At 43.9% G+C, this 487,587-nt stretch overlaps 10 protein-coding genes and 1 long non-coding RNA gene across 29 annotated transcripts; 6 read left to right on the top strand and 5 right to left on the bottom strand.

Moving 5' to 3' along the window:
* The first annotated feature begins 31,793 nt into the window (after window positions 1–31,793).
* Window positions 31,794–57,098, top strand: LOC128323786 (uncharacterized). Of its 2 annotated transcripts, XR_008306461.1 has the most exons (5): window positions 31,794–32,268; window positions 33,844–33,974; window positions 49,096–49,193; window positions 51,622–51,792; window positions 53,745–57,098. It is a non-coding gene; the product is annotated as an uncharacterized LOC128323786 (long non-coding RNA). The 2 variants fall into 2 exon arrangements; XR_008306462.1 differs by lacking the exon at window positions 49,096–49,193.
* A 55,974-nt stretch (window positions 57,099–113,072) lies between these two features.
* On the bottom strand, window positions 113,073–142,562 carry UBE2D2 (ubiquitin conjugating enzyme E2 D2). 4 transcript variants are annotated; one of them, XM_053246103.1, is made up of 8 exons: window positions 141,902–142,562; window positions 141,643–141,686; window positions 124,167–124,230; window positions 121,460–121,491; window positions 121,304–121,381; window positions 121,109–121,214; window positions 115,069–115,162; window positions 113,073–113,940 (listed from the first exon to the last, which is right to left on the bottom strand). In XM_053246103.1, exons 2-8 carry the CDS (start codon window positions 141,664–141,666, stop codon window positions 113,895–113,897), a joined length of 444 nt encoding a protein of 147 aa, XP_053102078.1. In that variant the 5' UTR covers window positions 141,667–141,686; window positions 141,902–142,562; the 3' UTR covers window positions 113,073–113,894. The 4 variants fall into 4 exon arrangements, with proteins under 4 accessions (XP_053102078.1, XP_053102079.1, XP_053102077.1 ...); XM_053246104.1 differs by adding an exon at window positions 127,907–127,981 and having other exon boundaries at window positions 141,643–142,554; XM_053246102.1 differs by having other exon boundaries at window positions 141,643–142,557.
* A 51,527-nt stretch (window positions 142,563–194,089) lies between these two features.
* LOC128323190 (uncharacterized) lies at window positions 194,090–197,482 on the top strand. Its single transcript, XM_053245910.1, has 2 exons — window positions 194,090–195,820; window positions 195,908–197,482. The coding sequence occupies exons 1-2, from the start codon at window positions 194,090–194,092 to the stop codon at window positions 197,480–197,482; spliced, it is 3,306 nt and encodes a 1,101-aa protein (XP_053101885.1).
* Window positions 197,483–209,527: 12,045 nt separating this feature from the next.
* Window positions 209,528–222,326, top strand: STING1 (stimulator of interferon response cGAMP interactor 1). The gene is made up of 6 exons (XM_053249795.1): window positions 209,528–209,772; window positions 210,760–210,952; window positions 213,959–214,067; window positions 215,870–216,108; window positions 218,440–218,626; window positions 222,043–222,326. The coding sequence occupies exons 1-6, from the start codon at window positions 209,528–209,530 to the stop codon at window positions 222,228–222,230; spliced, it is 1,161 nt and encodes a 386-aa protein (XP_053105770.1). The 3' UTR covers window positions 222,231–222,326.
* An 8,378-nt stretch (window positions 222,327–230,704) lies between these two features.
* Window positions 230,705–231,091, bottom strand: SMIM33 (small integral membrane protein 33). Its single transcript, XM_053245911.1, has one exon. It carries the CDS (start codon window positions 231,089–231,091, stop codon window positions 230,705–230,707), a length of 387 nt encoding a protein of 128 aa, XP_053101886.1.
* Window positions 231,092–243,366: 12,275 nt separating this feature from the next.
* On the top strand, window positions 243,367–266,145 carry ECSCR (endothelial cell surface expressed chemotaxis and apoptosis regulator). Its single transcript, XM_053242910.1, has 7 exons — window positions 243,367–243,491; window positions 250,073–250,117; window positions 253,387–253,512; window positions 257,768–257,866; window positions 261,517–261,553; window positions 264,114–264,196; window positions 264,781–266,145. The coding sequence occupies exons 1-7, from the start codon at window positions 243,434–243,436 to the stop codon at window positions 264,816–264,818; spliced, it is 486 nt and encodes a 161-aa protein (XP_053098885.1). The 5' UTR covers window positions 243,367–243,433; the 3' UTR covers window positions 264,819–266,145.
* Window positions 266,146–267,088: 943 nt separating this feature from the next.
* On the bottom strand, window positions 267,089–379,776 carry FAM193A (family with sequence similarity 193 member A). 3 transcript variants are annotated; one of them, XM_053242902.1, is made up of 16 exons: window positions 379,639–379,776; window positions 370,214–370,355; window positions 367,858–367,932; window positions 316,093–316,208; window positions 315,454–315,702; window positions 311,852–312,005; window positions 311,560–311,757; window positions 306,459–306,710; window positions 298,038–298,224; window positions 294,886–295,158; window positions 293,742–294,021; window positions 287,908–288,094; window positions 286,388–286,618; window positions 277,682–278,459; window positions 276,981–277,062; window positions 267,089–267,904 (listed from the first exon to the last, which is right to left on the bottom strand). In XM_053242902.1, the coding sequence occupies exons 2-16, from the start codon at window positions 370,277–370,279 to the stop codon at window positions 267,811–267,813; spliced, it is 3,222 nt and encodes a 1,073-aa protein (XP_053098877.1). In that variant the 5' UTR covers window positions 370,280–370,355; window positions 379,639–379,776; the 3' UTR covers window positions 267,089–267,810. The 3 variants fall into 3 exon arrangements, with proteins under 3 accessions (XP_053098877.1, XP_053098878.1, XP_053098879.1); XM_053242903.1 differs by lacking the exon at window positions 379,639–379,776 and adding an exon at window positions 379,545–379,563; XM_053242904.1 differs by lacking the exon at window positions 379,639–379,776 and adding an exon at window positions 334,693–334,815 and having other exon boundaries at window positions 370,214–370,277.
* A 5,794-nt stretch (window positions 379,777–385,570) lies between these two features.
* Window positions 385,571–458,725, top strand: KIAA0232 (KIAA0232 ortholog). Of its 12 annotated transcripts, XM_053242895.1 has the most exons (11): window positions 385,571–385,711; window positions 387,805–387,941; window positions 409,695–409,736; window positions 410,726–410,799; window positions 421,666–421,803; window positions 424,535–424,601; window positions 428,707–428,788; window positions 430,242–433,503; window positions 444,264–444,372; window positions 448,707–448,804; window positions 456,243–458,725. In XM_053242895.1, exons 5-11 carry the CDS (start codon window positions 421,756–421,758, stop codon window positions 456,420–456,422), a joined length of 3,846 nt encoding a protein of 1,281 aa, XP_053098870.1. In that variant the 5' UTR covers window positions 385,571–385,711; window positions 387,805–387,941; window positions 409,695–409,736; window positions 410,726–410,799; window positions 421,666–421,755; the 3' UTR covers window positions 456,423–458,725. The 12 variants fall into 12 exon arrangements, with proteins under 12 accessions (XP_053098870.1, XP_053098865.1, XP_053098872.1 ...); XM_053242890.1 differs by lacking the exon at window positions 410,726–410,799 and having other exon boundaries at window positions 409,695–410,198; XM_053242897.1 differs by lacking the exon at window positions 410,726–410,799.
* Window positions 458,726–462,257: 3,532 nt separating this feature from the next.
* On the bottom strand, window positions 462,258–467,393 carry CCDC96 (coiled-coil domain containing 96). Its single transcript, XM_053242905.1, has 2 exons — window positions 466,296–467,393; window positions 462,258–463,169 (listed from the first exon to the last, which is right to left on the bottom strand). The coding sequence occupies exons 1-2, from the start codon at window positions 467,391–467,393 to the stop codon at window positions 462,624–462,626; spliced, it is 1,644 nt and encodes a 547-aa protein (XP_053098880.1). The 3' UTR covers window positions 462,258–462,623.
* Window positions 467,394–467,494: 101 nt separating this feature from the next.
* On the top strand, window positions 467,495–472,191 carry TADA2B (transcriptional adaptor 2B). 2 transcript variants are annotated; one of them, XM_053242906.1, is made up of 2 exons: window positions 467,495–467,908; window positions 469,234–472,191. In XM_053242906.1, exons 1-2 carry the CDS (start codon window positions 467,639–467,641, stop codon window positions 470,224–470,226), a joined length of 1,263 nt encoding a protein of 420 aa, XP_053098881.1. In that variant the 5' UTR covers window positions 467,495–467,638; the 3' UTR covers window positions 470,227–472,191. The 2 variants fall into 2 exon arrangements, with proteins under 2 accessions (XP_053098881.1, XP_053098882.1); XM_053242907.1 differs by having other exon boundaries at window positions 467,495–467,683.
* Window positions 472,192–479,403: 7,212 nt separating this feature from the next.
* GRPEL1 (GrpE like 1, mitochondrial) lies at window positions 479,404–486,209 on the bottom strand. The gene is made up of 4 exons (XM_053242909.1): window positions 486,055–486,209; window positions 481,600–481,759; window positions 481,000–481,081; window positions 479,404–480,161 (listed from the first exon to the last, which is right to left on the bottom strand). Exons 1-4 carry the CDS (start codon window positions 486,126–486,128, stop codon window positions 479,815–479,817), a joined length of 663 nt encoding a protein of 220 aa, XP_053098884.1. The 5' UTR covers window positions 486,129–486,209; the 3' UTR covers window positions 479,404–479,814.
* Between the last annotated feature and the right edge of the window lie 1,378 nt (window positions 486,210–487,587).

Raw genomic sequence — 487,587 nt, forward strand, 5'->3', positions numbered from 1 at the left:
AAGACTCTCAAATGCACTCCCTGCTGAAATAAGAGTCTCCCCATCCCTGACAACTTTTTAAAAGTCTCTAAAAACTTATTTTTTCACCCAAGCTTTTTAACTGGAGCATGGTTTCAAATCGTTGTAAGGTTTTCATTTTTAATCTATTCTATTTTGTTGTGAATCGCCCAGATATGGAAGTTTGGAGTGGTCTACAAATTTGAAAAATAGCAAACAAACAAACAAACAAACAAACAAACAGAGGATGCAGACGATCCTACTATGCGCACAGGAGAGGATTGGCACAGGAATCATTGGAAGCTTCTTTCTATTCTCCTGCTTTCAGCCATGCGTACAAGGACACACAAGGATTGGAGCAAACAAGGAGGTGATTGCTCAAAATCAAAGGCCATTGTGCATCTCTCATATAGCTATATGCCATCCCCCTCCTCCTCCTCAGGACCCCAGATGGCAAATTCTGGAGAAGAGCTTCCAGTTCTGAGAAATGGATAGCTCACTGTGATCTATGAAAGCCTGTGCACACATGGCAGGGAAGGAGAGCAAGGGAAGAGAGATCTTGAGAACTCCTCACATGAATGCAGTTGTGCCTCTAAGGTACATGTGTCTCACAAACCTTTACATGGTTTTAGTCCCATAATTGGCCATAGTCTGACCAACATCCAGACTAATGTTCTGACAATGGAACATGGTTTCCATGAACAGGAGTGTTGCACAAGTGTAAGGGGGCATTAGTTACAGTGGTGGAAGTGATGTTCCATTGACAGAATGTTAGTCTCAGTGAGTGTTGGCCATTATACCTTTTTCTATCTTGAACACTGCTAATTCCTCAAATTATATTTTCTAAAATGCCTATTATCATATAGGCTTAACTTTTATATTCTACTTTTAATGAAAACCCTCTTATATTTGTGGCATTTTCTAAATCTCTGTTGCTAATTGTTGTACACATACACTATATGCAAAAAAATAGGGCTAGTAGTTCCCCTTGAGAATTAGAAATTTCTATACATAGGCCTATTTGCCAATATGCTGGCTTTAAGGGTAGCAGAAACAAATTAATTAATATTTATAAATGTTGAGTCCATATTGAAAATTTCTAATATCTCAAATCGGTATGGTCTCATTCTACATTTTCCAAAGCCTTTGCATCTAATAATATTGGGCAATATCCAAACTAGTTAGTTATAACTAAAGACCACTGACATCAGTGAGACAAGTTAGTCTTGATTAACTTAATTCCCGTTAATTTCAGTGGGATTTAGTCATGACTAACTTAGTATGGATGTGATCTTTAAAGTTATGATTTGCTAAACTCTCTGGTGGAAAAATATCACCACAAAAAGGTATCATATGTTAAATTTATAATAGTACAGTGTTACTTTGACCATGTGAATCCATTCTCACAGAAATCAGTCAGGAACATGAAGGAGCTCCAGGCCTACATTCTGATTTGTTCAGTGTTATCAGAGTGCTGTTACTGTGTTGAATAATGAAAACACTCTACAGCCTGCGTGTGACTCCACACATTCACTTAGTCAGCAGCATCACAGGTGGGTGGGAGAGACTGCACCGCCACAAGCGCTTTACTTCACTGAGTCCTGAGGCACATCCTGTTCACTTGATGCGCACTTGATAATCACTGGCTTTCCACCTTGATTACTGTGCTCATCATCAATGTCAGTACAACATTCCTATTTCCTTTGGCATCTTTCATATTCTTGCTCTCTGGCTTTGGAGCTTCACAACTATTCCCAGACCTGTATATTCATATTTTCTCTCTCTCTCTCTCTCTCTCTCTCTCTCTCTCTCTCTCCCCCCTACATCCTTTTTTGAGTACTCATTAACACAGTCTGTTATGGCATTTATCATTTCATCTTCTGCATTTATCTCTTCCTTCCTATGCTGTTCATGGGTTAGAAGATGGTGACATCCCTCCCAGCCCAAGCCCTGCTCCTTGTACCACTTTTCACCCATCATTATTTTTTACACGCACTGCCTCATTTTTCTCACATGTCTTTTTAAGTTGCCACTCCTCCATCACTTATACCACACTCCTTCTTGGATTTCCTCTCACATATTCAGTGGCGCTCTTACCCCTGGACTTCGGAGCCAAAATCCAGGGCCTCCACACCCCATGTCCCCCACCCCAGTCCTCTTTAATCTGCTCTGGGTGGTGTGGTCGCTGCTGGCCTGCACTGTGCTGGGTGGCCAAGTGTGATTATGACCTGTGCTGGGTGCTTTAGAGACAGAGGGGGGAGTGAGAAAAGAAATATGTGGGATAAGAATAGAAGGATGATGTTTAACTTGCAGTGGGGGGTCCAGCAAGGGGGGGAGCTCCAAAAGCCTTTAGATGCAGGCTCCAAAATTACCTAGGTGTCCCTCTGCACATATTAGGTCACTTCAGGTGCTCAGATGGAGAACGGACACAGGAGCATGCTGACCAGCCATGCCCCTTTGTGTCAATGCACTTGATGGCCATGCCATGTCCAGTGCACTCCATGCCACTTTCCCCATATTCTGGAACTCTGGATGTGGAGAAAGCAGTATGCTCCTGCCCTCACCCTGCCCCATCTCCACACGTTTATTTAAATGTCTGTAGAGGGCTTTTGTCTTAGCTGAAACTCATTATTCCTACTGATTCATTTGGCCCCATCTGTTGCTCCTTTCCTTTGTTTCGTCCACTCATCTCACCCCACTGACCATAGTGGTGGTGTCTCTCTGCTTCTTCCCTTGTTGTACCAACCTGTTCCCTTCACTTCCACCTTCCTTATTTTTCCCTTTTTGAATTTCGTTCTGTGGTGGTTTATCAACTCCAGATGTCTTGGGATGATGCTGATTAGCTCAATAGGTTCCAATCCAGTTTTGACCCAGTTTGTGGATTGAAATAATATTTTCCATGATGATGATGATGATGATGATGATGATGATGATGATGATTTCATGTTAGGCAGGAAAGAATAAGGAATATGGTGCACAAAATACTGACAAAACAGAAGATAAATGTTTGATTGTGCTAGACAAAAGTCCATAGAAGCAGAATTGAGTAATAATGTCGAGTGGTTTCTACATTTGTTCTCCATAGCTGCTTGTACAAAACATTCCCTTTCTGTGACAAGTACCTTTCACCATAAATCCCATCTCCACAGGTTTCTCCTTGTATGCTCTAAATTCCCTAGACATGAGACCCAGACATTTACAATTTGTCCTTGCTTCTGGAAAGTTCTAGACGCCACTTACAGCTCAGTCCTATTTATTCAGAAGTGAGTCCCTCTTTTGTTACGAAGACGATGAATATTTATATACTGCTTTTCAACAAAATTTCCCAAGGCACTTTTGATTGATTAAGTGCCTTCAAGTTGGTGTCGACTTTTAGCGACCACATAGATAGATTCACTCTAGGATGATCTGTCTTCAACTTGGCCCTTAAGGTCTCTCAGTGGTGCATTCATTGCTGTCGTAATCTAGTCCATCCACCTTGCTGCTAGTTGTCCTCTTCTTCTCTTTCCTTCAACTTACCCCAGCATTATAGACTTCTCAAGGGAGCTGGGTCTTTGCATAATGTGTCCGAAATATGATAGTTTGAGCCTGGTCATTTGTGCCTTGAGTGAAAATTCTGAATTGATTTGTTCTATGATCCATTTGTTGTTTTCCTGGCTGTCCATGGTATCCTCAAAACTCTTCTCCAGCACCAAAGTTCAAAAGTGTCAATGCGTTTTCTATCTTGCTTCGTCAAAGTACTTTACATTGATATAAATAAATACATACAGATGGCTTCCTGTCCCCAAAGGGCTCACAAGATAAAAAAGAAACATAAAATAGACTCCAGCTACATTCACTGGAGAGGGATGCTATGCTGGGGATGAATAGGGCCAGTTGCTCTCCCCCTGCTAAATAAAGAGAATCACCACTTTAAAATGTTCCTCTTTGCTCAGTTAGCAGGGTATTGTTCAATGGGGCCTCTTTGCATATGACTGCAGTCTGCCGCCTTAAGAAGGAAGGAAGGAAGGAAGGAAGGAAGGAAGGAAGGAAGGAAGGAAGGAAAACAAAATAAGTCAGTCAGTAGATAGATAGATAGATAGATAGATAGATAGATAGATAGATAGATAGATAAGGAAGTTACCTTGCTTCGTATTCAAGAACAAGTACAAAGAGAGATAAACAGAAATCCATGTCTTGTCTTCAAACTGCAAAAAGGTGTCCTCATGCAGTGGACTGCATGCCCAAGATATTGGCTTCTGGTCCTGGACTGCATAAGGACTCTCTTTTGTTGCCAACCAATATATTTTTATTGTTACAGCAATCATTTCATATGTATGTTTGTTCAAGGACTGTAAGGATTTCAAAAGGAATTTAAATCACTTGATTTAAAGCAATCCACCCTGCTTCTGCTTCTAACCACTGAAAAAATATTCTGAAAACTATGCTTAACCTTTTCCCCATGCTACTGCTCATCAGGTACTTTCCCCCACATATTTGAAACTCTGTGCACAGAGCAGGGGAGTTGGCTTGGGTGTGATTTTGAACAGAGAAGAAGCAAGCAGGAAAAGACTAGGCAGGTACCTGCCTCCTACACCCACCCAATGCTTCTCTGTTCCATATTTTTGTTATATATGTAATGTGCAGCCCACTCTTATTCTAGCCATTAATAATTAGTTAACTGAGATCTGATACATAGTATTAACAATTAAAATCATTTAAAACATTAAAAACATTTAAAACCCAGTATTAAAAAATTTAAAACCTAATTAAAAGCTGGAGTGAATAAATGTGTCTTTGGTGCCTTTTTAAAAGTTGCCAGAGATGGGGAGGTTCTTATTTCAACAGGGAGAGCATTCCAAAGTCCAGGGGCAGTAATGGAGAAGGCCCATTCCCAAGCAGCCACCAAACGAGTTGGCGGCAATCACAGATGACCCTCCAGATGACCTCAATGGGTGGTGGGACTCATGGCAACGAAGATGCTCTCTTAAATACCCAGGGCCTAAGCTGTTTAGGGCTTTATGGGTAATAACCAGCACCTTGTATTTTGCCCAGAAATATATCGGCAACCAGTGTAGTTCTTTCAACACAGGAGTAATGTAATATGGTCTCTCCTAGATGACCCAGGGACCAACCTGGCTGCTGCATTCTGAACCAACTGCAGTTTCCGGACTATGTACAAAGGCAGCCCCACATACAGCCCATTACAGTGATCCAGCCTGGAGATTAACAGCATATGTACCACCATTTTGAGGTCATTCATCTCAACAAACAGACTCAGCTGGTGTATCAGCCGAAGCCGATAAAAAGCACCTCTGACCACCACCTCAACCTGGGACACCAGAGAGAGGTTTGGATCCAGAAGCACCCCCAGATTGTGTACCTGTTCCTTTTGGGGAAGTGTGACTCCATCCAGAACTGGCAGATCAAAATCAACTCCCAAGTTCCAACCCCTCACAATAAGTACCTCCATCTTATCTGGATTCAGCCTCAGTTTATTATCCCTCATCCAACGCATCACTGCCTCCAGGCAGGCATTTAGGGAGGTTATGCCTTCTCCCGATGATGCTGACATGGAGAAATAGACTTGGGTGTCATCAGAATACTGATAACACCCTGCACCAAATCTCCTGATCTCTTCCAGAGATTTCATGTATATGTTAAACAACATTGGAGACAATATGAAGCCCTGAGGGACACCATACGAAAGTTCAGATTTTGAAGAACAACAGTCTCCAAGAGACACCATCCTGAATCTACTTGTGAGGTACGAGTGGAACCACAGCAAAGCAGTACCTCCCACCCCCAGTCCCCTCAGAAATTCCAGAAGGATTCTATGGTCAATAGTATTGAAATCCACTGAGAGATCCAAAAAGACCAACAGAGTCACACTCTGTCAATTCCCAATTGAAGATCATCCATCAGGCCGACCAAGGCAGTCTCCACCCCATAGCCAGCCCAAAAGCTAGTTTGAAATGGGTCTAGATGATCAGTTTCCTCCAAAACCTCCTGGAGCTGGGAGGCCACCACCTTCTCAATCACCTTGCCCAGCCATTGAAGGTTGGAGACAGGCCTGTAGTTGCTTAACTCTGAGAGATCCATGGCAGGCTTCTTCAGGAGCGGTCTAATGATTGCCTCCTTAAGACAAGGAGGCATCCTGCCCTCCCTCAAATAAGCATTTATGATCTCTATCAGGCCCTCTACAACAGCCTCCCTGCCTGAGATTATAAGCCATGTTGGGCAAAGCTCAAGAGGGCAAGTGGTAGGTCGCACCATTCTAAGCAACTTGTCCACATCCTCAGGGGTTATCACAAACTGAAACTGATCCAGGGTCATCACATAAGATGAGCTGCTAGACACCTCGGCATCAGACTCTGTAACAATTGTGGAGTTTAAATCTAAGTAGAGATAGAAACAATGACTTTTGGTTATATTTAGAAATGGACAAATATTGCAGCATTCAGATCCAGTGTGTACTCTTGTTAGGAAAAAGAAAAGAAGAGAACACCTCTTTTCAATCTTTTACTTTTGATTAAAGAGCATAAAATAAATGCTGCAAGAGATGAAAATATATCCATCACATTTGTTATTATATATGATGAGTTGCATCGAGTTTGAATATACTATGGGAAAACTTGTTTTAAAAACTGAGCCAGTCTCATTACACCAGTAGGTCTGTTTCACTTGGAAGAGATGACACTGATGTGTCATCAATTTAGTGTATACCCTCAGTTTTTAACATATATTGAAGAAGTATTGATAACATGGTTTTCTGCCCAGAGACAGAAAATTGCCCAGAGACAGAAGTTTGGGGCAATCTACAAATTTGCGAAACAAACAAACATTAAGGGCATGGTTTGGAAGTAGATATAGTGCATCATTTATATCAGAATCTAGCCAAAAACAAATTAACTCCAAATCTGTATTTGCTCCAAAATATTTTCATTCTGTCAGGAAAGTGCATAAGAGGCAGTTAGATAGCCCCAGCTGTCTGTCTCCAACATGGTGAGCACAAACCGCAGCAGCACAGCCTGACTAGACTGATTGGGTACACACAAAGGTCAAACAGCAGCTTCCCCTGAAACCAGCTCTCCTTTCCTGTAAATCACTGAAAGGGTGGAGGAATACAGCTGTGGCTTGGCTCTCCAATAAATTCATCCTTCTTGTAGGACTAGAACATATTTATATGCTAGGGATACCGTGGGCTGAATTTTCAATCACGCACACATGATGGCAGGCAACAATGTCCATTGTTTGCAAGCCTCCATTTGCTCACAATACCACCAATGGCACAGAAAACAATCCCCATTCATTATTTGATTTCTATGCTGCCTTTTCAGCCATAAGATAGCTTACAGACAAAAATAAAATACAGCTAAATTGGGACTAATCCCATCCACTCCCAACACATAGTGCTGTTCTAGGATGGCCATCACTCTGCGTTTGCGCGGGGACATGCACACACACACACACACACACACACACACACACTTTTCTTATTAAGTTGTGGTGGCTGTTTCCATCTCTTTCCATTCTGTCTTACTTTCCCACTGCAGGCAGTTGGAGGCTCAGCTGCTTGGCTATGCGCTCCTTACTCTTCTCCATCCATGACTGCAGGTCTTTGCACTGACTTGGAACAGACAGGAGGGGCTAGATGCTTGCAGCTGTGCCAGAGACGAGAGTGATTGCAGTTGGACGGTCAGTTGCCTGCCTGCATGCGCCTTACTCTCTTCCTCTCAAAGGGACATGCATGATGATACATGTCACTGTTTTCTGTGTTGCATGTTTTTTCCAGACTTGATTGGTGGTGGTTTTTAAAATTAATATGCAATTGCTGCTCTAGTTCGGGTTCGAACCAGACTGGCTCCCCAAAAGGGGGTACAAGTCCAAATTCAAACCAAACCGGCCTCAGTTCAAACCAGAGCAGTTCAGACTGTTTGCGGGGGGGGGGGGGTTCTACTTATAAAGGGGAATCTGGTGAGGATTCCCCCTTTACAAGTAAAGGGGCAGGGGGGCTTCCTAGAGCTAGAGTGGGGGGGGAGTCAGGGCTACTTCCTTTAATCAGTAGCAGCTAGGACAGCAGCGGCTCCCCTCCAGCCCCACCAGCCTCCTCTAGAGTAGCCTGGGCTGGCAGAAGCCCGGTTTAGGCTTCCATGCACACACAGAGGCCATTTTAGATCTAAACTGAGGTCACTAAAATTGCCTATGCACAGGCATGGAGGCCCAAAAAGGGCCAGAAGGCCCAAACTGGGCTGCAACTGACCCAGGCTACTCTGGAGGAGGCTGATGGGGGTGGGGGTGAGGATGAGCTGCCTTCATCCCCGCCAATTAAAGTAAGTAGCCCAGGCTCCTGTCCCGCACCCTCTAGCTCAAGGAAGCCTTCGTTCCACTTTACTCATAAAGTGGAGTGCTCACGGATTCCCCTTTACCACTAAACACTGGAACCAATTCGTGAACCGGTTTGAGCTGATCCAGCAGTCAAACTGGACCAGGTCTGGTTCAACCTGAACTGGAACCAAGTTGGGACATTTTGAATGTACTTCAGATTTGAACCGAACCAGCATGGCCAGTTCCATGCACAACTCTACCTGCAGGCAATAAACTTTTATTTGACACTGCCACTGACCTTTGCTGAATGGAACTTATTTGTAGACATTACAGAAGAATCTTGGCCATGTGGAAGGGCATTGCTTGTTAATAAGAGCTGTGTGGAACTTTTCATTTTAATTCTGTTTCCATCTAATCATTGAAAAGCAATACCTCAGTAGCACCAAAGGGCTTTGGTGTGAAAGCAACCCTCTTTGCTGTCAGTGGCTGACATCCTGACCAACAAAGCAACTGTCTTTCTGAAGAGTTCCATTATCTCAGCTTTACTGCTGGCTCAGAAAAGGGGGCAAATTTCAACAACTTCCCCTTCCCCAGGAAGCATTCTGTGCCCTCAGGGACATATTTTGGGTGGCACAGAAGGCTTCTAGGGGAAACAGAGGTCATTGGAAACACACACACACACACACACACACACTTAGTCTGGAACTCTTCAGAAGCACTGGTGCCCAGCACACACCTGTTCAACAGCTTCCCGTAGCACACACCTGTTCAACAGTGAGCTTAGTTGAGTCCAAAAGTAACTATCACACACATCCAAATTACAAGGAGCTGAATCAGCTGTGCTTGTGATCAATGTTATTGGAATGGCTGATAGATCTAATCTTGCCAGCACAGAAAACTGTCTGCCCCCCATTATCTGAGGGCCATCCATCACCTAAGTCAATGCTGTTTCTGCAGCCAGAAGTGGATTGGAATGTTCCAGTGAGTTTTGTGATCTTCAAATGTCTCTGGAGCCACTCTGTTACCACCTTCCCTCAGGTGGAAAGCTTGAAGCCAAGGAATAAAATAAAAGTGGCTGGACTAAGAACTGACATCTGAAATACTTAAGCAAAACCACAGAATACTTTATCAGTCACCGCAAAGAAGGGTGTGGCCAGCCATGGCATGGATATAGCATATTGTGTAAAAAGATCCTAGCGGTACTTCTCAGTAAAAAAGAACTTTGGAAAGTTTACCCTACCTTGGAAATAGCAAAGTGGCTCACACTCATATTTGGCCTCCAGGATCTCTTCTCTCTCTAAATTTATAGTACATAAGTTGTAATCCAACAGGAGGAAAAAGGGCGAGAGGGATGGGAGGGTAGAGGAGGAGCTGAGCAGGAAAGAAAGGCCTGAGGAATAAAGGATTAGACTAGACTTGGGATGTTCACTCTTAGTCAAATGTCATCAGCAGTAGAGGTGTGCATGAACCGCAATTCGAGCATTGGTTCACTGTCGGGAGGGGAGCGGTGAGCTGGAGCTGTAAGAAAAAGGGGAGCAGGACTTTACCTGATCTCAGCCGCCCCATGCAGCTTCCTGCTGGGGTATAGCTTGGCCCAGGTACCCCTGTGCAGCACCGGTAAACACGTGGCATCCATGCATGATGAGGCATTTGTGTAGTCAGCAACACCATGCTGACCATGCAAATGGCACCTGTGTATGTGCAGATGCCATGTGCATGCTGGCACCACATGGGGGTACCTGGGCTGAGCTCCACCCCAGCAAGAAGTTTCATGGGGCAGTGAAGAGCAGGTAAGGACCTGCTCTTCTCTTCATTAAAGCTCCCACTCACCACCCCCTCCCTTCTCCAAACTGGTGCTTGAACAGCAGTTCGTGCACACCCCTACTCTGCTGTACATTTATCACCAATGCAGAAGCAACAGTAAGCACAGCATTATTTCTTTTCACTTGAGCAAAGGATCTAAAAAAGATGTGACAGCAGCAGATTGTATTTTGGGACATGGGGTGCCACTGAGCAGAAACAAGGCAGGATAAGATGGTGGTGAGAAAGGGTGGGCAGGCATAAGTGCTGCGCTCTTCCCCTGAATATATTCACACACACACACACTTCATGCCTGTGCCCCCTGAGAAGCTTTCCTCCTGGCCAGTTCCAAAATAGGAAGCAGACTCTGCCAAGAGAAAAGTGGATGGCAGGCAGTGGCATGACATCATAACAGTGAAGACTCACTTCATTTCACTGGGTGATCCCTCTACAGAGGGATCACACAATGAACCTGGTGCTACACAATCAGCTTAGCTTAGCTTAGCTTAGTTTTTCCTAATCATTACATAAAGCAGACACCAGACATCTGCTCCATTTCTTGTTTGGGTGCTTGTCAGCTTTCCCCCCTCTAATCAAGATCTATCAGCCTGAATGTCCTTTTGGCTGTGATCCTACGCTCTGACAAGGACTGCCTGAGCTGAACAGGATTGTGTCTAAGCTGGAACCCATGGAGTAGAGAGCTGCCTCCTATGTCCATGCAAAGAGCTAGATGCTTCTAGGAGTATCAGCCAGCCCAAGGCCTTTTATGAGAAGAGATGCTGCAAATGGACCAGGTTAATCCGATCCCCCATTCCAGGATCAGAACCATTCCTTGTATCAGTATCACACTTTGCATTGAATAAAAGGGCTAAGGAAGTGGCTTAGCAGGTGTAGGGTCTTTGCCTGCTTCTCAATGTCTCCTTCTCAGGGTATAAGTGAGGATGATGTCAAAGAAGGGCTCTTATCTTGAAAGGCTTTGTCACCATTACATTAGTTATTACTCACAATCACACACATTTTAAGGTGGGACCTTTGTGAAGGAACGAATGGAAGAAGAAGGCTTAATTAGCGAGAACCCCAGGAGACAGTAGTAGTAGTATTTATTTTGGTACATGAGCAGGGCGGCGGGGGGGGGGGGGGGAACAGCAACAGCAGTATGCATTAGGGATGTGCACTGTCCGGCGTTTGGCCGGTTTGGCGGTGGGGGGTTACCTTTAAGGAGCAGGGAGGGTGCCCCCCCACACACACACTCACACCGCATTTCCCCCACCAGAGCTCTCACCAAAATTGCTGGCACGGGGCGGCAGCGTACTTCCTTGCTGCCCAAATCAGCTTCAAACCAGAAGTGCGCACCATGCATTTCCAGACTGCCAAACAGATCCATGCATATCCCTAGTATGCATGTCTAAATAAAAAAGAAAAGAAATAGAAATAAAATAAAAATATTCAGTAGTCCATAATAACCAAGTAAATCTTTGTATCCAACTAATTAGTAATATCCAATAAACAGAGATATGTTTATCTTGTCTAATTTAACGAACTGCAGCACAAAAGTTCTCAACCTTAGGGCTCAGGAAATGTAGGAAAGCCCTCAATGCAGCCCTAAAGGACTCAGGTGAGGTGGGGTAGTCCTGCATCCAGTCCTCCACCCAGGACTCTTGTACCTTGGAAGCAGAGTGTGTGCTTGAGACCCTTTGGCATCTCATTTTGTGGATGTGGCTGGGATGATTTGAGCGGATCATTGTTTGCTCCAGGGTGAGCACCCATTTGGGGAGAATCCAAGTGTCAGAGTCAGCTTCCGCTCTTCTCAAGAGTTCCAGCTGCCTTTGACATAGTGAATCATGACAATCTTTGGAAACTGCTTCATAAAATTCCATCTCTCTAGAGGAGAAGATTTCTTCATTGATTTAAGGGTCTCACTAAAGTAGCTGAACAAGTTTTGAGAGAACTCTTGTTTGCTGATTATTGCTCACACATTTCAGGATATTTCACGTATTGTAGAAGACAGTTTTGCTTTTGCTTCAACTTTGCAATCAGTCCAAAGAAGACAGATTCATCCACCGGCTAGCAGCAGGCCACTAGCATAGTGATCACCAGAGCTCAATCACAACTGACAACATATCATTTAATCTAGTTCGGAAATTCTTCTTCTTGGGATGTATTTCATTCATTCATTCATTCATTCATTCAGGCTGTTCTTATGATCAGCCAAAACCAGGCTACAGAAGCCAAGCCCAGTCTTAGCTGATCATAAAAACCACCGGGATTGTGCCCAATCCCCGCGGCACTTTGGCAGTAAACCCACCTGTACCACTTAAATGGGGTTAAGGGAATGAGTGCTCTCTTAGCCCAGTTTTTCTAATCATCTGTGCGGTACACTGTGAGATTTCCAGGGGCCGGGACAACATCCTGGCCCCTGACCCTCTTCGCTGCCAGGGGCAGCTGACAATCATCTGGGCAGGCAATCTACCCACCTAGCAAGGACTAGGTGATCATTTACATGGAAGGTACATTTCCAAAGTCTTCCCCACCTCCTGCCCTCAAGCCCTTCTCATGGATCGTGAGAAAGGGCTCATCCATTCCTTCAATTTATAGCTCACTTTTTCCTCAAAGAGCATCTAGAATGGACTTACAATTCATTAAAAACAAAGGTACAATGAAAAATTGAAAACAAAATACCGGAATGCTTTCTAGCAAAAATGGATAATGGAATTATGTAATGGCTGGAAAAGGCCAGTTGTGCCTTTAGCAAGTTCACCCACCGGCCCTAGAAGGAGCATGGAGTGCAACTTCGAACCAAGATAAGTGGTGTCATTCTTACCTTGCATGTTTATGGCTGTAAAAAGTGGATACTTATCTTGAATGCAGTTTAACTAGCAGAAGATTCCATTTTCTTTGCCTAAGATTCATTTGTAACATAAAATGGCAAGATAGGAGATTCTAGGGAAGTTTCAAATACTTGATTATATCCAATATTCCATTATTATTGGGGCTCAACTTCATTAGATCTGATATGCCTATGTGGAGGCCTCCTGCATACCTAAAATGATGCTCTAGAATAAACTGGGCACTAGAGTTCATTTTGGAGGGTGACCCATTCTTCAATACAAAGACACTACAAAGGCCAATCTCAAAATCATGCCTGATAGATATCAACAACTGGGAGCTTGCTGCATTGGACAGAATTAGATGGAGAAGACTGTGCTATGAGGTCAAATCTTTATTGAAAGGTAAGACAACATGGCAGTTTTTCCAGGATAAGAGAACGTGTTTGTAAGGCTAGCACTGTGAACTTTCTCCCTCGGTATATATGTTTGTAATATATGCTTTCATATCTGCCAGTCCATTTATGGACATTCATCTCATATGAGAAGCTATGAAAATGAAGACTACTAGCCAACAATGACTATATTCCCATCAAGCAAGGAATAAAGGATGGGCAGTAGGGATGTGCACACAACTGGTTTTGCCTGTTCGGCTCGAATCTGGACCAGATTCAAGCCGAGCTGGCCCAGTTCAGGCTTGGGCTCAGCCAAACCAGGTCCAGTCCAGCTATCGAACTTGGCCAAACCGGCTTGCGGGCTAGCTCATGGGGTATACTTGTAAAAGGGAATCCAGCTAGAATTCTCCTTTACAAGTAATGGGCATTCCCTACAGCAAATGGGGGGGGGAGGGTAGGCTGATTCCTCAATCCCTGCTGCCCCATGTGCTTTAATTTTTTTTCATTTTTTTCATTTACTGTGAGGAATGCCCTTTACTTGTAAAGGAGAATCCTCACTAGATTACCCTTTACAAGTATACCCCTGCCCCCGAGCCAGTTCTTCGAACCAGGGGTTGGTCAGGTTTGAGCTCAGACTGCCTGAACTAGGCCAGCTCAATGTCAAGCTCAGCTCAAAGCAAGCCGGCTCACACACCCCTAGGGGGCAGTTTAAATCCAATTGCTGGCTCCTGCCTTTCTTCAAGGATATGAGCTCAACAGACCTGTGATGCACTCAGTGGCTGTTGCTGGTGTTTACCTTTGTGTTTCTTTTTAGATTGTGAGCCCTTTGGGAACAGGAAACCAACATCTACTTATTGTTTTTAACATTCATAACACTTTAAAATTTTGTTGAAAAGTGGCATATAAGTAGTAGTAGTAGTGGATTGTATGTTATTGTACATACTATATTATGTCACTTATAGAAACAGAGTATGTACAAAATAACTGTTTTAAATTTAATCACTGTAAAAAAGCCCAATGGACTCTGAAAACCCAGGCAGACTGCAAAAAGCTCCAAGGAGGGACTTCAGATCCAGAACATTTTGCAAAGTTCTGGCTTGAAAAAAGGCAAGATTTCACAATTTTTAGCCATTTTAAATATTTTTTTCAAAAAATCATCAAAAAGCAGAGGAATGACTCATAGCTTTGAAAAAATGACAGTCCTGCCAATGTGGACATCATGTGTGCCAGATTTCATAACTGTATGCCCATCCATTCCAGAAATATATAAAAGGGGCAATAAGGGTCTGCTATTACCCCATTTCATAAAGGCAAAGGGAAGATTTCTCCACATGATAGTGGAATGATGGTCCAAGGAGGGTTTTCAGTTGCAGATGGATTGGAAATTCCACCATTTTTAGCCATGTTTATAAAAATTTCAGAAAATCCACAAAAATCAAGGAATTGAACAATTCTTTTCAAATCCAGAAATTCTGAAGTATTTTCAAAATTAATTTTGATATTTCAGAATTAATTCTGACAGTAGCAATCCCATTTTTTCAAAAAAAAATCAGATTTGGATTTTACCAGTTTTTACTGATTTTGCACAATTTCAGATAAAATCCAAATTTTAAAATCCAAATTTGCACAGGCCAATAATATACCTTTAAATAAGTTTCTCAACAGAACAAAAATCTCATATATAGAAAAAGGGACTATAAGATGATGTAAATAAAATAAATATTAACAAACATGGCAGTATTATCATTTCAGTAAATACATAAAGTTTACACTCTCTAGCCTTTCAGATAAAATCAAGAAAATGTTTTGTGTACTGTCTGATTCTTCAGTTGTGTTATTTTGTGGCTGTTCAGATAGATAGATAGATAGATAGATAGATAGATAGATAGATAGATAGAGGGATAGATAGAGAAAGAAAGAAAGAAAGAAAGAAAGAAAGAAAGAAAGAAAGAAAGAAAGAAAGAAAACTGCTTGGGCCTCACTCACTGAGTGGCATGGCACTCCCAGACCAAACCATGAAAGATAGAAACATACAATTTTGCAGGTACGTTCCAAACCTCACCCATACTATCTGAAAAATCAAAATACGGATACCAATATGTAGCATATTTATATACCACTTTTCAACAAAAGTTCCCAATGATATAAATAAATAAAATGACTCTCTGACCCCAAAGGGCACACAATCTAAAAAAGAAACATAAGACAGACATCAGCAACCACCACTGAAGGGATGCTGTGTTGGGGATGGATAGGGCTAGTTGCTCTCCCCCAATAAATCAAGAGAATTACCACTTTTAAAGCTGCCTCTTTGCTTGGTTAGCAGGGGTTATCCCAGAAAAAACCCTTAATTTCTTGGAAAATGCAGAAAATTCTCCCATCAGAAAAGCATGAGAAATCATGCCTTCTGACAAATTTGGCCGTTTTCTCAGGTACTTACAGACAGGAAGTCTGTACTTTCACAGAATGATGAAGAAACAAGCTATATTGATTCAGTTCACTAGATTTCTTTCCATGTCAGATAGATAGATAGATAGATAGATAGATAGATAGATAGATAGATCCCAAAAAACCACAAATATATTTTCCATTATGTCAAATTGGTGTCTCCATACATGTTTTGCTTCGCTTTACTGAAGAAAAGGTCTGGAGAATTCAAAAGTTTGAATACAATGTTGTGATATTTAATTAGTCCTAATAAAGGTATTGTTGTATTTCGATATTTGGATTTCCACCACCACCACCCCGCCCCAGACCAACATAGCTACCTATGATTTTTGTACAATCTGTGTTAAATTATCTAAACTGCATGCCTGGTGAGGGGGGATAGTTGAACTGACTTTTAAGAATTCTGATAAAAAATGGATATATTCTATGTAAAAAGCACAGGAGTGAATGAATAAAATTAATGTATTTATTTAGAGTGGACAGCATCCAGACTAGTCAATCATGACTCATGACTAAGCAGTGCACCACTGAAATCAATGAGACATTTAGCCATGACTAACAAAAAAATCAGGGGGAAGATGAATGCATGAATTTACACTGATGGTGGGGAGGCAGGTTTGATGAAATGAGACTGATGTTAATTGATTAAAAAGCAAGAAGTACTAGGACTGGAATGTACCTGAAGATCACCTAGCCTGTTAAAGCAGGATCCTTGTCACAAAAGAAGAAACAACTCTCCTTGGTTGTGAAAATCATGTATTAGAGAATTGTGTGGGACTAAAAAAAAACTGGAAAGGAAGTAAGATGTTGTGTAGAGAAGAGGGCATTTGTTGTTCGTAGCAGAGTCCCTAAAGGGTTGTCTGTTCTTTGTGCATTTCCATTGACTATGGATGCTCTGATATCTGTTTGATTTGCTCCATCACAGAGGTATTTTGTGGGGAAACATGATAAAGACAGCAGCATTGTTTTCTGTTTGGTTTCAATTTGCTTGGCCAGGAAAAACAGCAATCACTTGAAATACCTGATTGCTGTCTTATTAATATTGTTATCAACATTCAGAAGACTCACCAAGAAGCATTTTTAAGTGTCTAATACAGTGTGATTTACAAAACTTTATACAATTTTCAGAGCAAGAGAATGACAGATGGAGCTGGAAACAGGGCTGCAAAACAAATCTGGCTAGGCAGAGCTGAACAAAAAGGAGGGGCTCTGTCTGGACAGAGCTCCGGCCCTTTGCAGAGTCAGTTGCCCCAGGCCTCACATCTGGAGGGGGTTACAAGTGCTATCATCCAACTGAGAAGAGAAGGGTGGGGCTCAAATGACTGTTCAGCCCCTGGGCCTCTCAGAGACTTATAAATATCCTGGAGCTGAAAGCAGACCTCCACCATCACTTTGGGAGGGCACCATCACTCCAGCTCCTGGGCCCATACTGCAATAAGTGTAAAGTGATTCATACTGTGACCAAAAAAAAAGGGGGGGGGGGGTACTAACTTTAGATAGACAGACAGACAGACAGACAGACAGATAGATAGATAGATAGATAGATAGATAGATAGATAGATAGATAGATAGATAGATAGATTCCAAATGAACCGTGACTGCCCAGGAAAGGAGATCTTAGGTTCAGAGAGAAAATAAAATCCTAAGAACATGAGCATATGCTGAGGCAATTTTTTAGAAGGGAAATTAAGGGTTAGGAATAATTAGGAAAGGGACTGAAAATACAGCAGCATGTATCATAGGTTCTATGACAGCAGTTAATGCACCAATGAGAGACATTAAAGGCCAGGTTAAAGACAGATCACCCTGGAGAGAATCTATCTATGTGGTCGCTAAGAGTCAACACCAACTTAACGGCACTTAATCAATCAATTAAATCGTAGGTTCATCTAAAATCTATGGTACAGCCATATTTAGAATTCTATGTATTGTTCTATGAAACTAGTATTCTGATTGTCCTGTGAAACAGCTGGGAATGGTTAAAAAAATAGTAGCTAGGGTTATGAAGATTTTGGAACACTTTTCTTATAAGGAAAGACTAAAGAGGTTTCCACTTCTGGAGAAGAAGAAAAATGACTAAGAGGAAAATAATAAAACTATGAATGGTGAAGAGAGAGTGGATAGAGGGAACGGTTCTATTTGTTTTATTTTGTAATAATAGAACCCAAAAAAACTGATTGACGGAAGAGAATAAAAACAAATTGAACTACTTCACCACATGACACATAACATTTGGAATTCACTACCACAAGATGTTGCTTGCTCAACCCTCAACCAGATTTATATTATATATCATAAGGCATTTTCTAGCATTCATGATTGCAGGGGAAAATACATGCAGCTGATCACATTATGGTCTCAGGAGTACGTTCCAATGCATATATCTGAACTTTGTTCATATGTATGAATGCCTGACATCAGACATGGGGGCGGGGCCAGGGGGCCATGGCGGCAGCCACACATGGGCAGCCGCCAGCTTCCATATGCTCCTGGTTCTGTGTTCTTGAGTTAAAGCAGATGAAACCAATCCCTCCCACAATGGAACAAGTAAAGCATTTGGAGGCATCTGACCTCACCGAAGTAGGGATTTTAGCTAGCAGAACAAACCCAAAGGATCACAACAGCAGCAACCACAACATGTCAGCTTCAGTACAGCCCAGAAAAGGGGGCGGGAGTTGGAGCTTGGTTCCAGGTGTAGAGAGCAAGAAGATGTGGAGGAGGGATGTGTGGCACTGAACAGTCTGCTGAACTTCACTCATCTGCCAGTGAAGGTGCTGAGATAATGGAGCTCTTCTCACAATTGGTGAGAAGAGCTCCAGGGCAGTCTGCAGGGAGAGCGGGTTACACTCACTCTCCCTGCAGACTATCCCTTCTCCTGCCCTGGCAGATGAGATTATGTGAGGACATCGCAAGTGATTTAAGTTTATGACAGGAGAATGGAGTGGCTGCCAAGCTGGCAACAATTAGAGGAATCTTGGCCTTGTTCATGTGGGAGCTGCAGCACATCTACATTCCTGAGCCTGACCAGCAGTTGATAAGAAGCTGGTAGGTTTCTGAGGCATTTTCTTGACAGGAGATGTTGACCCTGGGAAACAAACTGGAGCACTACAACAAAGACATGTAGGCCTACAAGTTGTGCAGGAACACGTACAGCTATGGGACAACTCTTAGAGATGCTTCAGGTGAATTGCTCCTCTACATACACTCCAAAACCTTGTTGAAGCATGTGTACAGGGGCGAGTCAGATGAACATCCCTCTCACACCATTGAAGGATGTGCCAAGAGTGCATTGGTGCATCCACTAGTGACACCAGGGCAGGTGCATTCTTATCACAGAACTGATGTTCTCATATGTGTTCTCAATGTTCATCTGAACTTGCCCTCAAGAGAACTGTGGCGAGAGACAACTTTTTTACCAGTGTACAGCTGCCGGGTTCTCCTGAGCAAGGGGTTGACCAGTGTAGGCACTATGAGACACAACGCCAGACATACCCCCATAGACACAACCACGTTCACAAAAGGAAGCACTGTGTTTGGCTTGGATGGACAGAAAATGTTATTTTGTTTACCCAGGAAGTTTGTGCCCAGGACAGCTGACAAGAAACCAAGCAAAAAATGTGAAGATTGTGGGCGGGGTGACTGGCCTATAGAATGCACTTGACAAGCCCCCAGATTGCTTTTAGATCAGTCACAGCATGTTTTTTTAGCTGAAATGTTGAGAATGGTGCTGTTGAAGTATAGATCCTCATTAGTGTGGGATTTGAAATGTTTGTTTTTATTTGCTAAAAGCTCACACTCTGAGTAGTGCAGTCACACAGGGCAATATGCTTGGGATGTGGGGGTTACCGCTGTACTCCCCTGGAGTGAAATGTTAAATTATTGTAGGTTCTATGTCCTGAAAACATTGGGGGGCATCCAATGTACCCTATTCAGGAGGAGGAAGATCTACTCATGTGTAAAAAAGATCAGGACTCCGGATGAGGTTTAAAAACATTTTAGACAAATTCATGGAAGACCGGCCTACCAATGGCTAGTAGACATGACAGATCAATGGAACCTCCATTATTAGAGGCAATACATCCTTGAATAGTGTGCTGTGGGAACAATAGTGGTGGATAGCCTTCATCATTCGCCCTGCTTCTAAGCATCAAGAGACTTCTGGTTCACCACTGCTGGAAAGAGAACACTGGACTAAATTGATTGACCTTGGTTTGATCCAGTAAGGCAATGCTTATAATTGTACAGGTGAATATGCCTAAGTGCGTAGATAAAAATAAACTTCATCTTTAGAACTCTTTCCTCTGGCATCTTTGCATTTCTGCTTGTGCTGTAATTTTTCCATACTTCTTGCTAAAATTTGGAGTACAGTACTTTATTGCTGGGAGAGGTGTAACCTGATCTCTCCCACAAGACTAGGCAGTTTGCAATCCAATTAGGTTAACCCGCTCCCCTTTCAAGTCAGCTGCTCTTTGTCTGAAGACTATTCACTTTCAATGTAACATCATTACCATCACCTTTTATGAATATATGAAGCTGAGTCAGGGTCTTGGTCCATCTGACCCAGTACTGTCAACTGCAACTGGCAGGGGCTCTCTGAGGCCTAAGGCAGCCAGGGGCCCTTCCCAGCTTTAGATCTGAGATCCCTTTAACTGGAGATTGAACCTGGAATGTTCTCAGCGCCTTTGTTCCACCACAGAGTTATGCCCTCTTCCCTGGGAAACTCCTTTAAGCTGGAACCTAATTTTTCTACATATATTTCACGTCAAAAAGCTGTATCTTAAGAAAAGCTCTATATAACTCAAAGGGTCAAAATTACGGTGGCTCAAATAAGAGAATGAGAGATCCCATGGCTTGCTATATTTTATATTTTTATGGGGGGGGTGTATATTCTGCCAAAAGCCCCCCCCCCAAAAAATGCTTAGTGTTTTAAGCACATAGCCCAAGTAGTGACCCCTGCCTCAGACTTTGGAGAGACCCTGCCACATGTAGGAGATGGACCAATGGTCTAATTCAAAACAAGGCAGCTTTGTATATTCATAAAAAGTGATGGTAATTACATTACGTGGAAGTGAACCGCTAAATAGTCCTCGGATAAAGAGCAGCAGGCTTAAAAGGGGAGCGGGCTGACATAATTGGATTGCAAACCGTCTGCCTTGTGGGAGGGATCAGGTGAGGCACTACAGTGGGGGTAACCCCTGGAGAGCTGGATGATGCTTTACATGAAAGTCAGCAGGCCACTGTGTGACAGAAACCAATTATATATAGCAATTCAGTAGTTCTAAGCTCTAAGAAAGAGGGGTACCCAATGAACACCCAATGAATTCTAGGCAGGTTCAAATTGTATTTGTTTTTGCCTACACGGTTGCAACACAGTAATTCTGTGGTCACATAGTAAACTATTAGTCCCCCGCTAACTGAGCAAAGCAGCGCCTTTTAAAAGTAGTGATTCTCTTTCTTTAGCAAGGGGAGAGCAATTGGCTCTATCCAGCCCCAGCATAGAATCGTTCCAGTGGCTGTTGCTGGAAGGGGGAAAAGAATTGTATCTTTTTTTTTTTTTTTTAGATTGTGAGGCCTTTGGGAACAGGGAGCCAATTCATTTATTTATTTCTATCTATGTAAACCACTTTGGGAACTTTTGTTAAAAAGTGGTATATAAATATCCGTCATACTCGTATTGGCACAATAAAGGGAGGACTAAGAAGAAGGCCCATTCACAGATAAGGCAGTTTCTACATAACTGGAAAAGTCACTGCCATAATCAGAATCAAGGAAGATACAACAGTTCACACAAAGTGTGCTGCCAAATCAACCAGTTTGGCTGGCAATTGCATGTATGGGGGCCATCTCTTGTTCAGAAGAATGCAAAGATTGATCACACACATTCTCTCACAGACTTGTGTTCTGCAAAAGCACCTCTAAGGCTGCAGAGGGGCAAGTGTTTTTCAGAGAGCTGGAAATAGTTGAAAGAGATTTTGTTCTTGCTTCCCATGGCTTACACACATTTTTCTTTTGTCCCACTATTGCCTCTGCTCAAACAGGTTTTGCAGGATTTTGAACTAATAAAAACCTATCTACCAGAGGCAATCCTATATAATAAAAGGCTAAGTGAGTGGCCGTGGCCTTGGAACGTTGGGGATCTGCGTCCCTGCCTCCCTGGGCTGTTCTGGGCCTGCGCGAAGCGCAGGTCCAGAACAGCCCAAGGGACACAGGACCGCAGACACCAGTGTCCCAAAGCCACGGGCGGCCATTAGCCAGCAAACACCCGACCTCTCGCCGCGGCCCCACGGGCGCCCATTACGGGCCAATCGCTGCCCGCCCGCCCGCCACCACCGTCCCGGACCCACCGGCGGCCATTTCGGCCCAATCCCCGGTCCTCTTTTCAAGCCCCCACGGGCGGCCACTTCAATCCAAATGTTGCCGCTGGCCCCCCGCCCGCCCTCCTTCCTGACTCCTGCGTCCCCGGTCCTCCTTTCACAGCCCCACGGGCGGCCATTTCCACCCAAATACTGCCGATGGCCGCCCGCCCTCCCTCCCGAGTCCTCCTTCCTCCCTCCCGAGTCCTCCTTACCCTGGCCATGTCCGTCGGGCTGAAAGCTACTGCATTAAAGAGAAAAAGAGGAGCTCGCAAGCAGAGCTCCTCTCTTTGCAACGGCTCTGCCCGAACTGACACTCTGGCCGTGAAGGACGCAATAGGCGTCCTTTGCGTCCAAACTGACAGTACAGGCAGAGGCTTTGCAAGAGAGAGGAGCTCTGCTTGCGAGCACCTCTCTCCCACTGACATTAGGCAGTTCTTGGGCGAAGGACTCTCCTCATGGGAGGGCGGCCAGGAAGACAGTGGTGACGGCTCCGTGGGCCAATTGCGCCCGGAAAAATATTCCAGACCTTCGGAGGAAGGGCGGCCGGGAGGGCAGCGGAGCAGGCGGCTACGGCACCATTTCCATGGGACGATCTGGACTTTAATACTGTGGGGAGGGGGGTGGGGGGAGTACCACACAAGCACACACACACCCTTTGCTTAGTTATTTACTATTTGTGAAGATGACTGTAATTGTTCAAAATTATAGAACTTTCCAATACTACTTTGCATACTGCGCAGAGATCCACAGCTCTGAGATGTGCATGTACTGCTTGCAAGCCACTCCAAAGTGCAACCACTCTGGGGCCACTAAGCAGTGCATAATTCTAATTGTGATGGTACTCTCATTTTTCCCAATGGGTGTGCAAAACAAAGACAGAGAGAAAGAGAGAGAGAGACAGACAGACAAAAAAATAGACAGACAGCAAAAGACAAAACAAGGAATGAGGGAGGGAGACAGAACAATAGAGAAAAGAAAAGAAATAAAGAAGGAAAAACAGAGAAAAGAGAGAGATGGGAAAGAAAAGAACAAAATAAAGAGAGAGGAAGGGAAAATAAGAGAGATAAAAGTGAAGAACAAAGGGAAAAAACAAAAGATAGAAAAAGAGAAAAAGGAAAACACACACACACAAAAACCCCACAGAACACACCCATTATAGAAAGAAGAGAGAAAAAGATAACGAAGAGAATAAAACATATAAAAAACAAAACAAATATAGAAGGAAAAGGAGAACAAGAAAAGGAAGGAAAGGAGAGAAAGGAAGAGAGACAGGGACAAAAAAAAAGCAATAGAAAGGAAGAACGCTTAAAGGGGGGGGGAAGCTAGCGCCCGTTATTATAACGGGCTTAAAAATACTAGTAGTAAGATAATGTACAAACCAGGAGCTGTAAATGTACACATCTCTTTCAACCCCACACCCCCTCAATTTCTTCTTGTCTTGTCCCGGTAAGAACCTAGGTAACTGCTCCCTAGCTTCTCTCTCCTTCTGTTTCCTCTTATTTCCCCCCTGTGAATCCTGATTCTCCAGCTCAGAGGAGTTCAGTCCAGCTCTTGTCTGCAGCCTAGCACCTGGCAGCCTGCCAGCTGAAGTGTGTGGAAATGACACCGCCAGGGCGGCAGAGATTTTCCTTAATTTCTCTCTTTCCCGAATGCAGACAGGCTGACATTGGCTGGAAAGTGGAGCAGCTCGTCAGGGACAATCAATGAGAATCGATCGAGCTGCTCAGACTAGGCTCAGGGCTGGGAAAATAACACAGCAACACCAGCACGCAGTCACACACACACACGCACACAGATTTTAATCTAATCTCCTACTATTTCAGTCTTTTCCCATATCCCTTCCTCTTCTCGCTCTTGTTTTCTTGGAAATAACATTTCATCCTCCATCGAATGCTGCCGGTAACCACGTAAAGTTTGAGGGGAACGCGGGTGTGTGTCCCCCCCGGACATCGATGATCCTTCCCTTTCTAATTTCGTGTTTCTCACACAGGAAATCTCTAATGCGCTTAACACACTCGGAAACCAAACTGGACTTTGCAGTTCGTGACTCGCTCACACGTGCTCGCAGCCTGCCGGCACGAAGAACTTCGCTTCAGATGAGAAGCGGATTACCAAAAATAAAATAAAATAAAAATCCCGTAAAAGTACATTTCGCTGTTTAAGTCTAGCATGTCGAAAAGCGGCTTCCAACTCAAAAGAGTTGCAGGTCGGTCCGCGGGTACTGGCCGATTTCAAAGCCGGTTCTTCTGTTTGAAACTGTCGCATTCAAGGTCTCACACAGAAATGCGTGCGAAGAAGTTGCTCCAGCCAGAAGGTCGGCGGGGGGAGAGCGGGGCTAGGCAGAGGGCAGGCAGTTGCTCCCAATTCCTGCGGGGCCGAGTAGGGGCTATGGGGGGGGGGGCAGCCGCGCGGAACGCCATTCGCTGGAGAAGGAGGTCACCGGGAAGTAAAGTAAGGCACTGAGGCAGGAAGGCGGCTGGCAGGCTCCGACTCGCTTATGCCACCGGCGAGGCAAAGCGCTAGGGAGTTTGGCTGACTGGCTTGCAGCCGCTCGAGCCTAGCCGCGTTTCCTCGGAAGTCAGACCCGACGGGGCTTTCACAGGGCCGCGTTGCTGGCTGCTACGCCTGTGTGTGACTACTGCAGCTGCCCTCGGCGGATCTCCTCGCTTGCACAGCCCCCTTAGCCTTTGCAAGCGGATGTGTGGGGGGAGGAAAGGCGTCTCTCTTGTCACACCACACACGGCTGGGGGAGGGGGCTCCTGCAAGTCAACCTTTGCCCGGGGGTCCCGCTCCCGCCTGGCTGATGGAGCGGGCGCGGGGGGCGGGCGGCTACTGCTGACTGGCTCTGTCCTCCTGGCCCGGCGGAGCGGGAAGGATCCAAGCCAGGGTGCTCCGGAAGCACCTGTGCGAAGACTGGCTACAATCCTGTTGGCGCGAGAGAAGCCCACTGAAGTGAGAGCGGGCCTTACTCCCGCGTAGACGTGCTTAGGCTCACATACTTGAGAACAAGGAAGCCTCAGAAGGCCTTACTCCCAAGTAAACGTGCAGAGGGCTGGCCTGCACATTTGTCTGCTCGCATCCTGACCAGCAGTCCTAACTAGGCACCCGTACAATGGAGTAAGCCCCAGTGGATTTATTGGGGTTTACTCCCGAGTAAGCACGCCCTGGCTCGCTCTGCACATTCACCTTGGAGAGCGGTCAAGCTTAGTGTGGTCGTCCTCCTGACAGGAAGCGACAAGTGGGCCTCCGCCTCGTCTCTTTAAGAGAGACAATCTCGTGGAGTCGCCTTCCCGCGTCTAGACCCGCAAGCCGGTGAGGCCGAGGCGAGCGGGTGGGGGCGGGCAGCTGGGGGAGTGGAGTGGACTCCCCGACGGGCGGCTGCCTCTGGAACTGTTGACTGACACTTCTGCGCTTGTTGTTGTGGCAGGACCGGAAACCCGCAGCTTGCTTTATTAGTCGGGCTCTGCCATAATCCTTGCCTGATTGCTCCTTAATTCAGCGGTTGCTTGCTTGCAGGATGCTTCGCCGCCAGGGCTGGTCAGCTGAGTTGTTTTACTTACAGATTGCAAAGGATAAAGCAGATAACAGAAAGCGCGCATGGGTTTGGCAAAGTGACACAGTCTGGCCACAGCCATCCCGCCCCCCCTCCCCCGCCACCATATCGGAGGCCCACGCATAGGCGGCGTTGTGTAGATTTCTGCATCGAAGAGACACTGTCCGCCAAATCGTTTTCCTCCAAACGCCATGAAAACCAGCTTAGCATTCCGAATCCTTACCCAGCTATAATTCATTCTGTAAATTCTGTATAATTCAAACTGTAAAAAGAAAGAGAAAGCAGGGTAAGAACACACGTCTAAGGTTACGTGGCTTAAATCCCCACCACCACCACCACCACCTCCCCCAGGACTTCGTTCGCCCCCGTAGGCTGCTTCTATTGGGCAAAAACAGGTTAAAAAAAAGGCTACAGCTTATTCTGTCTTCCAAAGGGCAAAAGACAAATCCCCAACTTTAAAAAAAATGAAAAAGAAAAAAATAGCCTTGGTAAGCTCTCATTGAGAGCAGAGAGGGAGACTTAATACTTCCCCAGCTGGCAGGTTTTCCATTAATTATTATATTATTTTATTAGCTATTAATATACCACTTTTCCACTCATGGGATTCCAGATGTGTGTTTACCCTTCATGCAGAGGAAAAAGCAGGGAGGAGGAAGATGATTATGAGTGTACACACACACACACACACACACAAAATGCCAGCAGAAAAAAGCTTAAGCACTTTTTTAAAAAGTAGGGGCTTTGTTTTATGCATCATTGCATTTATTTTATTAAGAATTATTTTATAGCTGCTTCGCTCCCAAACACAAAGTAATCTTATATAGCTTTAACTAAGAGTTTATTTAGAAACAACTCCATTTTATCCTCCCCCCCCCATTTTTCTTTCTGATTCCACCACCCATCCCCACTCTCTACTGGACCCCCACTAAGACAAACTTCTAAAACAACAATAAAACATGAAAGATACTGGATAGAATACAACACACTATACAACATTGCATCAAATATAATACACTACAACACTCCCCGTTATAACAACCAGAATTCAGTGACAAAGTCTTGAAGTTTATTATCTGCCCGCACACTTCTAATTCGCGGGTTCTCTGGCACAGGAGCTGTTAGTGATGTTCTTTCTGGTAAAGAGGATTGTCCATCACTTTCATCAGCCACCTCTGTGAGGTCAAAACTGGAGACAAGATCAAAGTCCTCTCCACTTCCTCTCCAGACCAGACTCCCTTCCCTCTTTACTCATAGTATGCATGCTGGAAAGTCTCAAACTGTTCATTTTCTTTCCATCATCCAAAATGACAGACTCTCCTTGGATTTCAAGTATTTGTTTTGGTCCAGAATATCAGGAACATCCCTTTATAAGGCAGCTGTACTTGAAAAGTCCACCAGCTGAAATGTTTGCTGTTTTACACTCCATTTCTGATCCACATACAACCACATACAAGTTGTATTTTTGTTGCTTCTCCCTTACCCAGTCATGAATCTCTGCATTCTCAGGGTGAGATGGCATGGAAAGCCTATCAGTTGTTGCCATTGGGTAAGCTGGTGGTAGCTATGTATAGCAATAGCAATAGCAATAGCACTTACATTTATATACTGCTTTATAGCCGGAGCTCTCTAAGCGGTTTACAATGATTTAGCATATTGCCCCCCAACATTCTGGGTACTCATTTTACCGACCTCAGAAGGATGGAAGGCTGAGTCAACCTTGAGCCCCTGGTCAGGATCGATCTTGCAACCTTCTGGTTACAGGGCAGCAGTTTTACCACTGTGCCACCAGGGGCTCGTTTCTGATGTATCCTATCAGAAATTCAAAAGCTGATTTTCCTGTAGTGGAATGAGGAGTAGTCCGATAAGCAAATAGAGTTTCATGGACTGCCTCTTTCCAGAATTGTTGTTGCATAGTGGCCAGTTGTAAACTTTCTTTCATTAATCTGTTCATTCTGTCCACTAAGCAATTCCCTGGAAGATGGTACAAGGAAATAGTCTTGTGTTTTATCCCATGGTTATGCAAATATTGCTCCATTTCAAATGAGGTAAGCTGTGTCCCATTGTCAGTCACAAATTCTTTAGGAAGACCTTCCATTGCAAAAACTGTAGCCATGAACTGGATAATCTTGTCTGTACCTGGCTACCAAAAACTTTGAGGCTATTTTCATGACCAGGAGGAACCAGGTTAAGGGAGCCTAGCCCAGTTCCTCTTGGTCATGTGCTGCCCTGGGAGCTGTGTGGCTCCCAGTAGCAAACCTCGCAAAATACGCTCCCCTTATGCAAGGTTAGCAGAGCAGGCACTCCACTAACCCCGTTAAGTTGTGTGCCGCCATAGCACAGCTCCACGCTGCAGCTGCAGCAACACACAAGTAGACTCCTGACTGGGAGACTACAACAAGCCTCCCAGCCTCAGGGGTCTCCCCGGGATGCCCCACACACTATCCCCACCGCCCCTACAGAGCCAGTAATCATGTGGGTGGCCAATCCGGCCACCCAGGGACAGCTCCCTGCTAGTGTGTGGGGAGAGCGGACTAAGCCCACTCTCCCCACAAACCACCTCGAGGAGCTTCACTTTGCTCATGTTAAGCTCCTCTTCCCCTGATTTGCTTGTTAGTCAAGTTCATGCCCAGGTGACTTTCATAGGCAATTTTGATTACGTTTGCTTATAAGGAGGTTGGCACCACCAAATGATCAGTCCTCAGTACCAGCTCATTGAGAAGAGACAGCTCACTTGTTACATGCATATGTGGTTGAAGATGTTCAGGTAGCTTGTTTTTGTGTGACCATCCATTACTTATATAAGGTTTAAGTTCAGTAAGCACTTGATCAGCACTGAGGGCCACTTTCCATTCAGAAGACATGATCACTCCATGGGTGGATGAAGCTATTTGCACAATTACTACTCTTTCATCATCGTCTCTTGGGATCTCCTCTTGGCCTGGAAGTGGAAGACAAGATAAACAACCTGCAGTTGTATTCCAAAGACCTGGAAGATATTCCACCTGGAAGTCAAAACCCATAAGCCTGGTGATCCATTTGGCTATTCTTGGGGTTGCTCGACTTGATCCCTGTGTAGTAAATAAAGCAGGAAAAGGTTTACGATCTAACCGTAAAGTGAATTTTCTGCCCCACAAGTAAGTCCTGAAGTGCCTCATCACCCAGAAACATGCTAGAGCTTCTTTTTCAATGACAGAATACATCTTCTCTGATGCAGTAAGCACTCTGGGAGCAAACTGTAACTTCCTTGTCCCCTTTTTTGCTGGGCACAACAGCACCCAAACCATATTCAGAAGCATCATTGGTTACAATAGTGTGCCTGTTGGTGTCAAAAATAAGAGCAAAGCTTTCAGAAATGGCTGATATGATAATCTGAAAACTAGCCTTGCAGAATGCATCCTAGTTAAATGCTACATTATTTTTAAAAACACAATGGAGCTACTTTGGAGGCAAATTGTCTAAGAAATATACTCACAGAATCCTAAAATGGAATTAAGTGTATCCTTGTTGTGTGGCTCTAGTGCTTCCCAGATAGCTTTCACCAAGTCTGTTTTGGGATGTATGCCACTTTGAGATATTGTATGTCCCAAGTACATCACCAAATGTGTGCAAAATGGACATTTCTCTGCAGAGTTAGGAAGTCTGTGTTGTCTGAGTTTTCTTAAGACTTCTCTCAGTTTAGCATCATGCTCCTCAGTGGTTTTGCCATACTTCCATCCTGAAAGTAAGTGAGGTCATTCACACAATTGAAAACTGTGTTCTACCTAGGTTTGGGAACTGTGTGTACTCCCAATTTTTGATTGTGTGGAAGCAAGGTTAGAGGAAAACCTGGGTAGAAGTGATTGTGTGGAAGCAAGGTAGGAGAAAATTCCTCTAACCTTGCTTCCACACAATCACTTCTACACAGCTTTTCCTCTAACCTTGCTTCCACACAATCAAAAATTGGGAGTACACGCAGTTCCCAAACCCAGGTAGAACACAGTTTTCGATTGTGTGAATGACTTCAGTGATTCCATCTGTAGACCCAAAAATTGCATGCATCATTCTTTGGAATACCAAAGATGCAGAGGATAATCCAAAAGGGCAGCTTGTATTGAAAGAGACACTGAAGCTATTCTCATGACCAGCAAAAACAGGGCTTGAGGTCTGAAGGCGGGGTTAGCACTACTGTGTGGAACCTCGGCAAACTCCCAAACAGGGCTCTGTCAAAAGAGGGTCACCCAGTTCCCAGCCCCTCCTCTAAAACCAGGTTCAGCAAGCAGGTGAGGTTGCCTACACCCTCCCAGTGCCCGTGTGGAGCCACGGAATGCTGTGGAACACTGCTTGAGGCTCCCTCCCCCGGGATACCATAGAGCCTGGATAACAGAGTGGGCTGCAAGACACAGCAGAAGTTTGCTTGGGGAAAGCCTGTCCAGCAAACAGCACTGAGCTTCCTTAAAGTGGCAGGCACCTTGCAAATGAGCCCAAGGGAAAATATGAACATAGGAAGCTGCCTTCTACTGAGTCAGACCATTAGTCCATCCAGCTTAGTACTGTCCCGAGGCTCTCAGGCAGGATTCCCACTCAGCCCGACCTGGAGATGTCAGGCAGGGAGCTCAAATCCTTCTTCCTATAGCAGCTCTATCCCCTAAGGGGAATAGTTGCACAGACACATGTCATACTATTCATTCATTTTACTAGCTGACCCTGCACAGAACATCTGTGTGGTCTTTCACTGAGCATGTGGCATTGCACTCCCACAACGCTCTCACTCGCTCTCGCCGCCCCCTGCAAGTCTCTCGCCACTCCCACAATGCTCTCGCTCGCTCTCGCCACCCCCGCTCGCCCCCCGCAAGTTTCTCGCCACTCCCGCAATGCTTTCGCTCGCTCTTGCCACCCCCGCAAGTCTCAACCCCCCTGCAAGTCTCATGCTCATGCTCTCTGTCCTCTGTCTTTCTATCTCTATCTCGCAGTCCTTGCTTCCCCCTGCCACTGCCAGGGACTGTCGCCTGTTCGCCTGACAGCCTCTGAGCTCCCTGCCGCTTCACAGCACCCCTGATCCAACTGTCAAACTGCTTTCCAGCCACCCCGCAGGGCGCATGGCCCGTCTAGAAGAATTAATAATATAGAATATCGCACTCTTCAAGGAGCCCAGAGCAGTGTACTACATACTCAAGTTCCTCCACACAACAAACCTGTGGAGTAGGTTAGGCTGAGAGTGAAGTGACTGGCCCAGAGCCACCCAGCAAGTATCATGGCTGAATGGGGATCTTTGTGCTCCTTCCTGTCCCCTGCAAGCCAATGGACAAGAGCAGGAGTGTCCCTGCCCTTGCCTGCAGCTGCCCTTGCCTGCAGCGCGGTGTAGTGGTTAAAGTGCTGGACTAGGACCGGGGAGACCCGAGTTCAAATCCCCATTCAGCCATGAGACTTGCTGGGTGACTCTGGGCCAGTCACTTCTCTCTCAACCTAGCCTACTTCACAGGGTTGTTGTGAGGAGGAACTTGAGTATGTAGTACACCTCTCTGGGCTCCACCGAGTCCTCCTTCCATCTCCTGGTGGAGTGGGAGCGACTGCTGGAATGACTGTCCGTGCAAGGGTCACTGGTTCGGCCTCATGCAGGCAATGGCAGTGGGGGGAGGCTCGTGGTGGCAGCAGGGGGCTCACAGCAGCAGCGGAGGGCCTCATGGCGGGGGCAGTCCAGGTGCCCAATTTGCCTCGGTGTGACACTGCACCCACCCACCCACCCTTGCACCATCATCAAGATGCAGAGGGTAGTAGTGCCAATGAGGGTGTGCAGGTGTGGGTGACACTTTGCCACTCACTCTCCCACCCTGCTGGCACTGCAAGAGTGGCAAGTGGCAGCATCAGGGCATGTGGGTGATGGGACACCCTCCCCCACATGCCCACCCTCCTATGCCCAGAGAGGCTAGCAAGGGGTGGCAGTGACAGATTGATGGGGAGGCAGTCACCACTTGGCTATGGCGGCAGTGGGGGGTGGGGTTCTCTCTTTTACCTTCTACACACACTATACAGTGGGGTGGGGGTGGGGTGCCACAGAGGCCACAGCCACAGCTGCGGGGAGGGTGAGCAGGCGAGGGGAAGGTTCCCCCTTCTGCCTTCCCAAACCATGCTGCGGTGTACGGAGTGTGCCTTGTGCCTGGGCTACTTATGGGGGCATCTTGCAATTGCTCTCATCAGCATCTTGCAGTTGCTCCAGGGGGCATCTGCTGTGTCCCTCCTGGATTTGAGGAGTGCGTTGGGGGTGTGTGTGATTCTTCCTTTGGGGCTGTTTGGCAGCTGCAGCTGCTCTAGTCTTCTCTCTCCTTTTGGGCATCAGGACAGAATTCAGTTCCTTTGACGGTGCTGCAATTGCCAGGAAAGGGTTAACTGAGGCTACCCATCAGGGAGCAGCAAAGAGGGACTGCAGCTTGGAGCCCTCTGGTCTCCTTGGGTCACATGCTTGCTCTGTCCACTCATGACTGCTGTTGCCATGGGCGGGGCTGGAGGACCAACAATGCTAGCAATGGCTGGAGAGAACCTGAAAAAGTTAATCGTCTGTCACTCACACTCCCTGCCAGGTTTGCAGCATGTGCCCGTCTGTTTGCTATGAGGTAAAAATAGAGTTCTATCTGCTTTCAGAAGGTAACCCTGTTTTCTGCTCATCTGAATAGCTTCACTCTGGGGTAATGAAGGCTGTGTATTTGTGAGAAGTCTTGAGCAGAGGAATTTTATGATAGGCCAAAGGTGTGAACACTGAGGCCTCTTTCAGAGTAAGAAGCATTTCACTTATATTGGGTAATAGATGCTAGAGTTCGCATCTCTTAAATCTATGGACATTCTAAGTGTACCATTTGATTTCCACACAAGAACAATGGGAGAGACCCATTCTGATGAATCAACAAGCTCTATGATGGCAGCATGCTATAGTCTTAAGAGCTCCTCTCTAAGTGGTTGGTGCAATGCTATGGGTACATTCTTCAATTTCTGTTGTACAGGTATTGCATTTGCCTTCATCTCAATTTGAAATGTATGGCAGTACCAGGAGTATCAGCAAAAACATCCAAGAAATCAGCAGTTATATCAGTATATGTATGCTCCATCTATAAAACGGGTTCTGTGCTATTTGGGTCTAACACAATCTGTAGTTCTTTCTGATGTTTCCAGCCCAATATTAGGATTCTTTTTTATGACACATAAACTTTCCCTTCTGCAGTACATCCTTTTTATTTCAGGACAGCAGTGAAGTATTAATTTATGGCAACAGAGGAAGCTCCATAACACCATGGGTGGATGTCTGAAGGCTGCATGTGCAGATCTAATGTAGTAAGGAGTTTCTTGTAAAGTAGATGGGAAATGACAGTGTACAGAGAACCCGAATCAGCCAGCATCCTCACTTCATGGCCATTAAGTTTAACTTGACAATGTGGAGGAGCAGGCTATGATTCTTTCACACTTAAAATGCTCTCAGGAAGTGGTCCATCTGCCTCATCCTTATCATATAGTGAATCAGTAATGGAGTGGACAGCAGACTTGCAAACCTTAGCAAAGTCTCCCTTTTTTTGCACCTGTCACAAGTGACCTTCTGTCCAGGACAGTGAGCAAAATTGGCTTTGTTGGCAGAGTCTCCACATCGGTAGCAGTAGTCATTCCTCCTTTCTTGTGCTGCCACTTTCTGGCAGTGCCCTAGAAAGGATTTAGGAAAGATTTGGGCTAAACAGCCTAGATTTCAGGAGGAGGATTTTTTGGGGTACCAAAGAGAGTGGTTTGGCACAGTGAAGAGCATTTTCCATCTTTCTAGCCATCTCTGTAGCTTTATCCAAGGTAAGTTTCCTGGAGCAACTTGTTTTCATAACATTTCATCAGTAAAGTTGGCAAACTCACAGGTTACACTTAAGGCACACAATGCTGCGACATAGTGATCAATAGATTCACCAGACAGTTGGGATCTAGAATAGAATTTGTAACATTCCGCAATCACTTTGAAAACAGGGTTGATATGGTCATCTAAGGCTTGAAGAACAGCTTCATAATAATTGGCATCCCCTTACATGTTGGCAGGAAAGGGCAAATTATTATATATTCTTTGCCTTCAGGGCCCAATATAGCCTTATGCTTTGCTGGAGTAAAATCAGGGGCCTGTATAGTGAGGAACTAATTGCAAAAATAGGACCTTCATTGTTTTCCAGGGAAGAGCAGGTTCTCCTGGTGCTGACAAGAAAAAAGGATGTGGTGAGATCTGAGCTGTGCTGCAGTGGTCATCCAGTGAACAACCGAGTCCAGGACTGAGAAGAGAAAAGTACATTCAGGGATTGTGCAGGTCAGCTGGAGAAACAATCAACAGCAGCAATAGTAGAAAGCCGTGAAATGAAGTTGCAGGAACATTCACAAGCTTTGCAGGCGCACATGCTTAGCAGGTTCAAAATCTTTTTGCCAAATGTTTTGTAGCTGCTGCCCTCACAAACACAAAGCAATCTTACATAGATTTAACTAAGAGTTTTTTCAGAAACAACTCCATTTTCTCCTTCCCCTTCCCCTTCTTTTTTCTTTCTGACTCCAATCCCCCCCCCCCCCCGCCCTGCACCATACACACTGAGGTTATTTTCATGACCACGCAAAACTGGGCAGAGGGAGCCCAGCCTGGGTTTGCGCAGTCGTGTGCAGCACCAGGAGCCATGTAGCTCCTAGCTGATAGCCCTCTAAAATGCCCCCCCCCAAATGAGGTTAGCGGAGCGAGTGCTCCGCTAACTCCGTTTTTGTGATTGTGAGTCGCCATGGTGACTCATGAGGAGACTCCCCGACCAGGAGGCTACAACAAGCCCCCTGGTGTCAGGGGGCTCCCCAGAATGCCCCACACACTCACACGGGGCATTCTGGGACTTCCGGGGGCCAGGTGACCCCTGATCCCCACTGCCCAAACCGGCTCCGTGACAGAGCCAGTAATTGTGTGGGCAGCCAATCCAGCCACCCAGGGAGGGCTGAATGCTCGTGTGCGGGGAGAGCAGGTCAAACCCACTCTCCCCACCAAACCCCTTCTGGATCTCCACACTGCTCGTGTGGAGAGTCTCACTCTCTGCAGGATCTCCACTGGGTCAAACTTCTAAACAACAAACTATAAAAGATACTAGATAGAATACAGGTATTTATATACCACTTTTGCAACAGCCTCAGGTGGCTGACAGAAGGTAGGTGACAGAAACCTAAAAATTAAAACAAAAACACAAAGCAGAAGCTTAAAAACGACACTGACCAGTAATTAAAAATCCAAGATAAAACAGCAATCAATCAATTTCAAAAAGGACCAGAATCATTAACAGGACATACTACTACTACTACTACTACTACTACTACTACTACTACTACTACAGATATGTATATACAACTTTCCAACAAAAGTTCCCAAAGCAGTTTACAGAGAGAGAGAGAGAGAGAGAGAGAGAGAGAGAGAGAGAGAGATGGTTCCCTGTCCCCAAAGGGGTCATAATCTAAAAAGAAACATAAGATTGACACCAGCAACAGCCCCTAGAGGGATGATGTGCTGGGGTTGGATAGGGCCATTTGCTCTCCCCTGCTTCAATAAAGAGATGAACCACTTTACTCACCTGGAGGTTTTTCACACATGGCTCTGTGCCTCGGGATAGCTGAAAAAAACGAATCTGCTTTGCAGCAGATTTGAGGCATTTTAATTTGAGGGATTAGATGGACCATTCGTATAGCCATCCGCACCTCCTTCGCATAGCCACCAGCACCTCCATCAACACCTTAGGAGAAAGCAAAAGCCCTGGAGTTTTTTTCAAAAGCTGCTGGAAATAGAGGACTTTTTTTTACCCCAGACATAACTCGGGCTAAGCCAGAATTCGCAGCCTCCCTTCGGAGAAAAACAAAGCCCTGTCTGTCCTGGTCCCTGATAGCCCACAGGGAGGTCGGGTTAAATCCAGTGACTGTGTGGACTGGCACACTCCAGTCAGGGGTGATTGGGGGTGGTGGGGGGTGAGCCCTGTCTGTGAAACCTCCACGTGGCTGAAATATAGTAAAGAAGGTGCTAAGTATAAGGTGTCTAGTGTGGGCATGTTATACCACCACTGCAAAAACAGTCTTCAGGAGCCATCTCTCTAACCTCTGATATCTTGTGGGGCAGTAGCCAAAATAAAGACCCAAACCACAACCCACTTAATAGCTAATGCCTTAAGTTTATTCCCCCCACACTTCAGAGGAAACTCACCAAGCTCAACATAGCCCCCAGCTGATGCACTTTTTTCAGAAAACCAGGTGCTTGCAATCCTTTTGTTGCACGGCAATCACCATTTCCTGGCATTCAAAGTGCAAACTTTGGTAGCTGGGGAAAATTCAATTCTCCTTTTGCTCCTGTGTTCCTGGACAGAGTTCCTGTCATGGTAAAAGGTCACCCTCCTCTCTAGTGTCTGCACAATTTTGGTTCTGTTTTTGAAAGGTTTGTTTTACTCATTTTAGTCTCAGTTTTGCAAAGGGTGAGCATGGCCCTGACTGACTGACACTTACACCCACACACACACTTACTTTATTTATTTAAACTGAATACCCCACCCTCTAATCCTGAAGGGATTTCTGAAGCAGCTTACAGTACAATTAAGCATGCTATCAGTGTTGTCTGCTCTCCTTTAATAGTGTCCTGTTGACACTGTCTTTTTTTTAGTCATAGAATTTTTTTTGTCTTTTTTAAAAGAAGGATAATCACTCCTCACCTCCAGCAACAAAAATATTCATTTCCTTGTTTTGTTTTTGATGTTTTGCTTTTCTCGGAGCAACCCTAAAATAAAAATTCCCACACTGCAACACACAATCCATCATTACATTTGTGTTAACAAGCCACTGGAGCAAGAGCTCAGACTAGTATGATTGTTGTTCTATGGAGAAGATTGCTTCTGATGCACCAAATTGACTGTACAGGCCTGTCTGACTGACTTGGTCAATACAGACAACCAACTAACCAAGTGGTAAATGTAGGGAAGTTTGCACATTTCCTAAATGTGTGCTACAGTGTGGCAATGCAGACCACCATGGCTGGCTTTGTAGTATTCCATGGTTTCTGTTGCTTCACCCCTAATTACTGGCTTGGTCTTTAATTGTAAACCACCCAGAGACACAAGTTTGGGGTGGTACAGAAATATTTTAAATAAATAAAATAAAATTAGTCTGTTGCTATGAAGACCTACAGTCTTAAAAGTTTATTAAAAATTTTAATGGTAGTGTTTCAAGAAGGTCAATAGAGCTGATCTCTTTCTCTTAGAAAAGATGTCTGACATTTGAAAAACAAGATGATACTAAACTATATAGGGTAGTGAAATCCAAAACAGATTATGAGAAGTTCCAAAAAATTCTCTCCAAACTGGGGGTGGGTGACAAAATGGCAAATGTGTTTCAATGCAAGCAAGTGTAAAGTAATGCATATTGAGGCCAAAAAAACCCCCCAATTTCACATATACACTGATGGGATCTGAGCTGTCAGTGACTGACCAAGAGAGAGATCTTGGGCTCATTGAAAGTGTTCTCCGTGCACGGCAGCTGTGAAAAAGGCCAGTTCCATGCTAGGGATCATTAGGAAGAGGATTGAAAATAAAAATGCTAATATTATAATGCCATTATATAAATCTGTGGTGTGGCCACATCTAGAGTACTGCGTACAGTTTTGGTCACCATAGCTTAAGAAGGATATTGTAGAACTGGAAAAGGTGCAGAAGAGGGCAACCAAGATGGTCATGGGCCTGGAGCACCTTCTTTATGAGGCTAGGCCACAGCATCTGGGGCTCTTTAGTTTGGAAAAGAGGTAACTAAGGGGAGACATGATCAAGGTGTATAAAATTATGCATGGAGTGGAGGGAATGGAAACAGATTTTTTTCCTCCCTCTGTCACAACACTAGAACCAGGGGTCATCTCATGAAACTGAAGGTCAAGACATTTATGACTGACAAGAGGAAGTACTTTTTCATACAGTGCATAATTAATAATCTATGGAATTCTTTGCAATGGGATGTGGTGATGGCCACCAGCTTGGACAGCTTTAAAAGGAGCTTAGACAAATCCATGGAGGACAGGTCTATCAATGGCTGGTGACTGTGGGCCACATCCAGCCTCAGAGGCATGATGCCTCTCAATAGCAGTTGCAGAGGAGCAATAGCAGGAGAAAGGGCATAGGAACATAGGAAGCTGCCATATACTGAGGTGATTCTCACGATTGGGTGAAATCGGGCTAAGGAAGCCTGGCCTGATTTTGCCCAGCGTTAGAACCACCGGGCTTGCAGCCGAGCCTGGTCTCACCAAAGTGGGTAACCCACTTAACTCACCCTCCCCTAATCCCAGGTTAGCGGAACGAGTGCTCCGCTAACCTGGGCTATCAGATTGTGTGTTGCTGCATCACAGCAACCCACAAGTAGACCCCCGACCGGGAGGCTAAAAAGCAGCCTCCCGGCTCGGAGTCTCTCCAGCATGCCCTGTGCGCTTGCGCAGGGCATGCTGGAACTTCCAGGGGCTGCACGGCCCCCGATCCCCGCAGCCCCCACTGGAAGTCATGTGGGCAGCCGATCTGGCTGCCCAGGGCTCTGCGGGCGCTCATCTGCAGGGAGAGTGGGCTAAGCCCGCTCTCCCTGCTTAACCCTGTCTGGCGGTTCCCACTGATTGTGGGAACCACCTCACTGAGTCAGACCATAGATCCATCTAACTCAGTATTGTCTACACAGACTGACAGCGGCTTCTCCAAGGTTGCAGACAGGAATCTCTCTCAGCCCTATCTTGGAGATGCCAGGGAGGGAACTTTGAACCTTCTTCTCTTCCCAGAGTGGCTCCATCCCCTGAGGGGAATATCTTACAGTGTTCACACATCAAGTCTGCCATTCATATGCAACCATATGAGGCACCTACCCCTGCTAACTGGGCAAAGAGGCACCTTTTACCGTGGTGATTCTCTTTATTTAGCAGGGGGAGAGCAACTGGCCCTATCCATCCCCAGCACAGTACCTCTAGTGACTATTGCTGGTGTCCATCTTGTGGTTTTTTTAAAGAATGTGAGTCTTTTGGGGACAAGGAGCCATCTTATTTAATTATTATTTCTCTATGTAAACCGCCCTGAACCATTTTTGGAAGGGCGGTATAGAAATCGAATTAATAATAATAATAATTAATAATAACCAGGGCAGACCCTGCTTAGCTAAGGGGACAAGTCATGCTTGCTACCACAAGATCAGCTCTCTTCTCCTACACCAGCTCTCCTCTCCTCACATACCCTCACCTCTTGGCCGTGGGTCCCCCAGAGGTATCTGATGGGTCACTGTGTGAAATAGGATGCTAGACTAGATAGACCTTGGGCCTGATCCAGCAGGGCTGTTCTTATGTAAGATCACTGCCTAGAGCAGGGGTGGGGAACCTTGGCCCTCCAGCTGTTTTTGAACTACAATTCCCACCATCCCCAGCCTGTGGGGGTTTAGTTCAAAAACAGCTGGAGGGCCAAGGTTCCCCACCCCTGGCCTAGAGACTAATTGTTTGAGGCAGTATATGAATGTAGTAATAAATATAAATAAATAAGACTGTGTTACTTTTAAGCCTGCAAAGTCTTCTGTTGTGTTGCTCTTGTGAAGCTATATATTTGTGTAATTTTACAGCATAAAAATAATTATATATCCTACTTGGCCCCTTCATCACACAGTAACACACATAGAACTGTAACTTCTGGAGATATGGCTATGTACAGTCTGACATCCAGACTAACCCTGCACTGATGCACCATGGTTTTTCATTTCATGAGGACGGAGGGGAAGGAGAGGTTGCTCCTTCCCCTCCCTGAAACTATGTCCATGAGGGACATTTAAAATAATAATAATTAAAAGCTCAAAATCTGTATATGCATTTTCACTGGGGTGGAGGTGAAATCAGATTGTCCATTTGGCATTTGGAAAAATGATATTTCAGTTCAATGATTCCCAAATAGTTAAATCAAAAGTGTAAACCAATATCTTCCACTTTTGTGATAAAGTCTGTGATTTATGTGTATATACATTGTCTTCGTTCTTGCCACATATGTATTGTATGTACAGTTGTCCCTCACCAACCGCGTGGGTTCTGTTCTTGCAAAACCTTGTGGTTGGCAAATTCAAGGTTGGCGAGGCATTGAAACCAATGTAAAATGTGGTTAGGGGAACCACAACAGCAAAAACACCTAAAGGAAAAAATGCTTTTTAAAAACCCCAAATCACCAAAACTCTCTGAATTTCAACAGGAATGAGCACACTGAGCCCCTTGAAAATTCCTGGAAAAACCCCTACCCCACCCCAACCTCTCAAATGCACTTTAAAATCACCAGGAGTCAGCAAGGGTCATCAAGCGTCACCATGAATCAGCAAGAGTTGCCAAGACTCACCAAGAGGAATGAGCAGATTGAGCCCCTTCAGATTTTCAAAATCCCTGAAATCCCCCCCCAACATCTACAGCCCCCAATTCCCACAGCTCTCACCTCCGCCTCTCCCAATCTTTATGTATTCCAACGCCTCCAAAACACCTCCAAAAAAACGGAAAAACACCTCCAAAACAGCTCTGCAACACTCCTCCAACACCTCTCCAATGCTCCTCCAACTCTCCACAAGTTTCCCTCTTCTCGTGCCCACAAAAACCCATGAGATTTGCGGATATTCAAATTGGGGTTGGCGAGACTGGTCTCATTTTCCCAGTCGCAGATACTCAAAACTGTGATTGGGAAAACCGTGATTTACAAGGGACGACTGTATTATGTTCAGGCTTGTGGTAGAGTTTAGAATGTTCATGTCAATCTTCAGTTCGGTAGACTGATTGGTCAATTTGTATTTCTTACTGGTTGCTTGACACTGTTATTTTTCTGTTAGGATGGATCTTTCATTCAGAATAGGACTGTTGTTTATGATTTGATAATAGTTATGTCGTTGTAGCACAGGCTGCCTCAGGGAAATCTGGTGTGTCCACACACTCTTCCATAGGATGGTATCACTGCTTTATTGGTAGGGTGGGGAATAGTGCTCCATGGGGCCTCATAAGAATATGACGTAAGGACACAAAAAGAGTCCCACCTGTATGGGAGGAAAGCTGGTCTTGTGGAGGCAAACATGACTTGTCCCCATAGCTAAGCAGGGTCTGCCCTGGTTGCATCTGAATGGGAGACGATGTGTGAGCACTGCAAGATATTCCCCTCAGGGGATGAAGCCGCTCTGGGAAGAGCAGAAGGTTTCAAGTTCCCTCCCTGGCTTCTCCAAGATAGGGCTGAGAGAGATTCCTGCCTGCAACCTTGGAGAAGCCGCTGCCAGTCTGTGAAGACAATACTGAGCAAGACAATGGTCTGACTCAGTATATGGCAGTTTCCTATGTTCCTATGATCAGACCAAAGATCCATCTAGTTCAACATTCTGTTGACCATGTTGACCAGTCTGATGCCTCAGGCAGAAGTGCAAAAGCCTTCCCTGGCTGTTGCAACCCCTCAGCCCCATGTTCAGAGATATCCTGTCTCTGAAAATGGAGGTTCCACATAGCCAGGAGTACTTTCCTCTGCCTCTCCTGAATGTTCTGCCAATCAACTTCATGAACCCAAGTTCTAGTGTTATGGCAGAGGGAGAAAACATTCTTTCTGTCCATGTTCTCCACACCATGAAGCCCTTCTCACGATCATGTGAGAAAGGCTACCCTCTTTTGTGGGGAGGAAGCCCAAAAGCGCTTACCTCCCCACAAACTATCACACTCGGGGCTCTGGGCGAGCAGATCTGTGGCACAGAGCAGCAGCTCTCCTGCCACCTGCCCGCACCTTGCCCAGCAGCTCTGGGGGTCGGGAAGAGGGAAGCGCTGCCATGTGGTGCCCCTCCAGAGCCTCAGTAATGCAAGTGTGCAGTGCATAATTGGGACTCCCCCCACCCCGAGTTTGTCCGTTATGGTTGCAAGCAGCCGCAACAGACACACACAGTCCACTAACCCGTTTTTGGGGTGTGAGTGCCGCACCCCCAGAACCCCAGTAATGCACCACTTGAGTGCGTGGTGCATTACTGGGAGCCCCCCTCCCCGAGAGTGTCCGCCGTGGCTGCAGGTGGTTCTCACAAGCTGCAGAAACCAGGCTGGGTTCCCTTAGCCTGGTTTCTGCTGATTGTGAGAACAACTTCCATGTATAATTTCATAAACCTCTATCATGGCCTCCATGACAATCATGGCCCTGTATCAGTTTATATCTGAGCCCATGTATATTGCACCAAATTCCCTCAGTTTGGAGTTTTATACAACTGTGAATGGGTATGACTCCTTTGTCATGTACAAGAGCACAGTTTGGTTAAGGCTGAACTTTGGACTTGCCAAGAATACCTCTGCAGGAGTCAGGGACCCATTAAAACGGTCCACCCCCAGAAGCTTATGGATCCTGATGGATTCCTTATTTCTCTGGAGGAATTTCTTTCTGGGATGGTGATGGCCCCACCAATGTCCCATTTCTCTGTGTAAGGAGGAGATGGCCCAGGCAATCACTCCTAGAAGTCCTCTTCCAAATTGTTGGGCCTGTTCAGCTCCAGCATATACAGATCGATGAAGAAAATAGGCAGATGGTTGAAGCATAAATAGTAGAAGGCTTGCACTGAATCCAACCAAACGCAGGCCAGAGCCTAGGCTAGGGGTTACCTTGTGGCAGTAATGGCAGCAAAAAAACAAAAACAAACCAAAAAACCCTTCACCACCACCATTACATCATTACATTACATTGACCAGTGGAGCCTTTCAAAATGCTTCAGGGCCTGGAGGGCAGTTTTTGGGACTCTTGGTTGCTCACTGATATTTGCTTTACATTTTGCAGATAAAAATTACTAATATACACTCCAATTTGGATGCCATTGTTTTGACAATGTAAGTCATAAATGAATGGGCAAATTCTCCATCGGCCAGTTATTATGAGTACCTTCCGGATTGTTATGCCTAACAGTAGCTGCTTGGAAGCTACTTCGAAGTTTGAGCCCAACCAATTTCACACCACACCACCCTTCTTGGCTTATTAAGGGCTGGATTGAGTACCTGGATCTCAGAGGTGCTCAGTGCATCCCAGAGGCTGGGTGTGTGCTTCCCTTCTCCTTGGAGAAGGTAGTGGTGAAACTGTTTTTGTGAGGGAAATCCATCCTGGAGCCACCACCTTAAATAATTGTTAGCTGGTTTTCAACTTTCCTTTGAGGGGGAGGGGCAAGGTGTCAGAACATGTAGTGACATCTCCTCCAGGTGGTTATGGATGATACAAATTATTTGGATCCTTTCCAGTTCAGCTTCTGGCCAGTTTTTGGAACTGAAATGTATTATATTGCCCTAATGAATAACCTTCACCAGAAAACACACAGAGGGAATTCAACCCCATTGATTCGCCTGAACCTCTGAGTTTTCAGTACAATTGATTATAAAATCCTTCTGGTTTGCCTTGCTTGGTTGAGGTTTGGGGGTCGATGTTATAGTGGCTCCAGTCCTACCTGGATAAGAACATAACAGCCCTACTGGATCAGGCCCAAGGCCCATCTAATCCAGCATCCTGTTTCACACAGTGGCCCACAAGTTGCCACTGGAAGCCTACAGCAGGAGTTGAGGGCATGCCCTCTCTCCTGCTGTTACTCCCCTGCAAATGGTACTCAGAGGCATCCTTTGAGGCTGGAGGTGGCCAATAGCCCTCCAACTAGTAGCCGTTGATAGACCTCTCCTCCATGAAGTTATCCAAACCCCTCTTAAAGCCATCCAGGTTGTCAACACATCTTGTGGCAGAGAATTCCACAAGTTGATTGTGTGTTGTGTGAAAAAGTACCTCTGCTTGCTTGTTTGTTCAATTTCTAGATCACCCTTACAGAATAGCTCAGGGAGGTTCACAAATATCACAAAACAGATAAAATCAATCTATGATCGGGAATGAAAATGTCAAAATACAATAAAGCAGCTAAAAAATAAAACAATTCAAAACCTTATAAAAACCCAATACATTAAAAACCCTTTAAAACAATTAAAAAACCCTGGAAGGCCAGGCCGAACAGGTAGGTCTTCAGGGCTCTCCTAAATGCCAAAAAAGAATTCAGATTACAGATTTCTGCAGGGAGCACATTCCACAATCTAGGAGCAGCTACAGAGAAGTCCGGCCTCTGGGTTACCACCAGACGAGCCGGTGGCAACTGGAGCTGGACCTCCTCAGATGTTCTTAGCGTGTGGTGGGGATCAGACTGAAGAAGGCACTCTCGTCTCTAAGGTAACCTGGACCTAAGCCGTTCAGGGCTTTAAAGGTAATAACCAGCACTTTGTATTTTGCCCGGGAACATATCGGCAGCCAGCGCAGCTGTTTCAAAACAGGCATAATATGTAGGCTTGTGCCCGAAATGTTTCGGAGACCATTGTAAAGGCCTCCTAAACGTTTCGGATGTAGGGGCTGTTTCGGCGTTTCGGCGCCGGCGGAGGTAGAGCTTTAAGGGTAGGGGAGAGTGTACTCAACCCCCCCCCCGCAGTGTTTCCCCCGCCGGCGCTCTCCAAATTTAAAGCCCCTCTCCAAATTTAAAGCGTTCCTCCCTGCCGCCCCATTCCCCCCGTCGGCCGGAAGTGGCCGGAAGTTGCGAGCGCGCATGCGCCTGTTGTGCGCATGCATGCATGGTGGACGGGCGCACGCGCGCACGAGCGCTCACGACTTCCGGCCACTTCCGGCCGACGGGGGGAATGGGGCGGCAGGGAGGAACGCTGCCACCCCGAGGGGCTTTAAATTTGGAGAGCGCTGGCGGGGGAAACGGGGTGTGTGTGTGAGTACACTCTCCCCCGCCCTTAAAGCTCTACCCCCGCCGTGCCGAAGATTTTCCGTGCACATCCCTAATAATATGGTCTCTCTGAGTTGCCCCAGAGACCATCCTGGCTGCTGCATTTTGAACTAACTGAAGTTTCCGAACTACGTACAAAGGCAGCCCCACATAGAGCGCATTACAGTAGTCAAGCCTGGAGGTTACCAGCTGGTGCACCACTATTCTGAGGTCTTCCTCTTCAAGGAATGGACGCAGCTGTCAAATCAGCTTAAGCTGATAAAAAGCACTCCTGGCCACAGCCTCTACCTGAGATACCAGAGTGAGGTCTGGATCCAGGAGTACCCCCAAGCTGCATACCTGCTCCTTCCGGGGGAGTGTAACCCCATCCAGCACAGGGAGATCTAACTCATCCCTCAGATTCTGAGCCCCTACAATGAGCACCTCCGTCTTGCTTGGATTCAGCTTCAATTTGTTATCCCTCATCCAGCCCATTACTGCCTGTAGGCAGGCATTTAGGGAATGAATGCCATTTCCTGATGAAGCAGATGAAAGAGAGAAGTAGATTTGGGTGCAATCAGCATACTGATAACACCCAGCACCAAATCTTCTGATGACCTCACCCAGCGGTTTCATGTAGATACTGAAAAGCATTGGTGACAGAAAGGAGCCCTGAGAGACTCCATATAACAGCTCTCATTTAGAAGAGCAACTGTCACGAAGCTCCACCATCTGGGATCTACCCGAGAGACAGGAGCGGAACCACTGCAGAGCAGTTTCTCCTATCCCCAACTCCTCCAGGCGACCCAGAAGGATACCATGGTTGATGGTATCGAATGCCACCGAGAGATCCAAGCGAACCAACAGAGTCACACTCCCTCTGTCGATTCCCCGGAATAGGTCACCCATCAGGCCGACCAAGGCTGACTCAACCTCATAGCCCGCTCTAAAGCCAGTTTGAAATGGGTCTAGATAATCAGTTTCCTCCAAAACTGCCTGGAACTGTTGTTGGTCCTAAATTTCCTGGCAATCAATTTCATGGGATGACCTCTGGTTATAGTGTTATGTGAAAAGGAGAAGAATTTCTCTCTATCCACTTTCTCCACACCATACATGATTTCATAGACCTCTATCATGTCTCCCCACAGTTGTCTTTTTTCTAAACTAAATAGCCCCAGGTGTTATAGCCTTGCCTCATAATGGTTGTACCCAGAGGGTGGTCATGGTGGACTGCTACTCTGCCCTGTGGCCTATAGGACTCCTCAGAGCTCAATCCTGTCCCCCATGCTGTTCAAGGTATGAACTCTCTCTCTCTCTCTCTCTCTCTCTCTCTCTCTCTCTCTCTCTCTCTCTCTCTATATATATATATATATATATATATATATATGAAACACCTACATTGGGAGAAATCATCTAGAGGTTGGGTTGAGGTGTTATTTGGCGGGGGGCAATTTTGACCCATTTTTGGAGTTTTATAAACAAAGCGAAAGTGGGAAATTGCAGCTTGTCTACCGGTCAGAGGTGATCACTATGCTGAGTATCACTATGCTGATAACACTCAGCTCTACCTCTCACTCACTCCAACTAATTCTAGGAAGGCAGTGGAAACCGTGAACCTGTGTTTGACAGCTCCTCTGATCTGGATGAGGCAAAACAAGCTGAAACTTAAACCAGACAAGATATGCGCTGGGTTGGGAAATCTGCTTATATGAGTGGTGGTGTGCAACTTGTTCTTAATGGGCTTTGGGGGATGCTCCTGGAGCCAGTTAGGTCATTCACACAATGAGACGCTTCACACAATTGGTGTGAAGTGCCGGACGGGGTCCTGCAGGAAGAGTGGGCTTAATCCGCTCTCCCCACAGACGATCAAGAGACAGCCCTGGATGGCCGGATTGACCGCCCACACAACTGCCAGCTGGACTAGGACCGGGGAGACCCGAGTTCAAATCCCCATTCAGCCTTGATACTTGCTGGGTGACTCTGGGCCAGTCACTTCTCTCTCAGCCTAACCTACTTCACAGGGTTGTTGTGAAAGAGAAACTCAAGTATGTAGTACACCACTCTGGGCTCCTTGGAGGAAGAGCAGGATATAAATGTAATAATAATAATAATAATAATAATAATAGGGGACCACATAGCCCCCGGAAGTTCCAGGATGCCCCGCACAAGTGCACGGGGCATCCTGGAGAGACCCCCTGAGCCCAGGAGGCTGCTAGCAGGCTGCTTGCAGCCTCCCAGTCAGGGGTCTACTTGTGTGTTGCTGCGCGCCACGGAGAGCTTGCTCTGTTAACCTCATCTAAGGGGAGGGGTAATTAGGTGAGCTAGCCGCCTTAGAAGCACCAGGCTCTCCTGGGAGCCTGGTGGTTCCCACGATCCCTGGAAAGCGGGCTAAGCTCCCTTAGTCCACTTTTCAGTGATCGTGAGAATAGCTTCAATCAAAAACTGTGTTCTATCCAGGTTTGAGAGCTGTATGTGCTCCCAATCTTCAGTTGAAAATGCTCCAGAGTGGGCTGCGGGGAAGATGGGTTAGACTTACCTTCCCCGCAGACAACCGCCCCTCCTGTGCTGGGTGTGCTCCCCACGCACCCAGATGATTCCCCATGCACCCAGGCAGCAGGGAGGGCCAGGGGCCGAGATGTGGTTCACACATGCGTGCAAAACCGGGCTGGGCTCACCTAGCCCGGTTTTGCACGCATGTGTGAATAGCCTCTGTATGTGCATGAGTGTGTCTGTGCGCACGCACCCCTTCCTGCCCTGCTAGCACATATTTGACAACCTAGAGTGCTATATTGACTGAAGCGCTATGACTGAGATCTGTGAGCACTGTAACTTGAAACACCTCTTCCCTTTTGCCTGCATCATCTTGAAACAAACAAACAACGAAACATACTTTTATTTTCTATGTCTGTTCAAGACTGATCACTTCCTATTGTCTACTCATCTGAAGTTAAAAAAAATAAAAATAGGAAGCCTGGCAAGTGGCAAGCATCAGCACTCTCTCTCTCTCGCCAGCAGCACTGTCCATCCTTTGGGAAGTCTTTCCTCCTGTTATGCACTCCCCTTCTCCAGTGCTGGAAAGCACAGACACTGTTATTTTTTAAAGAGAGAGCAAAGCAGTGAGCAGGCAATTCCCTCACACAACACAGCATCCCACACCCACGTTCATTCCTGGGGGTAGGGGGCAAAGCCAGTAACAACAATCTTGTGTTGCTGCCTGCATCAGATTAGCACTGCTTTCATGCAAGCAGATGTCACTTATTATTTAGATCATTGATCGTGCGCTGAGTGTTCGCAATGTGGCTTACATAAAAACATATTAAGAATAATAACTAAACAGTATCCAGAATTCAGCATCCACAATAGATACAAATTAAAAACACAGCAGCTGGCAAATACCGCCCAAAGTAGGTTTTCCAACCCCTTCTCATCCGGAAAGGACATACAACACCTGACCAAAGTAAAATATGTAAAACTAAGGCAGATTCTCACCAAACAAGAAAAGGTTAGGATAGACTGCCATTGGCAAGGCAGAGGCACAGGTTCCAATCTAAACACAGACCTGAGCATAAGGAGTGGTGTCCCGGGGGCGGGGCAGGGGGCAGTTGCCCCCCTGAATTAAACCAGTCCCATTGAATTCAGTGGGGCTTACTCCCTGGTAAGTGGATAGAGGATTGCAGATTTTGCCCCTCCTGGAAAAAGTCCTGTGTGGATGCCCATGGCATATAGCCCTATCATATGGAAAATGTACTGAGGCTGTGCACATGAGCAGCCTAGTCCAGGCTTGGCAGCCCAGCCTCGGTTTGTGATCAATCCCAGTGCACTACTGGGATTGATCCCGATCCTGGCACTGCCTTGGCCCCAAGCCTGAGTTTTGTACCCAGCCATTTACCATGGTTTAATGGCCACAAGCACACCCGCCACTCCGGAGCCAGGATCGTGTGTGTGCTCGGGCTGCTTGCACCCCAAGTGTACATAGAGTTGGGTGCCTAGACCACCCAATTCACAGGGGATTCCCTCAATGCATCAAGCTCATTGCGTGGTGCATTGTGGAATATCCGGAGGATGGGACTCGTTTTCCCAGCCTCTGGAGATCCGCACTGCTTGAAGCAGTGTGGATCATGTGGGAACGCGAGCCATGCTCCACACAGTGAAGCAATTATTGTCTGAGGGGAAGGTAAGTCCATCCCTACCTTCCACCCCCGCCTGCCCACCCTGTCAGTCAAGCCATGTGAATTGTCTTACTGGGTATTTGCTCTCAGTTTTTAGCATACTTTCCTTAAGGCAAGTAAGCTTATGAGATCACCTGGCACTGTGTGTGAGTGTGTGTGTCCCCCTATCAACTTCGCAATGCTTGGACCAAGGTGAATCAAATTGGGTACAGTTGTAGGGACACGTAGGGACACCTCAACAGCATAAATTGTGATGCTGTCATCCACCCCAATTCAAGATGGTGGAGGCATAAATGTTTGAGATGCAAGTGGGCTAACTTGTGGACCATCTAACTGATTTGAACCAAATTTGGTAGAGTTGCAGTGAATGACACACAAGGACATCTCAATGGTGTAGTGTGTGATGATATCATCCAGCCCAGTTCAGGATGGCAGATGCATGACCATTTGAGGTGCAAGAGGGCTAACTTATGGACTAACTGATTTGAACCAAATTTGCTACATCTGTAGGTACACATAGGCATAGCTTGTGATGATGTCATCCACCCCAGTTCAAGATGGCAGACGCATGCATGTTTGAGATGGAAGTGGGCTAACTTGTGAAGATGGTAATTATCAATTAAGATTATAGTTAAAAGAAAGCAGGCAGATTAGTTCTAACTAGAACTTCTTGTTTATAAGTAAGAAATGTGGTCATCCAAAAAATATGCTTAACAAACTGAAATATCAATATATTGTTATGAAAGCGTTTCATCCCCTGCTAATTTGGCCTAGTGTTACCTAAAATACAGGTAAAGTGTGCTGTTGAGTCGGTGTCAACTCCTGGCGACCACAGAGCCCTGTGGTTGTCTTTGGTAGAATGCAGGAGGGGTTTACCATTGCCATCTCCCACGCAGTTTGAGATGATGCCTTTCAGCATCTTCCTATATTGCTGCTGCCCAATATAGGTGCTTCCCATGGTCTGGGAAACATACCAGCGGGGATTCAAACCGGCAACCTCTGGCTTGCTAGTCAAGTCATGTTCCCGCTGCGCCATTAGGTGGCTCCAGTGTTACATAAGCCCTGTTAATTGGGCAAAAGGGAACCTCATCAAGTAGTGGCTCTCTTATTTTTAGCAGGGGGAGAGCAACTGTGAGCCCTAGTGCAGCATCTCCCCAGTGGCTCTTGCTGGTGTCTAACTTGTTTTTCTTTCTAGACTGTGATGTGCCCTTTTGGGACAGGGAATCGGCTTCTTTTTCTCTGTGTAAACTACTTTGAGCACTTTGTTTTTGTTGAAAAGCAATATAAAAATAGAATAATAATAATGGATGACATGAGGAGCAGAATAATGTGAGCTGTGTGACACCCAGGCTACTGTGGGTGTCTAAAGCATTGTCCGCAGTGTTGCTCCAAGAGTGCACTTGAAATTGAGCAATCACACTTGTGTGACAATACTTGCATTGTTTCGCCTGTGTTACTCTGCTTATCATGTCATCCAATAACTGTTGGGGGTTGTTCCATGAGGCTCGATCAGCAGCTCCTTCGTCTGGGCATTGCTCCGTGAAGATCTCAAAAATCCCTTTTGCCTTTAAAACTCCTTCCACCTTCAAAGCCCATAGCTCGTAGTTGCTCCCATCCAATTTGGGAAAAGGAAAAGATGTTCCTGAATCCATGCTGTAGTTCTATCGAATTCAGCTGCACTTTAAAAGGAAAAAATAAACTCTGCTTGTTCCTAAAAGCCTCTTGTTGCTCCTCCTGGGCCCATAACCCTGTTGGGGGTTGTTAATTTTACCCCCAGTAGGTAAACAGCAGAGCACTAAGGAAGAGAGCATACACTCCAGTTACAGAGTAGGTAGCAGAGGATGGTTGCGTTGTTGCAGCTATTTAGAGGAAACACATGGAGATTCTTGTAGAACTAAATACTAAGTATTTATTGGTTAAGTACACTTGGATAGGAAAGTCCTAATCCTAATCTAAAGGACTACATAATGAATAGGTAAGGGGAGAGAGAGAGATGTTTCCATCCAATCTTTAAGAGGAAAGGAAGGACTGTGACTGAAGAGTCAGTTCAGGGGTCACAGAGTAGGGACAGATAGGGAGACCCTGACTCACTGTCTCTACTCCCAGTGCCCCTAGTGGTCATTAAGGTCATTAAGGTGGCCATTAAGGCTGACTCAAGGTTGACTCAGCCTTCCATCCTTCCGAGGTCGGTAAAATGAGTACCCAGAATGTTGGGGGCAATATGCTAAATCATTGTAAACCGCTTAGAGAGCTCCGGCTATAGAGCGGTATATAAATGTAAGTGCTATTGCTATTGCTAGTGCTATTAGGATAGTTGGTGCAAAAGGTCAATAAACTGGAACTCCATCTACAACAACAACAACAACAACAACATTAATAACAATGCTGACTGTGTCACCCAAAAAACTATAGTTGCCAAGGAAATGTCCCAAATTCCAGTGCTGAATAAAAGTAGTTTCTTTCGCACATGTGAAATCTTTTGCATGATCGTGCCGGGGAAAGCATGTATGTTCAAAAGCTAGGCTAATTACCTTTCTGGTGTGGGAAGGGCCATAGCTGTGGTACAGTACATGCTCTTTCTGCAGAAGGAGCTTCCAGGTGCAATCCCCAGCAAGGGCATGGTATACCAAAAGGTACAGGACTAGGAAAGACATCCAAACAGTTGCAGAGCATATAGTACTGTGGGAATGGTCTAACTTGTCTTGCATTGCTGTGGCTAGTGACAAAGCATCCTTTAAAGCTGAAATCCCTTCAGTGGAAGCTAATGGCGAGGTGATGCTTTCCTGAATGGACAATTTGCCTGCAGCCGTAGGTGGAGGATGAAAAATAGTTTGCAGTTTGCAAATGGACAGAGAGAGCTGAGAATTTCTAACAGGAATTAGCTGAAACTGGAGATACAGCCTTGTTGCCTCCTAACGTTCTAGTGCTATCCCATCCAAAGGAAACAAAGCCCTGTATCTCTGCCCCCAGATTGTCTCACTGCTCAGAAGGGAGCTTGCAGTAATGTGTTTATATGCTTTCATTTCATGGCAAAAGTGGAACGGGGAACTGAATTTCATCAATGCAACAAGTGTGATACCAGAAATTCATTGAAAGAAGAAAATCGGATTACATAAGCAAACCAGAGGAGAGAATGAGGACATTTTTGAGGGATAAAGGCATTAGTCACTCATCAGCATCTTTCATCTTTCTCCTCCTCTACCCTTGGTATGATATCCTACCTCTCTACTTTCCCCTTTAACCTTTTCTCTCTTTCTCCCACCCCACCCCCATCAACTTCAGCTTTTATTTCTCCTCCTCCCCAATGCAAAGTCCACTTGAGTTCAAGTGGAGATGGCTCTAACGTCAACTATAACAGCCAAATCTCATTCCTGAACTTCAGGAAGTAAAGCTAGGGATGCAGATTCCCGCTCACCCACCCACCCCAGATTTGAGGAGTCCCCCCTTCATTTTACTGAACTCCCCCCCACCCACCAAACATATCTTCAATCCTCAAAACACATTTTCTCCCACAAAGAGTGTATGGAAGAGAGACAGCTTGGGCAGGGCACTGACTGCTGTGCTTTGCCCCACCTCCTCCAGGTGTGTTCCATCACTGGGGCTGCTGCTGCTGCTGCAAAGAGCACACTGGACCTCTTGGCACGAGCTGAAGGGTGAGAGCACAAGGGCTCTGTCCTTGTGGCTCTCAGCCTTGGGGTGAGCAGCCTGGGGCCTCAGAAGGCCTTCCTTTTTTTCCCCCATCACGAAGCCAGCAAGAGAGTTTGACTGAATGAGTCCTGGACCTGGTTTTTATCAAACAGAGGAGCTGTGGTTGGTTGGGCTGGGGAGATGTGTCTGGGAGAGCAGAAAAGTTGGGATGGTCTGGGGGCGGCAATATCACAGGTAGCAGGCAAGGGGAGTTGGGAGTTGGGCAGGTTGTTACGGGGGGAACGGTCCAGGCAACTAGGACCTGTTCCTTTTTCCAGCTCTTCTCCCAACGCTTTGGCCCCAGGGAGCTCTGAGAACACTCCCTCGAGGATTAGGATGCTGCTGTTGAATGCCAGGTCGGTAAATGCTAAAACATCCCTCATCCAAGATTTGATTGTGGATGAGCATGCTGACCTGGTATGTGTGATGGAGACCTGGTTCGATGAGCTGGTCTCTCTCAGCTCTGTCATCCAGGTTTCCTGATCATGCAGCAGCCCTGCCTGGAGGGTCGGAGAGGGGTCGTTGCAGTCATCTATCGAGAGACCCTCCTCATTTCCAGGTGCCCGGTCAGGCAATCTCAGAATTTTGAGTGTTTGTCCTTGAGGGTAGGCCTCCGAGAGGCTGGGGATTCTGCTGGTGTACCAACCATCCCGCTGCACTTCAGTCTCCCTACCTGAGCTGGCGGGGGTGGTCTCAGAGGTGGCCTTGGGTTCCCCAGAACTTATTGTATTGGGGGATTTCAATGTCCAGGCTGAGGTCCCCCTAGTAGGAGCGGCTCAGGATTTCATGGCCTTCATGGCAACCATGAACCTATCTCAACTGGTATCAGACCGTACACACATGGTGGGACGTACTCTGGATCTGATTTTTGCCAACCAGGGAATACATCATCTGGAGGTGGGGGAGTCTGAGATAACTCCTTTGTCATGGACAGATCATCATCTGGTGGGGTTTAGTTTGTCTGCTCCGCCTACACTCTACAGGAGTGGTGGACCAATTAGAATGGTCCACACCCGGAGGCTTATGGATCCACTTGGTTTCCAGATGGCCCTCGGGGAGTTTCCAGCATCCAGAGCTGTGACTCTGTCGAGGCCCTGGTGAATCTCTGGAATGGAGAGATGGCCCGGGCTGTTGACACAGTTGCTCCTAAACACCCTCTCCGGCTTGGTGGAGCCCATTCTGCTCCTTGGATTTCCTTGGAGCTTAGGGCCATGAAACAACTCATGCAATGGCTGGAACAACACTGAACGTTGTGATGAATCTGAATGGACACAAGCTAGAGCCCGTTTTAGGGACTACTCGGTGGCAGTGGGGCAGTGAAGAAACGCTTTTTCTCCACCTCCATTGCATCTGTTCCGTGCAGACCAGCAGAGCTGTTTGTGTAGCAAAGACATTGCACCACACACACACCCAGGTAATGGGGGAGGAATCATCTACAACCCATTGTGATCAGTTTGCATGTCACTTTGCAGATAAAGTCGCTCGTATCCGTGCTGATTTGGACTCCAGAGTTTTGGCAGTTCCAGCAGACATGCCTCTGGTACCATCTGGTCCTATTGTGTTGGATTCTTTTCCGTTGGTGCAGCCTAAGGATGTGGACAAGATCCTGGGCAGAGTGCGGGCAACATTGTGCGCTCTTGACCCTTGCCCTTCATAGCTAATAAAAGCCACCAGGGAGGGAATGGGCAGATGGTTAGAGGTAAATATTAATGCTTCATTAAGGGAGGGCAGGATGCCATCATGCCTCAAGGAGGTGAAGGTAAGTCCATTATTTAAAAAGCTCTCCCTTGATCCCTCCAACCTGGGCAACTATAGACCTGTCTCTAACCTTCCCTTTTGGGGCAAGGTGATAGAGCGTGTGGTGGTGTCCCGGCTGCAAAGGGTCATGGCTGATACCGATTATCTAGACACTTTTCAATCTGGCTTCCACCCAGATATGGGACTGAAACTGCTTTGGTCACTCTAGTGGATGACCTATGCTGGGAACTAGACGGGGGAGTGCATCCCTGTTGGTTCTGCTGGACCTCTCAGCAGAATTCGATACCATCACACATGGTATCCTTCTGGACTGCCTCTCGAGTATGGGAATCGGAGGTACTGCTTTGGAGTGGCTCTGGTCCTTTCTTGGGGGGAGGGTCCAGAAGGTGATGTTGGGGTACTGTTGCTCAGCTCCATGGCCATTGGCCTGCGGAGTCCCACAGGGTTCGGTTTTGTCCCCCGTGTTGTTTAACATCTACCTGAAACCGCTGGGAGAGATCATCCAGGGACTTGGACTGAGTTGTCAGCAATATGCAGATGACACTCAGCTCTATCTCTCCTTGTCTCCTGATCCTAGGGGGGCAATGAGTGTTCTGAATTGGGGGCTGGAGGCCATGATGGGTTGGATGTGGGCTAATAAACTGAGACTGAATCCAGACAAGATGGAGATAATGTTGGTCAGTAGGAGAGTCAATTGGGATGAGGAGATTCTACCGGTTCTGGATGGGATTGCACTCCCCTTAAAGGAGCAAGTACACAGCTTGGGGGTATTGCTGGACCCGATTCTGCTTTTGGAAGCTCACATGGAGGCTGTGTCCAGGGGTGCCTTTGCACGGCTTTAGCTAGTGTGCCAGCTGTGTCCCTTTCTTGAGAAGGCAGATCTAGCCACAATTATCCACACTTCAGTCACGTCACGACTGGATTACTGTAACATGCTCTACGTGGGGCTGCCCTTGAAGAATATTTGGAGACTGCAGCTAGTGCAAAATGCAGCAGCTAGGATTTTATCTGTTGCTGCCCGCTGGGATCACATCACGCCCATTTTGAAAGAGCTGCACTGATTACCAATTTGTTTCTAGGTCCAATTCAAGGTGCTGGTTTTGACCTTTAAAGCCCTTAATGGTTTGGGTCCTGGATACCTGAGGGAACGCCTGCTCCCAAGGCCACTTGACAAGGTCATCTGAGGGGACTCTGCTCCGAGTACTGACAATGAGGGAGGCTCAGATGTCGTGGGAAAGGGCCTTCACTGTTGCTGCCTCCAGACTCTGGAATGCTCTCCCGGTGGCTATTTGCTCCTTGATCTACATCACAGTTTTTAGAAAGCATTTGAAATCTTGGCTTTTTACCCAGGTTTTAAATATGATTGTCTCTACTGCTGCTTCTTTGTATTTTGTACGGTAATTTTATGCTTGTATTTTAAATCTTTTTAGTCAGATCTATGTTTTTATATTTTAGCTTATATTTTAATTGTGTATTTTTATAGTCTTGTTTTAATTTTTGTGTGAACCGCCTTGGGATTGTTTTAATGAAAGGCAGTATATAGATTTAACAATAAATACAATAAATAAATTTCTTCTTCCCCAAAAAATTTAAGTGAGGAGGAGTTACTTCTCAAGCTTTGCACCCTTGAGTAAAGCCATCAGTAAAGGCAATTCTGCTGGACAGTACACCTACAAGAAGAAGACTTTGCCAAGTTCCAAAAGCACAGATTAGTCTTTGAATTATATTTTACTTATATTTTACCCATCTGCAAGACATGTATTATTTTATAGCTCTTACACCTAATTTCTCCAGGGCTGCTGCTGCTGCACACTAGATGGGTCCCATTTAACACAGAAGGATGGACCAGCTTCCGATTTGGAAGTCCAGGCAAGATCCCTACCCTCCTACTTCATTCTTCAAGCCTCATGTCAGATTTCACTGACCTGGTAGCCAAAGAGAGACTTGGCTGTCGATTTCCAGATATCTTGTGCAAGGGAGTTTTATTGGGATCCTTTTCTCTTGCTGAGCTTCCATGAATAATCACTGCATGCTAGTGCTTGTAGGGAGAGGGTGAGCAACTACCAATGCTAAGGCAGTTAGAAGGGGGCAAATAAGAAAGTGGGACCAGAGTCTTTCCCCTCTGGTGCTGAAATTCAGCCAGTTGAAGGAAGTATCCTGTAAAAACAAAGGCCCCTAGAAAAGTCTTGCCAGTTATCAAAATTGCCCTGCCTCATACCCTCACCAGGCCACTCACTGATGCTTTTTGTGCCATCTATCATGAGTGTAGCATGGATTTTGACAAAGGAAGGAACGATTTTGTAATTTTAGAGAAGTACCAAATGTGCTTTCCCAGTGGGAGAGGATCAGCTCCAAAATCACACAGGGATCAAGAGGGAAAGAGATGGTTTGGGTTTTCTTTCTTTCTTTAAAAGTCATAACCTCTAACTCGGGTGAAAGGAATAGGACCCAAGAGCACAGCTGTGTGTGCAGCAGTAGCAAAACAGGGGCAGTAAGCATGGCACAGTGAGGGGACCTTTAGGAGAGGTTGCAGAGAGGAAACAGAAGGAAACAGAGAAGGGCTTTGAAAAGGGCCTTGACTCCTGTTGCTTCAGGGAAGAGAGGAAGAAAAGACAAGCAAATCTCCTCTGTGCAGAAGCCTGTCATCTGCGGGACTGCTTTCATCATCACTTTCGGCAGACATGCTACTTCAGTGCCGAGCATTAACATGCAAGGACATGTGTAGTGATCAGACTCCCCTCCCCCTAAAGAGTTAACAGGGAATGGACTCTTGTCCTGACTGACAGGCTGATGAACTCCAGGGAAACCAATGAGAACACCAAGGGGGTGGGACCTAGACAGTGGTTGCTGGGAATTCTGGAACAAGAAGGTTATTAATGTTTACTTGTAACATAATTAAAACAAGAAACACTAGCCTACACCCATCCTACCTAGGATGTTGTATATACACTATATAAACATTTAAGCATGCATTAAGGCAACCTATTTTTGTAACCCTACTAAGTATTCTTAACTGTACCTAAAAGCTGAGAAAGCCTCAGACAGAAGAAGTCTGTAGCAATTGAATAAAATGGTTTAATTTAGTTATTTTCTGTTTACAAGCCTCTCTGAGTTGTTTTTTTAAATCAGGAAAAGGTGTGGGGGGAGGATATCATCCTCAAATGTTCAGCAGCTATCAGTTTTCTCACCACATGTAGGCTTGCACGTAGAATGTTTTTGTTAGGGATGTGCACGAACGGTCTTCGGCACCGGCGGGGGTAGTACTTTAAGGGCGGGGGAGGGTGTACTCACACACCCCCGCCATGTTTCCCCCACCAGCGCTCTGTAAATTTCAAGCCCCTCGTGGCAGCAGCGTTCCTCCCTGCTACCCCATTCCCCCCATCGGCCGGAAGTTGCGAGTGCCCGTGCGCCCATCGTGCGTGCGCTCGCAACTTCCGGCCACTTCCGGCCGACAGGGGGAACGGGGCGGCAGGGAGGAATGCTGCCGCCCTGAGGGGGTTGAAATTACAGAGCGCCGGCGGGGGAAATGCGGTGGGGGGGTGAGTACACCCTCCCCCGCCCTTAAAGTACTACCCCCGTCGGTGCCGAAACACCGAAAACTGCCCCAGCGCCGAAACGTTTTGAAGGCCTTTACAATGGCCTCCAAAACGTTTCAGGCACATGCCTAGTTTTTGTACTTGTTCAAGAGCCAAATTAAGAGAGTTTTTCTTTCTGGTTGTCCTACCCCAAGCTCATAGAGTTTCTGTTGACAAAGGGGTGGGGGCAGTATTTTGAATCTATTGATAATGCAGAATAGTTTTAGGAGAAGCCTAGCCAGGCACCTCAGCAGGGATGATTCAGCATTTCTTTCCCTCACATGAGCTTGCTCTGAGACAAAGGCTTTAATCCCTGCTAACTTGGCAAAGAGGCACCTTTTAACATGGTGATTCTCTTTATTTAGCGGGGGAGAGTAACTGGCCCTATCCACCCCCAGCACAGTACCTCCAGTGACTGTTGCTGGTATCTATCTTACATTTCTTTTTAGATTGTGAGACCTTTGGGGACAGGGTTCCATGTTATTTATTTGTTATTTCTCTGTGTAAACTGCCCTGAGCCATTTTTGGAAGGCCGGTATAGAAATTGAATAAAATAATAATAATAATAATAATAATAATAATAATAATAATAATAAAAAGTCCAAACTCAATAGCGGGAACACCATACAAGCCATAAACACCTGGGCTATACCTATTATCAGACACACTGCAGGAATAATAGACTGGACCCAGGCAGAGCAAGAGATGCTAGATCATAAGACCAGGAAAATCATGACCATCAATCATGCTCTGCACCCCCGCACTGATGTAGACAGGATATACCTCCCTCACAGCTCAGGTGAAAGAGGAATGCTGCAAGTCCATCAAACAGTAGAGGAGGAGAAAAGAGGCCTTGAAGAATATATCAAGGACAGTGAAGAAGATGCACTTACAATGGTCAATAACAAGAAACTATTCAACACCAATGAAACAAAGCAGGCTTACAAGAAAGAACAAGTCAAGAACCGAGCAGAAAAATGGAAAAATACGTCACTGCATGGTTAATATTTGCACAATATAAGTGGAAAATCAGACATCACCAAGACCTGGCAATGGCTTAAGAATGGCAACTTGAAGAAAGAAACAGAGGGTTTAATACTGGCTGCACAAGAACAGGCACTAAGAACAAATGCAATAAGAGCAAAAGTTGAAAAATCCACAACAAACAGCAAGTGCCACCTTTGTAAAGAAGCAGCTGAAACAGTGGACCACCTAATCAGCTGTTGTAAAAAGATTGCACAGACTGACTACAAACAAAGGCATGACAAGGTAGCAGGGATGATACACTGGGACATTTGCAAAAAATAAAAATAAAAAATACAAGCTACCTGTAGCCAAAGATTGGTGGGACCATACAATTGAAAAAGTGGTAGAAAATGAAGATGCAAAAATATTATGGGACTTCCGACTACAAACAGACAAACATCTGCCACACAATACACCAGATATAACTGTAGCCAAGAAGAAAGAAAAACAAGTTAAAATAATCGACATAGCAATACCAGGGGATAGCAGAATAGAAGAAAAAGAAATAGAAAAAAATAACAAAATACAAAGATCTACAAATTGAAATTGAAAGGCTGTGGCAGACCCAAATAATCCCAGTGGTAATTGGTGCCCTAGGTGCAATTCCAAAACAACTTGAAGAGCACCTCAACACCATAGGGGCCACAGAAATCACCATCAGCCAATTACAAAAAGCAACTTTTCTGGCAGCAGCCTATATTCTGCGACCTTATCTATAATTATAACAGCAACAACATTGACAATAAAATTCAGCCATCCCAGGTCCTTGGGAAGGACTCGATGTCTGGATAAAACAAACCAGTCAATAACACCTGTCTGACTGTGTAAACAACAACAACAACAATAATCCACTACAACATGCCATCTTAAAATGTCATGGTGGGCATTTGTCAGGGAGACAACTGATTCACTACTTCCAGAAGGAAAATGACATGTCATGTGGACCATACAAGTAGCTTACACACAGAAGAGTCTCTTCACACATTCCATTTCAGGTGTACATCTAAAAATTTAGAAGCATGAATGTGACCCAAACCAAGCCCTGCTATTTGCATACATACAGGTGAAACTCGGAAAATTAGAATATCATGCAAAAGTCCATTAATTTCAGTAATGCAAATTAAAAGGTGAAACTGATATATGAGACAGACGCATTACATGCAAAGCGAGATAAGTCAAGCCTTAATTTGTTATAATTGTGATGATCATGGCGTACAGCTCATGAAAACCCCAAATCCACAATCTCAGAAAATTAGAATATTACATGGAACCAAGAAGACAAGGATTGAAGAATAGAACAATATCGGACCTCTGAAAAGTATAAGCATGCATATGTATTCAGTACTTGGTTTGGGCCCCTTTTGCAGCAATTACTGCCTCAGTGCGGCGTGGCATGGGTGCTATCAGCCTGTGGCACTGATGAGGTGTTATGGAAGACCAGGATGCTTCATTAGCGGCCTTCAGCTCTTCTGCATTGTTTGGTCTCATGTCTCTCATCCTTCTCTTGGCAATGCCCCATAGATTCTCTATGGGGTCAGGTCAGGCGAGTTTGCTGGCCAATCAAGCACAGTACACTGTATACTTTTCAGAGGTCTGATATTGTTCTATTCTTCAATCCTTGTCTTCTTGGTTCAATGTAATATTCTAATTTTCTGAGATTGTGGATTTGGGGTTTTCATGAGCTGTACACCATGATCATCACAATTATAACAAATTAAGGCTTGACTTATCTCGCTTTGCATGTAATGCGTCTGTCTCATATATCAGTTTCACCTTTTAATTTGCATTACTGAAATTAATGGACTTTTGCACGATATTCTAATTTTCCGAGTTTCACCTGTAGGTACCCTACAGACATGCTCATCTGAGAGCCAGGATGGACTACAGCTTCCTGTTGAGTGCACCCTCAGTGGCGAACCTGAGTTTGCTGCCATGTAATGGGTGGAAGGGCTCTGGTTCTTGGCTGTTGGGTGATTATTTATTTTTTTGTGGCATTTGCACTCTGCCATTTCACCAAATGGTCTCAAAGAAGCTTACAAACAAATACATTAATACATATATAATATGCTAAAGTAAGACTTCTGAAGTGGCAGTCCATGATTAAAACAATAAAAATACAACAGCATAGCACAGTAGAGAGCATCAGGGTTAAACAACATACCATAAGGAATTAAAAAGAACATCATTGTTGGAGTCTACTGCAGACCCCCATAACATGGAAAGGATGTGGATGATGCTTTCCTGAAACAAATTAGAGAAGTTTCCCAGAGGGCAAGACTAGATCTCATGGGCTTAAGTTACAGGAGGATAGATTTCAGCTGAATAGTAGGAGAAACTTCTTAACCATAAAAGGAGTTTGACAATTGAACTAATTACCTAGGATGGGCTAGGTTCTCCCTTACTGGAGCTCTTTGAGCAGAGGTTAAACAGCCATCTGTTGGGAATGCTCTAGCTATGGTTTTCCTGCGTCAAGCAGGGAACTGGATTATACGGCCCACAAGGCCCCCTCCATGATTCCAACTATTACAAAAAGCAGAACAGTCTAAAACACAAGCAGCAGAATTCTCCAGTCTAAATTCTGGGGGAATTGCCAGAATTTCAGTTGCCAGGAGTGGTGATTCTGCTGATGCTGTTGTTGATTTCTGGAATGAGGAAATGACATTAGTGGCTGACACAATCAATCACTTCTAAGCTCCGCCTCCTGCAAGCTGGTGCTGTTTGGCTTCCTGGTTTTCCCTGGAGCTAAGGGCAATGAAGCAAGGACTGCAGCTATTGTGACTTTGGAGAAAAGCTCATGATAAATGGGACCAAATACAGGCTACAGTCCATTTTAGGGCCTGTTCCATAGCAGTGAAGAAATCTTATTTTTCTGTCACCATTGTTTTTGCTTAATGCAGGTTGTCAGGGCTATTCCAAGTGGCAAAAGGGTTTTGTTCTGATCTATTGTGCTAGCAACTAGAAAGATCCCCTGGAAGTTTTTCACATCCGGCTTTTCGTTCGCATCTCATCCAGAATGGAGGTGTGTGTTCACATATCGGCCAAATTTACCACGAAGTGCCTGCAAGCTATCAGGGAGCATTTCACACACAATTTGAGTTTTTCATCCTATGTTACAGTGTATAGCCTGATTTATACCTGGAGTTTTTAAAAAATCACTTTTTTGGGATCGGGTTTTGGGGGCAACTTCTAACTCGCAGTAACGCCTTGCAGAAAACTTGTGGTAAAGTCTGCTGTCTGGGAAAGCTCCTGGCATGTTTTTCTGTGCCATTTTCTGTGCGGGGTTTTGTTGTTGTTGTTGTTGTTGTTTTAACATGTTTCAATGATTATTTTTATTTCATTGTATATATATATATTATATTGTATTGAATGTGTATGAGCTGCTTTGGAAGCCAGATTGTGGGGAAATGGCATAAACATGGAATCAATAAACAAACTAATAAAAACAGATTAAAAGGCCTGGGTGAATAAATAAGTCTTTGCCTGGCACCAAAAGGCAGAAGACTCAGTCCCAGACAAGCCTCTTGAGGAAAGAGTTCAACAGAAGGGGCACCACCACCAGCATTCCCTCTAACATTGGAATTCCCGGATGTTGTTGACTACAGATCCCATAATGCCCGAGGCCATTGCAGCTGGGGATGCTGGGAGTTGTAGTGAACAACATTTGGGAATCCCTGTTAGAGGGTACACTGACCACCACTAAAAAGACAATTTCTCTGGTTGCCCCCCAATGACAGCTCTGAAGGTGGGGACAATAAGATCTAAGCATTCAAACAGGTTTCAGGTGGGAGCAGGTGATACTTTAGATACCTGCATCCCAAGCCATATAGGACTTTGAAAGTTCCAATCAGTTCTTTGAATTGAACTAGTGAGATACCTTCCATTCAACAGTTCTAGTCAATCTAGCAGCTGCATTCTGGACCTAATGAAGTTCCTGAGCAGTCTTCAAAGGCTACCCCACATACAAAACATTGCTGTAGTCTCCATGCTAATTGAGCAAAGAGGCACCTTTTAAAGTGGTGATTCTCTTATGTTTAGCGGGGGGTGGGAAGCCTGGCCCAACTCACCCCCAGCATAGCATCCCATTAGTGGCTGTTGCTGGTGTCTACCTTGTATTTCTTTAAGACTGGAGCCCTTTTGGTCAGGGACCCATCTTATTTATTTTTCTGTATAAACCACTTTGAGAACTTTTGTTGCTAAGTGGCATATACATATTGGTAGAGGTAGTAATCTGATCTGAAGGAGACAAGAGCACAACTATCAGCAGCCAGACTACCAGAATTTTAAAAACCCCATAAGTTTAGAATAGCAGCTAAAACAATGAGGCCAGCGCATAAAAACTGCTCAGGCTCCACCCTTAAGGAGCTGGTCCCAACCGGCAGCAGCTGCAGTAGTCAACCAGGCATGTACAGCCATTCAGCGGGCCTGTGACAGTCGGGGAAGGTCAGAAAGGTAGCAGCAGTGGGTGAACACAGTCAGGAGGAACTGCTGCCCTACTAACATAGGAACATAGGTAGCTGCCATATACTGAGTCAGACCATTGGTCTATCTAGCTCAGTATTGTCTACACAGACTGGCAGTGGCTTCTCCAAGGTTGCAGGCAGGAATCTCTCTCAGCCCTATCTTGGAGATGGTGCCAGGGAGGAGCGAACTTGGAACCTAGCTGCTCTTCCCAGAGCGGCTTCATCCCGAGGGGACTATCTTGCAGTGCTCACACATCAAGTCTCCCATTCATATGCAACCAGGGCAAACCCTGCTTAGCAAAGGGGGCAAGTTGTGCTTGCTACCACAAGACCAGCTCTCCTCCCTACTAGCAATGCCTTGCTGCAACAGAGGCTCTTTAATAGGGCTCCAGAAGGCCTCAACTCTCTGCCTGTGTTACTCCGTCTCTTTCCCTACAGCTGGTTGAGCTCTTGCCTTCACCTCCCAAGAACCCCTCCGAAACAATCCTGTAGGCTTTCAGCTGAATACTGCAAGACTGCTTCTACATTTGTATCTGGGTTCACAGCAAAATTCCTGAGGACAGTGGAGACTATGGCAGTTCCAGAGCAGGAGCTGGGCCCGGGATCTCCAAAAAATAGCACAGTCCTCCCCTGGTGCAGCCTCATCTAGATATTCTCTGGAGCTGTATATCCAAAAAGATCAAAGGTTTGACGTAAATAAAACACACACACACACACACACATATATATAAAATAATATTATATTCAAACAATCCAATTCAATAAAACTTCTATAGGATAATATTTAATTGATTATTGATTAAACATTATCCTTCTATAGGATAATGTTTAAATGATGTTAATTGTAAACCACCCAGAGATGCAAGTTTGGGGCGGTATAGAAATATGACAAATATATAATAATTCTCCAAAATATCACACCCCAAATAGTTTTTATGGATACCTATGGATGTCTATAATCAATGTAAACTGATTCTCATCATGGTATCAACCTATAACACCCCTCAACCTCACCCCCATAGAAGCTCTCTTAAGAGTCCTTATATTGCCGTAATTCAAAAGATACCATACTCACCATCCATTAATAGTTGCCAGCCAGATGCGTTTTGACTTTTCCTGTCTACTAATTACTACTACTACAACAAATATTTACATACCGCTTTTCAACAAAAGTTCCCAAAGCAGTTCACATAGATATAAATAAATAATAAATGGCCCCCTGTCCCCAAAGGGTTCACAATCTAAAAGGAAACATAAGATAGACACCAACAACAGCCACTGGAGGAATGTTGTGCTGGGGTTGGATAGGGCCAGTTGCTCTCCCCCTGCTCAGTAAAGAGAATCACCACTTTCTTCAGTGTTTCCTCCTAGGCAATGCTTATACACAGGACATGCTGTACACTATGTCCACATTTCCCTCCTGGATATTCTTATCTTCTGAATAGTCTTATCTTCTAAAGGTCTGTTGTTACTATTCTCCCCATTAATGTAACCGCCTCTCCAAAATGCTGTTTTAAACAGGATCTGCCTGTTAGCACTTAGCAGGTTGAGTGCATGTCCATACTGGCATTTGCACAAGCCACAACCCTGCCGTTTCTCCCATTATGGTCAATGGGAGAGACCGTGGGGATGCAGCTTGCACAACTGCCAGTTGGGACAGCGGTGCCACTACTTCTGTGTATGCAGCAGCAGGGGTGCCCTGTGGCTGCTGGCCCTGATATCCTTGCCCGTCACGTCAGCCCATATTATATTGCAAGAAGGTGCACGATTTTAAAGCGTTAGCTGTAGTGTTATGTATTGAGATCGAGATCGATAGAGATGAGATCTGGGTGTTCCTGCGGAATAATCACAGGTGGTCTGAAACCTAAGGGTGAGGGAATTGCCCCCTCTCCCTAAATGATGCTTCGATCCTGTCTCCTAATATGGCCAACTAGGAGGCAATAGGATCCTATCCCACACTATGCCAGGCTGCTTCTCCTGCTAGTGGTGGTGGGATCTGATGTCTACCGTTTTTGCTATACGTTGCTTTAAAATCCATATGAGGAGGAGTAACAGGAAAGGATGTGTGTTTAAATGAGACACATATATTTAATACAAAAACCATGTATACACACTCACACTCCACTTCAGTCAATGACCGGAGTCCCAAGCTACCATCCAAGAAGAGGAAAAAACACATTATATCCTTTTCTAAAAACAAACATATTGCATCTTTTCCTGTCTCCCAGCAAAACTTGGAGCACAGTAGTGACCTCACCAGACTCCCCCAATGCATGTTTTGTATCCCTGGCTGGGACGGCGGGGGTGGGTGGGGGGTGGGTGGGACAGGTCTAGCTAGCGCCACCAGCCATGAGGCAGAGAGCTGGATTAGAAGGGCTTTTGGTCCGAACTCTCAAGGCAAGTCTCGTGCTCTTAAATTAGCAGCAATTAGGAGATCCTGGTGCAGCAGACAGGCATGGAGTTTTATGGCACCTGACAAAAAGGCAAAAACAGCCCCTGAAATGAAAGGCAGAGCCTTGATTCTCTTTGTCCTCTAGTTGTTCACACACATGCACAAACACGGCGCCAGAATAAATTCTGATTGACAGGCATCTTTGCTTCCCCGCCCCCCCCCCAGGCTTAAAAGCTCTCTAGAGATGGACTTGGCAAGTAATTGTAATAGCTGTGTGTGTGTGTGTATAAACCCACCTTATATGACAATTGCCTGCATCACTCACACACTGTGTTTTAACCTCCTCATCTTATTTCTGTATAGCTAATCAGCACACCTGGATCTCAGTGTATCTCTTCCCCTCTCTGAGCCCCCTGACACCCCACCCCCCTCACCGGCTCCCACACACAGTGACTGCCTTGGGTTTTTTATGCTCTCTGGACTGACCACACTCTCCTTGTGCATGCACAGCTTGTCAGCATTCTCCGATTTTTTACGTGTTGACCCCAACAACCTCTCTTCGTGGAGAATTGCGGCATTCTTCCTGTTTTAAACATATTCCATCTGCAGTCTCCCTGTAGAATTCCTAAATCTGATAACCAGGGGGTGTGCTTTTGCTTTGAACAGAGAACGCTTGACCTTTGCTGGTGGAAGGAAGGCTGCACAGGAGGGAAAAATGGCTTCAGTGAGAGAGCCACTGTGGTTTTACAAACTGTTGTAAAGCAAAAAGATTTGCTGCAGTAAGACGCAAGCCTCCTTGCTCTGCTTTCTTTCACAAGTCCATCTTCCTCCTCTCACAACCTCCTCAGGTTGGAGAGTGCCATGACTCAGGGAGACAGAGAGAGAGAGAGAGAGAGAGAGAGAGAGAGAGAGAGATGCACACACAAAAGAAATTCCCTGAATTATTTAGTAATGATAGGATGGCTCTAACTGTTCAGTCACCAGCTTCTGCTGGTTCACGTCTGGTGACTCCAACCTGAAAGGGCAAGCAAGCACCGTTTGTACTTTGAGTGTGTGTACTTCAGCTATGCTCAAATTTCCCTGTGACCACAGAGAAGCCACAAATAATTCTGGACTTTCAAGATCACTTTCTCATGCAAACTGGTTTGATGTCCTCTTCAAGCTAAATGTCTCTTCATGAAACAAAGTGTGTGCTCTGTATTTTAGTACATTCCGACTCCAGTACATCCTCAGAACATTGCACAATCCATCGATGGTTTATTTAAAAGTTGGGGTTATGTAAATCATATTTAATTTTTTTACTTAGATCTATATTTTTAAAAGACAGTCTATCTAACTGAAGTAAATAACATCAAAAGAAAATTAACACTCCACCCCAGCTCAACCCTGACCCATTAGTTCTGAATGATGCTCATCAGGGTTGAATCATATGACCATGTTTGAGGTACTAGAGACATTACGAGGTACTTTTCCTCCACAGGATATTTTTCTGGTAAAATTGTTTTGTGAAAGTACCTCTGTATAGTAAATTTGTTTATTTCTTGAGGTTTTTCAAATTAAGTCGAAGATTGTTCAGAAGACCAATTTACCAAGAAAATAATTTTATTTATTTCAAAGTTGTTTATAGCTGACAGTTGGATGCAACCCAAATTCACAACACACATGGGAAGGGGACCTAGGGGATAATTTTTTTGCTGATCCACCATGTTGTTTCAAAATGGCAGCCACTCAAAGAAACATCCCTTTGTAATATGTGCTGACAGTCGGACAGAAATCAAATTCACAGCACATAGGAGGGAATCCTAGGAGACCCTGATGTTCCCATTTTTTGACATGGCCAATCTGCCATGTGTCAAGACAGCAGCCACCCAAAGTATAAGCAATGCCCCTTTGTAACTCATATGCAGAAAATCACATACAAACCAAATTCACAGTAGATGGAAGGGGGTCCCAGGTAAGATACTAAACGTAAGCTCCATTCATTCTGCTTAGAACGACTTGGTTTTTAAAGCTACCCTTCAAGAAAACTTCTAGGACCGCAACCAAATTATAGAGAAAGGTTCCCTCATGATTATCCTTATAGAGAAAATGATCAGAACCCCCATATGGTATCATTTTTGCTGGGATGTGTGTGACTGCAAACTGCAGTTAAGGGATAATGTTGTGTGCTGAACCATAACTACTGAATTCAGGCTTCATACAGGTCTTGGTAACTTAACTGATTCATTTACAAGGTCATATATAGCTACCTGGCGCATTTTCCAATACATGGACCTGCAGCAGGGCTTCTCCTAGTTCATGGGAAGTGAGGCAGGGGCCTGGAGGCTCGACTGTACTTAAGGGGTCAGTACACAACTGAATTCACTGCCTGAATATAGCACATATCTGTAGACAGGGTGCGGGGGGAGCAGTAGAATGTTGCTGGGGGTCATCTCTGCTCACACTGGCATTACAACATATCATGGTCCTCCATTTTTGTAGGAGTGTCTGTGTCTAGATTGTCTAATGCTTCCATCTGTATATCTAATTGAATTGTCTAATATAAATGTTGCTTATGCTAGTTGATTACAGTATGGCTGCCTTCAGAAACGCAGAACCACAGCTCCAATGGGCCCGCAGTTCTGCGCCCTCCTCCCCCCGCTATCCCGTGCGCATTCGGATGATCTGGAGATCTGCCTCTTTGCAGTCAACAAGACTTCAGAGAGCTGGGGGAGCTGGCTGTGCAGGCTTCCTTCTTAGCAGAAGGACAGCCTATACAGCCAATCATGCTGGGATGAGGGAGGAATTTCCTTCATGGGGCCGAAACTGTGGTGCCAGCATTCAGATGTAATGTTGGTGCTGCAGAACCAGAGTTGAAGGAGCCCAAACTCCACTCTTAAATGAAGGTTCAGATTGGAGTTTGGTGGGGGGGGGGGAATTGCAGGTCCCTTTTCATCTTCAACTCTGGTTCCCCAAATTCAAACATGTGGCAAAGGAAACCGGAGGTGAAGGGACCTCTGGTTTCCTATTACATCAGAATTTGGCCATTGTGTTGGCTCCTCATTTGACTCACCTGAGGTTCCAGAGCCATTGTGACTCTGAGTGAATATGCTTCTCATTGGCTGGTTCACTGGTTCTAAGTCACCAGTCTCTTCTTTTATTTGAATGGGATAGAGTAGACCACCATCTCCAGGTTTTTACAATTGTATCTGAATATTTGTCCATTCTCTGCCTGTATGATGTATGACTTAGGCTTTTGCATAGTCTCTGTATTGGTCCAATGTTCCACTCTCTAGGGTTTTACATCATATGTTTGGAATGTCCTTCAAGAGATTTCAGTACATTTGCATTGCTGTCATTATCAGCAATAATGCTAATAATTATCCCCTACTAACTGGGCAAAGAGGCACCTTTTACTGTGGTGTTTCTCTTTATTTAGCAGGGGGAGAGTAACTGGCCCTATCTACCCCCAGCACAGTACCTCCAATGACTGTTGCTGGTGTCTATCTTGTGTTTCTTTTTAGAATGTGAGCCCTTTGAGGACAAGGATCCATCTTATTTATTTATTTATTATTTCTCTGTGTAAACCACCCTGAGCCATTTTTGGAATGGCAGTATAGAAATCCTATTATTATTATTATTATTATTATTATTATTATTATTATTATTATTAATTATATGACTCTTCCTTTCCCCTTCTTCAGGTGTGTGTATGTGAGAGGGAGGGAGGGAGGGAGGGAGGGAGGGAGAGATATTTTAGCTAGTGCTTTGGACTGAGGGTTGGTGGAAGCATGTGTAGTCTTGTACAAACTTTTGAAATTCTGCCAATGTGCAAATGTGCACTAAGACCCATTAAGGTCATTCACACAACCTTCACTTCTGGGGCTGGGGGAAGACAGGAGCTTGTCTTCCTTCCTCCCACACAATCCTCACCACTCTTGGTCCCACCATGCTGCTGCACCCACTACTGGCACATGAGTGCTCCCAGTGCGATGAGGAGGATGGGGGAACCCAGCTGCATCCTCCGAATCCCACAATACACCATGCAAGCAGTGGATTCCCCACTGCTGGAACACTCCTTCCACTTGACTCTATGGAAGTTTGATCTGCCAGCAGTCCAAGCTTTCACACGGCAGGCAGTGAGGTAGGAGGGCATGCGTACACCTTTCTACCTCACCTTTAGCCTGGGTACAAAACCCAGGCTATCTAGAGGAGGAGTGCCAGTATCTGTCCTGATCTCCATGTTCTCACGACCAGCCCTACCTGGCCTTGTGCTGCCCTACCCAGGTATAACATCATTGTCTAAGATTAACTCATCATAAATGCCATGCCTAGCCCCGATGTAATTTATTACAATGTGTCTGCAAGCATATTTTGTAGTTGTATCACCTTGTAGTTGTATCACCTTGAAGTAGCAAAGTAGTGGTTGATAATCAATAGATCAACGTTAATGATTGACTATAAGTAGACATTGCTTGCCACTATATTCGAACGGATCTATTGCTACTAACACTTGCCAGGGCCTGCTGCGTGGATTCCAGATTGCCATGTGCTCTTTGCAGTTTTGTCTTTGATACTTTGCACAGATGCCATTGCCACAGTTTCAGACCTTCTCTTCAATCTGAACATTCAGGTTGGGCCAATATTATTAATTACTTGCCCACTGCCTGCGGAGCACCATTCCAAGATATGTTTTGTGAATCCTTTTCAGCATCTCTGGGTACATCTCCTTTGGAATCACTGTCTTCTCTTATGTGAGCACTACACCATTTTCTACAGATAGGGCAACTCCATCATTCCAAAAGATTGCTTTGGGAGCCTGTTGTCTGTGTATTGGCCATCCTGGCCTTAGGGTTTCTCATGGGAGAATCACTCTGTTGTTTCCACTAATACACTTGCAGGTGATGGTGGGTGTCTTAGGACCATGTGCACTTCCCACTCCTCCTCTTTTTTAGCACTTAGTCCCTCTATGATATTACAAGACAGATGATCTGCCACTGGGATCTCCATTCATCATTATCCTTGCCATTTCAGAATTGTCTTGATGGCACTGAGATGAGAGATTGGCCAGGTAGGATCTCTGCTACATTGTGGTCTGTTACCATTGTAACCAAACAGCCTTTGACATACTGCTGACATTTCTGACACCCGGCCACAAGGGCAAACAGCTCCCTATCTGTCTGGACATTGTTCTTCTGAGTTGGCATTAATGCTCTTGAAGCATATGCCACTGGAACTCCTTTGGCAGTCGGGCTGTTCCCACTGCTGCTTGGGAGCAATCTACTTGTAGTATTATTTATTCCTTGTCATAGTTTTTGAATGTTGTGTCCAGGCTGATGATATCCTCTATATTTTGGGAAATCTTATCCAGGTTGCTATCCCAGGGTTGCCTGTGTTCTTTCACCCCCAGATCTTGTATGGGTGCTGGGGTATTTGCCAATGTTGGTATGAATCCTGACACATAGGTCATGTTGGAGATACAGCTTCTGCAGCATCGACTCTTTACACTTTCTACTCAATTTGGGAATAGAGACAGTAAGCAAGGATCTTCCTCTTTGTTTCCCCTCTTGTTCTCTCTCTCTCTCTCTCTCTCTCTCTCCCCTCTGGCTTCTGATTGGTAGATTGATATTCTCAGGCATCCCCCTCCTCTTCCGACCTGCTTGTTGCATTTTAACCTCCTCCTTCCTTGTTCTGTTCTTGTACTTTGAAGACATAGCAGCTATTCACACGACCTACCGGGCAGGTGGGGGAAAGGCTGCACAATCCCAACCTTCTCCCCCACCCCAAGACTATGAGGAGATTCTCACGATCGGCAAAAGGTGGGCTAAGGGAGCCTAGTCTGCTTTTTGCCAACCGTGTGCTGCAACAGGAGCCGCGCACCTCCTGGCAGCAAACCTCCCAAAGTACCCCTCCCTTTAGCTAAGGTTAACAGAGCGAGCACTCCACTGGTCTCGTCTTTTTGATCGTGTATTGCTGCGGCGTGGCTCCACAAGCAGCCTCCAGGGTTTGGGGGGTCTCTCCAGCATGCTCCGTGCTCGCGTGGGGCGTCCTGAAACTTCTGGCGGCCATGCGGCCCCCAATCCCTACAGCCCCCACCAGCTCCATGACGAAGCTGGCAGTCGTGTGGGTGGCCGATCTGGCCGCCCAGGGCTGCAATTGTTATCGTCTGCCTCTATTTATGAGACTTGTCTCTATAAGTAACAGTGTGCTGGGAGAATGGGCCACGCTCCCAGATGATTGAGCTCTGGAGGGCCGGGATGACTCATTGGGAGATTCCCCCAGGGGATGGGTGCTCTAGGCACCTGTTTCTGTATCTCGTCGGGTTGCATGCAGCCTGAGGAGAACATGATCCCAGAGGCCGGGTTAAGGGCACACTCGATCCCTTAACCCCAGCTAAAAGCCAGGTTAAAAAGCTGGGCTAGGCAGCATTGCCCTGCCAGGATCGGGCCCAATCCCAGCACTTCTTATGCACAGCCTAACCCAGGCTGGGCTTCCCTGGCCTGGGTTAGGCTCCATGTGAGAACAGCCTCATAGAAAGCTCGGTGTTCTATCCAAGTATGTGATTTCCTAAATAAACCTTTACAAGCTTTTGTACCATAAATGTCTGTCTCAAGATACTCTTAATTGGGCTCGGTTTTTCTCACACATGCTTTCTCTGTTATGATTAGGACCACTGAAATCCCTTTCCTACAACAGGTCACCACTCCCAAATAATTCCCAGCTTCTTCTGGGAGGACAATGCATTTCATTTATTGTTTTTACTTTCCTTGAATCTGGTGTAATGCCTCCCCTTTCGGGATATAGCCATGGTAGTTCTTTTGCTCCACCCCAGTTTGTATTTTGTTGGTGTTCAGATTTAGGTTGTTCATCCTACACTTTGTCAAAAAGAGTTCTTAGATTTTTGTTTTGCTGCTCTCTGGGACTTCCATATATTAGGAAACATCAATGACTTTGACATCCTTCAGTCCCTCTAACATTTCTTATTTATTTTTATTTTTATTGTGGGGGGAGGGGGGGAATCTCCAGTGTGGCTAGTATGCTAAAGGACAGTATCATGAAGCACCATCTTCTCAATGATGAGTTTGCTGCTTATTTTATTCCATTTGATCTGCTAGTATCATGAATGGGCATTCAGTACCCTTACTGCCACCAATTTGTGAGTGATGTGATTGCGCCTGTAATGTTCTCATATTATTCCTCTGTTCCGGTGGTTTATTCCTGTTCTTCACGACTGAACTGACCCATTCTGAAGATTCTACAACATCTTCAGTTATGACTAAATGCTTCACACCATGAAAGCCATTCCTTCCCTTTGGTTTGATTTTTAGTGGAAATCCCTGTTGGGCATGTGCAACTGGCACTTCATTTGCAACTTGCTTGATCTTTGAGCATCCTGGCAAATATCCTACCCTCAAGCAAAGCAGGAAACTCCCCTTTGATGCTCTGTTTGGTTCTGGGTTTGTCAATCAGTTCAAGTGCCATTAAGATTTTTATCAGGTTTAATGACTATAACCCCCTTATTGGCATAGCCAGGGGCGCACCTACAGTAGGTCCAAAAGCAGCCCGGACCTGAAGGGCTGCGAGCCCTCCCCCCCCTTCTGCACACGCACAAGGCCCTCCTTAATTTGTTTTTTATTAGATATGTGCCACCACCCAACCACTGCTCCTGTCTCTGGGTGGGCCTCCAGATGATCTGGGGGGCCTTCCTAGAGCCCCACCGCTGCACCACGCCTGCCACTGTCCCACCATGCCAATATTTGTCTTCTTCACCGCCGGGGGCGGGGGGTGAGGGGTGAGCCAAGCAGCACAGGCCTCTCCCTATGGTGGTGGTGGTGGTGGTGGTGGTGGTGGTGGTGGCGGCGGCGGCGGCAACAGCAGCTGGTGGGCCTGTGCACTGGGCATGCCTGTGCAGTGTGAATATGGAGCGTTGCATGCCTTTGATGTCACAGGCTTGTGACGCTCCATATTCACACTGCACAGGCCCACCAGCTGCTGTTGTTGTTGTTGTTGTTGTCGTCGCCGTTGTCGTCGCCGTTGTCGTCGCCGCCGCCGCCACCACCATAGGGGGAGGCCTGTGCTGCTTGGCTCACCCCTCACCCCCCGGCGGTGAAGAAGACAAATATCAGCGGGACAGGAGGAGGGGGGAGGGCATGGTGCAGTGGCGCAGCAGTAGGGCTCTGGGGAAGCCCCCCAGATCATTTGGAGTCCCCCTGAAAACACGAGGCCATGGACCTGATTCCGAGGTCCATGGCTAGGTGCACCTCTGGGCATAGCTGGTCATATGCCACAGAGATCTAGAGACCACCAACTTTCTTTGTATCTGCAGTGGCACTTTTCGCTCATCCTGAGAGGATGACCTCCATATTCTGCTAATTGTGCTGATACATGTGATATTAATTTTTTAAAAAAATTCTGGGGTGTTCTCTTGTATTCTCTCTCAGGGGTACGGTTGACTTATGCTCAAGTGTAAATCTTTTTTTTTTAAAAAAAAAATTGGTGTTTCTTTGGGTCCTTTGTGAATCAGAGTCATCTTTATTATAGTCTGTGACCGGGGGTGCGGGTGGGTGGGTGGGATCAAAGCAAACAAAGTACAAAAGAGCAAATAAATCAACAAGTAAAGAGATGTACATAATTACAGTAGTATAAACACAGTGGGGCAAAAGTATTCATTAGGTAACACAGAAATACAGTGTCCTAACCTGATGAAAACCTACTCGCATGCATGTATCGATACCTAGCGAAGCATGCCAACTACAAAGAGAAGGAAGGAGGAGCAACTGCCAGCTAATTCAAGATTGTGTGGTCATCTCCTGTTTAACTTTGCTTGCAGTCAGACAAAACGTTCAAGCTACATTGCTTGCAATTTCATCATTCTGATCAGATAAGAGATAACGGACATAAAAATGGTCTGGACACCCTGGAAAACGGGTCCAGAAAGGTAATACATATTACTATGGATGTCTCTATAAAAATCACAATGAAGTGAAACGTGGTCTGTTGTTTCTATGCTTCCCATATAACAAGGGCAGAGTCTTTAAGTGAATGGTAATGTCCTGAATCGCCCCTCCCAAACTTCCGTGTGTAGTTCATTGAAACGTGCCAACATCAGTGCTCTACGATATTTTGACACCATAATCAGGCTAAGATATCTGACTGGCCTAGTGTTAATAGGAATGTGACTCTGATCAGTTTGGCATTCTATGTCATTTATTCGCAGCCTGAGGGCTGATTTGGCACTCTCATAACCCATTGATAATAGTAATTCTGGGATAAATCCATAGTTACTCAGGTCCTATGCAAACACTGCTGCCTCCGGTCCAAAAATCCTTGTTATCCATTGTGACTAGATATAGTGCTGCATCTGAGTGACTGGCATCTTTGTCTTGGGAATGTTCCTCTACTGTGTGCATTGTGTGATTACTTATTTGTATTGCACGCTTTTGCAAAGCAAAAAATTTGTATTTTTATATTCCGTTTTAATTCTTATTGTGTAGTTTTTATGGTTTTATATTGTTGAATGTTTTGTAAACTGCCTCAAGATTATTTTAATGAAAGGTGGTATAGAAATTGATAGATTGATAGATAGATAGATAGATAGATAGATAGATAGATAGATAGATAGATAGATAGATAGATAGATACTGCTTCCCTATATTAGAAAATGAGCAGCTTTGAGGACTGCAGATTACCTGACTCTGGTCCTTCAAAATCCCCTCCATAAATTCCTTACATCCAGTTCTCTTCAGTATTTCCTGTTTCAAAATTAATAGGAGGCACATTTCTACCGCTGGAAGCTATCCTACTCTGATGAGATATGTTGTCTGTTGAGCCTTGACTTTTTGATTCAGGTGCCACACAGTTGTGAATTTATTCCCTCCCCAACAGGGCTCCCAACACAGGCTTCCATGGGGCTTTTCCTAGTCCAAGGGATGAGAGGAGAGGGGGCTGGGCTGTATTTACGGGTACAATGCACTGTGACTTCACTCAAGGGAGTGCCTGTTTGAATGCTCCCGCAACTTGGCAGTTGGCTAGCCCCCAAGCCCATCTAAAACTCCATCTGCCTTCTCCTTGGAAGGGAAGATCCTAAAACCTGATCTATGTCATCCACCACCAGGAAGGACAACCATAGCATATAACAACAACAGGTGTTGTTGTTAGAACATATAGAAGGACTATTAATTCATTCACAGTTACAACCGAGATTTTGAGTGTGTTGCTTACCACTATTCTGGGTTAACCTTAATGATACAAAGACTAAGCGTGGCTTTGCATATTATGAAGAAGTGAGGATAGAGGAAGCACATGTGAGTTGCATCGTGCTTCTTGTGCAGTGGGGGGTGGGGGAATGTGCGGAGGTGGGATGCACACTTTCTTTTTCATAGGCTACACCAGAAGTGTGATTACAGGATGTGTGATGCTTGCTTGCAGTTCCTTTCCACCACTGCCACTTCATTCCCTTAAGTTAATAAGCCTGAAAATACCTTACACTGGAGTAACCTAAAGTCGGTGGAATTGTTCTAAAAAATTTAATATGTTATGATCATTAGCCATCCACGTGCCTTGATGATTAACATGTGCTTAAAGTTGTAGAATTGCTAATTTGCAGACATGCATAATAATCTGTTTTATGCCACAGCAGTGGATCCTGACGAGTGTTTTACTATGTTGAATTATATGATGTGAAATCTCCAATACAAAGAGGATACTTTGCCAACTGAATTCCAGTAGATTTGGAGTCAGCAGAGCTGAACCGTCTGCAAAATTCCCATTCACCAAATTCTACGGCGAGTCAATCTGAGCCCAGAAGTTTCCCATCACCCTGCGATGGTCCCACCACTAGGCCTTAAATTCCTTAAAAATATGCTTTATCTCCCAGCCATTCTGTTTCAGACCAGTCTCAATGGAGACCAGTGCTAATGCAGAGCTGCACGACCCCAGCTGTTGTTGAACTGCAATTCCCATCAACCTCAGCCATGTGGCCAGTAGTCAGGGATGATGGGAGTTGTAGTCCAACATCCTCAGGAGTGCCCAAGTTGTGCAGTCCTGCTTTATAGAAGTAAATCTTTACTCCAGAGGCATATCTTTTTAAAAAAAATATTGCAAGTAGTTTTGCAGCTTTGCCTTTTTAAGACATCAGCCAACATTATGTGCACCATTATAGAATTGGTATACACGGCAGTGCCACTGCTGTGGATCCAGAAACCAGGGTGGACACTGGGTGAAACCGCATTTGCTTGCACAACCACATGTGAGCAGCAGCAGCAGCATCCCCCCTGCTTTCTGGATTCGCAGCAGCAGCACTACGGCAATGCACACCATCTCCGTCACGGTGCACATCATGTCTGCCATTGTCATCAGTGCTTTGTTGCACAACTGATCCAAAATAACAAGGTACCATGCACCATTTATTTTCTGAGAATAAAAACACACTCTGGGGTAGAGATGAATGCCAAGCAATAGATGGGCTACACTTGTACCCTGGTCAGTGTAAGTAATTGGGGTACAAAAATAGCCCAATTACTTATTTTCAGTGGTTTTGTTTTCAAACACCAGTGACCCTGAAGGGTGTTAACTGCTTACAGTCTCCTCATGACCTACCGTAACATATGTTGTGGTGGGGTTTTTGTCTGTTTGTTGCATTTGTATCCTGCCCTTCCTCCAAGAAGCTCAGAGTAGCTTACATAGTTCTCCCTCCTTTCCCTTTATCCTATGGTACCTTTATTTATCCTATCCTATCCCTTTATCCCTTATCATCAGTGAGGATGACGGTGGCCAAGTAGGCGTCGAATCCAAATCTCTCTGGTCCTAGTCCAAGCCCGTAGTCATTACCTCACACAGGAGGAGAGGAAAACATCTGACAAGCTGGCTGCCTTTTGAAATGTGTGGGCTCTGTTTGCACAGCAGCTGCAGCTATGCTTCACTCTCAGAACAGGAGACCTTTCCCTTGGCAGGCACCCACCAGAAGAAAGGGCAGAGAGACAGCTGGGTTATGCAACAGTTTGTACCACCTGGTTTAGGACCAGAAGAAATGTGGTGAAGGATCATTTCTTTACCAGTTCAGAACTGGCAGCAGCTCTGCTAACCAGTGGCTTCGCCTATGTTGGCACAATCAAACACAAGAAGGCTGGAATACAACTAGGGATGTGCATGAAGAGCTCGTGCAGATGCAGGCACCCACAGCTGAACTGGTTCAGCTGATCCCTGCAGTCTGCATGCAGCGTTGGCACACCCATGGCCAGGCGGCCATTTGCATGGTCAGCGTGGTGTTGCCAACGCCACACACAGGCTGCCGGGAACAGTACCGCAGCTGCACCTTTGGTACAGCGTGTGCCACGCCCAGACAAGTGGAGAGATGGCAGCAGAGCAGGGAAGGACCTGCTTGCCTGCTTTTTAAGGGAACTGCTCCCTGCCCTGCCAAACCAGTTCAGCTATGGGTGACCGAGTTAGTTCGGCAGTTCCCAAATGAGGCGCTGAACTGGTTCATGCACACCCCAACCATATCCTGCAGGAATGCGCTATACTCCGTTCTGGGTTTTAGGGGCCACAAACTCTGCTGTCATACGTACTGAAGAAAGGCAAAACTGTGATCATGATATAGTGAGAACCACACATCATTCTACATTACAGAGCTACTAAAAGTGGTGTGGATAACCTAGGAAAATGTGCTACTTAGTAAGGATGTATGGAGAAGCACTGGCGGCCTGTGCCATTGTTCGGTAACACAGTGGATATTACTTCCATTGCAAGCTTCATTGTTTGGATTGGCAACAATCTGCCTGAAACCACAATGCTTTAAAGCTGATACGGCATCTTTTCATGAGCACACCAGATAGGGCTCCTTGATGCGTATAGGGCATTAAGGTGGAATAGAGGGAGTGGACAGAGAGAAATTGTTCTCCCTCTCTCACAGCACTCAAACCAGGGGTCATCCCATGAAGCTGAAGGCCAGGAAATTTAGGACCAACAAAAGGAAGTACTTTTTCACACAGCACATAATTAACATATGGAACTCTATGCCATGGGATGTGATAATGCCCACTAGCTGGGATGGCTTTAAAAGGGGCTTAGACAAATTCCTGGAGGACAGGTCTATCAATGGCTAAAGTCTGGTGGCTTTAGGCCAGCTCCAGCCTTAGAGGCAAGATGCCTCTAAACAGCAGTTGCAGGGGAACAACAACAAGATTGAGGACATGCCCTCACCACTTGCCAGTAGGCTTCTCAGAGCCATCTGGTGGGCCACTGTGTGAAACAGGATGCTGGACTATATAGGCCTTGGGTCTGATCTAACAGCCTGTTCTTATGTTTCAAGGTGAAATGTTATAGCACACTTTTATTCCCCACATAAAAAGTCCTTCTCAAGGTAAAATTCTACCCAATTTTTTATATTTGCAGGGTACAATTCAACCCCCATGTTTACAGGAAAGTCCCACTGGGGTACAAATTTACCCATACTCACAGTTGACATAACAGAAGAGTGTGTCAGTTGACATAACAGAAGAGCAAAGTTGAATTTGCCTCCATGCAAGTGAATTAGGGGAGCAAATAGACATGACAAACAACTGTTTTGTGTCCTGCCCTCTGTGAGAAGGCCCACAAGTACTTTTAGTGACTTCTTCAGCCCTAGTTTCCAAACACTTTCCAGCAGATCAAAAGTGTTGACATGTTTAGCTATATTGGTACTAAAGTACAATTGTCATACCCTGATTGAATTCAGTCTCTTGCAGGATCAATCCCTGGTATACTTGGAGCCCTTTATTGTTTTCCTGGTAATTTTGTAATAGCCTGTGGATAATCTCTCCACTCAGCCTGTCTTCGAGGTTTGGAACTTAAGCAAATGTAAACAACTGTACTTTCCCAGCAATCCAGAATTCAAAAAGTCCTGTCTGCATACATGCAGACATAATATTATTGGGAGATAATTTTGCTTAAAAAAAAAAACATTTGAGGCAAAAACAAGGCATTATTTCACATCCTCAGAATTATAATAAAGTAAAGGGGATAGCAGAAGATTGAGGAATATTATATTGCAAGCAGCACTACATGACTAGAGAAGAGAAGAGAAGAGAAGAGAAGAGAAGAGAAGAGAAGAGAAGAGAAGTTCACTGCCAGTTTACAATAAACTCCTCCATTATAGGACTGCTTGACTTCCCTCCCCACCATTTCTGCAGCGGTCTCCTGCCACTGTTTCTCTACTCAGCAGGCTCCCCACACTCACAATGAAATTGCTCCATTGCTTTGTTTTCTCTACAAGGGTACAAAGCTTGCTGCTCTTAAGCTTTCAAGTCTTTGATAATTGTGGCTGGGAATGATGGGAGTTGTAGCCCAATATCTGGGGACTCAAGATTGAGAACCCTTGCTCTACGCATGTTGGAGATGGAGTTCCGGTGCATCAGTCTTTTGCACCAACTATCCTAATGACCACTAGGGGCATTGGGAGTAGAGGTAGCTAGTGAGGGTCTCCTTACCTGTCCCTGCTTGCCTCTGCTCTATGACCCCTACTTTGACTCCTCAGGTACTTCTTATAGTGAGTCAGTCCTCTTCCTTTCCTCATAGAGAGAAGAGAGAGAGCGAGAGCGAGAGAGAGAGAGAGATTTCCATACCTATTCATTATGTAGCTGATAAATAGGATTAGGTCTTTCCGATCTCAATGTATTTCACCAATAAATCAAGTTAGTTTAGACTCTATAGTGATCTCCATGTGTGTTCCTTAAATAGCTGTAACTAGACTCCACACTCTGTAACTGGAGTGGTAGTTTCCTTGGCACTTTGCTAAATAATCACAAACCCCAACAATGCAATGACAAGTTCAGAACATAACAGCCATGCCTATTTCTTGCTTGATATCTTCAATTCCTCTCCCTGCTTCCCATGCTGCCTCCAGTTTTCAAACATGCTTGGAGAAACTGGACATATTTGTGGTGCAGCATCTAGGTCATCAGCAGTGATGAGGGCCACTCAGCAAGAGAAGAATGTCAAGCAGAGAAGAGACCAGGAAAGGCACATGGAAAGAACACAATTTACACTCGCGAAGCACCATCGCAGGAAATTAAAGTTTATATGTGCAGCAGCAAGCAAGGCCATTAAATCTCACTGCAGACAGCCCCATGTAGATATTTTTCTCCAGATTCATATGGGACTGTCTCCCCCTACATACAGGTAGTCATCAAGATGACACTGTGGAAGGAATTTGGCACTATATGTGCACATGTGAACCAGCCCTGAATCTACTAGAAAGGCTCATCAGGATGGTAACAGCATCACTGAAACTGAGGGTTGCCTGTCCTAGAGAAACAGAAGTAGTGCTGGATTTCCAGAAATGTGCATGTCTCCCATGGTCATGATGACAGGAAGCTAAAAAGTCAACTCTCTTGTCAAGAGCTGGGACTCTGTAAGGATATCAATATTCTGATGCTATTTTACCTGAATTGGCTAGTTGCAAACTGTGGAGCCCACCATGACCTCTGACCAAGGTCTTCATCCCTTAACATAGCTTCAAATGGAAGCTATGATGTCCTCAGACAACTCCCCATTCTTTTTCACCACACAGAGCTCACAATAAGCAGATGCACATACCCCAAATGACATAGATCCCATGGTTTTTCTGATAAGGACCCTTTCACAAAGAAGCGTAATTGTGAGGGGTGGGGCACAATTAGCAACATGCCCTGTCCTCTTTCCTTGTCAGCATTTATCCCCATTCTTTCTACTTCACTGGGCATGTCTCATATCAGCAGGCCTGGAGATTTAATTGGTTTTTGCAAACTAGTGTCAAGTGCCTGTGGAGACTCATGGGAGGGAGAATGGCCCATTGTTCCAAAATCCTTGGGGCCTTTTGGGATTTATGGATTGTTTTCATCTTCCTTCCTTCTAAAACATGATGAGGTGGGGGAGGAATTTAAAGATGGGTGAGAAAAGGAACATGCTCTGGCAAATGTCATACAATGTTCAGAAGAACTATTGAGAGTTTGGATATCCCACCCCCATTTTTTACCCAAAGAAATCTCAAATTCTTCAACCAAACGTATGCTCACAAAACAATGCAAATCAAAGTATATGCAATGAGCTCAAAAAGCTTGCATGAGATTTTTTTATTATTATTTTTTGTAGGTGACAGGAAAGTGGAGGGAGGAGATTGAAAGAGCAGGAGTCAGTATGTCCTTCTACCAAGAATTATCCAATGATAGGCCCATTTGCCCTGCAAGACTGTGGGGTATGCAGCAATCACTTATTCCAGCTAGCATTAAAATCAATTCCAGATGCTTCAATAAACAGCAAATCTTCAGCTTCAGGGGACAAAGCTCCGCTCCGCTGCCATCATTCACCTGCTGAATTGCTATGTGAGCGTGTCCTGTAGTCCTGCAAGCGGTATCTAGATCAGGAATGCTCTGACTTCAGTCATGCCTGGTTTACTTTTTAAAAAACCCGAAACAAAACCTTTGGTGCCTTTGGTCTTCCAAGGGATTTTAAATTTACAAAACAAGCATGCATACTTGGGATCTCTTAACACTTAAGGCTTAAGACATATCTGATCCTGAGTATTCACATGAGTTACATACTAACATAAAAACAAGAGTTTCCTTCTGGATCAAATAAAGGTCCACCTAGTTCAGCATTCCTTACAAGAATCCCAGCAACCAAAACACATTTGATGGTCTACCCAAAATTGGCCAGTAATCTGTCAGGAGACTATGAACTACTCACCCCTGGATCACTCTTCCCTGCAGGATCAAAGAAGGTGTGCCTGCATCACAGTCCTGATTGGTTTCAGGATAATATTCTCAGTTGGTCTAGAAACAAAAAGCCCTCTTGGAACATGATTAAGAATGAAGGGGGAAAGAGAAGAAGTCATGTGTACCTTGCCCAGCCAGCCACTATAGATAGCAATTAATCTGTGTTGTCAATTTTATCTTTTAGGATGAAAACAAGATGCTGGATGCTAACATCTATCATGTGCACAAACCAACAGGGTTAGCGTGTCCTATGACTAGCAGAAATTAAGAAAACAGGAGCCCTTAAAGGAAGAAATAATTTATTTCAGGCTCAGTACATTTCAGGTTGGAGGACTCTTCAAGAGCAAGTGAGTCAATTTCATCAAGGGACAGCTAAGACAAATCTTGCACACTATCTGATCAAGTCACTTTATCAGATAGCACAGAAGATTGTTTTAGCTGTCCCTTGATTAAATTGATTCAGTTCCCCCGAAGAATAGTCTTCCAACATGAAACGCGTTGGGCCTTAATAAATAGTTGCAGCAGCACTTTTGAGGTCTCCATTTCCTCATTCTGGTGACTCTCCTTCTTTTCACTATGACTAAGAAACACTGCCCAAAAAAGCCATCAAAGGAAAAACCCCAAACAAAAAGGAATGTGCTCCCGTGAACTTCTGAGCACTCGCACAGGCATTTATTGCTTCGACCTTTTTCCTCTAGCCATACCAGCATAGTAAAGAGTGAGCATTGCCTCCTTTCTAGCCAACACAGTAAAAAGAGAGAAATTCCCCACTCCTTCATGCTTCACAGTACTAGAAGCTGCAGCTGATTTATGAGGGACAAGATTCCCCCGGCAGAAAACCACAGCATAATTAGTGAACATAAAATGCTGTACTCCCCACTGAGATTCTATCCCCAAAGGGCAGATTCCCAGCCCCTAGAAGACTTTAGTTTCTTTCAGGAGGCACTCAGTCCCCTGCAGGATTGGAACACGGTTGATATTTTAAGCGTGTTATTGCCATTTGCTGGGGTGGGGAGAGAGGGGTGCACACAATAGTCCTTCCTATTCCAGGAGGCCTTGCTTTGCATTTGGGGTCCATTAGAGTGGTGCTCTCTGCTCAATCTTTAGCTGACATTTTTTCCCCTTTTCACTAAACTGAGGCACAATTAGGCAGTTCTTGCAGCAGAGCCTGTTCCAGGAGAGACAAAACCAGAGAGAGCACAGATGTTCTAGTCTGAAATGTTTCAGCAGAGCTGCATGGAAGGGAGACAAGGAGATGGGGTGTGTGTGTGTTGTGTGTGTGTGTGTGGTGGGGAGCTCCATAGCAACTGCCCAAGTCTCCCCACATGCCAAGCGCCTACTCTCTGTGCTGTCAGGCAGCAGTGGAATCCACCCAGTAGCAAAGAGATAGGTCATGTCAGGGACGCTGCAATGTGCTGGGCACCTTTCCAGATCTATCTTCACCTCCCGGGGTGCGGGAAGCTGTTAGCCAAGCACAAAGTGTGTGCCGCTCACCACCCACTCATTCCTGCTACTTTTGGAAGCAGAGAGCGTTTGGAAGGAAGAGAGGTGACGCACCCCCTGCTCTTGGGCCCATCTGGCTCACCTGTGGCATGCACTCAAAGGCAGCCTGTGACCCCAAAGCACACACTCTCCGGGCCTCCCAGCTGTCCCGGCCAGTCCGGCAGGCTAGGCAGGAACTGCATTCCACAGCCAGTCTCACTAGCCTGGGGGAGGGGGAAGCAACGCCTGAGAAACAGCCTGTCACAAGTTGTGCCTATTTTTAATTGGGGGGAGAGGGAGAGAGGTATTTGGGCAATCCAGTCCATAACATGGATGCTTGTGTATATGGGCAAACACATGAGTTTGCATGCAAGGGGGCGTGTGGCATGTGCATAATAACAGAGTCCTACATAACTGTGTATATATACAAGACACAGAGATTTATGTGGCATGGTACACAAGAAAGCTTGTTATAGCTGGGTGGTGTTCCCTGCAGTTTGTCTCTGTGTGTGAACGAAAGTAAGCAGGAGATCATAGAAAATTAACTGCCCATCACAAGAGGAGATGTATGTCTTAATGTCTGAGATCATGTTTGTGCTACAGCTGCCAGCTGTTGATCCAGGAGGGGTGTGTGTGTGTGTGTGTGTGTGTGTGTGTGTGTGTGTGTGTGTGTGTGTGTGTAGGCTGGATCTGACAACAGCTGTTTGTGTTGTCAGATCATTCGAATACACATATAGCACACATATAGAATATTGCCCCCACACACATTTGTAAGTTTTTGTATGAACGGTGTCTTTTTACTTTTTGCAGAACGTCTGCCAGTGCCTACATCTATGCTCTTGCCTGGCCTCTCATATGTATGAAGGCGCTCTGGATACCAGCTGACGTGTTTGTGCACTTTACTTTTTTTGATATGTATATGGCATATCCTGATAAGATGTGATACTCACATGTATGTGACATTTGTGTGGATATGTGGAAGACAATGTTAGGCAGTAGACCTAATCAGAACAATATAGACTATATTTGATATAACTGGAAATAATTCCAATTTGATATAGGGAAGCCTATATCTGATATTGGGTAATTCTCTATATATCGAATATAGGGGAGTCTATAGGGAAGAAAAATATCTGAGCCACTACTGAAGTAATGGAGCACAAAATGGCAGAAATTCTGTATCAGCAGAAATACGAAATGGAGTCTAAATCTGAAGGGTGTTTTTGTTGTTGCTGTTGTTGTTTTTTGTAATTGCAGCTAGGAAAAAATTGTCATTTTCTGCTTTCTATTTACCTGCCAGCCTACCTGTGCATTTAGTTCTTTATTTAGCCTATTATTTGCTTACCAATGTAAAAATAACTTCCCCTGTGATTCTCGATGTTGCATCACTTTCGCTGTGATTCTTGGATGTGACACCACTTCTCTTTTGCAGTTCTCAGATGCGAGTACAATTTCCAGATTATTTTAAAAATTAATTAAAAATCAAAGGACAAGCAGAATCACTTGAAATTAAATACATAGAGTCCTGACTTCCTATTAAGCAGACTTTTCCTGTCTCTGAAACGTCTCACTCTTTAGTGCCGATTTCTGGCTCTGAAGTAAAACATGCCAAGGCTTTTTGAAAGCTGACTGTTTACCAGAAATATCGAGAAAACTCTGTGGTCTCTGATACCATAGTATGTGTTCTGCACTGAAGCAGGAGCTATTCTTTGACTTTTGACCTTCCCTTGGTGACCAGGAGCACTCCTGTCACAAAGAGCTTCATATCCCTGAAACCAAGCGTGCCAACTATGGTTCAAGAACTAGTTGTGTAGCTGTTACCTAAATGGATCTGCTCAGGTGGGGGGGGGAGCAGGAGAGGGCCCTGAGTCAAGAAGATGGGCCCCTGCCCCTACCCCACCCACCCCCTTCAGCTTCCAGTCTTCTTCTCCTCCTGTCCCATGTCTTTGCTCCATAAGAACAGTTAGGACATGGTGAATTTCCATTTCTTGCCCCTATACAAGTAATATCACATACTGTACTCCTCCCTCAGAGCCCAGGGACATTTGTCCCACCTTGTCCAACTGTAGTTACACCCCTGTGCTCAGGGTGTTTCCAATAATGGCCTAATCTCAGGGATAGGCTGAAGCTTCCAATGGGCCTGACATGGAGCCATGGTTCAAAATTAAAATAGTCACCACAGTGTAAGGAAAACACTGTTCAGCAATGGAGATTCAAATATGAACGCAGACTTATGTGTGCACAGTGGAAGTGGGTGTAGATAAACATCAGGAGCTGCATCGACACTGGAATGCTCACCTGGGCTCCGCTGAAAGGGCTGGGTGCATGTGGATGGGAGTGCACATTGCGTGTGAGTAGAGCTGAACTGAAGGCCACCGCTTCTGTGTCTCTGCTCACAGTTTCCCCCACTTTTGTATGATAACATCTTTGTGTGATGAAGCTGTTATGTACAAGAGCCCTCCATGGAAAAATCACAAGTTCCTACTTCAAAATCAGGATTGCTGTATCTTGCAAACAGACCGCACTAAAGCATGATACTATTTTATGGGGAGGAAGAACCCTATTAAGCCAAGGCTGCATCCTGTGAACTTTGACGATAGAAACTTGTATACTATATTTTCCCAAATGCCAGCACATTAATTAGCAGTGCTTCAGCTGGACATTCTTTACAGTGTTAATAAAAGAAAGATGTTTGCTCATGACTAGCCATTTACAAGAACTGTGCCACTGCCAGCTTATTTCATGCCTTACCTGCTCTCTTCAGAGGACAGGCCAGTTTCAGTTTTACAGGTGTCTCTCCCTGAGGGCTAAACTACTCCTTCGGCAAGAAATCATCAGTTTTTAACTAAATTGGCATTTATATACTATTTCCAAAAGAATTGGGAACATTACAATCCTTATGGATGGAGAACTGGAGCATCCACAAGGAAGTGGGAGATACCAGCAGACTTGGGGTGACCTACACCCAATTTTTGTCAATTTCGCAAAAATCTGATGAAAAAAGGGGGCCAAAAAACCCTTAACACTTCCCCCATGTTAGTCAATGGAACAGAATGCTCGTGAGCTCAGGCAATCAAGACAAGCAGGTGGGTGGAGCTAATGGAATTCAGTGGTGAGAAGGAGGGAAAGGGGGCTTCAGCAAAAAGAATGGGGAAATTCTCAGCTTGAAGAATATAGCAATAGCAATAGCAATAGCACTTACATTTATATACCGCTTTATAGCCGGAGCTCTCTAAGCGGTTTACAATGATTTCGCATATTGCCCCCAACATTCTGGGTACTCATTTTACCGACCTCGGAAGGATGGAAGGCTGAGTCAACCTTGAGCCCCTGGTCAGGATCGAACTTGTAACCTTCTGGTTACAGGGCAGCAGTTTTACCACTGCACCACCAGGGGCTCCTTCTGCGCCACCAGGGGCTCCTATTTCCTCAAGACCATCATTTTTGAGGGGGAAAGGTGCCTGAAACCTTCACCATCCATGTCCAGACACAGGTAAGGCATACATACCAGGATATACTGCCAAACTTAGTTGTGGGCCCAAACTTGTATTTATAAAAAGAGAAACCCATTTATTATGCGCCCCCCCCATTTGTTTTGCAACTTAGTTTACCCTCCTTTTCCCACTGATGGAATTCCTGCATTATGGTTTCCATGTGGCAGTCTGCTGAGAAGACTTCAACATGGTGGCAGCTTCCTCTTATTGAAATCCACTTGCCACATGGATCATCACAACCAAGTGGAGAGTCTCCAGACCTGCACTGCTCACCCCTGGTGCCCTGTGGGGCTGAAGTGGAGATTCTCCAAGAGTTGAGGCTGATCCATGGGCAGTTTTTCTCTGTGCATTTGCCTCCTGCATGGAAACCAGAGCATAACAGTTGGTACGACATGGAGCCAGGTGATACGATCACCTGGCCACGCTCTTCTTCATATGTTCGTAGGGCAGGTGCTCAGACACTCTTCCATTAGGCACCTAATGTGTGATGCAAAAGACTCCAAAAGTCAGACTGACTGAGCATAACCCTGTTTTGCATGGCCACCCTCGTTATGTATTTATTTACAGCATTTTTGACATTATTTATATCAACTCCTTTCAAACATTTCTTTTCTTTTCTGACCACTGGCATGACATGATCTCAGGCAAAGAGAAAGAAGAACGCAAAGAAGAAGCAACAGTTGTGTGGTGTGAAGCAAAAGAAGCAGTGGATAGATGGCTCAGGCCTCCTCACAAGAACACAAAAGAACACTCTCAAGTGGTAGCTTCTGTGACACACTGTAAATGTGAAGATTATATCACATCTTTAAATTACAAGACTGCACAGGCTGACAAGAAAACAAGGAAATACTGCACAACATTGACAAGAAAACAACACAAAGCAAAATAAAAACTGCCCCATAACAAATTGGTTACTAAATGCCAGTAACGAATACCATTCAAATACATGGTATTACTAAAGGGGCTAAAATGCAGCCACACCATAACACTACCAGAAGCCTATGGGGTAACTGTGATGCCAAGCAGGGGCGAAGCTTGGGGAGAGGGAGGTTGTGTTTGCCCCTCTCTCTGGCAGCCCCTCAGAGTGAGGGAAATAATGAAGAAAATAGGCAAGGGTAGAGCTGGGGGCCCTTAGGAGCTTGGGGGCCCGGGTTCTTTGAACCCATTCGCTCAATTATAGCTACACTCCTGATGCCAAGGCAATGTTGTTTGGAGCTTTCCCAGACCGCAGGCTTTACTGCAGGCTTTCTGTGAAACTTCACTGTGAGTTCAAAGTTGCCAAAAAAAAAAAAGTGGAGGTTTTTTTACCCTGAATATAAATCAGGCTACACTCTTAACGCACAATGAAAAACTCAAATTGTGTGTGACGTGCTCCCTGATAGCTTGCAGGGACTTCGGGTCAATTTGGCAGGTATGTGAACGCACACCCTCCATTCCAGAGGAGATGCGCACTAAAAGCTGGGTGTGAAAAACTTCCTGCAATCCACAAGCAGAGGGTCCAAAGAAAGTCCCACAAACATCAATGAGATTACTCCAAAACAAGAGCTGTGTGGGTCTGTTTTCTTTGCATCCTATGCTCTCCATTTGTTCTTTGGGATAATTTATTTAGCAGGGGGAGAGTAGCAGGCCCTATCCACTCCCAGCGCAGTACCTCCAGTTAGGGTTGTGCGTTTTGTTTTGTTTTCTGTTTTGTTTTTGGTCCGAATCCAAAGCACCCCCATTTTGTTCTTTGTTCGAAATTGCAAAATCCGAATCCAAAACATTTCGGATTTTGAAAAAACAGCCTGGGGGAGGGAAATAGTGAGTGGGGTAGCAGTGCCCAGTGGGTGGAAGCTACCACGCAAATTTCAGAGGAATTGGGCTAAGGGGTGGTTTTTGGTGAATTGTTGAAGTTTAAGATTTTTCCCATAGGGAATAATGGAGGTTTCAGCAAAAGTATAGCTTCATGTTGTGGGGGGAAGGGGTGGCCCAGAGCAGAGTAGGGTGGGTGGCAGTGCCCAGTGGGGGCAAGGAAGCTGCCAGAATTATTTCAAAGGAATTTGGTAGCGGGCTGATTTTTAAAGATTTAATGAAGTTTACACGTCTTTAAAGTTCTTCCCCATAGGGAATGATGGAGGTTTCAGCAGCCTCATAACTGCACTTGAGGGGCACGAGGGTGTCCCAGAACATGTGGTAGTGTAGAGCATATAGGGTGCCAACCACCCTCTTAGGTTGCTAACCCCATGGGGTACTGGGTTCTGTTGTTTCTGAGATTTTTGAGTGTAGATTATCTGGTAGCATATGAGAGTGGATTCATGGTTTGTCATTGAAAATCTCATATGCTACCAGAGAATCTACACTCAGAACACCTCAGAAACAACAGAACCCAGGACCCCATGGGTTAGGAAGAGCCCCTGGTGGCGCAGTGGTAAAACTGCCGCCCTGTAACCAGAAGGTTACAAGTTCGATCCTGACCAGGGGCTCAAGGTTGACTCAGCCTTCCATCCTTCTGAGGTCGGTAAAATGAGTACCCAGAATGTTGGGGGCAATATGCTAAATCATTGTAAACCACTTAGAGAGCTCCGGCTATAAAGCGGTATATAAATGTAAGTGCTATTGCTATTGCTATTGCTATTGCTACTATACCACCACTCGCTCCTGGCCACCCCAGTGCCCCCCCAGGTGGAGTTATGGGTCTGCTGAAACGTCGCGGGGGGGACCTTAAAGACGCATAAACTTCAACAATTCCTAAGAAATCAGCCCTTTGCCCTATTCCTTTGGAATCTGCAGGCCAATCTGCAGGCTGGAAGGGCTGGAAATTCAAACAAATGTCAAAACTCAAAACGGAGACTGAAGGAGAAAGTCTTTTTGCAATTCCAAAATGGAGTTCCGAAACAGCCAAAACAACAAAATGTTTTGTATCCGAAACAGGGGCGTTTTGTTTCAGCTACAAAATTTTCTGTTTTGAGCATTGAGTGTTTTGTTTTGGCTAAAAAACCAGCCAAAATGGCCTGTTTTGGGCACAAAACATTTTGTATCCGAAATGAAACACACACCCCTACCTCCAGTGACTGTTGCTGGGGTTTATTTTATTATTCTTTTTAGATTGTGAGCCCTTTGGGGACAGGGATCCATCTTATTTATTTATTATTTCTCCACCCTGAGCCATTTTTGGAAGGGTAGTATAGAAATTTGTTGGAGATGAACTTCCAGTGCATCGACCTTTTGCACCAACTGTCCTAATGACCACTAGGGGCATTGGGAGTAGAGACAGTGAGTCAGGGTATCTCTATCTGTCCCTGCTCTATGACCCCTGAACTGACTCTGCAGCACTTCCTGTGCTGAGCCACAATCCTTCCTTTCCTCCTAGAGAGCAGATGGAAACATCTCTCTCTCTCTCTCTCCTTACCTGTCCACTATGTAGTCCTTTAGATTAGATATAGGTCTTTCCTGTCTAAGTGTATTTAACCAATAAATGTTTAGTGTTTAGTCACACAAGGATCTCCATATGTTTTCTCTAAATAGCTGCAATATCCGAACCATCCTCTGCTACCTACTCTGTAACTGGAGTGTGTGCTCATTCCTTAGTGCTCTGCTGTTTTACCTATTGTGGGTAAAAATCAACAACCTCTAACAAAATTGAAATAAATAAATAAATACCAATACCAATACCAATACCAATACCAATACCAATATGTCTCAGCATAGTAGCACCACTCCAGCCCTCTTCACAAATCACCTTCCCATTCCTGTTGAATGAATGAGTGGAGCAAGGAGCAGGAGCACATCAGCCCACCATACCTGCCATGCCCATGTGCCTGCTGGCCAGATCCCTAAGCATGGGAGTGGCTGCTCCACATTCAGTTTGGTCTGCAAAAGGCAGCACTGAGTGCAAGAGGATTTCTCTATGTGATTTAGCATCCTGGCCAAACAAGCAAAGAGCCAGATTCAGTGGTTAATTTTATATAAGATTTGTACATCGCTTGACCATTTCAAAAGCCAATGGTAGCCTCAAATATCATGCATTAGGTGGGACCAGGGTTCCTCTAACAGGGATTCCCAGATGTTATTGACTACAGCTCCCATAATCCCCAGGGCATAAGTTTTTGCAGCTGGGATTCTGGGAGTTGTAGTCAACAACATCTGGGAATCCCTGTTAGAGGAAACACTGGGTGGGATATTAAATTTTATCATCATCTGCAGGCTCTTTGTAGAGGAGAGTACCTCTAATCATGTGTATATGCCATTTCCCTTATAGTCAAGTAACCACAGAGTCCTCAAGTCGCTGTAATGAGTGCATAAATAGGGGCATGACTTCTCACCACATCTAATTTTACAAATCAAGTACTCCTAGGTCAGCCCTAAGAGACCTACCTGTTGCTTCCCTGCTCCTCGCCACTCTATCTTATTTTGCATTCAGATAATCCTTCCGAACAGTTATAGGCTCGGCGCCACAATCCTATCACGATTTAGGCTTTCTAAATTGTAGAGAATTTAGGGTGAGAGATCAACCCGTTCTGTTATTTGCAGCACTTCTCCCACCCCTTGTGTGCTGTTCACAAAACAATACCTTTTTGAGTCTAGAGAGTCTTGCTGCATCTTGCTAAAGTAAAGGGCATGTGAGATTAGATTATATGTAACAACAGCGCCACCTGGTGATTCCTGACAGATCATAATACTATTTTATCACAAGAATGCTTGGGTGTTATTCACACAGCAGGTTTTAGCGCTTTACTGTGGGTTTAAAACTGCCCCCCCCCCACGCACACACACAAAACTGACACAAATAGTGTTTTGTTTTGTTCCCCGCTCCGGATATAAATCAGGCTACACTCTGAGGCTCTTCTCACGATTAGTGAGAAGAGCTTCTAGGGGGTTAGCGAGGAGAACGGGCTTAGCCCGCTCTCCCCGCAGACAAGCAGCAGTCTTCTCTGGGCAGCCTCAGCATATACTGCAGGGCACAAAGGGCATGCTGGAGAGACACACACACACACCCCGCCCTGAGCCTGGAGGCTGCTTTTGAGCCTCTCGGTCGGGGGGGGGGGGTCTACTCGTGAGTTGCCACGGCAGACGCGCCATGCCACAACACACGAGTTTAAAAAATGGGTTTGTGGAGCACTTGCTCCGCAAACCTGGTTTAAGGGCAGGGGTTCTTGGGCGGATTACCCACTTAGGAACCACCAGGCGCGCAGCCGAGCCTGGTGGTTCACACAATGGGAGGAAATTGGGGTAGCCTCCGCTAGCCCAGTTTCCTCCCATCGTGTGAATAGCCTCTCTAATGCACAATGAAAAACGCGAATCGTGTGTGAAATGCTCCCCGATAGCTCACAGGGACTTTGGGATAAACTTGGCCAATATGTGAACCCAAACCCTCCATTCTGGAGGAGATGCAAGCTAAAAGCCTTGTGTGAAAAACACCCTGGAGGGTTTCCAGACAGACCTTCAGCTTTGATTCAGAAGCCGGGTAACCAGGCGACACACAGCTCTCCCTGTATTTGTCGCTAGATCTTCAGTCGGTGAAAGATCTGTGTATTTTCAGCATTTGTTTTTTTGCTGACTTGAATGTGTAGAATATTCTGCCAGGAGGTGTGATGTGTCAACAGATCAAGCACGAGTTGTGGAGGAGTGGCTACCTGCTTGGGGACTGATCTTGGCAGTGTTGACTCTCAAACGAGGAAAATTGCAGAAGTGCTCCTAATGCTCCAGCCTCAGTGTCTTTCCAGTGTCCGCATTCTGCATTCGGACTCCACAGCGGCCCCAGGGCACGTCACAGAGCTATAATGCTGCACATCATGTGGGCCACTCATGGTAGTTCAGCCAAATATCTGATACATTTCTACAGTCGTTCAGAAATGTCTGGATCCATGATCATCTCAACCACAGTCAGTCAGACAGTCAGTTTCAAAGGGGTAAAAAAGTTTCCCTCTCTACTGCAAAATGTTATTCTGGGGTTCTTCCAGACAACACTTTGAAACAAGCTGGCAAGTAAGTTGAGGGCAAGAGCTTACTCAGCAACCGCTCACTCTCACAGCAGACTTCTGTCAGCTTTTCCAGTGGAAACTCACACTCAGAGCCAACAGGGACCTCACACAGTACAACCTGCGGAGTGGTGGTGAACTCCCCTCTCTCTTTTCTTGGTGGGTTCTTTGACCGTTGAGTTGTTTATTCTGTTCTTCCCTCAACATTTGTTGTTTTAACATTGTTTAGTTTTGGGGAGTACTTTTAAGTAGTCTGGGGAGTAGTTTTATGATGTCTGTAAATCTACTTGAGTCTTCAGATATACATGTGAAAAATAAATACCATAATATATCAAGACATAACATAATATAAATGAAAAACAAGAAAAGGCAGCTGTTCGAAACATTAAAAACCACATAAAAACAGCAGGTGAAAAACTACAAGCGGATAGAACCACAGCATGTCTATGTTACAAGGCCTGGGTAAATAAAGTTGGCTGATACTATGTGCAATGTTACAGAGCCATAGTGCACCACATTGGGGCTGCTGTGGTCTTGTAAAACAGCCCCAGCATTGGACTGGAGATGCAGAGCTGCTCAACTTTGGCCCTCCTGCAGATGCTGGCCTACAACTCCCATAATCCCTGGCTATTGGTCACTGGGGCTGGGGATTATGGGAGTTGTAGTCCAAAAACAGCTGCAGGGCCAAAGTTGAGCAGCTCTACGTAGAGAATGGGTGGTTGTGCAAGCAGGGCGACCACAGTTTCTCGCACAGTCATGAATTTGAGAAACTGCAGCCATGCTGCTTGCATAACCAACCATTCTCTCAACTCCAGGGCTGCCTTACGGGTCCACAACAGCCCTGACACGGTGCACAGTGGCTCCATACCACAGGCATCTTGACAGCCATTGTTTGGATCCCATTCAGGGCAGGTTGGATTTTCACCTCCTTGGTCAAACAGACCAACTACAAATGGTACATCCCTCTTCTCTGGACTGAACTTCAGTTTAGTTGCCTTCATCCATAAGCATAGCCTTGGTTTTTTGTTTTTGTTTTTAAAGCAATGACTACCCAGTTAGCTTTGGAGCCTGATTCAAAGAGTTGGTTATGATCAACCAGAGGAGAACAATCCATGCCCAGCACACCTGTGGGACTGTTGCCTTCCATAGGAATTCCCCAGAGGTCAGTGGGTGCCATTCACTTGGGAAGAGAAATCAGGTGATGCTTCTTGATAACTGTATTCCCTGCAGTTGTGAAAGGCTTTTCTTATGAACTAGCTGACCCCGCACAGAGCATCTGTGTGGCGCTTTGGGGCCAGCTGTTTCCCCCTCCCTCTTCCTCCTGCCCTGGTCTCTCCTCTCTTTCCCTTCCCTCCGGCCCGCGCTCTCCAGCCCTCCTTCCCTCCCCTTCCTCCCCACACACAGAGCCTCACCGGGCGGTGGGTGGCCAAGAAGGGCCCTGCCACCCACCCACCGCCAATCCCTCCCATCCACCTGCCACCACAGCTTTTCTCTCCCCCGCTCTGCCCTCCCGCTGCTGCCACTTTTCTCTCGCCCGCCTGCCACCGCTTTTCTCTCCCCCCACCGCCCACCTGCCCGCTGCTGCCACTGCCTTGTTTCTAGCCCCCCGGCCTGTGGCCAGCCGCCGCTTTTCTCTCCCAGCTCCCTGCCCCCCCCCCCCGCCGCCGCTTTTCTCTCCCCCTGTCCTCCAGCTGGCTAGCCAGCTTCCCCCTCTCCTCCTCACTCCGCCAGAACTCTCGCAGCATGTCGCGAGAGTTCCACTGCCAAATCCTGGGCACGCATGTCCCAAGAGAATGAAATATATAGATGTCTACCTCGCTGCCCATTTGTAGCACTTTAGGGAGCTGACAAAGGCATTTTTAAATAGTCACACAATCATTTAAAGTAATATGACTGCTGCAGTTCTGAATTGCGGCATTTTGTTTCTCAGTATTTATTTTATTGATTGTATGAGTTTTCATGGTTTTGCTATACACTGCTCTGAATATTTTACAGAAAGACAGTACAGACAGATCTATAAAGAATCTGTGGGAGAGCAGAGAGGGGAAGATTTGTCTTCCCTTCCTACTCCTTCGTCCCTTCCTTCTGCCCAACACACCACAGATGCTGAAGGGGAGGCACTACTGTATCCCCCAAGCTGTCTGGGACAGCTTTCCCATAGCCACCTGTGACCTGGCAGCTCCTTGGGTCAAGGCATGGGGCCTCTTTCATCCCTTTCCCCACACTTGCTGCCTCCCATGCCCTCTGTCAGATTCAAAGGATAGTAAATACATAGATGATGAACAGACCTTGACTGCCTGGATGTTCACCAGGGCCTGCCCCCTGTGTCTCCCTCCCACTGCACACACGCACGCTTCCGAGTGTCAGGATAAATGCTGCATTTTAGACCTGCTTGATTACACTCTCGGCTGTACTCTGCGGCCTAGAGGGTGAGCTGAGCTATTATTAGCCATGGCTTACAAGACCCTGTTACTGCAGCTGCAGAGGTAAGGCTTGGAAGTAGGCTGCTCCAGCCATCAGGGCTTGTGATGGTCAAATCCTGGTGTGTGCTCTTCTGCTGAGAGAGGGGTTTGTCACTCTCAGGATCACTGCAACTGTCTGCTCTACACCAATAAATAGCAACGTGAAGTGAGAACTTCCTCAGCCAGGTTAAAAAACAGTGGAGATCTTAGCAGGCAAACCAGCTTTCTGCCTCTGAGATCCTGTGTACGCTGTATTTTTCTATCATGAAAGAGAAATGTATCTGAATGCATGAAGATGGACCTATCACAAAGACCCCAAGAGCTTTTTCAGATGACCACTTTTGTACAATAACTGAACCCCTCATACACACTTGTTTCCAGGAATCCATATACTTACCCATGAGGCTGTGCACACTCATATCACCATATGTTGTTGCTGGGCAATGCCGTTCTTTCTCCAGTTAACACAAATCAGTGCAAATGCATCAATATATATTTTCGATTGTGAAGTGCCCAGAGACTTACATATGGTGCGGCATGAAAATGTGCTAAATAAATAGATGTGCAAAAGAGGTGTAATTATCATTGCAGCGGCTGACACACTGCACAAGAAGACGCAAGTGGCATGCGCATCACTCACACCCCTGAGTGCATGGAAACTGCTGCAATGGGGCTAGACTGCAGGGCAGCAGTGCTCAGTGGTGAGGGCTCAGTGCACGCGATGCCCATTATTTTTAGTGGGTGCTGCGTCGCCCAACTTCATGCACAGAGCCCTTAGCACCAAGTGCTACTGGCTTGAGTTACAGCTCCATCGCAGCTGTTTACACACAGACACAAGTGGTGTAGGCAAGCTGCATAAAGGTAGGCACATAGAAAAACTCTCCCCTTGCACGGGATGTCAGCCAGTTTTCTGGAATATTGTCCTGTGTTTATCTGCTATAGTTGCCTCATAGCTGATTGAGTGACCCGTTTTAGGAGAGGGCCTTAGAGAGCACATTTAGCATGCAGAAGGGCCCAGCTGCGTTGTCAGCATCTCCAGTTAAAAGATCAGGTGCCAGGAGCTTCCCCAGACATTTCTGCAGTTTTCTGCGAGGTTTTCTGCGAGGCTTTACGGCAAGTTTGAAGTTGCCCCCCAAAAGCCAATGAAAAAGTGGATTTATTTTTTAAACCCTGGATATAAATCGGGCTACCCTCTAATTTATTATTTATTTATTACATGTATAAACCGCCCCATCCAAAAGCTCTGGGCGGCGTAATGTGCAATGAAAATCCCGAATCCTGTGTGAAGTGCTCCCCAATAGCTTGCAGGGGCTTCAGGGTAAATTTGGCTGCTAGGTGAATGCACACCTCCATTCTAGAGCAGAGTCGAACTAAAAAGCCAGGTGTGACAGATTTCCAGGTGCTGGGGAAAGCCCATCTCTGCCTAAAACTCCAGAGATCTGCTGCCAGCCACAGTAAAGAATACTGGCCTAGATAAATTGATAGTCTGACTCAGCATAAGGCAACTTAATATAGTCATATTATTCAATTTATATTCTGCTATGCGTTTGTAAAAGCCTCAGGGCGGATAACTACCATAGATATTAATACAATAAAACTGTTACCAAAATAAATATATGAATTGCTTTCGCCATCATAATCATCCTTCAAACAATGACAAGTGGTCGTTTGAAGGGTATTACATGTGTCCCTTCCATTAAATGTTATCTGTCCTCACCCAGCTTCTTTTCTAAACCTGGCTCTGCAGTGATGGAACCATCTTATGATGATGCTGGGAAAGTGGGTGGAACTTGCTCCTCGTGGATAAGCATTGGTCTAGTAATCACACGGGGCTTTCAGACAGGCTTGGGTCACAGCCATAAGAGCTGACTGTCCTCATCACCTGGAGCTAGGGGTGTGCACAAACAGCTTGTGCAGACATGGGTGGGGCAGGGAGCATTAAAAGGCAGGTAAGCAGGTCCTTACCTGCTCCACTGCCACCCCGCCAGTTTTCCAGATGCAGCACTTACTGTCCCAGAGGCCATGCACGACTGTGGCGCTGTTCTCTGCAGCCTGCATGTGGCGTTGGCATGCACATGGCTGTCGCACACAGGCTGCAGGGAACAATACCACAGCCAAGTGCAGCCTTTGGTACAGCAAGCGCTGGGCCCAGAAACATGGCAGGGCAGTAGCACAACAGGTAAAGACCTGCTTTTCAGCTTTTTAAATGAACTGCTCCCCGCCCTGCCGAACCAGTTCGGCTGCAGGTGCCTGACGCTTCCCAAAGAAGGCACAGAACCAGTTCATGCACATTCCTCCTAGCTGGGGCTCTAGCATCCTCTCCGTTACTGTTTTAACTGCAGATCCAGCTTACACAAAAGTGCTCTACTCTTTTGATGTCTGTCACTGCTCAGGTGCTACTTCCTTAGATATTGCTTGTCTTCCAGTATGCTTTCCCCAGCAAGGCAAATATCAGTTTTGGAAGGAGGGAAATGTTGACTGGGAAAACAGCACACTGGGCCAAAAGATTATATCCTGTCACCTCCCCTGCCCTTGCTGCTCTGATCAAAATTGGAGCCCCCTGTGGTGACATTCATCTAAAAATAGGAATGTCAGAAGCCCTGCCAGACAGCAATTTTACTTTGGAAGGGCAGGTGTGCATTCACATATCGTCCAGATTTACGTCAAAGTCTCTGGAGCTATCAGAGAGCACTCCATACACAATTCGGGTTTTTCATTGCACATCGGCGTGTAGTCCGATTAATGTCCTAGGTAAAAAATTCCACTTTTTGCGTTTGGTTTTGGGGCAAATTCAAAATATCCAATATGCCACATATTTCACCCTCTTAATTCTGAGGTAAAGTCTGCTGTCTGTCTGGGAAAGGCCCAGGAGATGCGATCACAGATCTCTCCTGTAGTTTAGACCTCAAATGGAAGCTCCATTTATATCCTACATCTACTAAGTGCAGACAGCTTGCTGTTATGGGTAACTGAGCTATGGAGATTGGTCATTCAGGAATCAAGAAGTTCTAGTGGTGTCTTTGGAGCTGTTATGAATTAGATCATCTCTTTTTTTGTTTATGTTTAAAAGTTTTGTCTTTGCCTGCCTTTATGATGGCTTCTGCATCATCTTTGCTAGATTTCAGAGAGGCAACCAAGTTAAACTGTTAAAACAAAAACAACCAAGCATTTTGTGGCACTTGGAAGACTAACAAATTTATTGTGACATCAACTTGGAACAGATTCTCCTTAATCGGGTGCTTTAACAGAATCTTCAGTTGGCAGGTGCAATACAGCTGCAGGAGCAGCACCACAATTTAAAGCATCTTAGGTTCTCTATAATTATAAAGCCTGAAAATTCTGTCCATCATCAAAATAAAGTCACTTTGTCCTATCAGTATGAAATTTGACACAGAATCTACAGGGCTTTTAGCTTGCATCCCCTCCGGAATGGAGGGTGTGTGTTCACATATCGGCCAGATTTACCCCAAACTCCCTGAAAGCTATCAGCGAGCAGTTCACACACAATTCAGGTTTTTCATTGCATGTTAGAGTGTAGCCTGATTTATATCCGGGGTAAAAAATCCACTTTTCGCATGGTGTGTTTTTTGGCAACTTTGAATTTGCAGTAAAGCCTCACAGTAAACTTGCAGTGAAGCCTGCTGTGTGAAAAAAGTCCTGGTGAGAGATAGCAGGCATACTGTATATATATGCCTGCAGTGCTTCACCATCACTGCAAAGGCACTGGGTGGGATAAGCAGTGGGTCTTTCTGAGGGTCCTGGGTCCTGGACCGCTGCCCAATTATGCTGACCTCTAATGTCGGTCCTACTTTCAAACTTCACTGAGGAGTATGGGGAGTATATAACTATAACGATAGATCTATTATTATTATTTACATATCTTTCCTGCTCTTCCTCCAAGGAGCCCAGAGTACTACATACTTAAGTTCCTCCTCACAACAACCCTGTGAAGTAGGTTAGGCTGAGAGAGAAGTGACTGGCCCAGAGTCACCCAGCAAGTCTCCTGGCTGAATGGGGATTTGAACTTGGGTCTCCCCGGTCCTGGTCCAGCACTCTAACCACTACACCACGCTGGATAGATAGATAGATAGATAGATAGATAGATAGATAGATAGATAGATAGATAGATAGATAGTAGGACCGACATTAGAGGTCAGCATAATTGGGCAGCGGTCTAGAGCCCAGGGCCCTCAGAAAGACTCACTGCTCATCCCACCCAGGGCCTTCGTGCAGTGATGGTGAAGCAACTATCTTGGGCCCCACCCAGGTAGAGGGGTCTAAGGCAGTTTGCCAGTGGCCACCTGAAACCTGAAGCCAGCCCTGCTTAGAAGTGCAGGATGTTTCCTAACATGTTTATGCCCATTCACAACATATCCTCAATTCCTCCTTTTAGGAACTGCAGTTTAGGTTATTTCAAAAACTCAAAGATGTTGCTGAGGCCTCCCTTTTGGTGATTTTGTGGAAACCCTGGTGTATTCCTAATGGTATCAAGTTTGAAAACTCCCCTTTTAAATGGGAAGCAATCCAAGAGCAAATGGTGCAGTATCTGGGGATTCTGAGTGCAAAAACAGGAGGGGCCAGTGCTGGCAAATACAACACAGTATATTGGCAGATTATATCTTCCAGGGTCACTGAAATACATAACCTTGACTAGGCATGCGGGTGGCGGGGGGGCGAAAGTGTTGGAAGGAAGGAAGGAGTAGGGGTGTGTGTGTGTGTGTGTGTGTGTGTGTGAGAGAGAGAGAGAGAGAGAGAGAGAGAGAGAGAGAGAGAGAGAGAGAATTGACATCCATCAAGTAATCTCTGTCTCTGCTCCCTATCTGTAAAACATGTTAATGTTTTTGACATGCTTAATACTTTTGCTATATTACCCATATAATTATTTCAATTGCAGCTGGTGATCTGGTTCACTCTCCTGAGTGACCTCTTCTGTATGTGTTATGAGATCTCTTCCATGTTCCCTTGATTTTCAGTTTGTGATAATAGTGGATTTTATTCTGGGGTTGTCACAGGGTTGAGGTAAAGCGCCTCAGCTTTAGACCACCATCCTCGGTGCACTTTTCAGGGTAATATCAGGGTGATTTTCACTGGGGGAGATCATCAGGAGGTTTGGTGCAGGGTGTTATCAATATGCTGACGACACCCAGATCTATTTCTCCATTTCCAGTTAGGGTTGCCACTGGCTTGTTTAGTGGCAACCCAGGACCGAGCCTTCTCTGTGGCTGCCCCAGGGCTTTGGAATAAGCTTCCTGCTGAAATAAGAGCATCTCCTTCTCTGTTTGTTTTCAGGAAGAACCTCAAGACCCTCTTGCTCTATCAGGCTTTTAATTAGAATTTTAATAATTTTAAAAGCTTGTTTTAATAATTTTATTATATTGTTTTTATTGTCATGTGTTTTAATTTTTGACTTCTAAATATTTTAAATTTTGTACACTGCCTAGAGATATGCATATCAGGCAGTATAAAAATATAAATACATAAATAAATTTCAACCTTATCTAGAAATGGCATAACTTGCCTAAATGCCTGCCTGGAGGCAGTAATGGGCTGGATGAGGAATAACAATCTGAAGTTGAATCCAAATAAGTTGGAGGTAGTGACTGGGGGTGGGGGTGGGGCAACGGGACCTGAGAGATGGTGTAGATCTGATTATTTGGACTGCGGTTACACTTCCCCTGAAAAATCAGGTACGTGGCTTGGGAGTGCTCCTGGATCCAAAACTCTGTAGTTTCTCAGGTTGAGGCAGTGACCAGGAGCATTTTTTATCAGCTTCGGCTGATACATCAACTACACCCATTTCTGGAGATAAACGACATTTAAAGTGGTGCATATACTGATAACCTCCAGGCTTGACTACTGTAATGTACTTTTTGTGGGGCTGCTTTTGTACACAGGAACATAGGCATATAAGAAGCTGCCTTCTACCAAGTCAGACCATTGGTCTGTCAGTATTGTCTACACAGACTGGCAGCAGCTTCTCCAAGGTTGCAGGCAGGAATCTCTCTCAGCCCTATCTTGGAGAAGCCAAGGAACCTAGAGAACTTGGAACTTAGATGCACTTCCCAGAGCAGCCCCTAAGGATCTTGCAGTGCTCACATGTAGTCTCCCATTCAAATGCAACCAGGGCAGATCCTACAATTGGTACAGAATGCGGCAGCCAGACTGGTCTCTGGGACAACCTGAAGGGACCATATAACACCCATTTTAAAAGAACTGCACTGGCTGCCAATATGTTTCCAAACAAAATAAAGCCCTCAATAGCTTGGGTCCACGGTACTTAAGAGAGCACCTTCTCTGTCATGAACCCTGCCGCCTATTACAATCTTCTGGAGAAGTCCAGTTATGGTTGCCACCAGTTCGTTTGGTGGCGACTCGGGACAGGGCCTTCTCTGTGGCTGCCCCGGGGCTTTGGAATATGCTCCCTGCTGAAATAAGAGCATCTTCTTCTCTGCTTTTAGGGAGATCCTCAAGACACACCTGTTTTCTCAGGCTTTTAACTAAAATTAATTTTAAACTGTTTGTTTTTATTCCATGACATTTTAAAAATTGTTTTTACTCTGTTGTATACTGGTTCTCTTTTAAATTGTGTACAGTGTGCTTAGAGATGCATATGTCAGGCAGCATATAAATATGATAGATAGATAGATAGATAGATAGATAGATAGATAGATAGATAGATAGATAGATAGATAGACAGACAATATGAGAATAATGAGAATAATGGATTACACTGCACATTTCTTGAACCATTAGACAAACTATGGGCTGGTCTGCAGACCCCAGCACATACAATTATGGAAGGCAAACATCCAGAGCGTGTGCCCACTGGGGTGTCCTGCTGGTGCATCCCTTTATTGCATAGTGGGCTTGGAGCGCAAGGATGGGGGCCATTCAGATGAACAGCCCCTCCCGATGTGATAAAGGAATATGTGGGGAGGGCATTGGGAGATCCACAGAGGACATCCCAGCAGCGGCACTCTCACCATGCCTGCTTCATAATCGTGGGTGCTGGGGGCTATATGATCTGAACCAGCCCTGTGAAGATAATAAAAAGCAGATTTTAAAAAGGTCCTTCTCTTGTATTACTGAGATCAATATATGTGGAGTGCTTTCAGCACGTCGAACCACAGTCTAAATGCTAACTGTTAGTTATATTTCTATCCTACTCTTCCTCCAGAGAGCTCCCCTTGGCATATAAGGTTCTCATCAGTGTTCCCTCCATGGTGTGCGCACTCACACAGTTTTTGATGTCCGCTCAGTTATTTTTAGATCCTGCTCAGATTGAATCAGGAAGGTCCCACTCTGGATGCAGGTGCGCATGCACTGCCTTGATACTGCCACCCAGAACAAAACTTATTCTGCACACAGTGGGGGAAAATTAGAGAGGACACTGGTTATCACCCCCTCCATTCTATTCTCACAACACCCCTGTGAGGTGGGTTAAGCTGAGAGAGAGAGAGAGAGAGAGAGAGAGAGAGAGAGAGAGAGAGAGAGAGAGAGAGAGAGAGACTGGTTCATGGTCACCTAATAAGCTTCATGACTGAGAGGGGATTTGAACCTGGGTCTTCCTACTCCTTGTCCAACACTGCATCACATTGGCTCTGTGAAATATATATCACAGGTGCACAGGGAGAACTTTACATAATCAGACCCAAAGGCCATGACACGCAAAAAGGTCTGTGACGTTTCCAAAGCTGAGGTGTATACATGGTACTAGAAGTACATTGGCCCTACGCAACTTCATTAATGGAAAACAACACTAAATCCAGTCACATGTTATGTTCAACATTTGCACAAGTGTGTAGAACCAGTGTACAGCGTACACAGGTACAGTCATTCACATGTTATGTTGAACACAGGTACAGAAGTGCACTCCCTATCTGCACCATGCATTTGAAGGGCCTGTGTCCAGGTTCACTTTTAAAATGAATGCAGGTACAGTCATTCATTCACACAAACACATGTACGAGTATACAGATATCTGTACAATTGAACAGCATAATGTCTGAATTGGGCCACTGCCTTCCTAGCTTTGCAATATTAATTTAGCACCTGTAATGGGTGAGAAATCCCTGTTTCGCATTGAGCCCTAAATGAATAAAATCAGACTTGCTGCTTATATCCAATAATTTCATGCTGGCATCTCCCTTTGAAGTTTGTTTGCCAGATTTGTTAGCCTTCGGCGCCATCATGTGTTGCTCTGTACCTACTGCAGCCTCTTTTAAGGCTGTTCAACCTTCAAAGGTGGGAGGTTTCCCTAGAGATCAATTAAGGTAGTTCATGGATCACGAAGAATGACCCTCCCACCAGCACTCTGAAGGCACTGCACACAGTGGGCAGGCTTCAAAAGGAAGCTGAAATGCCTTTCAACACAAGTGGACCAAGGTGGCTCAGACGCCGAGAATGAAGCAAACATAAACCCTTTTGGACAAGTAAGGCTGGACTGGGCTGTTAGAGGCTGAGTGGCTGTCACCAAAAGCAACAGTGCCGTCACATCTCCTTCTCCTCACTTTCCTACTAGCATACAGTAAAAGACACGGCATCTGACACGCTGTCATCATGCTCTCTATTTCCCTGCACAAGCTGCAGCTCATGTCTTGGAGTGGAGGCAGGAAATTGCAGAGCAGGGTGACACCACATCACCCACTGTTTTACTCTATGCTGCCTAGTCTATAAGCCACATAATAGCACAGCGGGAAATGACTTGCCTAGCAAGCGTGAGGTTGCCAGTTTGAATCCCTGCTGGTATGTTTACAGACTATGGGAAACACCTATATTGGGCAGCAGCAATACAGCGAGATGCTGAAAAGGCATCATCTCCTACTGTGCGTGAGGAAGCAATGGTAAACCCCTCCTGTATTCTACCAAAGACAACCACAGGGCTCTGTGGGCGCCAGGAGTCGACACTGACTCGACGGCACACTTTACCTTTACCTAGCCTATGGGCCAGAAGGGTTGATCATTTTGTGTGAATAAAGGGAGTCGTATTTTTTGGATCGCTTATGGCCCTAGTAGCCACCTAATGGTGCAGCGGGGAAGTAACCCAGAGCCGTCCTTAGAGAGCCCTGGTGGGCCTGGGGCAAATCAGCCAGTGTGGGGCCCCTTCCAGTTAATTCTAATGGGGGTTAAGAGCAGGGCCCGGGGTGGTCACCCTGCTTGCCATGCCCTAAGGACAGCCCTGAAGTAATCTGCCGAGAGAGCAGGAGGCTGTTGGTTCAAATCCCCACTGGTGTGTTTCCCAGAATATGGGAAACTCCTATATTGGGCAGCAGCAATATAGGAAGGTGCTGACAGGCATCATCTCATACTGCGTGGGAGGAGGCAATGGTAAACCCCTCCTGTATTCTATCAAAGACAACCACAGGGCTCTGTGGGCACCAGGAGTTAACACTGACTCGACGGCACAATCTTTCCTTTTTTTCTTTATGGCACTAGTAGAATTATTAGCCATGATGGCCTTTGAGGAGTAGCTTTCACCCCACAAACCCAGCTTACTATGTAAAAAGTAGCTTTAAAAATGCATCATAAGCAACGGTGAGCATATGGTGGCCAAACCATTGTACTAATCCAACATTTCCTATCTGAAGTAGCAGACTGACAGCTAAAAATGAAAAAGAAAGTTTTTCCATGGCAATATCTTTTATTTTATTCGTATTCTGAAAGCATTAACCTACAGAAATCACAGTTTCTATAGAGATTCATAGGAAACTGCAAGGTTTTCAAGTAAAGTTCTTTTCGCTAATCATAAAGGTCATTGTCATCATCTGCCTGTGATGACACTACCCCATTTATTCACTCAGAATGTACTGATCAACCTCTTTTTAGATTCCTAGCTGATAAACTAACCAGGGAAAGGAGGAGGAGACGCAGGTCTGCTGGTTTTGGCACTAGTCCCATGGCACCCGTTATGTTCAGTTCCAGCCTTACTTATTTTTTCCACAGAGACTCACTTGAAACATGTAGGAGTCTGGGAGCAGCACACTTTGATGCCCTGGAAACATGAAAACATCCAGCCAAATGTGGACATGGCTGGGAGATCACTGGGGACCCAACAGAAGAGTGGAATATACCGTAAATATAATAAATGCATATTTTTAAAGGGGAGAGTTGAATTGTGACATCAATCATGTCCAACCTGACATAGTAGAAAGAAACAGACATAATTCATTAGATAAAACACTGAAGAACTGCTTAACTATTTTTTAAAATTGAAATGTGCAGACATTTTGCAGTCCAGCATGTTAGGAGCAGTGTTCTCTCTAATGGGGATTCCCAGATGTCATTGACTACAGCTCCCAGAATCCCCAGCTGCAGTGGCTTTTGCTTGGGGATTATGGGAGTTGTAGTCAACAACATCTGGGAATCCCTGTTAGAGGGAACAGGGTTAGGAGTATCATTTTTACTCTGCAGTACATAAAAAATACTAAAGAATCAATGACATATCTATAAGGCCCTTACAGTACCTAGTCTGGCATCTATACTGGCATAAAGGCAAAGAGGACAGAGCATGTGGTGGTACTTGTAAATCAGCTGTTTGTATTTACACATGTATTTTGCTGTCAAAACAGAAGCCTAGTTCTCAGTGAGGTGGCAGAACTGAGCTTGGGTTATACTCACATTACTGAATGTTCTTCCATACCTTCTTACCACCACCACCACCACCACCACCACCAAAACCCCTGTACACAGAAAACTAGATGCCAGGAAGGCCTTTCTCTCAGACCTCTATTTTTCTCTCTGTGGGGATTCTTTTTTGGTACAAGCAGGCATTCAGTCATGTAAGATCTAATCTATAGTCTGTAGTGGTGCAGCAGCCCAAACTCAGGTTTGCCATCCCAGTGAAAACTAAGCCAGATCTAGTAGTAGGTGGCCATGATTTTAGAGGAAATAGAAGCCCTCATTGTTCACCTGTGACAATCTGAGATATCTAGTGGGGGTAATAAGGGGGTCTTTGTATCAGAAGGAAGTTAGAATGCTGAAGGAAGAACCATTACAAACATAACAGTGCAACGCGGAAGGAAATTACCAGAATTAGGTAATAACACATATAAATTGGACATGATGCATGTGGCCAAAGCCCCCAAACCACTAATCTGTTTAAGGCAGTTTTATTTTTAATTTGGTGGTCATGTCTCAAAACGGGTGGCTCACAGACTACAGCAGTAGCAGCAATCTGGGCTGAAAGCACCAATCGGAACAAGCAAAGGAACAGAGCAATGCAGTTTAATGAGATTAATGGAGCCTTTGCAGATTAGCATCAGGGTTTACACACTTTAATAAGCCTAGATTTAACAATACCAAATTATTCGTCAAGGGTTCTTATGAAAAGATTGGATCTTCAACATGCAAAGTGCATGGAGAAGAAAATTACACAAAAGGACATGCTGGAAACTGTTAAGAACTGCAAAATGAACAAAAAAAGAAGTCAGTGGGGAGGGACAGGCTGCCTGCCCTCTCCCCCCGTTGTGTTGAGCCATTGACAGAACCACTGGAGATCAGCTGGAGGCAAACAGTTGGAAAGCTTTCAGGCGCAGCATAAAATGAGCTAGATGATCCTAAGCATCACATGTGGAAGGAAATTCCTAAAGGGGAACTTGCCTTCCCCTATCCTCCCCATAGCAGGCAGACCCATGTGCACTCTTAAAAGGTTCTTTTGAGGGCTGGGAATGGGAGACAGAAAGAGGAGGAAATTGCCTAAAACTGAGTGATCCTCGGGGAAAGACTTCTTCTTGGGGGACTATGGGGCTGATCTGAGTTATGTACTTAGGATCTTATGTCTCTAATCCAGTGGCTTCCATGCCAAGCATTTTGAAAAAATATCCAGTTTAAAAGTTAATTATAATAAAGCAGGCTACCTGAAAGTATCTCTACCACATAATGTGTGAGGCAGCTAGAAAGTACATTTGAATTTAGATGGACACCAGGACCAACATGCTGGGAATAAATGTCACTACTAGGAAATCTGTTTATATAAGAAAATATATACTCTGAAGGGGTACCCTCATTAGTCTGTTGCAGCAAAAACAAGAGTCTTGTGGTACACTAGGACATTTATTGTTACAGATTAGGTAATGGCTACTAGGCCTGGGTCACCTGATGGCGCAGTGGGGAAATGACTTGATTAGCAAGCCAGAGGTTGCCAGTTCAAATCCCCGCCGGTATGTTTCCCAGACTATGGGGGAAATGCCTGTGTCGGGCAGCAGCGATATAGGAAGATGCTGAAAGGCACCATCTCATACTGCATGGAAGGAGGCAATGGTAAACCCCTCCTGTATTCTACCTAAGACAACCAGAGGGCTCTGTCAGCGCCAGGAGTTGACACCAACTCAACAGCACACTTCACCTTTACTAGGCCTGGACCTCAGGGTGAAAGTCCAAGGCCCCAAGCCCCCTGCAGTGCGCCTGCCAGCAGCCACCGCTGGGAATCTCCTCCCCACATGGCCTCTGACTGAAGCACTCTGAAGTATTTTGAATCAAGTTTTTCTCTTTTTGTTCTTTGTATTTTACCTGCCTCTGAATGGATTTTTAACTCAGGAAAGGGGTTTTTACTCTGCTGCAAACACATCTCAATGTTAATTGTTCAGCAACCTACCAAGTCTTCTCACCACGTGGAAGCTGCACGTGGAAAGGTTTTAGGACTTTTCCCTTAGAAAAGGGGAGGATCTCCCTGGACATTCACAGAAATCCGGGGGGGGGGGCAAACCCTGTAATAATTAGGGTGTGGTGGCAGCGAATCAGGTATGGAGGAAGCAGTTTAAGTTTTTTAAAGGAACAGCCTTCCTTGAGCAAGCCTAGAGGGAATGATGCAGCATTTTTCTTCCCCTCACATTGGCTTGCTTTCAGGCAAAGGCTGGGCTTAAATCTGCTACACCCCCACTCACCGATCAGCTGTTCAGCATGGAGACCTCTGCCTGCCTCATGGCTCTTCAGCAGCATGGGATGGAAGCCCAGCAAAGGGCTGGGCTTGGGCAGCAGAGGGGCAGTGCTGGCAAGCCTTCTACTCTGCCTCCCCTGCCACTGCCTGCTTGAGTGCTGTGTCTGCCTCATCATGGGAGCCATCCAGAAGGCGTGTGGGTGGGATTATATGGTGCTTCTATGGGCTATTCCCCACTTTGTGCATTTCCAAGATGGCTTGGCCTAGGGCTTTGATATTTGGCACAGATGTAGGGCAGAATGGGAGGGCTGTATATTTAATTTGAAGTAGATTGGTCAATCTATTTGTTTGAAATAAATTGGGGTGGGGGGGTTAAACTTCAAAAAAGTCATATAAGTGACTTGTTTTATTTATTTATGGCAGAAAATTGCAAAAACATCTGGAACTGAAGCCCCCCTTGGACCATCATTTCACCCCCATGTGGAAAGACCTGCCCTTTGTCTTTATAAAAAAAGGTAAAGCAATCCACTTTTCTGCCCAACCCTTTACATCTCCTGGAATGGCTTGGCATAGGACTTTGAAACTGGGCACAGATGTTGGGCAGGGTGGGGGAGACTCTGTGTATTTACTTTGAAGCAGGTAGGTCAATTTATTGACTTTTTTAAAAAATTGAATTTAGTTTAACAAGTCATACAAGTGGCTTGTTCCATGGAATGAAATTACAAAAACTTTAGGAACTGAAGCTTCCCTCTCCCACCACATTATCATTCAGCTCCCATGTGGTGGAATCTGCCCTTTGTCTTCTTTTAATAATTTTAAAAGGGTGAGACACCCCACTTTTCTGCCAAGCCCTTTAGAGCTCCTGGAATGGCTTGACCTGGGTTTTGATATTGGGAACAGATGTAAGACAGGATGGGAGGGCTCTGCATATTTAATCTGAAGCAGATCTGTCTATTCATTGCTTTTTAATAAATTTTAAATGTTTTTTAAACCTTTAAACAGTGGGAATTGTACACTCAATAAAGCTGTGTGAAACTATGAGGCAGGTGAGCAAGTGTGTGTGTGTGTGTGTGTGTGTGTGTGTGTGTGTGTGTGTGTGTGTGCGCGTGTGCAAGGGGGCCCCCCCATAAGCTCACTAGGTCCAGGCTCCAAAACTACTTAGCTGCACCCCTGACTTGGTCATCTTTCTTTGACAATGTTGGCTAATAGCCCAGGAGGCCAGGGGATGTCTCTGCATGAGATACTGATGGTTCTGAAGTATCCTAAATGAGTGTTTAAACATTACCATAAAATAGTAAATGGCATGTACCCACACCCACCTGATGGGAGGAGATACTGCGAGAGTCTAAGGTGACTCATCGCCATCACACACACCATTGTGGGGGTGACTCATCCCTAAGGTGACTCATCCCCATCACACACAGGGGGGGGGCTCTGTCTGTGAAGGAACTAAAGCAACTTGGAAAACAAAGTTGTACACAAGACCCAGACTGAGCTCAGATATTGTGTTGTATGTGCATACAGATGTACATACACATGTATATGTTTTTGTGTTACTGAGCATACTTGCATTCCTTTTACAAAGTGAACCTGGATTCAGGCTCACTCAAATAGAGTTCAGGTAGAAAATGTACTACTGTCTGCAAGAAGAAACTTGCAGTATTAAGACAATACCCCCTTTGAAGAATTAATGAGTAGGTATGTGTGTGTGGGGGGGGGAGTTTAATTGCAAAAATCTATACCATTATAATATGCCACAATCTTCAGAAGATCATCTATATGGGATTGTAGAAGAAATTGTGATAGGAAGATAAAGAGGGAAATAGGTTTAAGTCTGGAAAACCTTATTTAACATTTCCTATTGTGCAACATAGGGAGAAAATTTATATTAAAACACTTTCATGTTGGTTCCTATGTAATCAATATATAGATATAAAAAGCCTGGAGCATAGTTTTAATGAAGAAGCTATTGTACCAGGTATAGACAGCACAACCTTTTAGAAATGTAGCATCTTTTTTGTAGTGAATAATGGTAAACCAGAGATTTCTCACCAAACTTAGTCTTTGTACGAACAGCCCATACTTACTGGAGAAGGCTTACAAATGTTGCTATAAGCTTGATTGAATAAATTGGACAATAAGATGTGATTAGAGAAAAATGCATAAGTTTTGGCTATATTTTATTTATAAGGGAGTAATTTTTACTCTCCTCCCCTCCCTCATTTCTGACTTGACTACAAAAATGTATTTCTTAAAAAAACCCCAAAACCTCTGATAGCTGCAAAGGAATATCACTTATATCACTTACCATTGATAGTATACTTTCATTGATAGAATACTTTCTAGGGAAGTATTGCCTTCATGGAATGAATGCAGCTTCTTGATAGTTCACAGCAGTGCAACAGCATTCTACAGAGTTCAGCTGATCATTCACTCAAACGTTTAGAAGGGGCACTGACCAAACTAGTGAGTGAGTGTTAAAGTTCTACTCTAGAGTAATTTACCTTTGGCTAAAGTATTTTTAAACACTGAAGTTTAAAAATGAGTTTCTAGTCCTTGTGGCTCAAAAACATGCTTGAAGTATGGAGGCAATGTCTAGTGAAACCTCAGAAGTCGCTGAAATATTTCCAGTAATCAGATATTCAAATATATCTGATCAAGCTGCTCAGTGTCTTATCCTCAGCCTTATATCTAGCCCCATTTTGTGGTTCAGGTAAAGAGGTCTCGGACTAGGGCGATTGCTTTCTCTCTCACAGCCCTGTCCCTCATTGACCTCATTTTTCCTGTACCCAGCAGCAAACACTTTAAATTGGCAAGTTTAAGGTAATGGCATTTCAACTCATAACCATCCCCTCTCCTTCCACTTGTTTTGTTTTAGTTGTGTCATTTCCACATCAATCACACTTAAGATACCTATGGCAGGGTTTCTTAACCATGGGGCCCCAGATGCTGATGGACTACAACTCCCAGAATCCCCAAACATGGCCTTTGTGGCTGGGGATTCTAGGAGTTGTAGTCCAACAACATCTGGGGGCCTAAGGTTAAGAAACCCTGACCTATAGTGCAGTGACATTACGAGACACAGGACAGAAACACACATCAAGGGCATACTGCTGAAACAGAACTTCTCTATCCAAGTTTTCCCCTGCAACATATAGCTATACTTGCCAGCGTTCTTCAGCCACCAAATGGCACATTTCCCTATCGTTGGCTGGCACAGGTGGGAAATCTTATAATGGCACAAAAAGAAATCACATTTTTGGGGGGGAGGGGTGAACATGGGAGTATTATGATGGCATTTTTATGTTGCCCACAACACTGAGTTATTATTCTGGATAAGCATTTAGATGTCATTCTGGCATGTTCATAAACAAGTTTAGGCTTTTATCTAGGTTTACAGTTATTCATTATAAGAAGCACTGTACATTCCATGAGACATGGAAGGACTCAATAGGCCACTAATTGCACCAAGATCAAGGAGACACATGTAGCATCCACAGTTAAGGAAAACAAGTTGCATGCCAGAATTCTAGTGCAAGTCCGATCCCAACCATGAACTCTTTGGGTGGCCTTCGGCAAGTCACTATTTTCTCAGCCCGACCTGTCTATAATGTGGGGAAATACTGGATTATCTTACAGGGCTGTTGTGAGGATTGAGAATCATGTGAAACTCTTAATACAATTTGGCTACTGAAGCTGCAGAGGGCCCCACACAGGTTTGGAAGACAGGATATACTCAACAATGGAAGTATCATCACAAAGCTGTTGACACACAGATCTGCTCAACATATTCTTGGCAACTAAGACCTGTCAGTATTTCTACAGAAACTGCACAGGTAGCAACTCCAAAAGATGTCAAACCCACAAGCAAGGGACATGCAGAGACAAATTTAACACAAAAGTAGTGGACATTTATTCCTCATTTGTGCAAGAGTGTAAAGATGTATTTGAAAACTAGACAGGGCAAGTACTGGGACTAAAAGAGCTGGAGCCCAGCACTTCCCTACTGTAGATTTAGCTAATTCACATTAAAATTGGTTCTGGGGGGGTGGGGTTGTGGCAGCAGGGGGATAAGAGAAACACCTTTTAACAAATAAACTTCAAACTACATTTTCATTAGTTTTCAAATGAAGGCTGTTCAAAGATATACACATACAATGAATATTTTCAAGTGTTTAGTGCAACACATTTTTAAAAGCTACATTTTGTGGCAGTTTGTGCCAATATGTTTGGAAAATTTTACCCTTTTACACCCATTATTTTAAATTACACACAGTACCCCTTACCTACAGTTCGCAGGCATACATTTAGTCCCATGCAAAGCAAAAGTTTGTGAATTTTCTCAATCAGCAAGTTCCTTATCTTGTTAACAGTCCAAGTTCCAACATACAAATATTCAGACTTTGTGTATGTTAGCCTAACACAAGTTCATAGTTTCAGAATCCTATGAGAAAAATCAGGCTTTTACTGACCTGTTTATTCTGAAGTACAGCTTTTCATGATAACCCTTGAAAATTCATGATTCTCAAAAATGTAAAATTATCCAAATGCAAGAACTAGAGGGAAATCCTTTAAATCTTAGCCCATAAAAAATTAAGCCTATTCACACAATTATCTGTAATGACTGTAGTAATCAGTTTATTACACAGATTATTCATTCTTGAACGTACATGCTCCAAGGGAGCAGTTGGGTTTTAAATATACACAAGTTTGTCAAATGAATTTTTACCCTTACATCCAGAAAGACCTAAGCAGTTAAAAACTTAAGAAAATAAGAGCTATTAGCTATGTTAACTGAGAAAACACATACAAACCAAAATTATGAAGGGGGGGGGGAGTGGAAACAAAATTAACATCACTTGATGCACTAATAGCTCCAATGCATTTAAATGCTGACCAGTTTAACTTAGACCTTTAACGAAAGGATGCGGGTACAGTTTGATCTTGTTGGTCATAAGTAGGTCCTTCAGAATAAAATACAAAAACAGCTTCAAGTTCTTCACATCAGTTTTTCATAAGTTATGAGATTAAAAGGATTCCACTTTTTTTTTTTTAATTAAAAAGGTTTTCTTTCAAGTCACTGAAAGTCCCCAGAAGCACATGAAACCTTCTCCTCTTTGCCCCCTCCCCCCACCTTTGGTTTTATTTAACCAATTTAAATATCTTGGAAATGCTTTTATGCTCACAACTAGGCTTTGACTGAAGAACTGGCTTTTCACACACATTTCTTTGCTAGGAGTCAATGTTGGTATGGAATACAGTATTTCGTTGTTCCAAGTATGTACAACACGCAGCACTGCTGTATCAGGTAAACATGTGCACAGGGGAAGATGAGGCGTGGGCTCATAGAAAGCAGTCAAATGGAAATCAAAAGGACTCTCTTTCAGAGTTCCCCTATCTTTATTTGTAGAGGTTATCCAATAATTTCTTTAATTACATCGCATACTTCTGAGTCCATTCTCGAGCTATTCTGTTGTACCTGTGTGTACAAATATATATAGCAAAGAGAGAGATTATTAATGACATGCAAATGTGAAAGCAGTATTTAGCTCAGGTCACACTAGCCATGAGATGTTTCTAGCACTGAATCAAGCTCTTTGGACAAAAAATTAAAGCACCAGGTTAAGCACCTTATAAAAATAAAAGTATCTGTAATGTTAGGATACAGAAGGGCATGTTTGTTTGAATTCTCCCTTAAAACAGAGAACATTAAAAGAAGATGCCAGAGGAGTCTCCTGCCACCAACCACACAGTAGTCAGTTTTGCAATACTTTCCAGTTCTTGTTTCAGTTTACCATATTCACACAGTCACAAACATGCATTTCATAGGCAGCATGTTATGGATTCTAGTAAGTGTCAATTGCCTTTTAAATTAGGTATGGCAGAAAAAATTCAACTCCTAAAACATTTTGTACAGTAAGCACCTGTGCCTCAAGTGCCTCAAGTACGAAGAGCCAGTTTTTAACATAGTAAGAAGATCCCAATTTGACACATTTAAAGTGCTCTTGCTATCTTTTGGGCTGACTAGGAAAGATCCAGAATTGCATAGTGCCAGCTTCCATTTATGCTCAAGACTCACTTTCCCTGTTCAGAGGGCACTAAATGCCACTCATTTCAGTCTGCTGAAAGGAAGCTATTTCTGTAGCAGAAATGTCTCAAGCTAATGTGTTTGTTTCTATCAATAAGTGACCAGAAAAGAATTCTTTAAATATGGTGTTCTTCCACTGTGCCAACATAAAGCCAAATTCATGTACATCTTGTTCACCAACTACCAAGGTTCTCTTGTGGCAGAAGCTGCTCCTCCCTCTGCAGTCTAAAAGCAGAAACTGAAAGGCTTGAGTTGCAACTGCAAAATATTGATGTCAGACGACACTGACCAGGTTGTTTTGCTGAATTAATCAATCCAGCTGAGAAATAAGTCTTATTACTGACTATCTGATAATGCAAGACTCCTAATAGGAGTGGTGGGGGTGGCACTAGCAAGAGAGAATGACACTGGAGCCAAGTGCCAAGTTTATCGTACTTTAAAGCACACTATGCAGTCTTCCAACTGCTTTGTTCATTCTCATGTTTTCACTGTTTAAAAGGTTTTGGTCTCCATACTCACTTTTCTCTATCTGTTTTGTAGATCCGCGCAATCTCAGGCACTAAGGGATCATCTGGATTGGGATCACACAACAGAGAACAGATGGACAAAAGTACTAGAGGGAAGAACAGACACTACATTAGTATTCAAGTGCAGCTAAATGCCCACAAGGAGCAAAACCCTTCTCCCCGTTCCAGTCTCCCAATTTATAATCTAGCACTGAAGGTTTTTAAGTTGCCTGCAACTTAGAACAAGGTGCTAATTCCATCCTAGGTAAGAACCAAAATGTTTGCAACACAGAGAATTTCAAATCCCACATAACACTGACATGCAAAGCACGAGGGAAGAAATTGCGGGTGGGGCTTAACCCTCCCCCTGCCTGTTTTCTTCTGCAACTCCTCCTTCAGTTCCTTTCCCCACTTTACTGGAACACCCAGACTCTGTCCCAAGTTGTAGGAAAACACAGTAGGGAGGATTAAATATTTCCCCACCTGATGCTTCTCCTGTGCAAATGGCCTATCTACCCCAACTTTGCACACTGAAGCTAGACATGGAACTGATAACTCCATGTTTGGAGGCTAATATAGGGAAAATAGGAACCACATCATGAGTTGAATGGCAGCCTAGCCACCATACGAGTAAGAATTTCTAGTACAGAAGAGTTCATGGGCAAAGGAGGATGGAGTTTACACTACTTTCTTCACCCACATTTCAGATGCCAAAAAGCTATGAATGATCAGTATCTCAACTGAATGACTACTATGCTGGTCTAGACAGGACTGAATAGTGCAACACACAATGAAAGGTTAAGATACTTTTTTACTGCAGATCAACTCCTTTTAACCTACACTTATGTGTATAGTAACAAATCATTTCTAGATTTGATATTCCATATCTTCTCTATAAAATTAATAATAATCTTTCAAACAGATTGATATTTCTCTGCATGACTAAAATTGGCTTAAATTTCTGGCTGTATTTACGGTGTTTTCAAAACCTGCCCACAATTAAGTGGGCAACTCCTGAAACTTAAATGTATATGACTGCCATGTCTGTAGTCTAAGTTACAGCACTAATTCCCCACCCAACATTTTATGTAGCAATGCAGCCAACAACGCTTTAAACATGAAAACTTGCACTAAGTGTTTTTAAAACTTGACCACATTTAAGTTTCAGGAACAGAGGGAGAAATCTCTCTCTACGAAGCATTGCTTGCACAGACTAGTCACATATCATTGTTTAATTCATACATCTTATATGGGAATAAGAACCTGTGCATAAGTTCCCCCATCATGTACAGAATTTGACATTTCTATGCCTAGGACATTAGTAGTATTACTTGATGAATTTGCAAGGCAGTGAGCAAATGAATAGCAATTTTACACTGCAAGGAAATATTTACATAATATTAACATGTATACAACATGCTATATGACCCCTTCTCAAAGGGCTTAAATGTGACATTAGATGAAAAACATGATATAAAGATCAGAACCAGTATGGTGTATGATTAAGAGTGTTGGATTAGGACCCGGAAGACCCGAGTTCAAATCCCCATTCAGCCATGAAGCTCACTGGGTGACTCTGGGCCTCTCAGCCTAACCTACCTCACAGGGGTGTTCTGAAGAGAAACATAACCATGTACACCACTCTGGCTCCTTGGAGGAAGAGCGGGGTATAAATGTGAAGTGGAAAAAACAACCACCACCCTGAGACAAAGCAGGGGAGGGAGACTGTTGAGTGATAGCAGAGGTAAGGGGAGACTAGCAGGCCTGGTTTTGTTTTTTTAAGTGTTTCAGTTATAGTATGGCCTTACCCCCTCCCCCACTTAAGATAAAAATGCTAAATGAAATCTGAATACAAATATGTTAAATCAAAGACTATTTATATGCCATAACACCAAATTTAAAATATATTCAAGTCCAACTGATTTCAATGGAAAAGCTAAAGGCATGGTTAGATCTCAAGACAGTAATTAAATTGGGTGGTTTTTTGAGAAAGCTACAAGCACACTGGGTAGAACATAGCACAAGAATATCCACAACAACAATAGCAAGACAGGTGAAACATTTCTTGAATGCCTTTACCTTAAGACATAAAAGATTGTAGATGTTAAGAGAACACTAACACCAGCATCAACACAAAGATGCTATGAGAACCAGAATGTGCTCATAGAAGTTTAACAGTGAGCAAGAGAAAATCAAAGACAGTCTGCTGTGGAAGTTCAACTACCAAAGTGCTAAAATCAGGAACAGATGCAAAAGCAAGAAGAAATACAAGCAAAGCCAGATTGTAGTAACCTCTGTAGTTAGACTGGAAAGTGGTATTAAGAGAGGCCCCCAAAGGCTCACCCAACACTGAGGACTCAAGTCCTCAGGCTCCTTGAATGAAGGTTCCTGTAGGTCAGGATGTCATCCTTTTCCTGACTAAAATTGAGAATTACAGGAAAGAACAGAATCTTCATTTCTCATACAGAATCAGGAAGACATACTAAACTAAAAACTACAAAAGCCAGTTGTATCACAGAAGGATCCTCAGGAAGCATGACTGAATATGAAGAATGGTCACAATATGGAAAACATTCCTATCAAAAGCTGCATCCACAGAAGCCCAGATATTTACTTTATTATGCCTGGTAAATATGGACTGTGGGTGATGTAGCTGCCCTATAGTCATCCAAAGGAAAGTTGCCTCTGGTAATACCCGTAATTGTCCAATTACAATATGCTCCCATGCATTGTATGCAGTGCCAACTTTCAAAAATAAGATGGAGAAACGTAATTGTTTCTATGTGTTACACAAACCAAACTTGGACTTGTTTCAAAGTTTCCCCGAAGTTGCCTGGACAAGGAAAACTGCTGCTAGTTACGACAAATTCTGTAACTTGCCTTGGCGGGAAACAGGAAAAGATTTTGCTGGCAGAGTTAAGAACTGCTTACATTTATATTCTCCAGTACATGGGGCATTGAGAGGAGGCAGCAGGCAGATCACTGACTGGAATGATTCCAATCAATCAGAGCCAATTTAAGCTCACTGGTTTGGAGAGAGGGCAGGGCAAGAGTGTGTGGCTGAAGGGCCAAGAAAGAACTGGCTCTGTGAAGAAGGTATTACTTGTGAAAATACACCCCACCCCCCTTTCCCTAAAATTTATATCTCCATGTATCACAAACACAATGGACGGAGGTTGCTAAAGGCATATTTGGCTTTTAAATATGTTAAAGGCATATAAAGGCAATTAAAATATTATAATCAGGAAACTTGTGATAAAGTAGCAGCAGCCTAAGCCAAATGGACTCCCTTGGAAACCTGATTATTTGAATGCTTCCGTCATGGCTGCAATGAGCATTCTGCTGAGAATTGGATACTCTCTTCCCTAGAGAGTCATAGGAACATAGGAAGCTGCCATATACTGAGTCAGATCATATATCCATCTAACTCAGTATTGTCTCCACAGACTGGCAGCGGCTCCTCCAAGGTTGCAGGCAGGCATCTCTCTCAGCCCTATCTTGGAGATGCCAGGGAGGGAACTTGGAACCTTCTGCTCTTCCCAGAGCAGCTCCATCTCCTGAGAGGAATATCTTACAGTGTTCACACATCAAGTCTCCCATTCAAGCAACCAGGGCAGACCCTGCTTAGCTCAGGGGACAAGTCATGCTTGCTACCACAAGACCAGCTCTCCTCTCTTCTCAAAGAGAGCTTGTGCCACAGAATTCTTTGATATGGTTAATATATTGCAGGTTCCTCTTAATGTTAAGTATTTACCAGGCCTTTTTAGAGAGCCTTTCAGGTCCATTTAAAATGGTGGGCTGGGAGAGTTTCTGCTACCATTAAAATAATTATATCCTATTTTTGCATTTCTTGCAGAACACCCAAGGTAGCCAACAACAAAATCATAATCATATGACACGGGTGTTTTATCCATAGCGATTCCCTATGTCTCCATTACATGTTTCCCTCAGACTGGGAGCATAGAAGGAAGGGTCACCTAATTTCCCCTCTTCCTCCTATAGCTAGCTTCATTTGGCTGCCCCCTTGCCAGAAGAAACACAGCTGTCTGCTCTTTTCTAGGTCTCCTCCTTAGCCCTCTCCTTCTGTCTCATTCAGTAATTGCTAGCAATGCAGATGTTCCTGCTTCAAGATCGAGATCTCACAAGATCTCCCTCCATGGCTGTGGCTCATAACAGCAGACGTTCTTTCCCTTCCTCCTGGGCCTCCCATTCGCTGGCTCCCAGAGACTCCCTCCCATAGCACCACCCGACCAATCATTGCTGGGTAAGTCAGGGGCTGCTTTACATCACCCAAACTGGAAGTGTCGAAATAATACCCAAGAACCAGTCAAGTCATAGGCCAGGCAGAGCAAAAATAGTTTTAGCTGGGAAGTGACCAGATTGATTTCCAGGGCAGGGAGTTCCACAGCCTAGATGCTGCAACAAAGAACTGCTTTTCCTTGCACTCCACCAGCTGCACCTCAGAAGGAGGAGTGAAATGCAAAAAGACCTCTCCAGGTGGGATGAGTGGCATTCTACAAGATAATAAATCCCTCATTGTGCTGAGAACCCACCAATCTGATGTTCTCAATCCACTGAATGGGAGTGTTTGAAAGCAGCCCGCTACAGTGAGAGCACAAGGAGTCATGTTGACGAAGCTGCTATCTCCCCGCCACCCCTTGTTTCAAGACAGCAAGAGCATCATCTTCTGGAAGTCTGGGCTGAGAATCCTTCCATCTAGAGGACTTGGGGTTATGGAAAAAATGGCTCCACTTGGGCATTTCCTTGTTTTCTTTCATTGAAAAGGACATTTCCAAACTTCCTTTCAGTTGAACTGGTTCTGCACATCCCTTTCTCCTTCAGAAAGTTGTAGAACTTGCAAGCCACCTGAAGCTTAAACTTCGATTCTGCAAGTTGCACTCACTCCTCTTTCAGATGGTCAGAGGCAGCCAGGAAACGATTTTTAGTTGCTGAGTGAGAGGTATCTGGAAAGACCTTCAAAGAACTGCTAGGTGAAAGTATGAGTGTGTGAGTGAATGGAGAGACCAGTGTACTCTGAGGAATGCTGCAAGGTGTTGAAAGTTTGCAGTCTATAAGAATTTAGTAGTTAATACAACAAACAAGCTAGCACAGCCAGCAAAACCCTATTTGCCATAAAAAGCTTGGGTGATCTGGATGAATTTAGCCTGCCATCTATCTATGATGATGTCAAACATTTAGAGTATGGGAGGAGAGGCATGCCACAAGTGGGCTGCTATACAGAAACGACCTTCCCTCCAGTAACCACCCACTTAACTTCCAAATGCAGAGTTACCTGAAGATGAAGATCTCAAATCGCCAGGGAGGTTCACAAGAGAGAAGACAGTATTTCAGAGATACAGGTGGACCTAGTTAATCGTGGTACCACTATTTGCGGTTCCGCATACCCGCAGTCTGAGAATAGGCACCCAATCTTAATATTCATGGATACAAAAGGGCAAAAACCTGCATGTCTGCATTTCCTAGGTGGCCAAAAGTGACCTCTGAGGTCATTTCCAGGCATCATTTTGATGAAAGGAACCATTTTGTGGCTCATTTAAGCATCCCCCCCCCCATTTATCATGGGGAAATGGCAGATTTTGCACTGGGAGGGGCATTGCTGGACACCTGGAGACCTGCAGAGCACAGTATGGCTCTATTTCAATCATTTCTGCCATTTTCCACCCTTCTTTCCAGCCTCCAGGAACCTAAACCCCCACCTATTCCCACGGCTGCAATGCCTCATCCACTGTTTATAGCAGAGAACAGAACCTCCATGGATAACGAGGTCCACCTGTAGCCTGGTGCCAGACTATTTATAGCTGGTCTGTTGCTCAACACCAACATATCTTGGGTTGGCCGATTTCCAAGTTAATGGCTGTAGCAGCAAGTGCCAGCCTTCACTAACTGTTAGTATTGGTTTATGTAGGAAACTGAGCAACAAGCAAGTATGCAGGCATGCAAAGTACAAGGCCACCACTTTAAGTATGAAATGATTTTTAATAAATGTTCTCTGATGTTAATCTTTCATTTTCACCCATCACCAGTTTGTTTACCTTTTGAAATAGTTAATGCTGGAGACCACTGTGACCGTAGAATATCAAGACAAATACTGCCGTTACTGTTAATATTTGGATGGTAAATTCTTGTTGTAAATGCAACCTGTAAGAGAAGAAAGTTCTCATGTAGATCTCTTTGCTACCTTAATAGAAACTGCATCAATACTCTACAAATTTAAGCAAGACACTCACCTTAGGTGGTTTGAAGGGGTAATCTGTTGGGAAGTGAATTGTCAAGAAGAACACTCCACCCTGATAGGGACTGTCATTCTGAAAAGAGAAGGCTATTAGAAGAATGTTTAAGACTAATTTATATGAATTTTATTTATACCTGAGAGAACTACTTACTGGTCCCATTATTGTTGCTTGCCAATGGAACACTAGAAGAGGAACAAAAGCAAGATCTTTAGTAGATAAAATATTTAGTGAGAAACTAAATACACATACTTACAGCGATCAGTGAAGGCAATATAGTGCAGAACACATAGCACACAAGTATAGTGCAGAACACAATGGAGAACATCCAGACAAAGTCAGTCATGACAAAGCAGCACTGAAATCAATGAGACTAGTAGTAACTTACGTTAGACCCACTAATTTCAATGGGACTTGAATCTGAATGAGGCCCATAGATTACAGGGAGCAATCTTCTAAGGGCTAGTTCAAACATACAATTTCTTCACATCTCTTTATGCATCATGTTCGCCACATATAGGGGCCTCAACACACCACTGCATGTATAGAATCATCTTCATAATAGTAATCAAGCGAGGTTCAGCAGAAATTCTATTCATCCTTTCAAATTCTACCCGTTTTTAACAGATTAGTATTTATTCCGTATTTGGCATTTCAATACAGATAGTTATTTGGGGAGATACAGATGTTGCCTTTTTGCTAGAAAATATGTTTGTTGTAATAAAGTTTGTTCAAATTACTCAGTATGATAGTATATTTAATAGGTATTTCTTTTTCATGGCGACTTAATTGGAAGGACAACAGCCTCACAACTCTGGTGAAATTGTAATTGTTCAAGGTCAAGATTAGGGATTCCAACACAGGGCAAAGTAAACCAGAAGCGAGCTTTTTAAAAACTGAGAAACACTGCCACCATTTTAACGACACTACAAGGTAGTCTTTGTAGCCATTTGGGCAGTCTATCTCCAGTGTTATATTTGATTAACCAGACATCAACAAATCTACTTGCCAGCATAAAAGGAGAGAGAAATCCTTGCACCTCTGACAGACTCTTCGCATTGCAGTTTGAAAAAAGAAAGCAGCAACAGGATTTTTCCCCTTCTCCAAATTGAGTAGCAAGCAAGACAAAACTAACCATATTTCAGCACAGAGGGTTAGAGAAAGGAGCAGAGGCTTATCTCTTGTGTATGGTGATTTCAACACACACTGGAAGACATCTCTGCTGGTTTTTTTCATTCCTGAATCCTCCATATAAGTGAGAGAAGACTGCCTCTAACAACTTAGGAGAAAGTGTGTGTGTGGCGGGGGTCTTCTCACATGCAGAGGTTTACATGACATAAGAACAGCCCTGCTGGATCAGGCCCAAAGCCTATAGTCTAGCATCCCGTTTCATAGTGGCCCACCAGATGCCTCTGAGTAGCCCACAGGCAAGAGTTGAGGGCATGCCCTCTCTCCTGCTGTTACTCCCCTGCAACTGGTATTCAGAGGTATCTTGCCTCCGAGGCTGGAGGTGGCCCACAGCCACCAAACTAGTAGCCATTGATAGACCTGTCCTCCATGAATCTGTCTAACCCCTTTTAAAGCGTTTTAAAGGAGAGGAGAGCTGGTCTTGTGGTAGCAAGCATGACTTGTCCCCTTAAGCTAAGCAGGGTCCGCCCTGGTTGCATATAAAAGGCAGACTAGAAGTGTTTGTACTGTAAGATATTCCCCTCAGGGGATGGAGCTGCTCTGGGAAGAGCAGAAAGTTCCAAATTCCCTCCCTGGCATCTCCAAGATAGGGCTGAGAGAGATTCCTGCCTGCAACCTTGGAGAAGCCACTGCCAGTCTGTGTAGACAATATTGAGCTAGATGGACCTATGGTCTGACTCAGTATATGGCAGCTTCCTATGTTCCTAAAGCCACCCAGGCTAGTGGCCATCACCCACCCCATCACAGAAAATTCCATAGATTAATTATGTGATGTGTGAAGTAATTCATTTTGTTGGTCCTAAATTGCCCAGCCTTCAGTTTCATAGGATGATCCCTGGTTCTAGCATTGTGAGAGGGGAAAAATGTTATCTATCAACTTTCTCTGCACCATGCATGATTCTCTCTCTGTTTTTTCTAAACTAAAAAGCCCCAGGTGCTGTAGCCTTGCCTCATGAGGAAGGTGCTCCAAGCCGCTGATCTTCTTGGTTGCCCTGTTCTGCATCTTCTCCAATTCTATAATGTCATTTCTGAGGTACTGTGATCAGAACTGTACACAGTACTCCAAATGTGACTGCACCATAGTTTTGTATAAGGGCATTATAATATTAGCAGTTTTATATTCAATCCCCTTCCTAATGATCCCCAAGTATGGAACTGGCCGTTTTCGCAGCTTCCACACATTGAGTTGACACAACGAGCTGTCCACCACAACCCCAAGATCTCTCTCCTAGTAAGTCACTGACAGTTCAGACCACATCATTGTTTATGTAAGGTTGGGTTTTTTTGCTCCAATATCCATCACGTTACACTTAACATTGAAATGGATTTGCCATCTTGTTGCCCACCTCCAATTTGGAAAGATTTCATTAAGAAACAAAGAGAGAGGTTCATGCTGGTCGTGAGGACAAACAAAGGTTTGGAGAGTAACCCCAGCTACTATCTATGAACCACTGTGCCCAACAAATGCAGTTACTACTTTTATTCTATGATTGTCTCTTAGTCTTACACAAATTAATCTTACAACAATTATTTTTTATAATTTTGGTTTTGAATTGATTCCACCTATTTACTTAAAATGCTTTACTTTTTTAAATGTCAGCTCAATTCTATATATTTAGGTCAGTTCTCTTTGTCCAAGTAAGTGCTCTTAAGGCCTTTTACAAATACTTACTGTCATCTCCAACAGGACCTGCTGAACACTGTGCTGGAGGATCACGTGCCAGATCATTCAACTCCTGAAAACCAGAGCAAACCCACAGTTGATATAAAATATGGTAGTTTATCTTCTGTAATAGTCATGAAAACAGAACTGTATTATAGCTTTTTTATTAATATTAAATGCCAATTCAGGATTTACAGATCATTCTTTTTAGTAACACCTATGCAGATTCCCATTACAAAAAGCAATACTGTACAGAAATCCAGTTTTAGTGAGGTGTATTAAGCTTAGTCTCCCTTCACCGATTGAAATACAGTTTGTTAACTCAATGTGAAGGCAAAGTTTCATGATTTGTTAAAAACTGCTTATAGCTGGTAGTTTGATCTTGTTCAGCAAGTTGAACCAAACCCAAAAGCCAAATCAGAGCCTCCCTCCACCACCAAGTGAACTGTAACAACTTACAATTTCTTCAACCCTGGACTAAACACACGTGGTAACTGATTCAACTACCAAGCACTTGGAAGATTCTTTTTCAAGGGGTGGGAGGGCTTCTTCTCAGCTCAAATTTATTTGGAGAAACTATTATTTCCCAGAAAGCCCCCAGAAGAGGAGAATGAGAAATTGGAAGGAAGGGCCTAGGACTGGTAGTCCTGATACTCAAGTAGAGGATTGCCAACCCACTGGCTGTTTTGCAATAAAGCCTTTGTGCGGAGGATTCTTGAGCAAAGTCTGAAAGCTTGTGTTTCCTTGGCACTGCAGTTTTTCTTTGCTGCCATTCTATCACCCTAAATAAAGTATTTTTAATGGCTACTAGTCACACTGGCTATATGCTACCTCCAGGTTCAGAGGCAGTATGCCTTCTGGTTGGTCACACTCTTAGGGCTTTGGCCTGATCCAGAAGGGCCCCTCTTATGTTTCCATTGTATGTATTTTGTATCACATTAATTGAATTTTATTTTATAGAGCCATATTGCAAGCAAATGTGTTATTATTCTGCATAAATATCTAACCCAGTTCTATTTTCCCCAGTGCTCATTTGCCCGGGGGAATGTTCACCATAAATAAGTACTAATTTGTGGTTTGCATTTCCAACGTAATCGATTATGCATTTCCATTTATTTTATTTAGTTCACTGGGCGTTATTTCTCACTAATGTGAAACAGTTCTTATACGCACATGCTCTCACTTAGTTTTTTATTATTTCCTCCCAAAGACAACTCCAAATTTGAGAGTATGGGGGCCTTTGAATCTTGTGCCCATTTAATCAGATAGTATTTAACTTTTGCAATAAAACCCATGTTAACAGCATGGCCATGTCATTCAAAGTTTGACTATGTAAACTGCCTTTGACTTCAACAACTAACTTTATTTACTTTCACAAGCATTTAGCTTTCTAAAGCAACATTCAAGAGCAACTCACTAAACAGTGGTGTTGCCTCCTGGGACCAGGATACTCATTCTGTGCCTAGCAGGAATTAGCAATCATTTCAGCCACAATTACTGCCCTAAACAGTGTGGGCTTAGAAGGGTCACTTTGATGAGAGAGAGATATGGAAGGTCCTTCTCAGTTATACAAGAACTATATACAGAATGCCATGACTGTAGTCTGAGTTACAGCACTAATTCCCTACCCAACATTTTATGTAGCCAAACAGCCAAAAACGCTTTAAACATGAAAACTTGCACTAAGTTGAAATGTGAGAAGGAAGTGAGGGATGGTGGGCCAGCATTTCCTAAAGAGGTTCTACCACAGAACCCAAGAATCTGCCCCAAACACCACTGCATCTCTTTTACCTCTAGACTGAGTGTGGAGAGGGAACAACATGAGGCACAAGATAGGTAGAAGATTTTTATTTTTAAGACAAACTCTAGTCAACTAGGTGCCCCAAAAAGGAAATTCAAAACTCTAATATAGACAAAAGATATCATTCAACATCCACTACAATGAAAAGGGGAGAGAAAAATAGAAGGGGCATCCCTTAAATTCTGCCTATGGAGCTCAACCCAAAGTGGAGGGGAGAATCATGAACCACCTCTAACTTATTACAGAAGCAGTGGACCCAAGTTGTAGGATACAGGATGTCTGCCATTCCAGTGAAGAAAGTGAACACTCATTCCATTCTCCTTCAATGGAGGACAACTTCCTGGAGAGGGATGAAAGACAGCACTGCCTCCCCCTCTCGGTAGAACATCTGCTGCCGAGTTACAAAATTTGTTATTGGATCCTGAGCTGCAGGAGCCAAAAGGTATCCATTTGTAGTGTCAAATCAAGGTAAAGCCTGAGGCCCATGATAACAGCCCTATACGAGAGCCCTTCAAAGAGAGGCATTAGCGCTGAAGACTGTTGAGACACAAAATGGTCAGTGATCTCCTCCAGCATAAGCTGTTTCTGCATCTTGTAAGCAAGGCTGAAATATTCTCTTGTCCAATGATTCAATGTGGTTTTAGAGATCTCTTTGCCCTGAATGAGCAATGGAAAACAGCAGGAAGTCAGAGCACCTAAACTCAGCTGTGGACCCTGAATGCCCTATGCATGCAAAAGATGTGCCAAGCCTTCTTCCAAGGATACTGCATGTTGGGACAGAAGGAAGGCAGACCTCTTAGGCCAGGTCCCTGAGTTTTTGGAGCCAGACAATGGACACTTGACAAAGTTATCAGACTTAGTGGCAGACATTATGGAGGGTGGTGGTGAATGGGCTTCTCTTTATCCCCTTTAGAAGTAACACAACCCAGAGCAGAAACAAATAAAAGATTTTTATTTTTAAAAATCTACCTCTGAATATCCTAGTTCACGCACCATGGCTCCCCTACTCCTGGGATTTGTCAAGCATGTTACATAAGCTCTATGTAAGATGAAGTTAGTTTTTGGATGGATCCACTTTCCAAACCAAAGGACCACTTTGTTGTGAAAAATGCATAGATGTGGCCCAAGGAACAGGGCTTCAGAGCTAAAGTCACTGCAGTTAAGAAAAGAACTTGAAAGATTTAGTGGCAGGACAGGTTAAAACTGATATTTTCATTAAGTGCCAAGAGGATCACATGAAACCTATGAAAAAACCTGCAACGGCTTCAAATGATTATGCCAACACAAGAGAGACGCAGAGATAAGCTTTCATTAGGACGGGTGTTCCCTCTAAGGTGTGCGTGTGCTCACACATTTTTTGATGTCCACTCAGTTAATTTTAAATCCAGCTCAGGTTAAATTAGGAAGGCCCCACTCTGAAGGCATCTGTGCGCACACTATTGATACTACCACCCAAAACAAAACTCATTCTGCACACAGATAAAAAAAATTAAAGAACATACTGATTAGGACTATGGGGGTTAAGAAATGCTTGGGCTTTCAGTCTTGATCTTAGCATCTCCAGGCAAAACCTTCTGCCCAGAAATGTTTGCTCAGAATTCTAAGTGCGAGATAGCTGCACAAACCCCATTCTTCTCAGGCATGGTGAAGAATGTTGAGTAAATAGCCAAGAAATTATTGTGCTGGTACTTCCTCTCTCAACTCAATTGCTTAACAAGTAATTGAGGGGTAAACTAGATGATGTATTTACCATGCGCTTAGCACTTGTGTGTCATCTCCTCCCCCCCCCTCCGGCTATGTGGGGGATAGGGGCCAAATGCAGGAGCAAAGGGTGAAGGCTCCCTCATGCCACAGTTCCAATTCAAAATCAGGCCCCTCACAGTTACTATTCAGATGGGGAGGGGGAAGGAGACATATGTAAGTGCTAAGCACACAGTAAACATCTCACCTAGTCTGACCCCGAGAGTAGCCAGTGTGTATTTTTCTTGAAGCCTCAGCCTGGAAGAGGGAAGCAATCTGCTGTCTAGGAAAACAGAGAAGTTCAAGTGAATATCCATACTGAACAGTCTCCTGAGAATGATTTACAGGCTAGGTGGAATTTCGGCAACAGCCTCACCCCAGTGGCAATCTGGAGTCCTATGTGCTGTTGGCTGCAGCTCCCTCAAGCATTCCCCAAGGACCAAGTGTTTCAGAGCACCGTTTCAGCCGGGCCTCTCTCTGGGCTATGTGGGGTTTCTACAATCTCTGAGCTGGTGCCCAAACACAGAAGGAGCTTTTCTTTGTGTGGGCATTGTGTGCTCCTTCCTTGGTCCAGAAGGCATAGCCCTTACCTCTGATCCAACTACAGCAGTCAATTTAATGTCTCCAGCTGAGAACTTCAGTGTAGGCTGGCATCTACCACAGAGGAAGTTGCCGTGGCTAACTCTCAGAGACCCTGCCTCCAGTGCTGGCTGCCTGGCAGCACCTCTTCCACGAGTCTGAAGGTCCACAGGATGAAGGCCTGGCAAAGATGACTACTTAAGACCCAACTGGAAGGGTGGACATGCAGGCTTTCTAAGAGCCTCTGGGACAATTTCCCTTTTCCTGGTGGGAGGAGAGGAGCAATTTTTTGGTTTAGTCTTGTTGGTGTCTAAAAGAAGCACAAAAGCAATGGTTTTAATCCCTCCCTCAGGCACCCCTCACATCTGAGTGTAAGATCACCCCAGAGCTACCCATGTCACACAGAAGAGTCAGGACTGGTCTCTTGTTTCCTGGTGTGAGGAGTGTCCAGCAGAACAGAGAGGCAGTAGTCATCTAACCATTTATATCCAACCTTTTAGCCCTACCAAGGGCTTCCAAAGCAGCTTAAAATTCAACTTGACACACAATGTGTTATATCCTAAGACAGTAATGACTACTATATTTTTAGGCTGCCTTCTGTCACATGGACCCTAGGTAGCTTCCAACATCAAAGCACAAGTTAGGAAATCAGTAAACATGATACATTACAGATGAAAAATGGAAAAGCAAGAGCAGGGTAAACTCGCTAAAAAAGTGATAACTAAGATTCACCGCTGATCTTCTCATGCACAAAGACTCTTAAAAGAAGATGCCAACCTTGATTTGCCTAGGAAAAGCTATGAGAGAAGGGTGTATCTCCTTCCCCAAAGGAGGAGTTGGGGGCAACAACTGAGAAGATCCTATCCTACAACAATCAGGTATTGACCAACATCAGCTCATGGAGCAGAAGAGGAAAAAGGGAATTTTTCTGGAGCTCTCTCTTAGCTGCTGACCTGAGGCAGACAGGAAAGGAACTGGAGAATTGGGTCTCCTCCTACTCACAAAAGGAAAATTGGCTGTGATAACTTCCTGTCTGAACACCTGAGGCACACTGGGACTACTACTATTCTCAGATGGGCTCTGATTATGGTGGGGAAATGCACACACCACTGCACTGAGGCAAGTCAATCACGACTAATTCCAGTGGGAATTAGCTATTTAGGATACAACCCAATAAAACTCTGGTGCCAAGACACAAAAATTAACAAAAGGCCAAAAAAGAATTAAGCAATACTTTAAAAAAAGAAAAATCAAACTAGGATGTGCACGAAACCATGGAGCTGCGGTCCGGCACTGGGGTGGGTGTTCCTTTAAGGGTGGGGGGAGGATGTACTTACCCCTCCCGCCGCTTTTCCCCCACCAGCACGCGTATTTTAGGGAGCATTTGGGGCGTCAGGGTACTTCCCTGCCTTCCCTTCCCCCGGTCGTCTGCAAAAGGCTTCAGAAAGCCTTTTGCACGTGTGCACATTGCACACGTTGCGGAGACATGACGCGCACAATGTGCGCACATGCAAAAGACTTTCTGGAGCCTTTTGCAGACAACTGGGGGAAGGGGCGGCAGGGAGGTACCCTGCCGACCCAAATACTTCCTAACATATGTGCAACAGCGGGGGGAAAGCAGCGGGAGGGTGTACACCCTCCCCCCGCCCTTAAAAGAAACTGCCCCCGGCATCGAACCGCTGAATCGCCTCGTGTCTGGACTGGTCTGGAGGCTTTTAGAATGGCCTCCAGACTGGTCCGTGCACATCACTAAATCAAACCACTAGGCAACAAACCACAAACTCAACACACAATGCAAACCCATGGAAGGGGAGGAAAAAACCATCACTCCACATCAGATGTCTAGCTAAAACAAGTCTTCACAATCCATCAAAAGCTTAAGAGTGAGGGAGCCAGGCAGGCCTCATGGAGCAGGGACTCAATCAGTTTTAAGCCATTGAAATAAATCTCTGTAAACCAACCATGTGAACCAATTAAATCAATATATATCAGCAGCTATGAAGCAGCAGTGGCTGAATTCCAATGCAACATAACACAGGCGGTGCTGCTGCAGGCTGACAGGAGAGCACTGGCAGCATTGCACTTTTGTGCAAGGGCACAAAAACTTCAGTTAGCCTACCTGCAGAGGTACCCGTTTAATGGGAAGATACATTCGATAGTCAATTTAGCCATTATTTGCGATTGCCACAAAAGGCCTCAGATCCTTTTCTGGTTTCCCCCTCTTCCCTCAGATTCTTTTCTGACACACAGGCAGAGGTCTTAGGTGAGAAGCAAGTCGCCTGTCATTTGCACTGAGATGGTCAGAAACCGGGGGAACCCTCTGCTACTGCTCAGAAGGGAATCTTGCCATTTCTTACCTTCTCAAAACTGGCAGTGGAAACGAGACCTCTGCATAGGAGATCTGCAAACCGTTCGATGTCCTGCCTATCAGAAGGCTGGGGACCACGGTTCCCTCTAAGGCAGCGTTTCTCAATGTTTTTGGAGTCATGGACTGGTACAGTCTTTGTGCGCAGTTTCATGGAACAGCAGTTAGTAAAGGGGTCGCCCCACCTCACCCCCAGGCACCGCACAAAACAATTTTAAGCCAGGTGGGCCACTGCCGCTGGGAGTTCTCCAGAGCTCATTTCCAGGCAGGCAGCCCTCGCTGCTGGGATAGCACTCATTTAGCTTCCTCGAAATGAACATTATTCCAGCAGCAAGAACGTTATCCCAGCATCTGCCTAGAAATGAGCTCTGGAGAGCTCCCAGCAGCAGTGGTCCCCACCGGCTTTAAATTATTTTGTGGGGGGATTAATTCCTCACGGACCAGTGGTTGAGAAACACTGCTCTAAGGTGTGCACATGCACGGGCCCCAACTTCCAGGCCCCTGCACAGAACCCTGTTTCCCCGAAAATAAGACATACCCCGAAAGTAAGACCTAGCAGTAATTTCTGATGTACCACTAATTGCCCTAGTGCATTTTTTGGGGCTAAAATTAATATAAGACACTGTCTTATTTTCGGGGAAACACGGAAGTTTCTGGTGGGCACACAGTCTCTGCTACATCTCGACACCCCGTCTCTCCCACCCTCGAGGCTGGGAAGACTGCTGAGCTTTTCCCCTCTCCCAGCCAGGTCGCCACCGTCTCCTCCTCCCTCCCGGGCCTCTTCCTCCTCCAGTTCCAATAGAGCAGCCAAAGGAGGGTAGAAGATGGTGGTGGCTCCCCCCAGCGGGGGAGGGGGAGGTACAAGACAACACACACGTGGGCACGGGGGGGGGGGGGTGTTATGTGTGCACACTGCCTCAATGCTGCCGCCCAGGACAAAACTCTTTCCACCCACTAATTTAGAAACTTAGAAGGAACACAGTTGGGGGCACTTACCACTGAAGCATTTGCAAGTGGATCTGTAGATTCCTGCTGTCAAGCAAAGCAGTTCTGATCTAACTAGTGCTTCCAGAGCACCGACGCACACTAATCAAACTATTTCTGTTCTTGAGCAAAAGCATAAGACCAGCACTGAGAGCCTGCAGCAGCGCAGGTGGATTAGCACCACCCAGGAATGCTGCGCTGGATGCACATGTGTGTCATTGTAATCACCATCTTAGGAGTTATTACTTGCTGGAAGAACACCTTGCAAGCTTATATTTACTGCCTGCAACTTCCACAATTATTGTATTCACTGTTAAAAGATCTGGTGCTCAGCTAACTGAGTCACATTTTTCATCAGAGTTTTTTTTAATTGACTAATCTAACTTAACCAAACATTGCAGTCCTAAAAATTACAACATGTTGACAACTAATGAAAAGAGGAAGAATTGCCATCTACCAGGGTTCACTAGGGAAGAAAAGATGCATGGTTCAACTTGTAAACTTCTTTTTCAGCTGAATCAAATATGAAGTTTTATATTTTTTTGCAATACATACACAATCTGTCCTTTCAGTACGGCCCATTGCTTATGAAGCGCTTGTGCAAAGTCACTAGTTTTTCCTCTACAGATCTGGACTAGAAGAAGCTAGTCAATGACTAGTAGTCATGCATGGTAGTAGCCAGGGTTCCCTCCAAGGCATGCACACGTGTGCGTGCTCACAAGTTTTTGGATGTCCGCTCAGTTCATTTTAGATCCCACTCAGGTTGAATCAGGAAGGCCCCATTCCGAATGCACATGCACACACACTGCCTTGATACTGCCACCCAGAACAAAACTCATTCCGCACACAGATAAAAAAAATTAGACAGAACACTGGTAGTAGCTACAATAAGCTTCTTTAAATATTTTAACAGATATTTGAGATGGTGATCTGAAAACTAGTAAGAAACTCCATTTTAGTTCAACTACTTTTAACAGGACAACATTCTAAAACTATACCTTTTATCTTAATGTAAGCAATATCTTGCCAACTTTGCTATTTCTCCAGACATACAACAAACACACATGTTGCTTTCTGCACATGCTTCATTCAACATGTTCAGTACACCCATTAGAATGCAAAGCCTTCTATACTGTGATTCCTCTATATTAAGGAATAATATAGATTATTCCAATGTTGAGAATCCTAAAATATGTTTAAATATAACTGATTACTCTAACGGCCTTGAATCCAGACATCTTTGAAATTCCTCTATCCTCCTACGCCAGACATTGCTATCTGCTCCATGGGGGGGGGGGTGCCTTTTAGGGAGGATTTGCTATGGGATGGAATAGCTACATATGGAACTCTACCACCACCATAACCATAAGCATTTTAACTCAAACATGTTTGTGATATAGGAATCTCCCACACAGGTGATAAGGCTGACATCTACCTTCATGTTTGTGGGCGATTCCTATATCACAAACACGTTTGAGTTAAAATGCTTATGGTCATCACCAGAGGGTACCTCCCTACAAATAGGGTCCACAGCAGGACAATTACACTGTGTATGAAGCTTACTCCAACCATGACTAATGTTTCACATAGCACTCAAGTTAATACTACAGTGAGAAAATGAAGCTGTTCTCACAAACAGGCACAACTGGGCTAGGAAGTCCAGCCCAGTTTTAACCGTGCGGCTCCTGGCAACAAACCCACAAGGGAGCCCCAACTGTTAGCCTGGGTTAAGGGCACAAACACACCATCTGCCCAGGCTAAATGATCATGTGCCAGCTCCGCACAGCACCCATACACCAGCAGCCTCCCGACTGGCGTAGAAACACACCTCTCTGTAATGCACTGTGCACTTACATGGTGCATTACGAGAGTTCCAGGGGCCTCCTGGCCCCCAAACCTTCCTGCAGCCAGCAGAAGCCAGCAATCGTCTGGGTGGGAAATCCTCCCACCCAGCAACAAGGAAAGGCTTGTCTGTGGGGGAGGTAAGCTTCAAGGCTTCCTCTTCTCAGGGATCGTGGGAAAGGGCTCTGTGTTGAATTGCCCTCTAGTGTTCCAGATCTCATCTTTGTGAAACCAGGGTTTACAAGACAACTGAAAGTTGCAACTACACCAGAAAGCAGCAGGCCAACAACCTGAACTATTGCAGTCATTTGAGATGTTAAGGTGCATGACTTTATTCCAGGTCCTGATGATTTTTTTTATCTAGAAGCCAGCCCGAAAATTTAAGAGCTAGACAATGGACATCCAGACACCCCTTTCTGGCTTTTGGGTGACAAATGAAGACTGCTTTATTTTCACAAGGCAGTTGAATGACAGGCAACCCTCCACTTTTAGTCAAGCTTTTATGTGCTCTTAGGTTGCTATTATGAATTGTTTATTTCATACCATCGGCTTTTGTGCTAATTACTGTAAATGGCTTTATGCCCATTTTATGAAGAAAGCAGAGGTATACATTTTCAAAGTAAATCATTAAGATCTGCTGGAGAGATCCTTCTCTGCGCCCCTGCAATATCTGAGGTGCATTTGGCACTTTATATCTTTCCCTTGCAACCCCAACCAAATTGCAGATTTGAGCCACGTGAGGAACAAGAATGTCTGAAGCAACAGAGTACAATGAGGTAAGCTGGAGAAAGGATCGAATTCCACTCCCCCTCTCCTGCACACGTTTACACTGTATAAATGACAGACTCATGACTGCCTCATCACACCTAGACCGGCCTTCAGGGAAGACTCCTGAAGCAAAGAAGGAGTCGTCACAGGCACATGACCATTTGATATTCAACTTATGACAGCTAATAAATCAGGACTGATTAACGTTACTCAAGAGTCAAAGTCCTGACCTCTTTTAGGTAAATAAATGGTTTCCTAAATTGAAAGGTGAACCAAATAAGATTCTTACACTTAAGATTAAATGTCTGCCCTATTGAAACCAATCACATAGATTATTTATTTATTTAGCATATTTTTATACCACCCAAAACATACATCTCTGGGCAGTTTACAACCAGATAAAAACAAAGATAAAATGTAAGTTTAAAACAAAACAAAATTTAAAATACAGCAATTTAAAAACAAATTTAAAAGACAATATTCTAAAAACATTAAAACAATTAAAACAATATCAGTTAAAAGCCTGGTTGAACAGATGTGTCTTTAAGGACTTTTTAAAAATTGTCAGAGATGGGGAGGCTCTTATTTCACTAGGGAGCACATTCCAAAGACTCAGGGCTTCCCACATTTCTAGTATTGGCACACTTTTCCAAGTCAGACTCAAGCAAGTTTTATACTTTCAGTGCGTAAATGCAAAAGATGAATAGCCATCAGAGAAGCACTCCGTACTTCTGTGCCAGTCACAGTTCTGGCATCTTCCTTTTTCTCTGAAGCCCAATGTGTTTCCCTCAAGTTATGTCCATGGGAATTGCACTACCCTCAGGGACCTATTTGTGATGCACACATGGCTTCAGAGAAAAGGGAAGCTTGGTGAATCTTCCTTTCCCCACTCAAACAACAGCACACGGTAGTCTGGCGCTCACACTGCTGCACATACACAATGCTAGACTGGATGTCAGTCAATGACATTTTAGAAATGGAAATTTTTCCCACCGAAAAAAAACAGGAAAAATTTTCCACTTCATGTGGCAAAGCAGATTTGTCCTGTACTGAAATCCTGTGAATTTAAGATAACACACTTTAGATCCAATTATTTCACATTCACATGAAGAGTTGTAAACATTTAAACAAAATGCAATCTAATCAGCTCCAAAGTTACACATAGACACTAATGCAGACTAGGGTTTTTTTAAGCTAGCAATTTTAAGGTAGGCCTCATTATACAGACACCCTTCTTCTGGGGAACATGATACTTCTACAAAGTATCATGTTAAGATACACATTTCAGTTCTAGCACCTCAACTGTGCTATCAGAAAATGCTATTTGAAAAAAGCAACTTAAGTTAGTCTTGTGAACAAAGATTTAGCAGATAGCTTAAATTACTCTTCTCTACTTGCCATATGATAAATAAAAATGTATCCATTTTAACTACCCTCCATGACACTTGCAATCCATAAAACCATACAATCAGCTCTATGCACAGTTCAGCTTGAATAGTCACAAGCAAACAGTTTTTGTGACTTCAAGAAGTTTCAGAAGTAATCTGTGATATAATAGAGTAATCTGCTCTTTCAAAGGAAAAAAAATCTTGCTAGTGCACAGAAGCTCCCTTTATTGTGGTCGTTGTTAGAGGCTCAATTTCTATGTAGGGGAAGAATCTGCCATTTGAACTGACAGATAGAAACAAACATGCTAAAATTGCTCCCCATTTCTAAATAGACAGAATACAGCAATGCAAAGAGGGACATGCAAATTGCATAAACATATACTGTAATTTATCCCCTGCAAACTGAGCAAAGAGGTATATTTTAAGGTGGCGATTCTCTTACATTTAGCAGGGGGAGAGCAAATATCCCTATTCAGCTGCAGAACAGCATATCTCCAATGGCTGTTGCTGGTATCTACCTTGTTTCTTTTTAAACTGTGAGTCCTTTGGAGACAGGGAACCATCCTATTTAGCATTTGTTTTCCTACGTAAACCACCTTGTTAAGAAGGGTATATACATATTCACAGATTACCATTCAGGTAGTTAAAATCCTCTGCTTCATTTTTAGCAATGGGTTTGTGGTTATACCACTCAATTAGTACACACTTGTTTAAAACATTTATAAAAAGGACAAAAAGTTTGATTTACACCAATCTTTTCACTACAATTTAGGACTCCCAAGATTAAAATCAGCTCTCCAAGATACTGCTTTCCCCTTATCCACCATCAGTCATTTGTTCAAAAGCCAGAGGAAAAAGGCCTGAGTTTGGCCTGCCCTGCCCCATAATAGATGCAGACTAAATGTCCTAAAATGCAGACATTGGACATTTGTGGGGGGAAGCTTCTGAAATATTCTGTTTCAGAATAAGTGAAGAAGTGTTTAAAGCAGTATTTAGAAGTATTATGGCTACTACTAGAAATCTCTTCAATCCAATATTCAAATTAAGTCAGTAATTATGGCATTGCTACTTGCAACATGAATATCATCTTCAGCTATTTGATTCAGGAGTGAGATCTGCCATACATAATAGTCAAACATGGTGTCCAAGCAGTACTACACAGCTTCTGATTCTTGTTTCCCTCAAGTTCTTCCAACTTCTGCATCAAGAGAAATAAGCTGATGAATATTTGTTTTTGCAACTTTTGCAGTCATGGAACACACATGAAAAAGCTGAAAGTGAAAGTTATGAGCAAGCAGCTATGGATACTTCAGGCATGGATGCCAATTTGAGGAAATATATGTTATGCTGTTATTCTCAATATCAATTTTAATTACTAGTTTAGAGGCTATGAACCCAAGACAAAAGTAAATCATCCTCATTTTCTAAATGTACTGTGTGTATGACAACAAAACAGAACATATTAGTTGTATCAAGTCTAACTGGAATTCCTGATGCTTTGCTTTACTTGATCACTTAAGGACTCAATTCTAAGCTTTTCTTCTTTAAAAATATGAGTTTCTTCCATTTCTACATAGCAACAGAGATCTACATAGTCTTTCTAAGTCCAGATATAAACACACTCCTTTTGTTTACCAGAATGTTGTTGGTTTCTATTTTTAACTTATATTCCTATTTTTCCTGCTGGCAAAAATGAAGATAATCTTGATTATTTCAGGGTTCCAGCACCTTGCAACTCAATTTCTCACAGTGAATACATTTGTAATTATTGTTTGAATTCAACGAAGACATTCATACTTTTAAAGTGCTTAAAACAGTGCATTGCAAAGCATAACACTGTAATGGGAACGGTGCCTGCACATGGTACCAGGGGGACTGTGTAGAGTGTTCCACTCCAGCAGAAGCTTCACACAGGCCCAACAATTAGTCAGGGGCCACATTTAGGGTTGTTAGGGGCCACAAGGCCTTACAAGGAAGAACACTAACCTAAATGACCACCACTACCTACGCCCACCGTTTTCGTTGAATTTGGCCAACTTACAACAATTCAAGTAGTCAGTCATTCTATTTTAATTCATTAAATGAAAATTGTTCACTTCCACAGTAGTGCTATAGCACTATATGTTAAAATATATTTATATATATTTTTTTAATAGAATCGCCAAGCCCCCATTTCCAAGAGTATTATTTTATTTAGTGAATTTATTGACCACCTGACTTCCTTAAACTCAAGGCGGTTTACATACCTCCCCTGGGCCCATAACTCTGAGAAGGCCCACCTGAGACCTCATAGGGCGGTTGAAGTTAGATGGGAGAGGCGGTCCTGAGGTACACAGGCACCAAATCCTGAAGGGTTTTATAGGTGATAACCAGCACTTTGAGAATTGGACCCGGAAGTGAACTGGCAGCCAACGTAACAACCTCAACAAAGGTGAACATGATCATATTTTCTGCTGCACATAAGCAGCCGGGCCTTGGCATTTAGAGCCAGCTGAAGCTTCCAAGTTGTCTTCAAAGGCAACCCCAGGTAAAGTGCATTGCAATAGTCCAACCGAGAGGTGACAAGGGCATGAGTTATGGTTGCCACGGCCTGTCAATCAAGATAAGGCCACAATTGGCTCGCCATACGAAGCTAGACAAAGGCTCTCATGGCGATGGCTTCCATCTGCTGTTCCAGCAGCAACCGAGTCCAGGATGACCCCCGAATCGCAAGCCTGCTCTTTCAAGGGGAGTGCGACCCTATCAAAGGAAACATCGAGAACTGAACAAGAGCAACTCTGTCTTGGAAGGATTAAGCTGAGCTTTTTTTTTTTGCCTATCCAAACCCTTACAGCCCCAGACACTAGGCCAACACATTCACAGCATCCCCGGATCGGCCCAGGATGGCAATGTACAATTGAGAATCATCAGCATACTGATGATACCTCACCCCAAACAGATGGATGACCTCACCCAGAGGTTTCATATAGATGTTAAAAAGCATGGGAGCGAGGACTGAGCCCTGCGGCACTCCATAACAGAGAGGCCATGGGCTACAACACTCACCTCCAATGCAAACTGTCTGAAACCGTCCACTAAAAGGTAGGAACGGAACCAGCTCAAGACTGTGCTCCCAATTTCCAACCCCCACAGAGGATCCAGAAGGATACCATAGTCAATGGTATCAAAAGCCACTGAGAGATCTAATAGAAGCAAGTACAAAAGATGCTGCTTACTACAAAAGATACCCAGTTGGACTGCTGGATCATCTGGAATTGTTGCCTCCTAGCCACAGCAACCACAAAGACCCTATCGGACAATTTGGACAATACTCCACCCAACAGCTGCTCACATGCAGCTGTAACCCCTACTAACTTGGCAAAGAGGCACCTTTTAATGTGGTGATTCTCTTTATTTAGAGAATAAATAAATACCAGGGGCTTTATTTAGAGCCCCTGGTGCCACAGTGGTAAAACTGCCACCCTGTAACCAGAAGGTTACAAGTTCGATCCTGACCAGGGGCTCAAGGTTGACTCAGCCTTCCATCCTTCCGAGGTCGGTAAAATGAGTACCCAGAATGTTTGGGACAATATGCTAAATCATTGTAAACCGCTTAGAGAGCTCCGGCTATAGAGCGGTATATAAATGTAAGTGCTATTGCTATTTGGGGGGGGAGAGTAACTGGCCCTATCCACCCCCAGCACAGTACCTCCAGTGACTGTTGCTGGTGTGTATCTTATGTTTCTTTTTAGACTGTGAGCCCTTAGGGAACAGGGTTCCATCTTATTTATTTGTTTGTTATTTCTCTGTGTAAACCACCCTGAGCCATTTTTGGAAGGGTGGTATAAAAATTGAATTAATAATAATAATAGTAGTAATAATGTGAAAACGAAGTCCACACACCATTAGTGGGCATGTTCCCAACCACCTCCACACACCAGGATGCCTTCTACTAATCTCATGGCCAGGGCCACATGGGGAGAGTCTTCCAAACTGCTCCTCTACACATACTATAAATATTAGTTTAGACTGGAGGGAGGGAAGTCCTGCATGCCCATGACCCAATCATAGATATACCAAGTATCATCAAAACTAGCTCATGAGGAGACTTCAAAAGAGGAAGCAGAAAGAGCACCATATTTATGCTTGTTACTCGATCTAACTAGAATTTACCCCAATTCCTATGTACACAAATAAAGGAACATAAAAAGCTGCCTTATACAGAGTCAGACCATTGGTCCATCTAGCTCATTGTTGTTTACACCAACTGGCAGCAATTCTCCAAGGTTTTAGGCAGAAACTTTGCCCAGCCATACCTGGAGATGCCAGGGATCGAACCCAGGACCTTCTGCATGAGAAGCAGATACTCCAACATTGAGCTATGGCCCCTTAAACAGCTACCACCAGCCATCAGACTTTGGGGTTAAAAATAAATATAGCCACCACCACCACCCCGCCATCATTCAAGTATATGGCAAGTAATGCCACACCTATGCATTAGTTCTGACACTTAGGTCTGAAATACAATGCCATCTGTGTGGTTTTAATTACAAGAGACTTCAGCAGGACTTTATACATTTACCAGATTCAGGATTGTGGTATAAGGCACTGGGAGAAAGCAGACATTTCTCCTTAATGCAGATTGTAGGCCACTCAAAGGGTTGATAACTCAAAGGGCTGATTTTTGTATTGGCATCCTTATTTGTATTTTCAACACATTTGGCCAGTTTTTACTCTGAAACAATAAGTAGGCTACTAACATTATCCAACCAAAGAATAAGGGGAAAAAAGATATTGCCTGACAAGTTAACTTCTATACATGTTTGCTTGGAAGTAAGCCCAAGCTTAACAGGACTTGCTTCCAAGGAAGTGTGCACAGTCACCCATGTACTCCTCTTGCATCCTGAGAAAAGAAAGGAATATGTGAAGCTTGATTTTGCAAATGAAGCCACCAGAGAGTTTGTGCTGCAAGTAAGAGGCACAAAGAGGAGAAGTGGTAGGAATTACCACGAACAGCTGCATCAGGAGCAACGAACAGCAGAACCATTGATGGGGGCACACACAATGGGGGCTGAGGCAGGGGCAAGTGCGATCCTTCACTCAATGGCTCTCGTAGCAGCAGACATTTTCCCTTTGTCCATACAAGGAAAGCGAATGGTTCACTCCACTGATTTGTATTAAGAGGAAAGGTCTGCAATGGCGGGGCGGGGGGGGGGACGCACACTTCAACTAGAGATAAGGAAACCAATTTGAAGGCATCTGGCTTAAAACGCTTTCACTCTAGGATTTTCTAGGTAGCACCCAGAATCTCGTTTTCAAGTGAGAAGCGACCCAAGCAGTCTTCCAAAGAGGGCTGGTTTTTGGAGACACGCACTTTTTAACGAAGAACCTCCAAATATTCGGGAGTGCTGGGGCGGGAAGAGGGGAGAAGTGGACGCCATTGCGTTGCCCCGGAAGGCCAAGAGAGCGGCAAGAGACCAGGAGAAAGAACCGCCTTCAAGCAAACAAAAGATCTCCTTTATTTCACATTTAAGAGAGGAGCGAAGGCGCCGATCTAGAGAAAGGCCAAGAGCGAAAGGGCGCCCTACTCGGAGGTCTCCAGGAGACGCCTTCCGGCCCGTGACGGGATGCAAGGAGGGACCGACTCTTTCGACCCAGGAACTGCGAGCGAGCGCCGACCGGGCCCAACAAGGGACCGAGAAGGACCAGCGGTCGCTCGGCCAAGACTCCGGGCAGTAGCGGCCCATGCGCGGAAAACCACTTCCGAGATCTCCACGGGGAGTCAGGGCCGCCAGAGATCGGCCCAGGCCAGCTTATGTAAGGCAGCGACCGATGCCTCGAGGAGGCATCACCGCAGCAGCAGCGGAGGCCGCCGCCGCCGCCAGCATCACCACCACCCCCCGGGCCTCCCATCCAGCCCAGACCAAGCCAACCCCGCGCGGCGACGGCCTACAACAAGCGAGGAAGCCATGCCCGGGCCAGCCCTGGGAACGGAGGGCCTTCCGGGCGGGGGCTTCTCCCCAGGGCGCCTTCGCTTACCTTGTGGATTCTCTTCAGCGCCATCGCGGCGGCGGCGGCGGAGCCTGTTGAGGGCGGCGCGCGGGGAGGCAGGCAGGAAGGAAGGAGCAAAGGAAGGAGGAGGATTATTTTCCGGCCGCGGAGGAAGCGCGGTGGCTACTCGGCGGAAGCTGGCGAGGGTGCCGAGCGTTCTTCTTCCCTTCCTTCCTTCCTCCCTCCTCGCCTCCCTCCCGCTCTGTCGTCCTCTCCCCCTCCCCGCCTGCCTCTTCGCTCTTCTCACCGGCACTGCACCCACTCCTGGCGGCGAAGGCGGCGCCCCCCCCCGCGCGCTGACTCCCTCGCGCTCCTCTTCTCCTCGCTGTCGCTCAGCACTGCAGCTGCTCGGACCGCATTACCGCGCGCGGAGTTCTTTATGACGCTTACGCTACAACATCGTAAGGTAATGAGATTCCTCCGCCAGACAGAGTCGAACGACAAGAACCGCGCATGCGTTCCTGAGAGGCAGCAGACTCGGAGGAAGGTGTCTTAGGAGAGAGAGAAAGCGCGGCAGGAAAGGAAGCGGGCGACGGTGCCATGAAGGAGCTGCCTGGAGCCGAACGAGCCGCTTCGCCTGCCCAGTAGATAATTGTTCAGAAAAGAGATAAGATAGGTGGCGGAAGGATATCCATTCCCTTAAAGCTCTCGTAAAGTGTGAAGTCTCGAGGTGATATCGCGAGAGGAGACATGGGCGGAAAAGGTTCCGGTAGTGGGCGTACAGAACAAGGTGTGAAGAAGATCCGCTGATCATCGCCGTCCGGGAACCTGCTTCTGGCTCCTGATTTGCAGACATCTGCCCGCCCCCATCTCCCTGATTGACTAGAAAGCCCGTCATAGAAGCCGGGAGCAGGAGGAGAACCTGTCGTAATATATTGTGTTGACTAAGAAAGCCTAATTCTTGAAGGCCTCGATCCAGTTGTTGCTTTCCGTTGCATTTTGCATCCCTTTATGTTTTTCCCGGCGCCCTTCGAAACACACGGAGTAGCAAAGCTATTGTACTTAAAATGTAGAATTGTGTTTTGAATGTGCATGCGTCTTTCTTTCTGCTATCTCAGTCAGAATACTTTGCGTTCCTCAGCCCACCGCCCACAGAGGTGCAGCGGTGAAGCTGAATTTGAAATTGAAAAGAATGATGTTCTGAATGTATCACATTTCATTCCAATACCTCAGTCTTCAAGAGATACTGTGTTGCAAACACACACTCATGGAATGCTAAAGAATCAGGTTAAATCAATGATGTTCTCTGAAAATGTGGCATGTTGAAATATCTGTTAGGGACATCTATGGAATGGAGCAGATCTTCTGGAATAAGACAATTCTTGAAAATCAGTGGTGCGCTTAAGAAATTCTGACAAATACTAATGAGAGCTGGGCACTCTTAAAAATGAAATGTAAAATATTCTTACAAAAGTCCGTCATGCCCAGCAAGTGGACTAGTTAAGCTAGTTGCCCACGGGCGTAACTATAATAGGGCAAGGGGAGACAGTTATCTGGGGGCCCATTGCCTTGGGAGCCCCCCCAGAGGCAAGTCACATGACTGACTCCCCCAGCTGCACACCCGCCTGGGCTTCTTTCAGTTGTTTCATCCTCCGAAATTGGTGTGAGTGTTAAGACCTGGAGCTACCAGAACAGCATGTCTTTCTCTAGTGCTATTAAATGACTTGCATCATCCACAATTTACAAAACCTTTAAAAAAATAATTTAGGATGATGTTCTATTGTGGCACAGAGGTTATTTATATATATATCTATAACTATGCTTTTTGTTACCACTATTCAGCCTCATTTAAGATTTCTTTACTTCATGAGCTGAGCTTCAGTGAGCAGGGGCCATTTTAAAATCTTGTCTCTGGGCCCACTCCAACCTTGCTACGCCCCTGTAGTTGCTGCTCTGTTTGCACTGGCACAAGCAATATATTATGCTCAGTCAGAAGGAACAAAGTTGAAACAACACACTTGCTGAATTTATTGAGAGCAAGTCCTATTCAAATCAATTGGTTGTACTTCTGAGTTTACATGCATAAACTCAAACTGTCGTTCTAGGTAACAGATTGCCAAACTGGCAGTCTGGCGCAAGCAGCAGGATATTTTGGCACACTTGTATGTGTGTACACTTGGCACACATAGGAGGGGGGAGTGCACAGTAAGTATGCATACTTGGCACACATTGGGAGGGGGCTGTACTACTAGTAGTAAAGGTAAAGTGTGCCATTGAGTCGGTGTCAACTCCTGGCAACCACAGAGCCCTGTGCTTGTCTTTGGTATGGTTAATTCGTTCTTCTGAATCCTAGACAAAAACACAATAAGGGGAGAGAAACAGCCTGATCTCTGAACCTATGGCAACCCTGCAGCAATTCCACAATGCAGGAGACAATACCCAACCACAGTAGTATGGTGGTGTTGGCAAAGTCAGCACTGTGGTCGCCTATTCCATTGACTACAGTACTGAGGCAGGCACCAGCTCTATTTGGCTGTGGCTGGCCCACCTTTGGTACTCTGAATCCATCATTGCATATTTTGCACTTGTCCTCAATTCACTATTTCACTGGCAGTGCCTGTGCTAGTGGGCTACGTGGCTAGACATTAAGAAGCTGCATATACTGCTTTTCTGCCCACTCAGGATCTCCTCTAATTCTTCCCCTCCCTTTCCCTCTCCTTCTGTTTTTCTTCTTACTCTCATTCCTGGACTCTCACCACTTTTCATCTCATTTGCCACCTTCCTTTCTTGCCTTATAGACAGCCTGTTGACCATGCCACTAATGCACACCTTCTTCCCCAATGTGCTGATGCCTCTTCTGTTAACTCCTCTACAGAAATTAAATAATGGACTCATCTTGGATCACAGGCAAAATGGGCAAGTTGGAAAGCAGTAAAAGAGGTTATTCCCCTTGACTAGAAATTTCCCTCAACCAGTGAAGATAGATTAGAGAGTGGCTCGGAACTTTGGTGTATGACAGGAATTAATATTGATAGGAGGGAGTATCTGACCAGACTAAGTGTATGCAGCAAGGGAGAGGGGTAAGCAGGCAGCTAGCTAGCTACAGTGGCAGATTTAAGGAGAGGCAAAGTAGGCACTTGCCCACAGTGGCAAAATTTGAGGAGTGGCGAATTTTGCTGCTCCTTAAATTTTGCCTCCCCTCTCTGGGGGTGGCGGTGGCTGCAGGGAGGGTGGGGGAGGGCGAGAAGAAAGTCCCCCCTTTTTCTTCTAAAAACCGCTGCTGTGTGGCAGGATGGGGGCAGCGAAGGCCACACAGCGGCAGCTTGGGGGAGGGGGAACGAGGGGAAAGTTCCCCCTTTTACTTTAAAACGTCGCTGCATGGCGGGATGGGGTGGCAGTGGCTGCAGCGTGGAGGGTGGTGGTGGGGCGAGGGGAAAGTTCCCCCTTTGACACTGAAAATGAGTGCACACCCGCTTTCTACCCAGAGAAAGGCCTATAGCGGACTACAGATGGGGGTGTGCACTCATTTGGGAGGAAAGAGGGGAGTTGGAAGGAGCTCTCTCTCGCCCCCAGGCAGCGGTGCTGCTTCAAGGTAAAAGGGGGAACTTTCCCCTTGCCACGCCACCTCCCTCCCTGCTGCCACCTCATTCCTCTGCACAGTGGCATTTTAAAGTAAAGTGGGAACTTTCCCCTCATCCTCCTCCCCACAGCCGCTGCTGTGTGGCCTTCGCTGTCCCCATCCCGCAGCTGTGGTGGCTTTTAGAAGGAGAAGGGGAGGGACTTTCCCCTCTCCACCCCATGGCGATGGGGGCATAAATACTTGGCTGCCTATGGGTGGCAAAAGACTTAATCCACCCCGACTAGCTAAAGGGAGATCCTGTCTGTGGAGAGACATACCATGAGTGGAACTGAAGACAGAGTCTGAGTAAACCAAATGGTGCAGAGCTGAAGACTAGACTAGCCTCCTCAGCCAAGCATATAGCCATGGAGAGAAATGGAGGAGAGATGTAGGGCGGGGGCCTAATAAAACAGTAGTGAAGAGGCCATCACAAAAGCTGGGGTGGGGGGGCAAGCTGTCCTGGTTCCCCTATTTTACTTTTCACATTTATACACTACCTCTTATCTGAAGACCCCAAGGTGATTACATAGCCTTCATCCCAGGATTACAGCTCTAGGATTCTGAGAGAGAGGTTAGGAACATAGGAAGCTGCCATATACTGAGCCAGACCATTGCTCTATCTAGCTCAGTATTTCTTCACAGACTGGCAGCGGCCTCTCCAAGGTTGCAGGCAGGAATCTCTCTCAGTCCTATTTTGGAGTTGCCAGGGAGGGAATTTGAAACCTTCTGCTCTTCCCAGAGCAGCTTCATCCCCGGAGGAGAATATCTTACAGTGCTCACACTTCTAGTCTCCCATTCATATGCAACCAGGGCAGACCCTGCTTAGCTAAGGGCACAAGTCATGCTTGCTACCACAAGACCAGCTCTCCTCTCCTTTTCCACGTTCACTGAGAGATGGTGACTCTGGGCCGGTTCACACAATCAGAGTGATGTCCAGTAAAAGAAAACTCCTCCTGCAGTTTGTGTCGTGAGAAAAAACCTAGAAAAAATCAGTGATCTCAAATTGGCATTGTACCAATCCAACATTTACGTAGGTCGCAGGATCATTTATTTTTAGATCTGAACTCTGGCTGCTGATCCTGGGCTAATAACGGGCTCATGTGGTGCCAAGCTGAAAGCACTTATTTTCTTCAGGTTCTCATGATATGCTGGGATCTCAAATTTACTGGTTTCAGGATAACATTTCATGCATCTGACAAAGTGGACATTAGTCCTTGAAAGCTGATGCCATAATAAATCTGTTCATTTTTAAGGTGCTGCAACATTCTTCTGTTCTTATGGAAAAAAATTCTGCAGACATAGGAAATATTTTGATTCAGCTTTTAGTATTATTACAAGAATGATGCATTGATATTGCTGTTAGTTAATTTAAAGAATCCACATATACCAGTCTTTACAAAGCATGACTAGTATATACTGTAGGATTGTTGGTTTTTATTATAGACACAGTACAAGAGGGAAATGCTTGACTAACAAGCAGAAGGTTGCCGGTTCGAATCCCCACTGGTATGTTTCACAGACAATGGAGAAATACCTATATTGGGCAGCAGCGATATAGGAAGATGCTGAAAGGCATCATCTCATTCTGCATGGGAGGAGGCAATGGTAAATCCCTCCTATATTCTACCAAAGAAAACCACAGGGCTCTGTGGGCGCCTAGGAGTCAAAATCGACTTGACGGCACACTTTACTTTACAAAAGTCACAAAATATAGGCATTTCTTCATATCCACAAGATGGCAGTATAACGGCAGAAAGCAGGAAGATTGCCCTAGTGTGACTGTAAGTCACACAGTCGCTCAGGGAAGCCTCGATTCACGCGGTTCCTTGCTTCCCCACCAGCACCTCGCGGGCAAGCGGGGCGGGGGAGGAGATGGAATGGCAGGATGGCCACTAAGTGCTTTGCTCCCCATGAAGGGAGTAACAGCCATGTATGCTCACAAGCACAAACACGCCAAGTGGCAACACGAGCAGAGCACCCTATCATAGCACCAGGAGGGGAGCAAATGCTGGGGGCGGGGGAGGGATCCCCGAGGCCAGGTATAAAAGGCGAAGTTCTACTTTTTGCTCATAAGGGTTGGGAAAGGGGAGAGCAGCCCCTTCCAGGCTTCCCTCTAAGGCATGAGCATGTGTGCGCACTCTCAAGTTTTTTGATGTCCGCTCAGTTAATTTTAGATCCCGCTCAGGTTGAATCAGGAAGGACCCATGCTGAATGCAGGGCGTAGCAAGGTTGTAGTGGGCCCAGAGACAAGATTTTAAAATGCCACCCCCCAAGTAAAAAGGTTTTGTGTAATTGTGGACGATGCAAGTCATTTAGTGGTACTAGAGAAAGACAAGCTGTTCTGGTAGCTCCAGGTCTTAACACTCACATCAATTTCGGAGGATGAATACAACTGAAGGAACCCCGGGCGGGTGCGCGGCTGAGGGAGTCAGTCATGTGACTTGCCTCTGGGGGCCCCCAGACAACTGTCTCCTCTTGCCTTATTATAGTTACGTCCCTGGCTGAATGCATGTGTGCACAAACTGTCTTGATACTGCCGCTCAGAACAAAATTCATTCTGCACACAGATGGGGGGGGAAATAGAACACTGGCCCCTTCCCCAGGTGGGGAGGTTTGCTCCCTAAGTCTTGCCCATGAGAAGGACCATCTGTGATGCCCCATCTCGGGCATCATCGCCATGCTAGAGACCCAGCCCATCACCCCATGAACGCTCTCTCATGAGAGTAGCAGACTAAGGAGAGTGTGGGGAGCATGCTCTGTGCAGGAAAGCTGTGGGCACAGACATTTGGGCAAGTGCTGTCCCAGTCCCGGCAACTGCCGCCAAGCTGCTGTCAAACCTTTCACCCTGCCAACCCACATGTCCATGTGGGGATGCACACTACTGCCCGCGGTCCCAAAGGCTAAGCCCACTGTCCCTAGCTCTCCTCTCCCGGAAATCCACGTGCTGGGAGATCTGTACGTGGTGCCATGTCAGACCCAGCCTGGGAGCTTTGAACGGGTTCAGAAGTCTGCGCCTGAGCCCTGTGCCCACACCATCCACACAAGCAGGTATGCCCTTGCAAATGGCCCCCTCATGTGCAGGGCATCCCCTCTCCCCCGGGGAGCAAATATTTCAGGAGGGGGTACTCCTGTCTGCCTTTGTGGGGCTGCCACAAGCAGGAATTCAGGAGCAGCAAAGTTCTACTTTTTATACATATGGGTTGAGGAAGGGGGGCTCAGCCCCAGCCCCTTGGGGGGGGGTTCATGCTCCCCAGGCTTACTCATGAGCACGATCAGGCTGCAGGATTGGCCTGTGCCAAAAACCACTGCTCAAGAGAGTGCCAGGCTGCGGGGACACCCCCAGACAACTCATGAGAAGGACCATCAAAGGGGAGGGGAGAGAATTGCCAGGCGAATATTCTACTGCTGCATGATAGCAAAACATCCCCTCCCATGGACAGCTCTGACAGCTCTCTCACAAGAGTGTCAGGCCACTGGGGCTCTAAACAGAGCAAGGTCAGGTATCCCCATACCTGGAGATCTGCATATGGCAGCATACTGGGCTGGATCCAAGAATCTTTAATAGGTTTAAGAATCCATGCCACAGCCCATTGTCATGCAAATGCTTTTTTTGGGGGGGGGTGTTATTGGCAGACTTTAAAAGGCACCCCCCCAGTAAGGAATTCCCCAGCAGCCAAGCTCTATTTTTTTCACAGAGCAGTTGTGGAAGGGGTGGCCAGCTACCAGACAGCAGGAACTCACTTTAGTCTTCCTGGACTGCTTTGCTGGGCTCAACCCCACAACATATTCTCAGGTTATGGTGGGACAGACTCCACAGCATCCTTTGCCCTCCCCCATCTGCATATCCCATTCTAGCAAATGTGAATTTCCCCTTCCCCTGATCTGAGTGGCAGCCCCTCCTCCTCCTCCTTCTGCCATGACATCATCCTTCATCATCACATTCTGCTTCTGACATTCTTCTGGCCCCAAGGTTACCATAGGAACAGCAATATACAAGTTCTCATCATCGCCATCCAATGCTCCATTCCTTAACGGAAATTTAAGCAACGAGAGAGCAGTTGCTTGCAGCAGGCTTTCCTTTTCAAAAGCAGGCAGCAATTTTCACTTGATCGCCATTTGGCCCAGTTCTCTCTCATCATGGCAGGTAGGGAAATGTCCTTTCAATGTATTTACAAGGCCTAGAAACCATGCAGATGTTTCTGGGTCACTGCTGGGGAAGGAGTTAAAGGGGCATGGAAGTGACCCTGTGTAGCTAAGATGAGTAACAATAACAAGTTCAGCAATTATAGGCCTCAAAATTGTATTACCTACAAATATGACATCTGTTGAGTTAATACCTTGAAACTGGGTGTGTGTGGTCTACTAGACAAGGTCTACAAATATCCTTAATTTCAAAGTGATCTGAAGGAAATTGCCTCAGGCACAACAAGGTTAACAGTTCAGAACTTTGACACCCACCTACCCACCCCACTAACTTTAGCCAGATATATCTTTCAAATTTGGTAAAAACGACTGACGTAGTTTGTCCAGCCTTGTCTAGGAATAAGTGCTTTTTAGTGATTTACTGACATTTTGAGCCACTTTTCATGTGTGCTGAAGGTTTCCTGCCCCATTAAAGCCTATGACTAGCAAGAGCTGATGAAGTTATACACTGTGTAACCAGTCTGCCAGAATGCTTACACATTTGCCAGTACTCTAACATTGGCAGGGAAAGCCAGCTAGTGGATTCTGTTGCAAGTCCAATCCCTAATGAGTAATTTAGGGAACATGAAATCTAATGGGAGGAGGGGGGCAGGGAATACACAGGTGAGAAAAACTGGGAAGAGAGCTATTCCTGTGGTAGCAAACATGACTTGTCCTTTGCTAAGCAGGGTCTGCCCTGGTTTGCATTTGAATGGGAGACTACATGTGAGCACTGTGAGATATTCCCCTTAGGGGATGAGGCCACTCTGCTGGGGTGTGGTGTGGTGGAGTCTTTATTGTTGCAATGGAAATCTTCATAGGGCAATGATGTTCATACCAGTTCAAAGGTTCAAACAGTGGTGGCCTCCATTCTGTGTGGTGTGTTTACCAAAATCCGGCCCTTGTGATTGGTTTTCTGCCACTGTCTTCTGATTGGCTACTAGCAATCTCCTTTCACCTGGTTGGCTTGTTGTCATTGAAATCAGGGTTTTGTCAGAGGAACTCTGTCGCCATTGGCTGGTGTGGGGGGGGGGGGCGAGGGAGGGGGGAGCAAAAGGAGGGAGTTCCAACATCTATTTACTCTTCCTATGGCTTCTAAGGAAAAGCTCTGGCTGTGCTGCTGGCTTTGTTGCCATGCTGCTGACCTCACTGTGCCTTGCCTGCTGCTTTTGCTAGACCCTTCTTTCTGCTCTGGTGCACTCCCTGCCCCCCCCCCCCCAACCCCTGCTGCTTCTGCAGACCACCCTGGATTACCTTACCTTTTTCTTTGGATTACCCTCGTGGGTTTACCTTCCCTGCTGTGGATTGCCTCACCTCATTGGATTGGTGAGACACACACACACACACACCCGCCATTTTGTAATTTCTTTTTATGATTTCTTTTAAATAGGTATAGTTTGGGGAAAAGGATGTCCAGGAGGGTGCAAGGCCAGGGCTAGGAGTAGGATTGCAGGCAAAGGGAGGGGTATGCAGGTTTGGGGTGAGGGTGGTGAGAGAGGCCTAGGGGCCAAGTTGTCAAAGTCCCCCTCGAGGTTGTTGCATGCAGGCTCACATTTCCATTGCTACTTGCTCCCGCAGCACCGCTACTTATGGCAGCTGAGGTGGAATCAGTAGTGGGAAGCTCTTCTTCACTCAGTGAGAGCAGACTGGGGGGTGACGGCTACTAGCCCAGCCAGTTCCCCCTCCTCCTTCCCACTGATCCCCTTTCTTAGTGTGGCCCCCATCCAATCTGAGACTGAGGAAGAGCAGGAGTAGGAGGAAGTCATTCCTGTTGCACGTGGAGCTTCTCAGCCACGGGCAATGAAGGGTAGTGGGGGTTCTGCTGGTGGCCAACCAGCAGGCCAAGTAGTACTGCCAGAACCCAAGCGGTCCAGGACCATTGGCAGCACTGTGTGGGACCACTCTGAGCACTGCCAAAGTAAGCCTACACATGATGCTATCTTCACCCACTGCAGGGCACAGGTCAGCAGGAGAAAGGATGCCAAACATCTGAGGACATTGTCAATGTGGAGGCACATCAGATGGTGTCAACCCGGCATCCTCATTCTTGCTGGTGGCGCTAGGCCACTTACTGTGCCCTTGACTAGCGGTGGCAAGGGACGTCATGCAGTGGGAGTGGATGGTGGGCAAGTGGTCTGGTTGCCCAGAGGGATGTCTCATAACCTGGGCCATTGGAGAGATGATGGCTCTGGATGACCAGCTATTTCAGATGGTGGAGCTGCTCTAGTACTAGATCTCCTCATGCATCACCTTCAGTTGGAGGCTGGTGCCCTTCCTGTACTGGGTATAAAGGGAGGTTCTGTTGGGGTTGTTGGAATCAGCAGGGCCTGACATTAGTCTGCAATTTACTACAGGTGTGTGGACCAGCTGTAGTGGAGTTCAGGCTGTTTTCTTGTCCCTCACTGTGCAGGGGAGAAAGGGGACAATATCCACTGCTGTTGGCAGGGCCAGCACATCCTAGGCAGCAAAGCCGTGGTAGAATCTGCTGCATGGGGAACTGCTGGTCACAGATCACACAGCAGATGAGCTGTTGGCGGTCATCGGGCACCAGGTAGAGGAATGGTTGTCCAGGCAGCCAAATCTTCACAGGATCTTCATGGTCACCAACAATCGTGCCAATGTGCTGAGCGCAGCACGCCAGCTATATGTCCATATGCTGTATGGCACACACTCTGCACCTGGTTGTATGAATGCACAGGGAGGCTAGGACAAGGGAACATAGGGGGCTCTCCCCTGCAGGGGCTGCTGCCGCCTTGGCTGCTCTTGTGCCCTCCATGCACCCACACCTCTTTACAGAGGCACACTAACCCCCGGACCTTGGGGACCCAGTTCGGTCCTCCAAGGTCCAGTGGGCCTCCAAATGGCCAGGGCCAGGGGCCTCCAGCATCCACCCTGGGCTTGCGACAATCTCAACTGTGCAGGCATGCCTCTCAGTTTGTTAAGGACACTGGCCCGAACAGATGGGACCAGCATCACTCTGGTCCCCGCCACTACGGGGGGAGCTGGAAGAAGGGAGAAGGACTGCTCTGCTCAACCCCCCCCCCAGCCACCCCTCGGCTGCGGTAAGAATTAAAAAACATCAACAGTGGTTTGGCGGGGTGGGCCCCCCCCAAGGTGGTTTCGGGGGGCTTGCAGCTGGGTGGTCCAGGTGCCTAAATTACTTTGGTGCACCCCTGCTTCTTTATCTCCTTTTGGCTCAAGCTTCACAAAGTTGGGAAATTGGAACCTAAGGCTGATGCCTTAATAGAAGTGTCATGTGATCATAAAGGATGTTGCACAATGTCACCAATTGTGTTGACTTACAAGCTGTCCTCCACGCTCCCATACTTTTCCTTGGTCTTTGAACCCCATCATCAAGATGGGGATGATGGAATGCCTGGCACCAGCAAAGATGTCCCGTGTTGTCCTGGTCCTGGACCGCCTTATCAAGCACCTGAGCCTTACAGGAGAATTTTATAGTCATTAGTTTGCTTCTGTCATTAGTTTGCAGGATGGGTTCAACAGTTGGGAGGGGGCCCTCTTCTACTGCCCTTCATCATCCTTATCCTGCCTCAACACAGAGGAGGTTTTATGGGACAACCCAATAAATGAGAACACTTTCCTAAGTGTTTCCTGACTACAGGGTGAACAGTTTTCTAATCCCCTAATATTGTTGGCTTGCCTCTCTTCTGTCAGGGACCATAGACTTAGACAATGCTAAGAACTGTTCACTGTCCCATAGACTACAGAAGATGCTAGAGTCACAAATGTCTTCTATAGTCTATGGTCCCTTCCGGTTCTGTTTTTAAATGTCCTACTGGGGGCACACAGAGAACCATAATGGGGAATGAGGAGAACGCACCAGCAGGTGAAGGGGATCACACAGTGCCCCAGGCAGGGAGGCTTGCCCTGGCACTCCAGGGACTAACTCATCACCCAAGCCTTGGTACTCCTATGTGGAATGATGTGAGAATTTGCCTGGAACTGGGACATAATGGGCTTTTCTGTTATGGCTCAAGGGATATTCTTTTAGTGATAACTCGGAGGATTCAAGCTGTATTAAACAAACCACACTTTATCAACAATTTACCTACTTAGATAGCCCCCGAATAAGAAAGCACTTCATAAGACTGCTCTGTTTGAAGCTCAGCTTCCCCTGAGAGCTTGCTGAGTCGCCTAGTAGTATATTCCTTAAAGTAATAGGTGAGATGCCTGATAAGGCAGAACATGACCATGACAGCATGGGGCATCTGTGTTAGTGTTAGTGTCTCCATCCTCCCTATATTGATGTGGGCCTCAAAGACCAAGGAAACGTGTGGGTGCATGGAGGGCAAGTTGGAAGCAAGCACAATCAGTGCCATTGCACATCATGTGGCACATCTACCAATCAGGATCCAATTTCCCCACTTAGTGGAGCTTGAGCCAAAATACCAGTCCTCAGGGGAGCACAGCTCCTCCCACAGTGGCCTTGAAAGCACTTCAGGAGGGGCTGTGGGAGGGAATGAGCCTGGGTTAATGGCTGGATGCGTGTCAAGGGCCACCGAGGGTTCTTCCCCTGGGTAGAAGAATCCAAAGCTAGCTAGTCCTGGGCAGCCACAAGTTGTGTGTCTCCCTCCCTCATCTCTCATTGTCAACATACTTAACATATTCAGCTCTGACATTCTGAGACCAGCTTTTGTCCAAACAAATCGGGAGGGGTAATGTAAACCACTTATATTTTTATCATGTAAACTGCCTGGCGATGTGAATTTTGGCAGCATATACATGTGTGAAATAAATAAAAATATCTTTTCTTTTACTTTCTTTTCAGGAGCAGCAGAGAGACCTGGAGGAAGGAAGCCCATCACCTCCATCAGCCACACGGTGGCCCGGAAGCTGCTGCTGCCTCACCTGGTACTAGAGCCTGGGGCCAGTCCCTGCCAGGCATCACAGGAAACCACCCGTTTCCTTGATGGCCCAGTACCTGTGGCTGGACCATCAACGGAAAGGATGAAGCCTGCCAAAAGATCCCAAAAGGCAGCCCCAGGTGGAAAGCAGCACCAAGGAGAAGCTGCCACAGGAGGGCAGCCCACCAGCCTTTCAGTGGAAGGAGACCTTGATGGGCTGACCCCTGCCATCTTCTTGGCAACCACCATCAGCTCGGCAGAGGCTAAATCCATTGCCAGGGCTGATCATCCAAGTGGTGGGGGCCCCCAAGGCAGAGCCAGACCCTTCCTCCTGGGGAAATCCATCACTCCCCTATGGCTCTGTAGCCCAACCACTTCCACCATGCTCCCATTCAAAGCCATGCTCTTCAACAGAGACACCACCACCCACTCCTTTTCCCAAGGGCCGTGTCTTTGGGTGCAAGGCATATGCCAACTGGCTGATTCTCCAATGGCGACCCTTTGGGGGAGAGGTGGAAGGGCACCACCGAACACACCATCCAGGCTGCTGGAGACATTCCAGTAGATCTCTCCACCATAATGAGACAGGCTGGTCAAAGTATGGAGCACACCAGCTGCTTAAAAAAAGGTAAAAGCTTTACAAAGCAGTTGATATGTATTTGTAGTTGTAGCAGTAGCTGCAATGTCTCCATAAAGGGCTTTTAAAAGTCCTGGTTGCTTTTAAGGGTCATAATCTTGTTCAGTTTGGTCCTCAAATGGCAGATATAAAAGATAAAGTCTAAAATTTTCTTACATGTTCAGTAGAATCTCATGGTTAAGTTTTTCCTGAACTGTAGCAGACCGTATGCTACATGTGAGATTTTTCCTAGAATCCAAGAAAAAAGCCATAGATGGCTTGATTCAGAATAAGACTACAGTGAAGCTCCAAAGACATGACTGATATACCCATTTCCCAGCTTTTCTGTCCCCGAAAGTAGAAGTGACGTGACTGGCTTCTAGAGTATATTGATTCTTTTGTTTCCTTTTCCTCCAGAAAACAGTCCAGATGTATCCCTTCCAAGCCCACAGTACCACTCCCACCACTTTTTTGCATCCCTCGTCAGTCCCTTTGGAGAATTTTTTTGCCAGTGGGTTTTAAAGAGCTTTTAAAATCAAGGTACAGTATGGCTGGAAGGGAGCGGAACTGGAAGGCTCATTGTCTGCATGCTGATGGTGCAATTGTGTGCACTTTGAGTGCCTCCGACAGTTTGCCTCTTCTGAAATATCCAAATATTCCGCCCCCAACCCCACCTGTATCCTTTTTGCCTAGGACTTTGCCAACACCATCCCAGGACATGGTGACATAATGGATCGGTTCAACTGCTAATACCTGATGACCACCTTGATCAATGTGTACATCACAAGCTTTATCAGATAAAGTGTTTGGTTGGGTGGGGTTGCGGGCTGGTCATGCTCCCGAGGCAGAAGGTGGGAAGTGGAGGCCGCAATCAAGGGGTTTCTCTCCTGTTGTCAAAGAAGAGCCTGGTGGTGGTATGGGGTGGGTTAGAAGGAAAAGAAAGAGAAGGCCTGTGCAGAACCCGGAAGACAGTTCACACAATCACAATTGGGGCAGGACAAGTGTTCTTCTCTAGTTTGGAGGCTGGGTGCACTTATGATTGTAGGGGACGCAAGGTCAGAGGAGGAGGAAGTGCTGGCCTGGAGGAGAAGAGCTGGGCTGGCTGGCGTTTCCTCCTGCCTCTGTCAAATGCTGGGTAGGAAAGTGTCCTATGACCCAATTCCTCTGTCCCAGACAAGCACTTCCTCCCTCTCTGACCTTGCTGTTTCCCTTGCATTTAGCCATGCGGTTGGAATAACTAGCCAACCTTTAGCTAAGCAGCCCAGCCTCCAATCTCAAGGCTGCATTAGGCACGCATCTAGGGGTCAAGAGCAAAGATCTTAAAAATCCAGACTGTATTTTTTCAAGATGCTCAAAGTTGAGGAAAGGGCCTAGTTGCGCTCCATATAGTAGTTGTGCTGTCGATTCTGCCATCAATAATTTAATGGCAGCTGGAAGAAAATTCCTTCCTTAAGTTTGATTAAATATGGTCATAGCACTTGTTTGGGCCAGGGAAGAGACATAGTTAACTTGGGCAGTCTTCATTCTAGAAGCCTAAAAAATGACTCCAAATATTTGAAACAATTAACTTGCTCTATGTCTGGGTTATCCATATGCCATTTGTGAATCTTAGGGCTGTTATAGAAAACCATGGACCTTATTTTTTTGCTTTTATGTTATGAATATTGAAGGTACCAACCTGAGAAAGAAATGCGGGTGAAACCCAAAAGTAATCAATAGCACTAGCTCCATTTGAGCTTGATTGATTGATTGATTAAGTGCCATCAAGTCGGTGTCAACTCTTAGCGACCACATAGATAGATTATCTCCAGGATGGTCTGTCTTCAACTTGACTTTTAAGTGGGTCTTCAGCAGAGGCGTAACTAGGGAAAATGGTGCCCGGGGCAAGCACTGAAATGGCGCCCCCCGCGCCCCCCCCCCACCCCCCCAACATACTACATTATACTTAGGTTTTTCCTCACAAGCACCCGCCGCCGCCGCCAAGCCAGGCCACTGACTGGCCGCCAGGCACCAGCAAAGCAATGGGGGGGGGTGCGGGCGGCACGGAAGGGACCGCTCGTGGGGGAGGGGGCACCGACACACTCCCTTGACTGCTGCAGCACTGCTGCACTGAGCAGGAAACATTTGTATTAACAAAATTTTTAAAAAAATTAAAAAAAAAATTTGGTCATGCCGGCGCCCCCCACGTGAACAGAAAAGATGGCGCCCGGGGCACGTGCCCCCCTGCCCCCCCTATAGTTACGCCTCTGGTCTTCAGCTTGGTCTTTCAGTGGTGCATTCATTGCTGTCGTAATCGAGTCCATCCACCTTGCTGCTGGTCATCCTCTTCTTCTCTTCAACTTTTCCCAGCATTATGGACCTCTCAAGGGAGCTGGGTCTTCACATACTGTGTCCGAAATATGATAGTTTGAGCCTGGTCATTTGTGCCTCAAGTGAAAATTCTGGATTGATTTGTTCTATGATCCATTTGTTTGTTTTCCTGGCTGTCCATGGTATTCTCAAAAGTTTCCCCCAGCACCAACGTTCAAAATACTTTGTCAATACTTTTTCTATCTTGCTTCTTCAAAGTCCAGCTTTCGAATCTATAGAGTGTCACAGAAAAAACCATTGTCCAAACGATTCTAATCTTTGTAGGCATCTAAATATCCTTTCCAAGGCCTTCATTACAACCCTACCAAGTGCTAGTCTGCAGCGTATTTCTTGACTGCTGGATCCTTTACTGTTGATGGTTGATCCTAAAAGGCAGAAGCTGTTCACCACTTCGGTGCTTTCATTATCAATTCTGAGGCTGGTTGCTGTACCCATTGTCATTAGTTTAATCTTCTTTACATTTAATCATAGTCCCATTTTTTTCACTATGCTCCTTGACTTTCATTACTAAAGTTTGCAGATCATCTGCATTCTCAGCTATAATATCCGCTTGAACTATCAAAGTTGGTGCTATGAAGAACATACAGCCCAAATCTAAAAGCTAGATTCAGAAGAGAGACCCCTTGTTTGTTTAGCACTTAATCCATAGAGGGCTAGGGCAAGTACCACTCATCTGGATTAGCCTGCATCTTCCTGATCAAATTGTTAATATATTTGCAAGTTCTGGCTTTAATTTCACTGGCCAGTAAAATATAGCATTTGGCAACATTTGTTCAACTCTCTCCAAAATGGTTTGAAAGGAGGACCAAACCTTGAGCCACAGATTTAAATTCCAACCCACTGGTAGTTCTCTAGGAAGCAATAACATTCCCCCCACCCAGTAACCCCTATTTATCTGTGTTCCAGGAGGCTCTGCTGCAATGGCCTGAATGATTTCCTGCCACATTTCATAAACCTCTTGGTCTTCTTCTTGTAGGCTCTTAGCTGGTGGAAACCTCTCACCATCAGAACTTGTGCTAATATAACATTTCCTCAGGTTAGGTTTTACAACCATTGGAAGCATGGTTGGCTCCAACGATCTCTTGGGGGACCCATGATTGCAATGCTGGATGATGTTACAAAACAAGATGGCTCAGTGGGTCGGGCCCTATTCCTACAGGTCCAGGATGGCAGGGTGTGTACATAGAGTGGTCACTTGATAACATTTCAGAGCTGGTCTTGTGGTAGCAAGCATGACTTGTCCCCTTAGCTAAGCAGGGTCTGCCCTGGTTGCATTTGAATGGGAGACTAGAAGTGTGAGCACTGTAAGATATTCCTCACAGGGGATGGAGCCACTATGGGAAGAGCAGAAGGTTTCAAGTTCCCTCCCCGGCATCTCCAAGATACGGCTGAGAGAGACTCCTGCCTGCAACCTTGGAGAAGCCACTGCCAGTCTGTGAAGACAATACTGAGCTAGATAGAGCAATGGTTTGGCTCAGTATATGGCACCTTCCTATGTTCCTAAAGTTACACAAAATGGCCACCACTGCATTATCATGCCTCCACTGTCAAGCCAGGCTCTAAAACATGTTCCTCCAGGTCCAGCGTGGTGGGGCATGTTCATGGAGGGATCACATGCTCACTAGGGCATGGCTGGGTATATTTTGGGGTGGGGGCAGAACATCCAGGGTGAGTGCATTGACCTGGTTCTGACCATTTCCAGTGACATAGATCCACCTCTGTCCATTTCTGATAATGTAAGCCTGCTTCTGATAGCTCCTAGTGATGTCAGCAAGGACATGACTTCCGGCGTAAACAAATGAAAATGGCTTTTTAAACAAACAAACAAACAAACAAACAAAGCACATGGGTTTTGACAGCTAGTATGTCTCTTATACCACTACTTTTGTCTTTTGTATATATCCTTTGTATGTTCCAAAGAGGAAAATATCACATCTAGCACACTGAACGTGGACAAACCATCCCTAGTTAGAGTTCATAGCCCTGAGTGCCAGTATCTTGTCTGTTTCCTAGATCGTGCACAAGTTCCAAGGTATCTACAAATTATTATTGAGGCTTAAAGCAGCTTGTGGGGACTAAAAATGGTCTGTGGCACTTGGGATAGAGAGGATACCCTTCTCTAGCATGGTTTTCCTGCTTTAAACTCACTAATCTGTCCCCCTCTGTCACTGAGACATGAGACAGCGCAGAGTCCTTCACTTCCAACAGCAACCAAGAGAACTAATCTAAACCATATCAAAGGGGCATTAGCAGTGGTTTCATTGTTCCTATCTTGCTGCAATCATGCAGAGATTTAAAAGGCAAAGGTCAAACCTCAAAACCTTAAAGTATACTCAAAGACAAACCCTAGAATGTATTTGCAGGAAATCTGTGTATAATGGCCTCACATACATGTTCCAGGCATGCTATTGTCATCCCACTCTGACGACACAAATTAGTTATAAGCATTTAAGTTTTTTCTCATTACAGCCTATGACCAAAGCATCCGGCAAAGTGGCAAGGACAGTCAAATATAGCAGCAGCTTCCATTATAGCCCCTGGTGGTGCAGTGGTAAAACTGCCGCCCTGTAACCAGAAGGTTACAAGTTCGATCCTGACCAGGGGCTCAAGGTTGACTCAGCCTTCCATCCTTCTGAGGTCGGTAAAATGAGTACCCAGAATGTTGGGGGGCAATATGCTAAATCATTGTAAACTGCTTAGAGAGCTTCCAGCTATAGAGCAGTATATAAATGTAAGTGCTATTGCTATTGCTACTTCGAACTCAGGCCCTAAGTAATCTACCTCCTTCCACTCCTCTGCTCTTCTATTGTGTTCATATGTACATTTAAAAAGTAGAATTGAATGATATTGCCCCCGCCACCAAGTAATCTAAAGAGCACAAGAGCAGCATTTTATCATTTAAAAAAAAAAATTAAAAAGGAAATTTGGTCTCAGCAGCAGAAAAGATTCATGTTTAATTGGAAGTAAGTCCCACTAAGTTCAATGGAAGCTACTTCCCACAGGAGAGTGTATGTAGTATTGAAGCCGAATCATTTCGGATAACCTGGCTGAAGGAAAGAAGAACAAATTCAGCATGATTTCAGGAAAGTAGTTTATTATACAAATATTATTAATAGTAGTAGTAGTAGTAATAGTAATCGCCATGACTCCACTTTCACAAATACTAAACAAAACAGGACTCAGATACCAAACACCTAAAACATCAAGTAAAATAAACCATCTGCTCTATATGGACAATTTGAAGTTGTATGGAAAGTCCAAATCAGAAATCGAATAACTGCTAAACACTGTCCATATATTCAGTAGCGATATAGCAATGAGTTTGGACTAGACAGGTGTGCTGCATTAATAATGAACAGAGGAAAAATAACAAAAACAGAAGGAATAGAACTGCCCAATGGAAGCAACATCAAGAACCTGGAAGAGAAAAAAATATTACAAATACTTGGGCATTCTCCAGGCTAATAACATCACACACACTGAAGTTAAAAGAAAAATTGGAAGTGAATACATCAGGAGAGTTAGACAAATTCTAAAGTACAAACTCAATGGTGAGAACACCATACAAGCCATAAACACCTGGGCGATACCTATTATTAGATGCACTGCAGGAATAATAGACTGGACCCAGGCAGAGCAAGAAACGCTAGATCGTAAGACCAGGAAAATAATGACCATCAATCATGCTCTGCATCCCTGCAATAATGTAGACAGGCTATACCTCCCTCACAGCTCAGGTGGAAGAGGAATGCTGCAAGTCCATCAAACAGTAGAGGAAGAGAAAAGAGGCCTGAAGAATATATCAAGGACAGTGAAGAAGATGTACTTAAAATGGTCAATCACAAGAAACTATTAAACGCCAATGAAACAAAGCAGGCCTACAAGAAAGAACAAGTAAAGAACCGAGCAGAAAAATGGAAAAAGAAGCCACTGCATGGTAAATATTTGCACAATATAACCAGAAAATCAAACATCACCAAGACCTGGCAGTGGCTTAAGAACGGAAACTTGAAGAAAGCAACAAAGTGTTTAATACTGGCTGCACAAGAACAGGCACGAAGAACAAATGCAATAAGAGCAAAAGTAGAAAAATCAACAACAAACAGCAAGTGCCACCTTTGTAAAGAAGGAGATGAAACAGTGGATCACCTAATCAGATGTTGCAAAAAGATCGCACAGACTGACTACAAACGAAGGCATGACAAGGTAGCAGGGATGATACACTGGAACATCTGCAAAAAATACAAGCTACCTGTTGCCAAAGATTGGTGGGACCATGAAATTGAAAATGAAGAAAATGAAGATGCAAAATGAAATTGAAAATGAAGAAAATGAAGATGCAAAAATATTATGGGAATTTTGACTATAAACAGACAAACACCAGATATAACTGGTGAAAAGAGAGCCAGCATGGTGTAGTGGCTAGAGTGCTGGACTAGGACTGGGAAAACCCGAGTTCAAATCCCCATTCAGCCATGAGACTAGCTGGGTGACTCTGGGCCAGTCACTTCTCTCTCAGCCTAACCTACTTCACAGGGTTGTTGTGAGGAGAAACTCAAATATGTAGTACACCGCTTTGGGCTCCTTGGAGAAGAGTAGGATATAATTGTAATAATAATAATAATAATAACTGTAGTTGAGAAGAAAGAAAAACAAGTTAAAATAATCAACATGGCAAAACCAGGGGATAACAGACAAGAAGGAAAAGAAATAGAAAAAATCACAAAATACAAAGATCTACAAACTGAAATTGAAAGGCTGTGGCAGAAGAAGACCAAAATAATCCCAGTAGTAATTGGCGCCGTAGGTGCAATTCCAAAAGACCTTGAAGAGCACCTCAACACCATAGGGGCCACAGAAATCACCATCAACCAATTACAAAAAGCAATTTTACTGGGAGCAGCCTATATTTTGCCACGATATCTATAATAATAATAACAATATCGATAATATAATTCAGCCATCCCAGGTCCTTGGGAAGGACTCGCTGTCTGGATTGACAAACCAGTCAATAACACCTGTCTGATAGGGGTGTGCACGGATCCGCCAACTGCGGTACGGCACTGGGGTGGGGGGTCGCTTTAAGAGCGGCGGGAGGGTTTACTTACCCCTCCCGCCGCTTTCCCGCTTGCCGCCGTAATCTGTAGAGTAATTGGGGCGGCAGGATACCTCCCTGCCGCCCCTTCCCCGACGTTACTTGCAAAACCTCCCAGGAGTGCATTGCGCACGTGCGCGCACGTCACAGAGACGTGAAGCGTGCGCTTGTCTCTGTGACATGCGCATGCGTGCGCAATGCACTCCTGGGAGGTTTTGCAAGTAACGTCGGGGAAGGGGTGGCATGGAGGTATCCTGCCGCCCCAATTACTCGTATCTTTACGGCGGCAAGCGGGAAAGCAGCGGGAGGGGTAAGTAAACCCTCCCGCTGCTCTTAAAGCGACCCCCACCCGCAATCCGAACCAACCAGGTCCGGACCGGTCCGGAAGCCTTTTCAATGGCCTCCGGACTGGTCCGGGCCCATCCCTACTGTTTGACTGTGTAAATAAGAAATAATAATAATAAATTAAGCAGGATTTCCAGGAAGTGATTTATTAAGTGAAAAGCCATCAAGTCCAGTGATCTAGGAGAGACTGAAAACCACATTCCACATGTTTTCTTCCGTTTCAAGCTGCATGGCAGGCTCAGCAAAAGTGGGGAAGGGGGGAACGCCACAGAGTCTGGTAAGCCAGAAGTACACTAAACCGGAAGTGTGCAACAACATCATTTAATTGTTTAAAAACAAACATTAAACTTCATTAGGAGAGACAGACCAACCCACACTGTCCCTCAATGCTCCGTCCCTGCTACGGACAGAAAAGAGTGGGGGGAAAGCCCTCCACCCAGAAATATCCCTGGTGCAATCCTACACACTCAAAAGGAAGATCCACTGTGTCCCACTGGATTACTTTTAGGCAAATATGCATAGCAGGGATAGTTCAATCATGAGGCAAAGTGAGGCAACAGCCTCAAGCAGTGGCTGTGCCTCTCAGAGTGGCACGTGCAGACACCCGGCCCCACCTTTCACTGCCTGTGGATATCGCCTCACTCAGCTGCAGCTGCTCGTGCCGCCCTGTGCCGCCTTTCCCTTTGCATGCTGCTGTAGTTTCTCAGCACACAGGGATGGATATAGGGTTAAAATTCCAACCAGCTCTGCGTAATGAAAAGCTGCAGCAACTCCAGAAGGGAGAGGTGGTTCCTCATGTGCCATCTTCTCACCCTGCTGTAGTTTCTTAGCTGTCAGTTAGCTTTAACCCCATCCATCCCCACACGCTCAGAAATTACTAGCTCAAGAAGGGGAAAGAGTCACACGAAGGAGGTGGAGTACATGGCTCCTCCTGTGTCAGGAGTTTGGCCAACTTAAGGGGCATGGCCAGTGACAGTGTGACACCGCCTCAGGGGGCGCCAGCACACTTAAGCTAGCTTTGATTATTACAACTTTAGTTTAGTGATGCAATACAGAAGATAGCTTTACAGAGACTTGGGGTGCTGTAAGAGTGCTTCTATGTATGGTGCACCACAAATTCACATTTTGTGTCGAGCCGAAGTTTGATTTCAAATAGGTTTTGCACATTTTGTATAGCATCGCCTGGAAAAGCTGAAACCAACCCTGCATTCTTATTGCTTCTCTGATATCGGCCCTTCTGAGTTGCTCTGAAGTATTATATGTGAAGTATTTCCTTTCTGGCCAGTGCACTGAAATTAACTGTAAGGTGGCAAAATTTGGCTGTTTGGAAGATTAGATGGAACTGTACCGATTTCAAAAGTTTACAACTTTTCAATGGCAGTCATTAGATAGTATCAACTTGCTATACCACTATTTGCTAAGGATACCTTGGATAGGTGTGTTATTTGCTGCTGTTTTGGATGCAAGTTGTATTATTTTGCTGTGTATTTGTATTCCGTTTCTAAGCTGGTCGTGGACCAAAATAAAGTTATGTGTGTATTACAAACGCTGTGTCTACATTTTGGATACTGCCCAGAAGGGCTAGCTGGAAGTGTTTTACAAGTGCTATTGTTTCATTTGAGAGTTCAAGGGATGGGTGCATATGTGTGAAATTTAAGTGCAAGGGATGGATACACTTGGACACATTATAAGGGATGGGTGCATATATTTTAAAAGCAGCACTTCCTATATAATAAAGCCTTTGAGTGTGCGCCCGTGTCTCTGGTGTCTGCGCCCGTGTCTCCCTCAGATGTTCTGGGCATGCGCGCCATGCATGCCCAGAACAGCCGAGGGAGACACGACCGCAGGCACCCGGTGGCCATGTTGGCCAGTTGGTCAGCCCGGCCGAGGGGAGACCGGAGGCGGCCACAGAGAGGGCAGAGGCAGTGGCGGGTCCAGCCTGGCTGCCGCCGAAGCCAGGTGGGGGGGGAGGAGGCGGGGGGAGGAGGCGGCGGGGGAAGCCGACCGAGGCAGCGGCGGGGGAAGCTGGCCGAGGCAGCGGCTCTGCCGCAGCCTCGGCCAGAGAACACGGTACGGCCAAGCGGCCGCGGCAGGGAGACTGGCCCCGCTGGCGGCGGTGGCCGCTGCGGGGCGACTGGGGCCGATGGCGGCGGCCGCTGCGGTGAGAGGACTGGGCCCGGCCCGCTGGCGGCGGCGACGGCTGCACTCAGCCCCGCCAGAGACAGAGGGAGCGGGAGGAGAAAGAAAGGAAGCTGCGTCTGAGCAGCGGACTCGGGGCCCAAGTGAGTGGATGTGATGTGAGGAGGGGGAGGGGGAAGGGCAAGAGTGGGCAGGGGGGAGGGGAAAGGGCAAGAGGGAGTGGGGCAGGAGGCTGACTGGGAGGGGAGGGTGAGAGAGGGGAGGGAGGGCAAGAGAGTGGGCAAGTGAGTCTTCTCTACTAGCGCCCGTTAATGAAACGGGCTTAAAGCTACTAGTTAGGAATAAAATGGTCTAAAGGTACTCTCTAGCCAATTTAAGATTGTAAAGGATGGGTGAATATAAAAAAAATCGTTTCTCAAATTAAATCTGTTAATTTCACAAATACATTCATTTTTATGGCACTAGGTGAAATAACTGCAAATAGGGAAATGGGGCAAACAGACCTTTTCTTACGCAGTGAGGCTCTTGTATATGCACATCCACACACATCTCACGATGTTCTTTATCCTCCTTTATGTTGCTACAAATATCAAACTAAAATAGCTTCCAAGGTGATCATCAATAGGTCAACTAAATCACCTCAAGTTATACTCCTGGGCAAACACTTGCGCTCATGTACCTCTGAGGAAGTAGTATTTAAACAATCGCACCTTGCTTTTCTCAAGCGGACTCAAACCAGCTTAAAATAACTTAAAAATCACATATGAAAAGACAAAAAGGGAAACACAGAGATGGAACAACCACTGGAGGGCAGAATATTCCCACTGAGAGAGCATCTTCAGACTGCTGATCTTATACCGTTTGAGCTTTAAAAGTAACAACCAGGACCTTGAATACCATACGTAAATAAGCATGCTATCAGGCTGCATAGCAGGCAACTCAGTTATTTAAATATTAATAATTTAATTATTATCCATTCTTGAAATTAAAAGTTCCAGTCAGTGTGATGTTCAGAGTGCTCAGAGTTACGTTCCTGATTGCCCCTGCAACGTCCCTCTCCTATCTTGCTATAGGTTCAAGCGCATAAAATGTTCCAGCATCCGCATTGTCCAAGCTCAATCCATGAAGCAGCAATAAAACAATCGTTTCTCTGTGGACATGCAGAGTGCCTCCCCTGCCCTACTATACAGCCACCAGCCCATGATTTGAAGTTCAGGGGTGGGACTTCCCAGAGACATGTTGCAGCACCGGTCATGCCCACACCGTCCGTCCTTGCTTAAGATGACTTATTTGTATGCGTGCCCGCCCATTTGTCTTCTGGCCAAGCCTGCCAAGCCAGCCGCCCATTGGCTGACAGAAAGAAAAAGGCGGGGTTTGAGGAAGGGAGAAGAACTGGAGCGCTATCACATGTGGAAGGGAACTTGGAAGAGGGCTTGGCTTGCGCTTGTGCACAGACGGGCGGGCAAACGAGAGAAACCCCGATCCCTGTGTGCTTATATCAGTGGCCGAGGATGTGGTGACGGGTATCTATGTCGGATCATGCGCGAGTGTGCGCAGAATTGCCCGATGGTGGTGATGCCGCCTCCTGCTCCTACTGGGTGAGCCGAGACTGTGGGGGGGAGGGGGCGAGGATAGACGTCGTGGTGGCTGAGGCAGCAGTTGCGTGCCATGGCCCCCGGCTGGCCCGTTCGGAAGCCCGGCCAAGGCCAGGGCAGATGGACTCCTCCCCTCCCCTCCCCCCGTTGTGAAGGGAGGCGGCTTTTGGGTCTATAGGCAGGTGCCCATAGGTACAGTGCCACGTATGTCGTCAGGTGATAGATTGATGGTCACAGATGTCTGTGTCTAGCCCAAGCGGGGCCCAACCCCTGAGGCTCTCTGGCTGTTGTGGGACTACAGCTCTCATTACCCCCGGCCACAATTTGCTACAGCTGGGGATGATGATGAGAGTTGTAGTACAGCAACATCGGGTGAGCCACAGGTTGCCTAACCCTGGGACTCTAGCCCAGGGATGCCCAACCTGAAGCTCTCTGGCTGTTGTGAGACTACAGTTCTCATCACCCCCAGCCACACTTGATTACAGTGTGGGTCTGCCCCCTTCAGCAGCCAGGAGGGAACTGGCAGCCCATTACCCCCATTGCTTACTGGGCTCTCTATAGCTGTTTTGTTGGAGTCAGGAGAATTTGTGGACTCACAATGAATTTTGCCCAGCCCAGGGCTGTCCTCAGGGCATGGCAAGCAGGGCAACTGCTCCGGGCCCTGCCTTTTTAACCCCCATTAGACTTAACTGGAAGGGGGCCCCACACTGACTGATTTGCCTCAGGCCCCGCACCCCACCAAGGCTAAGGACAGCCCTGCAGGGGTGCATCTAGGGTAGGGCAGGCAGGGCACGTGTCCTGGGCGCCACTTGAAGGGGGGGCAAATTCTTAATTTTTTTTTTAAAGGCCACTAAAAACAAAATGGCCACTACACATGCTCAAATGGCCTCTGTGAGGCCCTAGGCCATGCCAGGCCTCGCAGAGGCCATTTGAGCATGCGTGGTGGCCATTTTGTTTTCAGTGGCCATTTAAAAAAAACCAATTATTTTAAATAATGGCCACTGCACATGCTCAAATGGTCTCTGCGAGGGCCTAGAGGCCAGCGGTGGGAGAGGTAACCTTTGCAGACCCCCCCTCCCACAGCCTATAGGAAGCACCCCAAAGGGGCTACAGGTAAAAAAAATTAATTTAATATAATATAAATCACTGTACACATATTCAGTTTGGCACTATGTACAGAGAATCAAGGCTTGTGAATACTAAGCTGAAGCTTATGAGCTAGGATTGTATTCATTTGCTCTTACTTTGCTTCTTGTGATAAGAGCGTTAAATGTGATGTCTTAATAATATGGTTATTAATGGTGAGTTTGTCTTTGAATCAGTGTGAAATCCTTAGTATTAAGGCCCACTGGGAGTTTCTTGCTCTCTTTCTCTCATTTTAACTGTCTTTCTGAAATACTAGAATATATTCCAAGTAGTGACACAGTTTATTCTGCATATCCTTTAATTATTTTCAGAGTATCTGGGAAAAGCCAAATTCTCCATTTATTTTTAAAACTTATGTAATAGTGATGCTACAGTGCATAATAGAGAATTAGACAGGCACTTCTGTTTAGTTTTCCAAGTACACCTCCACATAGTATTTGGGTATTTCATGAGCCCCAGCATACTGAAATTTGTAGTTTTCCAGCAATTTTTGGTCTGGCTACATCCACTGCTAAATAGTTTTTGAAATTTTAAAAGATTAATGAGCTTGACTTATATTTTTCAGCTGATGTTATAGTAAAGTTATCTGAAAGATGGGTGTCAGATGTTTGGACAGGGGGTGCAATTTCAGTGCTTGCCCTAGGCATTATTTTCCCTAGATACGCCTCTGCAGCCCTGGCACAGCCTTACAAATGGACTCCAGTGAGGGATCTTTCATTTGAGAGAAGGAAAGGCCAGACCACACTTGGAGTGTAGAATGCACAAATGTTTGGCTTGTTTCACAGCAAACCAGCTCACTGTCGCATGGACAACATTTCAGTGCCCCAGCCCACAGCCCCAAAGGCATTCTCGTCATAGCACTATTAAGGAGAGCATTGAAGTGTTTCATTCTGCAGTGCGCACGCACACACACGCATACACCCCTTATTGTTTGCATAAATGCCAACCTATAACTGATCAAACTAGCACACTTATATGCTTGCTTTGCCCACTACATTTGTCCCAAATGTTGGCTAGATAGAGTTCCCCTTAGGGCATGGAGCTGCTCTGGGAAGAGCATTTAGGTTCCAAGTTCACTCCCTGGCATCTCCAAGATGGGGTTGAGAGGGACTCCTGCCTGCAACCTTGGAAAAGCTGCTGCCAGTCTGTGTAGACAATACTGAGCTATAGATGAACCAATGGTCTGACTCGGTATATGGCAGCTTCCTATGTCCTAGTGTGTTGCTGCAAAGTTCATCACTTGAGAACAGGTGCTGAGAAGTGGCTTTTCAGCAGCTGAGATGATGGAGCCAGCGTTTGACCCTTCACCCTAGGATGCTGGGCCACGGAGGCCCCAGTGTTTGAGGAAATAATTAGTTGATAAATAATAGGCATTTATGTAGGGCTTCTGAGTACATCATTTTATTATGGTTCCCTTTAACAGGGATTCCCAGATGTTGGCTACAATTCCCAGCACCCCCAGCTAAAATGGGTTTTGGCTTGGGATTATGCGAGTTGTAGTCAATAACGTCTGAGAATTCCTGTTACATAAACACTAGTTACCACAAACCTTTCCTTTCCTTTCCTTTCCTTTCCTTTCCTTTCCTTTCCTTTCCTTTCCTTTCCTTTCTATACCACCCAAAACTTGCATCTCTGGGCAGTTTACAACTAAACATCAAATCATGTAACAATTAAAATATTTTAAAACATTTAAAACCCAGTTTTGTTTTGTTTTTAATTAGAACCATAGATCTAATTAAAAGCCAAGGTGAATAAATGCATCTTCAGTGCCTTTTAAAAAGTTGCTAGAGATGAGGAGGCTCTTATCTCAACAGGGAGCTTGTGGAATTCTCTGCCACAAGATGTGGTGACAGCCAACAACTTGGATGGCTTTAAGAAGGGTTTGGATAACTTCATAGAGGAGAGGTCTATCAACGGCTACTAGTCGAAGGGCTGTAGGCCACCTCCAGCCTCAAAGGCAAGATGCCTCTGAGTACCAGTTGCAGGGGAGTAACAGCAGGAGAGAGGGCATGCCCTCAACTCCTGTCTGTGGCTTCCAGCGGCATCTGGTGGGCCACTGTGCGAAACAGGATGCTGGACTAGATGGGCCTTAGGCCTGATCCAGCAGGGCTGTTCTTATGTTCTTATGAGCGCATTCCAAAGTCCAGGGGCTGCAATGGAAAAACTGCCCGTTCCCGAGTAGCCGCCAGACGAGTTGGTGGCACCCACAGACAAACCTGTCCAGATGATCTTAACAGGCAGTGGGGCTCATGGTGAAGAAGATGTTCTCTTAAATACCTAGGGCCTAAGCTGTTTAGAACCTTATAGGTAATAACCAGCACCTTGTATTTTGCCCAGAAATTTATCGGCAGCCAGTGTAGTTCTTTCAACACAGGAGTAATATGGTCTCTCCTGGATGACCCAGAGACCAACTTGGCTGCCACATTCTGAACCAACTGCAGTTTCCGGACTACATACAAAGGCAGCCCCACATAGAGCGCATTACAGTAATCCAGCCTAGAGGTTCCCAGCATATGTACTACCGTTTTGAGGTCGTTCATCTCAAGAAATGGATGCAGCTGGCATATCAGCTGAAGCCGATAAAAAGCACCTCTGGCCACTGCCTCAACCTGGGATACCAGGGAGAAGTTCAGATCCAGAAGCACCCCCAGACTGTGTACCTGTTCCTTCCAGGGGAGCGTGACAGCATCCAGAACCAGCAGATCAAAATCGTCTCCCAATTTCTGACCCCGCACAATAAGTACCTCCGTCTTATCTGGATTCAACCTCAGTTTGTTATCCCTTATCCAGCCCATTACTGCCTCCAGGCAGTCATTTAAGGAGGTTATGCCTTCTCCCAATGACATGGAGAAATAGATTTGGGTGTCATCAGCATACTGATAACACTCTGCACCAAATCTCCTGATGATCTCTCCCAGTGGTTTCATGTAGATGTTAAACAACAATATGAAGCCCTGAGGAACACCATAGGAAAATTCAGATTTTGAAGAACAACAGTCTCCAAGAGACACCATCTGGAATCTTCCCATGAGGTAGGAGCGAAACCACTACATAGCAGTGCCTCCCACCCCCAGTCCCCTCAGACATTCCAGAAGGAAACTATGATCAATAGAATCAAAAGCCACCGAAAGTTCCAAAAGGACCAACAGAGTCACACTTCCTCTGTCAATTCCCAATTGAAGATCATCCATCAGGCTGACCAAGGCAGTCTCCACCCCATAGCCCGCCCGAAAGCCAGTTTGAAATGGGTCAAAATGACCTTAAAGGTAGTCTCTGCAGCTGGAAGATGGGCTGTAGCTGATAGACAAAGCACTGGGCTTTGTATGCAGAAGGCACCAGATTCAGTCCTTGTTGGCTTCTCCTAGTAGGGCTGGGAAAGGCCTCCCTCTTAGACTCAGTTTCTCAACCACAGGTCCCTGGACCGCTGCCGGTCCGTGAAGGGTTGAGTGCTGGTCCCTGACTGGGAGTCAACCCCGCCGCCCAACAACTGCAATCAAGGCACTCACTTCCTCAATTTTGCACATGACACGGAAGAGGGAGAGGAGGAGTATCATGGAGGCACAGGACCCTGCTTCCACCTTGCCTCCACATGCTGCTGAGATCTTCCTACAACTATCTGTATCTTTACAACTTCAAACTGTATGCGGCATGGGTCATCGAGGAAAAGGTATGGCAGTGGGTGCCACTTGAAGGGCTGCTGGTTTTTGCATGCTCATTATTTGCAGCCAAAGGTTGATTGATTGAAACCCAGCTGCCTGTTGCGGCCAAGGCGCCTTGAGAGGAAACCCAGTTTCCCTCTTGCATCGGTGGGGTGTTATGGTCCCTCGGCCCCCTGTAACCAGCTGGTCTGCACCGCTGGTGGAAGATGGCGGTCCCCTTTGTGACCTCGCCAAGGGGTGGAACCTCTGTCTGGGATCATGCCGTGGTGAGGGCTAAGCGGTGGAGGGAGGGAGGAGGGCCGCCTTGGCTCGGGCTTTACAGAAAGGGAGTGCAAGTGGACCTTCCTCAGGGAGGGGGAGCAAGCACACATACCAAGGAGGGCTAAGTGGCGGAGGGAGGCGGCGTGGTGTGGGGGAGAGGCAAGATACCATTTTGTGCATTCATGCAAAAGGGTCATTGGATGAATGGCATTGGAATGAGGTGATCCTGGGGATTTGATGCCCAGCGCAGGTTGTGTCCGATCCCAACCTATTTAAAACCAGCTGCCTGTTGCGGCCAAGGCACCTTGAGAGGAAACGCCGTTTCCCTCTTGCATTGGTGGGGCGTTGTGGTCCCTCCGCCCCCTATAACCCCTTGGTCTACACCGCCGGTGGAAGATGGCAGTCCCCTTTATCACCTTGCCGGGCCGGGGGGGGGACAACCTCTGGCCGGGATCACGCCATGGTGAGGGCTTAGCAGTGGAGGGAGGGAGGAGGGCTGCCTTGGCTTGCGACGCATGGGCAGCATGTGGGACCACGTGAGCTGCCTGGCCCCAAAGGCAGGCTGGTGTGATTGGCGCATGCAGGGGAGTTGAGAGGGGGCACAGAAGCATGCGCTGCAAGAGAGAATGGGGGAACACCTGCTACGCAACCTGGTGCGCAAGCACAGCGGCAACAGCTCTTGGACCCAGGCGACCTTCCAAGTGCGGTCTGGTGCACCATTGCCTCACCCACCCTGAACAGTGCCTCGTCTCCCCAGCAAGGAAGACGAGCCATCCACCACTACAACGCCCCACGCCCCCACCATCTCAGAATTGCCCCCTTCCCTTTAACACCAGGTCTCCACCGCTCTTCTTCACGTTTTCTTTCACCATTAAAAAAAACCTCATTCCCAGCGCCTGCCACGTAACTGTTTTTAAGGAGATTTGGAGGAGCTGCATGGGTTTCATTAGGTCCGCCTCACAGAGTGCACAATTAAGAGCAGGATCCAGATCAAGCCAGGTGATCATGACAAAGCAGCATTGACACAAATGAGAGATGACTAAATTAATTTCAGAGGGTGGTCCTGACTAACGTGGTCTGGATCCAGCCCTGCGACTACACAACTCTGGCTAAAACTCTACCTCCATCAAGAGAGGGTTAAACTGTAGACTTCGGGCTCTACTGACAACTTGCCCAGCTCTCCTCTCCTCACCTCCTTTTTGCTTTGCTTGACATCCAGCCTGATGAAGAGTTTTGGGGAATTCAAAAGCTTGCTTGAATGTTGGTTTCATAGTTTTTGAATTTTTCTAATGACCGAACATCCCCTCTCCATTGAGTAATCACAAGCACCCCCACCACGCACATACTGAAGACATACTGGAGACATATTTATTCACCCAGGCTTTTAGATTCAGGGGTTCTCAACCTTGGGTCCCCAGATGTCGGTGGACTTCAACTCCCATAATCCCCAGCCATAATGGCCAAATGCCATTGTGGTTGGGGTTATGGGAGTTTAAGTCCACCAACATCTGCGAACCCAAGGTTGAGAACCCCTAATATTCCACGTTTGCAAAAGATTCCAAATTTAATGATTTTAATGCTTATATTATTCTAATTGTAAACTGCCCAGAGATACAAGTTTTGGGGAGTATAGAAGTCAGATAGATAGATAGATAGATAGATAGATAGATAGATAGATAGATAGATAGATAGACTTAAACTTGAAACCCCTTTACTAACTGCTTGTCTGGGAAACTGCACATGAAGAATGTAGCAGTCCTTGAAACTCTGCACGAGGAATTTAGCGGTCCTTGACTCCAAAAAGGTTGAGAAACACAAGCCGCTGACGGTCAGCATAGATGGACCAGCAGCTTGACTCAGTAGAAGTTGGCAGGTTTTTTTAAAAAGCACACTCAAGAAGTATTTGTTCATCAAGCCTTTGATCAGCTGTCAGTTGGTTTTTATGTTTGGTTTTAATTCTAGTTTTATAATGTATTTGTAAACCACCTTGACACATTTTATGAGGTAGTATATAAATGCATTTAATTAGTTTATATGTAAGGTGACAGCCCTTTTCTTACAGCGAGCATGCTGGGAGGAAGCTTCAGCCCAGGGAGGGTTAGAATCCTCCCACCTGCACCTACCATTCAGAGGATGCTGGAGCACCTTGTGCAGCAGTGACCCATCCCCCATTGGTGAATCATCCATGAGAAAGAAGCTACTGCTGTCTTCCTTCCTAACATGGCCCTGATGGATCAGGCCAAGGCCTATCTAGTCAGCACCCTGTTTCCCACAGTGCTGCACCAGATACAATACATTACAATGAATATTTATATACCGCTTTTCAACCAACATTTGATCCGAACCGGTTCGAACTGGTTTGTATGTGCCATAGGGCTCTATAGGGTCTCTGTGTATTGTATTGTCTGTCCTCCATTTTGTGGCTCATTTTTTTGAACTTTTGTTCCTGGCCTCCATTTTGTGAGGCTATTTTTCAGACATTGCATTGCCTGGGCTATTGATCCTTTGATTGGCCAGAATGAGTCTTGCGCTCTGGTATGCTGTTGACTGTGCCACTGTTTGAGAGCTGGCACCCTGTTGGCCATGGGGGGTGGAGTGCAAAGGTGGGCTCCCAAAGGAGGGAGTTTCAAACCTATTTAAGCCAAGCCTCTTGCCTGGAAAATTCTCTTTGGCTGCAGTTGTGGGATCATCTTCTGGACCTTGCTGTGCGCTGGTGTCTGTCTGTGAGTCCCTTGACTGTGTCTGTCCTCCTGCTCTTTCTCTTGTCCATTCTCTCTGCCCTTTGTCTGTCTCTGTGTTACTTACTTTACAGCTTCTTTTCCCATATTATTGTTGTTCTTTTGTTCTCCTCATCCATTCATTCTTCCATTCCTTTACTATTTGGCCAGGGCCCTAGGCCTTGGCCCCTTCACCCCATCCATCTGCATTGATTCCATTAATTTTATTTTACCCTCCCTTCATCCCTTTTCTCAGTGCTGATTTTATTTCTGTTTGCTGTTGTTCTTCGTTAAGTGTGCTTTTAAAAAAATTCTTGTTGTTCTCTTGCCTCCCAACCCTGCTGCCATCCCATCTCCTGGATCCATCCCATCCCCTCCCAGGCCAGGCCAGGCTAGTCCCTTGCAGCCCGGCCTGGTCTCCCCTGACCTCCTCCTCCTTTGCCACACATCTGCCCCTCTGCAACCCCCCTCTTTATTTTTCTTCTGCTGCCTGGGTTTGTTTCCCCCCCATTGATTATATATTGTTGTGATTGATTCCTGGTTATTGCTTGTTGTTGCTGCTGTTATATATTTATTGCTGTGATTTAATTATTGATTTTTGTGTGCCCCTTCTGGGCCTGCTCCTGCTGCCCCCTTCCTCCTGCCATCCCCCCTCCCATCCAGATTCCCCCCCCCACTGCCCCCCTTCCCTCCCTCCTGCCTGGGCTTGGGTTTTTTAAAGGATTTTTGGTTGCTGTAAAAATAATAATTTTTGTGTGATTTTGATTCATTCCTAAGATTATTGAAGAGTTTTACTTTGTTTGTTCTGTTGTTGTGGTCCTCCATTGATTTTTGCACCTTGCTTTCTTTTGCTGCTCATTAATTTTCCTGGGTTTCTGTTGTTGTTGTTGTTGCTTGTGCCCCTTGGGGCCTGATCCCCCCCCCACACCACTCCTACTGCCCCTTTTCTCTTGCCATCCCCACTCCCATCCAGCTTCCCCACCTCCACTCACCCACCCACATTGGAATCTCTGTTAGAGAGAACACTGCCAATCAGTCAGGCTGAGGGGAGAGTTACGCTGAGTTTCAGGACATAGCTAGCCAATCAGAAGCAAAGGAGGGGGGTCTTCACCAGTGTTCCCTGTAACAGGGATGTCCAGATGTTGTTGACTGTGACTCCCATCATCCTCAGCCAAAGGCCATTACAGCAGGGGGTCCTGGAAGTTGTAGTATGGAAATACTGTTAAAGGGAACACAGTTCTTTACCCTCCACATACCCCTTCTGCAGTAGACACATCGCTCAGGAAGTATCGGCTTAAAGCTGGCAATCTTCACATGAGCAACAAATAGCATGGCTATTTTCCCCAATTTTTCCCTATTGTTCCCTATTTTTTACAGTGTCCCAATAACGTGGCCTCTGGGATAGCTGGCTGTAGGTTGCCTGCGGGAAGAGGAAGCCTTAGCTGCAGCCTCCTACCTCTGTTGGAGATGGCCACACTAGCGGACCAGAAAAGAAGTTTGAGCTGGGAATCTCTATGGGTGATGCCACATTGCTTCTGGAGAGTACCTTGAGACCGGTTCTTGTGGTGGTTCACTCAGCAAACTGGCCAAGCATGTTCTCGTGAATAGCTTGAAATGAAGATGAACTGAGATGAGAGTCATGGAATCTGTACCCCACCTAAAAAGAGGCAGAGGTGTGTATCCCCTCCTTGTAATCATGTGCTGGGCCATTCATATAGGCAGCTTCAGTACTACTTGCATATAGTATAGGATTTAAATAGTAAGGGAGTGTTTTGGATGATCTGCTGCTCCCCACCTCCACGCAATTAGAAGAAGCAGAACAATGTGCTGCAGTGGTGTGGTGGCAAATTCCGAAGTGCCGGCACTCACCATGCCAGCCCACATAGCCACTCCTCCAATGCAAAAAACTCAAAGCAAGCAAATAACCACTTTATATTCTTTGTATTTTAAAAGCGGGCAGTCTCCTTGGCCCAGGGCTTAACAACATTATTTTTATTTTTATTTATTTTATTTAACAGTTTTACCGCCCAACACTTATGTCCCTGGGCAGTTTACAACAAGATAAAAACAGAAGTAAAACATTAGTTAAAAACAAAACCAAGAAATTTAAAACACAACCATTTAAAAATTTTAAAACAATATTCCAAAAACAACATTAAAACAATCAAAACAATATCAGTTAAAAGCCTAGGTGAACAGATGCGTCTTTAAAGACTTTTAAAAAGTTGTCAGAGATGGGGAGGTTCTTATTTCATTAGGGAGTGCATTCCAAAGCCTCAGGGCAGCAACAGAGAAGGCCTGTCCCTGAGTAGGAACGGATTAGAATTATTGACAGGATTAAAAGGCAGCCGGCTTTTCTGCTGGCAGTGGTATTGGCCCTTTGCCAGTTTTGAACCCCTGTCTAGCTTGATCCACTGCAGGTGCCGTGCTGTTTGCACAACTTGTGGTGGGGCATTGGTTTGAGAACCAGATTCTTACATGAACCAGTACTGTGCTTCAAAGTAGGACTGTTGTGGGTGGTGGATTAGATGTGTGTACAGGTGTGTCCCTTATCTAATGGTAGGTGGGTCTGATGAGGTGTGTCATTGAAATGACCCAGCATCGAAGATGGTTCACTGTGATCGTCTGCATACTGGATTAGCCATAATTAACGGTTTGGCTCTCTCTGTTCACCACCATCACCACCCTCCCATCCAAGCTGTCATGTGTAATGTCTGGCTAACGATGCTTCATGTGTCCAATGGAGTTCAACAATGACATCAAGAGCTTCACAGTGGACTGCAAGCCTTCAAAGCTGTTCCATCTACAATGATACAACATCCCATCCATATTTCAGTCTGTCATTGGCTGGGTAGGCATCCCCTTCTGATAACTGTGCCTAAAGGCCTACTGAGAGGATGCTGCTTGCAACCAGTTCTTCAGGAATGTGGCTCCGTGGATCCTACCCAAGGAATGAGATTGCTGTGACCAAATGGGAAAACTTGGGAAATGACTCTAAATGTAATCACTTCTAGTAATAGGTATGTTGAGGCCCCATTAGCTAAAGCCCTGGTTCTCATGGAACTGAGCCAGGGTGGTGCAATGGATGGAGGGAGTGGGAAACTATAACAGTGGCAAATACATATATAGATCTGTAGCTCTCAAATATTTCCACACTCCTTATCCCAGTCCTGCTCCCAAAGGCCTGCTCACCCACCTGTTGCTTTGGTTTGCCTTCTGGCCTGACTTCCTATTTACTTGCTGAACATCTTACATCTTCCCCCCACTTCATTTCCTCCCCCACCCTCCGCAAGACATTTCTGCTGCTGCTGCAGTGCATCAATGGGAAGCTCCAGATGACACACTGAGATTCTTTCCAAGACTTTGTGTCCCTAAAGGGGGAAGGGGTTCTTTCTCCTTATGCCCAGAGGCCTTCTCATCCTCAGTTGTTGGGCTCCCCTGGCCATCTTCATTACAGGTTTTGTTTCGGTGCCAACTCCTTTCCTTTTCTCATTTCTTTTTCCTCCACCATCTTCACCAACTTCCTTTGCCTGATCTTCTCCCACACTTGTTCAGCCTGGAGGGTGTCGGATGGTGTTTGCTCTTCTCTTGGGCCCGTCAGACTTGATTGGGCTGTGTGACCTCTGTGCTCAATGGGATAAACAGGGTGAGGGACTGATGTCAGTTTTCTCCAACGAAAGAAAAGAAAAAGAAACCAGCCTGATTCAAAATTGCTCTATAGCAGGGATTCTCAGCGTTGGGTCCCCAGATGTTATTGGACTTCAACTCCCATAATCCCCAACCAAAGGCCACTGGGGCTGGGAATTATGGGAGTTGAAGTCCAATAACATCTAGGGACCCAACGTTGAGAATCCCTGCTCTATGGTATAAAAGGCATGTGATTTATTTGACATAGTTCATGAAGATGCGACCATAACTCAGTGATAGAGCAGCATCTGCTTTGCATGCAGAACATCTGAGCTTCCATGCCCTGGCATCTCCAGGGAAAGACTCCTGCCAGAAACCTTGGAGTGCCATTGCCAGACAGTGAACATACAGAACTAGATGGACCAGGGGTCTCACTCAGTATAAGGCAGCTTTCTATCTATGATGCACCCTTTTCCTATACCCAACTATGTTCCAGTAATGTGTATTTGTATGAGTAGACTGTATTGGTACAATATGCCAGCCATGTGCATGCTGATGCAGCAAGGAGGCTGCAGGGAACAGCGCTGCAGCCCCACAGGCCATCTGGAGAGTGGGTGCCACCAGTGGAAAAGAAGTAGGACAGGGTCAAGCAGGTAAGGAGCTCATTACTCGCTTTTTAAAGGAACTGCTCCCCTCCACCATCAGGCCGGTTCGAACGCCAGCTCCTGAGCCACTTCAACACTTCCCAGAGGATGCACTGAACTGGCTCATACATATCCCCAGCATGAACTGTCCCCTTTTCTAAGCAGCATCTGCCCTGGTATGCATTTGAATGGGAGACTACATGTGTAAGCACTGTAAAATATTCCCCTTAGGGGATGGGGCCGCATGCTTGCATACAGAAAGTTACAAAGCCTTAGCTCAGCTTTATAAAAATAACTGAGCCACTGTATGAACAGATTCAGCATAACTTAAGTCAATGGAAGGAAGTCTGTCTTCCCTATTCTGCATTTATTTTTAGCAACAAAATGACTGTACTTCCTAAACATTCAGTTTTGGTTCTCTATACTTTGTTAGCCCCACATTAGACAACATTCACAGAAATTAGTGATGATTATTTGGCTAGAGAAGTGCACAGGGGTAAACTACCAAATTATGCAGATGAAGGGATAATATTATTATTATCACCAACAATACTTATCATTTGTATAATGCTTTGGAGCAGGGTTTCTTAACCTTGGGCCCCCAGATGCTATTGGACTACAACTCCCAAAATCCCCAGACATGGCCTTTGTGGCGGGGGATTCTGGGAGTTGTAGTCCAACAACATGTGGGGGCCCAAGGTAAAGAAACCCTGCACTTTGCATGCATCATCTTGAAATCCTTACAGCACCCTTGTATGATAAGTGAGTATTATTCTCCCCATTGTACACAACAAGGAAGCTTAGCAGTACCAGAGGTTTTATTAGAATGATGTATTTATTTAAAATAAGTCTGCTCCTGCCCTCCAACCTTTCCTCCTACCCTGGTAAAACTTTGGGTACGAGGGCTGGACAGGATGGTGTCATCCTACCCAGCTCCTCTCTCACACACAATCACTCCCTCCTCCTCCTACCTAGTAATTTGCTCACAACATAATTGAAAATCAAGAGCACACACATCTTCCAAAGCTGGGTCAGACGCTTGTCTCCCCTAGTTTTCAATCACATAAACTGCTTTGCAACCTGAGTTCTGAGAACACAAGTGTTAGCAAAGGGCTATTCCCATTTATGGATGGGAGCAGCAGCAGGCCATTTGTGCAAAGTGTCCTTTCTCCATAGTTCCCATCACCAGAGTTTCCCCAGGTGTGTTCTGAGCACGTGACATGAAGCCAGAAAAATATAGCTCCAATGTCAACAGTCCCCAACCCACATCTGTGCCCTGTTTTCATCCTTCTGCCAACATAGTGGAGATGGTGGAGGTATATATCAAATTTTACTGGGTGTTTTCCACTCAGGGCTTTTAGCTCACATCTCCTCCAGATTGGAGGGGGTGCATTCACATAGCCAGATTTACCCCAAAGTCCCTGTGAGCTATCGGGGAGCACTTCACACATGATTCAGGTTTTTCATTGCACATTTGTAGCCCAGTTATATCCAGGATAACAAAATCCACTTTTTGCATCGGGTTTTTTGGGCAACTTCGAACTCACTGTAAAGCCTCGCTGTAAACTCACGATAAAACCTGCTGTGTGAAAAACACCCTGGTGGCAGAAAGCTTCTGCCAAATCCTACACTGCTCAAACTAGGGTATGCTTGATTTTTTTTTTTTTTAAGGTATAGATTGTACCATGAATATAATAATGGTATTTTATATTTTGTTAAATATTATTTATAAATAAATATGTTAACAAACAATATGTTAAAAATACATTAAAAATAATATTTATAGGCTAGTCTAAAATATGTTAAAGCCAAATGGATGGGCTGTCTAAATTTGGGAGAAGCCAGCGTGGTGTAGTGGTTAGACTACTGGACTAGGACCGGGGAGACCCGAGTTCAAATCCCCATTCAGCCATGAAACTAGCTGGGTGACTCTGGGCCAATCACTTCTCTCTCAGCCTAACCTACTTCACAGGGTGCTTGTGAAAGAGAAACTCAAGTATGTAGTACACCACTCTGGGCTCCTTGGAGGAACAGCGGGATATAAATGTAAAATAATAAATAATAAAAATAATAATTAGTACATGCAGTTAATTAAAAAACCAAACTCTCCAAGATTAATGCTACTTTGAATCTCTTACAAGTCTGCTCCCAGAGGTGCTCTTAGCGGGAGACAATAGAAGTTTTTGTTTTATACACCAGATCTGAAAACCTGTATCACCAAAATAGGACACCTTCATCAAAAGTGCTGAATGCATATTTTGACATTCCTTTGATGACAGTTCTAACCCTTATGGGAAAATTAATAATCTGAAGTCCAGAATCAGCTCAATTTAAGTGTGTACATGTGTGTGTATCTGAAGTGCTAACACAATCAGACCCAAGTTCAGATTATTTATTTATTTATTCGATTTTTATACCGCCCTTCCAAAATGGCTCAGATAAATGAGGCAGAAACTCAGGCTTGCGCTGGTCAAGAAATGGTTAATAGGGTTTGTAAGTTGCCTTGTTGCTAATTGCAAGTTGTAAAATCATAAATTTTGCTGGCCTGGCTGGAATGTGAAGGGAGGCCCCTTTCCTTGTATCTCCTGATAGCCAAGCCTGCAAACTAACAGTTTCAAGGGCACAGCTGGACAAGAGTAAGATAGTCTTGCTTATCAATATGTAGAGTAGAAATGCCCCATTGTACTAGAGGAATGTTGTCTAATTAGCAATGATTATAATATTTGTAATATGATGGACAATGATGCTAACCAATGAAGATTGTATCCACTGAATGTAATTAAGATGAGTATAAGACCTGAAACTGGAATGTAATTTTTGTCTCAGGTTGGGAGTGATTCCACTGAGAACAATATTGCCTGGCAATTAAATCTGTTTTCTCTCAATTCGCTGGTGTCAATCCTTCACTTTTGAGCTCGGGCTGGGGAATTCTGCTACATAAGCAGGTTGTCTGAAAGATAAGAAGGATTAAGGTGATGTGGAGCCCTTCTCATCTGAGCTAGAGGATGCCATGGATGCATACAATTTGAGAATACATAAGAATACAGCATCTTACAGACCTCTATTTTCTCTTCCTTGCTGATCACAATACAAGGCAGACCACAAGTTACAAATATCCAACTTACAAACAAACAAATAAACATACATACATACATACATACAAAGCTCCATAACATATTACATTAAGGGAGTCCTCAATTTACAAATGCCAACTCACACACACAAACAAGTCATCTCTCATGGGAACTATATGCATTCCAAGTTATGAACGAGGGTATGAATGAACTTCCAACCTACAAATGAATGTTTAGAAGTGGAACACAATTTGTTAGTTGGAGACTTCCTGAACAGAGAGGGCACTGGAGAAGGAGATGGTCCATGAAGCTGCAGAGAATGGTACAATGGATTGAAGTTTGTGGGGAAAACTATAGGCTGTTGGATGGAGAGGTGTAATGCTGGCACAGTATTGTCTGAAGTGCATGAGTGGAATTCAAAAACTTGTAGCAGCTTGATAATTTGCAGAGCAGAATTATTTTGATTTCAACTCAGTCTGTGGCCATCATTTAGGCAAACACATAATTAGCTTTCTGGTTAAATGTTTCTTATTCATATGTAGTATCATTCTTCAAAAGGGAAATGAAATGATATAAAAAGAGAGCTTACCACTGTGACTTTGTAGTTTATATCCACAGCTAACTGTTTTCTATCAATGGTTCAAAAGTGGTCTGTCAGTGGTCCTCATTCGCCTACTGGTATATGACCAGTATTGTTGCTGCGCATACCCTCACTTATAAAGAAGCAAAAACTAGTAAAGTGATCATGCAGGGAGGGCAACCTGAATGTCATAGTTTCCACGCTCCTTGTAGGTAAACTTGTCTCTCTAGATAAAAGAATGACAGAGAAAGGGATCCTTTGGATTGTGGTATGATATTAGCATTCTGCGAAGCCACCTAATGGTGCAGTGGGGAAATGACTTGACTAGCAAGCCAGAAGTTGCCGGTTCAAATCCCCGCTGGTATATTTCCCAGACTATGAGAAACACATATATCGGGCAGCAGCCATATAGGAAGATGCTGAAAGGCATCATCTCATACTGTGTGGGAGGAGGCAATAGTAAACCCCTCCTGTATTCTACCAAAGACAACCACAGGGCTTTGTGGGCGCCAGGAGCTGACACCAACTCAATGGCACACTTTACTTTATTAGCATTCTGCAGCTGTGTGCAGTATTGTCATTAAACCCTTTAATTCTGCCTTTTTAAAATGACATTTCCTAAGAAGCCAGAATCCTTCCTGCTGGGAATAACACAAGGTGCAATTTCTACAATGAATTTAACATTTTTTATGTACGCTTCTACGGCGGCCAGAATTATATATGCACAGAAATGGAAGAGTAATGAACTGCCTTCAAAAGAAGACTGGCTGATAAAAATCTTGGAATATGCAGAGATGGCAAAACTTACAACACTAATAAGAGACCAAAATTTGGAATGTTTTAAAGAAGATTGGAAACCATTCTTGTTGTATCTAAAGAACTATTTTCCTACTAGGGACTTTACAGCAGGGTTTGAAATTTAGTAAAAAAACCTGCAAGTTGGGTAGATTAACTGTGTTTGTAAAGATTTAAATTTATGCTTTGAATTATTATTATAGCAAGGATAAACTTTATAGTTGATGATTCACGAAGAGATGTGTGCGGGAAGTCCACCTTTGTGTATTTGTAATGAATGACAATATTACTATTGTTAAAATCAATAAAAATTGAATTTGGAAAAGAAAAATCTCAGATGTAAAGCATAATGAGGACAATGTCCATGCAATTCAGTTTCCATAGCTGGATGAATTTGCAGAGCTACGCTGGAATTCAAAATGTTCTAAACGTGTTTTGAACTTGCCATGTAAAAAATGTTACCATGTTTAAGTTGTATGCAAGCTAGTCCTATATTAAAATTAATTCCAGCAGGGGCGGGGAAAGATAGCTTTTTTTTTTTTTAACATTTTACTTTAAAGAACGAACATTACAGTCCAAGAGACTCCCAATAATATGTTACTTTAATATTTATTGTTACTTTAAACATTTATGTTCCACCTTCCCTCATAAATATGAGCAGAGGTGCACCTAGGTAATTTTGGAGCCTGGACCTAAAGGCCTTTGGAGGCCTCCCCACTACAAGTTAAGATCATTTTTGGACACGTACAGTGGGTATAGGAAAGAATCACCCCCTTTGATAGACCTTAAATTCTGGTTCCCTTACATCCTGAAATGAAAACACAAAGAAAATTCCCTTCACCAGCTGTACTTATCCAATGCAACCTATAACATCCAACTGAAAAACATCACAATTACAGTCCAGAAAAAGTGTCAGAAATAAAAAAACAAGAATTACTGAGATTGAAAAAGGATCACCCCCCCCCGCATGTCAATATTTTGTTGAACCACCTTTTGCTTTAATAACAGCCTTGAGTCTGTTGGGATACTTCTCTATCAACCTTGCACATCTAGACGGAGCAATATTTGCCCACTCCTCCATACAGAACTGTTCAAGTTTGGTCACATTGGATTAGGTAGGTGTTGGTGGACTGCTATCTTCAAATCTCTCCACAGATTTTCTATGGGATTTAGGTCTGGGCTCTGACTGGGCCACATGAGGACGTTCACTTTTTTCTCCTTCAGCCACTGTGTGGTCGATTTTGCCGTGTGCTTCGGATCGTTGTCATGTTGAAAGGTGAATCTTCTGCCCATCCTCAACTGTCTGGCAGAGGGTAGCAGGTTTTCTTCCAGAATCTGACGGTATTTTGCCCCATCCATTTTTCCTTCTACCCTAACGAGAGCCCCAGTCCCTGAGGCAGAGAAACACCCCCACAACAGGATGCTGCCACCTCCATGCGTCACTGTAGGTATGGTGTGTTGTGGATGGTGAGCTGCGTTGGATTTACGCCAGGTGTACTGTTTGGTGTTGAGGCCAAATAGTTCAATCTTGGTCTCATCTGACCATAAGACCTTTTTCCATTTGGCATCAGAATCTTCAAGGTGCCTTCTGGCAAAGCTCAAACGAGCTTTAATGTGGCCTTTCTTGAGAAGTGGCTTTCTCCTTGCGACCCTCCCGAACAAGCCACATCTGTGGAGCGCTCGTGAAATTGTTGTCACATGCACAGAACAACCACTCTTTGCCATGAAGTCCTTTAACTCCTTCAGAGTGGCCATTGGCCTCTTGGTAACCTCTCTTACCAGTTTCCTCCTTGCTCTTCCATCCAGTTTGGAGGGCCGACTGGATCCAGGGAGGATAGCAGTCCACCAACACCTACCATCCAATGTGACCGAACTTGAACAGTTCTGTATGGAGGAGTGGGCAAATATTGCTCCGTCTAGATGTGCAAGGTTGATAGAGAAGTATCCCAACAGACTCAAGGCTGTTATTAAAGCAAAAGGTGGTTCAACAAAATATTGACATGGGGGGGGGTGATCCTTTTTCAATCTCAGTAATTCTTGTTTTTTATTTCTGACACTTTTTCTGGACTGTAATTGTGATGTTTTTCAGTTGGATGTTATAGGTTGCATTGGATAAGTACAGCTGGTGAAGGGAATTTTCTTTGTGTTTTCATTTCAGGATGTAAGGGAACCAGAATTTAAGGTCTATCAAAGGGGGTGATTCTTTCCTATACCCACTGTAGGTTCTTGAGGGCACAACCACACCACCCAGAACAGACTAGAGACAATTTGTCTTTAGTCTGTCCTGGGTGGTGTGGTTGTGCCCTCAAGAGCCTACATACCAGGGGGTGTGGAGGCCCTGGACTTCAGCCCCAAAGTCCAGGAGTAAGAGCACCTCTGAATATGAGCCCTGGGTGACTTACAAGACATTCAGTTTTAAAATAAGTAAAGACAGGTTAATAATACTAATTATTTTAAAAGTGAAACAACAGCAGCAATAAATACATTCCAAACAGCAAGATTATAATGTTTAACTGCAGATCTTGGGAAGTCCCAGTTCTTATTTCTTTCCTTCCTTCCTTAATATTGTGATGTAATTTATGATAATGAGCTTTCTATGAACAGCAGGATATGAAACTGAATCCTGTGATACTGTGGCTTCTCTTCCAACTATATACATAATATGAAATGCTGGATTATATAATGAGATCGTTCACACAACCAGGCAGGTGGGGTGGTGGATGGGCAGGGGGAAGGCTGGTCAAACTCACCTTTCCCCCAGACAATGACTGCAAAGTTGCTGGGAGCACAGGCTATGCTCCCAGACAAGCAATGCTTCCCAATGGGACCATTTTTCAGGACAGTGCCAGTGGGGGACATACGGCAGGGGGGTAAGAGCACCCTCCTCAATTCTTAGTTATCCCCCCCCCACCTTCGAACCAGCAGTAGCCGATTCCACACACATCCCTACTGGGCATGTCCTGGAATTCCTCTGACGTCAAAGTGAGACACATAAGATCATTCACACCTTTCCTCTTGCATTTGTTTTCTGTACATATTTGTTTTCTGTAAATATTTCCTTTGTTCCAACTTCGGCTGTCCAAGGTGTAATTCTAAAGTTGAAGGAGTTAGGAATTTAAGGGCTGAAACAAAACTTCATTTGGTGAGGCAGAAGTTTTATTTGGGGAGGTATTGCCTCCATTTGCCTCCCTGTTGCTACAGAGGAAACTTTGTAGGGAACCAGCTACTACTGTAGATGGTTTGCTTTGTCTTTCACCCCTATACCCGATTTACATGTCAGAATTGCTACAGAGCTCCACCAGAGTTTTCTCTGGTGTAATCAGTTTCCAGATGGTCTAATCCCAACTCACGTTCTCTATTTAGTGGGTGAACAACAGGGGCGTAAGTTCCGTTAGGCAAGGGGAGACAAATGTCTCTAGACCCACAGGGCCTGGAGTGCCCCCAAGGAGTGCCCCTTAGCTAGTCCCCCTTGCCTTGCCTGCTGGCCCTTTCTCCTGCTAGCCCTTCTCTGGTCAGGGGAGTGAAGCAACCTGCAAGCTGCTGCAGCCCCTTCAGTCTCTGCCTCTCAGCTGTTCAGTGGGGCTTCCAGAGAGGCCTCCATGCAGGCCTCTCTGAAGCCTGAACTTGAGTGAAGGCAGGCAGGAAGGAGGGAGGCAGCGTGGCCAGTGCTGGCTGCCCTTGCTTTTGACTCCACAGTTCTGCCCAGCTTTTGGCTCCTCAGGTTTAGTCATGAAGGTAGGATGTGATTTCCTTTTTTGTGGTTATTCCCCCCCCCCCTTGGATATTTAGGGATTGGCTAGCCATAGGGCTTTGATATAAGGGGGGGGTGGTAGGGCAGATTGAAATGACTCTGAATATTTAATTCAGAGATTGAGGAATTTGCTGGTTTAAATTTTTTTTTTAAATTTTAAAAAACTGTTTTTTAAAAAGTAGTTCCACCCCGATATGGAAAAATCTGGCCTTTGCCTTCATTAAAAAAAAAAATCCCCATTTCAGCCTCAGCTTTTAGATCACTTGGAATGACTGGGCATAGGGCTTTGGTTTTGAGCAGAGAGATGTGGGAGGAATATGTATATTTAAACTGAAGTGGGTTGGACAAATTGTTGGTTTTTAATATTTTTTAAATTAAAAAACCATCAGGAAAGTCCTATAAGTGGCTTGTTTCATGACAAAAAAGTCCTTTAGGTTTCAGTGAAATGTATTTCCAGCTAAATGTGTGCAATTCTTTACACACTTACCTGGAAGCAAACTGTACTGAATCCGTTAGGATTTATGAGAAAACATACATAGGATCGCATTGCATGGTTAAAAGTCTCCTTAGTTAATCAGCATTGAGGAGACCATTTTAAAATCTCGTCTCCAGGCCCACTCCAACCTTGCTACACCCCCTGGTGAACAATCTAGTGCTTGCTACATTTATGTACAGAGCTAATTGCTAGTTTTACTTTCACTATCAGTAGAGCTTTCCTTTTATAATAAAACACCATGCATTATAGAAAACCCAGCCCTTTCTCATTTTTTCGTACTGAATCTTACGTTTCTTAGTTGGCAAATCAGAGCCCTTTTTCTGCTTCAAAGGAATATGCTGTTTTAAAACACTGCGGTTTTATGGAGCTGTCTGTGCACCGCCAAGAAGACACAGCAGTTGAAAAAAAGCAGATTGAGACATCAGGAGTTCTGTAATCGCAACTGCTCTGCTTTCTGCAGACTGAGGTCAGTGTTCTATATGGTGGTGGTGGTGGTGGTGGTAGTAGTAGTAGTTTAATATGGTTATCATATTCTCCTCTTCTGGATGGAGCAAGGGTGGTTGGGGGTAACCTAGCCACTGATTATTCATGATTAATTATTGTAAGTGTTAAAAAGTGAAATCAACATTTCCCCTGAAACTGACTGAAAGCTGTTTTCAAGGAACTGCTTGTGAGGAAGGATCCTAGCATAGCAGATTGATGTAGGCATCCTTTTCAAGCAGAAAACAAACAAACAAACAAACAAACTTTATTTGTTAGCCGCCCCATAACAAATTGTTCTCTGGGTGGCTAACATGAAAACATGAGATAAAAACACACATTAAATAATAACAGACCAAAAAAGGGGTGGGGGGTGGGGGAGAAAATACAAAATACAATACAAAAACATTTTTTAAAAATCAGTTAAAGTTAATCAGATCCACTGTCAGAAAGACCACCAGGGACTTTTACACACATCCCCTCTGGAATGGAGGGTGTGAGTCCACGTATCAGCTGGATTTACTCCGAAGTCCCTGCAAGCTATCAGGGACCAGTACACACCTGATTCTGCTTCCCCCCCAATTACTGCTGTGCATTCTAGTTTGACCTGAATTATGTCTGGGGTTAAAAAAAAATCCATCTATTTGCGGCAGCTTTTTTTTTTTTTAACTGAGTTTTCTAGTATGCTCTGCTGCTTCTCCCATGATGTGTGGAGTGGCTATTGCCAGTAATATGGTTTTTTCCACAAGGCTAAACGAAGGGGAGTTTGACAGCTGTGTTGGGTATGGTCTACTCTGAGTGATTTTCAGTTGCAAATGCTGCGGAGCGGGAGGGGTTGTGGCAGATTGGTGAAATTCTGTGGAAGGAGTCCAGAAGGAGAGGGGATGGGAGGAATTCCTGAGTTAAATACAAGCACTAATGGGTATGCAAAATGTGGGTCTTCCTGTGTTTAACATGTACAAGATCCTTGCTAGTGCTATTTTAATTCATATATGAGTCTCTGGCTTTGTCTTATTGAAGCTTGGTCACCATAGGAACATAGGTTTTACATATGCAGATATTGTTGGAGGATGCCTGGAAGCTTAACAATTGAGACTACATGTTCGATGTCACCTGAGTCCTTTGTGTCTGAGCTGATTCTATGAGGCTGCATTTTTCTTTATCACAGAAAGAAAGCAATGGTTTCTACTTTAAATTTCCACGGCCTCTGGTCTGGGATGAGGGGCATGAGGTGATGAAGGCAGTCACAAAGGCAAGTTCATTATAAAAATCAGCAAAGATTTGGGTCAGATTCGGCAGGATCCAGTTAAGCATTCTGTCGTTTGAGCCGGCTACTTGGCAACCTGTCTCACTGATCTTCCACAACTAGCTGTCAAACTAACAACAAAAGGTCTCTTGCCTCCTCCTCTGGGATGTGATTGACTGGAGAAAAAACCTGCAAGTAAGCTGTGGGATCACTCCCTTAACCTCATTTTACAGGGTGGCTACTTAGGCAGGTTTGCTGCCGTGTTGCCACTGGGATCGGTCCAATCCTGGCAGTTCCCCCAGTGTGTGCAAAACCGGGCTAGGCTCCCTTAGCCCAGTTTTGCACATGCATGTGAATAGCCTCACTGACATGAGATACCAGGAAAAAAGCAGAACCATTTCAGGATACAGAGTCTGGCTCTCTGATGTAACCTGTTGCTCTTACAAATGCTCTGCTGTCTTCCAACTTCATCCAATGCTCAGCTTGCATATTTGTGTAAATAAACCAGATATTGCAAAGACCATAAGACCCCCATAATCTCTCCTGAAAGAGAAACCAGAATTGGAGGTGTGCTGCAATCCCTGGGTTGTCTCACCATTCAGAGAAATTGGGTTGAGAGTTGCATAATAATGTTATAAAAAGGTTAAAATGTGAATGGTGCAGGTGGAGATCATGGGCCAATATCAAGGCTGAGGTGACAGGTTACTGAAACAAAGGGAAGAGATCAAAGGCAAATGAGAGAAGCTTTGGAAAGGAGGTACAGACACACCTTTCGAGTAAGTGTGAAGCCTTAATGGAGCGGGGGAGGGCAATGTCCCTGGGCCACCGGTGCCTCAGGGATTTCCAAGGGCCACCAGATGCTTACTCATCCCCATTAAGAATGTTTTACTTGGCTCCACCAGGCACCTGATGTTGTCATACCGTGTCGCATCTGTTTTGCTTTTAGTGAGGTCGACAGGTACCACTTGTTCCCTTTGTGCCACACAGAACCTAATGCCACCTCTTTCCTTCTGTCACAGAAAGGTAGGGTCTATGTGGCACGCCCGCACACACATCCTGCAGTGCCCAACAATTCTCTGCTGCCTCAAGTTGCAGTCAAAATGGGAGCTCAGCACATGATAGGAAGGTGAAAACAGGGCTAGGTTGTCAAGTTCAGACCCTAACACAGCTCTTGTGCCTAAGAGAATTACCAAGAAGTTCACCAGTGCAGCTGGCAGCAGTGATAGGAGAAGTTGTACCTGCTGGAGTTCTCCTTTCAATGCAATTAGGGCTGACTCTTCTTAGTTTTGGGAATACTGGGCGGAGCTTCAGCCAAGTCATAGGGAGAGTCAAGGCAGAATATAGATTTAATCAGTTTCTCTGATTCCAGAATGGGAACTTCGTTTTACTAATCAGACCAGTAAAGTTCTGGTTAGTTGGCAACTGTATACACCATTTTTAAAGCTATAGGAGCCCTCTTGATCTTTTAATTCTGCTTTTTGGGGGGTACTTTCCTTCTCGACTATCCCCTGAACGTCAGCTCATAAAGCAGAATGCCATGTTGGATCAAAGAATAACAACTTCCCTCAGTACTCCCTCTTAGACATGCCTGGAGAAAGGCACTCCCTCATATACATGTTTTGACAGACTTGGCCAGTGACAGGATGTGTGACATCATGGAATTCAAATATAGCTGCTGCCAGTCAAATTGCAAGAGATCATGTGCTATGAACACATCAGGTTGGAGAGAAAAGAGAAAGAGACATGATGGCACATTTTACTACTTACTTTTAAAACTTCTATCTGTTTATGGACCCACAAAGGGTCCATAATTCCACTACTTCTTATGTAGTATGATGTAATGACACAGGATGATAAGCAATACACAAGGCTGCTTGCGCTGCACAATCCTCTCTAAAACAACGCTTGGTGTCTGTCCGTGGACGGACACCAAGCATGTGTCCGTGACTCCCTGGCCTGCTCTGGGCATGCGCGGAGCGCATGGCCAGTTCGGGCGACACAAAAAGGGACACAACCAACAGGCAGCCATCTTGGTGCCTTCATCCGGAGCCAGAACAAACAGAGCTGGCCGCCGCGAATGCAGGGAAAAGACGGAGGGGGGAACTGGCCGAGGCGGCGGCAGAGCCGCCGCCTCGGCCACAGGAACGACAGGGAGGCCACCGGGAAAACGAGCACCAACCAGCAGGGCCCGAACGAAGCAAACCCCGAAGCAAACTCCGGGGGCCGAGCGGAGGCCGTTCCGTAAAAGCCTGACAGGGAGAATGCTGCCCCTGCCGCCGCCGCGAAACTCCCACCCACCCTCCCAACTTCCAAAACCACCTTACCCTGTCCCATGTCAGCTGGATGATGAAATACCGGCATTGAAGAGGAAGTGAGGAGCACGCAGGCAGTGCTCCTCTCAGAGCACAGACTCTGCCCGAACTGCCGCTTTGGGCGGAAAGGACACAAGAGGCGTCCTTTCCGCCCAAAGCGCCAGTTCAAGAAGAGGCATTGCAGAGAGAGAAGCACTGCTTGCAATCTTCTCTCTCCCTCTTCTATGCCAGTTTTTCTTTGGCCAGCTGAAAAGGGCCAGGGTGAGGTGGTCACTGAAGCTGGGAGGAAGGGTGGGAGTTTCGCTGCAACGGCGGGGGCAGCTTTAACCCTTTTAGGCTTTAACAGAACAGCCTCCGCTCGGCCCCCGGAGTATGGTCCCTGTCTCCCCGGTGCTGTCTCTGTCGCTCCTGCTCTCTTTCCCCCACCGCTTCGCCCCCCCGGATCAGAACCACAACAACATAAAAGTAACACTAAGCACTACAACAGCCACACAAAGTAACACAAAGCACAACACACTACATTAATTTTTTAAAAAAAGGCTGAGGCAGTGGCTACAAGCGAGACCAGCACTCCCCCCCCAACAGCACAGCAAACCCCCACCCACCCACAGGAAAAAAAAACGTTATCTACGCTCCCCCCCAACACCTGTCATTCCAACTGCCACCAGCGGAGGACTGCTTCAGTGCCACAGGCAGAAAGCAGCTACGAAGCACAAAAAACTTCTAAAGAGAGACACTGCAGAAACTTCAAAAGCCCAACACCTGCAGACTCTGGAGAATAGACCTTCACCACACTAAAGCCCATAATTGACAAGGCTGAGGAGAAGGCACTCTGGACACACTCAGGTTAGGCCAGAAAGAGCATACAGAGCAAAGTCAGGCTTTGACAAAGAGGGAATTTCAAAACCCATTCCTCCCTTACATTTCTACTGATTCAAAATACCAGCCCTGAAAACCAGACTAATTATAGAAATTGCATACCTAATGACAGGAATACCAAAAAGATAAAAATAAAAAACCCATAAAAAAATCAACCCCTCAACAACAGACAGAAAACAATTGACACTGCTATACTAAGTACACCTTGCCTTTGATCAAGAGAGAACTCAGAAGGATTCACCACCCTATACTATACCAAGGGTGGGGGGGGGGAACAAGACAGAGCCTCTCGCATAAACAGCATAAAAAAATAACACCCCCCCCCAAAAAAAAACCCAAACCACATAAGCCAGAACTAAAACACAGATATGGCCAACCCAGACCAAAACCAGAACATACATGCCACACCCAGAGGACAAAAAAAACAAAACACAACAAAAAAAGAGATAGAGGACGAAATACTAGCACACAAGATGCAGCTTAAAAAAACAAGAGCCACCAGAGAAAACCAAAAACGAGCACAGCGATCAATTGAGGATAAAAAAAGAGAACATGACAGAGCCAAGCAAAGACGCACTGAAAGAAGAGAAAAGCAAAGCCCAGAGGAACAACTATTAAAGCACAAGCAACACGCAGAAACAGAGAGAGCCAAAAGAAGAGAAAAAACTGCTACTAAACAACAATTACAACGACAAGAAAAAACAAAAACAAAAAGAGACCAGAACAAGGAAACAAGTGCTACCAAACATACAACAACATCTCCCAATAAATTATCAATTAATATGGAAGAAAACATTACTGCACCCACATGTCTCAACTTACAACCTAACATAGACATTGCCAAGGCACAGAAAAATGGCAAACAAACAAAACCAACAAGACAAAAACATGAAAACGCTGACACCCAACCAAAAAAAAACACCAGACAACAGAACACCATGAACAGCTGATCAAGAAAAAAGCAGCAGCAGAGAAACGTAGACGAGCCAATAAAACAGAAGACGAGAAGAAAGAAGAACACCAGAACAACGTGCAAAGAAGGAAAAAAAAGAGAGCAAACCAAACACAAGAGGAGCAGCAATTACAACGCAGGCGAGACGCAGACATGAAAAAAGCCAGAAGACGAAAACAGACTTCACAAATACCACATACACAACAGGAAAAAATGACCTGTGCGGCAAAACACACAACAGCAATGATTAATAACATCGCTGACATTTGGGAACACAACATCCAACCACACACATGTGGAAACTTGAACCAGATATGTGACTTTTGCAATGCAAAACACTTCGCAGGAGAAAGACCCACAGACCGCAAATTTTCACAATGCTGCTCAAAGGGGAAAGTAAACCTGACCCCCATTACAACAGACCCATTCATCAAGCAGCTTATGACTGGACAACATCAACACAGCAAAAACTTCATGGAGAATGTCAGATCCATAAATAGTTCACTAGCATTTGCCTCCATGGGAGCAAACATAGTAACACCACCAGGCCATGGGCCGTACTGCTTCAGGATACATGGCTCCATTTGCCACAGAACAGGCACGCTGCACCCACAGCAGGGCCAAGACCAACAATTTGCCCAATTATACATCTTAGACCCCACTGAGGCCACAGAGATAAGATTGCAAAATAAAGCCAACACAAATATAAACCCACAACTCATGCAAGCACTAAGTACACTAATGGCAAATAACAATCCATTTGCAGAAGCTTGCAAAATGCTGCACGAAGTAGAAACAGAGTGCCAAAGGGATCCAAACCAGACAGACGATGGTATTAACGAAGTGACCTTAACAATAGTCCAAGACCGTCAGCATGATCCAAGACGTTATAATGCACCACATCACAATGAGGTCGCATTTATTTTCAAAAACAATGACAGAGAACCACCTCTAGAAAGGGATCTACTCATCCACTGCAAACCAAGTGTGGGCACAGCAGACCACAAAATAACACAGCGAATAAGTGTCCTAGACCCCAATCTATAGGCCATGGTTTACCCATTGCTATTCCCCCACGGAGAGCAAAGCTGGGGGATAGACATACCTTTGCAACTTCGGCCACAAGCCTTAAAGGATTTAACAAAGCAGCCGCGTACACCAAGAGTCCGAGTCACCCAGATGCAATACTATGGCTACCGTCTATCCATCAGAGACAATATAAACCCCTTCCTAAATGCTGGATGCCTAACACAGCAATACATCGTAGATGCTTATGTGAAGACAGAGGCCAATAGACTCAATTTCATCCGACAAAATCAGCCAAAATTGAGAGTGGAGAAATACTCTGGATTGATGGACCACTTAAATGAAACAGCCACTGCAACAGGCCTCATTCCCGGGAAGACATTTATCTTGCCATCCTCATTTGCAGGTAGCCCTAGAAACATGCTCCAGAACTATCAGGATGCCCTGGCGATTGTAAGAAAGTACGGCAAACCAGATCTCTTCATAAAAATGACATGCAACCCCAATTGGAGTGAAATTGTAGAAAACCTTGAACATGGCCAAGCAGCTGCATCACGACCAGATTTAGTGGCAAGAGTCTTCCACCTAAAACTTAAATCATTGATTGATGACATCTGCAAACAGAATATATTTGGAACACCCACAGCCATGGTGTACGTCATCGAGTTCCAGAAAAGAGGATTGCCACATGCACACATACTGCTAATCCTGACAGAAAACCACAAACCAAAAACTGACGCGTGCATAGACAGTATAGTTTCTGCAGAAATCCCAGACATTGACAAAACACCACAACTTCATGCAATCATCACAAAACATATGATTCATGGACCATGCGGAACTCACAATAGGCAATCACCATGTATGTCAAATGAAAAATGCACCAAAGATTTCCCAAAAGATTACCAAGAACAGACTATTTCAAACAGCAACAGATATCCCAAATACAGAAGAAGAAACATTGGAGAGAGCAAAATACACAGAGGAAAACCAATTGATAACAGGTGGGTTGTACCCTATAACCCCTTTCTAGCCCTTAAATACAACTGCCACATCAACGTCGAAGTCTGTGCATCAATTAAGAGTGTGAAATACCTTTTCAAATATGTCTACAAGGGCCATGATTGCGCAAATGTCCTAATCCAAGAACCAAACACTTTGACCCATGATGAAATCAAGACCTACATGGATTCACGTTATGTCAGCACCCCAGAAGCAGCATGGCGACTAAATGGCTTCGAGATGCATTACCAATCCCATACAGTACATAGACTGGCAGTGCATCTCCCAGACGAACAAGCAGTAATCTTCAACCCAGAAGACATTGGCGCAGCAACGGACAGAGCAGCAAGCCGTGAAACACAATTAACAGCATGGTTCAAATTAAATCAGCAAGACGAGAAGGCAAGACACATATTATACGCAGACATCCCAGTATATTATGTCTTTGACAAAGCAAACAACACATGGAAAATTAGGCAACGTGGGGCTGAAAAAGTGATTGGCAGAATGTATTCAGTGCATTTGCAAACAGACCAAGAGCGCTATTGCCTACGCCTCCTACTGCTACATGTGTCAGGAGCCACATCCTATGAAAACCTCAGAAGCGTGGATGGCATTGAATATCCAACTTTCCAAGAAGCAGCAAAAACGAGAGGCCTCATAAATGATGAAAAGATCTGGGATAGTACACTTGAAGATGCAGCACAATACAACATGCCCACGCAAATCAGAGAACTCTTTGCCTACATCTGTGTCTTTGCAACCCTCCAGAACATGCAGGAGCTATTCACAAAATATGAACCATACCTCATTGAAGATTATGTCCATAAACACTAACAGCACAATAAAGATTGCACAGTCTGTCGTGACCTTGCCCGCCAAGAAATTTCAAAAATATTAACAATCCATGGGAAGAAATGCACAGACTACGGCTTTACATACAACATACATAATATAGAACACCTTAACGATGCGTACAACCAAGCCTATGAACAACAAACCGCAGAACAGATGTCAAACACCTTCAATGATGAACAAAGAACAGCCATGGAAGAAATTATAACAGCTAGCCAAAACGATGAGCTACAACACCGATGCTTTTTCTTGGACGGCCCAGGAGGGAGTGGAAAGACATACTTATACAGAACCATACTCAGCACAATTCGCGGCCAGAATGAACTCGCGCTCCCTGTAGCCTCCACAGGAATAGCAGCAAACCTTCTGCAAGGCGGCAGGACATATCACTCACAATTCAAACTGCCAGTACCAATACTTAAAACCTCCGTGTCTAACATGCGCCTCAATTCCCAAGATGCAAAACACATAAAGAAAGCCAGAATAATCATTTGGGATGAGTCAACAATAACACCCACTCAAGCAATAACAGCAGTAGACAAACTAATGAAGGAGATCATGGAGAACAACAAGCCCATGGGTGGAAAATTATTTTTACTGGGAGGGGATTTCCAACAGACACTACCAGTAGTGCCACACGGAACCCAAACCCATATTGTCAAGGCCTGCATAAAATTCAATACACTATGGCACACATTCAAGATCCTAAGACTACACAACAATATAAGATCCAAAGACCCAGACTTCAGCAAGTGGCTAATCACAGTAGGCAGCGGAGATACACCACGCATTGAGGGATTACCAGAAAACATCATTGAGATCCCATCAAACATCATATGCAGAACAGACATCGTGAAAGAAATTTTCGGGGAACAAATACAAGTCCAAAACATCCAACACATAGCAAGAAGATCCATCCTATGCCCAAAGAACAGTGATGTAGACACCATCAATGACCAGGTACTCAGCATATTGGAGGGTGAAGAAATAACTTATCACAGTGCAGACTCAATAGATGACACCACTGAGGAAGATGCCAAAAACTACCCAACAGAGTTCCTGAATAACCAAACACCCGCAGGAATGCCAAAACATACACTCACTCTGAAAGTGGGCGCAATAATAATGCTTCTAAGAAACCTAAACACAAGAAAAGGATTATGCAATGGAACCCGCCTAATTGTAACAAGCCTAGAAAAGAATATCATCATAGGACAAGTAATCACTGGTTCAGCACAAGGAAACATGGTCTTCATCCCAAGAATAGATTTAGCACCAACATGCACCGACCTACCATTCACCTTACGAAGACGACAATACCCCATAAAATTAGCATTCGCAATGACAATTAACAAGTCACAAGGACAAACCCTTGAGAAAGTCGGAATCTATTTGCCAGAACCAGTGTTCAGCCATGGACAATTATATGTAGCGCTGTCAAGAATGCAAAGCTTTAAAGACGTCGTGGTCAGGGTGCTGGAAGGCCCAGAACAAGGAAGACTAATAGCAGGCTCGGAACAAATATTCACCAAGAATGTAGTGTATAACGAAATACTATGAGGGCGGAGGAGGGAAACCAAGAAAAATAAACATTATTAATTACACAAACCAAAAACTGAGAAGTATGTAAGCCCAAAATAAGGGAGATTAAAAAAAACACACACACAAACGAGAAACACAGGGACAAAGGAGAGGGCAACAAAAACAAAGAGAAAATGAGAAACAAGCAGACACAGAGAGAAAGCCTGACAGACAGGAAAAATAAAAAAACCACACAAACAAACACACACACACACAAAATGCATGAAAAGAGGGAGAATAGGCTAGCGCCCGTTATTCTAACGGGCTTAAAAACACTAGTGTAAACATAAACATCTTCAGAGCTGAGAGAGTCTCAGACACACACGGACGTAACTCAGGGTTCTCGGCCCACATTTGAGGGCTCTTGGTTGCAACTGAAATTGGAATCCTTTCAATGTACAGAACAGGAAGTAATCAAGATATCAGGGGGATTCTCAGTTTTAGCATATTGTCATGTATGTCCCAGGTGGGTGAGCTGGGGACACTGGGGTTGCAGTTGTGGGGAGCTATCAGGACTGACATTTGCAATGGGAGAAAACATGAAATAAAGAGTGGCACTGAAAGAAATATGCGTCTCACTCCACAGAGAATTAAGGCTGTTCTCACAATCCTGTATATCTTTGGGGTCACCTCTCTTGGCCAGTAGTATCCTATCCTGTGAGGTCCTCTCAGCTGGCCCTCCTTAGTGTCCCGGGCCCTGGTGTAGTGTGTGGTGCCTGGGCCTGTAGGAGGGCCTTCTCTGTGGCAGCCTCTCTTTGGAACACTCTCCCCCCCCCCGATTCATTCAGCCCCCTCTTTGGTTGCTTTTAAGGCCCTTCATAATCAATCAATCAATCCTTTATTACTGTCAGAGACCAGCATAAAATTAATACAGGTTAAAAATTACATGTTATGTGATGTTATTATGAAGATATGATGGTACATAACTTGACAAATCTAAAATTAAGAATGATTGCAATTTAAAAGGCAAGTTAAAATACATATTAGTACATGACATCAAAAGGCTAAAACTAAGAATAATTGCAGATTTAAAAGTAAAATAGATAGAATATACTTGTTAAAGCTAAATAAGCTAAAAGCCTAAAATTACTAAAGCTAAAAGAGATAAAATAATGACAGAAATGCCCAGAAAAAAATTAAAAGGGGAGTATAAAATTGTAAAAGTCCAGATTTAAAATTATAAAAAGCAATAAAAAGCGGGGTGGGGGTGGAAGACAATGAAATGTAGTAAGATGCAGTACAATGCAATAAAACAATAGGTATGGAGGCATGGGCAAGTGCAAGGTCAATCCAGCGTCATCAAGAATCGGATTAAGGGGGCTCACAACCTATCATCCTTCAACGGATGCCGATCGCAGCCACACAGAACTTGGCAATGCTATGTGTAATGGCAGGATTAGAGTCAGAAAGCAACAGAAAACTGTAGAATTGTCTCGAATGTCCCAGGAACTTGCTTAGCAATGGGAGAATAAGAGCGACACGAACATCTCTATAAAACAGGCAGTATAGAAGGACATGCTCAATAATCTGTTCTGAGCCACAGGGACATAATCGCTCTGCAAATGGGATCATTCTATAACGGCCCTCTAGCACTGCTGAGGGGAGACCATGGCAGCGAGCCAAAGTGAACGCCCTTCTGTAGTTTGGGACCTCCAAATGAGTGAGATATGCTGCAGGAGAGGCAATATATCTAGGCTCCTCACTGATACAAAATTTTGGGACACTACTGAGGTCCGTTTGGCGCTCAATGTCTGTAATGCACTGCTTAAGAGTTGCTTTTGCCTGATCGTAGCCCATGTTGAGCAGGGACAGTGGGGAGAGGCCCAGGGAAGCTAATTTTACCTCGTGCCAGCTTTCAAAAGCACAGCCTGGTAAAACTCTGCACATGCACATCCAGACCCAAACCTGAAGAACAACTGAGCCAGCTGGCTATTGCTCCTCTTCGCTCCTCACCTTTCCAGGAGAGGCATGACATCAACCTTGCTACTGGAAGCCTTTCTTGCTACTGCAGAGAGAGGGTAGTGTGGTTTTGGGGAACCCTGTGGGAACACTGCAGTTCCTCAGAAGCCTATTAGCAGTAGCAGACACATTTCCTTGTAGGACAGCTTACCTTCATCTACTCAAGGGCCCTTGCAATGTGAAGCTCCAGTGGACTTTTGTTCGTATTCTAGAACACACTTTCAGTTTCCCTATACTACTACTACTTCTCAACCGTTCATTATGTAGAGACATGTTGCATGGCCCAACATACATGACTCTACTCTAAACAGCTGACAGACCAACTAGCTATGCAGCTATGACCCATGTGAGTTACAAAGAACCACAAAGTGCAGAGTAAAGGTAAAGTGTGCGTCGGGTCAGTGTCGACTCCTGACAACCAAAGAGCCCTGTGGTTGTCTTTGGTAGAATACAGGAGGGGTTTACCATTGTCTCCTCCTTTGCAGTATGAGATGATACCTTTCAGCATCTTCCTGTATTGCTGCTGCCCGATATAGGTGTTTCCCATAGTCTGGGAAATATACCAGCGGGGATTCAAACCAAAGTGCAGAGTAATGAACGGAAAACAAACCAAACATCAACAAATGAAACCAACAAAGGATAAATTGCTAGTACATTTCATTTCATTGCGCTCTGAGCAAAGCTCAGAGCTCTTCCAGGGGAAAGCGAGATCAGCAAACATCTCCCCCTCCCTGTACAAGCACCCACACTTCAGAAGCAGGGACACTTTTGCTGCACACATGCTTTCTTGGCTTGCACAGGTGCAGCAGCTTTAGTTTAGGGTGTCAGCCATGAAACTGAAGTGGAGTATGTGGTCCTGCCTTGGGTGAGCAGGAGCCACTATCCTCTCAGCTCTTCACCTGCAAAAGGACAGCAATACTGGCATACCTTAAAGTTTTGTTGTAAGGCATAATAATTATGCATATGAAACTATTTAAATACAAATGATGAATTTTTATATTCCTGAATAATCTGATGGCAGATTATGGCTCCTGGTGCTTTTTACCATATGCATGGTAAGCTGACTGTTAAGCTTGGTAATGAGGATCTGCCCACTGTCGTCCATAATATGATAACCAGTTACACTGATCAGAGGTGCACCTAGGTAATTTTGGAGCCTGGCACTAAAGGCCTTTGGAGCCCCCTCTGCCCCCGCTGCAAGTTAAGCATCACCCCCCTGCACACTCACACACCATGTCACATGGAGTATTTTTAGCACATGGGTTCTTGAGGGCACAAATAGCAACTGAACTCACAACAATGTAAGTCTATAAAACAGGTATATTTATGCCAATATGCATTAGCAGAAACATTTCAACACATAATATATTCCCATCCCACATATTTCTTTCACCACGCCCCCCCCCCCACCATCTCTATAGCAGAGGTCATGCTTGGCGCAAGTCACAGTCACTAAAGCGGTTTGGAGCACCTCCAGGGGGTGTGGAGGCCCTGGTCTTGGGCCCGGAAGTCCAGGGGTAAGAGCACCTCTGACACTGATTATGGTAATATGCTTTAAACTGAGCCGTTCTTGGAGAGATCCCGCTGTTACAGAGTGCTGCCCAGTTCCATTCTCCTGCCTCAGTGAGCCAATTGTACTTGCACCAGTTACTAATTCACTTTTGGGTATAATTCAATATACTGATTATTATCTTTAAAGCCAAGTTTTTGGCAGTACTTGGAGGTTTCTCTTGACAAACTGTGCACTACTTCCGTTATATATTCCGATATGTCCCTTTGTACCAGCAATGGACATCTGGCTCAACATCCTAGAACTAAAAGATTAACTCGTCCTGCCATTCCTGTTTTGCTGTGGCTATTTTTGGCTTGAAGATTTAATGCATGTCTGCACAGATGGCTGTGCATTAATCTGGAGTGCATTTGTTGTTGTTTTTTAAAAAAGGATAACATTGCAACTATGGGTGTCCAGGAATACATAAAGATCACATCAAGCAAGTTGTCAGTGGTCCAGTAACCACGGAGAAGAACAGAGAGAATACAACTGAGAATAAGTAATGGAACACAACTACAACTGTAAACTACATAATAAGTTGAATTGACTGGTGTGGAGACTTAACCACAAAATAATGTGGTACTATTATGTGAAAACAGTTTGCTTGGCAGGTAGGCTGGCCAGTCCACTGGTCCCATTCTGCAGTTCGGGCAGGATCTCTGAGCAAGCAGAGGATTCCCACTGAGCTCTATTCCTTCCCACCACATCCCCAACTCCATCATGGAGTTGTTGGCACAATGCTTCATGCTTCAGGGTAAATGTTGAGCGAAGCCACTTTGAACTACACTCGTGGCATTGAGGGAAGCAGCCCCTCCCCTCTGCTCTCAGATTTTGTTTTGAAACAAGCTCTCCATGTTTTCCTTCTAGCCAATGGGGGTGGGGGAGTGAGCGCTTCCTTAAGAGCGATATCTGCATTTCTAAAGAGAACATCACTCTTATCATGCTAATGAGTCTTAGTCAGTGCCTCTCCCAATTTTCAGAAAAAGTAGCTTAAAACCAGCATTTTAAAAATCCAGAAATATGTCGAGATAAGCTAGAATTTGCATCACAAAGCCCGATTTGCGTGTGGAGTGGGTCCAAAAATCTCGACGAGACTTCAGGGTAGGTTTGGTTGGTGTGTGACACACTCTCCTCTGAAGTAGATTCGGGGTAGAAGCCCTGTGTGTAAAGCTTCCATGTTTGCTCCTCATGCTGGCAGTATCCTGCCAGCATAGCTATGCCAGCACTGAATACCACTGGAGCAAGAGAAATGTTACAGGATATATTTCCATGACATCACTGTAAGATTTTGTTCCACTGGTGTAGTGGAATATAGTAGTGATCCTGTCACCCCTGCCAGTGGACAACACTAGCATGTAGCTAACCCACCAACATATAAGCATATAATGGGTAGCTTCACACAACACGCCAAACTACCAGTTCCCAGAGCTCGGCGGCAAGTCCAGCTTCCAGAGTACAAACCTGCCAATGTTGGAATATTCCGCCTGAATTCTGGCTCCAGTACTGGCACCGGTAACCTAGATTTGAAGTTTGTTACAGCCATCAGTTCTGGAATCAAAAGTCAGGCCAAATGTGCGGACATTGGTGTGTTTGCATGACACAACCAGTGTCAGCATATCTCCACCACCGCCAAAAGTTGGTCTCACCTCTGAACTCTGTCTTTAAGAACTGGTTCAGATTTTGGCGGGTCATGTGAGGCCACCCATAGGGAGACTGATTAGTAGGTTGAATGCCCTGATAATCTCTACATGCCAGATCAACTTGTTGAGGTAGGAAAATGATTTAAGGCCACCCAAAATACTACTCCCTTTGCTATGTTATGTTTTGCTATATGTAGGCTGTTATTTAGCTCTTAACAGCTGCAGCTGTTCTGCCACAGGGGCATCATGGGTATAGAATGCATGCAGACTAGAGTTAGGTTGTTATATATTAGCTCTTTTGTAGTAGTAGTTCTTTTATTGCAGCCATAGGCCAAACAGTAGCTCTTTAGTAGCTATAGTATGTATTATTGCTTTGTGGACTAACCATGAGCTTGTCTGATTGTCTAGAGTGTTTAGTCTATATACCACTGAATTCTCCAGGAACACCTGGAGCCCTGCCAGACAGTAATTATACAGTACTTTGAAAGGGCAGATGTGTATTTGCATATCATCCAGATTTACATTGAAGTCCCTGAGAACTATCAGGGAGCACTCCATACACAATTTGGGTTTTTCATTGCACACTGGAGCTTAGCCCGATTATGTCCAGGGTTTTAAAAATCCACTTCTTGCATTGGGTTTTTGGGCAAATTTGAAATATTTGATATGCCCCTTCACAGTATTTCACCCCTCTTAATCAGGTAAAGGTAAAGTCTGCTGTCTGGGATAGGCCCCGGTTATGTAAACAAGAACTCACCTGGAGAGCTTCCTCCCTCCTGTAATATTACGGGAGTTGTTACTGTAGGGTGCTGGAAATATGAGCACTTCAGAGCACCTGGAGGCTAGTTAAGGCACAAAAGCAAACTTGTACCTACAGATGTTCTACATATTGTGTCTGTGTGCCAGTAGTGCAGGGATAAGGAATAGTTTGGTCCATCTGCTCTCCTTTGCCATTTCAGCTTTCCTAGGCACAATTTTTCATCCATTAGGACCACCTTTGTTATGATGAATAATAGGAAATAAATACCACATGGATAACTCATCAAACAGCCCAGGAATATAAATTAATTTATGCTCTCTCATAGTACATAGATGGACTGTTTGGAGCCCCACAATCTCTCTCCCCCCCACTTCCCACCCACACACACTGTGGCAGACAGTGTATGAGAATTTCCTTTCCTGACTCAACTCAGTTAATGAATAAGCTGGCTGAACCAGTTTTAACCAGCTCCTAGCTGCCTTCTCAGTCAACTAGCTCAGGAATGATTCCTATCAGTGATGAATCATTTCTGCAGCATGCTCAGACAAGCTGCCTATGAACGATTGGAAATCCTTAACTTTAAAAACCCAGAAAGCTAAGAAAAAGATTCTGGTAAACCCAGAGGTTTTGTTAGGTTACTGCTGCCACCAGATCTCTCCTACAGGCTTCTCTGAATGGGAACTGGAGTGATCAAAGATCCCTGTTTGCCTTTTCCTCCTTGCTAAGAAGCAAGTGCATAAATCCAATTGTTCTCCCAGGCATCTGCCTGTATGTGGAGTTAATTGTTAATTTGGCCAAACTCTCATTGAGGCATGTTTTGACCCAGAAAAATCCTCCTTCTAGTCCCCCTTTCTCCTGCTGGGTTAATAAGTAACCCTTGGAGGCTTGTAAAAAGTAAAGAACATGGTGGGGAGACTTTTTATTAAAATTACTACAGACTAGTTCCATTTGAGTCTTTTAGCTTTTTAGATACACTTAAAAAACCTTAGTTGGTTATAAGAATACTTCAGAAGTGTCCAAATGATTCTAGGGCAGCACGCTTTAAAATCTTAGTTAGTCAGTTGCAAAGAACAGATACCTAGGACAATGCAAAGCACACACACAAAGAAATATAAATTCCTGACAAAGTCTGACTAAACATTCTTTTTCTAGACTAAATTCCTGAAGCCAAAACCCTGGCTTCTTCTCCTTGAACTCACCAAACTCCTGATGAGAATCAAGCCTCCTGCAATCCTGTCTTACAAGGATCTGCGGTCATCCTGCTGCAGCAAACAACATTGCTTCATGTCCTCCATCCTCCCAGCACAAACATCCTTTCTTCTCCCCAGAATTCCCCCTGCAGTCCTCATGTCCCACCCACCTCGTGGACTGATTCGTTGAGCCCTGGAGTTCACCAGCCTGTCAGTCAAGACAAGGGTTCCCTTCCTGTTAACTCTTTAGAGGGTGGGGAGACTGGTCCCTACGCACACTAATCTCCAGAAAACTCTTAGCAACTTTGTCAGCCCAGTTCAAAACTAACTTTTCCAATCCTCTTGCCCATATTTGTAGAACAGGCACAAGGTGACTGTGACACTTTCAGTATACTTGCAGCAGCCAATTAGAGAGAGAGCCTCAAATAAGGGCCACTTTGCATAGCAGGACACAATAATTCATGTTGCCCTGCTTGCCGTGATCCAGTTGGGAAGCCTCAAGGGCTAGAGCCCTGTGTGATGCGTGCGGTGTTCCATCTGCCATAGCCGATAAAGGGAGCCCTGTGTCCCTGTTAAGCTAACCCAATGAGGAGATTTGTATTTTTATAGTCGATACCTGATTCTTTGTGGAATAAATTACACTATGTAGTTAGTACAGGTATGTTGAGTTTTTGGAAATGATACCTCTAAAGATATGTTACAGTTTGATTGGAATATTTAATGTTTTTTAATGCTGTACACTTTTCTCAAAGAATATACATGAAGAATTTCAAGCCTGCCATATTTCATTGAGTTCTGGAAAAGGTAGGTTATCCAGGACTCCAGGGTGAACTAATAGATTGTAGTTTGTTATTCTTTATAGCATATTATATCCTGCTAACTGAGCAAAGAGGCATCATTTAAGTGGCAATTCTCTTATATTTAGCAAGGGGAGAGCAACTGGCCCATATGCAATCCCATCACAGCATCTCTCCAGTGGCTATTGCTGGTGTCTACCTTTATGTTAGACTGTGAGCCCTTTGGGGACAGGGAACCATCTGATTTAATATTTATTTATTTATTTATTTATTTATTTCATTTATTTCATTTATTTCATTTATTACATTTATAAACTGCCCCATCCAGACACATATTTTTATATCTAAACCACTTTGAGAACTTTAATTGAAAAGTGGTATATAAATATTCATAGTAGTAGTAGTAATATTATGGGTCTGGTTTCTGTTTGTTGATATTCTTTTATTATTGTGTGGGTCTAATAAATTCCTGTTTATTTTTTAAATACTTAAATTGTAATTCTTCACTTGGAACTCTGTGTGTGTGGTGTGTGAGTGTGTGTATGTGTGTGTGTGAGTGAGTGGGGGAGAGAGAGAGAGAGAGAGAGAGAGAGAGAGAGAATGGTTTATGTTTTGTTTGTTTTTTACATTACACTAGTTTATAGCCCTCATGTGAAGGGTCAGTTTTAATAGAACTTGCATATAAATGTACTTCTGATCACAGTTTAATTCAGGTGTCCTTTAGATATTCTCCCAGCTGCATGGAAGTTTATTCTCTGTGATCAGTTTGTTTGTTTAAATGATCCAACCATGTGGACAAAGGACAACAGGATCTTTCCTATGGAATCTGCAGCGTTCCTGGGGGGTGGGGGGGTGGGTGCTTGCTGATTTCAAGAAAAATACCCACATGATTAGTCTGGCCCATGTGTTTGGATTATTTAAATGTTCTTCCAATCTCACAGAAGCTGCTCATGGACAACTCCCCACACCCCTGCATGCTTCCATAGCTGAGAGCAGGATGTCTAAAGGGCCCTTCAGACAGCAATTTTGGTGGTGGTTTCTGCTGTCCTAACTAAGGGGTAGTAGGAATGGGTTGTCAAGAAGAAGAGCTGAGGGAAATACAGTAGGAATGAAGAGACTGCCAAAGCAGAGGCGAGGAGAACTGGTCTTGTTGTAGCAAGCATGACTTGTTCCCCAAGCTAAGCAGGGTCCACCCCGGTTGCATTTGAATGGGAGACCACATGTGAGCACTGTAAGATCTTCCCCTCAGAGGATGGAGCCACTCTGGGAAGAGTAGAAGGTTTCAAGTTCCCTCTCTGGGTTCTCCAGGATAGGGCTGAGAGAGATTCCTGCCTGCAGCCTTGGAGAAGCCGCTGCGAGTCTGTGAAGACAGTATTGAGCTAGATAGATGAATGGTCTGACTCAGTGTACAGCACCTTCCTATGATCCAGATGGAATCTCCTGTAAAAGAATTATGGAATTATATGGAATTGGTGTGATAAATGTTTGTGTGATAAATCTATTAAGGTGGTGTCCAGCAATCCCTCTTGCAATATTAGATTGGATCAGTTTCAATCTGTGATGCCTGATGACGTGGACAAGCTGCTTGGGGCAGTGCGGCCTACCACTTGTTCTCTGAATCCTAGCCCAACTTGGCTGCTTTTATCTTGCAGGCAGATTGTTGGGGATGGCTTAGTTAATATCATTAACTCATCTCTGAGGGAGAGTAGGATGCCTCCTTGTTTGAAGGAGGCAATTATTAGATCACTATTGTATGTATTGGTTTATTTCAGCCCAAGGCCAGCATAATTATTAGACCACTTCTTAAGAAGCCTTCCCTAGATCCCTCAGCTATGGACAGTTATAGGCTGGTCTCCAATCTCCCATGGTTGGGTAAGGTGATTGAGAGAGTGGTGGCTAACCAGCTCCAGGCAATATTGGAGGAAACCGATTATCTAGACCCATTTCAAACTGGCTTTAGAAAGGGCTATGGGATTGAGTCTGCCTTGGTCGGCCTGATAGATGACCTTTACCAGGGAATCGACAGAGGGAGTGTGACTCTGTTGGTTCTTTTGGATCTCTCAGCGGCGTTCAATACCATCGACCATGGTATCCTTCTGGATCGCCCAGGAGAATTGGGGATAGGAGGCACTGCTTTGCAGTGGTTCCATTCCTATCTCTCAGGCAGATTCCAGATGGTGGAGCTTGGTGACAGTTCCTCTTTAAAACAGGAGCTATTATATGGAGCCCCTCAGGGCTCCATTTTGTCACCAATGCTTTTTAATATTTACATGAAACCACTGGGTTAGGACATCAGGAGATTTGGTGCAGGGTGTTATCAGTATGCTGATGACACCCAAATCTATTTCTCCTTATCATCATCATCTTCATCATCAGGAAATGGCATTCACTCCCTAAATGCCTGCCTACAGGCAGTAATGGGCTGGATGAGGGATAACAAATTGAAGCTGAATCCAAGCAAGACAGAGGTGCTCATTGTGGGGGATCATAATTTAAGGGATGAGTTAGATCTTCCTGTGCTGGATGGGGTTACACTCCCCCAGAAGGAACAGGTACACAGCTTGGGAGTGCTTTTGGATCCAGACCTCACTATGGTATCTCAGGTGGAGGTTGTGGCCAGGAGTGCTTTCTATCAGCTTCAGCTGATTCAACAGCTGTGTCTATTCCTTGAAAAGAACGATCTCAAAACAAGTGGTGCATCAGCTGGTAACCTCCAGGCTCGACTACTGTGATGCGCTCTACGTGGGGCTGCCTTTGTACATAGTTTAGAAACTTCAGTTAGTTCAAAATGCGGCAGCCAGATTGGTCTCTGGGGTAACCCGGAGAGACCATATTATGCCTGTCTTAAAACAGCTGCACTGGCTGCCGATATGTTTCCGGGCAAAATACAAAGTGCTGGTTATTACCTTTAAAGCTCTGAACAGCTTGGGTCCGGATTACCTTAGAGGGTATCTTCTTCGGTATGATCCCCATCGCTTGTTGAGGTCATCTGGAGAGGTCCATCTCCAGTTACCACTGGTATGTCTGGTGGTGACTCGGAACCGGGTCTTTTCTGTAGCTGCTCCTGGTCTAGGGAATGCACTCCCGGCAGATATCTGCAGTTTAGGCTCACTGTCGGCCTTTAAGAGAGCCCTAAAAGCCTATTTATTTGGCCTGGCCTTCCAAGGCTTGTAAAGTGTTGTTGTTTTTAAATGTATTTTAATTGGTTTAAAATAGTTTTAATCATTTTTGAATTGTTTTTATATTGTTTTTAGCATTGTTTTAATTGTGGGTTTTATGTCTTTTTAAAAGTTGTTGTACACCACCCAGAACCTCTGGATGGGGCAGCTTATAAATGTGATAGATAGATAGATAGATAGATAGATAGATAGATAGATAGATAGATAGATAGATAGATAGATTCTGTGAGAGTTAAGAGAGCTGAGTTGCATTGTGCTTGGCTGAGCTGCATTGTGCTTGGCTATTTCTCGACAATGTTGGTGACCTTCATCATAAGCAGCTGAACCTGCTTGGGGCTTGTGTTTTAGAATGCAGATGTCAGAAGGAAAGAGGAGGTTAGATAGTTACCAGAAATCTGAGCAATTCAATACCTACAATTATGGTTGCAGGCAATGTCCGTCTCTTTGGACGAACGCTGCTGTAACTGTGAGCAGTGTGGTGAGGGCGGAGGACACACCAGGATGGGATATCCAAACCCATTTTGTAATGCTATGGGGGCTTTTAAGCTTGACATAGCTTGGGGTGTCAGCATGTCTAAATCCTGCCCTGCATCATGAACACATTTTCTAGTACAGGACCCCTGGAATACTATCTGAGGACTTAAATGTCCACACCAAAACTTGTTACTATAACTTTGTTGGACTGGGGAAGCACCCACTAACATACAAAGCTGCCTTATATCAGATTAGACCAATCTAGCTCAGTATTGTCTGCACTGATTAGCAGCAGCTCTCCGGGGTTTCAGATGGATATTTCTCCACACTACCTGAAGATATTGGGGTGGGGCTGAACCTGGGGCTTTCTGTACGCAAAGCATAGGCTCCAATACTGAGCTATGATCCTTCTCCCAATTACAGTGAAATCTAAATACGGAGACCAAATGTATGGAATGTCTTATGTGTTGCAGATGTCTGGTGAGGAGGAAATAACCAATGGTGAAGCTACCTCTGTTATCCCCAAACCTCGGGGGAATTGGGCTCAGTACATGAACTATGTCTGCATTGTCGTGTGGGCTCTAATCCTGTACCTAACTGAACAGTCTCCCTACCATATTGCCCGCTGCCTTATCATCCATTTCACAGCCCTGGAGGTTGGAGCACTTCTTAAGGGGATCTGCACCTTCACAGAAGAAATGCGCCATGTGACATCCAGGTGACCCAACTGCCATGATATATGAGAAATGCTTATGAAGGCTGGCAGGGCGTGGTGATAGCAGCACTTCATGCTTAGGGCTGGATGATGGAAGCCCCACAGGCAGATGACTAGATAAGGCTGAAGAAGAAAAGTTAGAGAATTGGGAGGGTCAGAGAGCTGAGGCATGTCAGGCCTTGGGGCCACCGTTCACCTTCGGAGACCAGGCATGCCTCCTCTCTCTAACCCTGTGATCTTGATGAACAGGGAACGCCCTCTAGGCCAGCTGAGAGAGAAGAATTTGTAATGGGAGCAGGTTGAATAAATGTCTAGCTTGAACAAGCATTGAAGGAAAAAAGCTAGCGGGGCATATAATTTCCATGGTAAAATGCAAAAATTGTATCTTGTTAAATCTCCTGCCTTAATGCTTAAGGAGTCAAGTGCCAAAAGAAGCCTTCTTTCCAAGTGACTTGCTCCCTGAAAGATGATCCACCCAAACCTCCAGCCTTGGGTTATACAGTGGACCATGCAGTGGTGAAAATGGGCAGGGGCAAAGACCCCAACCCACTTCAAATCACTTTCCCCACTGAGCTGAACATTCTGGCATGACATCACTTTAATCACTGAGATCATATTCTGTGTGATCATTTGTGTGTTGCTATCTGGACCTCCATCTTTACCAAGAAGGTATTCCAGGTGACTGAAAGCTCTAGTCAGTATCTGAGCACTGGCTTGTCGGTCATTCATAGATAATGTGCATCGCCTACACCTTGCTACATTACAAAGTAACGTAGGCCTGCCTGGAGCTTGTCAGTGTTTCTGACCTCTTCATACGTCGAGAGAGCTCAAACGACATAGGCGACCAGGTTCTCTGACCAGGTTGGACACAGAAGACCAGGATCAACTGGAGATTGTCATGGTCAAGAATGTTTGTCTCATTTCTGCAGGTCCACCTCAGGAAAGTCTTGTATGTGTTGTTCTATCATATCATAGATCTCTTTCCTATAGGTATCATGGGAACTACTTAAAGGCCCTAAATGCCTGCCTGGATTTGCACCGGCATGGTCTACTTCTGCTACTGTGTGCGGTTTCCTACTTGTTACTCCTCAGAAACACTGAGCTTTCCAAAGAAATTGACCTGTGTTTGAACCTCAGTCTTGTGTCTCTCTGCGAGCTTCTGAGCATCACTTTTGGCCTTAAGGTAGGGGTCAGTAGTTATTAAACAACCCTTTAACCCATTCACCATCACACCATCACACTAAATCAGGGGCGTAGCAAGGTTGGAGTGGGCCCAGAGACAAGATTTTAAAATGGCCCCCACTCACTGAAGCTCAGCTCATGAAGTAAAGAAATCTTAAATGAGGCTGAATAGTGGTAACAAAAAGCATAGTTATAGATATATATAAAAAACCTATGTGCCACATTAGAACATCATCCTAAATTATTTTTAAAAGGTTTTGTAAATTGTGGATGATGCAAGTCATTTAATGGTACTAGAGAAAGACATGCTGTTCTGGTAGCTCCAGGTCTTAACACTCACACCAATTTCGGAGGATGAACACAACTGAAGGAAGCCTGGGTGGGTGTCAGTCATGTGACTTGCCTCTGGGGGGGCCCAAGGCAGTGGTCCCCCAGACAACTGTCTCCCTTTACCCTATTATAGTTACGCCCCTGCACTAAATTAGAATTTCCCAATGTATACACTTTTTTACTGTTCACAACCATTTAATAATATCCCCATTAGGTTTTACAACAGCAAGAGGTAAACTTGTTCACATGTAAGGACTTGCGACAATCTAACTCAGTACAACTACAACAGTGCAACTGTTGTGCACTGGATGCATTTAATGTATTCAAGGCACCTTTTTACAGGAATGGCTACAGGGACAAAAACTTAATTCATTTGGTGGCATCACAACGTAGGCCACAGGGATGGAGGAAAGGCTTTCAAATGATCAAGGCTCTAGTAGCTAGGGCTTTAGCAACTATAGAAACTGTATTGGCAGCTTTGCTACTGATTTCCCTGTAGAAGCATAAGCCAAGTCAGGTCTGACATGGTTGACATCAGCAGACCACAAAATACAGCTCCCAAGTTCTGTGAATGAGCTCACATTATGCAAGAACATCCAAGGTCTGCCTGTAGTCTTTCCTCCTCCCTGCCTGGGTGGAAGGAGAGGAGAGCTGGTCTTGTGGTAGCAAGCATGAATTTTCCCCTTTGCTAAGCAGGGTCCACCCTGGTTTGCATTTGAATGGGAGACTACATGTGAGCACTGCAAGATGTTCCCCTTAGAGGATGGGGCTGCTCTGGGAAGAGCATCTGCATGCTTGCATGCAGAAGCTTCTAAGTTCCCTCTTTGGCATCTCCAAGCTAGGGCTGAGAGAGACTCCTGCCTACAACCTTGGAGAAGCCGCTGCCAGTCTGTGTGGACAATACCGAGCTAGATAGACCAATGGTCTGACTCAGTATAAGGCAGCTTCCTATGTTCCCATGAAGCATCTCTGCTTCACCCATTCCCTCTGCCAAGAAGCACAAAGAAGAGTTGTGGTCATGGTGTCTAGGATGGGACAGATGCAAGGTTCAGGAAGGAAACTCTTCTGGCCCCACCTTGCTCCCAGTGATGTCATCAGGAGCATAGGTCCTTGCTGATTTAGAAATGATACACTAAGTATCATTTGGGCATCCACTGAATGCCCTCCTTATCAATTTTAAGTGGATCATATCCAAACCAGATAGGGCTGGATCAGCTCATCACACTACCCAAGGATCTCATGTCTCCAAGCAAGAAGCAGCAGAGCCTGGTGCTGATCTGGGGCAAACATTCACACTGCAGTGTTGGATATGGAGTCTGTTTAAGGCCCACAACCCTTAAACAGATTGCTGTATGTGTGAATGCAGAGATTTTCATTTCAATTTTGGCAGCCCATATTGGCTTGAGACATATATACTGTTAAAACAGTGTTGTATGATTTCTGTATGACTTGCAGTAAATATATCCCATATTTCCTCTTCTAATAAATCACTTCTTCTGTAAGGAGTTCTGTTCTAAGGACTAGCGTTTGACATAAGAAGAAACAACTTGATACCCCAAAGAAAATGGACTCACCAGCTTGCTGGATTAATCTAATTTCTGTTTTCTGTCATTTGACTGCTGGCTTAAGAGGATCCAGACTGCTTCATCAAATCAATATGTTGCCATTGCCTGGACATTCCCAGCAGGAAAAACCACTCATTGTTTTTTGATTTTTTGGTTTTTAAAGCTCCCTTGGCTAAGCATTTGAGTTCCAATGAGTGCTTCCTGGGCTCATGTCTGCAGAGGAACTTTCTGCACTCTCCTTTCAGTGCTTTGACATTTTGGAGTTAGAATAGGATATAAGAAGAAGTCTCACCACCCTACCCCACAAGATTGCACAGAAACGTCTTCTGCCAGGTGTGTAGACATCACCCCACCACCACCACCACCACACCGGCATTCTAGTTCCTCTACCTCGGAAACAAGCAATCACCTGTAAACTAAAAGTCCCCAGTCTCTAGACAGTAAACTAGCAGAGTGTGTATCTTCAGATGCAATGGTCCTTAGATTTTATGGAAATCAAATACATATGGTATGTACATCTACCCTGTCAATCTGTACATGCTTCCCCCCCCCCATCTATAGATGAACAAGGGGGGTGTTTTTCAGACATCCCAGCCCACTCAGCAATGTCAAAACTGACTTCTGGTTTCATATTAAGAAAATGCTCGTCATTATGATGGATGGGATGTGTTTGCAAACATCCCAAGGGAATGCAGTGTGTCTCTGCAGCCTCACACAGACACACATTGCACCCCCCATGAACAGTGATCCTATTGACACATATGCCAGTCTGCATAACCCTGTCCTGTTTCTTGACCATTCTGAAGAACTAGACTAGATTGTGTCCAAATATTAGGAACTGGCTTTTAAAATATATTATGATGTGTATTGCTGGCTGAATCTTTTGCCTCATACTTGTGAAGTAAGTGACTATTCTGAGGTTGCCAAGTAATGATTTGCCTAAGACTGCCCAACAACTCTGTAACTGAGCAGAGATTTGACTATGTGTGGGGATATCCTAAAGGTTCAATATCACCTTGAGCCTTTTAAACACAAGCCAATCAAGATGGGATGAGAGTTGCAATTTGTCTGGGGAAACATTAATTACAGCTTCTTCCCCTTCTCATCTGCAGCATCCCTCAGCTGCAGAGATTTCTGAAATATGTGAAAAGAACAACCTCAATGTAGCACATGGACTTGCCTGGTCTTATTATGTCGGGTATTTAAAAGTCATTTTGCCTGGTAAGTAGTCACTGTAAGTAGTCTTCTCTGTTATCTAGTAATATAAAATGAATTATAATGTCCAAAATTCTACACCATTAGCATGCAAAATGGATGCTAATAGGTTACAGTAGGCAAATTATTTATTCATTAACATGAATTCATTCACAGGGTATTTAAGAGAGCGCCATCTTTGTCATGAACCCTGTTGCCTACTAAGATCATCGGGAGAGGTCCGGTTATGATTGCTGCTGGCTCATTTGGTGGCAACTCAAGACCGGACCTTCTCTGTGGCTGCCCCAGGGCTTTGGAATATGCTCCCTGTTGAAATAATAGCATCCGCTTCTCTCTTTGTTTTCAGGAAGACCCTTAAGACATATCTGTTTTCTCAGGCTTTTTACTGAAGATTTTTAAATTGAATGTGTTTTTATCTGTAATCTTGTTTTATTAGTTTTGTGAATTTTAACTGTTTTATACTATTTTAATATTTGTTGTGTTTTTCAATTTGTACACCACCTAGAGATGTTTGTATCAGGTGGGATGTAAATATGGATGGATGGATGGATGAATATGTAATTAGGTTTGGGAAGAGCGCTATACCCATAGAACTCCTTACCCAAGGGTGTCCAAAAAGCTGTTTGTATTCCATCAACCTTTTAATCCCTGCCCAGTTAACATTTTAACTCATCTTAACATTGGTTTTATTCTGGTGCATATGGTTTTATCTCTTTACTTTTCTATTATTTTAAGTTTTAACTTTTGAAAACTGCTTTGTATAAATTTTTGAAAAGAAAAGTGGCATACAATATTATAAATAAATAAATAGGTCTGTACCTCACCACAGAGACAGTTAGTTATATTAATTAATGAAAACTAAATTATGCAGCATTTATTATGTATGTTTCCTAAATCTTCATGTTAAACATGTAGCTCTTTAAAAATATTCATTAATGGAATATGTGGGAGCATCAGTACTAAAGTAGGTCTTGACTATTATTTTTATAAAAAGGTGAGACATAAATGCTAGGAATTGTCACCATCACCCTCTAATAGTAAACTTATCTATATTATAAATTGGTTTAATTGTGTTAATGTTCTTATTATTGTTATGTTTTAAATTGTGAACCTCCCAGAAATTTCATATGTGCTACATAATAAACAAACAAATAGACAATGGGGAAGCGCCCCCACCGACCCCACCCCACCCCAAACAAGTGCAATAGTGTGACACTGCTGAACTCGAGCTAGATGAGTTGACTCCTGCTAACCAAGCCTTGAACCCCAGATGAGTAGAGCTAGTGCTTGAATTACAGGGGCCAGAATCCCCCTAACCTGTATGATGGCCCCCTTACCTACTGGTTTTAAAAGGCTACAGATGGGCATGTGTTGGCTAAATTCAGGGGAGAAAGGTGTGGAGCTTGCCAAATCAATTAAAAGCTCCACCTCTTCCCCCAATACTGGGCTAAGTAGATAGCTGCTAATCTAGGCTGAACATGAGTGATACAGGGGGGTATATTTACCTCTCCCTCTTATAGTAAATGGGAGAGTCTGGGGGAAAGTTAGGGTCAGGGGATGTGTGGCCACTCTGAGGTCCTTAGAGGAAGTGCACAATATAAATATAAAATGAACTTTTCAGGATTCAGTATTACTTGTCAGATTCTGCCATTTTTGCAATAAAATTCCGTGGGTACAGATGTTTGACAAATTACCAGTCCTGATTGTGCCGAAATGCCTTAAAATACTGCTGAAAAGGAAAACTGGAAAACTGGCGTAATACTACTGACTCCAGCTCAGTAGCCTCTTAATGCTTTTTTACTTTGAAGGCCTCAAAGACTCAATTCAGAATTTCAACAGAAGCAACAACATTTTGCTCAAATGTGAAAAAACTTGGAAACTGCACATACTGATTCCCCTGAGCTGTGAGGTGTATGATGATCTACAGAAGGTTGACAGTCGTATTAAGTTCATAAACAATCTCCCAGAATTGAATGTGGATCAAGCTGGCATTAAGAGACGGAGCTACAAAAACAGTGTCTATGGGATATTGGATGAAAATCGAATGGTATGTTTCTCAGTGTCCTCCTCTCTCTCTCTTTTTAAAATCCACCTATTGAGAATATTTATTTCATTAATTATATTCCTACCGTGAAAATCAAAGTTGAATCTCTCCGGAGTTCACATTCTGTGAACTGCATATGTTGAAAAGGAAAATGAGATATGTTGATATTTTTAAAAGATGCTAAAGAAGATGGTTTTTTTAATAAAAAAGCAATTGATTAAACCTACAGGGTTAGAAACTAGAAAACATTTGAGAATGTTTTTATACAGTAATGCAAAAAGCTGAATACGGGTCAGTCTGAACATGAGTGACACTGACATGGCAGTTGTGTGAGTGCATCTCCTGACTGTCTTTTTCCTATGCGAAAGTGGCTGCAGGGATTTGGATTGAGGCCATAACTCTAGGAAAAGCAGGATACAACCCTTTCTCCCTGTGCTGCCCAGGAGGCTTTACAGACAGGGCTGTTACCCCAAATCTCCTTCATAAGAGAGAGTGTGTGTTCACACACCAGCCAAATTTACCCCTAAGTCGCTTTGAGATCCTTGGACCTACTCCACACACAAATTGGGCTTTGTCTTGCGAATTCTAGCTTATCTCGATGTATTTCTGGGTTTTTTTAATGCCGGTTTTAAGCTTTTTCTGAAAATGCTGGAGCAAATAGGGAGAGGCACACTCCTGCTCAAATTCAACTTGTAGTCCACTATAAGACCAGAGGCGCTCTTCTTACCCCTGGACTTGGGGGCTAGTCCAGGACCTCCACATCCCCTGCAGGGTCCCAAAGCCTCTTTAGTCTGTCTTGGGTGGTGTGGTCTCTGTGCCACAAGCTGGCCCACACTGCGCCAGGTGGCTGAGTGTGATTGTGACCTGCCCCGGGTACTTTAGAGCAGGGAGTGGGGAAAGAAATATGTGGGATGGGAATACGATAAGTTGCATGTTGAAACTTTTCTGCTAATGCATATTTGCATAAATATACCCATTTTATATTCTTACATTCATTCTTGTGAATTCAGTTGCTGTTTGTGCCTTCAAGAACCCACATGTTAAAAGAACTGTGTGTGTCATGGTGTGTGTGTGTGTGTTTGTGTGTATGTAGGGGGATGATGCTTATCTTGCCAGAGGGGTGGGGCTCCAAAGGCCTTTAGGTCCAGGCTCCAAAATTACCTAGGTGCACCTCTGACCAAGACACTTAGATTGTTTTCACATGTATCACTGCAAAGCTAGATTACACCATCCTCTTCTTGTACTTCTGATTTTTCTTATACAAATGCAAGATTTTACACTTGTCTTCGTTGAACTTCCTCTTGCTAGTTTTGGCCCTGTGTTCAGTTTTCCCCTACATTATTTATTAACATTTATTGAAGCTGTACCTTTTTTGTACTTTGATTTATTTTTAAAGTTCCACCCTTGATTGTATATACCAATGTTCAAGCCTGTCAAGATTATTTTGAATCTTGATTCTGTTTCCTAACATCTTAGCTGCCCTACCCAGTTTTGTGGTATCTGCCGATATGATCAAAATCCTCTGTTACTGCCTCATCCAAATAATTTATTTAAATGTTGAACAGAACAGAGCCCTGTGAAACTGCATTCAGTCCCTCCTTTCAGGCTGAATGTGGTATGGTTGGAGTGGGTCCTATGACCAGAAGTGAAGATGGCCACTCCGCACCATGCATGTAGAGTGTCTGTCTGACTGTCTGTCTGTCTGTCTCTCTCTCTCTCACACACACACACACACACACACACACACACACTCATTCACCAGCTCAGAAACTTTTTAAAAACTTACATACCTACTTCCGTTACCTCATATATGTATTGTATACAATAATCAGCAGCGAAGAGCAAGCTGTCATCCGGCCATTGGCTGGGTGGGGGGCGCTCCTTCAGGGGCCCCAGGACATTTGTCCCCCTTGTTCAATTAAAGTTATGCCCCTGCACATGGTGACAATTCCCACTGGGATCTAGCGCTGGGGCTGGACAACGTCAGAGCAATTGCCTGCTGGCCCTCTCATTCCCCTCCCCTTCAACATCACATTTTGCCTCCTCAGTCCAGTTTGCCTGCTTTAGCAAAGAAATGCTCCTAAGGGAGCAGGAAGCTCATTACAAAGCAAGGATGTCAGAAATGGGCAGGAAGAGACTGGGAGAGGGTTTCCAAAGGTAGGTTAATCTGAGGGATCTATCAGTGTACTTGTTGTACACTAATAGACTTGTTTTAGACGACTCTTGTAGACTACACTTGTTGTAGACTTGTTGGAAGTTACCAACATTTCCTGAAGCGATAGACTAAATGCCACCCAGATAATATTTGGTCTTCCTTTTTCCCTCTCCCTTTAGATAAATTATTGTATTGTGGAGTATGCTACTCCTTTGCGGTCCCTCTATGCCATGTCCCAAGATGAAAGTGCTGCCTTCAGCCGTCAAGACCGTCTGGAACAAGCCAAGCTTTTCTGCAGGACACTGGATGAAATCTTACAGGCATCCAAAGACTGTTCTGGTTGCTATCGGCTCATCGTGTATGAGGGTAAGAAGTGGGAAGACAGACCCATTATGAATTTAGGAGGAATAGGCACTGGAGCCCAGTTTGCCTCCTCACAGAATCCTTATTCACATGTTATATTCAACACATCTGTGGATCTGTACACACATATAGTTATTCACACATAATGTTCAGCACACATACTATAATACACTTCCTTTCCATACCATTCACTTGAGGGGGACTGTACCCAGGTTCATTTAAAAATGTACAGGCACTCGCATGCATGTCCAATATAATGAGGCGCTTCACATGACACGTGTGAAGCGCCTGAGGGGGTTCTGTGGGGAGAGCCGGCTTAGCCCGCTCTCCTCACAGATGAACAGCCACTTGTAGCTGAGCAGCCAGATTGGCCGCGCACATGACTGCCGGAGCCAGCAGGGGCTGCAGCAATCGGGGGCCGTGTGGCCTCTGGAAGTTCCAGGGTGCCCCGCGCGAGTGCATGAGGCATCCTGGAGAGACCCCCCGAGTCGGGGGTCTACTCATGTGTCGCCACACACTGCAGTGACACACGAGCAATGAAATGAGGTTAGCGGAGTGCTCACTCCATTAACCTCGTTTAAGGGGAGAGTGGTTTAGGCAGGCTAGCCGCCTTGGGAGCTTGCCCGAGAGCCCTGGGGTTCCCACAACCACTGGAAGGCGGGCTAAGTTCCCTTAGCCCGCTTTCCAGTGATTGTGGGAACAGCTTCAATGTCTCATTAGGACTAAATCTGCCCTTCATTCTAGTATAGCTTCTGAGGATATTTCTTTATCAGAATTAGGTACAGTATGTATGTACCTATGTACGTATGTATAAGAGAACCAATAACTAAGCAATCATCCAGCAGCCTGGAGCTGTGCTGTTCCACTCTGACCACTGTCAAATTGTTTACAAGCCTTAAAATAGCCCTACATGTTTTTTCAAAATAAGCCATGAACATTAAGAAAACTAACCATATGCCATTTGAATTGATACAGTGATTCTCAAACTACAGGGCACTTGAATTAGTGCTGACTCCTTTCCCCTGTTTTCACCACCCCTTTCACAGACAACTAAAATGTAGGGACTTGGTCAGTTTTAGGGGGCACACATCTTTCAAAAACATTCAGAATTGGGTGGTGGCTCAGCAGTGCTGCAACAGCAGCGATGTGTATTCCTTCTTGTGCAGAAAACTCTGCACATCTGTGGGTGGGTAGCTGGCAGCACTTGAGCTGCTGCTGCCACCCTTCCAGAGATTGGCTCCCACTGGCTATTGTTTCCCCCCACCCCCGAAATGCACCAAGGAATGACACCATGTACTGGGCGCTTTCCAGACTAGACCCTGCAAGGGAGTCATGACACATTTCTGAAGTGTGCTTCCACACTTCCTGTGTCGTGACACCGCAGTCCCGACAAAAGCGCCAGGGTGCCATTCATATGTCAGATGCCTTGTTTGGAATTTAATTGCTGCGACTTAGTGCTACGGCATCATTTATCCAGCGTAAAAAAAGATCTTGTTTTTTCGGGTTGTTAGTTTTCACGAGACTGCTCCCCCTTCAGGTTTTATGTTTTGAAAGTGATTTGCCTGAACGGAGCATTTTGCCGCTTTTGAGCGGCAAGTCTGGAAAGCACCCTGGTGCATTCTGGTGGGGAAGACTACTGCCTGGCAGGAGGTGGCTGCAAGGAAGAGCCACAGCCATTCAAGTGCTACTGCCACCCACAGAGGCATGGTGTTTTCTGTAAGAGAGAGGAGACTGGCTGCCCCCACTGGTAAGTTGTCCCACCCCTGACCTCAACATTTTTTGAAATATTTGTAGCCCTGCCCCCTCAATATTTGGCAGGGTGTCTTCTGCCCCCAAACCCTCCCCAGCATCCTGGGAGAAATTCAAATATATATTTATTGAAACTTTTAAGGGCAGTACTAATCTGGAGGTTTTGGAAAATTCCAAGGAAAGATAGGATCCCCAGATAAATGGATTGTTCTTCCCCACACCAACCAAGGCCTGAGTGGACTGAGTGTCCAGACCTCCACTGATGATCCACACATTTATGGGATGAATGAACCTTAAGTACCTTATCACCCCATGTAATGTGGGAAGAAAGGGGCCAAAAAAGATCTCCTGCAGTATTCTTATGTTTCCCTGTCTATGGTTTTAGGAGAGCACCAGAGAGATCTTTTTCTTTTCTCATCCTTGTTCAGAACAACTACCCAACAACATACTCCTCATACACAGCAGCCGGTCATACAACTATAGCTACATGCAAAGATCTAACATTAATCTAGCGGCTGGCACACTATAAACTACAGTATTTTAGTTCAGATGGTGTTTATAGTTAGCTGTGACCCCAGAAGTTCTAGTTCAAACCCTATCAGCATGCATGTGAAGTCAAGTTTTGGGGCTTTTGGTTGGGGGACCCTTGTGCGTAGCTCTCTTTACTTCTTGCATTTGCCATTGTATTATCAATTCACTCCATTTGGAGATATATTTTTGGAGCTCTGCACAGTGAGAGTTGATTGCTTGGGACTTAATCCCAAGTAAGACTAGTAGATGCAGCCTTTGTTGTATTTAAGACCACTAGTATTGGGTTGTATTTAAGACCACTAGTTGTATTGATGGAAACCATTAATCATTTAACCTCCTTGGTCTTTCCACAACTGACAAGAAAGGTACCTTCATCAATGGTCTGCAAAGGTAGATGGACCTATCTTTGCTTTTTTAGTAGAATTTCAAAATATTTTCTGAAACAAAGAAAAAGTTGATTGAACTTGAAGTTCGGGGCAGTCTACAAATCTGATAGACAGATAGATACTGCATTCCAAGGGCTTAATGCCTGCAGGGATGGCATTGGTATGTTTATTCTTTACCATATGATTTCAGGTTTTACCTTGCATTATATTCCTATAAAGTTTTAATGCATAAGTACTTGGGTATCTGCTCTGTGGAAAAATCTTTTGGACCAACCAGCAATTCTTACTGCTTCTTTTGCAAATGTGTATAGTTTATTTATCACCCCTTTGGTTTTATGTTGTTTTGTTTTGGCAATTTTAAGCGTGATTTTTTTTTATGACCAGAGGCAAAAGTGATTCTGAAAAACAAGCAGAGAATACCTTCCAAATTCTTCTCCCACTTTCTATTGGACTGAAACCAGTGGAAACATGACTTTTCTTTGACCAGGAGAAATTTTTCATATATTCTTCAGAGATCTTCTAGAACTTGTGGATTGATAGAAGCTGAATTATTGCCTAGGTTTTCATGTTGCTCTGCCTCCTAGGGAGTTTCAAAAGCAGAGAGGTGACAGAGAGAAGTGCCAAAGATATTGTCTCCCTTACTGTGTTGATGTACGGTGATATACTGTGACTGCTTTTCAACTGTTCACCCCAGAGATCCACATTCTCCCAAGAAAAGACCAACAGTCATGTCTGGTTTTGGTTTTTTTACAGGTTCAGAAGAAAGTGACAAGCACTTTCTGTCCAAGACAATCCTGCAACACATAAGACAGCAGCATCAGGAGGAGTACACCATGTGTGAAAGGGAAGAAGACTTCATGCATTCACAGGACCCTACATCTAGTGAGCTCTTGATAAGTGGCTCAGACCAGCCCCTGCCTTTAAAGAGTGGTGTCTACTGAAACAGGTGGGGCCTTTTGCCCTCACCTCATCTCCCCATGTCTCTCCTTCTGGAAATCACCAGGATTACCATCAGCATAATTAAAGGAGGAAGTCTACTGATGCCAAATTGTAGCATGTGAATCTGGAGCCCAGCAAGACCTTAAACCAGTGTTCCCTCTAACAGGGATTCCCAGATGTAAGACTACAACTCCCATAATCCCCAGCCAGAGACCCTTGCACCTGGGAATGCTGGGAGTTGTAGTGAAAAACATTGGGAATCCTTGTTGGCCTGGTGTGAAGCCTTCACCTTTGGAGATCTGAGCAAGGGAGGGGAGGAGGTTCACAAGACACCCAGGTGATTGTCCTGATTGGGCTGCCTGCCACTTTCTCCCCCCACTGCTGCCACCATAGTTCTGAAATACCCACCTTCCACTCCAGTAGTGGCTCAAGACTTTGGCACACCTGAAGCCGGGTGCCAAATGCTGCCTCCCCACTCCCACATGCCTCTCATTTTGTTTTTGTTTATAGTGGCTGCAACAGCTACTGCTTCCCTAGGTGCACACATGAACATGCACAAACACTCACACCTGCCTACACCTACTCCTTTGTGGCAGCACCACTTGCTGTTGCCACTGTCTGGCTTGGCATGCATCCTCCTACTTCCCTCATGCACTACTGGAAGGCTAGCATGAAAAGGAGAAGGAAGCAGAAAAGGAAAGGGCATTATTAGAGTCCAGAAGGCATTCGGCAGAGTGTCTCCTGTGCATACAGAATGACCAGAAGAGGAGGGAGTGCTCTATAGAACTCCTCTTGAACTCTACTGCCATTTTTTCATAATTTCCTCTTCCACTCCCTTCTTTTCATTATCAGTCCAGCGAGGGAGGTAGGAAGGTGCCCACAAAGTGAAGAGGAGGCAGCAGTGAGGGCAGAGGGCTGTCTCAGGCAGTTCAAAAACCTGTGCCTTGAGACAACTGCCTCACCTGCACTCATGGGAGGTCTGCTCCAGCTCCACCCTTATAACCTTGTGAGAGCTGGCTCTCTTCCTGCTCTAGGAACATAGGAAGCTGCCTTCTACTGAGTCAGACCATTGGTCCATCTAGCTCAGTATTGTCCACACAGACCGGCAGCAGCTTCTCCAAGACAGGAGTGTCTCTCAGCCCTATCTTGGAGATGCCAGGGAGGGAACTTGAAACCTGCATGCAAGCATGCAGATGCTCTTCCCAGAGTGGCCCCATCCCCTGAGGGGAATATCTTACACTGCTCACATGTAGTCTCCCATTCAAATGCAACCATTTCAGACCCTGCTTAGCAAAGGGGACAATTCATGCTTGCTAGCAAGCTCTCCCATAACATCCCCCCACCCATTGTTGCTTTGCCTGTTGCCCTGGTAACCTGTCTCTCTTGGTCTAACATGCATTGATAAGTCTTCCATAGTTTGGTGGATCATGAATCCAAGACATTCTCCTCTCTCCTTCTCTTTCCTCCTTTCTTCACCTGTCCAGTTAAAAGCAAAGCTTTCTGGTTTGTTAAACCATTTGCCATGATCCGAACAAGAAAACTGTGGTTTAAGCAATCCCAATGACCAGGATATCAAACTAGGATCAGTCATGTTGCTGCTGGTCAAGAGGACTCTCTAGTTTATTTGGGCTAATGGAAGGTAGTTCAGTCGCAGTTCTCCCCCCTGTTTCTTTACTGGTGGTGGTGGTGCTGTCAGTGATGACAAAGAAACAGTGAAAGAAACTTTTCCCTTTAGCTGCTGCATGCTGAGAGGAAAGAGGGAGGAGCTGGGAATCAGGAGGCATGGTGGTGAGGAGGAGAAGAATGGGGTTGAAGAAGCAAGTGAGTTGAAGAAGCAAGGAGGAGATGGGGAGGGATTCATTATTTGTATGAAAGAGAGAAAGAGAATACATGCATAAATGTGTGGAGAAGCATGAAAAGGAAGGACAAAAACAAGGAAAATCTCCCCTTCACAGAGCCCAGCTTGTAAGAATAATATCACTTGTGATAGGATTATCAATTAAATAACAAAATAACAAATAGCAAAGTTAGTTTTGGCTGGAAACTGATCAAAATAATGTCTCTAGAAGGTTCTGGTTTGGAATATAATGGTAAGATTAACACATGATGTTCATACATGACAGGAATGCACAACTTCGGCCCTCTAGCTGTTGGACCAACTCCCATCATCCTCAGCCATAATGTCCAATAGGCAGGAGTGATCTGTGGTCCAATAATGGCTGGAGGGCTGAAGTTGTGTAGCCCTGATCTTTGGCAAGAAACACCAAAAGGACAACTCTTTTACCAGACTAGGGTATCTTATATCAGTTACTAAAATATATATTGAGGCTAGTCTCATGAGCAGCCTAACCAAGGCTAGGGCAGCCCAGCCTGAGTTGGGCTGCTCATGTGCAGCACTGATCCTGGTGCTGCCACCCCACCTAATAGAAGAATCCTCCAATGCATTGCATTGCCCACACAATGCGTTTTGAGATTCCTGGAGACCAGGACTTGTTTTCCCGGCCTCCAGTGATCCACATTGCTCGGAGCATAGAAGAAGGTATCATTGGTTCTCTGGGAGGAAGGTAGGTTTATCCCTTCCCACCCACACACCCGCCTTCCCCACCCCAGTCATGATCATGAGCACAGCCTCATGATGTTGAAGTCAAAGTACAGCAACATATATTACAGATTGTCCAATCAAGACTCACCCCTGCCATGCTCCCCTACGTTGGAAGCATATTCATTACAAATGTGATCACGGAAAGATAGTACATGAAGAACAATACGCAGCTCTCAAACCACAATTTCACCTTTTCAACTACACTTTAGCATCTTTCTTTGGATCCCATTAGTTTTAACCTGTTTGGCACCTCCTTTGATTGGTTCAATGTGTCATTATTCCTGAGTTGGTACTCAAATATCTCATAATAGGTGTATCTAGGGTAGGGCAGGCAGGCACGTGCCCCGGGTGCCACTTGAAGGGGAGCGCCATTTTTTTTTTTAAATTAAAAATTAAATTGCCGCCAAAAACAAAATGGCCACCATGCATGCTCAGATGCCCTCTGTGAGGCCTTAGGCCATGCCAGGCCTCGCAGAGGCCATTTGTGCATGAGCAGTGGCCTTTATTTTTCAGCGGCCATTTTTTAAACAAAAATTGTAAAAATGACCACCACACATGCTCAAATAGTCCCTGCGAGGCCCTAGAGGCCAGTGGGGGGAGGGGGAACCTTTGCAGCCCCCTTTAGGAAGCCCTCCAACCAAAAAAAAAGGAAGCGCCCCGTAGGGCCTACAGGTAATTTTTTTAAAAAAAAAATTAATATAATATAAGTCACTGCACACATATTCAGATTGGCACTATGTACAGAGAATCAGAGCTTGTGAATACTGAGCTGAAGCTTATGAGCTAGGATTGTATTCACTTGCTCTTACTTTGCTTCTTGTGATAAGTGCATTAAATGTGATGTCTTAATAATATGGCTATTAATGGTGAGTTTGTCTTTGAATCCGTGTTAAATCCTTAGTATTAAGGCCTACTGGGAGTTTCTTGCTCTCTTGCTCTCATTTTAACTGTCTTTCTGAAATACTAGAATATATTCCAAGCAGTGACACAGTTTACTCTGCATATCCTTTAATTATTTTCAGAGTATCTGAGAAAAGTCAAATTCTCCATTGATTTTCAAAACTTATGTAATAGTCGTGCTACAATGCATAGTAGAGAATTAGACAGGCACTTCTGTTTAGTTTTCCAAGTACACCTCCACATAGTATTTGGGTATTTCATGAGCCCCAGCATACTGAAATTTGTAGTTTCCCAGCATTTTTTGATCTGGCTATGTCCACTGCTAAATAGTTTTTGAAATATTAAAAGATTAACGAGCTTGACTTGTATTTTTCAGCTGATATTAATTTTTCAGTTTGTATAGTTATCTGAAAGATGGGTGTCAGATGTTTGGACAGGGGGCATAATTTCAGTGCTTGCCCTAGGCGCTTTTTCCCTAGATACACCTCGCCTCAAGGGGGATGTCTAATCCATCTTTAGAAAGAAGGAAGAAACAAAGCTCAAAAAACAAACCAATACAAGACAGTTTTACCTATACAGAAGCGTGCTCCTGGATGTGTATCTTGCTTTCTTACTTGGTGCTTTGAACAGATAACTCTTGATCTTTGCATTTGCAAATGTTTATATATGGAAAATTGTACTATCTTAGCATGCACTATTGTAAGGATTTCTGAAATAAAGTTTATGAAGTGCTTTGAAATGCTAAAGTGCTACATTCTTTTAAAATAGAGGTACCTATATCCCACCTTTCTACCTGAGATAATTTTCCAAGTCTATTAACATAATTAAAAGCAATCAATTAAAATAATAAAAACATTTTTTAAACCCACTAATATACAAACAGGCAAGTGAAATAAAATGCCTCCAGAAGCTTGAGCAAACAGGAATGTTTATAACTAGCACCTAAAACATAATAATATAGGAACCTGGGAAATAAAACCAGGAAGGGTGTTCCATAATCTTGGTGCTAAAACACAAGAGGCCGTGTTCTCTGTAGCCTCCCACCTTATTTCCAAAGGTAGGGGTGAGGGGACTGGTAATCAATGCAGATCTTTAAACATTAACAAAATATGATCAACTCTGTGAGCCCAAAATAATAACCTTTCAGCCATAATTATTAGTTAACCCCTGCTTAGTCAACCCCTTTTAACTGAGCAAAGAGGCACCTTTTAAAAGTGGTGATTCTCTTCTGTTTAGCCGGGGGAGAGCAACTGGCCCTTTCCGTTCCCAGCACAGCATCCCTCCAGTGGCTGTTGCTGGTGTCTGTCTTCTGTTTCTTGTTTAGATTGTGAGCCCTTTGGGGACAGAGAGCCATTTTTCTTTTCTTTTCTTTTCTTTTCATTATATATTTATATTGATGTAAACCGCATTGCAAACATTTGTTGAAAAGCAGTATATAAACATTTGCCATATTTGTATAATTTTAATAATTGAAATTTCTGAACAGTTTTCTATGGCAGCCTCTCATTTTTAATTTTTTAAGATTATGAGCCCCTTTGCAACAGGAATCTTTTCTACGGCCGCATTCTCACATCAAACTAAACCGGAGGTGAAAGGTACTCTGGTTTCAATTTCTGGACACCCAAATGTGGGCAATTTCTGTTTCACTGCAAAATGGACCCACGGTTTCCCTCCCTGGACCTAGATTTGTACCTTCAGTTTGTAGTGAGATCTGCCACGGTGCCAATGTTCCATGGTGCCAATGTTGCATCCAAACACTGGCACCATAGTCAGGTTGCTTTGCAACTGGAGTTGAGGAAGGAAGCTTCTCCCTCACTCCAGCTCCTATTGGCTACTGGAGCTCCCCTTCAGCAAACCCAGGTAGAAAGTTCCCCCTCCTCTCTGCAGTCTTGCCGACTACAGAGAGGGAGCTCTCTGTGATGTCTGAATTCAGAAGGGAGAGGAGAGGAAGAGGGAGAGCGATTGGCCCAATGGTTCCACGTTATGGCCATTCTTTTTAAGATGCAAACTGCTTTAAGAACTTTTAAAATATATTAATAGTAATAATTTGCAGCAATGTAACCTAAATGGTACAAAAACAGGGATAATTGTGGCAAGATCAAGTTTACTCAGGAAGTGCTGTAGCTGCTCATGAGCTGAAATGGATGAAGAGACAGAGATGCCTCTTGAACATTCATGTACAGAGCTACATCTAACAGCACCCCCACGTGACAGATAGGGGACCTGCAACTCCATCCAAAACACACTGAATACTTATTTTTCACTTAGGAACAAAACTTCCATCTTGTCTGGAGTGAGGTTCTTTTTATTGGCCCCATCCAGTCTTTTACCAACTCCAAGTACTTGTTCAGAATCCATTTAATCCAGGAATGCCTAGAGTTAGATGGCTACCATCTGCTTAAACAACTTGCCCAAGAAGGGGAGGTCAATAACTGACCAAAGGATAAAATTGTTTAGGTCCTGGAACGACCTTTTAAGGAGCAGTCTCACAGCTGCATCCTTCAAGGAGACCAGGATCGCCCCCACTCTCAAGGAGCCTTTAACTACATAAGAACAGCCCTGCTGGATCAGGCCCAAAGTCCATCTAGTCCAGCACTCTGTTTCACACAGTGGCCCACCAGATGCTGCAGGAAGCCTACAGACAGGAGTTGAGGGCATGCCCTCTCTCCTGCTGTTACTCCCCTGCAACTGGTATTCAGAGGTATCTTGCCTCTGAGGCTGGAGGTGCCCTTTAGCCACCAGACTAGTAGCCATTGAAAGACCTCTCCCCTCTTAAAGCCATCCAGGTTATTGACTGTCACCACATCTTGTAACAGAGAATTCCACAAGTTGATTATGCATTTTGTGAAAAAGTAATTCCCTTCGTTGGTCCTAAATTTCTTGGCAATCAATTTCATGGGATGACCCCTGGTTCTAGTGTTATGCGAGAGAGAGGAAAATGTATCTCTCTCTACTTTCTCCACACCATGCGTGATTTTATAGACCTCTATCATGTCTTCCCGCAGTCGTCATCTTTCTAAACTATAAAGCCCCAGGTGTTGTAGCCTTGCCTCATAAGGAAGGTAGCATTTTCCAGTTCTACAATGTCCTTCTTTAGATGTGGTGACCAGAAATGTACACAGTACTCCAAGTGTAGCCACACCATAGTTTTGTATAAGGGCATTATAATATTAGCAGTTTTATTTTCAAAACTGCTAATATCATTTTATTTCCAGAACTACCTTCTGGACTCCCTGCAGTTAGGTGTTATTAGCCATGATGGGCAAAATTCAAGTATACAGGTGGTAGAACACACATTTCCAATAGGGATGGGCCTGGACCAGTCCGGAGGCCATTCTAAAGGCCTCCGGAACGGTCCGGACCTGGGCGGTCCGGTTCGGGTGGGTGGGTGGGGGGCTTTAAGAGCGGGTGGAGGGTTTACTTATCCCTCCCGCCTCTTTCTCCTTCTGGCGCCATAAGTTTAGTAGTAATTGGGGCGGCAGGATACCTCCCTGCCACCCCTTCCCCGCTGCTGCTCTGCAAAACTCCCAGAAGTCCTTTGTGCGTGTGCACGTCACAGAGACATGAAGCATGCGCACGATGTGCGCGCACACAAAGGACTTCTGGGAGTTTTGCAGAGCAGCAGCAGGGAAGGGACGGCAGGGAGTTATCCTGCCACCCCAATTACTACTAAACTTACGGCGCCAGAACAGGAAAGAGGTGGGAGGGGTAAGTAAACCCTCCACCCGCTCTTAAAGCCACCCCCCACCCCAGTGCCGGACCACAGTTTGGTGGTTCCATGCACACTCCTAATTTCCAAGCAGCCTGTCAGCTTCCTCCAGCTTTAATAGTTGGAATTTGTTCAAGCAAAAGCGACTTGACAGGACTGAGGGAATGTACCTCCACTGCATATAATATGATTTTAGATTATAAGCTCTTTTGGAACAGGGAACCTTTCCTTCTGCTACATAAACAGCATTGAGAATGTTTTGTTGAAAAGCAAAATAAACAAATAATTAAATAAACATGATAATAATCCAAGTTGGAATTAGTGCAAACAAATTTACCAGTGAAATGCTTCACAAAGAGGTCACATTGAGTCACTAAGGGCTTCAATAATTCTCTTTGAGATGCAGATGGAGAAAATCCTTACTACCTGGAATAGCTTCTATGAATTGTATAGATGCAATGGGAGCAGAGTAGTAATATCTCTTTATCACTGTCACCACCACAGAGCAGGCCCTAAAATGGGCTCTTACCCATGTTTGGTCATGTTCACTCCAAATTTTCCTGCAGAGGCGTAACGATGGGGGGGCAGTGGGGGCACATGCCCCCGGCGCCATCCCGGCGAGTCACGTGGGGGGAGGCAAAAAGTGGCTTCCCCCGGCACCCCCCTGGATTGCCCACCGAGTGTGGCAGCGGGCGTGTGGCGGCGATTTGGCGGTGGCGGGCCAGGCGGTGGCGGGCCAGGCGGCGGCGGGTCACCCGCGGCATTGGTGATGGTCTGTACTAGTAGCGGGCTGAGCGGCAGCGCAGCAGATCGCCCGCCGAGGACTAGTGCAGAGCGGCGCCGAGCCTGCCTTCAGGCTTTTACCACCAAATCGCCGCCGCCCGCCCGCCGCCGAATCGCCGCCGAATCTTCGCCACCGCCGGCGATCTGCCGCCTGGGGGGCACCACACCACCGCCAGGTATGTGGGGGCCGAGGGGCGGCGGGGGGGGCGCCCTGGGTGCCGTTTCCCCCTGATACGCCACTGTTTTCCTCCATCTGTGTTCTAGCAGTCATCCTTCTTGTTTTATCACCCCAATAAACTGGGGAGCCAGTTAGGCTCTAACTGGTGAGAGGAAGTACCTAGGAGCAAACTGCCCAGGTCATCGCCATATTCCAGAGATCAAGCAGGGCTTGGAAAGGAATGTCAGCCATATGAAATTCAAAATTCAAAAATTTTGAAATTTAAAAGGGCCACCAGAAAACCATGAGCTTCTCAGATGCTATTTCACAGGTAAGTGATCTCTATGATGTTTGGTTCTCCACTTCCACTCTGAAGATTCATCCCGGAAGCACCGTTGTTCTCAAGTGTTAGCACACAGGGCATGTTGCATTTCCTCTGGGAACCTAGTTTCTTCCAGTGTGTTAAATGGGTGCCATTCTCCATGTCCTGTGGCATGGGGTCATGGACCAGAGTAATTTGAACTGTTCGTAGTTGTGGGCCATAGTGGACAGTCATAATGATGAGGATGGCCAACAGGACAAAAACAGCAACAATGATTGAGATCATGGCAAGACCATCTGCTTTCTTTGTCATGGCAGAGCCTGGGGTGAAGTCAACAAAATTCGGAACATTGTACTGCCTCAGTTGATTGTTCGCCAAAGAGAAGTTCATTGCTGAGGGTCAAGAAGGAAGAGCATTCACCTGTGACAAATAAAAACAGGTGTGACAAGAGTAAAGGTTGCTTCAGTTAACTATCTGCCAGATGACTTGCAAGCTGTGCTGTTGCTATCCTTACTCCCTGTTGGGAGCTGCAAAAGCATCTGCCTCATCATGTCTCAGAAGCTGTTATGTACGTTTCCTTTCAGCTGGCTGTCATGATTGATTCTGTCTTAAAACCAAATATTGGTGGCAGAATCAAAATATTCACAATACCTTTTCACTATGAGCACCAACATTCAAAATACAGCATGTGAACAAAGTCCTTTTGATGTCCAAATGAGGCTTTGTGCCATCTATTCTACATTTAAAAAGCAGAGATTTTGAGGTTTTCTAGGTGGAGGATGTGAGAGATGCAGTGGACTCTCTTACTCATGTCTATTGGAAGTCAATGTGGGGCATCCACACATCCATTATTGCTTCCTGCTGTTACCCATCCACACAGGAGCTCTGTGTCAGGAAATACTACAGGTTTTGTTCCCTCCCCCTTCCTTTTATCCCCCTCCCCCATGCTATAACTCACCTTTCAATTTCCTGCACTATTTCTGCCCACAGTTCTAGCTTGAAATGTATATGTGTGTTGCCAAAAACAAAACAAAATACAAGACATTACAAATTACATGACCATATGTTCAATTTTATTTTTCTGCATAGTGCTTTTGTGCACCTCAGTCACATTTCTGCAACCACTGTAGTGGTATTCAGTGGCACTGTACATCTTTTGCCGGTACAGCATGGTAGAGAAAAATACCAACACTGAAAAATAACCGGACATGTGCTACACTCACCTTATACACTCCTGGAGGCATGTATGGATGCTTATACCAAGATTTCCATACAGTGTGTGTACTTGCAATATAAATACACACACCTTTCAATATCTCCTTGTACAGCATGGATTCTTACTGCTCCTTAATAAATAATGTTCTTTTGGACCCTGCTGGGTTTCCCCTTCTGTCCCAGTCTGCGCCAACTGCATTCTGGAGATCCCCAGTGTACTTTGTCCCTTCCTTCTCATGTTGACTTATTGTTGACCAAGCTTGAAGTGCTTTACTGGAGAGTAATCAAGCCGCCTAATGGCGCAGCAGGGAAATGACTTGACTAGCAAGCCAGAGGTTGCCAGTTCGAATCCCCGCTGGTATGTTCCCAGACTATAGGAAACACCTATATCAGGCAACAGAGATATAGGAAGATGCTGAAAGGCATCATCTCATAACTGTGCGGGAGGAGGCAATGGTCAACCCCTCCTGTATTCTACCAAAGACAACCACAGGGCTCTGTGGGCGCCAGGAGCTGACACCGACTCGAGTTCACACTTTACCTTTAATCAAGCCATATAGAATGCTTCCTTTGCAGTGGGTGGGGCTTCATGTCTTTTTTATTAACATAATTTCTTGAACCCCCTCCCCACCCCCCCAAAGGCAGTGACCTTAATCACGTCATGGCTGGATTACTGTAACATGCTCTGCATGGGGCTGTCCTTGAAGAATATTCAGGAACTGCAGCTGCCTGCTGGGATCACATTACACCCATTTTGAAAGAGCTGCATTGGCTACCAATTTGTTTCCGGGTCCAATTCAAGGAGCTGGTTTTGATCTTTAAAGCCCTTAACGGTTTGGGCCCTGGATATCTGAGAGACCGCTTGCTCCCAAGGGTTGCTGCCCACTTGATGAGGTCATCTGGGGCGGCTCTGCTCCATATGCCAACAATGAGGGAGGCTCAGCTGTTGTACATGCGGGACAGGGCCTTCTCAGTTGTGTCCTCCAGACTATGTAAGGCTCTCCCAGTGGGCGTATGCGCCTCAGTCTCCATCACAGTTTTTAAAAACCTAGTGAAATCTTAGCTTTTTACCCAGGCTTTTGTATGATTGTTTCTATTGTTGCTGCTTTGTATTTTGTATGGTTATATTGTGCATGTTTTTGAATTTTTAATCAGATTCACATTTTTATATTTTAGCTTAATATTTTAATTGTGTAATTTTTATAGTCTTGTTTTAACTTTTGTGTGAACCACCTTGAGATTGTTTTAATGAAAGGCAGTATTGAACTTTAACAATAATTCAAATAGATAGATAGATAGATAGATAGATAGATAGATAGATGGATGGATGATGTGACCTTTGGAAGAGGGATGTGTGAATCATTTGGAGGCCAAATCAATTCAACTCGAATCTGGTCGATTCAAGTGAGTCAACCTTAAAATTAATCTGCCTGGTCATCCCTGGTCAAATACAAGCTGTAATTGAATCTCTCCAGATTTGATTCGAATCAATTCAAGATCTGAATTTCCCTTATTCATTCCCCATGATCCCCAGCTTTCATTTTAAAAAAAGAAGAAGCTACGTTCTAGCTCTTGTAGAAGTGGAGTTATGGAGCAAAATGTGCAGTCACTATTTTTGAAGTGTTTAGACCAGTGGTTCCCAAACTGGGAGCCTCCAGAAGTTGCTGCACTACAAATCCCATCAGCCCCAGCTACCATTTATTATGGCTGGGGATGATGGTAACTGTCGTTCAGCAACATATGGAGGCTCCCAGTTTGGGAACCACTGGTCTAGACTCTTTGCTATGTAATGACTTTTCCTCATAATAAATCCCTACGAGGATTCATTACATACCAAAGAGCCTAAACATTTCCAAAAAATCCTAAAAAATAAATGGAGTCCCCTACTGGCTTGCGGGTTGGGGGAGTAGTTGGCACATGGGGTGCCACTAATCCCCCCCCCATACACACACACATGGACACACACCTGCAAGGCAAACTCAGTTCATTTTTTAGGACTCTGGTGTTTAATGAATCCTCATATGGATTCATTCTGAAGAAAAATCATTGCATTACAAAAGTTATTTAACTGAAGTTAGCTAAACAGAAGCGCAAATTTGGATCTGGCCACAAAACTGCTGTCTGAAAATTCAGAGTTATGGGCTGTATTTTTTAATATATATTGGTGTATTTGCCTTCAGTATGCTCTACCTGCATATTTGCAAATCAAGCAACTATTGCAGAAGCTCTTTTAATTTCATAAGTAACAAATTAAATCCTGTGGTGCTGGCCCTAGAACATCTCACCATGGTTGGAGAAGTGGGATACGCACAACAAAACAAAACACATACACATACACAAAAAGATGTTTGTGACTAGGGACTGTGCACACAGGTGCATATGAAATGTACAAAACCAGAATTCTTCAAGCAGTTGACTAGAAGTTGCCATGGATTCTCACTGTCTGCCACAGGCTCACTTTATGGCTAGCTATTAGTTGCTGATCCCTTTCTATTTGTATAGCTTTTACAAGGAACACGTCCTGTTTCTTTCTGTCACTATTCATTGGCATCATTCATAGTTTTAAAGTCAAGGAAGTGAAATGAAAATAGTATTGAAGTCAGAAGGGATGGAGAAAACATTGCAGTGCATGTTTTCATCTTGAGGTTTGGTTTCACTTCACACATTTCGAACCCTGCCCTGCCCTCAAGGAACACAGGGTGGATTCATCTCCAGTGGCCTGCTGAAGCCTACCCAGTGCATTTCATGGATGAACAGGGTCTTTAACTTGTGTCTTCCCTGTCTAATCCAAGACTCTGTTGATCACGCAGACTGGCACCTTCACTTTTTCATTGTGTGTAAAATAAGTGTAGGTGAGTGTGATGATTCTGATGACTGGATTGGTTTCAAAGTTGGGTAAGTGAGTGGGTCGGCTAGGCTGACTGGTGTTGACTCTGGATCCATCAATCCTCTACATGACTCTGACAGGAGACACTCTTGAAGTGACTACAAGCCTGAAAACCCTGAGATGCTTAAAAAATAGCTCAAAAAGACAAGTATGAGCAGAAATGTGTCTGAAAACAATTGTCTCATTTGCAGACTGATAGAACTTTTGGAATTTGCAATAAAGAATACCACATGCTCTGCTACAATTGTAATAGTTTAACATTCATATAATTTTATATATGCCTTTATATAGACTCCAATTTCTCCCATGTTATATTAACACTATACAGAAACATGTAAGGTTCAAGTTAAAGCTGATACTACAGCTCAATCGGGATTTTTCTGGAATGTAAATATATTAATGGAATAGCTGAGGAATTATCTATCCCCCTTCTACCCCCTTCCATAGCTTTCCTGTGTCGTTCCTTACCGTAAAGTTGACTTCCAAGGAGAATGGCAGTTAGGCTGAGTGTTGATATATGTATAAAATATGTATATTTTTATACATATGATTAAGTGGGCGCTGAAATAATCTCTGTTCCTTCTCAGCTCAAAAGGCTTAATGAAGAGATTTATCTGTATTTCTGATGAGCAGCAACTGGGAATTTGTAATTTTCTATCAGTGTAAAGCCTTAATCTAGAAATCTAGAGATTAAGCGTCCATCTGTGCGGGGAAAGTCAATAATGCATTATTTGTACGTTCAGGAATGCCCTGGCATTCTTTATATTATGGGTTTTTACAAAGAGCTTCCGTTTTGGCGGGTTCTTCTGATAGACTTAAATGGCAATTGAAATGCAATGAACTGACACAAATGCTACATCAGTGTTGTCTTAGTCTGCACCAAAAACTTAGAAAAAACACACGGTCAGATTGTTTAGATACCACGTTTTCAAATTAAACAGTGGGCACTCCAAGATTTGCCCAAAATGTCTGTCCTGCAGGCCAGCTGAATGCTTGAGTAAACAAGCCACGGGCGGAGCTATAATTGGGCAGAGGAGCCCCGCAGCTGTCTGGGAGCTGCCTTGCTCCCCTCCCCCACAGGCCAGGGCTCCCACAGCCACCGGCCACCTCCACCAGCCACCTCCACCTGGCTCCAAGGTCCACCCTCCTTCCATCAGAGAGGGGCCCACCAAAGGATGTGCATGCCCCCTTCTTCCCAGCAGGTTTGCAGCCAGTGGGGAAAGGACAGGCCGGAACAGGCAGTGGTTATGGCAGGGGTGCTGGTCAGGTCAGAGGGCGGCCAGCTGGAGGCCGGAAGCAAGAGTGGGGGTGGGAGGTGTGAATGCTCATGCACACATGGCCACAGAGGGCACCACTGCGAGGTGGGAAACTGCCTGTGTTTACTATGGGCCCACTCTCCCCTTGCTATGCCCCTGAAACCGGCTGATATTACTAAGAATCTTTTGACTGATTTGGGCTCAATATGCTTACCAAACCTGACCAAGAATATAAAGCAGCACAAGTCAGAATCCTCAAGGTTCTGGCATTCTTTTGATACAGATATTTCTCTTTTAAAGAAACAAAATAATTAGTCACCCAAATTCATGAAAATTCCCTGGCACACTGATAACGAATTGTTTAATCCAGGCCTACAAATAAGTACTGTATATAAAAGTGTGTATCAAAGTATAATTCAGGAAAGTTTGGTTCATATCCCTAATGGAGTATAGAGCCAGCAGGTTATTCAGAGTTGAGAAGCCTCTCAGTAACAGAGGCCAAAGTCAAGAGCGGGAGGCCCCCTCTCAAGAATGTGGGTTGAGAAGCCCACCAGAGATAACAGGTACCAGGAGTGGTCAAACACATGGCATTAGCTAAATTCCTCAGTCAGCAGAAAGAGGGTCTTGCTGGTACGAAGAGATACCATAGGGATTAAAGTTGTCATAAAAGCCAGGTAGTAACTCATCTTCTCAGGCTCTAGATGACACCTCTGAAATATGTAAGTTTAATAACTAATAACATGTATTAATCGCTTTGTTGATATGCTTGTATGTGGCTGAATCAAACAGGAAGGCTAGATTCTAGAGGGTTTCCCCCCGCAACAACACTACATACAGACGTATATATTATTCTGGGAGAGAATTCTTCACCCATTCTAGAGATGGCAAGAACTGTAGAAAGAGATGTTGTTGCAACCCAAGGCATGAATTGTACAGCAGTATTTGACCAAATATAGTGACTGTCCAGGCAGAAATGCTATAAGTGCAGCTTTCCCAAACACTTGCTACAGATACAGTACATCAGATAATTTCTGCTTGATATATTCATAGACCACATACTACTTCCTCACCACAGCAAGTGTAATGAATGCCCAGGCAGAAATGTGACAAGTGCAGCTTCTCACAAGCAGTTGTCCAGCACACCAGCTTTAATAAACATGACAATTGAGAATGTTGTGTAAGTGGTCTACTGGGACAAGCAGTTTTATGAGACAAAAGGGGCGTGGGAGAAGCAGCAGGACCCTGTGTAGAAATATCACCTAACTGTAACTGTCATCTTCTGTGTTCCCCAATTTGTTTGTATAGCTAGATACAGCTCCAATATTCAAAATGGTGCCACAGCTAGCAATCAGTTATATTGGCTAGTCAGTCAGTCTTTACTATGGTATTTGACCAGTACCAGAACATCTAAAACAAATGTATAATTTAAACATAGCCATATTAATAACATATCTTTACACTGTATCTAACCATTAGCGAGCAGAGTGTGTCAAACACATATTGCACAACAACATAATTTCACAATGGCATATGTGATTGACAAATTCACATCTATTAGCTAATATATTACATTAAATTTGTCCAATCGTCCTGGCAGGTTATGTAAAACAGGGTCAATTAGCCTTCGCCTAAAACCTATGTAAAAGACACACCACAGGAGCACATGTGCAACCGAATTAATCTCATCTGAGTTACAAGGACAATATCTCTGCTCAGCTGGAATTCTGCTATATATGTATACTAGCCAATAATTCCAAAGGGAGGGCATTCATACAGGCCTTTGAGAAGGCCCATCTATGTTTACGGAAGGTGAGGAGGAATAGATAATCTGCTGGGCGAGTTCACATCACACCACTGAGCAGAAAGAATGTCCTCGATGTCCTCGACAGGTCGTTCTGAAACTCAATATGATACTGGCTATACATTTCTGTATCAGTCAATATACATGCATGATATAAGAAAAATATCCGTAGTGTTCATTAATTGCGCCAATAGAAAAATAGTGGGCAAATCTACATGTGAGGACTGTAAGATATTCCCCTCAGGGGATGGGGCCACTCTGGGAAAAGCATTTGCATACTTGCATGCAGAAGGTTCCAAGTTCCCTCCCTGGCATCTCCCAAATAGGGCTGAGAGAGTTCTTGCCTGCAGCCCTGGAGAAGCTGTTGCCAGTCTATGTAGACAATACTGAGCTAGATGGACCAATGGACTCTCGGTATATGGCAGCAACTTCCTATGTAAGGGAAAGAAGATTAGGTTTTTCCTCCAGGAGTTTCCTAGCAGGGGCTAAAAGTGGGAAGTGCAAGAAGGAGGAGATCCTTGGGAATCTTGATTGCAGGACCAGGGGAAATATGTGTAGATGAGGAGGTTGCCATTCAGATGAAGCATCAAGACAAAAGGGCACTGGCATGCTGAACTGAATTATCTTGCAGAGTTTGCCTTGATTACATTCCAAGGAGTGGTCACTCAGTGCCTCTGGACCTGCCTTTTGTCCTGAAACCCCTGTTTTGTGCCAAATGGATATTTAGTTTTATTAAGAATTCAAGGATTCACGGTTGTGTGCTCTTTGCAGGTTCAGGCTGTCTGCACTATTTACATTGCAATGCTGTACGAGGCAATTTTGTTCAAAATGGAGATCTGCTTCCTTAAGGGCACCAAAATTCCAAGTATGAAGGAAGGCCGTCTTGTAACAATGGTGGGAGATGCAAGAAAATATTGGTTTGAAACAAGGAAGGGTATAGAGGTTTTAAAAAGAGCCAGATCGGTTACAGTTACTGCTATGTTAGGTATTCAAAGAATGTTCCTAGTTAGCTCGAATCCATTATGCAAAGACTGAAAACAATACCTCAAAGAACTGAATGAGAAAAGGAAAAAAATGAATTTGCGATAACAACCACCACTTTTCAACAAAAGTTCCCAAAGCAGTTTACATAGATAGATAAATAAATATATATAAAGATGGCTCCCTGTCCCCAAAGGGCTCACAATCTAAAAAGGAACATAAGAAAGAGTGGCTGCAGCAACAGCCACTGGGGGGATGCTGTGATGAGGCTGGATAGGACCAGTTGTTCTGCCCCTGCTAAAGAAAGAGACTCACCAATTTTTAAAGGGTAATGGCAAAAGATAACACCAAAGATAACCAGTTAAGTTAGCATTAGAGAAGGTAAGCAACATACACATAAGTTTAAAGAAAATTAGCCTCTTTAAAGATTATTGGAGAAACAAACCACATTCTTTTGCTGCATAAGTCCCCCCCCCACACACTTTTAATATGCCATAACAAACTATCAGAGGTTTTTTCATAAGTTAATTCTTGATTTTATTTTAATTAATTAGTTAGTTAGTTAATTGTTTTATTTAAAATATTTATACGCCACCCCTCCAGTGCACTATTGCTCGTGGCAGCTCACAACAATAAAATAGATACAATATAAAATAAAACTAATACAATTAACTGAATTAAGTAAACAAGTTCAAAGTCCAGACTAAAACCACAATCAGAACTACCGCTGTTTTATAAATTTCAAATTATTTGAAAAGCCAAAACTGAGAATTATAAAAACTAAAGAACCTACCAGATATAACCAAAGATGGAACATTTAAAAGCTGGGAGCACTTCACACACAATTCAGGTTTTTCACTGCACATTAGAATGTAGCCTGCTTCATATCCAGGGTTTAAAAATCCACTTTTTGTGTTGGTTTTGGGGGGGGCAGCTTCGAACTCACATAAAAGCCTTACAGTGAAACCGTGGTAAAGCTTGCTGTCTGGGAAAGCTCCTGGCTAAATGTCACATTGTAAAGAAGGGGTTATAGTTGGAGTTCCCTGTAAAAGGGATTCCCAGATGTTGCTGACTACAACTCCCATCATCCTGTTACGGACAGCCCACCCCAACATATTAGAACCAGAGGTACCAGCCCAGAAGTATATGGAATGCAGGCCTGTGTCTGATTTCATTTTATATTAAGAGTTCAATTAAATGCCTGAACTTGAGGTGAACATGATACCCAGATCTGCCTGGGTAATACCTGGTAAATTATTTGTAGAGGCAGGGGTAATCTAGCATTGTTTATCAGTGTTTGTAGAAACTCACTGAGACACAATGGGTCAGGCTTAATTACCAGTCTCACACTGCTGAAATTAACCTGCTGTCCAGTAATCCCCTTACCTCACTGACAGGATGCTTCTGCCTTAGTCAAATGTATTGATTAACTCATCTCACACATGTACCCCTTTTTATGTTACTTTAAATATTATCTTGTTATAATTACACACTAGATAGAGGTACACAAGAAATAATGTAATTACTGTATCACACAAATAGAATTAATTCTCTCACTAACTCCTGACTTTTAACACCTTTTGGGACCAGGCTAGCACATCTGGGACAAGAAAAGGGGCCCATTTGCAACTCAGAGATGCAGATTTGCTTTGGGCAATGTCCCCTCCTCAAGATAGCAGCTAACAGAAGATGGGATTAAGATCTCTCTGGACAGACCAAATATCCTGAGCTAATTTTGGTAATTAAAAGACAGTATTCAGAGGATAGCAGGGACAGACGCCTTTTGTGATCCGGAAGACTCAAATGGACATCAAAGGATGGAACCACTATAAGAAGGAGTCTCTGGACATGGCAGATCAGCAATCTTGTGCCTACATGCAAGGTCTGCTCACAAGCAATCCCAGAGTTTGCTGCTAAACCGCGGGGCAACAAGCAGGAACTCTGTCCATGGACAGGAGCTGTCTGTGACTTCCACTGCGCAGTGGGAAGTCAAGACTTCCCCAGCCATGGTGCTCTGACTCTCAGTGCTCTGAGCAAACTGCATGCTTGATCCAGAAGATCCTGTCTCCAGCCTGAAGCTTCGCTCCTTCAGCTGAAAAGATCCACCGCTCTCAAAGCCTCTGATTCTGGGTAATATGCTGCCTACACAAGCCTTGAATCCCTTCCTCCCTTCCCCTTCTTCTGCTCCCTTCCCCTCATCCCTCTACTAATTCCTGATCCCCCCCCCAACCATGCCAGTCCTCAGCCTTCCTTACCCCCCCCTTTTTCTGTCTATATCTGAATTATATTGGGCTTTAGGAAGATTTAATACACACACATATGTTAGTTAGGAACACGGGTTGAACATTGGTGCTGGCTAGGATGTTCTGTTTAAATACTGTTAGTAATATTGATAGAGTGTTCTGCTTTCTGCTCAGCTAGAATTGATGTTGTTATTCTTTTATACTCAATAAAGCCCATTGAATCCTTTTAGGATTGGTTTGATCTCCTTTCTTCCTTGCGCCCAGATCCTACATGGTCACTATATAAAAGAACTTGGTCACTTGGTGACACTATGAGACAGGCCTAATTTTATATGCTCACTAATGAGCATATTTAGTATATAAACCAGGCCTAGACCATAACAATCCCCAGCTGTAATGGCATTTGACTGGAGACAATGGGAGTTGTAGTCAACATCTGGAATCCTTGTTACAGGGAACACTAATTATGATGCCTGCCAGGGGCGTAGCAAGGTTGGAGTGGGCCCAGAGACGAGACAAGATTTTAAAATGGGGGCCCCCTCACTGAAGCTCAGCTCATGAAGTAAAGAAATCTTAAATGAGGCTGAATAGTGGTAACAAAAAGCATAGTAAAATATCTATATCTATCTATCTCCTATGTGCCACAATAGAACATCATCCTAAATTATTTTTAAAGGTTTTGTAAATTGTGGACGATGCAAGTCATTTAATGGTATTAGAGAAAGACATGCTGTTCTGGTAGCTCCAGGTCTTAACACTCACATCCATTTCGGAGGATGAATACAACTGAAGGAAGCCTGGGTGGGTGTGCGGCTGGGAGAGTCAGTCATGTGACTTGCCTCTGGGGGCCCCCCAAGGCAGTGGGCCCCCAGACAACTGTCCCCCCTTGCCCTATTATGCCCCTGACGCCTGCCCCTCATTCTGACCACACCTGCGCAGAGTGACATGACATTAGGGCATGCACAGCACGCGTGTTGCAAGCTGCATGAGGTAAGGCTGGGAAGCGCAAGCAGAGGCTGCTGTGTGGGAGCTCCAAGTGAGCAGTATTAGCAGCAGCAGCAGCCGCTACACACACACACACACACAGAGTTTTTTGCACAACAACGCGGGTGTTCTAGCTAAAAAAACACCGAGCTATCCCATTAAATGGCCTCCCCGTGCCTGTGCAGAGGCCATTTAAAGGAGGCTTGGCCCGATGCTAAGTTAAATAAGTGCGAGTGGCCAGCCAGGCTGGCCATGCAGAGAGATGGCAGTCCAGTTGCCACCTCCCCACCCCTGTCAGCTCTGCATTAGTGAGCGGCTGACTAGGCCGGCCGCAGGGAGGGATGGTGGATCCGATTGCCTCCTCCCTGCTGTCAGCTCTGAATGACCAATGTCTCCTCTCTCGCCAGAGTCAAGGTTAAAAGGCACCTCCACACACCATTTCTTCCTCACAGGAGCAGCCGGCAGCCACAGTCGGGTCACTGCTGCAGGTTCTGCAATGAATAAAAGTAATTAATTTCAAGGCACCCTGGAGCCATTTTATTTTTAATGTATGTGAGGCTCTCCTCCGCCTGCCTCCTCCAACATACCCCATTGAAGGCCAAATCAGTTCGGCTAGATTCAATCTGAATCTGGCTGATTCGATTCAACCTCAAATCATTTTGAGGGGAAACTCTCAAATCAGCCAGATTCGAGTCGAATTGATTCGCTGCTGAATCAATTCACACATTTCTAGTGTGTGTGTGTAGGGGGATGATGCTTATCTTGCAGTGGAGGGTGGGGTGGGAAGACCTCTAGGTCCAAGAGGATCCAAAATTACCTAGGTGCACCTCTGGTGTGCGTGCATGTGTTTTAAAGCGTGTCCCATGCAGAACATTGAGAACTGGACAGTTTAATGGCAGGGAGAGAAGAGTTTTGTCCACAGCAAGAATCCCAGACAGACTTATATTTCCAAATCAAAAGCACCAGACTTGTAACCTGGAGCACAGGACATTAGTTCCCATTTCAAAGCAGCTGGCCTTTTCCCCAAAACAAGCAATAAGTTTAGGTATGTGTGTGCTCTGTTACTGTTTCCATTCCCCACAGATTCCTCATAAGTAAAATGTAGTCTCCTAATAACAATAGTGCTGAAGTTTCTTTGTATCTGGTAAATTCTGTCTCATATCCTTTAAAATTATAATGGGCAAGAGCAAAATTCCACACCGTCAATCCTCCTGTTGATTCAGTCTGCTTCCTTCCATTATTCAACAGGAAGCCCCAGGACAATCAACACAGAGAGACAAACTTACTCTCATTTTTTGTTCTTTCTCTTCACAGAATGGAAGGGGCTGTAGGGTACTAAGGAACGACAAGGGGAAGATACACATCATGAAGGCTTTACAGTTTCTAACGTTTGTATGGATTTGTGACTGTGTTCTTCTTCAAGGTAAGGTTGTGTTGTGTTTGTTTGTTTGTTTGTAATATTGATATATCCCACCCCTCCGGCACACAGCTGCTTGGGGTGGCTTACAATAAAAGACTGCAAGATTTAGACTGCAGTCCTACACATCCTTTCCTGGGAGTAGACCCCACTGAACTAAATGGATCTTACAGCCAAGTACGTATGCTTAGAATTGCCCTGACATCATCTTCAGTTAGAAGACCATAACTAGTGCAGTGGTGAAAGCACATGTTTGTATGCTTTGCATGCCTAACTTTCAATCCTCAGCACCTTCAGTTAAAAAGCAGTAGCAAGGCTAGGAAATACTTTTTCTTGCCTGAGATGGAGATTTGTGTTACTGTTCGAGTAGATGATGCTGGGCTAGCTGAACTTGTGTTCTGATTCCATATAAGGCAATTTTGTGCATTCATCAAGGAACAATTATAAATCATTGTTCAGTATGAATGTAAATCTGACCCTTCCATTCAACTGGGTGACTAACAACTAGTCTGAAGGAACAAAAGGATGACTGTCAGGGTTCCAGAGGGAGAAGGTGTATTCCTGTTCTTTTTAAACACCCAAACTCCTGGGGTAAAAACAGCCAAGGTCAGCTTCAGAGTACGCCAGGGGAGGAGGTTACTTGATCACTTCAATTCTCCTCCTGGCTCACCACATCCAGCCGGTTCCTTCTCCAGGGGAACTCTAGCTCCCACATCCAAGAGCAGCCCACATCACTGGCTGGCTTAAAATGCCCTAGAGGTTTTACACACCGGGCTTCTGCCCCAAATCTCCTTCGGAAGAGAGTGTGTGTGTTCACACACCAGCCAAACTTAACCCGAACTCCCAACAGGATCCTTGGACCCACGCCACACACAAGTCGGGCTTTGTGATGCGAATTCTAGTTTATCTTGAGGTATTTCCAGATTTTTAAAATGCTTGTTTTAAGCTACTTTTTCTGAAAATGCTGGAGCAAACAAGGAGAGGCGCTGACATAGAATTATTAGCATCATAAGAGGCATGGTCTCTTCAGAAATGCAGATCTTTCTCTACAAAGAACTCTCTCTTCCCCCACTCCCAGTTGACTAGGAAGGAAAACACTGATGCCTGCCATGTGTACTTGCAAAAACGAAAACCAAGAGTGGAGGGGAGGGGCTGCTTCCCTCAATGCCAAGAGTGTACTTCGAAGTGGCTTCGCTCAACATTTACCCCGCAGCATGAAGCCAAGTATGAATAACCTCTTGGTGCAGAGCTGGCCCCGCCCCCTTTCTGGTCTCTTTTCCTCCTGCCTCTCTGGCCTCCTGCCTCTCCCAATATGGCGGCTCCACTAGAGCTGTTTCACACAGCTCTCCTTGCCTTGCCTGCTCAAGTCCCCAGGACCCAACAGTCCTGGAACCATTCCAGCCCCCACCCCACCCCCATTCACCTTGGGGAAAGAAGGAAGCCCCGCACACCCCACCGGACTTCACGGGTCTGCACAGGTCACCAGGTAAAATGGCACCCCAACAATGGCAAAGAACATTATTAAAGTACTGAGGATTTTTCTGTATATGGAAGGCAAGTGTTGCTGAATGTTGTTAGAGTATCTACTTTTCTCTGCACTTTATTTTCTAAAAATCTCTGAAATTTTCAGTGACTGTGTCTTTGAAATTTTCAAGCTTATTCAGAAAATGGACCAGATTCCTCATAGAAAGTTACTGAATTTCTGCTTTAGGTCAAACCCTCCTGTCTGCTTTCCAGGCTAATTTTCTCTTTCTGTCCAAGACCACATGCCAGGAAAGACTGGGGTGGTGAGAGAGGTCAGTACCAGGTCAGCCGAAGTTTGCAGAGGAGATGATTCTAACCTTTTGCACACATCGTCTCCCCACGTATCCCAGTTCCTGACCGGGAAGGAAGCTAAAGGGCTGGCCTGGCTTTTGGGAGGATAGAGGAATCTCCTACCTACCTGCCTTCACTGGCTTCTGCAGCTTGTAGAGGAGTGAATGGGTGCAGATTCTTCAAGCGATTGAAGTCTTTTAAAAATAAGTTATTCAAGCCATAGGACCATCATATACTATGGCTGTATTGTTTGACACTTTGCTCTAAAGTTCTGGTGGTTGCGGGAGTGAAAGGGGGAGTGGGAAATGTTTTTCTCTACCCTCACTACCCCTAGCTACTCCTCGGAGTCATCCCTGAAAGGGAAGCAGAGCTTCTTATAAATAAATCTGGTTGGGGTTTTTTAAACTTGCAATCTAGAAACATCTGATTCCCACACAGTTGTATTGTACAGTAAACAGACTCTGGAGTATATAACTTGAGGCTTACAGCTTAACTATAATAGGTCATTATAGACAAATAATATGATCTGTTGCAACAAAGGAGTGACTGATTCATCAACAGGATGATGGTATTTCATGCATGTGAAATTATTGGTGGAGGAAAAACGTGAGTGAGCTGCTAATTAAAACAAAACCTGGATGAATATAAGATACTATCTGGGCCAGCCCATAGCATCTGCACACGTTCTCCAGCCGATCCAGCGCCCCCCTCCGCCAGCCTTCTCCCCCTGCCCCGTCTTAAGCTGCCCCCTGGTGGTGGAGGTGGCGAAAGCTCCTCCCATGAGCCCGCGTACCACCCAAATGCCAGGTTGGGGCATTTTCAACCCATTCCGGGGCTCTCTGTACATGCTCACGGAAGGAGCTTTCACCATCCCTGCCTCAGTCACCGCTCTCCACCACAGGGGCTTGCCATAGTGTGTGTGCTGGTGCTGAGCTCGCCAGGTGCCAACACTGCTGCCGCCTCCTCCTCCTCCTCCTCCAGCCCCTCAGAGTGTCACAGCCACCTCTGCTCCAACATGGCGGCCGCTGGGAGTGAATTTGCCTAAGAGGGTGCATGCAAGCAAGAGAGAGTGTGCACGCTCCCACAGTGCGTTGATTGGTTTAGCACTGCAAGGGTGGGGCGAGGGCAGGGCTTGCCACATCTGACCTAAGCCTTTTAAACATATAGATGGTAAAGCACCTGCCTTAATAACTGTTGTAAGTATAAGTATATCAAGTGTGCTTACAATGCCTACTTTTAGCATAAGCAATGCTTCCCTTTTGCCACAGTTAGAATGTATTAATGACATAATAAGGTCATTCTCACAGCCAGCCCTACCCTAGTAGGGAAGTGCTAATCTGGGTAGGGCTGGTTGTGAGAACCACTGGGATGGCTCCTGATCCAGATGCTCCTCAGCTGGGTAGCCTGGATTTGAAACCCAAGCTATAAGTGAGGTAGGAGGACGAGTGTGTGCCTTCTACTTCACTGCCCGGATGTGTGCAACGTCGGGGATCTAAAAACAGCCACTATGAGCGGCGGTCATAGAGCCCCAACTACAGAGAAGTCAGAGAGAGGAGCCCTTCTGCATTGCAGCAGGCCGCCTCTCCACTGCCCATGCAGGGCATTGTGGGATGTGGGAGCACTTCCTCCTCCCGATCCCAACTCGGGTGACAGCCACAGGGCGCCCCAACAAAGCAACAATCATGTGGAGGAATGTGGGTTGGATCCTGCTTCCCCCCTCAGCCCTCCCCCGCCCAAGCTCTGTGGATCATGTGACAACCTTACTGTCAGAGAACAGACAATGAATCGTACAACTTTTGTAAGGAACTGAAAAGATTTACTGAAAGTGGAAATGATATATCCCCATAACCCAAGCTCATCACATGATTTCTGAAAACAACACTTTCTTTCCTTCTCCCCTCCTCTCTCTTTCTCTCCTCCTGCCCCCCCCCACTTTTTCACTTGATATCCCATGTGGATTTTGGAAGGCTTCCTGATAGAAATTAAAATATGATGGGTAGGAATACCAACACAAATACCATGCAGCAACCAGAACAATGGCAGCTCTGGAGAGAGACTGCACATGCCCATTAGCCTTGCACTATCTTCTTAGGATGGGGGCCATGTCCACATTCAGCTCAGTGAAAAAGCACATACTTTGTCTGCAAAAATGCTCAGGTTCTGAGCCATCTCCCATTAAAAAGAGTCTCTAGTAGGGATGGGGGAAACCTCTGCTAAGCCTTAGAAAGCTGCTGCCAGTAGACAGTCCTAGCTAGATTTACCAATGGTCTACCTTAGCTTCATATGGTGGGAATAACATAGTGTAGCCATGACTGCAGTCTCTGAAAATGATGCACCCCCAAACCGCCCATGCCACTTGGTGACCTAAAAGGGAATTGCGGGGCAGGGCGGGGGGAGTGCATTTTTAATGAAAGTCATGGGAGCCGAAATGGCTCTTTGAGCTCCCCCTCCAGAGTGAAGAGGATGTGATGTATCCTGCCCCTGAGTGGTACCAGGTAAAGGAGGAGGAGGATTGGGATGGGCAGTGCAAAGAAGGGGAGGGGGTCCAACAGATGTGTCAGATCTTCAACGGAGTTCCAGAATGACAGCAGACCAACTTCTAACAGGTTTAGCAATAGCAATAGCACTTACATTTATATACCGCTCTATAGCCGGAGCTCTCTAAGTGGTTTACAATGATTTAGCATATTGCCCCCAACATTCTGGGTACTCATTTTACCGACCTCGGAAGGATGGAAGGCTGAGTCAACCTTGAGCCCCTGGTCAGGATCGAACTTGAAACCTTCTGGTTACAGGGCGGCAGTTTTACCACTGCGCCACCAGGGGCTCTTGTTTGACTGTCAGAAGCTCTCTGCTGTTGTTGTGGAACTCCTTCCGATAAAGCGCAACAGAGGGAATGTCGGGTCCAACATGTGTATCCAACGCAACACAACACTCAGCCATAAAACAGTACACAAGCACAGCACTTTAAACATAATGGCCAACATCCTGACTGTTGGCGCACCTGTACTTCTAACAAAAGCACACACACACACACACACACACACAGCATTAGCCTCCTTGCTTCCAAAGCACAGACACACTTGTGCAAGAGCACAACAGTTTTTGCTGCTCTCCCCTTTCTCTGGAAGTGCTCTTTCACAGCAGAAATATGTCCCTAAGGGTCCTTTTTCTGGAGCAAGGGGAGAGCACTGGAAATTGTTGCACTTGTGCACAAGAGTGCCTGCTCTTCAGACATGGGGAGGCTGGTGTAGCTTTCTTTTGTTAGAAGCATTCATGCACCATTAGTCAAGGTGCCACCCAATATCCTTTAAATTTCATTCTAGAGTTTAATAACCTTTCCCACCAAGAATTCTTTTCTAAAGTGGCTGGTTCTTGACAGAACAATATTAAAACAACCATTCACAACCGAGCAGCAAAGGTCAAAGCCAAAGAGGCCCTCAGTTCATGAAAACCCATAAAAGGCACAACAGAATAAGCAGAATAAGCCCTGAGATAGGCAGAGCAGCTGGAACTTCGCTGGGGAGGGCATTCCAGAGCCGGGGGCTGGCACAGAGAAGGCCCTGTTCCACATGCTTGCCAAATGGACCTCAGAGGGCATTGGCATGCAGAGCCTCCCTCAAAGATCTTGACAGAAATACAGGAGTGCAGATACCATGAGTCCGGCCATTTAAAGTTTTAAAGATAACTATCCCTTCCCCTCTAGTTTTGTCCTATCTATCTATCTATCTATCTATCTATCTATCTATCTACCAACTTGTAACATTTAACATTTGGTAGCTAATTTGTGGGAGGGAATGGGTTAGCAACAATGGGCCATTTTAAGGCCATTGCAGTAGTCAAGTCTGGATGATATCAGATCATGGATGTCTGTTTCAGACTATTTCTATCCAGGGAGGGGGGATGTACCAGCTTATGCTGGTGAGAATATTTTATGCCAAGGAAGTCATGTGGGCCTCCAAAGGGCATGATCTAGTAGCATCCCCTGTGAAAAATCATGCCAGCTGCCAACATGGATACTGAGAAGTACTCCGAGCTGCTGTTGCTACTGTGGGGATTTATCAAGGTGATGGCCCAGAGCACTCTTTGGTAGCCCTGGTTGTGGCCTCCATCTTCTTTCACCTATGGTGCAATGCCTTTGCTGCCACTATTGCATCCAGTGAGGCATTGCATTATTGGCAGGGGGTGGGCAGATAGTGGCAACCAGCATAGTTGACCCTCCACTTCCTGTAAAAACAGTTGCTGATGCCCCCACAAACCTGGAGTTGGCGCTGGGGAAGTGATCTGATCTGAGGGCATGGACATCTGAGATCACAGGCACAGTTGTTTGGCCTCATTAGTATTTGGTCTTACTATTATGCATATACGCTCTGATATATGTAAGAGGGAATTCATGATGACTTTGGATTCTCATGTCAGATGGTGTCGGATTCTAATGTATGTGGACCTGAAGGAGATCTGAGCATTCTGAATTAAGATTCACATGGACAGAGGTGTGTCACATGGACTGATATGCGCAGAGATTTTTGTTGAGGAGATGTCACAGGAAAAACTTTGCTGAGTTCACAATCAAAGCATTTAACACTTGTAGCTAATGTGTAGGAAAGAGTGGGTGTTGGCAACAGTGTGCCATTTGAGAGTGAAATGCAGAGAAGTAACAGATCTCATGATCTTTAGATATTGTATAATTTAAGGAAGCCAGAGCTTCCTCATAAGAATGTGTCCTCATTGCTCTGACTGACCAATGTTCACATTTTTCAATTTGCTTGCAGGTTCTGAGCCCAGTGAAAAGAGCATCCTGTTTTCATCGCCATCAGGTAGAAAGCACACTATTGATATTTATTTTAAAAGCACCATTGACTTTTAAGCACATTCCTTATATGAAAACAACAGACATTTTAAAAAAACTCGTGTGTGATCCTGCAAACAGAATACCCATCCTGCCTGCCACTTTGCAGGGTTAGGTTACAGGCTCTTTCCCAGGGACAGATTCTGTGGCAGGAAAGTATTATAGCATCACTTCTCATCTGGCCATGCTACTGCCACGTACTGTATAATGCACAACTATGTCTCTAGTGATGACAAACTACATCATTTGCATTGTTTTTTGTTTGAGTGGCCAAAATTCACGTGACCAAAAGGCTTTTTGGATGGTAGTCTCCAGTTCTGTTCCAATCCTGTTATTGTCATGCACCCTCATTGCCTATGAACGAAGAGGCAGAGTAGGCATTTGCCTACAGTGGCAAAATTCGAGGGGCAGCAAATTTTGAGGAGGGGCAAAATTTGCTGCCCCTCTCTGTGGGCAGCAGCGGTTGCAGCAAAGGGTGGAGTGGGTGGGGAGAAAGTCCCCCCCCCTTACTTTATATTAAAAAATCAAACCTTTTTTTGTTTAAGGTAAAAGGGCGGCAAAAGCCTTTTTGCCTAAGGGCAGCAAAAAGCTTAATCTGCCCCTGTATGTCTGAACATATGCAAAATGGAGCAAGGGGAGAAGGCTTCTACACATCAGCAACAATAGCCAAAAGGAGGATATCTCAATAATAGGAAAAGTGTAAAATGTATTTATTAAACATGGCTTTCCATCCCCTGCTCAAGTAGTGGGCCATTTCACTTGATTGTTCAGTCAGTTACATATTGATGTCCTCATTCTATAAGGAATTTGCAGCATGTTACAATCCACCTTAATATTTATTTATTTTATTTATATATCATATTTATATACTGCCTAATATGTGTATCTCTAGGTGGTGTACACAATAAATATAAAACAGAGTAAAAATAATTAAAACAATTTCACAGAATAAAAAAACTGTTTGTTTGTTTGTTTGATTGATTTTTATACCGCCCTTCCAAAGTGGCTCAGGGCGGTTTACAACAAGGTAAAAACAATTAAAACCAATTAACAGTTAAAATCAAAACTATAAAAACAGAATAAAACCAATTCAACAATTCAGCAGCTAAAAAACCCCAGAGGACCAGGGCAACCATTTAAAATAAATTTAAAACAATTTTTCAATCATTTAAAACCCTGGAAGGCCAGGCCAAACAGATAGGTTTTAAGGGCTCTCCTGAAGGACAGTAATGATCTTGAATTACGGATTTCTGCCAGGAGTGCATTCCACAGCCCAGGAGCAGCTACAGAGATGGCCCGCCTCTGAGTTGCCACCAGACGAACCAGTGGTAACTGGATACAGACCTCCTCAGATGACCTTAACATGCAGTGGGGATCATGCAGAAGAAGGAGCTCTCTAAGATTTTATTTTATTTTATTTTATTTTACATTTTATATCTTGCTCTTCTTCCAAGGAGCCCAGAGCAGTGTACTACATACTTAAATTTCTCCTCACAACAACCCTGTGAAGTAGGTTAGGCTGAGAGAGAAGTGACTGGCCCAGAGTCACCCAGCAAGAATCATAGCTCAATGGGGATTTGAACATGGGTCTCCCCGGTCCTAGTCCAGCACTCTAACCACTATACCACCCTGGATCTTGGACCTAAGATAACTCGGACCTAAGCCGTTCAGGGCTTTAAAGATAATAACCAGCATTTTATATTTTCCCCGGAAACATACAGGCAGCCAGAGTAACTGTTTCAAAACAGGCATAATATGGTCTCTCCGGGTTGCCCCAGAGACCAATTTGGCTGCCACATTCTTTTTGTGTATGTGTGTGTGTTTATTTTTGGCTGCCACATTCTGAACTAACTGAAGTTTCTGGACTACGTACAAAGGCAGCCCCACGTAGAGAGCATTGCAATAGTCAAGCTGGGAGGTTACCAGCTGCTGCACCACTGTTTTGAGTTCATCCTCTTCAAGGAATGGGCGCAGCTGTTGAATCAGCCAAAGCTGATAGAAAGCACTCCTGGCCATGGCCTCCACCTGAGATACTAGTCTGAGGCCTGGGTCCAGGAGTACTCCCAAGCTGCACACCTGCTCCTTCTGAGGGAGTGTAACCTGTGCACCTGCTCCTTCTGGGGGAGACATAAGTTTTGGGCAGACATGGGGTTCTACTCAATCCCAATGCAAAGGACTGCTAAGGAAAATGCATGCTTTAGTGGGGTGTGCTTTTGGAACTGTGTTTATTTATTTTAGGATATGTTTTCATAACTCCTCTACAGTAGGGGAGATGGGTGTTTGGGATCACTGGATATTAGACATGTAATTTTATAAGTAGTTGTAGCTGCTAATGTTATATTTGTGTCTTTGGGGTGGCAGAGGAGAAAGATGATGATGATGATGATGATGATGATGATGATCTATGTTGAAGAGGGATGGACAATTAGGAAAAAAATGAGGTAAAAAAAGCAGACAAACCCAGGCTCTATCATTACAAACTATGCCCTTGAGTAATTCCTATGTGTCCCGACATGTGTAGCAAATTTGGTTCACAAGTTAGCCCACTTGCTCCTCAAACATTTACATGTTTGCCGTCTTGAACTGGGGTGGATGACATCTTCACAAACCATTCCATTACACACTACAACTGTACCAAATTTGGTTCAAATCAGTTAGGTGGTCCACAAGTTAGCCCTCTTGTATCTCAAATATTCACACATCTGCCATCTTGGATTGAGGTAGATGGCATCATTACAAACTATGCCATTGAGGTGTCCCTACAACTGTACCCAATTTGGTTCATATTAATCCAGGCATTGCAAAGTTGATATACACACGGACATACACATGGACATACACACAGATGCACAGATGGAGACACACACGGAATGCTGGGTGATCTCATAAGCCTATGGAAAGTGGGCTAAAAATAAGCTGAGATTGTCAGGAAGCTGAGTTGTGCCTCCATTATACAAGCTAGCTCTTCCACACTGGTATGGAACTGTAACATAGACACACACAGTCTTGGATACAACTAATCATGTGATATGGAAGCTTGTGTATTCAAGCTTAAATAGTTTATGGCTGAGCTTTGAACAATCTTTCTCTGACGTATACGGTTACTCCAAATATTATTAAAGGGAGGCAACAAAAATAGTAGATGATGCTGGTCCTTATTTTGATTCTTTGTTGCTTTGTTCAGCATATGAAACTTTCTCCTCTCTACCTATTTATTTATAACCTTCTCTTCCCAAGCCTCCACAGGTATCTCTGTATCAATGAATTCCACAATAAGACCACTGAATGTAAACACAGATATATTTCTCAGTCCTTCTACCCCTACAGAAGACAAATCACAAGCACTAACAATGGCAGTATTTGGTAAGTAGAGACATCAGGATGAGATGTTGCTGCTTGGGAAAGAAGGGAGTGATAGAGATAGCTTAAGAATTAGTTGCATGAGCATGTTGAAAGTCCTCTGATAAATGATATTTTCAGAGAACTATAATTCTGAAATTTAAAGCAGAGCTATACTACTTTTTGCGGGGGAGGAATCAATTACAGAATTTTAAAAATGTGTATGTGTGAGATAGACATTTCAGTTTGAAGCCTACTCTGAGAAGAGCAAAAGCAGATTTGGGGAGGTAAGCAAACATTTCTACTCAAAACAACAACAACCCTTTTCCTATCAAACAAACTAACTGGAGGAGGGGATATTTTGAGGCAGGGGCTGGTTTCTCTTTAAAGGAGAAGTCCCAGCATTTGCCAGGGCTAGCATTTGCCAGGGTTTGCTTTGGGGGTTCTGTGAAATTTAGTTGTTGTTTCTCTCTTCCTGGAGAGGGACAGAGGGAGAAATCAGCTAAGGCTGTAGTAAGTCACACCTGGTGGGAGGGGCCACATTCCTGTGAGCCACATTCCTGTTTCAGTTTGAAGCCTACTCTCTATATAAGAGGTGAAGGCCCAAGAGCTTAGTGAACAGAGCTTAGTGCACAAGGATAGCAAACAAAGCATTGGAGTGAGTTTTGCAGGGGAGCCTGAAATGAGTCCCCTTGATCACAAGGAGCCCAGTGGGAAGAGAAAGTAAGTACTACTCCCTCCTTCATAAGTTTAAACTCTTAAATAGCTGACCAATATAGCTAATACCTAACTTCCTAATAAACAATAGCTAAATACTCTAAGCAGCCAACAAAACCAGTTATGAAGACAGAAAGCCAGCAGGGGAAGGGGCACTTCCCAGTGTATTGCACAGATTGTCACATGTATGACTATTTGCTCCATGGGCAGAAGTCATGGGTGTGTTCTTGGTGCAAGGAGCTCCTGGCTCTCAGGGAACAAATTTGTTCACTCAAGACCAAGCTGGCAGATCTGGAGAAGCTCAGAGACAGAAATGCATGCAGTTGAGACCTTCAGGGACATGGTAGAGGCATCCCACTCCAAGGCTGATAGATCCTCTGCTGTTAGGGGAAATGAAGGTCTTGGGGAAGGAGGACATCAGTCTGGGGAAGAGGGAAATACTCCTTTAGAAGAGACCAGTGTTCCCTCTAAGGCATGTGTATGTGCATGTGCATGTGCTCACAAGTTTTTTGATGCCCACTCAGTAAATTTTAGATCCCACTCAGGTTGAATAAGGAAGGCTCCACTCTGAATGCACGTGAGCATGCAGTGCCTTGATACTGCCGCCCAGAGCAAAACTCATTCCGCACACAGATGAAAAAAAACTATAATGTACACTGGAAGGGACCCCTTCCATGGATGATGAGCCCATATCCTCTCGCACAGAAGATACTCCTCCGGTGGGGTGGGGGCCTCCTTGTAGTGGCTATTCAATCATTAGAGGTATAGAGAGATGGGTCTGTGACCTGTGTGTAGACCACACAGTGACTTGCCTGCCTGGTACTAAGGTTGCAGACATCACTCAGCATCTAGATAGGCTGTTAGGCAGTGCTGGGGAGGAGCCAGCTGTCATGGTGCACGTCGGCACCAACAATGTTGAGAAATGTAGTCGGGAGGTCCAGGAAGTGAAATTTAGGCTGATAGGTAGCGTTTTGAAGTCCAGGACCCCCAAGGTATTTTTCTCAGAAATGCTACCTGTTCCACATGCAGGGTCAGCAAGACAGGCAGAGCTGAGGGGTTTCAATGCGTGGATGAGACATTGGAGCTGGGAAGAGGGGTTTAGATTTGTTAGGCACTGGGATACATTTTGGGGCAAGCAAGGCCTGTACAAAAGGGATGGGCTGCACTTGAATCAAGATGGAACCAGACTGCTGGCACTTAAAATCAAAAAGGTTGCAGAGCAGCTTTAAAAATGACACCTGGGCAGTATCCACTTTGGCAAATGCCATACCTTAAGGTGCAAGGGTGTAAAAGATTCAGGTAAAACAGAAGGGGACAAAGTAGAACCACATAAAGAGCAGACAGAAGGTTATGTCAGCTGGTCAAAGAGTCAAAAGAAAGACAGCATGCACCAGGTAAGAGATTCAGCATATAGGTGCTTATATGCCAATGCCAGAAGCCTCCGAGCCAAGATGGGTGAGCTGGAGTGCTTGGTTGCTAACGCAGAAATAGATATAGTAGGCATAACAGAAACATGGTGGAACAGTGAGAACCAGTGGGACACTGTTATCCCTGGATATAAACTCTATAGAAAGGACAGGGCGGGGTGCCTTGGAGTGGAGTAGCAATGTATGTTAAAGTAAGTGTTAAGCAAATGTCACATCATACAGTAGTTCGCAGAGGCTGCAAACTTGAGATTGGTTGCACCAAAGCACCAGCACTTCATGAGGATTGCTAGTGCTGCTGCAATGCAGTCTAACACAGCTATGCTGTTGGCGTGGCAGGTGGGTGGGTTCACAGCTCTCCCCTTCTCCCAGCAGCATGTGACCCGGACGTAGGCCTCTGGGAGCTGCACAGCCCTCAGGGCCCTACTTCTGGGTCACATGAAGTGCTTCCAGGGGAAGGAGAGCTTGGTGGAAATTGCCCCCCTGAGAGTGTGACTACTGTTTTACTCTGAAATGCAGGAACAGTACCCACACAGCACCAGTGTTGCTCACGAGTCTGCATGTCAGCCTTATTTTTGCCATCTGTAAAAAAGGCAGTGAATGTAGATGATTTTGAACAGTTAAGCCAGTTATGATTAATATATGGTGTTGCACATATAGGATGTGCAACAATTATTCAGATCTGATTAATTCATTCTGTTGAAGGACAAGCAATAGAGTTGAGGCCATTCACATGACCAGCCCTACCAGAACAGGGCTACCTCAGGTAGGGCCAGTCATGTGAAGTGCTGGGATCACTCCTGGTCCCGCCGCTCCTCCCCCGAGTAGCCTGCTTTTAAAACAAGCCTTACAGTGAGTTAGCAGGATAAGCATGCACTTCCTATCTCACTCCCCGGCTGTGCGAGTGCTCAGGCTGTTAGCAGCCCGTTAGGACTTGTAGGCAGCAGCTCCTGGGCTGCCAGCAGCCCTTTTGGCCTCACATGTGAGGGACATTGGATTGTGACACCACCTCTTCCTGCAAGGTACTCTAAATGACTTGAAGATGTCATGGCAAGCCCTATTATTACTTTATGCTCAACTGCTGCATTTGCGTTCTGCCCTTCCTCCAAAAACCTCAGCAGAAGTGTATGTCAGGTGATATCTCACTGAGGCATAAGCCAGGCCCATCTCTGCTTGCTCAGGCAGAACAATTCACAGTAGGTGCCCTCTGAGTCCAAACCATTATCTTTCTCACAGTCACATATGCACAAATGTTGGCTCACGTAGCTGCTGAACTAAATACCAGCTCCAAAAGCTGGACCGTCACAGTGATGATGACTCTTGGAAGAGGGTTCTTTGAAGGCAGGCTGTTGAGCTCTCCACCCTTGGTTACATTCCCTCCCATTTTTGTTGAGTGTTTTGGCAGTCCTATCTTTACTCCATTGTCATGATCAAGGCTAAAGAACCAGTTCACACTATTACCTAAGCACCACATACTCTGTGAGCATGGGGAACACCACCTTTTATTTTTAAAATAATAAACATACTTTTTCAGGCCTTCTATTTAATATTTAAAGCCCTAAACAGCCCCAACTCAGACCTGCCAAACGAGGTGAGACAAATGGCTACTAGGGAGAGGGCCCTTTTGGTAGTTGCACCCTGATTATGGTAAAGCCTCCCCAGTGAGGTTCGCCTGGCTTCATCACTTTGTTCTTTTAGATGCCAGGTAAAAACCTTTTTGTTCACTCAGCCTCTTTCAATTTTGATTTTTAAATTTGATTTTGAGAACTGATTTTAAAAATGTTTTTCAATTGTTTTGTATTGTATTTTGTATTTTTCCCTCTTGTGATGTGATTTCATGTGTTATATGTTTTTACTTGATGTTTTAATGCTATGTTGTGAGCCTCCCATAAAACAATTTGTTATAGGGGTGGGGGAGGTCTAATAAAGTTGTTAGTGGTGGTGGTTCCTATTGCTGTCCATGACCTTTTAAGAAAAAGGATGACTCTTCTTAGTTGTGTATTTTGGTGGAAAGATACTTCTGTCCAGAAGCACAAAAATACACCTAGGTAATATCTAATCTAAGTTATTCTAACAATGTGTTGGAGAGAAACCCAGAGATGGCTTAGTTGATGGTTGATCGTTTTCTCCATATATAGGTGTTATTAGCTTCATTGTCATTCTGGTGCTGGTTGTTATCATCCTAGTCAGCGTGGTCAGCCTAAGATTCAAGTGTCGCCATTGCAAAGATGCTGAAGGTATTTAATAATGTGTAATATTGTTGAAGTTGCTCTTGTAATGTATGATTTTTTCATTTTATCAGTTTAATATTCAACTTTCAATTGTCTGCCATATTCATGGTTATCTATCAGGGTTTTTTAACTTAGATTCATGGCCTGCTTTATAGTCTTCCTTACCTGTCTAGGGAATATAAACAACCATCTTGATTCTTCCAGAGGCGTAGTCATGTTAGTCTTTAAGTAGGGTTGCCATATCCTGGCTTTCCAAATCCAGGTGCCTATTTTGCATATTATGTAAATTGGCTTGAAAATAATTTTTGAGCAGAATAGTGACTGCATGTTTTGCTCCATAACTAACTCCAAATCTACAAGCTTTTAGCTTTTTTAAAAAAATGAAGCTGAAATCCAGGCAAATCTGGGTGGGCTAAACAATCTGGGTGAGATGCTTAAATTCCGGGTTAAACTCGGAATTTCAGGGGGCATGGCAATTCTATCTTTAAGGTACCACTAGATTCTTAATTGCCTTTGTTGCTACAGACTAATGTATTTATTGTTAAATCTCCAGCTGCCATAAAACTTTCTACAGCCAAAATTTATCTGCTGCTTTTATATGGTGCCGAACTAGGCCCTCTTGAGAATTTTACCACCCTGGAAGTAGTACAAACTAAATTTTTTAAGAACAATCTTCCAGGTACCATGTTGTGTTCCCAACACTGTCCTTAGGTGTGAGGCAGGAGTCCTTAGATTAGAAATGAGATTTAAGCTGATCATCTTTATGTTTTGGCTGAAGTTGATCTTCCCCCAAGTGGGCTTGGTTCCTCTAACACTTGTAGACAGTTACGCCTCAAAATTGAAGGTGGCGCTAAGATACAAGTTATAATCTTATGGTCTCCCCCAGGAAGAGCTCATCAGGGTGGGGTATGATCAAGCCATGAGGGTCATCAAGGTCTTAGATATAGAACTGCAAAAAGAATCAGCAAAGTTGCCGAGAGGGATTTATATAGGCAATCAGTCCTTATATGTAAGGCCTGCCGAATATCTAAACAGCTTAACCACAGCAAAATTTAGGAGAGCTATGACTCTCACTCGCCTAAATGCACTCCCTACTGCAGTGCTAGCGGGGAAGTTCAAAAAACTGCCATATACCATCCGCTTATGCGGCTCGGGAGTCATAGAAACTACTGCAAACATAATTCTTTACTGCACATTTTACAAAGATAGTCGTACAAATTTTATTCCACAGTTATTAATGGAGTTCCCTGGCCACACTGACGAGTTTTATTTAGATTACCTGCTGTCCAATTTTAAAGAAACAGTCTCTAGCAATGTGGCCAAGTTTTGTTACGTAGTTTGTAAAACTCGTAAAGAATGTACTACTTGATTGGATGTTGTTATTGTACATTTATCTTGCTGGTCAATGACTGAAATAAAGTATCTATCTTTATTGTTAAATCGTCCTCTCTCACGGGACAGATTTTATTTTTCAACCTTTCATCATATACCTGTGAATGAAATGAGGTTTGGAGTATATAGAGCCCATTTCTAGCCCATGAAAGCTTATGCTGTAATAAATGGGTCCATGTTTAAGGAGTCATAAGACTCTTTGTTGTTGTGTTTTCCTGCAGCAGACTAATAGAACTACCCCTCTGCAAGTTGTTGAGGAATTGTTAGTAAAATATTGTAGTATGAGGGATACTCTAGTTTGTGATTGAATTATGTATTTCTCTGAAACGTGATTTTGGACTCCATCAGCTAAGGCTAGTAATGCAGAAATGCCAAAAGCTGATTCCTTCACATCTAAAGCTCCCCAAGGTAAATTGAGAATTGATTAGCTTCCTTCCTGAGGAAATCTTTTTTCCAACTGTGAGGCAGGGCCGGACTTGTTTTTCTACACATTCCACTCTGTTTCTGAAATTAGTCAGGTACTCAGCTGTATGTAATGTTGTTTATTATCCATTGTGTATTCCCCCCAACCCCCTACCCCTTGGGCATTTTGCAGATTTTTGAATTATGCCAACACACATACACCACCCACCACCACCACCCTATTCTGTTCAGGACTTCCAACATTGTTTGATGTTCAAGCACTGTATTTCAGTTCAATTTTCTTCCAGTCTGAGCCCAACCTACATCATTCAGTCTTCTTCATACTCTCACATTGCTCTGAGTTTGTGAGATTCTATTTGTCCTTGAAGGTGGCAGGCTTGCCTTGGCTTCATCTGGAGCAGTTTACTTTAAATCTGGTTTCTCCATTGATCCACCACACTATTGATGGGGTTTGTGATTATTTGGCAAAGCGCCAAGGAAGCTACCACTCCAGTTACAGAGTGCAGAGTTTAGTTGCTGCAGCTATTTAAGGAACACACATGGAGATCATTGTAGAGTCTAAACTAAACTGATTTATTGGGGAAGTACATTCAAGAAAGAAAAGACCTATCCATAGGGTTGCCATATTCTGGCTTTCCAAATCCAGGTGCCTGGATTTGTATATTACAAATTTATATTATGTACATTGGCTTGAAAATAATTTTTGAGCAGAATAGTGACTGCACGTTTTGCTCCATAATTCCGCTTCTATAAAGTCTAGAGCTTAGGTTTTTTGGGGGTTTTTTTTGGGGGGGTGGTGGCTTTGTTTGTTCTTGCTTTTAAAAAAATGAAAGCTGAAATTTGGGCACATCTGGGTGGGCTAAGCAATCTGGGTGAGATGCAAAAAATCTGGGTGAAACCTGGAATTTCGGGTAGAGAATTTCCTCTCTTGGAGGAAAGGAAGAGAACTGACTCACTACAGGAAATACCAGTGCTTGCCTGGGAGCTATTTATTTGGAAAACACCTCTTTTCTCCTCTCCTCACCCACACTAACATTCCAGTCTCTTCCTTCTTTCTCAGCATATTGGGGTCTGCTTAGGGATGTTTGGTCAGGCATGACAACTTACTTTCTCAGCAGCTGTGTTTATTACCTTTCCCTTTCCCTTTCAAACTGCTCTATTCTGTGCAGTGTATTATTCCAAGTTCTTCTGCATGCTGGGTAGGTGGGGGTTACTGAAAGATGTGCTGCTGCTTGCTAAACTATGTTGCCCTGGAGCTGTTTTATTCTAAAAACTGTTATCTCTTTTTCCAGTTTATTCTTCCTTCCTCAGCACATTGGGAGTGTGCTATTTCTTTAAGTTAGATCAAATGACTATCCTTCTTGCTTCATCCAAGATGCTTGGAAGGTTTTATGGTAGCCACTGCATTTAATAATGCTTTTTGCATATCTCCAGAACAGCAGGTCACTTGTAGGGAAAACTGCACAAAGCAGATCTACAAAACCAAGATTGCAAACCCTTTTTTATCACTGCAAGTCACATGATTTGACTGGTAGTGATTGCTCTACCACATGTCTAGCAGTAGCTTTCAGCTTAATCCATATTTACCTTATCACTTTTGGATTCTTTGAAGGGAGGTCTACACGCTGGTTGAACTATAATCGCATGATGGTTTCACAGGTCAGGCCAGAACTTCTCATGTTATTTTGACACTCATTTGGTCATTAGTCAGTCGGTTCTTAGATTTACTAATTAGTATGGGCAGAACCAGCAGCATTTTATTTCCTATTTAGAACTTCTTTGTAGATATCTTCAACATCTAATCTGCATTATTAATGGACTTTGTTTCCTTTTCTTGGCAGATAAACAGAAACCTCAACATCCATTGGTGTCTTACAGGTAAACCTAGAAAAATATTCTTATTTGCCTACTTGGTAAAAACGACCAGTTGCTTAATGTTTTTTGTTTTAAGCATCACTTTTTAAGTAGAAGATAAGTGGTGTAAGGAGTTGCAGCTGGCTTTTCCACACCATTCCTGGCTTTCTTTGAATGTATGCCCGAACATGAGAATAGTCTTGCTGGATCTGACTAAAGGTCCATCTCATCTAGCATTCTACCTCCAGCGGCAGAAAGCCAGAAGTTTTGAGACGCTCACATGCAGAACAGGGTAAAATAGCCATACCCGGTTACTTCCTCCAGCATCCTGCCATCAGAGGTTTACTGTCTCTGTCTATTTGGCTTGGCATGGTGGCTAATCTTCTTTATAATTTATTCTCTTAGCCAGCCAGCGTGGAGATGTGGCAAGGCAATGCGAGGGAGGCACCTGATTGGCTGAGCTCTGTTTGGCCAGCGGAGGTGCCTGATTGGCTGAGCTCTGTTTGGCCGGCAGAGGTGCCTGGCTGTTGTGAGGAGGGGCCGTCTCGGCTGCAGCTTGGGGTGGGAGGCAGTGGGAAGGACTGGCCCTGGCCTGGCGCCAGAGGGGGTAAGTGGGATATGCGTGCCCAGTGAGGACTGAGGAGGAGAGAGGGAAGAAAGTGCTGGCGGCCGGCCGGTGGGTGGAGGAGGGAGGAGAGAAAGGCGGCAGCGGGCAGGGGGAGAGAAAGGCGGCGGCAGGCAGCAGGAGGGGGGAAAGGCAACAGTGGGCAGCAGGAGGACAGGAGGGAGTAAAAACGGCGGTGGTGGGGCCCTTCTTGGCCACCCGCCGCAGCTCTGTGTGTGGGGAGGAACAGGAGGGGAGGAGGAGCTGGAAAGCGCGGGCCGGAGGGAAGAGAGGAGAGACCAGGGCAGGAGGAAGAGGGAGGGGAAAGCAGCCGGCCCCAAAGTGCTGCACAGATGCTCTGTGCGTGGTTGGCTAGTATTTATTAATAGATCTATGTTCAATGAATGTGTCTTGTGCTTTTTGTCAGGAGTCCCCACTACTCAGGATAGCTCAGCCAGCCTGACTGGAAGTAAGCAGAGGCTTATACAATGCACAGCACCTCACCAATGGAAGAACAGGGCACATTTGCGCTGGTTTTGTGAAACTGCAAAGCCCACTGATGCTGTTAGCAAACCCAGAGAGCCTCTGTGGCTCCTATTTGAAATATGGGAGAAGCATCCTACAGCGCAGCCACACTTCCTTAGGTGTCATGGAGGCTTTCCGCATTTGCTAGCAGCGTGGATGGGCTTTGCAGTCTTATGGAGCCAGTGCGGGTGTGCTGCTTTTCCATCAGCAGGGTGCCACCACTGGGCTACTGATGCTTATGTCTCAATTATGCTGTCAGGGCTCAAAAGGAGCCCGGTGCAAGGAGGTGAGGGAAGGCTGTGGCACACTACTGGCAATAGAAGGGAGGGAAACACACCATAGGGTGTGTGTCACTTGCTTCTAATTTATATTAAAATATCAAACCACCTGTTGGTTTGAGAGGAGAGTTGAAGTGTTCTAACTTGTGCTCTAAAAAGTATGGAAACTGCAAGTTATGGTGGTCATCTTAATTTCTACACTATGTAAACAGTAAATCCTTCATACAGTTTTGTCTTTCAGCTTGACGTTGGGCTGGGGAGAGATGTGTCTAGGCAGAAATTCAACAGGTTATCCAGTTATTTGCTAGAGATGCATTGTGATGGACATTTGTCTGATGCCTCTCTATAAAACACAGACTGACAATGCTGATCTTCATAGTGGCATCAGTTTCCAGAAGGAACAGCATACAATTTCAGCTTGCCAAAGTTTAGCTATAACTTCCCAAAGTAAATGCTCCTTAATCAAAACCACCACCTTTCTGTACCACAGCAATTATTTCTATAAAGAATACATTTAATGTAGGTGGCATCTCCATGTTGACATAAGGATCTTAGCCAAAAATGCATGTAAGTACTCCATTCCTGGACAAATTGCTTTGTCATTATGATAACTTCAGTACTGGGTGGCAAATCACAGATCCAGCATCTGCACAGGTCATACTGGACCTGTTGCCCATATCTAAACAAACCTTGTGGGGATGCTCCATTTCCTGATTCCACTCACAAGCATTGCCTTCTTAGATTGGTCCCGATAGTTTTCTGAACAGAAGGAATTGCCCTGTCTTCATATTTATGAAGCTCTATCATAGTTCCTCAAGAGACAGTAATCCTTTTTTGTAAATCAGTTTTGTCCTAGATCCAGCATCTCAGTGGCAGATTCTCCCTAAACTGTTTTTTGGTTGTTGTTTTTAGCTACTGCCTGTTTTCTTAGGATTCAGTCAGATCTAGAAATCTCTTCAACTGGTCTAAAAACAGCCAAAACGACTTGAAGGTCTAGTCTAAAGACTGTCCATATCTACTCTAGACTCATATTCAGTATACTCCAAAGACTGCCCATATTAACCTGGGATATTGGCTTTGTGTTCCGAGGTTTGCCTGGTGGAGATTTAGAAACATACTTTCTCATGAGACAACCACATTTCACAAAGTAATGTGTATGCATTCTCTCTCTCGGTAGCTGCTCTGATGCTGATGCTTCAGCTGACAAGAACATTGTCACACTAGTCTCCATGAAGAACTTCAACACAAACAATAGCAAGGGTAAGGATAGGAACAATCCCATAGAGATTAGTATTTTCTACTTCACATGCAGGCCTTAAGGGGGGGAGGGGGAGTCCCCTGCAACTGGAGTAATCCAGAGACCTACCATTTATAAAGGCAAAAAAAATATTGGCAAGCTTTTCTGAGTGGGAATAGATCTCCAATATAAACACACCAGAAATGTTTAGTCTTCTCCACTTTCTGCAATAAAACATAATTAGTGTTTGTTCAGCAAGATCATTATTGGTATTTTACTCTCTATTTATTTAAAACAGCTATAATAAAGCAAGGTCTTCCTGAGAGTTTTGCTCCTATTGGCTACACAGGTATTCCTGAGAGCTAGAGGACATATTTAATTCTGGCAGATTCCTATTAGCTTTTCAAGTATGTGCTGTGGCTTGGTAAGCAACTAGCATTAGTTGTACATGACTCCTAGTCTCATAAATATGACAGATTAATTCTCTATCTTTTAGATTAATTTAGGGGGGAAACACTGTTTAAGCACAGAACCCAAATATTAGGTAGATTTGCATTTTATGCCTAGACCAGAGTTCTGCTAATTCTTTCATCTTTTCCTCCCCCAGGTATGATGAAGACAGCGGTTACACATGAGGAACAATGAAGAAACATGAAATAATGTGCATGTTTTTTAGGTCATAGAACGATACTGTAATGTATTTCATTGAGAAAAGATTGATGTTTCCATCTAGGATAGAAACACATGAAGCTGCCTTATACTGAGTCAGACCCATGGTCCACCTAGCCCAGAATTATTATTATTTTTTAAATGTATTTTTATTGAATTTTTATTATAAACATACAAAACCACAAACGTCTCCAATTACATCTTGCCCAGTATTGTCTACTCTGAATTAGTAGCAGCGCTCCAGGATCTTGTGGAGAAGTTCTTTCCCACTATGTAATCATTTAACTGAAGATACCAGGGACTGAATATGGGACCTCCCAATTGCAAAAACGTGCTCTGCTGAGGTATGTCTCCTTCCAGTTATGGTCAATTGGCCAACGAAATGATTATCTTTTTCTGGAAAGAAATACACATAGCAGGTTTTTATTTAAATTCACCAATATCTGAGGCAATCATGATCTAGCCAGTGAATCAAGCACTGCGTTCTTACTTGAAGTGTCAAACTGGATCTTACCTTCAACACATAGATGAATCCTGTGCTCAGAAGGCCCTATGTCTTTTTGGAGGGTGTTTGTTTCTTTTAAACAAAAGCAACACGGCCCTTTATTTGGATTGATACCATGATGTGTGAAAGGGCAAGGAGCAAGGTTAACCTATTTTCCCCACTGAAAGGCTCTCAAGCTGCTATAACAGCTTCAGAGGGTAATCGTTAACAGGAAAATGGTTCCGGAAGAAAGAGTTAATCCCCTTTCTGGTCTTGGAAAACCCTCCCCACCACATGGAGCTGCTTTTGGGTAAAAGGCAGGGGAAAATGTAGGGAATGCGAAGCACAGGACTAACCCACATGCTTTGTGTCTTGTTTGACCCGAAGTTCACTTTATTGTAGTAGGTCTTCATTTGCTAGAGAGCTTATCTCAAAATGTTTTCCTCTGAAATTCGTTTAGGAGCTGCAAATGGTTTTAAATGCTGTTGTTTTTTTCTAACTGCCACAATTATATTTTTTGTTTTGTTACATGTCTGATTGTATTTCTGATATCTTTTAAATGAAAGGTAGTATATAAACTTTAAATACACAATTCCCTTTTCTTTTCAACACAGAACGTCTAAAGGGAGGGAAAGAAGTAACACGGGAGTCCTTTTGAAGCATGGGCTTCTCCTTCCTGGTGAACTCCCTCTTTTTGTTTACCTACACACAGTACTTTTTTCCTTGCAACCCCAGTTGCAGAAGTAGAGTTGAAGTTTGTGGTGGATGCTTGTACCTGAAGTTCTGGGCAAGTTTCTGTAAAAGTGATCTGAGAAGTACTCTTCAGCTGCCCTTCATTCTTTGTGTTCTCCCTGGCCGTTCAGCATGTGTTTATGTGCAAACTGCCCCATTACCAGAAGTCCTCCTAATTCTCTAAAATTGGGGGTAACGTGCCCTATGCTGCACACCTTGATGTACGAGATCAGGATCCCTTGGTTGGGTCTTCAGAGTTAGTCAGAATTCTAACTTCTGGTGGGGTGGGGGGGAAGTTTGGGGGAGGTGGGAGGCAGTTGTGCGGGGTTGTCAATCAACTCCAATGGGAGTGCTATAATTTTCACCACCTATTCTTCTGGCATAACATTATGCCATCAGTGGTGCCAAACTAACTTCCATTGCTCTCTCGTCACACCCAATTTCACCCTGTTTTTCGCACTTTTACTGGTGAAACACATTTGTCATATAAGTTTGTGCTTTGCCAGCACATTGTGATTTGGTAGCAACTGTATCCTGCCCAACAGATATCAGGATAGGATCAAATTCAGACTCCTGTTGCATCAGTATAACAATGTGGTGCTAGCATAAGGATTTAGCACAACGACACTGCACACAGAAAGATGAGTTTTTGCACTAGTGGAAGATGCAAACTCTTGGATATGTTCTAGAGAAGGCCGCCTGCTAGCAGTTGTGCAATACTCAAGCACCACAACCTGCCAAGAGATGCATACCTTCTCATATTACTCTAGCAACACACTACACTAGTCTGGATTTAGACCACTGTCAGAATGTAACTATTAGGTACTACACTAATTTCATCTTTTCCTTCTGAATGGTCTTCTATATATTCTGAGGAGGTATTTCAGTGCAGCAGATGACTAATAGCTTTATCATATCAGCTAGCATGTTTTCACTGCTCTGTAAATTAGGGATTTTGCATCATCTAATATATTCCTGACGCCGGCATTTTACCTCCATCATAGCAGTGAGAAATAGAACAGTACATGAGTCTTTTATGATACTAATGTATTCCATCTTTCAACAAGAAAGGCATGATTTTAATATTTCTTAACAATATGTTAAAAATTAGCCAGGTAGGCTTCAGTATTAATACAATTATACAGTTTTACTGATTTGATATGCAAGTATTGTTGTTCATTAAACTTTCATCTGCAAGTATTTTTACACAAGCTGGCTACAAATCAGGAATAATCAAAACACAAATAGCTTAACTCGTACATTCTTAACAGTAGATTGTGAAAAACAAAAGCAAATGTTTGTCCCAGAGGCAATTTTTTTTCCATGAAACTTTGTTTAGAGGAGTTTATGGCAGAAGAGAGCAAAACTGGCTAGATCCATTGCTCTGGCCAAAGGACAAGTCGTAACAAAATGGCAAAAGCCATAGCAGATAATGCATATTGAGAGCCAGAATCTTTGATGCCAAAGTCTTTCCAGAAAATTGAAACATGCTATTGTTCCAACTCCAACAACTGAGTGCTACAATCAAGTAAGTCTCACTCACAGGCTTCAGTCACACAAAATAACAAGTGTATGGAGAAAGCAATTTTTCAGTTTGCTAGAATAATGGGGGCGGGAGGGGGAGAGTCTGGATAAGATCGACACAGTACTGGGAACAAAGTTATCTTTCTGAAGGCCAGAACAGCCCTCTGCACTGGGAAAAATGGAGTTAGTAATTAGTTCCTAAAGCATCTGTACTCCATACTGTAGCCTTTAGTGGGCAGCAAAGGTGGCTTTTTTCAGGCTAAAGTTGGACCAGTTGATGGAAAGTCTTTGCCTTGTCTGTCTGGCAGAATCCAAGCAAAATCTGTAGAGAAAATATATGTAAAGGATAGGAATATGCAATAAAACACAAATCAAGGAAGGATATTATCTTGCACAGATAGTTCCTTTGATCTCTTACCAATGACCAGCTTCCAAAATATATTAACAACCGAGTTAAAAACTCAGTTTAATTAAAGCAGAGGAAGAAATTACAGACATATTTCCACCATGGGCGTCGGAAGGGAAAGGGGGCAGTTGCGCCCCCACTCCCGCCACTGCCGATTGGCCCAATCCTATTGAAGATTGCTGCCTCCCTCCTTGAGGCTGCTTGAACACCACCCATGCCCCTGCACACATCCTGGACAGCTGTAATGAGGCTGCACTACAGGGCAGCAGCACCTGGTAGCAGGGGCTCCATGCATAGATCTGCACAATATGATACCTATTAGAAACAATGGGTGGCCCATCGCAGAACTCCATGCCTAGAGCCTTACCAGTGAGTGCTGTTGCCCTGCAGCACAGCCCCATCACAGCTGTTCACACTTGTGCAGGAATGCAAGTGGAGCTCAAGCTGCCCACATCCCCTTGCATGTGAATATGCAAGCCAAAATATTCTTTAAAAGATATCCCTAACAGAATTAGTCAGCCAATTGCCCTTTGGCTTGTGAACAATCCAGAAGTAACCACACCATTGATATGGGAATGGCTGCATGGTAAGGCACACAATTGTAATTGGCTTTAGAACTTCTATGGTACATTATTAAGAAGAAAAGTGCAGTCCAGTCATATTTTGTTTAGCCAGAAATTAGGGCTGAAGTACATGTGATTTGTGAGGTCCATGATTAAATCTCCTGGTGTCTCTTTTCCTAAAAGCAGCTACAGCCCAGCCCACCCCCGCCCAATTGGACTGATGACATGGTACCAGAGGAGGTTTAATTATTTCCTCAGTGCGGATTAAATGGAGGACTATTAAACACATCATGCCTATCTGTTTCCCCTCTGCAGCTAATGTCAGCTCTGGTGGGGGAAGGATTTGCATCTAGAAATTGGTGTGACAAAAGGTTGAACAAAGCTCCTCCACACCTCAGCACCAATCCAAATCAGCCCCCATTCCATGGCTGTTCTTTAAAAAAGAAAAAGACCAAGCATAAATCTCTTACGCCATCCCAGTGTTTGATCCCAGGTCCCACTGATTTCAGGTAAGCATGAACAAAACTACAGTCTTCAGGACATTTTACAAAAACATATCGGGGCGGGGGAGAGAAGAGTTCTATTTTTTAATACAGTATTTAACACATGCAGCTATTCCATTTAAGGGGGGAAATTGCACTAATGGCTTGAGAGATAGGTAACTGGTGGCCCAGGGGCTCAATGCACCCCTAGGGCCTTCTCATCTGCCTCTCTATAGCTCATCAATCTCAAGGACCTCTATTCATTTCAGCTGTTTTCTTCAGCACATAAGCTGAAATACCAACAAAGGGCTCAACAGGGGCTTTAGCAGAGCTGCCACCATACCCAATATGCATTTTAGCTGTTACACAGGCAAAATGCTTATTAAGCAATAAAAAGGAAATACTTCCTCTAAAGCCTCTGTTGTTCACACTTGGCAAGAGGTTAAAAAGCCCTTTGCGTACACCAGGACTGCACAATTTTGGCCCTCCAACTGTTTTTGGACTACAACTCCCATCATCCCCAGCCACAGTGGCCAATTGGGGATGATGGGCGCTATAGTCAACATCTGCAGGAGGACAAAATTGTAAAGCCTTGGGTTACACCTTGGAGTGAGTGGCTGAATCAGTCAGTGGGCAGAGCTTAATGCTGCTGGCTGGCCCTTCACCTCTTTTCAGTGTTTCCTACTATGGGATGGGCTCTGTGTCTTACCTCCTTTGTGATTAAAAGGACCACCATACAGCCTCAAGACTGAACACTGGGTGGGTTCAGATGTGATTATTTTAACCAAAATGCTTGAAATAGTCTGCAATATGAACTCTAGGTTTGAAGTGCAATTCATTTTAAGCACTTTGGATAGAATAAACCAAGATCAATCAGCCTGGACTTTACAACTGATCTTGGTTTGTTTCTAAATGGGTTCGGAAGTCAAATTCTTCCAACTCGTGTAAAGGCAAAGGAAGGAAGAGCGTGTGCTCCTGAGGCTTAGAGACATCACAGGGAACCAAGATTTAACCAAGGTTCACTGCGATGTCTAGACCTACCCACTGACTGCCATATCCTCCATACTTTAGGTGGGCTGTCTTCAGGCCCCCATACTTCAGGTGGGCTTGTCTCCCTTGGGTTTTTCTTGTTTTGCACATCCATGATGTATCTGATCAAAGTTTTGTTCAGCATTTTAGGTTTTAAAAAATGTAACAAAAAACAACACACACTCGAAAACCAACTCCAAGAAGTTGGAGGTAACTTAGTTATTGACACAAAGGGCCAGTCAATCTAGCAAACCTATCTTGTTTCTGCTGAAAACTGGAAAACCATGATTTACCTGAATTCAATCCAGGTGAGCAGACTGCATGTGTGTCTAAAAATTGATGAATGCACTTCCATAGTTGGCTCACCACTCAGATTATGTACATCTGCACATACCCTTAATTGCTGTTAAAGACACTTTGAAGTAACTGTCCACTATCAAGCATTTTTCTGTGACAGTAAACTAGAGGAGAGGAGCAGGAACAGGGAGGAGCTTAGACAGGGATATTTTTTGGTTTCTTTTTTTACCCATGTTTCCATAAACATACTTGCCTCTTCACCAGCACTGAACTCTTCTGCTCCTCCAGCAAAAGTTTTGCTTGTGGAACAACAGGTTACTCACCTGTAACTTTGGTTCTTCTAGTGGTCATCTGTACTTCTACATGCCCTCCTGTCCCCCCCGCGGGGGTCACTGAAGCTGTACTCTGTGACTGAGGGGATGAGGAGTGGCGCAGCTGCATATAGTGGCTGAGGGCGGGGTTCCTGCCCAAAGCAGGAGAACTGAGCCTGTTAGGTTCCGACGAGGTCTCCACACAGGCGCATAGCCCATTTGTGTAGAAGTACAGATGACCACTAGAAGAACCAACGTTACAGGTGAGTAACCTGTTCTTCGACATGGTCTCTGTCTTCTACACAAATGGGCTAGCACCCAAGGAGGAGGGAAGAACAGAAGCAAATATAATCTGCCAGAAATTTTTATTGCAGGAACAAGTACATCAACTGAAAATGGATTGCAGGACACGCCTGCCAAACACAGCATCATTCCGTGGCCTGGTATCAATTGCATAATGATGAATAAATGAATGGGGCGAAGCCCAAGTAGCTGCCTGACCTATAGCGTCCAACAGGACCACCTGATCAAAGGCCACAGAGGCCGCCACAGACCTAACAGAGTGTGCCTTAACCGGAGCTGGTAACTGCTTATGGGCCAATTGATAACAAAGTTCAATTGTGGAAACTATCCATCTAGACATGGACTGGGCCCAAAACTTGTAGACCTTTACGTGGCCCATCATACAGAACGAACAAGGAAGGAAATTTCCTCCAGTCAGCAGACCTCTGAACGTAGGATAACGCCCTTCGAACGTCCAAACGGTGTAACCATCTTTCCGCATCCGATGAAGGATTTGGAAAAAACACGGGCAAAGTGAACGGGGACGAACAGTGAAACATGGACACCACTTTGGGCAGGAACTGGACATCCAGCCTGAGTACGACCTTGTCCTTATGGAACTGAAGGTACGGTTGGTCAACCCTCAAGGCCCTCAACTCACTGACCCTCCTGGCAGAGGTAACAGACACCAAAAAGACAACTTTCCAGGTCAGAAGACGAGGATCAATTGAAGCCAAGGGCTCAAATGGTGGATGTAGCAGGCCAGCCAATACCACTGACAGGTCCCAGGTCGGTGACATGACAGGATCATCTGGGAACATATGAGTCAAACCTTTCAGAAAACTTTTTACCACCGAATCTTTAAACCATGAAGCCCGGTCAGCCGGGCGGGGGGGGGGGACGGGGGACGGACGGACGCGCCACAATGGCAGCCAAATACACCTTAACGGATGAAAGCTTTAAACCAGATTCCTTAAGAGACAACAGATAATTATATATATCTTGAAGGGATGAATTAAATGCATCAAATTTATGCAGTACAATGAAGGAACAGAAACGAATCCACTTGTGATCATAGGATTTCTGTGTGGATTGCTTTCTGGCAGCAACCAGAACTTCCCTAAGTCTCAATGGGAAGTCGGCAGGATCTTCCATGCCGTCAGACAGAGGGACTGAACATCTGGGAGAAGCACCCATCCCTTCTTCTGCAACAGCAGGTCCGGCAGGGGAGTCAGGCGTTTCCAATCCACTGCCAAGCACCTCAGGACTGGAAACCAAGGCTTCCTGGGCCACTACAGGGCTATCAGGATCGCCCTGGCCCGATCCACCCTCAGTTTGCACAGGACCCTTGGAATGAGGAGAAATGGGGAAAACATACAGAAGGGGACCCATCCAGGACAGGACAAAGGCATCATCCAGAGAGCCCTCACCCTCCCCTCCCCTCCCCTGGAGCAACAGAGGGCAGATTGCTCATTGTTCCGGGAAGCAAATAGGTCCAGTGATAGGACTCCCCAGTTTACAAATATGTCCCTGAGAACACCTTGGTATAAAGCCCACTCGTGGGAGACCACTGTCAATCTGCTCAGAGTGTCCGCTTGGACATTCTGCACATCCTGTATATGAACTGCCTGAGGTGATACTGCACATGCCACACACCAATACCAAAGGTCCAGAGACAGAAAAAGAAGGCTCCTCGAGGATGTGCTGCCCTGTCAATTGACATAGGCTTTTGCCGTTGTATTGTCTGTTTGTATTATCACTGAATGACCCCCAATCAGGGGCAGAAAGCCTTTGAGAGGCTTTTGGAAGGTTTCTGGAAGAGAGGTTTATTTGGAAACCCAGCTCCTGCAGGGTATCTATCACGATCTCGAGGGCGTCCAGGACTGCATGCCTGATGCTCGCCAAGATGAGCCAATCATCTAGAAACGGCAGCACCTGCAAACCTTGCTGCTGCAGAAACGCCACCACCGGGGCCAGACATTTCGTAAAGACCCTCGGTGTGGTCGTGAGGCCGAATGGCAAGACCTTGAATTCATAGGGGATCCCCCCAATCTGAAACAGCGGGAAGCATAGATGTTGAGGGAGTATTGAAACAGGATAATATGCATCTTTTAAATCCAAGGAAACCATCCACATGTTCTTTTCCAGGATTGTCATAATGGTTGGTACCGACAGCATTCAGAACCTTTTGTAGACCAAATGTTTGTTCAGGGCCCTGAGGTCTAGTATAGGGCTCTGACTGCCATCTGGCTTTGGCACAAGAAAGTACTGGGAATAGTACCCGGGGCTGTTCGGGTTGGTGACTGGCTCGATTGCATCATTTCCCAGGAGAGCAGTGACCTCTTGATCCAACTCTGGGGTGGAAGGGGTCACCACAATCCCAGACACTGGCCGTGTCCCACAATACTCCAGGGCATAGCCCAAAACTCCAGGGCATAGCTCACTGGTCCATAGTCACTTTGTCCCAGCTCGCCGAGAATGGGGCCAGGCGAGTCCTGAAGTGCCCCGAGTCATTGCTTCTTCTGGGAGATATTTGGGCACTGTTTCTGAAAGGCCGGCTTACTGGGCTGGCCACCCAACTTGTACCTTGGTGTTGCCATGAAAGGACTGCTCCAAAGGCGACTGTTGCTGGGAAGAGGCCCTCTGTGTCTGGTAAGGAGACAACCTGGCAGTTTTCTGTGGGTTGGTAGTCGGTGAAGCATACGACATAGAACGTGCTGTGCTCCTCAACTTCTGAACCTTCTGCAGCGTGTCATCAGTCTGTTCTGAAAAGAGACTGGAGCCCTCAAAGGGCAGGTCCTCGACCCTAGCACAGGTCTCATGGTTAAGTCCAGACGAGTGCAGCCAAGCGTCTCATCTGAGCACCACACATTTGGCCATCAGCTTTGCCGCACACTCCACAGAAAGTCAGGCTGAATAAAGTTCCTGTTTGCCAACTGAATGGCCTCCCGGCAAAACGCTTTCGCCGGATCCCTCTTGTCCTGTGGGAGGAGATCCAGGAAAGGACCTATCTTCTCCCACAAAAAACTGGTTATATTGGGCGTTATAAGCCTGATAATTGGCCACCCTCAAGTGGAGGGCCGAAGCCAAATACAGCCCCCTCCCGAAGGAATCCAATTTTCTGCCTTCCTTGTCACTCAAGAGCAGACTGGCTGTCAGGGGTGTAGCTAGGGAAGAGGGGGCCCGTGTTCATCCATCTCTCTGGCAGCCCCCCAGAGTGAGGGAGATAAAGAAGAAAATAAGGAGGGGTGGACCTGGAGTGCCCTCAGGAGCTGGGGCCCATGTTCTTTGAACCCTTTCGCTCAATTATAGCTACGCCTCTGCTGGCTGTGACCCCTGGTCCTTTGCATGTAAGCCTCCATGACTATCGAATTCGGGGTGGCATGGTTTTTCAAAAAGGCCGTATCATCCTGCAGTTGCACCCTGCATAAGTTCCCTAAACACCTGTTAGGCTGAGAAAGCGTTGTTGGCCTTTTCCAGTGAGCCCGCATGACCTTCAGCAATACCGAATTCAGAGGCAGAACAGCTGGCACCTTGGCCTCTGAGTCCATAAAGCAAAATAAAGGGTCCAGTTCTCCCTTTGGCTGGTTACCGAGGTGAACTTCCAAGGCCGACACCATTCAGGCCACATAAGCGCAGTACAGTTTGAGGTCCTCTGACAGGGAGACAGGCTTCGAGTCAGACTGTATGGCGAGCAGAGACGAGCCCAGAGAAACTACTTCAGAGTCCTGGGAGTTAGCATTGCTTTCATATTCAGGCTCTGGGGGAGCCAGAGGATATTGTGTCATGGGCGTTGAACCTGAAGGGGAGCCTGGTTTGCTACCTGGGTTGTCCGGTACCGAAGCAGAGTGTTCTGCCTGCAAACTTTGGACAGGCACAGTAGCCTGGTGCAGCACTGGAACTGAAGGGGGCGGTTCATGACACTCGTATCGATCCCTCGGGGAGTGTTGCATTGAGTACCTTCCGAGTGCTAGGGGAGTTCACACCAACCCCTCACTGGTTTCCCATACATGGGACTTTCCAAGTAACATAAAGGGGTCGAGCATGGTCCCTAAGAGGGATACCCTCTTGGTACCTTCGAAGGGCAACTGGCATCTAGGCAGCCACGATGCGTCTTCTGCTGGCTTGGTTGGAGAATAAGCTTCCTCCTCCGATGAAGCACACTCTGGTTCATCTGTTGCCACCAAACATTCTCTACTCGATCTAGCCCAATCGTGGGCTAAGTCCACTGACTCCGCAGCCATGGGTGAGCTAGGTCTTGTCAACACCAACAACTTCTTGGCTGAATGATCTGAGGCCACTTTAGTCTTTTTGGCCACAGGGGCCTCTGACGTAGGAACTTCCTCTGATTTCTTCTTCTTGGGTATAGGAGGGAGGTGTTGACCCACTGGCAAATGACGATGCAGCTTCTTCCTTTTTATCTTTGGTACTGACCCCGAGGTATTCGAGGAGGACTTCGGTACCACAGGTGCCTGATGCTGAGGGAGGGCCTCCGAGCGCACCGGCTCGCTCGAAGCCATCAAAGGCCAAGCGGTAGAGGATGCCGAGAACTGTACTGGGGTCGGGTTTTCGGCCTCTACAGGAGGGGATACCACGCTCTGACTGTACCGATGAAGCCATTTTTACAGACCACTTCAACAATAGGGCTTCTGAGGAACGGAGAGCCAGATCCCACAGGGCTACGCGCAGGCGAGAAGCCCTATTTTTGCAAGCCTGCTTCGTGAACTGCTGACAGTGAAGACAGGTCTCGACAATGTGGGATTCCTCCAAGCACAAGAGACACTCGGTATGAGTATTGGGGGAACGGATCTTAGATCCGCAGCGGGTACATTTTTAAAAGTTTGTCATGCCCGGCATAAACGCAGAAGGCATGCTCCATCCCAGCCAGGATCGGAGCTCCAAGGAAGGGAGAAAACTCACAAGAAACAAAATGCCAAAGAAAAGATGCTACCACACGAAAGAATTACAGAAACAAAGACAGAAAAACTAAGAAACTAAAGAAGCAGGGAGAAAAAACAACAAGGGGATATCTTGATCCTACTCGTTGCTGAGCAGCAGACTCCACAATGTTCACTAAAACATGGGCGAAGAAAGACTGATGAGGAGTGGCGCAGCCGCATATAGTGGCTGGGGGTGGGGTTCCCACCCAAAGCAGGAGAATTGAGCTTGTTAGGTTCCGACAAGGTTGCTGCGCAGGCACATAGCCCATTTGTGTAGAAGACAGAGACCACGTTGAAGAAGAGAAGTTACTCACCCTTTCCTTTCTACCCAGGATAAACCCTGCCCCTTTCTTCCCAATGAATCACCTCATTCCCTTCCTGTTGGATTTCTGCAAGAAACAGCAGCAAGGCATGGCTGATGTTCTCCACTTTATGAGGAGGACAAGAGGGGCTATATGCTCCTGCAATTTGGGCTTTCAATTGTAGGATGAAACATTAGCCATACCTTATGGCTATCTCCTGAAAAAAATGTCCTGCAGCCCAGCTTTCATGCTTATTTCTGTTTTGTCTGTTGTCTTACCTCCTATTCTGAACAGGTTACTTTTGACACTTGGTTTTGATATCAAAAGACGTGAAGATATCTTTCACAAGTAGAGATGGAATAGGTGAATAAGATAAGAACTTGAAGTTCTCTTCCATTCAGTAGAAATCCCAGGGCTGACTGAGTACCATTCCCCAAACATTACTGGCTGTGTCCAAAAACAAATACAGAGTATGGCCTGATTTCTGGCCAGTCTAGAAGTGGGCGAAATGTCAGGAATATGTTGGGATGTGTGAGTGTGTACTCCAGGTGGGCATGGTGTCGGAACTTGCCAAAGTCTGGTTCCCACATCGTGTTACCGACATATGCCTGACATTCTCCATTCAACTTCAAATGTGAACCACCCACAGCTATTAATGTAGATTGGGTGGTATAAAAACATAAACAACAACTTTCCCTACTTTCAGACTGGACAGCGGTCATGTGAACCCATCCTATATATTCACTGGACATAATAGCAGAAAGGAAGGCGTGGCACTTTGTTTACCTTTTAAAATACTCCACTTCCCGCTCTGTCTCATCCATTTCTGCGCTGTCAAGGTCAATATCTTTTGGCAAAAACACATCATCTGCAAAATCATATTGCATGCACAAGATTAATTTCAGAAAGCTCTTTTCTCCAGGAAAGAAATAAAAACACAAACTGCCACTAACAGTGCAATCCTATGCATGTTTACTTAGAAGTCCCCATTTTCATTTTTTAAAAACGTTTTAATTTTTCATCTTTTAATTTTAAATTAGCTAAAAAATGGTTAACGTCAACTATTTTTGAAGTATAATAAGTTCAGAAATTCTTCAACTACTGAACTTTAATTAACTTGTTATAAATTAAACAGTTAATCCCCATGTTTAGAAGAGGCCATGCCGCACCCTACACCCCATCTTTATGTTTCTTGAATGTTACTGAAACACCTCATTTCTTTATGTTTCTCTGTCACCCTCAGCTGCATCCACTATTTCCCTTGTGATTGGCACAAGTATTGCACAGTGAATTTGCACAGCGTTGGTGAGCTACCATTATACACATTTGCATGGGATTTGTAGTTTGGCCCTAAACCAGATGAAGATTTTTTTTCATCTTCAGTATTATTTGTGACAGTCAACAGTGTGACCAGAGATAAGGCCCACTTTGTGATGCAGTAGAATCATTTAAAGCAAAGAGATTTGCTTGCTTAAATAGAAGCTTACCAATGGATGAGTGTCCTTTGTCGCCTTTCTTTTTTTTGTTTTTCTTGCTCTTGCCCTTTGGCTGAGGAAAATCTTGTAATGTCAGCTTATTATCCTGTGGTTCACTTGGAGAAGGGGAGCCACTGACAAAATGCGATTCTGTTATAGGATTTATTTGCTTTGTATTAATGCTTATTTTCTTCTCTCTTTTGGAGGCAGAAAGTGATTGTAGTTCTTCCACTTTTATTCTGGACTCCATTTGCTTTTTTATTTTAGGCTGAACGTTGCTTGCTTTGGAAGGCTTTTTCAGTTGTTGAGCAAACAGCTTACTTATCTGTGTTATCTTCTGTTTGGTTTTGTCTTCTGTGTGATGTTGCATTATATTAAGGAGCAAAGAAAGTGGTTCATGAGATTTCACAGTCATCTCTGTCTTGAACAGCAGGTTTGAGTCTCTGCTATTTATTGAACTACATGGTTCACAGAGATTTACAGAAGTTGGGCCCTGTTCCACATGATTTGCATTCTTAGATGATGAATCAGATAACATTTCTGTTTTTTCCAGTACTTTATTCTGATTATTTTCTGGGGTGTTTGGCGAAGGATTTGTTATTACTTGACAACTCTGAGTAAGCGCTTTCACTTTCTGACAGTTTGTGGTGGTTCTCTCTTTTTTCTTTTTCTTTACAGCTTGCAACTCTTGTAGTTGTTGGGTCTCCTCATCTTCTTGCTGTTGCTGTTCCAGTAGCCGATCATGCTCCTGTTCTCTTGCTTCTGTTTCAACATGGGACTTTCCTTTTAACTGTGAAGACAAAGTTCTTTTAAAAAATGTCTGTGGAGATTCCAAAACTACACTGCTATAAATACAGAAAGATGGTTTTGAAAAACCAATGGCTTAACATGACACTATAAAAGTATACAATGTCCATGGCTTACTTTAACAATCAGAAAAATGTACATGTAAATTTAACAATCAGAAAAATGTACGTTTTAGCCACACACATTTGATTGCTAATCTCAGATTAACAAGAAGTAACAAATTCAGAGATCTGCCAGCCCTTTCCCTCAATTTTAAATGCTGGAAAAGCTAACTTTCTTAACTATGCAGAGTGACTTTTAAAGACCCACATCTCTTGAAGACAAATCTTTATCAAATTAAATTGTGGGGGGAAAAACTTGTAATATTCCAAAATGAAATTTGAGTATCATTGTTGACCCGCATTTCCTGAGAAGCTAAGGGTAGTCATGGTGTGCACAGGCACAGTAAGGTTGGAGTGGGCCCTGGGACAAAGAGTGAGAGTGGGGCCCCGCACCAAAGATATGCCTCCCCTCCCACCATATCTTTGCTACAGAAGAACTGTAAGGACATGGTGAAAAAATTAACATCTCGGCACACGCTTTCTTTCATTCCTATAACAATATCACATATTCCCCATGCATTCAGACACTTACACACACACACTTTCATATCCTGACTCTGAATCATTTTGTTAGCATATAAACCTCAGCTTGAAGCAGAGATGAGTCTATCCGGAAGTCAGCAGCATGCCAGTGAGGTAGGGAGGCGAAAGTAAAAAATGAGGTGTTGCCCAGCACCCTCCTCCTTATTCAATTATGGCTACACCCCTGGTTGTGTGGCCACCATGGACTTTTCAAAGTTTTCCTCCCACTAAAGAGGACCATCCTCACATAACTTTGTCAATTTCTTTGGAAGCAAGTGAGAAGAATGGATTGCAAGGTTTCCTTTTAGGAGGGAGAAGGATAATCATCTTGGATTTAAAGACTTCAGTTTAGTACTAAACCTTTCAAAGCTTTATTTTTAAATATATATATCACTTTTAAAATTCTGTTTGCCTATCAAGAACTAGAAAATAGCTGGCTTGGAAACATAAATGTAACACTTATATGCATATGCTTTCCCTCTTTAAAAAGGACCTTTTCCTGAGGTCTGGCTTGGTAATATATCCTGACAATGAGCTCTTTTGGAAGGGAAAAGTTTCAATTAATTAAAGAAAGTCGTTTCATTTTTAGAAACTTCTAACACACACATTCACAGAATGCTTCCTGGTTTGTCTTGCCCTCAAAAAGAAGTCTTCTGAGAAACTGTTGTAACATGTTGGGGAAACGGCTATTAATTGGAGTTATTTATTCCCTAGGGACAGTTCTACAGGCTTGGAAACCAACCGGATTGAGAGGCCTGTAAATTGGGTGGGAAGGGCTAGTGCCCTAACTACTATCAATCAGGTGGTCTGCTTTAGGGACCTTTATTAAAAGTTATTGTAAACTGGGAATTACTGAATCACTGAGTATCCTGTGTCTCAGTTGGAAGGCTACTCTACATAAGAGGTGAGGGCCTGAGAACATAGCGAACAGAGCATAGCGAACAGGGATAGCAAACAGGACGTAGGAGTTTTGCAGGAGTTTAAAGGGAAGTGTGCGGGGGAGCCTGGAACAAACCCCTGTGATCACAAGGAGCCTGGTGCAGAAGAGAACATAAGTATAAATCCCTCCCTTGTATACCTCATATTCTTAGGAAAGGCTGTTTGGACATATAAATAGCTGACCATTACAGCTGAGACCTATCCTTCTAATAAACTATCTAATAAACAGCTAATAAACTACTTCTAATAAACTATTTCTAAATACTGTAAACAGCCAACAAAAACAGTATGAAGACAGAAAGTCAGCAGGGGAAGGGGCACTTCCCAGTGTATTGCAGAGAGTGCCACATGTATGTCTATTTGCCCCATGGGCAGATGTCATGGGTGTGTGCTTGGTGCAAGGAGTTCCTGGCCCTCAGGGAACAAATTCGTTCTCTTGAGACCAAGGTGGCAGATCTGGAGAAGCTCAGAGAGACAGAGAGGCATGTGGATGAGACCTTCAGGGATGTGATAGAGGCATCCTATTCCAGGGCTGGTAACTCCTCTATCAGGGAGAATGAAGGTCTTGGGCAAGGAGGATATCAGTCTGAGGAAGAGGGAAATGGTCCTTTAGAAGGGACCCCTTCCATGGATGATGAGCCCATATCCTCTCGCACGGGGGATACTCCTCTGGGTGGGGGGCCTCCTTGTAGTGGGTGATTAGATCATTAGAGGTATAGAGAGATGGGTTTGTGACCTGCATATTGATCACACGGTGACTTGCCTGCCTGGTGTGAAGGTTGTGGACATCACGCAGCATCTAGACAGGCTCTTAGGCAGTGCTCGGGAGGAGACAGCTGTCGTGGTGCACGTTGGCACCAACGATGTGGGGAAATGTAGTCGAGAGGTCCTGGAAGCCAAGTTTAGGCTGATAGGCAGCATTTTGAAGTCCAGAACCCCCAAGGTAGCATTCTCAGAAATTCTACCTGTTCCATGCGCAGGTACAGTGAGACAGGAAGAGCTGAGGGGTTTCAATGCGTGGATGAGACGTTGGTGCCGGGAGGAGGGGTTTAGATTTGTTAGGCACTGGGATATATTTTGGGGCAAACAAGGTCTGTACAAAAGGGACGGGCTGCACTTGAACCAAGATGGAACCAGACTGCTGGCACTTAAAATAAAAAAGGTTGTAGAGCAGCTTTTAAAATGACACCTTGGGAACAGCCGAAGGGAGCTGGGCAGTATCCCATTTGGCAAAAGCCATCCTTTAAAGTGTGAGGCTGCAAAGAATTCAGATAAAACAGAAGGGGACAGAGCAGAACTGCACAAAGAGCAGACGGGAGCCTATGCCAGCAGGTCAAAGAGTCAAAAGAATAGCATACATCAGGTGAGAGATTCAGCATATAGGTGCTTATATGCCAATGCCAGAAGCCTCTGAGCCAAGATGGGTGAGCTGGAGTGCTTGGTTGCTAACGCAAAAATAGATATAGTGGGCATAACAGAAACATGGTGGAACAGTGAGAACCAGTGGGACACTGTTATCCCTGGGTATAAACTCTATAGAAAGGACAGGGAGGGGCGCCTTTGAGGAGGGGTAGCACTATATGTTAAAGAAGGGATAGAATCTAACAAGCTAGAAAACCTAGGTGGACTGGAGTCCTCCACAGAAACCCTGTGGGTGACTATACAAGGCCAGAAAGGGAACGTGCTACTGGGGACGTGCTATCGCCCTCCGGATCATAATGCCGACAGTGACTGGGAGTTGCAGGAGGAAATCAGGGAGGCGTCAAGGAGAGGCAGGGCTGTAATTATGGTGATTTCAATCACCCACACATAGACTGGGTAAATTCACAGTCAGGTCAGGACAAAGAGGTCAGATTTCTAGATATGCTAAATGACTGTGCCCTAGAACAGTTGGTCATGGAACCAACCAGAGAGAAGGCAACCTTGGACCTAATTCTGAGTGGCACCCAGGACCTGGTGCATGATGTCAGTGTCATTGACCCTTTAGGGAACAGTGACCATAGTGCCATCAAATTCAGCATACATGCGGGGAGAGAATCACCAAGGACGTCTAACACGGACATTTTGAATTTCAGAAGAGGAAACTTCTCCAAAACGAGAAGTATGGTGAAAAGAAAGCTGAAAGGGGAAATCAGGAGAGTCACTTCGCTCCAGAGTACATGGAGTTTACTCAAAACCACAATACTAGAAGTCAAATTAGATTGTATACCCAAAAGGAGGAAAGGTTCCACTAAGTCCAGGAGGATGCCAGCATGGCTAATGGGTACCGTCAAGGAAGCCATAAAAGGGAAGAAGGCTTCCTTCCAAAATTGGAAGGCCTGTCCAAATGAAGAGAACAGAAAGGAACACAAACTCTGGCAAAAGAAATGCAAGGTGACAATAAGGGAGGCAAAAAGAGAGTTTGAGGAACATTTAGCCAAAAGTATCATGGGGAATAACAAAAACCTCTTTAAATACATCAGAAGCAGGAAACCTGCCAGGGAGGCGGTTGGACCATTAGACAATGAAGGAGTGAAAGGGATTATTAAGGAGGATATGGAGGTTGCAGAGAAGCTGAATGAGTTTTTTGCGTCTGTCTTCACGGCAGAGGATATGGAGTATATACCTGTTCCTGAACCAGGCTCTTTAGGGATGGAGGCTAGAGAGCTGAGTCAGATAGAAGTGACAAGAGATGATGTTTTAAACTGTCTGGAAAAACTGAAAATTAACAAATTACCAGGGCCGGATGGCATCCATCCAAGAGTCCTCAAAGAACTCAAATGTGAAATTGCCGACCTCCTTGCTAAAATATATAACTTATACCTGAAATTGGGCTCTGTACCAGAGGACTAGAGAGTAGCAAATGTAACACCGATTTTCAAAAAGGGGTCCAGGGGCGATCTGGGAAATTACAGGCTGGTTAGCCTAATGTCCGTTCCAGACAAATTGATGGAAAGCATCCTCAAGGATAAAATTGTAAAGCACCTAGAAGAACAGGCCCTGCTGGGAATGAGCCAGCATGGCTTCCACAAAGGTAAATCTTGCCTCATCAACCTTTTGGACTTCTTTGAGAGTGCCAACAAGTGTGTGGATCAAGGTGATCCAGTTGACATATTATACCTGGACTTCCAAAAAGCTTTTGACAAAGTTCCTCATCAAAGACTCCTGAGGAAACTTAGCAGTCATGGGATAAGGGGACAAGTACATGTGTGGATTGCTAACTGGTTGAAAGACAGGAAACAGAGGGTATGTATAAATGGAGAGTTTTCACAATGGAGGGAAGTAAGAAGTGGGGTCCCCCAAGGATCTGTACTGGGACCGGTGCTTTTTAATTTATTCATAAATGATGTAGAAGCAGGGGTAAGCAGCGAGGTGGCCAAATTTGCAGATGACACCAAACTCTTCCGGGTAGTGAAATCCAAAACGGATTGTGAGTAGCTCCAAAAGGATCTCTCCAGACTGGGGGAGTGGGCAACAAAATGGCAAATGCAGTTCAGTGTTAGCAAGTGTAAGGTGATGCACATTGGGACGAAAAAACCCAACTTCAAGTATATGGTGATGGGATCCGAGCTGTCAGTGACTGACCAGGAAAGGGATCTTGGGGTCGTGGTGGACAGCTCGTTGAAAGTGTCAACTCAATGTGCGACAGATGTGAAAAAGGCTAATTCCATGCTAGGGATCATTAGGAAGGGGATTGAAAATAAAACGGCTAATATTATAATGCCCTTATACTAAACTATGGTGTGACCACACTTGGAGTACTGTGTACAATTCTGGTCACCACATCTTAAAAAGGACATTGTAGAACTGGAAAAGGTACAGAAGAGGGCAACCAAGATGATCAGGGGCCTAGAGCACCTTTCTTATGAGGCAAGACTATAACACATGGGGCTTTTTAGTTTAGAAAAAAGATGACTGTGAGGAGAAATGATAGAGGTCTATAAAATCATGCATAGTGTGGAGAAAGTGGAGAGAGAGAAATTCCTCTCACACAACACTAGAACCAGGGATCACTCCATGAAATTGATTGCCAGGAGGTCTAGGACCAACAAATGGAAGTATTGTTTCACACAACGCGTGATCCACTTGTGGAACTCATTGCCACAGGATGTGGTGACAGCCAACAACTTGGATGGCTTTAAGAGGGGTTTGGATAACTTCATGGAGGAGAGGTCTATCAATGGCTACTAGTCGGAGGGCTACAGGCCACCTCCAGCCTCAAAGGCAGGATGCCTCTGAGTACCGGTTGCGGGGGAGTAACAGCAGGAGAGAGGGCACGCCCTCAACTCCTGCCTGTGGCTTCCAGAGGCATCTGGTGGGCCACTGTGTGAAACAGGATGCTGAACTAGATGGGACTTGGGCCTGATCCAGCAGGGCTGTTCTTATGTTCTTATGAGTATCAACATTCATTTGAAAAGAAATCCAAGATTTTAGTCTGCACACAGTTGAAAGAACTATTACAGGACAAACCCAAATTGGCTAGTCAGTCAACCCCCACACCAAATGAAAGGACCATAAAACCAAAGGGATCAGATGGGCAATACACAAGTAAAATTTAAGTACAATACCTGAATGCACACTTCTGCATTGGGAGATAGAATGAAAGGACATATGAACAGCCACAGTGACCTAGCATTGGGATTTTAGGGGGAGGCTATGCTACATTAGAGCAATAATGTGTGTTAGAGGGGGTAGAAGCAGCACTAAGTTAATTATATTTTATATTGTGTAAGCTGCCATGAAAAGAGTTCTAGATTGGAAGGCAGGCTAGAAATAAAATAAATACACACAGAGAGCCCCACCCAGTGTACATGTGTGTATTTTGACAAAAGAAATAAATAAAAAGATCAGTTGGGGAAGTGTTCAGAAGCATCTCCACTGTTCTTCCACTTAGAATTGATCCTACTACAAATATTTGTATGCAACATGTAATTTGCTCCTCCATTTTGCATTCATCAAGGTTATCCACAGACATCAAGCTATTTTGAGAAATTAACTTTTCCCTGTTTTCAGCATTAGATCATGAATCTACTCTTTTCCTCCCAATCTCATCCTGCTTAACTGCCTCAGTGCTTCTTTTCTTCTGAAATCACCACACCTTCACCCGTTACAATCTATGACATTTTCCTCTCTTGGTCCTCACTGAAACTTGGCTTCAGCATTCTTAAACTAATACTATTGCTGCTCTCTCCCTCACCCACACAACTTGCCCTGAAAGTTACAGTGTTGGTGTTGGCCTTCTTCCTCCCCAATTCTGTAAATTCCAGTCCTTGCCCCCACATTCCATAACTTCTCTACCTTTGAAGTTCATTCCACTAGACTCAACACCATATTTTGATTCTATATTTTCCAAATGGCTCCCTCTAGACCTTCAGATCTTGAGGCCTGGCTTACCTTCCTCCTTTCTGAGCATCCTAACTTTGCTCCTTGGCATTTTCAACATTCATGTTACATCTTCTAATTCACCTGCCTCCCATCTCCTCTGCCTTACCACCTCTGATCTCTGCTTTTGGATGGACTCTATGACTGCCTTGGGCACCCTCCTGATTGCTTCAAAAGTTGCTCCCCTTTCTCCATCTTTCTGATCATTACCTTATCCTCGGCCAACACTGCTCATAACCCACCCTCTTCACATTCTGCTACTCCTTCCATGACCTTCAGTCTGCTGATCCACTGGCCTTCTCTGAAGTGTTGTCGCCTCCTCTCTCTTCTGTCAAAAACCATTACCGCTCTGACAAAAGCCTTCCTCAGATCCCTACAACGGCTTCCTGTTCACTCTTAGATCTTGTAAAAGCTTCTTTTTCTTACCTTCAAAACCTCTAAAGACTTTGTTCCCCTCCCCATTTTCTACACTCTCCTATCCCTACCTGTGACCTTCACTCACCCAACTCCACTACCCTCAGCAGTCGTACATCCTGTTCCCTCAAATGACTGCCCTTTCTCCTCTACTGCCCCATATGCCTAGAACTGCCTTTGAGAACACCCCTCCACACTGCCGCTTCTCTTCTTCCTTCAAATTCCTCTTAAAAACACACCTTTTTGTGCAGCCTTTAAACCTACCCCCAGTCCCCTTACTCTACCACCAACTAAAGTGAAGTACATGTCCATGAAATAATCATATTATTCTCCAGTTTCTCTCTGCCTTCACTTTCTTCTCCTTTCTCTGTTGCCTCCCTTTTGTCTATATTTGGTTTGTGAGCACTTTGGGGGTAGGGACTTGCCTCCTCATTCTTTGTAAAGCCCCCACCCTCAAAAGCCAAGACATGTAATAAACACAACATATCATCTGATTAGAGCAATACCCTGAATACCTCACTCCCTGCTTAAATTTCTTTGATTGCATGGTTCTCCCTAATAAAGATCCACTGACCTTTTTTTGCTTATGCCTTGCTCTTTTGGCTGCCCGTGTGCTGTTTACTGGCTTAGTCTCAGGACTGTTTATAAACTGTAGCAGATCTTCCACTTTTCGATGATCAATGACACTCTCTTTATCTGAGATCTGTTCTGGTTTCTTGGGCTGCTCCTCCTTCCTCTTTGTTAAACGCAAGCGAAGCTTTTCTCTCATTTCAGCATAATTTCTACTAGTTGGTGCTGCTGGTGGCTAAGAGAGAATAAAAAACACCATAGTAATTGCGTCTCAAATTGAATGTGGACAGCTTAGTATACATGAATGAAAGAGGGATATCTGCATGGAAAACATCTCTCTACCTTTTCTGGGTACTCTTTCAATTAAATGCTAAAGCACAAAACCAGGAATTTGTGTAATTCAGAGGTGCCCATATTCTGCCACCAGTTGCCTCTGCTTGACGGATACTACTTTACAGTAACAAATGCTCAGAGATAAGTACTCAGTTATTCCTGTCAACCTACCTAATACAATTTCTTCGCTTTTGGGAGCAGCTCTTCTTTGAGTTCATATACATCACTATTTCTATAGTAATTTTCTGTAGTAATGTTCAAAGCACATTTGGAGTTATGTCAAGAGAAACAGATTAATTAGGGACACCATTAATCTCTCTGGGACAGAAAATGGATGGGAAGAATTCCATTCTACTATCAAGCAGTCACCCTGCCAGGTGACCATAACTCATACTGTTCAGAGAGCATTGTGAAGATGTCCAGTGGCATCTGTAGCAGGGAAGATCGGGGGGGGGGGTGCTTATTCAAGCCTGGCTTTTTGATCCCAGCATTAAAGGAATGGATCAAATGTCAAAGGAGCTCCTGGTTGATGACTATAGCTGTAGCAGAGCTGCTACAATAACAAAAAGCTCCTGAACCAGCCCTACAATGTCAAGTTGTTGAGTTTATGGTATATGCCTAGGTCACTTTAATAAAAGTCAACATTTAACCCATATTCACATTGCAAGGATCCATTCTATTCTTAACACACATGCTTGAGAAAGTATGACAAGTCATAGGTAACAGGTAGATTCCATTTGTGGAATAATTTTGTAATCATGCAAAGGTAGTGAGTAACTTAATGAATATTCTGGTGAATGAGAGTTCTGCACTCAATATTCACATGATTAACTTGAGAGGTTCTAAAGTCATTCAAATCTGAGCACTGCTGGAATAAGCTCCTGATGGAAGCTACTACCTCATGAACCTCGTCAGCATGGATTGTTTGGGCCAATACAATATTACCAGTCAAAATCAGGGCCTTAGCTATCATCTTGGTATGAAAGTGTGAGAAGATCCTGAAGTTATGGGCAGGGAGTATCAGAATATAAGAAGAACTGGATATACTGGATTAGATCAAGGTATAATTCAAGGTTGCCATTCTGTTTCCAATGGCAAACAGCCAGATGCAGGTAGCAGTTTGAAGACTTAGAGAGAGGTAATCTGTAGTAGTAATGGGGAAAGGGTATCTTTAGGAGTCAAATTACTTACTCCTCCATGGCCAAAGAATTCACAGTAGCAACAATCACAGTACTTTCCTTCTTTCTGGTTTGTGGATGTTGAGGTGCTAGAGCTGTGTTCTGAACAGCTATCTTCATCTTGGCTCTCCTCACCATCATACTGCCGATGATCATAGATGTTGCTGTTCTCACAATGATGGCCTTCACAGTCAGGGTCACTACATTAAAGAAGAAAGCAGATCTTTTAGGAAAGCAGATCTGCCATCTAGAAAGCAGCAACAAAACATTCTGGATAATACTCCGTGCATCTGATGAAGTGGACTATATTCCACAAAAGGTTGTGCTGAAATAAATTTGTTATTTCTGAAGTTGCCACAAAACATTTTATTGCTTTTGCTGTAACAGACTAACATGGTGGCACCCTTGGAACAAAAGGCCAATAAACAGCAGCAATGTGCAGGTGTACGTTTAGTGCCTCTTCAAGACCTTGACCTAAGACAATAAACGTAAAACACAACACAAATCCTTGAGGGTTGCTGGTGCCTTTTTAAGAATCTGGTGGCCAGATGAAAAGCAGGTGATCCACATCCCCTCCCATTAGAATCCTCTATACCTATGCAGTGGAAAGGAAAAGAAAAATGCTCCTTTCGAACTGAGCCTGCTATAAGAGAAAAATAAATTACTCTCCACCCACTGCAGCTGTCTCTTCTGTTGTAGAAGAGGTTCAGTGGATTGCCAACCTTGTGCACACTGTCAGTGGTGAAGGCCTGGGAGACATCAAGACACATGAGGTGAGGAGCTCCTCAAATCGCACCAGGAAGAGCTTATGGTAGAAGAGCTCATGCAGGCAGCTCCTGAGAACGAGGAAGGAGGATAAGGAGGAACGGACACTCCCTAAGCCCTTCACCATGCAGGGCCTTTCTGAGATCCTCCAGCTGGGGACTGCCTTGTCAGATAAAGTGTTTAAAATCCCCTCATGGAGAGGAGCATAAATTTTAAGAGACAGTTGGCGGCCACTTTGCAACCATACAAACACTTGTATGGGACTCTGCAAAGCAAGGCCAAGCAATCCTCCACCACCAGCTACTTCCCCAAGGTATCTGCATCCACCACCTCAGCCAAGGAGCTGGAATGACTGTGTCTTAGAACAGCTAGTCGTGCAACCAAACAGGGAGATAACGACCTTGGACTTAATCCTGAGTGGTGCCCAGGTCCTGATGCAAGATGTCAGAATTGCAGAACCAGCGGGGAGCAGCAACCATAGTATGATCCAATTCAGAACAGATGCAAGTGGAGAATTGTCAAGGAAGTCCAACACAGATGTGTTGGACTTCAGAAGAGGAAACTTCTCAAAAATGAGGGGACTGGTAAAAAGCAAGTTGAAAGGGAATGTCAGGAGGGGCAAATCACTCCAGAAAGCATGGAACTTATTTAAAACTACAATACTGGTTCATTTGGCACCTGTATACCAAGAAGGAGGTACAGGTCGAGAATCCTTTATCTGGACTGCTTGGGACAAGAGGTATTCCGGATTTTGGATTTTTTCGTATATTTTCATAAATGAGATATCTTGGGCATGAAAGGTTACTGTTTTGTTTTTAAAGGTTTTATTCAAAGTATATAATCAACTTGGCAGAGGGTCTCAACAGCTTCCCCTGAAGTTCTTTCCCTCCCTGCAACCCAGGCTTGGCTTTGGCAGAGGGTAGGTGGACTTTGGCGGAGGGTTTCAACAATCCCTGAAGTTCTTTCATGCCTTCCCACCAAGCTCCTTCCTGCCTTCCCTTCTTCCCCTCTCACACACTTTTCAATGGGGTTGAACTCACGTGCTTCTCAATGGGATTGCACTTCTTTCCGCCTTTCCCTCTCTCAGACTAGCTTGAGAGGCAGTAAACAAAAGGCAGATAGCAAAGCCTGAGGGGAAGAACTAACAGGGGAGCTAACGAGCTGAGGAAGCAACAACAGCGTGTTTAGGGGCCGTAAGCAATCGCTCCTGCAAACTGTGTGTCCCGCCCAATCCCAGCCCCAACACTTCCCAGCCGATTACAGAGCCACTGTAATGTTCTCTCTGTGAGTTGTGGGCTTTTTGCTGCTTTGTTACACAGTACTGTATATAGTCTGTTAGCTGCTGAGTTGGGGCCGGGATTGGTTTGGGGGCTGAGGTTTGGGAGCTGAGGGTATTTTTTGTGTGTGAGAGGTTGAAGCTATAAGCATTTTTTCCCCTCTCTCGGCGTGGTGTCTGGATTTCGGAGCTTTCCAGATTTCGGGAGTCCAGATAAAGGATTCCCGACCTGTATACCAAGTTCAGGAGGACGCCAACATGCAGAATTAGAGAGGCTATTGAAAAGGAAGAAGACTTCCTTCAGAAAATAGAAGTCCTACCCAAATGAAGAAAACAGGAAGGAACAAACTCTGGCAAAAGATATGCAAGGAGACAATAAGAGATGCAAAATAGAGAGTTTGAGGAGCACATAGCGAGAAGTGCCATGAGGAATAACAAACACTTAAAATATATCAGAAGTACAAAACCTGCAGGGAGGCAGCTGGCCCCTTAGATGATGAGGGTGTGAAAGGGATTATTAAGGAGATTGCAGAGAAGTTGAATGAGTTCTTTGCATCTGTCTTCACAGCGGAGGATACTGACCATATACCCACTCCAGAATTGAGCTTCTCAGGTTTAGAGGCTGAAGAAATGGGCCAATTTAAGGTGACAAAGGAAGATGTTCTAAACTGTCTTGAAAAACTAAAAATTAACAAATTGCCAGAGCCAGATGGCATCCACCCAAGTTCTGAAATAATTCAAATGTGAAATTACTTCTCTTCTAGCAAAAATATGTAACTTGTCCCTACAATTACACTCTGTACCAGAGGACTGGAAAGTAGCCAATGTAACTCCAATTTTCGAAAAGGGATCTGGGGGACTGGGGGGATCCAGGAAGTTACAGGCTTGACTTCGGTGCCAGGTAAATTGATGGAAAGCATACTTGACAAAACTGTTAAATATATAGACAAGCAGGCCTTGCTGAAGGAGAACCAGCATGGCTTCTGCAAGGGCAAGTCTTGCCTCATGAACATTTTGGAGTTCTTTGAGAGTGTCAACAGGCATGTGGATAAAGGTGATCCTGTTGACATAGTATACTTGGGACTTCAGAAAAGCTTTTGACAAAATTACCCACCAAAGCCTCTTGAGTAAACTTAGCAGTCATGGGATAAGGGGACAGGTTCATGTGTGGATCAGTAACTGGTTGAAGGACAGGAAACAGAGAGTAGGAATAAATGGACAGTTTTCACAATGAAGGGAAGTAAGAAGTGGGGTTCCCCAGGGACTGGTACTGGGACCAATGTTATTCAACTTGTTCATAAATGATCTAGAAGTTGGGGTAAGCAGTCAAGTGGCCAAATTTGCAGATGACACTAAACTATTTAGTGAAATCCACAAAAGATTGTGGGGAGCTCCAAAAAGATCTCTCCAAGCTGGGGGACTGGGCGACAAAATGGCAAATGCAGTTCAATGTAAGCAGGAGTAAAGTGATGCATATTGGGGCAAAAAACCCCAACTTCACATACATGCGGATGGGATCTGAGGTGTCGGTGACTGACCACAAGAGAGATTTTGGGTTCATGGTGGACATGTCATTGAAAGTGTCAACACAGTGCGTGGCAGCTGTGAAAAAGGTCAATTCCATGCTATGGATCATTAGGAAGGAGATTGAAAATAAAAATGCTAATACTATCATGTCCTTGTACAAATCTATGGTGCAGCCACATCTGGAGTACCGTGTACAGTTTTGGTCACGATATCTTAAGAAAGATATTGTAGAATTGGAAAAGGTGCAGAAGAGGGCAATCAAGATGGTCAGGTGCCTGTAGAATCTTCCTTATGAGGCAAGGCTACAGCATCTGGGGCTCTTTGCTTTGGAAAAGAGGCAACTAAGGGGAGACATGATCGAGGTGTATAAAATTATGCATGGAGTGGAGGGAATGGACAGAGAGAATTTTTTCTCCCTCTGTCACAACACTAGAAGCAGGGGTCATCCGATGAAACGGAAAGTCAGGAAATTTAGGACCAACAAGAGGAAGTACTTTTTCACACAGCACATAATTAATCTATGGAACTCCTTGCCATGGGATGTAGTGATGGCCACCAACTTGGATGGCTTTAAAAGACAAATTCATGGATGACAAGTCTACCAATGGCTACTAGTCTGGTGGCTGTGGGCCACCTCCAGTCTCAGAGGCAATACTTCTCTCAATACCAGTTGCAGGGGAACAACAGCAGGGCATGCCCTCACCTCTTGCTTGTGGGCTCCCCAGAAGCATCTGGTGGGCCACTGTGAGAAACGGGATGCTGGACTAGATGGGCCTTAGGCCTGATCCAGCAGGGTTGTTCTTATGTAATGGCAGTCATCAGAAAGTGTTACTGGCACTTTCATTGGATTTGAGGAAGAGAAGGATGACTGAGCTGGCAATACAAACTCCAACTGTGGAGTGATGCAACTCCACTGCCTTTTCTTTAGTTTTTTCCTTTGTCTCTCCAAGATTGGAGTGCTCCTAACTACAGTAGTAAAGTGAAGGAACTCCCCTGTATATGCTAACTTGAAAAGACTCTTGACCCTGTGATGCCTCTCTAGACAACCTGCAAACCAGTCAGGCCTATGGTCTGTGCTCTTAAGTGCTCATCTTGAATCTTGGAGGGTTCAGGAATTCCCCCGTGCATGCTAATTTGAAATGCTTCTTAGCCAGTGATGCCTCTACAGACAACCTGCCAACCAGGACTTAAATTGTGGGCAAGAAAGCTTCTTCCTTACGTGTAGTACAGTACTGTTTGCATTACTGGGGGGCATTGCTGGAGGAGTGGGAGAGTGTTAGATCTGAAGTGCCAAAGGAACAGTGATGTGCTTCATCCTTATTTCTGCTGTTTTTGTTCTTATTTGGTAATTAAAAGGTCAGTTTCTGAGGCTTTGGAACCTAACCATAGGCACAATGACGCGGTATTTGCAGTTCCAGATCAGGAACCTAACCCCTGCAAATAACAAGGTCCTACTGTATGTTATCTGATGGCAGAAAAGGTGTGAACCGTAAATTTTTAAGAGCTGAAATTCAAACAGCTGTAGTTCATCCATTTTTCAGTGCATCTGCACATGGGTGGAAAGCTTGTCTTGTGGTAGCAACCATGAATTCTCCACTTTGCTAAGCAGGGTCCAACCTGGCTGTATTTGAATGGGAGACTACATGTGAGCATTTTAAGATTTTCCCCTTTGGAGATGGGGATGCTCTGAGAAGAGCACTTGCATGCCGAGTTCCCTCACTGGCATCTCCAAGATAGGGCTGAAAGAGACTCCTGCCTGCAAACCTGGAGAAGGCTATAGGCCACCTCCAGCTTCAGAGGCAAGATGACTCTAAACACCAGTTGCCTGTGGGCTTCTCAAAGACCACTGTATGAAAAAGGGTGCTGGACTGAATGGGCCACTGTGTGAAAAAGGATGCTGGACTGAATGGGCCTTGAGCATGATCCAGCAGGGCTGTTCTTATGAAGCTGCTACCAGTTTGTGTAGACAATACTGAGCTAAATGGACTAATGGTTTGACCCAGTATATGGCAGCTTCCTATGCACTAGATCTGGAGGGGTGGTGTCTCTTGTTACCTAGTTTATGTCTGCAAATGGTCAAGCAGATTTGATCAATAGAATGTTCAGAACTTGTAATGGCAGAATGTGCCAAAACAACTCCTTATCTTAACTATACTGGTGTGAATGTGCCAGTATAATAAGTAATTAATTCAGACATTAAAAACATGTGGCTATGTTGCAACGTTTTGTATTTGTATTACTATTTTTAAATACAAACATAAAGAGAAACAAAATCTCACCTGCAAACACTTGATGGGGCACTAATCAAGCCCTCTGTAGTTGATGTAGGTGCAACTGTTGTGGGATAGAGATCTGAATGGGGATCCACAAAGCCAGGAGCTGTTGGGGCAACTCCAGAGAAAGATGGAGCATTTACGCTTGGGTGATGAGGAGCAGAGGCTGGAGAAAGTACCAGAGGAGAAAGAGAAGGAAGTGATGCTAAACTAGTGGGGCCGTTTTGTGATGCAGCTGATGCAGAACATCTGTGATCTTCTGAACTGATACCGTGGAAAACATCACCTAAACACGAAACAGAAAAGTTATTCTGCAACCTTCACTTCAGTGGCAACCATTTTTGAAATTTTACAGATACAATCTGGCTGTGTCTAAAGTGTATATTCACGCACAAGTACTTCCCAATTAGTTGTATTTTGTTTTAAAAGCTACATGAATTATATCGTAAAATGTTTTGTTGCAAAGCAGTATATATTCGTAGCAATAGTGGAGATTAGCGTGGTGGTATATCAGAGCTGCTTAGCAAGGTAGACAGCAGCAAATTCCTACCTGTACCTGTATTTGGGGGTGGGGGTGTCTGCACCAGGTTAACTTTTTTCACTTTTGAGAAAGCTATTAATAAACAGGCTGCAGATCACTGATAGAATCAGTAAATAGTAAAAACTCTCAATAGACAAAAAAGAAAAGGAAAGAGGAAGAGGTAGAGCCTGGGGAAAGAGATGCCATAGCAGAGAAGTCAGAGGAGACAAAGTAGTTATTTAGAGATGAATAGTTCTCAAAGCAGTTCATGGGAAAGTTAGTTCAAAGACAGGGGGGTTTAAGGAAAGGAAGCAGTGGAGTAAATAGGGACTATCAATGTGAATACTGAAATCACCAAGGAGCAAGGTGAGGGTGTTGTCAGAAAGGAAAATGGCAAGCCAGCAGGCATCAAGGTTTGAAATGAAACAAATGGGGACAACAAAGGGCAGCCACACAGAGATGGAAAGGGAAGCAGAGTTGGACAAATGTTTAAAAAGCAAGTCGAGCAGTGAGGACAGCAGGAAGCTGGAACTGGCAGAGTCTAGAAAGAAGGCCCATAACTGTGGTATTCATGGCTTAAATATGTCCAAATTTGGATTAGTTATTAAAATGGCAATATCTAGTCATTACCTAGCAACGATGGACTTTTAGATGAAACTTTAAACTGGTTGTTGCTTGACTGTACTGTAGTAGCTGTACATGAGACTGAAGAAGTTGCAGATGATGTTGCCATAACAACTTTGTTAGTGTCCATAAAAGCATCTTGAAAATGGTATAGACATTTTTTCTTTAAAATGTTTTCCCTCTTTTTGCTATCAGTCACTACTGTTCCTTCATTTCTAGATGTTACAGGAACTACATTAGGTCCCAGTTCTGAGCATGCTGTTGCTACAATATCATTCCCTTCAAAAATGAAAGAAACATAAATCTGTTAAGCAGTTTAAGTGTTATCAGTACTGTATTCATTTTTTAAAAAAATTGGCATTAAGTTTTTAAAAATTGGGAAACGCAGTCATAATACATCTCACAAGAGAAAAGTGAGAAGCAAGTAAGCAAACAAATCCCAATCTGAGTCAGCATCTACTTATTTACTTACTCCACCTGGTATATTCGTATATATCTATATCTAGGCGGCTCAAATAATCCAAATTACAATATAAAAATAAATTAAGATAAAACACTTTCACAGAATATAAAAGATAAAAAATAATTCACAGAATAAAACAATTTCACAGAGTAAAACAATTAAACGGTTTAAAATTAGTTTTAATTAAATGCCTGAGAAAACAGGTGTGTCTTACAGGTCTTTTTAAACACAACCAGAGATGGAGAAACTCTTATTTTGACAGAGTGTGCATTCCAAAGCTCTGGGGCAGCAATAGAGAAGGCCCAGCCCCAAGCCAGCAGCAACTGTCACTGGACCTCCCCAGATGATCTTAATAGGCGGCAGGGTTCATAACAAAGGAGGCGCTCTCTTGAGTAACCTTTTCAACAAAACGTTTCCACTCGAATCAGGCCATTTTAAGTGTCTCACACTCGAAACAAAACTCCCTTTAAATAAAGGACCTCTTTTGAGCTTGGAACAAAACAGCCCTATTTCTGCTGCAAATGTTTTGACGTTTCGAGCACCATTTTGGAGGCCTGTTTTCCCCTTGCTGATTGGTTTTCTGACACTGGCTTCCGATTGGCTTGTAATCTCCTTACTTCTTGGTTGGCTGTCCAACCAAGAAGTTATGGTAACCATTTCTTTTATGAAATGGTTATGATAACCATTTCTTTTGTGGGTTGGGTAGTAGGTAGCACACATCATGCCCGACTAACCAACCCAATTTGGGGTCCATAAGAGGTACCTATGGAGAACAATGGGGTGTTTTGAGTTTCCCCATTGTTCCCTATGGTCGAAACACTCAAAACATTTTGAGGTTTGTTACATCAAAACAACTGAGTTGATCACTGTTTCAACAAAACGTTTTGGCTGTCTGCATTTTGTTTAGAACTCGAAACAAAATGCAAAATCTGTTTCATGCACATCCCTACTCCACAGGATTGCTTGGAAAGGATCTGATGGGATTAAAGTTAAGAGTCAACTCTCCAGTCTGCATCCACAACCCCCAGATGGGAAGGGGTAGTCTTTGGCTGTGCCAGACTCCCTTCTCATTCTTCAGTCTAAGTAGTGGACACATTTTTGTATTTTTATTGTCCTCTTCAGAACATTTTTCCACTGCTGCACTGAGATTAAAAAAAAATTTTTTTAAGGCAGTCTTCCTTCATCTGATAATCTTGAGTCAAATTACTTTAAGCATGTGCTAAACAGGAACATGCCTTTTTGGGTGGCTTTTTTGTTTTATAAGTAGGGGTACCAATTCAGATTACAATGGGTGTGCGCGCGTGTGTTCCTTAACCTCTTTGCCCTTGCTGTAGTCCTTTTTACCAGGGAGAAAAACTCCTCTTGGCATGTGACCATGGCAGGGGCAAAAACCCTCTTTCCTGCTCTGGCCCCTATCTGAATCAGCCTCAAAACTAAAGAAAAAACAAGATCACAGTTGCATCCTTAAAGTAACACCCAGTTTGACCCCGACAGAAGCAGGGGAATGGCTGTCAAGTGCATCATTTTATTTTGTATCAAAGAAGTGCTATTTGGCAAAATCAATAATTAAAGCTTCCTCCCACGACAGGACCAATGCTATCTAATAAAGGGAAAGTCATAACTAATTTTCAACTGCTCCAAACAGGCAACAACAACATGGGCAGCACCTGGAAACAAGAAGCTGTTAAATTAATGGTGTAAGGGAACTTTGCTGTACAGGATTTACTTGCGAATAAACATTACTGAAGAATCTTGGTTAAAAGGATGGACACTACTGGAAAATATAGTACTATATTAAGTTCTTTGTGGAACCATTGTTTTAAATTCTCAAAGGTAACCTGGATCCAGGCTAAACTGGTCTTGAAAGATCTATTTAAAGAATTTAGCCTGGAAGCAAACTAGAAACTATTCAGAGATTGAAATGAGCCTCATGCAAAGATGGTTTTGAAAACTGATCATCCAAATTGCAGCATCTGACATGTTTGCACATCCATTGTATAATGATGTATAAAGACGGAGTCAGAGGACATAACTGCTGTTTTCCAGATGTTCATACAGGCACTCCCTATCATATTGCTGATATTACCAGGTGGGCTCACCATGCCCACCCAGCAAGATGGGTAGGCACATATATAATGGGTAGGCATTATATGTGTGCTGTTTTATTTTTATTTTTTTTAATTATCAGTCTAAGAGACTCCCTGGACGAAAATAGGTGTCAGAGTCAAACTGGGGAAGTTGGTAGCTATACCCCCAAATGGATATAGGGTATGCTACCTAGCTCAGCTTTTTGAATTCAGTGGCTGAAGCTTGAGATAGAATCTAGAGCCTGAAGTGTATGGAGGGTGGACCAGGATCAATGTCAATTTGCCATATTTCATATAAATGAAAAGGCTTAACATAACTAAAGATTCCTGGTTTCAACAAAATGGGTTTCAATGATCCAACATAACTGGTTGTTACAGAAATAAGGAGTTTTCAGATATTAAACTTTTCAGTCAGCTATATTACAATAAACTTGCAAAATCTTCAGTTAGATTGTTTCTGCATGGGCCTTCTGGATGGGCAGTTCCCTGTAATGAACACTATCCTCCTAGGCAGGAGGCACACTTTTCTGTCTAAGCAGCTTTCCGAGTAAAATAGAATTTTCTGAGTAAAATAGAATTAATTAATTAATACAGAATTATACTCTCACCAGGAAATGTATCTTGTAAAAACGTGGAAGTATTCCAGTCCTTCTCATTCATGACTTCTGATCCCCAAATGCTTAGAAATTTAGAACTCTTCCAGTCTGCTGTAGTCCCAAAACAGCTTGGGTAGATATGATCTTGGAGTGATGTACTGAGTACTTGATGCTTGTTTGTATGATTCTGGACCAGTGCCTACAAAGAGGGTATTTCTAATTAGCAAGCTGTTTGTTTATCTTCACTCCAAAAATTATTAAACACATTGAAGGAAAAACGGTGTAATCAACTGAGATGTAATAGAAGTGCTCCTATATACTATATGCCAAGTAGAGGACCCTAGTGGTGTCTGGTTGACCTTGCCTATCAGCTTCAGCTGTGGTAGCAGCTTTGCTGTTTCAAAGGGAAAACCGCCACCATTGAGGAAAAGAGAAGTGCAATGGTTGGCAACAACACTGAGCGTCAATTTCACATGCTTCATTAAGAGAACTTGCCTGGAGCAACTAAGCTGATAGTTGATTCTCCTTCCACTCTCCACAGGAGCTGGTTAGTTCAAATCATTTTGTAAAATTCAGCTTCCAGTCCTACCTCTTAGACTCTGTGACACTTCGGGTTCTAAACCCTGGCCTTAGAAGGGCTCATCTCATCTAGTTTTCGCATCCTAGTGCTATGATAACAAAAGCCATAGCTGGTAGAACATTCCTTCCATGGAACTCTTAAAAGTCTAAGTACCTCTAAAAAAACTGATAAACCTGTGCTCTCCTGCTTCTCATGCCAGCACCAACTCATAGCTTTTTAGACACACTGTGAGAATTTTATTCTTCTGCTGCCCACTTTCCTTGGGCAGGAAATAATCTCAAATGCAACTTCAGGCCTTGATGCTAATAGTAAAGAAAAGGAGCCATAATAATACTGGTCAAAATGAGTTTAAAGAACTAAAAATAAACAGGGGAGGGGGGCATTCCCAGGCTCTCTTGTTGTTATTGTTGTTGTTGTTGTTTTAAGCAATATAAAATTTCCAAGAGATGGAACAATTTCTCTGCTTCTGCAAGGAAGAACAATTCATTGGAAATTGGCAAATTCCCTTGTCTCCCCCTAGTGGTAGCAGACCAGTCTGGCAACTGGTATGTATCTCAGAAGAATTACAGTCTCTTCTGTAACAGTGTAATTACAGTGCAATCCTTGGGTGGGACAAAGAAGAAATCTTGGTTTCCAGAAGAGACTGTAGCTGTTCTTCTGAAAGTCCCCTTCTGCAAAGGACCATTTTGTTGATGGTAATGTCTCATTAGTAAATAGACTGAAGTCCATGCAACTGTTCTATACATGTCGTCCATCCAAATTATTACAGAAAAATGCACCAAAGAATTCAATCTATTGCCTATTTCCATAATATGACAGATTTTGCATCAATTTGTTCAAGCAAACCAGGTTGCTCACCTTTAACTTTTGATCTGGAAGTGATCTGTTGCAGTCATAAGAGTGGGTTCTGCACATGCCGAGACCATTTGGGCAGAATTGACAAGCTACTCGAAGCACTTAGTCCTGCCCCCTGCATGTGGTGCACTTCTTTAGTTTGGGTGGGCTAGCGTTTTCTCCTCAGTTCCTGAAGGACCAACACTTGGATTCAATCATCATACGGATCCAGTTCACAGTTTGACAAGGTAAGCAGCACCTTGTCAACACACATATTGTCAGTTTGCATACTGCATTGGGGCCAGCGGGAGGGTCTTATGATTGCAACAGTTAACATCCAGATCAAAAGTTACAGGTGAGCAACCTGTTTATCTGGATCCTGATCCGTTGCACTCATAAGAGTGAGTGACTAACGAGCGGTCAGTCTGGGGGCAGGTGAAGTATGCTAAGACCCTTTTCAGCACACCCCTTCTGAAACTGGCCTGAGCTGCAGAGCAAAGGTCCAAGACATAGTGCTTATCAAAGGTATGCTCAGATGACCAAGTTGTTGCTGGACAAATGTCCTTGAGCTTAATGCCAGCCATATGGGCAGCAGAAGTGGTAGCATAAGTCCTGGCAGAGTGAGCCTGTATGATCTTTGGGGGCTCCACTTTTTGGGTGCTTGTATGCCAGGAAAATGAGTTCCACAATCCAGTGGGATAGTCTCTGTCTGGAAATTTGGCAAGCTTTCATTTCGCCCTTGTAACCCACAAAAAGGTATCTTGTCTTCCTATGGGGCTTGGTCAGATTCAAGTAGAATAGGAGTGCATGCCGTACATCCAAGGAATACAGTGAGCATTCCAGAGCCATTGTGAGATTTCAGAAGAAGATAGGCAAGATAATGTCACTGTTGGGAGTCCATAACCACTTTAGCCCTAAATTCAGGGTCCAAGCAAAGCACTACCTTGTCTTCATAAAATGTAGCATAGGGGACATAAATGCGAAGGGCATTTAGTTTGCTCACCAGTCAGGCCGACATTATGGCTAAAAGAAAAGCTGTCTCTAGCATCACAAGTTTAGGAAGGGCTGTCACCATGGGCTCGAATGGAGACTCTGTTAAAGCTGAAAGAACCAGGGATAGGCTCCACCCTGGCAGACAGATAGGTGGGTAGAGGTTGTTTACACCTTGTAGTAAACTTTCCAATTCCGAATGAGAGAAAACTGTCTTTCTGTCCCATTCAGGATGGCGAGCAGAATTGGCGGCCAAATAGACTTTGATGGAAACTTTGGCCACCTTCTGCTGTTTTAGGTTCGTAAAGTATAACAAGAACTGGCGAGAAGTAGCAGCCTGAGGCAGGAAGCCATGCTTCTGCACATAGACCCGAAATTGCTTCCATTTGCTGTTTTAGTTGGTGCAAGTATATTTGTTTCTGTCATTGAGAAAGATGTCACTCAGCAGCCTATCCTCCAGGCAGTCAAGTTCAGAGTTTTCAGGTTGGGATGGTGAAGCCTGCCGCCTTTTTGTACCAGAAGATCCTCACACTGAGGCAATCATCTGTGGCGACCCTTCGACAGTCTGAGTGCTTGCTGAAACCATGGCTATTGAGGCCACCATGGAGTAATTAATATGCAGTTTCAGAATCCTGCAGGATTTTCACCAGAACCCTGTTCAGTAGAAGGTAAGGGGGAAAGACGTATAGAAATTTTCTACCCAAATTGAATTGAAAGGCATCCCCTCTTGAGTTATAGCTGATTCTTGAACTCGAGCAATACTGGGAGCAGTTTTTGTTCTGCAATGTCGTGAACAGGTTGATTTCTGGGGTCCTCCAGGCTTTGAACAGCACTTATTGCTACGTCAGACTGACTTCCCATACGTGCTGTTGTAGGTAGATTTGTGATCTGCTGAGGTGGTCTGCAAGAGAGTTCTCTACACCTCTGATGTGAATCACAGTCCAAGTCATTTGTTGCGCTATTGCTCAATTCCAAATTTGCAGATTCAGAATGCAAAGATAGCGGGACATTGTTCCTTCCTGGTGGTTTAGGTACGTGATTGCCATGGTGTTGTCCAGGCTGACTTGGACCATCTTACCCTTCGGGGATGGCTGGAAGGACTTCAGCGCCTGAAAGACCGCAAGAAGCTCTACAAACTTTATATTCAGCTGGCGCTGGTTTGGAGACCACACACCTTGAGCTCAGAGATCCCCACTGTGGGCTCCCCAGCCCTGCAGGAAAGCATCTGTTGTGACCCAGGCAGTTGGTTGAGGTACATGGAAGGGGACTCGTGACAGTAGGTTGATTTCCTTCATCCATCACTGGAGAGAAAGCAAGACTGGATAAGGAACTGTCAGCCGCTTGTGAGTATTGTCCACATTTGTCTGGAAAACTGAAAGAAATCAGAGTTGAAGACATTCAAGTCGTAGCTTGGCATGGTGTACAGTAGAGGTGCACAACGCCATGAGCCTCAGCAGTTTCTGCACTTCGTGCGCTCTCTGAGTGGGTTGTGCCACGAAGGTGGCTCTCTGGTTCTTGATGTGCAAGAAGCACTCTTTGGGCAGAAAGGCCTGTTGCAACTCTGCATCGCGGATGGCCCCGAAGTAGTCTGTCTTCTTCACTGGCTGTAGTCTGGACTTCGTCCAACTTACTTGGATGTCCAGATCCTCAAGCAGGTTCAGTACTGTCAAGTACCCTAACCCTTCTCATCAAATGGCAAATTCTCTACTCTGTCTTTCACATCTGGTTGGAGAGTAGTGGACTGCAGCCACGTATGCCTCCACAAGGAGACTGCAGTTGCCAAAGTATGCAACTTGGTTTTTGCCAGGTGCTTGGCATTGCTCAATTGTTGCCCAGTAAGGAAGGTAACTGAGGAGTGAATATCATTAAACTTAGCAAAGAATTCCTCCGGACCCAAATCAAAGATGGAATCCCACAGAGACTCGGAGTACTTGACAAAACACACAGTACAGTTTGCAATTTTGACTGCAAGAGAAGAAGTTGAGTAGATCTTATTTTTATTTATTTGATTGATTGATTGATTGATTGATTGATTGATTGATCATCTGGGTGCTCAGAGGAATTGGAAGAGCTGAATGTAGAAGAATCAGAGTCGTAGTCATCCGTAAGTATGACTGTCTGTGGAACTGGAGTAGGTCCCTTCTTTGGGGCAGTCTGTATCATAGACGAGGTAGTGTTTAAAGTCACTGTCTGAGTAGGCTGACTCTTCAGTGCAGGAACCTTGGGAGCTCCCACAGTTTGCATAGATATAGAGACAAGGCGGGCTGTATTGGGAGGTTCCCCCAGGGGGTCCCACCTCAAAGTGGCCATCAAAACCACCATAGGAACAGGTATGGGATCCTCTGGAGGAGGAGTCATCTGGGTGGCTATGGGAACCATAATAGCCGAGGCCTGTTGTTGGAGCTTCCAGTGTCTATAGTCGTGACAGTCCTGTAGGAGACCTGGAGGAGGATCAATAGAGAAGCATCACCCTAGCCTCCTTCCTGAACGAAGCCCAGCCTGGTGACATAATCCCTTACTGCCCTCCAGGGATGTGGACTGTCAGTATGCATAGCCAAGACACACATCGACATCGAGCAGAGAGCTTAAAAGGCTGAAGGCATCAGTGAACCAACCGAAGGGGTGCAGTAGGTAACATTCCAGGTGTTTTTGCCACTGATCGAGCCGAAGCATTGGCATCAGCATCAAGCCCAACCTCCTCCAGGAGGTTTCCCTGGCTAAGGAAACCATAAAATGTTGAGGCCAACAGGGTGCTTTCGTTGCAACTGAGCATGTTGAGAAGACATTGAGTGTCACCAGGGCCCAAACTAGGATCCAGATCCTTATTGTTGGTGTTGAAAACAACCGGCAAGGTCGAAGAGTCGACCCCACCCCCCACTGCAGCTGGGATGCTGGAGAAGGAGATTGCAATGGGGTCTTGGCAGGAGACAGTGATTGGTCATGGGGCCGAACCGTCAATATTGAAGTTGGCGTCATCATCGAAGTCAAAGGATGACCATGATGCTGAGAGGTTGGCATCAAGGCTGACATCAAAGTTTGAACTGGAGAATGCCCTGGCATTGACTGGAGGCCAGTTGGAGACAGCTTTGACTGAGAGACAGCCACAAGCTCTTCACACCAAGGCTTAGCATTCTTATCCCAATGTTACTTAGAAAGAGGCACTCCTTCGGCATCCTGTTCACAGTGTCAAGACTTGTGACACTTACGGTGCGTCGAGTCCAAAGGTGGTTTTGCCACCTTAAAAGGAGTGCTAAATTCCAATGTCATGGCATTCTGAGTCGAGGATTTTGACTGCACCTGCACAGTCCTCAACTTCAACATCAACACCATGCTCGACATCGAAGGAACGGGCGCGTTGGCAGGTGAGCGGGACACCGGCTTGCTGGGACAGAGCGCCTCATCATACAGCGCGACCGTAAGGTGGAGCACTCTATTTTTCTACGTTTAGTGAGAGAAAGTCAAGCATATCTTGCAGGTGGGCGTGTTATGCTCTTCCCCAAGGTACAGGAGACAGAGATCATGGTCATCTGCTGAAGGGAGCTTAGCATTACAGGGGAGAAAACATTTAAAAGGTGTTTTTTTCTTTTCCATGAGGATGGAAAATGGGGGGGGGGATAGAGTGGTACTTAAATGCCCAAGTCAGTTCTGAGTCAAGGCTGTTGAAGCTCATCCATTAGTCCAAGTCACAGCCGAAAAAATCCGTCCGTTTGTCCCATTGTTTTTTAAACATAGTAAAGTCTGGTCCGAGTCAGAGGAGTAAAATGAAGTATATCTTTCCTTCTTTTTCCACAGGAAAAAAGTTCCAACTGAGAAGCCGACACAATGGCGGTCAGAAAGGAACTGAGGAGAAAACACTAGCCCGTCCAAACTAAGGAAGTGCACTACGTGTAGGGGGCGGGGCTAAGCGCTTCAAGGAGCTAGTCAATTCTGTCCGAATGGTCTCGCGCAGGCACAGAACCCACTCTTATGAGTATGACGGATCACAGTCCAAATCTCTTGGTATTTATTTATTTCAATAATATTTTATTATTATTTATTATTGGTAGGTTCTTGACTACTTAAGAAACAGTCATATTCCTGGAAAGCCTAAAGGATCATTCAGTTCAGCCTTACATATTCTCCATGCACTGAAGGACAACACCTTGCAACAGTTTTCCAACAGACTTTGGTTATAATATGCCACAATGACAGAGGGAACAAACTGGCACCCATAACAGACACCTGTGAAGTTGAGCTAGTTGAAACACTTTATTGTGTATTCTGTATCATTTGACAGTCTTAAGATCTGCCTCAATTAATCAAACACTAACTGCAATACTTTAACCTCAGTCCAGTGCTGAGATGGTGTTAATGTAATACAGTATCGTTCAATTAACTTTTTGATTATATACAAATTGGTATAACTATCACCTTTTAAAAACAAACAAACCAATTATTTAGTTATAACAACTGAAAATCTATCTTTCCAGCAACTAGGGATGTGCACAAACCTGTTCAGCATTCTATTCCTAGAATGCCAAACAGGTTCAGAACCCCCGCATTTGAATCAGTTCGAACACGTGGGTGGGGGTTCCTGTAAGGCATGGGGAAATGACCACCAAGGTCATTTCTGGCTGCCATTTTGTTCAGAGCCACAAAATGGCTCCCATCTTTTTAAAAAACCTAGACGATGGAGATTTTCGGGCATTCCTTTTGGCAATTTTGAAGCATTTTCGGCCGACTGGGAACCTAACCCCTGTGAATACATTAACTTTAATGCCTCTCTATTCACAGTTTCCATATCCGTGGCACAACTGTGGAATGGAACCCCATGAATATTGAGGACCTCCTGTACAAGTTTCTCCCGGGTTTTGCAGGGTTTCTTGTAAAGGAGCAAACAAGCTTTTTTCTTTCCCACAAAAAAACCAGCTTCCTGAACCAAGGCTCCAACCCCCTCATGAGATTTGTATTGTTTTATTTATTCATCAAATTTAATAGCTCATTAGTAAACCTGATGGGGGAAACAATTTTGAAAATGTTACATCTGAGTGCAGTACAATAAACAGTAATTAGAAGTAAAACTACTTATTTGGTGTCTAGATTTCATCACATCAGCATCTAGTTACAAAGAATTTTTCATCACCAGCCCTACAGGAGACAAAATTTACAAGCACTAAAAAAAATTTTAAATTTATGTTAGGTTAATTAGTTAAGTGTCAAGCGTTAGATGAAATGCATGGATCCAATCACAGCTTATGCTATTTTTAAAAAATCAAAACATATCACAAGCTTACAGTAATAAGCCAAAGAAAACTTACAATACTTCTGTTAATATAAGAACAGAATATAAGTTCTAGTGTATATAAGTTCTAATGTCTACATAATAGTGTATATTATACTCTTGGAATAAAACTTATTTTAAGCTTTTGCCATTAAAAAAGCACACCCATACACTTCTCCATACACAAAGAGTCATAAAGCAGTTCTCCTATATTTAGAGAGAGCCATCAATTTATCAACTTTTCAAGTTTGATAGCTTCCCCTCTTACATTAGGCAATATATGACTGCAAACCAGTGCTACGTAGAAGACTCCCTCTTCCATTCAATGGGGCAGAGAAAGCAGGAACTGATGAGTGATAGGATATCATCATGAGTCAGGACCACACTTTGTTTTGAGGGAGAAGGGCTACCTACCTCCCCACCGCCCTTCCATACAATTTGCTGCCTATATGTATTTTTGTCAGAATATTTTGGAAGGAAATAATAATTGTAGCTTTGTACTCCTGAATCATACTGTAATCTCAAAACAAATCTAAATTTACTAAAATACAAGCTTCTTAACTTTTATGCACTTATTTTAGTGGTTCCATGTGCTTCTGCTTTTAGGAAACCTTAGTGTAACGCATCTAAATTATGATCACCTAATGAACTTGAAGTCTGTCTCATTATTTATGATATTTGATAACATTTAAGTGAATTAATTAATTATTTTAAACTGATCAAATGCAGTTATTCAGGAAATTTCTTGGATGTCTGAAAACCACCTTACCTTATTCTGAGCAAATGTGGAAGCTGTATACAAGGAGGGGTGAATGAGTGGAGGCGGCAAGTGAGGAATAGTATGCAGTGGTATTTGTCCATGGATGTGAGGATAAAGATGAAGAGCAGGATGTGCAGGGTTTTCTGGGTTCCTAAATTGATGTCCAGGAGGAAGACAGCTCATTTCGGTGTCTGAAGAAGAGGCATCTGGGCTTCCCTGATTACAGACATGGCATTCACAACAAACTGAAGCTTGATCAGCCTGCAAGAAAGAAAAAGAGAGTGTGCAGTTTTAATCATACAGCAAAATTGGAAAGATTTTATTTAATTCTAAAAGAAAAAGTAGTAAATTTGATAAAATTTAAGCTTTTCTCCCTAAATGATAGGAATGACCCATGTGCAAGGCAGAATTCTATAACAAGCTTAACACCATGTTAATTGCACCTATTAATTTGCATTTACAACTATTAATAAGTTGCCTTTACAACTTATTCTGTACAGGTAAGGTAGTAGAATACTGGTTGATCTGCAAGCATTCAAGGATATCAGATTTCAAGACCACTGACAGTCCACTACCTAACCTGAGCACGGCATTATGACTTGGCTAGTAGACAATATACGCTTGAAATTAGATGTAAATTAACCTTAATTCTTCTAGATATCAATATCATTTATTAGGCCAGTACATGGGAGAAAAAGTTGGATCTAATCTGACACGATCAGTTCGTCCCCTGCTAACTGAGCAAAGAGGCACATTGCTAAAGTGGTGATTGGCAGCAACTGGCCCTATCCATACCTAGCACAGCATCCCTCCAGTGGCTGTTGCTGGTGTTTATCATATTTATTTTTTAGAGTGTGAGCCCTTTGGGGACAGGGAGCCATTTTATGTATTTATTTATTTCTACAGGTTATTCACCTGTAACGTTGGTTCTTCTAGTGGTCATCTGTACTTCTACACATATGGGCTATGCGCCTGCGCAGAGACCATCTGTGTAGAAGACAGACACCACGTCAAAGAATTATGTAAACTGCTTTGGGAACTTTTGTTCGAAAGTGGTATATAAATATTTGCCATATTGTCATACACATTTGATTCTGATAGAAAAATGGTCAGATTCAGATTTTAGCTAGAGACTGTCAGATATCTGATTTATGTTAGATTTCCCATAGAGATCAATGGGGAACAAACTATATGGAATGGCTTGGTAGAAAGTTCTCAGACTTCTCAAGGTAGTAATATATGGTAAATGAATAGAGTGTGTAGAGTTTAAAGTATATTGGTCCACCTTTAACAATTTTTAAAAGAGTTTTTAAAAGTGTCATAACAGTTTTGTTTTATAGCAGAAAATTGCAAAATGTTCAGGAATTAAGCCTGTACTCTAACCAGTAAGCCTGCCTACTTTGGAGGAAATTGCTCCTTGCCCTCCCCACCCCTTTTCCACCTCATTCCTAAGAGATGCATGATTAACCACTATACACCTGTAGTTCCAACTGCGACCCTAATGTCACATCATGTGAAATGTCCACAGAACAAATGTCAAGAAGAGCAGTTGAGGAGAAATAATAAAGGAATCTTTACCCCTCCCCAGAAACACTGCGATTAGAAAACAACAGACTCCAACCCTGGCACAGCATCTCTCCAGTGGCTATTGCTGGTATCTACCTTATGTTTTTAGACTGGAAGCCCTTTGGGGACAGGGAGTCATCTTTATTTATTACTGTCTTATATAAATCGCTTTGAGACCTTTTGTTGAAAAGTGGTGTATAAATATTCGTAGTAGTAGATTCACACAATTGGCATGATAAATTGCTAATGGCCAGCTTGATCTGTCACTCAAAAAATATTTCCCTTCTCCTCTTCAGATAGTCCAAATAAAGCATTTCACTTTGGCAATTTTGTTTTGCCACCAGAATTCCTTAAACTGCCTTTTAAAATACCAATGTTTCTGACATGAATTCCAACATAATGAAAGCTTATTTTTGTATTTCTAATACAAACAAATATAGCTGTGTTGGATTAATTCTGACATATTCCGACATAGCCAATGTCTCATCTGACATAGTGCACAGCCTTACCATCTATTTATTATAGAATGGGCTTCCCCAACCTGTGGCCCTCCAGATGCTGCTGAACTACAACTCCCAGCATACCCAGCCACAATAAGTTGTGGCTAGGGATGCTGGGAGTTGTAGTTCAGCAACATCTGGAGGGTCGCAGGCTGGGGAAGCCTGTTATAGAACGTTGATATAAAATATCTCATTGGCTAATCATTATAAGTTATTCATCAATAATCACGAATATGGTGAAAAAGCAAAAACTTATGAGGAAGAAAAAAATACTGTATAAAATCAATAAGGAATTCAAGTACAAGCATAAATCATATGCCTCCTATCTTCATTCCCATGCCAAGGCTATTATGATAAAATACTAATATCTTACAAGTGATATTGAACTTCTAATTCATAACTGTTATGCTTTTCCCTGCGCTGAATACTTATATATAAACAAAGATATGGCTCTTCAGATATACTTTCAGTTTAGCTTCAATAGAAGAAGGCACAATGCCATAGACATGGAAACCAATAGAAAATATTTTCAGAGTCAGAGTATTTAGTTAGTTTTAGAAGCAATTAAATGTGCATGGCAAAGCCTTGTGTATGAGATCCACCCAACACTGGATAGCCTCATGATGAGTTCTCCATTCCCAAACTGCAACATATACAAGCTGTTACAACATGGGGCATAGTGTCATCAGATAGCATGTGTCACTGTCCTATTCCATGTCCATGTTAGTTGCTGGAGTGGTTGGCGTTACCCATAATGTAATGATGCTGCAAACAAATAAGCAATTTGAGGAGCAAACTGGTAAAGATAATCCAAAAATTTAAATACATCAGAAACAGGTAATCAGCCAAGGAGGCAATAGGACCATTTGAATGGTCCATCATGTCCTTCCTTAGGAACATAGGAAACTGCCATCTACTGAATCAGAACATTGGTCCATCTAGCTCACTACAGTCTACTTTGACTGAGAGTAGAGAGCTGGTCTTGTGGTAGCAAGCATGACTTGTTCCCTTAGCTAAGCAGCGTCCACCCAGGTTCCTTATGAAAGGGAGACTAGAAGTGTGAGCACTGTAAGATATTCCCCTCAGGGGATGGAGCTGCTCTGGGAAGAGCAGAAGGTTCCAAGCTCCCTCCCTGGCTTCTCCAAGATAGGGCTGAGAGAGATTCCTGCCTGCAACCTTGAAGAAGCCGCTGCCAGTCTGTGTAGACAATACTGAGCTAGATAGACCAATGGTCTGACTCAGTATATGGCAGTTTCCTATGTTCCTATGTTCAGGAGGGAAAGTGAACTGAACCTTCTTCCACTGCACTGCGGGCAAGCAGCTCCTTCCTTCCCTCCCCAGTGAGCCACTTCTTCCTTTCCACCTTCCCAGTGTCTGGCGTGCCAATGGCATGCCTGGTGGATTGGGGGGAAGATTAACTGAACCTTCTCCCACAGTGCTGAGGAGCTCCTCCCTTCAGAGTGAGGAGGAAAGTGAGAGAAAGAGGGAGCCTCTCTCTCTGCAAGGGAAGGAGAAGGAAAGGAAGAATAAGAATGAAGGTGGTGGAAGGTGGCTTGTCTGAAATGAATGGAGTCAGCGTTCCCTCTAAGGCAGTGTTTCTCAATGTTTTTGGCATCATAGACCAGTACATTATTCATGTGCAGTTTCCTGGACCAGCAGTTAGTAAGCGGGTTGACCCCCTCAGCTCCACCCCGACCCCCAGGCACCTCCCAAAAAACTATTTTGGGCAGTTCTCTGGAGCTAATTTCCAGGCTGGATAATGTTCATTTCAAGGAAGTGAAATGAATGTTATCCAGCAGCAAGGGCTGGCTGGAAATGAGCTCCGGAGAGCTCCTGGTGGCCTCTGCCGGCCCAAAATTGGTTTTTTGTTTTTTGGGGTGTGTGTGTGTGTGATTTTTATTAGTGATGCCTCACAGACCAGTACCCAATGCCTCGCAGACTGGCACCGGTCCATGGACTGGTGGTTGAGAAACACTGCTCTAAGGCATGCGTGTGTGCACACACTCACATGTATTTTGATGTCCGCTCCGTTAATTTAAGATCCCGCTCAAGTTGAATCAGGAAGGCCCCATTCTGAATGCATATACACACACACTGCCTTGATACTGCTGCTCAGAACAAAACTCATTCCGCACACAGATGAAAAAAATTAGAGAGAACATTGAATGAAGTGAGTGGAGGGTAAGGGTGGTGGGAAGAGAGGTTCTGCTTTTCTTGGGCATGATGTTGTTTTGGAGTTTAGAAAGGAATATTGTGTGTTAAACATCTGTTGGGAACAATAACAGTTAAAATATTATTCAAAAAGATCTCTGAAACAAAAATATTTTAATTTTCTTTTAAGCATATTCTGGTGCAAAAAGTGGTGCATTCAACTAATTTAAGTGGCAGGTTTGGTCATGCAAAATTTGATATCTGTAGGTAACTGGGAAGTATGATATTCAGAATTCCTTCAAGGAACTACAAAAAAAAATTAAGTTTCCATCAAGCATATTCTGGTATAAAAAGTAGTGCATTCAGCTAATTTAAGTGGCAGGCCAAGAGAGTGAGGAAGAAAGGAAGAGAGTGAGAGTAAGAGGAAAGGGGGAGGAGGAAGAGGAAGACAGAAGGCGGTGCGAGGCTATGTGCACCCCCACCCCGAAGTGTACTGGAATAAAAGCTGGCCCACCATCCAATTGAGTTTGACACCTGTGGCTTAAAACATCATCTTGTCACCACTATTTTATTCAGTTCTTCAGCCCCCCTCCTCGAGAAATTCAGTTCATGTGTGATCTGCCCTGTATCCTATGCAGTGAAGACAGATGCAAATAACTCATTTAGCTGTTTTGCAATTTCTTTTTCCTCCCAAAGCATCCCTCAAGACAAAAGGTATAGGGGGAAAAATACCTGAATATACTGCCTTTCATAATGAAGAATTTCCCAAGCGGGTGGAGGTGGTGGTTTCAGATAAGATCAAAAAGGCCCATACATTTTAAAAGGAACAGAATCACTTCAAAATGAACTTCAAAGTTAATTTACAGTAGCCCTAAGAACTACGTGACATGTACCTGCTGAGCAGGGTATGATGGCAGAGGGCTGTTCCTTTTGGTGTCATCCTTCCTTATTATGTTTCTTCCAAGCATCAAATCATCCTCTTGAGTTCTTGGTAGCTCACTATCATTCTCCCCATCATCAGCATCGGCTTCTGACACATCTTCAGTATCTGCTTCTGATGAACTGCTACAAGTGCTGCTCCCCTGGGGAGACTGGTAAATAGTTTAAAGACAAAAAAATATACACCAGGTTCCATTGGAGTTTTCATTTGCCAAATGTATGAAATGTATTTCAAAACAACAGTACCTCATACTTCAATGCCATGTCATCAACTGTACCATTTAGTTCACTGTGGATTCTAGTCATATTTCTTACAACCTTCGCATTTTCATAGTTATTAATGGAATAAATATCGGCAAGTTTTTCTGACAGTGGTGCAACATCTTCATCTTCAATATTACTGTGGAAAAAAGCCTTATTTATGTAAAATGTTCAATAACCCATGAAGCAGAAAACTCTTAAAATAAAATGCATGATTCACACTGTCTTATAATTCAATTTTTTCAGTGAGAAGTAGGGTCATTATCAGCTTCTATCATTCAACTGTAAAAGAATTTGTTCCCAAGCCAAGAGTAAGACTTCTGGGAGCAAATCCCATGTCAAAATATGGATGCCTGAGGCATATCCAGAGGTTCAGTTTTTTAAAGGATGCTCCAGTGCATTTTGACCCTGCAAATCTTGATTCAAAAGCACAATATGTATTACACGCATAAAATATAGTTTTGCTGCAGAATAAGGAATAGTTGTGTTGCTCTTTCTTCCCACTCCCCCCCCCCCCCGAATCTGATATGACTTTGGCACATGCGAGGGAGATCGATTAGTCAAATATCTAGAAAAATCTGGAAGGTCAAGGCATTTAGGGGGAATCAGTGGCAAACAAATATTTCTTATTTGAAACAAATGCATTAAATTCACAAATCTAAACTACCAAATTTTATACCTTACAGTCTGGCCACCACTCATACCAGCATGCACTGTCTGTAATAGGGAAATCTTCTTGTGAAATTAGAAGCTAGATGCCAGATCACACAGAATGGAGACAATAAGGCATCTCAAAGATGACAGTCTCTCACTTGTGTTGGTATATTATTTGGGGTAGCTCAAAGTTTAGTTTGGAGCACACACACCTATTTCCTATTCATTTACATATTTTCCAAGATTAGCCCAGAATCAGCATGCTTGAAAGTGACTTGTACAAAACATGATGCATCAGATAGTATGCTAGGGCACTTGAAAGGCAATATTCTCCTGTAAAAGTGTGTCACTGCAGATGAACCAAAGTTTATTTTGGTGCACATATTCCCAGTTCATTATTCCTTTACACATATTTTGCAAGACTGAAGTAGCATGTTTAAGAGTGAAAACAAAGCACTGGGCTAGATATGATATTATGGTGCCTGAAAGTCTTCCAATTCAATGTGCCCTAAAGCTTATTTTGGGGTGTACTCCAGTATTCCCTCTAACAGAGATCCTCAGATGTTGTTCACTACAATTCCCAGCATCCTCAGCTGCAATGGCCTTTGGCTGGGGATTATGGGAGTTGTAGTCAACAACATCTGGGAATCCCTGTTAGAGGGAACACTGGTGTATTCCCTAGTTCCTTTTCCCTTTATATGTATCCTTTCAAAGATTGACATTGTGGCAACATGCTTGAACATGACTTAAGCACATAAAAAGACAGAGCTAGAATCAGTGCTAGGCTGTCTTGAAAGAAACCATCTCCTAGTATTATAGATGTGTCAGCTGGGGTGGCCAACAGGTTATTTTTGGTGTCCACACCTTCTGTTTTATTTTAATCTTTATTTTAATCACATTTGATGTGACATGCGCAAAAATAAAGCATTAGATTGGACATGACTCCAAGGATACTCATTTCACAGTGATGCAGATGAATGATCTGGGGTGGACAAGAGGTTTTTTTGGGCTGCATACCCCAGCTCCTTATTCATATATGGGTAGATTGACATGGAGTTAGATGTTTTTGTGTACATCATTCTCTCTCAAAAAAAGTACAAGGCCATATATAATGCGAATGAGTCTTACAGAAGAGTCTCCTGGTGGTGGTGTGGGCATGTCACTTGGGAAGGGCCAAAGCTTATGTTTGGGGTGCACACACCCAGTTCTTTATTCATTTTCTGTATATTAGCAACTATTAAATGGGGGAAGCACATGAGAGTGACTTGCAGCAACTGAAGTGTTGAGCTGGACATGTGCATCTTGACAGCAATGGTTTCCTGATTCTGTTGATATATGATTTTGGATGGTCAAATCATTCTGCTTCACTGAGTACTTGGAGTACCACATTGCAATGAAGGACAATGCCATCAGCTCAGTACAAATACAGTATGCCAGTACAAAATGTACTGGAGGCATACCAGCAATTCTGAACCATTCTGAACCATATGGATTCTCCATCACTGCAGAAGCTTCAGTGGAATACAGACTGAAAAGTCTAGGTCTGTCAAAACAATGACCTCACATGTTTTCTTACTGTTTCTAGGTGCAGTAGGAGAGCACAAGGAAATGGCTGTGAATATACCATTGCTATTCATTACCCTTGGCAGAAACAGATGCTTCAAGGAGATTGTGGGGGAAAGTGGTGAGTGAAAAAAGCACACACACTGTGAGGAGTGAATGAGCAGGAAAAGGTGAGAGTGGTAGCTGTATAGTGATGAGCTGGAAAAGAAAGAACTGGCACTTTAAGAAGGTAATAGGGGGACTGTCCCATCCACAGTCTATCCCTTCTTGCCTCCTCATAATGGTCAACCAATAATTCTAGATGCTAACCATGACAATATATAAATATCAATTGTATAACTGGTCACAATTTTTAAACAGACAAATCATCCTAAAGTGTGACAATAGTATATACAAGTGACGAGTGAGCTTTCCTAGGGCTGAAGTTAACTTCCATCAGCTCTGAACTGAGGAAATTTCACACACCCATCCCCCTAATTTCACAGCCCCCTTGCAACTGGCAAAGCATGGGGCAGGGGTTGTATCAGCAACTTTTTAACAAAATTATCTGAGCAGTACTATAGCATTCCTCCGAGCAGCTGCCATCTGGTGACTGCCATTTTCCTAGAATGCTCATCAGAATGACTATATGTATTGATGTAGCATTGCTTGGAGGGCATTCTGGGGTGGGCTGGGGGGATGGTGGCTACCACATAATGGCCGCTGCCTGCAGTGCCAAAAGAGTGATGAAAAAGGTAGGCCAAATCCCCCTCTGCAACCAAACTCTCACCAAATTCAGTCCAAACTTCTTCTTGGAGAATTTTCAGCTCTGTCCTATTCTGAATTAGCTAATTTTTGGCAGATCAAAAAATAAAATTCAGTTCTTAATTTAATGTATACTTCTATAACATAAGAACTCTGGAAGCTCAAACTGGAATGCAGAGTTTATTGAACATGTTTAGAGAAAATTTCTTAAACACCAAGTTACCGATATGCTCTGTCTAAGCTTTGTAATAATTGTAACCATCTCTTATTAAATAACAACCTTAAAGTCATCACCAATTTTGAAATATACAGTATTTCTTTATATACAGCTGTATATAAAGTTTTCAAGAGAGTCCAAAGAGCATGCAAATGTTTCTATACACACACGGTTTTTATCTGCTTTGTCTTCCGACATGCAGTTCTTGATGCTGTGTCAGAGCCTACTCCCAGATTTCTCTGTTCGGTTTCAGGAGCAGTTTATTAGGTGGAACAGGAAATTGCCATTGGAAGGAAGGCGACTTGGAAACTTCATTGCTTATGTAGAAGTTCTTTACATCACTCTCTAGATTCTGGTCCCAAAAACTATATTTTACTAAGATCAAAATATTAGCAAAGATTGCACTTACAAAGCTGATCCAGAACCATTATCTGTCAGAATGAGCCTTGGTCTGTCTATCTGCTGGACAGTAAATGGAGAGCTAGCTCCAGACCCTGAACTTCCTGATGACATACTAGGTAGGTGGATTTCAGATACGTAATCCGGAGCAGAATCGATTTGTAGTGGTAGCTGGTTACTATGGACACCATCTGTAACTGGTGAATCCACGATTCCACACATCAGAATGTGAGAAAGGCTGCAGTCATCACAAGTACATCTGTTTATGAATTAATAAAACCATGTTAGCATCATATATTTTATTCATTTGCATTAAACACTGTGGCCCCAATTCAACTGAAATAGTGGACACACAGCAGTACTGTCACACACAGGAACTGGGGGTTCAGAACGAAGATTGTGTTCCCATTCTCATCATAAATTGCATCCACGGTATTAAGAGGGCTCAGATTAGTATCATGATGTGAGTATATGGATGTGCATCTAGCTGCGCAACCACACCAGCAACACTTGCAGACTGCTTACAATCCTCTTATTAGATTCAGTAGTATAGAATGCAGTTTCTTCAACGTTCTCTATTATCCAGTAATAAAAGTGCTAGTGTATTATGAAATCATATTTAAAATGTAATACAATTTTAATTACTCACCGGCGCCTGTAATTGCAGTTGGGACAGTCAGAAATATTCAGTCTTGATGACAACAAATGTCTCATTGTGTCTGTAAAGTTATTTTCTCCAGCTGCTAATGTGTTCTTCCCATTTAACTAGAATTAGTAAAGGAAATGTCTAAGTACTGTGAATTCTTTTCAGTACAAATTTAATTATAGCTGACAAATTAACAGTGAAAATATTTCTTAGAACATGTATATGAGAAAAACATAGTTTGGTAATAAATACACTGTCAGATAAAAATATCAACAGAATATTGCAGTTAAAATGCAAGTTAGTCCCTTTCCCTACAGAAACAACGCCCCCCCCCCACCTATTCTGCCTCACACCACTTGCCTTGTCACCTGGGGGTGAATATAAACTGCCCCCAGGTGATGAGCAAGAGCCTTACTTTAGCAGTTGCTGAGTTTGGCCCTTAAAAACAGAAAAGAAATCCATTATACATACTCAGTCAAGCACTGAATGAACTTTCAGTACCTCATTAAGAATGATAGAATTAATACTTTCACTTTATTTTTTATATTTTATTGACAAGTACAGAAAAAATACAATTTCAATTCCACAGATATTTTAACATATATACAACTAAAATACAAAAATTAAAATCATATTAACCAAGTAATATTTGTCCTACACATTATTTAATATTTTAAATAAAAATAAATAAACACACATGACTTACATTGTTATTGAGATATGAGATACAGAGACTATTATAAGAGCTAGAGTCTCCTGAAAAGAAGCAACTGCTCTGTCCCCCTTCCAGAGTTCTCTCACACTTAATTTGTTCAAAAATGCCACACTTTTTACAACTATTATGTTTTTATAGGGACTTAACCTAACTTCCAGGATCAGGTAATTAAGATTCTTGCTGTGATTAAGAATTTTGTTTTGTTCAACCAACCACCAATACATTCACTTTTATAGATGAAACATGTATTGGACTAGGAAGACACGAGTTCAAATCCCTATTCAACGATGAAACTCACTTGGTGACTCTGGGCCAGTCACTTATCTCTCAGCCTAACCCATCTGACAAGGTTGTGAAGACAGACATAAACCTCTATGAACTCTTCAGAAGAACTGTATATAAATAGTGTTGTTGTGTTTTTTTTAAAAAAATCCTGCTTTGTTTGTCAGTCACATTAATATAACACCCTATATAAAATCTCAAGGCGGTTTACAATTTAAACAGCAAACAGCAAGTAAAACCTAAAAATAATATAAAACAGATTAAAATTACCATAACTTTAAAACATGAAACAAAAAGCCTGATAAAACAGATGTGTTTTCAAAGCTATTTAAAAACAACCAGAGATGGGGAGATTTTGATGTCATTTGCGAGTGTGTTCCAGAGGCCCAGGGCAACCCTAGAGAAGGCCCAGTTTTGGTTTGCCTCCAAACAAGCCAGTGGCAACTGCAACTGGACTTTTCCTGATGATCTTAACAAGCGGCAGGGTTCATGAAGAAGGTATTCTCAGATACCTTGGACCCACATTTTACGAACACAGCTATTACAGAGGCCTTTTGTAGTCCTTTTTGTTGAAGACCCTACAATTGTTTTGGTTAGATTAATTATCTGTGCTTGTCTGTTTACCTTGCACATGCCTTGAGAATGAGCCACTTGAAATCTGTTAGGTTGGTTTTGCTTTGTATTTGAAAGAAACAGCAGCTATTTATCTCTCAGAAGAACACAGACTGAGAAAAAATGCCTTGGGATGCAGTTTATTCCCAGGATTATTTGTCTCAGTCTATATTCACTGAGTTCAGTGGGACTAACTTCCATGTTAAGTGCATTTAGAATTGCAATGCTACATTTATATATACCTGGCAGTAAATCCCATGGAGCACAGTTAGAGTGCTCCGAGTAACCTCGCATAAGATTGAACATGATATTTTTTTGGACAAAAGAGTGTGTGTATCTTTGGCCTTTTTAATGAAGAATAAACTATTTGATATTACTTCAAGATAGAAATACTAAGCATTTTTGGCTTTTTAAGAACATAAAAACAGCCCTGCTGGATCAGGCCCAAGGCCCATCTAGTCCTGCATCCTTTTTCACACAGTAGTCCACCAGATTTATTATATTGTACACCATCCCAAACTTTCGTCTCTGGGCGGCTCACATCAACATAAAACAGGAATTAAAACATTAAAACAATGTAAAACCACAAATCTAGTTAAAAGCTTAGGTGAATAAGTGTGTCTTTAGAGACTTTTTAAAAGTTGTCAGAGATGAGGAATCTCTTATTTCAGCAGGGAGCACATTCCAGTGTCTCGGGACAGCAACAGACAAACTGGTGGCAACTGCAGACAAACTTCTGAAAAGCCCACAGGTAAGAGGTGAGGGCATGCCTTCTCTCCTGTTGTTGCTCCTTTGCAACTGGTATGTATTTGATTGATTGATTGATTGATTAAGTGCTGTCAAGTCGGTGTCGACTCTTAGCGAACACACAGACAGACAGAAATCTTATTTCTGAGGCTGCAAGTGTATTATAGCCATCAGACTAGTAGCCACTGATAAACCTGTACTCTTATGAATTTGTCTAAGCCGCTTTTAAAACCATTTGAACTAGTGGCCATCACCACATCCCGTGGCAGAGATTTCCATAGATTAATTGTGCTGTGTGAAAAGTACTTCCTTTCTAAATGGTCTTAAATTTCCTGACCATCCATTTCATGGGATGACCCCTGGTTCTAGTGTTGTGAGATGGAGAAAATTTTCTCTGTCCACCCTCTCTATTCCATGCATAATTTTATATACCTCTATCATGTCTCCCCATAGCTGCCTCTTTTTCAAACTAAAAAGCCCCGGATGATGTAGCCTAGCCTCATAAGAAAGGTGCTCCAGGCCCCGAATATCTTGCTTGCCCTCTTCTGCACCTTTTCCAGTTCTACAATGTCCTTCTTAAGATACAGTGACCAGAACCCCATACAGTACTCCAGATGTGGCCACACCAAAGATTTCTAAAAGGGCATTATTATATTAGCATTTTTATTTTCAATTCCCTTCCTAATGATTACTAGCATGGAATTTGATTTTTTCACAGCTGCCAAGCATTGAGTTGACACTGTCAACGAGCTGTCCACCACAACCCCAAGTTCTCTCTCCTGATCAGTCACTGACAGCTCAGACCCACAGTGTATATGTATAGTGGGTGTGTGTGTGCCCCAATATGCATCACTTTACACTTGCTCACATGGAAATGCATTTACCATTTTGCTACCCACTTCCTCAGTTTGGAGAGATCCCTTTGGAATTCCTCACAATCTGTTTTGGATTTCAGTATCCTAAATGGTTTCGTGTCATCTGCAATTTTGATCACTTTGCTGCTTATCCTAAGTTCTAGATCATTTATGAACAAGTTAAAAGAGCACTAGCCACCTAATGATGCAGCGGAGAAGTAACCTGCCTTGGGAGCAAGAGGTTGCTGGTTCGAATCCCCATTGGTATGATTCCCAGACTATGGGAGACACCTATATCGGGCAGCAGCAATATAGGAAGATGCTGAAAGGCATCATCTCATACTGCGCGGGAGATGGCAGTGGTAAACCCCTCCCATATTCTACCAAAGAAAACCGCAGGGCTCTGTGGTCACTAGGAGTTGACACCAATCTGATGGCACAACTTTAAAAGAGCCCTGGTCCCAGTACAGATCCCTGGGGGACCCCATGTCTTGGCTCCCTCCATTGTGAAAACTGTCCATTTATTCCTACACTCTTGTTTCCTGTCCTTCAACCAGTTACCAATCCACAACTGAACCTGTCCCTTTATCCCATTATTGCTAAGTTTACTCAAGAGCCTTTGGTGGGAAATTTTGTCAAACACTTTTTGGAAGTCCAAGGATACTATATCAACTAGATCACCTTTATCCACATATCTGTTGACACTCTCAAAGAACTCCAAAAGGTTAGTGAGGCAAGACTTGCCCTTGCAGAAGCCATGCTGGTTCTCTTTCAGCAAGGCCTGCTTTTCTATGTCTAACTATTTTGTCCTTAAGTATGATTTCTATCAATTTACCTGGAAGAGAAGTTAAGCTAACTAGCCTGCAATTTCCCGGATCCCCCCTGAATTCCTTTTTGAAAATCCAAGTTAAATTAGCTACTTTCCAGTTCTCTGGTACAGAGTCTGATTATAGGGACAGTTTACATATTTTTTTGTTAGGAGATCAGCAATTTCACATTTGAGCACCCTGAGAACTCTTGGATGGATGCCATTTGGCCCTGATGATTTAATTTTTAGTTTTCCAAGACAGCTTAGAACATTTTCCCTTGTCACCTCAAACTGGCCCAGTTCTTCAGCCTTTAAGCCTGAGAAGCTCAGTTCGGGCACCAGCACGGATATATGCTCAGTATCCTCTGCCATGAAAAGAGATGCAAAGAACTCATTTAGCTTCCCTGCCATCTCCTTATCCTCCTTAATAATCCCTTTCATGCCCTCATCATCTAAGGGGCCAATTGCCTCCCTGGCAAATTTCCTGCTTATGATATATTTAAAGAAGTGTTTATTATTCCCCTTGACACTTCTAGCTATATGCTCCTCAAACTCTTTTTGCATCCCTTGTCTCATTGCATTTGTTTTGCCAGAGTTTATGTTCCTTCCTGTTCTCTTCATTTGGGGAGGACTTCCATTTTCTGAAGGAAGTCATCTTCCTTTTTATAGCTTCCCTTACTCTACTTGTTAGCCATGCTGGTAGCATCCTGAACTTGGTGGTACATTTCCTCCTTCTTAGTATACATTCCAACTGAGTTTCTATTACTGTGGTTTTAAATAAGTTCCTCCTTTCTGGAGTGATTTGACCCTCCTGATTTTCCCTTTCAGCTTCCTTTTTACCAGTCCCCTCATTTTTGGGAAGTATCCTCTTCTGAAGCCCAACACATCTGTGTTAGGCTTCCTTGGCAATGCTCCACTCACATATAAGCTGAATTGGATCACACTATGGTCACTGTTCCAACAATTCTATGACATCTCGCACCAGGTCCTTGGCACCACTCAGGATTAAGTCCAACGTCACCTGTTCTCTGTTTGGTTCCACAACCAACAGTTCTAAGGCATGGTCATTTAGCATGTCTAGAAATCTGGCTCCTCTGTCAGTACTTGCACATGAATTTGCCCAGGCTATGTGAGGGTAAATTGAAGTCACACATTATTACAGCTCTGTCTGATGCTTTGCTGATTTTCTTCTCCAACTCCAGGTCTCTCTCAGCATTTTGATCTGGAGGACAATAGCATTACCTAGTAACGCATTACCTTTCAGTCCTCGTATTGTCACCTTTAACCCACAACATGGTCCTACAGCATGGTATAGGGGTGCATGATATAGCCACCATGGTGAAGCTAAGCAGGTCTTAGTGTGGTCAGTTCCTGAATGGGAGCCCAGGAATGCCACATTTGGAAATGGAGCCATATATCAGTGATAGAGCATTTGATTTGCAAACAGAAAGTACCAGGTTCAATCCCTGCATCTCCAGGTCAGGCTGAGAAAGTATCCTTCCTGAAACCTTGGCGAAGCTGCTGTTAGTCAGTGTAAAAAATAATGAATTAGATTGACCAAAGGTCCAACTCAGTATAAGGCAGTTCCTATATTATGTTTATACCCATTATGTAGTAGTCCTAACATAAATTTTGGGTTTTTTACATTGTTCTGAAGGCTTTTTTCCCCAGTCCACATATATGTGGATAGGAGGGTTAACAAAAGAAAAGAAAAGAAAAGAAAAGGCGAGGGCATTAACTTTTGCATACTTATTTGCAAGGCTGTTCTCATTAAATAGTGACATAGACTAAATATATATTTTTTCAGCTTGGTAATAATTCTGGACCCCACAGTCCTTAAACTTTGTTACAGTCAATAGATCAGCAAGAAATACATAAACAACACACAAGACATAAACAATATTTCATGAAACAGTCAGCTTAATCATCGCGCACCAGATACTAAATAGCGTCTGCCATGAGTTTTGTAGCTTTGACAGTAATAGAGGAATCCCAATCTGATACTAGTAAAGTAAAATAAAACTCCTCTGATCTGCCCAGATAATTAATTAGTTATAATAGGCATAATAAACTAACTGTATGTACAATAGTAAGTGCAGTACAGGAATACATGCCTCACTGTTTCCACCATAGCCAAGCTTCAGGGACAAATGTACTTATATGGAATGTTCTGAAATCTTCCCTCAAGGAGAGTAGGGGGAAGCAAGTTGTAATGTGACAGCGAAAATGGTCTCTGAAGACTAAATATAGCTTAACTAGGAGATAAGGCCCATTGATGACCGAGCAAAATCATTTTGTGTGGAGTGCACTGATAGGGAAGTTCAAGAAATGAAATATATATAATCGGTTTTTTTAAAATTAATGTGCTTGCAAAAGGGAAGCAAAAGATCAGTTTTACGCTTGTAGGATTTTAACTTCAAACATTATTCATTTTATTGAATTACCACCATATATGGTAAATCTGAATCATAGTAAATTTGAATCTGAGAAAGATCTTCTGCTTCTCTTGAGTATTATGCTCTTGAATTATTTATCTGACTGAGTGAAAAAATGAGAACAGTTAAGATATTATATTCACAATTTATTCTAAGAAGTACAAAAATATTTAATCCTTTCACACAGGATATTCTGGTGTAAAAAGTAATGCATTTAGCTAATTTAAGTGGCAGGCTTGTTTATGCAAAATCTGGTAACTGTAGGTAATCAGCAAATATGACTTTATTTTGCACAAACTCTTCAATAGTAATATATAAGCTACATTTAATCAAAATTGCAACCTTCATAACTTTTATTGTACAAAAGTCAAAGTAATTATTTTCTGTGTAATAAATGGCATGATGAAAAGGTGGTATATGTAACATGTATAGATTGAATATAGCAGAAGAAAAAATAAAGATCTACCCTTGTGTGTATGACATAGCCCCTCCATAGAAGTTTGGTCTTCAGGAGACAGAACATAAAAAGTATTTGGTATTTGTGTGCTAGTGGCTTGTCCCTCTCCATCATAGTGAGCAATTGCTGCTGCAAGCCTTTGACCATCTTATCTGACAGTCTAACACCTTACCTGTTCTCTGAGCACTGGATAGCATCAGCACTGCAGAAAAGAGGAAGGACCAGTGTTGCCTCTATCAGGGATTCCCAGATGTTGTTGACTACAACTCCCAGCATTCCCAGCTACAATGGCTTTTGCTTAGGGATTATGGGAGTTGTAGTCAACAACATCTGGGAATCCCTGTTAGAGGAAACATTGGGAAGGACCATGAAGAAAGGCTCCTCCTCATAGCAGCAGCTGCAGCATGCAGCAGCAGGGGAGATGGAAAGATGTGGTGCTGCAAAAAGCAGACCACACTCATTCCCAGCACATATGCACAGACTTGTTACTCTGTACAACAACAACAACATGTGCTGCTGCCTGTGGAAGCCATGGTGGAGGATAAAGTAAAGCAGCAGCAATGCAGCTGCTGCTGTAGAGGCACAGGCTGAGGGTGGGGCTTGGCAATAGTCACATGTTGCTGGATACTAAAGCTGTCTGACAGCTTCTGAGCTGGAATTTGCAATCTGCCAGTAGGTGTTCAGTCTGCAGTGTGTCCCTCTCATTGTGGGAGGAGCAGCAGCAGCTACAGTCAACAAAGCAACTGCAGCTTGTCCCACCACTTTCTTTTGAGTTGCCCAACCAATCACAGAGCCACCCAGACCTCCATCAGATAGGATGGTCACTTTAGCACTAGTACAGCCTCTCTTTCTCATATACATCACTCAACGTAGCAGAGGTGTCATACAACTGAACCTTTTACTTTGTTTTACTGATTCACTAGTGCAGGGATGGGCACCCTTTGGCACTCTAGCTGTTTAACTACAACTCCCCTCTCATTCCCAGGCATAATAAATTGTGGTTGGAAATGGAGGAAAATTGTAGTTCGATAACAGCTGGAGTGCTAAAGGCTATACTCTGTTCTAGCGCAATCCAAAATGCGACTTCTCAGAAGTAAATCTCATTGATTTCTGTGGAACTTTCTCCTACGTAAGTGTGCAGCCTTAACTGTACCTTTTCTGCTATGTCAAATGTATTATTACCCTACTGTAGCAATCAGCCCTCTCTTACCCTAAAGAGTGAACCCTATCCTGACTGATCTTTAGGGATCAGCCACTCAGAACACAGTGGGCGGGACCTTGAGGGCCTTGCAGCAGGAAGAGAAGGGGTTCTTCATCCTCAGTTGAAGGCTGGCGGAGCTTTCAACAGGATGAGTAGCCATGGAGGTGGCTACTGAAAAGGACTGCAGATCCTTGAGAGACAGGATTGCAGGATACTTAAAGCTCATCATGTGAGGGGTGAGTCTCCAAGGAAAAGGGGATTTACTAGGGAACAGTTTGCTAGTTAGTACACGTAAGAAACTTATTTTCCTTTTTGTGCTTTGCAAATCCTTACAACTGGTCTATTGTGTTTCCCCCCCTGTAATGTCACTAAGTCAAGGGAAATGCCTTCATACTCTCTGGGGCAAGGAAAATATAAACATTTTTTTTAAAAAACATGAAGCAGCCACCCACATTAGAATTATCAATGACTTCTTAGTTTTTGAAACAGTTCTAATAGTTAAAGATGTACAGGTGAAACTCGGAAAATTAGAATATCATGCAGAAGTCCATTAATTTCAGTAATGCAAATTAAAAGGTGAAACTGATATATGAGACAGACGCATTACATGCAAAGCGAGATAAGTCAAGCCTTAATTTGTTATATTGTGATGATCATGGCATACAGCTCATGAAAACCCCAAATCCACAATCTCAGAAAATTAAAATATTACATGGAACCAAGAAGACAAGGATTGAAGAATAGAACCATATCGGACCTCTGAAAAGTATACAGTGTACTGTGCTTGACTGGCCAGCAAACTCGCCTGACCTGACCCCATAGAGAATCTATGGGGCATTGCCGAGAGAAGGATGAAAGACATGAGACCAAACAATGCAGAATTGCTGAAGGCCGCTATTGAAGCATCCTGGTCTTCCGTAATACCTCATCAGTGCCACAGGCTGATAGCATCCATGCCACGCTGCACTGAGGCAGTAATTGCTGCAAAAGGGGCCCAAACCAAGTACTGAATACATATGCATGCTTATACTTTTCAGAGGTCCGATATTGTTCTATTCTTCAATCCTTGTCTTCTTGGTTCCATGTAATATTCTAATTTTCTGAGATTGTGGATTTCGGGTTTTCATGAGCTGTACGCCATGATCATCACAATTATAATAAATTAAGGCTTAACTTATCTCGCTTTGCATGTAATGCGTCTGTCTCATATATCAGTTTCACCTTTTAATTTGCATTACTGAAATTAATGGACTTTTGCACGATATTCTAATTTTCCGAGTTTCACCTGTAGAAGAACAATAGGGATTCCGGTATTCTGTAGAAGTATAGATGAACAGTTACTCTGGAAAGTGCAAAATGTGTATTCTCTCTGGTTTATGTATCTATACAGTAGTAGTTTGGGGCAGGGAGAATGAAATGTAGATAACTTTTGCAATTGTTACAATTGGAGGATAAATTGTCACTATTATCAAATATGCTGCACTGAATTAAGCTCCCCAACAGCATGGGAAGGGAGGGGAGGATCTGAACCTCCTCTCCCTTCCCATAGATAAATCTTTCAATTTTGGTTCTAAAATATTATCTATTAAAATGTACTGATACACTGACAGGCAACATGGGACACAGAAAGCTGTCTTTTACTGAGAGAAATAATAGAAGGTCTATGTAAACAATCTGGAAAACTTTTGTTGAAAAGCAGTATATAAATTTTTGTTGTTGTTGGTCCATCTAGCTCAGAATTGTCTCTCCCACACTGGCAGCGGCTTTTCTGAGGTTCCAGGCAGGAGCCTCTTTCAGCCCTATCTGGAGATGCCAGGGAGAGAATTTGGAACCTTCTGCATGCAAGCATGCAGAAGCTCTTCCCAGAGCTACCCCATCCCTTAAGGGGAATACATTATAGTGCTCACACATGTAGTCTCCCATTCAAATGCAAACCAAGGCAGACCCTGCTTAGCAAGGGGGACACTTCATGTTTGCTACCACAAGACCATGATGTATAATCCAATGACAGAGTGGAAATATAACTGCAGGAAACTCAAGTAACAGCTACCAAAAGTCTGCCTGCTCAGTAGGGCTCTTGCTCCTTCCTAACCAGATGGCCTTTATTGCTCACAAGGAATTGGGCTCTGAACCTCCTTTAATGGCCAGTGCTCCTCTCTTTCCAAGCAGATGCCTGGTTTTTAGCTTCAGCTTCTATGCTCTCCCTGCAGATTCCTTTACTCACTTAACCAGTGTTTCCTCTAACAGGGATTCCCAGAGGTTGTTGACTACAACTCCCATAATCCCCCAGAAAAGCTATTGCAGCTGGGGATTCTGGGAGTTGTAGTCAACAGCCTCTGGAAATCCCTGTTCAAGGGAACACTGCACTTAACCCCTCCAGCCACTCATTTTTCCAGTTCCTATTGCTGCTGATTCCTCTTTCCTCCAGCACTACATCTCACTCTTACCTTTCCTTACAAGATTCAGCTTCTCCCCTTCTCCCTTTTCTACTCCATGTACCTGCCTACTGCTTCTGTGAAATGAAGCAGGGAGTCACCCAAAGAGCAAAAGCTCTATTAAACCAAACTGTAGTCTCAGCAGATATCAATATCTTTGTAAGAAAATTGATTTATTAAGCAGTAGTAAGTCAATTTAAAAGGAAGTAAGACCCACAGCACTCAGTGGCAATTATTTCTAATGTGAAGTATTGGGCTGCAAAGTACACTGAAATTGAACTAGGCTGCAGGAGAACCACCACAGAAACTAATAAGGTTTACAGGTGAAACTCGAAAAATTAGAATACCATGCAAAAGTTCATTAATTTCAGTAATGCAAATTAAAAGGTGAACCTGATATATGAGATAGACGCATTACATGCAAAGCGAGATAAGTCAAGCCTTAATTTGTTATAATTGTGATGATCATGGCGTACAGCTCATGAGAACCCCAAATCCACAATCCCAGAAAATTAGAATATTACATGAAACCAATAAAACAAGGATTGTAAATAGAACAATATCAGAACTCTGAAAAGTATAAGCATGCATATGTATTCAGTACTTGGTTTGGGCCCGTTTTGCAGCAATTACTGCCTCAATGTGGCGTGGCATGGATGCTATCAGCCTGTGGCACTGCTGAGGTGTTATGGAAGACCAGGATGCTTCATTAGCGGCCTTCAGCTCTTCTGCATTGTTTGGTCTCATGTCTCTCATCCTTCTCTTGGCAATGCCCCATAGATTCTCTATGGGGTTCAGGTCAGGCGAGTTTGCTAGCCAATCAAGCACAGTAATCCCATGGTCATTGAACCAGGTTTTGGTACTTTTGGCAGTGTGGGCAGGTGCCAAGTCCTGCTGGAAAATGAAGTCAGCATCCCCATACAGCTCATCTGCGGAAGGAAGCATGAAGTGCTCCAAAATCTCCTGATAGACGGCTGCGTTGACCCTGGACTTAATGAAGCACAGTGGACCAACACCAGCAGATGACATGGCTCCCCAAATCAACACAGACTGTGGAAACTTCACACTGGACTTCAAGCATCTTGCATTGTGTGCCTCTCCATTCTTCCTCCAGACTCTGGGTCCTTGGTTCCCAAATGAGATGCAAAAGTTGCTCTCATCAGAAAAGAGGACTTTGGACCACTGAGCAACAGACCAGTTCTTTTTTTCTTGAGCCCAGGTAAGATGCTTCCGATGTTGTTTGTTGTTCAGGAGCGGCTTGACAAGAGGAATACGACATTTGAAGCCCATGTCCAGGATCCATCTGTGTGTGGTGGCTCGATGCACTAACTCCAGCCTCAGTCCACTCCTTGTGAAAGTCCCCAACACTTTTGAATGGCCTTTTCCTGACAATCCTCTCCAGGCTGCGGTCATCCCTGCTGCTTGTGCACCTTTTTCTTCCACACTTTTCCCTTCCACATAACTTTCTATTAATGTGCTTTGATACAGCACTTTGGGAACATCCAACTTCTTTTGCAATTACCTTTTGAGGCTTTCCCTCCTTATGGAGGGTGTCAATGATGGTTTTCTGCACAACTGTCAAGTCAGCAGTCTTGCCCATGATTGTGATTCCTAATGAACCAGACTGAGAGACCATTTAAAGGCTCAGGAACCCTTTGCAGGTGTTATGGATTGATTAGCTGATTGGAGTGGGACACCTGCAGCCTAGACTGTTGAACCTTTTCACAATATTCTAATTTTCTGGGATTGTGGATTTGGGGTTCTCATGAGCTGTACGCCATGATCATCACAATTATAACAAATTAAGGCTTGACTTATCTCGCTTTGCATGTAATGCGTCTATCTCATATATCAGTTTCACCTTTTAATTTGCATTACTGAAATTAATGAACTTTTGCACGATATTCTAATTTTTTCAGTTTCACCTGTACTTTCATGTAAACCTGAATAGGATCAGACTAATTATAATAGCCTATTAATTGTTCAACAGCATTTTGACTATGTCAGGAAGCATTAGTTGTGTGGAAATCTTAAGCTACTTGTTTTGAAGTCTTGTATTAAAGCAGTATTTACAGTGAGGCAACAGTTAAGTTGAGGGGAACTAGTTTTGCACACTGGAAGAATAGGAGCATAATTTGGATTTGCCATCTCAAAAGCTATATACATATATATATACATATACATATACATATACATATACAAATCTTCAGTTAGCCTTGAGGTTTCCAACCCTAGGCTGTTAATATAGCAAATATGCAGTTCACACACTCCAGACAAGAGTTTGCCTAGATACTTGATCCTATCAGCTCTCACTAACAGTTCAAGGTTGATAGCTTCCTCCAGGCTGTTTTATTGGCCACTGACCACTTAATAGTAAGAAAATAAGGTGCTTCACTGGTATAAAAGACACTAGACAGTGGGAGAACAAGACAGACAAACATGTTAACTGTGATTTTACATCTACTTTCTCCATTGATAATCCCTACCATTAATCTCATCTTTGGCTCAAAACCAGCCCTTAAAGAGCAACCTAAATATTTGGCAGTTGGCTGGACACCCCTATGGCTGAAGAATACTTTTTCCAATCAGTATTCACTGACTCCAGATTTCTTTCCTCACACCTCTAGGTTCAGCCACCCCCCAAAAGTAAATTTCAGTTTCCTTCCTCCAAACACCCACTGATTGATATCATCAACCCTTCTCTCACAGGACAATACTTTAATTACATAAGGTTCATTCATACCAACCAATCTCATTCAGCAAGCTCAGCCCCACAAAAAACCCTATTTTAAAAATCTGAAAGCTACTCTACGTTACTCACATCTAGTACAACAGCACAATAATAAGGCAGATTGACACTGACACTGAAACTACTGCAAAGTGGCCACCATCTCAGGTAACCAGTGTTCCCTCTGGCAAGCTTATCAGGAAACAACTAGTAGTGGGCAGAAGCAGCAACTATGTGCTTCTTGGCGCTAATGCTGAGATGCTGTCATATTAATTTCTCCACAATACAATGTCCAAAACATAGTAGCACTCCAACACAATGCTATGCTGGGGGCATTAAAATGGCGATGCACTTCAGCACCAAAGTGGGCCCAATCCGACTGTTGCCCAGAAAAAAGGCAGTAGGCAGCAGGTTAGGGGACAGTGGTGGTGGGCTCTGGGCCACTGGCATCTGCCCAATGGTGCTACCTCCCAGTACTGTCATGCCTAGATTTTGTTTATTGGCCAACTGGCTGGGTTTTATATAAATAAGAGTAAAACGAAGATGTTGACAAAAAATATGGACCCTAAATCCAAGGATAGACTTTATGAAATAAGCAAATTGAAAGTGGAGAAGAAAATTAAATATTTGGGTTCCTGGTTGACAAACAAAAATTATTTGTTGTTTTTAAATAATTATATCAAATATGGGATACAGTAAAAATTGATTTGCAAAGATGGACTAGAATGAATTTATCTTTAATGGGAAGAATTTCAGTTGTGAAGATGAATGTTTTACCTAAAATGTTGTTTCTTTTCCAGACTATTCCTATAATTAATACATTAACCTGTTTCAAGCAATGGCAAAAGGACATAACCAAATTTGTTTGTTAAGGGAAAAGGCCAAGAATTAAATTTAAAAATTTAACTGATGCTAAAGAAAGAGGTGGTCTTACCCTGCCGGACTTAAGCTTGTATTTTGATGCTGCTTGTTTGACGTGGTTAAAAGAATGGATAACATTAAGAAATCCCAGAATACTTGATCTGGAAGGATTTGATAGAAGGTTTGGATGGCATTCATATCTGTGGTATGATAAAAGTGCATAAAGACTTTCTCAATCACTATGTAAGAAGGAGTCTAATGGGAGTGTGGGTAAAATACAAAGAATGGCTGGAATCTAAAACTCCATTATGGGTATCCCCGATTGAAGCTTTGGCATGTAAAGAGATAAATATGCAATCTGAATGGGGTACCTATAGGGACTTGTTATGTTTTTAAGAGAGGGGTTGTAAATTAAAAAACCTAATCGAAGTACAAAATTTGGTTAGTAACTGGTTTCAGTATCATCAGCTAAACAAAATTTACAAGAAGGATCTTAAAGTTGGATTTGAGGACCAAATGTCGAGATTTGAGAAGGAATTGTGTGAAAATGACCAAAAATTAATCTCTAAGATGTATAAGTTGTTGCTTTTACAGGAGACAAGAGATGAAGTCGTTAAAACAACTATGATAAAATGGGCTCAAGGAGTGGGTCATAATATAGATATGACAGCTTGGGAAAAATTATGGAAAACTGATGTTTTCACTGCATGTTATACTCTAAAAGAAAATTATTATAAGATGATGTACAGGTGGTATTTGACACCGAAAAAATTAGCATTAATGTATAAAAATGTTCCAAACAAATGTTGGAAATTCAGACAATATGAAGGAACCTTTTTTCATATGTGGTGGTCATGTGGGAAGGCAAAGGCCTTTTGGGATATGATATATAATGAGTTGAAGAAAAAAATTTAAATGACATTTCCTAAGAGGCCAGAATCCTTCCTGCTAGGAATAACGCAAGGAGAGTTCTCCAGAAGAAACTTAACATTTTTTATGTATGCAACCACGGCGGCTAGAATAGCATATGCGCAGAAATGGAAAGATAATAAAATGCCCTCAAAAGAAGACTGGTTGATAAAAATTTTGGAATACACTGAGATGGCAAAACTTACAGCACTCATAAGGGATGAAAACTTGGAATGTTTCAAAGAAGATGGGGAGCCATTCTTACTTTATTTAAAGAACTATTTTTCAAATATGGACCTTTCAGCAGGGTTTGAAATTTAGTAACAGCTGGTTGGGTAGGGTAAAATCAAGTTTGCAATGTGGACTATATGTGTTTTTAATTATTATAGCAATGGTAGATTTGTAGAGCTAATATGAACCGCGCAGATTGGTGAAGGGGAAGTCAATATTTACTTAATTAAATGTAATTTGACTGTTAAGATATTGTAAAAATCAATAAAAAATTTAAAATGCAAAAAAATATTTTTTTTATTTATTATTTACATTTCTAGCCCACCCTATACCCAAAGATCTCAAAGCGGATTACAATAAAACCAATATAAAACATAATTAAAATACATCATAAAATAAAAAATACAGTTAAAAAAAACACACTGTGCCTGAGAGGGGAAGAACCACTACATTACTAGTCAAAGTCCAGGATAAAGAGGTGCGTCTTCACCATTCTCCTGAATGTGCACAATGTCGGAGCTTGGCGCACCTCAGAGGGGAGAGCATTTCACAACCTAAGGGCCACCACAGAGAAAGCCCTCTCACGTGCACCTACCCCTTTAACTGCTGACAATGTGGCACTACCAAGAGGGTCTCTCCTACAGATCTTAACTGATGGGCAGGTCTATATGGGAGAAGGCATTCCTTCAGGTATTTGGAGCCCAGACTGTTCAGGGCTTTATAAGTCAATGTTAAAACCTTGAATCAGGCTCAGTGGCAAATTGGCAACCAGTGTAGTTCCTTTAAGACTGGCGTGATGTGCATCCAGCCAGAAGTGCTAATCAGCAGCCTTGCTGCTGCATTCTGTACTAGTTGCAGCCTCCGATCCATCTTCAGGGGCAACCCCACATAGATCACATTACAGTAGTCCAGACTGGAGATTACCAGAGCATGGATCAGTGCGGCCAGGCTATCTCTGTCCAGAAAAGGCCGTAGCTGGAGGACAAACCTCAGCTGAAAATAGGCACTCCTGGCCACTGCCGCCACCTGGGCCTCCAACGACAGCAATGAATCCAGGACTACCCCAAGCTATGGACCTGTTCCTTCCAGACTTGAAATAAGATTGTTGTAATCAAAACTTAGTACCTGGGACTCAGAATCGCATATAGGGTTGAGGGCTGAGTTGCCTTCAAAATAAAGCAAGAACCACCTAATAAACCTATTCTCCAAGTGCTGCAAAAGACGAGCTTTTGAACACAAAATACAAGTAATCACAATGCAGCTTATGAGGCATTTGTAGCATGATTCTAAGCATGTTTACACAGAAGTATGTACCAAGTTCAATGGGACTTATTCCCTAGTAAGTATGCCTAAGACTGTAGCTTTAGACTTCAAGGTATTCAAAAGATTGAAAGCTCTGCCATTGGTGTACAAATGGCAACACCTATATAAAATGCAGGACTGTTTCAAATTAGACATTCCCAGGTACCCCACAAAAAACACCACACCAGGTTCTATAGGATTCTAACAAGTCAAACAACCCTAAAAATTATTAATACACTCAACATAGCTCATTGAATAAACTATAATGTAAACATTTTTCAAATAGAGACCCATATAGATATGACCTTCCCAAACAGGATATCAGATGGAATTCTTCAAATGAATCTTCAAAGGAGAAATTCACAAAATGCCAAGTAACATCTCAAAACTAAACATGATAAAGTACAGTTCTCAGATGAAATGTCCTTCCCAAGTGGCGTGCCAAATGGGATCACATAAGGATCTTCAAGAGAAGAATTCCATTTTGTTCATTTTAATTCTATGTAATTTGCAATGCATTGTATTTTTAGACAGTTGGATGTATATGGAATGTCACCGAGGAAGACTTTTTGTCAGAACAAATCTGGCATTTTGTTTTATTTTATTTGTTTGATTTCTATACTGCCCTTCCAACAATGGCTCAGAGCAGTTTATACAGAGAAATAATAAATAAATAAGATGGATTCCTGTCCCCAAAGGGCTCACTATCTAAAAAGAAACATAAGATAGACACCAGCAACAGTCAGTGGAGATACTGTGCTGGGGGTAGATAGGGCCAGTTACTCTCCCCCTGCTAAATAAAGAGAATTACCACATTAAAAGGTGCCTCTTTGCCAAGTTAGCAGGGGTTATTTTAAATATTCTCATGAAGATTCTTATGTGATCCCACATCTGGCACTCCACTTGAGAAGGACATACATTTCATCTGAGAATTGAATTTTACAATAACTGGTGGAACTGTGACTTGACGACTGGTATTTTTAATATCTATTCCCATCAATATTTTTTTGATTCCATTTCACAATCCACTTGGAAAAGACATTCATTTTATCTGAGAATTGTATTTTATCATATTTAGTGGGGATGTGACTTGGCATTTTGTGAATAATTTCTCTTTTGAAGAGTCACTTGAAGAATTTCATCTGATACCCTATTTAGAAAGGACATATCTATATGTGTCTCTATTTGACTTATTTGGGTTTATAAGAATTTTATAGTAATTTTGTTGCTTTGATATTAAATTTTTACATAATAGTTTATATATTTAATGAGCTGTGTTGGATAAAAGTGAATGTTTAGGGTTCAAGTACCCCCAATACATTTTGTTTATCATAAGGTACATGGCTGAAACCAATGTTACATTTCTACACAAAGTATGATGTCTGACAATATTTTAGTGGATGCTTCTGAATTTTCATATAAAAGGTCCTTTGCTTCTCTATAACAACAACTGTGCTGAGGTGCTGTAGAAGAGATCTGGACATAAAATAAGACTGGAGACCAAGCTAGCTTTCAGCCCCACCTAAGCAGTTATGTATGTCTTACATTCCAAGCTAGTCTAAGAAAATAAACCAAGATACCTATTAGAGCACAGATTTCCCCATCCAGTCACACCAAACATTATGAATAATTTTGATTTTTTTTAAAAAATCATGTGTCCAACATGATTTTGCAGCTACAGAATGAAAAATTCACAGCATGGATAGGTGTGATCAAATCTACATCGTAGAACAAAATGACTAACTGCAAAAAATAAAAATTAAAAAATAAAATCCCAGAGTTGATATTCTCTTCATTCAACTTGGAAGTTTTTACACCCAAATAGCCTTCTTCAAAGCTTTGGGGAAGTGAGAGGAAGAATCTGGAGGAGATGATTTACTCATAGAACCTAGAGTTTTGGCTGCAGGATCACTGTAAGGATTTATTTCAGGGGTATACTTCAACTGATGTAAGTATCATCTGCTCTAAATCTGTCAGTCTGAAATCTTGCATTTTGAAAAGTACTTGAGGAGCAGAGACCTCATACCTGATGTGGTCTTCAGAGAGCTGGAAGCTGTTCTTGATACATCAAGTGCATTCACTGAACTGAGTGAATGTTCTTCAGTACTGCATGAAATTCTTGTGGGATATGAAGAATTCTGCAAGGCAACTGAAGAGGGTGTTCAATTGGAGATACAGTGAAGTACTGGATGTCTTACATACATTTCTTACATCTTTCATGTACTTTGAGAGATTGAGTTGTACATCTGATGGCCCAACAGGGCTTTCAAATCTATTCTTTGTATTTAATCAACCAGACTATGCGGGATGGTCGCTACAATTTCATGAAAACTTGCTGAAAATGTAGGAATCTCATTCAAGATCAAAGGTGAATTCCACATATGCACTTTTACATCTCAAGAACATGTACTGTTAAGAACTTTTACTGAGCCCTGTTGATTTGATCCTGGAAATAGTGATTGCTGGTGCTGCAAACTGGCTGAGAGGAAATACCATTTGCTAAAGATTTCAGTAAAAACAAGACACAGATGGACTCAAACCTTTACATCAGAACCAGTTTTGTTTCATATCTGTTTGACCAACTTGGACTTTTTACAAGGCGAGCTCCAACCTAATCAAAGACCATAAATGATGTGAGGGCAGTGAAAGATGGCACCAAAAAGCACTTCTATCCATTTGATGGCAGTGTGAACACAGAATCTCTCTTCAAAATTAATTCAGGAAAGCTGAATCAAGACCGCAACCAGGGTTTCCCACTGAATGCCAAAGAAATGAGCGTTGTGAGGAAGCATTCATTACTGAGGGTATAAAAGATCCTAGCAGATTTGAAAAACCCCATCATGTGACAGTAGTAGTCTACTGCTGCTTCAGAATGTGCAAAAAGGTAAGACAAAAAGCGAACAGAAAATTCTCTCAAGTGAAACTGGAACAACCTAATGATGAGAATCCTATACACTGCACTTGAAAAGACTGGGCAAGGCACAAAGTTCAGTTATTCACCAACTTACACCCCACTTGCTCTATGTCCCATTGTCATGAAGAACAAATGTGACAACTCCATTCTGTAACACGCCTATAAACTTGTGGTAAGTGGGTTCACCAATTACTGTGGTTTGTGTCACTGCAGATGTAACAGTTTTTCATTATCTCTTGGTAACTGCTACTCACATTTGAGTAGCTTTCTTTCTACATTTTGTGAAAATTGTGCCACATAAGCAGCTCAATGGATTGATGTTGCATTCAGCAGAACTGGTTCATCCTCCACCAAGAACTAGAGTGAGACAAAAGAAGTGGCATGAAGCTACAAGGATTTCACTTCATGATTTCTGGTACAGCTTGAGCTTAGCAAAGACTAGCCGACTTTCTAAAGATACTGGGTACTGACAACTGACAACAATTATCAGTTTCCTATATGGTTGAGTGGTGGCAAGACTACAGCATATTCACCACCCTTGACAACTAAGCGGTTTAAGCCTCATAATAAAAAACGGATATTCATTCAAGTATGTAAATAAGAGCTGGCTTAGTGGAATGGCTAAGAGACAGAGCCTTGGTGCAAATCTCACCTCGGCTGCAAATTTACAAATGGCCATAGGCAAACACCACTTTCAGTCTCTACAAGAGATAACAGTGAGATAACAGAACCAACCTATCTTACATGGAATGTGGATACATTATAACATGGATTATTTACATGAAGTTCTTTGAGCACATTAAAGCACTGTACACACACACACACTGTATTACTGCTACTATTAAGTGGAAGTGTTTCTTGACAAGGAAAGGTGACAGACTTGGATCAGATTTGTCCTCCAAAGAATTTTATCATCTGAACATTAGAAACAGATGTGATGTCTATCCATGTGAGGATGAAGATAATCGCTAGAGATACAGATGTATTGCTAGATGTAGGACTAGAATCTAAATACTAAAGAAATGACAGTTCTTGCAAATCCATTTGGCTTATTGTACAACATCATTCCTACTTTTCTTACTGGATGCAATTATAGTACCTCAAGTACCTACAATCTTTGAAGGGAATGAAAAGGCCAAGAAAGCCTTCACTTCACTGGATACAACAAAAGAGGATGTATATGTTAACTATAAGTCTACACGATGTATGGCAACACAACCATATTGTATGAGAACAATGATCCTAGGCCATATATCCCATCCAGTATTCAAGTTTTCAGTGGAGTGTTGCACTTCATAGATAGATGCTTCATGAAGGTATGAATTAGGAATTAACAGTACCCACACACAGAAACTCTATTCTTCACTATTCTAGTTTCCATCCACATACTCGTAAAAAAACAATTTGCCTCTTGGTCAGTTTCTATGACTGAGAAAAATTGGTTCTAAATGCCTTCATACAAATCTAGCAAACACTTTCCTACATCTTTAAATGAAAGAGAGTATTGTCATGGGCTGATCATACAAGCTTCTAAGGCTAAGCCGGCCAATAAAAGCCTAAGTGTTGAAAAATAAAGATAAACCTCAGGAGCAACACATGGTAGTATATATGCATTTTAATCTATTATACAAAACCAGGCAAATGCAGTACCACTGGGATGTCTTTGATAATACTGGAGGGTGTAGATGACCTGTTTGGGTATTAAAAGGTCAGACTATAAAGGATATATTACACAATTTTTTAAAAAATGTGAGATGTTAGTAACTAGCTACCACACATCTTGAAAAATCATTATCAATCTGCAGGATGGGAAGAAATATATATTATAGTGGGGTTTTGTTTTGGTGGCATTTATATAATTATTGGTATATACAGGTCACTGTAAGGAGAATAATTTAATAGACCATGGTAAGAACAAGAGAACATAAGAGCAAAGTTAATGATGGAAGTTTCTCTGGTAAATAATTCCAAGTACAAGTATTAAAAAAAAAAACCACCACAGATTTCCAGGGTGTGTGTGTGTGTGTGTAATAACTCATAGTGTCATAAGTACAACCTTGTTGATTTACATCTGTTACTTCAACGTGACTCCTTTTGGATGTTTACTGAAATCCCTGAAGGTTACAAAAAAAACCAACCTGGAGCTCACTTCTGTTCTATAATTGTATGACTCTTCTCTCACTTGAAAAACGTCAAACTAAGACACAAAATACAGTTTTCTATAGATAACATTTATCCATGAAAGGGGTCAGCTGGATGAGCCATTTTTTCATACATGAAAATATAAGTTTACACAGGATTACAAGCCCTTTTTGGTCCATCAAGTCTTTCCAGTAACATAAAATAAACTTAGCTATGTATACATATATAGCTGATCGCAGAGTTGGTGTTGGAGTGTCCCAGGCTTCTGATCCTGGGGGACTTCAATATCCACTTTGGGGCTGGATTGTCTGGTGCGGCTCAGGAGTTCATAGCAGCCATGACAACTATGGGCCTATCGCAACTAGTATCTGAACCAACTCATGTTGCCGGCCACATGCTCGATTTGGTCTTCTGTTTGGATCGGGGGGTGTTCCGTGGGTGGGGGATCCGGTGGTTTCCCCATTGTCATGGACGGACCACTATCTGGTTAAGGTTGGTATCACGGCCACAATCCACTCCTGCATGGGTGATGGACCAATTATGATGGTCCGCTCAAAAAGGCTGCTGGACCCAGTAGAGTTCCAAAAGGCCTTGGAGGGTTTCAAAGTTGGTGCTGCAGGTGATTCTGTAGATGCCCTGGTGGGAACCAGGAATAAGGAACTTGCCAGAGCAGTAGACATTATTGCTCCTAAGCGTCCCTTAGGCTCCCTGGTATACCGAGTAGTTGCGAGGGTTGAAGCGGCTGGGTAGGCGACTGGAGCGCAGGTGGAGGAGAACTCGGCTCTAATTTGATAGGATGGAGCATGTGACCCACTTGAGGACTTACGCGGAGGCAGTGAGTACAGCAAAAAAGAAGTTCTGGTCGGTTCGCATTGCTTCTGTGGCTTCACGTTCGGCGGAGTTATCCCAGGTAGTGAGGAATCTAATTTCTACTCCTGTTTCTAATCGGCTCCCGGAGGTGCTCTGCTGTGATACCCTCAGTGGGTTCTTTGCGGACAAAATCTCTTGTATTCGGGCTGACTTGGATTCCACTTTTTCTGCAGGGTCTACGAAGGAGGTGTCCAGCAATCCTTCTTGCAGTATTAGGATGGATCAGTTTCAATCTGTGATTCCTGAGGATGTAGACAAGCTGCTTGGAGCAGTGCGGTCCATCACTTGTTCTCTGGACCCTTGCCCGACTTGGCTGCTTCAATTTAGCAGGAAGATTATTCGAGGAGGCCTGGTGAATATAATAAATTCATCGCTGAGGGAGGGTAAGGTGCCTCCATGCTTGAAGGAGGCAATAATTAGTCAGTTTCTTAAGAAGCCTTCCCTAGATCCCTCGGCGATGGATAGTTACAGGCCAATCTCTAATCTCCCTTGGTTGGGCAAGGTGATCGAGAGGGTGGTGGCCGACCAGCTCCAGGTGGTTTTGGAGGAAACTGATTATCTAGACCCATTTCAAACTGGCTTTAGAGCGGGCTATGGGGTTGAGACAACCTTGGTCGGCCTGATGGGTGACCTATACTGGGGAATCGACAGAGGGAATGTGACTCTGTTGTTTCTCTTGGATCTCTTGGCGGCGTTCGATACCATTAACCATACGATCCTTCTGGGTCGCCTGGCGGAGTTGGGGATAGCAGGCACTGCTATGCAGTGGTTCCGCTCCTATCTCTCAGGCAGATCCCAGACGGTGGAACTTCGTGACAGTCGCTCTTCTCAATGAGAACTGTTATATGGAGTCCCTCAGGGCTCCATTCTGTCACCAATGCTTTTCAATATTTACATGAAACTGCTGAGTGAGGTCATCAGGAGATTTGGTACTGGGTGTTATCAGTATGCCGATGACACCCAAATCTACTCCTCTCCTTCATCTGCTTCATCATGAAATGGCGTTCATTCCCTAAATACCTGCCTACAGGCAGTAATGGGCTGGATGAGGGATAACAAATTGAAGCTGAATCCAAGCAAGACGGAGGTGCTCATTGTAGGGGCTCAGAATCTGAGGGATGAGTTAGATCTCCCTGTGCTGGATGGGGTTACACTCCTCCAGAAGGAGCAGGTACGCAGCTTGGGGGTACTCCTGGATCCAGGCCTCACTCTGGTATCTCAGGTGGAGGCTGTGGCCAGGAGTGCTTTTTATCAGCTTAGGCTGATTCGACAGCTGCATTCCTAGAGGAGGATGACCCCAGAACAGTGGTGCACCAGCTGGTAAACTCCAGGCCTGACTACTGTAATGAGCTCTACGTGGGGCTGCCTTTGTACATAGTTCGGAAACTTCAGTTAGTTCAAAATGTGGCAGCAAGGCTGGTCTCCGGGGCAACCCGGAGAGACCATATTATGCCTGTTTTGAAACAGCTGCACTGGCTGCTGATATGTTTCCGGGCAAAATACAAAGTGCTGGTTATTACCTTTAAAGTCCTGAACGGCTTAGGTCCAGGTTACCTTAGAAAGCGCCTTCTTTGGTCTAATCCCTACTACACACTAAGATCATCTGAGGAGGTCCGGCTCCAGTTGCCACCACCTCGTCTGGTGGCAACCCAGAGGTGGGCCTTCTCTGTAGCCGCTCCTGGACTGTGGAATGCGCTCCCTGTAGACACCTGGAATTTGAATTCTTTATTGGAATTTAGGAGAGCCCTAAAGACCTACCTGTTCGGCCTGGCCTTCCAGTGCTCTTAAATTGTTTTAAAGGGTCTCTGATGTTTGTGAACCGCCCTGAGCTATTTTGTAAGGGTGGTCTAAAAATTGAACAAACAAACAAACAAACAAACAAACGGAGAGCAGCCAAAAGGATCTTTAAAAAGACAGCAAGAGAGCAGGTCCATACCTATCCTCTGCGGCTGCACACAGTTCCCCCAAGAGCCCACACGTGGCACCAGCATGCACATAGTGTCTGCACATGCGCAGGCACCATTTGAGTGGTCAGCATGGTGCTGCTGACCACGCAGAAGGCACATGCACTGACACGATGTGCATGCTGGCACCGTGCGTGGGTTCTTGGGGGTAGCACCACCACAGCAGGAAGCTGCATGCAGCAGTGGAGAACAGGTAAGGACCTGCTCTACACTTTAATGATCCCGTTCACTGCTCCCCTTGGCACCAAACCGGTTTGGACCTCATCTGAACCAGTGCACGAACCTCAGTGTATACATCCCTACTGCAGACTTCCACTTCAGTGTATTATTCGGTATCATAAATTTCATTAATCTCACTTATTCCAATGTTTAGAAAAATTGTATACGTATCATTTGCAACTGGAGGACTGCATCTTTCTTTTTCAGCATCAGACTTACTGTGGAGCATGTTTGGGAAAGGGCCGCAGTAGAAAGCATTTTGCTCCAATAGAGCAGAAAAGTCAAACACATGGCTTGCAAATCCTATTCTAGTGCAGCTCTTTCAATAAGAATTTCCAGTTATCTTGCTTGTGCAACCAAATATAATGTATGGGAAAGTGTGCTCCATCCATTTGTCATCTGCCAAAAGACACTTGTTCATGTTTTCAGCTGGAAGCTTCTAAAACCACTGAGCAACACAAACACATTTAGTTGACTTTAGGTCCCAGACAATTTCAAGATCAGTTGCTCTATGAAGACATGCATGGTTTAGTTAAACCTGTTTATTGTGCAATATCAAAGAGAGAATTGAAGATTTTTTTTTTGCTCTAAACTGAGCATCTAAAACCTTTTCAGTCTCACTGAGGACACTAGACAGAGATCAAAGTCACAACCAAAACTTTCAGCATCATAGACCATTCTCCTAGCAACCGAAGATTCCATTCTAGATATAGTCACTCTTCGTATTAGAGTTCAAGAAGTCTTTGGATGGCTTGCTGACAGATGCTTTTCTAGCTTCCAGATAAATACTATCTCCCAAAGTCAAAGTCTTCATCTGCTCACTCCAAGATTACCCGTTCTTCTAAGTCAGGCCTGCATAACATAAGGCCTGGAGGCCAGACCTGGCCCACAGGGACATTCCTCCCCCACCCCCGCCGCATCCCTGCAGCAACAGGAGCCCAGAAAGAGGATCACTCTTTGGGCAAGTTCCCTCTTCTCCAAGGGGGTCATCTTCTCTGAAACTGTCTTGGAGCACCATCCTGTGCATTTTTACTTGGAAATATGTCCACAGTACTTCTATTGAGGCTTACTCTTAAGCAAATATGTCTAGGATTGTAACCTGAAATCAACAGCGATTTACAAAGAGATGACCTGACATTTGTTTGGGGCTGGCACGAATTCCAGTGGCCCCCACTGACTGAACAGGGCCTATTTTCTAGCCCTTGATGGAGGAAGAAAGATCCACAAGGAACTAATAACTGCTTTAAATATATTTTAAAGATTTTAAATGTTATAATGCACTAAAAATTAATCTTGACTCCTGAACACCATGTTGTTGCTGGTTCCGGGCCACCAGGGCAATTGAGTTGTGCAACCATGTTCTACAAGGCATTTCTGACTTTCTGTCTTTACTCTCACCATGCTTCTTCAGCTCTCCAATCAACAAGCAGCAGCACAATTATCTCTCAAACATTTCTTTTATGCTTGGTACCCAAATTACTCTTCAGTTTGGAACCCAACTTTTAAGACTTGGTTTGTTGCCACAGACTGCAGAGATAGATATTTGCCCACACCATCATCATGAATACCTCTATTCTGCCATAGATTCCAAATGTTATAGCATACAGAGTACTTACTTCCAATCTTTCAAAAACCCAAAGAATTTTCATAGAATGTATAGCTATAACCATCACTTTTCTTTAAATATAATGGTGTTTCCTTATTTAAGACAGTTGACTATTAGTAGCAGACATGAACATATAGCTTTCTTGGGACCTACGAAACATTCTTGCCCTGTTGTCAAACCTCAGACTATACATCAATGAGATCAAGTCACATATCGAACCAGTTTATCAAGGCTGTGTTATACAGTCAAACGTTATCTTTCTGATTTCAGGAGACAAGCCATCATTTCTCTTATCAAGATTTTCTGTCATATTCCTGCCCATCAAATCCAGTATCTATTTGGTTTCATGGCAACCACTGGCACATGTCTCCATATGCACATGTGACTTTCACATGACTCCACATGCACCCAATTCAGCTGTAATTCCTGTCTGCATTCAAACCAGAGACAACCAATCCAATTTTTTTTGGGGGGGGGGGCTAAAAGGCAAAATTCTGTTCTAAGATTCTATTCTACTTTGTTGAACACAAGTGAACAATCTGCTCAGGGTTGTGATGTTCAAGACTTATACTTGGAATACCATTTACTTACATAAAACTGATTGAGTGTTCTGTGCAGACAAGCAACCCACTCTTCTTCCCCACTGCAGGCTTTATACAATTCTTAACTGGTTCACTCACAACTTGGGTTCTGTGTCTGCACAGTAGCCCGCTATGGTCCAAACTCTTTGAGGCGCTCTTCGGTTCTGACGAACTGCATGTGTGAGCAACAGTTAATTTCAGTGGGAAAGCACTATTCTCCTCAGTTCTTGATCAGCCGCTGCAATGAGCAAAGAGGAATGTCCACAGACAGAGGCAGGTAAGAAAACTTACCTGTTAAGTCAGTACAACTATGCAGGAATACAAGCAGCGGGTTAGACCAGGAAGGTGTTGTGAGTGATTATGGATTACAGCGAGATCACCTGCTACAGGTAAACAACTTGTTTATTTCTGAGATGATCCACGTTCCCTCACAACCTGGGCAATTAGCTAGCTCATCAAGATGGAGGTGGGAGCCAAGATTCCATTCAAATTACTTTGAGGACCGCCTGATCAAAGTTGTCCACCCCTGCTGAGCAGATGTCCATAGCTTAGTGCTTAACAAAACGTCCGAGGACCACATGGTTGCCTTGCAGATGTCCTTCATACTGATGCTGGACATGTGAACTGCTGATGTGGCTGTGTCTAGAGTGAGCCCTGATCTCTTAAAGGGGCTGTATCCCTTGTTGGCAGTAACACATAAAAATGAGTTCAACAAGCCAATGGGAAACCTTTTGGAGAGAGATAGTTTTCATCTTTGTTTGAGATCAAGAGTCTCTTGGATCTACAGAAGGGTTTGATATGGCTAAGGTAATAAAGTAGGGCTTGCTGAACATTGAGGGAATGCATTAACTTTTCCAGTAAAGTGGTGGTGGGGGGGTTCTGGAAGAAGGCAGGCAATATGGTATCTTGATTGAGATGGAAATCAGAGACAACTTTGGTAGTGAAAGAGGGATCCCTGTGAAGAATGACTTTGTCTGTGAAGAACTTTGTCTACAGATAGACAACGCAAAGAGCCATCAACTCACTGACACAGTGTCCTGAAGCTATGGTGACCAGAAAGGTGACCTTTAGAGGCAAGGACTTGAAGCTGATGGAGAGAAGTGGTTCAAAGGGAGGCTCAGTGAGAGAGGAGAGGACCAAGGAGAAGCTCCAGGGTTCAACAGGGTCCCAGACTGGAGCAAAGAGGTTGTTCACATCCTTGAAGAACTGTCTGGAATATGCATGTGGGGTGGGTGGGGGTGGCTGTCTATCCCAGCCAGCTTGTCTTGCAGAAAGAGCTACCAGATGTACCTTGAGAGAGGTGCTAGACAGCGACCGGAACACTTGAGTCTTGTAAGGTAGAGAAGAATTTGCCTCATGGTAGCAGTGAAAGGGTCAGAGCCCTTAGCATGGGCAGTGAAACGCTTCCACTTACACCTGTTTCTATGTGTGGATTCTTTCCACTCATTCAGTAGGATGGAATCTAATCATTGAGCCACTAGGTGGTCAGATTCAATAGAAGAAAGTTGGAATGGAGGACATGACACCTGTGCTGGGACAGGAGATCCTGACAAAGAGGGAAGCACTGGTAGATAGCTCGTGACAGTCTGGAGAGGAGCAGGAACTATGGTTACTGTGGCCATCACGGGGTGAGGAGGTGGCAGCAGGTGCAAGCCTGAAGGATCTTCGCCAGACTCTTGACAGGAGGAAAAATGGAGGAAACAAATACTAGAGATGCTCTGTCCACAACATGAAAGGCATCCCCCAACTGAGTTTAGGCCCACTCCTGCCCTGGAGCAGAACATCCTGCATGTCTTGTTGGATCCCGTGGTGAAGAGATCTACTCAAGGGGTGTTCTATTGGCAAAAGTCATTGCCTAGCAGGGCTGGACTGACCTCCCACTTGTGCTGACTGGTCAAGTCAAAGTCCCTGACATGAAACTCCATTAGCTGTTGTGGCAGCTAACAAACTGCTGCCAGTCGATTTCTCCAACCAGCAACATTAGCAGCATCCAAGAGCAAAGAGATAACATGCTTAGATACAAAACAGCTACTTTCTCTGACAAAGTGTCATGGTAGCTCAGGTGTCAGTCTGGCTACCAGGTGGAAATACCCAATGAAGAACCCCAGTCCCCACTTGTGGGGTCTGGCTGGCCCAAGTCAACATTACTGGGCAACATGCAGACTAGTTATTCATGACTAAGCACACAATCAATTAGACTAATTTGTCATGACAAAGTCAAGTCCCATTAATTTCATAGGGCTTAGTTATGGCCAGTGATCCCTCTAATTGTTTTTCATCCACATGTGGAATGAGTTTTGTTCTGGGCAGCCATACCAAGACAATGTGTGCCACTATAGATACAAGCATGCGTACACACACACACACACACACACACACACACACACACACACACACACACACACACACACCAAATATGAAAGAAATTAAAATTATATTTTACAGGGGTGGTTTCCCTCCACTTCACATTTGCAAGTATATCTTAACCAACTAACCTATGGGGAACAGATTCAATCCTGAACACAAAATTTCTTGAGTTCATCCCATTGGATATAGGCATACTATATATAGAGTAAGTGTATGTAAGATTCCATTGGTGCCCCTATGAAGAACCACTATTGTATGATATGTTTGTTTAGCTACTCTACCAGTGTTCCCTCTCTTTTTCTCTTTCTCCTAATATCCTTCAACACCTTTGTGGGTTTCCCCCGCTTCTCATTTGCCATGCCAGTAGTCCCTTCCACATTCCTCATGAAGCACTTCAGTGGAGTGCAACACACAAAAAAGATGAAAACTCTTACACTTTACCTTTGCATGCAAACTTTAAAAAAAAGTAAGTTTCTGGGATTTCTAAGAGCCTGGAATTGTTCAAGAAGTGTTGTTCACAGCGCAACATCAAAGGGAGCCAGCACATCCTGTGATCCCTTTTACCATTGCCTGGAATGTGTGGGATGAGGCCAATATCGATCTGCCCCACCCCCATTCTCCCCCTCCTTTATCTGCTCTTGAGAAGTGGAGGAACAAAAAGACTACATTAAGTGATGCTATTTGCACAGGTTAGAGTGGGATGGAAAATACTGTCCAGGATAAGTTATGGGGAGGATATGTGAGAAAGGTGCGTATTGGGGATGGGGAGAGTGAGTGAGTGCGTGCAATACAATTACACCACCCTCAGACAATGCGAAGCGAAGTGAGGAAACTGAGGAGGGAGGGGAGGGGACGGGAGTCAGGACTTTGAAAACACGCCATAAGAAGCCTTAAAAGGAGAATCGGAACAGAAGCTGGAGAAAGAATGTGAAGCAAAGGACCTAACCCTAACCCTTCCATATAAATCTAATAAATAAATAAATAAATAAATAAGCAAGCAAGCAAGAACTGATGCTTTCCTGCTCCTTCCTTTTTCTTCCCCACCTCCCTTTGCACTGATTTTTTTTTTTAAATAGATCCACCTCTTTTTAATGAGCATGTGAGAGCCCAGTGGCCAACAGTGGCCCCAGTTCAGCCCACTGCCAGCAGCCCCCTAGCCATGCCCCCTGTGTCTGTCATCAGACACAGGGGTGGTGGTTTCGCTTGCAAACAGGGCTGTGTGCCCCATTTGCGTGCAAATTCCAATCAGCGCCATATTTGTGGCATGGCCAGGAGCTGCTCTACCTGCTTTAAAAGGCTAGGAGATGCGTTCCTGGCCAGGCTGGGAAGCTGGCGCTAGCTAAGCTTCTGAAAAACAGCCACACAGAGGGACCATCAGATGCAGAGGGCGTGGCTGGGGCGCAAGGCATAGCCCCCAAGAGCGGTGGCGTGAGTTCTTTGAACCCCTTTCCCCAATGGTGGCTCTGCCCCTGTGATAGCCAGAGTCTTGCCCATGAACCCTTGAAGTAAGAACAGGGGTTATCTTTACCCCGCTTCTCCTTCCTTCCTCTTCTTCCTATTCTGATTGTCCATGGGAGTAACAGCAGGAGAGAAGGCATGCCCTCAACTCCTGCCTGTGGCTTCCATCGGCATCTGGTGGGCCACTGTGCGAAACAGGATGCTGGACTAGATGGGCCTTGGGCCTGATCCAGCAGGGCTGTTCTTATGTTCTAAGGCTTTTGTAGGCTTGTTTTTAAAGCCCTATCTCTCCACCTCTCTAACCAGTCCCCTCCTATTGCCTGCTCCTAGCCCAACGGTGGAAGAAAAAAAGTGCCAGCTCATCCCTACAGCTGGATGGCTGAGAAGATTAAGTGAGAAGTGAACTAGGAGTGTGTGTGCATACGCTCAGCCACAGAACTTAGAGGAAAGAGTGGTTATGGCCAAGTTAATTTGGATGCTGCCCATTGTACCTCATTAATCAGGCACATATTTATGAGGCTCCAATTCCCATAACTATTTCAGAAGGTCACAGCCTACGTAATTCAGTAAGGTCCAGGACATCCCACACTATGGACTCTTTCTACAGTTTGACACCCCCCTCCCCACCCCAAACAGTACTCATATATTCTCATTCATACATTCTCTCCTAGTATTTTCTTAAGTTAGTGACTAAGTTATACAGAGGACTTCAAAGACACATGAATCATACGGTGGATTCAAAGAACAAAATGAAACTATAAAACTCCATTACCCACAACAAATTTGTATAGCCCACCCAGGACGTTTTTCACACCTGGCTTGTAGTTCACATCTCCTCCAGAATGGAGGTTTGTGTTCACATATTGGCCAAGTTTACTCTGACGTCCCTGTGAGCTACTGGGGAGCACTTCACACACAATTCAGGTTTTTCATGACACGTGCAGCCCAATTTTTATCCAGAGGAAAAATACCACCACTTTTTGCATCATTTTGGGTGGACAACTTAGAACTCACAGTAAAGCCTTGCAGAAAACCCACAGTAAAGCCTGCTGTCTGGGAATGCTCCAGGGTAAACTATCACAATTGTGAATTTTATATAATGTAACCAAACTTAATAAAAATACAATACTATCATTATTCATATTTTAATACACAGCAAATTCTCATAAAAGCACCAAATATATTTCAGCTAAGAAGTCTTCATCAGCAGTTGCCTTAAAACTTGTAATGTGGCCACTAACACCAAAACATGAACTTCAAAAGGCAGTAAGAGTGGAATGGTGCTACCACAAACTTATGTATGTATGTATGTGATTTCTATACTGCCCTTCCAAAAATGGCTCAGGGCGCTTTACACAGAAAAATAATAAATAAATAAGATGGATCCCTGTCGCCAAAGGGCTCACAAACTAAAAAGAAACATAAGATAGACACCAGCAACAGTCACTGGAAGACTGATGGATACACCCGCCATTTAAGAACTATTTTTCTCAAATATTGGCATTTGCTGGAGGAGATTTCTAGATGCAAAGAGAAATCAGTATTTGCATATATGGGCACATCTAGTTTTAAAAAAGACATGTTGGTGCATAGTAAATGTAAATACCATAACAAGAAGGATGTTCTGTTATTAGTGGCTCAAGAGTGGTAGGGCCAACTGTTACGTTAAAGTTAAAAATTAAAATATTTATAAGCCTACTGTTATTAGAAATTACCATAGGAAGATTTTTTCCCCAGTGGTAACACTAAAGGTTTAGTTTATGATGTTCAATGCCTTTGTGATCTGTGCAATGTTGGTATGACTGTGAGAATTTGTGAACATAACAGTAGTATTAGAATTCGGAACATGCAAGCAGAAATTTTATGGGTCATAATTAAAAGGATTTTCAAGTTACAAATCCTGGAAAATTGCTTCAGAAATTCAAAACAGATATTTTGGATGTACGTGTTGGGCTTGGGAATAATGCAACATATGGGACTTAAAGACTTAGATTGGATACCTGCATTGTGAGCTTCTGCCTTAAAACAGGATTATTATTATTATTATTATTATTATTAATAATAATCTTCATAAGATGTACAGTTTCTTGGGGGCACTATGGTATGAATGGATCTATTTTGTGCTGGTTATTGCTTGACTGGATGAATGCTGACTTTTCTTTTCTTTTTAGAGTATATAGGGTTTTTTTAATCAGCAGAATCGAGGCAATGTTTTAGTGAAAGATATTACCAAATTATAGAATGCAATGGCCTCTTTAAGAAGTTGTGGTAGAAATGGTAATCAATGCATCCACCTAAGTTTTAAGGGTATTTAAACAATGCTACTAATCCCTTAGCTAAGAATGCAGATGATATGCAAGCTCTAGTAATGAAAGTCAAGGAGCATAGTGAAAAAATGGGACTGCAACTAAATGTAAAGAAGACTAAACTAATGACAATGGGTGCAGCCTCAGAATTGATAATGAAGACATTGACCAGCACAGCTCTGCTGCCTTGACTGGGGGCCTTCCCTTCCTTAGTGCCTTACCTTTATCACCTGCAGGCACTGATTACACCAGCTCAGCCCAGTCTTTCGTGAGAGGGATTCTGGCGGTTTTTAAAGAAAGGAACTGAGGTAGGCCGCACAGCTGGTGTGCAGGCGGCCGCCAAAGGGGGCCAGGCTTTGGTGTGGGACTAAAGGCTAGGGCACAAAACCCCTGCTAATTTGGCAAAGAGGCACCTTTTAACGTGGTGATTCACTTTGTTTAGCAGGGGGAGAGTAACTGGCCCTATCCACTCCCAGCATAGTACCCTCAGTGACTGTTGCTGGTATCTATCTTATGTTTTTTTTTAAGATTGTGAGCCCTTTGGGGACAGGGATCCATCTTATTTATTTATTATTTCTCTGTGTAAAGCGCCCTGAGCCATTTTTGGAAGGGCAGTATAGAAATCAAATTAATAATAATAATATCACTAAGAGCTGGCAATGGATCAAGACAGGCAACTTGAAGAAAGAAACAGAGGGTTTAATACTGGCTGCACAAGAACATTCATTCAATTTCTATACCACCCTTCCAAAAATGGCTCAGGGTGGTTTACACAGAGAAATAACAAATAAATAAGATGGCTTCCTGTCCCCAAAGGGCTCACAATCTAAAAAGAAACACAAGATAGACATCAGCAACAGTCACTAGAAGTACTGTGCTGGGGTGGATAGGGTCAGTTACTCTCCCCCTGCCAAATAAAGAAAATCACCACGTTAAAAGCTGCCTTATAAGGTTTATTCTGGCCCGAGCAGGCACTAGGAACAAATGCAAGAAGAGCAAAAGTAGCGGGGGGAAACAAGCAAGTGCTGCCTTTGTAAGGAAGCATATGAAACAGTGGACCATCTAACCAGCTGTTGTAAAAAGATCCCACAGACTGACTACAAACAAAGGCATGAAAAGTTAGCAGGGATACACTGGAACATCTGGGACTTTCACAAGAGAAAAACAACAAAATACAAAGATCTACAAATTGAAACTGAAAGGCTGTGGCAGAAGAAGACCAAAATGATCTCAGTAGTAACTGGTGCCCTGGGTGCAGTTCCAAAAGACCTTGAAGAGCACTTCAACACCATAGGGGCCACAGAAATCACCATCAGCCAATTACAAAAAGCAGCTTTACTGGGAACAGCCTATATTCTGCGACGATATCTATAACAACTGACAATAAAATTCAGCCATCCCAGGTCCTTGGGAAGGACTCGATGTCTGGATAAAACAAACCAGTCAATAACACCTGTCTGACTGTGTAAACAAGAAATAATAACAATAATAATAACAATAACAATAACAATAATAATAATAATAATATTTTTGTGGCTATTTTGAGAGCTGTAACAGCTGTCTAGTCAGTTTTTGTTATTGAGTCTTGGGTGAAGTAGCCTGCAATGTGTCTGGGTCTGTCTGGAGATGCAGAGACAGGGGGCGTGTCCATTGACTTTGGGACAGCTATTTCCGTGGTGGTGGGGAATAAAAGAAATAATATTGGCAGGTCAGCAGGCTGTTGCAGGGCAAGTGAAATCAGAAACTTAATTGCTGTTACCCCTTCTGGCTGCATTACCAGCTCTTTGACTTCGGAAAGCAGTGCCAGCCTCCCACGGAGCCTCACTTTGCTCCTTTGTAATGCCAGGTTGGTCCAGAATAAACCTGAAATCCTCCATGATTTGATTCTGGATGAAGGGACTGACCTGGTATGCATCACAGAGACTTGGTTGGGGGAGGCTGGTGGCCCAGTCTGGTCCCAGCTTCTCTCTCCAGGGACTCTGTTGAGGAGCAGGTGAGGGGACCTGGGCAGGGAGGTGGAGTGTGTGTTCTATAAGGACAATATCTCCATTGCCAGGATCCCTGTCGAAGTGTCTGACCGTACTGAATGTGTGTACTTAAGTTAGGGGACCTGGGATAGAATTGGAATTCTGTTGGTGTACTTATCGCCCTGCTGCCCAACAGAGTCCTTAACTACGCTGATGGACTTGGTCTTGCTATTGGCATTGGAGTCTCCCAAGCTTGCGTGGGGGGGGCACCTTCAACGTCCACTTTGGGACCAATTTGTCTGGGGTAGCTCAGGAGTTCATAGTAGCCATGACAATTATGGGCCTATCCCAAGTGGTTTCAAGACTGACGCATATTGCTGGTCACACACTTGATCTGGTCTTTCACTCTGAATAGGGTGGTGTTCCAGGGTGGGGACTCCTATGATTTTCCCATGATCATAAACAGACCACCATCTGGTTAAGGTTGGATTTATGACCATGTCCCACCTCTGCAGGGACGAGGGGCCCATTAGGATGGTTTGCCCAAGGAGGTTATTGAATCCAATAGGATTTTAAGGAGCCTTGGAGAAATTTAGTGTTGGCTCTGCTGGTGACCCTGTCGACACTCTGGTGGAGAACAGGAACAATCAACTCACCAGGGCAGTGGACACGATTGCTCCTAAGTGTCCTCTCCAAGCCGCTTCAAAATTGGCTCCTTGCTATACAGAGGAACTACGGAGGCTGAAGCAGCAAGGTAGACAACTAGAGCGCAAGTGGAGAAAAATTCGACTTGAATCCAACTGATTATTACATAGAGCACATCTGAAGGCCTATGCTCAGGCTACACGTGCAGCCAAGAAGTTATTCTTTCCACCCATATCATGTCCGCAAGTTCACATCCAGCGGAGTTGTTCAGGGTTGTCAAGGGGGTAGTGTGTGCCCCTTCCCCCTTGAACCAGTACTTGGAATTACTCGCTGTGACGTTTTTAATTAGTTTTATGGGGACAAAATCTCTCGTATTCGAGCCCAACTTGGATTCTAACTCCACAATTGTGCAGTGTCCGATGCCAAGGTGTCCAGCAGCTCCTCTCATGTGATGACTCTGGATCAGTTTCAGTTTGTGACTCCTGAGGATGAAGACAAGTTGCTTGGAATGGTCTACCACCTACCCTCTTGATCCTTGTCCAACATGACTTATACTATATGGCAGGGAGGCTGTCGTAGAAGGCTTGATGGCTATTATAAATGCATCTCGGGGGTGGGGGGAGGATGCCTCCTCGTCTTAAGGAGGCAATCATGAGACCGCTTCTGAAGAAGCCTGCCTTGGATCCCTCAGAGTTAAGCAACTACAGGCCTGTCTCCAACCTCCCATGGCTGGGCAAGGTGACTGAGAAAGTGGTGCCCCCCAACTTCAGGTGGTCTTGGAGAAAACTGATTATCTAGACCCATTTCAAACTGGCTTTTGGGTGGGCTATGGGGTGGAGACTTCCTTGGTCGGCCTGATGGATGATCTCCAATTGGGAATTGACAGAGGGAGTGTGACTCTGTTGGTCCTCTTGGATTTCTCGGATCTCTTCGATACTATTGACCATAGTATCCTTCTGGAACATCTGAGGAGATTGGGCGTGGGAGGCACTGCTTTGCAGTGTTTCTGCTCCTACCTTGTCGGCAGATTCCAGATGGTGTCTCTTGGAGGCTATTGTTCCTCCAACTCTGAACTTTTGTATGGTGTCCATCATCAGGAGATTTGATGCGGGATGTTATCAAAATGCTGATGACACCCAAATCTATTTCTCCATGTCAACATCATCAGGAGAAGGCATAACCTCCCTAAATGCCTGCCTGGAGTAATGGGCTGGATGAGGGTTAACTAACTGAGACTGAATCCAGTTAAGTCAGAGGTAGGAACTCGGGAGACAGTTTTGATCTGCCGGTTATGAATGGGGTCATGCTCCTACAAAAGGAACAGGTATGCAGTCTCGGGGTGCTTCTGGATCCGAACCTCTCCCTCGTGTCACAGGTTGAAGTGGTGGCCAGAGAATCTTTTTATCAACTTTGGCTGATACGCCAGCTGCGTCTGTTTCTTAAGATGAACGACCTCAAAACGGTGATACATATACTGGTAACCTCCAGACTTGACTTCTGCAATGTGCTCTATGTGGGGCTGCCTTTGGACATAGTCTAGAAACTGCAGTTGGTCCAGAATGTGGCAGCCAGGTTGGTCTCTGCATCATCTAGGAGAGGCCATATTACTCCTGTGTTGAAAGAACTACACTGGCTGCTGATATGTTTCTGGACAAAATACAAGGTGCTGGTTATTACCTATAAAGGCCTAAACAGCATAGGCCCTGGGTATTCAAGGCAACATCTTCTTCACCATGAGCTCCATTGCCTGTTAACATCATCTGGAGAGGTTCATCTACAGTTGCCGCCAAATCATTTGGCGGCTACTCGGGAGCGGGCTTTCTCTGTTGCTACCCCTGGACTTTGGAATACGCTCCATATTGAAATAAGAGCCTCCCCATCTTTGGCAACTTTTTAAAAGGCACACAAGACATATTTATTCACCAAGGCTTTTAATTAGATTTATAGTTTTAATGTTGGGTTTTTTAATGCTTTCAATGTTAATGATTTTAATTGTTTAATTGGTTTAATGTTTAAACGGTTTTAACTGTAAACCATCCGGAGACCACACAGTAGGACTATGTAGGGTTGCAATGAAGGCCTTGGAAAAGAGATTTATTTGTTTGATTTTTAGACCGCCCTTACAAAATAGCTCAGGGCAATTCACAAACATCAAAGACCCTTTAAAACAATTTAAGAGCACTAGAAATGCCCATTTTAACTCCATCAGGCAGTCTGCTCAATTGGTTGTAAATAAGATCAAATCTTATCATTTTACACATGGTGCTGCTTTTATACCTGTGAAAGTGAGATTTTATATGGCCAAAGTACTGCCTTTGCTCTTATATGGAGCCCAACTGAGACCTGCAAGTAATTTTGCCCTACTGGAGGCTATCCAGACAAAGTTTATTAGATGCATTTTGCAGGTACTGTGTTGTCCTCCGAATGCTGTCATCAGAAGAGAAGTTGGGCTTATTAGGCTAGAATCCTTATACTGGTGCTGTATTTTTTGGTTTTAGTTAAAACGGAAGTTGGGACAGGCGGGTTTAGCCTCTTTGGCTATGAATAATGGTTTTAATTTGAGCTGGAAATGAGCTGTGTTGAGTAAATTTTCTTTTTTTTTTTTTTTTTTTGGCCTCTCCATAGAGGATTTGCATACTGTAGGAATTGAGCAAACCAGGAAGTTAGTTAAGCAACATGTTCTGGATATAGAAGTTCAACAAGAAGGTGCATGGATCAAGCAAGGTTTATACTTAGGGAGTCAAGCTATTTATCTTAAACCAGCTAAGTACTTTGATGTGGTGCTTGTCCTAAATTTAGATGAGCCCTCACTTTAGCTCATTTAAATGTTCTTCCTAAAGCAGTACTGGATGGCAGGTTTAAGGGAGTTCCACTATTTTTACCACTTTGCCCATGTGGCAAAGGGGTTATAGAATCCACCTCGCATGTTGTTCTTTATTGTGATTTTTATAGTGAACCCCGTTTAAGACTTATATCTCCTATGTTAGATAATTTGCCTGGCCGGTCTGATGAATTTTATTTAAGTTATCTTTTAACTAATGTGGACACTGATATTATCTTTGTTATGGCCAGGTTTTGTTACATTATTTGTAAAATACGTACTGGTTTATTGTAAATGTTTGCTGGTCAATGACCAAATAAACTTATCTATCTATCTGTGGTCGTTAAGAGTAGACACTGACTTGATGGCACTTAATAAAATCAATCAATCAATCAATCAATCAATCACCACTAAAGAGTTAAATCATGATTTAGTTTGATGAAACAAAAATTAAAAGGATTTGAAGTAAACAGATATAAAGATTGTAAAGTGTGATTTTATTTTACTTTGTTCCAGTGCTCAAAAGCAAAAAGGTTGAGCATCTATTAATTTAAAAACCTCTGATATGTTTATTAGAATTGGATGGGACATTTATAAGAGTGTGACCCACACTAGAAATAAATCAACAGAAATACACCAGTTGGATGATTCAAGTACTCGGGACCGGAGATGGATGGTCAGGAACAGGGCAGGGCATTTTGCTGGTTTGTTGGCAAATCTTTGGAAGTCTTTTAGGAAAGCCCAAAAGGGGTATATTAATGTAAAGTATGGCTGCCAATTTTTTAGATTTTTGAAGGTAATGTTTCTACAAGTTATCATGGCATTACTTCCTAATTATGCATAGAAATGGCTACCAGAGTAACATAATGTTTGGTGGGTGGGTAGGTGTGTGTAATTTATGTGTGAGTTGCTGCTATATTTGCTCTTCTTTCAAGATTGTTAGTGCATTGCTGGGTGAACCCAAGATATCATCTACTCTTGCACTTGTTGCAAACCTAAGTGCAATACTGGCCATCTTGATAGACCACAGGCTCAAGTTGTAAGTGTGTTTCAAGACAGAAGAATTGTGAGTAAAACAAGTTGTGTCTAAGTTTTTTGGGGTTGGGGGAGGGCACAGTTTAGTTGACTGGACTAAACTTAGTAAAGCAGTTCAGAGGTAACTAGATAGGACACCTGAATGCAGAGATGCCTATGCAAGACTATCCAACCACAGCCTAAGCAAAAGAACCTGAAAAGAGAAGATTGTGGTGAAAATAGAAATAAATAGTAATGTGAGAGGATGGTTACAGAGAGCTACAATTGCAGAGGAAGGAACTTAGAGACCAATGACTCCATGAGAGAGAGAGAATGCATTTTTCCTGCTGGTTGTTTTGTTGAAAGTTATACTTACAAATACATTGCTTTAAAGTAACTGACATTATATCCAATATTAAAATCCAACTTGGAGACGATAGCTTTATTTTCAGAGGTAACAGGAGAACTACTCATCTGAAAACCCAGAAGTATTGTCTATTGCAAAGAACAAGTCAGGTGATTATTTTAAAGTTTGCAGAGGGTAACACTCATTTAAAAATGAGTTCTTTGAACTGGAAATTAAGAATCTTAAGGAAAACAAGCTTTTAGGCCTTAATGATTTGCCTGCTTAATGTTGTGCAGATATGTGAGTAGAAAAACAGGTTGCTCACCTGTAACTGATGATCTGGTAGTGATCCGTTGACATCCATTAGAATGGGTTCTGCGCGTGCGCGGAAGCCTCTCTGTGTCGAGTTCCACAGCTCCTGTAAGGCGCATGCATCCCGCCCCACGTGACCACATGGCTATTTAAGGCGGGAGGAAGGGCAGGCACCTCGGTTCCTTGGAGACCGCTGAGGCAGTCGTAACATCTGGTGTGGCAGGTAAGTTCTACTGTAGAAATAGTACTACTGTGGAGGAGAGGTTTGGGAGGGTCTAATGGATGTCAATGGATCACTACCAGATCATCAGTTACAGGTGAGCAACCTGTTTATCTGGGGCGTGATAAGCTGAATCCATTAGAATGGGTGTTTAGTTAGCTCCATAAGGAGAAGGGAGCAGTAGAATCATTGCAACACCCTTTTGAGAACACCTCTCCCAAAATTTGCCTCTGCTGCAGAATGTAAGTCAATAGCATAATGCCTCACAAAATGCTGTTCGGAAGACCAAGTAGCGGCCTTACAAATATCATGGAAAGATATGCCAGATAGATGTGCTGCCGAGGACCCATAGGCCCTAGTTGGATGTACTTTAATGGACCTAGGGGGATCAACTTTTTGCAGCGTGTAGGCCATTAAGATGGTTTCCACCAGCCAATGAGAGAGCCTTTGACAGGACAAGGCCCGTCCCATTGACTTTCCCTTGTAAGAAATAAAGAGATTCTTTGTTTTCCTCATCGGTTTGGTTTTTGAGAGGTAATATAACAGAGTCCTGCGGACATCCAAAGAGTGTAAGGCCTTTTCTAAAGCAGAAGTAGGGGACTTAAAGAAAGTTGGCAGTACAATGTCCTGGTTGATATGGAAATCTGACACTATTTTTGGTAAGAAGGAGATGTCAGGGCATAAGAGCACTTTGTCTTGGTAAAAACGGGCATATGGCACATCCATGCATAGAGCTGTAAGTTCGCTCACTCTACGGGCCGTAGTAATAGCTACCAAGAACACAGTCTTTAGGGACGTTAACTTTAGACTAGCCGTCCTAAGTGGTTCGAAAGGAGGCTCTGTTAGGACTAATGATATGCTCCATGGTTCTATCGGTTGCCAAACAGGAGGATATAGGTTAGAGACCCCCTTCAGGAAGCTTTTGCAGGAAGGGTGAGGAAAAACCATCTTGCCATCCCATCCTGGATGTTTAGCGGACAGTGCAGCTAGGTGTACCTTTATAGAGACATTAGAAAGGTTTGTGGTTTTAAGTGTGGTAAGGTAGAGAAGGATCTGATGGACTGATACTCTTAATGGACGGAAGCCATGTTTCACAGCATAGGTGGTGAATCGCTTCCACTTGCCTGCATAATTCTTCCTAGTGGAGGGTTTCCGTTCATTTAGCAGTATCTTTCTCAAAAGCCGATCCTCCACGCTATGAGTTGTAGGGTCAGGACCCCTGGGTGAAGCACCAGGCCGTCTTCCTGTAGTAACAGGTCCGGATAGGCAGGAAGTCTCTTGTAAGTGTGAGAAGAGAGTTTGAGTAGATATGGAAACTACGCTTGGCGGGGCCACCACGGTGTAATCAGAATGCATTTTAGAGGTCCTTCTAGAATCTTTGCCACTACCCTGCTCACCAAGGGCAACTGCAGGAACATGTAACTCAGGTACAGTGACCAGTCTATCTGGAACACATCCCCCATGGAGAAGGGGTCGTAGCCCGCTCTCGAGCAGTAGCATCTGCACTTTGCATTTTGTGCTGTAGCAAATAAGTCTATCTCCGGGGACCCACAGAGGTCAAATATCGGCCACAAGTAGCGGTTGTTCAGTTCCCACTCGTGACGGGTGTCTGTGCAGAAGGTCCGGCTCAGGTCGTCCACCAGAACGTTGTCCAATCCCTTGATGTGTAGGGCTATAGGGGTGATGCTGTTCCTGATGCACCAATGCCAAATCTGAATGCTGAGCCCGCAAAGAGATCTGGACACTGTCCCCCCTTGACAGCTGATGTAGGCAATTGCAGTGGTGTTGTCCAAGTGCAATTGTACTACCCGACCTCTGAGCATCGGGAGGAAAGCCTTCATGGCTTGGAAGACTGCAAGAAGTTCCAAGAAATTTATGTGAAGTAGCCGCTGGGTCCTGGTCCACAAACCTTGTGCCACTCTTGAATTGCAATGACCTCTCCAACCTCTGAGCGAAGCATCAGTCGTTAACCACACCGACGGGGGCTGTAATCGAAATGGGATCCCCCTTAGAACATTGATACTCCGAGTCCACCAAGAGAGGGACCTTAGAATTGACAGAGGTATCAACAAGTTGTTCGTGGGATCGTCTCTGTGCGAATGGAAAGAAGACAGGAACCAAAGTTGAAGCTTCCTCATCTTCAGCCGTGTGTAACAAACTGTCGAATTGCATGAGGCCATCAGACCCAGTAAGCGTTGGATTTGTCGTGCTGGCTGTACTGGGGAGGTTTGGAATTGATGAACCAGACTTGTAATCGTCGGATAGCGGTCCTCCGGCAAGAAGGCCCGTCCCGCAACGGTGTCCAACACTGTCCCTATGTAAGATATGGTGGACATTGGAGTCAGATGAGATTTTTTCCAGTTTATCTGGATCTCCAAGTCCTTGAGGAGATATAACATATACTTTATCTGTGAAAGTAACTCTTCTTTGTCTTGCGATGTCAGGAGCCAGTCGTCGAGATACGGGTATATCTTCAGGTCTTTCGTTCTGAGATGGGCCACTATCACCACCATGCATTTGGTGACTACACGAGGGGCCGTGCAGAGTCCGAAGGGCAGGACTTGGTATTGGTAGACTGTGGTGCCTACGGTGAATCTTAGGTACTTCTGGTAGGAAGGGCGGATTCCTATATGAAAATAAGCATCTTTTAGATCTAACATCACAAGCTTGCGCTCCTGAAACAGAAGTGGTAGAATGTCTTGTAACGTTGTCATCCGATACTTTTTTACTTGTACGAATTTGAGACGTCTCAGGTCCATTATCGGCCGGAGTCCACCATCCTTCTTCGGAACTTGGAAGTAGCAGGAGTAGAAGCCCTCCCGCCGGTGGGCCCATTGCACCCGGGTGATTGCTTTCTTTTGTAGGAGTTCTTGTGCTTCTTGCAGCAAGGCAGGAGTCGCCTTCGTGAAACGTAGGCCCCGAAATTGTGGACGAGTCTTGAACTCTATCGTATAGCTTGACATGACAATTTTCAAGACCCAGCAATCTGATGTTATGTGGCGCCATGCTTGCGCATGACTTGCCAATCTGGTGGTGGTGTTGGCTATTGGAGTCAGCACATGGATGTTGTAGGCCCACAATGTCTCCTCCCATTTGATGTGAGGCGTCAGAAGAAGCAGTTGAGCAGATGTTTGGGTGTGCGATGGGCTGTCCTGAATCTCAAAGACGCTGTTTGTTGCTCTCTCCCTGTTTGTTGCGTTGGACAGAGGAGTATTGGTTCTTTTGTTGTGTGGTCCGCTTTGAAAAGGGTTGAAAGGTTTTACGATAGTCCCTTCTTTCCTGTGGTCTATAGCTCGTACGGGGACGATAGAAATTTATCTGTTTCATCGTATATGATGTGGAGGCAGAGGAAGTTGAGATGAAAGTTTTCGTGGTGAACTTGGATTTTTTCATCTTTTCCATAGTTGCATCGGTCTCTTCGGAGAATAAGCCTTTGCCATCAAAAGGCAGACCTTCAATCTTATCCTTCATATCTTGTTGTAAAGAGGCCAAGTGTAGCCAAGCGTGACGTCTTAAAGTGATTGCTGCTGTAATTGATCTAGATTCTGGCTCAGCCAAGTGTTTAGCTGTGCTTAGCTGTTGACAGGTCAGATCCCCTGCCCTTTGCAGAGTCTTCCTGAACTGGGCTTTCAGTTGGTCTAGTGAGAGCGTGTCCAGGTCCTTTTCTAGGTTTTCCCAAAGGCAGTAACTATATTTTGCCATATAGGTCGAATAATTAGCCACCTTAACCGTGAGGCAAGAAGTTGAATACAATTTTCTGCCTAATACATCCAGTTTTCTGCCTTCTTTGTCAGCGGGTGTAGTATGCCGTTTTCCAGAACGTGAAGTGGTAGCACAGTCAATAAGGGCATTGGGTGCTTAAAAAGATATGTGTTGTCCTGCTCTTGTACTCGGTATAGACCTTCTAGTCTTTTAGATGTTTGAGTGGAAGTGTGAGGAACTGCCCATGCGCATTGAGCAGCATTTGAAATAACTGGCAGGAGAGGCAGGGCGACTGGTTGGGCCCACTGGGACCAGGCCATGAAATTCTATACTGGGTCATCAATTGTTTTAACTTGAGAGGCCAAGTCCAGGCCTAGGGCTGCAGCCATGTTCTTGACATGGAGATGATAAGCTTTCAGCTCTTCTGTTGGGGAGACATCTGAAGGTGTAGCCACATCAGGCGAGGGATACGCCTCCACGGTTTCGACGCCAGATTCAAAATCTGAGGACCCATGGTGGCTGTCCTCTGTCTCATGTAGCGAAGGAGAGTGTGGCTCTGGTGGTATGGGTGTTACTGGCGGACGCAATGGGCTAGATGGGGTGTATTCCTCTGTTTGTACGGCTTTGGAAGACTGCTGTAGCACGGAGGTTTCTGTATGTGTCATAGACAATGGCACCCGAGTCTGTGTTGCGATGGAAGAATGCTGTAATGGCATTCCAGTCTGTGTAGCAATGGAGGAATGTTGTTTCAGGTTCGGGGCAGAAGGTGCATCACCTGCTGAGAGACTACGAATTGGTAGTGCATTTACGCGCCAAACTCTGCTTTCCCCCAAAATCATAGTCCAAGCCGGGAGATGATGTGCTAGGTAAAGCCCTTTCATTTGATGGAGAAACCGCATGGCTAAATCCACAGGTGTGCCATGGTGTAGGAGTAGTAAGCTGAGTTGCAGTTAGTATGTGTGATGCGGAAAAAACAGGTTGCTCACCTGTAACTGATGATCTGGTAGAGATCCGTGGATATCCATTAGAATGGGTTCTGCACCTGCGCGGAAGCCTCTCGGTGTCGAGTTTTCACAGCTCCTTTCTGGCGCCTGCGCCCCGCCCCACATGACCATGTGGCTATTTAAGGCGGGAGGAAGTGCAGGCATCTCAGTTCCTTGGAGACCACTGAAGCAGTCGAATAGATGGTAAGTTATACTGGATAGACCTATGGTCCACTGCAGAGGGGAGGTAGGGAGGGTCTAATGGATATCAACGGATCTCTAACAGATCATCAGTTACAGGTGAGCAACTTGTTTATCTGGTACGGGATCCGTTCAATCCATTAGAATGGGTGTTTAGTAAGCTCCAACAGGAGGAGGGAGCAGTGGATCATTGTAACACCCTTTTAAGAACACCTCTCCCATAGTTCGCCTCTGCTGCAGAGCGCAGGTCTATAGCATAGTGCTTCACAAACAGTTCTTCTGAAGACCAGGTAGCAGCCTTACAAATATCAGGGAAAGAGACGCCCGACAGGAAGGCTGCAGAAGCGCCAAATGCCCTCGTTGAATGTGCTTTGATGGATTTCGGGGCTGGTATCTTCTGTATTGAGTAGGCCAGGCGAATAATCTCTACTAGCCAATGAGATAGGCGCTGTCTGGATAGTGCTTGACCCATAGTAGAGCCTTTATGACACCAGGAGTTTCTTTGTCTTTCTAAATGCTTTAGTCCTCGAGAGATAATATAGCAATGCCCTGCGAACATCCAATGAATGGAGAGCCTTCTCCAAAGGTGTGGAGAGGGATTTGAAGAAAGTAGGTAGAACTATGTCTTGGTTGACGTGGAAATCTGAAACTATTTTAGGTACAAAGGTGATGTCCAGATGCAGGAGGACCTTGTCTGGGTAGAACCGTGCATATGGCACGTCCATACGGAGTGCAGTCAGTTCACTCACCCTGCGAGCCGTGGCGATAGCCACCAAAAAGGCTGTTTTCAAGGACACATGTTTAAGTGTTGTTGAATTCATTGGCTCAAATGATAGTTCTGTTAGAGCGGAGAGGACCAGAGAGATGCTCAAAGGCTCTATAGGTTTGCGTATAGGAGGATAGAGGTTTGTAAGACCTCTCAAGAAGCTTTTACAGGAGGAGTGGGAGAACAGTGTTTTGCCATCCCAGCCCGGATGTCGTGAAGAGAGAGTCGCTAGGTGTACCCGTATGGATATGTTAGATAATTGGGATGTTTTAAGGCTTGTCAGGTAAAGCAAAACCTCCCATAAGGAGGCCTGCCTGGGACGGAACCCGTGAGTCTCTGCGTAAACAGCAAACCGTTTCCACTTGCTGGCATAGTTTCGTCTCGTAGACCACTTATGTTTGTTCAGTAGGATCTTTTTTAGCAGTCGATCCACCACACTGTCAGTTGCAGAGTGAGAACCTCGGGACGTAATACTCTGCCTCCCTCCTGAATTAATAGATCTGGGCAGTTTGGAAGTCTCTGGTACGTGTGTGAAGTCAGTTTGAGTAGATGTGGAAACCACGCTTGGCATGGCCACCACGGTGTGATCAAGCTGCATTTTGCTGGAACACTCCAGAGTCGAGCAATTACTCTGCTCACCAGTGGCCGGGGGGGGGGGGGACATGTACGCACGGTGGCGTGACCAGTCTAGTTGGAACGCATCCCCCAGTGAATGTGGATCATGCCCCGCCCTAGAGCAGAACAGTTTGCACTTCGTATTCTGAGCCATAGCAAACAAGTCTATCTGAGGATGACCCCAGAGGTCGAATATTCTCTGGAGATAAAGGTCGTTCAGTTCCCATTCGTGGCGGTCCATAGAGAACAAGCGGCTGAGATCGCCTGCTAGGACATTGTCTGATCCCTTGATGTGCATTGCAACCGGCGTTATACTGTTCTTGATGCACCAATGCCAGATCTGAATGCTCAGTGCACAGAGTGATCTGGAGACAGTGCCCCCTTGGCTGTTCAGGTAAGCAATGGCAGTGGTGTTGTCCAACTGCAACTGAACCACTCTGCCTCGTAGCATTGGGAGGAAGGCCTTCATGGCTTGAAAGACTGCTAACAACTCCAGAAAGTTTGTGTGCAGTAGACGTTGATTGCGGGTCCAGAGACCCTGAGTCGTGGCAGCATTGCAATGTCCTCCCCACCCTAGGAGGGAGGCATCCGTTGTCACCCAAACCGATGGGGGTTGAGGTTGAAACAGCACTCCTCTGAGCAGGTTGGAGGTCTGCGTCCACCAAGAAAGTGATCGAAGGATTGTTGTCGGCACCAGTAGGAGTTTCGTGGGGTTGTCCCGTTGTAGATTGAAGGCAGACAGGAACCACAACTGTAGTTTTCTCATTTTCAAACATGTGTACCGCACAGTTGACCTGCAAGAGGCCATCAGGCCTAATAGCCGCTGTATGTGCCATGCTGTTTGAGAAGGCGCGGTTTGAAATTCTCGAACCAGCGACGTGATGGTCAGGTATCGGTCTTCTGGGAGAAAAGCCCTCCCCTTCGAGGCCCCTATGAACGATATGGTCGGTACCGGAGTCAGGTTGGACTTTTTCCACCTGTATTTCTAGGTCTTGGAGAAGGCGTAACATGTACCGTATTTGCGAAAGTAACTCCTCTTTGTCTGTTGAGTACAGCAGCCAGTCGTCCAGGTACGGGTACAGTTTTAAACCCTTTGTTCTCAGATGGGCGACTACAACCGCCATGCATTTGGTGAACACACGGGGTGCCGTGCACAGTCCAAACGGCAGGACTTGGTACTGGTAAAGTGAATTCCCCACAGTAAACCGCAAATACTTCTGACAAGATGGCCGGATTCCAATGTGAAAGTAGGCATCCTTTAAATCTAACGTCACAAGCCACCTCTCGAGATGTAGAAGAGGTAGGATGTCCTGTAACGTCGTCATTCGATACTTTTTCACATGGATGAACTTGTTCAGATGTCTCAAGTCCATAATTGGTTGAATCCCACCGTCCCTCTTTGGTATCTGGAAGTAACGGGAGTAGAATCCTTCCCGTCAATTTGCCCATCGCACTGGTACTACTGCCTTTTTTTGAAGGAGTTCCTGAACTTCCTGGAGTAAGGCCGGTGTCGCTGTCGTGAAGCGAATGCCCCTGAACAATGGCCTGGACTTGAACTCTATCGCGTAACCGGAGGACACAATCTTCAAGACCCATCGATCTGATGTTATGTTGTGCCATGCTTTCGCATGACTTGCCAGCCTGATGGAGTTGGTGGCTAGTGTGGACGGCTGTAAGATGTTGTAGGCTGGAACTAAATCCTCCCCGGTGTTCTGGGGGGGAGGCAATATCCAGGTAGTTGCAATGGGCTGTTCCACACTTCAAAGGAGATTGAACATCTGTCTGTGAACCTGTTGACTTGGAAATTGTTGAAGAGGTCTGAGTAGCCACTGAGGCAGTACGAGTAGTTGTTTGAGTGCCCATAGTTGAAAAGAATCTTTTAGGAGGAGCTGCAGCAGAAGACAGCTCTGGTGTTGGAGGCTGTCTCATGCGCCACGCTCGGTCCTCTTGGAAGTCGTATGTAGCACCGGGCAACACTGCACCTGGCAATGCTGTTTCCCGTGACGGAGACACCTGATGACTAAAGCCGCATGTGTGCCAAGGGGTTGACATCGTGAGTTGCGTGGCTGTGAGTATATGTGAAGCAGTTCCAGTAGCATCCACTTCCTGATGCTGAAAACCCTGGAATGCAGAAGATGTAGTGGTGGTCGAGTCCAACATCCTCAGGAGGGGGTCTATAGGTGGAGCTTCAATGTCCTGTGCATCAGCATCCTCTAGTGCAAAGGTCATAGGCACATGGAACTTAGGGGTTACCATGGTGATGTTCGTTGGGGTTTTAAGAGCAGCTGCTTGGACCTCTTCCTTCGATATCGATGGTGAGCGGATAGGCATCGGTGCAGGTACTAAGTCTTTTGTCCTCGGTATCAAGAACGTTCATGGCCTCGGAGTCGACATGGAAGCCGTAGGTGGCTCTATTAAAATAGCAGTTGTCGGTTTCAATGTGGACATCGATGTCGAAATTTCCAAATCCCTCGATGTCGAGTGTACTGAAACTGTCGATATCGACATTGTCGGCATGAGGCAAGGTTCCGTTCTTGGTTTCGATGCAGTCGGTATTGGCTTGGTCGATGTCGTAGCATCCGTCGGTATCAAGAGAATTGGCGGCTCAGGCATCGAAGGACCCGACTCCATTCTGATTGAGCTTGTCTTCAATGCTGATGGAATCTCGACGTCCTGAGCCGATCTCGGCGACGGGGTCAATTCCAATATGGCCTACTTTTTCTTTTTGGCGGGATGAGTCGGACCGCCATTTTGTCGCCCGGCCTCTTCGAGGACTTAGGGGCTTTAGTGTCGGGCATCGAAGTTTTAGACTGGGCCAAGCCCAGGTCCTTTGAGCCATGTGGCTGAGGTGATTTCGCCGCTGAGGAGGGCGCAGATAACACATCATCGTAAAGAGAAGCACAGAGACGGAGTTCCCTATTCCTCCTTGTTTGCTTTGAAAAAGACTTGCAAATAGTGCAGGCTGAACTTATGTGAGCCTCCCCTAGGCACAGCAAACAAAGGCTGTGGCGGTCTTGAGAGGGCAATTTAGCGTTGCACTTAGTGCAGTGTTTAAGTTTTTCTTTCCTTTAGGGGCGTCCATTTTATTCCAAATCCGATGTCTGTAGCCAATAAATCCGTCCAATCTTTCGTCACGTTGGAAGGTTTGAGAAAAGCGAAATCGTCACAGTCCGGGTCAGCAGGTGATAATCAGTTTGATAGTAGGCAAAGAATAGTCCCAAGTCAGTCTGTTAGTCAAAGCCAGTAGAAATGTTGTAGAAAAGCCAAGGAAACACAAAGGAGCCGCAGAAACTGAGTGATCTCTACGGCGGTCGCAAAGGAACTGAGATGCCTGCACTTCCTCCTGCCTTAAATAGCCACGTGGTCACGTGGGGCGGGGCGCAGGCACCGGAAAGGATCTGTGAAAACTCGACACCGAGAGGCTTCCGCGCAGGCGCAGAACCCATTCTAATGGATTCAACGGATCCCGTACCAGATCCACGGGTTCAGGAGGAGCTTCCTCTTCCGAGCGTGGAAAACCTTTAAAGGTAGATGGTGTGGTAGTATTGGATTCCAGCATATTCAGAAGAGACTGAGCTGTGCCTGGATCCAATGATGCTCCCTCATTATCGGATAGATCCTCATGCTCAAGGGCGAATGTGATAGGAGCCCTAAAGTGAGGGATGATGGTAGATATCAGGGCCGGTGTGTTCAGGGCCAATGCCTGCTGGATATCTCTGGATGTCGAAGGGGACTTGATCGGTGTCGGTGCTGGCATCAAATCCCTTCCTGTCAGTATCAAGAATGTCGACATTGACGGTAGCGCGTCGGGTATCACTGGTTCAGCCGACCGCATTGTATTGGAAAGTTCTCTCGATGCCGTCTCGCTCGATAACAAAGTCTTCAGTCTCGATTCCGTGTCAGTCGGTGTTGAAGGCTTCGACATGGAAGGTGATTGTATCGATGCCGACTGTGTCAGTGTAGAAGGTTTCAATACAGAAGACCTCTTCTTTTTCTATGTCAGGCGCGTCGGTGTTGACGGCTTCGATCCAGAGGATTGCTTGGACGCCGGATGTGTCGGCGTCAATGGCTTCGAATCAGAGACGAACAGTACATCCTGGGCCAAGCTGGGTGATGGTGTAGAGCTCGGTGTCAACAGCTTTTTGGCACTTTTGGCGGGATCAGTCGCGGCTGCCATTTTATCCCCCTGCCTTTTCAAGGCATGTGGGGGTCTTTCGGTGGGCTTCGAGGTTTTAGACTGGGTAGCTACCAGGTCCCTCAAGCCAAAACATCATGGTACAGTGAAGCCCTCAAGTGTAGTTCCCGATTTCTCTGTGTTTGCTTGGAGAAAGACTGGCAAATTTTACACAACATAGTGTTGTGAGCCTCGCTCAAACAGAACAAACAGAGATTATGGGCATCTTGAGAGGGCAATTTCGCTTTACATTTTTCAGAGCGTCTTTTAAGAAGGTCTTTTAAGACTTTGGGGTATCTTTTTTTCCCTTTTTTTTTTTAAAGGTCACGAAAACAAGCAGTCCGGTACTCACAAATGTGGTCAGTGAAACAGTCCAATGTCGAAAAGCCGAATATCAGTCAAATCCGTCGTCAGTTAAAAGGCAAGTCCAAAAGCGTAGTCAAAGGGCAGTCCGTAGTCAGAAATCCGTAGTAAGACAGTAGAATCTGAATAGAATAGCTAAGGAACCAGTACGAGGAGCCATAGAAATCGGTGTACCGATCTCCACGGCGGTCACAAAGGAACTGAGGTGCCTGCACTTCCTCCCGTCTTAAATAGACACGTGGTCACGTGGGGTGGGACGCAGGCGCCTTAAAGGAGCTGCGGAACTCGACATCGAGAGGCTTCTGCGCAGGCGCAGAACCCATTCTAATGGATTCAACGGATCACACCCCAGATCCATTGTAGACATAGTTAAGAGTTTTAATCAGAGTCATAGGGTTTTAAAGCCATGGGAGAACAAGTAATGTGCCGATTAATTCATCACATATGGCCATTATACAAGATGTATAGCATACAAGGCCTGAGGTGGGCATCTTTTACTACAGTGTTAGCCATAATGGACCAAACATTCTATTGCATGGGGGAATCTGAAGAAAAGTCAGTATGTTCCTGCCATCACGGAACATGGGAAGGATATTTAATTATTCATACACAATTAGGTGATGCAAGAACTTTACCTGTTCAATAAAACGCTTCTGTTTGAAAACTTCCCAGTCTTCTTTCAAAAAGTGCTGTTTTGTCCTCATTGCTACCTGGAACAAAAATTAAGCCAGATTCACTAGTCAAAATGGTGCCTATTTCAGAATATACATGCATCTGTGATCATGAAACACTCTGATCTCTGTCTCTTAAGCAATTTAGCAGCTTAACACCATTATGAGCTAAAGCATTATTAGCTAAAATAAAGGTGTTTTGAAGCACAAGAAATATTGATCCACTGAATGACTTGAAGTGGAGCTGGTGTCTAAATATTTAAATGTATTTTCATATAACCAATTACTGAAGTGCTTGACAAAACTGTGGAAGAATTAAAAACCTAGGTGTATACATTTTAAAATCCAAGGGCAGGATCCAGAACAAGTAAAGCCATGACTAAGCACCACTGGAATAAATGGGACATAACTAACAACCCTCATACATTTCAATGGTCATGATTAGTATAGATCCTGCCCTATATCTCTAAATGTTAACATATTAAAGAAGTTTACTGCTAAGCTAGATATGGCTATAGTTTTTAAACTTACAAACCATCTCATTAACAAAGTTCAGAAGATTAAACAATGCCTAGATCTTCCCACTTGGAATAGCTTTGTAAATGCTCTGTTTTTCCAAGTGCACATCCTAACTAAAAGATTTGAAGATCTCTGAAAATAGTTCTGTCCCATAGTATCTTGTACATCACTAGACTTTTTACATAACAGAATGAAGTTTAAATAGATTTTGCCAGTCTGCTCAGAAATAGAAAAGCTTCATGCAATTTGTTTTTCTTGCAAACAAAACTCAAGTCCACTGTAGAGATACTTAGTGATGTCTATGCTATACGCCTGTCAGCGTTATTTTTATTTTATTTATTTTACATTTTATATCCCGCTCTTCCTCCAAGGAGGCCTGAGTGCACTGACAGACAGCTGCAGTCTCAGAAAAAGCTATGAATTCCAGATGTCCCCATGCCACTTGGGGATCTAGAAAAGAACTGGGGATGTGGGAGAGTGCCTTTTGAACTGCACTGCAGCTAATTGAGGCTGTAGGGCAAAGAGAACCTTATTTAAGTCTGTCTCCTGCTCAGTCACAGGTAAAGCAGGACAGAAGGACAGGGAAGGGGTCCAACAGACATGTCCCATCTCCAGCATGATCCAACACAACAGTAGCACTGTTGTAGGGGCTATGCTGTAGGATGTTTATCTTTCATTTTTGGTTACTTAGCAGCTTTCAATTTCACACAGAAAGTTATGATGGAGAATCTTACTGGCTCTTTATGAAGATATTCTGTATTCGCTTGGAATATAGGCAACCCCCAGTTACAACCCGCCCCCCTTATTTACAAAGCTCCATAACATACTACATTAAGCAAGTCACCAAATTACAAACGCCAACCTGTACATACAAACAAGTCATCACTCTTAGGAACTATATGCGTTCCAAGTAATGAACATCTGACTTTTGGAACACAACCCGTTCTTAAGTTGGGGACTTCCTATACTGCAGTGGCAGTCAAGAGGAAACAGAGAGTGCTATAGAAGTGTAACATCAAGTCATCAAGTGTAACATCAGGCACAGGATTTCACAATCGTAGAACAGCATGAATCACCACTGTTGATCTCGTTCACTCCTAACACTTCTTGGGCTCAAAAACTCAAGTGTAGTCTAGTGTGTCATGCATTTTAAAATAAATATTTTATTTTATTTTATTTTATTTTAAACCCCTATTTTTAGTGTAGAGAATGGATTTTACATGGGTGTGAAAACTAAACTACTACTTAAAAGCTCGAGTTAATCTGGTAAAAATAAGCATGCAAATTCAACATGAAAATATCTAAGTACATCACAAATGCTGTTTACTGTGTTCTCTAGGGTAGCAAGTGTATTAGGTCAATGACAGAGTAAAGTATGCTCATTAAAAAATTAATTAAGAATAGTTTTACTGGAAAGCACCTTTAGCAGTAACCAAATGGCAGACCACACAGAAGATGGTGCTACTGTTCATAGTATTCTTACCACTGTCACAATTTTAATGTGTAGCAAGCTCTGACAATCTAGGTGCATTAAAGAATGCCTGCATGGTTGCCCAGCACACACACAATTACTTTCCATTAATACCTCCTGTCCCAAGAATGGCAGTTTTCAACCAACGAGTTGTAATTTGGCAGGAACAGCACCAGAAGCATTCCCAACTCTTCTATCCTCATAGAGCCCTCTTAGTTATCTGCCCCAAGACTACTACCTGCTAGCCTCTACAGTATGAGGTAACACATATTAAGCACACTTACCTTATACTTAATTTTAATATGCACCATTCCATAACTATATACTTACCTGTTCATCAACATAATCATCTATTCTTTTCTGGCATTCAAGCCATGCTTCAGCAACTTGCCCCATTTCCTGTTCCAATTGGCAATACCATTAAGGTACTATATCTCTCTCTTCACTTCAGGAACCATATGTTATTCCCAGCCTAAAAATTAAGATAGTAACAGTGAATAGTCTTGACTAAACAAAACATTCAGTAGTGTCAGGTAACATTTTATAGCCAAAAGAACAGAAATGCTAATAAACCTTTAAATAACCTGATCCAAATCAGAAATCCAATTTATTGTCAAAAATCTCGTTTATATCTTTATCTAAAATTGGCCTTTTCTTCTAGACTTAGATCAGAGTAACTATCTTGAAACAGTAGTCACCAAAGATACTGAAAACTGAATCAAACAAGATGGCAAACACTGCAAATCCACTATAAAGTTTATTTTATGTTTTCAAAAGCCTTCCATTTGATGCACCTCATCTACTTAAGTTAGATGCTATTTTTCAGAAGTTTCTCTGTGTGTATTAAAGATCACATATAGCTCAATCAAGGTAACAATGTCCAATCTAAAGTAATTTCCCAAATTCTCCGTTTACTATGATGCATTATTTTAGACAAAAGTTGGGATCAGAAGAGATTAAATTAGCTGGAAGTAGCAGAAATGGCTTCAAGACAATTTCCAACTGCCTTCATATAAGCTGTGGTTATACAACTGCTTTAAAATCTAATTCTTAATTTCAAAGAAAATGCAGTCCCTATATAAATTGGCCCTCTCCTTTTTGTAGACATCAATTCTGTCTTGGCAAAGAGAGTGTTGTCTCTAACTAAAAGAAAGACAGTTCAGCTTTCAACGTTTTGGGCAACCAAATCCTTTTAATCTCCTTTCAGGATGCAGGACAGACCGTTCTCTTAATGTTGAACAAGAAAGAAAGGGCAGCATCTGGTTAAGTTGTTCTAGTAAAAACTAATCTGCCTACTTTCCTTTCACTATCAATACAACTGGACTGAATTTGGTCCAAATCAGTTAGGCAGTTCACAAGTTAGCACTAGGGATGTGTACAAACCTGATCGAAGACCCTTTTACGAGCCTCTAAACAGGTTTGAACAACCGGCGGTTCTGCTGGCGTGTGCATGTCAGGTACTTCTGGTCATTTCCAATCCAATTAGGCTACGGGGCAACAGGGAGATATGCTGCTGCCCTGCCAAATCCTTTTAAAGTGCAGCAACGGCAGGGAAAACACAGCAGGAGGGATAAGAGCACCCTCCCCCACCCTTAAAGGTATTCCCCTGCCTTTGAGCCGCACACCGGTTTCATGCACATCCCGGGTTAGCACACTTACATCTCAAATGTTCATGTGTCCACCATCTTGAATTGGAATAGATAACAAAACCACAAACTATGCATTTGTGGCATCTCTATGTGTCCCTACAACTGTAACAAATTTGGTCCAAATCAGTTCCCACTTGCAACCCAAACGTTCACTTGTCCATCTTGATTCAGAGTGGATGACATCATTACAAACTACACCTTTAAGCCATCCCTATGTGTCCCTACACCTGTAGCAAATTTGGTTCAAATCGGTTAGGCAATTCACAAGTTAGCCCAACTGCGCCTCAAATGTTCACACATCTGTCATTTTGAATGGGGGTGTATGACATAATTGCAAACCATGCTGTTGAGGTGTCCCTGTGTATCATTCCCTACATCTGTACCAAATTTGGTTCAAATCAGTTAGGTAGTTCACAAGTTAGCCCACTTGCGCCTCAAAGTTTTAAATTTTTAATGTTGGTTTTAAATGGATTTTAATGTTAATGATTTTAATGTTTAAATGATTTTAATTTGTTTAATTGATTTAGTTTTCATTTTAATTGTTAATTGATCTTAATTGTTTTTATTTTGTTATAAACCACCCTGAGCCATTTTTGGAAGGGTGGTATAGAAATCAAATAATTAATAATAAATAAAAGGCTTTACATGTCTGCCATCTTGAATTGGCGTGGATGACATTATCACAAACTACAGCCATCCCTCGCCAACCACGGGTTTCCCAATCACAGATTTGAGTATCTGTGACTGGGAAATTGTGGCAGGTCTCGCCAACCGCAACTTGAGTATCCACCATTTGGTGAGATTTTTTAGAATTTCGAGGGCCAGGGGGTGTTTCCCCCCACCATTAACTATTTTCCCCTCAGTCTTCTTGCAATCACGATTCCCCTACACTCTTTCCCATTGGTTTTAATGCCTTGTCAACCGTGAATTCACCAACTGCAAGGTTTTCCAGGAACAGAAGCCTCGCGATTGGCTAGGGACGACTGTGTGCCATTGATCCAGGCATTGCGAAGTTTGGGGGGGGGGGACACACACAGAGAATGCTGGGTGATACATAAGCCTACTGCAAACTAAGCTAAAAATGCTGGGCCTACGGCTTGTTCTCTCAATTTTTAGACATCTGTGACATATTTAGCCAAGAAAACCATTTATTATCATTGGTCACATACAGCAATGATCATCCCCTGCTAACTGGGCAAAGAGGCACCTTTTACCGTGGTGATTCTCTTTATTTAGCAGGGGGAGAGTAACTGACCCTATCCACCGCCGCCACAGTACCTCCAGTGATTGTTGCTGGTGTCTATCTTGTGTTTTTTAGAATGTGAGCCCTTTGGGGACAGGGAGCCATCTTATTTGTTTGTTATCTCTCTTTGTAAACTGCCCTGAGCCATTTTTGGAAGGGCGGTATAGAAATTGAATTAATAATAATAATAATAATAATAATAATAATAATAATAATAATAATATTTGACCCTGACTCATGTCTTCTTATGGATTGCCATTGTAGATCTTGGAAGACATGAGTCAGAGTCAAATTTCACATTAAATGTGAAAGGAGGACATTAAATTTAGGTGAACGTATATGTTTCAGATCAGAAAATCTTGCTGTTCCTATTAACTTTAACAAACATTTTCCAATACCCCAAACAGAATGTTCTACATTCTGCAGTATTGTTCTGGACTCGTTAGTTGGCCAGACATTGTTCCAACAGTACAGATACTGTACCAACAGGCTCTGTATCTATCAGTGGAATGGCAAGTTCTGACTGCTGCTAGCATTGTAATTATCCTAAAGCTTCTCTTCTTGCAGTATTACAGCATTATTAATTCATGTGGGGAAGGTGAGGTGTACAGCTGATTCTCAACATGACATTTCATGTGCCCTATTGAACATTAGGGCCAAGTTATATATTAATTGTGTGTGTTTTGTTCTTCTTTTGAAATCAGAGCCATGAGCGGGGGTGTGATCAGGACTGGAACTGCAGGGTGTGGGGTAGAATAGTGCCACAGTCCCAAATAAAGTTTCTCCCTCCAGGAGGGAAGATGTCATGGACTAAGAATAGTCAGATTATACCTTTTGCATTTCATGGCTACCTGGCCCTGCTGTTTACCAGTTTTCCTCTACATCATCCACCTCATATAATGACCTCCACACAACCCACATTTGTTAGTCTTCTGGCACATTAAGGAATATCAATTCAACTGAGTAACCTTTTGCTAGTTTATGCCATGCAACTGTCTCATCTCTGCTCCCAGAGCACGAGTCAATTGCATACCCTCCTTGCTGGATCTCATTATACCTTATACTATATAAGAAAAGATCAATGGTCTAGAACAGTGGAGGGAGACATAGTGCTTTGCCACAATCCCAGCCTCTGCAGTGAAAGCAAGCAGACAAGGAAGTCCACTTTCCAGACAATTTTATTTTGTTTCTTTTACACAGCTTTAAACAAAATGAAAGTTTACTTTCTATCCCTCACTGAGCAGTGAAAAATAGCTCCTAGTCCCTCTGGCAGGAAAACAGGATGAATTGTCTTCCTAAGGGACCTTCAAGCAAAATGATCACACAACCAGACTGAGGTGCAGTAACATGTTTTCAGAAGTAGAAAGATAGCTAAACACAAATTAAATCTTTGTATCAACAAGAGCCCTGCTATTTCCAGCTGACAAAATTCATTTATAGATACAGAACCTTAAATCTTAAGTTTCATTCCATTTTTATAGAACGTCCTGCAGTTTATGAGGTCAGGCAGTTCACCATGGAAAACTCATAGTTCCTGCAGACATTCATCTATGATGAACTGTAAATCCACCTATATTTAATCTAAGAAAAAGGAGAGATTTCCCTGAAGTGAGAAGTTAAGAGGAAGCCTACAACTAAGTGAAGTAAAACTCCTTTAGGAGGTGTAGAGATTTAAAACCATTATAATAAATGGGTACCATAGATTAGAAAAGGCACAAAGTTCAAAAGAATGGTTTGCATAACACTATTGTGGTTGTTTAGCACTAGCAAGGAGTCTATACAGGTGGCTTCCTTATTTAAAAGAGGAAGTTCTCTGAAATTAGGAAATGACAGCAAAACACCAGGGAAAGAAATAGAAGTAGTCATTAAGTCAAACAAAGGGCAAAATGCTAAAGATATGACTAATTTTTTTAAAATACATTGGAAGCAGCAAGGTAGGCAGTGGGATCCCTTGTAAGGTAGCATATAAAAATAGTACTGAAGAACGACAATGTGGCAAACCAGGAGAGGATTTCTTGCCCTAGACCTCCCACAGGTTCATTTAAAACCCATTTCATTTCCGACAAGTTTACAGATAAACTAGAAATAACAGTTTTACAGCAAGGCATGCTGGAAACACCAAGAGTTGAACCATATTTCTCTTGGCAGTGTATCTGAAGAAGCCATGTCAAACAGAGGAAAAAATATGAAGTCATCAGGAACCAGAGAATGGGGGGCAGAAAGTTTACCATTTCTAAATGTACAAGTTAGTTTTATGAAACAATGCAACATAATTAAAACCAATAAAGAATAAGGTGAATTAAACAATTTCAAGGTTGCAATTCACCTTTTAGAAGCAGGAACTGAATATTCTTCTTCATCTCTGAAAGCAAAACTATAAACACACTAGTTTTGGTTTCACTTCAAAGGAACACACACAGAGGAGTGTCTCATATCTTTTGCTTAAGTAAAAGGTAAAGTGTGCTGTCAAGTCAATTTAGACTCCTGGCACCCACAAAGCCCCATGGTTGTCTTTGGTAGAATACAAGAGGGGTTTACCATTGCCATCTCCCGCGCAGTATGAGATGATGCCTTTCAGCATCTTCCTATATCACTGCTGCCGGATACAGGTGCACATATAAAGGAGATTTTCAGCAACCACCCATTCTTCTGCAGCCATCTGTCTCTCACACAAATATGCCCTTGAGTTGTCCCACAGCCCAGAAGTTACCTCTTTCCTTTTTCCACAGAAGTATTTCCAGCGCATAACTTTTAAATTCCAAGTAAGCCATTGTGTGAACTCTGAAATTTTAAAAGTATTCCCTAAAAATAAATGTCTATATTCTGTTTGACCAGAAACAAGCACATTAAATGTGTTCTCCTGAATTTTTATTCCTAATCTTTATTACAGTCTTAGACCAGCAGGTAAAAGCATAGAAAGTTATGTGGGATATGTGCAATGTTTGCAGGACAAGGTATAAAACTGAAGAATATAAAAGAGTATTGCTAAAAGCTGTTGAGCGGTATAAGTTCCCTAATCAATAAGTTTCCTAATCAGGATTTTCAGTTCAAGTATGTTCTGATATATATTTATTATTATTAATAATAATAATAATTATTATTATTATTACATTTATAAACATAAAAACACAAGATATTTAATAAATGAAACTCAAACAATCGGATCACAACAGATTTAAGGCAATGGAAAGTTTTCCCAAAAAAACCCTACACCACTGTCAGCACCAGATAACATTCATTCAAGAGCTCTAACAGAATTTCAAACAAAAATATGCACATTACCAAGGACAGACGCTTACCAATTGATTAGCAGTTAGCAAAAAAAAATTTTTTTTTCCAGCAATGAGGTCTACTATTGGTTATACAGGAAGCTGCCTTATTCCAAGTCAGGCCATTGGCTCAGTATTGCCTACTCTGACCAGCATCAGCCCTCCAGGATTTCAGACAGGAATCTTTCTTAGCCCTACCTGGAAATGCAGGGATTGACCTGGGACCCTTTGCTCCACCACTGAGCTACAGAACCATCTAAACACATTATGGGCTACAAGGTTTTGAATCTGGACCACGGCAGATTTAATGCTCTCTCTCAACCACAGTTAAATGAATGGGATCACATATTATTAATTATTATTATTTATTCTATTTCTATACCGCTCTTCCAAAAATGGCTCAGGGCGGTTTACACAGAGAAATAATAAATAAATAAGATGGATGCCTGTCCCCAAAGGGCTCACAATCTAAAAAGAAACAAAAGATAGACACCAGCAACAGTCACTGGAAGTACTGTGCTGGGGGTAGATAGGGCCTATACTCATAGAACTCCTATGGTCAGCCCCTTCCTTGTCTAAAGAGCATATCCTACCCCATCCTGCTAGTCTTACCTGGGATTAAGCATATCAGTGCCCAATTAACCACAATGCCAGACATCCACAAATTTTGGCTTGGTTTACAAGCCAAACCAGTTACTTGTAATTATCACTGACCTTTTCCTTCCCCAAGTCCTGTGGAAATAACTCAGAAAAGGAAGGGGTGTTTGATCTCTGCTGGGCTTTTGCGAGAGTGCTTAACCCACAGTCAGAGAGAAAAAACTACCCCTCCCTGAGTTCTCTGTGGAGAAAACGAGTCATTTCCTTTCTGGTAGGATTTTGTAAGAGGCAGCAGCAACAAGCCAAAAGTCCCTACTCCTTGGGACAAAACCCACCTCTTTTCTCTTCTCTGCTCTCCACTGAGGCAGTTTCTCTCCTAAAAGTTGGGCTGTGCATAACCCATTTTTTTCCTCCAAACAGAACAAAGAGGAGAGTGTGGTTTCTCTCTACAGCAGAGGGGCCTGCTGGAACTTTCTGTCAAAGACCAACTCATCACAGAAAAACTGCTCTTCTCCATGAAAAGTGGGGGAGAGGAAACAAGATAGGTAGCTTCTTTCCCATAAGCAGGGCTTTTGCTGGATATGCAGGAAGAGGAAGATCAATTCATATAATGCATATTGCCAAGTCACTCCATGACCATAAATATTGCAGCTAGGAACAGAGCTGGGCTAGCAAAAAGGCACGAGTTAATGAACATCCCGCTGCATTCTTTCTATTCTGGCTCCCCTGAACTCCGCAGGACTTTCTTCCAAGCACCAGATTATACGTTTTGTTTCTGAAGGTGTAAGTTTTCTAGTTAGAATACTGATAGTTCAAAGTTTACTTCCAATAGCCAAGACACACTTCCCGAAATGAAGACTGGAGGCCCTCTTCACTCTTACACTGAAAAGGTTTACTTCTTTGGGATGGTAATTCTTACACATTTTAGATAAGCCCACTCCCTGCTTCCATAAGTAACTACAGAAGAAAGAAAGCCCAGGGCAGCAATTCATGCACAGAAGCAACATACAAACAGTTCTGGCCCTTCTGTAACTAAATTATTCAGTCATGACAAAGGAAGCTGCCTTCTAAAGAGTCAGACTGTTAGTCCATCTACCTCAGTATTATCCACACAGACTGGCAGCAGCTTCTCCAAGGTTTCAGGCAGGAGTCTCTCCCAGTCATATCTGGAGATGCCAGGGAGAGAAATCAGAACCTTCTGCATGCAAGCATGCAAATGCTCTTCCCAGAGCTACCCCATCCCCTAAGGGGAAAATATTACAGTCATAGTGCTCACTAGTGTAGTCTCCCATTCAAATGCAAACCTGGGCAAACACTGCTTAGCAAAGGGGACAATTCATACTTGCTACCACAAAACCAACTCTCCTCCCAAACAACGAAAATACTCCTGAAGAATGTGGGCATTGGTATCAATCCCACAGAGGTTCAGGAAAAATTCACTAGATCACATGCTTTGTGGAGGAGCTTTTGGGCTCACAGACGGACATAACTATAATGATACTAGAGAGAAGGGGAACAAGTGTCCCTGGGCCACTGAGGGAGAGGAACCCACTGGCTGGGAGACAGCTTGCTCTTTGCTTTCCCCCATGCCTCTATGAAGCAGAAGACTGAGGTGGGGGAATCTTCACTCTTTGTCCTATGGCCCACTCCAACCTTGCTACATCCCTGCACAGAAGCCTACCTCTCCTGCAGTGCAATTTGGAACTTTCTGCTCTGAAAGGCATGAAGGGAGGCAAGCATTAGTTCACACAAATTTTAGGCCTCTCTTGAATCAATTTTCTCAAAAGCATAACTTGAGGTGTTGCTTTTTAAGAGTTACTTTCAACATATTGAACATTGAAGTTTGACAGAATAAATGCCAAGAACAAAAGAGTATAGTACTGTCTTCCCTGATTGGAGCCAGCATGGTGTAGTGGTTAGAGCGCTGGACTAGGACCAGGGAGACCCGAGTTCAAATCTGCATTCAGCCATAAAACTAGCTGGGTGACTCTGAGCCAGTCACTTCTCTCTCAGCCTAACCTACTTCACAGGGTTGTTGTGAAAGAGAAACTCAAGTATGTAGTACACCGCTCTGGGATCCTAGGAGGAAGAGCAGGATATAAATGTAAAAATAATAATAATAAAATAATCGGATGGAGGTGGAGACAGTTATCAAGGCCTTTGCAAAGCAAGAACTTTACTTCCTTCTCTCACATCTCTGAGAAAGACAATTTCCTTATGTTATTTAATATTTTGATCACTATCCTAAGCATCCTCATTTTAAGCAAGGAATGCTTAAAACCACCTTAGACCAAAGGCTGCTCTGTTGTCTAAAATCAAAGAAAGACAGTTTCCCAACCCTGTGTGGGATTAGAAGCTATTAAGAACCGCTACTCCAGAGCGGAGGAAGAAGGAACTAGATTAGAACAAGGTTATTGCCGAGAGAAAAGATTTGCCTATGGACCCTACTAGGGCCTCAGAGTGGCCAGACTAGCAGTTCCGACCCGACGAGCACCCAAGAGCGTTGCCTTCTTAGGGAAAGAGGGCCTCAAGGATCTGACAACGGACTTCGAAAAGGCCCCTCGAGAAAACAAAAGACGACGGAGACTCTGGAAGACTCTCCCCGCAAAGGGGGAAGGGAGCTGGGAGCACGGGAGGAGACGACTCTGTCTGTCTGACTGACACACACACACACACACACCCCACCCAGGCAGATAACCGAGTAAAGAAAGGTCCAGACAGGCCCCGACCCAACCTCAGAGGCCCAAGGGCAAGGGGCGGCCTGGAGAAGAAAGGGAGCTTTGCTAGCCAGTCCATAAGCCGGCCCAGCTCGCTCAAGGAGCGGAAGGCAAACCTCCACCACCACCAACGGCTTATGAGGGAAGGAGAGAAGAGAGGAGAGGAAATAAAAACAGCCTGCCTGCCTCAGCCTCGGGCGCCGCAACTGACTGACAGGCAGGCCGGCCAGGAGAGTCGAGACCCCCTCCGACTCCTCCCCACCACCCACCACCACCTCACCTCAGGGATTCTCCTCAATGGCAGCGCGCGCGACTAGGCCACACAGAGCGGAGCAAGAAGCTGCGGAAGAAGATGAAGCAGAAGCGACGAAGCGGTTGCGTCGGTTCCGCTCACGAGAACACCTTCTCATGTATTAAGATCGTCTCCTCTTCATAGAGTTCTTTATGCCGCCGCCGCCGCCTCCATTAATGGGAGGATGCCTCAGCTAGGGAGTGCTGAATCGAGCAGGACCTTTTCTGTGTGTGGCGGAGTGATACTACCGAGACTCTTCTCTGACGACGTCACATGGAATCTGCGGCGTTTCTTTCTGATCTAACACGGGCTTATAGTGAATTCGGCCTGATGCAGCAGGATGAGATGGTTAGCAGCACTAGGGACAGGGGACTCAGGCATTTCCACTCTTTTTAAAATCCAAACACCTCTGAGTCTGTAAGATTAGAAGGAACAAGTTTGTTTTTGTTTGGGTATATATGGCAGAGTAAATGCAGATTTCAGATCCATGCATGCGAATTTATCGCCTTCCATGACAGAGATTAATCATACATACATAGAAAAGCGTATCAGAGTGAAAGGGACTGCAAATGCAAGCAGATGCTCTACCACTGAGCCACCGCCCGATCCCCTAAGGGGAATTTCTGACAGCAGATAGCACTTGTATGTAGTCACCTATGCAAATGAAGACCAAGCCAGGACAATTCATGCTCACTATTGCAAGACCAGCTTTCCTCCCAGTATTTGTAACCTATTCCTCAAAACCGCCTAAAGGCGGTATATAAATAAAATAAATAAATAAAATAAAAATAAAATAAATAAAATGGGCAACATGAAGTATATCCTCAAATGGTTGGGGTACTTCCATATTACCCCAAAAGTTGAAACTTGGTACACACAGAATCCAAAGCTCTTTTATTATCATAAAAGTCTAAAAGGACAATGTGTACATATTTCTTTGCATGGATGGGAGATTGTTTTTCTAACTTACCGCAAAGGTATGCTTCCTAGAAGAACAATAATTGTAAGTCTCAGAAAAATAAATTTTCATTAATTTTGGTCTTAAGATTGTTCAGATTTTTTCCCCTTAGACTTATGTTTTGTATTTTTAAGAGTTAATTCTCCCTGAAAGATTACTTGCATCCATCTGGACTAGGTAAGATTTTTGAAATATAGATCTGTAAAGGCTTGCTGCTTAGGACAACAATTAGCGGACTCTGTGTGAATCATTACTCATATTTATTTGGATTGAGGAAGATTTCAAAACGTGGTGTGAGTGCAACATATTTCCTTTCAGCAGCTCTTTTCAGCAATTCAGGACTCAGTTATATTTGTTCTTTCAGTCATCATTTGTTGTACTCTTACTCACTAGTATTTTAGTTCTTGTTAAATATATATTCTTTTATGGATCTGTATTTCATATTATAGTGCATATAAATATTGTAATCTTGGTTTTTAAATCTGCATTTTATATTATATTGCATATACATTTCATAATACTGATACCCATTGTTTTCTTTTTTGTGTGCAGAACGTGTAAACCAAAACAGCTGAGCTGTTCCTATACTAGATAGGAAGCTGATATGCATGAAGTCCAAGACATCCTAATCTCAAATCTAAATGGAAGACATTTGCATTCTTTGAGGAGGACATCATGTTAATTCTACATTGATTAACATTGTCTAGACCACCAATAATTCTGCATTTTGACATAGCCCAAGGCACTCTGACTCTTAGAAAAATCTGAAATGTGAACATCTCATCCTAGAAAGGAGATATTTATTTGAAATGGCTAAGATTATTACTATTAACTACTATTACTTCCAAACCAAACAAAAAAGTTGATATTTGGCATAAGTAGCCCAAAATACTGTGGCTGATAACCAGACTTACACATTGCCAGCAGAACAGTATTTTCCACTGCAAAAGGAAGATCCGTTTTTGGTGATCTCCTTCCCTCTGCTGCAGCCCTCTGTGAGTTCCAAAAATATGTCAGAGAGGATTGGAAGACCTTCAGGGATATACTTTCAGGGGGCACAGGCAGATGCAGGGGATCACCAAAATCTGTCCCCCATGCCCCCCCCCCCCACCATGGAAAACACTGTTCCACCAGTACAGAGCCACTCCAGAGTTTCTGGATGCCAGCCACTGATTACTATCAAAGTCTGGAAATAGGACAGTTTTAACAGTCAAATCTCAACATGCAGTTGACTTATAACAGAGGCTAGCATTCCAGCACAGCCAAGCCAGATATGTTATAGAATGTTGGACTTTAGGAATTCCCATTTCACCTGCACACACTTAAATCAGTCTTGGATATTGGAGAGGGGGCACGTCTGGTAAGTGTCAGTAAAAAAGCCAGGCACATGTATCTATGCTTGCCTTATACAGTTTCATTTATTAATGTGTGTGTATGTGCATACGTGCATAAGAACTAAAAGCAGGACATTAGCATACAACTGGGAACACATAGAACTCAAAACATAGATTACCAGGAAAGTCTGAAGGAGATTATTTATACATCTCTCTATGGGACATGTGTGGGGCAGGTACATGTCTATGGGATCTTTTAACCCAAGGAGACTCAGTTTGGCATTGGAACAAAGTGATACAAAGGGAGACAAGGAACTTCTAATGAACAATCATTTATTAAGAATAATTACAACGTATACTGATTTCACTTGGGTGTCAGCTATAACTCAATAAACATTAAACAGTGAGGGAATTTGTGAAAAGTAATTTAGTTCGAACGATGGCAAATCAATGGAGAGAAATCCACTCAAATCATAGGGTCCTTGGAGATGGAACTCCTAGACGAATATGGAAGCATACCTAATGGGAAAGCAAGGATGTATAGAGAGTTTGGAGAAAGACAAATGAGTTATTTGAGCTATGGGGAAAATATTTGAAGTTGTGAGCAGAAAAGGAACTGGAGAGGAACTTCTGCCCGTGTCAGGGAGTTATGAGCAAAAGCGGGGCGGGGAGGTGGGTAGAGGAAGACACAAGCCAGGAGACATTGCTTTTCCTTGGATGGAGAGTTTGTTGTTTGGAAGAAAGGGTTTTAGTGGGGCTTTGAATAATTAACAGAGAGAAGGCAAGACACTAGAAACAAAAGAAGGTTTCTTAATTGTGTCTTGGTTTAGTAAAATAATAGAGGAGCAAGAAGCAGATCCTAACTTAGGAAGAAGACATTAAGTTTTTATGGGGAGAGAAGGGGAAAGAGAGGACAGCAGGTTGAAGATAAAGGGGATGTGGGGATGGGCAAAGAAGAGAGGCTCATTCAGAAGGTGTACCTTTCCTTAGTCTGTGAAAAGACCAGGAAGAGAGATGGAGATGAAGGATAGATCTTTTAGCACAGCCAAAAATCTCTGTGAAATAATGTTTATCTGAGAAATAGTGTTTCTCTCTGGGTGTTCTGGAGTGGTTATGCTCAATTGCCAGTTCTAGTAGTCTGATACTTATGTTCTAAACTGGGTTTTGCTGGACAATGAGATTTGTGAAGAATGGATTGTTCTTCAAAGGCAGACCTTCTGAGATGGTCTACAGTAGTCTTGCTCTGTCCATTCGCCTGATTGGGTTAGTCTTTTAACTGAGGAAGATAACGTTGTTTTGGAAATGGCTCTTAAATAAGAGAAGGGGGGGGTGTCAACCCATCTGGGAAGATTCTGGGGCTCCTGATGGGCTAGATTTACTTAGGAATGTCCACAGCTCCTGCCATCCTGAGAAAAGTCCATGGGGTCTTTGATTAACTTACTCTAGACCTTTCATTGAATTGATGGTAGCTATCATTCTGAGCACAGTAACATTCTGATTAGAATGTTGAGAGGTATTATGCATATCAAGGTAGATTTTTCCTGCAGCAGCAGTTAGATTGACTCATGCCTCGGTCAGCTACATGTGCAACAGGGTGCTGTGTGCTTCCCACTTGCCTCCATTCCAAAAGCTGCTTGCCTTTCTGATTTCATAGCCTTGAAGGCACAGTGAGGCACTCAAGATCTTCTCTTTCAGAGACAGGAGTGGGTACAGTGAAAAAGGGTGTGCTCTAACATCTCCTGCAAAATTAGAGGCATAAAGTATACACCACAATGGTTAGGTGGCTATTCCCACATAAGGCTGAGAACTGACATTTGGTAAAGATGGAGTCCAAGACACACTGATTACTAGAAACGTATGAAGCTGAGACACTTGTACCTCTCTCCCTCAAAATGTGTGTGCGCACACGTGTGTGCATGCACATGCGTGTACCCACAAATGGTTATGCTACTTCTACACTAGCTAGATGCTAAAACTGAGATTGTAGCTTAATGACAAGAAACATCTAAACATCAGTGTTTTTACACAATTAAAAATCAGGACAATGTGTACCTTATGCTACAGAACAGCACTCCAGAATAGAACAAGCCAAACCACATATGAGAAGGAATGTTGGTCTGTAAACATTCTTTAACTTCTTCACATGCTTGAATTAGATTTGGATTTGAAGGAATGGAATGCATCTAGTAGTCAAGGATATTCTGCAGTTGCAACAATGCAAACTTTGGGTCCAACTGCACACTAACAGCAAATGCATGTAACAGAGCTCTGATGCCTTTTTGATGCCCCCTGCAGCATCTTCCCTTGAAATCACACTGTGGACCAGTTCTTACAATCTAAGCAATGTCTGGTAAAGAGGGAATCTGAGATTTCTACAGCATACATGATCCCAATTTGCAGTCGTGTATTATTATTAGTGGTAGTATTAAGAACACTTATATACCACTTTTCAACAAAAGAAGTTCTCTAAGCAGTTTATACAGCAGAAATAAAACATAGAACCCCATTTCCCCAGCATCAATAGCCAGCCAGAGTTCAGACCTAGGATTCATGATCCCAGAATTGACAGCCAGAGTTCAGATCTAAGATTCACAACCCCAGGTAAATGTCAGCTTGACATGCAAACAAGAAGATATCACCAAATTTTCCAGGATTCACACAAATGGAAACTGGGACTGCATCAGGAATCTCAGATTTCTCACTTACTGGATGGATATTGCTTTGATTGAACAAGCTGGTGAGAATCTGAAGCATCTGAAGCCACTTCCCTCCACTCTATTGCACCTCAACTGTAATTTTAAACAAAATGTAATTTTAAACAAAATTAGTGTATGATTATACTAGAGTGGGATAAACATTTCACAATGCTGAAATGATCTTGGCAATATTTGGGGTTATATAAAGGTAATGAATAAAATTAATTCGAGAGGGAGTGGGGGAACAATATAATCAAGCAACAAAGAAATGCAGAGTAGAGTACAGAATGAAGTTGAAATTATTGCTAAAAGACAAGGTCAAACTGCTATTAAGTGAAACAACATTAATTGTAGGATGCCGAGCGGGAAATATTAATGAATATTTACCTAGTGGAAGTTTATTAAAATTAAAAGCCAGTACATGGAAGTGTATTAAAATTAACATATTTATCAAAAAAGAAAACAAAGGTAGCAACATTTCCTTTCCTGATAAGACAAGGGTGACCAGCAACAAAATGTTGCAATGTGTGTTTCCCTCAGAAGAGCGCTCCTGTTCAAAATTGGCATCCTGTTATGAGAGAATACTTTAAGTTGATTAAAGACATGCGAATTCCATTTTAATAAAGGGCTTTAGGCGGCAGCGCACCATCGGACTGAAATCCATATTGCTTTATATAGTTCCTCCATTGTAGCCAGAGTGCTTTGAGGGAAATGATTCTATAGCTCTTTCAATTTTTGACTAAAGTTGAGGGGCAGAACCGGCAAGACGACAGCCTCCCTGACAAACAGGGCGACAACATACCTGCCACTCACCCCATTGAGGTGAATGGGGAAATAGGGACATGCTGGCGGGCATGCGAGGATGATGGAGCATGGAGGATCCACTAATGCTGGACGGAGGGAGACGGGCGGAGCCTGCCTGCCGCTTGCGCACTGGCTGGTGGGGTGCTCCGCCCCATCCCTCCGTCCCTCCCCTCGGCGGGGCCGGCGCCGGTTTACGTAACGCCTCTCCGGGCAAATTCCGGCTCGGTCCCGCCGCCTGACTCGGGACGGGTCGCCAGAGGCCCCGGCAGGTAAATGCGATCTTGGGGGGAGGCCGCCGTCTGCGTTGCCTTGGGTGGAGGAGCACGTTGCGCGGGGTCTCGCTCCCCTTCTCCCCCGTGCTCTTCCCTCCCCCGGCCTAGGTGAGGCCTGCAGCTCGGTAGGGTAAAGGACGGGACCGGACGAGGCGGCCTGGCCTGGCGCCTGAACAGGGCCTGAAGGCCTCCGCCGCGGAGGGATCTCGGGCGCTGTCGTGCCTCTGGGTGGCGGGGCTGTTGCGAAGGGAGGCCAGCAGCTGCGCTCCATAGAAGGGAGGAAGGATCGAGCTTCTCCCGGCTGTCCTCTTGGCGGGCGGCGTCAGGAGGCCGGGTGGGGGGGGGGCGGGGGCGGGGAGTCTCACCAGCTGGTTGGGTAGCTCGGCCTCATCCGCCTTGGAGCTCTGCGCCATCTGCGCTGTGGCGGGATCATGCAAGCCGGGGTGGGAGGTGAAGCTCGGCGAAGGGCGTTATGGCATCTATTGGCTCAGCAGGTGGCCTCTCTCGGTGTTGGCGTTTACTGCACGTCTTTCTCGAAACTGCTTCGTTTCGCACATGACAGGCGTGTTCGCTCTTCCAGCAACGCCCCTGTGGATTTGTTCAGGGTGGTTCCTGGTTTTGCACTGCGGTGCTGAACTGGAGGAGGGTGGCGCGGATCCAAATGCTTTGCTGTGAGGGTCGCTCACTTCGGTTGGTCGGCCTGCGATGAGCTTGCTGATGTGTTGCAGCAGGCCTTGCCTGGCTTGCGTCTGCTAGAGTTGCTGAAAAATCTTCGTTGGGTCATGAACCTCAATAAGTAGTGGTGCAGTACTGTTTTCTGTGATTTGATGGGTTTGGTATTTACTTACGAAATTCAGATAACTACTTTTGTGCCAACACATTCAAGGCAATTTAGTTTGAGCTGTGTGTGCATTTAATATCCAAACTATGCAAAGGTTTTATTTAATATTCTTTTTCCCCCCTGTATTATCTCTTCAGTATTGGGTTTCTCTAGGAGTTGTCTAGAAAACTGAAGAACCGTTTTGGTCTCAAATTTTGTTTCAGACCAGCCTTGTTTTATGCTAACAAGAAGCAGATAAAAATTGATGCAATGTTTTGCAGATAGTTCAAACTTAGTGCTTAATGTAACCTTGTAAAATATTTGTGAAACTTATTTTACTAGCCTACTTGCCCACACAAAACAGGTTCATAGTAGTTTGTGGCATAATGAAGTGGCTCAATGAAGTTGGGCTTAGTGCTGAATGACAGGTTGTACAACCAAGTTGTTGGCACACTTAAAAACAAACCAAAACAATATAATGAGAAGGGTAATGCAAGCCCTCAGTTGGTAGAAATCTGGACTGCAGAATCTAATGCTGCTGCAAGCTGTTCTGTGTGGCTTGGCCTTGAAGTCATGAGGACTATCTCTGCAAAAGATGATGAACATACAAATTTCATGTTTTCTACACTGATGGTATCAAATGAACAATTCTGCTCTGTGCCCCCTCCCCCCCCAATATCGTTTTGTTATCCATTTCACACTTATTCAGGAGATCAGACTAGGCCTCTAGTTGAAGATAACTATGCTCATATGTAAATGAGCTAGGGCTTGCTTACTCCGGCAGAAACAGGCACATGTGTTGTAAACTTTGGTCCATGAATCTATTTTCGATACTGGGACTTGAATCCTGGAATATGTGAACGTCTCAACTTCTGAGTATGTGAGAAGGCCTTCCCCCTTAAGGCCACTGCACCAACTACAAGATTGCCTCAACATGTTTAGGATTAAATTGAGGAGTTTCTAGGGTAGATGGTATCACTTTCAGGCAGGAAGAATGGATCTCTGGCCAGTCTCTTTGTAGGAATTAAGCACTATTGTATGCAGAATATCCTCGCATTAGACTAATATTCGCTGCTCACATGCATGACAGATTAAAAAGCAGAGCATATCTTTTACTTTAATGAGAAACACAGTTAAAGTAACTGTCTTGGGGTTAAAGGATTTTTAAAAACTCAAAGTTTGGCACCCATATTTTTTAAAAGGAACTAAATATAAGTAAATAACTTTTCTTCTTTCTCTTCCCCTTCCCCATGCCTGATTTACAATGCAGAAACAGTTTAAAGGAGAACTTGGAAGGTGAATGTTGACAAGCCTCTTGCCCTGTAACCAGGGCTTGGATCAATCTCACATGTGCCATTTTTAGTGCTTTTGGACCTTTCTTTTACTGGTTGGTGTGCACTTGTCCAAGTAAGAAATACAGTTTTAAATGCACTTATATTTTTTTAAAAAATTATTAACCATGAAGTAAGGTCAACTTGCAATCACATTTCAGCCTTCCTGTGAGGCTTTCTGTTGACCATGTCTCAATTGTTTTCTGAACATTATTGTTAGTCTTCTGTTTACTTTTTTTGTACACTGGAATAATGCCTTTCACACTCCCACCTTTCCTTTCTTTAGGAAAGTGTCTCTTCGGTCAGTATTCACAGGTGTGGCATGGCTCCCTCACCCAGTTCCTATTACCTTTTTGTTCTTTGCACCTGCGCCAATGCTACTTCCTTCACTGTCGCTCCCCTCTGACAAAACTGACAGGGTTAGTAGAAAGCCTTGTCAATTTCATGGCAAATTTTCTTGATTTGTTTCAAAAGCACACTGGTGCTATTATGCATGTTTGTTGCTTTAGCCCACTTCAAGTGTGATATAACCATATATGTTGTACACAGTTATGCCAACTAGAGTGCACTGGCAGTCCATGTTGATGCACTGCTGAATCATATTCCCTCATCCATGAGTATAGTGTTCATCTGCAGAGAGAAATGCTGCACTTGGGGAGATCCTCCCTGTGGCATTTCCAGTCTCAAAGAGGATCTTTGCAGACAAATGCGGTACTCATTGACTGTGGGGATGTGTGGTTATGGAGCACATCGCCACAGAGGGTGGGGGGGTTGGCTTTGGGCTCCTGTTGGCATTTGTAACTCTGTGCAGCATACACAATTTAATCATGCCTGAAGAGGGCAGTAACAGGGGAAATGTCAATTGAAACAGACATGCTTTCCTTATAAGTTTTCACTGAAGAATAGAGACAGTAAAGGAAATAGTAGTGTGGCAGGCAGGTACTGTAATGCAGAAAGGGGGTGTATATGCTACAAGACTATTACCAACTGTGTCATCCAAGTCTTGTTGCAAGAAGTATGATCCAGCATCTTGGGTTGCTAAGCGAGGAAGTGTTTTCTCCTGTACTGTATGGAGTGTTATATAGCTTTTCCTGCTTTAAAGCAGGAAAAGCATAACTTGTGTGAACAATGGTATTGCACATTAGCTGAAGTGGGGGAAGATCACCAAATTACTGTTAAAATGCACATATGATTTTTGCATAACTAAAAAATGCAAATAAAGTATTCTACGTATGTTCAGAAGCCTTTCGTCAGTAGTCATAAGCATGCACATATCTGATATTGGGCAAAGCTTTACAAAGGAGTAAATGACATAAGCATATTTCTGCTTTTCCTACTCTTTCCTGTGGTGAAATATCTTAGCATTTTTTAACAGTTCTTTTGCTTCTTACTGATTATCAACAATGACTGGCAGCCTTACCCAGGAGAAAAAGATTGGAGTGAGATAAGAGCCTTTACAAACCCAAGATCAAATAGGGTGACGATTGCATGTCAATGGTAGAAATGTAAAATTTTTAGAAATCTTGAAGCCATGGAATAAAAACCAGTTTTTGGCAGAAAAACAGATATTATTGGAAGCTTTGAAATACATGCAGTACTTACCAGCCTAAACTTAAAATTTATATAAAATTGGCAAACAGAATTATGCTGTCTGACATACCTCTGCAATTTAAATGTTAAAATATCTGTTTTCTTCAAACAACTGTTTAAAAAAATATTCAATGTGAGAGATGAAGCTGAAAATTGCTGTGCTTAAGATAATGAAGTATTGCTTAGTTTCTGTTTTCAGCTTTAATCCTACTTTATCTATTAGAAAACACCATAAAGATTGCACTAAAAATAAAAGGTTTGTTGTTTCAAAATCAATATATAAACTTTGGCATTACTTGTTCATGAAGAAACAGAAATTCATTTTTTGAAAGCTCAGTAAATAGGAATGTCAATCATACATCTGTGGAGCAGCAATAAATTTGGGCAGCCAAACTGCATAGTGCTGGAAAGACCAATATAATTACATACTAGCTGTAATCCTACACAAACTTACCTGTGAGTAAATCTCTGAACTCTCTGGAACTTACTTCGCAGTAAACATGTGAAGGATCAGACTGTAAGTGTTATAGTAACTGTAGATACAACTACCTATTCAGAACTCTTATTTAAGCTTTATCCTGCTCTATCTCCATAAAACACCTCTCAAAATACTGGTGCAACTCAAGTTTTTCCTTCATCAGAATTGGTGTCTGAAAGATCCATAACTTCCAAGCTTGCACTTCCATTTTAACTTTCATAGACTTCCAAAAATGGAAAGCTTGCATGAACCGGAACAAGCTTTTCAGCGTTTGCATGTTAATCTGATCCTTAATTGCTTGTACACATGCAAACCTTAATCAGTTTTTCACTTGATGCATCTGATGAAGTGGGCTCTAGTCCATAAAAGCTTATGCTTCAGTAGATTTCTTTTTTCCCCTAATTTTTTCCTAATTTTTTTCTAAAATTACAGTTTTCTGGTACTTTAAATTGATCTAGAAGATGGAGGAAACCAAGGCAAGTGAAAGCAAGAGAAATTGAAGGCTGTGTAGTACACAAGACTTGACATCATGTTGCAGGAGCAATATGTGTAGATTCCTGGATTGTACTCCTGCACCAAGTAACAGGAGGTGTTCTGCAATATTTGGAAGTCTTTTGTATTGATTAAGTTCCAAGAGTATTTGTTTAGTACTGTAATTCTGGGCAGAAAGGCCACGTTGGCATAAAAGCCACAGTAAGGAAAAAAGGCTGAAAAATTGCAGAAACACTGCATCGGTGTGCAGTTAGAGGGGGACATCATGCACTATTTTTTTGGTTGTGTTGAACACTTAAAAATTTACTACAGCTTGATTCTGAATTCTAGTGTAAATGCCGCATCGGCATAAACACCGCAGGCGGCAATAAACAATTTTTAATAATGTATCCGCCATGGCCTTTCTATCCAAAATTACAGTAGTCTAGTTCTATGCTCCTAACAACGTGGTGATGGTTTACATCATTATTTATATCTTAAGATTTGTTGTAGTGGCTGTAACAATTAGGGATGTGCACGGATTGTGATTTGATCAATGATTCGACGCCCAACCCAGGTACCTTTTTTAAAAAGGAGAAGAGCGGGAGAAGAGCTGCTCCTTTGTTGCTCGCCGTGGCTTCCTGTGGCGGCGCTCTCCCCAGCTGCCCTTGCGCAGCGGCAGCACACACATGGACTCCATGCATGCATGAGGGCAGCTGGTGGGAGTACAGCCACCATGCAAGAGGTGCTGGGGAGAGTGCCACTGCAGGAAACTGTGGTGAGTGGTGGAGGAGCAGGTGCAGACCTGCTCTCCTCCCTTCTAAAAGTGGCCGGGCAGGGCGTCGAAACATTGATCAAATCACGATTCATGCGCATCCCTAGTAGCAATACTTTTAAAAGCACTTTTTAATGTTGTGCTTCTCATTCTAAATTCTTCCTCAGTTTTCCACACATTTTCAGTTTGAGGACTAAGGAGTAGGAAAATCAGCGTGTTTTTTTAAATTTTTCTCTCCTGGGCCTCTACTTCTAGTCATTAGTAGTGACTTCTTTTAGATGAATTAAGAGAATAGGTGCAATTTGCACTGAAAAAACCCAATAAACATGCAGTCTTTAATGCCCTGAAAGTTTATTATAACTTAATAAACTTCTATACCACCTTTAAAAGTCAACTTTTCACAAAGCAATAAACAAAAAGAATAAACTAGTAAAACAAGAACTACACATAATTGGAGAAAGTATTATAAAAGACATAATAAAAACAGCAAATAAGAACTCCCATTAAAACAGCACAGTCAGTTAAAATGAAGTGAAAGTTAGATGAAATAAAGTTTCTTAAAAATTGTCAAGATAAGTGGGGCTTGACGCATTTCCTTGGGGAGGCTGTAGTGCTACCACTGAAAAGGTCCTGTCTTTTGTGCACACCAAACAATTTTGCATAAGTTGTGGAGCGGGGTCAAAGAAGCAGGTTTGTATTGGCACAGTTTATGATGAGTTTGCACATGTCTTCTGAAAGCTCCCTGAGAGCTGTATAGAGCATGCTCAGTTTATATCTGGAGTTCTTAAAGGGGGTATATGTGCAGTGGAAACTACTTATCAGTCTGACAGCTCCAGTGCAGCCTGCTTATATGTGGGCAGTGGCTGCTTGTCTCAGCCACACACCTGCTTGCCTAATTGCAAGCCTGGTTTGAGACTGTCTTTTATTCTTGTGGAATACCATACCTAGTATCTCTGTGGTACAACATATTATGTTGGGATTCCTCTGAAGCTGAGTATGGGTGACCTAGGTTACTATTTCTCAGCTAAGGCAGTCCTGTGCATCCTTGGCAGTAAGCCCCACTTAACCTAATGGAATGAACTCTTCTCTGTGTGAACTTGGGTTGACTTGGGCTGCATAACTGCAGTTTTGTGTTCTTACTGGGAAATAACATTTACACAAAAACATTTGATTAGCATGATGTTACAATAAATAATGTGTCTCGCTTGGATTGTAAGTAGAGTGAAACATTGTAAACTAAATTTTATACGCCTTTCTTCCAAGTGAACATGGTTAAGCTGTGCTGAAACTTTAGTAAGGTTGATGGGAAGATAAGATATATTGTAACATAATGTTGTGCCATCGAGTCAATGTTGACTCCTGACGACTACAGAGCCATGTGGTTTTCTTTGCTAGAATACAGGAGTGGTTTACCATTGCCTTCTCCCATGCAGTATGAGATGATGCCTTTGAGCAGCTTCCTATATTGCTGCTGCCTGATATCAGTATTTCCCATAGTCTGGGAAACATACCATCAGGGATTCAAACCAGCAACCTTTTGCTCCTTAGGCAAGTTACTTCCCCGCTGCACCATTAGTCCATCCTAAACGTTTGAGAGAATGAAAGTTGTTGATGTACTAAGTAAGTTTGTTAGTACCAGTATCTGTTTAATAATGAGTATTTGTCCTTTAAGGCTGGAGGAAAGGTTGTGCCATCGTGTCAATCCTGACGACCATAGAGCCATGTGGTTTTCTTTGCCAGAATACAGGAGTGGTTTACCATTGCCTTCTCCCATGCAGTATGAGATGATGCCTTTCAGCACTTTCCTGTATTGCTGCTGCCTGATATGAGTTTCCCATATTCTGAGAAAAACATCAGTGGGAATTTGAACCAACAGCCTCCTGCTCTCTAGGCAGATTGCTTTCCTGCTGTGCGATTAGGTAGCCCCCCCCACCCCCAATTTAGGAACCAGGCAATTGACAAAATGACCAGACTTAACAAAATTACCAGTGATGGACATTGTGGAGGGAAGAGTACATGGGCTTATTTTTATCCTCTTTACAAGTAACATAGAACAGAAACAGGGCTGCCTGAGACAAATAAAGATGTATTAAGTAACCCTGCCTCTGAATACCTTAGTCCTGGTGCCAGGGATTTGTCAAGCCCTGTCCTAAGCATGTTACATATATATTCAGTAAGAAAACCCCATCATATTAAATTCCCATGCTGCATGTTTAAGCCAGGTGGTTGAACTGAAATATTTAAGGTGGGAGGGGAGTCAGTAAAGACACTTAATATGCTTTAAATATTATGTTGAAACAGAGTCCAAGCTTTAAGGGGCGGGGGGACTAGAAATAAAAATTCTTTTACAGAAACATAAAGTATGGGAATATGTTCTGAGAGAAATTTGCAACCCCTCATTTTAAGGACACTAGCAACAAGGCTTGGGCATGTGCAAGGTAGACGTAAGGCAAATAAATTATCAAGAGCTGCTTTATACTGAGTTAGACCAGCAGCCTTGCTAGTGGCTAGTGTTTACTTTTGACTGGCAGCAGCTGTTAAAGAGCTAAGTAGAGACCTTTCCCTGCAATCTGAGATCCGCTTAACAGCGGATACCAGGGGTTAAACACTGCTTACAGCTTCTCACCTTAACAAAATATCTTTAAATGATAATCTTGCGTTTCCTCTTTTCTGAAAACCATAGATTCTATAGAGATAAGACATTATTTTTCTTAACAGTTGTGTGGCAGCACAGATAAGCTTGCATTGCCCGAGCTCTGTTCCCCTCCTCTCCAGCTACCTTGTTGATCCATTTCCTCCCCGACCATGTATCTTTTGCAGGCATGTAGAGAGAGGAGCTGGAAGGGCGTACAGCAAGAGCTGTTTCCTCAGTGAAGTGCTGTATAAGCCTGTGCTGTATCGGTCCCTTCAGGCCACCTGACTACTTGCCATGTGCTTTGCAGTTGTCATCTCTCTTGAGAGACAGGAGGGGAGAAAGCAGCTGCAGAGTGCATGGCTTGACCGCCAGCTGCTACAGTCTTGATGGTAGCAGTAGCCTCACTTGGTACTCGCACTATTTTTCAAGTTAAGGCTGGGAGGCACCATCGCTCTGCTTTTCAGCCTTAACCGGAAAGTACAGAGCGGGGTCGATTTGATTTACATCACTTTTAATGATTTAAATTACTAGTCAGGAAGTTTCTATTTAATAATCATTTTCTATAAAAGTATATCCTCTTTTTCTAATGTAATCTTAATACATATTTAGAGGTGTAGTTTTGATTTTTAAAAGGTAGGTATACACTTCTCATAATGCTTTTTCATTCATGCGACCAGGCCTTGCATTTTGTTGGTGCACTGTTGGCATTTCGCACACATGCCTTTCTTACCCACAAGTACAAGAACTTCAATGAAATATTCCAAAATGGGGTCTCTCTTATGGCCTGCTGACATGATGGATGTTTCCCTTCTACAATGCAGGATACACTCAGAAACATTTCCTCAGGACTACATGAATATGTTCGGTTTATTTTTGGTTTCACTTCCTATTCCTGCCCCTTCCCCGTCCTGTGCACTTATATCCAAACTCCTCCTGGCTAAGATCTAATCCACCCTGCACAAATCCTCCATTTATTGACCATTGTTTTTGCACTTTTGCGGGGGGATGAGGGAGCAAGGGCTTGACTCTGTGTGTGCTGCATGTACACCACCTGTAGAATAGGATTGATCAGGTCTCTTATTTCTTATCCCCATATACTGCTGTTAACATGTTCATAGAACATAATTAGAAATTATGATTAATATTCATGTTGATATGTTTGACCTAGGTTCTTTAAAAAACTAATTTAAATTTTAAAAAAAAATTAAAATCCATTTAAAAAATATTTATATTTATCAACCCTGGTACAGAGAGAGTCAACTGAGCTGCTGCAATCGAGAGCCTTGCAGCTGCCTGAGTTTTGTGCTCTGTAGCTGGCCTTTCCGCTCTGAGAGAGGAAGAAAAAGATAGCTGTGGCATATGTGGCCCAACATTTGGGCAATGGCTAGCTTCTTTTTGGTTTCCTTCTCTCCATGTCTCTGTACTTGGGTGTCTTACCACTCCTAGATTCTCCCAAGAACCCTGTCATGTCACAATTCTTAGCTTAACATAACAGGGCATCTAAGCAGTTGGTCATCTCATTCCCTCACAATGAAGAAATGGTGGCCAGGAGTTGTACACAAGGCTGCTGCTTTCTTTCAACCTCAGATCTTCAGCTGGAAGACTAGAATGAAAAGTGAATCATGTTATGCTATCTCCAGTGTGTTTAGCATAAGCTTGCGCTTTAGAGATGGGGCTCGGGGCTGATGCTTTGCCCATTCTGAAAAACGAGAAACACATCCTTCACTTAACTACTTGTTCTCTAAGGCTAGAAAAGTGAATGGAGACTTGTGGAGTCATTTTGGGGCACTTATTCTCCATAGATGATGTGAGTGACTATGGCTAGCCTCTACTTCTTTGTGTGCTTTGATAGCTGAGTAAAAGCTTGTGTGCAGTCTCTTTTGGCATCTTCATAACATTCTCTCTCAAAAAAGGCTTGAGTTTATTGTAGTGGTTGAATTGCTAAATCATAGCGAAACCTAAATTACCTCTCTTCTAGGAATGAGTTGCAATTATCAAAGAAATTCTCCAACTATATTTTTTGATCAAAAGGTAATAGTCAGTGTTTTCTTGGATTAAGGCAACCACATAAGCAGAAAACTCTCTTTCTGACTGTATCTATGCATCATACTACAAACAAACTTTTATAAAATACTAGAAAAGCTCATAATGATTATTTGGGAATATCTCAGTGGCATGAGATGGCCTGTTAGATTTAATCAGAGATATTTGGTCGGCATCTAAAAATTCTAAAACGAACATCTTTATAGCTACCTGACATTACTGCAATTCTAGCATGAGATACTGAAAGTAGTAACACAGATCTTACTTGGACAAGTTTTATGGATTAATTTTGTTAATCTCCATCTTTTGGTTTGATTATTGATAAAACTATGCAGGTTATGTCCCCATAAGGATGATATGACATACAAGTTACAGAGTTCTAGTGAAAATGGTGTCTGCATAATTGGTTACCAAAAGATGAAGAGAGATCTAATACTGTTTCATGAACCTGACAAATTTTTATTGAAGAGACGTTGAAAGCAGTAGTTGCCCTGTTGGAATTGTTCTCCTAAAGAATTGAAACAGATAAATTAAGAAAGAACTAAAAAAGATTTGTGGGGGGGGGGAGGGTAATTATAAATCATTGATATATTTGAAGTAAAAGGTGTTCCAAAAAAGTGAGCCAGATATATGCTGGATATTTAAAGAAACAAAAATTGAAATTAATTGTGCCAGTTAAGAGAATAAGAAATATTTCAAAACTCCAAGAAAAATTGCTGAGGATTTGGTTAGAAACTGGATAGCTCAGATCAACCTGCAGAAAGTAGGAACCCTACTCAAGCAGGCCAAGTTCCATCGAGTCCAGGTCCTGTTTCCCACAGCAACCAACCCCTTGCTGTTTGGGAAGACCAAAACAGCATTGGAGCAACAGCCCTCCCCTTCTGTTGTTCTCCAGCAACTGGTATTCAGTGGCATATTGCCTCTGAACCTGGAGGCTTCATAATATCTTATGTGAATTTTGTGTGATTCCCTTCTAATGCTGTCTGAGCTGGTGGCCACCACCACCATGTAATTATTGCTTGAGAAAGTATTTTCTGTTCTGTCCTGACTCTGTTGTCAATCTATTAGATTGGGCAACCATAAGTTCTGGTGTTATAGGAGACGAAGCTGTTTCTATCAACTTGCTCTGTGCAGCACATAATTTTATACACCTCTATTATGTTCTCCCCCCGCCTCTCCCCCCCCCCCGCCCAATTTAAAAGTCCCAGTGCAGTATGCTTTTCTTATATGGAAGGTACTCAAACTCCCGAATTATTTTGGTTGCCTTTTCCCACATATGCAACTATCTTTTTTGTTGCGAAATGGCATGACCGCTACTATACATAGCGTTAAAAATGTGACCGCAGCTTAGATTGGTATCCATTCTAGGTGGTATGATACTGGTCATCTTAAAAACGTTTGCAGCTTTTGAAAGAAAATATTCTTTCCTGAATAATTTTAGGGTCTTCCACAATCTTGGCTACTCTTAGGTCCAGGTAACTGATTAACAAAATAGTAGTAGCGATCGCAATGCAGATTCTTTGGGAACTCGATTACTTGTGTTTTGACTATAAGAACTGTCCATTTACTCCCACCCTCTGCTTACTGTTAAACAAATTAGTAATCCATAGGAGGACCCATCCACTTAGCTTGCTATTGCTACATTTATTCTCGAGCCTTTGATGAAAGACTTCAACAAAAATGTGTTACATACATACATAGGAGGCCCCCTTTTTTGTGGGGATTCTGTTCTGGCTAATTACCATGAACAGGGAACCCCCGCAATATGAAACCTTGAGCCTATGGGGATTGGGGGGTTAGAGTGTGTTCAAATCCCATTAAAAAGTGGATGCAGGGGGCAGAAATAAAAGCAGTAAAGCACATTGTCTTGCTCTCCAGCAATACCCACCCCAATCCTCCGATTTCAGGGTGTGTGTGGGGAAAAGTTGCAAAATGGCCTTCGGAAATGATACCAGCATTCAAGAAACCAGGACTCTATGACCCACCTACCAATAACAAACTGGCGCTATCCACCCCCAGCACAGTACCTCCAGTGACTGTTGCTGGTGTCTATCTTAATAGCTGGTGGCTACCTTATCTTATTTTTAGATTGTGAGCCCTTTGAGGACAGGGATCCATCTTATTTATTTATTATTTCTCTGTGTAAACTGCCCTGAGCCATTTTTTGAAGGGTAGTATAGAAATCGAATGAATGAATGAAATGGTGATAGAGCCCGTGAAAAATGAGAACTTCTTGTGTTTGTGTGTACACGTACTTGTATATACACATGCGTATGTTCACACATGTGCATGGGGTAGTATCCAGACTGCTTGTGCTAGTGTAAAGATGTAATGCACAGTTGTAGCATGGAGAAATTAACATCTGTTCTAGACTAATTAGTGCAGCTGGTTGGTTAATTGGCTACCTTCCAATCTTATGGTAAGGAGGCTAATTTTAATCGCCAGTATCTATGTGCGGAATGAGTTTTGTTCTGGGCGGCAGTATCCAGGCAGTGTATGTGCATGTGCGTTCAGATTGGGGCCTTTCTGATTCAACCTGAGTGGGATCTAAAATTAACTGAGTGGTTATTAAAAACCTTGTATTCATGCACATGCACCTTAGGGAACACTGTACACAGGTCCCCTTTTGCTGGCCCTCAGATAGGAATATTCTGCAGCAAGAGACGTGAGGGTCTACAGGTGAAACTCAGAAAATTAGAATATCGTGCAAAAGTCCATTAATTTCAGTAATGCAAATTAAAAGGTGAAACTGATATATGAGACAGACGCATTACATGCAAAGCGAGATAAGTCAAGCCTTAATCCTATACCATAAAAGCCTTAAGCGTGCAGCCGTGCTGCCCGTGTCTTTTTGGGCCATTCTGGGCATGCGCCGAGCGCCCAGATCGGCCCAAAAAGACACAGCCGCCCAGAAACGGGCGGCCATGTTGAGGAAGAAGAAACGGCCGCAGGAGCAGAAGCGGGGACCGGGGAGGGCAGAAGGAGGAGCAGAGGCGGCAGCGGCAGAGAGGGGAAAACCCCGGAAGCCAGAGAAGCGGCGGGGGCAGGACCGGGCGTGCCAGGAGAACGGACCGGGAGACCCACACCTGCCTGGGAGTAAATATATCCATTGAACCCAGCCACACAACAGACAAAAGGAGCCTGAAGTGAAGGGGCGAGGTTTACCCTTTATTTGCTGCAGCCTTCCCCCCCCCCCCCCCGACCGTTCCTCGGCCCGCCATGCCCCAGTTCTTCTGGCCAGTGTAGCCGGGCGGACGCGCCGTGCCCCTGAAGCTGAGACGCCGTGCCGTGCTCGCTTTTCCCGCTCCCACTCCCTGACTCACTAGCACACCACGCTCTTTGTTCAGGATCGGAGGTGGCCAGCTGACGGAGAAACAGCCGCAGGAGCAGAAGCGGGGACCAGGGAAGGCAGAAGGAGGAGCAGAAGTGAGAACCAGCACATAATGGCGGCAGCAGCCCGAAAACCAAACAAGAAAAGTTAAATGAAACACTAAAGAGAGACTAATCCTCAGGGAGGGGAAGGGTGAGAACTGACCGGCAGCAGCTTCTCCCGCCTTCCCTCCTCTTGACTGGCTGATGAAATGCTCGGGCTCAGCCCAGCCCCGCTTCAGCCTGATTGACAGTCTGGGCAGCGAGAGAGATCATGGCAGATGCTCAGCGCCGGCATCACTCTCATTGCTGAGCCTGTCAGTCAGGCTGAGGGCAGGACGGGCTGAGCCTCAGCTATACCTACTCAGGCAGTCACGGCGAAGCGAGGGCTGGCCAGGCACTTTCTGTGGAGCCATGGCCACCAATGTGGGAGGTTTGCTTAGTTTGCCCGATTTCAGGACAAATCCAGAGAAATCACCCACCCTTTGGTCTGATTCTAGGCAGTTCACGGGTTCATATATTGCAGCAGTGCCACTGTCTTAGGCTAAACAGTCATCACAGTGAAGTCCTCTTGAACAGAGTAGAAGCATGCACTTTATAAGAACTGGAGTTTTCTGGACTTCAGCAGGGCGTACTGGATACAAGAACTAGCTCATCATAGACTAAGAGAGAAAAGAAAGAGAAAGAAAGGAAAAGGACAAAAGAAACAAGGAGGGAGGGAGGGAAACCAGAAAAGAGAGAAGGAAGGAAGGAAGAAGAAAGAAAAAGGAGAAAGGAGTGAGGGAGAAGGACAAAAGAGAGAGAGAGAGGGAGGGAGGAGCAGCCAGCCCCAAAGAACAAGCCCGTTAAAGAAAGAAAAGAAGAAAAAAGAAAGAATCCAGAAAGATGGGAGTGAGAAGAGGTGGAAGAAAGGAAGAAAAGGAGAGAGAGGGAGAGGGAGAGAGAGAGAGAAGAAAGGAAGGGAAGGAAACAGAGGAAGAGAGAGAGAAAAGGAAGGAGTGAAAGAGAGAGAGATAAAAAGAAAAAAGGAAAGAAGGGCGAAAGAGAGAGGGAGAAGGAATAAAGGAAACAAAAACAACAAAAAAAGGTACTAGCGCCCGTTATTTTAACGGGCTTAAAAATACTAGTTTGTTATAATTGTGATGATCATGGCGTACAGCTCATGAAAACCCGAAATCCACAATCTCAGAAAATTAGAATATTACATGGAACCAAGAAGACAAGGATTGAAGAATAGAACAATATCGGACCTCTGAAAAGTATAAGCATGCATATGTATTCAGTACTTGGTTTGGGCCCCTTTTGCAGCAATTACTGCCTCAATGCAGCGTGGCATGGATGCTATCAGCCTGTGGCACTGACATGTATTATGGAAGACCAGGATGCTTCATTAGCGGCCTTCAGCAATTCTGCATTGTTTGGTCTCATGTCTCTCATCCTTCTCTTGGCAATGCCCCATAGATTCTCTATGGGGTCAGGTCAGGCGAGTTTGCTGGCCAATCAAGCACAGTACACTGTATACTTTTCAGAGGTCTGATATTGTTCTATTCTTCAATCCTTGTCTTCTTGGTTCCATGTAATATTCTAATTTTCTGAGATTGTGGATTTGGGGTTTTCATGAGCTGTACACCATGATCATCACAATTATAACAAATTAAGGCTTGACTTATCTCGCTTTGCATGTAATGCGTCTGTCTCATATATCAGTTTCACCTTTTAATTTGCATTACTGAAATTAATGGACTTTTGCACGATATTCTAATTTTCCGAGTTTCACCTGTATTTTCTTGGTTTGTCCCACTGACAAGCAGCAGCAGCTCAATGCAGTTGGCTGTTTGAAACAAGACGAGGTGCATATGGTAGCAATGGACCAACAAGCAAGAAGCCAGTTACAGCAGTGGATGGAGTGGGTTGAGCAGCAGCAGGCAGGCACAGAAAGAGTGCATCCCAGAAAGGCAGAGGATCACTTAGTCAGTTCACTCTTCTGAGAGGGACCATCCTCTGTCCTATCTGAAAACTGCCTTACAATGCCATCAATGCATGTTTAAAGGTAAAGTTTGCTGTCAAGTCGATTTCGATACCTGGCGCCCACAGAGCCCTGTGGTTTTCTTTGGTAGAATACAGGAGTGGTTTAGCATTGCCTCCTCCTGTGCAATATGAGATGATGCCTTTCAGCATCTTCCTGTATCACTGCTGCCCAATATAGGTATTTCCCATAGTCTGGGAAACATAACAGCAGGGATTCAAACCGGCAGCCTTCTGCTTGTTAGCCAAGCATTTCTCTGCTGTGTCACTTAAGGCATGTTTACTTGGAAATATTTCCCATGGTGTGTGCAGCAAGGCCTACTTCCAAGTAAACATGCTCAGGATTATAGCCTGAAAGCAACAGCACTTTAGAGAGAGGAGAGGACTTGGCATTTGTTTGAAGCTGGCATGCACTCCAAGTGCCCCACTGACCCAGTAGGAACAGGGTCTATTTTCTGGCCACTATCTGACAAAGAGTGGCGCAGTGGGAGATTGCGGGTTCGAATCCCTGCTGGTACTATATCGGGCAGCAGCAATATAGGAAGATGCTGAAAGGCATCATCTCATACTGAAGAGGCAATGGGCCTTCCTGTAGTCTACCCAAAAACCCTGGTCACCATGAGTCGAAATCGACTTGACAGCACGCTTTACCATTGGTTAACATTGTAGTCCTTTGACAGGAGAAAAGATACACAAGTAACTAATAATGGTTTTCATTAATATTGTTAATTTTAATGTAAGAATTTGCTGAAAATTGATCTCTGCCCCGCACAAGTAATGGTTTATTCTGGCCCACCAGGGCATTGAGTTGTGCGCCACTGGTTTAGATGGATATTATTTGTTTTATTTTTTATTTAAAATATTTATGTACTGCCCAAAACTTGCGTCTTTGGTCGGATACCATCTGCACCTAGTAATTTGGGCTTTATGTGCTCTGACTTACAGAGCAACAGTAACGTAGTATACACTTTCATATACAGTTTGTAAAAAGCCTACACACTTTTTTTCATGCTCTAAATAGATAGTGATGTGATCTGACTTGGCATGTTTGACCTATTTATACAGTGTTTAAAAAACAAACACAAAACAACATCCACCATATTAATTTCCTTTCCCACAATGTGTATAAAACATTTTTCAAGTAGAAATGGAACAACTTTCATGGAAAAACCAAGTATGGGTATTTTTTTAGAAAACATTTTACCCCGCATCTCTGGTTTGTATCCAGGGGTAAAAGTATTCCACAGCTGATTCCTTCTGTTCCACTAGGTTTCTAATATCGAACAATGTACTTGTTGAGCACCAAGTATTCCAGCTCTCCCCTTCTTGACGTGCAGCCTTCTGGCATTATCATTTAAACTATCTATTGGATTTTTGAAATGCCCTTGATGTATTATATTTATATATTTCTTGGATGGATTGGTATACCTCTACTTAGTCAGGAATATATTGATTTTTTACTAATGCAGTTAGTTGCTCCTGCTCCTCCTCCTCCTCCTGCTCCTCCTTCTTCTATTTTGAATAAGTTAGCTGGCCTCAAACTGTAAGAGAACAATACCTGCAACTAAATGTAGTAGTATATCTCCAGGGCAGAAAACAATCTGTTCAGTCCTTTAGGTAGTACTGCTATTTCTTGACACTGAAAAAGATTTTTATTGTATTGATAATTTTTGAGGGAACTTGGAACTGGTTCAGCCTTTGTTAAATGGATCAGAATAAGGTATTCTGGTTCCATGACACTGATCTTTATAAATATTTTTATATTGTTCTTTGTTGCAGTTCCCTTTTTATGTTTTAACTTATGCAATTTATTAAAAAAGGGTCTGAAGAGAAGTAAATATTTTTATCTACATTCTTAAAATTTATATAGAGATATAATATGAGGCTTTCCCTTTTACTACGTGCAGTGTTGATTAATAAAAACTGCAGGTAACAAGCAGTCTTCAGAAGGCATTCTCCCTCTTCTCTCCCACAGGGAATACCTTGTCTAAGATATATACATAATATAAAAACAAAGAAGGTATATTTCTTGCTTCACAACTATTAGCCCATACGTGCCTTTATGGAAATAGAACCAACCAAAATTTACTTAATCAGGCGGCAATCCTAACTGGTAATGGCAGGGGCGTAACTACCATTAGGCAAGGGGAGGCAGTCGTCTTGGGGCCCCACTGCCTCGAGGGGCCCCCCAGAGGCACATCACATGACTCCCCACCCGCCCATGTTGCACCCCCTATGAATTATGTTGAGTCTCTTGGAGATCGGCAGGAGCAGAGAGTAAAAAAACTAGATTCAATGTGAACTAGATATTCACCGTATTCATAATGGGGATGTGAGTGTGAGTGCACTATATATTGTGAAATGTATGTGTATATCAATGAGGGGCCCATTTTAAAATCTTGTCTCTGGGCCCCGTCCAACCTTGCTATGCCCCTGGGTAATGGGATAAGGTAAACATCTGGTCTGAATGGTTCAGTATGTATTCTTATACCACAGAGTAAAGGGAACACTTCAAAAGGTTTGATCCCATGGAGGGAGACAGCTGTTGAGATATTTGAATACTAATCGTTCAAGGGTTTTTTCTTGGGTTATGTAATCATTTCATGAGAAATTTCTGAAGTCCAGTTCTATCTAGTTAGGCAGACAAATTTTAAAAATCACTTAACTAGGTAGGACGTTCATGTTAAAAATGAATGTATCACCCAGAATATTTTTTTAAAATAAATACATTTGTGCAGAAATACTTGCTTAGATCCAAAGAATCATGAGCAGAGTTCCATTTTTTTTAGCGGGACTTACTTGCCCCCTAAACCTAGAGGTCAGGAGACCCTCTGGAATAGCATTGGATGTCGTGCAGGGAACTGCAGTGAGAGGTCACCTTGCACAACCTTTTGATCCAAATTTGTGAAACCATAGGTTTTTAATGACCCGGAACTTGTGCAGATAAGTATGATAAAATCAGATAAAGTGGACCTGACTTTATTTAATGATGATTTATTTTTCATTTTTTTCTACCCTGCCTTTAATTGCAGGGTATCTTACAAAACTTCAAAATACCAGAAAATTCAGAAACAAAATATTATAGAACAGCAGAAGCTCATCAGAATCATAAAGCAGCAAGGGTTTATGAGGGCTGCCTACGTCAGATAAATCTGAATTCCATTTTTACTTCCTCCAGAACACTATAGATCAGGCAGGCTCGTATTGGCTCATATAAAGATGCTTCTTTATACTTTGCAATGCTTGGACATCTCGAGGAACAGTATATTCATGTTAATTTAGAACAAACATAATTACTATTAAATCTTTCTGCACTCTTTAAACTATATATTTGGTTTTTGTGAGAAAAGGGGTCAAAAGATCACATAACCTAACCCATGGACTGCAGAAGTTCTGTGTGGGGCAAGTAAAAGACCACGATTAGCCTGCGTTTGTCACCATTAGCAGCAATCTCCAAATTATTATGAAAGAAAGCTATGCTTGGCAGCGTTTAGCTTTGGAAAGGACATAATGTTACAAGTTATGCGGTGTACTGCAAGTCAGTATTGGAACACTTTGAGGCTGTTCTCACGTGCAGCCAAAGGTGGTGGTGTCATAAGAACTGGGATCATGCCTGATCTTGTCAGCAAACTTGCCTGTGGAGTGTGCCACTTAAACTGGGTTAAGGGAACAAGTGTTCCCTTAGCCCCATTCTTGTAATCATGTGCAGTTTCAGCTGCATTTAGCTGGCGCTGCAGCATGGACGGGTGCCTGCCCATCACGGGGATCTTCACAATGTACCACCCACTCATCCTCACAATGCACTGCACAGTCACAGTGGGAGTTCCAGGGCCTGGGATGGTGCAACCTCTGTGCTGTAGGGGGCAGCCAGCAATAGTCTGGTTGTGTGATCAGCACGCCCAGAAAAAATGGAGGACTCCTCTGTGGGGGGAGAGCTAAGTTTGAGCAGCCTTCCCCGCCACCCGCCCTCAAGCCCTGATGAGCTCTTTCTCACTGATTGTGAGGAAGGGCTCATAGTGTGAATATGGTTGTTCCTGTGTGAGAGGACAAAAACCTCTTTTCTTTTGGGACTTTCAAGTAATGTGTGTTTGCTCTCTCCTTTACAGGAACATATCCTTTCACTTATGTAGTATCTCTAGCATGTAGTGTCATGTTTTGTCTTAAACTGCAGGTTAACTATTGTTTCAAATCTGATTAGAACTCCTGATAACTAGTAGTTAACCTGAAGGGAATTGTGTCCAAAACCCATTACCTTGGTTTTAGCAAAGTTAACTATTTTTCATGCAAACAAAATTAGTAGTTTTGAGTACTTAGAAGAATGTACTGCTGCTGTTCAACAGTGGAGAGTTAGAAACCCTTCTGCTACTCTTCCAGCAATTGATCAGTAGATTCTGGTTTTCCTTTTGGGCTCTCCTGCCTTAAAGTTTCTGGAACTACTACAGGATTTCCCAGCATATCTGTGTTAAACAGATTCTAGGCTTAATCAAATTATTTCACAGTTTTTAGATGCATCTTATAGTAGTTTAGAAGATCTTTAGTCCATGAGGACATGATGTCTCTGCAACCTTGTTTTAAAAAGGTGAATGTCTTCAATGAAAGTGCTTAATAAAAGGTTGTAGAAAAGTTTCTTGCTAAAGATAGTAGTAGCTCTACAAGGCTTTGAAGGGGGTAACATTTGAAACTTGCCCGGAGGAGCCCTTGATTGATGATGGTATTACCTGTCAAATGAGATGGAGTTAAGCTCAACCTCTTTCCTTGTGCTTCACTTGGTTCTTTCCCAGGTGATTCCCTCATCCAAAACTTGGCTTCATAAGAAGCATTGTGTGTCTTATGAGGTGATTATTTGCTTCTAAATGTCTGCTTCCCCACCTGCATTGTCTGGTACTGTCATAAATAATAACTGTAATAAAATAATAATAGTAATAGTAATAAATAGTAATAATATAATAATCATAATAATTCCATGCCCATTAATAAAGGTCCTTGGGAAGGACTCGATGTCTGGATAAAACAAACCAGTCAATAACACCTGTCTGACTGTGTAAAATAATAATAATAATAATAATAATAATAATAATTATTATTATTATTATTATTATTATTAATGGACATGGAAAGGATGGAAAGAGTCCCACTCTTTATCCCAACTATTCTCCGTTTATTACGAAGGTAGGAAAAAAGGGCAAGTCCAGTGGTGCTTCAACCCTGACTCTAGTATGCTTTCCCTGCACAGATGAATATGGTCTCCAGGTTTTGAAAAGGTAGCACAGAATGACTCATTCTCTTAATTTGAGCTGTATTTGGATTGAAGGAAGTAGCAGTTCCCTGTGTTGGTTTCTCCCCTGCCTTGTGTGTGGTGGCTTTTTTAAAAAAAGGGTGGATAGAGGAGAAGAGTATTGAAAATACTGGCATCCTATAGTTGCCTTTTGGAGGAAGAGGAAGTTAAAAAGCACTGTGTGTGTTCTCCCTCTCCCCCTGGAGATCCTCTGTGGTATCTCTGTCAGTAAGGACTAAACAACCCAGTGTCAAGAGTAGAGGGCAGGTTGGCTTTCACCACAAAATAGTTCAAAGTGAAACACTTCACTGTTGCCCTATAGGGATCTGTGGCAATCATAAGAGAAAATAAGAAGTGCAGTTGGGGAGTGAAGCGAGGAAAGTGGCTGAATTGGTTTCCTGCACCTGGTCATCCCATTCGTTGAGATTCAAGCCTGCTGCTTTCTGTATAGCCTCCTTCTGGATTCTATGTATTGATAGCTCAATAGGATGATAATGTTGGAAGAACAGAATGGAACGTTTGAGAACAGATCTTTTGTAGATATGTTGGTGAGCTGAGCTGCTTGCACAGAACTAGTGCCACTGCCAAGTAGTATTTAAATATTCATCCTCTTAATGTGAATCACTTATATAGAAGATCTTAATTTGTGAAATTAGTTAAGTCTACAAAACCATCCAGTCTTTCACATCTATCTTTTCAATATGTTCTAATGTACAACATGGGGCTTCAGCTTCCAGAGGGGTAGCCATGTGAGTCTGTTGCAGTCAAAACAAAGTCTTAACAGTTTAAAGTCTAACAAATGTATTTCACCCTAAGGTTTTGTGGACTACAGTCTACTTGATCAGATGCATGAAGTGTCCTTGGCTGGCAGGTGTAGACACAGGAGAGGGAGTATATTGTACTGATGGGTTCAAAGGGCTTTGAGGTGGAAGAGGTATATTCAAGTTAAAATGTAGGAGTGTAGAACTGGTTTGCTCTTGCTTGGAGGCAGCCCACCACCTGAAACAGTTAATGACTGACAGGCCATATGATGGACACAAACAGGGAAGAGGGATCCTGCAACAGACCTTAAGAATTCACTCTGGAGTCATCCTCATGAAACCTCATCACATCAGCTATGCCATCAAGGGCTATTCTGCTATGCATCCTTCAATATGATGTATACTAGTGCCTTCCAGCAATGCCCTTTTGTGGTAATTGAATAATTAGAATAGGTAATTCAGTTAGTGGGTTTTGCTTAATGATAAAGAAATGCAGCCTCTCATTAATACCATTCTTGAATTTCTGATTGGAAAGTGCAGTTGAATTATAGCAGTCTTTCAAGGGTCTAGTTCCTTTTGGATCCTAAAATAACAAAGGTGACATCAAAATTGAAAAACATGAAGAAAACATTACATGGTATGGAGTAAAAATCTCCAGAATCTCTGAATCCTGACAACCGTTGGTGACCGTGAGCACAATACATATTATTTTTTTCTATATTGAACTTAAACATTACAAGATTTCTTTAAAAACCCAAACTTTCAAGACTTTTGTCTACTGGAAAATGCTGACTGGCTGCTGGAAGTACATAACCTCCTGGAAATGGAAAGAGGAGCATAAATGTATAATAAGCTGCACAATCCATCTACATATTTGCTTGGAAGTAAGCCTCGCTATGTCCCCTGGGGCTTACTCCCAGAGGGTTGGGTAACTGGCATCTGGAGGGCCACTGTGTGAAACAGGATGCTAGACTAGATAGGCCTTGGGCCTGATCTTATGATTGTGGTCAATGATGATTAAATACTTAGTTGACATCACTTCTCTAGTAAAAGCAAAATAAATTGGGGTGTGGGGGTGGGTGTATTTTCCAAGGAATGAAACCATTAACAATTTGGGTTCAGATTCATTTGTAGCTAATTCTCTGGTTCAGATATGAACTTCTAAAAGTGTTCAATAACCAATTCAGGCTTTGAAGTGGTTCAGATAAATTTCATGGACAATGTCAGACTCGCGCGCTTGCAATAGTACTCTGCAAAATGAATAAAGTAACTCTTTAACTTGAAAGGTTTTTATATTCTTAACTGTTTAATTTTTAGAAACAAAATGCATATACCAGGACAAACATGAGAAAAAGTAAAATATGAATAATACAGTCAAAAGCACCTGATTATTGAACCACTTATATTAAACCAGTTGCCATTCTTTGTGTTTAGAGGTTCAGTTGGGTTTAAAGTAAACAGGAGAGGAAATATGCAATTTCAGTTCACTGAAAAAACTTCTCTGAACCAGTTCCTGGGTTCATGTTCAGTTCAACTTCCTGGGTTTTTTTGGCCTAAATCCTACTCTCAAAACAGGAAGGCATATATACAGTTCCATCACAGTTCCATTTATATATACAGTTCCATCACCCATATATAAAACTGCCCATAACGTATGTTGGTCTTCCTGTTGTTTTTCCTTTTGTGCTGCAGAGCCTCATGTTCTGCTGCCTCTAACAACTTAGTCAATCTTTCTCCAAGCTACTTCGTTTCTAGTTGCTTTTCTCCCCTCTCGGATCACATGTAGATCCAGCTTCTTGGTCTGCAGTGCTTGGTTACGTTGTCATTTGGGGACAGGAGTTGGGGGAGAGCAGAAGCAAGCTTCATAGATCAGAAACTTTGACCAAAGAGGGTCTTTGAGAAGATTGCTGGCTGCAGAGCCTGAACACATTCAGTGGGAAAGTGAATAAGAGATGGGACCTGTTGATTACCTTGAGTAACTTCTAATAGTTGAGTAGCGATCTGCCTGTCTAAGTAATGCTGTCAGGTTTCCCTACAGCACATAATGGGTACTAGGTATGTTCTTGGATGGAACCCAGATCCTCAGTAATCAAATTTAATATTCAGATATTCATAATTTGCTTCCTGATTAGTTTTTCATAGACCAAGTCATTCTTTAACAAGGTCATGAAAACAAGACTGGCCCAGGCCTAGAGGAAAAGAAAACAAGACTCTTCCCAAGTCTTCCTCTGGTACTCAAGATTTTAGTGTTAATTGCAGGTGCACGTCTGTCTCTCTCCTCCCCAAAAGGTTTGGATTCTTATGGCATAAGACTTTTAGTAAATCTAATTATTTTGATGTGTGTGTTTTTTTGCTTTATTGCAGTTTGTGTTTAATATGTCACAACTTCTTCTTTTTCCTCTTGTAGGTCCTGCTGGGGATTTGCATCTGGCTTCAATGTGAAATTAAGGTAGAAAAATGCACATAAACATGTGTTTCCTGTTAAGATTTAGTGTACTCAGTGGTTATGCCTGAAGAGTGGGTCTTGTCTTTAGACTGATAACTGCCAGGAAATATAAATGATTGTCCTAGAAGTCAAGCTTCTCTCCTTACTGGAGTGAAAAAAAACCCCACCTCCAGGTTCCCACGGAATATCATCTGCAGAAAATGCATCACGTTCTAAGGATGACCGCCACCTAGATTCATGCACCCAATCTGTATTGTTGCGAATGGTTTGCCATCTGAAAGCTCCTCAAGCTCCTGTCTGGGCCCTGTACCTGTTTCTGAAATGTCTCTGCTTCATGCTTTGGGCCCTGTGCAGACCTGGCTGGGACAAGAGCTAGAAAAATGTGGCATTGATGCCATGATTTATACTCGCTATGTCCTCAGTCTTCTGCTGCATGATAGTTATGACTACGATCTGCAGGAACAGGTATTTACTCTTTTAGATGTGTTTGAATGAAAAATGAGTGCATGTTTTAACTTAAATAAGGCATGTTTTGAAAGTTTGAAATGTTGTGTTTAATTGATTTCAGATTCCTATTTAAAATTTAGTAATAGGAAAGAGAAGATCATGTGTGCTGGGCCTGGGATCCAAGAGCTACTTTTGCATAGCCAGTGGGACTTCTGATTCCCCTCCCCCCCACCCCCTTTGATCAGCTGGTCACCATGCCGTATCACAAACTGCTTTGGAAAGTCTGCTCAGCTCCAACAGTAACTTGCTACCTGAGGGTTGGTGGGGCTCGTCTTCCAAAAATAAAAGCACAAAGCTTGCTTGAGCACACAACTCATTCTCGCACAGTGTAGGGGGTCATTCGTTACAATGAGTTGTTTCCCACTACTTGCTCCAATAGACAGAATTGTTCTTGGGTAAATTGATCAGCTGGGCAGGAAGTAAGCCTGGTCTCGTTACCCAGCCGGAGCAGGGTCCCCAGTTCCTTTCCTGTCTTGCTCCTACAGAAAAGGAAACTGAAGAGCTCCTGCTCCCGTGCCTCCAGCCTCCATCTTCTTACTTGAACTCTCCACTGTTTTTGGTGAGAATTGATCCTTCTTTTCTTTTCTTCCCCCTGTATACCTAACTAAAGAACATAGTGGTTTTAATTGTCGACTTCTGTAAACGTACACTTTTGAAGAAGGTGCAAAACAGGCTGACTCGTAGAAGAGACTGAACAGTTTTATGTTGAAACACTACCTCCCATGCCAACATGGAAGCTTCCGTTTGCACAGAAGAGAACAGGGAATGATTTTGGATTCTGCAGCCAATATATAGGTGTGGCTGACATGCTCCAAAATATTAATATGGGTTTAAAAGATGAAAGATTAAAAGACCTGTAAGAATAAAAAGGTTGTCTACTAGGCCTTGATCCAAACCAAGTACCTTTTGGAGTGAGAGTTCAGAACTTCAGACAACTCTGTTGTTAAAAATATCCTATTTGCATTCTCTAATCCTACATCCTCCAGAACTAACAGTCTCTTTTTTTTAATCACTCAGAGGACAAAATGAGAGCAGGAACTGACATTGCACTGTGGTGATTGGCTAGTAAACACTGTAAATCAGGAGGAATTTAAGCTTGGGAAACTCATCTATGGAAAATTCCTAGGGAGGGGCTTTGGAATTGAGTGAATAATTGGCTATAAAATTCAGTTGGAGTTAACTGACGGATTCAGATAGGGAAGGTTAGGGCTAGAGAGGATCTCTGGTGAGGGTCTCTAGAGCAGGACTGAGGGTGGAATTGGGAGGTAGGTAGGTTGTACACACCTGGGAATGCCTCTGCAAATCAAGCTTGACTATCACTTTGAATTCTGGGAGTGTATGGGTTAATACACAGGCTATATGGCCAGGGAGGTTGTATCCCAGGAAAGGCTTAATCGACACCTCGGTATCTTTACAGTAAAGCCTTCGTCAACACACTGACACAATCTAAGTTTTGAATACCAGTTTGAAATATAAGAAGTGGTGTACTGTCTAGCAAGAAAATACTAAGGTTGTTACTTTGTTTCAGAAACTGTTACGCGTGTACCCTATATAGTAGAGAATAGAAGCCACTAAAGCTATTGTACTACAATAAAGTTATTTTCTTTGGTTCAGAATTTTAAAACTGTTTCAACCATGTATACTAGGGATGTGCGAGTCGGCTCAAGGTGCCGGCTCCATTTTAGAGGCCACCGCACATGCCCAGTGGCCATCTGCATATCTGGGTAATGCCACAGAGATGGCCATTAGGCATGCACAGTGGCTTCCAGAATGGCCACCTCCACCACAGAGAGGGCCATAACGGGCTGAAAACAATCTGAGGGGGGGGGAGGGTGGACATCAGGAGACACCCCTGCAGCCACAACAGCACCACCAGAGCCCGCCTTTTTTTGTGTGTCCCGTGTCCCCCGCCCCGCTCTCAAGCCCAAACCAGTTCAGCCTAGAGCTGGACTGGGCCCGGCTGTAATGTGCACAGGACCGGACCTGGTTCGATTATAGTTTTACTCATACCACACCGGGTTTTCTGGTTTTGTGCACACCCCAGTGTCTACTTCTCCCCACATTACCACTTGGGCGCAGTACCAAAGTTAGTGGAAACCATAACTGTGAGTAAATATTTTTATCAGATTGTGCCGATCTATGATGCATTTAAGGACATACTTTTCCAGATCTCTAAGATCAAATTGGTAATCTTAACTAAATCCGTGATGTTGGGGGGACATGTCTTAAAATGCAAGTTCCATATTCCTGAAATTTTGAATATTTTGGGTTTATTTCTAACAACTTGTTTAATCTTTTAATGTCAAATTTTAGATAGATTAACTTTGTAGCCAAATAAACTAAACATATCTCAGCAGCCTGAAAGAGTCTTCTCCTTTGCTTATGCCTATAGAACTTCAATTCAGGTAGTTTGTAAAAGGTTTTATTGAAACATAAGGGGGATACCGATAATACCTGTCTAGTTCTTACTTAAGGGGGGGGGGAATGCAAAACCTGTGAACAAAAAAACCAAAGTAAATGATGGATGAATAGTACAGGTAATGAGTCCTCAAATCCAGAGGAAGGAAACGATGTACTCAGTAAGATGTTGTGAATGCATGTTTTTCCCTGGTGTGCTTTGTCTTCCATCACCAATTATAATCAGTCATTACAGAGCATGTTGCTTGCTTTTCCTTGAATGAAGGATTAATGCTTTGAACTACATGCATTCACATCTTACAAAGTACATCGTTTCCTTCCTCTGGATTTGAGTACTCATTACCTGTACTGTATGTACTCTTCAATTTCTCATTTTGAAGACATCTCGGACTCTGTTTGGACACCTGTATATACTGGTTTCTCATTCTTTTCATTATATTTTGTAATTCTACTTGGTATTATGCCATTGTATTTTTATATGTGTTATACACATGGCATCCCATTGCCATGGCACAGCATTTTAAAGGGGCAAGCGGCATAAGCTGCCGCTTGCAGGAGGTATTTCCGTGTGAATGCCGGGGTGGTGGGGTCTTGGCGGATGGGCAGGTAGGACTTGCCCACTGCCTCCTAAGGGAACCCCTCGCCGCCCTAGTATGTGCACCAAAGCAATTTGATGCACATCCCTAGTTGGTAGTATCTTATTGTAATTGGTTTTAATCTTCTCTACTGCTTTAAGCAATTTTTCATTGGAAACTAGGGACGTTCAAAACACTTCAACATTGAAACGTTTCAACTCGAAATGGGCTGTCTCAAGCTCAAAATGAAAAGCCTGTTAAAGGACCTGTTTTGAGCTTGTGGGAAAAACAACCTGTTTTGATTGCAGCTTTTTGAGAGCCATTTTGGAGGCCGGTTTTTCCTTTTGCTGATTGATTTTCTGGCACTGGCTTTGTATTTGGCTTGTGATCTCCCTGCTTCTTGGTTGACTTGTTATCACACAAATCAAGTGTTGTCATGGCTGGAGGGGATTTCAAAATGTATTCAAAGGGCTTGGGAGGCAAAGAGAGCCCTCATAGTCTCTTGAAGATGAAACATCAGGAGAGGAGGAAGGATGGTTTGATTTTGTGGTTTTCTTTTCTCAGCCTTGAGTATAATACACTGTGCTATTGCTGCTATAACTATCTGGTTTTGCAAAGGCAGAACTTGGGGTGCCAGCCTTCCTTGAGTTGTGGTTGGTTTTGTTTGAGATAGTGAGTGTGAGTGAGATATTAGATTTCTTGATGATTGCTGTGATGAGCGCCATGTCTGGCCTTGAGACTAACTTGTGCTTCACTCACTGCTCTGGTCTGGATCCTTTGTGGGGTTTGGGGGCTGCTTTCTCTTTTCTCTTGTGGGTTGGCTTATAGGTAGCACCCATCACGCCCTACTGCCCAACCCACTTTGGTGTCGCTAGGAACTACCCATGAGGAACAATGGGGTGTTCTTAAGTTTCTCCACTGCTCCCTATGACTGGAACAAGCTGCACTCAGAGTGCACTGCACAAATGTTTTGCATGGACATTTGCAAGGCATTTTGCAACCCTGCCTTGAAAACTACTGCAGAAGCACACTGTAAAAGGGATTCTGTCGCTCCCACACAGAACACACATTTCAAACACAGTCCCAAAATGGCCAAAAAGGAATCACTGACACAGAATCGAATGCCAGACACTGTGCCTGCACAGCAGTAACATCATTGGTACAAGTTGCGCTCTCTCACACAATTACGACTCCTTACTTCCTAGCATTGCAACAGCTGCCACAGCAGCACACTTACTTAGCAGCAAGCATAGTCATAAGCTCAACTAGAGCAACTTCAGCTACATTTTGGCTGAGTACATCACCTTGTAATGCAGATTACAGAGCAGACCAGGGCAGTGAGTGAAACACAAGCTAGTCTCAAGATCAGACATGGAGCTCATCATGACAATCGCCAAGAAATATTATTTTATTTTATTTATACACACACCCCTCTGTCACTGTCCAGATTGCAAGCCAATTGGAAGCCAGTGCCAGAAAACCAATTGTCAAGGGAAAAACAGGCCTCCAAAAGGGTGCTCGAAATGTCAAAACATTTTGAATTAATGAGGTTGTTTTGTTCCGAGCTTGAAACAGGCCCTTTATTTAAAGGCTATTTTGTTTCAAACTCGAAACAACTTGTTTCAAACTCGAAACAACTTTAGCCATTACAACTTGTTTCGAGTCACAATGTTTTGATGTTGCAACATTTTCACACATCCCTACTATAGAGTACTTGAATTTATCTCCTTTTTTGAAGATTGGGAAAACAATACTTTTTCCCCAGCCTTGAAGCATCTTAGCAGTAAAATTAATATAGGTGAACAAACTTGACAAGATAGGAGCCCACCAGCCTAGACTGGCTTTATATAATGTTGGGGACAACATATCTTCTCCTGGGGCTTAATCACTGGCCAGTTGACCAATGAGAGGTTTAACTTCATTAGCTGTTGCAGGCAGCCTGATGAACTCTGTCAAAACCAGGTCCCATTAATGACATTCTTCTTTCCCCCTGGATCCCTCCAAATATTCTGAAAATACAAGACCCGTACAGATGGTGAAATGTGTGCAGCAATTATGGGTCTTCTCTCTCAATAACCATGTGAAACAGGATCCCAGAACCCATTTTCTTTCTGTTGTATACAGGTCAGTCCTAACTCCTGCCATAGATAGTGATGGTGCAGCAACTTATTTTCTTTCAAAAGGTGATTATAAGAATAAGAGGCACAGGCACCTTTCTGATAAGCTGTATTTTATAATAATCAAAAATGTTCTTATGAAAGAGTGATTGAGTTTCTCAAATCAGTTTTTTTTCTTATATGATCATTTGTGTTTGGCCAACTTCTTTGTATCAGGAGTTGCACTTATTTAAAATAGGAGATACAGAGCTCAACCATTAACTAAACATGTGACAAAACCATGTTAGCTACTATTTCTTTCTTTAAAAAAAAAAAAAACAACCAAAAAAACCCTGCTTCCTGCCACTTCACTCCAGAACGCTCCCACACCAGCCACTTCTTCTGATGGCAAACTGCTGTGCATTTGAAGGAACACGTCTCCTTGCTTTTGCTTTGCTTTGCTGTGCTGAACTGTGCAAAGCAGGACATTTCCATATATGCTCTGTTTAATTGGAACAGATGCATGCAGCTTCTAGTGTCCTTGGGGCCCATGTTTGGGTGGTTCTGGTGCCGTGCTTTCTTGACCCATCTTGGGTCAAGAACCCTTGATTTTTTTCTCTCATGTATATTTGAGTCCATGTAAACACATGCTCTAATGAACTGCTGAAGAACTTGAGAACAGTCCTGCTGGATCATGCTAACAATCCATCTAGTTTAACATTCTTTTTTCCATAGTGACAAGCCAGCTGCTTCCAGGCTGCAAGCTTTTACCTGTGATTATCCCTCGGTGGCATACTGCCTCTAAACATGGGGGCTTTATTTAGCCATTACAGCTAGTAGCTGTTGATAGACCTTGCTCTGTGGATTTTGTGTAAACTTCTTTTAAAGCCGAGTGGCCACTGCATCTTCTTTACATAAATTGTTTGCTGTGTGAAGCTATGTTTTCATTCTGTCCTGAGTTCTAGTACTATGGTAGAGAGAGCAAACTTGCTTTATAGCCACTTCTCATGTATCTCCTGTCTTAGTTGTCTTAATTAAAAAGCCCCCAATACTTTAGCTCTTCTAATAGGCAATACTCCAACCCTGCAATCATTTTGGTGGCATTTCCAGTTTTAAGATTATGCTCTTTTGAAAAGGGCTGACCAGGACTACACACAGTATTTGAAATATAGCTTTCTGGATTTCCACCACCCTTCATAATTTGATGTGATCAATAGATTTGGCTGTCTCACTGCTCATCCCTGATCATTGATGGACAAGTGAAATAGCACCTGTTCAAAGAGAAATAGCACGCATTACAGATCTGTGAAGAACTGAATTACATGCTTCTCACAATTATGGGAACTGTTTGCTTACTCCCACCCTCTGTCTCCCGCCAAACCAATTACTAATGCATAAGAAGTCTCTGCCTCTTGATTGCTAAGTTTACCGAGGAGCATTTGGTAAGGGACTTTGGCTAAAGCATTCTCAAAATTCCAGTATATTGAAAGCCCATATTTTCAAAAAGTGCTTGTGATACAGCATGGTGTTCTGGTGTTCAGTAAAAAATCCTAATTGGACAGGGCATTCTCAAGCGCCTGGGCATGCCTAAAGTAGCATTCTAGATTCTGGTTAAGAAAGATTTTGTTGCTGGATTCATTTATTGTAACATTTGTCAGCATTTGTATAAACAGCTTCTAGTTTATCCTTATGCATAAGAGTCATGTGGTATTAATGAAATTTTAAAAAGATAAATATTTTTACTTAATTGAAGTATGTAATCTTTGAATATTTCCTCTGAAAGTTTATTTTGATTTATCCAGGAGAATTGAGTTCAACAAACACAGTATCTTTTAAAAGGTGTACTTTTAGATTTACGTTCTTAATTTTAAGCAGATAACGTGTTTGTCCTGAACTGTTTGGCTCTTTGAAACTCCAAACCCAAACTGTACAACCACTAGAGTCACATTTTGTAAGTGTATCAAATAATCTAATTTTGTTCATTCAAATACATTTGCTTAAATAGCAATAGCAATAGCAGCAATAGCACTTACATTTATATACCGCTCTATAGCTGGAAGCTCTCTAAGTGGTTTACAATGATTTAGCATATTGCCCCCCAACATTCTGGGTACTCATTTTACCGACCTCGGAAGGATGGAAGGCTGAGTCAACCTTGAGCCCCTGGTCAGGATCGATCTTGTAACCTTCTGGTTACAGGGTGGCAGTTTTACCACTGCGCCACCAGGGGCTCCTGGTGGAGTAAGTATGCTCTTACTTCTGAGTAGACACACTTAAAGCAGTAGCAGACATACATGCAGTTGATTCAAAATATCATAGTAATAGAATAGCAATGGAAGTGGGAAATGGAGTTGCTGGATTTGGCAGACAGTACATAGGTGCAGGAAAGAGGGGAGCAGGATTGCTTGGGAGGGTGTGCTGTGAAAGCTGTTCCGTTTCTCCCCACCCATGGAGGCTCCAGATGGACTTGTATCTAGAGAAAAGGTAAACATGATGCTGCAACCTACAGGCTTGTTTCCTAAAACAAAGTTGATTAATCTCCAGGGCCATCCAGCTCACTCTTTTTAGAGCCAAGAACTTGTCTCTTTAGCTCCAATATCTAAGAGTCCAGATAAACCAAACCAAAAGTAAAATATCATGTTGCCTACAATGGCAAGCCAGATGCCTCCGTGTCTCCACAAGCAGGATATGTAAGGTAAATAGTTGTATCTCCTGTGCTCTCAACTGGTGTTCAGAAGGCTACTGCCTCTGAACCTGGAGGTAGCATATGGCTAACAGCCATTTGTAGACTTGTTATTGATGAATGTATCTAAGCTCCCTTCTGAAAGCCATCTAGGCTAGTGGCTATCATCACATCATGTGGTGGTGAATTCTCCAAACTCTGTTCTGTGTTCTTTTAAAAAATGTATCCGGAATTTCCTGCTAGTCAGATCCACTGGATGAATTTGAGTTTGAGTTCTAATGTGGGGTGGGGGTGGGGGGTGTTAACCTGCACCAAGAATAATTTTATAAACCTCTATAATTGCCCCCCCGCCCCGTGATCCTGGTCACCGTTCTTCTAACTAAAAAAACCCAACTGTAGCATTTTCCCCATAGGGAAAGATGTTCCTGGCAACCAAAACCATGCACAATATCCCAAGTGTTGCCACACCATGATTTGTATAGGGGCATTCTGATATTTAGCAGTTTTGTTCTCAGTCACTCTAATGAGTCTCTAACATAGAATATTCCTTTATCTCAGCTGCCCCACACACTGGGAAAACAATGTCAATGAGCAGCAAATTGCAATCCCTTGGCCACTTGCTGCCATCTCAGACCCCCAAAATCTGCAGTATGCCACAGTGTGCATCATTTAAGGATGGCAGTTGTTTCACACCCATTTTGCACACAGATGAGAAAAATTAGAGGGAATACTGCCAGTAAGTATGCATAGGGTTGCAGCAGGGCTTTTTCAAAAGGAACATTTGGAATTGCACAGTGGCATGTGACTAAAACATGTATGTAGCACATGCCACTATAGCACTCCTGTGCATTCTGCTTATAGAAATGAGCTCTGCTAATGTTCAGAGCTGCTTTTCCTCCACTGAATCTTAGTCTTGCACATTAATCGGTATTTAAATAAGGGAAATAAGTTTGCATGAACATCTTTTAGCATGATTACTACAATTTAGCTTCAGATATTCTCTCATGGTTTGTTTGTTTTGGTTTCTTTAGTAGATTTCGATACTGCCCTCATTCAGAAGTCCCTGGGCAGTTCACAATCTAAAAACAACCATTAAAACATTAACATGATTAAAACAATTTAAAGTACAAATAGAAACTCTAAAACCTGAAGCTTTAAAACTATAAACTCAAAGCCTGGCTAAACAGATATGTTTTCAGGTCTTTCTTAAAAACATTCCGAGAAGGGGAAACTTCTCTGGAAGCATTTTCCAGAGTCCTAGGGCAACTCTAGAAAATGTCCAGTTTTGAGTCGCCACCAACCAGACCTCCCCAATGAGCTTGCTACCTGCAGTATCGGAGTTTGGGGTTCTAGAGAAGTCTAAACTACTCACTTTACTTTGTACATTATCAATCCCTTTTCTCATCAGTTAACATAATGCAACGTGTTCATGACTTGAATTTTTGAACTGAATAAATGTTCTTTTGGAATAGAACATCTTGACTGGTTGCAGACTTTTAAAAGCTCTAGGTTGTAGCCTGAGAGGAGTAGTAGTTGGGGGACAAAGGTCACTGGGTGTAACTGGAGATAAGGTGAGGCTGTGGGGAATTTTAAAAATAAAGAGGCAGTCTGTCTTGGCTGTGGGAAGGGGTAGGAAGACATTTTAGGGAGTTAAGTGGTGGCGGGGAATTGCATATTCTGAGCAATGGGCAAATGGCTTTGGCAATAGAATGTTCTGAATAAAGGTGAATTGTGCTGGTCAAAGACCAAAATAAAGACTATGACTATGAATAAAGGTGAAAGGGCCAACATGTTGAGGAAGGGCCAGAAAGGAAGAGGTTGCTTAGTTAAGAGTGGAAGATAAACTCATTTGGCTAGAGGAACTGGAGGAAGGTTTTTGCAATATTTTGTAAAGAGAATCAGCTTGACTTAGCAACTGATTTATTCTTAGTCCCACAGATTCAGTGATGAAGCTGAGGCTTCATGCCTGTGATAGAATGGGTGGTGGTGATGTCAGTGGACATAGACAACAGTCAAAATGGAAACTATCTGGGTGAAAAGATGACCATTTTGTGTTTGGATGTGTAACCAACATCTCAAACTCAATTTGTCAGAGTAGAAATACTCAGCTGGCAGTCAGATATCAAGGAAGAAGGTTGTGGGGACAAAGCAATAACAAGGTGTTGTTATTGTATAGGTGGTAAGGAAAACCATGGGATTTGATGTCACTGGTAGACATAGAGGGAATAGTAAAGGACTCAGCCTTGCAAAACTGTGGAATAGAAAGGAGCCTCCCTCAAGGGAAACTCTGGACAAGTAGTCCCACAAGAAGAACTAGCAGAGAACGCCATGGCAGTCTTAATGTATGTGGGGAGTTGTAATGAAGGGGAATGGCCCGTGGTATTGTAGGCAGCAGAAAGGATTGATGTGTACAGGGTACAGACTTCTATATTTGGACCAGGTTCACAGTCTGGGGGTGCTCATCGATCCAGCACTGTCACTAGAAGGCTCAAGTGGCCTCTGTGGCTTGGAGCACATTTTATCAGCTTCAGCTGATATGCCAACTGTGATCTTACCTGGACAGAGATACCATGGCCACAGTTACTCACGCTCTGGTAACCTCTTGCTTAGTTTACTGCAATGAATTGTGTATGGGGCTCCCTTTGAAAATGGTCCCGAAACTGCAGCTCGTACAAAATAGGGCTGTAAGATTATTAATCGGGATTGGATGTTTTGATCATATTATGCCAGTACTTAGTTGGCTGCACTGGCTCCCAGTCTGTTTCCGGGCCCAATTCAAAGTGGTGGTTTTAACCTTTAAAGCTCTAAATGGCTTGGGACCGGGTTACTTGAAAGAGTGTTTTGCCCAATATGTCCCTATCCGTACCTTAAGATCTTCTTCAGAGGCCCTCCTCCAGGTGCCCCTGCCAAACAAGGTGAGGCGGGTGGCTACCAGGGAGAGGGCCTTTTTGGTGGTTGCACCCCGTTTATGGAATAGCCTCCCCAGTGAGGTTCACCTAGCTTCATCACTTTGTTCTTTTAGATGCCAGGTAAAGACCTTTTTGTTCACCCAGGCCTTTTAAATTGGTTTTTTTAAATTCAGCTTTTCAGATTTTGTCTGATCTTTAACTAATTTTAAAATGAGTTTTTAACACTGCTTTTGTATTTTATTTTCACTTTTTTTTGTCTTATGATTTAATGTGTTTATTGTATGTGTGTATTTTTGTAAGCAGCTCAGATAACAATTTGTTATGGGATGGCTAACAAAGTGTAGTATTATATTTGGCAGTAAGACTGTAACTTTAGCAGTGCACCAAATTTCATAGGGCAGAAGTCAGATTGTACAAGATCAAGAGAAAAACTGAAAGAACAAGTTAAGGCATTACAAATATGCAGCTCCTGTTTAGAGACAGGGGGAAGAAGGAGATTGGATTGTAGGCAGAGGGAAGGATGAGTCAAGAGAGTATATGGATATGAGTGGTATGCTTGAATGCGGTGGGGGAGAGAGAATGGTGGAAATGACCATTAGAATGGGAGGGGATACTTGTGTCAGTCTGTTCATATTTAATCTTCCCATGTGGTCTTACCACTTTCCTTTGCAAAAACCTTGAGTATCTTGTAAGTGGTATATAATATTCTAATTAACTTTTATTCTTCCCCTTAATTTGTTTTAGGAGAATGACATCTTCCTGGGCTGGGAAAAAGGAGCTTACAAGAAATGGGGGAAAAGTAAGAAAAAATGTTCTGATCTAACACTAGAAGAAATGAAAAAACAGGCTGCTGTTCAGTGTCTTCGCTCTGCTTCTGATGAAGTAAGAACTAGTACAATAGTTGCATCCTATTCAGTTCATTCTTAACCGTGATGTTGAGTAGTCGGTTGAGGTGTTCTGTTTAATAAGTACTTTATTTTCCATATTTGTTTGCTGGATGTTAAACACTAAACTGTTAAACATTTAACCATTAAGATGAACCTTTCAGTAAATGTTATTTATTTATCGTATTTATATACTGCCTGATATATGTATATCTAGGCTGTGTACATAATTCAAAATAGAACCATATACAACAGAATAAAAACAAAAAGGTGCCTAATAAGCAGGAAGACAGAGCAGTTGAGCTAGATGACTGAATTAATTTGATTGCTCTGTCTTCCTGTCTGCAGACTCTCCTAGTTAGTTTCCAAAATATCATAATAACCATCATGTTCTAACGCTACCAAAATATGACAATTTCCGTAGCAGGGGCAGTGGAACAGAACTGCCGGAAGCTAGTGCTCCCTACATTTGAAATCCACAGTGGAAGTGCTTTTAGTGTGGTATAATATATGGACATGAACTGAAATGGTTTTTGGCAGTTGGAGGATCTGGGTGCATTCTTTCTCCTCCCTGCTAAAGAGAACTGAGGGTTTTTATTAGCACTGACCATGTTAATTGTTAAAACCAACAATAAGTTTTCACCAGTTTAAAACTCTTAATTTTGCCTTACCCCCTTTCACTTGACCCTTGCACTACATGGCTTATACAGTCTAGTGTGGAAGTTGGAGAAGGTGAGGGAGAGCAGGATACATCCTCGTCTCAGGTTTCTTTTGAAGAAACCTGCATTGAATCCCCCTGCTAGGCAATTATAGGCCTGTCTCCAGTCTTCCATGATTGGGCAAAGTGTTGGAGAGGGTGGTGGTTTCTCAACTCCAGTCAGTCTTGGAAGAAGCAGATTATTTGGAGCCATTTCAAACCAGTTTTCGGACGGGCTGTGGGGTGGAGACTGCCTTGGGTTGCCTGATGGGTGATCTCTAATTAGGAATCGACAGTGGAAGTGTGGCCCTGTTGGATCTCTTGGTGGATTTCTTGGATCTCTTGGTGGCTTTCGATACCAGCAACCATGGTATCCTTCTGGAGTGCCTGAGAGGATTTGGGGTGGTAGGCACCACTTTGCAGTGCTTCTGCTCCTACCTCTCAGGTAGATTCCAGATGGTGTCACTTGGAGATTGTTGCTCTTCAAAGCAATAGCTACTGTATGGTGTCCCATAGGGTTCTATCTCCAATGCTTTTTAACATATACATGAAATTGCTGGGAGAGATCATCAGGAGATTTGGTGCAGGGTACTATCAGTATGCTGATGACACCCAGATTTATTTCTCCATATCAACTTGGTCAGGAGATGGCTTAAGCTTCCTAAATGCTTGCCTGGAACTGGTAATGGGCTGGATGAGGGAGAACAAACTGAAATTGAGCCCAAACAAGATGGAGGTATTCATTGTGGGAGGCTGGAATTTAGGAAGAAGTTTAGATCTGCCTGTTCCGGATGGAGTTAACTCCCCCTGAAAGATCAAGTATGTAGCTTGGGAAAACTTCTATACCCAAACCTCTCCCTGATCTCAGGTTGAGACAGTGGCCAGGAGTGCTTTTTATCAGCTTTGACTAATACATCAGCTACGTCCATTTCTCGAGATTAACAATCTTAAAACTCTGGTACATATGCTGATAACAGCCAGGCTTGACTACTGCATTACATTTTACATTGGGCTTCCTTTGTACATAGTTCGGAAGCTGCAACTGGTGCAGAATGTGGCAGCCAGGTTGGTCTCTGGGTCCACCCATAGAGACCACATTTCACATATTTTAAAAGAACTACTTTGGCTGCAAATTAGTTTCTGGGGAAAATACAAAGTGCTAGTTGTTACCTATAAAGCCCTGAATGGCTTGGGCCCAGGGTATCTAAGACAGTGCCTTCTTCATGAACCCCACTGCCTAATAAGATCATTGGCGGAGGTTCAGTTGTGGTTGCCCACTGGCTCGCTTGGTTGCCCCAGGGCTCTGGAACACACTGCCAAATGAAATCGGAATCTCCCGATCTCTGGTTGTTTTTAAATGACTCTTGAAAACAGGCTTTTAGTTTATGATATTTTAAAGTTTTATTTATAGTAATCTTAATCTGTTTTATATTATTTTTAGGCTTTAGTTGTTTGTTTGGATTGTAAACTGCCCTGGGTTTTTAGATAGATAGATAGAATGTAATATTTACATCCTGCACTTGTAAATTAAAATGTCAGTTATAATGTCTCCTTAAAAATAACCTGGCTTACAATATAAATATGGGTAGGTGAAGGGGAAATTGAGAGAACTACTTTGGTGGGGGGGGGGTTTAATGTGTGTGTGTGTGGTTGTACTTTAATTTGGTGCCCCTTCCATCTCACTGATTGTGATAAGTGCCTTGAAAAGATTGTCCAAAACTGGCTTAGACTCCTAAATCATAATTATGAACTGGAATGAAAACTTGTAATATAGTGGCAGATTTCCAAACTTAAGCTGTGAAGTCCACATCTTCAAACCTCACCTCATCCATAAGTTCACCAAGGGACTAGAAGCAAGCCTCTACTTTTTTAGTCTCAAGGCTCAACCTCATTTGCTATATTGGGATAATGCTGGTGGTTCCTTACATGGCTGTTTCACTTTCTGAGAGAATGTATGTGAAGCATCTTATACATATTAAGTAGTAATTATACTGACTGCTTTTTAAAAATGTGTGGTTTTTTAATTGTACAGAGCTCTGGGATTGAGACTTTAGTGGAAGAGCTCTGCTGTAGACTGAAAGATCTCCAGAGTGAGCAAGGTGAGAATACCTTCTATAATGTTATTTTTTGTTTTTTTGGGGGGGAGATCTCTCTGAAACATATTTGATCACTACCTTGCATGCAGTAGTTTGGTTGAATCAACTATGCTATAGGAAGTCCTAGTCAGGGCTGGCTCCAAGTCTGAGGAGGCCCTGGGCCCTTCCCATTTGGGTGGGCCCCTGAGGGCTTCTCTGGCAGTAGCAGGCAACAGCAGTGCTGGCATGACTAGAGCCACTACTCAGACAGTGCCTTGATGTTGTGTCTCTCCAGAGCTAAAGAGGACTGCTATTGCTGCTGCTCAATAAGTCTTGCCATGTGGATGGACCTCGGTGGTTTACTGGGCAGCAACAGAATCCCTCTCAGCACTGGTGTGAGTGGAGTCGCCATTTTATTTCCTCTCAATGCCCCCAGTAAAGCATCACAGTAGTGTAGTGCTATGTTGGGGACATCACTGAGGAATTAAAATGATAATTCTGGCCAAGCTGGTGTTAAGTGCCTAGTAAGGAGAAAGTTTGTGGGAGGCTGTGCCTGCGTGCAGTTGGCTTGAAGGTGCTGCATGCTGACACTGGGCCTAGTTTTCACAAACAGATGAGGTTGTAAACCTGTATTGGAACAGGTTTTAAAATGGTATGATACCATTTTAGGCTGCTATTGGGAGGCCATGTAATGGAATCCCCTACCACCACCACCACCGCAAATATACACATTGACCCCTAGCCTTCTCACCTAGGTTCAGGATTGCAGCCATAATGGTAGGTCATAATCTGTTGCATTTTTTAGTAACTTCAAGATTTTTCTGCACATAACAGTAGCCATGTGGAAAGATTATGTAGGTTTTAAGTCTGATGTATTTTGAGGGAAACACTTGTATTGAAACAGAAAAGAACAAATATGTTATTGGCTATATGAACCCTCTGTTAAATTACTTGAAGGTTTTTCTTAAGGTTTGGATAGACCACTGCAACTATAGTAAAACAATGTAAACAAGTATTGATAGATGGAAGATTAAGATGTTATAGGTGGAGAACATGCATGATAGATAAAACTGATTTTTAAGAAACTTTTTTACTTCAGTTATAACTTCTTGCATTAAAAAGCACATTAAAATGAAATCTGGATGGAATATAAGCAAACAAGTGTAGGCTTTAACCTCTTGAATATGAATTCATTCCTCTCAAATAATTTGAGTTAATGGTTACTTGGAAAAACCATAACAATATTTTTCTTCAATAAGCTTAAAAGCATTCCTTCAGCATTACCTCCCAGGGTGGCATATACTTAAAATAATTAAAAAGTACAATAGAATTCAGTTAACTGTATACAGTTCCAGAGGCAGTAGTCTTCGCCAGTCCAAATCCAGTAATTAAAGCCTGCTACACAAGGTGTTGGAATATCTGGGCAAGTAAAGTCACCTGGCCATTGAAAAGACACTTCAATTGGTACCAGGTGGCTTTCTTTGCACAAGGCATTCAAAATACAAGGCATCATGACCAAGTCACTGCCTGCCTAACATTAGATGACGGGACTTTGAAGAAGACTCAGAACCAAGGCAGAACCAAGCCATTTAGATAATCAGCACTTTGCATCATGCTCTAAAACAGTCTGGTAAACAGTGTTGCGGTTTCAAGAACTGGCGAAGTATTCTTTAGTCAGTACATCGACTACAACCAATAGAACAGAAATAAAAATAAAGCTATTGTTGCTGCAACATAAGATATGGCAGGGGAATACTGACAGTATACACATACAGAATGTCAGATGACCCAAAGTGACCCCCACCCAATGGCTTCATTATCATCAGTTCACAATTTGCTTCCTTACTCTTGGAGCAACTGACAGGAATTTCGCCACAGCTAAGGTTGCAGGTGAGGGATTTTCCCTTTAAGCTGATTCTAGTTGGGAAGCCAACAGATATTTTGTACTAGCGGAATCTTCCTGGAAATGGTCAAAGGCAGCCCCACATACAGTACACTGCCATAGCCCAGTTTGGAGGTACTGTGCAGTATTGTGTTATACTGGGGCCAGACATTGGGATCCGTCCCTTAGCTCAAGGAAATGACTCGAAGCCTTGCCAATATATCTAAGCTACTAACCCTAGCTTGGTGGCCTTGTACTGAGCGTTGCACTTCCCTCAGTTCTCAGAATGTAAATGTTTGACTTTATCTACGTACTGTAACTAGTACCAGCCATCGCTTTTGAAGAGTTTGCATTAAATGATCTTGTTCACTATCCATAACTGACTCCCTCCTTGTCTCCATAAAGATAGAATATTACATTCCAAAAGGAATGTGGGCTATTCGAACACTTTAGGAGAGGATTGCTGGTCTTGTGGTAGCAAGCATCACTTGTCCCCTTAGCTAAGCAGGGTCTGCCCTGGTTACATATGAATGGGAGACTAGAAGTGTAAGATATTCCCCTCAGGGGATGGAGCCGCTCTGGTAAGAGCAGAAGGTTTCAAGTTTCCTCCCTGGCTTGTCTAAGATAGGGCTGAGAAAGATTCCTGCCTGCAACCTCGGAGAAACCACTGCCAGTCTGTGAAGACAATACTGAGCTAGATAGACCACTGGTCTGACTGGTATATGGCAGGTTCCTAACACAAGTTTTAGATTACATTCCAGGGTGGCATAATGGTTTCTAAATGCAGTTGCTCACATACTTTACGGAGAAACGCTTAGGGGTGAGAGAGGTGCCCACTAGGGATGTGCTTGAATCAATTTTTTGCAATTTGATTTGAGGTTCAATCGAATTGGCCGGATCTCTAATCTGCAAATTCTAATCTGATCCAATTCGATTTGAGTTGGATTCAATTTGGAATGATTCAGCCCACTTCTAAATGTCCTAGGGGCACCTAATTTGGGTAGTGGGTAGGTCCCCATGGGTGCCACCTACCACCCAAATCTGAAGGCAGTGGGGCCCTTGGTTGATTTTGAATGATTTTTTCCTAGCTTTTACTGATTTTGTATATTTCTGCCATAGGAAATAATGGGGATTTGAAGTTGCTGTATCCCTAACATGGATCCCCAGCTTTAATTTCTTTTTTTAAGCTAAGCTCTAGCCCTTGTAGAAGTGGAGTTATGGAGCAAAATGTGCAGTCACTATTTTTCAAGTGTTTGGATTCTTTGGTGTGTAATTTTCCTCATAATGAATCCCTATAAGGATTCATTGTACACCTTTCGACTGTCATTGGACAGTGCAATCAGGCAAGTGCCATGTGTCAACTACCATCTCTCTCTCTCTCTCGTACTCAAATTTATTTTTTTAGGCATTTTTGAAGTGTTTAGATTCATTGGTGTCTTCATTACACACCTTCATTTCTTTTGTTCATTTTGACCCCACTGCTTTGTGGGTGGGGGATTAGTGGTATCCCATGTGCCAACTACCGCACAAGCCGCTGGGGTACTCTGTTTATATTTTATGAATGTTTCAGGTGTTTAGACACCTTGGTGTATAATGACTCCTCGTAGGGATTCATTATGAGCAAAGGCTATTAGACACCAAAAAGTCTAAACACTTGAAAAAATTCCTAGAACATAAACTGACTAGTACCCCACTGCCTTGCTGGATGATGATGGGGGTGTAGTTGGCACATGGCAGTTGACAGTTGGCACTGTCCAAAGACAGTCAAAATGAACAGAAGAAATGAAGGTGTGTGTAATGAATCCTCATAGGGATTCAGTGAGGAAATGTTACTATACACTAAAGAATCCAAACACTTGAAAATAGTGGCCGCACATTTTAGCTCCATAACTCCACTTCTACAAGGGCTAGGGCTTAGCTTTTTAAAAAAATAAAAAAGAAAGAAAAAGCTGGGAATCTGGGGGATTTAATAGGAGGAACCTTAATCTCAGATTTGAATCGTATCTGGCGTGATTAAATTTGAGCTCAAATTTGGCCAGGAGTGTCTATGCAGATTCATTTTGAGCTTGAATCACCTGAATCGACCAGATTTGGGTTGAATCGATCCAAATCATTTGAAGCAAGTACGGAAGCCAGTTAATCATGGAATTTGGTTCTTTATAGTTTGATTGTTTCTTGTAATAAGAAAATACTTTAGAAACACGCAAGTCGGAGATCACAAATTCAAGTGATTGTTTTCTATAACAGAAGAGAAGATTCACAGAAAGCTTGAGGGCTCTTTGCCTCCTGAAGTTGATTTATCTCCTGCAGCAAAGGATCAAGTGGAAATGTATGTCTCCCTTTTAAGTATCAATTTTTTATGTATACAGATGTAAATGTAAGTGCTACTTTAGATATTGTTACTGACCATGAAATATGGCTTTGAAATTATCATTTTCTTATTAAAATGTTTCCTTCTGCATATGAATCATTATGTTAAAATCTCTAATTTTGTGTTGCACGTGCACAAAGAGAATTCTGGAATCCTGCTAAGCTAGACATCTTCCAGTGCAACAGATCCTCCTTTCTCTTCCTTCTGCTTAATGAAAGACAAGACTTATTTTCATCCTTGAGCAGCAACAGTCACACGTGTTCTTCAGTAAGGCTTTCCCAATATATCATTTACCATCAGCTCTACAGAAAGTGCTGAGGTTGAGAAAACCAGACAGGGCTAGCTGCTGACTTCTGAACCACAGCACCTCAGGTTGGGGAAGCTAATGTGATGTGTGGTACAGTAATGGATTGGCTCCCCACCCCCATTCCATTTTGATTAAACGAGAAAAACAAAATTAATTATTCAGCTGTCTTAATGAACCTGGCTTCTGTGTCCATTTGTGTGCCTGATTATAATGCTTTGCTACTCCTGATGTGGATGGGACACCAACCACTGCCCCAACCAACCAACCGCCCCAACCTCTCCACTATTTATCAGTAGAGGCAGGTGGCAGAGCGATCGCATTAATTGCTGTAGGGGTAAAGGAAAGCCTTGAATATGTGTGCACAAACACAGTATGTCCAAGCTTGTTGGGTGTCATGGGAATTGTAGTTTCTATGATGCTTTGCCTCCTCCAGACATGCACAGGAGTACAAAATGAAGCCCTTCAGTATACATGAAACTGTTTCGGCAACTCTCCTTCCACCCTGGTGAATGAGAGTCACACTAATATCTGGAGGAGTGCCAGGTACACAGAGCTGGGCTGGAGTCTAGAAGCGTCTAGAGCATACTGTGGCCATCCTGCTAAATTCCCACAAAGCGATCCAAGGACTTGATGAGGTGTAGAGGATCTGATCCATGGCAAGTTTGGTAACTTCCATGGATGACATATTTAACTGCATATTTTGTACAAGCTGAAAACATGTATCTACTCTTGTATCAGTATTTTCTTGGGTGACGGCCAGACCTTCTGAGCTATTCATTGTTGTTGGAAGCTGCTTCTCTGAGCAGAAGGAGAGGTTCATGCACTCAGGGACCCCTTCCACTTGTGCAAGGAGCTGTTATGTGAGCAATACTCTTATGCACTGTCTCCTGCTCACGGAAGGAGCTTCCATCAGTGTGTTGGTCAGTCTGCCACCCAGTAATGAACAAAAAAAGTCTCTGTGCTTATATATTCTTAAACCGGCATAAGTGGGATTAAAGTGGCTGATTTGGTTGCTCTTTGGAACAGAAAGATTGTATAACTAATACAGCTGTCCTTGTTTTAATGGCTATATGAGTTAATACTAATGTCTTTGTTTTGTTCTAGGTACTATGAAGCATTTCCACCTCTTTCGAAGAAACCAGTTTGCCTGCAAGAAATTATGACTGTATGGAATAAATCCAAAGTTTGTTCTTACTCCAGCTCCTCCTCTTCTTCTACTGTCCCGCCAACTAGCACCGATACATCTTCTCCAAAGGACTGCATTAGTGAAAGTGAAGTATCTAAAGAGAGAAATAGCAACAAAGTACCTGTCACTGTACATGAAAGAGCTACACAGAAAAAAGATAAAGATGAAAAAGAGAATAAGTTTGAGAATAGCAGTATTGAAGAGAGAACTGCTTTATACAAAAAGCAAGCCCGCCACAAACCTGAGGGAAAGATGCGTCCTCGATCCTGGTCTTCTGGCTCCAGTGAAGGAGGTTCAAATTCTAGTGGTAATCAAGGTGATTCGAAAGCAACCACAAAATGTGTAAAAGTAAGGCATAAAACAAGGGAAGTCCGGAGTAAAAAAGGACGGAATGGGCAAAGCAGGCATTTAGTAAAGACTGGTGAGAAGGCTGAAAGAAGAATTCACGGCAGTAGCAGCAGCAATGGATCCATCAAGCAACTGTGTAAAAGGGGTAAACGGCCATTAAAAGAAATCCGAAGGAAAGAACCTGGGAGCTATGAGGGCAAAGAGCTATACTTTGATTGCAGAAATGAAAAGGAATATAAAGAGGAGCCCCTGTGGTATACTGAGCCAATTACAGAATACTTTGTTCCCCTGAGTAGGAAAAGTAAACTTGAGACGACGTACCGCAACAGGCAAGATGCATGTGATGCAACATCAGAGGCTGTAGAAGAATTAGCTGAATCAGTGCAAGGTCTTTGCATTAGCAACAATAATATTAATAAAACATACCTCGCAGCAGGTACTTTCATCGATGGCCATTTTGTGGAAATGCCTGCAGTTCTAAATGAGGACATTGGCCTCACTAGGACCTCAATGTGTTCTCAACCAGAGGACGATACACACTCAGATGGTGTTCATCTTTCAGAACTAACACACTTCTATGAAGTGGATATTGACCAATCCATGTTGGATTCTGGTGCCTCAGGCAAGATGCAAGGGGAGAGTCGGATTTTGAATATGATTCGGCAGAAAAGTAAAGAGGGGACTAATTTTGAGGCAGAATGTTGCATAGTGTTTGATGGAGTGGAGTTGCAAGGGGAAAGTGCAATATGGGCAGATTCAGCCACCTCTGTTGGTGCTGAAGGGTGGTTCTTGCAAGATCTTAGTAATTTAGCTCAATTTTGGGAGTGCTGTTCATCTTCTAGCTCTGGTGATGCAGATGGGGAAAGCTTTGGGGGAGATTCTCCTATTAGACTTTCCCCTACCTTAGACAGCACAATGCTTAATTCACACTTGCTTTCAGGCAATCAAGAGCTGTTTTCGGATACTAATGAAGGGTCTGGTTTAAATTCTTTTTCAGTGTTTGAAGTGCAATGCAGTAATTCTGTCTTACCATTTCCTTTTGAAAAACTCAGTTTGGGAAATGAAAATACAGACTCTAGTAGCAATGTTGATATCTTTGGGAAAACACAGTCTAGATTGTTAATATGGACCAAAAATAGTGCCTTTGATGAAAATGAACACTGTTCTAACTTATCAACAAGAACTTGTAGTCCATGGTCATACTCTGAAGAAACACGTTCTGACAATGAGACTTTAAATATTCCATTTGAAGAATCCCCTCAATTTAACCCGGATGATATTAATTACGTCGTTCCGAGAGTTTCTTCAAGTTATGTAGATGAAGAAATTGTAGATTTTTTGCAAGAGGAGACTTGCCAGGAAGAGACTAGATCTTTAGGAGAAATGCCCACCTTAATTTTTACAAAAAAATCTAAACTAGAATCAATCTGTGGTATTCAGTTAGAACAAAAGGCTGAAGATAAAGAATATGAAACTACACAAGTGTGTAGTGACAGCAGTCCACATGAAGATGACTATGGCTCAGGGGTTATTAAAGACATTTGGACAAATATGACAGACAGAAATTCTGCAGCAATTGTCGAAATAGATGGAATAGAAGAAGAGTTATTTTCAGCTGATGTAAATCATTATTGCTGCTGCTTAAATGAAACAAAGGTAGAAATTCTTCAGGATCCTAATAAAGCAGTGCAAAGATCGGAATATCATCTTTGGGAAGGTCAGAAGGAGAATGTGGAGAAAAGAGCATTTGCTTCCAACAGTTTATCAAAGGTGGATTGTGGCGATTATACTACACCCTCCAAACCATGGGATATTAACCAAGATAAGGAGAGTTCATTTATTCTTGGTGGTGTGTATGGGGAGCTAAAAACATTTAACAGTGATGGTGAATGGGCAGTGGTGCCACCCAGTCACCCAAAAGGAAACCTATTACAGTGTGCAGCTTCTGATGTAGTTACAATAGCTGGTACAGATGTCTTCATGACACCAGGAAATAGCTTTGCCCCGGGTCACAGACAATTATGGAGACCTTTGGTATCGTTTGAACAAAGTGAGCCGTTGAAATGTGGTGATCATGGATTAAATAGAGGTTTTTCATTTATCTTCCATGAAGACTTGTTAGAAGCTTGTGGTAGTTTTCAAGGTGAAGAGTCTGGTCTGGAATATTCGTTCTCTTCCTTTGACTTGAATAATCCATTTTCACAAGTTCTTCATGTAGAATGTACATTTGAACCAGAAGGAATTGCATCCTTCAGCCCTTGCTTTAAACCCAAATCTATCCTTTGCTCTGAATCTGATAGGGAAGTTTTTCGTCCTAGAATATGTGGCGCCGGGAGGACACAATACAGAGCGATACGGATTTCTCCAAGAACTCACTTTCGCCCAATTTCTGCATCTGAACTTTCTCCATGTGGTGGAAGCGAGTCCGATTTTGAATCTGAGAAAGATGAGGGGACTATTCCTGCAGAAGCGTTTGATGATTCCCAAGCAGATCTCAAACCACTGGAAGAAGATGCAGAAAAAGAAGGGCATTATTATGGTAAATCAGAACTTGAGTCTGGGAAGTTCCTTCCTAGGTTAAAAAAGTGTGGAATGGAAAAGAGTGCACAGACATCTCTGGATTCCCAGGAAGAATCATCTGGAATATTGCTGTTAGAAAATGAGAATTCTTGCTTAGAATGCAGTATGAAAAAACTGCCAGACATGAGGGCTGTAGAAAACTCTAAAGCTAGTTGCAGTGTTGTGGAACCACAGGAAGAGGAAGACAAGTCTTGCAGTTGTAAAGAGAACTCATACGAAGAGAACCCAGTTTCTTCAGCAGAGCTGAAAGAGGTATGCTCTTGTCATATATTTGAAATTAATTATGTCCTACCCTATCTCTGTGGGCGCCAAGAGTCGAAATTGACTTCACGGCACACTGTGTTTTTCATACACAGTATTCAAGGTAGCAAGAAGCTTCTGAACAAAGTGTAATCAATATCAATAAAGATTTTTTATTGAAAAGCAATAAAACAGAGCCTAAGAACAAAATGGTACTTGTGCTGTAGAATTTTGATTGGATCTTGTGTGCATATAAATAAATATTCAAAATTGTGTACATGCACACACTTGTAGTTCAGAGGTTCAACGTCTTCTAGTAATAGTAGTTTTTTTAATGAATTCTTGTTGCTATCGCAAGAAGAATGTTGGGGGGAAATCAAATTAATGTACTCCATGGTAAAGGTTCATAAGCATTTAATCTTGAATACCAAGGGCTGTCCTCCAGATTGCCTAGAGAACAAACCTATTCATTCTGGTGTAACTAGGCATTATAGTAATTTTCTTGCTGCCCAGCCCCGTTATGGCTGTCCTTGTAACAGTGCCATTAATTACACTACATTTTCTGGCTGAAAGCTTCATAGCGAAATCCTATAACTCTAGAAACATTGCTTTGTTCATTTCCTAGTTTTTCCAGGAAAATCTAGAGCATGTGTTGAGGATCAACTTTTATCATGTTTTAAACTACTGCTGTGAGATGAAGAACTCTGGTGCTTGGATCCTGGTTTTTACGTCCTCAAGATCACTTGTTACCTCTTAATGACCTCTAGTCACCCTGTTTGCTTAGGCCAGCATTCTTTTGGAATGCCTCCTTCCAGTTATATGCCCTTTTTGCATAAAAAGTATTTTGCTTACCACCCAAAGGTGGTAGGATGCTTCTGAGTACCAGTTGCAGGGGAGTAACAGCTGGAGGGAGGGCATTCCCTCAGCTCCTGCCTGTAGACTTCCAGTGGCATCTGGTGGGCCACTGTGTGGAACAGGATGCTGGACTAGATGGGCCTTGGGCCTGATCCAGAAGGGCTATTCTTATGTTCTAAAGGCACATGGTTGAAATAAGTGCCAATTAGTGTGGCAGTAACCACTCCAAGAGGAATGGAGTGGTTACTATCACTAAACATAGAATTGCTTTAGGCAATGACAGCCACCTTTTAGAAATTGGATGGTTGTTGTTATTATTATTTATTATTATTATTATTATTTATTTTTACTTTTATATCCCGCTCTTCCTCCAAGGAGCCCAGAGCCGGTGTACTACATACTTGAGTTTCTCTTTCACAACAACCCTGTGAAGTAGGTTAGGCTGAGAGAGGAGTGACTGGCCCAGAGTCACCTAGCTAGTTTCAAGGCTGAATGGGGATTTGAACTCGGGTCTCCGTGGTCCTAGTCCAGCACTCTAACCACTACACCACTCTGGCTCTGGGTTGCTGCTGGGTTGGAAAACATGATGTAAGTACTGAATACCAGGATGCTCTCCTTCCCATAAATGTGTAGGACAACATCAAAAACACAATCTCTGTGGCTGAAGACCTGGTACAGTTTGGTTTGATCTGGCCCACGTACAGGTGGCTGTTTGATTGCAAAACTGGACATGACAATAAAGTGGAAGAAACCGTTCAGTCTGATATCTCTCTCCATATTGGAGAGATCTGCGCATTTCACCACCAATCAAAGCATCTGCACAAAATCCTATCAGTTCAGATTGCTGTGGATAGGTTGTATATTGGAAGAGTACTTGCATTATTTCTGACTCCTTGCCTGTTTGAATGTAAAGTTTTCAGCATTTGCTTTCCCATCTAGGATTGTACCTATTTTATAAATGGTGTAAATGAGATAATCTCCACTTCTACCCCCAACTACATTGTCTAGCAAGATACCAATCCACACTTCCCTTTTGCCTTTAAACATCTTTATCTTGCAGTTCTTTATAGATTGTTTAACACCTCCATTTCAGGCAGCTGACTTAAAATTCTTTGGCAATTGTTCAAACTGGGCAATCTGTCAAATACTGTATGCCTCTCTAGTTTGTCAAATCTTGGGCATATTGCTCTGAAAATGAACTTGCAAGAGAAAAGAAATATCTCATAGATGAGCATTTGGGGAAGCACAGGATGTTTTTTAAGGAGAATATACCTTGCATCTAGTAGGGAGTAACTATATTTATCCATGTATTTGTGTTCTTTCAGTCCTAACAAAAGTACCCAGGACAGTCCTTTAAAATACAGCAGCTGTGTTGAGCCCCAACACCAACTTTTTTGATTAAACATTGTCCATATAGTAGTGTTGTGCATTCATAGTCCAGTTGAAACATGGTTTAACTTCTGGCTTTCAGGCGAAGGATGGCATTTGGGATTTAATAAGACAATAGGCAGCCATGTACAAGAATATGAGACATATAAATGAAATACCCTTGATGTTGTCAGGGGAAAATAATAGCTTGGGTTATGTTTTCTATAATAAAATGTTCATTAAATATATACTCAATTTTGTAAGACAACTGATATATACAATGATACAGTGACAGATTTAAAGATCTGGAAGTGATCTGTTGTCGTCATGAGAAATGGGTTATTGTGCCTGCACAGAGACCTCACAGATGGATTAACTAGCTCCTCACTGGCGCCCCTCCCTGCCGTGCACATGCCTTGTGCATTGCTTTTTCCGGCAGCTGGGCACCATTTTGTCTGTTTCTTTTTGACAACACATGCGTTCAGACCTCTGGTTTGGTGCTCCTCAGAATGAGAAAAAAAGTGTTACTTCGGACAGATTTTCTAGCATTACCTCGGACTGTGACCTTGACTATTCTTCCTCGTTCTCCCTTTGGACTTTGTTCTCACAAATGTGGACATTCATTACTTTGACTTCAGACTGTAAGTTGACTATTCTTCAGACTTTGATTTGAACTTGACAGCTGCCTTCCATGGCCTTGCCGTCGGAAGAGTCATGGCTTAGTGGAAGAAAACAATGTTTAAGCGTTGCTTTGCATGCCGGGCTAAGTTCCCTTCAACTGATGAACATGAACTCTGTTTACTCTGTTTGGGAGTGCAGCATGTCCTGGCCTCTTGTAGGATTTGCAGTTCCTTCTCAAAGCAAACACTGAAAAACCGCTTTTTGCATCTCAGAGCCACTCTCTACGGAGATGCACTATATCCACCGACGCTGAGGCCGGAATTGACATCGCTCTCGCTGTCAACGTCAACATCGATGGGCCAACTTTCGATATCTGCCCTGTGGTCTGTGTGTGCAGTCTAAAACTCTATGGGATAATCTCAAAGAGATTGTCTTCAGAAAGCCCAAGTCTTCAGACCATGGACGTAAGATGCATAAACGACTTTGTATGTCCTCCGACAGTGACTTGCTGCCTCCGAAAAGGCACAAGTCAAAGTCGGCTCATCCTTCGAGATTGAGGACCCCTTCGCCATCAACTGTTCAGTATCGACCGTTGATGCTGTTGGCGATCCTGTCGGAAGCTCCGCCTTCTGATACAGAGGCTGCCCTTCCTATGCCTCTTTCAACACCAACATGTTTGGTTCTTCCAACTTTCCCGTCAGTATCGACTACAACCACTGTCTCTGCCTCGATGTTGACGCCAGTGTCCTGGCTACTTCATTTCCCCCCACATCAAATCAAATCACTCGGTTTTCCCCTCAACTTCTTTGATGTCGATGTTCGATACCGACATGGGCATCCCGCACCGTGTTACTCCATCTTCCCTGACGGCTGCAGTGCTCCCACGCCAGCATAAACCGCTCTTGTTTTAGCTTGCAAAGACTCTTCTGAGATCACCTCTCATGCTCTTCGATACCATAGATGAAGCACTGTTGGATGATGGAACTACTAAGTCGCTGCTGAGTGCTCTGGACTCCACCACCAGCACGCCCTCCGGCTCCACGTTTCAGGCTTCCTCACACCAGGCCTCTATACCGGCATCTCCTCTTCAGATTGGGACCACCTCTTCCACCTTTACGGTGCCGGTGTCTGTACCAACCAAAGCCAATGTTTCCCCATGTGCCACCTCCTTTGGTACAGTGAGGGAAATAAGTATTTGATCCCCTGCTGATTTTGTCCGTTTGCCCTCTGACACAGAAATGACCAGGCTATAATTGGAATGGTAGGTTTATTGTAGCTGTGAGAGACAGAATAACAACAAACAAACCCTCAAAAGCCCAGTGCCCAAAAGTCAGCGATGGATTTGCATTGTAGTGAGGGAAATAAGTATTCGATCCCTTCACAAAAGATGTCTTATTACTTGGTGGCAAAACCCTTGTTGGCAATCACAGAGGTCAGACGTTTCTTGTAGTTGGCCACCAGGTTTGCACACAACCCAGGAGGGATGTTGTCCCACTCCTCTTTGCAGATCCTCTCCAAGTCAGAAAGGTTTCGAGGCTGATGTCTGGCAACCCGAACCTTCAGCTCCCTCCACAGATTTTCTATGGGATTAAGGTCTGGAAACTGGCTGGGCCACTCCAGGACCTTCATGTGCTTCTTCTTGAGCCACTCCTTTGTTGCCTTGGCTGTGTGTTTTGGGTCATTGTCATGCTGGAATACCCATCCATGACCCATTCTCAATGCCCTGGCTGAGGGAAGGAGGTGCTCACCCAAGAGCTGACGGTACATGGTCCCGTCCATCGTCCCTTCGATGCGGTGAAGGTGTCCTGTCCCCTTAGCAGAAAAACACCCCCAAAGCATAATGTGTCCACCTCCATGTTTGACGGTGGGGATGGTGTTCTTGGGCTCATAGGCAGCATTCCTCCTCCTCCACACACGGCGAGTGGAGTTGATGCCAAAGAGCTCGATTTTGGTCTCATCTGACCACAACACTTTCGCCCAGTTCTCCTCTGGATCATTCAGATGTGCATTGGCAAACTGCAGACGGGCCTGTACATGTGCTGCCTTGAGCAGGGGGACCTTGCGGGCACTGCAAGATTTCAGTCCTTCACGGTGTAGTGTGTTACCAATTGTTTTCTTGGTGACTATGGTTCCAGCTGCCCTGAGATCATTGACAAGTTCCCCCCGTGTAGTTCTGGGCTGCTTTGTCACCGTTCTCATGATCATTGCAACTCCACGAGGTGAGATCTTGCATGGAGCCCCAGACCGAGGGAGATTGACAGTTGTTTTGTGTTTCTTCCATTTGCGAGTTATCGTGCCAACTGTAGTCACCTTCTCACCAAGCTGCTTGGTGATAGTCTTGTAGCCCAGTCCAGCCTTGTGCAGGTCTACAACCTTGTCCCTGACATCCTTCGACAGCTCTTTGGTCTTGGGCATGGTGGTGAGTTTGGAAGCTGAGTGATTGCTTGCTTCTATGGACAGGTGTCTTTTATACAGGTACTGTAACAAGCTGGGATTAGGAGCACTCCCTTACAGAGGGTGTTCCTCATCTCAGCTCGTTACCTGCATATAGTGAAAAGACACCTGGGAGCCTGAAATCTTGCTGGTTGATAGCAATAGCAATAGCAATAGCACTTACATTTATATACCGCTCTATAGCTGAAGCTCTCTAAGCGGTTTACAATGATTTAGCATATTGCCCCCCAACATTCTGGGTACTCATTTTACCGACCTCGGAAGGATGGAAGGCTGAGTCAACCTTGAGCCCCTGGTCAGGATCGAACTTGTAACCTTCTGGTTACAGGGCGGCAGTTTTACCACTGCGCCACCAGGGGATCGAATACTTATTTTCCTCACTACAATGCAAATCCATCGCTGACTTTTGGGCACTGGGCTTTTGGGGGTTTGTTTGTTGTTATTCTGTCTCTCACAGCTACAATAAACCTACCATTCCAATTATAGCCTGGTCATTTCTGTGTCAGAGGGCAAACGGACAAAATCAGCAGGGGATCAAATACTTATTTCCCTCACTGTACCTCCAAGGACCCCATTCATGCCTGTGGGTTTAAGCACAATATTTCTCCATCTGCACAACTGGATTGGGCAGAGTTCCAGTTGTGGATAACTCAGCGCATGCTGCAAGGCCTGTTGCTGTGTCAGCCAGCACTAGCTGTTCCTCAGTGGTTACTGCCTGCTCAGCCTTTGGCACAGTCGCAGCCTAAACCTCTGGTTCCACCAGTACTTGTGACCCAGTGTGTTCAGACAACGCCGCTGCTTCTTGACACCACCGTGTTACCAACAGAGCCGCTTCCTCAGCAACCAGTCGCTCCTGTAGGGCTACTTTTGGACATCCCCGTACCACCTCCTGTGGCCCCACCTACTCCTGTTAAGCCTGTGGAGTCTTCTGGGGAGGATTCATATGATTCTTCCGAATCTTCGGACTCTGACTGTGACGGCGACAGACCAAGACACCCATCCGACTTGCCTTCGGATGTGCCCTCGAGATCTTCCACTTTTCCTAATGAGGAGTTGAAATCGTACACACAAATGATTCAGCACATGGCGGAGATGCTTGAGCTTGAGGTGAAACACCCTGCTCTTAACCTGAAGGATCCTGTCTACAAGATGTTCGCATCTATTCAATCCGCGCAACCAATTGCGCTGCCTATGTTGCTGGCCATAACCAAGGCGGCTAAAATTTCATGGGACATTCTGCAAACATCAACCCCCACATCGAAACGTCTTGAGGCACTGTATCAAGTGCAAGAGGAAGACAACCTTGACTTGCTCAACCACCCGATCCCCAATTCCTTAGTAATTGTTTGCGCCTCGTCTAAACCTGGCCACTGTCATTCTACCCCCTCTGATAAGGAGGGTAGGAAACTTGATGTATTTGGGTGTCGTGTTTATTTCACTGCTAGTCTCTCCATTCGCATTGCGAGCTATAACTATGTCCCGTGGGACTCGTTCCGTAACGAACTGGCCTCTTCTGCTTCAGAGGATGTTGTTAAGAGCTTCAATAACATGCTCTCAAAGTGCACTGATCTCATTCATCAGCAGCTTAGCACATTTAAGCACTTGGCTGAAACCGAATCTAGAACTTAGACAACGGCAGTTTCTCTTTGATGCCACGCCTGGCTAAGATCCACGACTCTTAACCCTGACATGAAAGATCGGATTGGGCACCTTCCATTTGATGGAAAAGGTCTTTTCAGTGAGTCTACTGACTCAACGAGACTCTTTAAAAATCCAAATTTACAGCTAAGAGCTTTTTGGCGACAGCCTCGTCTTTGCAGGGCTCTTCTCGATACAGACCATATAACTGCCAATGCGGTTTTAAATATTGGGACCGAAAGGACTATTGTAAACCCTTTAAGCCCTACCATAAGAAGGGTTATGGTCTATGTAACAAAAATCAAGGTCCTCATTCCACCAAGGACAGCTCCAAGCAGTCCCTTTGATCTGGGAGACTGTTCACCGCTTGCACCATCATTGCCGACCAAAGCCTTCAACATGGCCGTATGTGGCATACCGTCGATTCCTACTCATTTGCCACCCATCAACATCAGCCTAGCCAGTCATGCCTCGGCATGGCACAACATAACATTGGACCAGTGGGTCCTCGGAATTATCAACTCTGGCTACACAATTGAGTTCATAACTTTGCCACATTTTGAGGGCGTCAAGTCCACCCCTCCAATGCCGGCCCTGTGGGAAGAAGTGCGCACCTTGTTGGAGAAGGGTGCAGTAGTTCTAGTGCGGTGGAGAGATCATCTGCAAGGTTTTTACTCTTGATACTTTCTCGTCCCCAAGAAGGACCGAGGAATCAGAGCCATTATGGATCTCCGCAACCTGAACCGCTATGTGGACACACGAAAATTCTGCATGACAATGTTGCAGGGAATTCTTCCGCTCCTGGCCAAAGAAGAGTGGCTTGCGACGTTAGATCTCAGGGACGCGTATTTCCATATAGCGATCCAGAGCAATCACTGCAAGTTCCTCAGGTTTGCTGTAGGAGGTGTAGCATTCCAATACAAGGTGCTACCCTTCAGGTTATCCATGGCACCCAGAGTGTTTACAAAATGTATAACTGTGGTCGACGCCTATTTTGAGGACTCGGGTGGGGTGCTCACTATTTTCCCGTATCTCAATGATTGGCTTTTAGTGCACAGGGACAGATGCCAATTGGAATCTCATATCCATCTCACCCTTGGTCTCCTCCATGACTTGGGGATCCAAGTCAACTGGGCCAAATCCAAGCTCCATCCCATTCAATTGATAGACTTTATCGGTGCCCATTTGGACACTCAAACGAAAAGAGACTACCTCCCTCTGGACAGATTTTTGCAGATTTGTGCTCATCAGCCACTTCAAGCACGGCCCTCGCCAATGTGCAGGCCATGTCCAGGGACTTCTTGGCCTCATTGCCTCATGAAAATCCACAGTTCTCTACACCCGGCTGTGGATGTGAACTCTCCAACTGTGTTATCTCTGGGTCTTCTGACCAAATGTCGACAGCCAAGGGCTGTTCCTAGACGTTCCTTCATGGGTCTTGAAATTCTTGACTTGGTGGAAGACCAGGGAGAACCTTCTCAGTGGCATTCCTCTCATCGCTCCGGCTCCGTCATTCTGTGTCACCTCAGACGTGTCTCTCATGGGCTGGTGAGCCCATTGTAGCAATCACTATGTGCAAGGTCTTCAGACGGTGCATCAATGCCCATGCACATCAATTTTTTGGAGTCATTGGCTGCTTACCTGGCTATCAAATCCTTCACCCCCTTACTTCAGAACTCAGTTGTGCAGTTACTGATAGACAATTCTACGGCAATCGCATATGTGAATTATCAAGGGGGCATGGTGTCCTGATCTCTCTGTGCCCTGAGTTCCCAGCTCTGGACTTGGTGCATACCCAGGGACATCTTCATGACGGCTCTGCATATCAAAGGGCTTCAGAACGTCTTGGCCTATTATCTCATCAGGACCTTCGATTGTCAACAACATCACAAATGGGAACTGAAGCAAGCCTGCCTGAACCATCTGACGCAAATGTGGGGCCTTCCTCGTCTAGACGTGTTTGCTTCAGTGATGAACCAGAAATTTCCGCAAAACTGTTACAGAGCGGGTGTTGGACATGCCTCCTTAGGGGATGCTTTTCAACATCATTGGGGAAGGAACCTATTCTACCTGTTTCTGCCCCTACCTTTGCTCAACAAGGTGGTTAGCAAGCTGATCCGCAACAATGCGCGAGCCATATTGATAGCACTGTGGTGGCTGCGCCAGACTTGGTTTGCATCGCTACTCAGACTGATGAACAGCAACTTGTTTCACCTACCTCTCGATCGGGACTTGCTGTCAAGGGATGCGGGAAACACCTGCACCCGTCTCTACAAACCTTGCGGCTCACAGCCTGGAAGGTCAGTTATTGAAGAATATTCTTCCGAACTCCAGGAGAGCCTTGACTCACAAGAGCTACGCGAGCAAATAGAAGCACTTCACAGTGTATGCTAAGGACCATGGCTTCCATTCTCTAAAAGCTTCTCCCACTCAAGTCCTCCACTCAAGTCCTCACCAGCCTGAAAGAAGTGGGCTTAGCTAATGTGTCCCTTCGGATACTCCTGGCCACTATTTTTTCTAAACATGCTGGTTGGCAAAGCCACTCTGTGTTCTCACACCCCTTGTGCAAGAAATTTTTGCAGGATGTCAACAACCTTTACCCCCCTGTTCACGTTCCTACAGAACAGTGGAGTCTTTCCCTGGTCCTCGCCTCCTTCATGGAAGCTCCCTTTTGAGCCGCTGCATGAAGTCAGTCTCTATTACTTAACTCTCAAAACTGTCTTTTTGATAGCAATTATGTCCACCAGGCGCATGAGTGAACTGACTGCCTTGCACGCCAATGTGCCATTCACGCAATTCTATCCTAATAGGATTGTGATGCATACTGACCCCATTTTCCTACCTAAAGTGGTCACGGACTTCCACTTGAATCAAAATATCATCCTTTCCTCCTGAGTCTCGCCTAGACAAGGCTTTGCACTCCCTCGATGTCTGCCACTGTCTCCTCTACTACCTGAAACATACAGTGGATATTAGACATATTATGATGTTGTTCATCTTACTTAAGGGCAAAAATAAAGGTCTCTCTCCAGGCAGAGGCTTTCCCATTGGTTGGTGGAGCTCATTTTCTTAACATACAAGTTACAGAATCAGCAACCTCTCAAACTCATCAAAGCGCACTCCACTAGAGCATACGCAGCTTCTGCTGCACACTTACCTGGCCTCCGTTTTAAGGACATCTGTGCTGCGTCCACCTGGTCTTCGCACCTGCCTTTCATCAAGCACTATGCTGTGGACTTAGGTTTGGCTGCGGAGGCCAACTTTGGGAGAGAAGTACTCAAGCAGGTTCTACAATAGTGGGTGGAATGGCTGCATCCTTCTCCAAGAGCAAAAGCTAGCTAGTCACCCATTTCTCATGATGACAGTGGATCACTTCCAGATAGAAAGTTTGCTTACCTGTAACTTACAATCTGGAGGTGATCCATTGTCAGTCATGAGACCCACACATACCTTCCTGCTGCAGCATTTTCATCACACGACTGACTTGATCACTGAATCCCACACTGAGTGTGTACTCTGTCATAAGACGGGTCTCCAAGAAACAGAGACAAAATGGCACCCAGCTGCCTGAAAAAGCAACGTGCACGGAGGGGAGGGGCGCCAGTGAGGAGCTAGTTAATGCATCTGTGAGGTCCCTGCACAGGCACAGTAACCCATTTCTCATGACTGACAACTGATCACCTCCAGATCATAAGTTACAGGTAAACAACCTGGTTTTTTGTACCCAAAGTAAACAGTGGTGCTGTTGAAAACTTGCACTGTTAGATTACTCTTACTGGAAGTTCGGTGTAGTGTACAGGGTTTTAAAAACTGAAATGCAATTGTTCTTCAAACAGTTTCCTGTCTCGAATAATGATCTTCAGAAAATAAGCTACAATCAAGCAAAGCAGTGCTGGTGGGAGAAAGCTCTCTATACACCACTCTTTCCTGCATCCGAGTATGAAGGTAGCAACATCTTTTAACTATTAAATGCATTAAAGTTGAGTTGAAACAGAGTAAATGCAGATGAGCACATACCAAGTCATAACCACTTAGAGAGCTGATCATATTTTGGAAAATGTGACTTATGTTTCCTATGCTTTCTGATCTAGTGCAGTAGTGTGGTAAAGTTATCGCCATTTGGCAGGATAAGAACTAGGATAACCAAGTTAGCAGGATAAACCCCTGCTAACTTGGCAAAGAGGCACCTTTTGAACATGGTGATTCTCTTTATTTAGCAGGGGGAGAGTAACTGGCTCTATCCACCCCCAGCACAGTACCTCCTGTGACTGTTGCTGGTGTTTATTTTATGTTTCTTTTTAGATTGTGAGCCCTTTGGGGACAGGCATCCATCTTATATAGTTATTTATTAGTTCTCTATGTAAACCGCCCTGAGCCATTTTTGGATAGGCGGAATTGAAATCAAATGAATGAATAAGAACTATCAACTTTAAGTTGTTATCTGCGTACTATAGGTATAAGTGTAAACTACCACTTGGCTAATCGCCATTTGTATTTAATCTTCATTATCACCTACCAAGTAATCTGCATGTTAATGTTGACTTAAGTCAGCACAAATGAATAAAAATGGAGCCATCCAGTTGCCTTTCCTTTGTGGAACTTGCAACATGATTTTGGACCCCCAAAAGGTCCAAAGGATAAAAGCAGCTTGGAGTGGTTCAAATGGCAATAGACTGGTAAGGAGAGGGTTAAACACACTTATCCCTGGTGCTGCTACTGCTGCTCATGTCTAGGGCACTCTACAGTGGAGGAGTGCTGTGGCTTCATTGCACATGTCTGCAGTGTAATAAGTAGTGGCTTTGCCGGACCTTCTCTTAGAATGCACATCTTGTTCTTGCAGGATTTCTGTGCCTCTGAAAGCTACATGGCAGATGGGGGTTGGGGTAACAAGTCCAGCTGAACTCTGAATAAGTATGCAGTCATGGGGAAAGCTGCACCAGTTACTCCTTTATGTAGCTTGCAAAAGCATAGGAATCCTACAAGTACAAAAACTGTGGCAACCTACATTTTCTGTAGTGCTTCACTCTACAACTAATATTGTTGAATAAAAAGCAGACTTTTCACTTTTCTTACAGTGGTGAGTAATCAGGAAATCCTTTGTCTTTGCTGCTCACCTCTGGTGTGTCTATGGAGGACACAGTTGACGGGGAGGGCGGTGGATTCTCGATGACATCAGCTTACCAGAGCTGAAGATCTTTCTCATGACCTTGCCACTGGAGCACAGGCATGGACATGGGAGAAAGTCCCAGCAGCCCCATCAGGACTCTGACTCCTCCTCCTATGCCCCAATTACTGATAGTACAATAAAGCTCAGTTCAGTTGATTCCGATCTTTGATCAGATAAACAGATTACAACTCAGACCCAGATTAAAAGAACCTTAAGGGTAAATATTAATACAGAGAGATAAGAATACACATATCCTCTCTAATAAAACGCTTGGTGTCCGTCCGTGGACGGACACCAAGCGTGTGTCCGTGCCTCCCTGCCCTGTTCTGCGCCTGCGCGAAGCGCAGGCGCAGAACAGGGCAAGGGAGACACGCTTGCTGGTACCAGGGAAAAAGCAGGAAAACACCAACGAGGAAAACGAGCCAGAAACACGAGCACCGGGAAAACGAACACCAACGAGGCCACCGGGAAAACGAGGACCAACCAGCAGGACCTGAACGAGACAAACCCCGAAGCAAACTCTGGGGGCCGAGTGGAGGCTGTTCCGAAAAAGCCTGACAGGGAGAATGCTGCCGCCGCCGCCAAACTCCCACCCTCCCTCCCAACTTCCAAAACCACCTTACCCTGTCCCATGTAAGCTGGATGATGAAATACCGGCATTGAAGAGGAAGTGAGGAGCACGCAGGCAGAGCTCCTCTCTCTGCACAGACTCTGCCCGAACTGCCGCTTTGGGCGGAAAGGACGCAAGAGGCGTCCTTTCCGTCCAAAGCGCCAGTTCAGGAAGAGGCATTGCAGAGAGAGAAGCACTGCTTGCAAGCTTCTCTCTCCCTCTTCTATGCCAGTTTTCCTTCAGCCAGCTGAAAAGGACCAGGGTGAGGTGGTCACTGAAGCTGGGAGGAAGGGTGGGAGTTTCGCTGCAACGGCGGGGGCAGCTTTAACCCTTTCAGGCTTTAACGGAACAGCCTCCGCTCGGCCCCCGGAGTATGGTCCCTGTCTCCCCGGTGCCGTCTCTGTCGCTCCTGCTCTCTTTCCCCCACCGCCTCGCCCCCCCGGATCAGAACCACAACAACATAAAAGTAACACTAAGCACTACAACAGCCACAAAAAGTAACACAAAGCACAACACACTACATTAATTAAAAAAATAAAAAACTGAGGCAGTGGCCACAAGCGAGACCAGCACTCCCCCCCCCAACAGCACAGCATAAAAACCCCCACCCACACACACATACACACACACAATGCATGAAAAGAGGGAGAATAGTCTAGCACCCGTTATTCTAACGGGCTTAAAAACACTAGTAGAAACTATAAGAGTAAAATAAAATGAGACAACCTAAAGACCTAAATTAACCATTTCTAATACCCCATGTGTGGATCTTAATTGCGGCAGTACAAAACCTGGCTACCTGCTGTGAAACAGTGCAATAATGCAAGCAGCATTGCTGCTGTGATGTAAAAGGAGGCGGAACTAATAACAAGATAGGCCAAACATTTAAAAGATGTGGTTGAATGTGATGACCAGGGCTAGGCAATGAAAGGCATATCTAGTTATGAATAAGTTTGGCAATTAATCTGATGAGGTTATATTCATTTAATAATAAAAAATTTATTAATTAGCCATCCCATAACAAATTGTTCTCTGGGCAGCTCAAAAAACATAACAAATGAAATCACAAAATGCAACACACCAAGTGTGTGTGTGTATTCAAGCATACACGCACATGTCTACAATACAAACCAATTCAAAAACTTCTTAAGAATCTAACTTAAAAATCAAAAAATTTAAGAGGCCTGAGTGAACAAAAAGGTCTTTACCTGGCATCTAAAAGAACAAAGTGATTAAGCTAGGCGAACCTCACTGGAGAGGCTTTTCCATGAACGGTGCGGCCACCGAAAAGGCCCTCTCCCTGGTAGCCACCCCTGCCTCACCTCGTTTGGCAGGGGTACTCGGAGCAGAGCCTCTGAAGAAGATCTTAAGGTCTGGGTTGAAACATATGGAGCATGGTGCTCTCTCAGATAACCCGCTCCCAAGTCATTTAGAGCTTTAAAGGTTAAAACCAGCACTTTGAATTGGGCCTGGAAACTGACTGGGAACCAGTGCATCTGATAAAGCACTGATGTAATATGATCAAAATGTCTAGTCCCAGCTAATAATCCTGCAGCCCTGTTTTGTACCAGCTGCAGTTTCCGGCCTGTTTTCAAAGGCAGCCCCACGTACATTGCATTGCAGTATTCTAAGCAAGAGGTTACTAAGCAAGAGTAACTGTGGCCAAGCTATCTCTGTCCAGGTAAGGTTGCAGTTGGCATATCAGCCGAAGTTGATAAAAGGTAAACTCATTTGGTAATGAACGTAGTTTTAGGTTCCTCAGTCATGCTAGCTGGCCTTGAAATTTTTTGTTTTTGCACAGCCTATAATGTTCCATTAAGATACAACTCCACATAGGATCCATTCAGTACTGTGCCATATTGGCTGGTCCTTCACATAGGGCTGAGGGGCAGGGAAAGAATTTGTCATGGATAGATCCCCAAAACATTTGAGTTCCTGCCTAGCAGGGGCCCTGCAATTTCAGACTGGACATATTTGTCGTTCTTCTCTTGTCCACTGGGCTATGGGAGGCGCTGATATGGGAAGCCCTTTAGGTTCTGTCTATGTGTATGCCACATTGTGCGTGGGAGCATGTGTGGACTAGGATGGTGGTGGTGTTGGGTTCCCCGCTGTCGCTATATGGTTCACTTGCTCTCTGTACATGGGTAATGTGCTCATATAGCAGGCTCATAGGTTTAGCCTGCCTGAGAGGACACTGTCCTGCCTATAAAACCATGAAGTGAAAATAAGATGTAAAGGGAAAATTAATCAGAAAATATAGTATATCTTAAAATCCTTACTGTTCAAATATTTGTGACCAAAGCAATTGGCCTATAGGGAAGTTTTATTCTCTTTGCTAGTTCTGCTTACCTCTTTTGATTGTCCTAACCAGAGGCTGTTGTGTTGCACCTAATAAAGATTTTTTTTTTTTTTTGGCCATTGCATTCAGTTAAGATACCTTTTGTAATGAATTTTCCGTTCTATCTTCCTATCCTTCCCTCCCACATGAAACACTTTAAAAAGAATGCTGTACAAATGTCAAGAGCGAGAATGGTGTTGGAGAATTCACAGATATCAAAGAGATATCACACACGGAAGAACATCTTCTAGATATTAATATGGTAAGTGTTACAGCATCTATTTCACAACTAATTATTATGATTGGATATACAATAAAACCTGGACTACAAACATTATCCCTCTTCATTGTACCTCTTTGTAATTTAATTGTTTAAATTTCATATCCCATTCTTCAGGGTAAAATATTTCCAAGGCATCTTACAGAGATGTGCACAAAACTGGCCAGACCGGTTCAGACCAGATTCAAACCGGCCCGGCTCAGTTTTGGCACTGCTCCGGTTTGAACGAGCTCGGAGCTCTACTGGTAAAGGAATCTGCTGAGGATTCCCCTTTACCAGTAAAGGGGCAGAAGGCTTCCCTAAACCTAGAGGGGGTGGGAGGAGAGTAATTTAGTACTTACAAGTGCAAGTTGCAGCTGCAGTGGTGGCCACGGCCGCAAAGAAGCAGTTATTTGCTTCAGAGTAAATTGTAGGCATGTCCGGTATCTCCACTTGGATGATTAGATTGACCCAATCTGTGACTCCTGAGGACATGGACAAGCTTCTTGGAGCAGTGCAGCTTACCACCTGTTCTCTGGATCCTTGCACAACATGGCTTATATCACCAGGCTGGGAGGTTATTAGAGATCGCCTGGTGATATCATAAATGCTTCACTGGGAGAGAGTAGGATGCAATTGTTAGACCACTTCTTGAGAAGCCTGCACTGTGTACCCCTTGGAGCTGAGAAACTGTAGGTTGGTTTCTAACCTCTCTTATTGACACCTTAGACAAGGTCACCGAAAAAGCGATGGCTAATCAACATGAGGTAGTTTTGGAGGAAACAGATTATCTGGACCCATTTCAAACTGGCTTTCAGGAGGGCTATGATGTTGAATTTGCCCTGGTTAGTCTGGTGGATGATCTTTAACTCAGAATCAACAGAGGGAGTGTGGCTCTGTTGGTCCTTTTGGATCTCTCAGCAGTTTTCGATACCATCAACTGTGATAGCTTCCTACACCATCTGAAGAGCTGGGAGTGGGTAGTACTGCTTTACAGTGGTTGCATTCCTATCTCTCAAACAGGTTCCAGATGGTGTCGCTTGAAGACCTGCTCTTCAAAATAAGAGCTTTTGATTGGACCCCATAAGGGCTCCATTTTGTCTCCAGAGCTTTTTAACATCTACATGAAACCACTGAAAGAGATCCTCCAGGGATTTGGTGCAAGGTGTCATGCAGATAAAACTAAGATATATTTATCCCTGTCACCTTAATTGGGAAATGGCATAATTTCCTCAAATGCTTGCCTGCTGGCAGTAATGGGCTAAATGATGGATAACTACTTGAAGCTGAATCCAAACAAGATAGAGTGGCTCATTGTGGGGGAATGCAGTAGGTGGGATAGATCTGCCTGTCATGGATGGGGTTACACTTGTGTAGAAGGATCAGATATGTAGTCTGGGAGTCAGACTACTGGACTCCGAGCTCTCTGTTGTATCTCAGATTGAGGCAGTGGCCAGGAGTACTTTCTATCAGTTTTGTCTGATATGCCAGCTCTGCCTGTTTCTGGAAGAGAGTGGCCTTGAAACAATGGTGCATGTGCTGTTAATCTCCAGTCTTGAGCACTGCAATGCACTCTGTTACACTGCCTTCGTACATAGTAAGGTAAAGTGTGCTGTTAAGTCAATTTCGACTCCTCACGCCCACAGAGCTGTGTGGTTTTCTTTGGTAGAATACAGCAGGGGTTTACCATTACCTTCTCCCGCACAGTATGAGATGATGCCTTTCAGCATCTTCCTATATCGCTGCTGTCCAATATATACCAGCAGGGATTTGAATCGACAACCTTCTACTTGTTAGTCAAGCATTTCCTCGCTGCGAAATTCAGCAGCCAGATTGGTCTCCAGGGTAACTTGGAGCAAACACAATGCTCCTGTGTTAAAAGCATTGCACTGGTGCCTGTATGTTTCCAGACAAAATGTAAAGTGTGAGCAATTGCCTATAAACTCCTAAACTGTTTAGGCCTGGGTTATCTTAAGAGAACACCACCTTCTGCATGATGCCCACTGCTTATTAAGATTATCTGGAGAAGTCGGCCTGCAGGTGTTGCCAGCTCATCTGGTGGTGACTCTGGGTTGGGCCTTCTCTATAGCCCCCGGGCTTTGGAATGTGCTCCCCACTGAATAAATAGCCTCAATATTTTGTTGTAAACCGCCCAGAAACGTAAGTTTTGGGTGGTATAGAAATATGTAATAATTTTAATTAAAATATATATTTCTTTGATGTGGTCTCTGTCTTCTACACAAATGGGCTGTGCGCCTGCGCAGAGATTTCATTGGAACCGAACAAGCTCAATTCTCCTGCTTTGGGCAGGAACCCCGCCCCCAGCCACTATATGCGGCTGCGCCACTCCTTATCCCCCCAGTCTTCCTTTGTCTGCGCTTCAGTGAACATCATGGAGTCCATAGCTTAGCAACGAGTAGGATCTTGCTGTCCCCTTGTTTTCTCCCTGCTTCTTTACAAAGTTTAGTTTCTTCCTTTATTTCTTTATTTCTTTCATGTAGTAGCGTTTTCCCTTGGCGTTTTGTGTTCTGCCAGTTTTTTCCCTTTTCTTGGAGCTCCAATTCCAGCTAGGATGTAGCGTGGTGGCTGGCTGGCCTTCGGCGTTTATGCCAGGCATGACTAACTTTAAAAAATGTATTCAGTGCAGATCTAAGATCCCTTCCCCCGATACTCATACTGAGTGTCCCTTGTGCTTGGGGGAATCCCACATTATCAAGACCTGGCTTCACTGCCAGAAGTTCACGAAGCAGGCTCGCAAAAATAGGGCTTCTCGCCTGCGCGCAGCTCTGTGGGATCTGGCTCTTATCGTTGAAGCGGTCTGTAAAAATGGCTTAATCGGTACAATCGGAGCGTGTGGTATCTGCTCCTGTGGAGGCCGAAAATCCGACCCTGGTACTAGTATCGGCGTCCTCTACTGCTTGGCCTTTGGTGTCAAGTGAGCTGGTACACTTGGAGACCTCCCTCAACATCAGGCACCCATGGTACCGAAGTCCTCCCCGAAATCCTCGGGATAGGTACCGAAGATAAAAAAAGAAGCTGAAGTTTCATCATGACTTGCTGGCAGGTTGACACTTCCTTCCTATACCCAAGAAGAAGAGAACAGCAGAGGTTCCCGTGTCAGAGGCCCCTGTGGCCAAGAAGACTAAAGAGGCCTTGGATCGTCCTGTACATAAGTCATCTGTCTCAACAAGGCCTAGCTTGCCTGTGGCTGCTGAGTTGTTGGACTTGGCCCATGATCGTTCTAGATCGAGCAGGTTACGTTCGGTGGCATCAAATGAACTGGGTTATGTTTCATCTGAAGAAGAGGCCTATTCTCCAACCAAGCCTGCAGAAGATGCATCGTGGCTGCCTAGGCGCCAGTCGCCCCCTCGAAAGCACCAAGAGAGTGTCCCTCTTAGAGACCGTGGTGTCCGTTTGGGCTCAGAAGAATGCTCCTCAACTTACAGACAGGATCGGTCCTGGGACCGTTGTGATCAATCGTATCTAGATCTATACCAGGCGGCGGAATATCGCTCTCCCTTGGTTGATGTTGAGTCTTCTTATGGCGCATGGCGCCAGGACTCTGGATGGCTTTCCTGCAAAAGCATTGATTGCAGGTGCTACCATTTCTAGACAATTGGCTCATCTTGGCGAGCACCAGAAGTGTGGTCTTGGATGCCCTCGAGATCGTGGTGGATGCTCTACAGGACCTGGGGTTCCAAATAAATTTCAAAAAATCTCAATTAGAACCGACTCAGCGGATTTAGTTTATTGGGCTGATATTTGACACTACCTTGGAAAGGTCTTCCTTCCAATGGGCCGTATAGATACTCTCCGGAAGCTGGCAGCGGTTTTCTTGGCCGGAGGTCCACAAACTCTGCGCTCAGTACAGCACCTTTTGGGTCACATGGCAGCTACTACGTATGTGCTGCCTCAAGCACGTCTTTGGATGCACATCAATTCAGAGATGGTTTCTGGACGTGTTTGTTTCCATCTGAAGCGCACGCCGCCTCAGTGGGTACAGGCTACGGCAGAATGGTGGACGGAGTTTCGGCACCTGAGTGTCAGTGATCCCTTTCAATCCCCTTGATCCCGTTGGGTAGTCATGATGGACACCTCGGAGCTCAGTTGGGGGACAACACCTGGACGGGTTTCATCTGCGTGGACATTGGTCCCCCAAGGAGAGGACTCGCCACATCAGTTATTTGGAGCTGTTGGCCATTTTCAACGCTCTCAAAGGCTTCCTGCCTGATAGGGGGTCATTCAGTGACAATACAAATAAACAATATGACGGCGAAAACCTACATCAATCAACAGGGTGGCACGTCCTCAAAAAGCCTTCTGTTTGTCTCTGGACCTTTGGCATTGGTGCGTGGCATATGCGGTAACGCCTCAGGCAATTCATATCCAAGATTCCTTGAATGTCCAAGTGGCCACTCTAAGCAGAATGAAGTGGTCTCCCACGAGTGGGCATTACACCAGGGTGTTTTCAGGGACATATTTCTAAACTGGGGAGTCCCATCGCTGGACATATTTGCTTCCCGGGACAATGCACAATCTGCCCTCTATTGCTCCAGGGGAGGGGAGGGCCACGGCTCTCTGGGCGATGCCTTCGTCCTGTCTTGGAGGGGCTCTCTTCTGTATGTGTTTCCCCTGTTGCCCCTCATTCCGAGGGTCCTGCGAAAATTGAGGGTGGATCGGGCCAGGGCAATCCTGATAGCCCCGTGGTGGCCCAGAAGGCCTTGGTTTCTGGCCCTGAGGCACTTGGCGGTAGATTGGAGTCACCTATCTGTCCTGCCGGACTTGCTGTCACAGGAGAAGGGACGGGTGCTCCACCCGGATGTTCGATTCCTTCATCAGACGGCGAGGAAAGTCCTGCCGATGTCCCATTGAGACTTAAGGAAGTTTTGGTTGCTGCTAGAAAGCAGTCTACACGGAAGTCGTATGATCACAAATTGGCTCGTTTCTGTTCCTTTGCTTCCCTGCATGGGTTTGATGCATTTAATCAATCTGTACAAGATGTATGTAATTATCTGTTGTCCCTTAAGGAATCTGGTTTAAAGTTCTCATCCCTTAAGTTGTATTTGGCTGCCATTGTGGCGTGTTCCCCCGCTAATTGGGCTTCATGGTTTAAAGATCTGGTGGTAAAAGGCTTTCTGAAAGGTTTGATTCATTTGTTCCCAGACGATCCTGTCACTGGCCTGGGACCTGTCGGTGGTATCGGCTAGCCTGCTACGTCCACCATTTGAGTCCTTGGTTTCATTTGATCCTTGTCTTCTGTCCTGGAAGGTTGCCTCTTTGGTGGCCATTATGTCCACCAGGAGGGTCAGTGAGTTGAAGGTCTTGAGTGGCTAAAAGTCACCTCCAGCCTCAAAGGCAGGATGCCTCTGAGTACCAGTTGCAGGGGAGTAACAGCAGGAGAGAGGACATGCCCTCAATTCCTGCCTGTGGCTTCCAGCGGCATCTGGTGAGCCACTGCATGAAACAGGATGCTGAACTAGACGGGCCTTGGACCTGATCCAGCAGGGATGTTCTTATATTCTTAGGGTTGACCAACCATATCTTCAGTTCCATAAGGACAAGGTAGTACTCAGGCCAGATGTCCAGTTCTTGCCCAAAGTGGTCTCCATGTTTCCCGTGTTTTTTCCAAATCAACGGATGTTGAAAGAAGGTTACACTGTTTAGATGTCTGAAGGGCGTTATACCTCTAAGTTCATAGGTCTGCTGATTGGAGGAAATCTTCCTTGTTGGTTCTGTACGATGGGCCATATAAAGGTCTACAAGTTTCGGCCCAGTCCATGTTTAGATGGATAGTTTCCACAATTGAACTTTGTTATCAATTGGCTCATAAACAGTTGCCTGCTCCGGTTAAGGCACACTCTGTTAGGTCCATGGCGGCCTCTGTGGCCTTTGAGCAGATGGTCCCGTTGGACACTATATGTCAGGCAGCTACTTGGGCTTCGCCCAATTCATTTATCCGTCATTATGCAATTGATACCAGGGCATGGAATGATGCTGTGTTTGGCAGGAGTGTCCTGCAATCCATTTTCAGTTGATGTACTTGTTTCTGCAATAAAAATTTCTGGCAGATTATATTCTGTTCTTCCCTCCTCCTTGGGTGCTAGCTTGTTATTGTGCCCATTTGTGTAGAAGATGGAGACCACGTCGAAGAACAACAGGTTACTCACCTGTAATGTTGGTTCTTCTAGTGGTCATCTGTACTTCTACATGCCCTCCCGTCCTCCCTGCGGGGTTCACTGAAGCTGGATTCTGTGACTGAGGGGATGAGGAGTTGGGCAGCCGCATATAGCGGCTGGAGGCGGGGTTCCTGCCCAAAACAGGAGAATTGAGCTTGTTAGGTTCCAACGAAGTCTCTGCACAGGCACATAGCCCATTTGTGTAGAAGTACAGATGACCACTAGAAGAACCAAAGTTACAGGTGAATAACGATTAATTGATTGAGATAGAGAGATACAGGTGAAACTCGGAAAATTAGAATATTGTGCAAAAGTCCATTAATTTCAGTAATGCAAATTAAAAGGTGAAACTGATATATGAGACAGACACATTACATGCAAAGCGAGATAAGTCAAGCCTTAATTTGTTATAATTGTGATGATCATGGCGTACAGCTCATGAAAACCCCAAATCCACAATCCCAGAAAATTAGAATATTACATGGAACCAAGAAGACAAGGATTGTAAATAGAACAATATTGGACCTCTGAAAAGTATAAGCATGCATATGTATTCAGTACTTGGTTTAGGCCCCTTTTGCAGCAATTACTGCCTCAGTGTGGTGTGGCATGGATGCTATCAGCCTGTGGCACTGATGAGGTGTTATGGAAGACCAGGATGCTTCATTAGCGGCCTTCAGCTCTTCTGCATTGTTTGGTCTCATGTCTCTCATCCTTCTCTTGGCAATGCCCCATAGATTCTCTATGGGGTCAGGTCAGGCGAGTTTGCTGGCCAATCAAGCACAGTACACTGTATACTTTTCGGAGGTCCGATACTGTTCTATTCTTCAATACTTGTCTTCTTGGTTCCATGTAATATTCTAATTTTCTGGGATTGTGGATTTGGGGTTTTCATGAGCTGTACGCCATGATCATCACAATTATAACAAATTAAGGCTTGACTTATCTCGCTTTGCATGTAATGCGTCTGTCTCATATATCAGTTTCACCTTTTAATTTGCATTACTGAAATTAATGGACTTTTGCACGATATTCTAATTTTCCGAGTTTCACCTGTATATAGCTAACAACTTCTTTCAAAGCTTTGGAGACATGCCTGTTTAACCTGGCTTTTGGTTAAATTTTAAACTGTCAAATTGCACTACTTGTTTTGAGTGTGTTAATTGTTGTAGTAATTTATCTAAACCACCATGAGACATTGATTTTGGCAGTACACAGATGTGATAAATGTTTGTATTGTAACTTTTTAAAATTTAAACCCTTAGGTTTCTTCTGTTCATGAAGCAAGGTGTACAGATCCTAGAAGTTCTGAAACAAAATCAAATGGCTTTAGGAAGAAGCTATACTCCAGTGACAGCTCCAGCTCTGACGGCACAGCATCAGAAAGTGGAAATGGATGGGTAGATCCTTGTGAAGAGGAGCTTTTCTCTCGAACTCACTTATAAAACTGCAGAGTAAAGCAGATTGTTTGAGTAGCACGAGATGGAAAACTCTTCCGAAGGGTCTATAACTCAAAAATGAATTGAGTTTCCCCTTCAGTTAATGGATTCAGAAGTGTATTTATCTTTCTCTTCTTGATATTTTATTTTCAATAGATGGGATCATGATCCCATTGGCTTCCCCTCCCCCCCCCCCATGTTAGCTCCTTGACTATTCGGACCTAGATTAGATTGTGTTGTCAAATCAAGAATGGATGTGCATGTGATTGTCTTGGTAGTACCACTGCTCTCTTGCATCCTAGCTACAGTTATTTTTATTTCTAACTGTAGCCCTATCAGTATTACTATCTTACTAGCATTGCAGTGTCTACAACTATTCAGAGATTTTATCTTTTGACACATTAGGCTTTGTTTAAGATTTGGGAGATAAATACTTAACACTGTAATCTATCAGTGCCTTTCTGAATGTGGGAGGAAAACATGTATGGCTTGACCAGTCTTTAAGATCTCATAACTTTGGAATAGGAATACTAGGGCTGTGCTTTAGAGACTTTCAGAAACTGTGTTCTCTATCATATGATCTCTCTTCTTGACTTGCATATAAACTAACACAGTTCAAATGATTGTTACCTTCTTGCTAACTGAAGAAGCCAAGGATTTTTGCAAGTGTGGAAAAAATTTGATTTTTCTCTCCCCTCCCTCCCTTGCTTGTTCATCTTTATCTTTCAGGTCTGTGTTATAGATAACTAATTACAAACAAATGACACTAACGGCATGACCCTGGGTATACTTACATTCAAGTAAGCTTTATTGATGTCACTGGTACTTACTTGTAAGTATGCTTAGGACTGTACCATTAAACCCCCTGAGGGGAAAAAATGGGCAGCGAATTTTTTGTTACGGGCTACAAAGATTTAGCCTGAATGACTGAAGCAATCTAAGAGTCACTGTTCAGTTTTTGTATGCAGAGGGTCAGTGTGTCACTCAGAATTGAATCCAGTGGCTCCTGCAGTTAGCTACCATTGTGGCTCTAATTTAGTAAAACTTGTAGCTAACTTTGTGTCCTGAGAGAATGTTAGGAGTTGTGTGTTGTGGGTGGGAGTGGGGGAACATGACTTACATGTGTGATTGCAGTAGTGACTGTTGCTTTATGTGACCTGCTCTTAAAATTTATTTTAACATAGTCGATGCATCTGTCAAGTTGTAACTGTGCAAGACTATCAACTCCCTGTGCTACTAATGTATTATGCAAATCATGAGCCAGGAGGAGCAATATTGGTTTTTACCATTTCATAGTTTAAAAAAAGATCTATACAATAGCAGCATGTTTAAGACATCAGAAAGTGCAGAAAGTTTACTATTGACTTGAAAATGCGAAGCCATTAATTTTGATAGGCAAGAAACTCCTAACAATTATAGTTGTTTGAAATGGTAAGCTGAACTGGCTGTGAAACTTATATTCTGTGCTAGTGAGCTCAACTGAATTTGAGTTTAGTTGCCTTTTCTTGATTGATAGAACATGACTTAAGATCTAGGGTATCAACACCTTGTAAGGTTGCATGTATCCTTTCTGTTGAAACTTTTACTCCATTGGCTTGGTTTGTACTTTACAGGGAAATGTTATTAATAACTGCTTTTAAGCTACATTAATTTAGCATTCATACAACAAATCTTTACAGTGTTGTGTTTTTTCCTTTGAGATTCTGGATAAGTTTTTATATATTTACTTTCTTCTGGAGCTTCCTTAATGTTGTATAGCACATGCACTGAGAATGTCTGTCAACATGAAAGCAAAAAAGAACGAAACTGATAAATCCTAATGATTAACTAGAGAGTCATTGTTAGAGTAAGGAATGACCACATGGGAATATCTGCTGGGGAAGAACCCACACCTTTTAAACTCGGCTTACCTAGAATAGAGATCTCAGTGAAAGGATGGCTAGTTAATTATGATTTAATATTTTAACACCTTTGAAAATGTACACGTTACATGTGTGGGCAATAACAAATAATATTTATTTGTTTTCATAATTGAATGGATAAAATTCTGAAGCTTTCCAGTGAGAAGGTTGATGTGTGAGTTTGTGTTCTTCTGCAAGAATAATTTAAAAGTGGAAATGCTGAAATGCACTGTGGTATGAAGCGCATTGCATATCCATAGCACTGAAGTATCAGTTTTTCATTCCTGGGCTGAATTTGTTTCTACTTTTTTGCTTCAAGTGGTTGTATTGTTCTGATTTCACATACACCAGAGTAACTGAATTTGTTTTTTGTGGAGTTCTTAACACCAAATAAAAGATAAAAGGGCAGTTGCATTGTCTTGCTGTATATTCTTACTCAGCATACAACATTTTCACTTGGATTAAGATACTTTTAACATTGGTGCAGATTTGGGACTCCTATCTAGAGCACTGAAGGCACATAACTAAATGCCTCATCCCTCTCTGCCTTTGGCAAATTCCACACACCAATATCTCATCAACATCAGAGCTTCATTATTTTCTTGCTTGAAATTTTCTTTTCATATCTTCAGTTTGTAACACTGTTAACACTTTCTTCAGAGTCCCTTAAGTCAGATGAGCTTAAGGGTCCATAAGAGTAGCCCAAGGGTCTGTTAATGAAACAGCCTCGAGGGTGATTGGCCTGCACCCCCTAGTTCAGGGGAATTTCGCTCAAAAGGGGAGACAGTTCCAATCAGCCTTTATTTGTGCAAGAGAGGTTTGAAGCAGTTTATTAACAATAAAATCAGGCTAAATTACTATGTGGTCCTAATTTAAAGGCACTACAAATATGCTAAAAGACAGACTATTGTAAGGCACATTTAGTTTAAAGTTCCAAATTATGTGTAAATTCCCAGGCGGGCTAGAGAGGTACTTTAAGGTAGAAGGACAAGATTTCAGAAATAAGAGAAAGGGATAGGTTCAGCCCTGAAGAAGCTGGGCAAGAGGCTATATCACCTGTCCTGGAGAGGAACACCATGGTGGTCTGCTGGAGTCTCTTGTTGCAGTCTGCTGGGGTCCAGAGTGAGAGGCACTGAGATGTTTCACAGTGGGAGCAATGTTCCCTCTAAGGCATGTGTGCATGCTCACGTGTTTTTTGGTGTCCGCTCAGTTAATTTCAGATCCCACTTGGGTTGAATCAGGAAGGCTCTGTTCTGAATGCACGTGCGCACACGCTGCCTTGATACTACCACTCAGAACAAAACTCATTCCACACACAGATGAAAAAAATTAGAGAGAACACTGAGTGGGAGTCCCAAGTGTAACATACACAAGGAAGCACGCTGTGTCATGGAGTTAGTTAGGAATACTTTTATCCCAAAACATGCCTTGAGGGCACTTGTCTTTTGTCCTGCTTTGATGAACAGCGGAGCCCAGACAACCTTTTTTTGGGAATGCATTGTGTCTTGATAGTCCTTCCTGGATAAGAAGATGTGTGAATTGCCTATGGTATTCAAGGCTGATTGTGAGGATAATTGAAGTGTGCAGATGGGTTTAAAGAATCTCCTGTGCTGGGACTGGCTCTTCCAATAATTCTGTCAAGTTTCAACAGGCACACTTTCAAAGTTACACCACTTATACATATTGTAATGGAGGCTGCAGATAAGAAACTTGCCTTATCTGTCTTTTCTCCCTGGCCTGATGGCCAGGTATTGTCTCTCTTTGTGAGAGGAAGGGGAGTTTAGATTTCATTCCAAGGCTGAAATGATCTTAGATGCCAGACACTTGCAGTAGTTAGTCCTGGGAGTCTGCTTAGCTGGGCACCCCTCATAGAGAGGATGAAGCTAATCCCCTTTCCAATTTGTGGGGCTTGCAGCCAAATCTAGGGGTGACCAGTCCACTGCCAACTAAGCATCTTGTCCCCATGTATAACATAGACTGGGAGCTCACATTGCGGTGCAGCTCCTGAGCATAGCAAAAGTGTAATCTCCAAGCCTGGAGATGTAGTTGCAACCAGGAAGGCTTCTGGGAGCAAGTAGAATAAGTTCAGCTGGTAACAGGCCCATAGCTCAAATTACTCCAAGTCACTTTTACATTGATGTTAATGTAGCAAAGCAGTGTGGTCTTCTTAACTGCAGAAAAGTACTTTTTGTTACCACTTTAACTTGTTGTGTCTTTTACCCATTTTCCCTTTTAACCTCTTCTTCCCTGTGCAAGGTAGAGGTGAAGAAGCTGGCATTCCACCCAAAGGAAGGGGCTAAAAAGATGGAATGTTGGGGAGAGTGACATTGAGGGGTAGAGGAGAGTAGACGAGGAGAGAAGGGCTAACAAAATCACTTCTGAGGAGATCAGCTTCACATTTGATCTCGGAGGAGGGAGCCTCCTGGATTACAAATACTTGAGTGCTCTCCTCTTCTCCTGGAGTTGTGTTAAGAGACCTTTGTGTTTAAATTGGTGTTTGGAAATCATTCTTTTATATTTCTATATATTTGTTAGATATTGACCTTAGTATGAATTATATTTAAGTAGACTGAACAAACATTCTTGTATTTTACTGATTAGCCCAACTTATTCATTCCTGTTGCTAACAATTAGTGTGGGTTGCATCTGTGTCCCATATCACACTCTCTTCTCTGAACTTTTGTGCACCATGGCAGGTCTGCTGCCCCTTTCTGTTTCCCCACCCATCACTTTCATTACCTCCCTTTTTCTGGCACTCCTTTATTTTCCCATTAGTTAACTTTTCCCCCTAAGCTTCACACAGCCCTACTACTTAGCAGAGGGAGAGCAATTACCTCTATTCAACCCAGAATAGTGTTTCCCCTCTCCCAGTGGCTGTTGCTGGTGTCTCGTTTCTTTTTACATGCTCATGCCTTTGCTATGTAAACCACTTTGAGAATTATTCAAACCAATGTGTGCTATTCTGGCCTTCCTACCAGCGTCCACATCTTCTTAGCTGTAATGTGCAAACAGTTTATTTTTAATAAACTTCGGAGCAGTTAGCAGGTTCATAAACATGTTGTAACAACAGCAGCTGGGATACAGAGAAAAAGCAGAACACTTATGGCCAATACCTAGAGAGAAGTTGAGAAGTACAGCTTGCATTTAACTGTTTTTGTTTTGAATTCTTCTGTTCTCAACAATGGGGAAAATTATTCTGAATGTGCCAGCTTAGTGGCTGATATCCTAATTAATGCACTGCTAGTGCATCAGGAAGACACATCTGTGGAGAGCTTTCCTAGCTGTGCAGTGGCAGGAACAATCTTCAGCAACCTTTGCTTTCCTTGGAAATAGCCTGTGCCACCTGAAAATAGGGGCAAATGTGTAGGTGGCACAGGACACTTTCAGAGGAAAAGGAGATCAGTGGAATTCACCACTCCTACACATGTGGGTGCTGCAGTGGTGGGGAGGTTCTCTGCCACACATCTTCCTGGCACACCCATGCTTTAAGATGTCAGCTTGTATGTATGCTTGACTTGTTTCTTTAAGCCTCTGGTAAGTGACCTAAAGAATGACCCAAAGCTGGCTTTGGCTTCAGAGATTTGACAGCTGGAAATCCCTGACAAATTTAATGGAGGTGTAGGGAGATTTTCAAGGGTGCTGTTGGGGAATGCTGTAAGGTTGTCCAGGTGGCATCTATCCACCTGGACAAACTTATCTTATCATGCTTTTAGCCCAGACAACTCCTAAATCCTCAGTAGGAGGGAATTTCACTCAACTTGAAAATACCTCCTGCTACATGCCATCAGTATGTAAGCTATGGTTTCCACTGGAGTGTGCAGAATTGAAGCCAGCAGACTAAGAGAACCTGTTTCCTGATGTGTTCCTACAAAAGTGATAGGTGCTAAGCCCTGATTCTGATGAGAGTTCGGCAAGAGCACAGCATAACTTTCTGCCTGAGTTAATTGGTTATTTTCAGTTTATTAATCCATGGCCTCCACCAATAACATGTTGAAATAATACAAAAGAATAAAACTGCATTTTTACCATCTCTGTGCTGAGAGAGTACAAAGAGGTATATAAGATGTATTTAACAGGGAATGAATTTTGATAAATATAAAAGAATGCACTAAGACTGCAAAATACCCTTTCTTTCAATGACAGCAATGGGGGAGGTGGGTAGAGTGAAGGATCAAATATGTAAAAATTAACTTGTATACAGCTACATGCACAATAGAGTATACATTAGGATCTAACAATGTGCAATTTAATATTTTACTTGTGCACAGAAAAACACCTTCCCACTTCTGACATTCAAATCAGCCATTTAGACTGGCAGAAAAGAGTTTACCCCACTGATTTTCTTCTTGACTCCTCTGCAAGCAAGGGAGAGGCCAGCATGGCGACGTTTCAGTATTTCCAGCCTCTGCTTCAGTGTTTCAGCAGCCTCTACCTTACTCTCAAAGTCCCTCAGTAACAGTGTATTTCCAAGTAAGCCACATCTCTGGTGAAGTTTCTGGTTGTCTATTCGCAATCTATCTCGAGCCTGTTTTGTCCTCGTTAGATGATCTCTCTTTTGGGCCACGAGAGCTTCTACTGCCATTAGCTGAGCCTTTTGTCCTTGATTCTCTCCTTCCACAAACTGCAGTTTTTCCTTTAGCTGAGTCAGGACTTGCACTGTGTTGGTGATCTTCTTCCGGAGCTTCAGAAGCTCCTCATTGCGCTCTTCAATTTTCTCATTGTAGGTCTGGTTCTCTATCTTCAGCTGCTCAAAGTCTATTAAGTGAAGTCCTTCTGCCAACTCCTCTTGGGCTTTTAAGCTTGCTTCAAGTTTCTGGATCCTGTGTTTCAACTTTATATTTTCCAGACGAACCTAGAAAATTACAAAATTGGATACATAAGAGGCTTATAAAATGTTGAATGAGCTAGAGAGGTAATAGGTTCTTTCATAACTAGAGCCCAGATCACCACACGAAGCTGACTGGCAGTAAGGTCCACTGTTTCCTTTAAGGTGTGTGTGTGCTCACAAGCTTTCTGATGTCTGCTCAGTTAATTTTAGATCCTACTCAGTTTGAATTAGGAAGGCCCCACTCTGAATACATGTGCATACAGAGTGCCTTGATATTTCCACCCAGAAAAAAACTCATTCCGCACAGAGATGAACAAAATTAGAGGGACCACTGGTAGGGTCAGAACTAGATGTAAAATTTCTGGAAGTGTTATTTTAAAAACCCAGGTTTTTCTGGGTTTTTTCTTCAGAAAATAGAACTGTTGGGGGAAGCTGAAATATGCAGTATTTTTTAGTACCCTTGTCAAGTCACATTGTTTCTTTAGGAGCATTTATGTATAACCTGCCAATTGAAGAGTGGGATGAGCACGTTCATTCTGTGTATCCCCAAACAGCAGGGACGAGCTTCCCATCACTTTTAGAAAAAGCAAAGCGGGGGGGGGGGATAAGACTTACTGAATACAACTTTACCACATGAAACTTTGTCTAATCAGTCTCATTTTCTGAACTGTCACTATCAGCAGTTTCTGCTTCTTTTGATGCTTTATTTTATCATAATGACTTATTAAAATTGAATTGCCTAGATTGAGACAAGCCTCTCTACCTTTTCACATGTTCATTTATTTCTTGATCTGGCATATTTCCAAACTTAAGACCAAATTATTTCACATACTGCAGAAGATGGAGGAACCTGAAGCAAGCAAGAAGGCAGAGTAAAGGCCACAACATGTTCCTTATATGAAGATATTTGAACACCTTTTCTTAAATTAGGCATAATTCCAAAAGAAGCTTCCATAACCAATTTTTCAGAAAAACATATATTCTGAATTTTTCCAGGCCTGCACAGCTTTAGTCAGGACTGACAAAAGTATCTAACTGTACAACTGCTTTCAGACAGGGTTCCAGAGGACCTGTCACTATGTGTGTCTGTGTCAGAGAAAAGCAAGGGCAAAGAATCATGTGCAGGACTAAATATTTTCTCCCATTTCTCTGAACGAGCTCCCAACTCCGAATAAAAATCTAGAAAAATAGAGTAGGCATTTAGAAATGCTAGCAGTTCTTTGAAAATTATCTTAGGAATGCATGATAGGTGGCAGAAGAGAACACATAGATCTGTGTATCACAAACGAGGCCTATAGATACCAACTCAGAAGATACTTCTGACTTCCAGGTAAGCATGCATAAGGCTGCAATCTCAGAATATCATAAAGAGTCAGCCTGTAGTCAAACAGTTGGAAGTATGGTTATAACTGGAACAACGCACATCTATTCCAATCCTGTTCTGAACAGAAACCTTATTCAAAACTTGAACAGAAGTTTGGGCCCTCTGAGTCCTAAATGAAGGATCTTGCATACAGGAAATCTGTATTGACTACATTGACCAAAAGGGATTTTCAAGGCTATCCAATGAGTCGGCCAAATTGATGAAATATGTGCTTGGTATTTGTAATAAATCAGGCAAACAATTTGACCTTGCATGATCTGTCTGTCCATCATTCTACAGACTTGCTTCTGGAGCACAAGAAACTCCAATATATTATTATTATTATTTCTTGTTTACACAGTCAGACAGGTGTTATTGACTGGTTTGTTTTATCCAGACATCGTCCTTCCCAAGGACCTGGGATGGCTGAATTTTATCATCAATACTGTTGGTTATTATAGATATCGTCACAGAATATAGGCTGTTCCCAGTAAAGTTGCTTTTTGTAATTGGCTGATGGTGATTTCTGTGGCTCCTATGGCGCTGAGGTGCTCTTCAGGTTGTTTTGGAATTGCACCTAAGGTGCCAATTACCACTGGGATTATTTTGGTCTTTTTCTGCCACAATGTCTCACCATTGATTAACTGTGTACTCCACATGCTCATTGCTTTTTAAATAAATATCTGAATGTTTTTGCTGACACCAGTTGTTTCTAAACATTTTAGTATCCATGTGTGACGCAAATGAGTCGAAGGCTTTCTTGTAGTCAATCCATGCAACGCTTAGATTTGTTTTTCTTCTCTTGCAATTTTATTTATTATTATTATTATTATTATTATTATTATTATTATTATTATTATTATTAATTTACTTACATTTATATCCATCTCTTCGTCCAAGGAGCCCAGAGCGGTGTACTACATACTTGAGATTCTCTTTCACAACAAGCCTGTGTTATATAACAGTATATAACACTTTGCAATCATCCTTTCTGCAAAAGTTATCAAAGTGGCTTACATAGAATAAGACAGCTTCTTGTCCTCAAAAGGCTCACAAACACAAGGGAAAAGTCAGCAACAGCCAGTGGAGAGGGTTGGATAGGGCCAGTTGCTGTTCTTTAGTCTTCACTTTGAAAAGTGTCTCTTTGTGCCGAGAATTAAGATGGAATTTGAACAACAGGACCTTTAAGAGGTGTGTAGGAATTAGCCCAGTTAAAAGTACAGCCCCCTCAATTGCTCTGTTGATGATTTCACAAAACATTTTATTTACTACTTTTGTTTATGTACTGCCCATCCTAAAATAAAGCTATTTCAAATATATTTTAACTGGTTTTATGCTTTAACTTATTAAAACCACTTAAGTAGTATTAAAAGGCTGAAACGATGCATCTTGATGGCTCTCTAATCTTGAAAGATTATAAACCTTATCTACAGGTGTCTTCCATGACCTAGGCTGACAACTGCACAGGCCAGATCCCAACTAGATGAACTGGTGCCACTCAAAGATTGTTGAAAGTTCTGTTTGTTAATTTAGATTTGTGGGGTGTGGGAAAGCATAAAGGAGTGATTAAATCTAAAGAATGTGGAAAATGAAATCCTTATTTGCAGTTATCTAATTTGGAGGATGAGCAGTTTTGTGAATTTCAGAGCAACTTCAGCCAACATCAAGAAGGGCAAAGGTGGCAAAGCACTAATCTAATATACCTCAGGAAGGTATAGGCAACCATTCTGTTAACAACAAATGAACTGAGAATTTAGCTGTCCAGAATATGAGCCCGCTTGGCTCACCTCCGTCATCTCTTTTTCCTTGCTCTGCTCTCTCGATTGGATCAGCTCCACTTGCTTGATGGCAGCCTGCTTGCCTCCCAGCCGCCGCCCCATGGTGTACACAGCCACGTCCTTCTTGGTAGCCAGGTAGGTCTTCCACTCAGCATTCACAGTGGCCAGCTTCTCCTCACAGGTCCTTTGGAGGGCATCTATCTGCCTCTGATACCAGGCCATCTCCTCCGTCTGCTGGTTCCGCAGCTCCTCCAGCATAGCTAAGTAGCGGTTGTAGCGCTGCTCTTTGTCCGAGATGTGCTGCTCCAGCTCTGCCCGGGGAAGCTCCTTGGCCTTGGCCTTGTTCAGCAGGTCAGCCAGCTTGCCCTGCAGCTTCGTGTTGTAATGGCGCAGGCGGCTCCGCTCCGACACCAGCTGCCGGTACTCCTCCACCAGCTCGGTCCGCTGCCGCTCTTCTTCGGCCAGGCGCGCCTCGACCTCCTGCTCGGTCTCCCCCGGTTCCTCGAGGCTCTCCTCGTCTTCGGGGCTGTTGGGCTCCGGCGACGTCCTCCTGATGCTCTCCAGCTCCCGCAGGCTGACGCTCAGCCGGCGGCTCAGGTCGACACCGATCTGCAGCGGCTCCGGCTCCAGCGGCTCCCCCTCGGCGAAGGACACGCTGGTAGGCAGCGCAGGCACCAGGAACGCGCTGGAGGGAGCCTCCTCGGGCCCCTGGGGGAGCTCCTCTGCCGCAGCCGCCGCAGCCGCCGCGTCCTCGCCGCCGCTTTCATCCTCCGCTGCCTTCCCCTCCTCCTCCTCCTCCTCCTCCGCTGGCGATGGTTCTTGGCCCGCGATTGCTCCCTCCAGGGGCGCCGGCGCCTCCTCCTCCTCCGCCTGGCCGTCGCTCGCCTCCTCCCCTGCAGGCGGTTCTTCGGTGGGTTCTTCTCCTGGCTTCTCTTCTTCGGCGGCCGCCGTCGCCTCCCCCTCCGCTGCCGCTTCCCCCTTGACCGGCGACTCCTCAGCAATGGGGGCAGCGACGGCAGAGGAGGAGGGGGAGGCTTCTACGGCCTCTGGGGTCGCCGCATCTCCGGGCGCTTCGGCTGGCTCGGGAGAAATCGGCTCCGTCTCCATACCTGCCCGTTAGCGACGATGGAGACCGGCTACCGCCGCTCTCCTTCCATCAGTTTTGACCCGTCTCTATGGCAACAAGACTCCACGCGCTCAACCAATAAGCAGCTTGGGGAAACCCATTCTACGATTTGAAGCTGGTTGGCCTTTCTCCTTTGGCCCTCGAAGGAGCCAATTAGCTCTAAACTGCTCCCTGTCGCAGTTGCAGACGTCAGCTCCGCGCCGGCTCTGCTTGGAGGGGAGGCAAGATGGCGGAGTTAGGGAAAAAGTATTGCGTGTATTGCTTGGCTGAGGTGAGCTCGCTGCGCTTCCGTTGCACCGAGTGCGCCGACATCGAACTCTGCCCCGAATGTTTCTCGGCGGGTGCCGAGATCGGCCCGCACCGGCGCTGGCACGGTTATCAGCTGGTGGACGGCGGGCGCTTCACGCTTTGGGGTGCTGAGGCCGAGGGCGGCTGGAGTAGCCGGGAGGAGCAGCTCTTGCTGGACGCTATCGAGCAGTTCGGCTTCGGCAACTGGGTGAGGAGGAGAGGAGCGCGGGTGCTGCTTTCCAAGCGTCTTCCTTAGCTGGATCTGCCTTCCTGAGGATGTGTCTATATAGGTCCCCGAGACGCCTTTATCTGCGACTCTAGCTCAGGGTGGTTCATTTGAAATGGTGCGGCTGAATGTTTTATTTCAGGCTATCCCGGATATTGGGTTGACAGCCTCTCCGGTTCATATATCAAATATCAGTGGCTTGTCCCCTTTGTCTTGAGAAATAGAGAAAATTCACGGAGAATCTAATGCAAACGAATGAAAAATATTTGCAGATTGGTGAGCCAAACTGCCATTACCTCTGGGTCTGTGATTTTAATTTGGAAACGCTCTTTTAGCAATAGCAATAGCACTTACATTTATATACCGCTCTATAGCTGGAAGCTCTCTAAGCGGTTTACAATGATTTAGCATATTGCCCCCAACATTCTGGGTACTCATTTTACCGACCTCGGAAGGATGGAAGGCTGAGTCAACCTTGAGCCCCTGGTCAGGATGGAACTTGTAACCTTCTGGTTACAGGGCAGCAGTTTTACCACTGCGCCACCAGGGGCTCTTTTAGAAGTTATATTTCTCTTAAAATGGAATAGCAAATTTAATTTTACAGTCTAGATGGCTGTCTGTCTCTTACTCAAAATAATTCGTATGCCTCAAGTAAAAAGGCCAGAAAATGGGCATGGACTGAATGTCTGCAGTGCTGTGTGCTAAGAAATATTTTCTTACAAATACTATATTTTCATAACCCTTAGAATAAGATTTTAGTCTTTTAAAGTTAATTGGCTTTTCTTGGAATAGCAAGGCCGGACTTTTCTGTGGTAGCAAAAATATTCTAATTGTTCTGGAATGTCCAGTAACACTGGTCAGTCAAACTGGTATGGACAGATTGAGTTAAAAGCAAGCTGAATAAAATATTTTCTTTCCCTACTTTAAGACAACTCTACAAATGTTCTATTTTGCTAAAGAACTCCACTTTCATTTGTTTCATTGCCCAGAAACATAGGTTTTGGGTGGTGCAAATACAGTATGCTAAGTAAAATAAAAATAGAGAAAGGAATGGATATAACTGCCTTGTTTGTGATTTTTTTGTGAATACAATAAACTGCTTCTCCAGGATCATCTTAGTTGAAACAAATCTTGTCATTCTGAAGTCTGCAGCTATGTACAGAATAATGTGAAGTGTCGTTCTCTAACTTTGAGGAACTACATTGTATGCATGCATGCGTGTGTGTGTACATTGAATACATATATAGGATGTTCTTGTAAACAATTATTTTGAGACTTGTTAATGTTATGAACTCTTTTTATTCTAGGAAGATATGGCTGCTCATGTTGGAGCATCACGGACTCCTCAGGAAGTGATGGAACACTATGTAAGCATGTATATACATGGTAATCTTGGAAAAGCCTGCATTCCTGACATAATCCCAAACAGAGTAACGGATCACACCTGCCCAAGTGGTGGACCACTTTCTCCAAGCCTAACAACACCTCTGCCACCTCTAGACATATCAGTTGCTGAACAGCAGCAGCTGGGATACATGCCATTTAGAGATGACTATGAGATTGAGTATGACCAAGATGCTGAGACTTTAATCAGTGGCCTTTCAGTGAACTATGATGATGATGATGTAGAAATAGAATTAAAAAGAGCTCATGTGGACATGTATGTAAGAAAACTAAAGGAGAGGCAGCGGCGAAAGAATATTGCTCGTGATTACAACCTAGTTCCTGCCTTTTTAGGGAAGGATAGAAGGGACAAAGAAAAACCTTCAAAACGCAAGATCACAAAAGAAGAAAAGGAGCTGAGGTTAAAACTGAGGTCTCTCTATCAGTTTATGTCTTGTAAAGAGTTTGATGATTTCTTTGAAAATCTGCATAAAGAGAAGGTACTTCGAACCAAGATTAGGGAACTGCAGAGGTATCGACGGAATGGAATAACAAAAATGGAAGAGTCAGCAGAATATGAAGCAGCTAGACACAAACGAGAGAAAAGGAAAGAAAATAAAAATATTACTACTTCTAAGAGGGGCAAGGAAGATGGTAAAGATGGGGAATTTGCTGCAATTGAAAATCTACCTGGCTTTGAACTGCTATCTGACAGAGAGAAAGTACTTTGTAGCTCTATTAACCTAAGTCCAGCACGATATGTGACTGTTAAAACTATCATAATTAAAGACCATCTCCAAAAAAGACAGGGTATTCCATCAAAAAGTCGTCTTCCTAGTTACTTAGATAAAGTACTCAAGAAAAGGATTTTGAATTTTTTAACTGAAAGTGGTTGGATATCCAGGGATGCTTCTTGAATCTTGTGAAGCTGCTTTGGAATAGCATCAATATGAACAAAAGGCCCATCATTGGTCAAAATAGTCTGTTACTTTTCTCTGATTTCTTTAAAACCTAGGATTTCTCCTCTAAAAGCTTAAAATGCTCAACCTAACTGGATTCTTCTGTGATAGATCATGCAAATGCTCAATTTCTTACCCTCACAGGTGAGGAAGCTGCCTTAAAACACCCGTTGTAGATGAGGTGGCTTGCTTATCTATTGGCTAATGTATCAAAGATGAGATGTGGAACCTTGATACTAGCACTGAGCTCCAGCTCTGCTGTAGAAGTTGTTTATGAAGGGAAAAGACCTTCAGCTTACAGTTTGGACATAGTGCTAGCTGAGGCAGCAGCTTTCTGCACACTTACTTGGGTGTAGTCCCATTGGCTTCAGTGGAACTTGCTGTTGACTAAGCCTGTATAGGAGCAGACTGTGTTTTCTTTTTCTAAATCTTATGTATTAAAAGTCGAGGCATTGAGAAATTAGGATCTTTTGGTGACTCTCCCTAGCTATGAACCAGTTCTGTTCTTTGGCACATACATGTATCTTGCTAGACTGGCAGCAGAACATATGGAATAGCAAGGAAAGAGGGCATAATATGGTTTGCTCATTTGCTTGAGAGTGCAATAAGCTGATCAGTTTTTAGAATAAACTGGTTTTACTATGTTAAGTGCAGACCCATGAAAAGCCTTGGCAAGGACCTGGCCTGGGATAATTCAGGAGCTCTGGTGTGTGTATTAGTGTTGCTTTCCTGTAATGATAAAAATACTGTGAGGAATCTCAAGAGTATTTCCCTTAAAACTGAAATTAGTGCTAGGCTGAAATCAGTTTCAGTGAAACTTGAAGTTTATTTGGAGGAATGATTGGGGCTGCAGGGGACAAAACTATCCTCTTTGTCTGCATGTTCCTGAGGTTTCAGGATACTGGTGGCAGCAGCATGAGCAGCCTTTTTAATTTATCCTCACTGTTGCATATGTGCAGACAAGAGCAGTGCTGCCAGCCAAAATCCTCACCCCACCCCACGAATGCACCAAGGAATAATGTGACATTGTGTATAACTTCCCAGTGCACTCGGGGGGTGTGGGTGGGGTGTGAAATGCAGTTTCTAGTGCAGCTGCCACCTACACAAGCAAAGCATTAAAGCAAGTTTTATTTTTTAAAACCCTCTATTACCGCTGTTAGTAAATCCCTCAAAACTCTGAAGATGGTTGCCCTTGTGAGAATACCGTTGTCTAGTTCACCACTTGTGAACTAGACAAAGAAAGCAGGGGAACTTTCAGACCAGCAGTAAGTGGAAATCTCTTGCACAGATATAGTTTGGATCACATGTGCTATGTTGCAGTGGGGCTTACTGCACGGCCTCATGATGTGTTTAGGGCAAGCCTGCACCACTTATGACCAAGCAAGACAAACTTATTTCACCAGAAATGTGCAGGGGCTTAACAACCCCCCTTGGGTTTCAGTCTAAGGCAAACAAACAGAAAAGGGCAGAGGAATTTTCTGAGCACCTAGTGGGCAGTGGTTGGGTTTGTGGGTTTTGAGTTTGTGCTGGCTTGGTTTTGGACAGTGTCTCATGTGCTGTCACAGACAGAAGAATAACTGGCAAATCAAGATATGAGCTATTTGGTCTGCAAGGTGCTGTGGCAATGACTTCTGTCAGCAATTGGATCCAAAATAACTTCACTACAGCCACAATCTAGAGATTTTTCTGCCTCTATCTTCGTAAGAGCAGCCCTTCCTGCACAATCCTACAAGCTGTTTTTTTTAGGTGTGAAGTCTCTAAAAGCAGTTCTTACTATGTGATCTAGACTGCAAAATTTGAAAGCACCTCCAGAAACATTATTGTAATGCTTAAAAGACGTTTTTACTCTACTATCATCACTGGAGATTGTGAGCCTTACTTGTTACTGAGCTTGTTTGCAAATAAAGTTTCTCTGGGCCTTAACACATAGGTCTTTACCTACCACTTGTAAAGCACAACCATAAGTATGTTTACTCAGCAGCTCCATTAATTTTAATGGGGCTTCCTCATAAGTGTGCTTTAGTGTATTCTCAAAATGCTGTTTATGCAGAGCTGACCTATACATAATGTAGTATTCTGGACACTTCCACTTCAAATTACAGGCAATGGATTGCAATTCTTCATTTCCATGTAACAAACCAACACACTATGGGTTTAGCAGAGCCTTCTTCCTGCTGTGCTAACTTGGGAAGGGGTTACAGAGGCCCACACTGCAGCATGTGTAGATCCAGCCTCCATCTGCCATAGGTAGTCTGTTTGCATACATTTTTGTAATCATTTCATTAAGTACTCACGGGTAATGTGTTTAATCTCTAATTTTTAAAACTTCATACAGCCGTGACTAGGTAGTTCTGGTACATTTTCTCTCCAGCAGAACTAAAATTGTAATGGTGTGGAGATCACTGCCCTTGAGGAATGTGTTCTTTTCTCAGTATCTGTTTTTTCAGATAGGTAAGGGCTTAACTGACTCACCTTTTATACATTGTTTAATACTACACTTTGTTTCAACAACAGTTCTATGCTCTGATCACAAGCTTCAAGGTGTTGTATGTTACATAAAACAACTTGAGATTTTGGACCAAATTCAGAGTTAGGCATGCAAGTGTCATTGTTTTTCAATTAGACTTGAGCCTATGGAATGGGACAATTTATTTGTTACATTGGTGTGTTCCTAGGAAACCTTGTGTAGCTTGAGAAGAGAGTCTTAAGTTCTACAAGAGTGCCATCATCCAAGCGTTTAACCTGTTTTGCTCTAGATCCATTACTGGGTATAGTCTGTGCTTCCACAATTATACTGGCATGTACTAGATCAATATATTTGATTTGGGTGAAAAGCTTTATACTTTTGTTAGCCCTTTCTTGTTGCCTGAAGAACAACTTTGGTGCTAAATATAACTTATTGATGACCTAAACAAAATGTTTAGATGTTTGAATATTTATTATACTTCTGCAAAGGCTTTTACAGTGAGCATTTTTACATGAAAGCAAACATTCCTGCAAAGCCTCTTTACAAAAAGTTAGTGAATAAATATTTTAATGTTATTCACTATTTAGAACTGAATTAGTTTTTTTGGCCTACAGGGACTAAAATTACTGGAAATAAACATTTCCCTCTTATTTTTCAACTAACAAGACTTCAACAGCTGCTTGTATAAATAAATTTGATTTAATATTGAGTACAGAATTATTTCTTATTGCAGACCAGGTGTAAATATATAAAATATACCCCATAAGCCATATAGATTTTAGAACAAGCACATCATATAATTTTGAAAGCACGAAACATACTCATGTGCTGTGAAGAACAAAGCCAAGTTTATAACTTTTCATCTGCACTTTGAACATCTGACTATACTAATTTTGACATCACTTATTACCTTTGCTATTTTGCGGGTTTCTGTGAATGTTCTGGGAACACCAGATGCTGTAGCATTATTGAAGCTAAGCAGTTATGGAACTAAACAAAGGCTGAATTGGAGATCACTACAAGTCGATATAGGAGTGAGACTTCTTATACTTTAAAATATACCCCATTTACTTGTTCAGCAAATCAAATCGAAGGTCTATTGATAGACACAAGCTATTGTGTGTTCTGACAAGAACTAGTAAGAATGAGCCTCAGGCTCTTGTGCACTCACTCCACTTCTTGTACTTAAGGGGGATCCCCAAAAGAGGGGATTAGAAGCTTCAATCTGCTGGTTGTTATAAACTTCCAAATATTGGAAAACATGATTTATATAAACCAGGCTATCAAGTTTTCATTTTTATACCACCCATCCTTAAATAGCTCAGGGCAGTTTACATTAAAAATTCAAACCATTTAAAATATTAACAAAATAGGAGTTATTATTAACAGTTAACTATTATTAAAAGCAAGGATGAAAAGTTGGGTATGGCTCTCTTGAAGGCTTCCAAAGATAAGTCTCTTATACATATTTTATTTATTTTATTTTTACATTTTATATCCCGCTCTTCCTCCAAGGAGCCCAGAGCAATGTACTACATACTTAGGTTTCTCGTCACAACAACCCTGTGAAGTAGGTTAGGCTGAGAGAGAAGTGACTGGCCCAGAGTCACCCAGCTAGTATTATGGCTGAATGGGGATTTGAACTCAGGTCTCCCCGGTCCTAGTCCAGCATTCTAGCCACTACACCACGCTGGCTTGGCTATAGGGAGCATGTTCTACAACCTAGGGATGACAAGTGAGAAGGCCCAATCCCAAGATGCTATCAGATTATTATTATTATTATTACATTTATATCCCGCTCTTCCTCCAAGGAGCCCAGAGCGGTGTACTACATCCTTGAGTTTCTCTTTCACAACAACCCTGTGAAGCAGGTTAGGCTGAGAGAGAAGTGACTGGCCCAGAGTCACCCAGCTAGTATTATGGCTGAATGGGGATTTGAACTCGGGTCTCCCTGGTCCTAGTCCAGCACTCTAACCACTATACCACGCTGGCTCTCTGCTGGCAGACTTCTCCTAATAATCTTAATGAGTGGTGGGGAACTTGGAGAAAGGTGCTCTCTTGGATAACTTGGGCCTAAGCTTTAAGGGTTTAAAGGGGAAAAAAAAAAATTCCTGGAAATATACTGGCAGCCAATGCAGCTATTTAAGAACAGGCATAACATGGCCTTGCCAAGTTACTCTCAAAACCAATTTGGCTGCCATATTTTTGGACTAACTGAAGTTTCCAAACTGTATACAAAGGCAGCCCTAAAGAGAGCACAGTGCAACAGTGCAGCCTAGAGGCCACCAGCTGGTGCACCACTGTTCTGAGGTCATTCTCTTAAACAAACAGGCTTATCAACTGAAACTGGTGAGAAGCATTCTTGGCCATAGCCTCCACCTGAGACACCAGGGTGAGACCAGGATCCGCGAGCACTCCCAAACTATATACCTGTTCTTTCCAGAGAGTATAACCCCATCCAAAAAAGGAGATTCTGTCCCATTCTCCAGATTATGACTCCCTATAATGAGCACCTCCATCTTACATATTATCTAGCCCATTACAGCCTATTGGCAGGCATTTAATGTCATTTCCTGATAATAATGACCTGGAGAGATCTGGGTATCATCAGCACAGACGTAACACCCAGCATCAAATCCCCAGTGACCTCACCCAGTAGTTTCATGTAGATGACAGAATGGAGCCTGAGAGACTCCATATAACAGCTCCAGTTTCAAAGAGCAACTGCTGCCAAGTGCCAGCAGTGCGCCCTATTCCCAAATCCCTTTCACCAAGAGACCTAGAAGAGGTCTATTCACTGCCTCCTTCAAACAAGCAGACATCCTAGCCCTGCTCAGTGAGGCATTCGTGATGTCAACTAGGCCAACATCAATAACCTCCCTGCAAGATGATATCAACCATGTTGGACAAGGATCCCAAGAACAGGTTGTATGCCATATCATTATAAGCTGTTTGTCCACATCCTCAGGAGTCAAACTGCAACGGATCCAATCTAGTTCCACAAGAGAGATTCCTGGACAACCCCACAACTGACCTGCAGGAATACTGATGTCCAGGTCAGCCTGAATGTGACATATTTTATCTGCAAATAACTCTTAAGTGTGTTATAGTGAGACATTATTTCCAGGAACATTTGAAATGGGGGGCTTGAATTAGACCGACAACCCGGAACAGCTCTGCTGGACATGAACTTGCAGATGTAATACGTGCAAAAGAAAACTGCTTCCTTGTTGCATGCATTGCCATGGCATAGGCAATTGGGCTCTATGCTTATTGAATTAAATGAGAGTCCTCCATTTGTCTAACTTGCTGCTTCAGCTCCTGTATACTAAGGAGGTCAGAGAGGACACTGAGGGGCAATTGTGTCTACTGACTTGGTGAGTTCCATTCTAGGTACCTCCAGGGCATCAACAGAATCACTGACAGAAAAACAGGTTGCTCACCTGTAACTGATGATCTGGAAGAGATCCGTTGTATTCATAACAATGGGTTCTGCGCCTGCGCAGTGACCTCACGGACCGATTAGCTAGCTCCTCGCTCCGCCCCTAACTGCCCTGCACGAGACCGTGCTCTTCTTATCCCTGGCAGTTGGGGCGTGTCTCTTTCAGTTTCTGGTGGACCGACAGTCTTCTTCTTTTTTTTTGAAACCCAACCTGGTCCTGCTCGAAAACCGTGGGGAGGTCTGGGCGGGTCTTATGAATACAACGGATCTCTTCCAGATCATCAGTTACAGGTGAGCAACCTGTTTATCTGGATAGTGATCCGTTGCATTCATAACAATGGGTGATTAGCCAGCTGCTGCCTTGGTGGTGGGCAGTATCTACGGCAGGACCCTCTTCAGTACACTCCGCCCAAACTCTCCTTCCTTTGATTGTCGCAGGTCCACTGCATAATGCCGAATGAAGGGTTGGTTTGACGTCCAAGTCGCTGCTTTGCATATATCCTTCATCGATACACCGGCCAAGTCCGCTGCAGAGGAGGCATAGGCTATCGTAGCGTGAGCTGTGATAGTCCCTGGTGGTACCTTGCCTTGCGCAGTATAAGCTAGCTTTACTGCCTTCACAATCCACTGAGCCAACCTCTGTCGTGAGACCGGCTTTCCCTTAACCGAGCCCGTGTACAAGACAAACAGTTTCCTAGTCCGTCGAATAGACTTAGTGGCGTCCAAGTAGTATAGGAGCGCCCTACGGACATCCAGAGTATGCATCTCCTTTTCTAGCCGTGATTCTGGGCTCTGGAAAAATGTTGGAAGAATTATATCCGCATTAATGTGGAAATCAGACGTTATCTTGGGGCGGAACTTCGGATCCAGCCGAAGAGAGACCTTATGCGGAAAAACTTGCATAAATGGTTTGTCCATTCTAAGAGCAGCTAGCTCACCTACCCTCCGTGCCGTCGTTATCGCTATTAAGAAGGCTGTCTTAATGGTAAGACGACGTAAGGAGGCCGTTGCCATAGGTTCAAACGGCGGCTGAGTCAGCGCCTGTAGCACCAAAGTCAAATCCCACTGCTGATGTGGGCGCCGAATTGGTGGGTACAGATTATTTAACCCCTTCAGAAATTTCTTGCATTCCGGATGGGAAAACACTATCCTGCGAGGAGGATTAGCGAGGAGCTAGCTAATCGGTCCGTGAGGTCACTGCGCAGGCGCAGAACCCATTGTTATGAATGCAACGGATCACTATCCAGATCCAATTGTAAAACACTCCAAGGCCTCTTGGAATCCTATTGGATGCAGAGCCTTCTTGGGCAGACAACTCTAATAGGTCCACCATGCCTGCAGGGGCCAATCATGATTGTGAGAACAACCTTAACCAGGAAGTGGACCATCCATGACAATGGGGAAACTACAGGGGGCCCACCCACGGAACACTATCCTGATCTGAGCAAAAGACCAAATCCATTGTGTGACCAGCAATATGCCTCACATAGGAACACAGGAAACTGCCATATACTGAGTCAGACCATTGGTCTATCTAGCTCAGTATTGTCTTCACAGACTGGCAGCGGCTTCTCCAAGGTTGCAGGCAGGAATCTCTCTCAGCCCTATCTTGGAGAAGCCAGGGAAGGAACTTGAAATCTTCTGCTCTTCCCAGAGCGGCTTCATCCCCTGGGGGGAATATCTTGCAGTGCTCACACATCAAGTCTCCCATTCAGATGCAACCAGGGCAGACCCTGCTTAGCTATGGGGACAAGTCATGCTTGCTACCACAAGAGATAGGCCCATAGTTGTCATGGCTGCTATAAACTCCTGAGATGAATCAGAAAAGCCAGTCCCAAGGTGGACATTGAAACCACCCACCACCAGGGTTCCCTCTAACAGGGATTGCCAGATGTTGTTGACTACAACTCCCATAATCCCCAAGCAAAAGCCACTGCAGCTGGGGATTATGGAAACTGCAGTCAACATCTAGGAATTCCTGTTAAAGGGAACATTGCCCACCATCAAAATGGGTGATTCCAACACCAACTCTGCAACCAGTTCAGGGAATCTGTTAGGCAGCAGGGTGGAAGGTACATCAACAGAATCCCCAGTCTATACTGAATCTCGAACCTAATATATACACACTCAATATTGAGTCAGTTCTCTCACAGGAATCTTGGTAAGGGAGATGATGTTCTTATGGACCAGAGTCACTCCACCACCCCCACCCACTTCCTCTAACCTGCTCTTAGTTCAATCTTATTCTGAACCAACCTGGCATTTCAGAGGAGTGCGATTAAGTTCTGTGGTAGTTGAAATTTCTTCCTGAGGACTGTGAGCTAACAGAGCAGCCAAAAGGGAAAAATTAAGTTACTGGTCTCTCTTCCCCGTAATGGCTTGCTGAACTGCCAATGCCATATCCCTTGTTTCTTACCATTACTGGAATAGCTGCCCAAACCTCACTGACTCAATCAGTCAGGATCTGATCAGATATAATAGGAAACTGAAGCTTCTTACAAGCCACAAATTGAATCTTCCTATTGCCCCTTGTGGAAGGGGAAGCATGCAAGCCCAAGGTTTGTGTCTATTTGCTGTGACATCTGAACTAGTCCTCAGTGTTACAACATTAAATTTTGGCTTTGTTTCCAGTAGATGTCAACAGAAATATAGAAGAGAGTATTGTAAGAAAAAGCAAGCAGTGTCACATTCTTGTTCCATCTCACTTATCTGCAGTTCAAGAACAATATAACTACCAGGATTCCACAAATACAGTCATCAGCAGTGATCAGAAATCTCTTCCTGACAACAACACTAGTGGACAAGCACAAAGCAGAGGGCAGTCCACCATGCATCATAGGTAATTCAGAATGGAGGAAGAGTGGTCTTGCTTTGGGTCAAGCAGACAAGAAATACCCTCTCCCTCCTATCAGGACTGCATCAGGACTGGGGGCAGGGGGCAAGGAGAAGGATTGAGGGTGACCACACATTCTAGCTTCTGTCAAGACCAGCTAAAGGTCTTGGATTCCCTTCCAATGCAAATACTGGCCAGAATTCAACTACATTATACAGACACTTAATAAACTTTGTCAAAGGGTCCTTTGCTTTAGGTTTATGTAGCCATGATTGTGTAATAGTGGTTACTACTAAATTCTGGAAGAGGTTGGAAGTATTTCTATAAAATAGTTGTGTAAATTCAGTGTAATGCAGTTATTAGTTGTGTTTCATGGGAACAAAAGCAGTTAAGTAGAGGTTAGATGGGTGTTCTATGTTCACAAAGGAATGAACAAAAAAATAAAAAAATACAAATTTGATGACGTTACTGCAGAGAGATAATACATGACACAGGAAGTTAAAAGGCTTTCATTCTAATCAGTCAACACTGCATTATTGCTTAATTACAATGCAGAAAACCCTTTAAATAATTGTACTATTATATACAGATGACTCATACTTATAATTCATACTACTCACTTTGTCGGCCCTCACATTATCTGTTCATTTTGAAAACATGTTTTCAGTGTTGCTTCATTAGCATTGCTGCCCCACGGACTGTTTAGTTTAAGCTCCCATATCTCTAAACCATCATTAAGTTTAGTCGATCCTTATCCAGTTATCTAACAGTTGTGTGGCACATTAATTATTTTGGATTATACTGCTAAGGTTCTTTTACAACACCTACCAAGGCAGGCCTCAATGTACGGCCATGCAACTTATAACCAACCTTAGAAACTAAAGCAACAGTGCCAGGTTCTTTTCCATCCATGGGAACATGAAACAATGCTTCGTGTTCATAGGGATCAAACTTGGCTCCAAGAGGATTTAGTTTAATCAAGCCATGTTTTCTGAACACTTTTTGAATCTGAACTTCTGTCATGGCAAGACCTTCATAGAGGTTTTTCAGATGAGGATTTTCATCCTTTAGTTCCTCTTTGGGAACACTCTCAGTTGCTTTTTCCAGAACATCGGCAACTTCTAATAAGTCCTTGCAGAAACTTTGAATTCCTAAAGCAAAAAACCACAATAAAATTCCAGTCAATCCTTACAGTGTGTTAACATATCGACTGTAACAGAAAACAATTGTTTTATATTTTTTTGAAGAAAGCAAAGTTCAGGGAGGTATGCATCCAATAGTTAAGATATGATACCATAGATTGAGAAACAAAATTATTTAACTGAGGATCTCAGTTAATTCAGCTACATCTGAATTCAGCTTGTAACAATGTAAATTAATGGGAATGTGCATGGATGTGTAAGAATTGGCACAGAAATCTTATGGCAGAAAAACTAGTATACCCTTAAATCTTTTCAGACTTAGGACCCACCTTTAACCTCAACCTGAAGTATGAAACCCACTTATTAGTTTAGAGTGATTGAGTGTGAGCATGTGTGGGGGGAGGGAGGGATGCAGAATGACCAGATACAAAGGACAGCAGGGCTCTTCTATATTTAATAGTTGTATACAAGAGGGACATTTTGCAGGTGCTGTTTGTCACACAGGGGTGAGAAAATGTGTACCTGCTAAAATTCCTTTTCGTAGCTATTAAAGATAAAGATAAAGATAGACACAGTTCTCCTTTGTATTTGGTCTCCTTTTTCTTTTCTCTTCCCCGCCCCCCACATCTCTCTTTTATACTTAAAAAATGTAAATAGGAAGATGCATCTCACCTGTGGCTCCCAACCCACAAGCGGAAAACAATATTCAAAAGAAGTACTGTCTAGGTATTTCAGTCTTTAAACAGCAAGATTAGTGCATGATTTAGATGAGTGGCTGAATCATCCATGAATTTCCAAGATTCAGTCTTCATTCATACAGTGCTTGTACAAACAAGTCTACACTTACCATATAACTTTGCTTCTTCTACCAATTTCTGAGTCCTTTGCCGTAGATTTTCTGCATCTGCCAGGGCACGTTTATATTTTTCCTGGAAACCAGAACAATTTGCTTCAGAAATTTGATTTTCTGTTACTCTCAAAAATGACAAGAAATTATTTGGTTTGCTTTACTCCAGGCCTTTCCAACTCATGGTCATTACCCTATTACCATTGCATGGGCCGAGGCATAGAACACACTAATCACGTGTTGCTCCCTATGTGTGTGGCCCCAGGATCAGTTTGCCTAAATCGTGATAAAACATTAAAACTTAGTCACAACTCAAATCAGTTTTTTGTTTGACAGGTTATATAGTAAAACATGACAATTTCCCTTTAGAAAGAGATGACAGCATCAGGCTTCAGTTCATGTAGAGGGGAATTTGAGGGCTATGTACAAAGCTCAGAAGGATCTCGAGACACTTCAGTTGATGTATACAATACATTTTTGTAGTCTTCCCTTTCTGACACTAGCCCTTAAGTTCTGATTAAAATACTAAAAGCAATTTGAGTAGAAGACTCATCCACTAAATAGTCCAAGGAATATGCAGATAAGCCCAAGTATCCTTACGGTCATTTCTTTTAATTGCTCTTCCAGTTTGGTCTTTTCCTCTTTTAATATCTTTGCAGCAGAGTCAGGTTTTTGTTCACTGGGGCTGTGATTTGGCTCTTCTTCCAAGTTTGGTCCTGTGCTTTTCTCCTGTGTCATTGTGCAAAGCCGCAGAGAAGTCCTGAAACAACATGATTAGTAGAGGTCAAAAAAATGTTTAATGGGGATGTCATGACCTTCATCATAGTCACGACCTTCATCATAGTGTTCCATACAATGGGGATGTCTCCTAAAAATAAATTGTTCTGTTCTCACCAAAAAGTGATTACAAGTCACCTGCCTTTTTGTTTTTGGCTGAAATCTGCTCATATGCAGCTGAAACCAAGGCTTAAAATTCCTATTTGTCCATGTCCCTCAAAACAAGCAGTAGCCATGTTGGCTCTGCTGTGACATCATCGCTGCTGTCTTTCTTTGAGGCCTGGTCATCCTGAGTATGGAGAATGATTTCTAGAAGTAATCTGACCAAAAACAGTGATCTTGAAGACTAAAGAAGGTACAAGTGTTGTGTACCACTGTGCAAAGGCACACAGAAAAGCACACTGTAGGATGAGGGTGAATGTGTACATGTACCTACAGAAAAAAGCAATGGAAAGCTTGGGATGATGCAGTGTGAAAAGGGGTTCAGTGAGAAATGTGTTGGGTCATGACTATTTCAGTGTTAGTACAAATAAATTATAAAATGTTTATCTTCTGATATTATATTTTTGGTTTTTTCTACCCCTTTTAAAAAAGGAGAGCAACAGTGTGGAGAAGCGTGGGGATTAACAGTTTCACAGGAATAGCGATGAGGGGTGTAAAGACCATAAGGTGTATTCAAACTAGTTTTATAACTCAAAAAGCCTCCACTCCACCAAAAGTCACCCTGTTATATGGCATGCCAATATAAGGGAAAATTATTTCTATTTGGTTTTTCTGTCTTTTTTTTTTAAGACCTGGGGGAAAACAACTGTGCAGAGAAGTGGAGGTGAACAGTGCCTGTTCCCTGTTTTGTTTTTTTGCGCTTTACCCCTAGTAACAGTTGGTTACCAGTGTTTCCTCTAAGGTGTGCACATGCATACATACTGCCTTGATACAGCCACCCAGAACAAAATTCATTCCATACACAGATGAAAAAACATGAGCGAGCACTGCTGGTTACTTACTGCCTTTCGAGTTATAAAACTAGTTCAAATACTAACCTTATGGGCTTCACTCCCTTCATCCCTATTCCTATGAAACTGTTCACCCCCATCCTTCTCTACACAGTTGCTCAAAACGCCTCAGGATCTTATCTTTAATAAACTGCTATTGCACCATTCCTGTTTCCTTCCTTCCTACCCACTGGTGTGGTGCTTTTCCGTCCTGTGTGCTTCTGCCACTAGTACTGGGGAACAGTATCTACATGATATATTACAACATGAGTTGTAAACAAGAGGTGGTTCTTTTTAGTGGCACACAGAAAGAGCAAGAGAACTCCCAACAGGATGACACTAGCCATTTCATTTTACAAGAGTAGCTTTAAGTTGTTGCCTCAAACACAAAGTCTTGTTGCACTTAGGTTGAGGTTACTAGGTCTCAAGATTTAACCTAGTTTCAGGATTTTATCATCCTCCTCAGGGTCTTTAGGGCTGGTAATTGCATTTTAATTGCATCCATCTCTTACATTTTTATTCCACCCTTCCTCAAAGGAGTTCTGGATGGCATACCTTTTCTGTATGAACTCACCTTTTATTCGGACAGCCATTCATATCATAGTAATTCAGGTTGAGCTACCATTAGCACACACATGGAGCTGCCTTGAATATTGCTTAGAAACTTCAATTAGTCCAGAGTGTAGCAGCCAGACTGGGGTTTGCTACACAAAGCATACCACTCTGATATCATACCATCTGCATTGGTACTAATTTGTTTCCAGGCCCAATTCAAAGGCACTACTTTAAAGCCCTAAATTATCTCTGGCCAGGATAGCCAAAGGATCACTTCAGCCAAGTTGTGCATGTGGTCATGTCAACATCAGAAGTTCTAATTCATGTTCCTATACTTTCAGGAGAAAGGCAAGTGGGCATGAGCAACACAGCCTATTTGAATGTGGTACCACAAGTCACAGCTCACATTTTAGCAAGTGGTAAAAATGGATGAAATCATAGCATTTTAGAACTTAAATGTATCCTGGAGGTCTTCTAGTCCTTTCCTGTTCAGCTAAGGGAATTGCTACAGTATCCTTAACAGATGGCTGTCCAGCCACTGTTTGAAAACCTCCAGCAAGGAGAGCCTACCACTGCATGAGGCACCCCATTCCACTGTCAAACAGCTCTTACAGTTAGAAAATTCTTCCTAATGTCTAGCATAAATCTGCTTCCTTGTTATTTCAACCCACTGGTTCTAGTCCTGCCCTCAGGAGCAACAGAGTACAAGTCTGCTTCTTTTTCTGTGGAAGCTCTTCCAACCCCTATCACATTCCTCCTTAGTCTTATCTTCTCCATACTAAACATACCCAGCTCCTTCAACTGTTCTTCATAGACCTTGTTTCTCAGCCCCCTCACCATCTTTATGGCTTCCTCTGAACTCACTCGTGTTTCTCAATTCTTAAAATGCAATGCCCAGAACTGGACACAGTATTCCCAGTGAGGCCTGACCAGTGCAGAATAAAGTGGAGTAATGACTTCTCATGATCTGGATCCTACACCTCTGTAAATGCAGCCAAGGATTGCATTAGTAGTTGTTTAAGGAGCTGCAAAACACTGCTGGCTCATGTTCAACTGACTGCCCATTAAGACACTAGGTGCCTTTCACAGGTACTGCTGCCAAGCCAGGTCTCCCACATTTTATACTTGTGCTTTTGATTTAACTTTGTTATTTAGGAAGCCCTTTGTATAGATATAGTTGTAGCATGGTAGATTTTATCTGTTGATGCTGCTGGTTTGTTCTTTGCAATATTGCTGATTTATGAGCTTGCTACTGTTTTTTATGTTTTTAAAGATTTTTGTGTGCAAGTGTAAGCCAGCCTTGGGACCAAAATTGTGGGTTATGCAATGCAATAATCCTGCATGATTATAAAAAGGTAGAAAGAGCAGCTTGATTTTTAAAGAAGTCATGACAATTTCCACCTCTTCTTCTTCAGCAATAGTTTGATCTACTTAGGAAAGCTGTAGATCTCTTTTCTTAAACTTTGACTGGTTTACCATATGTCAAGGTTGCTTTACCGCTGGGAAATCCATTCTGGAAGCATAGGAGGGACCTATTTTTCCCCTTTCTAATGCTTATTGTGCAGTCTTTCAGAATTCACCCAGAACAGGACTGAATGATTATTGAACCCTTGGCCCAAGAATCAAAGTGAGTTGCAGAGAAATCATAATTGAATGCTTTCACTTATGCATAGTTGGGTCACATACATATAAACACATCTGATTAGCTGTAAAATCTCATGAATATTAAAATATTCAAGTACACTACCCAAGAAACTTAGAGCTGGCTCACACATGCATCTTCATCAAGTGAAGACAGTTAAACATGAACTATGATAGATTAAACCACAGATAGGACTTTCATATCATTGTACACAATGTTTTCCAACTGAATGAGTGCATAGATTTACGATGCAACTCTGATGATGTATATGCACATATGAATCAGTCCCAAAAGTAACAGTTAGCAGTTCACACAGATTTGTAAACTTTACTATAACAAACTTTACGTCAAGCCAGACTTCTGACCAAAAAGCCAGTTACTAGGGAAATGTGAAGGACGGTGCAAAGCTGGATTCCTAGCTACTTTAAGAGAAGCATTTGCAAACTGGACTACAAGACACAGTCTCTCATTCGATCCCTGAGAAGCATTACTCTAAATGAAATCCCTTCTGAAAGGTTAAGACAAGCAGTTTTCAAAAAGCAGTATTTGCACAGCAGGTTTAAAAAGAACGTCCACGCCGTCCTGATAGGGAAAAGGCGGGCCCAAAGAGTTTAAATAAATTAATAAGAGATTCCCTCGAAGGGTCGCAAATGATAAGTAGTGGCGGGGCAGTTAGCGCGGTCTAGACAAGGAAAGGCCAAGACCAGGTGCTCCCTCTCCCCCTGCGGAGGGCCAGGCAGCTCTCGAGCCGGCCCGAAGTGTGCGGGAGGGAAGAGCCACTCGAGAAAAATGGCTCCGGAGGCGGCAGCAGCATGAGAACGAGTTCGTGAAGCACATGTTGCCGGCCTGGCATAGGCCGTCCCGGCCCGCCCACTGCCCGGAAAACTTGCACGGTCGTCCAGACACCCAAGTAGTGAGCGGCTCTTCCCTCAAGGATACTCCCGGGGCTAGCCCGAGAGCCGAGCCTGCCTTCCCCGCCTGCCTGCCGAGCAGTCCTGGGTGGGTGCCCGGCCTGGGCCTCGCTTTGCATCGACCATACTCGGCTCCCCGAAGGAGAGCGAATGGGCTGCTCCTGCTCTTCTTTCTTACCGCCCCGGCAGGAGAAGGGAGGCGCGCACCGCCAGCCCCATCAGCCGCTGCGTGCCTCGGACAGCCGCCGCCATAGCTTCGCTTTTGCCTCGAAGATTTTCCCTGAAAGTCCAACGGAAATTATCTCAATCCAATCAACGGACAGCTCAAGCGGGTTTGGCGGGCCACTCAGCCAATCAGCAACGCTCTTTAGAGCACGTGTGTGTGAGGAGGCATGTCCCCGTTGGGCCTGCGGCAATTTGGGTACAGAGCTTCCTGTCTAGAAAGGAAACTGGTTACACCACTGCTTTGGCGGAAGAAAGCTTGGTTGACGAAGACGGGCGCGTGGGCGGGGCCTAACAAAGGAAAGAGCTGCGATAGACTTTTTAAAAAAGTATCTAGGGTTCTTCCAAGTCTTTGCATATAACCCTTATTAATGCTCTAAAACTGAAGCTTCTCCACTCGTGGGGGGAAAAGACTTCACCTCACATGAACTCCAATAGAAAATCCACCCTTACTGGAGCTTTTGGAATAAATTATGATGATAGTGATTGATGATAAAAGCATCTTGACAACTCAAATTTGCTCTCTATATAGGACCCGTCTCTACCAGTTAGGACCCGAGCACCATTTCTTTGGGCCCAGTACAAATACGCCCAGTTGCCCCTTGCCCCCCTGTCCCATATACATACAATCTAATGAGTCTTGAAATAAATTATTTCTGAAATTATATTTTCTACATTTCAGAACTATAGTCCACATTTTATTTTATTTATTTATTGTTAAATTTATATACCGCCTTTCATTAAACAATCCCAAGGCAGTTTACAGCAAAAATTTAAACACAAGATGGTAAAAAAGACACAATTAAAATATTAAGTGAAAAATATTAAACAAATCTGATTAAAAATTTAAAACAAAAGCATAAAAGCAATACAGAGTATAAAGAGCAGCAGCAGCGAATCAAATAAATGCCTGGGCAAAAAGCCAAGACTTTACACTCTTTCTAAAAGCTGTGATGGAGACCAAGGAGCGAATAGCCACTGGGAGAGCATTCCAGAGTCTGGGGGCAGCAACAGAGAAGGCCCTGTCCCACATGCACGGCAACCGAGCCTCCCTCATTGTCGGCACCTGGAGCAGAGCCCCCTCAGATGACCTTGTCAAGCGGGCAGTAACCCTTGGGAGCAGGCAGTCCCTCAGGTATCCTGGGCCCAAACCGTTAACACAGGCTTTTCTATGCCCCCAAAACACCGCCTTTCCTTTCCTTTCCTTTCCTTGCCTTTCCTGTTTGATTAACATTCAGCCTGAAGAAAAGTAGAATTTGAAAACTCACTGACTATTTTGTCATTTTTTGGTTGCTTGCTGGCCAGTCCTAACAAACAGGAAGCTGCCATATGCTGAGACAGACCATTGGTCCATCTAACTCAGTATTGTCAACACTGACCCGCAGTGACTACACAGCAATGACAACACTGGCTCTCTAGGGTTTCAGACAAGTGGTGTGTTTTGTGTGTGTTTAAGATACCATGCCTCTTGGTATCTTTTCTCCATTGG

The sequence above is a fragment of the Hemicordylus capensis genome, chromosome 4 (assembly GCF_027244095.1).
Source record: "Hemicordylus capensis ecotype Gifberg chromosome 4, rHemCap1.1.pri, whole genome shotgun sequence".
In the NCBI taxonomy this organism is placed as follows: domain Eukaryota; kingdom Metazoa; phylum Chordata; class Lepidosauria; order Squamata; family Cordylidae; genus Hemicordylus; species Hemicordylus capensis.

Coding starts and splice junctions, on each gene's coding strand:
- UBE2D2 (XM_053246103.1), bottom strand. CDS start 141,666: ATGGCGCTGAAGAGAATCCACAAG. Junction 121,492..124,166: donor AGGTCCTGTTGGAGATGACA/GTAAGTATTTGT, acceptor TTCCTCTTCTAG/TGTTCCATTGGCAAGCAACA. Junction 121,215..121,303: donor ACCCCTTCAAACCACCTAAG/GTGAGTGTCTTG, acceptor CTTCTCTTACAG/GTTGCATTTACAACAAGAAT.
- LOC128323190 (XM_053245910.1), top strand. CDS start 194,090: ATGGTTTACCCATTGCTATTCCCCCACGGAGAGCAAAGCTGGGGGATA. Junction 195,821..195,907: donor AACTCTTTGCCTACATCTGT/GTCTTTGCAACC, acceptor AAACACTAACAG/CACAATAAAGATTGCACAGT.
- STING1 (XM_053249795.1), top strand. CDS start 209,528: ATGTCTGGTGAGGAGGAAATAACCAATGGTGAAGCTACCTCTGTTATC. Junction 210,953..213,958: donor GCATCACTTTTGGCCTTAAG/GTAGGGGTCAGT, acceptor TCTCATCTGCAG/CATCCCTCAGCTGCAGAGAT. Junction 218,627..222,042: donor TCGGCTCATCGTGTATGAGG/GTAAGAAGTGGG, acceptor GTTTTTTTACAG/GTTCAGAAGAAAGTGACAAG.
- SMIM33 (XM_053245911.1), bottom strand. CDS start 231,091: ATGAACTTCTCTTTGGCGAACAATCAACTGAGGCAGTACAATGTTCCG.
- ECSCR (XM_053242910.1), top strand. CDS start 243,434: ATGAAGGCTTTACAGTTTCTAACGTTTGTATGGATTTGTGACTGTGTT. Junction 257,867..261,516: donor CCATTGCAAAGATGCTGAAG/GTATTTAATAAT, acceptor TTTTCTTGGCAG/ATAAACAGAAACCTCAACAT. Junction 261,554..264,113: donor CATCCATTGGTGTCTTACAG/GTAAACCTAGAA, acceptor CTCTCTCGGTAG/CTGCTCTGATGCTGATGCTT.
- FAM193A (XM_053242902.1), bottom strand. CDS start 370,279: ATGGGGCAAGTTGCTGAAGCATGGCTTGAATGCCAGAAAAGAATAGAT. Junction 367,933..370,213: donor ATGATTATGTTGATGAACAG/GTAAGTATATAG, acceptor TTTTTGTTCCAG/GTAGCAATGAGGACAAAACA. Junction 316,209..367,857: donor AGAAGCGTTTTATTGAACAG/GTAAAGTTCTTG, acceptor TACTAATTCTAG/TTAAATGGGAAGAACACATT.
- KIAA0232 (XM_053242890.1), top strand. CDS start 409,971: ATGCACCCAATCTGTATTGTTGCGAATGGTTTGCCATCTGAAAGCTCC. Junction 421,804..424,534: donor TTCGCTCTGCTTCTGATGAA/GTAAGAACTAGT, acceptor TTAATTGTACAG/AGCTCTGGGATTGAGACTTT. Junction 424,602..428,706: donor AGATCTCCAGAGTGAGCAAG/GTGAGAATACCT, acceptor TTTCTATAACAG/AAGAGAAGATTCACAGAAAG.
- CCDC96 (XM_053242905.1), bottom strand. CDS start 467,393: ATGGAGACGGAGCCGATTTCTCCCGAGCCAGCCGAAGCGCCCGGAGAT. Junction 463,170..466,295: donor AGGAAAAAGAGATGACGGAG/GTGAGCCAAGCG, acceptor GTAATTTTCTAG/GTTCGTCTGGAAAATATAAA.
- TADA2B (XM_053242906.1), top strand. CDS start 467,639: ATGGCGGAGTTAGGGAAAAAGTATTGCGTGTATTGCTTGGCTGAGGTG. Junction 467,909..469,233: donor AGTTCGGCTTCGGCAACTGG/GTGAGGAGGAGA, acceptor TTTTTATTCTAG/GAAGATATGGCTGCTCATGT.
- GRPEL1 (XM_053242909.1), bottom strand. CDS start 486,128: ATGGCGGCGGCTGTCCGAGGCACGCAGCGGCTGATGGGGCTGGCGGTG. Junction 481,760..486,054: donor TCCCTTCTCCTGCCGGGGCG/GTAAGAAAGAAG, acceptor ATGTTGTTTCAG/GACTTCTCTGCGGCTTTGCA. Junction 481,082..481,599: donor AGCAATTAAAAGAAATGACC/GTAAGGATACTT, acceptor TCTGGTTTCCAG/GAAAAATATAAACGTGCCCT.